Source organism: Bos javanicus, chromosome 10 (genome assembly GCF_032452875.1).
Source record: "Bos javanicus breed banteng chromosome 10, ARS-OSU_banteng_1.0, whole genome shotgun sequence".
Taxonomy (NCBI): Eukaryota; Metazoa; Chordata; class Mammalia; order Artiodactyla; family Bovidae; genus Bos; species Bos javanicus.
This window is the reverse complement of record NC_083877.1, coordinates 50,349,311-50,892,248: the sequence shown is the minus strand read 5'-3', so window position 1 is coordinate 50,892,248 and position 542,938 is coordinate 50,349,311. Positions and strand designations below refer to the sequence as shown.

Sequence of the window (542,938 nt, the reverse complement as noted above, 5' to 3'; positions counted from 1 at the left end):
CTCAAATCTGCAGATGCTCAAATCCTTTATATAAAATGGTATCATGTTGGGCTTAGTCATGTCTGACTCTTTGCTACCCCATGGATTGTAGCCTGCCAGGGTCTTCTGTCCATGGGGATTCTCCAGGCAAGAATATTGGAGTGGGTTGCCATTCACTTCTCCAGAGGATCTTCCCAACCCAGGGATCAAACCCAGGTCTCTCCCAGATTGCAAGCAGATTCTTTACTGTCTGAGCCACCAGGGAAGCCCAAGCATACTAGAGTGGGTAGCCTATCCCTTCACCGCAGGATCTTCCCAACCCAGGAACTGAACCCGTGTCGCCTGCATTTGAAGCGGATTCTTTACCATTTGAACTGTATTTGCCTATTTGCACTTTCTAGGTAACTCAGTGGTAAAGAATCTGCCTGCCAATGCAGGAGGAGCCGCAGGAGACGTCAGTTCGATTCCTGGGTGGGGAAGATCCCCGCAAGCAGGGAATGGCTATCCACCCCGTGTTCTTGCCTGGGAAATCCCATGGAAAGAGGAGCCTGGCAGGCTACAGTCCATGGGGCCGCAAAGAGTCGGACTCAACACACACACGTTTGCATATAACCTGTGCACATCCTCCTGCATCTCTTACATCATCTTTAGATTACTTATAATATCTTCTACAATGCAAATGATGTATACATAATTTTAACTACAATGTGAATGCTATATAAAGAGTTATCAGTACATGTAAAATTCAAGTTTTGCTTTTTGGAAATTTCTGGAATTTGGGGGGGAATATTTTTGATCCAGCATCAGTTGAATCCATGGCTATGAAGTTTCTGACTGTATCGTGAAAGCAAAAATAGTAGGGCACTTCTTGAATAAAGATGGCTAAAGAAATATGGTAACTAAATTTTATCTATCACTGTTGTTTGGATCCTGGATCAAAGACTGAAAAAGCTGCTAAATGGACAACTGGGAAATTTGGTTTTGTGTTAGATTGTGTTATGGTATCAATGTTAAATATCTGGAGTGTTATATCATGGTTATTTTTTAGAATGTCCAAGTTCTTAGGAGATACTTGCTAAAGTTCTTAGAAGTGAAGTGTAGTTCTGTCTGCAATTTATTTTCAAATGGAAAAGGTTGGCGGGAGTGCAGTGTGAGAGAGAAAAAGAGAACATACAAATGAGTTATAATAACTGTGGAGATGAATGTGACAAAATAAGGCAAAATTAACAATTAGGAAATATAGATGCAGGGCATAAGCTTGTTCACTGTATACTGTTTATATTTTTTTGTAAGTTTGAAGTAATTAAAATTCAGTTGGGGGAAACCCATGTTGTTGATATTCAATCGTAAAGTCATGTCCAACTCTTTGTGACGCCATGGACTGCATGCAGCACACCAGGCTTCCCTGTCCTTCACTATCTCCGGGAGTTTGCTCAGATTCATATCCCATTGATTTGGTGATACTATCTAACTATCTCATCCTCTGTTGCCCCCTTCTCCTCCTTCCCTCAATCTTTCCCAGCATCAGGGTCCTTTTCAATGAATCCAGTCTTCACATCAGGTGGCCACAGTCTTGAAGCTTCAGCTTCAACATCACTCCTTCCAATAAATATTCAGGGTTGATTTCCTTTAGGATTGACTGGTTTGATCTCCTTGCTGTCCAAGAAGTACCACAATTCTCCAGTACCACAATTCAAAAGCATAAATTTGTTGGCACTCAGACTTTTAAGGCATAATCTTTTATTGATTATGTCTTTTTAAAGACATAATCATTAAAACACATCTAAAATTGCAAATGTAGCTAGGGGGATGAAAAAGAAACATCCGGTGTTCTGAGAGCCTATAGTAGGAAAAGTTAACCCTTGTAGGGATGATAGAATGATCCTTATATTATGAAAGAGAAACCTGAGGTTCAAAAATGTTAATAAGGGACTTCTCTGTTGGTCCAGTGGTTAAAACTCCAGCTTCCAATGCAGTGGGCCTGGGTTTGATCCTGGTCAGGGAATTAAGATCCCACGTACTGCACAGTCAAAAAAATTTTTTTAATTTAAAGAAAAATGTCAATAAGTAGTCTAAAACAAAGAGTTAGTAAATAGAAAATCTAGGATGATTCCAAACCTATTGCAATTTTTTCTATAACATCTTGTTTTCCATCCAAGTTTATTTGCATTCCCTGAAAAGAGTTTTTTTTCCTTCCTCTTAATGCTAAGCCTCAATTTATACTATTCAATCTTTTTTATTTTTGAGCCATCTTACTCTCTGTTTACCATCTTCCTGTCCAAAGTCAATTGTTCCTTACTCCTACTTTCAAGTATGCCTTTGTGGTGGTAGTTTAGTTGCTAAGTCATGCCCAAGTCTTCTCGACCCCATGGACAGTCTCCTACCAGGCTCCTCTTGGGATTTCCCAGGCCAAGAATACTGGAGTGGGTTGCCATTTCCTTCTCCAGGGCATCTCCCAACCCAGGGATTGAACCTGGGTCTACTGCATTGCAGGCAGATTCTTCACAAGCTGAGCTACCAGGGAAGCCCTCACGTAGGCCTTAAAACCTTTTATATCATGACATATCCTTGCTTGACCTCCATATTTACTGTTGGCAATAGTTGTATCATTGTATCCTTCTCCTAATGGAGCTCTTCAGGTAATGACAGAGGAGGTAACTCAGATAAGTGTCCCCTCTGAAAATAACAAAAATGCTTGTTCCATACAAATACATAGTTTCAGTTCAGTTCAGTTGCTTAATCATGTCCGACTCTTTGCGACCCCATGAATCGCAGCACGCCAGGCCTCCCTGTCCATCACCAACTCCAGGAGTTCACTCAAACTCAGGTCCATCGAGTCGGTGATGCCATCCAGCCATCTCATCCTCTGTCGTCCCCTTCTCCTCCTGCCCCAATCCCTCCCAGTATCAGGGTCTTTTCCAATGAGTCACCTCTTCTCTTGAGGTGGCCAAAGTATTGGAGTTTCAGCTTTAGCATCAGTCCTTCCAATGAAAACCCAGGACTGATCTCCTTTAGGATGGACTGGTTGGATCTCCTTGCAGTCCAAGGGACTCTCAAGAGTCTTCTCCAACACCACAGTTCAAAAGCATCAATTCTTCGGCACTCAGCTTTCTTCACAGTCCAACTCTCACATCCATACATGACCACTGGAAAAACCATAGCCTTGACTAGACGGACCTTTGTTGGCAAAGTAATGTCTCTGCTTTTGGAACACGCTATCTAGGTTGGTCATAACTTTCCTTCCAAGGAGTAAGCGTCTTTTAATTTCATGGCTGCAGTCACCATCTGCAGTGATTTTGGAGCCCCCCAAAATAAAGTCTGACACTGTTTCCACTGTTTCCCCATCTATTTCCCATGAAGTGATGGGACCAGATGCCATGATCTTCGTTTTCTGAATGTTGAGCTTTAAGCCAACTTTTTCACTCTCCACTTTCACTTTCATCAAGAGGCTTTTTAGTTCCTCTTCACTTTTTGCCATAAGGGTGGTATCATCTGCATATCTGAGGTTATTGATATTTCTCTGGCAATCTTGATTCCAGCTTGTGCTTCTTCCAGCCCAACGTTTCTCATGATGTACTCTGCATATAAGTAAAATAAGCAGGGTGATGATATACAGGCTTGACGTACTCCTTTTCCTATTTGGAACCAGTCTGTTGTTCCATGTCCAGTTCTAACTTGCTTCCTGACCTGCATACAGATTTCTCAAGAGGCAGGTCAGGTAGTCTGGTATTTCCATCTCTTTCAGAATTTTCCACAGTTTATTGTGATCCACACAGTCAAAAGTTTTGGCATAGTCAATAAAGCAGAAATAGATGTTTTTCTGGAATTCTCTTGCTTTTTCAATCATCCAGAGGTGTTGGCAATTTGATCTCTGGTTTCTCTGCCTTTTCTAAAACCAGCTTGAACATCTGGAAGTTCACGGTTCACATATTGCTGAAGCCTGGCTTGGAGAATTTTGAGCATTACTTTACTAGCATGTGAGATGAGTGCAATTGTGCGGTAGTTTGAGCATTCTTTGGCATTGCCTTTCTTTGGGATTGGAATGAAAACTGACCTTTTCCAGTCCTGTGGCCACTGCTGAGTTTTCCAAATTTGCTGACATATTGAGTGCAGCACTTTCACAGCATCATCTTTCAAGATTGGAAATAGCTCAACTGGAATTCCATCACCTCCACTAGCTTTGTTCGTAGTGATGCTTTCTAAGGCCCACTTGACTTCACATTCCAGAATGTCTGGCTCTAGGTGAGTGATCACACCATCGTGATTGTCTGGGTCATGAAGATCTTTTTTGTACAGTTCTTCTGTGTATTCTTGCCACCTCTTCTTAATATCTTCTGCTTCTGTTAGATCCATACCATTTCTGTCCTTTATTGAGCCCATCTTTGCATGAAATGTTCCCTTGTATCTCTAATTATCTTGAAGAGATCTCTAGTCTTTCCCATTGTGTTGTTTTCCTCTATTTCTTTGCATTGATCGCTGAGGAAGGCTTTCTTATCTCTTCTTGCTATTCTTTGGAACTCTGCATTCAGATGCTTATATCTTTCCTTTTCTCCTTTGCTTTTCCCTTCTCTTCTTTTCACAGCTATTTGTAAGCCCTCCTCAGACAGCCATTTTGCTTTTTTTGCATTTTTTTTCCATGAGGATGGTCTTGATCTCTGTCTCCGGTACAATGTCACGAACCTCGGTCCATGGTTCATCAGGCACTCTATCAGATCTGCTGCTGCTGCTGCTAAATCGTTTCAGTCGTGTCCGACTCTGTGGGACCCCATAGGTGGTAGCCCACCAGGCTTCCCCGTCCCTGGGATTCTCCAGGCAAGAACACTGGAGTGGGTTGCCATTTCCTTCTCCAGTGCATGAAAGTGAAAAGTGAAAGTGAAGTTGCTCAGTCGTGTCCGAATCTACTGACCCCATGGACTGCAGCCTACCAGGCTTCTCCGTCCATGGGATTTTCTAGGCAAAAGTACTGGAGTGGGGTGCCATTGCCTTCTCCTATCAGATCTAGTCCCTTGCAAAATACAAATAGTTCAAACAAAAACAAATGTTTGTATTTGTTACAAACAAATACATAGTTCAAATCTATGTCCTTACTGATTTTCTGTCTGCCTGTTATATTAATTACTGTGAGAGGTGGGTTAAGATTTTCCCAAGAATGTGGATTTGTTGATTTTCTTTGTAGAGCTGTCAAAGGTTACTTTATATATTTTAAAGCTTTGGTTTTGGTGCATACAAAAGTACAGTTGTTAAATCTCAGTCATTGTTAAGTGAGCCTTTTTTCTTTAATGGATTTTTTCCCCCTTTGATACTGTACTAGCTGTCTCTTGGCTAGTGTTTACAAAGTTTTACCTTCAGCCTTTATTGTGTGTTTCTTAAATGTGCTTTTCTAACTAACATACAGTTGGCTTTGTTTATTTAATCTAGGCTGAGAACCATTTATTTTACCTGAAATATTTAATACAGTAATAGTTAATGTAATCACTCTTAAATTTGGATGTATGTCAGGGTTTTCCAGAGAAACAGAACTATTATCCAGTGTGTGTGTGGTGTGTGTGTGTGTACGCACACTTGGCTTCTACGATTATGGAGGCTGAGAAATCTCAAGATCTGGTATCAGCAATCTGGACATATGTCTTCATATATGTTTTTTAGAAATATATCCTACTTGGTCTTTGTTGAACTTCCTAAATCTATAGATCAAGAAGACATCCTGACTTTACACCCAGGAAAGCCAATGACATAAATGAAAGCCTGAGAACCAGTGGAGCCAGAGGTATAAATCCAAGTTCACATGCAGAAGACTGATATCCCAACTCAAAACAGGCAGGCTTGATCTGAGGGTTAGTGCTCAGATCTGTCTCTCCTCAAAGATACTATTAGAAGAATATTATTATGACCTTGGATTAAGAAAAAAATTATAATGACACAAAAAGACTAGCTACAAAAGAAAAGATTGATATATTTGACTACACTAAAATTAAGAATTTTGCTCATCAGAAGATACTATTGAGAGAGTCAGAATTTGTACAGGGTTCCCACATACCCTTCATCCAGTTTCTCCAAATGGTTTCCTCGTACGCAACTACAACACAGTATCAGAATCAGGAAATGTATATTGCTATGATGCATGTGTATAATCTATGGCATTTTGTCATACACAAGTTCATGCAACCACTGCTACCATCAAGATACAGAAGTGTTCCATCACCACAGACGTCTCCCTTGTGCTCCTACTTTAGTAGCGCAGCTCCTCCTCTCCCCCACCCCCACCAACCCTAATCCTTGGCAACCACTTACCTATTCTTCCTTTTTATAATTTATTTGAAGAATGTACAGAAGTGGAATCACTGAAATGGTCTTTTTTTTTTTTTTTTCACTCAGCATAAGTCCCTTGAGATCCAAGATGTTACATGTACTAATAATTTTTAGGAGGTACCAGAGTTTGTTACTAACTCACTTATTGAAAAAAAGACTTTGGTTAATTTTGGCCTTTCACTATCACAAATTAGCTGCATTTTACACTTCTGTAAAGATTTGCATGTGGGCTCAAGTCATTTCTCTCAGACAAAAGCGTGAGCATGTGAATGCTGTGTCACAAACAAACAGTTAATATCTCTAATTTAAAAAGAACTTCCAAAAGTAGAGAAGAAAAAGTTATACAGTATGTATGTTTCAATTTTTAGTAAACAGCCACACTTTTATAGTGTGGCTATACAATTTTATAGTCCCATTAGCAATTTCTGAGACATCCAAGCAGTATGCATATAAGTCCTCTTTCAGATATATGACTTTCAAATATTTTCTCTTATTCGCTATCTTGTACTATTTTTTTTTTTTCAAAGAACAGGACTTTTAAGCTTTGAGGACCAGTCTATCATTCCTTTCACGATTAATGCTTTTTGCATCGTGTCTAAAAATAGTTGCCTACCCAAGGATGTAAAGATTTTTATCTGATGTTTTCTTCTGAAGGTACTATAGTTTTAATTCTTAAGCTTCTGATCCCTTTTAAGTTAATTTTTGTATATGTTGTGAAATAATAGTCAACATTCATTTTATTACATGAATGACAGCATTGAATGACCTTGGCACATTGTGGAAAACCCACTGAACATATATGTTTTGAACTATTACTGAACTCTCTGGGTGTTCCATTGAGCTATGTGTCTATCCTTAAAAGACTGCCACATTGTCTTGATTATTGTAACCTTATCATAATAAGGTCCTTTACAGCAAATTAATCCATAGATTCAACCCAGTTTCAACTAAAATCCCATGCTTTTTGGATACAAATTGGAACACTGATTCTCAAATGTATATGGAAATGTAAAGGACCTTGAATAGCAAAACAGTTTTTCAAAGGGAACAAATCTGGGTACTCAATTCCAAGGCTTATTATAGTAATTTTTTAAGGAGTTAGGCAAGGATTTCACTGTGGTGTCGATCTCCTCAGCTTCTTTCTCTTCATGAAATTCACCATGATAATCATTACAGGTATGTTATTAAGAACGCTGCTTACTCTCACACAGGGTTCCTTTAATATTATCTCTTAATAATAATATTTGTTTCTAGTTTCAACATAAGGAAGATTCCTGATTCTTCTGAGCTATATTACCTTGTTGATACTTGTGAATCTTGTAGCTGATTGCATTTCCCTATTGCCTTTGGCTGAAAGGAATCTAAAGCTAGATTTGTGGCTCTTGTCTAGAATTTGTCCAATATTCTATGGTATGTATTTCTGTATCACAACTATCTCTGGGTAAATTTTCCTATCATTTATTTTTCATTGGTTCTCTACAGTCTAATTCTATTTAGGTTTCTACCCTGATATTCCATGTGTTCATGTAAACTCTTGCAAATACTATTAGAGAATAGGACTGGGAATGTTTAAACATGTAAGTAAATGTAATAAAATATGGTTCATTTAAAGTGGCACTTAGGGCTTCCCTGGTGGCTCAGTGATAATGAATCTGCCTGCCAGTGCAGGAGACACAGGTTCAATCGCTAACCTGGGAGGATCCCACATGTCACGGAACAACTAATCCCTGGGCTAAAACTATTGAGCACTCTGCCCTGGAGCCCACGTGCCACAACTACTGAGTCCATGTGCTGCAGCTACTGAAGCCTGTGTGCCCTAGAGCCTGTGCTCCGCAATGGGACAGCCACAGTGAGAAGCCTGGGCACCAAAACTGGAGAGTAGCTCTGCTCACACTATTCAGAGAAAGTCCATGCAGCAACGAAGACCCAGGACAGCCAAAAATAAAATAAATAATTATTTTAAAAATATAAATAAAATGGCACTTATGGCAAAGAATTAGTGTGTATTTCACATTGAGAATTCAGTTTCAAACTTTTAGATTGCATCACTATCTCATTGTTAAGTTTTGTTGCATAAACCAAAGGTGAAGCAGTGGAAAATATTTTTAACATGAATCATCTTGTCTTTGTGTACTGCTTAACACTTAATATTGACGACGGTCAAGTAATTTAAATTTTCTCAGCCATAATTATCTCATTTATAATGTGAATGAAGTTGACTTAATGATCAGTTCGAGGACATGGTACCTCTTAGATGAAAAAACAGATTATTCAGTTCAGTCGCTCAGTCGTGTCTGACTGTTTGGGACCCCATGAATCACAGTACGCCAGGCCTCCCTGTCCATCACCAACTCCCAGAGTTCACTCAGATTCACGTCCATCGAGTCAGTGATGCCATCCAGCCATCGCATCCTCTGTCGTCCCCTTCTCCTCCTGCCCCCAACCCTCCCAGCATCAGAGTCTTTTCCAATGAGTCAGCACTTCCCATGAGGTGGCCAAAGTACTGGAGTTTCTGCTTAGCATCATTCCTTCCAAAGAAATCCCAGGACTGATCTCCTTCAGAATGGACTGGTTGGATCTCTTTGCAGTCCAAGGGACTCTCAAGAGTCTTCTCCAACACCACAGTTCAAAAGCATCAATTCTTTGGCGCTCAGCCTTCTTCAGAGTCCAAATCTCACATCCATATATGACCACGGGAAAAACCATAGCCTTGACTAGACGGACCTTTGTTGGCAAAGTAATGTCTCTGCTTTTGAATATGCTATCTAGGTTGGACATAACTTTCCTTCCAAGGAGTAAGCGTCTTTTAATTTCATGGCTGCAGTCACCATCTGCAGTGATTTTGGAGCCCAAAAAAATAAAGTCTGACACTGTTTCCACTGTTTTCCCATCTATTTCCTATGAAGTGATGGGACCAGATGCCATGATCTTCGTTTTATGAATGTTGATCTTCAAGCCAACTTTTTCACTCTCCACTTTCACTTTCATCAAGAGGCTTTTTAGTTCCTCTTCACTTTCTGCCATAAGGGTGGTGTCATCTGCATATCTGAGGTTATTGATATTTCTCCTGGCAATCTTGATTCCAGCTTGTGTTTCTTCCAGTCCAGCGTTTCTCATGATGTACTCTGCATATAAGTTAAATAAACAGGGTGACAATATACAGCCTTGACGTACTCCTTTTCCTATTTGGAACCAGTCTGTTGTTCCATGTCCAGTTCTAACTGTTGCTTCCTGACCTGCATACAAATTTCTCAAGAGGCAGATCAGGTGGTCTGGTATTTCCATCTCTTTCAGAACTTTCCACAGCTTATTGTGATCCACCCAGTCAAAGGCTTCGGCATAGTCAATAAAGCAGAAGTAGATGTTTTTCTGGAACTCTCTTGCTTTTTCCATGATCCAGTGGATGTTGGCAATTTGATCTCTGGTTCCTCTACCTTTTCTAAAACCAGCTTGAACATCAGGAAGTTCACGGTTCACATATTGCTGAAGCCTGGCTTGGAGAATTTTGAGCATTACTTTACTAGCGTGTGAGATGAGTGCAATTGTGCGGTAGTTTGAGCATTCTTTGGCATTGCCTTTCTTTGGGATTGGAATGAAAACTGACCTTTTCCAGTCTTGTGGCCACTGCTGAGTTTTCCAAATTGGCTGGCATATTGAGTACAGCACTTTCACAGCATTATCTTTCAGGATTTAGAATAGCTCAACTGGAATTCTATCACCTCCACTAGCTTTGTTCATAGTGATGCTTTCTAAGGCCCACTTGACTTCACATTCCAGGATGTCTGGCTCTGGGTCAGTGATCACACCATCGTGATTATCTGGGTTGTGAAGCTCTTTTTTGTACAGTTCTTCTGTGTATTCTTGCCACGTCTTCTTGATATCTTCTGCTTCTGTTAGGTCCCTACCATTTCTGTCCTTTATCGAGCCCATCTTTGCATGAAATGTTCCCTTGGTATCTCTAATTTTCTTGAAGAGATCTCTAGTCTTTCCCATTCTGTTGTTTTCCTCTATTTCTTTGCATTGATCGCTGAGGAAGGCTTTCTTATCTCTTCTTGCTATTCTTCGGAACTCTGCATTCAGATGCCTATTATCTTTCCTTTTCTCCTTGGCTTTTCGCTTCTTTTCACAGCTATTTGTAAGGTCTTCCCAGACAGCCATTTTGCTTTTTTGCATTTCTTTTCCATGGGGATGGTCTTGATCCCTGTCTCCTGTACAATGTCACGAACCTCATTCCATAGTTCATCAGGCACTCTATCAGATCTAGGCCTTTAAATCTATTTCTCACTTCCACTGTATAATCATAAGGGATTTGATTTAGGTCATACCTGACTGGTCTAGTGGTTTTCCCTACTTTCTTCAATTTCAGTCTGAATTTGGCAATAAGGAGTTCATGATCTGAGCCACAGTCAGCTCCTGATCTTGTTTTTGCTGACTGTATCTAGCTTCTCCATCTTTGGCTGCAAAGAATATAATCAATCTGATTTCGTTGTTGACCATCTGGTGATGTCCATGTGTAGAGTCTTCTCTTGTTTTGTTGGAAGAGGGTGTTTGTTATGACCAGTGCATTTTCTTGGCAAAACTCTATTAGTCTTTGCCTTGCTTCATTCTGTATTCCAAGGCCAAATTTGCCTGTTACTCCAGGTGTTTCTTGACTTCCCACTTTTGCATTCCAGTCCCCTATAATGAAAAGGACATCTTTTTTGGGTGTTAGTTCTAAAAGGTCTTGTAGGTCTTCATAGAACCATTCAACTTCAGCTTCTTCAGTGGTACTGGTTGGGGCATAGACTTGGATTACTGTGATATTGAATGGTTTGCCTTGGAAACAGAGATCATTCTGTTGTTTTTGAGATTGCATTCAAGTACTGCATTTCGGACTCCTTTGTTCTGGAATATTGGAAAGCTATCTGATCTCTGTAGGGTTTACTTTACTCTGGTGGAAAATAAGATGACTGAACTAGATGATCCTTAAGACCCTTTACAACTCTTTTTTTTTTTTTTAAGTTTATTTTTGTGCTGAATCTTTGTTGCTGCTCCGGCTTTTTCTAGTTACAGAGAGCAGGGGCTACCCTCTAGTCACAGTATGCGGGCTTCTCATTGTGGTTGTTTCTCTTGTTCTGGAGCTCTGGCTATGTGAGCTCCAGTAGTTGTGATGCACAGGCTTAGTTGCCCTGCAGCATGTGGGATCCTCCCCAACCAGAGATCAAACCGGAGTCCTCTGCTTTGCAAGGTGGATTCCCAACCACTGGACCACCAGGAAGCCCCCCTTTACAACTCTTAATTGAATTATTCAACAAATATTTATACAAAACTGAGTAAAACAAAGGACTTAGCCTTTAGAAGGTCACAGTACGTTTAGAGGGTAAATGGATTATTAAATTATTAAATAATAATTTATTATTAAATTAATTAAATTATTAAATTATCCCCCTCTAGTAGGGGATAGAAACATAATTTCATTGAGACAGAAAGGGAATTATGGGCTCTAATTGCAAAGGCAGAGGGAAATTCAGCCTGTGATAGTGACTTTCTTTGTTCCTTATTTTAGGGGGAAAGTCATTAGTGTTTCACTATTAAGGATGATATTAGCTGTAGGTGTTTTATAGATTTTTTTTCTAGATTGAGGAAGGTTTTCCCCAACCATTTTTCATTTGCTGTGAATTATCGTGAGTGGATGTTGAATTTTGTCGATTTTTTTCTGGATCATTTGAAATAATCATCTAGTTTTTCTTTCATACTGTGAAAATATGGTGAATTACATTGACTGATTTTTGTATTATTATATAAACCATGCATTCTTGTGATTAAGCCATGATATAGTATCCATGTTTGTGTATCACCAAATTTGATTTACTAAAATTTTGTTAAGGATTTTTGCACCTATGTTCATGAGGGATATTGTTCTAAATTTCCTTTTAATATGTTTGGTGTTGATTTAGGGCAATGCTGGCCCCATAGAATGAGTTGAGTTACATTCAATCACCTATTTTCTTTTTTTTTTTTTTTTTGCTTTCCAATGTGAACTGGAAAACCTGCTAGACAAATTCCAAAAGAACTGTAACACTCAGTCATCTGTTTTCTACAAGAGTTTGTGTATAGAACTGGTATTATTTGTTCCTTAAGTGTTTTGTAGAATTCACCAGTGAAGCCATCTGGACCTTATGTTTTCTTTAGGGAAGTTCTAAAACAATGAAGTCAATGTGTGGCTCTAATGTGATGTCCTCTCTCTCATTCTTGTTATTGACAATTTATTCTCTCTTATTTATATTAATGATAAACAGTCTGGTTACTGGTTTATCTGTATTACTGACATTCTCAAAGAACTAGCTTTAGATTTCACTCACTTTTCTCTTTTTATTTTCTATTTCATTGATTTCTGCTCTTTTTTTTTTTTTCTATCTGGAAAATTTTAAAAATGTGTTTTCCATAGTAGAGTTCATAATATGTGTAAACATAATGACATAGTACATGGACATAAACATAGAACAGACTTTTTAAAAATTGAAATATAATTGATTTGTAATGTTGTGTTTGGTTTCAGGCGTACAGCAAAGTGATTCAGTTATATATACATATATATTCTTTTTCAGATTCTTTTCCCTTGTAAGTTAGTATAGAATATCAAGTACAGTTTCCTGTGCTATACAGTAAGTCCTTATTGTTTATCTACTTGATATATGGTAGTATATATATGTTAATCTCCAGCTCCTACTCATTTATTCCCCCTTCCCTTTCCCCATTGGTAACCACAGGTTTATTTTCTATGTCTGTGAGTCTATTTCTGTTTTGTATATAAGATCATTTGTATCATTTTTTTTAAAGATTCTACATATAAGTGATATCATCTGGTATTTGTCTTTCTTTGTCTGGCTTACTTCACTTGTATGATAATGTCTAGGTCCATCGTGTTGCTGCAAATGGCATTAACTTATTGTTTTTAATGGCTGAGTAATATTCCATTTATATTCACACCACATCTTCATTATCCGTTCTCCTGTTGATGGACATTCAGGTTGCTTGTCCATGCCTTGGCTATTTTACATAGTGCCACCATTAACACTGGGGTACGTGCATATTTCTAAATTATGGTTTTCTCTGGATATAAGCCCAGAATTGGGATTGCAGGATCATATGGTAGGTCCAACATAGTAGAAATTTTAATGGCAGCTGTTGTTGTTCATCAGTTTAACTTCACAAAAGAAGTTCATCAGCAGAGCTAATGTCTCGCAGACTTACTAATTCACATTCTGTAACAAGTTAACCTGGTTCCTTTTTGTCACCTCTTCTCTCTGCCTCTAATTTATCCTCTAGCAGTTCACATTCATATTCCAGTGTGTGCTCTTCCAAAAATGCACTAGTAAAATCTAAATCATTTACACTCATTCCAACGCAGCAGATCCTCTTTAGGAGAGATGTCATCATCTATGAGGGGTTTGTTTTCTTTTTCTACCGCTTTGTCAACTCAACCAGTCATTTCTCCTTTTGTTTTGGTCATACTGGGCTCAAACTTCTAAAGTCTTTCTTTACCCCCAAGCACTTTTGTCTTCCTTTTGCATTCTATTATTTGCTTTTTGAGTGCCTCCTGATTGAGTCCACACAGATTTGAGTGCACAGCAGATTTCATGATATAAGAGGAGGCTGTAGCTTCCCTTCAGAGACGGCAATGGCAACCCACTCCCGTACTCTTGCCTGGAAAATCCCATGGACAGAGGAGCCTGGTAGGCTGCCGTCTATGGGGTCGCACAGAGTCAGACATGACTGACGCGACTTAGCAGCAGCAGCAGCAGTAGGTTCCCTTAAGTCATTTTGTATATAGTCGTCTTTTTCATCTGGGGCCCACAGTCAGCAACTGCCAGTAACTAATCAGTCTCAGATGGAGCTGCATTTTGTCTCAAGCAAACACTATGGGCAACACACTCCTCAGGGTCTACTGAGACATCAAATGGTGCCTCACATGGACAGTGCTTTTCTGTAAGATGGTTAAATCCTGTGCTCATTTTGTTCAGCAATAAGAGTTGTCTTCCAATACATACAGCAGGCTGAAAGGTCTAAAGTTAGAGAGACTTTGGAAACCCCACATTCAGGTTACAGATCTCTTGGCTCACATCAGAAGTGTCCAGAGACTCTGTCTGAGCTTTATAAAGAAGGCCATCCCGGGCTTTTAGTGCTCATGATCCTCCTCCTTGGTTTTCTTTGAAGTGTTCTTCGTTAGTAATTCTAACCTGGATGATTTGGAAGTAGAGATCCCAAGGAAAGACCTTAATACTAAAACATTTTTCTAACCAGTACTCTTCAAAGTATAAAGTTCAAAGTATAAAGAAAGGTGAGCATCGAAGAATGGATGCTTTTGAACTGTGGTATTGGAGAAGACTTTTGAGAGTCTCTTGGATTGCAAGGAGATCAAACCCGTCAATCCTAAAGGAAGTCAGTCCTGAATATTCATTGGAAGGACTGATGCTGAAGCTGAAACTCCAATACTTGGGCACCTCATGTGAAGAACTCATTGGAAAAGACCCTGATGCTGGAAAAGATTGAAGGCAGGAGGAGAAGGGGACGACAGAGGATGAGATGGTTGGACGGCATCACCAACTCGATGGACATGAGTTTGAGCAAGCTCCAGGAGTTGGCGACGGACTGGGAAGCCTGGTGTGCTGCAGTCCACGGGGTCACAAAGAGTTGGACACAACTGAGCAACTGAACTGAACTGAACTCTTCAAATTGTCAGAATCATCAAAAACAAGGAAAACTTGAGAAACTACCATAGTCTAGAGGAGTCTAAAGTGACATGAACTAAATGATTTTTGAGGAAAATTTCTTAAACAAGTTCTTGTTGTCATGGGAAACAAAGGAGCCACAGGAGCCTCCAGTCCATCTGCTGTGTAGCCTCTGTGGCTCTGTGGGGGCCCCACAGCCCCCTAGCTGGTGCCCACATGGCTTATTATAATTTTTTAAATTTTATTTCCTTCTTTTTGCTTGCTTTCAGTTTAAGTTGCTCTTGTAATTTATTAAGATGGAAGAATAGGTCACTGATATTAAAGTTTTTCTATTCTAATATGAACATTTGATGCTATGAGTTTCCTTGAAAACATAGCTTTAATGGCATCCCATAACTTTTGAATAATTGTGGTTCTATTTTCATTCAGTCCATAACATTAGACTTTTTCTTTTGTGGCCTTTGATCCATTGGTTATTTGTGTGTTGTATTTGACTTTTAATTATTTGGGGAGATTTTTTCAAATATCTTTCTGTTACTGAATTTTAAAATACTTTAAGTTGAGAGGATGCTTTGTATGAATTTAATCTTTCTGAATTAATTGTCTTGTTTTATGCCACAGAGCATAACTGATATAGCTTGGTAAATGTACCATGTACACTCAAAAGAATGTGCATTATGCTATCATTTTGGGTTTTTTGTTTGTTTGTTTAATTTTTTTATCCCTGTCTTGATTTACTGAAGTTTCATTTTTATAAGATATGTTTAGTTGAGGATTTATTTTGCTTGGGCTTTGTAGGGCATCTTGAATCAGTAGACTGTTAATGATCATCTCTTCAAAATATTGTCTCAGATCCCTTCTTTTTCTTTTTTTTCTGGGACTTCAGTTTATCTTGTTAGGTTCCCTCACTGTATTTGATATCTCTCATCAAAAACAAACAAACAGAAAAGACATTAACTTTGAATAAACTGCACTTAAACCCAACACTGACATTTCAATGACAAGAACTTCAGAAAATAGTGAAATGTTATCTCCAAGGTGCCTTGAGAAAATAACTACTCTTCTAGATCTACTTCAATAAAGAAGGTAAAATTAATATGTTTTAGAAGATATTAAAAGAAATTATATTTTTGAGAAAATTAAAGTTATTCCAACAGGAGATAAGCATTAAAGAATATTCTCTAAATCGTTCATCATGCAGAAAGAAAACCCTCTTGCATGAAAGAACAGATGCAGAAAGTGATGGAGACCAAAGAAAATTATAATTATGAGAATAAATCTAAATCACATTGACAGTGAAAGTAGGAGGTGTGAAGAAAGAACAATGTGGCATTTAGATTATACAGAACTACAATACTAAATGGTGAAAATATTGCAAAGGATATGTATGCATGTTGGGGGATGTATGTGGTAAATGCTTTTACACTGTTCATTAATTCTCCCCTAGGAGGATAATAAAAGTAAGAATGGTTTTGTTAAGGAACTTTTAAAGTAACTAGTAAGAGAATAAAACAGTGAGGCTGCAATAAAATGCCATTTTATACCTACTAGGCTGAGTACTCGGAGAAGGCAATGGCACCCCACTCCAGTACTTTTGCCTGGAAAATCCCATGGATGGAGGAGCCTGGTAGGCTGTAGTCCATGGGGTCCCTAGAGTCGGACACGACTGAGCGACGTCACTTTCACTTTTCACTTTCATGCATTGGAGAAGGAAATGGCAACCCAATCCAGTGTTCTTGCTTGGAGAATCCCAGGGACGGGGAAGCCTGGTGGGCTGCCGTCTATGGGGTCGCACAGAGTCGGACACGACTGACGTGACTTAGCAGCAACAGCAGGCTGACTACTAGATGACCTACTAGTAAAGAAGACTGACAATAACATGTTGGCCAGGACATGGAGATATTGGAACCCTCGAAAAGCTAAGCGTAGAGTGACAGTATGACCCAGCATTTCCATTCATGCGTATACATCAAAAAGAATTGAAAACAGAAACTCAAACAGAGACGTGTACGTCTATACTTAAACATGATTATTCACAGTAGCCAAAGATAAGAAACAATCTCAGTGACTCTGGAGAGACGAATGAATAATCAATGTTAGAACTTCAGAAATCTTTGGTTTGGGAAATGTCTTATTACTTCTTTCATAATTTCTTCTCTCCATGTTCTTTGCTCTTCCTTTGTGGAACTTCTGCAAGATATTTTACCTCTAGGAATGGTCCTCTATAACTCTTACCTTTTCTCTCACATTTCTTTCCTTTTTTGCCTTATATCCTGGAAGATTTTCTTCCTTTTATCTCTCAAACTTTCTATTTTAATTTTAGAAATCATCATTTTAATTTCCAACCATTCTTTCTTGCTTTTATCATTGCATCCTTTCTTTTGTTATAAAGGATGCAGTATCACTTTTAAAAAATATCTGAGGATATTAGCAGGAGGGTTAAAATATTTTCCCTCTCTCTGTTAAATTATCTCTATCTCTGCAGTTTTTCTTAATATTTAACTTGATCTGTTTTGCATTACAGGTTTTCCTCAAATACCTAGCATATCTTGGTTTTCAATAAATATTTTAAAATTATGTTATATAAAAACTAAATGTTTTATAATTATGTAGTATAAAAACTTTAATGTGTAAAAGGATGATGTCTACTGCCAGGCAGGTGTTGGCAGATGGACCTTTTAGTATTTAAAGTGAAGTAGTTAGTGTAAGCTATTACACCAACTACTTAACTAATTCAATCTGTTTTTTCTTTTTTTTTCTTTCAGAACTCCCTGCCCTTGTTTTTAGCCTAGGACTTCAAAACCTAGATACTATGCATTCTATTTTTTAAAATATATTGTATTAGTATTTATTTGGCTAGGCAAGGGATCTTTTAATTATGTCATGTGGGATCTAGTTCCCTGACCAGGGATTGAACCCAGGCCCCTGCATAGGGAGTGAGGTGTCTTAGCCTGCCTGCGTGCTAAGTTATTTCCATCGTGTGCAACTCTTTGCGACTGTATCGACTGTAGTCCCTCAAGGTCCTCTCTTGGTAGGATTCTCCAGGCAAGAATACTGGAGTGGATTTCTATGCCCTCCTCCAGGGCATCTTCCCCACCCAGGGATAGAACCTGTGTCTCCTATAGCTCTTGCATTGCAGGTGGATTCTTTACCACTGAGCCACCAGGGAAGACCTCTTAGCCACTGGACCACTGGGGAAATCATGCTGTGCATGCTTTGTGCACTGAAGAGAGGCATAGAGAGTTTTGACCGTGCCACATATAGACTTAATCTCTTATTTTTCAATTCTACATTTTTTTTTCTTGGCTTCTCTTGTCTTTGGCCTGAGTCCTTAGTCTCTGGTGTATTCTGCAAGGTGCACCAGCTCCCTAATTAGTGCAGCCCCTCTGGTAGTACTTCATGGTGTAGATGTTTCTTCACTCTGCTCAACAGTTAACAGCTCTCTATCTGATTTCTGCCTTCCAGATATTTGGCGGAATAATTTGCTTGGTGATCACCTGCTCCCACTCTTGTTATTTTGGGTTTGTACCATTTTGATTCCTTTGCCATTTGTTAGGTGATATTGGGCATGATAAACACACATGACTGGTCTGTTATTCTTCTACTGGGAAGAAATATTTAGTTAAATAACTTTTCAGAGGATATTTTCTGTATGAAAAGTCTCTAAAATGTACATCCCTGATGCTAGAACTTTAGAGGTTCTGAGAATGAACTTAGTGTCGAAGTGTTTAAGTAATTTTGATTCAGTAGGTGGCACTCTTTACTAGTTTAACTCAATCCTAAATTGGTGTTTGAATTTCAGTTCAGGGTAGAAAGATTTTATTTATCCTTATAATCCAAATAAATATGTTTTCAGAATTGGGTTATCAACTCTGACCAATTTATATTTTCACAACTTAAAATGTTTGAGTTAAATTTCAAAGTAAAGATCTGAAAAAAATCAAAAACTAAAATCTCCAACATTTCCACATTTCTAAAACAGTAGTGTTAATAGTGACTTATGCTCTATCATAAGATAGAGAAGGAAATGGAGAAGGCAATGGCACCCCACTCCAGTACTCTTGCCTGGAGAATCCCAGGGACGGAGGAGCCAGGTGGGCTGCAGTCCATGCGGTCTCGAAGAGTCGGACACGACTGAGGGACTTCACTTTCACTTTCACTTATGCTCTATCAAAAGTTAAAAATAATTAAATCTTACCAGAAGTCCTGAGTACTGAAGACATTCAGATTCAAGCTGTTAAATATTTTAAAAATTTCCTCTTATTACATGGACAGGTTCATTTCATTCTCTTTTCTTCTCTATCCTTCTTTCTGAATATTCCCCCAATATATCAGTGTTTTAAATTTACTGAGATATTTGTACAATCTGTAGAGTAAACAAAGCACAATGTCTGTTAACACTCCTATAATCAAAAATCATAGTCAGGATACATGTTAGGCAGTTAAGTAAGCACTAATACGGTTTAGGGAAACATTGCGTGCTTTTGGAAAATTTTACATATTCTATAAATAACAAGCAAGTACAGAGAAACATCTTTACTTCCTGTTCTGAATTTGCAAATAATTTACCAGTCTGTAAATCACTCTTGAAATTGTAATATTCAATGTTCACGTAAATCTTATTAGGTCTGAAGCAAACCATGAAATGTTAGAGCTTTAAGGGACTTCGGAGAGCATAATGCTAACTATTTAATGATCACAAACTTGTTTTATTTATTACTTACAAAAGTGAGCTCTTTAAAAGTTACGGTTTTTAACAACATTGGAAAAATATTCTAAAAAGAGTTAAAACAACTTACTGTAAAAGTTCACAGGTAAGTCTGTGACCAATTTTGGCAAAATACGTAAAAGATATTAGTAGTGAGAAGACTAAACTACTCTGAGAACTATTATCAATCAGTCTGGAAACCTCAGTGTGATGCTAGGCTTACGTAACCGTGGGTGAATGGTGACTTTCTCTTTTATTTTTCTACAGTTTTATTTAAAAAATATATTTTTAGGACTCCCCCAGTGGTTCAGTGGTTAAGACTCTGAACTGCCAATGCAGGGGGTAGGAGCTGCCCTGCAGCTGCCCTGGTGGAGGAGCTAAAATCCCACATGCCACATGGTTTGGCCAAAAGATTAAAATAAATAAAATGAACATGAAGAGGAAATCTTAAAAAACTAATAAATAAATAAATAAAGACACTTTAAAAATACATACATACATATACCTTCACAGAACCACGTGGCCTTAAATATACCCAGAATTTGGCCAGATAGCCAGAAATATTTCAGGATACTTTAAGTTTCAAATGTCTGTCTACAAAATTCCAGGCATATTGTGTTTCCTTGTTAGTCCATAATTTGTTACTTCTGTTTCAATAACTGAGCCACACAGATAATATTAGTATTTGACCAATTCAAATATATCTTGAAGGTTGCATTCCAAAGACAATCAGAGAAACTTTAAAAAATGATAATACTCATGAAGATTATTCTATCTTTTGAAATTATCATTCCACTAAAGAGCTCCCCAATTTTCCAAAATTGAGTCCATCGACTTCAGAACAGTTTATTAGTAGGAAATAAGTGGAGTGCCTAATGACTTCTTATCTTCTGTTCCTATTTTTCTGTCTCTGTCTCTCTGTGTATGTATAATAAAGATTGTAATCTTCAAACTAACCACAATCTGTTTGTAACCTTTTAGTCTGAAATCAAATTATATATATAGAATTTTAATGAGGACCTGCATTGCCTTAACTAAATCAGCAGTGCTGTATAATTTATAAAATTTTCCTTTTAGTTTCAGATTCCAATGATACCTTGGTACATCAATAAGAAAGTAGAATGTTGTGAATCAGTAAGTGTTCTGATGAGCGCATCTCTTAGGTCCTTTTAATTCTTCCCAAAGCTTTTTATCTGAGGAAATATTTTAGTAAATATTTCAACAAGTTCCCCCAACCTCCTATCTCATTGCATTAAACCTCCAATCTTTGCTTCATTTTTTTTTTTGAAAGAGCTCACAAAGCTGACCACATAAGCATACTCTCACTTTCAAACTTTGTACAGTTATGAAGTATTTATGCAATGGATGGCGGGCATACCAGCCTTTCCCTCTGACTTCAATAATTTGGAGAAAATTTCTTTTTTTCCCATTTATTGCAGCTGATCCATTAGCACAGTGCACTATTTCCATGTTTAGAACCAGCTCCTCAAATTCTTATCTACCAGATAGTTAGGCACTACTGGCCTGTGTGTGCAGGCTAATTTGGTAAATATTATTTTGCCGCAGTTCCTGGCAAACAGAATTTGGCTTGAAATATATATGTTGGATACCCCTGATCTTTCCATAGAAAGTAAAGTTAACTTTTTTGGAAGAGTTCAAAGATTTAAGACTAAAGAGTTATGTTTTCTTAGTGTGAGATTGAGACTAGGACCCCAATCTTCTTTTTTGAAAAAATTTTTATTGAAATATAAAAATTTTTTTATTGACGTGTAGTTGATTTACCACATTGTGTTAGTTTCTACTGTACATCAAAGTGACTCACTTATGCGTATATATACACTTTTTTCCATATTCTTTTCCATTATAGTTTATCACAGGGTATTGACTCTACTTCCCTGTGCTGTACAGGAGGCCCTTGTTGTTTATCCAGTCTACACACAATGGTTTGCATCTGCTAATCCCAAACTCCCATTTTAGCCCTCCCCCAAACCCTCTCCTCCTTAGCAACCACAAGTCTGTAGAACTCCAATCTTCTTATTCAATAAGTTCAATAAATATTTTAAGTGATATTTTTCTGCTAAAGAGAGAACATTATATATATATATATATTTGATCTTAGTTTTTTTTGACAGACTGTGTATATAAATAATTATAATATTTCTAATAGAAATATATGCAAAAATTGAAGAGAGTCCCAAAGTTGTAATGATTGTTAGGTCTGTTGTGGGAGTGAGGAGAGAGGTATGGCAATGCTTCATGAGGAGGGCTTTGAGGAACGGTAAGAGTTTGGTGAGCAGATGAAAGTGGAGGAGGGGTCAGGGAGAGGGTGAGAATATTTTGAAATAATGGATAGTAGGTGCAAAGGTAGGAAGATATTGGAACTGTATACTTTTTCTACAGAATGCAAGGAGTTTGAGAAGTCTGCTTAAGTCTAAGCGGAGACAGGGAATAGGGTCATAGAACGAGGTGCTGTGAAATGACCCTGGAGAATCTGGATTTGGAAGAGCTTTATTTGCCAAGTCAAGGATTTTGGATTTTATCTTGAAGCTGATGGAGGGTTATTGAAGAATTTTAACTTAGTGTTTCAGTTTCTGCCACTCTGATAGTGGTTGAAGGTGGAGGCGAAGCTGGCAAGAGTAGACCCACAGAAACCAGGAAACTATTGTGTGTAATTCAGATGAGAGATATTTCCCACCTCTATGTGAAAATTGCTGTCGTGTCTAACTCTTTGCAACCCCATTGACTATACAGTTCATGGAATTCTCTAGGCCAGAATACCGAAGTGGATATAATCTGCCACTATTCCCTTCAATACAACCCCTGGCACCTGTCGTTCCTGTCAGGCTCACCGCTTTTCTGCTCTGGGCTTCCTGCCTTTGATCTGTTGCCTCTATTGTCTGCCCTGCCATCATGTTAGTGACTATTCTGAGTTGTTTTTTTAAATCTCTGTCTTCTAATTACTCTCCACTCAGCAATTTCCAAATCTGATGTCTTAGTAAATGGCCTTACCTCATGTTTTGCAGAGATATCAAGTCCATTCTTTGAGCAAGCCCTCAACTTGTTCCCCGAAGCTAACAAACTTAATTCATTTATACAATCACTTCTTCCTCCTCCCTATCTGTTTCAGTGACAGGAATATCCCTTCTCTTATCCAAGGCTAATTCTCTCATCTGAACTTTGAATCTCATTTATTCTTCCTCCACCGAACATTTGTTTATTTCCATTCACCATTCTCCTTTCCCTTCAATTACCAACATGATTCAAGTCTCCCCTTTTTAAATTCCATATCCTGCTAGATATGTATCTTTCTTTTTCCATTTACTACAAATTTCATTAAAAAGTACTGATTCTTGTATAACTACCCCATTTAGTCCTTTCTAAACCAGGACTTCTAAGTTGGAATATTGTTAGCATTTTGGTTTAGATAATTCTTTGCTATGGGAGGCTGTGCTGTGTATTTAGCAGCATTCCTTGTTTCAGACCACTAGATGTCAGTAACATCTACCTAGTTGTGCTTATCTCCTGCTGCTGCTAAGTCGCTTCAGTAGTGTCCGACTCTGTGTGACCCCATAGATGGCAACCCACCAGGCTCCCCCGTCCCTGGGATTCTCCAGGCAAGAACACTGGAGTGGGTTGCCATTTCCTTCTCCAATGCAGGAAAGTGAAAAGTGAAAGTGAAGTCGCTCAGTCGTGTACGATTCTTTGCGACCCCATGGACTGCAGCCCACCAGGCTCCTCCATCCATGGGATTTTCCAGGCAAGCATACTGGAGTGGGGTGCCATCAGCTTCTCTGAAAAACATTTCCATATACTATAAAATAATCCCTGGGAGTCAAAACCGACCCCAATTGAAAAGCTCTGTTCTAAAATGTAGACGAGTTGCTGAAACTGCTCCTATTTACTGATCTCCATACTGTGAAACTAGCAGACATTTCATATCCCTCACCATTCACTTCTTTATTGAAACTTTTTTCCGCATTGGTGCTGTTTGTTACATGTTTATCCCTTTTTTTCTGGCCCACGCATAGCCTTGTAGGACTCTTTTTCATTCTTCAACTCTTAAAATATCAGATTTCCCTAGGTATCTGTCTCGTCTCACTTCTCTGTGTGGCCTCATCAGAACTATTCTTCTGGCTGTCACACTATACGTGAATGAGTCCAGATCTCTGTCTTCAGCCCAGACCTCTCTCCTAAGCTTCAAACATGTAAGTTCAACAGCTTATGGGAATCTCCACTTTGGGTAAACTCAATTTGCCCAATATAAGAAGTAATACTTTCCTTTCTCTCAACCTCCTCCCTTATCCTAACCAGTTGAAAGTTCCAGACCCCCAAAGTTGGGTTTTTCAAGCCTGTATCTCTTTCTTGAATGGTGCCACCACACAACCATTCACCATAAATCTGGAAGTCTCTGAGATTCCCCTCCTTCACCTCCTATAACCACGTAGTTATTCATTCTTCTTATTTTTTCTGTCCCTTCCTGCTCATTTCTACTACCCTCACCCCTTTTTACCTGCAATTCCGGCTGGTCTTTCATCCTCTCCTCTTGGCCTTCTCCATCTGTCCTCTACTTGCCTTATAGAATGGTGTCTCTAATAGTCAAATCTGATTATTTCTCCTCTGATTGATACCCTTTAATGGCTTCTCATGGTTTGAAATATAAAATAGTTAAAATTCCTTTTCCTAGCAAAAATCTTACTTAATACATTTCTGTCTACTTTGCTTCCCTTATCTCCTGAGACGTTCCTTGGAGGATACATTCAGTAGATCTTAGTAGAGAATTTGTTTCATGATGTTTCAACTAGAGGATTCTGTAGCTTAGCATTGCTAATCTTTCTGTGGGCAATGCCCTATTTGGTTTATGTAACTGTCTTATTTATGTTGCAAAATTTAAACATTACCTTCTCTTGGTTTGACTTCAGTATTCTGTCTTTGTGTACGCAGAGCATGAGTATGCCATCCTATACCTTCCACATTATATTGTAAATAGTTGGGCTTGCTTTCTGGGTCTTCTCAAATACTTCATAAAACAGTGGTCATGTGTCTTGTACTCACAATGCTCAGCACAATGTCTAGCACATAGTAAGTACTTGATAAATATTTGTTATACAAATGAATAGTACCAAATATACGAAAGACCTGAACTGGTACAGAGTACAGAGAGGAATGGGTGGATTTTCAATATTTGAATGTTTCATTGGCAGAATTGGAAGTACTTACTGCCTGATTAGAGGTAGGGAGTGAGGAACAGAAAGTCGTCAAAGATGACCATTATGTTCCTCGTTAGATAACTTGGCCCTATTGAAAGAGACAGTGAAACCTGAGATGGATGAGATTTAAACACTATATATGTACATTCTTATATTTTGGACAAGATGCATTAGAAATGCCTGTGGGACATAACCAGTAAACAGCCATATGGGTCTGGATCCCAGTTAGCGCTGTGCAACTGAAGTATCACATGAGTTACTAACGTAGTTTAAAATTTTTAACCTGCTTTCAATTTTTAAAACTTGAGGTATAATTGACATTTTCTTTCTTTTCTCCCCCACTTTCCTTTCTTTTTGGAAACAGATTTACAAAGTTCAAATCAATTAGACACCTGCTATTTTCATCACTGAAATTTTTTTTTAATTTTTTAAAATCACTGCAGATGGTGACTGCAGCCATGAAATTAAAAGATGCTTGCTCCTTGGAATAAAAGCTTTGAACAACCTAGACAGCATATTTAAAAGCAGAGACATTACTTTGCCAACAAAGGTCCATCTAGTCAAAGCTATGGTTTTTCTAACACTCATGTATGGATGTGAGAGTTGTACCATAAAGAAAGCTGAGTGCAAAGAATTGATGCTTTTGGACTGTGGTGTTGGAGAAGACCCTTGAGAGTTCCTTGGACTGCACGGAGATCAAACCAGTCAATCCTAAAAGAAATCAGTCCTGAATATTCATTGGAAGGACTGATGCTGAAACTGCAATACTTTTGCTACCTGATGCAAAGAACTGACTCATTGGAAAAGACCCTGATGCTGGAAAAGATTGAAGGCAGGAGGAGAAGGGGACGACAGAGGATGAGATGGTTGGATGGCATCACCCACTTGATGGACATGAGTTTGAGCAAGCTCCAGGAGTTGGTGATGGGCAGGGAAGCTGGGCATGCTGCAGTCCATGGGGTCACAGGGCTGGACGTGACTGAGCAACTGAATGGAAAGATTCTTTTTCCATTTAGGTTATTACAGAATATTGAGTAGAGTTCCCTATGCTATTCAGTAGGTTCTTGTTGGTTATCCATTTTACACATGATGATGTGTACATGTCAACCCCAAACGCCGCATCTATCCCTACTCCCAACCCCTTCCCCTAACCTCTTAAGTTCACTCACTGGAATTTGAAAGGAAGTTTTACTGATTTCAAGGCCTACATCCCTTTTGCCTACAGCCTATTAATGCATGTAATAAAGCATCTGTTGTCTCCTTATTTTTATAAAATAAGAAAACGTATATGATTGTACAGTTGGTTCCCAGGATATCTATTACCATTTTTTATCTGATTCTGAAAGCAAATTCACCTCAACGGTGATGATCTCATTGGTAAGGATGATTTGAGTACCATTTGCCGTGACAGACTAAACCATGGCGTTTTTGTTCGTTACCTTAAGTATAGTTAATAATTCTGTGGTTGTAACTTTCAGTTATAAAAAAAATCAACCAAGATGTAGTCAATATTTTGTTTAATATTGAACGCATTTCACAAATGAACATAAATCGAGCTTTATACTTCGTTAGGTTTCGGCAACAGACTGATAAGGCGAGTACAAAGGGGGAGGGCCACGGAAGAGGGAGCCGGACGGTGAGAAACAGGCATCTGAGCAAGCGCAGAAACAAATAGATGTTAATGGAGGATTGAAGGCTACTGCGCTCTCACTTTGCGAACTGTCGTAAAGCTTTGAGTGTCGTGCTTCCTCGGTAGAGGAGGGATTGGTTAGGCGGCGGCGACTGGAAAGCAGCAGCAGTGGCGGCGACGGTGGCGAGGTGTTCGATCTGCGCAGCATAGAAACGCCCGCAGTTTCGGGGAACGAGTTCCCATGGGACCAAATTAGGCATTCAGAACCCAAGCCGGGTCAGCTGGGCCGAGCCAGGCGCTGCCGCTGGTACAGTTTTGATCGCGGTGACAGACGCTGCTCTTGACCGTAGGGGCCTCTTAGGCCAACATCTGAGGCGCAGATCACTGGCTCTCGACGCATCCTCTTCCCCGCTTACATCTCCTGTCTTCCTTCCTGGGCCAGTGATTCCCGGAGCCTGGGAAGAGGGTGGCTAATGATTCAGGTGAGGGGGCCGGGGGGAGGGGATCGATTGGAGGCCGCGCGTGCGCGCAACGGGGGAGGGGCCGGGCTGGAGGGGAGAAAGAGGAAGGGCTGCGGCCGCGGAAGGCTGGGGTCGGCGGCCGGCCGGTTACTGCTGGCTCCGTTGTGGCTTAGGGTCCGGGTTTCCGCGGAAGATTTAATTGTGTTTGACAGAGCGTTCGTCTACAGACACACCCACCCTCCTCAGTAAAGGACTGTGGGTGAGGGGATTTCTTTCCCTTTTTTGACTCTCTAGAGTCTTAGGACAGGGGCTGAGGACTGATGCGTGGGAGTGCGATTTGACAATGGAGTGATGAAGGTAACCCGCTCCCGGGGTGTTGGAGGGCGCTAAGTCAGCCCTGACGGTTAGGGAGTTGCCTTCTTCTGTGATCAAGGAAACATAGACCGCGGAACAGCAGAAATACAGACGCGTCAGATTTTGTAAAGTGTTGGTTGGCTGGCCATTAAAAAAGGAGCTTTAATATTTGTATAATTATTATCATTATTTATTATTATTTTTTTTACAGAGTGTATCAGAGCCGGTAGCAATGTTGTGGAAATATTTGTTCTGTGCTGCAGAAATGAGGTTTGTCACATAGTTCTTAAATAGGTTAGAGTAGATCTTTACAGATAAGTTCTTAACTCAGGTCTAAGTTTTAACATTTGAAAAAAATACCAGGAAGTATAGGGTGTTCGTTTAATTTGTTCGTGTTTGTAGTGTCGGGTGACTCCATTGTATTGCATGCTTTCCTGTTTCTTGATTTATGTGCAGGATGAATTTAGAGCTCTCTGGGGAGATAAGATGCCAGCTGACATAGATTTCATTTTATAGTTCATAACGCTTTTTGAACCTGACTTAATCCAAACTTTATTTCATTTGGTGTTTTATGTTTAATTTTCTTGTTTTAGGTATCTCTTCAACCAGAAAGCACAGACTGGGGAAAAGATAACTAAGGTTCCATTTCCTTTCCCATTTCTGTTTTTTTTTGTCATTGCTTTCAAATGTTAGTATGTGATTTGGATATTACATAGAAGTTTTAAAATACTGGTTTCAACTAGAGTGAAAGTCTACATTTTGATACTTTGTTACTGTGTGTTTTTGGTAAAAATTTTCATGTCAGTGTAAACAATATTATTTTTCATATTAAACAATATCGTTTAGTTGTGTTTATGAGACAGAACAAGTAGAACCCTTTCACTCTGGAAAGAATCTTTATTTTTTAATGCCTTGCTTTGTTTTACTCTCGTCCATCTCTTGTCATTTTAACCTTGGACAAATGACATCTCTCCTGTGCATTTATTTGCCACTACAATTCATACTAGTATTCTAAGAACTGGCAAGGGTATTTATGAATACGTCTGAATAATATTGTAGGGAAACTAGCAAGAGTAGAGTCTCTTCTTGTTTATCAGGGTTGCTGTATCTTATGTGTATGGATCTTTCTGTCACTTTCCCCCTTACGTTGGTGTCTTTTGGTCACTTGCATGTTAGTTTTTCACTGGAGTTGGTTTTTGAAGAAAAATATAGTAGGAAATAATTTCATTTTGAATGCATCATAGTGGAAGTTTCACCTTCACAGGTTTCACAGCAGTACTCAATTTCCGCAAATAGTTGAAAAATAACTATACTGATCTTTAATATAAGAGGTCAACAATTTACTTGTTTACAATGAAGGAATAATCAGATATTTCTAAATAGTTATTTTCATTTTAAAATGTAAACTGTGGAATAAAAACTTCATTGAATCAAACCAGTTAGTTTTTTTCAGACGTTTATTGTATTATTTTGTCAAAAAGGGGTTTCTATAATATGCTTTACTTAGAGTATAATTATAGGTGTCCTTGTTTTGACTTTTCCTCTGGTGGCTAGGATTTCAATAGGAAAAAAAGAAGTGACATTACTAAAAATGATGGTAAAGAATATTATAACTTGATATTAGGATTCTATGAGTGACATTATCTTATGAAAGAGTATAGGGTTGGAGATAGGAGATATGGATTTTAGATGTAGCTTTGCTTTCTGTTCATTAGGTCTGTGACTTTGTATGACCACCCTGGGCCTCAGATCTCTCTCAGCTGTCAAATGAGAAGTGTGGACAGATAACTCTAGTTTTCTCTAGGTCTCAAATTTAACGGTTTGCATTTTTAGTTAGGTGTTTTTGGTATTAATTGTATTCATCATGACCCATTCCCCAGAAAGAAATGCTATCTGAAAATGTAAAATTCTTCCATGGTATATGTATATTAGAGACGGGATCGGGGGAGGGAGAAGAAAAAAAGTGAGCCGTGGTCTAGATGATACTTCTGTCCCATTGTAGATATTAACTCCTAATTTAATAGCTCTCATATGATATTTAAAAAATGAAACTTTATTTTACTCCTGGTAATGTGCTTTAAATCATTCTGAATACATTTTCTTTCAGAAACCTGTAATCATTGTTCAGTAAAAGTCCAGAAATGCTTTTGAATGCTTTATACCTCTATTCTTTCTTTGCTGTATCCCATAGTGTCTTGGTAACAGCTGGCCTGAGTTTCTGCAGGTACTCAATTTATATCATGATGTGAGCAGTGAGCTACAAATGTTTAAAAACAAATACTAAACTGAACTTTTACTGCATTGCTATTTAATCATTCAGTAAGTGTTATTGATTGTCTCATGTTATTGACATTATTCTTGGTCTTCAGTGAAGAAGGCACTCTGCCTTCTTGAAGTGGATGTTTTATTAGAGGAAATAATAAACAGAACAGCGTTACGTAGTGGTAAGTGCCATGAAGAAAACAGGGGCATATAATGGAGAATGAATGAAAGTGGGACTCTACTGTGCATTGAGAGGTTAGAAAGGGCTTTTTTTTTTAGAGGTAATATTGGATTTGCAATCAGTGATTAGAAAGAATCAGCTATAGTGGCAATATGGAGGAAGATGGCTGCAGACAGAGGGAATTGTAAATGCATTAGATTGGGTTTGATTCTAGAGAATCTATAAGTATGAATTAATTGGTTTGTCTAATAGATTTTTTCACAATTACTAATAGTAGTAAAAAAGTTAAAAATATTTATGTGTAGTGACTAAATGTAATGTGTTGACATTATTTAAGTCCTGACTCAAACCAGTTGTAGAAAGTAATTTTTGAAGCACTTAGGAGGAAATTTGAATGCAGATAGCTATTAGATGATATCAAGGGATTATTGTTACTTTTTGTGAAGGATACTAATGGCATTATGTTTCTATAAGAAAATGCCCATTTATAAAGATGAAAACTGAAGAATGAGGAAGAGAATTAAGATCTCTGGTATTTGTTTAAAAGTATTTCAGAGCGAAAAAAAGATGCGAGAGAGGAGTGTAGATGAAGCAGTTGTGAAATATCCTGATAATTGTATTGGAGTGGTAGGTATATGCGTAGTAATATTCTCTGCTTTTGTGAGGTTTGAAAATGTTCATATTTTAAAATGCATTTAAAATAATTGATACTCTATTTAGATGTCTTCTCCTTTTCTTTCTCTTCCTCTCAATTTTGATATCATGTAGACTTTTGTTCCTCTTTCTAAACATTCATCATTTATTCAACAAATATGTCTGCTGTATTTCAGGCCCTGTGTCAGTGCTTGAGTTAAAACAAAGAGCAGGAGCTTAAGGCCTGCCTGCAAAGGAGCTTATGGTTTGCTGGATGAATGGAGAATCTCTCAGTGTGGTCTATGTTGACATGAAGTCATAGATTTCTGTGTTTTCCTGAGAGTATACAGGATCAGCATCTTAGTGTTTATGTGGTTACTTAAAAAACATTTTTCTTGAGACTTCCCTGGCAGTCCAGTGGTTAAGACTCCACACTCCCAATTTGAGGATGGGAGTTGGTGGAACAAGTTCGATCCCTGGTGGGGGAACTAAGATCCTACATGCCATATGGAACTGCCTCCCCTCCCTCTCAATCCCCCAAAATTTGTTTTATTTTGTTTTTCTAGAGAATTGAATTTAGGAAGTGCTATATGCAGCAGTGTGCCAGTCTGAGTCACTGTTGCATTCATTTCTCATATTCATATGTGTTATAGGGCATCAGAATAAATAATTTTTTAAACAACCTTTTGACATCCAATTTGCCTCTATGTAAATTTTTTAAATTTTGGAATAATTTCACACTTAAAGAAAAGTTTAAAAAAATGGTACTGAGAACTCTTCAGTATCCTTTAGTCAAATTTACCATTTTAAAAATTTTGTCTCATTTGCTTTAGTGCTCTTTTCTGAATCATTTGAAAATAAATTGCATGTATTATAACCATGTCTCTAAATATTCTTTGTGTATTGTATTCTTTTGCATTATCACAATACAGTTAATGAGATTCAGGTAATCTAACATTGATAGTACTATATCATTATCTAATCTCTAGCCTCTATTCCAGTTTTGTCCCTTTATCCCAGTAATAATAGCATTTGTACCATTACACCATTGGCTGAGACAGTAAAGAATCTGCCTGCAATGCAGGAGACCTGGGTTCTATCCCTAGGTTGGGAAGATCCCCTGGAGAAGGGACTGGCTAACCACTGCAGTATTCTAGCCTGGAGAATTCCATGGATGGAGGAGCCTGGCAGGCTAGTCCATGGGGTCGCAAAGAGTCAGACACGACTGAGTGACTTTCACACACACACAGCATTTCCCCCATAGGATTTGCGTCAGGATTGCCAGCTGCATTTAGTTGTCATAGCTCTTCAGTCTCCTTTCATCTGGAACAGTGTCTTAGGCTTTCTCTCTCACTGTGTTAACATTTTTGAAGAATACAGGCTTATATATGTCATAGAATATTCCTCAGGTTGGATTTGTGGATGTTTCCTCATAATTAGTTTTGGGCTATGCATCCCCAACTGGGGATTTTGTATCCTTTCCAGGGTGTGATATTGAAGTACATGCCGTTGGCCTGCCCCTCAGTGGTGATGTTAGTTTTTTAGTTTCTGATCATGGTGTTTGGTTTCTTCACAGGGATGTATAGTTATTATTTTTCTTCTTCACCTAATAAGCAATCTGTGGGTATAACTTTGAGATAGTGCAGATATCCTGCTACTAATCAGATCTATATCTTCATCAAATTTCCCTCCTATATTAACATCCATTGATGCTTCTTGCCTGTACTGATGTTTACACTGATGGTTGCAGAATGATTATTTTCTGACTCTGTTTCTTTTATGTCAGTAGGCATTCTGTTTTAAGAAAGAAAAATCCTTATATCTCATTGATACGAACTTATGTACTTCCTGTCTTACTCAATGGTTTATACTCTGTTATGCCTTTATTTATTTTGTTGCTCAGATTGTCTTGGATTTGTCCTGTGGGAGCCTTTCTTTCCTGGCTTCTGTGTCATTTTGATATACTCTTAATTTTTTCTGGAGTATATTCTCTCTCCTTGCACAGCAAAATGTTCCAAGTTTAACTTAACATCTTTTCTGTCTCAGTTCTGGATTCAGGCATTCTCCAAGGAGCCCTGGGTCCATATAGTGGGGAATGCAGTTTGCTTTTGAGTTACCTATTTATATGTAGAAATAATCACTTCTTTTCTGATCAGGACATCTTATTAGACACTATATTTAAAATTGACTTTGATAATGGGTTTATGAAGTAATTACATAAGATTAACAATTATATTTACCATAAAGCTGTTCTTTTATTCTTTTATTTTCTTTTTCAAATAAATAAGTTCTGATTTGATCTTAATTGTGGTCAAATTAAATAGAAGAAAAAAACAAAAGATTATTTTATGTTATTTGTATGTGTGTGTGGATGTGGATAGGTAGGGGGAGGGTTTAACCACTTAACTGTTAAAAATGACTCAAGATTTACATACTTAACTGTTTTTAACTGAGTTAGACATTCTGGTCTAAGGAAATTGTTGCTTTTGAACTAAGCTTTTAATTTTTTTAAACTCGCTTTTTAAATGAAAATATTTTTGTTATAATATACAATAATATTTTATATAAGAGTGGAAACTCACAGGCACATTATTCCAGGCATTTGCTGTTACATCTTGGTGTATTTCATAGCCATTCTCTCACCTGTGCCTAGGTATTTGCTTTATTTGTCTTTTTAGATTGTATTTTTCCATGCAATATTTTGAATGATTTTTTATTTTTGAGCCAATTAAAATGTACATGGTTTAAAAGTTCCAAATGGCTTATAGTGGAAAAACAGCAGTTTCCTCTAGCACTTCTCCCAGTCTCCTAGTTCTGCTTCCTAAATGGGAATATTTTCAGCTCTTAAAAATTTTTTTTTGCGTGTATTGACCTTTATATTTAAATAATATGCTTATATATATACTTAGCCACTGTAAGATGTCAGTTTACATTTAAAGAAAATAATTGTCTAATTTTTAAATATAAAATACATACAAGGAATACCAAATTCACATGGTGCAAAAGGTATGCAGGGAAAGATGTCTCCTTGCCATTCCTGTCTTCCTACCTTCCTATCTGTCTCTTTCCCCTGGAGAATTAGTTGCTCTTCTTATTTTATATGTATGTCCAGAGCAGCAGTTCTCAAAATGTGGTATGTGGAGTCTTGAGAGGATCATCAAATGTTTCAAATTACCTGTTGGTTTGAAACTATTTCATAATAATACTAACTTATTCTTTGCTACTTTACTCTGTTGACATTTGAATTCGTGGTGCAAACACAGTGATGCATAAATCTTCTGGTCCTGCAGAGCATATCAAGACAGTGGCAAAAATTGTACCAGTAGTCATATTCTTCATCATTTTACATTTTCGGTTGGGGAGGGGAAAGCTGATTTCATTTAAGAATATCCTCCATGAATCAGTAGAGGTTGTTAATTTCATTAATCCTGATGCTTGAGTAGATTTTTCTTTAATATTTGTTGTGACAAAATGAGAAGAATGTTATAAGACACTACTGCTGCATACCAAGCTATGATGTTTGTCTGGAAGAAAAATATTTGTGTGATTGAGGTGTGAGCTGAACTAGCTAGCTGGTTGGTTTTTTCATGGAACACTATTTTTACTTGAAAGAGTGACAAACTATAGTTATTTAAACATGGATATTTGTACCTATTTTCTCAAAAATAAATGAAGTGAGTCTCTTACTTGGACCAGCAAAATTTATTGCCATTAAAATTAAGGCTTTCAAGCAGAAATTAGAATTTTGGAAAACGTATCTGCCACTATGATCTTCGCAACTTCTTAGGACCTTGCTGATGAAATTGATGATATTAACGTGTAATTTTTTTTTTCTTTGCTATGTTATAGTGAAGTGTGTCAGTGTTTGGAAGATATGCATAACACAGTGGACCATCTTTTTTCTAAAGGTCCATGCATGATATTACAAAATCATGTTGTGGATGTAAGACCTACTTAAGTGAAAGATAGAGCAATAGATTTTAAGTGAAATGGTCTGAAAAGTTTCATTGATACAGTTTCAGAGTCCACTTTGCAACTTACCTTTATAGAATTACACTTTTTAAGTTTTGGCTTAATATCAAAGAAGGATAATATCCACACTTACCTGAAAATACTATAAAAATATTCTTCTTGTGACTTTCTTAGTTGTCCAGTGGTTAAGAATCTGCCTGTCAATGCAGGGGACAGGGATTTGATCCCTGGCCTGGGGATATTCTACATGCCTTGGGGCAGGTAAGCCAGCACTACAACTACTGAAGCCTGTATGCCCTAGAGCCTGTGCTCTGCAATAAGAGAAGCCACCGCAATGAGAATCCTGTGCACTGCAATTAGAGGGTAGCCCCTACTCACCGCAACTAGAGAAAGCGTACACACAGCAGTGAAGACACAGAGCAACCAAAAATAAATACATAATAAAATTTTTAAAAATTCTTCCTTTTATCAGCTATATATTTGTGTGAAAATGGATTTTCATTTTAGATTGAATACAGAAGCAGATATAAGAATCCAGGTTTCTCTATTGAAGAGATTTACAAAAATGAGCAGCAGTGTCACTCAGTTTTTTTGGAAAATATATTCATAAATGTTGCTTATTAGCATGGAGTGGGTTTATTGCTGTTTTTAGAATTAAAATTTTAAAACATTTGCCAACTTTTATAGTATTATACTGATACATACAACCCACATAAAAGCTCTTTAGGTTCCTCAATTATTCAGTGTAAAGGGATTCACAAGTCAAAAAGTTTGAAAACTGCTGCTACAACTGGTTAACATGGAGGATTAAGCAGTTTTTTTAACCTTTTTTTTTTTTTTTTAATTGTCTACATTGGGTCTTAATTGTGGCATGTAGGAGCTTTGTTGCATCATCTTCCGTTGCGGTGTGTGGACTCTCTGGTTGTGGCTAGCAGGCTCAGTAGTTGTGTTGTGGCTTAGTTGCCTTGAGGCATGTGGGATCTTAGTTTCCCAACCAGGAGTCAAATCCACATCACCTGCATTGCAGGATGAACTCTCAACCACTGGACCACCAGGGAAGTCCCAGTATTAAGTGGTTTTAAGCCTTACCTTTTGACTGCTTATGGAAAAGGAGTTCACACTTCTTTCTTTACTGTTTATCCTAATATAGTTGAATCACAATTTTAGATTGTTGTGCTTTATTGTTTTTGTTTTTTTAAGAACATACTTCATATTCCCTCTTTTATTGTATAAATATCAGTTTAACCTTGTACCGTAAGAATATAAATGTTTTAAGAGGACAAAGGTGGACTTCCCTGGTGACTCAGTGGTAAAGAATCCACCTGCCAATGTAGGAGATGTGGGTTCAGTCCCTGGGTCGGGAAGATCCTCTGGGGAAGGAAATGGCAACCCACTCTAGTATTCTTGCCTGGGAAGTCTCATGGACAGAGGAGCCTGGTGGGTTGCCGTCCATGAGGTTGCAGAAAGGAAGACACAACTTAGCGACTGAACAACAACAGGGCAAAGATAGCAAAAGTTTATGTCCTTTGACTTTAGGAAATATTCTTATGTTAGCTTTCATAACTTCTTAGTCATTTTTTCCTCTATTTTGTTTTTGTAATTGCTGTCAAATCAGATGATTGTGTTTTGTTGCTGTTCCATACTTGCTGTTAGTTTTGTGTGTGTGTGTTTTAAAAAATACTCTTACTGACAGTTTAGTGGGAATTGCACAGAAATTTGAGATACAGATATGTGTATAATTTACCATGTTTAAATATAATGTGAGCTTTTGCTTTGGTAAATAATAACAGTATTACTAGGAGCAGCTTATATTGTTGGTATGGAAATGGGCTTTTTTCTTAATTCTATTGGTTAAATCATATTTAAATATGTGAATAAATAAAGCTTTTTAAAAATATATGCAGTAAATATGTTCACAAAACCTTTTTTTACTTTTAACACCTGTATTCTTTAATACAAATAGTCTTATTAAAATCATGTGATAAAAATTTTAATTACAGAATTTCTGCAGATTCTGATTCTTTATCAAGGATTTATTTGTAATTTCTCTGAAATTACATTTCTTTAAAGACCTATATATAGTAACAGATGAAAGTGGTCATTTTATTTTCATAACCATCTTCCTGCCTGCCATTCCTCTATTTGCCATTATCCTTATTCTCCACTTGAGGAAATCTTATATAGCCCACTAGGCTCCTCTGTCCTTGGGATTTTCCAGGCAAGAATACTGGAGTGGGTTGCCATTTCCTTTTAAGGACCAGCTCTTAAGCTTCTGTGGTTTCTCCTCCAGAATCTGTATCCTTCCCTTTTGTTCTTCTGTAGTATTTTGTGCTTTTCTTATCTTTATTTAGTAGTTATTTCATTTTATTAAAACTTAACCATTCCCTCACTATGGAGGCTGAGTTCTGAAAATCTTCATGATAAAGAGAAGAAATTGTGGTCGAGTAACGTAATGATTATCGGAGAAGGCAATGGCACCCCACTCCAGTACTCTTGCCTGGAAAATCCCACGGATGGAGGAGCCTGGTGGGCTATATAAGATTTCCTCAAGTGGAGAATAAGGATAATGGCAAATAGAGGAATGGCAGGCAGGAAGATGGTTATGAAAATAAAATGACTGAGCGACTTCACTTTCACTTTTCGCTTTCATGCATTGGAGAAGGAAATGGCAACCCACTCCAGTGTTCTTGCCTGGAGAATCCCAGGGAGAGAGGAGCCTAATGGGCTGCTGTCTATGGGGTCGCACAGAGTCGGACACGACTGAAGCGACTTAGCAGCAGCAGCAGCAACATAATGATTATCGGAGAAGGCAGTGGCACCCCAGTCCAGTACTCTTGCCTGGAGAATCCCATGGATGGAGGAGCCTGTTGGGCTGCCTTCTGTGGGGTCGCACAGAGTCGGACACGACTGACACGACTTAGCAGCAGCAACATAATGATTATACGTAAAAATAAGATCTCAGAACTGGAGTATTGAGTGAACATGTAAAAGCCCTCATAACTATACATTTAGTTTTTAAAAAGAGAGACCAAATCCAGCAATTTTTGTAGGAACTAAGAGCCAGGTGTTTGTGTCAGACCTCTTTAGGCAAGTCATTTGACTTCCGTAGGTCTCAGTTCTATGGAGATAATAGTTTTTAGTGAGGATAAAATGAAATTAAAACATGGTACGTAGTTTTTTTATTGGCTTTATCTGATCTGGCCCTTGACCACTTCTGGCGCCTTGTGTGTCATCCTCTCCCATTGATCCCACTCGTGTTCTTTGTACATGTTGAGTTTGTTCCCGCCACATGATCTTTCCTTACTATTCCCCCTGCTAGGAATGTTCTTCCTCCAGAACTGTGTAGCTTGGCTGACTGGTGGCTGCTTCCTTCTCATGATTGTGTCGTTTAGCTTCTTATCTAAGACACTGTTGATGGTTAACCTTTACTATTTGTTTTGTTTCCTTAAGAGAACATATTTCTAAAATTATCTTGCTTATTTATTTGTCTCCTTGTGTCTTGTTTGTCCTCATTCGCATGCAGGTTCCTTGAGAAACTTTCTGTATTCCATTCACTGCTGATGCCTGTGCCTAGAACTTGTAATGGGCTCTCAATAAATATTTATTGACTGACCACAGTACATAAGTAAATGGCAACTAATATACTATCAGTGATATTGTATCTCTTAACATGTTAATAAACTGCTCTAAATTTCATTTCTATTACTTGGGTGGTGTTTCCAGATCCTGATCTGCTTCCAGATGTTTGGAATTGAAAAAGTTTGGGTAGCCTAATCTGTTATTATCCTGCTAGAACTGAATTGATCTTCCTAAAACCTTCTTCCTAGACTTGCGTTTACCCATTTTATTCCTGTGTAAGTGAATATTTTTCCTCATGGATAGCAGTTCTGGGTAGTAGTTCTAAGGCCGTGACTTGTTTTTCAGTCATCTGCCTTTATCTTGAACAAATTTCAATTGAAAAGATTTTTGTTCTTTTGTCTTCCATCACCTTTACTGATCCCGAGTTGCCTCTCTCGGTTGCCACTGTCTTCTGTAACAGGAAGAAGTCACAGTGTACGTACACTAAAGCTAAAATCCTGAGATTGCCTCAAAAGTATATGCGTAAGTGTAGGTTAGACTTAACATATATGGGAACCCATATTAGGGTTAGGATTTCTGTATTTATGTAGAACGTGAAATTCTTGGAACAGGGTAGTGTTTTAACTATCTTTTAAATTATCACCTTGAGCAGTTACTGGTAGCAAAAAAAAAATTCCGAAGGCTTTTTAGAGTGAAGTAGCTGACATTAGTATACTGGATAGTAACTCCTTGGTTTCCCCAAACCAGTACCCTAGGATTGTTGAATAGCTTGCTAGTTTTGCTTTTTGCCACAAAAGATTTTCACTTGCTATCTGAATGCACAGATTCAAGGAAGACAAAAATGTCATTTAGTCCAAATAACCTTGGAAATCCCTAAAGTTGCCCATAAAATGTAAAATACAGATACACGGTCTCTAAAAGCCCAAAACATCCTATTTTTCCTTCAGTATTGGAACAAATTGTGTTTCATTGTTAAACACCAGATGAAGTAGTAGGCTGTGTTTGTGGTCCATGTCCACATGGAAAAATAAATGCCTCTTAACATTAGAATCTGACAGCAAGATGCTCATATCATGAGAGGCGCATGGAAAGTGAGACCAACCAGAAAGTAGTAAAATATTACGTTATTGTGTCCATTTGGGGCATTTACTCATTGAGCAGAATAGCAGGCATGATCTAAATGGTCTAAATCATTTATTTTTCTTCATGAAGTTCACTTTATATGAGTGTACACTCTATCTAGAAGTGTTCCCCCATCCAGTTTTCAGTATGTCTTTACCTTCAGTTGTAAAATGTCAGTTTTTGTCTTATGACTCTTTATCTCCTTCTTAAGAACATCATATTCTTTAATGAATATTCTCCAGGTTACATTTTTTGATCTAGATCACATTGACAAAGCAGAAACAACTTTTATCAAAGTACCAGATCAGATCAGTCGCTCAGTCTTGTCCGACTCTTTGCGACCCCATGAGTTGCAGCACGCCAGGCCTCCCTGTCCATCACCAACTCCCAGAGTTCACTCAGACTCATGTCCATCGAGTCAGTGATGCCATCTAGTCATCTCATCCTCTGTCGTCCCCTTCTCCTCCTGCCCCCAATCACTCCCAGCATCAGAGTCTTTTCCAATGAGTCAACTCTTCGCATGAGGTGGCCAAAGTACTGGAGTTTCAGCTTTAGCATTATTCCTTCCAAAGAAATCCCAGGGCTGATCTCCTTCGGAATGGACTGGTTGGATCTCCTTGCAGTCAAAGGGACTCTCAAGAGTCTTCTCCAACACCACAGTTCAAAAGCATCAATTCTGCGGCGCTCAGCTTTCTTCACAGTCCAACTCTCACATCCATACATGACCACGGGAAAAACCATAGCCTTGACTAGACGAACCTTTGTTGGCAAAGTAATGTCTCTGCTTCTGAATATGCTGTCTAGGTTGGTCATAACTTTCCTTCCAAGGAGTAAGCATCTTTTAATTTCATGGCTGCAGTCACCATCTACAGTGATTTTGGAGCCCAGAAAAATAAAGTCTGACACTGTTTCCACTGTTTCCCCATCTATTTCCCTTGAAGTGATGGGACTGGATGCCATGACCTTCGTTTTCTGAATGTTGATCTTTAAGCCAACTTTTTCACTCTCCTCTTTCACTTTCATCAAGAGGCTTTTTAGTTCCCCTTCACTTTCTGCCATAAGGGTGGTGTCATCTGCATATCTGAGGTTATTGATATTTCTCCTGGCAATCTTGATTCCAGCTTGTGTTTCTTCCAGTCCAGCGTTTCTCATGATGTACTCTGCATGTAAGTTAGATAAGCAGGGTAACAATATATAACCTTGAAGTCCTCCTTTTCCTATTTGGAACCAGTCTGTTGTTCCATGTCCAGTTCTAACTGTTGCTTCCTGACCTGCATACAAATTTCTCAAGAGGCAGATCAGGTGGTCTGGTATTCCCATCTCTTTCAGAATTTTTCACAGTTTATTGTGATCCACACAGTCAAAGGCTTTGGCATAGTCAATAAAGCAGATATAGATGTTTTTCTGGAACTCTCTTGCTTTTTCCATGATCCAGCGGATGTTGGCAATTTGATCTCTGCTTCCTCTGCCTTTTCTAAACCCAGCTTGAACATCAGGAAGTTCACGGTTCACATATTGCTGAAGCCTGGCTTGGAGAATTTTGAGCATTACTTTCCTAGCGTGTGAGATGAGTGCAGTTGTGCGGTAGTTTGAGCATTCTTTGGCATTGCTTTTCTTCGGGATTGGAATGAAAACTGACCTTTCCAGTTCTGTGGCCACTGCTGAGTTTTCCAAATTGGCTGGCATATTGAGTGCAGCACTTTTCACAGCATCATCTTTCAGAATTTGAAATAGCTCAACTGGAATTCTGTCACCTCCACTAGCTTTGTTCATAGTGATGCTTTCTAAGGCCCACTTGACTTCACATTCCAGGATGTCTGGCTCTGGGTCAGTGATCACACCATCATGATTATCTGGGTCGTGAAGATGTTTTTTGTACAATTCTTCTGTGTATTCTTGCCATCTCTTCTTAATATCTTCTGCTTCTGTTAGGTCCATACCATTTCTGTCCTTTATCGAACCCATCTTTGCATGAAATGTTCCTTTTGTATCTCTGATTTTCTTGAAGAGATCTCTAGTCTTTTCCATTCTGTTGTTTTCCTCTATTTCTTTGCATTGATCGCTGAGGAAGGCTTTCTTATCTCTTCTTGCTCTTCTTTGGAACTCTGCATTCAGATGTGTATATCTTTCCTTTTCTCCTTGGCTTTTCGCTTCTCTTCTTTTCACAGCTATTTGTAAGGCCTCCCCAGACAGCCATTTTGCTTTTTTGCATTTCTTTTCCATGGGGATGGTCTTGATCCCTGTCTCCTGTACAATGTCACGAACCTCAGTCCATAGTTCATCAGGCACTCTATCAGATCTAGGCCCTTAAATCTATTTTTCATTTCCACTGTATAATCATAAGGGATTTGATTTAGGTCATACCTGAATGGTGTAGTGGTTTTCCCTACTTTCTTCAATTTCAGTCTGAATTTGGCAATAAGGAATTCATGGTCTGAGCCACAGTCAGCTCCTGGTCTTGTTTTTGCTGACTGTATAGAGCTTCTCCATCTTTGGCTGCAAAGAATATAATCAGTCTGATTTTGACATTGACCATCTGATGATGTCCATGTATAGTCTTCTCTTGTGTTGTTGGAAGAGGGTGTTTGTTATGACCAGTGCATTTTCTCGGCAAAACTCTATTAGTCTTTGCCCTGCTTCTTGGAATTCACTCAGGGAGAAATTGTACCCTTGGATAGTGTTGCTCAGGATGTTAGATCTTACATTCTCAAGGCAACGGACATCTTTTCTAATCTAGTTTTCTGTTTTATTTTGTTACCCCAGTCCTTGTTTTCGGGCTTTAACAACTCAGGGGTTCAGTCTGATCAACAAGAGGAACTTGAGGTTCTCTCAAATAAGACTGACTTTTGAGGTGGGTGTACCTACAGAATTGAAGGCCTGCAAAAGAAAAAATTCATGGCAGGGGAAGATTGTGGACTTTTTCTGCCAGGGTTGATGGCTTAACATTTACAACAAAACTTTGAGGTAAATATTTCCATTATTCAGGTGAGGAAATTTAGGCACAGAATGATTAGTAATTTGATGAAGGCTCATAGCAATGATGGGATTGAAGGGATTTTAGTTCATTAGGTTTTGAGTCAACCTAAGAAAGGAATTCCAGAATTCAGGAGCTTAACATGTATTTCTGTATTGCCTTTCAGGAAAACATTAAGCTGTATTTTTTGTCCTCTGGGCATGGCTGTTGTCAAAAGAGAAGGAAAGATAGTGTGATTATGAGGGACTTAATTTTTCTGTGCTTTTTCTGTGTATTTCAGATTTTTTATAGTGAACACATTTTAAAAATCAATTTAATTGCAGTATAATTTTATAAAAAGTATAAGGTACATATTTTACTGTACAGTTCAGTGAGTTTTGGCAAATATATACATCCATGTAACCAACACCCCAGTCAGGACATAAAACATTCTATTACCCTAGGAAGTTCTTTCTTGTTCCTTTGCCATAAGTCATCCCTAGCTCCTATCCCAGGCAACCACTGATCTGATTTTTGACATTATAGATTAGTTTTGTTTGCTCTAGAATGTCATATACGTACGAATTATGTAATATTACTGTTTTGTGTCTGGCTTCTTTTGCTCATCAAATGTTTTCTCGCTAGCATTTTACTGTGGAAAATTTCAAGCAGATTAAAGTTAAAAGAATTGTACACCAAATGCCCATTTCCCTATTACCTAGATTCTACAGTTAGCAATTTGCTTTTTGTTTTATCACATATCCTTCCATCTCTCCATTCCTGTAATCATTTGCCATTCAAGTCAATTGCTGTTTGGCTTTGTATTTTAAATTAAGTTGCAAACAGTGCATTTTACCCCTAAACAAATTCAGCTTCCATATCATTAACTAGAGTTGAATATTTATATATAGTTCTTTGTTTTTGAAGTAAAATTTACATATAGTTAAATACACAGATATTAAGTGTACCATTTAAGTCTTGTTAAATGTACACATTTGTGTAATCAAAATCTTAGGAAGAAATAGAACATTACCATCACCTCGGATAAGTTCCCTCATGTACCTTCTGGTCAGTTCTTTCCCAGTCCTTTGTAGAATACAGCCACTGTTTTGATTTTTTCTTCTATTAAATTTGCCTAACCTAGAACTTCATGCAGATGAAATCAGTATAGATATTTTGTTTCTGATTTCCTTCCCTTAGCAGGATGTTTTTGAGATTCATCTGTTATGTTTACTTGTATTAGTAGCTCCTTCTTGGCTGCTGTTATTGTTGCTGTTTGGTATCCCATTATACCTATATATCGAAATTTGTTTATCTTTTCACTCCTTGGAGATTTGTTTTTCTCACTGTTTGGTTTTTATGAGTGAACATTTGCATACAAACATTTTTGTATACCTGTATTTTCCAACCTAGGTGTGGAATTTGAAGCTGCTTGGAGTTGTATGTGAAGTTCCAGCTGTGTCACATCCCTTAACACATGGTGTTTTGGTCTTCTCAGCCTTTTAGCCCTTTTTGGGTATAGAGTTGTATCTTGTGGTTTTAATTTGCATTTCCCTGATAATGGAAACTATTGAGCATTTTTGTGTGTACTTGCCATTTGTATATGTATGTGTTTAGAAAAATGTTAAATATTGTTTACCTGTTATATGGTGGGCTTGTCTTACTGAGATGCAAGAGTTTTACATATATTCTGGATTCAAGTTGGGTGTGTATTTGTGTAATATATACATGTAAATTATGTGTTGTGTTGTTCAGTTGCTCAGTCATGTCCGACTCTTTGAGACTCCATAGAATATAGCACACCAGGCTTCCCTGCCCATCACCAACTCCCAGAGCTTGCTCAAACTCTTGTCCATTGAGTTTGTGGTGCCATCCAACCATCTCGTCCTCTGTCATCCCCTTTTCCTCGTACCTTCAATCTTTCCCACCATCAGGGGTTTTCTGATGAGTCAGCTCTTTACATCAAGTGGTCAAAGTATTGGAGTTTCAACGTCAGCATCAGTCCTTTCAATGAATATTCGGGACTGATCTCCTTTAGGATTGACGGGTTTGATCTTGCAGTCCAAGGGACTCTCAAGAATCTTCTCCAACACTACAGTTCAAAAACATCAGTTCTTTGGCACTCAGCTTTCTTTATAGTCCAACTCTCACATCCATACATGACCACTGGAAAAACCATAGAGTTGGAAAAGACCCTGATACTGGGAAAGATTGAGGGCAGGAGGAGAAGGAGACGACAGAGGGTCAGATGGTTGGATGGCATCACCGACTCAATGGACATGGGATTTGGGTGGAGTCTGGGAGTTGGTGATGGACAGGGAGGCCTGGCGTGCTGCAGTTCATGGGGTCGCAAAGAGTTGGACATGACTGAGTGACTGAACTGAACTCACATCCATACATGACTACTGCAAAAGCCATAGCTTTGACTGTACCGACCTTTGTTGGCAAAGTAATGTCTCTGTTTTTTAATATGCTGTCTAGGTTTGTCATAGCTTTTCTTCCAAGGAGCAAGTGTCTTTTAATTTCCTGGCTACAGTCACCATCTGCAGTGATTTTGGAGCCCAAGAAAATAAAGTCTGTCACTGTATCCATTGTTTCTCCATCTATTTGCCGTGAAGTGATGGGACCAGATGCCATGATCTTAGTTTTTTTAATTACGTGTACTTACCGGGAGAAATACCAATAACCTCAGATACGCAGATCACACCACCCTTATGGCAGAAAGTGAAGAGGAACTAAAAAAAGCCTCTTGATGAAGGTCAAAGTGGAGAGTGAAAAAGTTGGCTTAAAGCTCAACATTCAGAAAATGAAGATCATGGCATCCGGTCCCATCACTTCATGGGAAATAGATGGGGAAACAGTGGAAACAGTGTCAGACTTTATTTTGGGGGGCTCCAAAATCACTGCAGATGGTGACTGCAGCCATGAAATTAAAAGATGCTTACTCCTTGGAAGGAAAGTTATGACCAACCTAGATAGCATGTTCAAAAGCAGAGACATTACTTTGCCAACAAAGGTTTGTCTAGTCAAGGCTATGGTTTTTCCTGTGGTCATGTATGGATGTGAGAGTTGGACTGTGAAGAAGGCTGAGTGCCGAAGAATTGATGCTTTTGAAGTGTGGTGTTGGAGAAGACTCTTGAGAGTCCCTTGGACTGCAAAGAGATCCAACCAGTCCATTCCGAAGGAGATCAGCCCTGGGATTTCTTTGGAAAGAATGATGCTAAAGCTGAAACTCCAGTACTTTGGCCACCTCATGCGAAGAGTTGACTCATTGGAAAAGACTCTGATGCTGGGAGGGATTGGGGGCAGGAGGAGAAGGGGACGACAGAGGATGAGATGGCTGGATGGCATCACTGACTCGATGGACGTGAGTCTGAGTGAATTCTGGAAGTTGGTGATGGACTGGGAGGCCTGGCATGCTGCGATTCACGGGGTTACAAAGAGTCGGACATGACTGAGCGACTGATCTGATCTGATGTGATCTGATGTACATGTAATTTTCTCTGTCTTAAGCTTGCTATCTTGACTTTTTCTTTTCTTAATGGTATTAATGGTATCTGAAGAGTAGGAGGTTTTTATTTTGATTAAGTCCAGTTTATCTGTTAAAATGTTTAGTCTTTTTTGTGATCTATGAAATCTTTGCCCGTGGTGTCATCATGTACATTTTCTGCCCATTTCTTTTTGAAGTGTTAGCTTTTAGGGTTAAGTCTGATCTGTTTGAGTTATTTTTTTGTCTCATGTGAGGTAGAAGTTGAAAATTCCTCCATGTAATTCACTGGTTGTTCTACCACCATTTGTTGAAAAGAGTCTCCTTCCCTGTTGTCTTGGACCTGTTGTTGAAAATCATTTGATGATATGTGTGAGGCTATTTCTGAACTTTCCAGTCATCCATGTGCTAATAGCACTCTGTTTTGATACAGTTGGCTTTAATGTCATCTTGCTGTTTGTTTTCTACTTGTCCCATCTCTGTTCCTTTTTTCTCCCTATTTCTTGGCTTCTTTTGACTTGAGTTTTTTGAGAGCCTGTCTTCAAGGAATAATAGTTTATTTCACGTATAATACAAGAAACTTACAATGGTTTATTCTCTTTGCTTCCCTCCTGTGCTTTGCACTATTATATTGACATACATTTTACTTTTGCATGTTATTAGTTTGGGGAGAATTTCTTTGTTGAAATTTGGGAGTGGTGTCGAGAGAATTATCCCTGTGAAGGTGAGTATCAATGAGGAAGATGTTGGTAGAACTCACTTTTTCTCTTTCTGTTTTCATAAAAGTGACTACACAGTGATGATTTAGGAAAATCATAAATTAAAAAATTAAAATTTGATCAATTCAGAGCAGAAAACTTTGATATTTAAGGCCCCAAAAAAGGATGGTTATATGATATATTCTTTTTGTAGAACTAGACCAGAATTACAACTTGGAGCATTTGTAAGTGACTGTCTCTGAATTACACAGTTATTGACTTTAGGGAAATTATTTGGTGAAGAATGTAAAAATTCCTCCCCTATGGTTTTAATCTATATATAAGGTAAACTTAGTTGTACTTTATATTAAAGTTTTTGCTTTTAAATAATTTTGCTCATCTCATTCTAAACTTTTATTTTCAGGTCTTTGTTATTCAGTTTATATGTAATTCTTTTTCAGCTTTGTGTCACTTGAGACTATGCTGAACATTCCATTTATGCTTTCATGTGAAATCATTGCTGAAAACAGCTTTTAGAATTCATGGTGTAGGCTAATTTTTAATTATACACCTCATTTTATGTTGCTGATTATCTGTACATTTCCAGACAAGTTTTGGGACTGCTCTTTATTCTGTTTTAACTTCTAAGTATGTTCTAGCTTACCGTTCTTCTCTGTCTACTGAAGGGTAATGAAGTTAAGACTGCTGCCTGATGAGAGTGGTAGGGAGCTTAGTGTTACAGGTAGAGGTTAAAGGAGAACATAGGGCTTTAGTTCTTGTGAGGTAGATTCCTTTGTCTCAGATTAAATTCACAAAACTTCTGGGAGAAATTTTGTAGTTCTGTGGACCTTTGTCTCTTCTTTCATATGCTGATAAGTATCCCAAGAAGTCATCTTGGATTTCCCTGGTGGTTCAGTGTTTGAGAATCCACCTGCCAACGCAGGGTATATGGGTTCCATCCTGATCGGGGAAGATCCCACATGCTGCGTGGCAGCAAAGCCCATGTGCCACAACTACTGAACCTGAACACTGCAGCTACTGAAGCCCTCGTACCTAGAGCTAATGGTCCGCAACAGGAGAAGTTGCCATGAGAAGCCCAAGCACTGCGATGAAAAGTAGCCCCGCTCACCACAACTGGAGAAAATCTTTGTGCAGCACGGAAGACCCAGCACAGTCGTAAATAAGTAGATAAATAAATGAAGTCATGTTATTTTCATCTTTTATTCTTAACAGTATTAATAATTCTAGACATAATTGTTTGAAGTGAAATGCCATCTTTGAAGATAATATGCTGTCTTTCAGAAGATCATGTGTTGTCTTTCTGATCACTGGTTTTTAAAATTTTGTAGGTGTATTTCATCATTAAATATGTAGTTCATTCAGAGAACTTCTACTGTGGAAAATAGGGTAATCAAGTCTCATTTCTTCCCATTTCACTTTTCCCTTTTATTCTTCTGAAAAACCTTTCTTGGTACAGCCTCCCCTTCAGGGTTGAATTAGATTTTACTTCAGTGTGTTTCAGTGCATACCTCCTTCATGACACTGTATTTTAATTACCTACTGATAGGTTTCTCTGTCTGTTGCACTTTTCTTGGGCTCCAAAATCACTTCAGATAGTGACTGTAGCCATGAAATTAAAAGACACTTGCTCCTTGGAAGAAAAGCTATGACAAACGTAGATAGTATATTAAAAAGCAGAGACATTACTTTGACAAAGATCGGTACAGTCAAAGCTATGTTTTTCCAAAGTTTTTCCAGTAGTCATGTATGGATATGAGAGTTGGACCTTAAAGAAATCTGAGCACTGAAAAATTGATGCTTTTGAACCGTGGTGTTGGAGAAGACTCTTGAGAGTCCATTGGACTGCAAGGAGATCAAACCCATCAATACTAAAGGAAATAATCCTGAATATTCATTGGAAGGACTGATGCTGATGCTGAAACTCCAATACTTTGACCACTTGATGTGAAGAGCTGACTCATCAGAACAGACCCTGATGGTGGGAAAGATTGAAGGCAGAAGGAGAAGGGGACAATTGAGGAGAGGATGAGATGGTTGGATGGCATCACTGACTCAATGGACATGAGTTTGAGCAAGCTCTGGGAGTTGGTGATGGACAGGGAAGCTTGGTGTGCTGCAGTCCATGGAGTCGCAAAGAGTTGGACATGACTGAGCGACTGAACTGACTGAACTTCTTAAGGATAAGTCTATGCCTTATTTGTCTTTTGGGACAGTCTAGCACATTAAGATATTTAGGAGATGTTTATTGCATGGTGTATTTGTTTGCTGTGCTTCCATAACAAAGTACCACATTCTGGGTGACTTAAACACCAAAAATCTATTTTGTCACAGTTCTGGAGAGTAGAAGTCCAAGAACAAGTGTGTCTCTATGACTGTTCAGATTTCCTCTTTTCATAAAGGACACCAGTCAAATTGGATTAGGGCCCACTCATAATGACCTCATTTAATCTTAATTGCTTCTAAAGAAGTAAAAGGGCCCTCTATCTAGTCACATTTTGAGATACTGTGGGCTAGGATTTCAACATAAATTTAGATGGGACACAGTTCAGTCCATAACACATGAATTCTTTGGTTTGGTATACATTCTAGCTGAAGAAGATTCATTATGGTCTAATGCCAAACCAAGATTATCAAGGTTGGGACCAAAGATTTCCTAGTTTGCATAAGAAGAAAAGTGCTTTATGCTGGCTTTTCTCAGGAAAAAAAAAAAAGAAGAAATGGCTTAATTCTGGTGTTTTGTCTTAATGTACTTGTAGTATATATTTAATGATTTAGACACTGCAGTGTTTAGTACTTGGAAGTACTACCTAACTGTTCTCCTGTAATAATAAGTTTTCTTTCCTTTATTCTTTATATCACAAAAACATGATAAAACACACAGTCACACAGTATATCAGATCAGATCAGTCGCTGAGTCGTGTCTGACTCTTTGCGACCCCATGAATCGAGGCACGCCAGGCCTCCCTGTCCATCACCAACTCCCGGAGTTCACTGAGACTCACGTCGATCGAGTCAGTGATGCCATCCAGCCATCTCATCCTCTGTCGTCCCCTTCTCCTCTTGCCCCCAATCCCTCCCAGCATCAGAGTCTTTTCCAATGAGTCAACTCTTCGCATGAGGTGGCCAAAGTACTGGAGTTTTCAGCTTTAGCATCATTCCTTGCAAAGAAATCCCAGGGCTGATCTCCTTCAGAATGGACTGGTTCGATCTCCTTGCAGTCCAAGGGACTCTCAAGAGTCTTCTCCAACACCACAGTTCAAAAGCATCAATTCTTCGGCGCTCAGCCTTCTTCACAGTCCAACTCTCACACCCATACATGACCACAGGAAAAACCATAGCCTTGACTAGACGAACCTTTGTTGGCAATGTCTCTGCTTTTGAATATGCTGTCTAGGTTGGTCATAACTTTCCTTCCAAGGAGTAAGCATCTTTTAATTTCATGGCTGCAGTCACCATCTGCAGTGATTTTGGAGCCCCCCAAAATAAAGTCTGACACTGTTTCCACTGTTTCCCCATCTATTTCCCATGAAGTGAGGGGACCGGATGCCATGATCTTCATTTTCTGAATGTTGAGCTTTAAGCCAACTTTTTCACTCTCTACTTTCACTTTCATCAACAGGCTTTTTAGATCCTCTTCACTTTCTGCCATAAGGGTGGTGTCATCTGCATATCTGAGGTTATTGATATTTCTCCTGGCAGTCTTGATTCCAGCTTGTGTTTCTTCCAGTCCAGCGTTTCTCATGATGTACTCTGCATATAAGTTAAATAAACAGGGTGACAATATACAGCCTTGACGTACTCCTTTTCCTATTTGGAAGCAGTCTGTTGTTCCACGTCCAGTTCTAACTGTTGCTTCCTGACCTGCATACAAATTTCTCAAGAGGCAGATCAGGTGGTCTGGGATTCCCATCTCTTTCAGAATTTTCCACAGTTTATTGTGATCCACACAGTCAAAGGCTTTGGCATAGTCAATAAAGCAGAAATAGATGTTTTTCTGGAACTCTCTTGCTTTTTCCAGGATCTAGCGGATGTTGGCAATTTGATCTCTGCTTCCTCTGCCTTTTCTAAAACCAGCTTGAACATCAGGAAGTTCAAGGTTCACATATTGCTGAAGCCTGGCTTGGAGAATTTTGAGCATTACTTTCCTAGCGTGTGAGATGAGTGCAGTTGTGCGGTAGTTTGAGCATTCTTTGGCATTGCCTTTCTTTGGGATTGGAATGAAAACTGACCTTTTCCAGTCCTGTGGCCACTGCTGAGTTTTCCAAATTTGCTGGCATATTGAGTGCAGCACTTTCACAGCATCATCTTTCAGGATTTGGAATAGCTCAACTGGAATTCTGTCACCCCCACTAGCTTTGTTCGTAGTGATGCTTTCTAAGACCCAATTGACTTCACATTCCAGGATGTCTGGCTCTAGGTGAGTGATCACACCATCGTGATTATCTGGGTCGTGAAGCTCTTTTTTGTACAGTTCTTCTGTGTATTCTTGCCACCTCTTCTTGATATCTTCTGCTTCTCTTAGGTCCATACCATTTCTGTCCTTTATCGAGCCCATCTTTGCATGAAATGTTCCTTTCGTATCTCTGATTTTCTTGAAGAGATCTCTAGTCTTTTCCATTCTGTTGTTTTCCTCTATTTCTTTGCATTGATCGCCGAGGAAGGCTTTCTTATCTCTTCTTGCTATTCTTTGGAACTCTGCATTCATATGTGTATATCTTTCCTTTTCTTCTTTGCTTTTCGCTTCTCTTCTTTTCACAGCTATTTGTAAGGCCTCCCCAGACAGCCATTTTGCTTTTTTGCATTTCTTTTCCATGGGGATGGTCTTGATCCCTGTCTCCTGTACAATGTCACGAACCTTAGTCCATAGCTCATCAGGCACTCTAACTGTCAGATCTAGGCCCTTAAATCTATTTCTCACTTCCACTGTATGTATTTAATGATTAAGACACTGTAACATTTAGTGCTTGGAAGTACTACCTAGCTGTTCTCATGTGGTATAATAAGTTTTCTTTCCTTTACTCTTTGTATCACAAAAGCATATTAAAACACAGTCACATACACATCTGGGCACATGTGTGCTTTGTGTATATATTGATTATTAATGTATGGTTGCTGAACATTTTAACCCAGGAGATACATTTATTAGTTGAAGTATTTGGCTTCCCTGGTGGGTCAGTGGTAAAGAATCCGCCTGCAGTTCAGGAGACCTGGGTTTGATCCTTGGGTCTGGGAGATCCCCTGTAGAAGGAAATGACAACCCACTTCAGTATTCTTGGCTGAAGAATACCAGGGACAGAGGAGCCTGCCAGGCTGCAGTCCATGGAATCACCAAGAGTTGGAGAGTCGGATATGACTGAGAGGCTGAGCATGCACTTGGTAGTATCTGTGTGTGTTGACTTTGTCTTTTGCTGTGGAGTCATAAAAAGCAGCTTTTCAAAAGTACTTCGAAGTGTTTTTTTAAAAGTTAGAAAGGTTTAAGGCATGCTTGCTGTAGGGCATCTAAATAGGGATGAATCATTAGGTTCTTCTGTTTTATTCTGAACTTAAAATGAACTCTCTGGATGCAAAAAGAAATGGTATCATCAAGAAACCTGCAATGGACAAAGAAGTGTGTTTGAGAACTTCTGCTTAAAGAAATTGCAGTCTTCTTAGAGCCTGTTCCTCTCCATCATTTTCATCTTTGTTGCTGTCATCATCAATAATATTTGTATTATTTTGCCGTAACTGCTGTTATTTCAGTCTTACCTTTCTTTTCCATAATGCTGAAATTTTTGGTAATGATTTGCAGACTGTCAGGGCAGTTAAAAGATTAGGAAGGTTGGAGCCTTTTTCCAAATTGCTTTTGCTGGACTTGGGTTCCAAGTAATGGAAATTGGAGCTTTTAAATCTGTTTCTTCCTTGAAACTTTATTAAATATTTTAGAAAATGGATGGACCTGGATCATGCAAAGAGTTTATTGTTGAATTATCTTGGAAAACCTGATTTGAAATAGTAACTGTAGCTCTCTGAAAAGGTTTTAGTCAGAACAGCAGAGTTCATCCTTGTAACAGTTAAACAAAGAGTCAATGATACTCACAGGTTTTCTGAACTTTACAATTTCTTGTCTTTTAAAAATTCTATAGTTCAGCCTTTGTTCTCCTACTTATAGTTAGCAACTTAGATCTAAGGAATGATACCCTCTAGGGATTAAAGTTTTTAAATAACAAAGCTGAATCTCTTTCCTTTTTTTCTATTTGGTTATTTTGCTCTCTGAATTTCTCAAAAAAAGACATTATAGATAGAAGTCACCTGTGTTTTCTTTATCAGTTGAAGAAACTTTGCATGTTATGAATATAGTTTCATATTTTGAAGATATTTTGTATTTTTAAAAACTTTATGCTTTTACCATTTTTGTGAATTTATTTGCAGTTTTTTTTGTACTATTGACATTGTCATCTTGTACATTTTCAATAAAAATTAAGATGATATTGTTAGTCACAGTTGACATGTAACCATGTTAACCATGGTAAGCAACTAAAAATTACCCATATTATTATAAATATGTCTGAAACATGCTGTATGCTTCTTTTATTGAGAACAGTCTGTCTTCTGGAGGGCTCAGAATCATGATTCAGAACATGAGCTTTTATTCTTTGCTCTATTTCAGTATTGCCCTCAGAATCTTTTCACATAAATAATGTTATTTAATGTAGACAAACTGCTGACTCTTTAGTTATTGGGACAAGTGCTTTAGTTCTTCTGTCTTTTAATTTTTAGGTGCTGCCACCAGTATTACATCTGTTAAATCCAAACAGTACTTATTAGTATTAGCTTATGAGCATTAAATATAAAATAATATAAAAGCTTATTAGTATTAAATATGAAATAATAGTTTCTGAATATTTAATTGCATGTGACCTTCCTGATAATTATTTTTAACCTTCATAGAATATTTTCCCTTTAGGTTCTGTTCTCAGGAGTTAAAGTTACTATAAATCTGACTTCCAAATAAACGGAGTATTTATTTCTGCCTTATAGAAAGAGAAAAGGGGAGTTATTTCAACAACATGATAAAACTTGATTTTATGCAAAGGAAGTATAAGTTACTGAATTATAAATATATAGCATATTTTAGCATGAGTATTTGCTTGGGTGGGAGTATGAAGTTTAGGACCAAGTGCGGTATCAGCAAAAAACAACATTCATTCCGAAATAGCATAATTCTGTAGTGTTCTACAGTTTGTGGTTCTGGCTCGCTTGTTGAGCAGTGCTCTGAAAAAATGTTGAAGGCTTCAAGTTCATATTTTGGTATTTTGGCTCAAGTTTGGTTGATGCTGGATATGTAGCCCTTGATTTGGTAAATAAGTTCTCCTTCCTTCACATGACCCTCCACTCCTAAAACCACCTTTTGTCCCCACCACTGCAAAGCCTTCTCCCTGGTCTCATCTTTTCCTTGCACGTTTTTTATTGTTGTATCTTATTTATATTCTGCCCGCAGAACCATAAAGCCCATCATAGGTAGTGATTCTTGTGTATGCACTTTAACTGGTCATTGCATTTGCTTTTGATGTAGACTTGTAGCCATTCTGTAATTAATTGAGTAACTGTGCATATACTGTATCAGTGAGAAATTTTCATTTTGACTTTCTCAGCCTACCATCATTTGGATCCACCCTACCTATCTTAAATAGTATTTCCTGCTTCTCACAAGGATGTGCTCACTGCTTTGTTGAGGTTCTCTTCAGAGTCTTGCATAATCACAGTAATTTTTATTTTTGTATTTTTTTATTTCTCCTTCTTTGGCATCATTCAACATATATGACTGTTTATTCATAAGTAAAAGACCAAATCTCTTAAAATTACTGACAAAAATTAGTTCAAAATGTTAAATATGCTCCGGTGAAGATTTCAGATCTTATTTAGCAATATAGTTTAATTCTACATTTAGCTCTTGCATATTGTTAAATTTTGATAAGATATTAGGCAAATTAAAGTAGATATCTTTCCACTTATAAAAAGTCTTTTTGTTGGCCTCTGTCACTTTAAAAAAATAAAGAATTCTCAATTCACTGAGTTCCAATCGCCAAGGAAACCTGGAGGCCATTTGAAGTTCAGTTTTGGAAAGTGAAAGTTTAAATAATAGTAATCTCTAAGAGTCGTTTGTAAATTTGAAGCCTTTTGAAAGCTGATAGATTGATTACTTGAATGCAAGATTGTGGAGGTTTGTTTTCCTTGCACATTTTTTGGCTTTTTACTGATACTTTTCATTTAACTCAATAATAATAATTATCATGCTTTAATTGGTGAAAGATTTTGTGAAATGGTTTTATGATGGATTATTACTTTCCAAGCATGAAAATTTTCTTCATAGAGATAAGTTCAGAAACAACATGCCTAGGACTGTAGAGTAGTATCATTACCTAAAAAGGATAATCAACTCTCAAATTTGACAACTTCATTCAAATTTGCCAATAGTTAATTGCCATCTATCAGTTTCTGCCTTATTTTGTTATTAAATCGTCCAGGACATGTGGTCATTTCTGGTCACTAAGGAGAAATTTTATGCTTAGCCAAGATTCTCATAAAAATCATACTATTATATATTTGATTTATATAGAAATCTGCTAATAACAAAGTTGTGTCCTAGTCTAGAGGAAAAATAGAATATAGTCAGTTCTTATTTTTCACTCCCTTAAAAATTCTTGTACTTTGATTTCAAAAGTGGCAAATGATCATTTTATAAAAAATTCAAACTGTGCATAAATCTATAACATAAAAACACGTATGCTCCTAACCTGTGCTTTAAATCTCCATCCACAATTACAGTCCCAAACTAAGTGTGTATTTTTCTGTATTTTCTCCATGCATGTATAAACATAAGTTATTTTATAAAAAAGGAAAACATTTTAACAGACTTATTTGCAATCTGCTTTTAAAAAACACATGTATACCTGTGGCGGATTCATTTTGATATTTGGCAAAACTAATACAATTATGTAAAGTTTAAAAATAAAATTAGAAAAAGAAAAAAATAAATAAATAAATTTCACCAGAATAAACTTATTTTAAATGAAAAAAAAAAACTATTGTACAGAGGCTTTTTCATTTTCAAAGGCTGCATAGTAGATTATTTTATGCTTATGCCCTTAATTTTTAATTGATGTGTAGTTTATTGATAATATTTTGGTCTCAGGTGTACAACATAGTGGTTCAGTATTTTTATAGATCATACTGCATTTAAAGTTATTATAAAATAACTTTAAAATAATGGCTGTATTTCCCTGTGCTGTACAGTATATCCTTGTAGTTTATTTATTTTATACAGAGTAGTTTGTACCTTTTAATCCCCTATGCCTGTCTTGCTCTCCCTCCTTCCCTCTCCCCGCAGGTAATCATTACTTTGTTCTCTGTATCTGAGAGTCTTATTTCTATTTTATTATATTCACTCATTGTTTTATTTTTTAGGTTCTACATATAAGTGATAACAGGACATACCATAATTTTGTCTTTGTTGTAAAATTATTGCTTGATTTTAAAAAAGGAAAAAAAAATTTGAGTTCAGATTTACCCTTTCACTTCTACCCTCCTCAGTTACACACATAGCCATACAGTTGCTGTTATTTTTAATTAAATGTTATTTGAAATTTCCAGTGAGCAAAATGATGAGAAACTGAATGTAGACAGTATGAATTTGAATTAATCTTAAGATAAAATTTTAAAAATTTATCTTCTAACTTGTAACAGAGCCAATTTGGAGTGTTTGCGTATTCAGAAATGTGGTATCTCTCCACTTACGAGGAGTGTGTTGTACATTTCTATAGTTTATTGCATATAGACCTTTTTTTTGTTGATGCTTTCATTTTTTTCTTGATAGAATATATTTTATATAATAGGTAATTAGCAATATCTTTATATCTCACATTACATGTTGTAATATGAACTCCAGAGTCCAAGCCAGCCATGTTAGACATTTGTGCATTGTACTCTATAATTTGCAATACTGCCTTCCTAACCAGTTGAAACTGACTGCCAGATACTCTTCAGACTTGGCAGGATAGATCCACCCTTCATTTTGCTACTGGCCATGATAATAACACAATCATGACTACAGCAGTAGACTCTCTACAATATATTGAACTCCACCCGGTTTGTACTGATAGGAGACCTAAATAGGTCCTAGCAGATTTTTTCTTTGATGACTAATATTTAGGGATTTTAGAGTACTTTAAACAAGACAAACAAGAAAATCATTAAGTTCACTGAGTAATAGAAACCTATTGTTTGAAAGGCATTTTTCTTTTTCCAAAAGTAGTATGTCTTGTATTAGATAAATTAGGGAGCTGAAGCATCTTGCTCCTCAGCTAATCCTGCATAGTAAAGGAGAGTTTCGAATATTGTTTTCTTAAATTTATTTTTTAATTGGAGGAAAATTGCTTTACAGTATTGTGCTGGTTTCTGCCATACAGTATCATAGGATTTTTAGCGTTCATAGGTTTTATGCCAAAAAATCTTTGTCCTTTATTTCTATACTTTAAGGTTCTGTAGGAACAGATGATTTTATGCCTTCCTTTGACTCTGAGGATTTCATTTATTTTTGGTTATAAGGGGAGACCTTAAACATTGTGTACCTTATGTGTATAACTGCTGCTCTGAAACAGGAATAACAGCCATTATGCTAGGCACTGTGGTAGGTACTCTCATTTAACCCTTAAAGTACTTTTACAAGGTCAATACTATTATTGTCCCAATTTTATAGACGAGAAACAGTGTAGTTTACTTAGGTTACACAGCTAGTCACAACCAGAGACTTGAATCCAGGTCTTTTTAGTACACAAATGAAAACACTTAACTTTGGTTGACTACTCCTTTTTGTCAGTGACCCCACTTAAATGTGGATTACAAGCTTCCCTTTCACTCAGTATCTTTTGTTATTCAGTTGCTAAGTTGCTTCCTACTCTTTGTAACACCATGGATCGCAGCACGCCATGCTTCCCTGTCCTTCACTATCTCCCGCAGTTTGCTCAGACACATACCCATTGAGTCAATGATGTCATCCAACCATCTCATCCTTTGTCATCTCCTTCTCTTGCTGCCTTCAGTCTTTCCCAGGATTAGGGTCTTTTTTAATGAATTGGCTCTTTGCATCAAGTGGCCAAAGTATTGGAGCTTCAGCATCAGCCCTTCCAGTGAATATTCAGGGTTGATTTCCTCTAGGATTGACTGGTTTGATCTCCTTGCTGTCCAAGGGACTCTGAAGAGTCTTCTCCAGCATCACAATTTGAAAGCATCAATTCTTTGTCACTCAACCTTCTTCCTTTGGGCTTCCCTGATGACTCAGCTGGTGAAGAATCTGCCTGCAGTGCAGAAGACCTGGGTTCAGTCCCTGGATTGGGAACATCCCCTGGAGAAGGAAACATCTACCCACACCAGTACTCTGGCCTGGAGAATTCCATGGACTATACAGAGGGTCTCATAGAGTCAAACATGACAGCGACTTTTACTTCAGCCTTCTTTATGGTCCGACTCTCACATCCGTACATGACTACTAGAAAAACCATAGTTTTCACTATATGGACCTTTATTAGCTAAGTAATGTCTCTGCTTTTTAATACGCTGTCTAGGTTTGTCATAGCTTTTCTTCCAAGGAGCAAGCGTCTTTTAATTTCATGGCTGTAGTCACCATCTGCAGTGATTTTGGAGCCCAAGAAAATAAAGTCTAACTGTTTCTATTGTTTCCCCATCTATTTGCCCATGAAGTGATGGGACCAGATGCCATGATCTTCGTTTTTTGAATGTTGAGTTTTAAGCCAGCTTTTTGATTCTCCTCTTTTCACCTTCATCAAGAGGCTCTTTAGTTCCTCTTTGCTTTTTGCCATTAGAGTGGTATCATCTGCATATCTGAGGTTATTGATGTTTCTTCCAGCAGTCTTGCTTCCAGCATGAACTTCATCCAGCCCAGCATTTCACATGATGTACCCTGACTTCCCTGGCGGCTTAGAGGGTAAAGCATCTACCTGCAAATGCGGGAGACCCGGGTTTGATCCCTGGGTCAGGGAAGATCCCCTGGAGAAGGAAATGGCAACCCACTCCAGTACTCTTGCCTGGAAAATCCCATGAACGGAGGAGCCTGGTAGGCCACAGTCCATGGGGTCCCAAAGAGTTGGACATGACTGAGCAACTTCACTTTCACTTCTTTCACTCTTCTAATAAGATAAATAAGTGGGGTGACAATATACAGCCTTGACATACAGCTTTGGCATACTCTGTTGTTCCATGTCTGGTTCTAACTGTTGCTTTTTGACCTGCATACAGGTTTCTCAGGAGGCAGGTAAGGTGGTCTGGTATTCCCATCTCTTTAAGAATATTCCAGTTTGTTGTGATCCACACAGTCAAAGGCTTTAGCATAGTCAGTGAAGCAGAAGTAGATGTTTTTCTGGAATTCTCTTGCTTTTTCTGTGATCCAGTGCATGTTGACAATTTGATCTCTGGTTCCTCAATTTGATCTCAGTATCCTTTGAGTATATCTTTTTCCTTAATATTTTCCCGAAGTTCTTAAATTCACTATAACTTTTTTTGTTATTATTGTAATGCCTTTATTTCCTCTAGCTTCCTAGAATATTTTGGAGATATAAAATATCTTTGTGTTGAAATGTTCCTCTTGGTGGTTTGGTTAGTTGACTAGTTCTCTACCCTAAGTCATTTGAGGTCAAGTTTGTACTAGGAGGGTGGGGCACAAGACTTTTGCATTCACAGAGTAAGCCTTAGATGAGATAGTCAGACCATGTGAACTCTAAATGTAAACTTGGTGCTCTCTGTGCTTCCTGCTTCCTCTTTACCATTTCAGGGGAGATAGTGATCTTGAGCAGACTTGTTTCAGAGTCTGACAGTTCTAAACTCCATTGTCCTGTATTTTCATTATCCTATATCTTCTTTCTTTTTTTTTCCATTTAATTATATGAAAGGGGCTTCTGGGCTTCCCTGATAGCTCAGTGGGTAAAGAATCCTGCAATGCAGGAGGCCTCAGTTCAATTTCTGGGTCGGAGAAGGGTTAGGCTACCCACTCCAGTATTCTTGGGTTTCCCTTGTGGCTCAGCTTGTAAAGAATATGCCTGCACTGCGGGAGACCTGGGTTGGGAAGATCCCCTGGAGAAGGGAAAGGCTACCCACTCCAATATTCTGGCCTGGAGAATTCCACAGACTGTAAAGTCCATGGGGTCACAAAGAGTTGGACACGACTGAGCGACTTTCGCTTTCACATATGAAAGAAAATAAAGGGCAAACTGTTTCTAGTTCATTTTCTGAAAACTTCTAAAACTTTAATAGAAAATTCAAAATTATCTTATTTATTCCTTTTAAAATCTTGTTCCTTTAGAGTTCTGTAAAATTATTTTTATTTAAAAATTTAAAATATTGTGTTAATCATAAAAAAGTATATTTATCATTGGTAGTGAAGTTTCATACCAAAAATGATGACTCTTTCTAAACTTTATCACTGTATTGAAGTAACAGTTCCTGAAAGTTGTATTGATAAAGTTAGTGGATTTTTACCCCCATTATTAAACTTACACCATCACATAAACTTAATTTATAATGTAAAATATATAAACTTAATTTATAATGTGATTTATAATGTAAATGTAAAAAACCCTAATTTATAATGTAAATCCTAACCCTAATTTTTAGTTTTGAAAGTTAGCCTTTTTAGCTGTTATCTTCTTTCATGCAGGATTTACTACTCATTCTGTATCCCAAACTAATATCAGGCGTAATTGTTATGCTGCTGTTATGAATAGCAGTAAAGTGATTGAATCAAACCAGTACAAAGAAGAACTAGTATTATGGTTTCAGTATTGAAACACTGTATAATATCAAACCATTCACAATAGGGCCAAGGAACTAGATACATCTAGTACAAAATTACCTTTATAAATTAGATCAACCAATGATTTTTACAGAAATAAAATACTAGATGGTAATCTTATTAAATGGCAAGTAGTTCAGAGCATTCTTTATTGATCCTTTGTGTCAATTTTGTTGCTTTTTTAGTTAAAAAATATAGAATTGATATTTATTTCTTTTCACGACCTTGCTCCCCTTCTTTTTCTTAGTTCAAAGTAGAGCATACATTTGTACTCAAGAACATAATATGGGATGTTAATATTGCATCTAAGGACTGCGTGACAGTGGAGAGAACAGTTACTGGCATACAAATGCACATACCACATGCTGCACCATAACTTCTCTCCATTACTCCATACTTCTCTCCCTTACTCCCTTCCCACCTTGAATTGGGCAGACAAAATTAACCAAAAATCAGAGCAGAGTTAACAAAGAGTTCGTTTTTTTGGCCTCGGGGCATAAACTAATGGAAAAGAAATTGAATTTAGTAAATTATGCTGTGAATCATTTCTTTGTAAATTCTCTTATGGATTCCTCTTCTCAGAATTTATCTTGTTCTTTGGCAGATTTTTATTGCCTCTCAGGATCTGCTTTACCAAGACCCAGAGGGTGGTCGTAACGATCTGATGCCTTCTTAATTATGGCTTTACTTTTTGACAACAGCTTTATTGAGATATAATTCACATACCATACACATCTCACTTTAAGTGTACTGAACTCAGTGGTTTTTAGAATATTCACTGAGTTGAACAGTCATCAAGGAGTCTTTAAATAAGTGGTCTTCTATGACCTTTTTTTAGCATAGTGTTTTTGAGGTCCGTATAATGTTGTAAAGTGAATCAGTACTTTATTTCTTTTGATGATTGAGTGTTAATCAATTTTGTGGACTTACTTATTCATCAGTTGATGGACATTTGTTAACACTTTTTGGCTCTTGTGAGTGGCTATAATGGTACTATTAATATTTGTGTATAAAGTTTTGTGTGGATATATATTTTCATTTCTCTTAGGTTATGCCTTGGAGTGGAAGTGCTGGATCATATGATAACTCTGTGTTTAATCTTTTGAGAAACTGCCAGACTACTTTTCCAAAGTATATGTACCATTTTACATTCCCACCAGCAATGTGTGAGAGTTCCAGTTTCTTTACTTCCTTGTCAGCATTTGTTATTATCTGTAGTTTTTTTTTTTGTAGCTCTCCTAGTGGGACCTGCTTGAATCTTGAATCACATATACCTGTGCCTTACTGTGACTTGTTTTTCTTGCATTTAATTATGGTGATCCTTGTGCGACTGGCTGCCTCTTACAGTTTGCTCATTGCTCTACACATATGTAAACCCATCTTTTGTTCCTCCTTTACTGCTGATCCTGCTGAAGTCCAGACAGGGCTTGATGATTGATCTTGGATACAACACTACCTGCCGTTGAAGAAGATAGAGATTTTGATAGCTTCGTATAGAAATGGGTTGTTTCAATTTTAACTCTTTGTTAACTCTGCTCTGATTTTTGGTGAATTTTGTCTGCCCAATTCAAGGTGGGAAGGGAGTAAGGGAGAGAAGTGTGGAGTAAGGGAGAGAAGTTATGGTGCAGCATGTGGTATGTGCATTTGTATGCCATAATTAAGAAGTTACAAACAAAAACATATACCTATGATGTTGTTTATTCCTGTAACTGTCAATTGTGGAGAAAATCTTGCTACTAAATATCTATCTTGTTTTCCTCTTCTTTCTGGAAGTAGTTTACAAAGTGGGTGTTAAGTACAAAAATCATCTGTGGTGTTAGAAGTTAGGATAATGGTTAAAACTCTTGGTGGGTGCAGTGACTGGAAGGGGATTTCTGGAATGCTAGTTATCTTATGTTTCTTGATCTTGGAGCTAGTTACATAAATGTGTGAGAATTCATTGGCTGTAAACTTAGAATACATGTATTTTTGTTATACTTCAATAAAATCTTGTTAAAATTGTTAACAATGTTTAAATCATTTTTAGCACTAGTAAAGGTCTTCATTTGTCTTATTAACTACCTTTTAAATGAGTGTATTTCTGTTTTTAAAAATTTATTTATTTTCAATTGAAGGATAATTGTTTGACAATATTGTGTTGGTTTCTGCTATAATCAACATGAATCAACCATAGGTATGCATGTGTCCCCTCCCTCTTGAACCTCCTTCACATCTCCCATCCCAAGAATTTATTCCGAGTCATGATATTTAATACCTTACATTATCACTGTTCTTGTATATACACTGCTTTGGTGTAGATGTTTTAATTTCAGGTTCTCTTGTTAGGGCTTCCCAGATGTGCAGCTCATAATTTTAGAGATACAGTGATTTAGGTTTTTAGATTGGCTATAGAGTTTGATTTTTATGTTCTCCTGTGTTGCTTTAACTGAGTGATCTGAAGCAACTCAGTCTTGGCTTTTTTCTTTCTGTATGTATCTATCTAAAACTTCATGAAATGTAGTAGTTGTGCCTACTGTCTGTTGGTGAGTTGAGTCTCATTAAGAGACTAGAGTAGTGTGAAGGAAAGAACCATGAAAGAGAAGCTATATTCATATTCATTATTTATAGTAATCCATCTATCACAGTAACCATCAAGATGTACAGAAAGTATTTGATATAATTATCACTTTAAAATGTGATACCAAAAGAAAAACATTATTGACTAATCAAAGTCTTTTGAATTCTGATCTTTTTATCTGTTTTTACTATAATAGGTTTTGGAGAAGTTGTTTGATTTTGACCAAATACATTATGCTGCTGATGTTAGGAAGATACAATAAGATCAGCTTTTTGATTAATACAAGATTTGAAGTAGACTTATGTTCTATGTTCTATGATCTTTACTCTGTTTCTTTTTTTCTTTTTTTTTAATTAATTTTATTTTATTTTTAAACCATACATAATTGTATTAGTTTTGCCAAATATCAAAATGAATCCACCACAGGTATACATGTGTTCCCCATCCTGAACCCTCCTCCCTCCTCCCTCCCCATACCATCCCTCTGGGTCGTCCCAGTGCACCAGCCCCAAGCATCCAGCATCGTGCATTGAACCTGGACTGGCATCTCGTTTCATACATGACATTTCACATGTTTCAATGCCATTCTAAAAATTGGATCTGTAAGAGTTATCAGAGAAAAACGACTTGTTATAGCCATTTTATATCCTGATGAGAAAAAGGCATTTCTGCCCTATTACAGGAATATTTGTGCTTCCCAATTGATGCTTGTGATAGAGAACCTGCCTGCCAATGCAGGAGATTTGAGAGACGTGGGTTCGATCCCTAGGTTGGAAAGATCCCCTGGAGGAGGGCATGGCAACCTACTTCAGTATCTTTGCCTGGAGAATCCCATGGACAGAGGAGCCTTATGAGCTACGGTCCATGGAATCACAAAGAGTCGGAGAGTCAGACATGATTGAAGTGACTTAGCACACACGCACAGGAATATTCTCAGTGGAATATGAGAACTCTTTAAATATTATAATAAAACACATTGACAATCTTTTAAATATCATGTTGTGTCTTCTAGGCCTTCCTTAAAGTTTCCCATGTCTCAATGGACTCCTGAATATAACAAGCTGTATACCTTAAAAGTGGATATGAAGAGTGAGATTCCTTCTGATGCACCAAAGACACAGGAGAGTCTGAAAGGGATCCTCTTGCATCCAGAGCCCATCGGGGCAGCCAAAAGTTTTCCTGCTGGAGTTGAGATGATTAATAGTAAAGTGGGGAATGAATTCTCTCATTTGTGTGATGATTCTCAAAAACAAGAGAAGGACATGAATGGTAACCAACAAGAGCAAGAAAAAAGTGTTGTTGTGAGGAAGAAACGCAAAAGCCAGCAGGCTGGCCCTTCATACATGCAAAATTGTGCTAAAGAGAACCAGGGAATATTAGGATTGAGACAACACTTAGAAACACCAAGTGATGAAGATAATGATTCCTCTTTTAGTGATTGTCTTTCTTCTCCTTCATCTAGTCTACATTTTGGAGATTCTGATACTGTGACTTCGGATGAGGATAAAGAAGTCTCTGTAAGACATTCCCAGGCAATTTTGAGTGCTAAAAGTAGAACTCATAGTTCACGGTCCCATAAGTGGCCTCGGACTGAGACAGAATCCGTTTCAGGATTGTTAATGAAAAGACCCTGTTTTCATAGCAGTTCATTAAGGAGACTTCCATGCAGAAAGAGATTTGTGAAAAATAATTCCTCCCAGAGGACACAGAAACAAAAAGAGAGGATATTAATGCAGAGGAAAAAACGAGAAGTGTTAGCCCGAAGAAAATATGCGTTGCTCCCCAGTTCTAGTAGTTCCAGTGAGAATGACCTCAGCAGTGAATCCTCTTCCAGCTCATCAACTGAAGGAGAAGAAGATTTGTTTGTTTCTACCAGTGAAAACCACCAAAACAATCCAACTGTTGCCTCAGGTAAAAATTTTGTTCCTTAAATTTAGTATAGCATGGAAGCTATTGCATTGTGTTTGTCCTTATTTTCTTCTACATTTGGTGATTTCATTATATTTAAAAGGAATATGAGGCTCTATTAACTTTTATGTTTAAGCTGTATGAATAACCAACTTTATTTAGCCATGACCCCTCTTCTGAGATACAAATGTTGAAATTTTCTAAAATTTTAAATAGAAAGTTGTATATTTTTCTATTTTTCTGATGAAAATGAAGCAAGAGATTTTACTGAGGGTTGTTTTGAAAAAATTTGCATTTTATACGTATCAGATTATATTTTATGAATTGTTGATTTATTGTACAGTTTCTTTTTGTTTTTTCCTGTAGTGCATCTTTAATATGTTTACCTTTAATGAGTGCCTTTTTAGATAGCTATGTGACAGATTTCTTTTACATTCAGCCACAGTAGGGACAATTCTGGTCACTAAAAAAGACACTTATTTTTCCTTACGTACTCTATTCTTACTGTTTACTATTCTTTTGTCATATTCTTTATAACCAAAAAATAATTTCAAGCATTTGAGAGGTAGCTTTTATTGTGATACTAGAACACAAACTTTTAATCCTGACAGTGCTCAGTCAAGCCTGTGATTAGTCAGTTAAAAATGGGTTAATCATTAGCTTGAGTGCACCCCTCACCACAGTAAATGTTATTTAATTGGAATAAGTTTATGTATAGTCTCTGAAGTGTATGTTACCTACAAACCATTTTTACACTTCATAGTCACTTAAGGCAGTTTGATGAAGTGAGCATTGAAGAGTGAAGTCTGAACTGAGGTAAAAGATTACTTTCTTGTGAAAGTATAAGGAAAACAGGATTTGAGAGAGCTTGATTTTTCTGGGGCAAAGATCATGGTTTCCATTTACTGGCAGAACTTTCCCAGTCTTTGCCTGGTGTCTTCCTGTTGAGGGCAAAGCCTACTAGCCTTCTCTTCAGATGACCATTTCTCCCCCTTCTCTCCATCTATATGGGTCCCTTCCTTTTTTGAGACTCCCTTTCCTCTTCCACATTTATTTTTCTATCCTTGCCAGAACACTGAAATCAGCAACTTTGTTCTTAATTTTAGTCTTAGCTATGGTTAGTTCATTTTTAAAAAAAACCTACCCAAATACTTGTTTTTAAAAAAATTCGTTGAGATCACCTGAAAGAAGGTTACAGCAGCCATTCCTTGAAGTTTCTTGAGAAAGAGGGAAGTGATAATAGGAATTGTCTTGCTTAAATGTCACATTTTACATTTTCTCAGGTAATTGGAATGTGAAGACTAGTTTGGGAAGTAGGAGCAACATAATCTAGTGTCTGCTTGAAATTAGTGAGACAGCATGGTTGGTTATATAAAGCAGAAGTTCCAAGGAACTGGTATTTGTAAGGAAGCATAAGAATAGAGTAAATGTAGTGGATCAGTGGATCCACTGGATCAGTGTCTTTATCTAGGAAGAAAGGAGTTCGTATACTCTCAAATATTCAAGATAAATTCAAACTCTAATTCATTTAAAAATCTTGTTTAGTACTATTGTAGCATGTAGGTTTTTAAACTTTCTTGTAAGAATTACATTATTTTCAAACATTACCCTTAATGGTTTGTCTCTGAAAAGACAGATCCAAAAGTTGAAGCCAAGTACTCACACTGATGTTTTCTCGTTTCTAGACCAGAATTTTGTTTTATATTAGTTTTTAATAATAATATTTATTTGGTGTGAAATTTTAAAAGTTCTAAGAAAGTATAAAGTAAAAAGTAAGTTTACCTCTTATTAGGTTCCAGCCTTGCTACCCAAAGGTAATCAGTTAGCAGTTTCTTACTTCCTTCAGAAAATGTGGAAGTATATATAAATATAGATAAGTAATGTGGGTTTTAAAAATATCAGTATGTATAGTCACTTCTTTTTTTTAAAAAAAAAAAGCTGCATAGTATTCCCTTTGTATACGTGGTCCACAGTTTATTTAATCAACTTATTTTTGTTGATATTTGCTACATTCATCAGTATTCAGCATTCTGAATGCATTTTTTACGTGTCTAAGTAAGCATATCTTAAGGAATAATTTGAAAAGTATATCACAGTGTATATGCATTTTAAAATTTGGTAGCAATTGTTGCCAGGATGCCCTCCAAGGAGTTTGCCTCAAGTTCTTCATGGCCCAACAGTGGAGGATATCATGATAGTAAAAATACCTAGTACTGGGGACTTCCTGGTAGTCCCATGGTTGGGATTCCGCCTGCTAATGCAGGGGACACGGGTTCAGTCCCTGGTGCAGTAAGATCACACATGCCATGGAGCAGCTAAGCCGTGAGCCACAACTACTGAGCCTGCAAGCTGCAGCTACTTAAGCCCAGGGCCCAGAGCCCATGCTCCGCAGCAAGAGAAGCCACTGCCATGCGGAGCCTGTGCACCACAACAAAGAGAAGCCCCTACTTCCCACTACTAGAGAAAGCTCATGTGTAACAATGAATTTAGACCCAGTGTAGTCCAAATAAATAAATAAAATTTTTAAAAATACCTAGTATTTGTTGGGTATTTACTCTGTGCTGGTAATGTTCTGGGCTTCTCAGATGGCGCTAGTGGTAAAGAACCCCCCGGCCAGTATTGGAGATATAAGAGGTGTGGGTTTGATCCCTGGGTCAGGAAGATACCCTGGAGAAGGGTATAGCAACATACTCCAGTATTTTTGCCTGGAGAATCCCATGGACAGTGGAGCCTAGTGGACTGTAGTCCATAGGATCACAGAGTTGGACATGATTGAAGCAACTTAGCATGCATGCACAGTAATGTTTTAAGTGTTTTATATGTGTTCTCATTTAATCCTCCCACTCTTTGGAGGTAGATTCTGTCATTATCATCTTCATATCATAGAGAAGCATTTAGAAAACCATTTTAGAATAATTTATGTACAGAATAGTTAAATATTGATGGGACTTAGCTGTATTGTCAAACTTTTTTTCCTTTTTCCAGTTTATTGTATTTTTTTATTAATCTTTATTTTCTAACTTTTTATTTTGTATTGGGGTATAGCTGATTAACAGTGTTATGATAGTTTCAGGTGAACAGCGAATGGTGTATTGTCAAAAATTTTTAGTGCTCTCAAAAAATTGACTTCTTTAGATTCTTTGAGGTAGGGTTTTCTTCTAGATGTATTTTTAGTGCTGGCTTTTTGACTCCAGGTATAGTGTGTTTTAGTGTTTGTAAATGATTAGGGGCGGATTTATCTACTGAACTTTAGTAATATGATTTGTAATGTGGATGGGCATTATCTGGAGTACTGGGACAACTTTTTCATAATGCTGTTTATCAGCGCTTATTGATTATTACTGTAGTGAACTGATGGAAAGAATGTTTTACACGTTAAGTCTTTTGTTTAACCTTCAAACTCTCTAAGGCAAAACTGTTGTAGATAATTAAAGGGTTTTGCCAGATTACCAGGAATGAGTTATTTAAGTCAGTACTTTATATTGTATAACAAATCAGTTCATATGTAGTCAGCAGATTTCTGTGTAATCCCTGTTTGCCTTTTGCTTTATCATTATTGTCTTTTAAATTTATTAGAGCTCTCTATTCAAGCCTAGAAAGCCAAAATGATATACAACTTGAGTTGCTGGACATTGAGTTATTTCCCTTTGCCAATTGGGTAGAGAATTTATACATCCTGTTTTGTTCTCAATGTTTGCTAAGAACTTCATATGTTTTAAAATAACCTAGTGGCAGCTAAGTTTCAGAGAGCTATTACTCAGTGTGCCTCCTCTGAACTGCTATTTAAATTTTTATTATATAATACTATAGGCTTTGATTTCTCCCAATTAATTGTACTTTTGAGGATCTCCTTATTTTACTAAATTTAAGTTAAATATTTATAGATTATATTTCCTCCAGACTTGAAGGAAATGTAAATACCATGTATGTCCCCAAATAAGAGAACTAGAATATGTCAGTCCACTTTCCTACTGAGGAGAAAAAAAAAGTTTTGAATCTCTTGAAATATATACATTTAGGGCTATAGTTAAAGTAGTAGTATATCTAAAGTAGTAGTTTTAGTCTTAAAACTAAATCACTAATTTATTTGCATATATAAAATGTTGAATAAATATCAGTTTAGAAATATTGCATGTCAGTACCCACATTTCCTGATAATAGGAATTATAATAATAATAATTATTACTCACACAGGCACCTTAGGTACCAGTGACTTGGTAATTGCTAGAACCACATTTTAAGTTGGACAGTTTTCAAGATCATATTATTCTCATCTTTGTGTAAGATATAGCACTTGTGACTCCATGAGTGATGCTGTCACTGGAAATTTTATCCCAAACTACATATACCTTTTTTCCTTATATTATGATTGGAAAATCCCTTTTTCGTAGGTGTTTTGTTTTGTTTTATTTCTCATAGCTGTACACTTTATTTACAGCTTTTAAAAATGTATCCAACAGGTATATATTCATATTTTGTGACTATACTCCATACTGTATTGACTTAAGGGTTTTACAAGTGTACTCAGCTTGTAAAGATGCTCAACCCTTGGAATTGTAAAGTCCTTACACTGTGAATTATATCTAAATTCATGAATATTTCTTTTCTAAAAATAACAGTTTTTGTTGTTATTTTATAATTTGTATATGGGAATTTTCACACTTTTAATATAAAAAAATATAAATATACAATGAACTCCTACATATTCAGAATCTAACTTCAGTTTTCAACATTCTGCTATTCTTATTTCATCTCTTACCTCTCCTTTTTTTAATGGAGAATGTCAGAACAGTTTCTGACATCATACCATTTAATTTGTTTTATATACTACATATTTCCTACAGACTGGTGGATCTAAAAACTTGATTAGATTCAGGTTCAGTTTAGCAACATTTCCTTGGTGGTGCTGTGCACATTCTGTTGTATCACATGTTAAAATTGATAAGAGGGTTTAGATTGTGTCATCCTGATCCTTCCACCATAAAATTTCCCATTAACATTTCATAAAATACTTTTAGCAGCTTTGATGATCTTATCTAGATACATTATTTCATTAAGGGTTCTAAAATGCTGACTTTCTAATTCTGTCATTCTGTTACATTTATTAACTGAGTTCTCATAAAAGGAAGAATTTTCCCTACATCAACTAATCGATTACTCTGAAATGTAGGTCATACAGGAAAGGTAAGACGAATGCTTGAATCTTCACCTTCATTTACTATTTTTTCAGAATAAACTCTAGCAATATTTAAAGAGATTTTTCATTTTCAAGGACCATTTTGAGATCATAGATTTTGGCATAGTTGATGTGTTGTAGTCTTCTTATTCTTTTTGATGTTCAAATAGTTTCATCTTTGACCAGTGGGAGCATTTTCAAGTTGGTCTGTGTCCTTCTGATACCACTCAAGTAAACTTTGCTAATATCCTTACTCTCTGATTTAACAAGATAGTCCAGATTCATCCTATTCATTTCCTGTCCCAAACCCGGAACTAGTCATTCCAAGTACTCCTGGTTGCTTTTTATTGAGAAATAACAAAACTGCTCATTTTTCTATTGGGTTATCATTGCTTTTCATCTTTCTTAATGCATGTAGTTTGTAAAGATTATAGAAAGATAAATAATTAATTCACGTGACTATTTCCACTGAATATTTAGGATTAGGGTTTTTATGTAAGCTTGTGTTTTACTTTTTGATCTGTTTACTCTTACATTGAAAATTTAAGTTAAATATTTATAGATTTTTTGATTTATAGATTTTTTGATTCTTAACAATATGAACTTTTATTCTATACAAACTATAAATACACAGACAAGTAAACATTCATATATGAATTTAAATGAAAATACTTACAATTATTACTAACAATAATTCTGTTGAATATAATACAAAATTTTTTCTGTGTGTTTCTTTGTTGCCCTTGGCTGGTTTTCTGTGTGGTTATGCCACCAATTTAATATGCATTTAGGATCATTTGTTTCATGGTTGCTGCAAGGTTTTGTTTTTTTCTTTTAAAGGATTTGTAAAAATTTTTAGTTTTGCTTTTTAATTCTGTGAAGCACATACCTGGTTCTGAAGTCAAAATCACTGCAGACACTGACTGCAGCCACAAAATTAAAAGACGATTGCTCCTTGGAAGCAAAGCTATGACAGACCAAGACAGGGCATTAAAAAGCAGAGACATCTCTTAGCTGAAAAAGGTCCATATAGTAAAAGCTGTAGTTTTTCCAGTAGTCGGGTATGGATGTGAGAACTGGACCATAAAGAAGGCTGAGTGCTGAAGAATTGATGCTTTTGCATTGTGGTGTTGGAGAAGACTCTTGAGAGTCCCTTGGACAGCAGGGAGATCAAACCAGTCAATCCTAAAGGAAATCAATCCTGAATATTCATTGAAGGGACTGGTGCTGAAGCTACCTGATGTGAAGAGCCAACTCATTGGAAAAGACCCTGATGCTGGGAAAGATTGAGGACAGGAGAAGAGGGAGACAGAGGATGAGATGGTTAGATGGTATCACTGACTCAATGGACGTGAGTTTGAGCAAACTCTGGGAGATAGTAAAGGTCAGGGAAGCCTGGCATGCTGCAGTCCTTGGGTCACAGAGAGTCAAACACGACTTAGCGGCTGAACAAAATCAAAACTTTTAAATAAGATGCATTCATTGAGGTCTAGTTTTCCATCTCTGCCCTCTCTTCCTGTCTTTTTCTCACTAATAGTCATTTCACACTATTTTTGTCTTAGTTTGTTCCATTTTTCCTCTTCAAAAAGATTAGCAAATATATATATATATGTATGTGTATGTATGTTTACATACACACATCCTCCCCTCACAACATAGCTCTTTTTTCACTTAACAATATATTCAATTGTTAGAGTATAGAGATATAATAGAGGAATAAAAAAATAGATATGAGATGTAGGCTTTCCTACATTCCTCTGTTCATTCTTTTTCATTCCTCTTTTATTTTTTCCACAGGTCCACAGTACTTGTAGTTGTATAGTTATATCCTGATTTGTTCAACCAGTCTCCTATTGATGAACATTTTGCAGACTTTTGCTATTATGAATCGGCTTGCAATGAATAGCTTTTTGTATATGTCATTTGATAGTTCATGCCATTGTATCTTTGGGATAGAATTCTAGGAGGGGATTGTTGGGTCAAAGACAAAAGAGTATGTTATTTTAAAAATATGGCCAAATTTCTCTGTGAAGATTGTAACCATTTTGGATTCATCAGCGTTGTATGAAAGTGCCTATTTCCCAAAGCCTTTCCAGCAGCATCTGTTGTCAGATTTTAATTTTTTGGTCCATTTGATAGGGAAGAAGTAGTATATCAGTGTATTTTAATTTGCATTTTTTATGAGTAATGTTTCTGTGTCTTTTCATGTATTTAAAAGTTATTTGCATTTCTTTTCTTGAGATCAGTAACTTCATTTGCCTGTTTTTCTCTCAGAATATTTGTCATTATTCCATCCATTTTTAGTAGTTTTTTATATATATATTCAGTTCAGTTCAGTTCAGTCTCTCAGTCATGTCCGACTCTCTGCCACCCCATGAATCGCAGCACACCAGGCCTTCCTGTCCATCACCAACTCCCAGGGTTCACTCAGACTCACATCCATCGAATCAATGATGCCATCCAGCCATCTCATCCTCTGTTGTCCCCTTCTCCTCCTGCCCCAAATCCCTTCCAGCATCAGAGTCTTTTCCAATGAGTCAGCTCTTCGCATGAGGTGGCCGAAGTACTGGAGTTTCAGCTTTAGCATCATTCCTTCCAAAGAAATCCCAGGGCTGATCTCCTTCAGAATGGACTGGTTCGATCTCCTTGCAGTCCAAGGGACTCTCAAGAGTCTTCTCCAATACCACAGTTCAAAAGCATCAATTTTTCGGCGCTCAGCCTTCTTCATAGTCCAATTCTCACATGCATACATGACCACAGGAAAAACCGTAGCCTTGACTAGACGAACCTTTGTTGGCAAAGTAATGTCTCTGCTTTTGAACATGCTATCTAGGTTGGTCATAACTTTCCTTCCAAGGAGTAAGCGTCTTTTAATTTCATGGCTGCAGTCACCATCTGCAGTGATTTTGGAGCCCAGAAAAATAAAGTCTGACACTGTTTCCACTGTTTCCCCATCTATTTCCCTTGAAGTGATGGGACCGGATGCCATGATCTTCATTTTCTGAATGTTGAGCTTTAAGCCAACTTTTTCACTCTCCACTTTCACTTTCATCAGGAGGCTTTTTTTAGTTCCTCTTCAGTTTCTGCCATAAGGGTGTTGTCATCTGCATATCTGAGGTTATTGATATTTCTCCCGGCAATCTTGATTCCAGCTTGTGTTTCTTCCAGTCCAGCGTTTCTCATGATGTACTCTGCATATAAGTTAAATAAACAGGGTAACAATATACAGCCTTTACGTACTCCTTTTCCTGTTTGGAAGCAGTCTGTTGTTCCATGTCCAGTTCTAACTGTTGCTTCCTGACCTGCATACAAATTTCTCAAGAGGCAGATCAGGTGGTCTGGGATTCCCATCTCTTTCAGAATTTTCCACAGTTTATTGTGATCCACACAGTCAAAGGCTTTGGCATAGTCAGTAAAGCAGAAATAGTTGTTTCTCTGGAACTCTCTTGCTTTTTCCATGATCCGACATATGTTGGCAGTTTGATCTCTGCTTCCTCTGTCTTTTCTAAAACCAGCTTGAACATCAGGATGTTCACGGTTCACGTACTGCTGAAGCCTGGCTTGGAGAATTTTTAGCATTACTTTACTAGCATGTGAGATGAGTGCAATTGTGTGGTAGTTTGAGCATTCTTTGGCATTGCCTTTCTTTGGGATTGGAATGAAAACTGACCTTTTCCAGTCCTGTGGCCACTGCTGAGTTTTCCAAATTTGCTGGACTATTGAGTGCAGCACTTTCACAACATCATCTTTCAGGATTTGAAATAGCTCCACTGGAATTCCATCTACTCCACTAGCTTTGTTCGTAGTGATGCTTTCTAAGGCCCACTTGACTTCACATTCCAGGATGTCTGGCTCTAGTTGAGTGATCACACCATCGTGATTATCTGGGTCGTGAAGCTCTTTTTTGTACAGTTCTTCTGTGTATTCTTGCCACCTCTTCTTGATATCTTCTGCTTCTGTTAGGTCCATACCATTTCTGTCCTTTATTGAGCCCATCTTTGCATGAAATGTTCCCTTGGTATCTCTGATTTTCTTGAAGAGATCTGTGGTCTTTCCCATTCTGTTGTTTTCCTCTATTTCTTTGCATTGATCGCCGAGGAAGGCTTTCTTATCTCTTTTTGCTCTTCTTTGGAACTCTGCATTCAGATGTTTATATCTTTCCTTTTCTCCTTGGCTTTTCACTTCTCTTCTTTTCACAGCTATTTGTAAGGCCTCCCCAGACAGCCATTTTGCTTTTTTGCATTTCTTTTCCATGGGGATGGTCTTGATCCCTGTCTCCTGTACAGTGTCACGAACCTTAGTCCATAGTTCATCAGGCACTCTATCGATCAGATCTAGGCCCTTAAATCTATTTCTCACTTCCACTGTATAATCATAAGGGATTTGATTTAGGTCATACCTAATGGTCTAGTGGTTTTCCTTACTTTCTTCAATTTCAGTCTGAATTTGGCAATAAGGAGTTCATGGTCTGAGCCACAGTCAGCTCCTGGTCTTGTTTTTGCTGACTGTATAGAGTTTCTCCATCTTTGGCTGCAAAGAATATAATCAATCTGATTTCAGTTTTGACCATCTGGTGATGTCCATGTGTAGAATCTTCTTTAGAGAGATGTATTCTGTATCACACATTTTCCTCCAGTTTGTCTTTAGTTTTTGACTCTGCAGTGTCAAAAATTGTTTTGGATTAGTCACATGTATTGACTGTTACTGTTCCTGTGTTTTTGATCATCATTAGTAAAGTTTTTCCCTCTACAAGTTTATAAAGAAACTAACCCATTTCTCTCTGGCCCCTGTATTGTTTACCTTTTTTTCCCCCCTTACAAAGCTCAGATCTATTTGATGTTTACAATGTGAAGAATAGATCCTTTTTTTCACGTGACTATCCAACTGTCCCAAACCAAACAGTTTAAAATGTTCTTTCTCCTGTTGAATTGAGATGCCACCTTTGTCATATGTTAAATTTCCTTAAGCACTTGGATCTATTTATGGAACTTTCCTACTATTCCATTGGTCAGTCTGTCTGCCCATGCACTAGAAGCACAGTTTTAATTATAGACTGTTTCATATTTTCCTGATTATTTTCTCCTGTTTTTTCCTCCAAGTGAACGTATAATCAACTTTTTATTTGAGGATGGTGGTAGGGGGGAGACACATGATGATATATTTTTTGGAATTGTGTTTGTAGGCTAAATTAGAGTGAACTGACATCTTTAATGGAGAAGGCAATGGCACCCCACTCCAGTACTCTTGCCTGAAAATCTCATGGACTGAGAAGCCTGGTACACTGCAATCCATGGGGTCGCTAGAGTCGGACATGACTGAGCAACTTCACTTTCACTTTTCACTTTCGTGCATTGGAGAAGGAAATGGCAACCCACTCCAGTGTTCTTGCCTGGAGAATCCCGGGGACGGTTGAGCCTGGTGGGCTGCCGTCTGTGGGGTCGCACAGAGTCAGACACAACTGAAGCGACTTAGCAGCAGCAGACATCTTTAAGATTTTGAGTGTTCCTATTCCAGAGTATGGAATGTCTTTTCATTTACTGAAATGTAATTTTGATCTTGCAGGGAATGTTTTATAGATTTTTTTATCAGCTTTATTGAGGTATAATTTGCCTATCATAAAATTTATCCATATTGAGTATACAGTTCAGTGACTTAGTAAACTTAGAGCTGTACAGCCATTGCCACAGTACAGTTTTAGAACATTTCCATTAATCTCAAAAGATCCCACCTGCCTGTTTACAGTTAGTCTCTGTCCTACACTTACTTCTCATACAACCTCTAATCTGCTGCTCTCTCTATAGACTTGCTTTTTCAGGACATTTCATAATACTATATGTGATCTTTTGTATCTGGCTTCTTTCACTTCCCTTAGTGTTTTTGTGGTTCATCTGTGTTGTAGCAGATATCAGTAATTAATTTCATTTTGTTTTTATTTAATTCTATTCATTTTATTACTTAGTTCCTTTATAGTATGCCATTGTATTGATAAGCCACATTTTGTTTACCATTTGTCAGGTGGTGGACATTTAATTGTTTCTAGTATTTGACTATTGTAAATAATACTGTTTGTGAACATTTGGGTACAGATTCTTTGTGTATGTATATGTTTTCACTTCTTTTGAAAAGATACCCAACAAAAGCATCCCTTAGAAGAAGAGTCAAAGCTATTAAAACTTAAGTAACTTTGTGACTACAAAAGACAGGAGCAGTAGCAATGGCAACTGTAACAGGAAGATTCTTTGATAGTAACTAGCATCAGCTTGTTGAGCATGCATTGCATTATGATATATTTTATGTAAAGAGTCTGAGTTCAGATTTGGAATTAGGTGTTAATTCCAAGTGTTGCTTATGTTTGTTCGACAAGTCATTTAAACTTTTTAGGTTTCAGTTTCTTATGGAGCTAGACACGTAGAATATTAAACATGGGACAGAGTATGCGCTCACAAATTGGAAGCTCTTGTTATTGGCATCATACCAGACTTAAGACACAGGGAAACGAAAATAACAAGTTATATGGAGGGATTCCCGAAGAAGTCTGCTAGAGCAGCCCTTGTTTTTGTTGCCATTGTTACACTATCCAGGTTGTTACATTTTATTTTTCTCATGAAGTACAAATAAAATAAGTAATCTTAAATAGCTAAATCACCTGCAGTCCCATCACTTTTAGTTACACTAAAGTTTCTTGTCATTTAATATTTCTACGTGTAAAAGACAACAAAAATGAAATTGGTCCGATAAGAAGTGACCTGTTGATTGTTTTAAAGCTTTATTAGGGTTAACTTCATAACTTCAGGGATATTTCCTTTAAATTTTGTTTTAAATAATAGTCATTCTAAAGATACCCATATCTTGCCTAATTGTGATAGTTATTTAGTTGCATGATTTTTGTGTAGTGTATTCAAGTAATGCTTATAAAGGTTCTTTTTGGAAAAATTACATTTAAGCAAACAGTGCCTAAATAAGTTACTTATATAACTTTTAGTTATACAGCCTCTATATTCATAAAAAATGATACAAATTAAATTTTAATACACTAGCAAAGCTAGCTTTGTATCATTTATCATTGGAACTGATGTTTGACTTTGCTTAACTACGTGAAAGGTGTTTAATATTACCTGTCAGGCTGCAGTCCATGGGGTTGCAAAGAGTGGGACACAACTTAGTGATTGAACAACAACGTGAGGTGATTTCTTTACAGGCTTGTAAAGAAATTTCATATATACATACCATAGAGGGAGATCACCAATAAAGTTGATATGCAGATGTAGCTTTTCTCCATGTAAAATGGTAATGTCTACTTGATAGGTTAAAATAAGGGAGTTGGTTTTTTTTTTTTTTAATCCATGGTGTTTTATTTTTATATATTATACTTTTAGTTCTAAATATATGATTGCTGGGAGCTTTTATCTTACTCTTTATCATGTATGAGATTATGAAGAATTAGAAAAGTAATTTGGAAATTGAATTGAGAATATTAAGTAGATACTTAAGTGCTGCCATTTTGTTGTTGTCTGTGTATAAGATATTTATGATGTTAAAAATACATTTAGGGACTTCCCTGGTGGTCCAGTGGCTATAAGACTCTGCCCTCGCAATGCAGGGGGCCTGGATTTGATCCCTGTCAGGGAACGACATCCCACATGCTGCAAATAAAGGATCCTGCATGCCTCATTTAAGACCTGGTGCAGCTAAATAAATAAATTTAAACAATTAAAAAAAAAAAGAGAAGGCATCTCCTGGTTTCCCAAATGTAAAACAAACAAAACAAGCAAACCAGAAACAAACAAAAAAAACCATTTGACTTGAACATGTCTATGAGTGTAGACTTTAGAACTTAGAAACTACTTTAAAATTTTGCACATCTCATAGTTTTTAAATCTTATTTTTTTTCTATTTAGTGGATAGAACAATTTATATGTATTCCAAAATAAAATGTTATGGAATATTTTTAAAATAACTATTTCTCCAATCATAGTGTCTTTCATTGCCTCTGATTTACTAGTGCCTGCTTTGTTATCCTCTTTGGAGTATCAGTATCAGAGAATATGTTATATATCTAATCATGGACTTGTAACCTCCTCCAAATACTGGCCAGCTTTTGAAGTAGTACAGATATTTGATGATAGAGCTATATTACAGATGAAATTCCAGGATGTCTAGGAATGGTGCCTCAGGTAAAGGAATGTAGACTGTGTAAATTCCACACGGAGAAAAAAATTGAGCCATTTGTTATCATGTGGTAAGCAAGCATTCTGTCAAAACAGGATAAAATTGAATATAACTATCAATGGAATACCAACATACTAGTAGAAAATACAATGAGAAAAAGGTAACGTGTGCAAAAGCAGCAAAGGGAATAAACTGTCTAAGAATAATCTCAATAGGAGTACATTTGGCTTCTCTGAAGAAACTTTGTAACTTTGTAAACTTATGTAACTTTATACAATTACATTTATAATCAAACCATATTCTCCGTTTTTTTAGGGGTTTATAAATATGATATTGGTAGATGTCAAGATAGGATCTTGGATGGAAGTATGTATGTTTTAGAGATATCAGGGCTTTTAAAGTGATGTCTAATGCCACTGCTGCTGCTGCTAAGTCGCTTCAGTCGTGTCCAACTCTGTGCAACCCCACAGACAGCAGCCCACCAGGCTCCCCCGTCCCTGGGATTCTCCAGGCAAGAACACTGGAGTGGGTTGCCATTTCCTTCTCCAATGCATGAAAATGAAAAGTCAAAGTGAAGTCGCTCAGTCGTGTCTGACCCTCAGTGACCCCATGGACTGCAGCCTTCCAGGCTCCTCCATCCATGGGATTTTCCAGGCAAGCGTACTGGAGTGGGGTGCCACTGCTCCACTCCAAATCGCAGGAATTTTTCTCTCCCCTTGATTTATAATCCTGAAAAATAATTAAGAAAACCTGAATGTACTAGGTATCAAAATAGAATAATTTTAGTCCTTTCATCATATGGTGTTGGGACAATTATAGATCTACATGCTCAGAAGGTGGATTTAGACCTTTTATATCATGTTAGATACAGAGATTAACAAAATGGATCGCAGACATACATGTTAAGAGCTAAATTACACAATTGCTAAAGCAACATACAAATACTCAGTCACCTTTGGTTATGCAGAGGTTTGTTTAAACAGTCACCAAAAATGTGATGCATTAAAGAAATTGCTGACTTGGTGTTTCATCAAAATGAAAGACTTCTCTTCTTTTTAATTTTGTTTATTTTTTAATTGAAGGATAATTGCTTTACAGAATTTTGTTTTCTGTAAAACCTCAACATAAATTAGCTATAGGTATACATATATCCCCTCCCTCTTGAACCTCCCTCCCATCTCCATCCCCATCCCACCTCTAGGTTGATACCGAACCCCTGTTTGAGTTTCCTGAGACACACAGCAAGTTTCTGTTGCTGTCTGTTGTGCATGTGGTAATAATAAGTTTCCGTGTTACTCTTTCCATACATCCTACCCTCTCCTCCCTTCTCCCCATGTCTGTAAGTCTGTTCTCTATGTCTATCTCTCCATTCAGATCAGATCAGTCACTCAGTCGTGTCCGACTCTTCGCAACCCCATGAATTGCAGCACGCCAGGCCTCCCTGTCCATCACCAACTCCCGGAGTTCACTGAGACTCACGTCCATCGAGTCAGTGATGCCATCCAGCCATCTCATCCTCTGTCGTCCCCTTCTCCTCTTGCCCCCAATCCCTCCCGGCATCAGAGTCTTTTCCAATGAGTCAACTGTTCGCATGAGGTGGCCCAAGTACTGGAGTTTCAGCTTTAGCATCATTCCTTCCAAAGAAATCCCAGGGCTGATCTCCTTCAGAATGGACTGGTTGGGTCTCCTTGCAGTCCGATGGACTCTCAAGAGTCTTCTCCAACACCACAGTTCAAAAGCATCAATTCTTCGGCGCTCAGCCTTCTTCACAGTCCAACTCTCACATCCATACATGACCACAGGAAAAACCATAGCCTTGACTAGACAAACCTTTGTTGGCAAAGTAATGTCTCTGCTTTTGAACATGCTATTTAGGTTGGTCATAACTTTCCTTCCAAGGAGTAAGCGTCTTTTAATTTCATGGCTGCAGTCACCATCTGTAGTGATTTTGGAGCCCAGAAAAATAAAGTCTGACACTGTTTCTACTGTTTCCCCGTCTATTTCCCATGAAGTGATGGGACGGATGCCATGATCTTCGTTTTCTGAATGTTGAGCTTTAAGCCAACTTTTTCACTCTCCACTTTCACTTTCATCAAGAGGCTTTTGAGTTCCTCTTCACTTTCTGCCATAAGGGTGGTGTCATCTGCATATCTGAGGTTATTGATATTTCTCCCGGCAATCTTGATTCCAGCTTGTGTTTCTTCCAGTCCAGCGTTTCTCATGATGTACTCTGCATATAAGTTAAATAAGCAGGGTGGCAATATACTTGTTGTTAACAAGTATAACAACATATATAAAAAAGGAGCCTTGATGTACTCCTTTTCCTATTTGGAACCAGTCTGTTGTTCCATGTCCAGTTCTAACTGTTGCTTCCTGACCTGCATACAAATTTCTCAAGAGGCAGATCAGGTGGTCTGGGATTCCCATCTCTTTCAGAATTTTCCACAGTTTATTGTGATCCACACAGTCAAAGGCTTTGGCATAGTCAATAAAGCAGAAATAGATGTTTTTCTGGAACTCTCTTGCTTTTTCCATGATCTAGCGGATGTTGGCAATTTGATCTCTGGTTCCTCTGTCTTTTCTAAAACCAGCTTGAACATCAGGAAGTTCAAGGTTCACATATTGCTGAAGCCTGGCTTGGAGAATTTTGAGCATTACTTTACTAGCGTGTGAGATGAGTGCAATTGTGTGGTAGTTTGAGCATTCTTTGGCATTGCTTTTTTCGGGATTAGAATGAAAACTGACCTTTTCCAGTCCTGTGGCCACTGCTGAGTTTTCCAAATTTGCTGGCATATTGAGTACAGCACTTTCACAGCATCATCTTTCAGGATTTGGAATAGCTCAACTGGAATTCTATCACCCCCACTAGCTTTGTTCGTAGTGATGCTTTCTAAGGCCCACTTGACTTCACATTCTAGGATGTCTGGCTCTAGGTGAGTGATCATACCATCGTGATTATCTGGGTCGTGAAGATCTTTTTTGTACAGTTCTTCTGTGTATTCTTGCCATCTCTTCTTAATATCTTCTGCTTCTGTTAGGTCCATACCATTTCTGTCCTTTATCGAACCCATCTTTGCATGAAATGTTCCTTTCGTATCTCTGATTTTCTTGGAAGAGATCTGTGGTCTTTCCCATTCTGTTGTTTTCCTCTATTTCTTTGCATGATCGCTGAAGAAGGCTCTTATCTCTTCTTGCTCTTCTTTGGAACTCTGCATTCAGATGTTTATATCTTTTCTTTTCTCCTTGGCTTTTCGCTTCTCTTCTTTTCACAGCTATTTGTAAGGCCTCCCCAGACAGCCATTTTGCTTTTTTGCATTTCCTTTCCACGGGGATGGTCTTGATCCCTATCTCCTGTACAGTGTCACGAGCCTCATTCCATAGCTCATCAGGCACTCTATCTATCAGATCTAGGCCTTTAAATCTATTTCTCACTTCCACTGTGTAATCATAAGGGATTTGATTTAGGTCATACCTGAATGGTCTAGTGGTTTTCCCTACTTTCTTCAATTTAAGTCTGAATTTGGCAATAAGGAGTTCATGATCTGAGCCACAGTCAGCTCCTGGTCTTGTTTTTGCTGACTGTATAGAGTTTCTCCATCTTTGCCTGCAAAGAATATAATCAGTCTGATTTCGGTGTTGACCATCTGGTGATGTCCATGTATAGAGTCTTCTCTTGTGTTGTTGGAAGAGAGTGTTTGTTATGACGAGTTCATTTTCTTGGCAAAACTCTATTAGTCTTTGCCCTGCTTCATTGCGTATTCCAAGGCCAAATTTGCCTGTTACTCCAGGTGTTTCTTGACTTCCTACTTTTGCATTCCAGTCCCCTATAATGAAAAGGACATCTTTTTTGAGTGTTAGTTCTAAAAGCTCTTGTAGGTCTTCATAGAACTGTTCAACTTCAGCTTCTTCAGCAGTACTGGTTGGGGCATAGACTTGGATTACTGTGATATTGAATGGTTTGCCTTGGAAACGAACAGAGATCATTCTGTCATTTTTGAGATTGCATCCAAGTACTGCATTTCGGACTCTTTTGTTGACCATGATGGCTACTCTATTTCTTCTGAGGGATTCCTGCCCGCAGTAGTAGATATAATGATCATCTGAGTTAAATTCACCCATTCCAGTCCATTTCAGTTCACTGAATCCTAGAATGTTGACATTCACTCTTGCCATCTCCTGTTTGACCACTTCCAATTTGCCTTGATTCATGGACCTGACATTCCAGGTTCCTATGGAGTATTGCTCTTTACAGCATCGGACCTTGCTTCTATCACCAGTCACATCCACAGCTGGGTATTCTTTTTGCTTTGGCTCCATCCCTTCATTTTTTCTGGAGTTGTTTCTCCACTGATCTCCAGTAGCATATTGGGCACCTACTGACCTGGGGAGTTTCTCTTTCAGTTAAATTCTTTGGTACCATCTTATAATGAAAGACTTCTGTGCTTCATAAGACACCATTAAGGAAATGAGTATATAAAGAACTTTTATAATTCAACACCAAAGTCCAAGTTAAACATGAATGAAAGATCTGAATTGATATTTTGGCACAGTGGCTAATAAGCATTTGAAAAAATGCTCAACATCATTAGTTATTACAGTAATGAAAATTAAACTACAATAAAATACTATTATATATGCACTAGAACAGTTACTATAAAAAAAGAGACAATAATAATTCATGGCAAAGATATAGAGCCCTCATTTTCCCGGCAAGAATGTGAAATTGAACAGTCACTTAGGAAAACAATTTGGCACTTCATTAAAATGCTAAACACAAATGTATGATAGTATGTAGAAATTGCATTCCTAAGAATTTACGCAAGAAAAATGTAATCACATGTATACAATGAAGTACATGCATTTATTTATAATAGCCAAAAGTGAGAAAAATTTAGGTGTCCATCAATAACAGAAGAATGGATAAACTGTGATATATTCATATGATAGGAAACTTACTCAGCAGTAAAAATGAATGAACTGTTGATATGCCAGAAAGATAAATAAATCACAAAATAAGTATGCTTAGTGAAATAAGCCCAGGGACGGGGGAACCTGGTGGGCTGCCGTCTTTGGGGTTGCACAGAGTCGGACACGACTGAAGCGACTTAGCATCAGTAGCAGCAGTGAAATAAGCCAGATATGAAAATATTTATAATGTATCACTCTATTTATATTGAGCTTTTGAAAATACAATTCAATCCATAATGACAGGGGTGGTTCAGTCACTAAGTCGTGTCCGACTCTTGCTACCCCATGGACTGTAGCCCACCAGGCTCCTCTGTCCATGGGATTTCCCAGGCAAGAATAGTGGAGTGGGTTGCCATTTCCTTCTCCATGTTGTAGGGGTGTAGGGATGCAGATAGAGGGATGGTGATTGACTGAAATAGGGCTTGTGGGATCTTTTTAGGGTATTGGAAATATTTAAAAACTGGACTGCGGTGTGGTTATGCTTCACGAATGTACTAAAGTCAGTGAAATGTACACTTAAAGTGGATGAAATTTTAAGCTCTCAATATTCTTATTATTGGAAAATTCTTATCTCAAACATGTCTTAGAAATTGTTGGCTGACCTTTAGACAGGTGATAGTAATGAAGAGATAAGACTATTTTTAAAAAGATAGTTTAGCCCTAGATTTGTGGAAAATACAGCAAGAGTAGAAATGGAGGGTAACTTTTATCCTTTTTTTTTGTTTGTTTAACCGTCTTAACCAGTTTAAAGGGTGCAGTTCAGTAGTTTTAAGAATATTCACGTGGTTGTGAAATGGATCTCTGGAACTTTTTCTTCTTGCAATCTGAAACTCCATACCCAATTAACAGCTCCCTTTTCCTTCTTTCCCCCTCAGTCCTGGTAACCACCATTCCCCTTTATCTGTGAATTTGACTACTTTAAACAGTCACCCATAAGTGAAATCATACAGTGTTTTTGTGTGAGTGTGTGTGCGGGACTACATTGTTTCATTTAGCAGGGCCAACTTCTAGTAATAATCTTATCTAATGCCGTAAGTAAAAATTAGTTCTAGGTGAAGTAAATACTAAGGAAACACACTGAACCCAGTATAATGTCTTCTAGATAAGGAAGCACTTTCCAAACTTAGAATACTTTAGAAAAGATTGTGTACAGAACAAGGTTCTGTAGCATAAAACTAAAAAGTCACTGTGTTTCTTAAAAAATACCATATCACACAAATAAAAACAACCCTGAAGAAAGTGTGCAGAGAGTGTAGTGTCTTCATTTTATATGTTAAAGGGTTAATATCTTACAGAATGTGAATATCTTACATAAGATCTTAAATGACTACTTCCAAATATTACAGTGTTAATGTCCTTATATGATTATGCAAATTCATATGGAAACTACTGAAAGTTTGTAAAGCATAAACAAAAATCATGAGAAGAATTAAAAATGAATACGTACCGATTAAGAAAGGGAATTCCCTAGTGACCCATTGGTTAAAAATCCACCTGCCAGTGCAACGGGTTCGATCCCTGGTCTGGGAAGATCCCACATGCCTCAGGGCAAATAAGCCTGTGCTCTGCAAGTGCTGAGCGGGCACTCTAGAGCCCACATGCCACAGTTCCGGAAGCCTGCGTGTCCTAGAGTCCTGTGCTCTGCAACAAGAAGAGCCACCACGATGAGAAGCCTGCGCACTGCAACTAGAGGGTAGTCCCTGCTTGCTGCACCTAGAGAAGCCTGCACGTGTCAGTGAAGACCCGGCACAACCAAGGGTAAATAATAAACAAAAGTTTAAAAAAAGAGTAAGTAACTTTTCACTATGTGTGGTGAACTCCGGTTTTAAAAACTTTGATTTGGCAGATAAAATTTTCACTTTTGTGACTAATTTCACACAAGTAAAAAATGTCAAAATTTTTTGTCTATAAGTTAGCTGACAGGCATATGCCCTTAATTTTTAAAATTGAAGTATAGTTGACTTACAATGTTGTGTTCATTTCTTCTGTTTGGCAAGTTGATAACATTACACATGTATATACATTCTTTTTTTTTATATTCTTCTCCATTATGGTTTATCACAGAATACTGAATATAGTTCTCTGTGCTGTACAGTAGGACTTTGTTTATCTCATATACCCTTCAAATGTATTTTCTTCTTTCTAGGAAATATTGATGAAGATGTTGTGGTGATAGAAGCTTCCTCCACTCCCCAGATCACTGCCAATGAAGAAATTAATGTTACCTCAACTGACAGTGAAGTGGAGATAGTAACAGTTGGGGAAAGCTATCGGTAAGATTTTAATTCCTAGTTGTATATTTGAAGTTTTAAGTATAAATATTTAGACACATTTGTGCTGCAGATATTTTCATTGTTTTAATTAAAAAAAAAAACAACCTAATTTGAGTATGTGGTTGTTAAACTAGGCTGAGTTAGATTCATCTGGGAAGATTATAAAATACATATTGTTGCTGGATCATGGCCCAGACCAGTTGAACCAGAATCTTAGGAATCAGTATTTTTTAAGCACCCCAAGTATACAGTGAGAGTTGAGTCATTGCTCTGGATAAATATTGATTTTACTTGGTGTTTTATAAAATTGAGTTTGTTTTATGATTCAGAGTTCACAAACTCCTGGTTTCTCATTAATACCAGTGATGTTTATGCTTTTATATTAGGACAACTTTGTATCAAACCTCTTTTAAAATTTTTTTGTCCTTCACTCAGTAATTTGTTATAAGCTCTGTAGTAAAAAATGAATGGGATATCCTTGTTTGTTTTGATAAATAATTGAAATGTCATTGTCCTTTTGAGAATCACTTTGACCAAAAAAGAGAGAGAGAGACCCTAATATTGTATTCATTTTGGGCTTTAGATGGTTACAGATACTGGTAAAGGAAGCAGTGAACTGCTCCTCTCTTTCATGTCATGCACAAAACTAATCTATGGATGAACCTTAATTTTTGTGTTGAAATGAATTTAGAAATGCATTTGCTTATTGTATTTTAATGTTATTGATTGAAAAAAAAATGTTCATGTAACAGTCTAGAACGTGCTTCTTTACTTAACACTTTCTCATTGGAGTACTGCTCTAATGGTGTGGAAGAGAGCACTCTATAACATACACTTGTTTAAATTTAAATGATTTTCCCATACTTGGAGGAAAATTGATACTCCGTGGTATGTGCCATAGATACCTGTGACTGCCCATAGTGCTTGATACAATATTAACTTGGTTTCTATGAGCTATAATTATTGTTGAAACTAAGAACCTGTTTTTTTGTGGAATTGGAGAGCTTTCTTATCATGCAGATGTTTAAATATTCAAGCAAATGCATTTACATAGTGGAGACAGTACTCTTGAAAAAGACATATATGCTCATTACTCATATTTATTTTCCTTATGGTTACCTAGAACATTAACTTTGTCACTTCAACTGGCTCCTTGCCCTTCCTCTGTAAGAGAGAATGTATCCATGTTTCAGATCTCCTTGTGTCAGGATTTGATAATTGCCACTAAGGCCTCTGGAACTGTTCCTTATACATCAGGCTTTTTGCTGGTACTTCACTCAACATTATATTTGGAGTTAGTATATCCTGTGAAGTTTTCACCAAAGTACTGCAAAGACCTGGAAGTTTCTTCAGCTATTAACAGTTTCTCAGAAATAATAGGCTGCTCAGTTTCATCAAAGACTCTTGATTTCTCAAGAATTTTAAATGGTGATCATTCTCCTTATCTAAAACTATTTCATCTTGAAACATTTGTTTATCCTCATGCCTTAATATGTACAATTCTTGCTGGAATACACTGTCTTGTTTTTCATTTTTTTTTAAATCTGTGTCTCAGGATTTAACCTCTATACTCCTCTATTACTTGAAAATTTAAATTTACAATTTGAAGTTCTTTCTAAACTTCTAGGCTCCATGATTGCTAAGGCCATTTTCAGCTCAGTTTGAACTTTGGAGTTCTTCTCTGAAATTCTCTGTATGAACTTTGAGTGACCAATCTCATACGCATACAACTACATGTTAGTAGATCTGGCTCACTTTTTTCCGTACATGCTGACATACATACATATAAGCATATAGGCAGTTTTACATTCATTTTGGGCAGGAGGAAAAACCAACTTTGTAGTAAACCCCATCTTCCTAAAACATTTATTTTTTTCTCCTTGGATCCTGAGAGCTGCATATTCTATATACTGTCTCTCTGTACCTTTAATCCAGATCATTACAGTGAATCCTTTACAATTTTTTAATAATAAAATATATGCCTGTAAGTAATTTAGTACAATATACATAATTAACAGATGATAAAAGGCATTTGGTGTTGAGGGTTTGTAGTTATATGCCTTTAAAGCATAAGTGGCTCAAACAATGATGTTATGTATAGCTGCCAAAGTATAGTTAGCTGCAGTAAACTAGCTACGGCTATCCTTACTTCTCCTGATAGCAAGAAATCTCTCGTACTTCAAATCTCTTTTAGGACAGTCCCAGAAACAACTTGGTTCTGGACTCCCAAAGCTGAAGATCATGTGAATGTTATTAAATGTTTAGGGTGTTGATATTTTTGTTACTATATCTATGATGAATAATTTTAGGTCTTAAAATGTAAATGATTGATTATAACCCAGGTGACTACTCTACCTTGAAAAGAGAGTAGCATTCTTGAAACAGAATCCTATATTTTACACCAATGATAGGCCTAACATATTTTTCGTTTTCTTAGGTCAGTTGGTTGGTGAACATTTATTAAATATTTAATTCAGATGTTTATTGAGTGCTCAGCATTATGCTAGTCATAATTCTAAATTCTATTGTGATTATCTCTCTGGAGAATTCTTGCATGAAGAATTTCACAACTTATTTTGTAAGAAAGGCTTATGATTTCTTAGGTGACTAAAAATTTTGTTATTTAGGTCTCGGTCAACCCTTGGACACAATAGATCTCACTGGAGCCAAGGTTCAAGTTCTCATACAAGTCGACCACAGGAGCCACGGAACCGCAATAGAATGTCTACTGTTATACAGCCCTTGAGGCAGAATGCAGCAGAAGTTGTGGACCTTACTGTTGATGAAGATGGTAAGTTGGAGTGCTAGCAGTGTGGAATTATGAAGACAATTTAGTAAAATGAAATATCTTAATATGTTAGAAACTCTTTATTGCTACTTATTATTGGTAATAATAATATGTCAATAATATATTATTAAATTACAGAGAAGTTGGCAGATTATCCTAATGTTATTTTCAGTTGATAATATAACCCCAGTTTGTAAGTTGTGTCTAAGTTTTTTCTGGTTATTGTTTCACTGCTTGGTAGTTGTTTTCTTAGAAAAAATTATTTTTACAAGTGGTGGTTTGATCTATCCTCAGACTTATGTGTTACTTTCATTTATAATATTGCTGTCATACTTTACTATGAAAAATAGAAACAACAGTTTTAAAATACAGAACAGAAAAGCAGTGTAACTGAGTTTAAATGATTAATACTAGTTATTTGAGATGTTGAATTTGCTTTTATAAGTTATGTTATCTTTCAGTGTAATAATGTGGTTACTTTATGTGCTGCTTACCTCTAGTGTTTCGTTTTGGCTTACAGGGCTTCTGTAGCTCAGATGGTAAAATACCTTCCTGCACTGCAGGAGACCCTATTCAATCCCTGGGTCAGGAAGATCCCCTGGAGAAGGGAATGGCAACCCACTCCAGTGTTCTTGCCTAGAGAATTCCATGGACAGACCATGGGTTGCAAAGAGTTGGACATGACTGAGCGACTAAGACTTACACTTCACTTCTCTGGCTTACATACAGCTACACCCAAGTAACTGAGGAAACAATGCTAGAGTTGGAAAGCAGAGGTTAGAAAATGTGGAAAGCAAGTATGAATATATGAATACATTTGTGAATTTTCCCTCAAATTGAGAATTATCTTTAGATACTGATAGTTACATCTTAGAAGGAAATGGTCGGGAACTCTGCTTAATGAACTGTGGTAACCTTAATGGAAAGGAAGTCCAGAAGGGAGGAGATACATGTATATGTATGGCTGATTCATTTTGCTGTACAGTAGGAGCTAATACAACATTGTAAAGCAACCATACTCCAATAAAAAATAAGTTAAAAAAGAAGCCCTCAATCATAATGTCCTTAATATTTGGTAAGCCATATATGGATTGGATTCTTTACCATCTGAGCCACAAGGGAAGCCCATTAGTTTTGGCAGTTAGCTATAAATTAGATAAAGAATACATTTGCTAGGTTGGAAGAGTTAAGGGCCTTGTGAAATCAACTCTAATATTGGCTGTTGGCAGTTTGGATGATCATAACTTTCAGAGTACCAGTACTTTGGAGTTAAGATGTTTATGAAGAGAGAATTTATTCTCAATGTACATTTCAGTTAACAATGTTTTGGTTTTTATTTTGGAAGTACCATAAATCATCTGTAAGAAGCGGTTAATATAATAGGGATTTATTAAAGATTATCCAATTAAATATTGTTGACTCTTTTGGAAACTTTTTGTGTTTTCCCATGTGACACCTGCCATCTAAGTAACTTTTTAATCCACTTGAATTTAGTTCAAACAGAATACTTTTATGTTAAAAGTATTCCAGTGATTAGTAGACGGACTCCCTTCTCTCAGTGGAAAGCTTCCATCTTACTAAAAGTAAATCTAAAACATAAGTTTAGTTAGAACAGTGGTTCTTACCTAGTGACCGTTTTGTGTGCCTGGGGACATTTGGCAGTATCTACACACTTTTGATTCTCAGAGTGGAGGGAGAGTGCTGCTGCTGCTGCTGCTGCTGCTGCTGCTGCTGCTAAGTCGCTTCAGTCGTGTCCGACTCTGTGCGACCCCATAGATGGCAGCCCACCAGGCTCCCCCATCCCTGGGATTCTCCAGGCAATAACACTGGAGTGGGTTGCCATTTCCTTCTCCAATGCATGAAAGTGAAAAGTCAAAGTGAAGTCGCTCAGTCGTGTCCAACCCTCAGCGACCCCATGGACTGCAGCCTTCCAGGCTCCTCCATCCATGCTACTAACATCTAATGGGTGGAGGCCAGGGGTGCTGCCAAACATCTTATAATGCAAAGGACAGCCCACCTCTAAGCCACTCCCACCTCCAGTCCAGAATTATTCAACCAAAAAAGTTAATACCTCTGACTGAGAAACTGAGGTCAACTACTGGCAAATAAACAGAAGTTCCTTCCTCTCCCTTTTATGTTTAGGCAAATATATTCCTTTAAGCATCTGAAGTATAGGGTTCCATATAGACTAACAGGCACTATTTGTGTTTCAGTAATCAGTCTCCTGTACTGCATTGTAGAGAATGGTTGTTTTCTCATTCTATTCTGTATCACTTTTAAATATCTTCTTTGCAAGTCTAATTATTGTGACTATGGTTTGGACAGATTTATTCCCATTATTAATTATTAAAGTCATGTAACAATTATGAGTCTAAAATAGAGCTCATTCATAAGGTCTACCTGAAATTTCTTTTAATTTCTACTACAGAAACTTTAATTTTTATTAGAAAGCACTGATAAAAATATTTGCAAAAAAATTGGGGGAAAACATACAATACGACATGTGAAAAATTAAAACATATTAAAAATCCCAGCTAATGTTTATTAAATGACTTCGATTTGTAAAGCATCATCTATAGGTACTTCATATGTGTGATCTCTGTTCATCCTAACAATAGTTCTATGAAGAAAATTTTGTACTTTACTAGTTCTATAGATGAGGAAATGGAGAGTAGTTGAGTAATTTCTCCTGGATCAATCTGTCAGTGGTGAAATCAGAATTTCTATCCAAACCGTTGAACTCTAAAATCCATAGGTACCAGAGAGAGTACAATTTGTGTGCTGTTCTAACAGCCTGGGACAATGTGTGTGAACATAGCAGAGGGACTTTTATTTTACCTCTCTGTGATCAGAAAACTTACATGGTCCTTACCCAAGAAAACTATGTTAGTCCTTTGAATTATTGGAATATGCACATGTATGTTTAAAAATACAGTAACATTTCATTTTAATGTTGATTTAACTTTACGAAAGCTTTTCTTTTTAAACTATATATTGTACTTATCAGAGGGTTCACATTTTAAGTTTAATAGCTATAAAAATATTAGCTTTTATTAAAATATAACCCATTGCCTAATTTGTTTTGAAATGCTAAATATTTTGTATTTTGTAGAACCTACTGTAGTACCAACCACTTCTGCGAGAATGGAATCACAAACCACAAGCGCTTCCATTAACAATTCAAATCCATCTACCTCTGAGCAGGCCTCTGATACTGCTGCAGCTGTCACTAGTAGCCAACCCTCCACAGTGTCAGAGACTTCAACTACTCTCACAAGCAATAGTATGACTGGTACTTCTACAGGAGGTATGTGCAAAAAATAAAAAGGGGCGAGGAGAGACTCTTTGTTAGCAAAAGAATTGTTGTTATTAAGATTTTAGCTGTGTTAGCAAGAGTATATTCTTAGAATAAACATCATATGTTAACAAAGTGGTCTCTTAGAATTAGATTATGACTTCATATTTGAGTTTCTGTGTGCTATGTTACCAGAGTATTATAGCTCAACTGAAAGAGATGGGGGAGAATTGAATGGCTGACACCAAAAATACAATCAACAAAAGAAAAAAATGAATAGGACTTGATCAAAATTTAAAATTATTGTACATTAAGGGTATTTATAAGAAAGTGAAAAGATAGCCTACAGAATGGGAGAAAATATTTGAAAATCATGTATTTGCTAAGGGTCTGGTATCCAGAATATATAAAGAATTTGCACAGCTTAACAGTAAAAAGAAAAACAGCCCAGTTTTTAAATGGGCAAAGAATGTACATAGCCATTTTTCCAAAGAAGAAGATCATTTATATAAATGACCAAGAAGCACATGAAGACATTAGTTATTAGGGAAATGCAAATCAAAACCAGAATGAAATTCCGCTTTACTCCTACCAGGATGCCTATAATTAAACAAAACAAAAGAAACAGGAAATCAGAAGATGACCAGTGTTAATAAGGATATTGAGAAATTAGAACCTTTATTAACATCTGGTAGAAGTGTAAAATGATAGAAGACACTCTGATGGTTCCTTAAAAAGTTAACCATGGAGTTACCGTAAGACCCAAAAGTCAACTCCTAAATACGTATCCAAAAGAATTGAAAGTAGGAGTGGGAGTTTTAAGAAGCTTGACGATGTCCATTTCCCCAATTTTATTGTTTATTCTTTTGGTGTCATGTCTAAGAAGCTATTGCTTAACCCAAGGTTGCAAAGATTTACTCTTATGTTTTAAGATTTTTATAGTTTTAAAAAAAGGGAAAAATAAATCCAAGAAGGGCCCCCTGGGGAGTTAAGGGAATATAATGGTGCTGATTGCGTGCAGTTTGAGCTGATGGTCTTCTCACTAGTCTTAGAACAATTTCCTTCTTGCAACAAACATGTTTCCTCCTTCATCCCTAGGAGCTTGGGATTAAAATACACACTTTGATATATAAAACAGATAACCAACAAGGACCTACTGTATAGCTCAGGGGAACTATACTCAATATCTTGTAATAATTTATAAGGGAAGAGAATATAAAAAAAGAGTACGTGTGAAAGTGATGTGTGAAAGTGTTAGTCGCTCAGTCATGTCTGACTCTTTGTGACCTCATGACCATAGCCCACCACCAGGCTTCCTCTGTCCATGGAATTCTCCAGGCATCTGAGCCACCAGGGAAGCCCACCCACCCTACCCCCGAGAAAAGTATATATATATATATATATATGTAAATTACTGAGTCACTTAATACCTGAAACTGACACAACATTGTAAATCAAGTATATATCAATAAAATTTTTTTAAAGGAGAATTTTATAGGTTTAGCTTGTAGATTATTTCTTAAGATTCAGTTAGCAGTGCAATCTCTGGTTCTTTCCTATCAGCTGTTTGACTAGATCTTAAAATAGCCTTTTTTCTCTCCTGAATGATGGCACAGAGATAGGAACTTGCTGTTTACTAGCAGAGACATCATAGACCCTATAGGTTGTAGATTGCCTCTATCACCAGTAATAATAGTGATGACCATTAATAATGAAACCACTGTATATTTTATATCAATTTTTTTTTGCTTTTAATAATATGTTTAATTCTTATATCCTTATAACTTAACGTTGAGCAGATTAGAAAACTGTTTGTGTCTGGTTTAGATCTCCCTTCCCTGGAAACTAAAGGTGAGCCTTGAGGAAACACAATTTCCTGGGATATCTTTTAAATACTGCATTTTTTGAAAAAGAAAATGTAGGCGGAAGTGAAATGGGCTTTTATTTCATTTATTGACTGCACACTTTTTTCTGGTTGCATTCTGTACCTTGTGTTTATCTAGATGTTATGTGAAACAGTCCCAACTTTATTTCAAGACAACTTTGAAACAGTCCCAACTTTATTTAAAGAAAACTTTATCTCAAAGCTTTTATTTATGTACTTATTTTTTAACACCTTTGTTTAGTTAGGATTCATATTTAATCTATTAAGTAGTAACATCATTGCATGAGTGGACCCTCTCCATGATATTTATTCTTTTTATGACAGCCCTTCTGATAGACTTAATCATGTTACATTTCTCTAGACGAGGAGAATCTTGTTCAAGGCCAAGTTGTTCCTCTCTATAAATCTGATAAAAGCACATACAGATAGACTGTATTAGGGGCATTCAGTTCTGCTGGTTTCATTTCCTTCCAGGACTGTAGAATATCATTCACCTATTTTCTTCGCATCCTGTCTTTACTTTGCACCTTCTTGCATATGTCCAGCGTTGAATCACTTGAGCCATCTAGCTTATCTCTTATCCAGGTTTCTAAATGGGGCTGATAAAAATCATAGAACCATGCAGATCAGTGCCTCCTGAATTTATGGAATCAGATCTTGGGCTGTTGGTAATAAGTTGTGATAGTATCATACCTCAATTAGTTCCCTTCCCTTTCCTTTCCCTCAGTGTCTATTCCAAAATTGTCTTATTTTTATTAAGACTCTCATTTCTGGGGGTGGAAGGAGGATAAAAAAATAAATGAAGGTTCTCATGCTAAAAACTTTTGTATGTTTATACCTATCCATATCTCCTAACTGCTGGTCTCTCAACTCCCTTCAGGTAGCTTCCAGTTTCTTTATCTGTGCTTTTCATGCTATCCTTTTTTGTGTCCTTGGCCTTGTTTTAATCTTGCCTGTGTGTTCAGCATCTGTGCTGGTTTCATTCCTTTCATACATGTACGTGTGCATTTGTGTTAAGTCTATGCACACCTAAGGGATCTTCTTCACCTTAAACTCCTTCATTTAACTTTGACTCCTTTTAAAACAAACATGATGTTTAAAATCTGGCAGTAAACTTTCTTCTCATCTTCTTTTCTCCCAGAACTCTATTCTCATCCCTTTTTTCACTGATCCATCTCATAATTTTAGGTGTTTTCACCTGCTACCAGTAGTCAATGACTCACCATTTTGTGCTTCCAGAGTGCTCTCCTTGTTTTAAACTTTCATATCCAGCTTCCTCTCCTCTGGGCCATTCTGCAGTCACCTCAAATTCAGCATGCCCACACTCAGCTTATCATCTGTATGATTTCTCAGTGTGTTCCTAGCGTATGCGTACATATCTTGTGTATTCATTTATTCAGCAAACTATTGATTGCATTCTATGTATCAGGCACTGTTCTATGCACTGGGAACACAACATAACAAGAGCTAACAATTGTAACGGATAGTAATAGCTAACACCTGTTGAACTCATAATATTGGTTAATTATTTATAGTAGCTCTGACTTTCATAATAACCCATGAGACAGATTGTATGATTATTCTCATTTTGCAGGTGAAGTAACTTATCTAAGGTTATATGACAGTAGAGCCAGAATTCAGACCTACAAAGTCTAGCTTGAATCCTGTATTCTTCGTTATGCCAGGATATCTCAACCTTGGTACTCTTGTCTTTGGGCTGGACAGTTCCTATAGGGGCAGGCAGACTCTCCTGTGCATTGTGGGATATTTAGCATCATTCTTGGCTTCTACCCACTGAATTACCATTAGTGCCCCCTCCCCTCCAGTTGTGAGAGCCAAAAGTATCCCCAGTTGTTGCTGGATACTCCTTGGGGGACAGTGCTGCTCTATACTGTACTAGAACCCATTGCTTCTGTTACAGTACTGGTTGATTTCTTTTTAAATTTTCTCTGTGCTTGATGATGAGCTCCTTGAGGACCAAAGATCAGGTCTTCCCTTTTTTAGCACTAAGCTGCTCCCATACAGGCATGCCTCTTTTCCCTTGCGAGGTTAGCTTAAATTTAGCAAGTGCTTGTTGATCTGCCTAGGTTGTAGCTTGTTTCTAGTTGCTAGAGATAAAACAACAAAAGCAGACAATATCCCTAAATTATTTTAATGGTCAAGACTTTCCTTTTTACTGTTGTATTTTCCAGTATCTTTATAGATCCTTAGCCATGTTATTATTATATGTAAGACTTGCCAAATAAATGAATAAATACATGAGTACATCTCCGTATTCTTCCTTGAATTACAGTAAAAGTACTTTAACCAGCCTGATGTCACTGTGATGTGGAGTTAATTTCTCTGATGTAGATTTGTGATGATCTGTTTTTAATGGACACTCAGTAAGCTAATTTTAATTTTAAAAAAGGGCAGGGTTTATTTACTTAATTAGATATCTTTGTATTTTACTCTGCTCTGGCAATTTTCTTTGGTTATTAACTCTTGAACAACGGGAGATTCAGTTGTCTTTGCTTTGGATTTCTACCTTGTTTGAGCAACAAAGAGCTTCTGGACTGTAGGAAAACAGATATTAATTTAATTGGAAATCAAAACTGTACCCTAAGAAGTAGAGCTATAAGGTCAGTCCTCTTTTGAGGGGCATACTGTTAATCATTTAACCCCTTAAATATATATTCAGCCTTAAGGATATTATAGTTATTGTGCTTCCTCTTCTCTCACTCTGACCTTTGTTTTTGGAATAATCGAAGACCAAGAGGGCAAGTCATTTTTAAACAGATAAATGTCGTATCTATCACTTTGGTCATGCAGTCCCTAGATCTCTTGCTCTGGTTACAGACTCATCTCCTTAGTCTTAGAGTTTCTGGATTTGTAAAATTAATGTGTCACAGTTGGAAGGAACTATGAAGGTCATTTAGTCCATCCACTGAATGGATTTAGTGTCCTAAAGGTTTTTGATTTTCTTTTCTGAAGTAACACATAATAAATGACATTTACTTGTGTAACATTTTGACATGCGGACTGAGATATAACCCCAGAAATGTTGTAGGAAGTGAAGATCCTATAATGATGATATTGCTATAAATATTACAGCCTATAGAAAATAGCTACTTTAGATTCAGCATAACTAAGATAGCTGTTGATCATAGTCAGTTCCTAGTATGCCAGTTGTGATTCTATCCAGGTTACTCAAGAAATTTGAAATGCAAATGAATGAAAGGGATGTAGTTATTGAACTGACTTTGAATCTGCTATCACTTATGTTTTAAAAGTGAACAACTTGTTGGCTTTTTTTATCTTTTTTGTTTTTGTTACAAACTACTTGTGATATTTAACCTCTCAATTTATGATAACAAGGTAGTATTAATTCCAGGAGGCTACTAGAGATTAGTGTAATTCTTTTCTATCCGAGTTTACAGACTCCTGAATTCTGGTTCTCAGATTAAGAACCCATACAAAAGGGCTCAGGAAATTAGCCCAAATAGGTCAGAATAGGAACTTGAGGGGGAAGTAAAACAATATTCAGAGATCTAGAATAGAGATACTGCCTAACAGTATGCCTAAGAGTTTAGGTTTGCCCGGAAGAGACTCAGCAACAGCAGAATAGGACATGTATAGGAGGGCAGACACTGGAGAATTACAGGGAGGTGTACTGCAATCACACTCATCAGTCAGAGCCACCCAGATTAATTTATGTGAGTCTGTAAATTCCCTTCATTGTTTTAGCCAGTTTTGGTTGGATTTTTTGTATTGTTTGTAAATAACTAGAAGATCCCTAATTGGTACACTGACCCAGAAGAGAATAGCTTTTTATTGTGAGCCAAATAGGAGTAAGGTATCCCTGGTATTGATTATTCTAGAAATATGGCTGGAACACAGGTGTACTCTAGAATCCTAAGAATTCTGAGGAGATGCCTCATGAGTCATGTGAGGGAAAGGAAGGACAAAGCTTTGGGTTTTCTATTCCTCTAATTTTTATTTTTTAACTAAAAAATGTATCTCCATTTTTATCTTTTTTTAATTTGCACATATGTAGTTTGAGGAAAGGGTGCTGTTTCTTAGAGGAGTTTGAAACACTGGGATAAACCTTCTAGGGACACATTTGCTTTTCTTCTGGCCTGGAAGAATGTACCTTCAAAGTAACTCTGGGCATGCCACAGAGCATAATTAGGACTCAGATGTTTCGTACCTAGAAGATTATTATCTTTTCTAAGAACAACCATGCAAGATAGTTACTGCTATATTTAATAGGTGAGAAAGAGATTAAATAACTTTCTTAAAGTCACATTACTCAAATTAGACAGGCTCAGGATTAGAATTTAAGCCTGTCTGACGCCATGCTTATATCCCACTATTCAACTTTGAGTCACAAAGTTATTACAAGAGACTTATAATTTTCAACCAGGTAGAATCTTATCATTTCTTTTGTTCTACTGGGTCTGAGGTTAGAGACCAGAGAAAGGGAAAAGACATTGGAAGTTAGTAAGACTTAGCCAGATATGCTCTGAGTTGGATGGTTATATCTTTCAGAAGTTAAGATTTTAAGAAGTATGACATAGTAGTCTTCATTATATAGGAATGATTTATAGTATTAAGAGTATTTGTTGTATATAATGGAAGGACTCCCATGATACTTTGGAGTTTTTAAAATACAATTTAAAACTAATAATTTATTTTTAAAAACTAATAATTTATCATGACCTAGCAAAAGGTGATTTATTGCCATATTTAAACGTCATGGTAAATATAAGCCTCTTGAAGCTTGTAAGAAAATCCCAGTGAAGACCACTGCCTAAAATTACAGGATATGCATGTTAAGAATGTGAATATATCACATTATTATTTACAGATACTTGAATTCACTAATCACTTATTATTCACCTATTTATACACATGGTTGCTCAGATGGTAAAGAATCTGCCTGCAATGTAGGAGACCCGGATTGGTCCATGGGTTGGGAAGATTCCCTGGAGAAGGGAATGGCTATCTTACTCCATTCAGTATTCTTGCCTGGAGAATCCCATGGACAGAGAAGCCTGGTGGACTACAGTCCATGGGGTTGTGAAGAGTCAGACATGACTGAGCAGCTAAGCACACACACGTATTTTTTACACAGCGATACTTGATCATTTAATTGATCTGTGCATTTTTTCATTTCAAGATGACTCGAGGAGAACTGCATCTAATGCTGTAACAGAACCTGGCCCTCCTGCAATGCCTAGGTTACCTTCCTGCTGTCCCCAGCACTCGCCCTGTGGAGGGTCATCGCAGAATCACCATGCATTAGGACATCCACACACAAGTTGCTTTCAGCAGCATGGCCACCATTTTCAGCATCATCACCACCATCATCATACTCCCCACCCAGCTGTCCCAGTTTCTCCTTCCTTTAGTGATCCTACTTGTCCTGTGGAAAGACCTCCACAAGTACAACCACCTTGTGGAGCGAATAGTACTTCTAGTACCAGCTACCATGACCAGGTATGTGGAATTTGATGAGTTCTTCTTAATTTTTTAAAATTGCAGTTCCTTCCGGAGAAAAAAAATCTAATGATAAAGTTTATGTACCAAATAAGTAATTCTTTTTGCCCCTGCAAGAGTGGCGTAATTTAATGGTCTGTGATTTTTTTTTAAATTAAGTATTTAGGATTTTCTCATGTTGTAAATGATTGCAACTAATTGAGGGGACCAGGGATGTGGATAATTGGATACTATTTTTTATTCTGGAATGTTTTTCAGTGTTTTTAGTTAAATATAAGTGGATTTAATGTTTAGGATTCCATTTCAAACAAAGGTATTGAAACTGCAGTGTCAGCCTCATTCATGAGAAATTGGGGAATTCTCCCAGTTTTTTCCTCTACCTCCTCTTCTGGAGCCTCCCAGTCATCTCCACTCATATAGAAATAAACAGACTTCTCAGCTGCAAAACCATACAGGGAGGAACCTCCTGTTTCTCAGGAGCAGATTAGGTTTTTAGTTTCTGGAAAATTGAAATGTCAGCAAAAAAAATTATCAGTAATTTTTTTTGCTAATTAAGTAAATTGGTTGATAGTGAGTACTTAAAATGTCAAATAATGTTAAATTCGTATTGGTGATCACATGGAGTAAATAAAGTGAGGTATTATGTGCTATTTTAACTTTTGCTGTGTTGTTTCTGTGTATAATTGTGATGTAAACCTGGGTGGTGCATACTTTAAAAAACAAAATGGGTAATATAAAATGGTAAGTGACACATGTGCTAAAAAAAATGGGCTAGAAAAAGTTAAAGTGAAATTCAAAGTAACTGCTCCACTGTACCCTCTCCCCTTTGCTCAAGTACATTACTTGCTTCGTCTTTTAAATTTTTGATGCTTATCTCTTCTGCTTCTGACAAATTAAAATTAAGAAAGTGAAGTGTTCCCTTAAGAAGAAGAAACTAGCTGCTGATACAAAAAAAAATTGAAAGGGTTTAGTAGGAAATGTGATTAAAGAGATTTTGGATGATGTTTTGGCTCTGGTAACAGCAGTTCTAAGTACTAACATCTGTTGGTTGACCACACCTGTTCTACCTTTTGGGCCTAAAAAAGCAACCTGAGTGACTTAATTATAGGTAGAATCTCTTTTATTGTTTTATGTCAAATATAGGTGTAACCTACTGATCTCTCTCTCAAGTGTTAGTTGCTCAGTTGCATCCGACTCTTTGTGACCCTGTGGACTGTAGGCTGCCGGGCTCCTCTATCCACAGAATTCTCCAGGCAAGAATACCGGAGTGGGTTGCCATTTCCTTCTCCAGGAGATCTTCTCTAACATCTGTCTCTAAGTATTTGAACTATACACAAACCTTGAGTAAAATCAGGCAGGATCAGGCATTCAATAGTGATAATGGATATGAAGCTAAAGAGTGAGGTTTTGGAGATATGAACAGTTTGAGATTCGTGTAGCTCTTTGTAGGACTCTGAAATTAACCACATGAACATGAGATAGCCTCATATAGTCTACATTTGAGACCTGTGTGGACATAGTAGGAAGCTGAGGAGAAGGAGATTGATCTTAGAATTTATAATTGTGTGGTGTCTCATGATTGTCAAACTGTAGATAGGCAGAGAAAGATTGGGGAGGATTAGTCTTAACAACAGAGAAGTTTTAGTAGTCACTTGACTCTATCATACTACTCTCTGGGAGTAGCTTTCTCTTTTGATAGAATAGTTTAGTGTTATACATTATTTATGATCTATGTAAAGGGCTTCCCTGATAGCCCAGTTGGTAAAGAATCTGCCTGCAATGCTGGAGATCCTGGTTTGATTCCTGGGTTGGGGACAACCACGGGAAAAGGGATAGCCTACCCACTCCAGCATTCTTGGGCTTCCCTTGTGGCTCAGCTGGTAAAGAATCAACTTGCAGTGCAGGAGACCTGGGTTCAATCCCTGGGTTGGGAAGATCCTCTGGAGAAGGGAAAGGCTACCTACTCCAGTAAAGGCTGGAGAATTCCATGGACTGTGGGGTTGCAGAGAGTTGGACATGACTTAGCAACTTTCACTTTCACTTTCCCTGGTGGCTTAGTGGTAAAGATGCCTGCAATGCAGGAGATCAAGATTCAGTCCCTGAGTCAGGAAGATCCCCTGGAGAAAGAAATGGCAACCTACTCCAGTATTCTTGCTTGGGAAATCCAATTGACAGAGGAGCCTGGTGGGCTACAGTCCATGGGGTCGCAAGAGAATCAGATAGGACTTAGTGACTGAACAACAAAAAAGTAATATTTGCTGTTTCTGTACCATCTTGCTTAACGCCTCTTTTCCTTCTAGAATAAGAATTGAGTGAACTCTTGGAATTGTGAAGAAGAGGGTTCTGTCTGTTGGTTTTTTCCCCCTTTTTATTCTCTACTGTTAACTTTACCCTCGGTTGCTTCTAGGAGGACCTTCACCCTACCTTACTCAATCTTTGGGAGTTTTGTTAATCACTGGAGAAGAAGATAGGAAATTTGCTCACCTTCATAGTATGTTAATATTCCAGTCCATTTGCCAGATTTTAACCTAAATAGGAAATACACAAAGGATTTGAGTCATCAGTAATAATTAACAATCTTAAAATATTGTTCTTAAACCTTATTTATCCAAATTAGAAGCTGATACTGTATTTGCCAACTCAGAAGAAGGACGTCAGACATTTACTTAATTGATTGTAGACACGTAATATACAAGAGGAAAGTAGTTCTGTTGTCCTTCCCTCATTCTGTACCGTCCTCCTCCTTCCTTTTTAATATCCAGAGTTTCTTACGTTTCTATTATCCTCTGAACAGGGTGGCCATTGAAACCACAAAGACTACTCTGTCTCTAAAAATAATAATAATAAAATAAATTTTTAAAATATACTAAGACCGCTATGGTTCCTCACTGGACTGAGTGACCTGGGCCTCTAATAAATGCATTACCCTAGCTTTCCTCACCTCTAGCCACTCAGATTTCAGTAGTGAACAATCCCTACATACGATTCCATATATAACATCTTCATTTTCTTTAATCACATTTTAAAAATTGGCAGCTGTACTGAACACTAAGCAAAGGCTTATACTTAAAATACTTAAGAATATAAAGAAGCAATTCTGTTTCTGTTACCTGCTCTAGAGTAGAAGGTAAAGTGTTTTCCTTAGGACTTTTCAAAGTGCTGTAGTAGGGATGGAATTTAGACTCTTTGATTTTTCAACTTGGTAAATGATCCTTCCCTAAAATTATTTTACTAATAAAAGTAATTGTGGTTTAATTTTTTTTAAGTGAAAAAGTTGTGAGGCAAAGCTAACTAATGGTTTTAGCTTGAATAATCTTAGACCCTTTGTTATCTTGGATAATGTTTTCACTATTTGAGTTTTAGTTGAATCCTTGCTGTGTACAGTTTAAAAATGACAGATTTTTCCTGAACCCTTAAGTGTTTTCAATGGCATGATTATATGTTTTCTGAAGGAGTCCTAAATTACAAGTCAGAGTTTTGGTGTAAAGGAGGATATCAAAGTATGATTTAAAAGTTTTTCTCTTAAGATCTAGTATATGGAAGATAAATAGATCTTAAAATAATACATTAACTTTTGTTCAAGCACTATCACATGCTTGGTTATTTAAAATTGATTATAGGTTTTAAATGGATAAGCACTATAATTTTTACAATCCAAGATACGCATAGTATTTTTTGGTACTCAGTAGGTCTTCACACACAAAATTTTACCAGTTTCAAATTTATTGATTCTATTTTTCTACATTACATTGAGTACTTTTACAGTAAACCATAAACAATGTTTTGACCAAGTTTTAGAAAGATAAAACATAGTTCCTCTTTATACAGCAGGCATTGCCAGTAGACCTGAGCAGCAGTGGTATCAGAAGTCATGGAAGTGCTGGTTTTCATGGAGCATCTGCATTTGACCCCTGCTGTCCTGTTTCTTCTTCCCGAGCTGCAATCTTTGGCCATCAGGCTGCTGCTGCCGCTGCCCCGAGTCAGCCATTATCAATAGATGGTTATGGATCAAGCATGGTTGCCCAGCCCCAGCCCCAGCCCCCTCCACAAGCCTCACTGTCATCTTGTCGACATTATATGCCACCTCCTTGTAAGTATAAATTTAATAGGCAAAGAACTTAGAGGCACATAAATGAAGCATTGTACTCTCCTCCATTTAATAACCTTTCAGTAATTCTAATTTATAAATTTTTAGTATTTCCTTGACCTAAAAGTGGAGTGTATTTTTCCCATTTCATCCTTCCTTCACCTCGTATACCTAAAGCGGTCTTCTTAAGCAAAAATGGCAGATGTTGTTTTAAAAGGTCTGGGAAAATAATAAAAAGTATCATATCTAATTTACATTTTAACATTTATGTTTTAATATCTATTAGAAGTACATTGAATGGCACTTTAGATTCCTATAAAAGGAAATTTTAAGGAATTTATATTTATCCTTTAGTATTAAAAAGAAATTGGAAGGTTTAGTAGTTGTTTCTATGCATAGGAAAAGTAAACTTTTAAGAATTCTGAAACTTAACTGAGATATAGGAGAAAATTCCTTGACAGAAAGCCAATTGTAGAAAGGTTATCTGTACTCTTTTCGTGCAAGCAATTAAAATAGAATCAGATATGACTTTTCTAAGAAATTGAAGTCTGTAAGATACAAGAAATGAGAAATAACCTTAGGCTGTGTATTTATTGCTTTGTTAAATCATAGGCTAATAATCAGATGGAAACATATTAAATATTTTGATTTTTAAAAAAAGCACTGAAAATTCATGCCAGGAGTAAAGCAAAACATTGGCAAGGAAATTTGCTTTTGTCCTCTGATTACATACGAGCGATAATGTTCAGTTATTTATCTTCTTATGATTCCAGTCCTATAATTTTAAAAATCTGTGTCCTGCATATACAGCTAGAGTCAGCCCAGAATTTGTACAGTGAAATCTGGTGATACATCATTTATCTTTTCAAGAGTGAAAGTTTTTGCAAAGCATTAACCAGTGGATGAATTCTGTGTGTGAACACTGGCAGGATGTGCAGGCTATTCTGTAATAGTTGTTGATATTCATCTTTGATTTATCATCTTTTATTGGGAACTCAAAATGTGTGGTTTTCTCCCCCTCATCTTTAAAAATAATATACTGAAGCAATTTATAAATGTATTCTTTGCTTTTTTCTGTCCTAATCTAAAAAATTAATGTTTTCTTTTTATCATAAAAATAACTTATGTGCACCTTAAGAAATTCAAATCACAGAATAATATAAGAAGTTAAAAGTCCTTCTCCATTCTTCCCACTAATCCCAATACTTCAGTGGTAGCAACTGTTTATAGTTCATTATAAACCCTTTCAGAAATTTTCTTTCTCTTCACATGTTATTATTGACACATCTCTTATTATGACATATCTCTCCTTTTTAAAAAAAAAAATAGGATCATATCAAACATTGTATTTCCCTCTTTTTCATTATTTATTTTTATTTTTTTTTGTTTTTTAATTTTTTTATCTTTTTTTTTCATTATTTATTTTTTAAAAATTTAACAATATGTCTCAGATTTTTGTAATATATAAAATTCTAGCTCATTGTTTTTAATATCCTCATAATATTCCATTATATATTGAATTAGTCCTCAGTTGATGAACATTTAAATTATTTGTAGTTTTCTACTAGTCTGTAGGGTAACTTCTAGGATTGAGATTGCTGGGTTAAAGTGACATGCTAAACTTTTAAGAAACAATATCAAGAACAATTTTTGTTTGTCTGTTTATTTTTACTGGCGAGAACACATAATACAGAGAAGAAGGGAAATGGTCTGTGGGAATGCAGAATATATCACCTTTATACAATGATTAGTAATTATTTTGTTTAGATAAACAGTACATTATAATGATGGCTGAAGTTTTCACCACACACAAAAATTGGCAACTGTGTGAGGTGATGTATATGTTAATTAAACTGATTGTGGTAATCATTTCACATGGTATAATATGTCAAATTATCATATTATACACTTCAGATATATTGTTTTAATTGTTAATTATACCTCAGTAAAGTTGAAAAATGATTAATGAAGCATTAAATAAATTGATTCATTCCAAAGCAAAACATTAGCATTTTGTGATATTTGTGAATATTATTTCTTGTATAATAATTTATAGAGTTAGAGAACCTTGCTGTGAAACTGGGCAAAATGCTCTAAATTTGAGGAAGAATAGTTAACAGTTAGAGAACTTAGTGGCTTCTTTTTTGATGACTAAGAAATACTGAGCTTTGTGACTTCTTAGAGTAAAACACTGATTTGAAAATACAACTTTTAGAAAATTAGTTTAAAAATATGTCTCACAACTTAAATTGAGCTCAGTGAAAGTTTCCTTTAAATATATGCTAACAAGTTTTCCTTTGAAGTATGGCTGAATGAGTCTGTGGTTACCTTTCACCCCTGCTGCACAAATCAAAGCAATTAAAAATTGAAGGTAATCTTTCTGTAATGAAACTAGAGAAATGCTATGGCTCCATACCAGGCTACCAAGAAAATCTTACAAATAAAATGAAATTAGGGCTGAAATCCAGGGAGGAGACAAACTTACTTTTAGACTTCAAACTGATGCTTATCTCTTAAGAGTTAGAGAGAGAAGTATTCCTTTAAGGGACCTTTCAACAGTCATTTTGCAACATAAAGATTCAGACTGAAGAAATGGGTGAAACCATCTTTATAAAGGCTGATTTTCACGGCAAGCTGCTAGCAAATATGCCCTCTATTTAATATGTAGCACAGGAAAAATAGCATGGGGCAGGGAGAGAGGTGCAGTGGTGAAAATATATGTTTACAGGCATGCCTGGGACTTGCAAGTTCCTTTCCTCTCTATAGTGCTCTATAACCATTAATGATGAAAGAAAACATGATTTATGTGTTTATAAATATATAATTTATACATTTGATTTTACAAAAGCAAAATACTTATGGCAGAGTAAAATTACCAGGAGACAATTTGGAAAAATGTTTGTACTACCTTATGACAAAGCTCCCATACAAGGAATACTTATAAATCAATAAGAAAAAGGTGAATTATAAACTAAGAATGAGAATAGATAATTCTGGAAAGAAATATAATTGATTAATGAATACAAAATTTTTTTCTGATTAGCATGTAAAAAATGTGACAGTGTAATTAGTCAGGAACTCTCATGTACTGTTGATGGTAATTAATTATGGTAAACTTTTCGGAACGATGTTTTGTCAACTAGTATCTGAATTTAGATCAAATGGCCAACATCCTCTGGATCCTAGAAAAAGCAAGGGAATTCCAGAAAAACATCTGCTTCATTGACTACACGAAAGTGACTGTGGATCACAACAAACTGTGAAAAGTTCTTAAAGAGATGGGAATACCAGACCACCTTACCTGCCACCTGAGAAACCTGTATGTAGGTCAAGAAGCAACAGTTAGAACCTTACAAGGAACAACTGGTTCAAAATTAGGAAAGAAATACATCAAAGTTGTATATCATCACCTTGCTTATTTATATGCAGAGTACATCATGCAAAATGCTGGGCTGGATGAAGCACAAGCTGGAATCAAGATTGCTGAGAGAAATATCAATAACCTCAGATATGCAGGTGATACCACCCTATTGGTAGAAAGCAAAGAGGAACTAAAGAGCCTCTTGATGAAGGTGAAAGAGGAGAGTGAAAAAAGCTGGCTTGAAACTCAGCATTCAGAAAACTAAGATCATGGTATCTGGTCACATCACTTCATGGAAATAGATGGGGGAAAAAATGGAAACAGTGACAGACTTTATTTATTTCCTTGGGCTCCAAAATTGCTGTTGATGATGACTGCAGCCAAGGAATTAAAATCACTTACTCCTTGTAATAATAGCTATGACAAACCTAGACGGCATATTAAAAAGCAGAGACATCACTTTGCCAACAAAGGTCCATATAATCAAAGCTATGGTTTTTCCATTAGTCATGTATGGATATGAGAGTTGAACCATGAAGAAGGTTGAGCACCGAAGAATTGATGCTTTTGAACTGTGATGTTGGAGAAGATTCTGACAGCCCCTTGGACAGCAAGGATATCAAACCAGTCAATCCTAAAGGAAATCAACCCTGAATATCATTGGAAGAACTGATGCTGAAGCTCAAATATTTTGGCCACCTGATGTGAAGAGCCAAATCACTGAAAAAGACCCTGATGCTGGGAAAGATTGAGGGCAAGAGGAGAAGGGTGCAACAGAGGATGAAATGGTTGAATGGCATCATTGACTCAGTGGACATGAGTTTCAGCAAACTCTGGGAGATAGTGAAGGACAAAGAAGACTGGCGTGCTGCAGTCCATGGAATAACAGAGTCGGACATGATCAACAACAATAATCTGAATTTAAATTATTCTTTCAGACTCAGAACTGCTTATAGGAATTTATGCTATAGAAACTTTCTGTGAGTGGTGTGTATGAATGTGTGCTTTTGTGTTCAGACACTCGTGTACATGCATGTATGAAAGAGAGCACAAGAGGAATTATACACAGAGATGTTTATTGCAGCTTTGGTTTGCTTCCAGTTTTTATCAATGGCGATTTCTTCAATAAATTTTGGTGCCTTCCTGTAATGAAATGCTGTGAATGAAGTAAAGCTATATATATTGACTTGAGAAGATACCTGTGATTACTCAAAGAAGAAAGCAGGTTGCCAAACAAGACTAAGCAGACTCAAGCATTGATAAAGTATTTATAAAATAAAAATACACTAATATGTTTGTAAAGTATAACATGAATGTATTATGGCAATATATGTTTAACCTTGTGGTGCTTGTGCTTTTCTTACAGATGCTTCTTTGACAAGACCACTTCATCATCAAACCTCTGCCTGCCCCCACTCTCATGGAAACCCTCCTCCTCAGACTCAGCCTCCACCTCAAGTGGATTATGTTATTCCTCATCCTGTTCATGCTTTCCATTCTCAAATATCGTCTCATGCAACATCTCACCCCGTGGCACCCCCACCTCCAACTCATTTAGCCAGTACAGCTGCGCCAATCCCTCAGCATCTTCCTCCCACACACCAGCCAATTTCACACCATATTCCAGCCACAGCACCTCCAGCACAAAGACTGCATCCTCATGAAATGATGCAGAGGATGGAAGTTCAAAGAAGGAGAATGATGCAGCATCCAACGTATGTTTTACATTTTTAAAAAGATAATCACCCTTTATTCTTTTCTGTTCTATTTCCATTGGCTTTTAAAATTGTAAAGTCTTCAGAAGTGATATAGCTATACTTAATCCTCAGTTCACTAGGAAATTAATTTTTTTCTAACCAGAATGTCTTATCCTGAGTTGTAGGTGCTGACATAAAAATTTTATAAAAGGTTATTTCATATGAAAAGACTATAAAAACAAAAAGAACTTTTTGTTTTCTTTGCAAAACTCAGGATCTGATGTTCTAATTTGGGGCAGTGTACTTTGTTGGTCTTATTCTGCTTGCCTATTAAAGTTATGCAGGAAAATGGCTACACTGGTTCATCTATATATTGTCTGTAGCTTCTTTTACACTACAAAAACCAAGTTGAGTAGTTACAACAGAAACCATGTGGCCTATAGAGCAAGCAATATTAAGTATTTGGCTCTTACAGAATGTTTGCAGACTCTTGATTTAATCAATAATCTGGCTCTTGTTTAACTTCTTTCTTTAGTTATATAATTTAAGGTTATATTTACAATCTGTGACTATTTCTGTCATTTTAATATAGTAACTCTTTATAAAGAAAGTTGCCAATTAATATTTCTATCTTCCAGTATCTAGAAAATTACTTGTTCTGAATCCTTAAGGTTAAACATGAAAAATCAGTATATGTGTTTGAAACTAGTAGAAAATAAGAATTAGACTATAAAAATGAATCCCTAGAACTGTTTTCTTTCAAGTGCCATTCGTTTAGAACTTTATTATCATTTGCATTTGTAAATTTGACAGACTTTAGAAAGAGAAAATAGAGTAAGCTGGACTGATGAATAAAGAGTGTGAATAGAAGTAATACCAGTTTCCCAGATGTGTTGACATGTATTTGCATGTGTTTGAAGAAAATGCACAGGTTAAATTTTTTTCCTTAGAAGTTTTTTTGTTTTTTTTTACTTAGAAGTTTTATCCATTAAAATGGATGAATATTATTAAAGCAAAAAGATGAAGCAAGATAGTTTCCATTTCTTCTGTTTTATATGTTTATATAAAACAACTTCCTTGTGTCTATAGCATATGCTGGAGTATTAATTTTTAAAATTTTATTTTCATTTAGTTCCTGTTATTCTATTTAAAATATCTGCCGTATAAAGATTATAAAGATACTGTTTTTTCCCTTGGATGATATTTGGATTGGAGACATTGAAATAAATGAGTAGTGAGAATTTGTGGGACTATGGTTTCTTGATTTATTGTTAATCATTAAGTTATTTTATATTGCATTTTATAATTTATTGTTACAGAGTTAATTTCAAGACTATAGATGTTTATAATATTAATACTAGATTGTTTTTTTCTACATTAAGAAATAACCAACTATTCAATTATTTCCAGTGGTCTTTTTGTGTTCTGTGTTTCCAGGCGGGCACATGAACGCCCCCCACCCCATCCACATAGGATGCACCCAAATTATGGTCACGGGCATCATATTCATGTGCCTCAGACTATGTCCTCACATCCTCGACAGGCTCCAGAGAGATCTGCCTGGTTAGTATCTTATTTATTTCAGGGCTGTGATCAGTTTCTTGTGGTAGAAAAGGTTGGAAGAGATACTTTGTAGGGGAAGGGTAATGTGGGGACTTGCCTGGTGGTCCAGTGGCTGAGACTGGACTTTCAGTGCAGGGAGTCTGGGTTCGATCCCTGGTCAAGGAACTAGATCTCACATGCTGCAACTAAGAGTTCGCATTCCGAAAGTAAAGATCCCACATGTCACAACAAGATTGAAGATCCTGAGTGTTGCAACTAAGACCTAGCACAGCAAATAGCTAGATATATAAATTTTTTTTTAAGGATAATACAGAGAAACTGAATTCCAGCTTAGCTGTGACTCACTGTCTCTGGGTGAGTCATAAGAGACTCGGGGAGGAAGGAGTAGCAACTTGAGTTCTAGGGCAGGGAACCCTGTCAAACTGGAGTAGAACTTTTTTGTTGTTGTTGTTTCTCAGAGATTGACCATCAAAATAAAAACCCTAAATTTTTCATATCTTCTTTATCCAGCACCTCCACCTTTGTACTCACATTTGCTGTACCTCCCTTAACCCCTGCTATTGACAAGGGAGATCCAGCCTGGATTCTCCAGGCTTGAGTTGTTTCCTAGAGAAATGGAGGCAAATTTGCATTAATTTTCTTTCTGAATCTGTTGTCTGTAGGTAGTTATTGAGATCTTGATCCACAATGACTTTTCAGACAAAATATAAAATGAGAATAAATAAATGAAGATTTGATATTTACCAGTTTTACTTTCTAAAATGTTGTTTACCCTTGCTTTATAAGGTATAGAAGTGTTTACTCTTCAAATTATCCTTGATGCCAACAATCCAGAGGCACTATCCAACAAACAAAAGACCTGGAAGCAACATTCATATAAACCAAAAAAGTAAACTCAATTGTATGTGCTTCTCATGAAAAATCAGACTTTTAGATTGGAAGGAACCTTAGGGCCACTCATTATATGTCCTTCCTTTGTAAAGTGTGAAACTGGATACAAATGCCTTGCTCCTCATGGTCACAAAGTTGAACCTTTGAATTTTGGTTTCTAAAATGAACTTGAAATTATTAGGTATATCTTTTGGGCTAAATTATCTTTTTACTCAGCTAAGATAAGAATCTTCAGATGACATTAAAAAATGTAAACATACTTCTGCATTTCTGTTGATAATAGACACTGTAAGTAAGGATGTCTAACATTTAAAATGTTCTCCTTTGTCAGGGAACTGGGAATTGAAGCTGGAGTAACTGCAGCTACTTATACACCTGGAGCATTACATCCTCACTTGGCCCATTACCATGCACCACCTCGGCTTCATCACTTGCAGTTAGGAGCTCTACCTTTAATGGTAAAATAGGAAGATTTCAAAATTCTGACATAGTTGCCTTCAAAAACTGTTCTTCCTTTTCTAAATTATTTTTTGGAAATATTTTTAATGTATTAGTTGTTAATAGGTGTTTCAGTAGAGGATTAGAATTATTATTATTAGATTTAAATTGTGCTATAAGAAGGTATTAGATACAGTAAAATATGTGTTTGTAATGTTACATATATTCTTCTTGATGTAAAAAATGACATTTTTTTCCTTTTATACCGACATGATAATCTTTATCCATTTTTAGTGAGATATGTGCTTTATCATCATAAATGGTAATGGGTCTGTTCTGATGCATTCATACTTTATTTTCTGATCAGTAGAAAGACTATACTAATTCTCTGTAACTGATTTGAGCAGATTCAGATTTTGTTGATACCAGTTTGAGTTCTAAAGAGCAAATTCAGCAAAAATTGAGTTTGCCTTTCACATAATACATATTGTGTTATAGAGAGAAGTGAGTAGTTTTGTAGGAGTAGAAGTATTGCAGAGAAGGTTTCCAAGTTATACATGCAACTTCTAAGCAAGCTTTGGAATTGAGAATGGTACTCTTAAAGTGGCTACATCATGCAAAGAGCTTTCAAATAGCATAAAAGCACAGGGAAATCCAAGTTGCTGTTTCTAGATCTTAGGGGTGAAGGTCACTCAGCAATGAAATATGTGCCCTGCCAAGAAACTAGAACTTAGGCTTCATTGAAAGAGGAATGTCTTGATCAGATTGTACCTAAATAGACCATCTCTTCAGTTGTGTGGAAAATAGATTTCATGGTGGAAGCAAGGACACATTATAGTAGAAGAGATGAAAGTTGATGAATGCTTGAACAAGGGCAGTAGCAGTTGACCTAAAAATGATGGGCTCTGTTTGAGTAATATTTAAGATGATTCCCAGATATCTACTTTGGTTGTTAGGTGTATGGCGCTGCCGTTCACTAATTTGGAGAATATTAGATGAGGATTTAGGGAAGGGGTTGCTGCTGCTGCTGCTAAGTCGCTTCAGTCGTGTCCAACTCTGTGCGACCCCACAGATGGCAGCCCACCAGGCTCCCCCATCCCTGGGATTCTCCAGGCAAGAACACTGGAGTGGGTTGCCATTTCCTTCTCCAATGCATGAAAGTGAAAGTGAAGTCGCGCAGTCCTGTCTGACTCTTTGCGACCCCATGGACTGCACCCTACCAGGCTCCTCTGTCCATGGGATTTTCCAGGCAAGAGTACTGGAGTAGGGTGCCATTGCCTTCTCCGAGGGAAGGGGTTAAATGAGTTAGATTTTGGACATACTGAATCTGAGATATATGTGTGTCAGGGTGGACTGTCCAGTAGGAAGTTGGGTTTATGGTCTGGATCTCCAAAGAATAAACTGGTCTTTGAGTTAAAGAGGTTGTGATCTGTCAATATAAAATATTACATGTGTCATATGTCTGTCATATTACATGAATCCATGGAAGAGGATTAGATTTCTAAGAAAAATGTGCAAAGGTGATGAGAGATTGAAAGAACCTTGGCCAATAATAATACTGTATTTAAATGATAATACTATATTTCAGGGCATCCTAGGTGGCTCAGTGGTAAGAGGAACCTGGTGGGCTACAGTCCATGTGGTCACAAAAGAATCAGACACAACTTAGCAACTAAACAACAACAATAAGTGTACTTCAAACAAATAATTCCAAGAATTGGCTAGGGTAATTGAGGAGAAACAAAGTTAGAATAATGTCAAAATAATATGGTCAGTAGTGTTTCGTCACAAAAAAGTAAAGTTTGAAATATGTTGAATGCATTTGGCATTAGAGTGGTTTTTGGCAGCTTTTGTCAAAGTGATTTCAGTAATGGTGAGGGATGGAGGTTGGGGTGCCTCTTAGATCACAGTAAGGTAGGGAAAGTTAAAATATGTGGAGATTAAATATAAACTACTTGCCTTATAAACTTGGCTGTGAAGGGAAAGTGGGAAATAGCATTGGCATTTGGTCCAGGATTGATTCTTCCTTGGTGGCTCAGATGGTAAAGAATCTGCCTGCAATGCCAGAGACCTAGGTTTGATCCCTGGGTAGGTACAGTCCCCTGGAGAAAGGAGTGGGTACCCACTCCAGTATTTTTGCCTGAAGAGTTCCATGAATAGAGGAGCCTGGCGGGCTCTAGTCTACGGGGTGGCAAAGAGTCGGACATGACTAAGTGACTAACACTCTCTCACTATTAGGATTAAAGAGAGAACCTGGGTTTGGAGAAACTTGAAGGTAATTTCAGGTTTAAGACAAAACAGTGGTAGCATTAGGGAGGACTTGTTTGAAGATATACAGGAAAAGGGTGGGTAGCAGTTAAGGATGGTCCAGGTTGGGGAAACAAGAGAAAAGGGGAGCAAATGATAGAGCTCACCTTTGGGTAAGAGAAGGAGGAAGCTTATCCCTAAAAGTTAGAGAAAGGAGGCTAGGGAGGGTTACAGGAGACGTGCAGGTTTAAGTAATTTGGAAGGCAGGAGTTCCTTTCTGATTTTTTCATTTCTCTTGGAGATATGTAGAAAGATAGGTTATCTGCTTAGAGCTGGATACTATTGATCTTGATTATAAGGAAAGTTGCAGATACTTAAATAATGGACTATTGAAAGGGTAAAAATTATTGCTTATTTCAAATTCTTTTCCATGTGTGAACTGTCTTTTAAAGATGTAAAACATGCTAGAAGTGTATTATGATTTAGTAGAAGCCAAATAATTCTGGAGATTTGTTTATAAAAATGCAAGAATGGTCTTAGAATATCCCTTTCCTAACACTAGGGTCAGCTCTTGTTATTCATGGTAGTTAATGTACTATAGATTTACTGTGAATGCTGGTAAAATAGATAGTGAACCATTATTCGCAGGGTAAATACAGCCCTAGGTTATTGCAAGCTTCCAGTCCAACAACCAATGCATAACCTTGTTTAATGTATTTTTCTGTCTAGAGACACCTTATTTGATATTTACTGTTGATTCATTGACATTGAGCACATGGCCATGCTCATGACACCATAACTCATGCCTGAATGAAGCTTATGTACACGTATTTTCTCCATAAGGCACATCACAGCCTTCTTGCACTTAGGAACCCTAGCTAACAATTAAGCATTATGTTTGAGGATCAGTTTAAACAACAAAATGACCTCTGAAAAGTACAAAAATGTGAAAAACATTGCACTTAATACATTGCAAAAAAGACACTTGTTTACAGTGTAAGAACTGAAACAAGTGGGCAGGGTCTTGTTCTTCCTCAGCTGGGAGCACATACTGGGTAACTCAGATTTTTTTTGCTGCTCTGTGCAGGTCTGTGAATGACTTGTGAGAGCACAACTATTGATTTTGGAGTTACAAACAAATTCTGTCAAGTAGGTGAGCTCACAAATAAGATTGTGAAGGTTGACCTTAGCTAATAAAAAATTAGAAACTGTTAAACCTTTCACTAATAGAACCAAACCAAAAGAGCAGCCAAAGGTACCTTTGGCTATTTGGGAGTTAGAGAAAGGGAAATAAAACTTTTATCCTGAAATTAAATTTTGTTAGAAAATTGTATGCATTTCTGTTTCTTAATACTGTATAATAAAGCTCTCTGAAATTGACCACCTTTTTTTTTAAAATATAAATTTATTTATTTTAATTGGACTAATTACTTTACAATATTGTATGAAATTGACCAGATCTTATGAAAATTTTACTCTGTATATGTTTAGGCTACTAAGAGCATCATTCTTGGGTTTGAGTATTCTCTACTTAGGATTCTTTGTGCAAAATAAGTCAAGTAGAAGAGAATCTGTTATCTCATGAAACTGCTGTTTCTGTTTTTTTCCTTCTGATGATAATTTAAAAGTTATTATAAATGAGATCACTTTTGAAGAGGAACCTGTTAACAGAATGCCTTTTTTGGAATTATGTATACTTCCTGAAGTTGATTTTTTTGAGAAGCTAGATGGAGAAAATTGAGTATCTGAATTATTCAGTGGTAGCAGTAAAACTTGAGCCTGTTCTTAATTCGTTTAGCTTACCAGTTCTCTTAAAATAGGTTCCTGACATGGCAGGCTATCCTCACATTCGTTACATTTCATCAGGCTTGGATGGAACATCATTCAGAGGTCCTTTCAGGGGCAATTTTGAGGTACGTAATAGCATTAATGAAGATATTTGCCATAGTATCTGTATTGCAAAAAGACAGTATGTGTAATATTAATAGTTACAAGTATAGGATTGCTGCAGTGACTGAAGATCAAAAGGCAGTAACACATCTGTATTGCTTCTAGGGATTATTATAGAAAGATTTATTAGTAATATTAATCTTAGCATCAGAAATTACCCAAATATTGAAGAAGAGTAATTGAAAATATCTAATAATAGAAGAATGTAGGAATTTATTAAATAAATATAAATATCAGATAAAGAACCATACCATTAAATGTGCGAGAAAAACCTTAATGCTTTTTTTTTTTTTTTTTAAATAAATGCAGTACGTGGAACTGTGCTCAATGTTTATGGCAGCCTGGGTGGGAGGGGAGTGTGAGGGAGAATGGATACATGTATTGTATGTACCAAGTCCCTTTGCTGTTGACTAGAAACTATCACAACATTGTTAATTGGCTCTACCCCAATACAAAATAAGAAGTTTAAAATTTTTTAAATGAACTAGACGTATATGCTTTACTGAACCCAAGTGATACTTGTAATACATTAGAATTTAGTGATAACATTTTTTCTATAAATCTACTCTTTGCAATATATCTGGGAAATAAGTACTATCAGTTTTTTGACTAGTACATTGTTTTTGATAGTTCTGATATTCTCCTGGGTAGGTGAATATAATTTATTTAACCATTCTTCTAGAAAAACATTTAGGTTTTTAAAATATTTTTCTACTATAATCAATGCCTAATGCTTTTTGACTAAGCTTAGTTTTTAGAGAAGCATTGCTATAGAAAAAGAAACCTAAGTAACTCAGTTTTTTGCTAAATATCTTTGAATTTTCTGGAAGAACAGATCATTTAAATATGATTAAAGTTTTGTTTCTTCATGTCAGTTTGGAAGTTGGAGTCAAGAATTATTGTTTGACTTGTTTCCCTATTTTCCTGCAGTGACTTCATCTAGATGCATACATGCTTACTGACTTACATAGGATCTGTGGTAATACGCTGCTCTAGTCTACAAAGATAACTTTGCCATACCACTTCAGTTAGCTGAAAAATAGTTACAAACAGCCATTTGCCTTACCATATATGGGTTTTTGAATACTCTACATTGCATGTTTATAAATATGGTACTTTATTGCTTTTACAATACTGACTGTGCAGTTCAAGGAATAATAATACTGGCTTTTAATACTAGTTCTTCTTCTTCTTCAGGAACTTATTCATTTAGAAGAAAGATTAGGAAATGTCAATCGTGGAGCATCCCAGGGGACAATTGAAAGATGTACATATCCACATAAATACAAAAAGGTAAGCATTTATTCTATGAAACATCTACATTATTGTTGAAATGCATAACATTTAATATCATGGACTTTTTTCAAGTTTATGGAGTCTATCAGCTACATTTTTTTATTATTAAAACAATATATGCATATGGTTAAAAAATCTAAAACTATAAATTGAAGTCTGTTACTCTAAAGATGCTAGTTTTCCTTCCCAGAAGAAAAATCATGCTTAAAGATTTCTTAGGTAATCTTCCAAGTATTTTTAATAATGTGCATATGTATATATTTTTTCTTCCACTTTTAAAAATAACTCAAAGGAGATAATATGCATACAGTTTTTGTCCATTTTCTTTTTATTCTATATCAGCACCTACAGATGACCCATATTCTTATTAATAGCTTATACAGAATTCCATCCTATAGTGGTACCATAATTTAGCTAGTCAGTTGTTTGGATGGGAACTTAATTGACCTACATTTCTTATATTCTACCCTTATATTCCTTATGTAGTGTTACATCTAGAAGATGTGGAGTAGGCATGTTAAATAAATTTCTTTCAATAAACAACGTTCTATACTATAGAGACTAATGAAGTTTGAAAATGACTGTTCGTTGTATTTTTCACCCTTTTCCTAAGAGTATTAATGGGGTATTACCATTAAATGTAAGTCCTCTCAACTGTTTAAGCTAAATATTATAACTGGCATTCATTTTTGAACATTATCTGAAACATTTATTAATGAAACAAAGTTTATCTGACTGTGCCTCATGATGGGACAGAATAGTGTATATGATCCTGATTATATATACTGGGTTAGAAATGATAGATTTCAGACTAATGAATATCTGTTACTTTTAATTTTGATGCTGATTATTTACGGGTCTTACGAGAACACTTCATTGATAATAGTCACTTAATTCATCCTTTAATTCATGGCAGTTTTATCTGGGAAATATGTTGTGGGTGAATGTATGGTTTTGTTTTGTTTTGTTTTGTTTTTCAAATAAACACAAACTTTACTCAGTTGTTCAATAATGTCATCTCTACTAACAAGGTAACAACTGATTGGTTCTCACAGAGGAAACTGCACTGCAAACAAGATGGGGAAGAAGGGACTGAGGAAGACACAGAGGAAAAATGTACTATCTGTTTGTCTATTTTAGAGGAAGGTGAAGATGTGAGGTAACTAAACACTAATTATCTAAAATTCATTGTCAAAACTGGACAAGAGATTTTATTTGAGGGAATTCTCTTGTCGCCCAGTAGTTAAGACTCTGCACTTTGAGCTGCTGAGGGTGCTGATTCAGTCCTTGGTCGGGGAACTAATCTCCCACAGACCTGCAACACAGCCAGAATAAGAGGAATTTTATTATAAAGCAGACCAGAAACCAAATAAAGATTACTCCTAGCATACCCTGTTACCAGTCTCTGATATGTAGAATTGTCTTCTAATAGTGAATAAAACAGTGAAAAGATTAAGTTTCTGTATTAACATCAAAGAGAAATATACTACCTGCTTTAGGGCCACACCAAGACTTGGCCAGGGAGATTTTGTGGTCAGTATTGTCTTATTTGAATCTTATAGGATGGAGAACTTGAGAGATGAGAGACTTTGGAGGCCAAAACATGTATATTAATGTTTCTCCAAAGCTTAAAGAGAGGGATCCAGATTAGCTCCATGCAGTTTGTTTTACGTCATCATTTGTAAAGTGATCTTGTCCTAAAATTTCCTCTCAGTTTGTAGACTGTTTTCTTCTTGCACCTATGTGATTTAGAAAATGTTATTATGCTAACCAAATATTTTAGACTTTTCTTTTTATAATCTGTTAAGTAACTGTTTTGTTCCTATTCTGTTTTTTCTAATGTAACATAATCCCATATGAAGCAAGTTCTATAACATATATAACAACTGTATCCTATTTCGTCAGTTGACTAAGAGAAAAAAAAGTTATAAACTTTTATTGTCTACTATATCACATAGAAGGTTGTTTGAACACTGTATTTCCAATGAAGATTTATAAATATAGATAATTGTTTTTTACAGTATTGACAATACTGTGCAGAGAGTAATTAGAACACCTCTTTTTAGCTGTTTTTACAAAATATGAAATCTGAAATGTACAACAACTCAACAGTGGTGGAAGTTGAAATTGACACTTAAGTCAGTAACCTTTATTCTACCGTTAGGTTTGATATTAGCATGTTAGTGCATGGAAGCTTTATTTATTTCTCTATTTCTAATTGATAGTGTACTGTACTAAAGCAAACATAGCTGTTTAATCTGCTTTTAAAAGAGTAGCATAGTACGATAGAACATGAAAATGACCTCATGAAACAATATTAATAACCTTTAATCAATCATGTACTTTGATGTGTTAAAGAGATCCTCTAGACCGAAAATAATATTGTATATTAAGACATTCCTTAATTAGTATGATATGGCTGCTGTGTGTTTACAGAATTCTTTTGAGAGAGAATTAAGTGAGAATTTTTTGGGAAGTGCTTCATAAATACAGTGATTTGATATTAAAAATATATTTACAGTATTATGTTGTGGGGAACATATTGCCAACTCCAATACATTGGCAGCTCATGTATAGAAACAAAGCTGGAATAATTATTACTGTAGTTGTTCTTAAAATTCTTGAGGTCTTATATAATTTGATTCTTTAGCTGTGACAGTTAATTATCTTGTATTATCACCAAGATAATTAACTGTCACAGCTGAAGAATCAAATTCATATAATTTGATTAATTATATATTAATACATTACATTGCCCAAAGTATTAATTTAATGTAGATATATAATCTTGAGTAGGGAGGGTTTTTTTTGTTCTTTTTTAACAGAAGAGAAAATGTTTAGTAACTTCAGACCATTACTGAAGTATTACATGTATCATTTGTTTAAATGCCACTGCACTTGTCATAAAATTAACTTTTGCTTTTTGTTTTGTTTACTTATAATAGACGCCTTCCCTGTATGCACCTTTTCCACCAAGTGTGTGTTGACCAGTGGTTGATCACCAATAAGAAGTGCCCCATTTGCAGAGTGGACATTGAGGCCCAGCTGCCAAGTGAAAGTTGACACCATGTTTCAGAACTCTTACCCTCCCTCTCATTCCCACCCTCCTGGTACTGCAGTCAACCAAAGATGGCATGACTTACCTGCGCAGATTCGGAAGCCTTGAACTTAAGAGTGCTGGCTCTGCTACATGGTACAACTAATGCTAGACCTACAGTTTATGTATACAGTTGATTTTGATGTATTTATAAAAGCTTTTTTTTTCTAGATTTGACATTTTTCCTGTATCATTTTACTGTATTTTTGCATGGTTCCTTGTATTGCATTTCTTTGCACATATTATGGGCTTGTGACCCTGAACTTGCAGGCAAGATTAGCTGCTTTAGTAAGTAGGATTTTGTGGTCTTTTTGTTTTTTACATAGTACCGGGTCTTGAGAATTATGAATTTTTTTATCCATTACTAACGTTTAATTTAATCAATCATGTACTTTAGTTTAATGTATAAAGATCCTCTAGAAAATGATAATATTGTGTATTAAGACATTCCTTAATTAGGACAAAATGGCTGCTGTATATTTACAATATGGAGTTCTGAGTTCAATACCATCCTTATTACCGGGAACAGAATACAAACCATTTTCAATCAGATGCAGGTGGTACTCACATCACCAGAGTGATCAATAGAATTCTTCTTGGTGTATCCTTTTCCTTTTAGCACAATGCAGATAGAGTTGAATATTAATACCATACATTTAGACTGCTGTTCCTATTGTATTTATCTTTTTCCTCCATCATTTAGAACTTTATTTCCCAGATTCAATTTTTGCTGCTGTGAAACAGCTCTGATGAACACTAAATATTAATTTCAATTAGCTGGATTGTATATACTTGCAGATTTAACAAAATTTTAGGGAAATTGAAGAAGACATGTAGAATTTCATTCAGTCTTCTGCTAAGCACGCATAGTAAAGATATCTGCTTACATTGATTTTTGTAAACACATTTAGTCAGGATTTAGAATTGCAGTCATCGGCAGGTATCTATGCATTCATAGAACTTCTAAAGGTCCCAGAATCACTTTTAAAGGGATTTTTATTAGTTTAAAGATAAATAAAGTCAGCTGAATCTACATGTCTCTTGTTTTATTTCTCTTTAAGCTTGAAAACAGTAAATCTGCAGATACTGTGAGGCAGAAATTATACTGTCAACCTACTGTTGCTCTGGTTTTAGACTCCCACTTCATACATTACCAAGAGTCGATCACTGATTTAAAATTTTTAATTTCTATAGTTAAGATTTACTGCATAATATAGAATATTAAAGTTAAGTTAATGTACTAACATTTCTCTTTTGGAGAAAGTTTTAATCCACTTCAGGATGCATATTATCAAGATACTTTCATATACAGGATAGCCTAATTTTATTTGTCTAAATATGCTTAATATGCCCCAGATTGCAAATGCATCAGTCAGTAACATCACTGTCTGTATGTGGAAGACATGTTCCCATGGATCATATGTGAAGATGTCGATAAGCTTGCATTAAGCCACCTGCTTTGTAAGTGGATTGATTAATAAATAACTTATATTTCTATTGTCTTTGTGTTTCATAATTCATTTTTATAAAACTGCCTATATTGAACATTATAGGATTCAAAAACAGTGATCTCACTCAGGTTGACATTTGCCTAATTTTGTTTGTATTCACTCAGTTATGGCTACTTGCCCTTTTTTTTGTATTAGTAAATGTTACACTGAGTAATTGTCAATATCAACATGCTTCAGCATGGTATGTGTTAGAGATCATGGGTGGATTATGGTTAAGAAAATTGGATATAAAATAATATAATTAATAAGAATACTAGCAGCAGTTGTAGAAGGGTTGTGGGAGGGGTGGCAAGACAGAATGAGAGAGAGAAAGAGAAACTTTGCCATCTTACTGGGGAGAAGAGCTAGTAGCCCATATTCTGGTAGCCTAGATGTAGGACTTTACCACTGGAAAACCAATGGTCCAGGCCAAGGGATAAGATGGGGAGAATTCTATACAATGGAGTCCTCTTGATGCTCCCCAAAACACAAATACATATAGATTTCTCTATTTTTTATATTACATCAGATTTAGATGCACAACTACATTGTTGATTTGTTTAACATTTGCTACTGATTTTTAAAAATATAGACTTATCATTACTTTAAAATTTACTTTATGCGAGTATTTGTGGCATATACCTGAACTATGTAGGAGCTTATTAAGCTACTACAGTTAGTTGCAGGAAAATGTGATTAGTGTTGAACCAAATATGGAAGGAAATTTTTAGTATTTTACCTTGTGCTTTGTTTTGGTGTCTTCCATATCCTGCTACATTTTATGTCAAAGTGAAACTTTCAGTGATAGCTATCCAAATACTTTAAAACTAAAATTCTTTTGTCAGCAACTCCTAATGTTCATTTTTCTCAATATGGAAGTGATAAAGTGATACTTGAAGCATTTTTCTTATCTGGTGAATTTTAGCTGCTAGCGTGTTTCATCATTTGAATCATAACAATTTGACAGGAAACTAGCTCTGTTTTAAAAATGCTATTAACATCTGCGACAGATTAAAATGTTGATTCCGTGGACATTTCATTATTAGTTTTTCATAAATGAGAATGACTTAGTTTTGTAGAAAATGCATCTTGATTTTTAAAAATTTTTATTTTATATTGAAGTATGGTTGATTTTCAATGTTTTGTTAGTTTCAGGTGTACAGCAAAGTGATTCAGTTATGTGTATTACATGTATCTATTCTTTTTCAAGTTCTTTTCCCATTTAGGTTATTACTGCATCCTGATTTCTAATTTAACTTCCAAAACCTCTGGAAACACAGTAAATTTTCTTGCTTATTCAAGACTTCACATGTCACAATATTGGATGTATTAAGGTTGAAATATTTTCTCTCAGTTATAGATTTCACTCATTTCCTTGAAATATGAGTTATGTCCAAAACATGTTTCTTTTAAGAAAAATAAATGTTATCAATTCTGTGGTTGTGCCTTCTGGACACAATCTCATTTCTCTCCTCTGTATCCTGTACAGATTCACAGGCTACACAGTTGATCTTTTGAAATTTTGAAAAGAATATAGTCTTTGGTGTCAGACAGACTTGGGCTTTGAATCATGTAACTGTAAAAAACTTAAGCTTTCTGAACTCCATCATTCTTACCTATAACAGAAATAGTTTATTAGAATTGAATGAGATGAGTATAAAGAGCTTTGCATATAGGATATACTTAAGAAGTAAGTTCTCCCAATGCTTGCTCCGTCCCACCCCACCACCCAGATTCGCTTGCCCTTGATAACAAATAATAGCAAAGGCAGGTGCTGGACCACAAATCAGTGTTTACTGCAGTCTTTCTCTTACGGGTCCAACCAACTGATGACTAGATAAGAATGAACAATCCTTTTCAGCCCTTCTCTGATAGGTTGGCCTTTTTTCTTCTACCAGAGGAATGGAAGATTCAGAGCACGTGTGCTTTCTTCCCTTTGCCTTGAAAGCACATGAGGCACATAGTTGCCCATAAAAACCATCTAATGCTGTGTTTTAGGCTACTGCCAGTGGATCAGAATTGGCACAGAATATGAAACCATTCACCCTTCCTGAGCTAAAAGAAAGTAAATATTATGGAGAAATTAACAGAATTCCTCAATCGCTCCTAATTTTTCCTATCAAATTGTGTTATATAGAGATCTGGTGCCCATTAACCATTAACTAAGCACACTACTGAGCCGCATATGTTGTATTAGCTGCTTGGATCACAATAAACTGTGGAAAATTCTGAAAGAGATGGGAATACCAGACCACCTGATCTGCCTTTTGAGAAATCTACATGCAGGTCAGGAAGCAACAGTTAGAACTGGACATGGAACAACAGACTGGTTCCAAATAGGAAAAGGAGTACGTCAAGCCTGTATGTTGTCACCCTGCTTATTTAACTTATATGCAGAGTACATCATGAGAAACGCTGGGCTGGAAGAAACACAAGCTGGAATCAAGATTGCCGGGAGAAGTATCAATAACCTCAGATATGCAGATGACACCACCCTTATGGCAGAAAGTGAAGAGGAACTAAAAAGCCTCTTGATAAAAGTGAAAGTGGAGAGTGAAAAAGTTGGCTTAAAGCTCAACATTCAGAAAACAAAGATCATGGCATCTGGTCCCATCACTTCATGGGAAATAGATGGGGAAACAGTGGAAACAGTGTCAGACTTTATTTTGGGGGTCTCCAAAATCACTGCAGATGGTGACTGCAGCCATGAAATTAAAAGACGCTTACTCCTTGGAAGGAAAGTTATGACCAACCTAGATAGCATATTCAGAAGCAGAGACATTACTTTGCCAACAAAGGTTCGTCTAGTCAAGGCTATGGTTTTTCCTGTGGTCATGTATGGATGTGAGAGTTGGACTGTGAAGAAGGCTGAATGCCGAAGAATTGATGCTTTTGAACTGTGGTGTTGGAGAAGACTCTTGAGAGTCCCTTGGACTACAAGGAGATCCAACCAGTCCATTCTGAAGGAGATCAGCCCTGGGATTTCTTTGGAAGGAATGATGCTAAAGCTGAAACTCCAGTACTTTGGCCACCTCATGCGAAGATTTGACTCATTGGAAAAGACTCTGATGCTGGGAGGGACTGGGGGCAGGAGGAGAAGGGGATGACAGAGGATGAGATGGCTGGATAGCATCACTGACTCAATGGATGTGAGTCTGGGTGAACTCCGGGAGTTGGTGTTGGACAGGGAGGCCTGGCGTGCTGCGATTCATGGGGTCGCAAAGAGTCGGACACGACTGAGTGACTAAGTTAACTACGCTTTATTTTTAGGCTGAGAGCTATGACTGTGTAGAAGGTGTAGGTTTCCAGGGTAAGCTTTTGATTAGCCCAGACAAACTGTATGTCTCTTGTAATCCTTTATCATCACTACAGAGAATGGTTCACTTCAGTTCAGTCACTCAGTCATGTCTGACTCTTTGCGACCTCATGGACTGCAGCATGCCAGGCTTCCCTGTCCATCCCCAACTCCCAGAGCTTGCTCAAACTCATGTCCATCAAGTCTGTGATGTCATCCGACCATCTCATCCTCTGTCATCCCCTTCTCCTCCTGCCTTCAATCTTTCCAAGCATCAGGGTCTTTTCCGGTGAATCAATCCTTCACATGAGGTGGCCAAAGTATTGGAGTTTCAGCTTCAAGCATCAGTCTTTCCAAAGAATATTCAGGACTGATTTCCTTTAGGATTGACTGGCCTGAACTCCTCCTTGCAGTCCAAGGGACTCTCAAGAGTCTTCTCCAACACCACAGTTCAAAAGCATCAATTCTTCAGTGCTCAGCCTTCTTCACAGTCCAACTCTGACATCCATACATGACCACTGGAAAAACCATAGCTTTGAATAGACAGACTTTGGTCAGCAAAGTAATATCTCTGCTTTTTAATATGCTGTCTAGGTTGGTCATAGCTTTTCTTCCAAGGAGCAAGTGTCTTTTAATTTCATGGCTGCAGTCACCATCTGCAGTGATTTTGGAGACCAAGAAAATGAAGTCTCTTACTGTTTCCATTGTTTCCCCATCTATTTGCCATGAAGTGATGGGACTGGATGCCATGATCTTCGTTTTTTGAATATTGAGTTTTAAGCCAGCTTTTTCACTCTCGTCTTGCACTTTCATCAAGAGGCTGTTTAGTTCCTCTTTAGATCTGAGTATCTGAGGTTATTGATATTTCTCCTGGCAATCTTGATTCCAGTTTGTGCTTCATCCAGCCTGGCATTTTGCCTGATGTAGTCTGCATTGTTACATAAGCAGGGTGACAGTATACAACCTTGATGTACTCCTTTCCAAATCTGAAACCAGTCTGTTGTTCCATGTCCAGTTCTAACTGTTTCTTCTTGACCTGCACACAAATTTCTCAGGAGGCAGGTAAGGTGGTCTGGTATTCCCATCTCTTGAAGACTTTCCACAGTTTGTTGTGATCTACACAGTCAAAAGTTTTTGGCATAATCAATAAATAAAACAGAATGGTTAGATACACTGATTTTCATTGTGTGCTACTCCCAAGTCAGTTTTACCTTAGGTGGCAATATGCAGTATGTGTCTGGGGTGGGTGGGGAGACTTTGAAAATGAAATTCTATAGATTTTTACTGATCTATTGTGTTATTTAGAAAGAAAGAGTTTGGCTTCTCCCAAGGCCTATGTGGCTGGTAGAACAGCTCAAGACACTCAGGTTTCCAACCTGGCCCATAATATGGGATGCTCCAAACCTTTTATCCTAAGGGTTCTGTTTTTTAGATTCTCAAGAGCCTCTTTAAGAAGAGTTTTGACAAGAGAACTGGAAGAGATGTGGTAGTCTCCCAGCTTGCCCTTAAAAAGGGATGGATGTGTTTATTGAACTATCTAGACCACCATTCTATTAGTATTTGCTTAGAGAATAAGTTATGATGTTCCTAGGGTCCTCCTTTACTGTTAGCTACACATGCCCCCGGAGAAGGCAATGGCACGCCACTCCAGTACTCTTGCCTGGAAAATCCCATGGATGGAGGAGCCTGGTGGGCTGCAGTCGATGGGGTCACTAGAGTCGGACTCGACTGAGTGACTTCACTTTCACTTCTCACTTTCATGCACTGGAGAAGGAAATGGCAACCCACTCCAGTGTTCTTGCCTGGAGAATCCCAGGGATGGGGGAGCCTGGTGGGCTACCGTCTATGGGGTCGCACAGAGTCGGACACGACTGAAGAGACTTAGCAGCAGTAGCAGCAGCACACATGCCCCAAATCCCAAAGCTTTGTATTACCTTCTATTGCTTGGTAACCATAAAACTGAGTGGCTTAACCTCAAACATTTTAGTTTCTGTGGATCAGGAATTTGGAAACAGCTTAGCTTGGTGCCTCTGGCTCAGGATGGCTCATGAAGTTACAGTCAAGGTGCTAGCTGGGGCTGCAGTCATCTGAAGTCATTACTGGGTCTGGATGATCTCTTTGGAAGATGGTTCACTCACATGGTTGATGATAGGAGACTTGGTTCATTATTGGTTGTTGGCCAAGAGACCCCACCCCACTTCCTTGTTATAAGGGCCACTTCATAGGGCTGCTCAAATGTCTTCACAGCAGGGTAGCTGGCTTCCCCAGAGCAAATGACCACAGACAGAGCAAGGAGGAAGCCACAGAGAGATTTTTCATATAGACTGATGTAATATTCTCATTTCTGCCATATTATATTCATTAGAAGCAAGTTACGAATTATAGCCTCTACTCAGAAGGAGTTGACTGGGTTCCAGCATTTGAAGGAAGGTATAGCAAGAATTTCTGTACATATTTTAAAATACTACAGTTAGTAACTGTCTTATCCCCTATATCAAGACTCAGTCTCCAGACCTTGGACTTCAGTGAAGAAATTCTGTGAGACCAGCTCAGTGCTTCCTAGGGCTCTCAGTTACCTCTGATCCACGGTTCAGCACTAAGTAAACTGTGCCCTCAGAAAACAGCCAAATACAAGAACATGGCTTAGGCACTAAAGTTTCCTGTGTGAAAAAATTTCCAAGAATAATGTTTTTGAGATTCAGCTTTTACAAATAATTGTAAATCTTACCTATTTTGCTATGTTTTCCTAAGCTGTGACACCATAGTAAGCAATAAGATACAAGACTATTCCAGCAAACAGAAAAGCTTATTTGATCTAAGGATTGAGAATACTGCCAGGTAAATATATCTGTTACCTGTTAACGTAACAAACCACACCAAATCTTAGTGACTTAGACACAGAATTTATAATTGCTCATCGTTTTAAAATGTGGGCAGAGCTGGGCGAGGATAGCTCATATCTCAGTGTAGTGTGACTTCTGTGTTCTTCATGTGACTGCATTTATTTGGGAGCTCTACTGGGATGCAGTGTCTGGTGTGGCCTCCCTTCAATGTCTGATGCTTTAGTAGGGTTGGCTGGAACAGCTGAAGACTCACTGGGCATTTCTCTCTCTTGATGTGGTCTCTCTAGTGAGGGATAGCTAGAGCTCTGCACATGGTGGGTCAGAGCTCTAAGAAGAAACCTCCAGGCTTCCTAAGACCTCGGTCTGGAACTGCACAGTATCATTTCTGCCATATTCTGTGAGTCAAAGCAAGGTTACGGGAAATAGACTGTGTCTATTAATAGCAGCAGCAGCAAAAAAAGAATTATGACCATCTTTAATTTATCACAGTGAGATAAAACAAGTGCTATTTGTTAGAATTCCTAGTACAAACTTCCTGAACATGTTTATTTTTCCCCCCAAGTCGAAGTTTAGCATATGTGGTGGTGGTTTAGTTGCTAAGTTGTGTCTGACTCTTGCGACCCCAGGGACTGTAGCCTGCCAGGCTCCTCTGTCCATGGGATTCTCCAGGCAAGAATACTAGAGTGGGTTGCCATTTCCTTCTCCATGGGGATCTTCCTTACCCAGGAATTGAACCCGGGTTTCCTGCACTGTAGGCAAATTCTTTACCAACTGAGCTACGAGGGAAGCCTGACATATGGAGAAGCCATATAGGCAAACAGTCTATTCTCTGAAGTGTAATCATGAGAGGAATCAGTGGTGGAAGAATTTTGACTTCCTTATGCTGGTATTTGAGAAAAAGAAATTGGAGATAGCTAGGTGCTTCTTCTTTTCTTTGACGGCCCTATCTTTGTGTAATTTAGAAATTCTTTCTGCAGTGTTCTTGATAGATGGTTATTGTGATAGTTAATTTACTGTGTCAGTTTGACTGCACCATTGAGTGCTCAGACATGTGGTAAAACATTGTTCTGGGTCTGTCTTTCAGGGTGTTTCTAGATGAGATCAACATTTGAATCTGTAGACTGTGTAAAGCAGTTTGCCCTCCCTAATATAGATGGGCCTCATCCAATCGGTTTAAGGTCTTAACAGAACAAAAAGACTCTCCTCTTCTCCTCCCATACCCCATGAGTAAGGGAGAATTCTCCTCTTCACTACTTTCAAGTTGGGACATTGATTTTCTCCTGTCTCTGCACTCAAACTGAGACCCAGGCTCTTCCTGGATTTCTAGTCTACCAGCCTTTGGGCTGCGCCTACTCCATTGGCTCTCCTGAGTTTCCAGCTTGCAGACAAGATTGCAGGACTTGTTAGCTTTCATAATTGTGTGGGCCAATTCCCTGTCTATCTTTCTGAAGAACCCTGACCAATCCAGTTATGCCTGTAGTTATATTCTTCCAGGGCTGATGAGGTCACCACTTATTGTAGAAGCACATTTTTTTTTTTTTTTGGTAAAGTGTTGAAATCATTAATTATTTTAAAAAGTCATTAATTCTTTTCCTTTGTTAAGTGTTCCTACAATGTAGGACCCTATCCTATATTTTGGAGCAGTGTAAAAATAAGTGGTTTCTTGCTATATGCTAGGTCTTCAGATACTATAGGACAGCCATCTTGATTTATTTGGGTCTTTTCCAAGTGGAATATCCTTAGAACCCTTTTGTTTAAACTGGATCATAAGCCTCTTATCTATTGTCACCATTTTTCGGGATATTTCTAGTGGTAAAGAATCTCCTCCCAATGCAGGAGATAAAAAAAACAAGAGACAGGTTTGATCCCTGGGTTGGGAAGATCCCCTGGAGCAGGAAATGGCAACCCACTCCAGTATTCTTGCCTGGAGAATCCCATGGACAGAGGAGCCTGGTGGGCTACAGTCCACACACACACACACACAAAATGATACCTGAAAGTGATCATCACTCCAGATGTGACCTGAGCATTAAAGAAGTACAGAATTAGCCTGAACTTACTCATGCTAATGAGTTAGGTCTTGGAATAGTGGTATTTTCTAAGGGTGCACAGGTTTCCTAAACAACAGGTGTGAAAATGGAAAGAATGAGTTGAAAAAGGAATACAAACCGAAGTGAAATGAGACATCGTCTTCACTCTCTCTACCTTCTGGGTGAGAGTGGGATTGGCTCTCAGGTCCCAGTTGGCCTGCATACCCCACAGGCACAGTTTAGCCCAGCTTGGGGTTGGTTAGTGAAAAGAAAGCTTGATATCCCAGCTGGGACATTCTCTGCCTTCTGTAGCTCCTCAAGGTTTCACCAAAGCTGATTAGGATATGAGACAAAAATTGGAGTGTCTTACAATGTTTATCTGGAATAGCAGAAAAGAGAAAATGCATGAATAATTGAACAGCATAGTATTAAAACTTGAGTCAGTGGTTTACTGACCATTGACTCAAGGGACCTCATTTTTATACTCACCTTCTAAAGATGAGTAAATTATACTGTTATCCTTTCATGGACCTTATACTTTAAGCACCATGAAGGCAGGAACTCAGGTTTGTTTGTTTGTTTGAATCTTTTGACAGCATCACACGGCATGTGGGATCTTAGTCCCCCAACCATGGATTGAACTGCAACCCTTGCATTGGCAGCACAGAGTCTTAACTACTGAACCACCAGGGAAGTCCCAGGGGTGCAGTTTTTAAATGACCACCCTTTTTTCCTTCTAATTAGCATGCACAGTGCCTTGCTTATACAAGGCATTTAGTAGATTAAAAGAACAAACAACAACAAAAAAGCTTGGATAATCCACAAGCTTGAGGTCCAGATTTTAAAGAATCCTTTTGAGTGGAGGCTTATAATAGAAAGGTGTTTATTTCTACCTCTCGGTCTCCCTGCTACTGAACAGACAACAGACTGGGACATAACCATACACCCTGCCAAGCCAGCAACAGATTCAGTTCAGCTCAGTTCAATCTCTCAGTGTGTCTGACTCTTTGCAGCCCCGTGGATTGCAGCATGCCAGGCCTCCCTGTCCATCACCAACTCCCAGAGCTTGCTCAGACTCATGTCTATAGAAATGCCTCTCATACCTGTTTTCATTTTTTTTTTTCTCTACATTCATACAAATCAGATTTTTAGTTGCATGTCAGCTAGGAAAACTTTTTCCATAGTCCATTCTTCATGCTGGCCCAAGGGGCAGCTTTCTAAAACAAAGTTCTAAGCAAATCATCATCCTTCTTCAAAACTTTCCTTGGTTTCTCATTTTCTGGATCTTTAGCGTTTAGCAGCTTTATCTTTCAGTTCAGTCGCTCAGTAGTGTCTGACTCCGTGACCCCAAGGACTGCAGCACGCCAGGCCTCCCTGTCCAACACCAACTCCCAGAGTTTACCCAAACTCATGTCCATGGAGTCGGTGACGCCATCCAACCAACTATTCCTCTGTAGTCCCCTTCTCCTGCTGCCCTCAATCTTTCCCAGCATCAGGGTCTTTTCAAATGAGTCAACTCTTCGCATCAGGTGGCCAAAGTATTGGCGCCTCAGCTTCAACATTAGTCCTCACAATGAACACCTAGGACTGATCTCCTTTAGGATGGACTGGTTGGATCTCCTTGCAGTCCAAGGGACTCTCAAGAGTCTTCTCCAACACCACAGTTCAAAAGCATCAATTCTTCGGCGCTCAGCTTTCTTCACAGTCCAACTCTCACATCCATACATGACCACTGGAAAAACCATGGCCTTGACTAGACAGGCCTTTGTGTTGGCAAAGTAATGTCTCTGCTTTTTAATATGCTATCTAGGTTGGTCATAACTTTCCTTCAAAGGAGTAAGCGTCTTTTAATTTTATGACTGCAGTCACCATCTACAGTGATTTTGGAGCCCCCCAAAATAGTCAGCCACTGTTTCCCCATCTATTTGCCATGAAGTGATAGGACCAGATGCCATGATCTTAGTTTTCTGAATGTTGAACTTTAAGCCAACTTTTTACTCTCCTCTTTCTCTTTCATCAAGAGGCTCTTTAGTTCTTCACTTTCTGCCATAAGGGTGGTGTCATCTGCTTATCTGAGGTTATTGATATTTCTCCCGTTAATCTTGATTCCAGCTTGTGCTTCTTCCAGCCCAGCGTTTCTCATGATGTACTCTGCATATAAGTTAAATAAATAGGGTGACAATATACAGCCTGACATACTCCTTTTCCTATTTGGAACCATTCTGTTTCATATGTGGTTCTAACTGTTGCTTCCTGACCTGCATACAGATTTCTCAAGAGACAGGTCAGGTGGTCTGGCATTCCCATCTCTTTCAGAATTTTCCACAGTTTATTGTGATCCATGCAGTCAAAGGCTTTGGCACAATCAGTAGAGCAGAAATATATGTTTTTCTGGAACTCTCTTGCTTTTTCCATGATCCAGTGGATGTTGGCAATTTGATCTCTGGTTCCTCTGCCTTTTCTAAAACCAGCTTGAACATGTGGAAGTTCACGGTTCGTGTACTGCTGAAGCCTGGCTTGGAGAATTTTGAGCATTACTTTGCTAGCGTGTGAGATGAGAGCAATTGTGCGGTAGTTTGAGCCTTCTTTGGCATTGTCTTTCTTTGGGATTGGAATGAAAACTGACCTTTTCCAGTCCCATGGCCACTGCTGAGTTTTCCAAATTTGCTGGCATATTGAGTGGAGCACTTTCACAGCATCATCTTTTAGGATTTGAAATAGCTCAACTGGAATTCCGTCACCTCCACTAGCTTTGTAGTGATACTTCCTAAGGCCCACTTGACTTCACATTCCAGGCGTTTGGCTCTAGGTGAATGATCACACCATCGTGATTATCTGGGTCGTGAAGATCTTTTTGTACAGTTCTTCTGTGTATTCTTGCCACCTCTTCTTGATATCTTCTGCTTCTGTTAGGTCCATACAATTTCTGTCCTTTATTGAACCCATCTTTGCATGAAATGTTCCTTTAGTATCTCTAATTTTCTTGAAGAGATCTCTAGTCTTTCCCATTCTATTATTTTCCTCTATTTCTTTGTATTGATTGCTGAGGAAGGCTTTCTTATCTCTCCTTGCTATTCTTTGGAACTCTGCATTCAAATGTTTATATCTTTCCTTTTCTCCTTGGCTTTTCACTTCTCTTTTCACAGCTATTTGTAATGCCTCCTCAGACAGCCATTTTGTTTTTTTGCATTTCTTTTTCTTGGGGATGGTCTTGCTCCCTGTCTCCTGTTCAGTGTCATAAACCTCCATCCATAGTTCATCAGGCACTCTGTCTATCAGATCTAGTCCTTTAAATTTATTTCTCACTTCTACTGTATAATCATAAGGGATTTGATTTAGGTCATACCTGAATGGTCTAGTGGGTTTCCCCACTTTCTTCAATTTAAGTCTGAATTTGGCAATAAGGAGTTCATGATCTGAGCCACAGTCAGGTCCGGGTCTTGATTTGCTGACCAGATAATCAACCAGATAATCTATCAGATAATCATCTGATTTCAGTGTTGGCCATCTGGTGATGTCCATGTGTAGAGTCTTCTCTTGTGTTATTGGAAGAGGGTGTTTGCTATGACCGGTGCGTTCTCTTGGCAAAACTCTATTAGCCTTTGCCCTGCTTCATTCTGTACTCCAAGGCCAAATTTGCCTGTTACTCCTGGTGTTTCTTGACTTCCCACTTTTGCATTCCAGTCCCCTATGAAAAGGACATGTTTTTGCGGTGTTAGTTCTACAAGGTCTTGTAGGTCTTCATAGAACTGTTCAGCTTCTTCAGTGTTACTGGTCAGGGAATAGACTTGGATTACCGTTAATTACTTGGATTACCGGTAATTAGTTGGATTACCGATATTGAATGGTTTGCCTTGGAAATGAACAGAGATCATTCTGTTGTTTTTGAGATTGCATCCAAGTACTGCATTTTGGACACTTTTGTTGACTGTGATGGCTACTCCATTTCTTCTTAGGGATTCCTGCCCACAGTAGTAGATATAATGGTCATCTGAGTTAAATTCACCTATTCCAGTCCATTTAGTTCGCTGATTCCTAGAATGTCAACCTTCACTCTGTCCCAGACTGAGGAATCTTAGTGTTTGAAGAGTTCCTGTTTGGCAGTCCAGGACCTAAACATTTGTGTAGGAATCTCAGAATCTGTCTCAGACTTCCTTTTGTATGGTTGGAAGATACTAGGCAATACCTACCTTGAAACATAATATCTCCTGACAAACCAAGCCACTCACCCTGTCTTCAGTCATTCCAGTCCAATATTGGTGGTCTGTGCTTTTGCTTAGGGTGCATTCTATGCCTGCAATATTCTTCCTCACTGCATATTCACCTGATATGCATATATTTGAAGCAGTACCTGTCCAAGAAATGAAATAAAGTGAATTGATCATGTAGAATTTTACCATACTGCAAAAGACCAGCCTTCAGGAAATTTATCCTTGGTTAATTTTCTCTTTTTTCAACCGCATAGACAGCAGCCCACCAGGATCCCCCGTTCCTGGGATTCTCCAGGCAAGAACACTGGAGTGGGTTGCCATTTCCTTCTCCACTTGGTTAATTTTCTATTCAATTTCCTTTGATGACTGTTTCAGCTTTTGCCACTCTTTCTGCCAAATGTAAATAGGGAAAGTCAAAGTCGCTCAGTCATGTCTGACTCTTTGCCACCCCAAGGACTATACAGTCCATGGAATTCTCCAGGCCAGAATACTGGAGTGGGTAGCTGTTCCCTGCTCCAGGGGATCTTCCCAATCCAGGGATTGAACCACATTGCAGGTGGTTTCTTTACCAGCTGAGCCATCAGGGAAGCCAATGAGAGGACAATGGTAAATACAGAGGAAAGACTTTGAAATCAGACTTGAGTACACATTCTAGCTCTGAAATCCATAAGGACTGTGATTGCAGCCAAGACATACAACTGTTCTGAGTCTTAGTTTCTTTATCTGTTAGACTGGGATAACACATGACAGATGTTAGCTAGACTCATTGTGATCCTTTTGGAATATATACAAATATTAAATGATTATGTTTTACATCTGAAGCTAATATATATCAATTATACATCAATTTTAAAAATGCCCCCCAAATTGGGATAATACTAAAAACTGGGATCTAAGGACTAAGAGGATTCTATGAGAAAGTTTATTTAAATTAGTATATAGGAAGAGTGATCAATGTTATCTAAGATAGAAAGGAATAGGAAATAAAAATATAGGACTAGAATGCATTAAACGAGATTGAATCAAAAAGTTTATTTGTAAGGTTCTAGGTTAGCTGCCATGAGGGATAAGCCACAAGAAATAGTACCTCTACTTTATATGAAAATACAGTGTGTCTAATATGAATTAAATTATTCCATTTTAACAGTGTCAAATCAGTTAATAAAAGTGCTTTACCATTCATAACATTTCTGTTTACAAAGCCCTAAAAGTTGGTAAGGATTGTTTTATAGTTGTAGCTTTTGATATTACCACAAAAATATAACAATAAAGAAAAAGTATAATTTTAGTCACAACCCCAGTGCCCTAAACATCTATTTTCCCTTCCCAATACTTCTTAACTGGATATCTAATTTTTAGTTTTAGGACAATGGATACATTAACATCTTCTCATGCCACTTAGTAGCTGCAATTATTTCTGTTTTACCTCAGATATGCAGATGATACCACCCTGATGGCAGAAAGTGAAAAAGAACTAAAGAACCTCTTGATGTAAGTGAAAGAGGAGAGTGAAAAAGTTGGCTTAAAATTCAACATTGAGAAAACTGAGATCATGGCATCCGTTCCCATAACTTCATGGCAAATAGATGGGGAAACAATGGAAACCTGAGAGGCTTTATTTTTGGGGGCTCCAAAATCATTGCAGATGATGACTGCAGCCATGAAATTAAAAGACGTTTGCTCCTTGGAATAAAAGTTATGATCAACCTAAACAGCATATTAAAAAACAGAGACATTACTTTGTCAACAAAGGTCCATCTGGTCGAAGCTACGTTTTTCCAGTAGTCATGTATGGATGTGAGAATTGGACTATAAACAAAGCTGAGTGCCAAAGAATTGATGCTTTTGAACTGTGGTGTTGGAGAAGACTCTTGAGAGTCCCTTGGACAGCAAGGAGATCAGACCAGTCCATCCTAAAAGAAATCAGTCCTGAATATTCATTGGAAGGACTGATGCTGAAACTGAAACTACAATACTTTGGCCACCTGATGCGAAAAACTGACTCATTTGAAAAGATCCTGATGCTGGGAAAGACTGAAGGCAGGAGGAGAAAGGGACAACAGAGGATGAGATGGTTGGATGGCATCACCCACTCGATGGGCATGAGTTTGGGTAAGCTCCGGGAGTTGGTGATGGATAGGGAGGCCTGGCATGCTGCAGTCCATGGGGGTCGCAAAGAGTCGGACACGACTTAGCAAATAAACTGAACTGAAGAGGAAACAGGTGTAGTCATTTTAGATCCAAGAGAAGGAATTTAATTCAGATCACTTTATTTAAGGCTCATTAGTAGTCCAGAGAAGGAAATGGCAACCCACTCCAGTGTTCTTGCCTGGAGAATCCCAGGGACGGGGGAGCCTGGTGGGCTGCCGTCTCTGGGGTCACACAGAGTCGGACACGACTGAAGCGACTGAGCAGAAGCAGTACTCCAGTAACAGACAGATAAACCATTTTTAAAAGAGTAGGGAGTGATGGGAAATCTTGCTCAAATTCTTAGACGGAGCCTATCATCAGAAGTCATTTCACTACCTTTACTGTGGGCCTTTGACCCTTCCTTTCCTCTTCTCTTTCTGTTTCCTCTCCCCTTTTCTTTCCTCTTGTCTTGTCTTGACCTGATCCTCCCACCCTGCTGCCCAAGGCTGGATCACACTTCAGTTGTCTTTCTCATTTTAAAATCTTCAGCACATCATAGTTTATTCGACAAATATTTACTGAGCACCGATCACAACACACACGAAAACAATGTGCCAGATTCCGCAACACAATGAAGAGCTTACTTGAATCACAAGTCACACAAACCGCATTTATCATTTTTTCCCATCTCCTAAGAATCTTAGCTTTAGAGTAAACGCCACAATTCCCAGTCCTTAAGCACACGTTTGCATCTCAACCACCTAACACAGCGCATCCCTAAAGGACCCATAGGCGCCTGTTCCACTACCTAGACAGGCCAATCCGACCTAACTTCAACGCAAAACTTGTGGAAGAAGAGTAAATATCAGAAGTGGCATTTTAAGGGTGTTCCCTAGAACCAACTTCCGCGCACCCTGTACGAACGCAGATATCCGTAATTGAGGCCGCGTCAAAATCCAGACAAGGCGTCCTAAGTCTGCTTTTCCAATGAGGCGTTTTATTTTTGTTTGTCTTAGAAGCCGAGATTTTTTTTTTTAAATACACCAAGCAGAAAAAAAAAAAAAACCTGTTGTTATGACAACAAACGGGTCTGGAAAATTCAGCCAATCAGCCTGCGGAACGGTCTGCGGCCTAGCCAATAGGAAGAGCGCGTGGTACGTAGGGCCGCCCAATGGGGGCGCGAGCGGCGCGGTATTTGAATCCTGGAACTAGACGACTTCTCGAAGATCTTCAGCTTGCGGGCCCGGAGCGCTGTCCTAACTTCGCGGCGGAAGCTAGTCCTCTCTGTGTCCAGTCCGCGTCCTTCCCTGGGCGGGGCTGCCACTCTTGCTTGTCCGTTTCCTCATGGCGCTGCTCCGACGCCCGACGGTGAGTGGGCCGGCGACCCTCCGCACGGTCCTGGGCCCGGCCGCGCTGCCTGCTCCGCCGACTTTCGCTTCTCTTTCTCCTCGGCTTTGAACTTCGTTCCAAGCTGCGCCGCTTTCCTCTTCCTGCCGTCGGCTTGGGCCCTGGGGCCTGGCCGGCCCTGAGGCCTATCCCCTACGGCTGACTTCTCCCCGCCTTGCTTCCGCTCTCCCGGTGCTGGCTCCTGGCCTGGCAGTCCCTTCCGCGGGGCGAGGGAAGTGTAGGAAAACGCCTCGGGCCTGGCACTTGTCAAGTGAGTCCCTGGAGCGCTGGGCCTAGGACTGGGCAAGGGGTTCCCGAGAGCGCTTTGTTGTCAAGAGAGTTATCTAAATACAGCTTCTTGGGGTTTTCTTCCTCTTTCAGTCCTTGCCAGCTAAGGAATCAGCGGTGGGGAAGGGGAGAAGGACGAAGAAATTCCGCAGGCTGAAAAGTATTTCAAATGTGTAATCAAGCAACAGCTATGGCTGTTTTTCAAATGTTTGCACATTTCACTTTGTATGAGTTTCCTCTTTATTTCTGCACACGAAGTCTTACAAGGCTAAGTTCGCCAATGTATGGTCTTGTCCCTTTAAAAAAGTAATTTCCTTTACTCAGATGTAATAGAGATATTATTTGGAGCCATATGGCAGACTAAAAGAAGGTCCAAATTCATTTATTTCATCTTTGCAAAAAACAAAGTGTTAATGGTTGTGTGGATTTTTTCTGTGGGTTTGAATCGTACCTGGATCTGCTTTTTTCCTTGCTGAAAAGTAGGGGGCCCTGACACACCTGAGCTCCATCCTCCTGGCTGTAGGCTTGTTAAAAGCTGCTGATTTCCCCTTCCAGATGGATTGACCTAGATTACCACTTCAACCCACAGGAAATTTCGAACACTTTTTAAAATTGGCAGTGACTTGAACAGTGTGACTTTTGAGGATCCTAATAAGTTGAATACATTCTGTATTTAACTGTAATCCTTTTGTGAATGTGAGTCAAACTGATAAGTAATTTTTGTCTAAACTACCCATAAAGTGCTTTCATACTCAAATTCTCTTCTATTCAGGTAAGGCTTGCATATTCCCCTGCCCATCTATCTGTTCTGGTAGGTCCATTCAAACCCTCTGTTGGAAAATATGTTAAAATTAGGACCCCAAATTATCAAGAATAGTACATGCTGTTTTTTTCTCCTGAAATGTTTATCACATATAATAAAACAAACTTTTCTATGTAAAACTTTTCTTGTTTTTACTAACAAGTTTTTGTTTCTAAGTGCATTCTAACACATGTTAACAATTTTTATTTCATACAATTCACAGTTTCTCTGAATTTGAGATAAAACTATTTTACCCATGAAAACTTTTCTAAATATCCCTAATAAAAGAGAGCTCACATGCTATGGCACCCTCATAGCTAAAAGGCTGTCTTTAAAGATGTTGCCAATCTGAGCACTTATTTGTAGAATCAAAACCTAGTTTAGGTTTTAAACATCTGGCTTTTAAACAGCTTTTTTAATATTGTATCTTAATTGCACCTGTTACTCATCTCTGTCCAGAAAGTTTTTTAAATAGATGCCATTCATATACAGGGTCCATATAGGAAATAGCCACTTACCTGTGAAGCTCTTAGTGGGATTAAAAAAAAAAGTGAATGAGTGTATTTGCCTAATTTAGAGTGATGTTATAAATAGAAAGTAGCATTTTTAGACTTCCTAAAATTTGCCTTTCCCTCTCGCAGATAGACCTCAGTAGATTCACCATTGCCAAATCAATTCTGAACCTGAGGATCTGACACCAGCAAAGTATTGTAAATTATCTCAACTTTCAGTAATTTGTTTCCTTGTTTTTTTGTTTTTTTTAGGTGTCCACCGATTTAGAGAATAATGACACGGGAGTTAATTCTAAACCTAAAAGTCATGTGACTATCAGGCGGGCAGTTTTAGAAGAAATTGGAAATCGGGTTACAACCCGAGCCATACAAGTAGCTAAGGTAACAACTGTGAGGGCTGCACCTCTGCACACTAGGTTGACCCTGTAGAGCACTCAGTGGCAACACAGGCTGTCTTGCCCTCTTTACATTTCTTTTTCATTTCAGAAAGCCCAGAACACTAAAGTACCTGTTCCACCCACCAAAACAACAAATGTCAACAAGCACCCGAAACCTACTGCTTCTGTGAAACCAGTGCAGATGGATGTGTTGGCTCCAAAGGTAGGAAATTCTGAATTTACAAGCATACTTAACAGAGTAGCCAGTTTGGGGCTATGGTGTAAGGGCACCTTTATCGTCACTGTCACTTTTGAAGAACATTGATAGCAGGAGCTCTGCTTTAAGACAACAGTGTAGAAAATGAACATCTTTGTAGTAATGGTACCTTAACATAATGTTATGACCTTGAGTAACAAAGTTAAATACCTTAATACCTAAATAAATTTCATGATCCCAGAGGAAAATTTGATAGATTTTATTAAAAATAATTCACTATAGGAATGAACTTGCCTGTGAAGGGGGTGGAAGCTTGGAATTCTGAGATCTTCACTCATGGAAGAACAGAGCATACTACAACTGAGTATGCTTGTGTATGCGCGTATACACAGTTACTGCTGCAAATCGTGAACTCTGACTGGAATCAACAGTTTTTCTTGGAGTCCTTCCTTATTGCACTGAGTTGACATTATCTATTATAAATCTAGAAAATAAAAGAACCTTGGGGCTTCTCTGGTGGCTCAGTGGTGAAGAATCTTCCTGCCAGTGCAGGATGTGGGGGTTTGACCCCCGGGCCAGGAGGATCCCACGTGATGAGAAGCAACTAAACCTGTGTACCAGCAACAAGAGAAGCCACCATGAGAAGCCTGAGCACCGCAACTAGAGAGTAGGCCTAACTCCTGCAGCAAGAGAAAAGCCCGCACAACAAGTCCTAGAGCAGCTGAAAGTAAAATATAATTAAAAAAAAAACTTTTATTATTAAATATATAGGTATTTACACCTACATATTTGCATATTTATAATTTATTTGGCTGCATTGGGTCTTAGTTGTGGCTTGTGGGGTCTTTTGTTGCTGCGTACAGACTCTCTAGTTGTGGCGGCCAGGCTTAGTTCCCCTCTGGCATGTGGGATCTTAGCTCACCAACCAGGAATTGACCCACATCCCCTGCATTGACAGGCAGATTATTAATCACTGGACCACCAGGGAAGCCCTGCATATGCATATTAATCTGCTCTCTTAACAGACCCGATTCATTAAATGTTGGTGCTGGGAGAACTCCGGTAGCTTTTTTTCACACTCCACACATCCTTTACCAAAGAACCATGTCTCAAGTTCAGCACAGTCTCACAACTTTATTGTTTCTGAGCCTACTTTTCAGTTGTCTCTGACAACTCACAGAACTCATTCATCAATCTCATGTGAAGCTTTTGCTCTAGGACCACTTTTGTGTTGGACAACTAGTTGATGCCTGGTATCTTTGCACGCAGCAGACACTGGACAGTTTGGCCAGTGCACAGTTGGCTCACAGAACTTAGGTTATTATCTCCAGAGGCAAGCGAGATCTTAGAAAGGATTTTATAATAATTCAGTTATGTTGGAGACCAAAAGGAATGCTTTCAAGAAATTCTAAATTAAGGCCCAGACCAATTATCCTTGTCTTATCCTGGTGGCTTTTGGATATGACTAAACTTAGGTGTGCTTCTGAGTAGACACAGGTGAATATTCAAGCTGCTAAGGCATCTGAAGTACATATTTCTGTCTTATTCTTCTTTAAAATTTATTTTTATTTGTTTTTAACTGGATGGTAATTGCTTTGCAACGTACTGTTGGTTTCTGCTGTACAACAGGTGAATCAGCCATAAGCATACATATATCCCCTCCTTGCACCTCCCTCCCACCTCCCACTCCATCCCACCCCTGTAGGTTGTTGCAGAGCGCAGGGCTGGGCCCCCGTGTCATACGGCAGCTTCCCGCTTGCTGTCTCTTTTACACACGGTGATGTGTATATTTCATGGCTACTCTCAGTTTGTCCTCTCCTCTCTGTTCCCCCTCCATGTCCACAAGTCTGTTCTCTACGTCTGTGTGTCTGTTCCTGCCCTGCAGATAAGTTCATCGGTACCATTTTTCTAGATCCCATATTTATGCATTCATATGCTATGTTTGTTTTTCTGACTTATTTCACTCTGTATAACAGGCTTTAGGTTTGTCCACCTCAGTTCATCTGACTCAAATTTGTTCCCTTTATGGCTGAGTATATTCCATTGTATATCAGTACCACAGCTTATTTATCCATTCATCTGTCAATGGACATCTAGGCTATTTTCATGTCCTGTTCATTGTATTAATAAATAGAGCTGCAGTGAACATTGGGGTATACATGTCGTTTTGAATTGTGGTTTCTTCAGGGTATATGCCAGTAGTGGGATTGCCGGATCACACAGTAGTCTTATTTCTAGTTTTTAAAGGAATCTCTATATTGTTCTCCATAGTGCCTATGTCAATTTACATTCCCACCAACAGCACAAGAGGGATTCCTTTTCTCCACATCCTCTCCAGTATTTATTGTTTGTAGATTTTTCATGATGGCCATTCTGACTGGTGTGAGATGGTGCCCCATTGTGGTTTTGATTTGTAGTTCTCTAATAATGAGAGATGTTGAGAGCATCTTTTCATGTGTTTATTGGTCATCTGTCTGTCTTCTTTGGAGAAATGTCTCCAAAGAAGGTCTTCTGCCACTTTTCTGAGTGTGTTGTTTGTTTTTTTGATATGGAGCTGCAGGAGCTGCTTGTATATTTTGGAGATTAACTCTTTGTCATTTGATTTGTTTGCAATTATTTTTTCTCATTCTGAGGGTTGTCTTTTCATCTTGTTTATTTCCTTTGCTGTGCAAAATGCTTGTAAGTTAAATTAGGTCCCATTTGTATATTTTTATTTCCATTAGTCTTGGAAGTGGGTCAGAGAGGATCGTGCTGGTGATTTATGTCAGAGTGTACTGCCTATGTCTTCCTGTAAGATTTTTACATTTTCTGGTCTTACATTTAGGTCTTTAATCTATTTTGTGTTTATCTTTGTGTATGGTGTTGCTGCTCAGTCACTTCAGTCGTGTCCGACTCTGTGCGACCCCATAGACGGCAGCCCACCAGGTTTCCCCGTCCCTGGGATTCTCCAGGCAGGAACACTGGAGTGGGTTGCCATTTCCTTCTCCAGTGTATGGTGTTAGGAAGTGTTCTAATTTCCTTCTTTTACGTGTATCTGTCCAGTTTTCCCAGCACCATGTGTTGAAGGGGCTATCTTTGCTTCATTGTATATTCTTGGCTCCTTTCTCAACAATAAAGTGCCCGTAGGTGCGAGGGTTTATCTCTACACTTTCTATCCTGTTCCATTGGTCTGTATTTCTGTTTTTGTACCAATACCATACTGTCTTGATGCCTGTAGCTTTATAGTAGTATACTTCTGTCTTCTTAAACCAGGCTTCCTGGTACTGATTGCTCCTCCTGGGGAGAGTAATGACGATTATCCCTAAAAAGGAAACCTTAAACTGAAGCTGCACATACTTATTAAAACACACATCTGATTCTAGTCACTCTTGCTCAGTGCCTTCAGGGTATTCACTTCCCTTTGGATAAAATCTAAGCTCCCTAGCCATGGTCTCCCTCACCTTTCCAGTCGGTTTCTGTCACCTCATACACTACGCTCTCCATTCTCAAATCAGTGCTTAGTCCCCAGACTTGCCTTGATTTCTTGGCTTCCCTGGGACTTTGTACTCATGTGCCTTTGCCTACTCAATGAGTTGTGCGCTCTCTGAAGACCTTACTAGGTTTCTCCCTAGGACCTCAGGTAGCTTTTCTTATTCCTTCTAGTAGTTCTTAAATTCTTTAGTAGATGAGTTATACCTGTATACCTCTTGCTCACCTGGCCCTTCCTCAATTCAAGACCTTTTCTTTAAGAGGGAAGGGCATGATTTGAATTGCTACATATCCTGTGGCTGTTACTGTTTTCTTCTTTTCTAAGACTGGAAACTGTCATCGTTGAGTTTTTATGTAAGTTAAATTTGTTTATTATCCTGCCTTCTCTTTCTTTCTATATTTTATTACATTAATATGTATTCTTACAGCCTAGCAGTCCTAGGCTATACTTTGAGAAGTACCTCTTATTCTTTAAAAAAAAAAAAAAAAGTAATGGTTTATTTATGCTTCATTACTAAATGCTTGTTTTAACTCCATACAATTTTAATTTGTGTAATTTTTTTTTTTTTTTAATAATCACCCAGTCACGATAAGAAAATAAAATACTGGGTATCTACTTGCTCAGTCTTTGCTTCCTCCTGTTTTATTCATAGGCTGGAATGTGCTTTCCTGCTTTTTCATGTCAAATACTTTCTCAATTTAGAATAAATTAGTTGATCAGAAGAAAACATTACACTTGCTCAAGAGGGCACTGCCAAAGTAAATGATCAGTTCTAGGAATCTCTGAACCTAGGTGTCTAAGTTTCTTACACTCAGTAAATATTTACTGAACCCTACTATATGTCAGGGGGCCTTCCCAGGTCTAGCAGTGGTTAAAAAAAAAAAAAATCCACCTACCAGGAGGATTTTTCCTCCTGGGTGAACCAGACATGTGGGTTCAATCCCTGGGTTGGCAAGATCCTCTGGAGAAGGAAATGGAAACCCAGTCCAGTATTCTTGCCTGGGAAATACCATGGACAGAGGAGGCTGGTGGTATAGTCCGGTGGGTGGCAAAGAAACAGACATGACTGAGCAACCATGCCAAAAAAAATGTGTCAGGGATGATATAGGTATTTGAGATACCTTAGTGGACAAAATCAGTTTGAATAAATGTAAGGTTATAGAACTTACATTCTGGTAGAAGTAGAAAATAATATGCATAATATATAAATAAAGTCTGTGATATATTGTTGTTCAGTCGCTAGGTGGTGCCTGACTCTCTTGATCCCATGAACTGCAGCACACCAGGTTTCTCTGTCCTTCACATCTCCTTGACTTTGCTGAAACTCATGTCCATTGAGTCAGCAATACCATCCAAGCATCTCAACCTCTGTTGCCCCCTTCTCCTCTTGCCTTCAATCTTTCCCAGCATCAGGGTCTTTTCCAATGAGTTGGCTGCGTATCGGGTGGCCAAGGTATTGGAGCTTCAGCTTCAGCATCAATCCTTCAATGAATATTCAGGGTTGATCCTTTAGGATTGACTGGTTTGATCACCTTGTTGTCCAAGGGACTCTCAAGAATCTTCTCCAGCACCACAGTTTGAAAGCATTAATTCTTCGGCACTCAGCCTTCCTTATGGTCCAGCTGTCGCATATGTACTTGACTATTGGAAAAACCATAGCTTTGACTGTACGGACCTTTGTTGGCAAAGGTTGTTTGCTTTTTAATACACTGTCCAGGTTTGTCATAGCTATTCTTACAAAGAGCAAGTATCGTTTAATTTTCTGGCTGCAGTCACTGTCTGCAATGATTTTGGAGCCCAAGAAAATAAAATCTGTCACTGTTTTCACTTTTTTCCATCTCTATTTGCCATGAAGTGATATTACTAGATGCCATAATCATAGTTTTTTGAATGTTGTGCCAAGTGTTTTGAATGTTTTAAGCCAACTTTTTCACTGTCCTCTTTCACCATGAAGTCTCTTAAAAAAAGAAAAAGTCTCTTTAGTTCCTCTTCGCTTTATGCCATTAGTGTGGTATCATCTGTATATCTGAGGTTGTTGATATTTCTTCCCGCAATCTTGATTCCAGCTTGTGCTTCATCCAGCCTGGTATTTCGTATGGTTTACTCTGCTAAATAAGAGTTAAATAAGCAGGGTGACAATATACAGCCTTGATGTATATTGGAACCAATTTGGAACCAGTCTGTTGTTCCATGTCCAGTTCTAACTGTTGCTTCCTGACCTGCATATAGGTTTCTCAAGAGGCAGGTCAGGTGGTCTGGTATTCCCATCTCTTTCAGAATTTTCCACAGTTTGTTGTGATCTACACAGTCAAAGGCTTTAGTTTAGTCAATGAAGCAGAAGTAGATATTTGGAATTCCCTTGCTTTTTTTTGTGATCCAATGGATGTTGGCAGTTTGGTCTCTGGTTCTTCTCTTTTTTAAATTCAGCTTGAACATCTGGAAGTTCTCAATTCACTTATCGTTGAAGCCCAGCATGAAAGATTTTGAGCATTACCTTGCTAGTATGTGAAATAAGTGCAATTGTGCAATAGTTTGAACATTGTTTGGCATTGCTCTTCTTTGAGATTGGAATGAAAACTGACCATTTCCAGTCCTGTGACCACTGCTGAGTTTTCCAAATTTGCTAGCATATTGAGTACAGCATTTTCACAGCATCATCTCTTAGGATTAGAAATAGTTCAGCTAGAATTCCATCACCTCCACTAGCTTTGTTCATAGTGATGCTTCCTAGGGCCCACTTGACTTCCCATTCCAGGATGTCTGGCTGTAGGTGAGTGATCACACACCATTGTTGTTATCTGGATCATTAAGACCTTTTTCATACAGTTCTTCTGTGTATTCTTGCCACCTCTTCTTAATATCTTCTGCTTCTGTTAGATCTATACCATTTCTGTCCTTTGTAGTATCCATCTTTGCATGAAATGTTCCCTTGGTATCTCTAATTTTCTTGAAGAGATCTCTAGTCTTTCCCATTCTGTTGTTTTCCTCTGTTTCTTCGCATTGTTCATTTAGGAAGGCTTTCTTATCTCTCCTTGCTATTCTTTGGAACTCTGCATTCAGATATGTATACCTTTCTTTTCCTCCTTTGCCTTTCTCTTCTCTTCTTTTCTCAGCTATTTGTAAGACCTCCTGAGGCAACCACTTTGCCTTCTTGCCATTTCTTTTTCTTGGGGATGGTTTTAATCACCAATCCTGTACAGTGGTACGAATTTTCATCCATAGATCTTCAGGCATTCTGTCAGATTTAGTCTCTTGAATCTATTCGTCACCTCCACTGTATAATCATAAGGGATTTGATTTAGGTCATACCTGAATGGCCTAGTAGTTTTCCCTACTTTCTTCAAATTGAGCCTGAATTTTGCAATAAGGAGCTGATGATCTGAGTCACAGTCAGCTCCTGCTCTTGTTTTTGCTGACTGTATAGAGCTTCTCCATCTTCGGGTGCAAAGAATATAATCAGTCTGATTTTGGTATTGACCATCAGGTGATGTCCTTGTGTAGAGTTGTCTCTTGTGTTGTTGGAAGAGGGTGTTTGCTATGATCAGTGCATTCTCCTGGCAAAACTGTTAGCTTTTGCCCAGCTTCATTTTGTACTCCAGGGCCAAACTTGTGTGTTACTCCAGATATCTCTTGACTTCCTACTTTTGCATTCCAGTCCCCTGTGATAAAGGACATCATTTTTGGTATTAGTTCCAATAGGTCTTATAGGTCTTCATAAAATAGTTCAGCTTCGGCATTAGTGGTTGGGGCATAGACTTGGATTATTGTGATATTGAATGGTTTGTCTTGGAAATTAACTGACATCATTCTGTTGTTTTTGAGATTGCACCCAAGTAACTGCATTTTGGACTCTTTTGTTGACCATGAGGGCTACTCCATTTCTTCTAAGGGATTCTTTTCCACAGTAGTAGATATAATGGTCATCTGAATTAAATTCGTCCATTCCCGTCCATTTTATTTCACTGATTCCTAAAATGTCAATATTCGCTTTTGCCATCTTCTGTTTGACCATATCCAATTTACCTCGAGTCATGGACTGAACATTCCAGGTTCCTATGTAATGTTTTTTAACAGCATCGGACTTTACTTTCACCACCAGACACATCCACAACTGGGCGTTGTTTACCTTTGGCTCAGCCTCTTCATTCTTTTGGAGCTGTTTTCTCTGCTCTTCCCCATTAGCATCATGGACACCTACCGACCTGGAGGGCTCATCTTTCATTGTCATGTCTTTTTGCGTTTTCATAGTGTTCGTGGGGTTCTCAAGGCAAGAATAGTAAGTGATTTGCCATTCCCTTTTCCAGTGGACCATTTTATCAGGCCCTGACTTGCAGGGACATGCCCTTCAGCCACCTCATGTAGCTGAATGACATGCCCTGTGCCCTGGTTGTCCCCCTGCTGGTCCTCGTTGAGCGTGTAAACCTTCACTGGCCATTGAATGTTGGTCAGTGTGCCATCCGGGGGCCAAGGCAAAGGCCCTGCTGGAGTCACCTGGGAGGGGCTCTGGGAAAGGAACTGATGCTGAAGAACGCCCAGGAGTGGGGTGCACCCCCACCTCACTGCTGCCATTGGCCACCCTAGGGCCGTTACATCACCCAGGAGCAGAGGGCACCCCGGCCTCTCCTCTGTGGTATATTAGGAGGTTATAGATTCGTTGGGTAAAACACTAGAGAGATGAAACGTGTGTGTGTTGGGGGAGGGGGGGACGCTATAGAAACAGATGGTAATTTTAAATAGGGGTAAATCTAATTGAAAAGATAACACTTAAGCAAAACTTGAAGAAGAACGTGAGGGAATTACCCACGTGGATACAAGGACTGAGCCTTCTGGGAAGAGGGAGCCTGCTTGTGGTGAGGGAGGGCTGACCAGGAGGCTGATGAGGAGCTAACAGTGGGGAGAGAAGTAAGCGATGGGTTAGCAAGGGAAGAGGGAAGGGCCAGATCATGTAGGGCCCATAAGCCCTACCTGGGCGTACACTGTGAGGACCTGGGTTTTCATTTTGAGTAAAATTAGAGCATTTTTTTTTTTTTTGACTAAAGTACATTTTTAACTGAAGGATGAGACCATTTTTAAACAGAAGAGTTTATCTCCAAACACTTCATCTACTTGAATTATTCACCTCTTACTCTGAAATGTATTTGTTGGGGCTTTATTATTTATAAAAATGCATGTGATGCTTTTAACCAGTTGACCCTGCATTTGTGATCAAGTCTGCTCCTAAGGTCCATGCGCTTTCCCTTGTGGGTACAGGGTCCTTCTCCCACACCTCAGGACATCTCCATGAAGGAGGAGAACCTCTGCCAAGCTTTTTCTGATGCCTTGCTCTGCAAAATTGAGGATATTGATACCGAGGACTGGGAGAACCCTCAGCTCTGCAGTGACTACGTAAAGGATATCTACCAGTATCTAAGGCAGCTTGAGGTGAGAGGGCCTTTGTGGTTTTGTTGTACAGCAGTGTGGAATCTGCCACACAGCTGGGAAGGAAATGAAATTCGCTTTTTTTTTTTACTTTAAAAAAAATTTATTTAATGGCACCCCACTCCAGTACTCTTGGCTGGAAAATCCCATGGACAGAGGAGCCTGGTGGGCTGCAGTCCATGGGGTCGCTAAGAGTCGGACACGACGGAGCGACTTCACTTTTACTTTTCACTTTCATGCATTGGAGAAGGACATGGCAACCCACTCCAGTGTTCTTGCCTGGAGAATTCCAGGGACCGCGGAGCCTGGTGGGCTGCCGTCTATGGGGTCACACACAGTCGGACACGACTGAAGTGACTTAGCATAGCATAGCATAGTTGAATTACAATGTGTTAATTACTGCTGTACAGCAAAATGACTCGGTTATATATACATATATGTTCTTTCTTGTATCCTTTTCCATTATGGTTTATCACAGGACATTGACTATAGCTAAAGCAGGACCTTGTTGTTCACCGAAGTCAGCTTTTTAAACTTTTCAATTCCACCCACAGGTTCTGCAGTCCATAAACCCACATTTCCTAGATGGGAGAGACATAAACGGCCGCATGCGTGCCATCCTGGTGGACTGGCTGGTGCAAGTGCACTCCAAGTTCAGGCTGCTGCAGGAAACGCTGTACATGTGTGTTGCCGTCATGGACCGATATTTACAGGTGAGCCCGCTTTGGGGACTCTGCGCAGAAGAAAAGACCAAAGGCCAGTTTATGAGATGCCAAAGAACTTCAAGTGCTAGGGAAGGCGGTAGTTCAAGCATGTCACACTTCCAGGAATGCTGACCATTGCTTTTAGGTCAGCCTGCTGAAAAGTGCCCAGAGGAGATGCTGTCTCACCACAACCATTCATCAAAGGAGACAAACCAGCAGATGGTCTGAAAGTCCATCTGAAGCCCACGGTGCCTTTGGAGGCTGGTTCTCCAGGCCCACTTGCACAGTTTCCATAGTTCAGTACTCTTTGGTGTTAAGCTCTCTTATGTGAAAGATGAAGAGTTTAGCTAGAGAACTTAATGGCTTCCAGCCAGTCATAGCATTGAATGACTGTAGAAGAGGGAGGAGAGTTTTCTTAAAAGGGCTGGAGGGATGTGTGGGGAGTATACTCAGAATGTGAGGTCTAAAGCAAAGAGGAAGGTAAGAAATGAAGCTGAGAGGCAGAAATAATCATCAAAATATCTACAGTAGTGCAAGAACACTGAGAAGAAATGCCAGACCTTGACCTCTAATGTGTTATCTACCAACTGGTAGTCCTGCAGGTAAGGATTTATTGATTTATTTTTAATTAATTTATTTGGCTGCACCAGGTCTTAGTTGCAGCATGTGGGGTCTGGTTCCCCAACCAAGGGTTGAACCCAGGCCCTCTGCATTGAGAGTTTGGAGTCTTAGACACTGGATCACCAGGGAAGCCCTAAGGTTTTATTTATTTAAAGTCAACATTTATAATATAGGTGTAGGTCAATTACAGTGCTGCCCAAACAATACAGTAATATCTGTGTTGATAATAATGACCCTGAGAGTCTGCAAAATGCTAAGCAACCATAGAGCCATTGGTTTTCATTGTCCAAAAATCCTCAGTGGTATAGAAAGCATTGTCATATTTTTGGCAGATTTTCAATACTGAGAGTTAAAGCAAAACACGCAAATTCCTAGTTTAAAAAAAAAAAGTCAAGAGAAGGACTTACACTCTAGATTTAGGTTTCCTCTGACACTGAAGCATCTCTGGAAGGGTCTTCAGGCTGAATAATAAGTGTACTTTTGGTGAGGATTAAAGGAACGCTTGAGGCCCCCCTTCCTTGGCCCTCCTCACCTGTTAAACTCCTGCTTTTTCGGTTGGCCACATCGTGACTCAGACCATGCTGAGTGCCACATTGGGGCTTCCCCAGACACTCAAGCCAGGACGATGCGAGCAGAGCACTGCCTGGGAGCTTGGTCATCAGGCTAATTCTTCCCTGTCAGCAATTGACTGATCTTGGGCTGGTGTCTGCATCTCTTCTCAGGCTATCTAATTGTGAGGGAAAAAATATGTACTGCCCAGGATTTTTGTGAGGATTCGATGAGATGATTGAATCTCAGCCCTGTGCCTGGCACAGAGCGAGCACTCCATGACAGGCAGGTGCCGCATGCTGTGGTGGTGGCTGGTCAGTGCTGAGGTTCCTGGGCCTTAAGAGAGGTGTGAGCAGGGCTGATGTGGGCTTCTCCAGGATTTGGTTTGCTCTCACTTTCCTCCACCCAGAGCCCCCGTTCTCCTTGGTTAAGACTTCTGGCACATTGTTCTTCTTTAGGTTCAGCCAGTCTCTCGTAAGAAGCTTCAGCTGGTTGGCATTACGGCACTGCTCTTGGCTTCCAAGTATGAGGAAATGTTTTCTCCAAACATCGAAGACTTTGTTTACATCACTGACAATGCTTATACCAGTTCTCAAATTCGAGAAATGGAAACTCTGATTTTGAAGGAACTGAAATTTGAGCTGGGTCGACCGCTGCCGCTACATTTTTTAAGGCGGGCGTCGAAAGCTGGGGAGGTAAGTGCCTCCAGTTCTCTAGGAGACTTTATTTTGCTGTTTGTTGTCTCATCCCAGAAATGATCCAATGAAAAGAAAGCTTATGAGTTGATAGGAAACATTTCTTAGACAAGTCCTAATACTTGTCAGTTCTTAAAAGACTTTATGTTCTGTGTTTGTAATATGCTGGGGAACAGATCAATGCCTGGGAAGGAAAAGAGATTTCAGTGGCTTTGAGTTCCTAGATCTCACCCAGAATTTTTCAGGAGAGTAGTAACAGCCGTGCTTCTTTCCATCTCCGGCTGTTTTTTCGTAGGTCGATGTTGAACAGCACACTTTAGCCAAATACTTGATGGAGCTGACTCTCGTTGACTATGACATGGTGCACTATCACCCTTCCAAGGTGGCGGCAGCCGCTTCCTGCCTCTCCCAGAAGGTTCTAGGCCAAGGAAAATGGGTGAGTATTGAGTTTAAGAAGAAATGTACTAGCTATATTTTAGGGCCTCTTGATATGAAATGTTTTAGCATTTTCACAGTGCTATACTTGAAATAGCTGTTAAAAGTCCACAGGCCAAAAAGAGCCTCTGGAATGATGCAGGTGGAGACTGGGGGACTATGCCGTGGTATATTACACATGTGTTACAGCATCGTCAAGAGTGAGGAAGGCCACTAGAACTGAGGCAAGAAGATTTCTGGGTTATTTTGTTAAGTGAAACAAGCAAGTTGTCAAGCGCATAAGACAAAATAGGGCCAAGACCTGACCTTGTTTAGAAGGGTAAAGATGAATTGAGCCACTTTCAGGTTCATTCAAGTAGTCAAAGATGTCAGCTGCTCCCTGGGTTCTTGTTTCGAACATCAAAAAGGATAGCAGTGAAACATAGGGGACTGTTGCCTGCAGTCAGAGGAGCAGTTTTGTGGACGAGCCCACTCTTGACCACCACTAAACAGTTTTATTTATTTATATTTTTTTTTAAAAAAGCACTTATTTATTTGGCTACACCAGGTCTTAGTTGCAGCATGTGGGATCTAGTTCCCTGATGAGGGATCCCCTGCATTGGGAGCACAGAGTCTTAGCTGCTGGACTACCAGGGAGGTTCCTATTAAGCAGTTTTAGAGTCCACAAACAGCAGAGAAAACACATTAGCTGAACCCAGGAGGCAATAAGACCCCATCTTATCACAAGATCACAAAGCCAAGGCAGATCCATGTGGTTCCAACCTTTGTCTGCATGGCCTGTGATGGATACATGCAAGATTGCCAGGGCGCCATGGTGAACCTGTTCCTCTACACAGTCGATAGAGTTTACATTTATATAAGAAAGAATGGAAATAAGAGAGAGGGGATATGTATGTGTGTGATGTATTTGCTCATTTTTCAAAAAACATATAAATGGAAATGAATGAAGATGGATACCTCTGGGTGTGGGTATGGGGAAGCAGGACTCCTGGTTATAATTTTTTATTAGCTTGTATACAACGTAATGTAACTTTTTTGACTTTTGAACAATATTGGCATTCTATGCAAATCCTGAACTGGAATTAAGCAGAAAAATGTTACTATATATTCAGAGTGGCAACAGAGAGAAGAATTAATTCTGGTAGCTTTTGAACACAGCATTCTGACTGTGCATCTATAGTGGGATGTGAAGGTCAATAAAATGAACAAAAAAGGTCACATTTAAAGCTTACTTGGGAGGTTCACTAATCTGTTAATAGGAGGTAGTAGTCTGTTAGAATTCTGAAAGTATGTTGTAGGATAAAGCAAATAAGAGTAGACCTTCCTTGGTGGCTCAGACAGTGAAGAGTCTGCCTGCAATGCGGAGACCCAGGTTCGATCTCTGGGTCGGTAAGATCTCTGGAGAAGGGAATGGCAACCCACTCCAGTATTCTTGCCTGGAGAATTCGACAGAGGAGACCATCTATGGGATTGCATAGAGTTTGACATGACTGAGCAAATAAACATTCATGTTATTAAGGATGAAAACTCTCACTGTAAGAAGATAAAATATTGTTAACAAACAAAAAGAAAACCCTGTAATATTAATTCTGTTTTAGAAACATCAATAAATTAATAATGAAAGGACCAGAAAGAGTGATAACCCAGTAGCAATGAAGATGCCTAGTGCTCTCATCTTAGATACTCAAGGCATGACCCACTAGGAACTAGGGCTCCTTTGAGAAATATCTGATTTCAGAACTATGGCAGGGGAAGTACACGGTGAGCCTAGAGCAGTTTATAACAGGGAGCAAGCAAATTCTCAAACATCAATGGGGTTACGTCAAAAGAGGACATAGAAACTGGCTTGAAAGGGTTCCTTCTGACTACAGTTGAGTATTAAAAAGAATTATGATCCAATAGATTATAATGCATTAAAAAATGCATGAGTCCATAATGATAAAAAAGGAAGAAAGGAAGATGAGGAAGAGAGGGAGGGAGTTAAAAAAAAATTCAGTAGAAAGCCCAGCTAATTAGAAATAATGGTAGAGATAGAAACCCACCATTTTTAAACCCCCAGTGACAATTGATTCCAGCAAGGATCATCAATTGATGATTATAAGGATTAGGTAAAATAATTTTGGAGAACAAGATTCATATTGTTCTCCAAGTATCACCCCTCAGTTGCATAGTGATTCTGAAGAAAACCTGTATCTTTGACAACCTGACTTGACCTCCTTCTCATGCAGTAGGAAGTATGCATTTTCCCCTATCGACAATTCATGTTCAAAATGTTGTATTTGAATCTAGCCATCAGGAAACAGACAAATCCAGAATGTGGGAAATTCTCAAACCAGCTGGCCTGGATCCTTCAAAAAAGTCAGTGTCACTTAAAGCCAAGAAAATGGGAGTTTGAAATTAAACACCAAAGACAACAGCAACCAAATGGACTGTGTGTACCTTATTGGACCCTGGATATATATTAAAAAAAAAAAATCTGTAAAAGATATTTTTGCAGCAATTGGAGAGATTTGAATATTGACTGTATAATAGATGATACTGTGGAACTGTTGATGTTTCTTATGTGATAAAGTTATTGTGGCTAGGGAGGAAAATATCAATAGTTTTTAGGAGATACTTGTGAAACATTTAGAAGTGATGTGTCATGGTGTCTGCGACTCACTTCCTTTTCCATAATTTATTTTCATTTATTTTTGACTACGCTGGGTCTTGTTGCTCATGCAGGCTTTCTCTCATGGTGGTGAGGGGGCTACTCTATAGTTGTGCTGCACAGGCTCCTCATTGCAGTTCTAGGCTGCACATATTTCAGTAGTTTCGACTTGTGGGCTCTAGAGCGCAAGCTCAATAGTTGCGGCACACGGGCTTATTTGCAGCACAGCATGTGGAATCTCCTGGAACCAGGGATCGAACCTATATCCCTTGTATTGGCAGGCGGCTTCATAACCCCTGAACCACCAGGGAAGTCCTACGACTCACTTTCACATGGTTCAGCCATTCGATGGCTTCACATATCACATACAACTTTTGCTGAACCGTGTGAAAGTGAGTTGCAGATGCTATGAGTGAGTGGCAGGGGAGGAGAAGAGGAGGAGAGAAAGTGGTGAAATATTAAGAACTGATGAATCTGCACAAAGACTATACAGATATTCATTATTTTATTCTTTCAGTTTTTCTATAGATTTGAGATTATTTGACATAAAAATAGGCAAGGATGGGGAGGTGGGAGGGAGGTTTAATAGAGGGGCATATATGACATGAGTTTGAGCAAACTCCAGGAGATGGTGAAGAACATGGAAGCCTGGCGGCTGCAGTCCATGGGGTCGCAGAGTCGGACATGACTGAGCGACTGAACAACAACAATGGTTTATTAACGCTGTTGTATAGCAGAAACCAACAAAACATTGCAAAGCAATTTTCCTCCAATTAAAAACATTAAAAAACACACACAAAATTGGAGACAAAAAGTCACTGGTCCACGGAGGGCACGTGATCTTGGTACCAGTGGCCCATTTTAGTCAATTAGAGCTGCTTCCTTGGCTCTAAACCTAGCAACTGTAGGCCTCCCTGTTTACTGGCAGTTAATATCAAAATGCCAGTAGCTGTGTGTTACATCAGATTCACTCTTGCTTACTTCTTTTTTCCTTTAAACTATTTTAGGATTAAGGTTATATTGTGGTTTATTTTCCCAATTATATTGTGCATATGAAAGTGGTGTGTTTTAGCTTTTAGAATTTTATCACAAACTGAAATCGTCAGGTTACATATCTTCATGCAAAATAAGTCTTACTATCAGTCAACAGCTGTCTTTTTTGCTTAAATTTTGTTCTCTGGGAGGCTGGGTGTACATGCTTCTGAGTGCTGTGGCTTTTCTCGTTCTTAACCATGAGGGCCCAACAAGAGAGCCCTGTGTGTTGTGTGCCCAAGTTCCTTCAGTCGTGCCCGACTCTTTTGCAACCCTCTGGGCTGTAGCCTGCCAGTCTCCTCTGTCCATGAGAATCTCCAGGCAAGAATACTGCGGTGGGTTGCCATGCCCCGCTGCAGGGGATCATGGCCATGCCTCCCTGACCCAGGGATCAAACTTGCTTCTCTTGTGTCTCCTGCATTGGCAGGTGTTCTTTACCACTGGTGCCACCTGGGAAGTCATAATTCTTTTGGGTTTCATAGCTTAGATTGCTGCTTATGTCCCAGTTTCTTTCTTTTTTTTTTTTTTTAATTTATTTATTTTTGGCTGTGCTAGGCCTCCCTTGTTGAGCGCGGGTTTTCTCTGGTTGTGGCAAGCAGGGCTACTGTAGTCACTGTGCATGGGCTTCTTACTGCAGTGCTTTTCTGGGTATAATGCGTGGGCTTAGTTGCCCCATGGCATGTGAAATCTTCCTGGACCAGGGATTGAACCCGTGTTCCCTGCATTAGCAGGTGAATTCCTTTTTTTTTTTTTTTTTTAAATTGAAGGATAATTGCTGTACAGTATTGTCTTGGTTTCTGCCGTACATCAACATGAATCAGCCACAGGTATACCTATGTCCCCTCCCTCTTGAACCTCCCTTCCACCTCCCACCCCATCACACCCCTCTAGGTTGTCACAGAGCCCTGGTTTGAGTTCCCTGGGTCATAAAGCAAATTCCTACTGGCTGTCTGTTTTACATATGGCAGTGTGTATGTTTCCATGCTACTCTCTCTGCATTTGTCCTGCCTTTTCCTTCCCCCTCCCCCTGTGTCCCTAAGTCTGTTCTGTGTGTCTGCATCTCCATCACTGCCCTGCAAATAGCTTCATCAGTACCATCTGTCTAGATTCCATATGCATGTGTAAATATACGATATTTTGTTTTTCTCTTTTTGACTTACTTCACTCTGTATGATAGGCTCTAGGTTCATCCACTTCATTAGCACTGACTCAAATGCTTTCCTGTTTATGGCTGAGTAGTTTTCCATTGTACATATGTACCACAGCTTCTTTATCCAGTCATCTGTTGGTGGACATCTAGTTCGCTTGTCCTAGCTATTGTAAATAGTGGTAGCAGGTGGATTCTCTTTTTAAAAAAAATTAATTAATTTAATTGGAGGCTAATTACTTTACAATATTGCGGTGGTTTTTGTCATACATCGACATGAATCAGCCACAGGTGTACATGCGTCCCTGAACCCCCTTCCTGCCTCCCTCCCCACCCCATCTCTCTGGGTTGTCCCAGAGCACTGGCTTTCATTGCCTTGCTTTATGCATCGAGCTTGCACTGGTCATCTGTTTTGACTATGCCAAAGCCTTTGACTGTGTGGATCACAATTCAGTTCCATTAAGTTCAGTCATTCAGTCATGTCCAACTCTTTGCGACCCCATGAATTGCAGAACGCCAGGCCTCCCTGTCCATCACCAACTCCCAGAATTCACCCAAACTCATGTCCATCGAGTCGGTGATGCCATCCAGCTGTCTCATCCTCTGTCATCCCCTTCTCCTCCTGCCCCCAATCCCTCCCAGCCTCAGAGTCTTTTCCAGTGAGTCAACTCTTCACATGAGGTGGCCAATACTGGAGTTTCAGCTTTAGCATCATTCCTTCCAAAGAACACCCAGGACTGTTCTTTAGAACTGAGTGTTCTAAAGAACACTCCTTTAGAATGGACTGGTTGGATCTCCTTGCAGTCCAAGGGACTCTCAAGAGTCTTCTCCAACACCACAGTTCAAAAGCATCAATTCTTCGGCACTCAGCTTTCTTCACAGTGCAACTTTCACATCCATACATGACCACTGGAAAAACCATAGCCTTGACTAGACGGACCTTTGTTGGCAAAGTAATGTCTCTGCTTTTACAATAAACTGTGGAAAATTCTGAAAGAGATGGGAATACCAGACCACCTGACCTACCTCTTGAGAAACCTGTATGCAGGTCAGGAAGCAACAGTTAAAACTAGACATGGGACAACAGACTGGTTCCAAATAGGAAAAGGAGTACATCAAGGCTGTATATTATCACCCTGCTTATTTAACTTATATGCAGAATACATCATGAGAAATGCTGGGCTGGAAGAAGCACAAAGCTGGAATCAAGATTGCCGGGAGAAATATCAATAACCTTAGATATGCAGATGACACCACCCTTATGGCAGAAAGTGAAGAGGAACTAAAAAGCCTCTTGATGAAAGTGAAAGTGGAGAGTGAAAAAGTTGACTTAAAGCTCAACACTCAGAAAACGAAGATCATGGCATCTGGTCCCATCACTTCATGGGAAATAGATGGGGAAACAGTGGAAGCAGTGTCAGACTTTATTTTTCTGGGCTCCAAAATCCCTGCAGATGGTGATTGCAGCCATGAAATTAAAAGATGCTTACCCCTTGGAAGGAAAGTTATGACCAACCTAGACAGCATATTAAAAAGCAGAGACATTACTTTGCCAGCAAAGGTCCGTCTAGTCAAGGCTATGGTTTTTCCTGTGGTCATGTATGGATGTGAGAGTTGGACTGTGAAGAAAGCTGAGCGCCGAAGAATTGATGCTTTTGAACTGTGGTGTTGGAGAAGACTCTTGAGAATCCCTTGGACTGCAAGGAGATCCAAGCAGTCCATTCTAAAGGAGATCAGTCCTGGGTGTTCTTTGGGAGGAATGATGCTAAAGCTGAAACTCAAATACTTTGGCCACCTCATGTGGAGAGTTGACTCATTGGAAAAGACCCTTATGATGGGAGGGATTGGGGGCAGGAGGAGAAGGGGATGACAGAGGATGAGATGGCTGGATGGCATCACTGACTCGATGGACATGAGTCTGAGTGAACTCTGGGAGTTGGTGCTGGACAAGGAGGCCTGGCGTCCTGCAATTCATGGGGTCGCAAAGAGTCGGACGCGACTGAACTGATCTGAACTGAATATACATGTTTCAATGCTATTCTCTCAAATCATCCCACCCTCACCTTCTCCCACATAGTCCAAAAATCCGTTCTTTACATCTGTGTCTCTTTTGCTGTCTTGCATGTAGGGTCATCGTTACCATCTTTCTAAATTCCATATATATGTGTTAATATACTGTATTGGTGTTTCTCTTTCTGACTTCACTCTGTATAATAGGCTCCAATTTCATCCATCTCATTAGAACTGACTCAAATACATTCTTTTTTATAGCCGAGTAATATTCCATTGTGTTTATGTACCACAACTTCCTTATCCATTCGTCTGCCAATGGACATCTAGGTTGCTTCCATATCCTGGCTATTGTAAAAAGTCCTGCGCTGAACACTGGGGTACATGTGTCTCTTTCAATTCTGATTTCCTTGGTATGTATGCCCAGCAGTGGGATTGCTGGGTTGTATGGCAATTCTATTTCCAGTTTTTTAAGGAATCTCCAGACTATTCTCCGTAGTGGCTGTACCAGTTTGCATTCCTACCAACAGTGTGAGAGGGTTCCCTTTTCTCCAGCACCCTCTCCAGCATTTATTGCTTGTAGACTTTTGGATCGCAGCCATTCTGACTGGTGTGAGATGGTACCTCATTGTGGTTTTGATTTGCATTTCTCTGTTAATGAGTGATGTTGAGCATCTTTTCATGTGCTTGTTAGTCATCTGTATGTTTTCTTTAGAGAAATATCTATTTAGTTCTTTGGCCCACTTTTTGATTGGGGTCGTTTATTTTTCTGGTATTGAGCTGCATGAGCTACTTGTATATTTTGGAGATTAATTCTTTGTCAGTTGTTTTGTTTGCTATTATTTTCTCCTATTCTGAAGGCTGCCTTTTCACCTTGATTATAGTTTGCTTCGTTGTGCAAAAGCTTTTAAGTTTAATTAGGTCCCATTTGTTTATTTTTGTTTTTATTTCCATTACTCTGATAGGTGGGTCATAGAGGATATTGCTGTGATTTATGTCAGAGAGTGTTCTGCCAATGTTTTCCTCTAAGAGTTTTATAGTTTATGGTCTTACATTTAGATTTTTAATCCATTTTGGTTTATTTTTGTGTATGGTGTTTAGAAAGTGTTCTAGTTTCATTCTTTCACAGGTGGTTGACCAGTTTTCCCAGCACCATTTGTGAAAGAGATTGTCTTTTCTCCACTGTATATTTTTGTAGCAGGTGGATTCTTAACCACTGAGCCACCAGGGAAGTCCCCCGGTTTATTTCCTAGTCCTGAACCTCTTCCCCTGACTGCCAGGATGGATATCTGGGCTTTCAACTCCCCACTGGACGCTGCCACGCTGGGCTGTTAAGCGGGGACTGAGGCGTGCCCTTAATGTCAGCCCTTTCTGGGCTGTTTATACTGTGTCCCTCTTTCCTTCCCCTTTCAGTGTGGCGACAGAGGCAAGCCTGAAAGCTTTGTTAGTTGAACTAACCTACTTATCTGTGCAACCTTCTTTAAAATGTAATTATTTGGGACCTTCGCCATTTGATTGAGCTGAGAGTTTTTGTAGTGTCTTAACTTAGTCCAGCTCAGAGCCAGAGTCATCCTGTGTTTCCTGGCAGCTTTGCTGATACTGCGATAGTGGTTGAGGCTGAGGCTGAATTTCCAGCAGGGAAGGATATTTTTATAGCTTTTACATCACTAATGTCAGCATATGTAAGATGTGCTCTCCTAAGGGAGAGGGGATTTCATCTCGCGGCTGCTTTGCACTGTGTTCCAGAACTTAAAGCAGCAGTATTACACCGGCTACACAGAGAGCGAGGTGCTGGAGGTCATGCGGCACATGGCCAAAAACGTCGTGCGTGTCAACGAGAACATGACCAAGTTCACCGTGAGTACTCTTCCCGCACCTGGTCAGACTCTAGGTTACGGGTTCAGGGTATGAGAGGACGGATGTGTATGTGTTTGCATCTTCATGTAAATATTTTGGCATGTGTGTGAGTCTGTTTCACACATGTTATCTTTCTCTAGTAGACCAGGGGCTGGAGCATACAGATAAACCCTGAGAGCTGACGGCCTTTACAACAAGGTAGATGGGCTCCCTGTGTCCAGCCCCAGGCAGCTGTTCAGTGCATTACCCATGTTCCACCCAACTTTCTGGGGCGGGCGCACCGCGAGCAGGGAATGCCAACCTGCATGTAAGGGCCCGGCTTGAGTGGCCCTCTGGAAGGCTTGGGTATTCGGGTGACCTCATGCAGGGCCTTTGTCCAGCATCTTTTAGGACAGTGACTGAGAGGGACTGCCCAAGTGACACTAGTGGTAAAGAAGCCACCTGCCAGTGTGGGAGACATAAGTGATGTGGTTCAGTCCCTGGGTGGGGAAGAGCCTCTATTCTTGCCTAGAGAATCCCATGGACAGAGGAGCCTAGTGGACTCCACGCCATAGGGTTGCAAAGAGCTGGACACAACTGAGCAACTAACACTACAGTGCACCTGAACAGCAAGCGTGGTGAAGGAGGCGAGGCAAGCAGCCCATTCAGGAAGAGTCCTGGCGGCCGGCGTCTGTCTCTTTATGGCCCACCTGAGAGGAGAAACCAGGGGAGACAGGGTGCTGTCCTGTGCCTGTGTGATGCTGAGTATCAGGGCTCACCCAGGGTCTGGTGGCGAGAGCAGGTGTCCTCACGGTCTGGCGTGCGTCCTTCCTTGTAGCTTCAGCATGACTTAGCACACCAGGGAAGCAGTGTGTTTCGATCCTGAGAGTGTCCTCTGGGACCTGAGCACCAGTTACCGCTCATCTTTATGGCCAGTTACTGCTCCAGTGCTGGTAAATTTGTTACGTCCCAATGGCACTAGATATGATAAACAGCTCCTATCTCCACCGCTTGTGAGAGAAAGTCTGCTCTCTGGACCTTGAAATCGTTTGTTCCCCGTCACCTGTGCTACCAGCTGGGTTTTATCCATTCCTAGGCATGGCAGGAAATTGCCCTAGAGCAGTGTTCATCAACCTTTTCAGCACCAGGGACCAGTTTCATAGAAGACAATTTTTCCATGGATGGGATGGGGGGCATAATTTCGAGATGACTAAAGCACAATTACATTCATTGTGTACTTTATTTCTATTATTTTTACATTAGCTCCACCTCAGGTCATCAGGCATTCGATCCCAGAGGTTGGGGACCCCTGCCTAGTGCACTTGTGATCTTTACTGGTTTGGCATCATCATACCCTTTGGAGATTGTGGATCTGGCCCTTTGATACTTGTAAATTAGACTAGGAATAAGGTGTAAGGTTGGGGGCGTCGTGGGGGGCTCCTGATGTGTGCTTAATCGCTGATGACTTCTGCAGGCCATCAAGAATAAGTATGCAAGCAGCAAACTCCTGAAGATCAGCACGATTCCTCAGTTGAACTCAAAAGCCATCCAGGAGCTTGCCTCACCTCTGCTGGGACGGTCCTAGGCTCCAGGGCCCTGGGGAAGAGTGTGTCATTCGTGCACTTTGTCTTGCTGATCTGGAATTCCTGAGTTTGTATATAGTCCTCTGGTCTATCTCATGAAACCTCTTAGACCAGTTTTCTAAATGTATATTGAGGAAAAATAAAGCTATCGATTTTCTTAAGGTATCCTGTGTGTTTGTGTTTGGGTATTCTATACTGAAGAAGTCAATAGAAGCCTTGCTATGACTAATTTCTTTTTGAGCTGTTATGATTGTTATATGTAGACATGGGAAAGATTTAAGCCATTTTCTCAGAGAAAACTAGAACTTTGCTTCAGTGAATACTCAACTATTCCTAAACTGTGAATATAAGAGTATTGGTTCATCATAGAAAATTTAAAATGGAAGAATAACCATGACATTCTCTTTCAAGATCATGCTTATCTATCCTCTAATTCCTGCACAGGAGCACCTGGCCCACTAGGGCGATGGCTTCCAGAAGGAACCCTCTTAATGTGTTTCACTCGAAGGCACGGGTTGAGACCAGGAACAGTAGTGCCAAGGGGCCACAGCTGGAAAAGGAAGCAGGCCTGTGACATCCTGTTAAAGGTGAAACCTAGGATGCTTTTTTGTTTTAACTACTTTATGGTTTACTTTTCTTCCCTTTGGTGGGCATTTGATTACATTTAGTACTGTTTTCTAAGAGGGGGTACATTCTCAGTCTCCAACCACTAACCTGAAAAAGAAAAAAGTCTCTTACAGCAACAGCTTCCTAAACTACTAGTTCGACAAGATGGTAGTTGGTTTTCTGAGGGACAGGAATTAGATAAATTTGGGAAACACTGCAAACTCATGTAGGATTCACAAAGGCTCAGAAGCTTTGCAGTAAGCTCACTTAATGCGGTTTCCTCAACCTAGAATGTGTTAATAGCTGCCTCCTGCAGCACCGAGGTCCACAGGTGCCTGGCTCTGTGCTCAGCTATGGCGTGCGACTGCGCCGTCCCCAGAGGGCTGGCTGACTCCACAGAGGCCTCACCCCTCTCCCTGGGTAGGCCATGCCTGGCTAGTAAGCCTGTAAGTTTCGAGCATGGAGAGGAACTGGGTGTCTATATGTTGTGTCTTAGTATAAAGTTTTATAAATATCTCTTGTTGAGTTAGTGACGCTTGTTCCCATGGCAGCCTTAGACCCACTTAGTCACCAGTGTGAATGGTGACGAAGTGAGACCATGAGAGGGAGATTTCCTGGCTCTGAAAAGCAGTTATTTCCCAGGGACCCTTGAGCTCCAACTTCTCCTCAAGAAAGGATGGGTTTTTATAGGCATATTCTAAAGACATTTTAGAACTTCTTTATTACATATTTTGCTTATTTTATTAATACCCTGACTCAGGAAATTCATATTTCCAGGATGTCATTAAAAAAAAAAAAAATACAGCCAAAAACCTTTTAAGATATTCATGTGCCAACCAGGCACCTAAAACTGAAGTGTTATAAATGTGAAATAAGCTATAAAAGTAGAAATCATATAATATCTTAAAAACACTGAAATTAGACAACGAGATGATGGAACCCCAGTATTTGAAAAGCTGGGCTGCTTGGGTAACAGTGTACTTAGCAGCTGTGGGACCTCTGTGCTTGTTTCTGTGTCTGTAAAATGGGGATACAAGTGTCTACCTTGGGGCTTCCCTGGTGGCCCAGCGTCCAATGCAGGGCGTGTGGGTTTGGTCCCTGATCGAAGAAATTAAGATTCCATGTTTTGCCACGGTGTGGCCCCCCAAAAATGGTATCTGCCTCACAGTGTTGTACTCAAGCATGTCAAGCAAGTATTTGGAGGTGCTCAAATGTGAGTGGCTGTTAGTTTAAGAAGGTTGATGGTCTTGTAAAGAGATGGACTCTGGGCATTCAAAGATATACTGTACATAGCTCTTTTTAAAAAAGTTTTTATTTTAAAACATTCATTTCTGTACAGCAAGGAGATTCAGTTATACATATAATGGTATATTCATTCTTTAATATTCTTTTCAGTTATGGTTTATCATAGGATATTGAATGTGGTTCTCTGTGTTATACAGCAGGACCTTGTTCATCTGTCCATTCTGTATATAATAGCTTACATCTGCCATCCCACCCTCCCAGTCCATCCTTCCCCAGACCTCTCCCCCTTTGCAACCACAAGTCTGTGCTCTACGTCGTGAGTCTCTTTCTGTTTCACAGATAGGTTTCTCTGTGTCGTATTTAGATTCCACGTTTGAGGTATCGTATGGTATCTGTCCTCTTCCTGACCGACTTCTCTTAGCACCGTAATCTCCTGTTGCACCCATGTGGCATTATTGTTCTTTTTTTTTTGGCTTAGTAATATTCCATTGTATACATGTACCACATCTGCTTTATCCATTCATCTGTCAGCTTGTTTCCACATCTTGGCTATTGTGAACAGTGCTGTTATGAACATAGGGGTGCATGTATCTTTTTGAATTATAGTTTTGTCTGGATATACGTGCAGGAGGGGGATTGCAGGATCAAACTCTAGTTTTCTGGGGAAACTCCATACTGTTTTCCAAAGTGGCTGTACCAACCTACATTCCCACCAACAGGTACAAGGTTCCCTTTTCTCCACATCCTCTCTAGCATTTGCTGTTTGTAGAGTTTTTAATGCTGGCCATTCTAATCACGGATGTGAGGTGGTACTTCATTTTATTGGATAGTTTTGATTTGCATTTCTCTCATAACTAGTGGTGTTCAGCATCTTTTCATATGCCTGTTGGCCGTCTATAGACATTGAGAAATGTCTAAGGTCTTCTGTTTTTTTATTGGGTTTTTTTGTTGAGTTGTATGAGCTGTTGGTATATTTTGGAAATTAGGCCCTTATTGGTTGCATTGTTTGCAAATACTTTATCCCATCCTGTAGGTTGTCGTTTTTCTTAAAGCTTGTGTTTGGCTAGGTCCCATTTATTTTTGCTTTTATTTCTATGGCCTTGGGAGACTGACCTAAGAAAACATAGGTACAATTTATGTCAGTGAATGTTTTGCCTGTGTTCTGTCTAGGAGTTTTATGGTGTTATGTCTAATATTTAAGTATGTTAACTATTTTGAGTTTATTTTTGTGTATGGTGTGAGGGAGTGTTCTAACTTCATTGATTTACTTGTAGCTGTCCAGCTTTCCCAACACCACTTGGGGAAGAGACTGTCTTTTCCCCATTGTATATTCTTGCCTCCTTTGTCAAAGACTAATTGACAGTAGGTGTGTGGGTTTGTTTCTAGGCTCTGAGTCGTATTTGTAAGGTTTTATTTTTGTTTTTAGTTTCTGATTTTTGAAAGATATTGGCAGTTTCAAGGTTAACAGACTATCAAATACCTTAATATTTGTTTAATTGAAGACAAGGACTAAAAGCATAGCCTTGGGGTTAGATCAGGGTTCCAATGGTAGCTGGTTCTAGCTGGGCATTGTCCTTGCACTTTCTCATTTGAAAAGTGGACATTTTAGGCTAGGACATGCTGGTTAGCAGGGTAGGTAGTACAGGGTAGGTAGTCCCGTACCCTGGGAGGGGAAGGCGTCAAGATGGGCTGGGAGGAGTAAAAGCGAGACTGGCCAGGCCTTGGGAGAGACAAAACAAGGAGGGATGGGGGCAGCGGTGCAGAGTGGCCCCCATTCTCATGACCACAAAGGTGAGGGGTCCGGTGAAACTGTTAGGTTCTCCACCAAAGATACACTGTGCATGCTCTGCTCCCACACCCGGGCTTTACTCCCAGAATTCTCCAATGAAACCACCCAGGAAATCACCTATACCAGAGGCAGGACAAGCCAGGCCTGCCCAGCAGCACACAGGTCTGGGGAGCTGAGGGGGAATCATGTGGGAGAGGATTTGGGTTGTGTACATGTCCTGCTCTGCAGTGAGCCTGGAGACTTACGTTCTGTGGGTGCACAACCTTGCTGTCCCTCACTTGTGCTTGTGAGCATCTCTCCCTGGAAGGAGGCCTGGCTGTGAGTGAGCTCTCAGCACTGGGCCAGCTGCTCTGGGCAGACTGTCCCCAGCAAGAGACTCCCAACCCCTGCATCTGAGGCCACAGGACTCAGGTATGTGCACTTTCGAGGGAATGTCCTTTAAATGGGAAAACTGCACTCCTCACCCCTTACTGCCTTCGTGCGGCAGACTTGGTGCCGGGTCAGGTGTGATGGGGGGAGGCGGGTATGGGTGGTTGCACCCCTGCTGATAGGGGAGCAAGCTCATAAGGCAGACTCAGCTTTGCCCTCCTCACGGGTGTCAGTCTTGCTTTCCCAAACGCTGTGCAAAGTTGGCCCTTTGCTTAATGTTTTCAGGAAGCCAGGCCGTTCTCCCTGCCTGTGGCATCCTCTGCTTATTACCACTTACTCTCCTCTGTGTTTCTCAAAATGTGGCCATGAGGCCAAAAACTCTTCCTAGTACTAGGATGTTATTTGCTTTTTTTTTTTTTTTTTTACTGTTCATTCTGTCAGTGGTTTATGGTGGAATCTTCCAGAGGCTGTGTGACATGTGATGATGGAATGTGCGTGTTCACTGGTGTTCTAAAATGTTCTCAGCTTGAATTTCTAGTATGGTAAACCCTGATGACCACACCCACAAAAGCAGAGCTCGTGGAGGTCGTTCATAGTACAGAAGAGTGTAAGGGAGCGCTGAGGCCAAAGCGTTTGGGAACTGCTGGCCCACTGCCAGTCTCAACACCTGTGCTCTAGGGTCCAAGTGCGGGCTTGCTCTTGTGGCTCTTGGTTACTTTGTATCGTCAGCTGAAGGGATCTGTCACCTTTTCATAATGAAAGTTTCTGCAGCTGTACATACAGGCCCCTTCTCCTAAGCAGGATGACAAGTTCCAGGAGGTGGGGATGGCCCCTCACCCTCTCCATGTTCTCCCTGGTTAACTGATTCCTGGACTAGCTTCATGTCTGTCTAAACAAAATAGCAGGCCTGGCTGGATCCACAGATGAGAGAAACCCAAGTTTAAGTCTTTACCTAGAAACATCAATGCCGTCACTGATTCAGGCGACGCCCGAATTCCTAGAGCCCGGCCCCGGACTTCAGTGTCTGTCACCATGAGCCCTGGGCACAGCCTCGTGTGGGCATTGGGCCTGGGGCTCATGGTGACACCAATGCGATCTGGACGGTCCTACTCCTAAGGTGGCCTGGCCTTGGGGCTGTGGGGAGTCTGTGACGCTCTTCTGTCTCCTTCCTCCTGCTCTTCAGTGAGTCCAAGTGAGAGAAATTGAAAGCCCCTTGTGAAATATAGAGACTATCAGTGTCAGTAGAACCACCTTTGCTTATGTCATCACGTTACGGCTTTCTTTTCCTACGTGGTCACAAAAGGCAACTGAAATATATTTAAAACATTGTTAGCAAATGATATTTGCTCTCTGCTCTTGAAGTAGAACAGAATTATTTGCCCCAAATTCAAATACATTTTCCCCCTAATATGTAATCCCTGATAATTTTTTTCCCTTGGACTTGGAGACCCCAAAATGACAAAAAGGGATGTGCCATCAAATCCTACTTTCCCAGGAGCTTAAGACTGGCTGTGGCAACCAGGAGGAGAGGTTGCGACCATTCCTTTGTCAGTGGACGCGACACTGTTTCCAACTTCTCTCCGCTGTTGCAGTGAACAGTCTCAGGGTGTTGCTGCTGCTGCTAAGTCGCTTCAATCGTGTCTGACTCTCTGCGACGCCATAGACGGCAGCCCACCAGGCTCCCCTGTCCCTGGGATTCTCCAGGCAAGAACACTGGAGTGGGTTGCCATTTCCTTCTCCAGTGCATGAAAGTGAAAAATAAAGTGAAGTCGCTCAGTCGTGTCCTACTCCTAGCAACCCCATGGACTGCAGCCCACCAGGCCCCTCCGTCCACGGGATTTTCCAGGCAAGAGTACTGGAGTGGGGTGCCATTGCCTTCTCCGCTTGGGGGTGCTAGCGCTGCCTTAATTAAGTACCACAGACCAGGTGGCTTCCCAGCAGAAACCTCCTGCCTCACCATTGTGGAGGCTGCAAGCCCATGATGCAGGTGTTGGCAGGTCTGGTCTCCTCTGGGGACTCCGAGGCTCTGTTCCAGGCCCTCTCCCTTGGCTTGTAGGTGGCTGACTCTTTGCTCATCTTCTCCCTCTCTCTGTGTTGATCTGTGTCTAAATCTCCTCTTTTTATCAGGATGGTAGTTTTATTGGATTAGGGGCCCTGCTGATGACCCCATTTTAACTCAGTCACCTCTGTAAAGACCCGATTTCCAAGTAAGGTGCTGGCGTTTAGGCCCTGAACATACCTTCTCTTGTGGGGGTGGACACAACCCAGACACAGGTCATGAAAGAGCAAGGTGGTTCACTGATTCCTTTATTTTGGAGCTCAGGGGAGGAGACACGGAGTGGGGGCGCAGAGGAGAACTCCCAACAGGCGAGGGCTGGGAAGGGTGTGCAGGGACTGAGGAAGCAGTAACACTGATGGTTCTATAGTCAGAAAGGAGTAGTGCACATCTGTAAGTACCTGGTGTGAGTCTTGTCATAAAACCTATCTTAAGAATAAGTACAGTGGGATACTACTTGGTACATTCATACATGTTTCTACCATCTTGAGATTTTTATATATACAGTATATGATCTGTTGTTTTTTTTTTTTTATAAATGTACAGCTTGAAAAAAAAAAAGATTCTTCTCATAATAGGTACAGCATTAAACACGAAAACCAACATGGGCCAGCCACATACCAACTGAAGACCCAGAGAGAGCCTGCCTGGCAAAATCAGCAGCACCCATGCTCCTGTGGGCTCAGCGGGCCCTTGGCATCTGCATGGGAAGTGCCTGCTCCCGCCAAGCCCCCCTCCCTCCCCCACCCCGCCCCCTGCGCCTGCAGAGCGGGTCCCCTCTGAGGGCAGGTGGCAGGAATGCGCATGTCAGGTAATGAAGAGAGGGATGAGAGAGATGTGCTTCAACTAAAGGCACTTGTCAGCGGCCACCATGGCCGTTCCCCTGGGCCTGGTAAGCGCACAGGTGCTGTTTTGATAGAGCTGGCAAGGTCTGCGTGGACCTCGCTGGTCCTCTCACCAGGTTTAAATAGAATAAATAAATCTTAGTGGGTGCTTGTTTTGCCCTCCTGGGATCCTGTGGAGTGACACTCCCTGTCTCCAACCCAGCTCTGTGAAGTCCTCCACGGGCAGGGGGCTTGAGGGGCTCCAGGCCTCGCAGGAGCAGCTGCTTGCGATGGATCGGGAGGAGGGCCCCCACACGTCCCCTCCCACGTGTGCCTGAAGCTCCTTCCTCCCTAGCGTCGGAGTCTCCGCGTGCCTCAGATCTTGGTCACGTAGTTGTTGGGGAACAGGCCCTGTTTGCCACGCAGTCGCCCCGTCCACCAGCCAGAAGGATCTGTGGGGACAGAGATCGTGAAGGTGAGTCGGGGCCTCTGCTCCCATAGGTGCACCCACAGGCAGAGGAGACTAGGCTCCATCCATGTTCTTTTAATGAAAATCAGACGTGCAGATGTGCCTCACAGGCCCCCTTCCAGAAGAACCCACTGCCCAGTTGTGAGGTTTCCCTGCCCATCTCTAGTGGTTGGCCCTGTGGGATCTTCCTGCCTGTGAGACGGGCCAGCTGCTGGGCTGGCAGACTGTGAGCTCAGCTTGTGGTCTGATGACTAATCCTGCGTCCCCCCTTTTCTTTCCCGACTCACCTTTCACACACCTTACTCCACCTCACCATCTTTCTGGGAGAACTGATCTGCACCACTTCACCATCCTTACTTCCCAGCTTAATCCCAGTCCCTCATCAGTAATAAGTATTTGATATATATTCTTCTAGACCTTTTTCTGTGATTATAAACACACATTCATTTTAGATAGGTCATTCTAGATCTTACTCTTCTGCATCTTGCTTTTCAGTACTCAATCATCTTTCCATGACTGCATCTCATTTTTTAAACAGCTGCATCGTAAACCAAAATTTGCATAGCCATTCTCTTATTTTTTGCTGTTAATGTAATAAATGTCCATACATATATCTTTATGCCCATGTGCAAGTAGATCTATAGGATAGATTCTTGGAACAAAGAATATGGACCTTCTATTATCCTTTAAGAAAATTTAGTTTACTTTTTGTGATAGATTGTCCTTTTGTACTTTTGAAAGTGCACGTGGAAGTATTAACAGTGAATCCAGCCACCCAGATCCCTTCTTGGAGGGCAAGCAGTATTACCTATTTCTCGCACTTTCTTCCAGAGATAGTTCATGTCTATAAAGGCAAGTATTTATTAGAAAAAAAAAAAAACAAAAAAAACGGCCTTTTGTATACAAATGATAGTGAAAGTGTTAGTCGCTCATTCGTGTCCGACTGTTTGCGACCCCATGGATTGTAGCCTGCCAGGCTCTTCTGCCCATGGGATTCTCGAGGCAAGAATACTGGAGTGGGTTGCCATTCCCTTCCCCAGGGGATCTTCCCGACCCAGGGGTTAAACCCAGGTCTCCTCCATTACAGGCAGCTCCTTTACCGTCTGGGCCAGCAGTATTGCCTATTGCACTTTCTTCCAGAGATATAGTTCACGTCTACAAAGGCAAGTATTTGTTAAAAAGCCAACAACCTTTTGTATATAAACGATAGCATACTATTGTGTTCTATAGTTTAACCTTAGTAATATAGACTAAAGATCATTTCACATCTGTATATAAAGAGCTTCTGTATTCTATAGATATGCCCACTGTTCATATCCCTTGCTTAATTTTATTTCATGTTGGCCTCTTGTTGATTAGTTTTTTATATACTAGTGAATCTGTCACATGAGTTACAAATGTCCTTCTTCCCACTTTTATTAACTCTGACATAGTATTTGAGCAATTGAATCAAATGATTATTTTACAGTCTTAGTTTTCTATTACTTTTAGAAATCCTTTCCCACACTGACACTATTAAGAAAAGAAAACTCTCCTATACTTACATCAAGGACTTCTGTATTTCTTTTATGCATGTAAGTATTAATTTATTTGTAACTGACCTTGGGGGAAGGGGTTAATATATAAATCCAAAGTAACAATTTTGATAAATACTGTTAAATTTCCTTCCCCAAAGCCTGTTTCAGCAGTAAATAGTGAAAGAAGGTACCTATTTCCCTGACTAAACACAGACATTACACTCCATACTTTATTTGCAGTGACAAAATCCAGAAAGTTCTAAAAATTGAAAGTTTTCTATAACCCATCTGATGGCCAAACTTGACCTGAACTGACATGGACTTGTTTATGATGTCTTTGAGCGTGAAGGCTCTTAGTTTCCACAGCAGAAACTGGCTGATCTAAGCTGTTGCCCTGGGAACTTGAAGGGGTGTTATATACCACATGATGTGTATATATATTACATGATGTTTATATATACTCCATTATTAACTTTACAAAAGCTCTGATTTCTGAACCTCAGTTTACTCAAAGGATTTGGATAAGGGAATGTGGTGGATTCTCTCACATTTTAGTCTTTGCTGACATCACAGGAGGCTCTGCCGTGCACTGATTGCCCCGATAGCCTTTGTCCACTCTGGGGCTGGACTGTTTCATAGAGGAGTTATTTATATACGTAAAACATTTTTTTTTCCTAGTCTATTTTCTATCATTTAACTTTCCCAGTACTATTCACCACGTAGGTTCCAATGCAGCCTTTTTATGAGGTTAAACCCTATATGGTTTTTGAGTTTGACATCTTCCATAGGAAGATTTTTCTCACCCAAAGATTAATATTCTAGGTTTCCTTCTAAGACTTATAGTTTAGTCATACATTTTCAGATCTTTAATTCATCTGGTATTTATTTTGTATATGAAGCATACAGCAAACTTTCTTTTCAAAATGGAAAGTGACTCTATCCTTTCCCCTGATTTCAAGTGCCACATTTATCGTCTATTAAATACCTACACACACAGGGGTCTGTTTCTGGATGCTGTTCTATCCCTTGTATCCATATGTCAATTCCTGCACTCACACCACACTGTTTAAAGTAAAGCAATACTTTATAGCGTGTTTTGATAACTTTTAGGACTCTATATTTTACACAAATATATAATTGTTTTAATTATACCCATGTGTTATTTCTTACGGAGAAGGCAATGGCACCCCACTCCAGTATTCTTGCCTGGAGAATCCCAGAGACGGGGGAGCCTGGTGGGCTGCCGTCTATGGGGTTGCACAGAGTCGGACACGACTGAAGCGACTTAGCAGTAGCAGCAGTGTTATTTCTAGAAAACTTTGAAAATATTGAGAAATGAAAAGAAAGTAATACTGAAAAGAAGTTCAACTCTTAAGGGAACACTATAACATTTTCTACTTTTGAAAACATTAAAAAATTTTTTCTATTCCATGTGTTTTATATTTAAAAAAAAAATGAGACTAGTTCAGCCTCTAATTTTTCCTTTTCTTCATGAAGATTTTTCCATTTCAATAAATGTACTGTACTTCTGCATCATTAACACAAAAATGTTTGCATCCAAGTTCACTGAGTGGATATGGCAAAGCTTATTTAACTAATCCCTGTCACTGGATATTAGGTTATTTCCCATATTTTTGCTGAACAATGCTGGTGATAAAAACCCTGCTTGTGTTACTAAAAGTTCATTTCAATACTTATTTTTATTCCAACTTTTTGAAGACTATTAAATGGCTTAAAATATTAACACCTGTAGAAAACCAGGTGGTTAAAAGGAGATTAAAAATAGCACCCAGAGGCTGCTTAGAAGGACTTTGGTCTGGGGACCTAGAGTTCTCCTGGGAGTGAGAATTGGCCACCTCTTCCGGAAAGCGGCCCCTGCCGGGGAACCACCGTCCACTCAGATTGTCGTTGCTCTGCCCCTACACCTTGGATGGCTCTGCTCTGTCTTGACAACTTAAGCCTGGCACCCAGGGCTTCCGTGACAAGGCCACTCTGGCTTCATTTCATCTCCTTGGGGGTTCCTCACCGGGGTCAAGTGTCAGCTCATTTTCCTAAAATGGCCTGCTCTTTCTAGCCTCCAAGGCTCCTCTCTCTGTGACCCACCCCCCACCCCGCCCTCATCACAGATGTCATTCCCATCAGGGTGCTTTTTCTAACATCCTAAGTTAGGAGTGATCTTTGTTTTTCATGCTTCCATAAGCAGTAATGTTTGTGCTAACATATCTTCTCTACCAAATTAATAAAGTATTCAGCTGCGCCCACAGACCAGACCATTTTTATAGTGGATGTAATAGGTTGTCTCCCTGGATTCTATTCCATCTACCTTCAGTATGAGAGGCCATGAAATCGGGGTGGGCTAGACCTACCTACCACTTCCCAGGGCAATCCCCACCAGGTCTAGCCCACTTAGGGTACAGCATTTGCTTTGCTACAGCGACTGATTCAGGAATGGGCACATGACCACTTTGGTCCAATCAGAGTGAAACCTAGGCTTTCTATCCAGTGGCTAAGAGAAGAAGTTTCAGAAGCAAAATGGATTTTAGACGTGGTTTGATCTGTTGGCCTATAAGTGATGCAGTCTTTTTGCTACCATGAGGAAAAACAGCCAGAGAAGGGAAGAAATACAAAGGAGAGAGCAGAGCTGACAGAAGTACTGAAAAATTAAGCTGGAGTTTAATTCCAGTTCAATCAGCCTGAAGCCTGACCTACCTCTTCAGATTTCAGTTAGAGGAGCCCATAAATTCCATTCACATTTAAACTAGTTTTTATAGCCTTGTGACTGTCTGCTCTTTGAGCCTATCCCAGCCAGCCGTGCACTTACCTTCTTTGATAATATCAATAATGTCATTGGCATTGAAGCTGAGTTCATCCGTGTCCTGAGCATCATAGGCATACAGAGCCTTGCACTGTGGCACCTGAGGCTTGGGCTTGGGCTGGGGCTTGGGTCTGCCCCCCGCTGGGGGAGGCCGGCTGGTTGTCTGTCTCCGGGCCCTGTGGAGAGAGTGGAGGCGGGTGAGGTGGGACCCAAGAGGAAGCAGGAGCACTGTGCACTGGTTTGGAGCCTGGAGCCAACACTGCTCAAGTTCAAATCTAGCCCCGTCCTTAGAAGGACATGTCAACCTCTAAACTTTCTTGGAGGATAAAACACCCTTCCTGACAAGGTCAGTGCAAAAGCACGTAGTTAATTCTGCATAAACATTAGCTGCTGTTGCTGTGTTCCCAGCATAAAAGGAAATATGTAAGACAAGTTTATAAAACATATTTACATATCTAAATGATAATATGACAGCCACGTATGTACTCCCCTCACCCCCAACTGTGAAATCAGAACTCTGCCACGGAAGCCTTCAGGTGCCTCCTTTCAACTGCAAGCCCTCCCAGAATGAATCCCTAGCTTGCATTTTATATTAATAATTCTGCTTTGCTTTGTAGTTTTACCATGCACATAAGTATCCCTAAACAATAGGCATAGTTTACCTGTTTAACTGTGTAAAATCACACGCTGCTATAACTTGCTCCATTTTCCACCCCCGGCCATGGTGCACAGCTTGCAGGACCTTAGTTCCCTGACCAGAGACTGAATCCAGGCCACGGCAGTGAAAGCACCAAGTGCTAACCACTGGGCCCCCAGGGAATTCCCACCCTCATTCCATTTTTGAGATGAGCACTGTTGGTGCATGTAGTTCTGACTCATTCATTCTCATGGCTTTATATTTACTATTCCATTCCATGAATATGTCACCATTTACTTGTCCAGGCTACTGTTGATGGTCATTTGAGATAATTCCAGTTTCATTACAGAAAAATGCTGCTAGGAATGAATGTTCTTGTTTGTGCAGAAAATTTATCCAAAGTAACGTCTCAACATCAGCACTCCTGACGCTGTGGGTGTCCAGATCCTTTGTTGCGGGGGGTACCCTGTGCCCTGCAGGGGGTTAAACATCCCTCGCCTTTACCCCACAGATGCCAGTGCCACCTCCTCTACCTGGTGATGAGCATCAAAAATGTCTCTGGTGCTCAGGCCCTAATCCAGTTTTAAATGTATTTAAATGTCTTCTAGCTTTAAATGTATTCCTTCTACAAACTATGCTTCCTCCAGTCACCATTCATACCTTGCCTTAAAGGCATGGTCCTAGTTAGTGAGATCTTGAAACATGTCTGGAATAACCCTTTATTAAATATGTTCATCAAAAGCATTTAGAGAATGCATTTAGGAAACAAATAGAGCAAACACCCCCTTGCCCCTTTAAGGACTAATTAAAGTGAAGCCTATGTTCATTTGCTTCTGAAAGAAACTTAAGACTTCTTCTAAGAGGGGCTGGACTGAACTCAACACAGTGGGGCTGGCTGTTAGGTCTGGCCGGGCCTGTTAACACCTGTGGGAGGGCGGAGGAAAAGGGAGGGTACTTCCTGGGGCCTGAGTTCTGGAGAGAAAAAGCACACCCAGTTTTGAGCAGTGTTCTGAAGAGGCCAGAGCCTCACTGTCCTCGCTGAGGTCCTGTGACAACAGATGCTACGGGGTGCTGATGAGCAAGTTAGATCATGAGGGGGTGGCCGAGGGTAGGGGGGTACTGGCTGCTAGCTGTCCCCAGCAGGGGTAGTGTTCCTTGAGTGCTTCCTGGGACTCCCTGTGTAGAAGGGAGCAAACGCCAAGGTAACTCAGGCTCCACTCTTCTCACATCAACCCCCATGCCCACCTTCCCACCCCCACAAGGCACTTTTATGGAAGAGGAAAGACATCGTATAGATCGTTAGCATGACATCATTTCCTTCCTAGTCTTGGAAATCCCCATCACCTGCTTGAGAAAGCAGGCTGGCTGGATAAGCAGGTTTTTAATTAAGTAACCTATATATTAGAGATGTGTCAGCATTTGGTTAATAAGAGCCATTAGCCTGGATACCAGAAGTCATCTGACTTCCCAGCAACAAGGAATGGGGGGTGGGGGTGCATTTAGAACACCCTGGGCGGGAGGAAGCCTGCAGTCTGGCACCTCCAGGGAGTGGGGCTGGGAGGGGATGTGCGCTTATGCACACACGTGCACACACACACACTCACCATTCATAGATGGAGAGCTGGCCTCTTTTTTGTCCATGGGGAGAAACCCAGCACCATTAATGCAGGTGGTTGGGGTGTCTGGAGCCCAAGAGTACTGGGACTTGGGTGCATTCTCTGGGCAGGGGGCCCTCTTAGCATAGAGGCAAAGCTGGGTGACTCTCTGAAAAGAAGGGCCAGCCTGCCTGCAGCCTTCCCAGGAGTCTCCCTCCTTGCTCCTCTGCCCACCTGCCTCCAGCTTTGGCTGAGGTCACCCAGCTCCTCCCCTTCATGCCACTCCTGCCCGTTGCTTTCTTTCAAGGCTCCCTGAACATCAGCTCAGTGTGTTATCAGTTTACCTCACTCTTCACTGATCCTTCTAACAGCTTCCTCCTGCCCTTGGCTTACGAAGTCCCTGCCAGGTGCGGCCCCACTTGCTCCAAGCCTCTCATCCCGCTGCAGGCCACACTGGCATCTTCCTACCTCTCTCCATGCAGTCCGGGCCCTGGCTGGGTTTAGGACCCCTGTCCACATACTCCTAGTCTACATCCTATTTGCTGGTGACAAATATACTTTCCCCCCTAAGATCAGGAACAAAACAAGAGATGTCAGCTCATTGATATGCACTGGAGGCTCTACAGCCAGGGCAATTAGTCAAGAAAAATGAAAGGCATACAGATTGGAAAAGAAGTGGAAAATACCTCTATTTGCAGATGAGATGAGCTTACACATAGAAGAGCCCAAGGAATATGCTAAAAAAAAAATACCACTAGAATAAAAAGATTCAGAAAGACTATAGAACACAAGATCAATATACAAAATTCAGCTATATTTCTATGAACTAGCAATGAGCAATCTCGAAAAGGAACTGAGAAGACAATTCCAGTTACAATACACGAAGAGAATATTACTTAGGAGTAAATTTAACAAAAGAAGGATGATTCTATTTACATAAAATGTCCAGAAAAAACTATCCTGACAGTAGACTAGTGGTTGCTGAGGGCCAGAGGAGGGAGGGATGACTGCTTAAGGAGAAGGTTTCCCTCTGGGATAACCCAAATCTTCCTAAATTAGATTATGATGATGGTTGCATACCCCTGACTATACTAAAAGCTGGTGAACTGTATTTTGAATGGGTTGATGTTATGGTATGTAAATTATATCTTAAGAAAGCTGACTCAAAAATTAAAAAAGTAAGGGGCTTCCCTGGTGGTCCAGTGGTTAAGAATCTGCCTTGCAATGCAGGGGACACGGGTTTGACTCCTGTTCGGAGAAGATCCCACATGCCACTGGGCAGCTAAGCCAGAGTGCCACAACTACTGAGCCTGTGCTCTGGAGTCTGCTCCGTAATTACTGAAGCCCTCATGCCCTTGAGCCGGTGCTGCACAACAAGTGAAGCCAGTGCAACGAGAAGCCTGCGCACGGCAACTAGAGACTAGCCCCTGCGCGCAGCCACTAGAGAAAGCCCGCACAGCAACGCAGACCCAGCACAGCCATACATAAACACTTCTTTAAAAGATACTTGCATAAAAAATATTTTTAAAATAAGTAAATTGCATGGGCCCCCCTGGGCTCTGCAGTGTACTCCTGATACCCAGAGTCAGCTCAGCCAGCTTGTGTACAAGCAGCTGCTGGGTGTCCCACCCAGGAACTGGGACACAGTGGAGGAGGGGATGGAGGACCATTTAAACACCTGTGTGAACACAGCCTCTGTGTGGTCTTTGATTCCAAGCCATCAGAGCCTACTTCCTCAGCATAAGTCAAAGTAAAACCTCAGGGATTACTGGGGCTTTGGGTTCTTGTGTACAGTGGACATTGGCTTGATTGTCCCAGGCCCTGGACGACGGCTACCATGCAGTGTAAGGTCATCTGGTGTGTATCTCTTGGCTGAATGAGGCTCACAGTGCTCCACAGTTGGGAGGGGGAGATTCCAGGTAGCTCTGAAATGGGGGACTGTTTGCTGGGGAGTAGCAGTATCGACGAGGTGGGCTGTGTTTGATGGGGAAAGGACATGGGGGCGGAGAACAACTCAGCATTCTGCATCAGGAAAGGGGCTGTTTAGGCAATCCCAAGGTCACCACTGTCTGGCTCTTTCCTGTTTATATGTCCTCTGTAACCAGGAGAGGGGACAGCTATCCAGTCGGGCAGCACTTTTGCCAAGTGAGCCCTCCTCCTCTCTGGTCACTTGTGTCTTATTCTCATATCTAAGCATGTCCTCGCTCTTCTTGTGAGTGTCAACAGAGGGGGTGTGGTCTGGGAACCCCTGCCTGGAGCTCTGGGCAAGATACTGTGCTGGGCATTTTCAAATGTTGCTTCATTTAGCGTCACAACACTCCCACGAGATCACTGATGTGGGTTCCTGGAATTTCCTGCTGGCTTCATCAGTGAATGGCATGATACATATGCAGCAGGCTCCCAGAACTCCAGCCACACTGATTTTTCTGGCCCCATGCTCCCCAGCCCACACAGAGCACTGCTAATTCCTGCTCAGCCTTTGGATCTTGTTTCAGCCCCTGCAGCACCCTCTGGTAGCCTGTGCCTGCTCTGAGCAGGGGGTGGTGCACTGGGGATGGGGGCCTGGGCTACCTGTCTCCCTAGCAGGACAGCAGAGTCCATGCAGGTGGCTGTTCTCACCACGGTGATCCCTGGACCTGGTGTCAGGCCCAGGAGGACTGTGTGGCCTCAATCTGCACATCCTGCAGGAGCAGTATTAGGGACTGTGGCTTGAATTGGAGTCAGTGCACTAGGTTTGAGGCCCAGTTCTGACACTGGCTGGCACATGACTTGGATCCATTGCTTCACATCTTTAGGGATCTATCTTCATGGGTTAAAAAGAGGGAATTCTGGCAATGGCCCAGGCCCTTTTCCTAATTCTAAGACGGCTTTCCAGAGTGCTTTTAAGATCTCTACTGTGAGACCTACCATGGAACACAGGACACCTGCCCCGATGGGGTGATCCCTGGCTCTTTACTCACTGCAGTGCGGACCTGGAAACCATCACACACATCAGTCAGAACAGCCATTTTCCTGGCTTGGTTGGACAGACTCAGCCTTCAACTCAGACTATCTCCTTCCACCACTAGGTGGCGATCCTGTGCAGTCAATAACGAGGAGATGACAGCTCCTTTCTACCGGCTACCAGAAATTAAGGACACCTCTCACAGTCATGAAAAAGGGACTCAGACTTTCTTACCTAGCAAACAAGACCCTCGTGCCCAGGGTGCAGGAACTGGCCTCAACCCAGCCTGTGAGAGCAGGCTGTCACACTTTCAGAAATTTTGTGGGTCAGTTGTTAAAGCATCGTTAAAGATGAAATCTGTGGTGTTGGAGAAGACTTGAAAGTCCCTTGGATAGCAAGGAGATCAAACCAGTCAATCCTAAAGGAAATCAACCTGAATATTCACTGGAAGGACTGATGCTGAAACTCCAATACTTTGGCCACCTGATTCGGAGAGCCGACTCATTGGAAAAGACCCTAATGCTGGGAATGATTGAGGGCATGAGGAGGAAGGGGGCGAAAGAGGATGAGATGGCTGGACTCAATGGACATGAGTTTGAGCAAACTCCAGGAGACAGTGAAGGACATGGGGTTGCAAAGAGTCGGACATGACTGAGTGACTGAACAACAAAGATGAAATAAAAATTCATCTAACCGAGTAAGTTAAAAGCAAAGGCAACAAATACTCATCATTTGACCCTCCCTAATTATTTTACCACATTTTACATCTATCCATGCTATTAATGTCTGCTGCCTACATGACGGTGGGAGATTGCATCTCCTCCCAGCTCTGGGACCAGTGGGGGAGTCACCGTGGTAGCTTGAAATCGGCCACATAGACAGCGGAAACTAACAAATGATACGGCTCTGCCTGTCTAGTCTTTCAGAGCATACCACTGTCCCTCATAATAACTCACTTTTACTCGTCTGAAAGCACTTAGACTAGTTTTATTTTACAATGGATATGCAGGATTTTATGGGGCTTCCCTGCTGGCTCAGCGGTAAAGGATCTGCCTGCCAATGCAGGAGACCCAAGAGATGCAGGTTCAATCCCTGGGTTGGGAAGATTCCCTGGAGAAGGAAATGGCAACCCACTCCAGTATTCTTACATGGAGAATCCTATGGACAGAGGAGCCTGGCGGGCTACAGTCCACAGGGTCTCAAAGAGTTGGACACAACTGAATGACGAAACAACAACAATGCAATATTTAGATAGTTTTTGGTAGTGCTCATATTTTGATATTTGTATTCCAATTAAACCTCACATGAGTGAAAACTGTGTTACTAGGATAATGGGGGTTGGAGCAAGAATTTCTGAATCAAAACGACAGTTATTTTTCCTATTGCCATTTCAATAATAAAAAGGTTCACCGTGTGCAGATTTGTATGCAGTTATAAAACTCCACACCACGGAGCAAACCCGCTTGTTTCATTACATGTAACTCTGGCACAGTGTAAAGTAGCTTTGCTGTTACCATGTGACCCATCATTTCAGTGTAATCTGTAGAGTCGGCACTTCACACCCAGGAGTTCCAGATGCAGATACAATCAACTGCAGGTTGAAAATATTTGGAAATAAAATTCCAGAAAGTTCTGAAAAGCAAAACTTGAATTTGCTGGGCAGGGCAACTATTTACATAACATTTACATTGTATTCAGTATTACAGGCCACCCAGAGATGATTTAAAGTACACAGGAGAATGTGCATAGGTTATATGCAAATACCATGTGCAGGCTCAGTCACTCAGTCATGTCCAACTTTCTGCAATCCCCTGGACTGTAGACCGTCAGGCTCCTCTGTCCATGGAATTTTCCAGGCGAGACTACCAGAGTGGGTTGCCATTTCCTACTCCAAGGGATCTTCCTGATCCAGGGATAGAATCTGTGTCTCCTGAGTCTCCTGCATTGGCAGGTGGATTCTTTACTACTAAGCCACCTGGGAAGTTATAGTAAGTATATTTCTTATGGACCACAGAGAATTGAACAAGGAGATGTAGGCAGCCTGTCAGGCTCCTCTGTCCATGAGATTTTCCAGGCAAGAATACTGGAGTGGGTGGCCATTTCCTTCCCCAGGGCATCTTCCTGACCCAGGGATCAAACCCGCATCTCCTGCGTTGCAGGCAGATTCTTTACCACTGAGCCACCAGGGAAGCCTTTGCAAATACCATGCCATATTATATAAGTGACTTCAGTATGCATGGATTTTTATATCTGGTGTGTGTGTGTGTGTGTGTGTGTGTGTGTGTGTGAGGGAACTAATCTCTGGTGGATACCAAGGGACTGTACACATTTACACTTTACTGTGCTTATCCTTCATTAAAAAAACCAACACATGAAGAAACTTGTTCACAGCACCTTGCTTTTACATCAGGTCTTTTTCTGAGTAGGGTGTTAGACATCTAAAGCAGTCACAGCATAACCCATACCACCAAGTTTCCTGAATAATGAGGCACATCACACCCAGTTGGCTTTGTGAAAACCTGCCTGTTTCAGTGCCTGGGGAGGCCCAGAGGTGCTATGCCCTGAGACACCGGATGCTGATGGACCGATGAGCCCTTACAGACAGCTGTCCAACCTCACAAGGGGCCAGAAGCCCACAAGAGCACACAACACCAAGTGACATCAATGACGCAGAGACAGGGACGGTTCACACTCTTCATGGGATGTGAGTTGTTACGGTGATTGGAGCAAAGGAGGGTTAACTCGAAAAAGACTGTAGAACAGCATAGCACAAGAAGGAATTTTGGATTTTATTTCCGTTATTGAAATGCAGCTAGTATCTACTACAGTATAACCTCTCAGCTTTGTTCTGCTTGTGGTCTGAGACCAGAGAGCAGCAGGGCTTTACATGTGCGATGGTCAGAGAAGGGGGAGTGAGAGAGGTTGTCTCCCTGACTAGTCCCCTTGTCTTGGCTTCCCTAGGTTGCCCCATCACCCGCCCCCCCCATCCCCATTAAAGACAGCAATTCCTGAAGCTTAGCCCCTCCGTAGTCTAGAGCTCTATGCAGGCCAGAGGTTTGAGTTCTTGTGGATAAAGCCACTGGGCCAGGGAACACCCACTTTTCAATCTTGGTAGAATATTAATATTTCTCTGTAAGACCAAATCACATGAATAACAGTCATAAAATAAACATAAATAGGACTTTACTGGTGGTCCAGTGGTTAAGATCCACCTGCCAATGCAGGGGACACAGGCTCAATCCCTGGTCCAGGAAGATGCTACATGTCTTGGGGCTTCTAAGCCTGTGTGCCGCCACAACTACTGAGTTCACGCACCCTAGAGCCTGTGTTCTGCAGCAAAATAAACCACTGCAATGAGAAGCCAGTGCACCGCAGCTGGAGAGCATCCCCACCTTACGCAACCAGAGAAAGCCTGCACGCAGCAACGAAGACCCAATGGAGCCCAAAAAAATACAAATAAACTTCCAAGTGGCATTGTGCTTTTTGCTTTACAGAGCCCTTATTTAATCTTCACAAAACCATGAATGGGCTTTAAATTTCTATTAACTGGCTCTATGAGCCATGGACGGAGGAGCCTGGTGGGCTGTAGTCCATGGGGTCTCGAAGAGTTGGACACGACTGAGTGACTTCACTTTCACTTTTCACTTTCATGCATTGGAGAAGGAAATGGCAACCCACTCCAGTGTTCTTGCCTGGAGAATCCCAGGGACGGGGGAGCCTGGTGGGCTGCCATCTATGGGGTCGCACAGAGTTGGACACGACTGAAGCGACTTAGCAGCAGCAGCAGCATGATACAGGTGAGGACACCAAGGTGTGGGAAGATTAAGTGATACACGTGAGGTTGTCAGCTGGTGATTAGTGAGACAATCCGTGTGCCCAGCAGGTGGCACACAGAAGGCACTGGTTCAGTCAATAGTCAACAAGTGACCTGGGACTCACACCCAGCCTTGGCTACTGTGAACCTGGCTTCCCTGCAAATGGCCAGGCCACATTCCGTGAACTTCCCTGTAGCCCCCACACCTCCGGGGCACCCGGCTGTGCCTATGTCACTGTGCGAGTGAGAGCTGGGATTGAGCTTTCAAGTATCACGTCTTTGTTCTGCAGATGTGAAATTTATGTCTTAAAATTCCAAGAAGGAAAATAATGGCATTTTATTTCATTGGCTCTTTAAAATATGCTCTGTTCCAAAAGGTTGAATCTATAAACATTACTGGAAATGTGGGAATGGATGCCAGAAATTCCTAGGCTTCGTGTCTGCCTGGGCCAGGATATGGCTGCTGCTCCTGTAGATTATGGGTTAAGAAATATTGCTATTAGACACTTGTTGGAAATTTTAAACCCCTTGAAAAATATGACTCCATTAGGAGAATCTTGTCAGGAGACACCCAGGCAGCATTTACATTTTTCGATCGATCTCTCTTTTGTGGCATGGCCAGAAGCCCAACCACTGAGCACTTTCAATATTTTTCTGTTTTTCCAACTTCCAGTTGGATTCATCTCTGGAGTATCTTGAAATTTCCTGAAGCGGTCCTCCCCTGAAATGGACCACAGGATTAAAAAGGCCAACAGAAAAAAAAAAAAAAAAAAATTTCCAGTCTGGGTTTTAATGCTTCCAGTAATGAACTGGAGGTGGATTATGTACATCTCAGTTACGGGAGGGAAAATATAAGGCACATTTCATTGGTAAATCAAGTGTTCCTATGAAGCCAGAGCAGAGCCTGGCGAATGAAATGTTTATATGACTCTTGTGTTACCTGTCCTCTTTTCCTGAGAATCAGGACAGATTTTGAACCTGAAACAGACTGTTGAAAAGGTATGCTAAGGGACTATAAGATTATAATTCTTTCTAATCCTAGTTTTCTGGATAATGATTATGATGATGACAACTACCATGGCATGACAAGGGTAAAGGATCCACTTGGGGTGGTAATTTAGTGAAGGTTTCATGCTCTCTCCAAAAGCAAATACCCAAAAACCCAGAACCCAACTGACTGAACCCAAAATAACCTGACAAAGACTTTCTTGAATTAACTTGAGGTGCTAATTACACCATTTGGTTGTATCCACATTACATGATCCAAAAGAAATGACTGCTTATATTAAATATGTCTATAAAGAAAAGTGCACTGGGGCTTCCCTGGTGGTCCAGGGACTCCATTCTGTTAATGCAGGGGGCCCAGGTTTGATCCCTGTCAGGGAACTAGATCCTACAAGCTGCAATGAAGATTTGAGGATCCCTCTTGCCACAAGCAAGACCGAGTGCAACCAAATAAATAAAATTTTAAAGTGCATTGGGGGTGGGGGAGGGAAAGGAAAGATGAACCTAGGAGTTGAAAGTCCAAGGAGACCTAGAGGTAACCTCCCTTTTATAGGTTGGTAAATCCAAGGGCATCATTTGAGGCAGTGATATAAACAGGAACTTCTGTCTCTGTGGAAAGGAACCAGCTAGGCACCCTACAGTTCCCTGTTTGCTCAACAACCTCCCACGGGAAATGCAATTCATGTTTTCTTGGCAATGAAGAACTGTTAAATGTAGGTAATCACAAGGGCCCTGAAATGCCTGTCTAAGGTCTTTGGCCACATTAGAAATTATTTTAGCTTTGACTTCATGTGTTTTAGAAAATAAATACTAAGCAAAAGCTCAGCTGTTTGATCAGGGTATGACTTAAGGAAGAATCTGCATCACTGCAGATTTAAGTGTACAAAGAGGAGGCTGGCTGAGATGTTATAGCTGTGGGACTCAGTGTGCCTCATGTGAGTTTTATACACAAGTTTTATACAGAGGAAAATCTTACTGTCTAGTAGACGGGAGTGAAGGTTCCCTCCTTCCAGCCTCACAGTCACTGCCAAAATAGCATCAGGTATGCCTGATCTTTAAGCTTAAAGGTGGCAAAGGTGTGACAAGACTTAAATAGGGAACTGCACAGCTGCGGGCTGGAAGGGAGCAGCCTCGGTTAAGACACAATGTTCCTAAATTGCCTGCATTTTGGCTGACAGATGCTCCCAGCTGGCTGGGGTGCAAGTCTGTAACTTGCAAAGCAGCCTGGAAAGATGGTTTTGCTTGCCAAAACCAAAGCAAGTAGGAAGCTAGCAGACAGAGCTAAGGGATTTGGTGCATTTTGCTGACTGGTTTTAATCCCCTGCCTACTCTGGGAACTCAAACTGGGCCCAAGAAGGCTTGTTTGATTATTTTCGTTTCATCCATCTGAGTAGTGTAGGTCTGGATTATGGAGTAAGAATCCTGTTGCTGCAATAGCACCCCTCAATTCACCTTTACATAGAAGTTTTGATCAAAATGATTTGATAAAAGTGGTTTTCAAAATGTGGTCCCTGGATCAGCAGCATCACCATCAACTCAAAACTTGTTAGAAATGTAAATTCTTGGGCCCCATCCCAGTCCTACTGAATCAGAAATGCCAGAAGTGGGCCAGTAAGTTCTCCAGGTGATTCTGGAGCACGTTAAAGTGGGAGAACCACCTCTTTAGACCAAGCCAATCAAGCGAACTATGATCATGAGAACTGGCGGGATAGAGCTACATATGCAGGAGTGGTGGGAGCAGGGAGAGATGTAATAGAAAGTGGTGGCCACTGTCCTGATGGCCATTTGTATAAAACCAGGGTGCTGGGACTTCCCTGGTGGTCCAGTGGCTAAGACCCCAAGCTACCAGTGCAGGGGGCGCAGGTCCAACCCCTGCTCAGGGAACCAGGTCCTGCATGACACAAGACCCTGCACGCCAAATTAAGAGCCAGCACAGCTAAACAAATACATACTTAAAACCAAAGTGCTTTCCTCTCTGAAGCCCACATGAGGGAAGACTTGCCAGGGAAAAGGAACATGAGGAGAGAAGCTGGTGAGATCCAGGAAAGTTCCTAAGAGTCTGTTGCCTTTAACAAGGCCTCAGGTGAATGGGTGGCTCCCCGCCCAAAGGAAGGAGCTGTTGCTTCTCACCCAGCACTGCTCTAGTTTGTACACGAGTCTCCTGATCACACTCAAAAGTTCTTTATCATTCTACAGACATGGAGAGACTAGACAATGGAAGTGGCAAGAGGGAGGGGAAGAGTGGGCTGCAGCAGCCCCGTTATGGGGTTCAGCAGAGAGAACTATTCCACCACTGAGGATCATGTCAGAGATTCTTGCCAAGAGTCAGAGATTCCTTAAAAGCCACTAGTTCACATCAACAGATGAAGAAGCTGTGGTACATATATACAGTGGAATGCTACTCAGCCATAAAAAGAACACATTTGCGTTGTAGTGAGGTAGATGAGCCTAGAGCTTGTTATACAGAGTGAAGTAAGTCAGAAAGAGAATGACAAACATTGCTTATTAATGCATATATATGGGATCTAGAAAAATGGTACTGACGAACCTATTTGCAGAGCAGGAATAGAGATGCAGATGTAGAAAATGGAAAACTTGTGGGCACAGCAGAGGAAGGAAAGAGTGGGATGGACTGGGAGAGCAGGGCTGACATATATACACTCCCATGCAGGGGACAGACAGCTGGCTAGAAGCTGCCGCGCAGAACAGGGAGCAGAGCCTGGCGCTCTGCGGTGACCTAGACGGGTGGGCTGGGGGCGAGGGGGCAGAGGCTCAAGGCGGAGGAGGTATGTGTGCACACAGAGCTGATTCACGCTGTGGTACGGCAGAAACCAGGACGACACTGGGAAGCAATTATTCTTCAATTAAAAACAAATGGAAAGAGTCACTAGTTCGGCCACCATGAGACGAAAACTGCTTCATCGCCACCGTCACGGCGCCACCATGTCCATCATCAGGCTACAGCTGACCGAGCAGCCCGCTACGTGCCTGGAACCATGGTAGATGTTTTATTTAAACTCCCTCTAGTCCTCCCAGCAACGCTGCAAGTTTGGTGGTATTAAACCAGTGTACAGATAAGCAAAATGCAGCCCAGAGAAGGTAAGAAGCAGGTGCAGTATCAGCAGGGCTGAGACAGGATTCTCACCCTTCTCTGGTATATGACACAGTCACTTTACAATACTCCTGTCCGTGGTTTCCATCTGCTCTGTGACTAAATACTTCCAGGGACAAGGTGCTTCTTCCATCCTAGGGCAGTTCATCTTTAGGCTACTGGGATGGTTTTTTATCAGTGCCAAAATCTACTTCCTGGCAGAGTTCACTCCCTTGTCTTAAAGCCAGCCGGTGACTCCACAGGACACAGCCAACTCCTTTTCCCCTATTGATAACTCTATCGGCACAGAGTTCCATGAATCTTTACTTCTTTCAACTAAAAAGCTGGTTTCTTTCCTCCCCTCTTCTGTTCTAGAAAGGCAGACAGGCTCTTATTTTAAAGCGTTGACAGCCTGTATTCATAAACAAACATCTGCACCTCACAGAATGCTGGGATGGTACTCCTTATGTTTCTAATGGCTCTTTGAGCCACTGTGTTTACGGACCTATTTTTGCTCTCAGAGAACAAAATAGGTCACAGAGTGATTCCGTTGCAGGGTGGAAGGGAACCCTTTTCTAGTGTTTCCAGGATAAGGCCTTTGACATCAACTTGGCTGTACTTTTCGAGATGCCAACCTAGAGCCTCACAGCCCTGGGGCTGGATGAGGCTGGGTGACCACATGTGGGTGCAAAACTCATCTTGAGAATCATCCACAGATGATGCCCCAAGTTCTTGAACCCTGGTGTGACTGATGGAGATGGAGGTCACAAGGCTCACTCACAGGAGGTGGCACTCTTACCCGGCAGCACCCTGGTCTGGGACCTTGAGGAAATCCAAGCTCTCCAGCGCCTGTGATGCTCGGTCCGAGCCGATGGACTGCTGCTGTGGCAAAGGCGGGCGTGCCATGGACGTGTACAGGCTCTTCTGATTTGACCTCTGGTTTCCAGCAGCATAGGGATATGGCACAAACTGGTTTTTAATGACTCCATTCTGATGCAATCCTAGAAAGAGGAAAACAGAAGAAAACAAAGCTGAAAATTTCTGATCCTGTGCTAAAAGGCTCTTCAAACTTTTCCCCTCTATTAGCCAAGAGTGAGTTACTTAGCTTTGCCAGGCCTCAGTTTCCTCATCTAAGGGCATAACTGCTAACATCATATATTGTGAAGAACAGACCCAAGACATCGTAAACTGCCTGGCAATGTGTGGAACACAGCAGACTCTCACGTGTGCTTGTTGAACTTGACATTAGAACTACCAGATGTTCAGGGTTTCAAAGCCGACAGTCAAAGAAAGGTAAGCTTCTGACTAGTTGGAAGGCACATTTTTGGGTCTAAGAAAAATGACGAGGTTATGATTCAAAAGGGCTGGCAGGCAGCTGTTTAAACACCTGGACATCCCTTTTCAAGGAGTCAGTCCTGGGTGCACTCTGTGAGAGCCAGTCATGGGAGACGGAGAGGAGTCCACACAGGCAGGGGAAATGTGGCCACTGGCTGGATTAATCTGAACAGAGCAAGCTCTCCTAGTCAAATGACTGCTCCTAGTCAAGATCACATTATCTGGTGAGTGATGGATTACGGTGCTGCGCTCCACACCACACACCTTGCCTGAAAGGGGAGCTGTTGCTCTGATCACACTATCCAGTGAGTGATGGATTACGGTGCTGCGCTCCACACCGCACACCTTGCCTGAAAGGGGAGCTGTTGTTCTGCGTTATGGATGCAGAAGCCCTTTCCTCTTCTCTCACTGACAGGTTTGGGCAAGAATGAAGGGGAACAAGGCTCCCCAAGGCACACCCACCACAAAACCTCTTCCATCCCAATTAAGAGAACAACTCTTCGGTACCAGTGGGATGACACTTAGTTTATAGCCTGCCTCTGATAGCTACTTGACCTTGAGCAAGACACTTGATCTTTCAGAATGTCAGTTCAGTTCAGTCGCTCAGTTGTGTCCACCTCTTTGCGATCCCATGAATCGCAGCATGCCAGGCTTCCCTGTCCATCACCAACTCCCGGAGTCCACCCAAACCCATGTCCATCGAGTCAGTGATGCCATCCAACCATCTCATCCTCTGTCATTCCCTTCTCCTCCTGCCCTCAATCTTTCCCAGCATCAGGGTCTTTTCAAATGAGTCAGCTCTTCGTACCAGGTGGCCTAAGTATTGGAGTTTCAGTTTCAGCATCAGTCCTTCCAATGAATATTCAGGACTGATCTCCTTTAGGATGGACTGTCAATTTCTTCATTAAAGAAACAAGGAGCTTGGTGAGACCCCACTTGCTGCCCAAGTCACCAAGGACAGCCAAGGGCATCCAGAGTGGGACATATTCTAGGGCCATGACACTCAAAGAAGGTCCCACAGATGGGCTGCTCTGTGCCTCCCATGAACTAGCTACCCTTGTAAGTTCAGAAATTAAGAGCCAGCATTTAGAAATGTTCACAGACATATATCATGTCTGCTGAATCTAATAAGAAATTTTGGCTTGTATTTTGATTGCTTTTAAAATCCTAGTAGTTTTTATTATATCGTACAAAAGTATAGTTTGTGATGGGTTAAAAATTAAGGGAAAAAAACAACACAAAAAACGAAACCAAAGCTAAAAAAACCCCCTAGCCTTTGATCCTTCACCACAGAAAGTATAAGTACTGACATAAGGGACTTGGGTCTAATTGCCTCATTTTATTGATGAAGAAACTGTCATGTACAGAGGTTGGGGGCTGTGCTCAAGGTCAGGTAGTTGGTCTGAGGCGACTCGGGCCAGTGTAGTTGAGGCAAATGAACTTTCCAGGTGGTCTGGCCAAGGTTTTGCATGAGTGGCTGGAGCATAAGTAGTAACACAATACTACATGGTTCTCTTAGGTTCTTTTGTGCTTGGATTTTCTTTAAGAATAAAGGCAGAGAGGAGGAAAGACAGCCGGGCCAGGCGGGATGGGGACTCCAAGAGAGATGAGAATTGGCTTCTCACTGATAGGCACCGTTGTCCATACTTAAGCACACCACTATGCGATTCCAGGGCAGGAGACTAAAGAAATGCTTCCTACTGCTTATTTTGGGTGCTGCTACAAATAGATTGCCTTGTCTGGCATGATCTGAGTCAAGCGTGGTCCAAAGATGACCCTTTTAAGACCTACAACCCTAAACTTATGAACATCAAACTTTCTGGAGGCAGTTTCTTATTAACAGAATTGTGAGGGATGGAAAAACACTTGTGAATTTAGAGAGCACACTTCCAGTACTAAACAGATTTTAAAGGGCAAAACCTCTTACATTTATTTGGGTTTGGATTTTGACTTGCATGCTATATGTTTATCAGTTAAACAATGAGAAAAATGTAAGATCTAAAAATTTTTTGGTATCAATTTTGCAATTCTCTCAGATATTACTTTATTTTTTGGAGCCAACCTCCTAGATCCTATTTGACTAAGAATAAAGACTTTCTGTTTCTTCATTCAGCTGTTAACTGATGCAAAGCATTGTCAACGTTTGGCTGGAGCTGGGTAGTGATGGTGGGGTTATACCTGCAAACTCCAGTTTCCATTAAGGCAGCATTCTACGTCTTAAAAACTGATGACATTCTGGTTGCCATGGGCAGTGAACTCTTCTTCCTATTACTGATGTAGGAAGCCTTTCCTAAGGAAGTAATTCTTTCAGGTAATGAAATGCAAATCGCTAACTTAGCTACAGTGTGGTCTCACTGGTTCATACACAAGTCCCGTGAATTTTAGGGTCACAGATAGGGCCATCATGTTGGGAGGAGGACATCTGACACTGAAACGGCTCATGGCTGGCTACTATGTTGTCATCTGCTGGCTAATGCGTTTCTTCCTCGATGCATTTTACTCATCTGGGTCTCGCCTACAGCGCATGCTAGGCTCACCTGGTGGCAGAGGGGCAGCTCTCATCGGGTAGTTGGCATTGTGAGTCCTGCTGGAATAATCTCTGCTTTGAATCGTATTCCTTCGGGTAGGACCTGAAATAAGCCAGCAAGATAAGGTTCAGATCAGTGCTATTGGCTGGTTTTTATGGCTCCTGATGAATTTTTGCTGGTGGAAAACTTTTGAGAAGTTTGGAAGGCAGGTCTCCATGGGATCTATAGGAGACTGGTTGCAGGGTAGACAGGCTATATGAGGGGCATGTTGTCCTGGCAGCAACTGGATGGGAGGGGCCGGAGGACACACTGACAGAGGGAGAGATTTGAAATGTCCGAGACAATGGCTTTACAAAGAATTATTAATAAGCATACAAAGGGGTTTCTACTGTTGTTGACTTTGCGAAGAGACAGATGGGTCCAGTGAATGTTCGCACTCATGTTCTGGCCACAGAGCACAGAAGCTGAGGCTGTGTTAGCTGCATACCATGGTCCCTGGAGTGGACACCGCAGCTCCCCTACCTCTGCTGTCGTCCAGAGCCTTCCTTACCAGAGTTTGTGCTCTATAGTCTTTGAAGGAAACACAGAGATGCTAAAGGGGAGAAGCAGACTGGCACCCTTGACACAGATGTGCAAGCATCAGAAAACAAGAAGTGCTAAATGGAGCCCTGTGGGGCTAGAATGAGGCCCGGGGAGGCGGGGCGACTGGGGGCCAGACGAGACCTCTGAAGAGACGATGTGTTGGAAAGAACAACAGTCAATAGGGTCTTGAGTGGGACATGAAGGAGAGGACGATTAAGCCAGCTGGAACAGGGCTGCAGAGGAAACTCCTAGTAAAGAGAAGAGCAGGAAGTGGCAAGGGATGAACAGCACAAAGCAGAGGAGCTGGGTATCAGGTCCTGGGGTGAGGAGGGGAGGCCAGGTGTGGGGGTCCCCCTTCCTGCCCTCCCTGTCTCATGGAGATACGCTAAAACACCGTATTATACAATGGCTCACTTCGAGGCCCACAGAGCAGTGCTCTGACTCATCCTGCTGGTTATCCATAGCGCTCCTTGGCCTGGCCCTGTGCCCTGGGGTCTGAGCCAGTGGACTGCTAGGCTTCTGCATTCCAGTCGGGTTTGGCCGTTTGGGAAGCACTGGCAGGAGACTGGAGTGCCAGAGGGGACAGGAGTTGGGGTACTTTTTTTCCCCCCAAATTTAAGTATTTAATTTACATTATTGTGTTAGTTTCCGATGTACAGCAAAGTGATTCTGAGACATGTTCTTTTTTAGATTTCTGGAATCTCCTCTACCTACATCCTTAGGGTAATAGTAGCATCTTGGTCTTCTCTGCCCGAGCCCCAACCCTGTTTCCTTCATCCGGCCCACGTCTCTGTAAAGAGTCCTTTTATGTAAAAGTCTCTTCAAAAATCCCACCTAAATGTGCTGTCTTCTGCAAGTACTCACTGATACTCAGACGTACACCATTTTCTGAGTGGCTACTTTTCTGTGCTGTATTAGTGAGTTATACAGTGCATGCCACTGGAGACAGAAGCCATAAAGGCCCATTTTATACTTGGCATACTCTTCACTGATCATACATGTGGACTGTATTCTGTAACGGTGGCATCTAAGAAAAAGAAGCCTAGGCCAGTAAAAGGAGTCAAACTACAGAGTGTGAGTTCGTGCGTGTGTGTCTCCTAATGAAACACTTTAAAGTGAGTAGGGAGAGATTAAACATGATGCACTGTAAGAGTGAGCCCTTGTAAGGAGTTGGTAAGTGTGGTCAGCTGCTTTAACACAAAGGACGAAGTCTGTACTGTTGACAAGACTGGACTGGAAAGGGCTGGGAACGTAAAGCCAACAAACAGATTTGTTTTAAACATAATTAATACTGTAACGCCAGCAATACTACACGTAACTACTAAATGATTCAGAAAAGTTTAACCTGCCCATTTGCCCTGATGTTGGTTTAGTCTGAAACATTTCAATCAGAAGAAAACCCCAACCACAGGAAGCAGTCAAGGCACTAGCTCTTTGGCCCGCAGATCTGTGCAGTGTTATGAGCATTTGGTGGGAAAAGAGTTTAGCTTGGAGAGAGGGTGAGCAGGGGCCAGGCAGGGAGCCCAGCAGCCCAGCAGCGGCCCCGCCCGTGGGGCCCGTGCACACTTACGGGAGTTTCTGGGCAGCCCGGGTCCGATGCTGACCTGCAGCACTTTGTTGCTGGGCTTGAGGATGGCCAGGTCGCCAAAGCCTTGGTGGAACTGCACTTGCCGGGAGCCCCCTGCACTCCAGGGACCCCAGTTCTCCTTTTTCAACTTGATTTCAAGCCTGTGACAAGCGTATATATTGGAATTAACAAAGGAAAGGAGAGAAGCAGGGAGAAAGTGGTATTCACAGACCCCAGCCTGGAGTTGCTTTGTAAAAACAAGACAAGACCGGATCACGGGAACCAGTCTGGGGCCCAGTGGACGGGCACGGCACAGGCTGAGCCACCAACCAGAGGGAGCATTTGGGGGCCCAGTCCCTGGGAGATAATAGCTGGTAAGGGAGGTGCCCCAGTGTTGGAGCATGTCAAGTGGAGACAGGTGGGGACAGAAGGAAAGGCCACCCTCCAGGCCACACCTGAGGTGCTGCCTCACCATGTCCTCTCTGATTGCCCAGGTCTGTGTGTGAGGAGGACTGAGAGATGCCAGGCAGAGAGCTCAGTCTCCTTTGCACAGAATGAGGCTAGTATTTTTAAGTTTTTTTTTTTTTTAATTATTTTTTAAACTGTTTTTTTTGTACTGGGGTAACTCAGCCATACATATACATGTATCCATTCTTCCCCAGACTCCCGTCCCATCTAGGCTGAGAATGTGGCTACTATTTAATTAAGTTCTATTCCTCCACCTTCACCCCCACCCCAGGGAGGAAAAGACACTAGCAACCAATATCCAAATAAAAGGGAAGTTTACTCATAAATGCAAAACTCCCCAGCCAGTTTTTTTTAATTTCCTATGTTGCCCATATGCCTACATAATGCAATTCCATATTCTGCTTTTTTAACCTTGTATTTTTATTTTGTAAGACAGAAAAACCATAATTGCCAGTAGCTGCCTATTCTTTTGAGCAGCTTGGCTTATACATATTCTTACTTTTTTTGAGTTACTCCCTTATCACAAATTCTCAGACAAAAATAACTGCCCCTGGTACTCATGGCCAAATTGTTGTTTGAAAAAGCTGTAATGACTTCATTCTACTTCTAGTGTCTATTTTACTTCAACCACAGCAGCATGAGTTATGCTAAGTCCCCCACTCCTGGAACGAAGGCTTTACTTTGGCCCCTTACTTGCAAGTAGGAAGAGTGGAGGGTATCCTCGTTTCATAGATGGGGAAATTGAAGAAGAACAAAAAGCCAAATAAATCACTTGGCAAACATGAGCCTAGAAGTTCAACAGTCTGCCAGTGTCCGGTACATGAGACGATGTTATTAAAGTAAATGAAGGTGAGCCCGGACACAAGACACTGGCCGTCCACAGCCCCCAGTCTCCAAATGCCGCACCAGCCGGCTGTATCATGCACTCATCTTGGGGACTTAAGCCCCAATCACTTTCTTCTGCTTCAGCCTTACACTACTTCTACCTGCTCTGCAAAATAAAATATTCCTTCATTGGTAAGATATAAAAATCTGCCTTTCTTGGCCTCACGTTGGTGACCTTTGCCCAAGGGATAAAATATACCAGTCAATGAAGTCATCTCACAGAATTGCAAAAGTAACCTTCCCGAAGTCCATGGCAACCACCCTGACTGTCCTCTGCAGGCCCTAGAGCTCCTTAGAGCCACCCAAGCCAGTCAGACCCCACCCTACTCTGCAGTGGACCCCAGCAGTGAGATCAAGCCCCCAGACCCCAACTTACGTGTTGCTAAATTTCAGAGGTAGTTGCTTCTGGGTTTTTTCCTCGTAACGCTTTGCTAAGAGGCTCAAGAACTCAGTTTTGAAGACAGATTCAAGCAAACTGTCATATTCTTGCTCATGAAGAATAAAAAGGTCATCCTGCATAGTACTGCAAAGAGATTGTAAAGACTCAATGAAAGTTGCAGTTTTGTTGATTCCATGATTTTTTTTCACCCTTTTTTTAATCCTGTAAGATAGCACTAAATTTCTACCATCTTCCTCTGCTACTGAAAATCTTTAAAACAGAACACAACAATGAAGTACAAAAATAAAATCCCTAATATATGCTTTTAAAAGAGGTTTATAGTCTACCAACAGCATGATCAAAATATTCTCTCATATGACTTTTAAAATCAGGAAATTAAGGACAATTTAGTCTGTATTTTAAAAAATCCATTTTCAAATTCAACTTCTATGTTCTTAAAATCATAAAAATCCAGAATGTTATGAATGTGTAAAAAAGGGACAATTCCCCATAAGTCCCAAGTCAGCAGAATTTAGGATATGGTTGCAGCTACTGTAATACATCCTAACTTGAAGAACCATAAGCTCCGTTATCAAAAGAGAAGCCAAAGTCCTACGCTTCATAGGCATGAGTCGGGAGCCTTCAGGTATTCAATGCTCTGCTAATACTGTCTGCCAGGTGCATAAACAGATCAAACTACAGAGAAATGAGAGACAGGTGTACACACAGCAAGTACAGTCCCCACCTTCAGGGTGGGTCAGAGAAAGGACATGCCTTTGTGGGAGTTCCTTGTTTGGACAGGGTAGGGCTGATGGGGAAAATTCATACCCACAGTGGATGTTAGGAGCTGCAGGAAGAATGGAAGAGAGAGGCTGAGGGGCAAAGCCAGTTCCGGGGAATATGTTTAGTGGTAAGGGGACTGATTAGATAGTTCCTCTCCAGGCCCAGCCAGAGTTTGTGGAAATCAGAACACATATATACTTGAGAATTTTTCTTCCTTAGTTGCTAGATGTATTGCTCAATTGCTCAGCTGAAAGAGGCCACCACCCCCAAGGCTTCATTATATACAACCCTACCATTACCTCCTAGCAACACTGTCATACATCTAAGACAGGCCCGCTAAGAATGATGTCTCGTTAGGGACAGTGTTTTTCCAGGTACTAAAAACAAAATAAGTGAACTCACTTCAGTAAACTGACCACAGAGATTAAATTTTAATCTCTCCAAGTGCAGGAAATACCAATGACATGGTTCTATCAGTAACACAGGAGCTGTTCCTGTGTCCTGCACAGGGGGCCCCAGGACCAGGGCATCAGTAGGCTTATTGTGCTGTGACATGACCAGTGAGGCAAGTACAGAGGACTGGGGTATAAAGAATCTCTGAGAGTGGAGAGCCTTCTTCCATGGGGTCTGATCCAACTAAACAGCAACTGGGCTTCCCTGGTGGCTCCGAAGGTAAAGAATCTGCCTGCAATGTGGGAGACCTGGATTCGATCCCTGGGTTGGGAAGATCCCCTGGAGGAGGGCATGGCAACTTACTTCAGTGTTCTTGCCTGGAGAATCCCAAGGACAGAGGAGCATGGCGGGCAACAGTCCATGGGGTCGCAAAGAGTCGGACACAACTGACTGACTAAGCTTACAAAACAGCAACTCCTGTGGTCTCTCTGTTCAGTCACAGGAATATGACAAGGTGGGGATGGGCAGTCCATGGGACCAGAAGTCTTTTTTGAGTAGAGAGAGCCTTTGTGGATGATTCTGGGCTTGTTAGGAACCTTCTCTCTCTGTTCCAAGGCAGGGAGCTGATGACTTGTACCTTAAGCCAGTAGCTACAGCCACAGCTCCTCACTCTAAAACCTCAGCCCCTCAGTCTTTCTACAGGAGAAAAAATGTATAAGGTAGGACCACAATACAGTTGGATTGCAAAGGCACAGTACGACAGCACTCATAACTACAGGGAGGAATGGAGTAGACGAGCAGCAAGATACCCTCACCAGGGAAGAGGAGCCTGGCCCTTCACATCCTGCTTACCGAAGACCAGTAGACCAAACAGCTCTTCCTGGATGTGAAGTCAGAACACTTTACAGGCATGTTGGGACACATAATGGCCATTTGGGTGCAGCATGTGGTCATTACTATTACCTCAAAGTGTTTCCAAATTTAAGAAAAAGCAATTCAGGGCCAACATGACAGTTCTACAGTGCCTGGGAGCCAGGCGTCTACTCCTCCTCCTTACAGCTATGATCAGAAAGTCATACAAGTCATTTCTGCTTGCACCTCATTGGCCAGCATATGTCACATGGTCACACCTAGCTTCAGGGAGCCTGGGAAATGTAGTCCTTGGTTGGGCTGTCAGCTATTATCATGTAAAGGAGAGAATGGGTATTACAGGCCAGCTTAGAGTTTCCACTCCACCTCCTTGTTCACAGATTTACCCAACTTTGGAGCTGGAATCTTTTCTGAGAACAGTATACCTCAGAAGGTGCGGCCACAGCACGTCTATCATCTTCCTGTTTCTAGGTAGATGAAAACTCTGGAATTGTTTTAATTACTTCAACGACAGCAATTCCAAACTCCAAAAGGCACTTGTGTAAAAAGCTGCTCAAAACAACTCTCCCAAGTTATTTGGAATTAATGAAATAAAGTCCCAGCATCCTAGCACAGGGCTACGAAGACCTCTGTGTCAGGAAGGAGAGTGTACAGAGGGGGAAGAGGGGAAGAGGCGCCGATTTTTGGTGTATGGGGTGGAGTGAAACTCCCATTTCAGCTGCTGGATTCATGTCTGGGCATGTCCATTTGCCTGGCTGGCCTTTAGGCGGGACAGTGATTATTCGACTGGATTATTAAAGGAGTCCAACACAAGAAACCTTGAGTGATTTAATGTGTGCAGACTATTAGGAGTTTCATGATCATTAAGAAATAAAGCCAGCAGGGCAAAACATCAAGGTCAATTATCAGCATGAGTCTGGAAATGAGAAGAGACTGTTTGGACATTAGGACTTCAACCATCAAATTCAAGAGCTCCTCCCTTTGGTGACCGGAGTCAGAAAATCAGGAAATTCTCTTCACCCAAGCCAGAGCTTCAGCTCATTCCCCTTGCCTCAGCCCAGGTTCCTAGGTCTGAAAACAAAGCTTTTACACCTTGTTTTTTTTTTCCCTAAAATATCAGACTTATTTTTGGACTTCACCTCCGTCTTCTTCACATGCTCAAGCTGCAATTCCTTACAGATGTTTGACGTAGGAGCCTATGTTGAAAGAAGCTTAACTAGTCCCTGGTTTGGCTCTTGATTGGTTCTTTATCCTGTTTTTGTGGCTTATTGTTGTACTGCTGACCACACTAGAAATGCTTGGTTTACTCCCTTAACCAAATCTTCTTCATAAAAATGTTAGTTACAAAACCCTGGGTAAAGTTTTAAAAGAGTTTTTTCTTTTTTTTTCTTAAGTTGAAAAGGCAATTTCAGCTAGGATGGCCCTGCTTTTATTTAAAGTCTCAAAAAGAAATGTTTTCTGCTTACGAAATAGATGCTCCTTTAAAAACATTTTTATTTATTTATTTAGGCTGTGCTGAGGCTGAGCTGCAGCACTCAGGCTTTCTCTAGCTGCAGCATGCAGGGGCTTCTCTTGTTGTGGCAAATGGGCTTATTTGCATGTGGGATCTTAGTTCCTTGACCAGGGATCAAACCCGAGTTGCTTGCCTTACAAGGCAGATTTTTAACCCTAGACTACCAGGGAAGTCCCCAGTGCTCCTTTCAGTAAACTGAGAACTACAAAGGTAAAAATTAAAAGCAGAAGAAGACAAGCCTTATCCAGAACTCTACCACCCAGAGATACCAGTAACCAGTTTGGGAGCCTACTTAATTTCTCTGAGAAATGTAGATACATTTGGTGTCAGGCCTCCTGGGAAGAGCTTCACCCAACCACAGGGGAAAGGCTCAGTCCCATTTTTGTGTCCCAGGAATATCCTGGAAACCAATCTCTCGACACTTGTAAGCTGTGTGCCCCATGTTTACCCAGGGCATGGCTCCTCCTTCCAGAATGCCCGGAGGCAGGGACTGTTTCTCACCCACTGCAAATCCAGAGTTGGACACAAGGTTGGTGGTCAGTACAAAAATGAAGAAAACTTCCAGGTTTCCAGAGCTCAAAATCCATAGGAAGTCAAGATTTCAGGAAAGCATCAGATCAGCGGAGCAGATCCCAAGTGAAGGAGGCTGTTCTTATTGCCAGAGGGTTAGGACAATTAGGCAACGAACCATTTTTAGGCAAGAATGTCATGCCCAGGAGTGCTGGGGCCTGTCTAAAGACCACTCCTTCTGGGCTGACTTTCCTAGGATGTACAAGTACTGGAAATCTACTGACCCACACAGGCAGCCCCGAGGCTTTTGATCTTAGGCCTCTGGGGGTCAGCTACAGGAAAGAGAGGACTACTAGAAGCTTCATCAGAGAGAGCTCCATATAGGAGATTTTGTTTCAAACCTCATCAGCTACAACAGGAAGGCAAAGAATACGGGCCATTGTACCTCCTGACCACTCTTCCAGCAAATTGAGTTTTTCAAATAAGAGCGAGACGAGGTCAGTTCCTCGATGGCTCAGCAGGAAAAGAATCCGCCTGCAATGCAGGAGAAACAGGAGACTCGGGTTTGATCCCTGGGGTGGGCAGAGGCCCTGAAGGAGGGCATGGCAACCTCCTCCAGTATTCTTGCCTGAAGAATCCCATGGACTGAGGAGCCTGGCAGGCTACAGTCCAAAGGGTTGCAGAGTTGGATACTAAGCAGCTAAGCACACACACACAGGTCAGTTCGGAATTTGGACAAGAAGCAGCTCTCGAAGGAGCCTTCAGAAATGATGCTTGGCCTTCTATCAGCAGTCCCCCCAAAGCCTTGGAAATATGCCCCAAAGGCATCAGACACCAGGAGTGTGTCACCTCCTGATATTCTCACCATGTCTCCATGAAGGCAGAAATGCAGGTTGTCAGGGTTCGGCCTTTTATTAGATAGGGAGTTTTCCTTTCCCTGTGAGTGACTGTTGTCATCACAGCTCTCCGAGCTATTGGGCCTAATCTATTTTTTTTTCTTGTAAGTTACAAAAAGTTTTTAAAAATTTTCAATTATAATTCAATTAGATATATTTCAGTACACTTATAAAAGGTAGAGACTTCTAAAAATATGATGTCTATTAAAGTATTAGGAAACACTTTTTATTATGGAAAATTTCAAGTATATCAAAAAGTAGAGAAGCAGAATGAACCACCACATGTCAGGAGGTTTCAACAATGATCAATCCACAGACAGTCAAATTCATCTGCAGTCTCATTCCCCCCACTTCCACACACCAGCTAGGTTATTTTAGAGCAGAGTATAATCATATTTTATCATTAAACATTTCAGTGTCTATCTCTAAAAGATAAAGTCTTCTTAAATATAAATAACCACAATATCATTATCACACCTACAGGAATAAACAGTAAATCCTTCATATAAAATATTTGCCACGTTCCCTGGTGGCTCTGACAGTAAAGAAGTCGCCTGCAATGCAGGAGAACTGAGTTCAATCCCTGGGTCAGGAAGATCCTCTAGAGAAGGGAATGACAACCCACTCCAGTATTCTTGCCTGCAGAATTCCATGGACAGAGGAGCCTGGCAGGCTACAGTCCATGGTCACAAAGAGTTGGACACAACTGAGCAACGAACATTCATAACACACTTGTAAAATATTTAGTTATTTTACATTTCCCCAAATTGTCCTGTATATTTTCTTGTATGGTTGGTTGGTTGGTTTGAATAGGCAGCTGTGAGCCAATTTGGCCTCCCCAGTAGTTATAAGAGTTAGGGATGGGCTGAAACATCAGGTTTGTAGGACACTTGGTAGTCTGAATTAGAAGAAGCCATTAGGTGTTCATTCTAGCCAACAGTCAAGAAGTAAGTCCCATAAAGTCTTCAAAACACACATTACAACTCTCTTCCCAAAGTGCAAGACAACTGTTCACATTTTTCTCTATACTAATACTGAAATATATTGAGAATACACGTGTACACACATCCACACAGATACGTTCTCCTGGTACCACAATCGATTTCTCCTCTATGTTTGATTCTGCACACTCTATCTGACTGCACTTCTAACTTGGTTTAGATTACTAGCCTATCCCAATGGCTGAAAGAAATGAGGCAATGGTTATTAATCCTGGCAAACTGGGGCTCAGTGACTGTCACACACAGAAATAACACCTTTAAATGACTCGGGCTCTTTTTCCCTCCTAGAGTCAGAACAAATTTCAGGCTAAGTACCTCATTTTATTACATCCTCCAATAAGGAAAGGCCACAAGGAAGCAAACGTCCAGACCGTGAATACTAAAAAGAAAGTGGAAAAAGAATCTGATCTTAAACTGTGAGACACTATATCCCCAGAGGCTGTGAAAAAAGAAAAAGAGAGAGGGAAAAAACTTGAGTGTGAATATCCCACACCTTGGTAAGCCTCAGAGACTTGATCAACAAGACACTGAGTGTCAAAGTGCTAGATACGCATGTAGATATACAACGATCAAGCGCTGCTTAAGGCCTCTGAGGGCTGCAGACACACTCAGGCAGTAGTAACAGGAAGAACAACACTCACTCTCAGAGTAGTGAGCGCGTGTGTCCCAGAGCTGTGACTCCTGGGCTTTCAACTGTCAAGTGTGCCCAGCACATTTTAGCTCACTCAACTTAGCCCAGGTATAAGCCCTTGTTCCCATGCAAGATAAAAAAAGAAGCTTCCACTTGCATTCCTGGGACCAGCAAGGGCAGTCTTGGGGCCCAGTAACCAGGAGAGTGTGGTCAGCAGGCTGTGGCCTGGTCAGCGAGCTGAATGATCAGAAAGACCTTTGGGAAACTGGACAGTGCCTAGAGTGTGTCTGTGAAATCCATGGCACTGAGAATCACCTGAGGTGTGGCTGCAAAGAGCTGCTGATGAACATATCTGCTTACCAGTTCTACAGCATCTTGAACTGAAGTGTTTTAAACACTTAACATCACTGCCCTGCCTGGCTCTTTATCAGGAAAATTGGGAACAGACAAAATCAGAAACCACAGTGACATAGGTAAGAACAGACACAACTTAAAATCTGCTTTGGATGATGGCACTGGAGCCAGGCTTTTCTAGCCTGGTAAATCAGTTTTGTGCACAAAAACTCTGCTTTTGCCTAAGAGCAGCGATTTTGTCTTGTGTGTGGAATAAGAGTGTAGAGGAGTCCTAATTCCAAGAAGACATATCTGCAGGTTCTGGTTAATACAATGGCAGCCCGAAGCTTGCCCTGGCAGAAGTTGAGGCATCCTCAGAAGGGCCCCAGGGCATGACTCAAGGAGGAAGCCTCAAAGGGGCCTTTCTTCCTCTTTTCTTCGCCTTCTGTGGCCTGAGGATTTCCTCTCATCACAGGGAGGATTTGGGGAAGTCTCAGCATATGCAGGTCCTTGCCATTTTGTCCTTTATTGTGCCCATCTTTGCATGAAATGTTCCCTTGCTATTTCAAATTTTCTTAAAGAGATCTCTAGTCTTTCCCATTCTACTGTTTTCTGCTATTTCTTTGCATTATTCTCTTAAGAAGGCTTTCTTATCTCTCTTTGCTATTCTCTGAAACTCTGCATTAAGTTATTCAGTTTGGTGTATCTTTCCCTTTGTTCTTTGCCTTTTGTTTCTTTTCTTTCCTCAGCTATTTGTAAGGCCCCCTCAGACAACCAGTCAGCCTTCTTGCAATAAAGGACAGAAATGGTATGGACCTAATAGAAGCAGAAGAGATCAAGAAAAGGTAGCAAGGATACACAGAAGAACTCTACAAAAAAGTTCTTAATGACCCAGATAACCATGATGGTGTGGACATCCTGGAGTGTGAAGTCAAGTGGGCCTTAGGAAGATTACTACAAACAAAGCTAGTGAAAGTGATGGAATTCCAGCTGAGCTATTTCAAATCCTAAAAGATGATGCTGTGAAAGGGCTGCACTCATTATGCCAGCAAATTTGGAAAACTCAGCAGTGGCCACAGGACTGGAAAAGGTCCTTCATTCCAATTCCAAAGAAAGGCAATGCCAAAGAATGTTCAAATTACCGTACAATTGCACTCATTTCATAAACCAGGGTGCTGATGAGAAGAGCAAGGGTGCCTACCTGTGAACCTGGAGTTGAAGGGAGCATTTGGCAATGACCCCAGGGTTACAGATTATGGAGACCAATTTGTATTCCCCCTCACCCCTGGGGGAATGAACAGGCAGAGGGGCCTCAAGAAGTCCAAAGATACTTCCTATCTAGGACAATCCAAGGTCACAGCAAACTTAAAGCAGCATTGATGACCTAGTGGCCACCTCTGCTCAGGCTTTTCCTAGTGAAATGGGTTAGGTCTTGATCAGGGGCAAGGTGGGCTTGGGGGCAGGACTCAAGAATGTTGACCCCCCCTTCAATATCAGCAATTATGCCCTGTTTGTTTCACAGACTACATTTTTTTCCCCTCAGATTTTATGGGAGCAAAGGATCTGAGTATCCCTTGACTAGAGGAGCAGACCAGAAGGTAACTTTTTCTTGTGATTGTAGTACTCCCTGAGACCCAAGAAGATCAGCTCTTCTTAGGGAAGAAGAGAAAACTGGGTTCTCTTCATTGTCATTTTTACAACTGGGGAGCCTGACGGCGCCTCTCTCCAGGCGGTGTTTGGAATAGCAGATGGCAGCGTCGTGCAGAGGTGGGGCTCCCCTGTCCCCACCCTTGGCCACTTACCTGAGGGACACAGACAGGATCCTCTCCATCTCGATCCTCCGCTTCAGTACTTCCTTCACCAGGCCTTTGTCTGGACCCTGTTTGACCTTTTCTCGTCCAATCAAGTATAAGCATTTTGGAGTCAGAAGCAAGTCTCGCTTTACGCTCTGTAAGGACAGGTGTTTTAGAAAGTGTCAGAGTGACAGTAGTCTACACACAGGGCCTTGGTGACCAGGTGAAAGGAAGCCGCTTTAGGCAGTGAACTTTCACTACGATCGGATGCTGATTCCCTTTATCATCTAAGTCTTTCGAGAGCAAAAGAACATGTTGCTTATGATTGTTAGGTTGACATATACAAAACTGCTGATACTTGACTCTCTTTAACTTATAAAAATGTTAGACTCATATGGATCCACCCAAGGGATCAGGGCAAACCAACATGCAGGATGACCCTACCAATGATCTGCTCCAGGATGTTTCTCATACAGGGATCCCTCAAGGGACCCTGCATATGTAATTTTTGTGAGTCCATTAAATTTTTACTTTTTAAAAGTGATACATTTTCATTTCAATGGTAATCCTTAAAAATCTAATATAAATGTACTGTGTTATATCCAAACAATACTGAGAGACTTAACATTCATGTTTGCATTCAAACCTGCCACCAGAGCAGCTAGCACCATATTCAGTTTGTAAGGAGTGATTTGGTTTTGGCAAAACAACATCATCCTTCTTCCGAAATTAATATCGTTCTTTCTATATTTTTTCCCTGACCAAAAACCAAACAAGAAATAACTCACATAAAAAGCTCTTAATGGCCCATAATCTATTATGGCTTCAGATTTCACTATTAGGGTCAAAATTTTATTAGGCAAAAGAAAAAAGACAATGTCTAAAGAAAGAGGTTAAAAAAAAAATCAGCTGTCCTCCAGTGGCTCTGTCAAAGCCCCGCATAGTCATTTGCCCAGGGAAAATGGATAAGAACACTTCACTTTATATTCTCAATCTTTTGATCCAATGAGTCTACTCCTAACAATTTACTCTAAAAGCATAAGTAGACAAATGCACAAAGCCACGTGAAAGAATGCTTACAGTATCCTTTTATTTACGATAGTTAAAAAAAAAAAGTCATGAGAAGAGATTAATAAAAAACTGGCTCAAAATAATAGTGAAGCAACTGTTGAATGGGATACTATGCAGCTAAACAAAACAATTTATACTGACATATCTATTAATATAGAAAGTTCTCCCTGGTGTATTTTAGGAGAAAACCAACACAGAACACAAACCAGCATGTAAGGTAGATTTCAGTTTTGTAAAACTAAACATACAAATGTATGTCTGCATAAAAACGTTCTAAAGGATGCACACAAAATGTGATTGTTTCTGGGTATAGGTGGCTATTTTTCTCTTGGCCTGTCTGCATTTTCTACATTTATCTACAATGGACATGTTCTGTTTTGGTAATCCCAAAAGCAAAATGATGAGTTATTTTTAAAACTAAGGAATCCGTTTGGTGACTCCCAGGGGTGGGCAGTCAGCACGTACCTTGAACCTCCTGTCATACTTGGTCACTGTGTCTGCAAAATCGATCTTCTCCCTCTTGCCCACAAACTGCTGGAGTTCCGGGTGCTCCTCCATCCCAATGTAGTCCCCAATGAAGTTCCTGTTAATACTGTTTCTCCGTCTCTCCTTCTTGTTCAACAGAAGGTTGGAGGCTGCAGTTCCCAAAAGGGCAGAGAAGGGAGAAGGATCAGTCCCTGACAAGGAGGAAAATGCTCCGTGTGGAAAGACACAGAGGGACTCTAAATGAATGCAAGGCTGCAATGCACAGTCTGTGCAAAGTACAATGAACTTGTACCTTCATCTAAGCTCAAAAATATCCCTGAGATTTGGTAAATGAATGAAATAAAATGACTATAATACCCTCTTCTCTCATTTGGACATATTTCTTCCGGGCCACGAATTTCCTCCATGATTTCTGTATCACTCGCGCATACCCATCATACTTTCGCTCCCTCATTTCTTCTAGAAGAAAGAGCTGTGAATAGAAAGAAGACAAGTGTGAGTCAGTTCACAGGACCTGAACATTACTTTCTTGGATATTTCAAGGACACTCAGTTTAGTCAAGGACACAATGGGAAGCAGCTTCTCAGACTCATAAACAAAGATGAAAAAAAGGTGTTGCTTATGGTCACTATAACTTTTATATATAAATATACAGAGACAAGATATTTATACATACTTTAAAATTTTGTTTAAAAATTAATTCCTTTTTGGCTGCACTGGGTCTTTGTCGTTGCAGGCAGGCTTTCTCTGGGTGTGTTGAGCGGGGCTACTCTTCGGTGCGGTACACATGCTTCTCATGCTGCCTTCTCCTATTATGGAGCGTGGGCTCTAGGCACACAGGGCCAGTGGTTGTGGCACATGGGCTTAGCTGCTCCAGAGCATGTGGGATCTCCCTGGATCAGGGATCAAACCCACATCCGCTGCACTGGCAGGTGGATTCTCATCCACTGTACCACCACAGAAGTCCTTATATACATTCTTTTATTAAAAAACATAGTGGAAAATAGCTGGATCTGAGTGTATCCAGTTGGACCTTAATGATAGTGTCTGCTCTACCTTGTTCCAAACCTCTGTAAGAATCAAATGAGTGATTCAACACACACCCATTTATTTCCCACCTTGATCCAAAGAGGATATTAAGTGGCTAGATCAAATGAGCTCACGGAGGCAGCTTTTAGTGCTGCATATAGCCTCTTACTAGAATTTGCCAGCTTTTGCAGAAAACTCATGCTGCTGTGGAAAGAGGGCTGCCCAACTTTTGGTTCCATGAAAGTACAGACTTCCTGCCTCACAGAAATCTACAGGGAGCCATTGGGCAGAGGACAATAACCAGTGATTGGAGCTGGACTTATGATGTGTTAATAAGGACTTGGATTCACCAAGAGGGGCTGAGACTGATTTGGTTAAAGGCTCAGACACTGGCAGGTCTTGAGACTCAGGTCATCTTAATGATGAATACTGTTGTACACCACTCATCAAAGCTCCTAGAGTAACAAAGATGACAGCAAACAGCTGTAATGAACTGAGTACCCACAATGGATCAGGAATCATTCTAGATGCTTTACACACATTACTTCATTCAACCACTCAACAACTACATGTACCACTTATTTGCATTATCTCCAACTTAAAGAGAAGAACATCAGTACTAAGATTGGGTGGAGCTGGAAAGTGAACCGAGGTCTTTCAGGTTCTGCCAGGCTCCTCCTCACTTGGACATAGAATCTGCATCTAATCAACTCGTAAAACGGTGGGAAACTCTCATTCACCTAGGAAGTAGTTTACATGACTCTCTAGGAATAAAAAACAGACCAATAAAAACCCAAAGTAATGATGATGGATGTCACTGTAAAAACATTCCAAAACTAAACAGGCAAATTTGGTTTGAAGGCAGCTGGGCTTGATTTGTTGTCTCAGTTTATCTGGGTTTGTACCCTGGAGCGAGTGATCTCTCCTCCTGACATTCAACTTCTGCTTCTCATAGCTCCACCTCAAACTCAACATATCAAGAGAGGGGCACTTCATTCCACAGCCCTCAGTGCCATATACAATAAATATAGGTGCATATTTTAAGAACAAAAGATTTTTTCAACAATTGGACAGAATGTTTAAAAATCTGAGCCCAGCAGTTGCCTGGAAGATTATCCATTGGTGTTTTCTTATCTTCTGTGTTGGGTTTCTGAGTAAGTCTTGTTTTCTTCTTCTTTCCCAGAACTATTTTAAGAGCGTCATAGAAAATATTCTTGTGACTCAGAAAGGATGAAGAGTCAACCAATTCCCAACTTCCTATAGACCAGTTCAAAGATGAGCTGGTTTTTAGGTTCTTTCCAAAAGCCATAGGGGTTAGAAATCAGGGAGGTTCAAGAAGAAAAAGAGAGAGAGGGAGAAGAAGAGAAAAGCAAAAAGCATGGACACATGTAACAAAACCAAACTCTCTGATGCCTAATGTAGGTTCTCAAAGCAAATGGGTTATTTTGTAAATTCAGCACATTTAGTATAAAAGTTAAAGCAAAATCACAGGGTAGATTTTTAAAAATCTTTTTTTTTTGGCCATGTCTTTCTTGTGGCATGCGGGATCTTAGTTCCCCAACCAGGGATGGAACCCATGCCCCCCGCAGTGGAAGCGTGGAGTCTTAACCAATGGACTGCCAGGGAAGTCCCTAAAAACCATTTTTGTAAAAGTGTTTGCAATGTCAGGGCTAGATGTGGATGGATGAGTAATGCAGGGAGGGGACAGAGTAGTAATGATGGGTGTGTGTGTGAAAAAATGGGGGAGAGGAAGAGTCAAGTGAAGGTAAAAATGCAGCTGGGAGGAAAACAAGGAAAAGAAAAGCCAAAAATAAATCTTGATTTGAAAGTAAAATCTCAAAGCTCAACTGAATCAGAAAAAAAAAAAAAAAAGCACGAAAAACATCGAGGCTGTTTCTGTGAAAATTCAGTAAGTCGAAAAAGTAAAAACAGAGGAGAGGGTATAAAACAGAAGAGTTCTCCATTGTACCGATAAATCACTCCAGCCTGTTTTAGAAAGAACAGGAACTGTTCTGTGGGTTGCTTAATGGTGTATGACACAACATTTTCGTTTTATATTTGGAAATGAAATTGCTGTGAAGCTACAAATATCTCAAAGTGGAAAATGCTACCACAAACTTATCATACAGGCTCTATCGATGTGTGCCACTTACTTATTTAACAGCCTTTAAAGTCATTCAGTTATGACCATTAGCATTTCTGATCTCAGGCTGATCCTGGGAGGCAGGCAGAACAGCAGTGATGGGGCCCCTTCTAGTGGAGAAAACGCATGGCAGGACCAGAATCTGCCTAGAGTCAAGGGCTTCCATTACGACCAACACTGCAGGTTCTCTTGGCGATATGGTGACTACTTTTGCCAAATTCACCACCAACTCTTTTTTTTTTTTTTTTGGCTACACCACATGGCATGCAGGATCTTAGTTCCCCAACCAGGGATCGAAACTGTGCCCCACTGCAGTGGAAGCAAAGAGCCCTAACGACTGAACCACCAGGGAAGTCTGTCTCCATAGACTCTTGAAAATAGCCTTGTGATTACTACAGGAACCTCAAGAAATGGTGATACCCACCCCCGGTTAGTTCCAGCAGTTTCTCCAGCTTAAAAATTGTCTTCATTTTTAAGCTGGAATTGTCTTCATTCCACAGCCCCAGAGCTATGGGGGAGAAGGACTGAGGGGCTGTGTTGGGTTCCTGCCCAAACTGAGAACGTCCTGTGAACAATCATTCAGCTCAGGGTGACCATGTGCTCCTCAGGAAAGATTAAGAAGTTCCACTCAATTAATCTGTGGAGGTCTGATAAGTTTGTAAATTGTAAAACCTATGTGTTTTAAGTTCCTTACTGGTAAATATCCTTTAAGATTGGAGATTTCTCCTTCTATCTATTGGTCTTCTCAAAGTCCTTTCTGGGCTTCCTCATGGTCTTCAAGGCACAGTCCTGGGAATTCTCACTCCCAGGCTCTGCTCCACCTTTATGGGACATGATTTGTTTGGTGTCACCCAGGTGAGGATGTAGGTTAACCCAAGCCTCCTTTCTGGGCAAAGAAGTATCTATTAGCTGGGATACTACTGGACACTAAAAATAACTATTGGGCACCTCCTCTGAGCCACTTTCTCATGAAGCTCTGAGTACACAAAGGCTCACAAAACAGACCCTGACCTCAAGGCAATGACCACCTAGAATGGGAGAGAGACAATAAGTACGAAAAGAAAAGCTCTTGTGAGGATGGTTTTGTATCCAAGCTGAGGACTCTGAAGGTGCTAGGGTGTGGGGCATGAACCACACATAGACTCGGAGCAGCAGGAAGCCTTCTTTGAGGAACTGACATTTAAGACAGGAACCACAGATTGAAGTAAAGAAGCCAGCCTCGCTGTGGGGAGGGGGCTGAGAGGGGGGCCACAGGGAGAGGCGTGGCCTGGAGAAAACTCACAGATTCGGGGGCTTTGATGAACACTTTGCTCTTCCCTAGCTGGAACTGGTCACTGTCCATGTTGACAGACTGCAGCAAGTGCAGGACGCCTTGTTTCTCGTCCCCCTTCCACGAGGGCCAGGTGGCTTTGGTCAGGATGGCATACCTGTGAGGAAAACAGGGAGAGAAGGATCAGGCTGGGCCTGGACGCCCCCCAAAGGCACCTGGTGCTGCTGGAGTCCTAGCCATCCCCTTGCCTCCCTTCGGAGGCTCAGGCGTAGACCTTGACAACTGCAAAAACCCACTGGGTCTGGTATGCCCATTTCAGAGCCGCCACCTACTCTTTCCTTCTCCAACCGTTTCCATGCTAACGCCCTGGAGAGAATCTGCTTTTCCTTTCTACCACTGTCTAAAAATAGCATCGCTGAAGGTCACCAACGACACTCTTCTGGCAAAATCAAATGGTCTTTTCTCAACACTGATTTCCCCTGATTTCTTGGGAGCACTTCACAGTCAACGTGAAGAGTTTTTATGAAGCTCCCCATAAGTAGCTGTTATGATTACGATGGATCAGCTTTCATCTGTGGCGTTTTCTGCATCTTGAGTCAGGAGGCCCTGGTGATTGGTCCTCAGCTTTCTCCAGTCTCATCTCTGCTCTCCTCTGGCTCACCCCGCTCCTGGGAGGATGGCCTCCTCTTCTTGCACACATTCCCTCTTCAGAGCCTTCGCCCATGCTATTTTCTCTGGCAGATGTGCTGGTCTCCAAACCCCTCAGAGGGCTGGCTCCTACCCAGGGGTCGGGGGTGTAGCGGGGAGGGTCCTCCCCTTCAACAACGCTTCCACAGAAACCTTTTTGGACAACCCACGCAAAAACTGTCCCCTTTGCTATTTTCTCTCATAGAAAATAATATTTTGCCTTCAGAGTATATATCAATTCGTAACGATAGTCATGTCTGTACCTATTTGGGTAATTTATGCCACCCCCATGGGGATGGGAGCTCCACGAGGGGGCGTCATATCTATGGGGCTCACCCCGCACATCTGGCACCTGATACAATGCCAGGAACACGGCAGGAAAGAGGAACCTGTTGTAACTAAAGGGTGTTCTCTGCATCAGGTGCTGTTCTTGGTGCAGGAGATTCCTTTATCTCTATAGCAACCTCAGTCAGCTGGTCTTCCCATTGTGCAAAACAGGAAAGACAGGAAAATAGAGAACTACCCAGGGCTACTCGGCTAGCAGATGCCAGAGCTGGGATTTGAACCCCAAGCTGTTTCTTTCATCACGGCAGTACATACAAGACATGGATTAGTATACATGTAAACTTTTCTTTACAGATGATACAATCTACTACATATGTCTATGTTAGAAACATCATAATTATGTAAGTGAAAGTTTTTCAGTCTTGTCCGACTCTTTGTGACCCCATGGACTATACAGTCCATGGACTTCTCCAGGCAAGAATACTGGAGTGGGTAGCTTTTCCCTTCTCCAGCAGATCTTCCCGACCCAGGAATTGAACCGGGGTCTCCTGCATTGTAGGTGGATTCTTTACCAACTGAGCTATGAGGGAAGCCCAATTATATAAGAGGCTAACCTAATAGGGGAGAGAGAAGCATATTACAGAATGTCAAATACAAAAGGTACCAAAGACTTGAGGTGGAAGGAAGGGAGAGAAGGATGGCGGGAAGGAGGGGAAATTAGAGGAGAGTATGGGTGAGAAATTGGAGGGTGTGTTCTATGTGCAGGCACATCTAGAAGATAAGCAATGAATGGGCCCAGGCCTCTAAAGAAGCCCCCCTCCTCCTCTGTTCCCAGAAGCTTCTACAAGGAGTAGATTCACTAATGGCATCAAAGGGAGAAGGGAACCTTGACAAGGAGAGTGGCCCTGCCTTCAGGATCCTGGGCTCTCTAAGGGGACACAACCAGGTACATCACACACTTAGAACCAGCTGGTCAGGACTAAGGTGATTCTAGGGACTCTCTCTGCTCCTCCTAAATATCCACATTCTGCCTGATAATATAAATTCCCTCGAGAAGCAATCCTCCTATTAGTGAATCCTCCCATTCCCTAATTAGAGATAAAAAGCTTAAAAGTGAAAATGTCTACCTGAAGCCACATATTAGCACGAATACTTTTCATACGTGGCATAATAAAGTCGGCTACACCAATTAACGGAGAAGGCAACGGCATCCCGCTCCAGTACTCTTGCCTGGAAAATCCCATGGATGGAAGAGCCTGGTAGGCTGCAGCCCATGGGGTTGCTAAGAGTCGGACACGACTGAGCGGCTTCACTTTCACTTTTCACTTTCATGCATTGGAGAAGGAAATGGCAACCCACTCCAGTGTTATTGCCTGGAGAATCCCAGGGATGGGGGAGCCTGGTGGGCTGCTGTCTTTGGGTTCGCACAGAATCGGACACGACTGAAGCGATTTAGCAGCAGCAGCAGCAGCACACCAATTAAGCCTCATAGAAATGACTGACAGCAGAGATGCTACTGGGGGATCTCAGTGGCGAAGAAGTAGTAATGTATCTGCAATCTAAAGGGAGGAGGGAGAAAGCTCATGCAGGGTATGGGTGCAAAAAGAAAGAGCAGACCAACAAGGTGACACATTTCTTCGAAGAGTGCAATTTTGCTTGGCTTGATTTAATCCAATCAAAATGATAAACCAAAGTATTTTTATTGTGTAACTACAAATAGGTACCTCTTTGCAATTCACATCAATCCCCTATTAAAATAATACTGTATTTCTCTCTCTCTTTTTTTAATAGTAAGGAACTTGGTTTCCAGAGACTTTTTCTTCTCCTCTTTCCTGACAAGACCTTTAAGAGTTTGGGTCTGGGAAAGACAGGGGAATTGCCTGTCCCTTTGACCACAGACCACTTGTGGTGGTTCCCTTTGCTTTTAGGAAGACTGGCAGCAGTCTCCTCACTTCCTTTTGTAGTTCACTGGAGAGACCAGAGCATAATTCTAGTACAATGTTCTCTCACTATGTAAGTACACCCAGTTCACTCATGTTTCTCCAGGACATACTGGTGGGAATGGGTTCACAAGGCAATGGGATGCTGCCTAATAGATGCCTATGATAATTCTGCAGAGATGAGCCTAATGACTTACACCCCTTTCATCAAGTGGTTTCAATTTAAGACCAATATTTCATCCCAGGGCCTTTGCACTGGCTGTTGTCACTGCCTAGAATTCCCTTCCTTGTCCCTAGTCTGCAAGGCTCCTTTAAAAAAATTTTTTTAATGTATTTTTGGTTGTTCTAGGTCTTTGTTGCTGCTCACAAGCTTTCTCTGGTTGCAGCAAGCAGGGGCTACTCTCTGGGTATGGTGCACAGGCTTCTCATTGTGGTGGCTTCTCTAGTTGGGGAACATGGGCTCTAGGGTGAATGGGCTTGTGTAGTTGTGGCACACAGGCTCTAAAGCATGAGCTCAGTAGCCGTGGCCCAAAGTTTAGTTGCTCTGAGGCATGTGGGATCTTCCTAAACCAGGGATCGAACTTGTGTCCCCTGCATTGGCAGGTGGATTCTTAACTATTGCATCACCAGGGAAGTCCTGCAAGGGTTCTTGTAATTGCCCAGATGACGAATCCAATGGTTCCTCTTCAGAGGAAACACAGCCCAAACTTGTGTCCTCCAGCTTCTGGCACTTGGATTTAAGGATGTGTCTGACCTCCAAGGACACTAAAAAGTCCCAGGAGCCAATAGGACACTCGCTATACTCTGTGCTTGAGATAATAAAGGTACAAACTGATTCAGTTACTCACAGTGGATCACAGGATGAGAAAGTGACTGAAAGACTCTGGACAAACCCTGTTACAATCCAAGACTCATACACCTTATGGAAAACAGCACTGTCTCTGGAAAAATATTCCTTGCCCACTGACAGATATATGGCCTTGTAGCCATTTTTGAGTAGGAGACTAAACACATACTTTACACTGAAAAACAAATTTTCTTTCTGAACTTTGTATTATCCTCCCAGTACTTTCAAATCAAAACAAAACAAAAAATACGACAACATCAAGCGTCTGCTTTGTGTAAGACGGGGAGGCCCGTCTGTCTCTTCTAAAAGGAAAAGCCCACAGCAGGAGAGCTAAGCAGGAAGGCATCTAAGGATAAAATCATTTCAGAAAAAGGTGCTCGACACAAAGGGCATAACAGATATGCACTAAACGCTGACTGTGGAAGGCACACAAGAAAGCACCGCTAGTGCAGCCGTGCAGCTAGCCTGGCACTTGACAGAGGCCTGGATATTAGATCCAGGTCATTTCACAGCTCATTTAAGGAGCTGCTGCAAACAAGAAATGCAGCCTGCTCAGGGCACCCCAGACACTCTGGCCGAGAGCGTGGACTTCCTGCTCCCCGCAGACTGGCGGAGCTCACAGCACTGCTTATGGAAGTCAGCTTTGTCAGTGTGTTTTTAAATAATATGGAAGGAAGGAATCGGTTTCTCCAAAGAAAAAAAAAAAATTTAGGTAACATTAAAAAAAAAAAATCTGATCTGTTTTCAATAGCAATGCCAATTAGAAAGAATCTGAAAATATCGAATAAAGAGTTTTTAAGTACAGGAACTTCCCTGGTGGCTCAGTGGTAAAGAATGTGCCTGCCAATGCAGGGGACACGGGTTCAATCCCTGTTCCAGGAAGATCCCACATGCTGCCGAGCAACTATGTCCATGTGACACAACCACTGAGCCTGTGCCCTAGAACTGGTGAGCCACAGCTCCTGAGCCCGTGGGTCACCACCAGGGCCTGCACACCTGGATTCTGTGTTCTGCAAAAACACAACCGCTATGAGAAGCCCGTGCACCGCAACGAAGCGTAGCCCCCACTCTCTGTACCTAGAGAAAGCCTGTGCAAAGCAACAAAGCCCCAGGGCAGCCAAAAATGAATTAATTTTTAAAAAGAACTTTAAATAAAAAAGAAAAAGTTTTTTAAGTACAGAAAAAATATTGAAGGAGAAACATTTTGGAATTGTTGAGGGCAAGCCTTTTGAAATTTAAGCAAGTCGGAGGAAATATTTCTTATTCACTATTTTCTGTATTTAACTTTCTTCCCTCTTAATTAAAAAAGGGTATTTTCAAAGAAATGCAGTTCTGCAAAAAATATTAACGATAATCTAAGCCACGGTTCTCTCAACTGACTTTGTCTCCCCAGGCCACATGGGGCAATGTCCGGATAATTTTGGGTGTTACTACTTGGGGAAAATAAGGGTGGGATGGCGGGGTTGCTGGTACTACTGGCATCTAGTAAGTAGAAGCTAAGGTTGCTAAACATCCTACAATGTCCAGGACAGCCTCGCACGAGGACTCATCCAAACCAAAATGCCAATAGCTGAGGTTGTGAAACCCTGTCCTAAGCTAGTGCTGGCCGTCTGTTTAAAGAAGAGCAAGTCTTTCATAATTAACATCTCAGTTGTTTGTCAGCAAATGGAGACTGCTACAGTGATGCAAGAGCACTCCAAATTTATTTTCTAACCTTCCTAAAGACTTCTTTTCATATTGCCGTGTTTACGCTAGAGGTGTAGTGGGCCTGTTAATTCAGAGACCCCTGATGGTGAATTTTATTCCTAGTTTAACCAGCCTCCAAAATCATCAGCAATCTTGAGTGTGTGGGGACAAAAATCAATGAAGTTTTACTGTATGGAATGATCCACCCTTTGGCCAAGCCTCTCCTGACCTTCCACATCAATGACCTTCCACAGATGATGACCCATATTGATAAGCAGTAGATTAGCCATCCCTATCTCCCGGCAGAAGAAACAACATCCTCAAAGGGAAAGCTACTCTATTAGAAATATTGGATTTCAAAGATGGCAACTAAGTTCTTCTCCTTCCTAAACCTCTTTGTTACATAAAATCTGAATTAAAAAAAAATGTTCTTATATCTTGCTCCTGTATCATATACCAGGAAGACATAATTATTTTCTGATTAAAACAGTAAATATGGCTTCCTTCTTTCATAAAGGAAATTAAATAAATGTGGAACATTAGTGAAACTCCACTAATTTAGAATCACTAGAGAAATTAGAATCATGTTGTATTTTAAGAACACTAAATTTTATCCTTTTTAAAAACAACACAAAGTAAGAACAATTTAGCACATATCCTGCCAAATGTACTTTAACAGAAATATAAAATCAGTTTAACTTTATGTTTGGACAAAAAATTTGAGGTTAAATACCTTAAGCTTATTAAATATTTTCCTGAAATTGTCTCCACACTATTAATTTGCTCAGTCAGTTAAATGTCAGTCTCTCCCCATGTCACAATTACCATGAATTTCTGAACTGATGTATCACTCTAAACAGACAAAATACTTGATTTTACTTAAAATAAATGATGCTTTAAAATGATTTATTCACAATAAATGATGTTAAAAAGAATTATTATAACTTAATACTAAAAAGACAAGTAATTTAAAAGTGATCAAAGGACTGGACAGACATTTCTCTAACAGCTAATAAGCACATGGAAAGATACTCAACAATATCTTCCATTAGGGAAGTACAAATCAGAACCACAGTGAGAAACTTTCATTCCAACCGGGATGGCCAGAACCAGAAAGTCGGATAATAACAAATACTGGCAAGGACGCACATACACTGGAACCCTCAAACACTGTTGGTGGGGATGTAAAATGGTACAGCCGCTTCGTAAAACATATAGCAGTTCATCAAAAAGGTTAAACATAATTACCATTTGACCTGGCAATTCCATTTTTATGTATGTTCCCAAGAGAAATAAAAACATATGCCTACATAAAAACGTGTATGTGAACACTGATAGACACATTATTGGTTATTCATAAGAGCCAAATGTGATGTCTATCACATTATTGTTGGATGTACAACTCTATGAATATATTAAAAGCCACTGAATTGTATACTTCAAATGGGTGAATTGTATGATCTGTGAATTATATCTCAATAAGCCTGTTTAAAACATAAAAGAGTCCCAAGGCACCAGTCTTACCTCTGCAGGAATTTTTGAAAGACACGCCGATAGGCGTAACCAGCTCTCCTCACTCGAATGTTCTCTTTGAGGCCCAGGTATTCTACTTGATGCTTTACCCTATAAAGGAAAGAAGGAGCCAGGATGGGACTGGATAATCTTTTCACCCTATTCTCCTACCCACTATATCCACAAACTCTCAATTCCACATTTCAGGGAAGCATATTAAAAAAGATTATAAATTATAATAATCTGAGTCTGAGCTGGTCCTCAGGTTATACAATATTCACACATATCTGGTAAACCAAAGGAGTAGAAACCTGAGTCAGGAAAATAATTTTCCTTTTTCCCGTCCTCCAAATCCCAAACTCACCATCGACCTTTTCTCCATTAAGGAAATTACACATGATGCTGTCAATTAAGAGATATCTGCTCATTTTAAGTCTTTTTCACAAATACTGGCTATACCCCAAGCTTTGAGGCAGGGAATGCATCACCCATTGATTCAAGAAGAAATGTTCCTTCCTCATGACTCACATGGAAAACAATATGCCTCATGTGAAAGCATTGGTCCGTTCATTACAACTTTCGTCATTAGGAATTTTTGTCAACCGGACAACTGGTTCAAAGTATTAATATAGTGTTATGTTTAAAATTCCATGTTTTTTACATATTCCTGGAGCGCCATCATGCCTCAGTAAACATCAGCCAGGCTGGCAATACCTGTTGTTCTCCTGAGTAAGCCGTCTCCTCCTTTCAGAAGGAGTCCTCTTTCAAGACTGTCCTCAGCCATTAACCCAAGAAGGTTAGGGCCAGAGAATTCCACCAGGGCAGTAATTCAGAATCCAGGGCAGGCAGTTTGCCCTAAGCCAAATGAAGACACATTTCCAACAGGAAAAGAAAAATAAACTACACGCCATAAACTTGTGGAATGAGTAACCCTGTCTGCCGAGAACTTCAATTGACCGTGTGATCCCTGCCAATGAAGCACACTGCCCTTCCATGGGCCCTGAAGTTTCATGCTCACAGATGAAGTGAAACCAGGCGTGCTCAGTCGCTCAGTCCTGTCCGACTGACTCTTTCTGACCCCAAAGATCACAGCCCACGAGGCTCCTCTGTCCATGGGACTTTTCTGGGCAAGGGAACTTAAGTGGGTTGCCATTTCCCTTCCAGGGGATCTTCCCGACCCAAGGATCAAACCGCATCTCCCACGTCTCCTGCAACGCAGGCAGATTCTTTAGCAGATTCTTTACTATTGAACCACCAGGAAAGCCCCAGAGTGAAACCATCGGTCACAGTAAACCTGAACCAAGACACGAGGGCAGATCCCAGGGTGCCATCCTACTGGAAACACAAATCAACATTTGACTAAGGAACACCTTAGTCTTTGTAACACCAGTTTACAAGAGTGTATGTTAGGAAGTTCCTCACTGAAATTCAAATAAGGGATGTGATTAAAAAAAAAAAAAAAGCGAGCGAGGGGGACACCATTGTTGGAAACTCTATGAAAATTTACTGAATAAAATGTACCCCTGTCTTCATTTCTCCAGTCTTTGATATTCCAATGACTCGGTTTGGATTTTGAGAAGGTGGCATCATGATTGAGGAACTTCCAACCAGCAGCTACTGTAAGATATCCCATTAGAGTGCCTGTCAGCAGAGCTGAATACGTGGGGCAGGGTAGAGCGTGCCAGGGAGGTACCGCATTTGAGGATGAGTGAGATGTTTTCAGTCATGATTACGTTTGCTGGGAAGGGAAGCTGGAGTGAGTCTGAAGTAGGGGGAAGGGTGGGCTCCAGCACTTCTTAGCAATCCCTCTGCTTTCTAGACTCTTGTAATTTATTTCTGAGGCTGCTAATGACACCACCCTTCTACTCAGTGTGTACGTGCATGAGATGTGAGTGTGGGTGACTGAGCACAGGAGTGACGAAGAGACGGGCAGAGGCAGGATGGCAGACACAGGGGAACAGATCTGGGGGTGTTCATTCTGTCTGATTGAAGGAGTCCCTCTCTGGCCTGACCCTCTTATTTAAAGAGGAAGAGACTGAGGACTCAGGAGATGAAGTGCTTCACTCAAACTAGTTGGTGACAGACCAGCACAGGATACAGTTCTTCCAAATCCTAGGCTAGAACTTAGCTCTAGATCAGCTGCTCTCCAAATATGAGACCCAGACTATCATCACTAGCACCACTTGGGGGCTTGTTAAGAATGCAGACCCCCAGGCCCCACCCCAGGCTCAATGACCCAGAAACTCTGGGAATGGGGCCCTGTCATAAGCCTTCCAGAGGATATTCTGATGCATACTCAAGTTTGAGAACTAGTGTCAGAAGGCAAAACCCCCCAGACATTTTCCATCTGTTATTCTCTTGACATCAAAGGAAAAAGTGTGTGCCACAGTTCAGAAAAGCAGAGGGCAATTTAAGCACATCCAGAGGAATGACTGAGAAGGGGCAAGGTTGGATTCCACATCTAGCTCCTTCAAAGGAATGGCTGGAGTGGCTAAGTGATGAGTTCACGGAAGAGAAGATCCCAGGAAAACATGGCAACTGCCTTGAACTAGCAGAAGAACCATCACACAGAAGAGTCCCAAGAATGGTTCTTTTGGCTGAACAGAGTAAAACCGACTTAGAGAAGGGCTGCAGTGCCAGCTGGTGGCAAGAGGTATCCAAGGAGAGCTGATGACCCAGGAGGAATGGGTTTCCCATCAGAGCATGAATGCCATTTACAGATACTATTGTAAGTGAATCTTAGATTATTTTAAATTGAAAAATTTGAGTAATTCTATAAAAAAGATGTCTTAGGAATCTGCACTTATTGATGAGATTATTCAGAATATTGTGACATAACCAAACAGAAGGCTGCCACATCCCAGCAGCACCTTAAGGTGAGAAAAACAGTCTTAGGCTGCACCACAGAGTGTGAAAATACGAAGAAGGATTTGCAGACAGCAAGTGCTCACACCTGGGTGTTTTCCTTCCTATTTATCTTTTCCTCCCTGGAAATGATCAAGCATTGTCTGTCTGCTGTGGGCTAGAAAGGGTGTTGGTGGGGAGATGGGATATGAACCCTCCAGGTCCCTCGGGGGAGGTGATGAGCAGCTAGGAATTTTCATCCTGGTCTTCCCATTGGAGTTTAACCTTGACTAAGTCACTTGATACCTAGAAGAGTCTATGTTTTTTTCCAAGAGAGAAAAGAAAAAAGAAAAAAAGATAGGCATTCCAGCATGAATTCTAGTATGAACAGGAACACCAGTATGCTCAAGTCCATCACATCTGGTGACGGTGGTAGGACTTCTCTCTCTAGTCCAAGTCACTCACAGGGTCTCTCTTCAGCCCTGCTTCCGTGTTCCTACAGACAGGAGGAATTTCCCCAGCTGGATACAAAACCTATATTCTCCAGTCATCATCTTAACATTTTCCTTCTCAATCATCTCCCTTGAATCCTGCAGAGGCCACATCCCTAAATGGCAGGTGTAGGAGGAATGTGACGTAGGACTCCTCAGAAGCCAGGGAGGATATGGCTCACTGCTTATATGCCTCACATCTCCCTTGGGCTGGTTCCTTCCAGCCCAAGAGAGTCACTCTGCTCATCAGCACTGGGCTTGGGGGTTACAGAGCCTACAGCCCCTCTGCCCACATAAGCAACTAAACGACAGATCGTTTTTTAACTAGCTCTGCAGAACCCCACCTGCAACCCTGAGCTCAGCATTCCAGGCCACATCCTGTGGGTGCTGACGAGAAGCCGAGTGCACTAAGAATGTCTACACAGGGCCTAAACTAATCTGAAAACCTTCCTGACTCTGCTGTGCTGGGGTTTGCTTTCTTTTTTCCATTTGCCCCCAGACTAGCCAAGATCAACATTATAAATCACTAATTCTGAACTGAAGGGCACTGCCAACATTTCAGGAAAAAACAAGGAGGGGAAAATGATATATACATAGGCTTCTTCCTGAAGTTAAGACATGAAGACATAAAACACATCTGAAGACAACTGAAACTGCTCCTGCCTGGGGAAGAGGCCAGATGGCCTGACTTGAGCAGTGGGAAAACAGGCCGAGGCTGCCCTTGATGTTAGCTGCCCTTGACCTCCACCTGTGCCTCTGCCATACCTGCTTTCCTCCCAGTCTTTGGGCTTCTTGGTTTCGTTGGGTTTGATGCAGCGAATGTAGTGAGGTGTACATTTCATCAGGGTGCTCACGAGGTCATTGGCTTGTTTCTGGAAAGGAAGAATAACATCATTTAGAAACATGGAATGTGCTCTAAAGTAGATCAGCTTTCCAAGGAGATTTGTGTGCAAATGTGCAGCTAGAAATTCATCCTCATGACAGTTTGTTCATTAGATTTAACTCAGGGATACTATACTTCCTCAAAGCTCTACTGACTATTACGGTGATCTGAACACTCACAAGTGCATTTGAAATTAAATTTTTGACACCAATGAGGCCTTTTTAGTATAGTTAACAAAATAAAAACAAAAAAGAATCCACCAAACCCAGTATATCCAGACACATAATTTTTAAGAGAAATAAGAAAGCATGCTAATTATTAACAACTTTAGTTAATTTCATATCAACTGAGGATTTTTGAAAATACATTTTTCTTATAAACTCTGGAGGGAGAGGTGGTACACAAATTATCTGCAAGGATAAATCATTAGAACCCCCTGTATTCTTTCCAGGCAATCCAACCAATGAAGAATCATCTTAATAAAATGATGGAAAGTCACAATTAAAAGGTGGGAGACACATAAAAATTTCAGAATTCATAAACCTTTATTATGCCATTTCATTCACTTTCTTCCTCAGCACATCTTTTTACAGACTTGCTGACTTGGAGCCCTTTTAGTGTAGCAGGAAACATACTCCTTCACAAACTAAAATATTCGATGTAAAATCATTCCTCACTACCTGCACACTGGGTACCCACGATGGAACTGGGTTCAAGCAGAAAAAGCCACATAAATAGAGTTACAATTGCTCATGACATATTTCAAATCATGAGTATCTCAAATGAAAAACACATCAGAGCCCAGATCAGCATTTCTATCCCCACAGCTGAGCACACCCCGTGGATCCAAGAACGGGGCACACACAAACCCTCATTCCAAGCAAATCAGCGTGAAGAGAGAAAACCTCTAAAAGAAAATAGAGGAAAGGATCCCTAAAGCCAGAAAACCATTACCAAGTCAGCAGAAGGGACTTGCCTGCAGTAGACAACCCTCTTTCAATTAGGACTTTTCTATTTTCAAGGGTTTGGGAAATCCGAAACCCTTGAGAAAAACTCCAGTGTATTCAAAGCAAAAGTTCTCCATCTAGACATGCGGAATATGGCATTATTTGCAATGTTTCGAATTCAGAGCAAAGGTGCAGAGGCTGTATGAGCAAAGCACAGCTCCATGATAAAAATGTAAATTGACTCATCTTCCTTGTTGATGAGAGATTGCATCTTTTTTTTAAATCCCCAACTCTTATTTTTAAGAATAACTTGGCACACTATTTAGTCCTAAGCATTTCAGAGCATCTCTTTTCAACTTAGCAAGTTGAAAACACAGGGGCAATTTTGACTTAAGTTTATATGCCACTTGACACAGTTCTTTCCAGCTCAAAATAGTAATGTACTGAAAATGCTTCATGGACTAGACACATGGATTTTCTTATTTATGACTCACGATTATCATTCCCATTTTTTAGATGAGAAAACGGGGCCTTAAATAAAGTATTGCTCGAGATGACACAATTAGTAAGCAACAGCAGTGAGGCTTGAACCCAAGTCTGTGAGCTAGCATGTTTTTTTCCTAACCACAATGCCTTCCTCCTTCCTAAGGAAGATAATGAATAATTTATTGTAATACCAAAAGGAATTAACTGGGAGGGCTAGGATTAGATAGAAGCTTTTAGGTTGTGGGATAATTAATTTGAGCAAACAAGAATTTATCTTAACCATCACAATTATCCTGTACTTAGCTATGGGTCAACTGTAGATGTCCCCAGAGGTGGTGGGGAAGCCACAGTTTGAATTTACTCTGACTCCAGACAAGAAGAGCCCATGACTTAGAATAGAAAGCTTCCAAAGCTACTTGCTGAGCAGAAGTGGCCATCAAGATATGCAGACCAAAGAGTAAGCAAAGGTAACACTCCTTAGGGTGACGGCTCCTCATTCTAACCTCCTCGTAGATCGTTAGCAAGTCTGAACTAGGATCCTGGCTCTGCTCTTTGCAAGCTGTCTAACAAATCACTAAATTTCTTTGGACCACGGTTGCCCATCTGTAAACCAAGCAGAACTAGAATACTTCTACTACCTCGATCTGCAGGTTGGAATGGATGTTCAGTGTCTACCGGTCCAGTTACCTCAGGGCACTTGTGTCTCCTGCCACATCTGCTCCTTTAGAGGCCAGGCCCACTTAGATAAAGCTGCCAGCCCAGTCTACTTTGCTGACTCTGAGCTCCATTCTATCTCCCAACAGCATCAACCTTTGGCTCTAATTTCAAAACTGGTCCCTTTTAGCCATGAAAATGTAGAATTTAGGAAAGCTTCAATAATCACATGTTATTAAATGAAGAATATGCTTTATAAACAAAGATAGTGGAAGTTCTCACCAAATATTCTATAAATTAAATTCTACAGAACACTTTCACATTTTAAAGAATTAGAATACACAAAATACCCAATATAAAACTACCTTGAACATTAATTTTTCTTCTAAGGAATGCAGGATCCCTTTAAACACTTATACCTCAGAGATATTAAGATGAGATGTAGCTACTATACATAAAATAACCAACAAGGACAGCCAGTACAGCACAGGGAACTATACTCAATATTTTGTCATGATCTATAAAGGAAAAGAACATAAAAAAGTTATACATATATATGTATAACAATCATTTTGCTGTACATCTGAAACACAAATTGTACATCAACTATACTTCAATAAAAATTTTTTTAAAAAAGATGACGCTTAGCATCTGCAAAATACTGAGGATATGAAAGATGTAAGAGATTGAGCCAGAGCTATGCATCTCTAAGAGGTGACTTACGAGACATAAAACAGGGAGACTCACTCCTATGTGGAGGCAGAACATCGGACAGCCGGAGGCCACATGGTTCACCAAGGAGGGACCATTGAGGTGAGAATAGGTAGAGTCCAGTCTCCCTAAACAAGCTTGCTGACTCCCCCAGCCATAGCAATCTGGAACATTCTGAGTATGCCTGGAAGGGGGCAACTCTGAGCATTCAACTAGATAAGAATAAGAAGGAGGCAAAGGGTTCAAGTCTTCCAAGGAGGAGAAAAATGCCCCTGCCCCCACCCTCCTTTTCATAGGAAATAAGCTGGACCGAGAATCCAGACCACTTGAAAGTGAGTCACTGCAGCCCTGATGATCTGGGCCCCTTAGATGTGACTGTGTGACAGTCTTGTGACCAGAGTTTCCAGCCTAAAGCGAATCCTCTTCCAGGACCCAGAAGTGACGGCATGAGTCAGAGCCGTGCACAGAGGTCAACATGTGGGGCTTTGGGAGAACTGCACCTCCTCTCAGCCCCAGGGAACTCCATCCAAACTCCATCCCAGGACATTCTATGTCTCCAGTTCCTTGAACAGGATTGTCCTTCATCCCCTAGTGGACTCTACCCTCTAACTCAAGACCCGGCTTGCATCTGACTTCCTCCACAAAACCTGAGGCCCCTCTGGATGGGATTGTCTTATTGCTGGGACATTACAGTGTTTGTGTCCTCAGAGGCTAGGGAGGCAGGCTTCCATTTTCCTGAAATGTTCAGAAAAGAAAAAGCCAGTGAACAGAACAGACAAGAACCACCACCGTATCCATGGGGCTGGGGTTATCAAGAAGGGTGAGAAGGGCAGGTAGGATCTGGTTGTACAGCTGGTGAGGGGAGGACAGTCCAGGTGGGGAGTCAGCACAGGCGCATCAAGTGTCCATTGAGAATTATCTAGAGATGAAGAAGCATGGGAGAGAAGGAGGGGACAGATGGAGTATACGTAACATGAGAGCATATGCTTTTGTGTTTATGTTTCAGGCAGTGTGTGCCTTAGATGGATTATGAAATTAATTACCACAGTATCCCCCCTGAGATTAGGTACTAAAATCTCTACCTTACAGAGAGGCAAAAGAAGCATTGAGAATTTAGGTAATTTTCTGGCAATCATGTGGTGAGAGATTTGAACACTAATGATGAACCCCAGGGCCCTACTCTTAATCACTTGATGATCCCATTGATTATGAAGACAGGGTGGTATTTAATTGGTATGATTCTTTAAAAAACCATTTTTAATATGCACACTACTATATATAAAATAGACAATCAACAAGGGTCTACTGTAGAGCACAGGAACTCTACTCAAAACTCTGCAATAACCTATATGGTATATGTAGAGCTGAAATCACTTTGCTGTACATCTGAAATTAAAACAACATTATAAATTGACTATACCCTAATGTAAAATAAAAATTTAAAATAAATATATAATTTTAAAAGTGTCTTCATCTGGTATAACTAAAAAAGAAAAAGTTTACTGACTGGTTTTCAAAAAATCACATGATGGAATATGTTCAACACAACCTTTAAATTCAGAGTGTTGTTAGGGACAATTTTATCGCACAAGGTCTCTGATAATTCAGTGCATACCCCATGAAAGGCTTCCAAGAAACACTAAGAGAACTTCCCTGGTTGTCCAGTGATTAAGACTCCAAGTTCCCAATGCACAGGGCATGGGTTTGATCCTTGGTCTGGCAATTAAGATCATGCATGCTGCAAGGCACAGCCAAAAAAAAAAAAGAACAAAAGATACACTAAGAATTCCTTTGATTCTGAGATACTGTGGGGCCAAGATGCCTGTAATTCACAAAAAGAAGGGCCTGCAAGGTCCAGTGAGGAAGGTGCATAAATTCCCCTTAAAAGGCTCAGTAGAATTTCAGATACATATAAAGAACTTGGAGGAGTTTTGGGGTCTGGTCTGGAAAACTGTCATCAAAATCCAAAATATGGCTCTAGATCATAAAATTTCTCTGATAGATTAATGTGAATTCTTCTAGATTCAGCGCAAAGCCATTTCCTCTTAGAAAGTAGCTGATTATCATCTGCTGACTATTAAGCTACGAGGTACTTAATATCCCTTTGGGGTTTTAGTACAGCCAAGTCAAATCCAGCTAGCATCCTGTAACCCTTTCTCAAGGGGCAACATCACTTCTGGCCATCTTCTGTAACCAATCTGTTGCATCTCACTGACCTTAGCCTGACCCAGGGGTACGACGGTTCCTGAGTCCCAGAAAATCCTACCTCTTACAGGAATCCATCAATTTCCCAAAAGAGAACAAACCTTTATTTTGCTTCCGGCAGTAGTTGGGCGGCCTTTCTTGTCAGCTTGCAGATTTTCCGGAAATAAAGACTTTATAAAAGGTCTGGAAAAAAAGAGAGAGAATGGATTAGCAATCAGCAAGTACCTCGGGGGCTGGAACACCTTCTTCCATAGAGAAGTGAGAATCGTCCAGAAGCACAGAACCTTGACTACAGAATGGCCACTTGACTCAAAGCACAAGCCATCAAGTTAAAGATGTAGGAAAATAAAGCAGTGGACAAGAGGAACACTGAGAAAGAATTCTAAGACAGAAACACCTTGGAAAATAAAATTGGAAAAATAAAATTTTAAACTCTGCCTTTCATGTTTTCCCACCCACTATTATTGAGACACACCTTGGCAGCAGGACACAACAGAGGGGGCTGAGTGTGAATTTGCTGAGTTAAATAAGAGAGGCCACAGCACGAGGCTGTGTGTGACTTGTCCAGATTCAATGCAGATTCTGCTTTGCTCTAAAGCAGGGTTTCTCAACCTTGGTGCTAAGGATACTTAGGATTGGATAATTCTGTGTTGGGACCCCGGGGTGGGGGGTGGTGTGTGCTTTACACATTAGGGGATGTTTCACAGTATCAGTGGCCTTTGCCTACTAGATGCCAATAGGCCACTCTTTCTACCATCCCTTCCTTCCAGTAAAAGACCCTGACGAACTGTGCTTTTGAGTATGAGCAATTTTAAGTGAAGCTAATTCACTAATGCTTTGCTGGCTGAATGTATCTTCATTAGGAAGTGTAACTGGGCTGCATCTGTTGATATGCCTGCCTCAAAGGGCACAGGGCAAGGACTTTGTCTTAGTCACTGCAATGTACCCAGTGTCTGGAACATGACCTCTACCTTGAACACAGTAGGTGCTCAATAAATAGTTGCTGACTGACTGACTGATGGAATGAACGTGATCCATGTAAATTCCTCCTAAGTGACTTACTAGTAGTATTAATAGTGCTAGTGGCTCAGTTGTGTCTGACTCTTTGCGACCCTGTGGGTGTTAGCCCGCCAGGCTCCTCTGTCCATGGGATTCCCAGGCAAGAATACTGGAGTGGGCTGCCATTTCCTTCTCCAGGGGATCTTCCCGACCCAGGGACTGAACCCAGGTCTCCTGCATTGCATGCAGATTCTTTACCATCTGAGCCACCAGGGAAGCCCAAGTGACTTACTGGGCATCATGAATTTTCCAGGAAGTCTCCCCAGCAATAATCTACTTTTAACCTCATCAGATACAATTACAGATTTTTACAGCACATGTGTTTTCTAAACAATAGACCATGACTACACGACACAAGTTCAAGAGCATCAATAGCTCTTGAAGTTGGCAGTAATTTTAATAATTAAAAAAATCTCTGAAAGCATGTCTGCACCTGATTATCATAAACCCACAAGCCAGGACTTGTGGTTTACCTGACCTTTTAAGAGCAAATAGATTTTTATGTTTTGAATGAAGACATCTCTGAAGTGAGGGGTGTGAGTGCCAAGGAAGTACAAGCCTGGGAAGATGCGGGCTGGGGAGGAGTGGAGGCTGGCGGGAGGGGTAGAGGATTAAACAGAGCAGAAATTTGAACTGTGGACCAAAAATGAAACTCAATTTTGCTTTCACAGAAGTCAGGCCCTTTCTAGAAAATAATCATGCTTGCAACTGTTGATTAAAGCAGTTAGCCCTGATATTATATCTGAAGTAAGAGACCAAAAGGACAATATTACTTGGAGGAAGCTCTAAAATTTGTAAAAACTGGAAGACTGTAATATTGTATTTGCCTGGCACAGAGACGCTTGATCATGTAAATGATGCCTGGCATCCATTACCCAGGACCATGGGGGACCTTTGCAGGTAACAGGGAAGGAAAGGACATGGCAAAGCTGGTCCTGACTGCTCCAGCAGCTTGCAAGGGGGCGGGGGGACAGGGGTGTTGTGTGGTGTTCCCACTGCTTCTATGACCATAGCTTAGTCAAGGTCTGAGGAGTTAAAATGGATCTCTGAGTGTCCTTCCCTGAGTTCTTGAGCCATTTCTCAAGTGCTTCAGCAACTCCATTCACTTCAGTTCAGTTCAGTTCAGTCGCTCAGTCGTGTCCGACTCTTTGTGACCCCATGAATCGCAGCACGCCAGGCCTCCCTGTCCATCACCAACTCCCAGAGTTCACCCAGACTCATGTCCATCGAGTCAGTGATGCCATCCAGCCATCTCATCCTCTGTCATCCCCTTCTCCTCCTGCCCCCAATCCCTCCCAGCATCAGAGTCTTTTCCAATGAGTCAACTCTTCGCATGAGGTGGCCAAAGTACTGGAGTTTCAGCTTTAGCATCAGTCCTTCCAAAGAAATCCCAGGGCTGATCTCCTTCAGAATGGACTGGTTGCATCTCCTTGCAGTCCAAGGGACTCTCAAGAGTCTTCTCCAACACCACAGTTCAAAAGCATCAATTCTTTGGCGCTCAGCCTTCTTTACAGTCCAACTCTCACATCCATACATGACCACAGGAAAAACCATAGCCTTGACTAGATGGACCTTTGTTGGCAAAGTAATGTCTCTGCTTTTTAATATGCTACCTAGGTTGGTCATTAGCATTTTTAAAAACTGCGCAACTGAGAATTCTTAGCACGATATTCCAAGGGCAAAGTTTCACAGAACCAGACTATCCCACTCATACATTACATGGCTATCCCAACCAATCCCAGGATGGGCACTTCTTCTAGATGATACCATTGAACATGATGAAGCTGGAGACCCTGAAGGGCTTGCAGATGGCACTTAGAATGTGGGGTGGGATGTATTAAGGATAAGGGAGAGACTAAGATTGGGGGGATGACTATTTTAAGAAGTCAAATTGTCTAATGATAACTCAGACCTAACAGCACAAGGAAGCAAAATGCTGACATTTAAATGTCACAAGTTTGTCGTAATAATAAAAATCTGATCAAACCTCTGTGTCAGATAAGGCAAACACACTTACTGCTCACTGCTTTGCATAAGCTCGATCAGATCCATAAAAAGTACATCACGGTTCCGCTCACAAAAGCCATCCATGTCATAGGATACCTTGCCAAGAGTGGAAAGAAATCAAATTTTATCTTTTAAATATTTCATTGAACAAAACATCCAAGCCAGCATGGCTATCTTTCACGGAATATGTATATTTTCAGAGGTAACAAATGGGCTTTCATCCTGAAATGTCACATTAAAGCTGTGCGTGTTTTACCTGCTAGATGACTTAGCTGGTGATGGTCTGGAGATGCTGATTGCATACACGATCCAAAAGATACATCACCAGGCCCCCAGCTCTCACGATTACATAGTCCTTCTTCTACAGATATACGGGTGTGTAAATAATACACTGAATTCTTTCCCTAAATTTTAGCTAAGATGCAATAAAATGAAACTGTGCACACTAAACCACTGCAATGGGCCACGTCATCTGAGGCTTTCTGATTTCTCCTATGAATGGTGCTAGAGTTAGATCAATTTAGCTACAGCCTCATGCTCAAGGATCCTCCCTGGTTAACAAGAGATTAATTGGGATGAAGAGTGAGACCAGTGAATTTCCACAGTACTGTGAAGTCTCCAAATATCATGACCTCAGTTTACTTATCTGCATATCACCAGCACCCACACAAAGCCTGGTACTGCAGTAACGCACAGTACTCATGAATTTTATAAAAACAAATCCCTGGTCCTTATTTATACTCCCAAGGAAGATGCGCAAGTAAAAAAATGCAGGCTTGCATAAGAGGCAAGACGAAAGCTCATTCCTTCAGCAGTTAATATATATGCTGATTCATGCTTATGTTATATAAGGGTGATTCATGTTACAAAACACGCAGCAGTGTATACTATCTTTTGTTTGTCTCCAAATATTTCATAAGCCCCAAGTTGAATGAATGAATGATGGGTCAATAAAACAAAGCGAGGCAGATAAAACTATATGGACACTTTTCAGTTGCCTCAGGAGAAAATAGATTACAGACCCAAAGGCTTAATACAGGTCACGTCCTCTTTGTTGAACCCCTGCTCCCTGGCCATACCTTCCCAGCGTAATGGTGAATAATGAAGCCTTGGTTCCAGCTGTTGAAGTGCTCATGGTTCCCAATCTGCATCTGCAGTTTCTGGAGCAGTGTCTGGTCCGCCCCCTCACCCACTGCGTGCATCGTGGCACATACATCATCCAGAATGCTCATGATTCCAGGAGGGTTCTGATGGGACCAAGAAAGCATAGCTCCAATTCACTGACTGTTCTAAAACATACCATGTTCATTAGGTCTTTCCATAAGCAAGAAACAGCTCCCGAGACTTAAGATACCATCTTGGAAGTCAGTCTTTCCCTTAGAGGAAGGATGCTATTAATAATCCCAAATGGGAGCCACCTCTTAGATCTAACGATGGAACAAAGTCCATTTTCAAAAAGAAAAGTTCAACTTCCCGAGGTTCTATTCAAAGTCGTACACAGAAAGATCATTATCTGCTCACCCTTATTGTACTAGGTTGATTTTTAAAACTGAAGAAAACCATTTTTCTTTGACCCCAATTCATTTCTTAATGTTTGTTTTCAGCTTGTTGCCCATATAGACATGGATAATACAGTTACATACTGGATACATTCTATTATATACCACTTTTTCTGCATAGCACTAGTTTATAAATAATCCTCCCGTTTTACACAGTCTTTATACTGATTATTTTGATGGCTATATTTCCCTGCTCTTGTATGCTATAATTTATTTAAGGACCGAATTCTCTACGAATGTTTTCACCATTTCCAGTTTGGGACTTTTATAAAAAAACAAAATAGTACTGTACAAATGTGTCTATGCCCTTTTATTTTCTTTTGAATAATTTCTAGGGCTAAAGTCCTAGAAGTTGTATAAATGGTCTGGAAGGCAGGGCCAATTTTATATCTCTTCATACACTATGCCATCAACATAAGTGATAACTGTCTCCTCTTAAAATTCAGTAACGACTTCCCTTCATAAATTGACAATGTACTTATATACACATGTATATATTAACTGTAAGAATAAAACCCTGCTTTCACACATATACGTATAAGCAAAATAAATGTAATTGCTAAAACTCTCTGCATTGAGGATTTCCCTGGGGGTCCAGTGGCTAAGACTCCACACTCCCAATGCAGGGGGCCTGGGTTCAATCCCTGGTAAGGGAACTTGATCCCACATACCACAACAAAGACCAGGCACAGCCAAATAAGCAAACAAAAAAACTCTCTCTTCAATCAGCGCTCTCACTCTCTCTATTCTAATACAATGACAGAGAGAACAAAAACTCACTTAGTGTAAACCTTGAACAGTGAAGAGAGACACCAGACCGATACTTACAACTTTGTTTTCAATGAGGTCACATACGACTTTGTTATTAAAGTAATCAATGGGTGTCCATCTAATGCCTTCTTGCACATATTCTTCCTATAGGACAGAAAGCAGGAATTCTCATTATGACTCAGTAAAGACCAGCTAGAGTTCAGCACAGATGGATATCACAGGCACATAAATCATCAGGAAAGAAAAAGCTGGCTCCCTTCCATAAAAACTAGCAATACTAATATTTTCTAAGAGGAAGAGGAAAAGAGAATTTCATTGCTTGGTAATTTTTATGTTTGGTTAGAACCATATAAAATTGCTTCCATACAATTGTTTTTGACATACAAAGGTGGCAATTAAAAATGGCTTAACCCATAGGTCCAGTTATGAAATAATCTCTTTGAACTTAACATAGAACAGAAGTACAGATTAGCATCTAGGCACTTAAAAGGAAGGCCCCTCATTCAGGTCAGTTGCTAATTAAACATGATGAACGCCATCACGCTCTCCTGGTGTTCCTCGTTCCTCATCAATCTTGCTTTGTTAGCATCCTTTGCTGGCTCTCCCCTCTACCCCTGATCTTTATATGATGGGGGCTCTCAGGGCTCAATCTCCCAGCCTTGTTTTCTCAACCCTTATTCTCTAGGTAATTCCAATCAATTCCGTCACTTAAAATAATACCTATAGGCTAATGACACCTGAAAGTGTTTCTCTAGTCTAGACTGGCCCCCTGAGATCCAGAGTCACATATATTTCATATACTGGAATTTCCACTCAGAGGGATAACAGCCCTCTCGTATCTACCACATTCAGCAGTGCTCTGGCCCTACATCTCTCCACTGTCTCCAACCAACTGCTCTCCTCCTCATCTTACCATTCAGTAAACACTCTCCCCTGTCCTGTTATTCAAGCTGCAAAGGCAGGAATCATCTGCGACTCCTCTTTCCTCAGCTAATTACGTTGAGAGCAAGTCACACTGACTCATTCTACAAAATATATACCAAATCTGATCCCCTCTCATCACGTCCCCACCTCTCCTGCAGCCATCACTGTCTACGCCTCACCATTCTTGCTCAGTCTCCCCAGGAGTCTGGTTTTGAAACTTCTACTCTTGTTTGTCCTCCCCTGCCCCAGTCTGCCCTGTCTAAGTGCACAGAGTCAAAGCCAACTGGCCAAAAACAAATCAGATGGCATCACACTCTACTAAAAATCCTTCAGTGGCTTCTCATCATACTTCCTCTGAAGTCTTCGCCATGCCCTACCAAGTTCCTCTGTGACCCAACCTCTGCCTTCTCCCATCTCAGTCTCCACCATGTCCCCTCTTGGGGTTTGGCTCTAGCTACTCTGAGGAGTGGAAGAATTCCAGGGCAGAGTTTCCTAGGAAAACTATTGATCACTGGTGTTCCTAAGCAGACACATGAACACTTCCATGAATAAACATTCTTCAAACAGCCTTGGATGTGTGCAGTGGGTTGAATGTGTCCCCCAAGATTTTGTGTTCATCTAGAACCCCAAAATGTCCAGAAATAAGATATCTGGAGATATCCTAAGCTAAGAATCTATCCTAGCTAAGAATCTCATAATGAAATTATCGTGGATTTAGGGTGACCCCTAAATCCAAAGACTGGTGGCTTTGTAAGAGAAGAGAGAATGAGATTTGGACACAGGGAGAAAATGGACACATGGAGACACAGGCGGAGACTAAAGGCATGCTGCCCAAAGGCAAGGAATGCCAGGAGCACCTCGAGCTGCAACAGGCAAGGAAGAATTTCCCCTATAGTCTCTGGAAGGAGTGCTACCCTAGCAACATCTTGATTTTGAATTCTGGCCTCCTGGACTGGGAGAGAAAAAAATTTCCATTGTTTTAAGCTATCTGGTTGGTGGTACCTTATTATAGCAATCTAAGAAATCAAAAAACAGTAGGCACCAGAATAAAAGGGAATTTGCCCTGGACTTTCAGTAGGTAGTATAAACAAGACAAGTACCTTAAGTCCGAATTTAAATACCAGCTTTGTTAAAGACACATTTATTTTTATGTTAGATTGGGAGCAGAGCAAATCCGAGAAAACCAAGTTTTCCTTTGGAACACAGTATATTCCATAGGCAATTGGGGTTGGAATAGGTTTCCATTTGCACTTGGTCAGTGAGTCATAAAGTAGTAAAAACAACCAGTCATAAGTCCAACTTCACAGCATCATTTACTTACAGAGAAAGAAAATGTAGCAGATGGTGTTTATACTTCAGACTAAAATGTCACAGTGGCATATGGTTTTTCTGCCTGACTCTATTAAGTACATTTTCTAATAAAAAAAACAATAATCTGAACCTATTACCAAAAGAGAGACATCTATACCCTTCGAAACAAATTAGAAACAGAACAAGATGAAGGAAGAGGGACTGCTCACCTGTTCTGCCTTTAATGTGAGTTCAATAAAAATCTGCTGTAATTTTTCATTAACAAAATTGATACAAAACTGTTCAAAGCCATTTTTCTGAAGAAAAGAAAAAGACAAAGTGTTACTTTTATGTAGTTGTTTCTGCAAAATCATTTTAAAGTCACTTTTTGAGTGATTTAGTGAAAAGGCTTAACGGAAATGTTGGCAGCATCAGTAGAAACAGCATAGTTTATATTTAGGAGATACTAATTTAGTATAGGTACATGAAGAACTCAAAAAGGCAAAAGTGAGCCACAATGATTTTTTTTTTCATTGCCTAGAATTATTTCTTTCAAGCCAGGTAAAAAGCATTACCCTTCTTTGTCTTCAATTACTCAAGCTGGTCTTACCTGAAATATTTCAAAGCCATAGATGTCTAGGACGCCAATGTTGTATTCCTGGTGGTCCTTCTCCATTGCTTTGTTGATAGACTAGAAGAAAGTAACCAGCATGGTAATTAACTCCTTTCACATTCATATTAAAAATGGGCATGCATGGGGATAAGAAAAGCAGATACTACTGCCTATGGAAACAGAAGCAGACAAGAAGACAGATGAATTGCCCCTTAAAAAGGCCTCAATGCAATGTCAAGTTTGTGGGAAAACCACCAGAATCTTAAAAAAAAAAAAAAAAAGTAGCATGGTAGAAAAAAAAAGTTTGCTTCATGATGAAAACCATTCATTTCTGGCAGAACTAGTTTTTCTCAGGAAGTCTTGAGAATTAGAAGAAAATATCTTGGATGAGTGAAGTAAAACCTGTTTCACAAAAAGAACCAATACTGCAGAATTTGTAAATCTTCTTTCCATTAACCCCATCCAGTATAGTACAGGCATACATAAGAGATACCGTGGGTTTGTTCCAGACCACTGCAATACAGCAAATACCACAAAAAGGGAGGCACCCCCCTTTTTTGTTTCCCAGTGCATATAAAAGACGCTTATACTACACTGTATGTAGTTTATTAAGTGCAGTCTTTTAAGTAGCATTACATATAAAAGAATGTACATACTTTAATTAAAAATTACTTTATTGGTAAAAAAAAAAAGTTAGCACCTGAGCCTTCAGCAAGTCATAGTAGTAACATCAAAGATCACTGATCACAGAGCACCATCACAAATATAATAATGAAAAAGTTTGAAATATTGCCAGAATTACTGAGATGTGACAGAGACATGAAATGAACAAATCTCAGAAAAATGGCTCTGATAGGTTTGTTCAACAGAGTTGCCACAAACCTTCAATTTGTAAAAAAAAAAAGCACAATAAAACAAGGTACGCCCTGTAGTCAATTAATGATCATCTAACATAATATGGCAGGAATGTCAACAAGACAGTCTTTATTCTCAGAGGCAACTTTGGACAATAATGCCATTAGTTACTACTAAAGTGACGGTAATGAAAAGCAACTTTACATGGATTCAACATTCACCAGGCTTTGGGAAGGGCTTCCCAAGTTTTGTTTCATTTAGTTCTCGCTACAATCCTCTTAATGACACTGATAACATCATAATGTATAAACCCACACGGGATAAGAGGAAGGGTCTGGAATTGAACTTAAGTAGTATGATGATTATATCTGTGTTCTTGACCACTGTGAAAAGAGATTTGTAATCAATGAAACAGATAATGATAGGAGGGGGGGTGTAGGTTAGAGGGGGTTGGTCAGGCCTGCAGGGGCGGGAGGAATGTAAGAGAAAAATTCCTGGGGGTTGAGAATAACTAGAGGAATTTTTAAGTACCAGAGTTGTTTTCCAGGCAAAGAAAATGACAATCACCTTTTATCAGCCAACAGGTAATGATGGATAGCACTTAGCCCAGCACCTGGCAAGGAGTCAGGGCTTAATAAATGTCAGCTCCAATTAGCATCACTTACACAGGGCATCTGCCCCATTACACCACAATCAAGGGAGGACAGAAAGGAAATAAAGTGGGAAGGCCAGCACTGGAAGGTTCACTGAACAGAGACAAGAGATGTAGGTTTTAATCCCAGTTTGGCACAACCCTCCTGCTGAATGGCCTTGGGTGAAATCACCAATACTCGGGGCTAAGATTCCCTTGTCAATATAATGACGGGCCTGGACAAGTTAAAAGCATGACTAATGTTTTGTACAACCCTGACCTTCCTAAGCAATCTTACCATTAATATAACCATAAGAAGTACACAGAATATTTACCCTATCCTGCTCTGATCTACTCAACCCTAAACACACAGAGAAGGCAATGGCACCCCACTCCAGTACTCTTGCCTGGAAAATCTCATGGACGGAGGAGCCTGGTAGGCTGCAGTCCATGGGGTCGCTAAGAGTTGGACACGACTGAGTGACTTCACTTTCACTTTTCACTTTCATGCACTGGAGAAGGAAATGGCAACCCACTCCAGTGTTCTTGCCTGGAGAATTCCAGGGACGGTGGAGCCTGATGGGCTGCCGTCTATGGGGTCGCACAGAGTTGGACACGACTGAAGTGACTTAGCAGTAGCAGCAGCAGCAAACACACCCAACAATACTTTAAGCCTTATAGATGCTGCCTGGAGTGAAACACAGACTTTCTAGATCTAATGGCCAGCCTATTGTCCCCTGACTGGGATTCCCCTGGGGTTCTTTCTGGCTGGAATATATAAAAGGTAGAGGAGTAAAATAGCTGGAGCTCTGCCAAACTGAAACTTAAAACTGAAGTCACTCAGTCGTGTCTGATTTTTTGCGACCCCGTGGACTGTAGCCTACCAGGCTTCTCTGTCCATGGGATTCTCCAGGCAAGAATACTGGAGTGGGTTGCCACTTCCTTCTCCAAGGGATCTTCCCGACCCAGGGATCGAACTTAGGTCTCCTGCATTGCAGGCAGATGCTTTAACCTCGGAGCCACCAGGGAAGCCCAAATTACCTGGGTTTAATTCCTAGGTTTATCACTTAATAGTGGTGTGACCTTGGGGAAGTTCCTGAACCTCTCTGTGCCTCAGAGTTAGCTTATATGTTTAATAGAGATAATAATACCTAAGTCACAGAGTTATTGTAAGAATTATTCTTTTTCTAAAAGACTTAGACCAGTATCTGGCATTTAGTAAGTGCTATCTAAGTGCTTGCTATTATTATTCTAACCATTTACAAGCTACAGGGATTAACACAGACTGTCACTGGCAGTGACAGTGCTGAGAGACTAATTTTCAGAATCTATAAGTTATATACATATATAAATATGCATGTATATGCATATTTAGATGTAATATCTGTATGGTTACACCATTATTTTAAAAGTCTGTGGTAGTTCAAAAAATATATCCAAAAAGTCTTTGACATTCTTCTCCCCCCAAAATTGGAAATTAAATCCTCTGCTCTTAACTGTGGGCTGTCCTTAGTGACTTGTTTCTAATGAACAGAAGCTGACAGAGTGGCAATATTTGAGGCCAAGACTAGGACATCAAAATCTTTGCAGCTTCTTCCTTGCTCTTTCTCTTACTCAGTCTAGGGGAAATCAACTGCCATGTTGTGAGGATATTCAAGCAGCTCCAAAAAAGATGCCCATGTAGCAAGGAACTGAAGCATCCTGCCAACAGCCATATAAAGACGCCACCTTGGAACCAGATTCTCCAACCCTCGTCAAGCCTTGTAGTTCTTTTTTTTTTTTTTTTTTAAGCCTTGTAGTTCTAATCAGCATCTTTTTGCTCCCTCATCCCTGAGTCAGAACCACCAAACTAAATCACCTCCAAACAGCTGACCCATAGAAACTGTGAAAAAATAAATGCTTACTATTTTAAGCCACTAAGTTTTGGGTTAATTTGTAACATAACAATAGATGACAAATACAAAATTCCAAACCGTTAAGCTGAAAGATTTACGACAGTGGGCCTCCTCTTTTTCTGGTCTGTAGTTCTGGCTTTACTAAATATTTGGTCCACAAGCAGCTGTTACCATATTAGAGTTTTGCTGGACAATACTAGAAGTAAAAGTGGAAAAGTAAAAAATGGTTCCAGTGTGAGGATAAAACATGGAGGAGTGAAGTGATGATCACATAAGGAATGAGCCAAAACGTGAAAACAAAGCTCTGAGATGTTTTACTCTTTACATGACATCAGAATATGAAGCCCCGACAATGTCAATCTGTGTTTACTTACATCTACCAAGAAATCAAAGACCCGGGAATGCAGGGCCTTGGCAAGTGCGTCCCTGGTGTAACAGGCTTGCTCTACGTTGAGGGTCACGTTGATAGACTCCGACTTGCCTCCCCACTTGCTGTCCATCTGCCGGCTTGTGAGCTTTTCTTTCAACCGGTCCTGGTTGATCCCCAGGAGATAGGCAGGAAAAGCCAAAACTATACAAAACAAAACAAAACATGACTGTCTTTCAGATTTTTAACAATTCCTCTCACAAATACACAAAGACATGTGTGTGTACACATGCAAGATACCAACCACCATGAGCCTCCAAGATCCTTCACTGTAATGAAGACTGCTTATCAGAAACCTCACACACATCCATCCACTTTAATTTTCCCCAATTTTTCTATTACATGAGTCAATTCCTATGACGACCAAGACTTTCAATTATACAAATCAGTGATCCAAGAAGGGTGGCAAATCAATCCCCCCTACTGAGATCACAGCCAAATGCCTCAAATGGACATCTTTCCAAGTCTGCAGCAAGACAGCCTGGAAGGAACTAAATGAAGCAACATTTTTTTTGGCTCCAAATACTGTTTTTCTTCCTTTTTGGTACAGTGTTTTCATAGAATCATCATTCCCAGCTTGAAGCACCTGATATCATCAAACTTATAATGATAACAAATCACATAGTTATTGAGTAAGTACTCAATACCATGTGTTGGGGTACTAAAGACAGAGGACAGAATATAAAATACTTAAGAAATCTTGAAGACAATTTAGATGGGGCAAAGATAGTTTACTAAATAAAGAAGCCTACAAAAAGCTGAGTATGTGACAGGGACAGACAATAAAGTCCTGGAGGAACTTAGGACAGTGAGAGATTACTGTTTGCTGGGGTGGTCAAGGAAGATGTGGGATTTGGTGGGGGGAAGGGGAGGGGCTAAAAGGCTGAACAGAGTGTGTACAAATGCAGAGGAAGAAAGAAGAGGGAGAGAGGGGAGTGGGCTGTGCAAAGCCAAGGACGCTGGGTAGGGCAGACACAGCTGAGGTGAGCGCTGGCTGAGATGAAGGCCAAGGAAGGCGATCAGAAGATTAGGATAAATTCTAATGGTGGAGTTGAATGGTAGGGGATATTTGGTCTGGAGTCAAAGGGGGCTGGATGGCTTCTAGAGACAGATGTTACCAGATCTCCCTGGGGCACTATACAAGCAATGGAGGGGATTGTAGTAGTCACATCACAGATTAAACACCCCACACTAAGGACATGCAGTTGGCACAGCTTGTGGTCTTCAGATAGAAAAGGTGAGGTTCTCAGGGCTCAGCAAATTGTTTCAAGAGGGGGCCCAGGATACAAACAGGTTTTCTTGACTTTTTGGTCAAAATACTCTAATATGAATAAATGACAAGCATGAGATCCCTGGACACGAAAGAATGCTCAGATTTTTTTCCAGTATGAATGAAAGATTTTTATGAACACAAATCAAAATTCTCGACTTGGATATGACTTCTCTTTTCTGCATAAAGTTTTGCCAAAATTCTCTGATAAAGGGACTTTTATTAAAGACCTTATGATAATGCTCAAAAATCATAAAGCTCCCAATAAAGATAACCTGTTTGAATTTCACAGATGGCAATGGAATGTAACAGGCTAACATTTCTCAGTATATATCTTCCAATGAGATGAAGTCAGTGAAAGCATTTTGAAAAAGGGCAATGCCAGAACAAGGTATTTATCATCTATGTGACTGTTCCATAGAAATGCTCTGACAGGGAGGGGCTTCATTTTTCAAAGGGCATGTGAACAAAATTAAACACACTAATTTGCCAATGGCCAGTTTCTTTTAAGTTTAGTTTCACCACACATATGTTTAGGAATCTGGATGTGTCTTCTGCCAAAATGAAAATTACCTTGCACAGAACAAGGACATAAGATGCCTGTAAATCACATGTGCAGCTTTGCGTGAGAATCAAAAGACACTCACCAAAGTGTCTGACACCGAGAAGACCTTCATTAAGGAGAAACTACAGTGTTGATTATTATCACTCTCACCAGGAAGACAGCATGTAGATGAACATGGGCTTCTCCCAAGTCCCCAGCCATGCTAAACTAGGGACACAGTTAAAATGGTTGGTAGCAATGTTTCTGGCATTACCATTATGGCCACAGCTAAAGAAATAAAACAATATGGCAAAAGTCCCTGGGTCCTTGAGATGAAATCGACAAGACTGACAAGGAAACAATATCCTTCCAGGCCTCCTATCTCTTAAGTAGAAGAGGGCAAAAGTGAAGGGCCCCAGGCACTCGAAAAACAAGGCAGGGAGTTTTGGCCAAGAATCAGAGTCACAAGCTTAGGGAAACAGCTAAGACGTCTAGAGAGGAAATCTAGTACTTGCTTTTCCAAAAAATCCATGCCATGTTTTTTAAGTACAGTGTCTTCTTCAATGGCTGCCCTGGTGCTAAAACTGTAGGGCTGCTCACATTGACTTGACTCCAGCTGTGAATTTCTATGAAGGTGTATGCAAGAATGGCTGGATAGGAGCGGCAGTTTAGAAGTTCAGAGGCTGGGGGAATGGGTGGGGAAGGAGAGAGCAAGGAGAAAGCACTGATTAATTTTAAAAATGCTGATGTAACTCTGGTAGAGTTAAACAGAATTATGCAGGGCATAAAAGAGCCCACTAGAAAAGAATGTTTTAGCACATTTTGATAATGAGGACAGATTTCTACTACTGCATTCAAGTGTAAAGCAAAGTCGGATTGAATTTTTCCATTTAAGCATAGGGAATATAGAGAAACCAAAAAGATGTAACAAAACAAAACTCCCTGTTACAAATTTAAAAGAAATGGCAAAGTAAATGTGGTTTATCCATCTTGGGTGTTGAGCTTCTATGCTTTCTACCCACTCATAACAAGGCAAAGAAGGAGCTCTCACTTCACTCCTGTGGTTACTTAAGGAGTATTTTTATTTCCTTCAACAAAGTTCTGAAGCTAATTTATATTTAATATTCTGCTTTAGTAGACCAGTTGTGATCAAAGTCTTAACAATTTTTTTTTTCTACAATAGCTAGGAAAAGTCTGCTTTCTTCCTTTATAAAAACATTGGCTAAGCCTTCCCTCTATAAATGTATTCCATATATTAAAGTCAAATATGAGAACGATAACACAAACCAGGTTATCCATTTTAAGTAATTGGAAGAGTAACAGGAAACCATCTTTATGTCCATCAACAGATGATTGGCTCAACAAACTAAAGCACAGTCAGGCAGTGAAATGCTAATGCAGCTTTGAGAAGGATGGGGTTTCCTCATTTTCAGCAATGTGGATGGACCTGGAGACTGTCATACTGTGTGAAATAAGTCAGCCAGAGAAAGACAAATATATGATATTGCTTGTATATGGAATCTTAAAAAAAGGGTACAAATTACAAAATTAGAAACAGAGTTACAGAGGACAAACTTACGGTCACCAGGGAATAGAGAGGGGGAGAGATCAACTGGGAGACTGGGATGGACATATACACACTACTACACGGACAGAACCAACCAGAACCCACGTGTAGCACAGGGAACTCCACTCTGTAATGACCTGTACTGGAAAGGAATCTAAAAAAGAGTGGATATATGTATATGCACACCTGACTCACTTCGCGGTACACTTGAAACTAACACATTGTAAATCAACTATGAAACAAAATAAAAAAAAATTTTTTTAAATGAAGCTTCTTAATGAATTGCTATAGAATAATCTCCAAGGGACAATGTGGAATGAAAAATCAACTGTAGAGTATGTTATAAACTCCAACTAATGTAGAATAGTAGGGAAAAAAAGAAGAGATATGAGTAGTTTCTTAGGAACACACTGTTCCCCTGAAAGGAATACAAGAGATTGGAAACAGTGGTTCCTACTACAGAGGGGAATAGTGAAAGTGAAATTCGTTCAGTTGTGTCTGACTCTTTTTGACCCCATAGACTACATAGTCCATGGAATTCTCCAGGCCAGAATACTGGAGTGGGTAGCCTTTCCCCTCTCCAGGGGATCTTCCCAACCCAGTGATTGAACCCAGGTCTTCCGCACTGCAGGCGGATTCTGACTAGCAAATGAGTAGATGTGAGAACTGTGATCGTGTACTACCCTGAACCAGTTAGGTATTACCAACTGGAAGAAAACAATACGACTGGGAGAAGGACCTATTTCTCTGTTAAAGCTCTTTGGCTTCAAGCATAGCCCTTTTCTGATGGAGACAGCCCCACACCACTTTCAATCAGGGGATCTCATGACAGTTGCCAATCCTGGGTTTTACCCAGTTGGCTGAGGAGGCTTCTTGGCTCAAGCATCCAGGAAAATACTTGCTGTGTCAAAGCCATGACCTTTTCCTCCAGCCTAAAGGGTCAGTAAAGGATTGTACCATTGAAGAAAGCAAGAGAATTCCAGTGTACGTCTACAGAAACTGTCAAGAAATCAGAAAGGTCAGTGTTGAAAGGCAAGTGTTCACGACCCTCCTGGACACATACATGCATTTGTTAAATGTGAAGGATAAAGCACATAAAGTATGAAAACACATTATTATTGGTTGTGCTTCTAGACTTCATGGATACCCTGTGCATTTATTGTTTTCCACCCCACTCCCTTCCCTGGTAAACACAATTCATGTTTCTCCTTATCAGACAGACATCTAAAGTTAGCAGAACTTCCCTCTTTTATCACCAAAGAGAACAAAAATATAAAAAAAGAACCTTATTTGGAATGGAAAGAGCCTCACTGCACTGTCAGCAATGAGTAGGATACTATTTATTACTGGGCATCTAAATTTGTCATCTTGGAAGAATGCTGAGAAAGGAGGAAACATCTTCCTGGGTGGTTGAAGGATGTGTGGGTTCTGAGAGCAGCCTGGAAAGCTGACCGATGACAAACAGGCTGAAGTCACATGCCACAGCGGCTGTAGCACCACGGTGTTCACAGAACCAGTAGTGCGCCTCGGCAGGCAGCACCGGATTCCTTCTCAAAGGGTAGAAGCGACCATTCAGGTCTTCTGACGGCTACAGAGGGGCCATTAAAGACATCAGCAGCAAGATCAACACAACAGTGTCCATTTTTTTCCCCCTTGTTTTCAGAAACCCAGTCTAATCCAACCCACGGGGCAACTTACGAACCTGTGAGCTATCCATATTTACTTACATCCTGAGAGAAACTTCAGGTGAATATCAACCCTAAAGATCCGTTATAGAAAAGATTTGTAGTAGGAGACAATTCTAATTCTCATTAAAGTATAGCTTGATTTTTAAACCTACATGTACAATTCTGCCAGGTTTCCCCAAGGTTAAAGATAAACCAGCACAGCTTCATCAGGGTCCCTAGTGTGGGTGCAGAGAAGAGGCACAGACTCTCATGAGACCTTTCAGTTCTGCCCCAGCAAGATACGCCAGTCTTCTCAGCCTCTCTTCCCCCCAAAAACCCAAAGCACAGGAAAGTGGTGAGTTCTTCTGATTGGAACTAAACACTGTATCCCCTCATTTGGCAACCGTGTGCCCAAACCACTCACACTCTTCACTCTCCACGGCTGCGTAATTGCCAACTTCCTTGAAGCTGATGTTTCCCAGGTGGAGAATCCCCGCCACTATCTGTAGTACCAGCGCCTGCTCCTCCGCAAAGATCCCAATCACGTTCATGGCGTGCTGGAAGAGGGGAGAGAAACGACCCAGACAAGTCAGTCACTAGCTATGGAAGCACATCAGAAAGAAACCAAAGCTTGGATGGGGTTGTGCAGTTACACATGGCTTAGTCCGTGATGGCAGCTGGAAGTCACCATAAGACATTTTCACTGGCCAATGCCCTCTCACACATTCAAGTCTCAACACGGTGCTGGAAAGGCAGTTCAGTCTTGAAATTTCTTTTTTGTGGTTTGGTCATTCAGTCATGCCCAACTCTTCTGTGACTCCATGGACTGTAACCCACCAGGCTCCTCAGTCCCTGGGATTCTCTAGGCAGGAATACTGGAGTGGGTTGCCATTTCCTTCTCCAGGGGATTTTCCCGACCCAGGGATTGAACCCACGTCTTCTGCACTGCAGGCAGATTCTTTATCACTGAGCCACAGGGGAGCCCATGTAATCGTCTAGAAATACATGCGAGAAGGCTCTGGAGGAAAGATATTCAGATGCAGAGGCAGCTGCCTAGTCAACAAGTCTGTTCTTATCTCTTAATTTTCTCCTTGTTGCCACCGTCTCCCTCTAAGGGCACCAGTCTGCTTTCCAGCCACTCCAAACTCTCACAGACTTTTCTCTTCATTGGGAGGGCTGAGAATAAATTGTACTTGCAAAAGGATCTTGAAAAATTCCAGGAAAACCAAATAAAAGAATCATTATAAGAGCTTTGTTTCTGAGATCCATTAAATTAAAATAAAAGGAGATGACAGGCCTGAGTCTTAGATACCTGTATCTTAAGGGGGCTCTTTTCTAAGACCGCTGCAGGCCTGTCTGCAAGTTCTCTCCCACCTCCCGAGGCCACGTGGCCCCTTGATGCCACATTCTTTCCGGACACCTGGGACACAGTCTGCCCCTTTCAAGCACAAATGCCAGCCCCCTTGCCACCTGAAACTGTACCTCCAATTGCCCATTCAGTTTTCCCACTTGGTTTTGGATCCAGGCTGAGGCATGAGCCAGGCTGGTATCTGACTTAAAGGGCAGTGGTGATGCAGCTCCTTGAGGCTAAATGGGTGAGTAGTCCACCTCTAGAAGGCTCTATTTTTTATTTTTAAAATTTCTTTTGACAACACCACACGGCATGTGAGCTCTTCGTTCCCTGACCAGGTTTTAAACATGTGCCCCCTGCAGTGGAAGCATGGAGTCTTAACCACTGGACCACGAGGGAAGTCTCCAGAAAGTTCTAGATTGACTGAGTTAGTAAGTTGTTTCCCAAGGATGTGAACCTTCAATAATCTACCTGAATTCAGTGTGTACCATAACGTACACACAGTGTGAAAAGAATGGAGTAAGGCTTGCCCTCTGACCTGTAAATACTGAGGTGGAGATGAGACTGAAGGTGTTCTAAGATTCCTAAACCTGATTTTTTTTTTTTTAAATATTTATTTGGCTGTATCGGGTCTTAGTTGTGGCATGTGGGATGTAGTTCCCTGACCAGGGATTGAACCTGGGCTTCCTGCATTGGGTGCCTGGAGTTTTAGCCACTGGACAACAAGGGAAGTCCCTTTAAACCTGATTAAGATAATAATTTTTGGTTTGTTTTTGTAAGGAAACAGCTCAACAACTCTAAGCTTTCGGCAAACAGGTATGGTAAATGCATTACTGAAACTAGTTTTTATGTGAATCAGAACACCTAGAGAGGGGAAATGATGAACTTTTTTATTACCCATGTTTAATCATTAAGTGCTCCTCTGGCAACTGGGCCGATGGCTATTTAAGGGTGTTTACACCTGTGTTTTAAGAAATGGAGGGCTTCCAGCAGAAAGAGGTGATATTTCAGGCTGCTCTTTGCTTTGTTCACCTCCCCTGCCCTTTCTGCCATAGACAACGCCTGGTCTAGATGTCAGATCATGCCTGGCCTGTACCAGCACTTACCAGAGTTTCCTGAAAATCCTTCTTGTCATCGATGCCATCCACTGTGTAAGACCCCGAGAGGCTCAGGTAGTAATAATAGTCCATGGTGGTGATGCCCAGGCCATGCTTCTGCTCTGGGGAGGCGCCCTCAATGAGCTGGAGCAAGAGAAAGTGGCATGTGTGTGGTGGAGCCTATGGATCAGGCAAAGGTACCACATGGGTCCCACTACCACCCACCACCCCTGGAGTCAGGTGATCAGACCTTCTACCCCTGATTCCTAAATGGATGGAAGCTTCTGGTCTCAAAAATACGAAGGGGCTTCAGAATATCTGCTCTCTGTGTAGTAGCCCCAAATCATCTTTGCAAATTCTAGTTCTTAAGTCTGATTAGACCTGCAAGGGCTGAGAATTTTCCCTTATCTGATACATCAAACTGTGCAGTTATACTGGTGAGATCCCTTGGAACAGTGGAAAGCAAGCCAGATTATCACTACTTTGTTCCTGCTCAACTTGCACATGGCTCTTTTTTTACTTTTGGTGGAGTCAAACCCTTATTTTTTATTTTCTTAATCGGAATATATTTATTTTACAACCTTATGTCAGCTTTTGCTGTACAACAATGTGAGTCAATGCACAAGCCTTTGTAAAGGGCAGCTGGACTCTCCATGCTTCTCACAGCACGGTGCATATTCATGTACAGCCTCAGGTCCCCCATGCTGGTGTCCTGTCCCTTGGCTTTCTGTTCTATCTCTGGTATCTACCTTAGTTCTGAGCAAGCATCCTATAGATGTGCGAGAAAATGTTCAACAATCCATTCTCTCTCTTTTCCTGGCTATGCTATGTGGGTCTCTCTAGTTGCAGCAAGTGCAGACCTACCATCTGGCTGTGGTGCCTGGGCTTCTCATTGTGGTGATTTCTCCTGTTGCAGAGCATGGGCTCCGTGTTTGTGGCACCACGGGCCTGGCTGCCCCACAGCATGGGGAATCCTCCTGGACCAGGGATCAAACCTGTGTTCCCTGCACGGGCACATGCATTCTTTACCACTGGACCACGAGGGAACTCCTGGACAATCCATTCTTGAGGTGGGGGTGGGGAATGAATGTGTAGCAACTGCTAACTTTGGTGGTGTAAATACTTCAAACTACCAAGAAATGCCACTGAAGGAAGAAATGCACAGAGTCCATGCAAGCCAGCGCCAGCCACCACTGGCCCCCACCCCCATCCACACTTCTTCATCTTGGTTTAGTTCCTCATGTCATCCCAGCTTCACACCCTTAAAACAGGGAACCTCATCTCCTTTATGGAGAAGTTCTTGGTCATCCTATTACATCAGGTTCCCTTAGTTTTCCCTCTATCTCCTTAAAATTTGTTTGTACCACTCTTCCTTTTTCTTTTGGTTTGGTTTGGTTTTTGCTAAGGAAGAACTTCTTCATCTCTGTCTCAGTCTTCTCCCCACCCACATCATGTACTCCCTTCACCTGAAGGTTCAAACATCCCTTTCTTTCTCTCCAACCTACAGTCACATGCTTCTTTGTCTTCTTTAGAAGCTTTTCCTTGACTCTGAAACCCTTCAAGCTACAGAATCTCCTTCCTCAACTGGTGTCTTCCTCCCCGTCACCATTCTGATGGAAAAGCCCTCATGGCTGCTTTCCAGTGGCTGAAGCCGCCAGGCCTTGCTTGGTCCCCAGGCCCTTGCCTCATGCTTCTCCCTCAAGCTCTGAATAAGTGATCCTGCCCTGCACCCCCAAGCTTCCCCTGGCTTTGATGACACTGCAGGATCTCTGACTACTTTCCTGGGTCCTCAATGCCTCCCTCATCCCACAGGTGGTCTCCAGGTCCCCAAGTCCTAAATGGGCATGGTTTTTCTCTCCACATTCACTCCCACAGGAGTCTCACCTATTTCACAGCTTCGACTATCACTTTTATGTCAGAATCTTAAACTCTGTCTTACCCTGAACTCATCACTTCCCCAGTCTCTAGGCTGGGGTTTTCCAACTTGTGGGCAGAGGATTCTGAAGGGGGGTAGGGCTGGCATTTAGAGTACAGCATCCGGGAAATAATTATGAACTTCTGTCCAGTGCTCAATAAATAATATAGTGTGTGTGAGACATAAAATTACTTTTCAAAGACCTGTACGTGGTGCTTTGATTAATACAATTAAAAGCATTACTGAATTGACAGAAGCTTTTGGTCATTTATAGATATTTTAAACCAATAGATTCTAACCAGAAGAATTGTTTGCCACCACCTAACATGTCTATGGAATTGAAAAGACTGAAATGGGAGCAATCAACATAGCTTATGCTATGCTATGCTAAGTCACTTCAGTCGTGTCTGACTCTGTGCGACCCCATAGATGGCAGCCCACCAGGCTCCCCTGTCCCTGGGATTCTCCAGGCAAGAACACTGCAGTGGGCTGCCATTTCCTTCTCCAATGCATGAAAGTGAAAAGTGAAAGTGAAGTCGCTCAGTCGTGTCCGACTCTTAGCGACCCCATGGACTGCAGCCTAACAGGCTCCTCCATCCATGGGATTTTCCAAGCAAGAGTACTGGAGTGGGGTGCCATTGCCTTCTCTGCAACATAGCTTAACTTCCTTCAAATTGAATCATCATCAAACTCTAACAAAAAATTAAAAAAAAAAAAAAAACACCGAAAAAACCTAACAGTTGCAGCCGATTCTTCAAAGAAAATCTAATGTGGGTCCCCAGTATATAAAGTAATAATACAAAAATCCATACGTTAAAAAAATTGTTTACGGTATCATTACACTTTCAAACACTTAAAAAACATTCAAAACAATTATATTCCAATAAAAATCAATAATCATTAAAAAATATTTAAAAAATAGTTGAAACAAATGATTGCTGAAGCCTGGAACATAATTTAAAAGCATCCGGCCGACTGCTCTAACCCCAAACTCTCCATGGCTTCTGAGAGCCTAAGCCAAAACTTTTTGACATGGCAAGAAGTACCTCAAGTCTTTTTTCAAGTCTTTCTTCCCACAGTTCACCTTTTGGAGACCTCTACCCTTGCAATCCGGCTGGAGCCTGGCTCATTCACTAGCTTACCTGTCCCCTGCCTCCATCTCTCCCATCTCCCCACCTCCCCATCCCTCCCTCCTTGCTTTGTTCAGACCATCTGACTCAACCTGAGTCAACCTCTCCTCCACACCATCTTCTGCCCCCTTAAAAGCTCTCCTTATTGTCCCAGCTATATCTCCCCTCGTGATCTCCTATTTAGCCAAGAATCAAACATCCCTACTTTTGTTCTGAAGTGCGTCAACACTTTATATTTTACTTTAGGGAAACTGTTGTCTTCTCACCCTAGCTAGACCTTATTCTGCCTGCAGGTAAGGGCATCCTCACAGTTCTTTCGCACATGACTTGCATATCCTGCATTAATAAAGACTCAAGGGCTGGCCAGACTAGACTATCTCACCCTGAGGACCTGAGTACCAAGAGAAGAACATTTTAAATGTGGAGAAGGAATAGAGAAGTAGGAAAGAAATAATATAAAGGAAAACCTGGTAAAATATGTGAAAACTCCGCTCGCCAGGGTTCCTCATCACCACCCTAGATTTTTCCAGAAGGAAGTTGGAGATCTTTCCACCATCTGGTTCCCCACCTGGACTGAACTGGATTTCAAAGTATTTTCCCTGCAAGAAAATTAGGGACTTCCTTTAATGGTCAGTGAACAAAAACATGATGTTCCAAACGGCTTGGGATACAGCATATAATTCAAGGAAATTCATTAATGAAAGATATGTTCTGAATTATTCCCAGTTCTGGTCTAGACTTCCTCACTGTTTCCTATCAGACAATAACCTGTGCCTTTGTCCAATCACACAATTCTGTATCATTCTAACCCGACTAAATATGGATACACTCACTATATTCCTTCCCCTTTTCCCTTAGTAGGAGCTTGTCTGCTAAACCAGAAGCTGTAAAGAATAGGACAGAAAAATCACATGGTCCCCTTGATCTAACAAGAGTGAACTCCGCCAGCCTCTTTCAAAGGAATCAAATTTTCCCTCTGAGAGACTTATTTTCATGGCTTTGAGCAAAAGCAATTTCTTTTTATCCCAGGAGCATCTAATATGCTAACATGAAATAAAAATACTTTTATAAGTTCTTTCCAGCTAGCTGAGGGTGTGGGGATTTTTGTCACTGTTGTTCTTGTTAACATTTCCTTTTAAATGACTGCTAATAGGGAACAAAAGAGAATAAAACCCTGGACTGTAGCTGCAAAGGTGTCCACATTTGTTAAGTAAATAATTTTTTTTAAACTACAATTTAGTTTCTTTTCAGTCCTCAGAAGGGTCCAGGAGTGTATATTTAAATGAAGAAAAAGATGAGAATGTGGGTTTTAGGGAGTGGTGTGACCTAGGATCAGACTGGAGAGCATGCCCAGCCTAACTGCATTCGCATTTAATATTTTTTAAATGTGTATGCTGATGAAGTCCACCATCTCAGGGATGAAGCCTGCCAAGCCACAAGTCTCCGACCAGAACCATTAACTCACTAAGGAGAAGAAAAACACACTGCGTGTTTTTCCTCCTGTGGATAGCACCTAGTACTGCTATGCTCCTGCTAAGTTAATGTCGATTCTGGCTATCAAAAAAGCTACAAAAGAAATCCACAGTCTAATTGTCTATTTGTCTTAATCTGCTGACTCTTTCCTCTCCCTCTCCTAAAAATAAACCCCAAGACAAACATCCCGAAGCAGCAGACATAGAGGAGGACCACAAACGACTGCTATCCAAACCACAGTGGTTCACGACAAAGTCTGCTCAACAAGACCCCTCGTGCTTCCTTCCGTGGCCATCCTTCTCCATCCTTCCCTTTGGGCGTGTTATTTCTGCAGGGAATAATTCAGTGTCCATTTGCGTCCAACCCCACCACACCACCCCATTCCCTATCAATCTAGGGACAGAGATGAAACAAAACAGGATGTCAAAGCCACAAAGGGCAGATTTGGTAAATGGCAAACTCTCAAGTCCTTTTGTTAATGGTTCACAACCTTGGCTGCCCACTAGAAAGATCCTGGGAGCCTCTAAGAAATACTGCCCGATGCCATTCCAGACAAGTAAATCAGCTGCAGGGACTGGCACCCAGACATGAGTAGCTGTAAGAGGTCTAGCTGGTTTGTTTTTTGACTGTGCTGGATCGTCACTGCTGCGTGAGCTACTCTCCTGCAGCGATGCAAGGGCTTCTCATTGCAATGACTTCTCCTGTTGGGGAGCACAGGTTCTAGGGTGTGTGGACTTCAGTGGCTGTGGCTCCTGAGCTGTAGAGCACAGGCTCAGGAGTTGTGGTACATGGGCTCAGTTGCTCTGCGGCATGTGAGATCTTCCCAGATCTAGGATCAAACCCATGTCCCCTGCACTGGCAGGTGGATTCTTAATCATCGGACCACCAGGGAAGTCCACCTGGGTGTTTTTCATATGTGGCCAAGTTTGAGAATCACTGCTCTAATGTAATAGGAATGCTTATACACAACTCAAAATTGTAATTTAAAAGGCAAAAATCCATAATGAGAGATCAAAAAGTTTAGTTTTGTTGTAAGCAGCCTGAGGGAAGGAGGAAACTATATAAAGAGAGGATATGATACTTTAATTCATAAATGAAAAGAAACCTCAGTTCTTGGTAATGTTTTACTTCTTAAATTAGGTACTGGGTACCTCAACGTTCACTGTTTTATTTTAAAATAGTGTTTGAAATATTTCATAATACAGTTCTTGAAACTTGAAAAGATTTGTAAGTGGAAATAGATGAATTTTGATGATTCCCACTGCAAGTCCATGCGAAGTAAAATTACCCATAATCCCACCCTGAAGCACTTCTACCTCCTCCTACTAATCACTGTAATAGTATATTCAAACATCGATTTGCAGATACCTTAATTATGCTTTATATAAATGTGCATTTTAAAATAAAAATGGGACCATATTATAAATATTGTCCTATAACCTTTTCAAAAAAATTAATAATATATTATGGATATATTTTAAAATAAATTACTATTAACAGGGAACATGGATATTATAACCTAAAAGTATTGCTGGGTCAAAGACAATGAGCATTTTAAACTTTGATAAGAACTGCCAAATTGCTCTCCTGAGAGAAGATGTCAGTCTTTAACAAATAGTGTCTTCCTCCTTAATGTTTCACCATCTGAGAGACCAAAAATGTATATGGTTTTAATTTACATTTCTCTCATTACTAATGAGCACATCTTTTGATGCCCCATCAGATTCTGCTATGAGTATGCCCATGTGCATATGTGTGTATCTGTGTGTGTGTGTGTGTGTGTGTACTGCCTTTCTGTACGCTTTTCCCACCATTCTATCAAGGTTGTACGAAATTCTGTTATCAGAAAAATAATAAATTCTGGGTATTTCTGCTTTTCTTTACAAAAACTGACTGCTATAGCCTCCTTGTCCAAAGACAAAAGAATAATTTATATTGGAACTATCAAAGGAAATATTGATTTGGTTACTTTTCTGCTCAGTAAGGAAGGCAAAAGAAGGAAGTTGGGTAGCTAGAGAGTTAAATTTGCTCAAATCCTTATAAAAGGCAGATTGAGATTGACAATCAGGGAAGAAAAGATCCAGTGAAAAATTCATTCACATCTTTTTTCCTGTTTCATTACCTAGAAACTTCAAGATAACATAGCCCTGGCATTGAACAGAAAAATTAGAGAAGAACAAATGAGTGAATAGTTCAAATAGTATTAAACAGTGAGGAAAGGAAGGGCAATTCTGACAGATAAAACTCACCAGGGAGCTTAACAATTACTCCATGAAAACTGAGTAAGAATTCTCTTGGAAATAGAAGCTTCCTTCTAAAACAGAAGGATAAAAAAGAAATTGCTTTTCTCCAAAATTCTCACTTATTTATTTTAAAATGGAACAGAATCCACATCACAGATGGTTCCCTAAGTGCTTTACTGCCAGACATAATCTATGGTTGAGATAAGATACAAAATCTACATAAATCAAAGCTACTGAGCAAACATTCACTTCTCTGTAAACGTGGCTTTTTGTCAAAGGGAATATATTCATATTCATCCTTGCCAGCCTTCCAGTTCACCCCCTCGGGAGACACTCAGACAGAAAAATGTCTAACTAGGCATTCAAGGCATTCGGCTGATATTTTCATTACTTTCGGTAAGCAGGCCAGTTAGGAGCAACATGTAGGCTAAGGTCAGTCATTCTGGCATGTCATTATGTTACAAGAACATGCCAAACACACACACACAAGGCCAAGAAGGGTAGGGTAAGCAGTCAGCTCCCTCTGGCCGACAGACAGGAAGAAGTTTCTCTCTAAGGTGCCAGATCAAAGTTCCCCCTCCAGGGTCCACACATCTACAAAGCAAAACAAGATGACAAGACCTGGGATCTAGTCTCCTGGGTTCTTCAGTTGGGAAAGAAGGCCTTTTGTCCAGTGCCCAAAGCAAAGAAACTTCTCCAAGACCAAAGCTGACATTTCCACTTTCCTTAGGAAGGCAACTTGAGTTGAGAACTGGCTTCAAAAATTATCTTATTTATATCCCCAAGGCTCAAAAAGAACTTGAGTCAAAGGGTGAATTGAAGCCAGACAGTTCACCACTAGAGAAAAGTAAAAAAAGCTCAAAAAGGCAGCCTCCTGATAATGTGTGAAAAACCCCTATTTCCTTGGGGACACAGAACTTAAATCAGGAATGTCAACAACATCAATCAGGTGGCACTCTCTATCACAGGAAAGAAACTCACAAATCGGCTGGAGTTGTTGTTCCGGACCGTCTTGGCATTCCCGAAGGCCTCCAGCAGCGGGTTGGACTGCAGGATGATGTCCTTGACGTGCTGTTACAGCAGAAAGACCAAAGTTAGGAAGACGCAAACACCTACCCGGCAGTGAAAGGCTAGACTTGCCCGAGGACCTGGTTCCTGAATATGGTGAGGGTGAGAGGACTCAAATCCAAGTCCCTGGGATTTCCGGAGGATTTACTCTTTCCTCTCAACAGACCTGGCCCTGTTGGTATGGTCATGTCTTCCAGCTCCCCTGGCTTGATGCAGGATTCCCTGCAGCCAGGGTGCCACCACAAATCAGGATCTATGAATGTTCCCAGACTGGGTTTCCAGATTGGATGGTGCAGCTTTATGCTGTGCTCCCTGGTATATCGGGGAACATAAGAAGAAGGGGTATCTTCTTGTCTTCTGACCAGATTCTTAATCATCACGACTCCTGCTCTACTCAACTTCTGTCCTCACCTACTGCATCCCCCTCTTCACTGCAAATGAGAGTTACCTTGAGGGAAATGAAATAGTTTCTCCTCCCCTAACAACATTACAGACAAACAGACCTGTGCTTCCCAAATTTTCATGTGTCTGAATCACCTAGAAATCACGTCAAAATGCAAATACTGACTCAGTAGGTCTGAGGTGGGGCCCAAGAGTCCATGTTTCTAGCCCTGGTGTTCCTGGTGTTGCTGATTTTGTCTGTATAGAGCCCCATTTGAGCAACAAGGATCCACACTGGATTGGGTGGAACAATTCCTGGCCTATTGGAGGGGAACAATTTGGTTTTCACATACCCCAATTCAGTGTCAGGCTGAAAAGTACAAAACACCCCATGGGCAAGACAGCTCAACAGATACGAGTTGATGTTGGAGAAGGTTTTGAACCAGTGAGTCATTCCTTGTACTTCTAATTATTCACATGCTATGGTTAAACATGTTCCAGAAATAACAAGCCTTTGGCTTGTGCTCTTTAGCTACTGACTAATTTCAAGCCAAGAGTTCTGTATCATTGTCCTCATAGGAAAACAGGAAGAGAAAGATCAACATTAAATGTCTGCAGTCGGGCCACTAGGTCGTCATCCATAGCAAATCGGACGAGATGAAGGCACTAACCACTGATTGATTCTGCAACAGCCAAAGTGCTTCTCTGGCACCCCCTGAACATTCTGAAGATCAACGAGAACTGGAATTCCATCCACTGGCCACATGTCATTAGCAATGGGCACAGAGAGCAAATTTTGGGTGGTTCCTCCATGGAATCCATTTCAGAGTTTAGAAAGATATTTCTAAGCAGCCTATTTTCCTTTAAAAACTCATGGATTTATATGAAATTTGCTTTTGTTCGTAAAATAATTTTGACTTTGTGGGTTTTCGTTAATCTTCTGTATTTGTTGTTTGCTGGCCAAACATCCCTACACCATTTACCAACACTTCACTTTCTTGTAGGGACAGAAAAAAATAAAAGCTCTTCTTTGTCTCTTTCCCTCTTTAATGACTGACTTTTAAACTGAAAATCTTTTGCACGTATCCATCTATCTATTCATCCATCTATCCATCCATCCACTTTCAGGATGGCCAACAGAATTTCGTGGCATGTGGTAAGTATACAGGGGGAAAAAAGAAAGAGCAAATTAAAAGAGCTTGCTCCAGGTCCATCTTCTAGAGACAGGGTATGGCCACACAAATGGAGAAAAGCATATGGACTGGACCACATCAATTTAAGTCCTAAAGTTGCACTCGCTGTCCAACATGGAAGCTGCTGAGCCCATGCAACATGGCCAATCCCAACTGGGATGTGCTGTAAGTGCAGAACACACAGTGGAGTCCAAAGGTTTAGGATGCAAAAAAATGTAGAGCATCTCATTAATTCATTAGTAATTACAGGCTGAAATAGTATTGGGATATAGTGGGTTAACCGAAATATATTTTAAAAGTTAATTTCATATGCTTTTCACTTTTTTTATGTGACTACTCAAAAATTTAAAATTATGCATGTGACACCCACCATCTTTCTATTGGACAGTGCTGCTCTAGATTTTCCTTTCATTTGGTAAAGGAGGCCACTCTAAGACCTTTCTACTCTACGTAAGGAATACTGACCTCTGCCTGAAGCATTCTGATCCCCCAGGACAGAATGGAACACTATTGATTTAGTAGACAAAGCCATAAGGAAAAGAATTCCAATGTCTTTTCAAAGTCTACAGCTGACGATGGCAATAACATCATATTAAATGATTCCAAGTAAAAAATTAATCTTCAGGGTGAAATCTACCCTGGATCATAATTTCTAATTAAAAAAAAAAGTTCCCAGAGGTCTGAGCAAGTGATGAGCACTGCGAGTTTGGGCAGTTCCTGTCGACCTTAGCCTTCATCACCATCACCCACTGCTCTCTGGGGATAGGCTTCCCCAGCCCTGCTTATGCTGCTTTCAATACCACAGTGAGTAAAACTAAAGGCAGATGAGGCTGCATCTACCCGTCTTCACACTGTCCTCTTGGATCTGCCCCTTCTCTGCCAGACTACGTGTGTTAGTGGATCAGTCATGTCCAACTCTTTGCGACCCCGTGGTCTGTCCACGGAATTCACCAGGTAAGAATACCGGAGTGGGTTGCCATTCCCTTCTCCAGGGGATCTTCCCGACACAGGGATCAAACCCGGGCCTCCTGCATTGCAGGCAGATTCTTTGCTGTCTGAGCTACAAGGGAAGCCCATCCTTTTCTTTATCCCTCTCCCGTGTCCTCATTCTTCAGGGTTTCCCCCCTTCTCCTAATGTTTTCCATTAATACTCTAATCCTTCTTTATTTTTTCTTTCCTTTCTGTATTTTAAAAACTTTGCAAATTTTTAAAATTGGAGATGTATTCACATGGTTCAAAAATCAAAGGTTCACAGCCACTCTCGCTTTCTGAGATGGCCAGCATGCTGCCTATGGAGTATATATCTTTCTAAATAAACCCACCTCTTACCTATCAATAAAGTAAAAAATAAAAGGTTCACAAGGGTCTACATGGAGAAATCCCTCTTCCCTAGTCTCCCAGTTTCCTCCTGAAGAACTCACTGTTACCAATTTCATGTGTATCCCTCTGGAGCTATGCTATACATATCTAAACAAATGTTTTATAAATACATGCTCTTTTTTCTTCAAATGGTAGCACATTGTATACAACATTCAGAGCTTTGCTTTTTGAAATTCATGATATATCTTGGAGATCAATCCTTTTCAGTACATGAAGCTTCATTTTTATGGTTGCATAATATTCTAGTCTATTATGAACCACAAATTATTTCCCCAGTCACCAACTGATGAATATGTTTCTAGTCTTCTCCATCATCAAAAAATGCCACATCAAAGAACTTTATACATGTATCATTTTGCATACATTTCAAGACACCTAAAGGATAAATTCTCCCAAGCAGAACTGGTGAGTCAAGGGTGTTTGCTTATAGATTTGAAAAACTTTGCTGACATGTGCCCCACAGAAGTGTACTGGTTCATGTTCCCACTAGTAATGTGTGAGAGGGCCAATGCGCCTATATTTTTAACAACAGAGTGTTTTAAACACTAGAAAAAATGTGTTATTCTGACAGTTAAGAAACAGTTTTCAATGTAGTTTTAATTTGCATTTCTCTTACTATCATGGGGATGAACACATTTTCATGTTCTGAGTGAATGAAAGTCACTTAGTCGTGTCTGACTCTTTGCAAACCCATGGACTATACAGTCCACGGAATTCTCCAGTCCAGCATACTGGAGTGGGTAGCCTTTCCCTTCTGCAGAGGATCTTTCCAACCCAGGGACTGAACCCAGGTCTCCCGCACTGCAGGTGGATTCTTCACCAGGGGAGCCACAAGGGAAGCCATGCATTTTATGAGTCACTTATATTTCCTTTTCTGTGAGATGGCTTTTATGACCTGTGTTTATTTTCCTTTTGGATTTGTGACCTTTTCCTAGACTGTATACAATATTAATTATACAGCAGGCATCTCCATCTCATAATATGCTGTTTCTCTGCAGATTTCAAATTTCTTGGTTATAAAACCAGTGTCTTCTCTGCGGAAGAAAAAATCTTTTTCAAACAGCAAACGGAGCCCTGTCCTCTGGCCCAGCACCAAGTCTCAAAATGGGCCACAGCACCAACTCACCTGGACTTTGGGGCCTCCCCCAGACACCCTGGAGATGTAACTCATGATGTATTTGGCAGCCACTGTCTTTCCAGCACCACTTTCACCACTAAAGAAAGAAAGACAAAAAGACTCACCTATGAAGTGGCTCATGACCAGCTCCCTCTCCTCTGAAAAGACTCCCCGCCCCCAAATAAAACTCTAGAAGAAAACTGGTAAAAAGGAACTCGGTTTAAAAAAAAAAAAAATCACTGAACTGGTTAAGACTAAATCACAACCAGTGATTTAATCACAGTGAAATCATAGCAGGATCAGGTTACCTCTGTGACTTGTATGATCACTATTAGCATGGTGTGTGGGCTGGGGGCCTGATCATCACCACTGTGATGGGAGAGACCGTCCAGCATTCTAAATGCCCAATAACAGAAGACATGATTAGGACATTAAAGAACATCAGAAGGATAGACTAAACAGATTACAACTGACAGCAAGACTGTAAACATGAGGGGCGAGGGGGAATCAAGCACACAAAGCAACGCTACGTGAAGCAAATCAGATTCAAATTATATGTAAAAACTGTAAAGAAAAAAACCACACTAAAAAAACAAAAAAGGCTAGAACTAGAACCACAAAAGATTAGCAGAGGTTGGTAAAGGAAAAGATATCCTGGGAGACTTCTTTCAGTTCATTATTTTCTAAACTTTTAGTAATCCTGTATTTCTTCTTAATTAAAAAAAAAAAAAAGTAGATATGCTCAGGTTTCAAACCATGTGCCATGAACTGAGAACTGATGCAAGCAACTTTATTTTCAAGTTCTAAAATTAAATGATGAGGTAATATTAATCACATCCTGCATAACAAAGACTGCTTCCGCTTGGTGGCCTTACTCTATGGGGAAAGCCTTTTGTTAGCACCATAGAGTCAGATCTTCAAAAACCCCATTTCTTCCTTCAAAATCCCCTTGAATCGATGACAACCTCAATTCAAAACAAGCTTAAGTCAGTCAGATTTCTCATCTCTCTACAGTGGCCTTTGTGTTACCATGATAGAACTAATTGGAGGAAAAACTTTGTATTGTGTAAAATAATGATGAAATTAAGTATGAAAAATTGAGGGTGCTGTGAGTTCAAAAGACATTTTTTGTGTTTGAATTTCTTTGGACTAATATATGTTTAATTAGAGAGATTATGGGAAAGAATGAGAGAACCATCCTCTGTGAGGCCCTCTAAAGGTCTAACTCCATCAACAAACTCATTCAGCATCCTAATATTCAGTTCCTGACTTCCAGGTCACATGAGTAACGGAAACCAAACTGGTATTTCATAAGATATGGCGGCAAGTAGAAAGCCAGTGAGCCTGGGATGATGTGTCATGCCGATTACAGAAGCCATGCTCACTCACAGGCATATTTCAGTGCCATGAGGAAGTTATCTGATCAAATGGCCCATGTGATCAGAGGATTTATACCCTAGATCCAAGGTCAAAACATGCACTCTCACTCATTTGAAGCACAGGTTTTATCAACAATGAAACTCCATTTTATAATGTTGTAAATAACGTGAACATTTAAGAACACTGGAAAGTCCAAGAGTATAATGGTACAACCAGCCTACCCACATCTCTTATGTCTCCTGCATCAGGAGGTGGTTCTTTACCACCAGCGCCACCTGGGAAGCTCATATACTATTCAGTTCAGTTCAGTCGCCCAGTCATGTCCGACTCTTCGTGACCCCATGAATTGCAGCACACCAGGCCTCCCTGTCCATCACCAACTTCTGGGTTCACTCAGACTCATGTCCATAGAGTCAGTGATGCCATCCAGCCATCTCATCCTCTGTCATCCCCTTCTCCTCCTGCCCCCAATCCCTCCCAGCATCAGAGTCTTTTCCAATGAGTCAACTCTTCGCATGAGGTGGCCAAAGTACTGGAGTTTTAGCTTCAGCATCATTCCCTCCAAAGAAATCCCAGGGCTGATCTCCTTCAGAATGGACTGGTTGGATCTCCTTGCAGTCCAAGGGACTCTCAACACAGACATAAAAAATGAATAGAAAACTATGTGGCAACACAAAGGCAATGCAGTTAATGTTGAGTGGCAACATAAGCAGAAGACACTACCTATGATAGCTTACAACTATGCAAAAATAACATATGGACAGGAACCACAATGGAACAAGGCAAAAAATAGTTCTGACTTGTTGGGCAGCTGCTTTTTGGGTGACTCTTGTTTCTTTTGATGTAATTTCTCTTAATGTTTAAAGTTTTGGAAGAAGCAATTAACCATATATTACATATTTTTAAAAACAGCATTTCCAGAAAAAGTGAGATTACACATCACAATGATAATCAACAGGATTAATTTCTTTAGATTATTTCTATGTCACAAGGAAATGGCAAACCACTCCAGTACTCTTGCCTGGGAAATCCCATGGACAGAGGAGCCTGGTAGGCTACAGTCCATGGGGTCGCACAGAGTCGGACACGACTGAGTGACTTCACTATTCACTATGTCACAAGTAAACACCTTTCATATTTAGAATTCCTTAGAGAAAGCTGTGTGTATGTGAAAGAGAAAAGAAAAAAACAATCCTATGAAAATTACTGTACACCTTCATACAGTGATGCCCCTACTCTTTCTCTGGCTAATACTGTGATTAGACATAAAATATTTTGTGTCTTTTGTTGAAAGGGGAAAAAAAAGAAGAATAATGAAAGTGACTCATTTCATATAATAAGTAGGCCAGGCACAATAATAGAACATCTACATTCTCAGTAACTGTGATAGTTTTCAGAAGATTTAAAATAATTAGTCTGGCTGAACACTGATCGGAATTTTCATTTCTTGGTTTCAATTTACAGACCCATAAAAAGAAATTTTATTGATCAGAGGCCAGTACTTTGCTCAGAATATGGTATAAGAATGGAATGTTACATAATTACTTGAAGCTTACAATATATATATATAAAACGGTAATTATGTTGTCCCTTTGAGAGAAAAAACTTTCTTTCCCTGGACTAAAAACCCACATTAAAAGAATGTGAAGGTATCGGATTATATAGCATACCTGAAATTATCTGCTTTGCATCTCACAACAAGGAGAGCAATTTGCTCTGCTTATGATTATAAGCAACCTCTCTTAATTGCCTTCACTGGACTTCCAAAGTGGACCAAAAAATACTCTAGAAGTGTGTGTGCCTTAAAATTAGAAAAATGCCCCAGTGGTCCCTAAGTCCAGCAGCCTACCACAATCCTCAAAGTTCTTAAAGAAGTGCCCATGTCTGGTCTGTCTTAAGACCTGCTGAATCCTAGTCTCCAAGGACAGGGCCTAGAAATAATTTCTAACAAACCCCCTAGTTCTTATATTGCTGGTTGGGAATCCGCTAAACAAATGTAAAACAAAGTCAAGACAGACTTCACAGGAAACATCAATTCAAAGAGGAAATAATGTAATGTTTCTGTGTGCATCCAATATACAAATGGAAACATTTGCTAAAGTATCAAAGAAATGGAAAGAATGTTCAGGGTGAGGGAGGACTATTAATGATATACTAATAATTGGATTCAGAGACTATATTGCTATTCTTAGTCTGAAAGTTATTCTTCACTTAATAATGAATGGTGTTTTCAATTCACTTCAACTGATTCTAGCAAATTTAAAAATATCTCAGGCCTTATTTTGAGGGGAGACATCTCATAGAATAAGTAGTCACCCATTCCTTCTATCTCCCTACTTGCTAGTCTCAAAAAATTTCTTCTGGCTCTTACCACACTAGCTTTTGTTCCCTTATAACTGTTCAAGTTAATGTAACTGAAATGTTGCTCTGCCAACTTCACATGTATTTGCACTTTATAAAGGATAAAAATTTTAAATAGAAATCATATGTGCATTTGTTTACCCAACAAGCACTAAATGCCTCCTCACGCTAAGGGCTGGCTGGGGCTGGAATGAGATGGGTCTCCTGGAATGAGAGGAGCCTACTGCACCAGGGGAGGTCAAATGCACTGATGCTGTGGTAACACCATGGAGATAGGGGTACAGTTTTAGGGATTGCTGAGCTTGAATTAGGAAAAGATTCCTAAAGAAATTCATAAGCTAAGTCAAGTCACACTACTTACATCTCAATGAGACAGGTTACAGTTAGCCAGGTAGGGGAGGGACAGAGGGAAGATGTGTGAGTAGGCAAGCATTAGAGGGTGCCGTTCCTGTCTAGAATGAATGGCTGATAAGACAATGAAGTTACGAAAATCCCCACTGGGTCCTACTTTCCTAGACCTGATTTTATGTGTGTGTGTGTGTGTATACATATACATATAATTATTATTAAGCTTGACTCCTATTTCAGAAGGTATAATCCAAGGGTAAAAAACACAGCGATAGTTAAAATTTTTTTTTTAATTCTAGAGTTATAAAGGATAGACATATTAGTGACTAAAAGAATCCGGAAGATGAGAAATAACACAAGTTCCAAGGAAGATTAGAAAGCAAACTAAAATTTTGCAGTTTTAGTTTGCCTATCTGAAGGTTTCCAGGGCTGGAGAGAAAGGGGTGATGATCTGTCAGAGCCTGTAGTGACACTGAAAAATATAAGCCTCAAGTACATGCAATGGCTGAATGCATAAAATACAAAATCAAGCAGAAATGACTGAACAAATGATAAAGATTCATTAACATCATGAGGATAAATAAGACTGACTTCTTCCAAATCAATTAGTATTGTCAAGCAGACAAAATTATCACCTAGAGTCTGCCAAGAAAATGGCCCCAGGGCAATGCTCATTGTGGCCCAGGCCTGATGCACTAGGAAGAACCCAGTGTTTAGTCTGAACATCAAGTTTGAACCCCAGCTCAGCTACTTGTTAGCTCTACAATCCCTTTTACTGTTACTACAGTAAAAGGAGTTAATTATTTATTAAAATAGATATTTCAATACATCACTCCTTAACAGTTAAAAAAAAATTTTTATGTGTGTTTCTTATTCAACAACTTCCCCTGTATTCCTCAGTGGAGGACAGGGAAGCCTGACATACTACAGGCCACAGGGTCATAAAGAGTCAGACACAGCTTAGCAACTGAACATTAATCCCCATTTTGCAGATGAAGTGACTGAGGCTTGCAGAAGTCACATACTTTCTACAGAACAGAATAACGAGTTTGCCCTGTGACTCAACACCAGAGATCTTCTCACTGTACCCCATTACCATGGGTGGTAACAGATGACTAACCAGACAAGCTGACATCTTCTGGCTCAAAGCAGCCAAGTGGACAGAGTATAACAGTGGAGCCAAGCAGCCCTGGCTTGGTACATGGCTTCGTCACATTTCAAATCTGAGATGCTTAACATGTTTCGTTACCTCTCAGACTCAGTTACCTGATCTGCAATAAAGGGGGTAATAATACCTAGTTTGTTGTTTAGTCGCTCATGTCCGACTCTATGCAATCCCATGGACTGTAGCCCACCAGGTCCCTGTCCATGGGATTTCTCATGCAAGAACACTGGAGTGGGTTGCCATTTCCTTCTACAGGGGATCTTCCCGACCCAGGGATCAAACCCACGTCTCCTGCACTGGCAGGGGGATTCTTTACCGCTGAGCCACCAGCGGAAGCCCAAATATCTAGTTTCCTAGGTTGTAAATCAGAGAAGGCAATGGCACCCCACTCCAGTACTCTTGCCTGGAAAATCCCATGGACGGAGGGGCCTGGTAGGCTGCAGTCCATGGGGTCACTAGGAGTTGGACACGACTGAGCGACTTCATTTTCACTTTTCACTTTCATGCACTGGAGAAGGAAATGGCAACCCACTCCAGTGTTCTTGCCTGGAGAATCCCAGGGACGGGGGAGCCTGGTGGGCTGCCATCTATGGGGTCGCACAGAGTCGGACACGACTGAAGCGACTTAGCAGCAGCAGCAGGTTGTAAATGATACAAGTAAAGGATGTTAAGATACAAAGCAAGTACTTGAAAGGGGGTTACTGTTATGGTTATAGATAATATATAAACTAGCTAATGAGCTGGGCTTCCTGAATAACACGCTTCAATTCAGGGTGGTAAGTAAGATTTTCAGGGAATCTGGGATAAAAGGGTAAACTTGAGCCACAGTTCTTCAAGACTGCAGACAGAGGGCAGTCCTCACACAGATCCTATAGTCAGGGTGTGAGATGACTGGGCCTCCCAAAGCCAGGCCAGAGGGACAGGGAGTTTCTAAGGATGCTGGTGCTGGGATAAACAAGAAATTGGAAAGAGTTCCAATGCTAACAATAAAAGGCTCCTGAAATACATCAAAGACAGGAAGACAGCTTGAGAATCCATGAGACACTTGACAGGGCTGAGGCAGACAGCAGAGATAAGACATAACTCAAATATTAGAAGTGATCTAATTTTCTAAAGTGTTTAAGTCTTTAATCTTTACTCCTGCAAATCTCAGGGATTGCAAACTCAAAATGTTTCTTGAAGCAGACATTGTCACTATTGAATCTAAGATTTCTGAACTGTCTCTTTTTCCTCTACGAAAATTCTCAAATTCAGCCACTAAATCTTATTGATGTGCCTTCAAAACATCTCTCATGTCTTTATTTGTTCTTTAAAAAATAGTTCTTTGTCACATGGTCAGGATACAATCTAACAAGACTTTGCAAACTGGTGTTGAATACATTAAGGACAGAATAAAAACAGCTGCTTAAGAGTATCTCAAGCAAAAATATTAGAAACTGGGGAATTTCCTGGTGATCCAGGGGTTAGGATGCTTTCACTGACACAGGCCTGGGTTTGAACCCCAGTCACAGAAGTCAGATCCTGCAAGCCTCACCATGTGGCAAAAAAAAAAAAAAAGAAACTACACCAAATGTGATGCTCTTAGATCAACATCATATATATTTTTAATGCACCAGGGCAGCCGATGCAGGCCAAAAGTGATAGGAATTCACTTTTGATGGCAGCAGTAAAGCTGCCACATAAATATTCTCCAAGATCCCGTAAGTCTTTACAGAAGTCAGTTGGCAAAGGCTGCAGAAATGCCTCTGGCTACAGTGCCAAGGTCTAGTCTGATGATACAGAGATAGTAGAGAATAAGAGAAAAACCTGTCACTTTCCCTTCTCATCTCATATTATTTTATTAAATATATTTACATAGATGTCTCCAGTAGGTCCAAAGCTACCACAGGCATGACTCTAAAACACAAATCCAAATTCTGGATTCCAGAGCACAGAAGACTACTGGGCTAAGAAGATTTAGGTTGCTCATTTACTGGGTTCACAGGTGTCTGCCTATGTCTTCAGGTGCTCATCATTGACAAGGGTTGATACTAAGGGAGCTATTTGTAGCTTTCTGTTGGCACTGCCTGGGGTCCACATTCACTTTCTACTCCTTTATTCCTTCACAGGGTTATGGAAGGTCACACATCAATTTCCTCTTTGCCTTTCCAACTCAGGTCAGGTCCTCATCATCTTACATCTAGACCTCCATATTTGCTCAAGAGTCCATCTCTTTTCTACCCACAGACTCATCTTTGTGAACCAGCCTCCTGGGGTAGCATGTCTCTGTTCAGAGGCCTGCAAGACATCCCTGAGGCCCGAAAGCCTGTCCGTAGATTACCCAGCCTGTCATTCAAGGAGGTACATGTCACCCAATCAACCGTATCTCCCCAAATCAACCAATCTTGTGTTACTGCACAAATGCCATATGGCTGTCATACAGAAACAGAAGGGGGAGACCCAGTTCTGGCCCTCAAGTAATTTACAAGGACTATTCGTCAATGTAGATTTTCTTTAACCACCACACTGATGTCCTCCTCATGTTCTCCCCATTACATGGTTTGGGTTTCAGAATTTATCAAGCCATCAATGTTGTCTTCGTTCCACCCATCCTATATGGAAGACTCAACCCAAGTCCCAACACCTCTGTGACACTTTTGCTATTTATTTCAGTCCAAATCAATCTCTCCCTTTTCTAAATGCAAACAGCACTTAGAGCTAATTTCAAGCTTCAAAATGATAAACATGTATTATGTGCAACAGAGAAACATAAATTTCTAGTCAGCAAGGATTGAAAATCTACTGAAAATGAGTGCATGCAAATTTTAAAAAGTGATAATAATATTAACTAGGTGGTATAAAACTCCTAGTAGAGAACATAGGCAAGACATTCTCTGACATAAATTGTACCTATGTGTTCCTAGGTCAGTCTCTCAAGGCAATAGAAATAAAAGCAAAAAAAAAAAAAAATGTGACCTAATCAGACTTACAAGCTTTTGCACAGCAAAGGAAACCATAAATAAAACAAAAAGACTGGGGAAAAAATATTTGCAAACGATGTGATCAAAAAGGGATTAATCTTCAAAATATACAAACAGCTCATGCAGCTCAATGTTAAAAAAACCAAACAACCCAAATGAAAAATGGGCAGAAGACCTAAACAAACATGTCTCCAAAGAAGACATACAGATGGTCAACAGACATGTGAAAAGATGCTCATCGTTGCTAATTATTAGGGAAATGCAAACCAAAACTACAATGAGGTATCCCTTTCACACTGATCAGAATGGCCATCATTTAAAAAGGCTACAAATAACAAATGCTGGAGAGGGTGTGCAGAAAAAGGAACCTTCCTATACTGGTGGTGGGAATATAAATTGGTATAGCAACTACAGAGAAGAGTATGGAGGTAACCTAAAAAACTAAAAATAGAGTTGCCATATGATCCAGCAATCCTACTCCTGGATAGATATCCAGAGAAAACGATAATTCTAAAAGAAATGTGAACCCCTATGTTCTTAGCAGCACTATGGAAACAAGTATTCATCAACAGAATTGATAAAGAAGATGTGGCAAGTGTGTATGTGAACACACACACACACACAATGCCATATTACTCAGCCGTAAAAAAGGATGAAATAATGTGATTTGAAGCAACATGGATGGATCTAGAGATTACCATACTAAGTGAAGTCAGAAAGAGAATACTATATGATATCACTTATATGTGGACTCTGAAATATGACACAAATGAACATAGCTACGAAACAGAAACAGACTCACAGACACAGAGAACAGATGTGGTTGCCAAGAGGGAAGGGAGGTGGGGGCGGGAAAGATCGGAGGTTTAGGGTTAATAAATGCAAACTGGTATAAATAGGATGGATAAACAATAAGGTCCTACTCTACAGCACAGGGAACTATATTCAATATCCTGTGATAAACCATAATGGAAAATAACATTTTTAAAAGGATATATTTTTTAATATCACCTTGCTGTAGAGCAGAAATGGACACAACATTGTAAACCAACTATACTTTAATTAAAAAACATATTAAATAGGTGGCAAAAATTAGGGGTATATGAACTGCTACTGAAATTCAAAGGATGAAGAAATCACTAGGTTGAAGTAGATGAGAACAGCCTTGGGTAGGAAAATAACTCCAGACGGGGAGAGTACTCTGGGCGAGAGACAGAAACAGCTCATAGAACTCAATATCAGAAAAACAGACAACCTGATTTAAAAAATGGGAAGAAGAACTGAATAGATGCTTTTCCAAAGAGGAAATGCAGATGGCCAACAGGAACATGAAAAGATGCTCCACATCACTAATCATCAGGGAAATGCAAATCAAAAACACAGTGAGATTTCACCTCACACCTGTCAGAATGGCCATCACCAAAAAGAACACAAATAACAAGTGTTGGCAAGGATGTGGAGAAAAGGGAACCCTCGTACCCTGCTGGTGGATATGTAGGTTGGTGCAACCACTGTGGAAAACAGTATGGAGATTTTTCAAAAAGCTAAAAATCAGATCAGATCACATCAGTCGCTCAGTCATGTCTGACTCTTTGCAACCCCATGAGTCGCAGCACGCCAGGCCACCCTGTCCATCACCAACTCCCAGAGTTCACTCAGACTCACGTCCATCGAGTCAGTGATGCCATCCAGCCATCTCATCCTCTGTCGTCCCCTTCTCCTCCTGCCCCCAATCCCGCCCAGCATCAGAGTCTTTTCCAATGAGTCAACTCTTCGCATGAGGTGGCCAAAGTACTGGAGTTTCAGCTTTAGTATAACCCAGCAATTCCATAATTCCATTCCTGTGTGTGTATGTATACGTATGTATGTATATATGTGTGTGTGTGTATATATATGAAGTGAATTGAAGTGAAAGTCACTCAGTCATGTCTGACTCTTTGTGACCTCATGGACTATACAGTCCATGGAATTCTCTAGGCCAGAATACTGGAGTGGGTAGCCATTCCCTTCTCCAGGGTATCTTCCTAATCCAGGGATCGAACCCAGGTCTCCCACATTGGAGGCTGATTCTTTACTAGCTGAGCCACGAGGGAAGCCCAAGAATACTGGAGTGGGTAGACTATCTCTTCTCCAGTGGATCTTCCCAACCCAGGAGTGTCTCCTGCATCACAGGCAGATTCTTTACCAGCTGAGCTACCAGGGAAACCATATATATATATATAGAGAGAGAGAGAGAAGGGAATGGCAACCCACTCCAGTACTCTTGCCTGGAGAATCCCATGGATGGAGATAGATGCTTGGTGGGCCAACAGTCCATGGGGGTCACTAATAGTGGGACACGACTGAGCAACTAACACACATATATCAATTAGAAAAAGATAAAAATATGCATTGTATTCCAGTGTTTACTGAGCATTATTTAAAACTGCCAAGACACGGAAACAACCTAAGTGTCCGTCAACAGGTCAACAGATGAACGGATAAAGATGTGGTACACATACACAATGCAATACCACTCGGCTACACAAAAAGAATGAAATTTTGTCTTTGCAACAACATGGATAGACTTGGAGAGCATCATGCTAAGTGAAATAAGTCACATAGAGAAAGACAAATACTGTACGATCTCACTTACATGTGGAACCTAATAAATACAAAAAACTAAATGTAACAAAAAGAAACAGACTCACAAACGGAACAAACTAGTAGATCAATGGGAAGTGGGGAGGGGAAAGATAGGGTAGGAGAATCAAGGGGTACCAACTGGTATGTATAAAGTAAGCTACAAGGATATACTGTACAATACAGGAATATAGCCAATATTTTATAGTAACTGCATAACCTTTAAATATTGTAAATCACTATATAATATACCTATATATGCTACTGCTAAGTCACTTTAGTCGTGTCCGACTCTGTGTGACCCCATAGACAGCAGCCCACCAGGCTCCCCTGTCCCTGGGATTCTCCAGGCAAGAACACTGGAGTGGGTTGCCATTTCCTTCTCCAATGCATGAAAGTGAAAAGTGAAAGTAAAGTTGCTCAGTCGTGTCTGACTCTTAGCAACCCCATGGACTGCAGCCTACCAGGCTCTTCCATCCATGGGATTTTCCAGTCAAGAGTACTGGAGTGGGGTGCCATTGCCTTCTCCGATATATATATAATATATATATATTACTGTACATCAACTATACTTCACCTTAAAAAAAAAAACAAACTCAAAGCCAAGGCTTAGATGGAGGTCTCTGCTTGACAAAACAGCCTGTCTTCTTTCTTGATTTCTTTCTCTTAAAATTCAATTTGCTGGGACTTTTCTGGTGGTTCAGGGGTTAAGAATTCCATTGCTAATGCAGGGGACATGGGTTCTCTCCATGGTCTGGGAAGATTCTTCATGTCTTGGAACAACTAAGCCTGTGCGCCACAACTACTGAGCCTGTGCTCTAGAGCCTCCACGCTGCAACTGCTGAGTCCATGTGCCATAACTGCTGCAGCCCACGTGCCTAGAGCTGGGCTCAAGAGAAGTCACCACAATGAGAAGCCTGTGCACTGCGACTAGAGAAGAACCCCCGCCAGAGACGAGCCCATGCACAGCAATGAAGACCCGGTGCAGCCAAACATTTTTTTTAATAAATAAAATTCAATCTGTTACACTGACTTCTATCCAGAAACAGTCAGCTGCCAGTCCATCCTATCACTGCATTCACCTCTTTAGAAAACATAAGATTGGGAGGAACTGATAATACTGGTTCTAAGTACAGCATCATCCCATCTAAGAGTATGCATTTCATGGCTATCACTTTGTAATGTACAGAAATACTGAATCACTATGCTGTGCATCTGGATCTAACATAGTGCTGTGGGTCAATCACACTTCAACTTAAAAAAAATCGTAGGGGAGGGAGGTGGGACAGGGGTTCAGGATGGGGAACACATGTACACCCATGGCTGATTCATGTCAATGTACAGCAAAAACTACTACAATATTGTAAAGTAATTAGCCTCCAATTAAAATAATTAATTAAAAAAACATAAAATTTTTCTTGTTACTTGAATATAATTTTCTTTGCAAATACTTCTTTACTATAAATGTATCTGATCTTCATTTTCTTCTATAGCAAGATTTAAAAATGCATAAAATATGTATTGTCATGGAAATCCCAAATATTTCTCTCTAAAGTGAAATGCATTTAACAAAAAATATTTATATATATACATTATTTAATAAAATGTTTAATAAGTCAGATTTTTAAATAAATGAATAATTTATTTTAAAATTTAAAATAGATAAGTAAAAAATAAAGGGTATTCATTTCATCATGTGGATAAGGTCATATAGCAGGGAAATCGGAAGGTCAAAGTCTAAAAGGAACACCAGACAGATTAGATCATCATTAATTTTTAATTTTCTAATTAAATGATACTAAAAATTCCTAGTCTCTCCAGATATGGCAGAAGGCCTTTGCATAAGGAGCAGACTTCTTTTCCAGCCTCCAGGAAGGCTGGTTTTGTTTTCTGTTCACAAATGCATTCAGGCAGGCAGCACTGAACTCAGCCCTGGTCGAACCCACACCCAGCTCTGCCATCTCATGGCTGCAAACTTGGGCTTCTCTACCCAGAACAGCATTCCTCTGCCTTCCAGTTCCCTGAGCATTATTTGGAAGAAAGAGTTCCAAAACCCCCAAACCTCAGAGACTTCAGAAGTCAATCAGTTCATTCACAAGGAAGAGAGGACCAGACAACTGTTAACTTTGCTGCCCAGGATCACAGAGCGGGTGAGAGTGAACCATGGCATGCCAGAGATAGCAAAGCTCCTTTCTCAAAGCAGACAAAGCACAGCTCTTGGGTAATATAGAATTAACACAGAGAGAGGTCAGGCTTTTGGGAGGTAATACTAGGAGGTAGTTCTCTAGGGCCCTGAAACATCCTTCCTGACAGGAGAGTCTCTATTTGCCTGGGAGATTTGGGAACTGGACAAAGGTTTATGAAAAGAGCTTTGGAAAGCTGCATCTAAGTTGTGACTCCTGGAGGACATGGAGACTACACATATTAGCTCAAATCTTCAGGACGGGTGGAGGCTACAGGTCAGTCATGCAGGCAGCATATGACTGAGCCCAAATAAAACCTCTGGACACCAAAGGCCCAGGTGAACTTTCTAGTTGGCAATAGTATTGTCAGTTCCCACGCCATAACTGGAAGGACATAACACTGTCCATGGCTCCATGGGGGGAGGAAGCCTAGAAGCCGCACATCTGGACCCCTCCTAGACCTTGCCTTGTGTCTCTACTTTTTCCTGCTTCTGCTTTGTATCCTTTTGCTCTAATAAAACTGTAACCATAAGTCCAGGGCTCTCATGACTTTTGTGAGTTGTTGCAGTAATGAAACCAAGGAGGTGGTGGGAACCTCGCAACTTGCAGCTGGTGTCTCATGGAGAATTGTGCCTTTCACATGTGAAGTCTGGCTTGACTTGGGCAGTTAACATCAGAGGTCAAAGCAGCTCCCTGTCCTGCCATCTCCTGTATCTCTGCCAGCACAGAGACTGCAGTCGAATTCCCTGGAGCAGGGCCTTCAAGTCTTTGCCGCTTGAACACTGAAAAGAAGGCTCCTAGAAGTGGCCACATGTCCTGCCTCAGAGCAAGTGTCTCCTGTAGGACCGACTAAGGAGATCCGAGAGAGGGAGAAAGGTGAACTAGGAAAAACGGAAGCAGCTCCGAACTGATGAAACTCATGCAACAAGACCATTCCCCTTCTTCTCATCTTACTAGGGGCCCAGGAGAAAGGAGAAAGGGCAAGGGAATATGTTAGAAAACTCAGCCTAATCCTCTCGCATTTAATTTGAGTCAAGAAAACATGTCCCACCTCTCTACTGGCCAGTGACTTCCACTTGGGAACAAACAGAAGCATTTCCAATTCAGCAACCAGACTCATCAACACACAAGTGTCCTTCCAGAAGGCTTAGCCGGAAGCTAATTAAGAATTTAGATCTAACTTTCAATTTACAGAAAATTGAAGGAATTAGAGAAATGAGACCATGAGGATGCAACTGGACCAATCTAAAAGGTGTCTATAGGAAAACTGGGTTGTTCTCTTGACCAAGTCATTGGGGGGAAAAAAAATTGGGAGAAAGGAACTCTGGTAAGATTAAAAAAGTGACTCATTACCAAATGCAGCCAGTGTTCCTTGATTTGCATAAACTGGCAAGAAAGGACATGTTTGCAACAATTAGAGAAATTTAAATGTGGACTGCTTATTTATTATTTAGTTGTGATCATGGTATTGGGGCTAAGTTAGAAAACATTTTGAGATGCATATAGAAATATTTGGAGATAAAATATCATGACGTCTATATCTTAAAATGCCTCAGTATTCCTGTTTTATAGTTTTGACTTTGGAGCCATGTAAATCGTTGAAACAATTTTAAAACAAAATGAAAAATTTAAACTTCTAAAATGAAACACATGAACCTAACTGTAGGTCAAATTGGCATGTTAATGACACAGAAAAGTATTATGTTAAGTGACTTTTAAAATCCAACATTTTGACTGTACATCCTAAGGACAAAAAAGAACAAAGAAATTTTAAAGTGAAATAGTATTGCTACAAATAATGTTGGTATTGTTATCTTGGAGCATTAATAGAATTATTTATTTGCTTTACCCCATTATTTACTACGCAATATATCTTTTATAAATATACACTTATTTGAGTATAAGTATATACTTATTTATTTATAATTTTATGCACAGACATAGTATAGTGCAAATAATTCTAACAGTGTCATCAGGAACCAAGGTTTTCAGAATAAGAGAAATGGCATCCAAATATAAAATCCAAATAAATAAAAACTCTATAATCTTACAAATGAACTGGACATTATCAGTGTGAATTGATGGTTCATGTTTTTTCTTAAAAAGTTCATATTCCTTGTTTTTGTCCTCTGAGAAGAACAAGCAGCACCATTAACACACAGCAGTGAGCACTCTTCATCAGTAGACTGACGGTCTCTAAATACCGTTTCCCATTAAAATGAGCCCGGGCTTTCTGATGGAAATGGCTGAACCTAAGGCTTGGCAGAAAATGTACAAGATAAGCCTGGAACATCTTATACAAGAAAACTATCAAAGACTACTGGAGTCACATCAAAGGGACAAAGGAGCCAATACAAAGGACTCTCATAAGCCAAAGGTAGGACTATTTGAACCTAAAAGAAAAACTGCAATGTAGTTAAACAGGTAAGGTATTTAAAACCCACCAGTATAGAATGATACTTAAAACACAAACATTATACTTTGGGAGTCTGCTAGGGCATCAACTTATTGTCTCAAAAATTAGTAAATGAAAATAACAAGTCAAGCTTTTTATCTAATTTTCCCATCTAGATTGTATTTTATGATAAACAAATGAGAACTCCAATTAATAAATTAATATAGAAGGAATACAATTAGAAACTTATTTTCCAACCATTAATTAAATGATTGTGAAATGAGAATTTATAATAGATGGACTCACTGGAAATCTGAACATCACAAAAAGTTAGCCAAACAGGCATTAAGTGCAAGGCATCAATGATGGAGCATTTTTGCTAAAAAATTGAAATTGAACCTAATCAAGCTTTCAAAGCCTGTCAATTTACAGGAAATATAGGGGATACTGCAAAGTCATGGGATGCAACTAGCTGTCATCAGACTGCAGAAAATTCTACAGGACAAACCTTTTTCTTTAACAAATAAACACCAAGAAAATAAAAAGAATAAGAGAGAAGTATTAACAATTATAAGACCTGAGAGACACACAGCTAAGTATGAAACATGACCCTTTGAAACCCAAATAAAAATAAATCAACTGTAAAAAAAAAAAAAAAGAATTTATAAGACAATCGTGGAATTGGAATACTGATAATATTAGATCATACTGAATGAATTACTCATTTTTTTTCAGTTGTGATAAGAATGGTCTTTTAGAGGTATACCCTGAATTACTGACAAATTAAATTACTTTCTACCTAGGATTGAATCAAGTGGGGGCAGAGTGGGAGGACTAGGTAAAACAGGGTTGCTGCTAAGTCACTTCAGTCGTGTCTGACTCTGTGCAACCCCATAGACGGCAGTCCACCAGGCTCCCCCGTCCCTGGGATTCTCCAGGCAAGAATTCCGGAGTGGGTTGCCATTTCCTCCTCCAATGCATGAAAGTGAAAAGTGAAAGTGAAGTCGCTCAGTCGTGTCCGACTCTTAGCAACCCCGTGGACTGCAGCCCACCAGGCTCCTTCGTCCATGGGATTTTCCAGGCAAGAGTACTGGAGTGGGGTGCCATTGCCTTCTCCGAAAACAGGGTTGGCCATATATTAATAAATGTATAAAGTAGATGACAGATACACAGGGCTTATTATAATACTTTTCGTAATTTTATGTATGCTTGTAAATTAAAAATAGGATTTTTTCCTTTAATTTTCATTAAAAAAAATTAAGAATTAAAAAATTAAAGCACTAAAAAGATGAACAAAATGTTAATAACTGCCAAGTTCTAAGTGATGGAAATACGGATTGCTTGTGTTTCCTGTATGTTTGAAAATGTTTGTAACAGTAAACAAAATTGTAAAAGCACTTCAAGCCAGCAAAGACTCAGAGCTGGGTCAGGTTAAAAGGACTGCAAAATATAGCTGTGGATGCTGAATGCTGGCTTTGACCAGTAATGCCTTCAGAAAATTAAAAGCAAATAACAACAACAACAAAAAACCCCCAAAAAGTTCAAACTTGAAATATTAAGGAAAAAGGACCTAGAAAAAAGGACTCCAGCCGACAAAACAGTGACACATGCTTACTATACTTGTAACATAAAGGATCTCCAATTCAGAGTAAAACCACAATACAATCCAAAATGGGAGGGGAAGTGTCTTGAGATTTTTATTTCCGGGCCTGATGACAATCAGAGAAAGACTGAGCTAGAACCATGTGCCCTAAAGCCTTAATGCTTCAAGTGACATGGGTACAAAAAGCAACCTCGTGGAAGCTCGAAGCTTTATCATTTGAAGTTATAAAATACACCAAGGCAAAGCTAACAGGCTGCTTGTTACTCAGATACATTAACCAGACTCTGAAATGAGCAACTATTGCAAAAGCATCGCTCGTTGACAGCATCCTATGTACAGCATGATCTTGTGTTCCCTGGACCCAAAAATGTTCTTTTCCATACCTGATGATGACACACTGGTTCTCTCTGTCAATTATCATATTTCTGTACATATTATCTGCAAGAGCATAGATATGTGGTGGGTTTTCATACTGTGCCTAGAAAAGCAAAACAAAACCATGGTCAGATAAAAGCAACACATTTCTTCTCTCGGCTTTGGAAATGAACATGCCATTGTATAGGCTTAAAGGCTGCGTAATACAAGAATCATAAAGTTGCCAAGGTCCTGAGGAGGTACACCCAACACAATGAAGACGGAAGGAATTTGGAAGGACTTTTCTGTAGGCCTATGAGTGATTCAGCCTTCAGACACAGCCCACAGTCTTCAGGTACTCCGACACCACACCCTTCTACCCGCAGCACGCCTCTGCAGGCCACATTCCATTTCTAAAGGTCTCTGAAAGGCATGTGGGCAACAGGTCTTAGGAGAGGCCTACTAAAAACCTGGATCTCACCTGTACTAAATCAGAATTTCTACATTATTTTTTTTTTCCCTAAGAGGCAAGTTGGAGATCTTGGGACCCTAGAGGAAACTGAGACTATTAGAATATAAGGAAAAAAACTTATTTTCCTTAGAAGGCAGGAGGTGTGGTTCTTTAGAGGGATAAACAGGTTTGACCAGTTTGTTCCATCTCAACATGGAAAAGCAAAAATTCCTAGCACACCAAGAGAGTGGGTTTGTACTTGACTCTCATGGGATATCTGAGCTATGCATAATATAAATCCACCAGTAAATTCACCGTGTCAGGACAACTTCAGCCCTGCTTTCTTCAGTGTCTTGGCACTTCTACCACTCCCACCAAAGTCACTAAAAAGAAAAACACTTCATATGGTGGAAAGCTGGAGAAAGAACACCCCTTAAATTTAAGACTATGTAACAGAAGAGTGAGAAGACATTTAGACTCTGTCCTTCCCTTCTCTGGTCCCCATCTCTACAGTGGGGATAACAAGGTCCATGCTATCCACACAAGGTAATTGAGATAATGCACGGGAAAGTAATTAGAAAAGGTTAGTGAAACACAGAGGGGTAAAGTAGAATGTACTGCATTCCAACTTTGAGTTTTATTATACAACAACTTACTATATCATAAGGGGCCTGCCCCAGAAATGGCCACTCATCGCAAGCTCTGGCGGATCAGAGCTGAGCGACAAGGAGGGGTGACTGCTTTGATGTCTGCACCCAAGTTAAGCACCGGTGTATCCAGTGCCCACGGCTCCCTATGTGTGAATAGGGGCCCCAGGAGGGAAACTGCCTAGTGAGGTCTAAAACTCATTCCTGGGACTGTTGAGCTGGATAATTCTATAAAGGGACAAAAATATGTCATCCCTGCCTTCACTTTACAGTCAAGGGGATGCACGGATGGGACTGCAGGATGCTCATTCACGATTACATTTAATACCTCTCTGGAAATAGAGGAAAAGAAAAGAGAACAAGGGAATTCCCTGCCAGTCCAGTGGTTAAGACGCTATGCATTCACTGTCGGGGACACAGTTTCAATGCCTGGTCAGGGAACTAAGACCTCACATACCACATGGCACAGCCAAAAGTAAAAATAAAAAATGGAAATAGAGTGGAGTGAAAGCTGTGAGCAGTGGAGGGAAAGGAGTGGGCAAGTCACTGCCCAGTAAGGCCTCAAAGCCACTTAACTAGTTATACTTGACCTCTGTGTATCACTATTTTTCCAACTGGTTTCTCATCTCTGGGCTCATGGTATTTTTCAGCTACTGATGAGAATTATCCCTGGAGGAGGGCATGGCAACCCACTCCAGTATTCTTGCCTGGAGAATCCCTTGGACAGAGCAGCCTGGTGGGCTATGGTCTATAGGGTCGCAAAGAGCCAGACACAACTGAAGCGATGGAGCATGCATGATGAAAATTGTAGGGCAGCCACAATCAGGTAGCCTCTACCTGATTCTGCCCTTGCCTGAAAACCCCTGAAAGTCACTGAGACCTGACATCATTTCTAGCTCCAACACTCAATAGATTCAATTACTTCACCTCTATGAGCCTCTGTTTCCTCATCTGTGAAATAGGCATGCATAGTAATACACAGCCAGCATCCAGGACTGCTTTATTATTGCTGCAAATATAAACATAGGACCTGGCACTAATACCAATTTTACAACATTCTGTTGCCATCAGCAGTTAAAAATAAAAATATTTTTTAAAATTCTAGGGCATTTCTTTAAAAAGAACTCTTCAAAAGATGAATGGTCTAAAAGGGACTCATGCGAGAACGCTTTTCAGAGAACTGGAAAGAAACAGCACGAATACACAGCGCTTCCATCCACCCTGCCTTGGCTGTCACTGCAGACTCCAAGCCAGCTCCGTCGCGGCTGCCCCAGGGCCCTCCTAATCAGGGCGCCAGGGCAGGGCCCAGCCTCTGCTGACAGTGCTTCCCTTGTGCTGGGCTCCCATAAAGGCAGCATTATCAAAGGTCTTTCGCGTGGCAGCCTCCTTCGGCTCCAGCTACCAGCACCATTCATCTGGCAACAATGGGGTGGGCTCTTGCTCTGGGTAAATTGCCTTCCACTTCAACTGATGAATTTGTGTGGGCTCCCTTTTGTTTGTTTTCCAGGGGTCAGGATTAATGAACGCTCTTGTGCTTCTGCTGCAAAGGAAAGAGGGAAGGAAAAAGATGTAGAGATGGGCAGGCCTGGGGAAGTGATGAGCCAGAGAATGAAATATATGAATTAGGATTACAGATTCTATTTTTATGTCACAACTGAAATGGCTACGGAGCTGGGCCTGAATAGGGATGAGGGTGTCACATTAATAAGTGAAATAAAAAAAGATTTGCTTTTTATGTTCCAGTCATAGCCACGGTTTCAGTGATTTGGAAAGAATGGTTCCCATTGCCCAATTTATATTTTTTACCAGTTACTGAATTTTTTACTCTTTAGAGTTTTGTGACGTATGTGGAAGGAGGAAGATGCCTAAAGCTGTAAGTCCTACATTCCATTAAACTAACATTGTATATAACGTTCCAATATTAATAGTCCTATGCTTTTTCTGAGCTGTACTCTAAAGAGCAGCACATCATTAAAAAAATCAAACAATGTCACCTATTTAAGCTGCCCAATAAATAATTTATATAAGAAAATGCAAATATATGGCCAACTTCAATTGCCCATACATCATAAAAGCCCCAAACACTGCAGTAATTTATGTGGCATGTAACTTACCGCTCCTTGGTACATTTCAATTTCCTTTTCCCCAAAATATGGCATCTGTTTGAAAGGGTTGACTGAGATTAATACGGATCCTATATATGTCTGAATTTAAATCCAGTTAAGGTCTATCATTAATCTTCACAGCTACACATTTTTCGAATTAAGCAACCAGATGTTATCAAGAATTTATAACGATTGTCCCAATGAAAAGCTCATGGGTTTGTTTTCTAAAAGATTACAAATAAAGACAAAAGCAGTTACCAAGTAGTTCAGGTTTTGTTCTTCAGGAAGAGTAGTGAACTTAATTACCAAGGTGTTTTAAAAATAAATCATTACTTTAAGTGAATTGAAACACATTCTCTCAAGACTGGTGATACGCATGGCTGGGAAAAAAACAAAAACAAAAACAAATGATCAAGGACTAAAAAGAGCAAATATTTTTTCCTTGGTATCTCTTAGGTATACTGAGAACATATTCATTTACTTGTTTAATAAACAGAGGGATATAAGATGAACTGAACAGTCCTGCTCTTTAGAAGCCATGGAGAACAGAGTTGTATCCATAAGTAGAATTCAGAGCAGAAAATTACAAACACATATAGATCAGGTTTTGGAGAAGGAAATGGCAACCCACTCCAGTATTCTTGCCTGGAAACTTCCAAGGACAGAGGAGTCTTGAGGGACTACAGTCCATGGAGGTCTCCAAGAATCGGACACAAGTGAGCATAGATCAGGTTTAGGGAAGAAGGTGTTATTTATGTATGGGAAATTCTGGAAGGCCCCTCAGAAGAAAACGTGTTACTTATGTCCCCAAAATGAAGTGCTATTATAACATACAAAATGTTTCTATTTATCATATAACAATAAACTAGTTCAAATTGGATGTCTACAACTTGCCAGGCACTGTTACATACGCTGGGGATATACAGCAGTGGACAACAGAGAGAACAAATGTAAAAATACCATTAAAAAATGCAAACATCAACAAAAAACAAAACATACACAATACTCAAAATTGTTTCTTTTAATCAATGACTTCTAAATGTTTAGAAATTTTGCAGTTAAGAATGTAAAGCCGGGACTTTCCTGGTGATCCAGTGGTTAAGCCTCTGCCTCACAATGCAGGGGATGCAGGTTTGATCTCTGAAAGCAGTGAGATTTCCTTCCCCAAAGGGACATTTATATATTAGGGCCTGAGTGTCAAACAGAGCAACACAATAAAGTTTGATCAGATTACCAAGCTCCCTATGCCCAGTTCTATTCTACTCTGGCCTTGGGCAAGTCTCATCTCTGAGTGGTGGTGATTGGATGATGGGGTAAATAGAACCTACTTGATAGGTTTTGTTATGAGAATTAAGCAATACAGTATCAAACACTCAGCACAATGTCTGATATGTAGTAGAGGCAGGTTCCTTAATTCATATACTTCAAGATGCTCACCGTGTCACCTCTGAGAAGCAGTGTTAGTATTATTGAACACAAATGAGTCAAGTGTGGAATGGATCATATAATATTTAAAAAATAGTATTTATACATGAAGGGGAGAACGGGGAATGATTCGGCTGCAATTTTGCTTGCTTTTTCACTAAACAGAAAGATTTTCAAAAGGGCTGGACGTGAAATAGTGAGTTGGTCAAAAAATTAATTCAGCCAACCCAGTGGCAGTAGAGAAGATAGGTCCCTTTGCATAGCACACCCAGATGCACTCTGCACTGCTCAGGCACAGGGGCAGACCACGGCACTGAAAGAAAACGCAGATGAGGCAGTGAATCATAACTGAAAATCACTCCAGAATTATGTAAGAAGGGCCAAGAGAAAACGTGGTTCCAAGTGCCAAAGTCAGAGGAGGCCAACAACAGATTAGAAGCCGACTTTTTTTGAGGTAAGATTTAGAACAGATTTATTGTTAGGTTTAGTAAGGAGGTCATAAGTGTGCGTGGTGTTGCAGCCAAGACTCAACAAGTGTTGATAAAAACAAACATTGATAGAACACATATATGTATAGTTAGTTAGTTCAGTCGCTCAGTCGTGTCTCACTGTTTGCGACCCCATGAATCACAGCACGCCAGGCCTCCCTGTCCATCACCAACTCCCAGAGTTCACTGAGACTCACGTCCATCAGGTCAGTGATGCCATCCAGCCGTCTCATCCTCTGTCATCCCCTTCTCCTCCTGCCCTCAATCCCTCCCAGCATCAGAGTCTTTTCCAATGAGTCAACTCTTCACATGAGGTGGCCAAAGTACTGGAGTTTCAGCTTTAGCATCATTCCTTCCAAAGAAATCCCAGGGCTGATCTCCTTCAGAATGATGGCATCAATCTAAGTTCCTGATGACAACCTTGATACTATTTTAATCCTATTTTACTAGAAGGAAACTGAGGCATGAGAAATTTTCAATATTCAGAAAATACAGCATTGCTATGATCACATTATTTCAGAAGAGGGAGATGTCTATGCCTACATCTGGAGAACGGGTGCTTCTTCCTTAGCTGTAAAGGGACTACTATGAATGCCACCTGAATGAACTGATCATTGCATTCAGAGAATAAAGAGCTGCCAGAGGGGGACTGGCAAGAGTGTACTCATTGAAAAAGACCCTGATGCTGGGAAAGATTGAGGGCAGAAGAGAAGGGGGCAACAGAGGATGGGATGATTGGATCAGATTACCAAGCTCCCTATGCTCAGTTCATCAGGAGATAGTGAAAGACTGGGAAGCTTGATATGCTGCAGTCCATGGGTTCGTAAAGAGTCAGACACAACTTAGTGACTGAACAACAGAGAGGAGACTTCCTTGATGGTCCAGTGTTTAAGACTTTACCTTCCAAGGCAGTGGGTGCAGGTTCCATCCCCGGTTGGGGAGCTAAGAACCCACATGCATTATGGCCAAAAAACCAACACATTAAACAGAAGCAGTATTGTAACATACTCAATAAAGACTTAAAAAATGGTCCACATTAAAAAAAAAATCTTAAAAAAAAAAAAAAAAAGAGTTGCTAGAGGACCTGAGCCATAGCAGCAAATTTGGAAAACTCAGCAGTGGCCACAGGACTGAAAAAGGTCAGTTTTCATTCCAATCCCTAAGAAAGGCAATGCCAAAGGATGCTCAAACTACTGGACAATTGCACTCATCTCATGCTAGCAAAGTAATGCTCAAAAATAATATTCTCCAAGCCAGGCTTCAACAGTATGTGAACTGTGAACTTCCAGATGTTCAAGCTGGTTTTAGAAAAGGCAGAGGAACCAGAGATCAAATTGCCAACATGCGATGGATCATCAAAAAAGCAAGAGAGCTCCAGAAAAACATCTATTTCTGCTTTATTGACTATGCCAAAGCCTTTGACTGTGTGGATCACAATCAACTGTGGAAAATTCTGAAAGAGATGGGAATACCAGACCACCTGATCTGCCTCTTGAGAAACCTCTATGCAGGTCAGGAAGCAACAGTTAGAACTGGACATGGAACAACAGTCTGGTTCCAAATAGGAAAAAAAAGTACGTCAAGGCTGTATATTGTCACCCTGCTTATTTAACTTATATGCAGAGTACATCATGAGAAACGCTAGGCTGGAGGAAGCACAAGCTGGAATCAAGACTGCCAGGAGAAATATCAATAACCTCATATATGCAGATGACACCACCCTTATGGCAGAAAGTGAAGAAGAACTAAAGAGCCTCTTGATGAAAGTGAAAGAGAAGAGTGAAAAAGTTGGCTTAAAGCTCAACATTCAGAAAACTAAGATTATGGCATCTGGTCCCATCACTTCATGGCAAATACATGGGCAAACAGTGGAAACAGTGGCTGACTTTATTTTTGGGGGCTCCAAAATCACTGTAGATGGTGACTGCAGCCATGAAATTAAAAGACGCTTACTCCTTGGAAGGAAAGTTATGACCAACCTAGACAGCATATTAAAAAGCAGAGACATTACTTTACCAATAAAGGTCTGTCTAGTCAAGGCTATGGTTTTTCCAGTAGTCATGTATGGATGTGCAAGTTGGACTGTAAAGAAAGCTGAGTGCAGAAGAATTGACGCTTTTAAACTGTGGTGTTGAGAAGACTCTTGAGAGTCCCTTGGACTTCAAGGAAATCCAATGAGTCCATCCTAAAGGAAATCAGTCCTGAATGTTCATTGGAAGGACTGATGTTGAAGCTGAAACTCCAATACTCCAGCCACCTGACGTGAAGAACTGACTCATTTGAAAAGACCCTGATGCTGGGAAAGACTGAAGGCGAGAGGAGAGAGGGACGACAGAGGATGAGATGGTTGGATGGCATCACTGACTCAATGGACGTGAGTTTGAGTAAACTCCGGGAGTCGGTGATGGACAGGGAGGCCTGGCGTGCTACAGTCCATGGGGTCGCAGAGTCAGACACAACTGAGCGACTGAACTGAACTGAACCCAACCTTGGTTCTCCAATAAATAAATCTGGATTGGGTTAACATAAGAACTCCTATAGGAGGCAACATTTCTTTTTTTTTTTTTTTCACTGTTAATAATCTGCTATGTTGCTGTGTAAAAATACAGAGTCTTGATTTTCACTAAGTAGTCTATATAAATTCTGGCAAGGAGATGCTGAGAGAAAAAAAACTTCTTTTGGAGTATTCCTGGCCAATCATGAATCAGTTGTGAATCAGATTGGAAGAAGGATCTCAGTAGGGCTTCTCATGGGAAGTATTATTTGAGGGGGAACTCCTGAAAAGCAAAGTTCGGTTTGAAATGGATAATGTAGCTCCTATCTATGCTAAGTAGCTACTTAAAGTAGAATGGAGACAAGAGAATTTGATTTGGAATTTAAAGGAAACAAACATATTTTTCCCACCTGCCTGGGTCTGCAGACACCTCAGCTACTTTCAAGAGAGCACAGGTCTTCTACTGGGTTGGGCCACTTTGCAGATAACTCCAATACTCACTCCCACTCGTTGCTGCATAATTCAGGTGCACCTTTGGAAAAAGCTGTTTCATCACTGTCTCTATCCACATAACTTTTGGCTAGAAAGGTGTGGCCCAAGGCTAACTTTCAAATTGTATGTAGATATACAAGGCTATGATTTTTAAAAAAAAGAAATAAAATAAATGCCATCTCATTATTGCCAACAGAATATGCAAGACAGAAGAGAGCCAACAGATCTTTAATTGACTGGCTCCCAAATGTTTGTCCGTGGATCCATAAGCTTTCATTGATCTGCAACAAGAATGACAAAAAGAGAAACAAAGCCCTCAATTTTTCATAAAGTCTGATTTTTTCAGTATAAAGGGCCATCCTCTACTCTTAAACTATTTCCTTTCTATTTTGGGGGTGTTAAAATATTCTTTGTTTTATGAAATGTGATGGTAGTGCTGCTTCTATAAATTTGTTTTTAATGGTCTTATAAGGAAAAGTTTAACTTTTTTTTATATTTAAAATAGCTCATACTCTATTTTATTTTTTAAACTTTAAACTTTTTATTTTGTTTTGGGGTATAGCCAATTAACAATGTTATGGTAATTTCAGGTAAACAATGAAGGGACTCAGCCATACATATATATGTATCGATTCTCTCCCAAGCTCCCCTCCTATCCAGGCTAGCCCATAACACTGAGTAGAGTTCCATGTGCTATACAACAGGTCCTTGTTGGCTATTCATTTTGAATGTAGGAGAGTGTATATGACCTTCCCAAATTCCCTAACTATCCCTTCCCCCTGGCAACCATAAGTTTGTTTTCTAAGTCTCTGAGTTTCTTTCTGTTTTGTAACAAGAGTTTAACTTTTTAAAAAAAACATTTTAATAGCCAGTGAATTCCCTCTAACTGCCCACACTGATCTAGTCAACCTCCCTGGATTCAACACTGAGGTGGCACAGGGAGGTGAGGTGACGTGTGAAGTCACATATGTGGAAATTATGGAACTTGAGCCCCTGGCTCTGGCCATCAGACCCACATTCATCTCACTGCAGGGACATCCCCCCCAAACCCCAACATGAACTGACAGCAAAGGGCGAAACCTCACTTGGAACAAGGGCACTGCTTTGAGCTCTGGTTGGTCTGGCACAAGTGTCTCAACTCCTAATTGAAGGGTTGAAAACGCCAAGCACACTTGAGTGTGGTCTTTGAGGAAAAACAAGTTTGGAGAAAGCTGGACCCAGTGAGGCTGTAGTGCTTTGTTCAAGAACTATTTTTGTCAGCCCAGTGGCTGTAAGTGATGTCTCACCAAGCAGAGAGTGAACACAGCAAGGTTTCCCTCCTATATTTTAGAACTGAAATTGTAAGAAGGGTGGCAACGCTTCGGAAAAATAGACAGGAAATGAAACCTTCCTGGTCTTAGGATAAATAACTGAAAAAATGGGTTTTCCTTGGTTGACAACATTCACATTTTCTAAGCAGATTGTTTTTTCTACTGTGGAACAAAGAAATGTGCAGTCAGCTTGAGTGCATTAACCATTGATCATTCCAAATGCTGACCTTCAGCACAAGACAATGCTGCTATTAGATGCAGAAGAGGTCAAATGAACAATATTATAACTTAATCTAAAATTGAATCTCTTCTTGTCTTCACTATTGAGCTTAGAAGAGAGGGAGGGGAAACTCATTTACAATACCAATGGGACCCTATCATAATAATATTCCCTTGGCATTAAACTGATTTATCTCCTATTAGAGGAAAAGATTTGCAGTTAGACCCTTGGTATTATTTCATAAACATCCAAAAGAGCCACCAAGCTTCCTCAAAGCTGAAAGCTGCTCTGTGCTATTGCCAGAAAGCACACTGATGTCAAATTTCTCATATACTGAGTGGGCAGAGATTTCTACAACAGAAAGTCTATTAGTGGTCAACTAACTCATTTCCTTGCTAGAACACATGATTAGTCAGTCATTGATTCAAAGACATTAATTCAAAGACTGGGAATCAGCCCCCTCGGTGTGAGTCATTTTAGAATTCTGCTGTCTGAATATAAAAAGCAAGTCTTCATAGTCAACAAATTTTCAACAAACACTTAATATAACGCACCATGCCAAAAATGATGTGGGAAAGAAATAAACAATGCAGGATGGTGACATTTTTCAGCTAAAATTAACAAGAAGGCACATGCATGTATACACATGTCTTATTGTTTAGTCCACCAGGGAAGCCCATACATATGTCTATATGTGATTAAACTGGTTAGTTAAAAATATATTAGGTTAATAGGAGCAAACCTTATATGGTGGGATTCCAAGGGATTTTAGTGTTCTCCTTTCTAGTTAACTGCATTTTGTAAATCATGTTAAATGAACATTTATTGCTTTAAAGTGGTTTTTAAACTTTACTTTTTAAAAGATATGTAAAGGACACGATCCCTGTTCTTAAGGAATTTCTAGTGTTTTAGGGGTAAATGACCATACAGGGAAAAGCGAGCCTGTCTGGGTTAATGGACTGCTGCTGATAACCATTTTTTTTTTCCTAACCCAGCTGATCAAAAACCATGTCTACATAAATAATGAGCCCATGTTCTAAGAACATTCCAATAAATAATGAGTTCAACTACATTCATTGGAAATTAGCCTTTTATGGGCTTGTCAATAAACCAATCCTCCCTTTAAACGTTTCTATGGTAAAATGCATCTGAATGTCCAAAAAGCAACTTTATAATTGAGTTTTGGAACATAATTCAGAAATATGAGAGAACTTATACACTTGCCTTAATGTATGATAATAATAACTAACACTAACAATGTATTCACTGCATTTGTTATTTCATTTCACCCTAAACAGCCTCATGTAGAAGTTTTTATCATCACTTCCATTTTACAGGTTAGGAAATCAAGGAACACAGATCACAAAACTTGTATAAGATCACCAAGCTCATGCAGATTAAGGCTCAAAGCCAGGCTGTCCAGATTCATCCCAACTCTTTCTGGTCCATCATCAGCCAGTTTCCATGAGTCTTGCACACAAAAGTTATTAAAACCCTTTAATGATAAGCCTAGATAAAGTGAGCATATTTCAGCTTTTTTGCCAAACAAAATGAAAACTTAGAACTGCACACAACTGCTTCCATACAATTAAAGGAAGCTCTGCACAGGTATCTAGGAGTCAGCAAATGTTCCCTGTAAAGGATCAGAGAATACTTAGTTCAGGCTTTGTGGATCACAGGGTCTGTTGCAAATACTCAAGTCTGCCACTGTAGCATAAAAGCAGAGGCGGACAATAAGTAAAACAACCAGCAGAGCTGCATTCCAATAAAATCCTGTGGCGGGTGGGGTTTTGTCTGGAGGCAGTGGGCTTCCACACCTGACCAAGATGCTCTTATAATGTGCTTAATGAATCCAAATATATCTATTAATACTTAAAAGCAGGGGTTTAGGGATTTAACTACCCAGATAATTGGTAAAATTTCCTATGGTAAGCCAGAAACAGCATCATATTGGTTAGAAACATCCAAGTACCTTGGAATAATGTTTATTAGCATAAATACCTGGTAAGTTGAGCTCCTTCCTCATCAATGATGGAAATGATGCAAAACTACTGCTGCATATTTATGGGTGCTTTTATCTAAGAGTAAGAGGAGCAGTATAAATAATACACAGAAGCTACGGATGTGAAGACTTTACCTCCCCGAGGTTTAGAGGTTAAAACATAAAAATGTATTTTACAATGGTTGCAAAGACTCCACTTTTAATGGCCATCCAGAACACCGCACCCTCCAAGGCCACCAGCAGCATCACCACCAAGAGCCATCAAGAGCATAAACTTGCTGGAACTACTATACAGATTTTCACAGACCCCTGCTTGTCTATGACCAACCCTACGATAATTATACTAAAATAACTTTACACAGTCGCACCACACAGAACTCCTGAATCCTGTAGGAACTTAAGCAGCTACCATAGCTCTCTATGAAGTTTATAATGAAGTCAACACACATTTGAATCAAATTTCCGTTCTGAATGCTTTCCAGTCCTACCCAAAATGGCATCTGGCAAGCTAAGACTGAAACATAAAGCACAACTCAAGAATGTCAGACATTTTCAGTAATTGATCTTCGCTTCTCTTATTTCTTTTAGTGAACATAAGAATGCAGAAAAACAGGCAAAATGGCACACTTTTTGCGTGAGGCAATCTTTTTTAAACCTTTTAAGTCTGGACTTGTCAGTCTCTGCTTTGCAATTAGGGAGCATTACCGATAGAATTCTGCAGATCAGGACATTCTTTAGGAAGAGCACAGGTTTTAGACACCACGTGTCTGGCTAGAGCACATCAAAGGTATAGAGCCATGGACTGAAATAGAGAATACCGGCTTCATCTTTTTGTTTTCCCCACACAGTGTGGCATTTGGGATCTGAGTTCCCTGACCAGGGATTGAACCTGTGCTCCCTGCAGTGGAAGCACCGAGTCGTAACCACTAGATCTCTGGGGAAGTCCTTGGCTGCATCATGATTTTGATGCAGGAAAAAACTTTAAACTAAAAACACCAGGAAAATCTTTAGCCCCATAGCACTGAAACATATAATTACCATATGTAAAACAGACAGCTAGTGGGAAGTTGCTATGTATCACAGGGAACTCAACCCAGTGCTCCCTGACAACCTGAAGGATGGAATGGGGGAAGGGGGAGAGGGCGGTTCAAGAGGGAGGTGTGTTAGTCACTCAGTCCCGTCCGCTTTTTGTGACTCCATGGACTGTAGCCCACCAGGTTCCTCTGTCCATGGGATTCTCCAGGCAAGAATACTGGAGTCGGTTGCCATTCTCTTCTCCAGGGGATCTTCCCAGCTGAGGGATGAACCCAGTCTCCTGCACTGCAGGCAGATTCTTTATCATCTGAGCCACGAGGGAAGCCAAGAGGGAGGGGATATGCGTACACCTGTGGCTGATTCAAGTTGTTGCATGGTAGAAATCAACACAATATTATAAAGCAAATGTCCTCTAATTAAAAATAAATTTAAAAAAGAAAAACTTTAGCACCATCTTTGCCCTTCCCATAGCCTGAATCAAGGAACAAAAAGTACAAAGCCACATTCTGAAATAGTGAAAATGACTTGAACACATAAGCATCAGTTAGATGTCATCTTACTAAGATGACACGTCCGAGGAAACCAACAAAGGATACAAAAATGTAGTCGTCCATGTATCTCTTCTTTAGATTCTCCACGATGGCATTCTCTGTGATCTTGGAAAGCAAGACCATGTCATCCACACCACTGTGCTTGACATTGTGGCTCTGCCAGTGGTACCGGTAGGCTCCTTTGCTTCCCTGCAAATGGAAAACACACAGTTAGGAGGGTGGTTTATTTTTCTCCCGGAGGGGAAAAAAATAGTCACGAAGTTCCCAAATATTCCTTATATCAAATAAGAACACGCAAAGCAAACAAATATCTTGCTATCTAGATTCAGATTTCAGCTTTGCCACCTAAATGAAGTGGGGAAAAGTGATCTAAGCTTTTGTGTCACTTAAGCTTTTCTCTTTAAAAAAAATGGGAAAAATAAGACCCAGTTCACAGAGTTGCTATAAGGATTAAATAAAACAACATGTAAAGCACCATGCGATATCCAGAGTACGGCACAGTAAATGATCACTAGGCTTGGATAATTCCTTCAAGCTTACTGTTTTGTAGAACTGACTGGCAAAATAAGCAATGACATAGAAACGTTCCAGACTTGTTTTGCAAATTATATGACAGAACTCAGAAGTGGAAAGAATATGTATGCCACAATAGTTATGTCACGTGATCATAATTTCTCAAGCCATCTGAATTGCTTTCCATCCATAAACTTTTCACTGTTGATGCAATATTAACTTTCCACATTCAAAGATCAGCCTTCCCAGGTAGCTCAGTGGATGAAGAATATACCTGCAATGCAGGAGACACAAGAGATGCAGGTTCGATCCCTGGGTCAGGAAGATCTCCTGAAGAAGGGCATGGCAAACCACTCCAATATTCTTGCCTGGAGAATCCCATGGACAGAAGAGCCTGGTGGGCTACAGTCCATAGGGTTGCAAAGAGTCGGACACAACTGAAGTGACTGAGCATATACACACACATTCAAAAGATAAGCTACATTTTGATGACTGATCATACATGGAAATGGACCAGATGGTCTAAACATGAACACAGAATGTTCATGTTATGTCCCATGCTATGGACAGAAGAACCTCATCTGATCCCACAGCCTCCTTGGCTAGGTAGAGCCCTTGTCTGCTTACTGGATTTACAACTTAACACCAGGGGTGGCTCTGAGCACCAGAAAGGATTTCCTATCACTTGGCATTTCTGCCATGGGATCCCCATGTGTTGGGCTATGTGCCACGCCCTGGGGTTAATGGCAGATGGGAATACCATGGTGGCTGCACTCAGCGAGCTTCTGAAGGACACTAGATATCCACAAAATTATTCATAATTTGTGTATCAGTAACAGTCAATATGTAAACATGTGTAAAATGGGTGTTCCAGGAGTGGGTGGAGAGTCCTTTGCCCCGGGAAAGACAGAAACCACTTCCTGGAGAAGATGCCATGAGAAATGAATCTATACTATTTTGAATTTGCCAGACAAGACTAGACAAAGTAGGATGTTCATTATAATCTACACTCACAGGCAATAAAAAAAGCCAAGGCATATGAAATAATGACAAATAACACATGACAAGCTATTGGAAGGCTCTTTCTTCCCTTGGAGTTCTCCACACTTTCTACTGGACATGTCACACACTGGACCAGGGTGGTGGGCACTGAACTGAACAAGACTGGCTCCTCTCCCTCCTCAGGAATTCACTTTTGGGGGGGAGTTTACTTTTGTGGGAGGCAGTCTGAATAAAGAAGAAAAAAATTTCTGAACGAGGGTATCTAGAAAGGCCATCTGTCAAATGTCAAAACTAGGATGAGAAAAGGCAATAGGCTCTTTGAGAGAAGGCGGAGGTGGAAGGAAACAAAAAAGTGAAAGTGGAGAGTGAAAAAGTTGGCTTAAAGATCAACATTCAGAAAACGAAGATCATGGCATCCGGTCCCATCACTTCATGGGAAATAGATGGGGAAACAGTGGAAACAGTGTCAGACTTTATTTTGGGGGGCTCCAAAATCACCGCAGATGGTGACTGCAGCCATGAAATTAAAAGACACTTACTCCTTGGAAGGAAAGTTATGACCAACCTAGATAGCATATTCAAAAGCAGAGACATTACTTTGCCAACAAAGGTCCATCTAGTCAAGGCTATGGTTTTTCCTGTGGTCATGTATGGATGTGAGAGTTGGACTGTGAAGAAGGCTGAGTGCCAAAGAATTGATGCTTTTGAACTGTGGTGTTGGAGAAGACTCTTGAGAGTCCCTTGGACTGCAAGGAGATGCAACCAGTCCATTCTGAAGGAGATCAGCCTTGGGATTTCTTTGGAAGGACTGATGCTAAAGCTGAAACTCCAGTACTTTGGCCACCTCATGCGAAGAGTTGACTCATTGGAAAAGACTCTGATGCTGGGAGGGATTGAGGGCAGGAGGAAAAGGGGACGACAGAGGATGAGATGGCTGGATGGCATCACTGACTCGATGGACATTAGTCTGAGTGAACTCCGGGAGTTGGTGATGGACAGGGAGGCCTGGCGTGCTGCGATTCATGGGGTCGCAAAGAGTCGGACACGACTGAGCAACTGAACTGAACTGAACTGAATATTTTAAATTTCCCTTTAAAAAACTGCATAATGTTTTCTCTGCAGGAGATATGGGCCCTTTGATAACAGCAAATTCTAAGAGTTTCTGGGAAAGCAATTATTATAAAACCAGCCAAGAAGGGGCCATCATGGGAAAAGCATAGCACCATGGGTTCAAGCTCCAAAAAGGGGTTCGGGAAGGCTTGCCACCCATGCTGCCTTGCGGAGGAAAACCATTATATGATATATTTGACTTTCTCAGAACCACATGCAGCATCAGTTCTACAAAATTACCTCAAACCTCACCACTCTCCTTCCTTTTGTGGCAAAACAGAAAGCACTGGCCACTGGATGACTCACTGGATCTCATTCGAAGGTCCACAGTCTATTTCCAACCAGATAAAGATTCCTGGAGACATCTCTGCCCTCCCTCCTTTTCCAGCTTGAATATTCTTTCTGGACACCTGCAAAACTTACTATGCAGAGAAAACTAAGCTCCTGGAGTAACTAACCAGTATGTATGTTTCTTTTCAACACCAATAAATATCCATCTACTTAAAAGAGGGCCAAAATGTTATTTTCTCTCTAAAAATAGAAGCACAGTTGAACAAAACCGGAAGGCTACTAATAAGTTGTAGATGTTAAATAACGTGTACAAAGGGCAAGAAATGGAGGAGCTCTAGGTCACAGTGTATGTGTTTGTACTGATCCACAGAAATGCCTTCTCAATGTAACCCAAGTCCATCTTGGTGTCCAATCTGTCTTTTTTCTCTCTCACTGCAGAGTGATACATTATTGTCTATCCCAACTCAAAGGCAGTGTCCTCTTTCTACTGGCAGTTACTCCCCAGTACAACAGAACTCCTTGTGTGGAGTTTCAAATATTCTTCCACACAAAAAAGTTCCCCTGGCTGGTTCTCCAGACTTCTATCTACAAGAGGATAAGGAACCAATAGAATGACTGACAGTTACTATGAGCAAGGCAGTGAGTCATTTGATTTGAGAGCAACACTAAGAGCAAGAGGGAGTAATCGGAGCTTTCAGGGGGGAAGGCTGAGCTGCCTAGAGTGCCAAGGGCAAGGTCAGAACCCACGCATGGGTAAATAAAAGCCGGGAGAGGGCTGGGCTGGGCAGTTCTAGCAGAGGGTGAGAACTGGATCAGGGAGCCGGGAAACCAAACAGGGTTGCACAGGCTTCCAGTCCAGCCCAGGGAAGCTTAAATGTTCCCCACAGCGAAAGAACAACAGCTTTGTTTTCCTGTAGGGGACCACAGAGTTTGATCACACAGTGACTTTCCCAGAGGCCTTCCTTGGAAAGCAGTCACTCGACAGTGAGTAAGTGGGGAACAGAGTGGGAAGTGGCTGTCATCTTACAACCCTGGACAATATCCTCGGAAGCGGAAGCTGAAAGTTGCCATCAGATCACAAACTATGGTCCTAGAATGATGTGGATAAGAACGGCACTCCTGGGGGCGCAGAACCTCAACCCCTTTGCTTCTTTCTCCTGCCCCTGACTGGGAGGGGAGGGGCAGGACAGGCTGCCACACCTGCTGGGGGAGGACCCAAGGGATGCCCCCATCTGGGTGAGGAGGGACATTTTTCTTCATGGCCAAGGTGCAGGCTACCAGGCCAGCACCGCTTCCTTCTCTTCTATGGGCTTTCTGGGTGGGTAACACCTTTTTGTTCCCAACCAGAAAAGGAAATATTTGAATAAGTAGGGGCACTCAGCAAGGCATTTCATTTCCTAACAGTTCTTGGTGAGTGAAGCACTGCTGTACAAAGGACAGGAATGTGGCTGCTGATGCCCCAGCTAAGAAATGATAATAATGATAATAACAATGATAGTGATGATAAAGGTTACTCCTAACACTGACAAGTTCTGAAAGAGAAGGACTTCCCTGGCACTCCTGTGGTTAAGTCTCCACACCCCCAAAGTAAGGGGCATGGGTTTGATCCCTGGTGTGGGAACAAGGATTCCAAATGTTATACAGTGTGGCCAAGAAGGAAAAAAAAATATATACATGAACGAGATACCTCCCACTAGGTAAAGATTGAGTGCAGACCTTCTCAGGTCCATAGTTAATTTCTATAGTTCATAGTTAATTATGAATCAGCTGATTAAAAAGCATGGATTCACATTCAAGTTTTAAAACGTGGGGTTTGCCCACATCCATATAATGGCCTGGTGTACTCCTCACATTTAAGAGGTGGCACCAAGACACAGAAGTATCTCACAGAGAGGAAGAAGCCAGGGCACTGATTTTAAAAGGCGGAGTGTCATGAACTGGTGTGTATTCAGCAGGGTGGGGACCGGGATGAGCAAAGGTGAGTCAGCGCACAAAGGCAGGTACTGTCCTAAAAGCCAACCTCCACTTCCACAAAGAGGCCCCGGGGCAGCCCTGCCCACAGCAGGGGCGCTGCCACACTCTCACTAGTATCTCTGAGCACTTTCCTTCTTTGCTTCATCCCGGAGGGAGGAGATGATCACATAATGGGTAACTTTACTTCTTCAAGTGCCCTTAAGATGCCCAGGAAAGGGAGGCCATCAAACATGCTGAGTAAACACAAGAGGCTCAGTGTTGGGCAGGGTCTAGGGGAGGGCTGGCCACACACACCCTTGCTCTCCTGTAGGGAGAGTATTTGTTATTTTTCAGTCACTTGTGACCCCATATCCTTCACTATCTCTTGGAGTTTGCTCAAACTCATGTCCATTGAGTCAGTGATGTCATCCAACCATCTCATCCTCTGTCGTCCCCTTCTGCCCTCAATCTTTCCCAGCATCGGGGTCTTTTCCAGTGAGTCAGCTCTTTGCATCAGGTGGCCAAAGTATTAGAGTTTCAGCTTTAGCAACAGGCCTTTGAACGAATATTTAGGGTTGATTTTCTTTAGGATTGACTCGTTTGACCTTCTTGCAGTTCAAGGGACTCTCAAGAGTCCTCTCCAGCACCACAGTTCAAAAGCATCAATTCTTCGGCACTGAGCCTTCTTTATGGTCCAACTCTCACATCCATACACAACTATAGGAAAAAGCATAGCTTTGACTATATGGATCTTTGTCAGCAAAATGATGTTTCTGCTTGTTAATACACTGTCTAGGTCGGTGATAGCTTTTCTACTAAGGAGCAGGTGTCTTTTTAATTTCATGGCTGCAGTCACCGTCTACAGTGATTTTGGAGCCCAAGAAAATAAAGTCTGTTACTGTTTCAACTGTTTCCCCATCTATTTCCCATGAAGTGATGGGACCAGATGCCATGATCTTAGTCTTCTGAATGTTGAGTTTTAAGCCAGCTTTTTCACTCTCCTCTTTCACTTTCATCAAGAGGCTCTTTAGTTCCTCTTTGCTTTCTGCCATTAGAGTGGTGTCACCTGCATATCTGAGGTTACTGATATTTCTCCCGTAATCTTGATTCCAGCTTGTGCTTCATTCAGCCCGACATTCTGCAGGATGTACTCTGCATGAAAGGTAAATAAGCAGGGTGACAATATACAGACTTGACGTACTCCTTTCCCAATGCTGAACCAGTCCGTTGGCCATGTCCAGTTCTAACTGTTGCTTCTTGATCCACATACAGATTTCTCAGGGGGCAGGTTAGGTGGTCTGGTATCCCTATCTCTGTAAGAATTTTCCAGTTTGTTTTGATCCACAGTCAGAGGCTTTAGGGACTCTCAAGAGGCCTCTCCAGCACCACAGTGTGAAAACATAAGATTCTTGGGCACAGTATCATTAAGAGAGTTGTGTAGGACTAGGGATAGAAACTAAAGTCACACAGACCAGTATAAACACTGTTAACTAAACAGAAATAATGGGCATACTCTCTTTGATCCAGCTCCTTTATTTTAAAGAATTCACCTTAAAATCTACCAAGGATGCCAAGATGTATGCACAGGGTTCTTCACGGCAGCGAAGTGTGTAATGGGGAAAAATGGACACAGGGTTTGAAGACCTATCAGATCATGGCGCCCCCTGAGAGGAGTTCCGCGTGGTCACTGGAAGGAATCTGCCTGTGCTGACTTGGAAAGTTCTTCAAGACCCATAGATGTGTAAAAATAGCAATCAGTATGTGAATTAAGTATTGAATGACACATTAAAAGACGTGTGTTTTAATTGTTTTCTTGAAAGATACACAAGGTTCCATCAGGGAGAAGGCCTGGGGAGAAAAGGTGACATAATTTACTCTCCATTTTAAACTTGGCAGCACAGTGTACTTTTTTATTGCTATTTTAAATCATATGCATGTGTAAGTAAAATTTAAAAATAAACAAGTGTTGGGGACTTCCCTGCTGGTACAGTGGATAAGAATCCACCTGCCAGTGTAGGGGACAAAGGTTCGATCCCTGGTCAGGGAAGATTCCACACGTCGTGGATCAACTAAGCCCATGCGCCACAGCTACTGAGCATGCGTGCTGCAACTACGGAAGCCCGTGTGCGAAGAGCCCGTGCTCCACAACAAGAAAAGCCACGGCCACGAGAAGCCAGTGCACTGCAACTAGAGAAATGCCCCCACATAGCAACAAAGCCCAGGGCAACCCAAAGTAAGTAAATTAATTAATTAGTACAAAATAGAAGTGTTGAATATGATGCCAATGAAATCAAGCATTTTCTGGGGGTGGTGATTTCCAAAAAACCTAGGACTAGAATGCCCCCAATGTTATAAGCAAATCACCCCCAAAGAGAGAGAAACCATATTCTTATTGTCAGCAATGGACAATGGGTAATGCTCTGGACTGCGGATGAGCTGAACTTGTTTTTTAATGGGATTTTCTGACCCAGTGACTCATAACAGGAAAGGCATGGACATCTAATTCTCTGGTAGATGTTACCATCTTTTTAATTGACAGTCTGGGTATTCTACTTTTTGCAGTTCTGCTGTTTGACTGGAATAAAACACTTCCATTGCAAATGATGGAAAAATCAACCATAAATATTTGTCTATGTACCAGGCACAGTCAGCCAGCATTGTGTTTCAACTAAACACACACACACTATTTTGGTGGTATGAAGACTGATGTCTGAAGCAAGTATGTGTCAGTGCTGAGCTGCAATGAACAAAGCACAAGGAAGGGGTGTTTCTGGAAGAGTGAGGGCTAGGGGTGAGAAAGGGCAGTCGGGAGCCCACAAAACTCCTAATCCCCTCTGTCCTTAAGGTAACAGGGACTGACTCTTACTGAACCCGTAAATACATGCCGAAGCTTTATGGTATCTTGATTCTCACAATACCCGTAAGACGTGAATATTACAATCATGCCACCACTGTTTTACAAATGGGTAAAGTGAGGCCTGAAATTATAACATACCAAGTTGCCTCTGCTTGGAGAGGCTGAGGATGGGAAAGTCCATGGGAGGTTAGCACACAGAGTAGGAGGCCCAATGAATGTAGAAATGTGTTCATTAGTTTCACTCACGTAGGTACATGTGAGCTGATCAAAAGCTGAATATTCATGCAGCATTACCACATACATGGCCTCAGTTAATCCCTATGACAAAGGACCAGGGTTGAGACCTGTCATGGGGATTTCTGACTTCCTTTTCTTCACTCTTTCTGCTATACCACAGCTCACTTCCAATACCATTATCAAGGCCAAGTGTGGACACTGGCTCCAGGATCACTAGATCCAGCAGTTTCTAAGCCAGGGTTGGCCAGAGTCACCCTTCCTCACTAGAGCAAACCAAGACACTGAGGGTCTGCAGAAGGGGATGCAGTTAATAATAAAGCTGGAACAAGAGGCATCAACTGGGACTCCTCAAGCTGTATGGTTGCATCTGTGATCAACTTGATCCCAGAAAAATCACAGGCAACTCTCAGAGACCAGCCCTCCCAGCAAGATCCTCAGGGTCTCCCACAAATCACTAAGCCTCTCTGAGGCCCTCAGGGCCTCTCAGCGGTCTGCTCAGGAGAAAGAGGTTCCTGACATTGCACTGCCCCCAGAAGATAATCACACCAACCTCAAATCCTTCTTGGGGTAGAGCTGGTTTTACATGATGACATGATCGGGGCAAAGGGTGAATGGTACAGGCCAGTCTGGCAACAGTGTCTGGGCTAATTGAGTGGGGAGAGAAAAAAAGGTTTGGAGGGAAAAAAAGAAGAAAGAGGGATGGTAAGGTGTCCAAATCTGGTTTTAATTGCAATAATCATATTATTAATATAGAATGATATCTCTGTATGGCAAAACAGTTGTTAAAATGATGTGGTTATTTACCTAAGTGTAGTTGCTGTATGGTTTTACTTCTCTACTGAGTACACAATTTATAAAATGTATACACACATATACAGTTCTTTTTAGTGAAAAATTAGATAAGATACAAATAAGGGATAAATATGTTGTACAATGAAATGAAATCTATGTATAAATGACACTCTCCCCATCTTCTCTTGTTATTCTGTGTTAGTTTGTTCATCCCCACTTGCAGCTATAGTAAACTCTTCTTTAAATAACATTGGGCTCCCATCAGGAAAAGAAACATCCTGTCTTTCACTTACTCTAACTGAAACGTGGCTACCAAAAGGATCATTTTTTATATCAGTGAACAGTTTAAACCTAACATGGTATAAAGGAACAGTTAACATATTCCATCAACTCTATGAATAAGATGCATTTTTTCATATTCTTACAATGTGACATTAGGGTGTGTCCTATAACCAATGCTGTATCACAGCTCAGCTCTTATAATCAGGAGCATCTGAGGTTTGATGGATTATGGCACAAGGCACTTCTGAGGAGCCAGGCCCCACTCTATGCCCTTTACAGATGTGAGGTCACTGTGTAAATCATCAAAGAGATTATGAAGCTTTGGTTATTCTGGAAGCATCGTAACATGTACTAATGTCACATCAGGAACTGTGCAGTGGTTTTACTGCTGAGGTTGATCAAATCTCCCAGTTCTAGAGGGTTTGCTGTGACAATTTTTATAGCTGTTTTCTCCACCCCCATCCCAAACAGGATACGGGTAAGTGTCCTGGCTGACAAACAGCTCATATTAAACTGCCCACATCAGGTCGCAAGTTTGCAAAGCAAGATAACCTCCTCTTTAGTTTGTAAATGTATGTTCGTCGCTCAGTGGTGTCCAACTCTTTGTGACCCCATGGACAGCAGCCCGCAGGCTCCCCTGTCCAAGGAATTTTCCAGGCAAGAGAACTGGAGTGGGTAGCCATTTCCTTCTCTATCAATTTGTAAAAGGCATGTTCAACTTGGATCTCTTCCAATCTAAAAATCCCTTCAGTGTTTTTTTAAAAAGTGAAAAGTGAAAGCTTCCCTGATAACTCAGTTGGTAAAGAATCGCCTGAAATGCAGGAAACCCCAGTTCGATTCCTAGGTCGGGAAGATTCCCTGGAGAAGGGAAAGGCTGTATCACAGCCTTTGCACAGCCAGTGCAGTATTCTGGCCTGGAGAATTCCATGGACTATATAGTCCATGGGGTCGCAAAGAGTCAGACATGACTTAACAATTTTCACTTCACTTTCGTTAAGATCATTGAAGCAGGAACCCTGCCTCGCTCACCACTGCCCAGAAGTGGTATGTCCACCCCAGGGGGTTACAATGAGCTCTGGCCTTCATTCATATACACTCTACTCTAGTGTTTCCTAAACTTCATTTTCAACCCCTTTAACAACTTTCTTACATTTGCTGCTGCTAAGTCGCTTCAGTCATGTCCGACTCTGTGCGACCCCATAGACGGCAGCCCACCAGGCTCCACCATCCCTAGGATTCTCCAGGCAAGAACACTGGAGTGGGTTGCCATTGTCTTCTCCAATGCATGAAAGTGAAAACTTCAGGGGGTACCAGTTCCACCCCTGGTTGAAGAACAAAGATCCTGCATCCTAAGTGATGTGGCCAAAAAATAATGAAAATTAAGAAAAGAAGTACACACACAGACACAGGGACCTAACAGTATACCTTGCTGCTACATCCCTCGCATGAGGGCCCCACTGCCATTCTCTCCTGCGCTTATTCCCACCAATTTCAAACCTAGCCATAAAGAATTTAAATCACTTCTATTTCCTAGATGTATTTTTCTCCGCACATGAGATCCCCCTTTGGACAGCAGAAGAGAGGCGAGGTTTCCCTTTTACAAGTAGAAACTGTTTTGTATTCATGTTCCAAATCCCCTGCATTTTCCATCAGGGGTCCCCAGAACACTCCTCTAGTCCTCTCACCTGGGAAAACAGCCACACATGAGACATTTGATCAGTCCTCTGGAGTAACGGCTTGTCCCGAGGCCGACAAGGAAGGTCTCTCTTGGGCACCTACGATTTCCTCTTTCTCTCCTGGGAAGTGCTTCCTGCAAGGATTACCAGCACTGTTCCATCCTTTTCCCCTCCAGTCTCTAGGGTAAACCAGGATAGTGGCTCTCTCCTCTGGGAAAAATACTCTTCTGACACAACAGCTAATTCTCATTACGTACTAGCACGGTTCTAAACATTTCATACGTGACCATTTTTTCCCCAAGCATGTATTTTTTAACTGAAGGAAAATTGCTTCGCAACATTGTGTTGGCCTCTGCTATAGATCAACATGAGTCAGCCCTACGTATACACATACATGATAATGTATTTAATCCTCACGGCCTGATCAGGCAGGAGACTGAAGCACGGAGAAGTTAACTATTAATCACCTGCCCAACCGCAGCAGCTGGGCTTCAAACCCGGGCCAACCAGCTTTCTTTGCACTTAATCATTACACCTACTGTGTCTTGTAATAAGGTAAGTGACTGTTGGAAATGGCAATAATGCTAGTGTCCATAGTAATTGTTTTATTGAATGTTTACTGCTTGCCACATATCAACTTTTTTTCCTCCACAGAACAGCACGAAGTGGCTACTTTTATTATTGGTACACAGGTACCCTGTGCAAAGCTCAGCAGCTGGGAGTCCACAGAGGAAGCAGTCTGGTCATTGGCCTTGAGAGCCCATCCACTCCTGGCCATGTCCCCAGCTTGCAGATCAGTGCCTGGCACGTAAGCATGCTCAATCAGTACTAGTTGGGCCAGTGAATTCCAGGCAGCTTTGGTTCATCTCAGAACTAAACAGTATCTCTGCTGTATAGCACAGGGAACTCTGCTCAATGTTACGTAGCAGCCTGGATGGAAGCGAGGTTTGGAGAGAATGGATACATCGTATGTATGGCTGAGTCCCTTTGGATCCACCTGAAACTGTTACAACATTGCTTCCCCCATTCCCACAAACTGCAACAATGACAAAGTCTTTGGCGGGGAGGGTACGGATTCTCCTTCACTCTTTTTTTGAATTTTATCTTTATTTATTTTTTAACACCGAAAACATTTTGTATCAGGGTATAGCTGATTAACAATGTTGTGATAATTTCAAGTGAACAAAATGGCTATACTCCAATGCAAAATAAAAAGTTTAAAAAAAAATAAAAATGAACCATAATGCAAAAAAAAAAAAAAAAAAAGTAATAAAGAAGTCTCAACCAAGGAGGACAAATCCAAAAATAAATAAATAAAGAGAGAACTAAATACCTCACCATGACAGCAGTCAGAGGGGGACAAGGTCGGGGAAGGGGTTTGGGGTGGGGCGGCCCCAAGTAAAAAAGTTTCTGAAGCTTTCCTAATGCTCCTGGCCCAGAAGATCAAAGGGAAGAGAAATGAAGTGAAGTGAAGTCGCTCAGTCATGTCCGACTCTGCAACACCATGAACTGTAGCCTACCAGGATCCTCCGTCCATGGGATTTTCCAGGCAAGAGTACTGGAGTGGGTTGCCAGTTCCTTCTCCAGAAGTTGCCTCTAAAGACAGTTCTCTCTTAACTGTCCACTGGCATCCAGGTAAGGAAAACAGGCTACTTTTGACCACAGGGTGAGGACATTTCAAGCTACAAAATAAATCAAATGGTTGAAATTCCATTATGTGACAAATGCTCATTTTATTTCTGTCTCTATTTATATTTTAATCAAACAACTGAAGAGTCACATTGATGTCAGTCTCTGTCTTTTCAGCTGCACCTCTGCTAATCTGACAACACGACAAGCATTTATCAGTCCCTTCAGGGACCTACCTGTCATTACTCATGTTTTCAAGGAGTTGATTACAATGAACAGACTTGGGTTCAAGTATAGACTCTACCTCTGTGACCTTTGGCAAGGTCAGTTTCATGGAATTTAATTCTTCACAATTCAGGTAGTCTATTAAATACATATGTTAATGTGATTTAGTTTTTGCACCTCTGATAGGATTTTGTTTTCTTGGTTAATGAATCTATGACCAAAAGTCCTATCAGACAATGTATCCTAATTTTTGGTTTGAAAATGATAGTCCCTGAAGCAATGGTAGCTGTTCAGTAAATTTCTTAAACTGAATTAAGAAGTCAAAGTAATGATGCAGGCAGAGCAGCTAGAAATACTGGCATTGATGGCTCTTGTTCATACTGTTAATTGAAATGGAAATAAAAAAAGGAAGATAATTGAGCAATTCCTTGTCACTTAGAAATGAACTATTACTCTGTACTATGAAAGAAATTCTAACTCAAACCCTGTTTTGAGGAAAAAGAAAATTATGCAAAGATTTAAAAGACTTCAGTAGAATTGATATCAACCTGATTAAAAACAGTCTTCCAGGACTCACTATCATTCACAGCATCTTTCTGCCCTGATTACAAAACATGTATTATTTATGTCATGCAAAACAGTAGAGGTATGACAACACAAGAAAATCAACTCATTTGGTGTTTTTTTAAAGTTTAATTTACTTTTTCTGAAAAATGAACTGTTTGGGCATATATAAATGACAAAACCCAGGATGAGTGTTTCAGAATGTGGTAGGCGGCGGGAAGGGCCCGGAGTGTGATCAAGGGTACCTTGGGGGCACCGGACAGTCTTTGTCATGGATTAGCCATGGGGGAGACTGAGTCCAGGATAGAAGCCAAGTTCAAGGATGAGAGGTGTCCCCCAAGCACCACAGTCACTAGCCAACAATGAAGACAGACATACAGAATTGAGAAATGCCTTCAGCATATTCTCCAGGTTTTGGCAAGGGCATTTCTAGACTCTTTGCTTGATCTGGCCTGACCTGCTGCACAGAGATGTCATGTTCTTCCAGGGGCAAAATGCAGCCATAAAGTGTTGGTCTAGGGTACAAACCAGACGGGCTTCCCTGATGGCTCAGCGGTAAAGAATCTACCTGCAATGCAAGAGACATGGGTTTGACCCCTGGGTTGAGAAGATCCCCTGGAGAAGAAAATGGTAACCCATTCCAGTATTCTTGCCTGGGAAACCCCATGGACAGAGGAGCCTGGTGGACTGTAGTCCACGGGGTCGCAAAGAGTCGGACATGACTGAGCAACTAAGCGTGCATGCACGAATGTATAAAATAAATAACGAATGAGAACCTAGTGTGTAGCACAGGGAACTCTACTCAGTGCTCGTGGTGACCTAAATGGGAAGGAAATCCAAAATGAGGGGATATATCTATACATATATAGACTTCCCTGGTATCTCAGACAGTAAAGCGTCTGCCTACAATGTGGGAGCCACGGGTTTGATTCCTGGGTCAGGAAGATCCCCTGAAGAAGGAAATGGCAACCTATTCCAATACTCCTGCCTGGAAAAGCCCATGGATGGAGGAGCCTGGTAGGCTACAGTCCATGAGGTCACAAAGAGTCGGACACGACTGAGCAACTTCACTTTCACCTTTCATCTATACATATAGCTGATGCACTCTGATGTACAGCAGAAACTAAAGAACACTGTAAAGCAACTATATTCCAATAAAAAATTAATTAAAAAACTGGCTGGCTTGAGCCATGAACAGATGGCTTACAGGTAAAAAAGTGGAGGGGTTGAAACAGACTACAAATGAAGAGGCATAAGGACGGGGCACGATACCGCTACATTTACATTCTGGCCTGAACATTTTATAGCTGGAAGGGGCCTTGCCTATCCATCAACCAGTCCAAAGCTCTTACTGAGCAGATTAGGAGGCTGAGGCCAGAAAGGAGGTACATGTCTGTGGTGCTAGTTACGTAGTGAGAGAACCAGGGCTAGAATTCGGGCCTTCCAGCTCCCAGTCAGCGGTTGGCTCTCTACCACCAGCCCCTCCCCAGCAAACCTATATGTAGCAAATGTTCTCATCACCCACAGAGGTTCCAGGAAAAACAATCAAATGAGTCTAGGTATTTAAATATTTTAAAGCCCTCAACTAATAAACATGATCATTTGTGAACCGTGACCTTTGAGCAGTCGGACTGCATCAGGCCACTGGTATCCATCCAGATAGTAAATATTTAAAGAGCTTAATTTCTTCTTAGGTTTAATATTAAGGTAAATGTGAATCAAAGTTTTAAAACCTTCTCTCCAGTGAGTTACCTTGCAGGCAAAGGTGCACAGACCTCACACTTTGGGGACCACTTTCCTAGAACCCCTTGCCTTCCACCCAAGATATGGGGGTGGCGGCGGGGGGGAGTCAAAGCATTGGCTTAAAAAATTGAAACAAGTAGGTAAAGGAGAAAGGCAATCTCCAGAAAATGGGGGGAAATGACCGCAGAAATTGGAAAGCTGGAATCTAACTAGAGATCCCTGGAGAATTCCATGGCACTCCTTCCAATAGTAATTTTCTTCTGCCAGAACAACTAAAATTGAAATCAAAACACAAGTTAACCATATCTGACTTGATTATGAGGTCAGGGGGAATCATACCAGCTTAAAATTCACAACTCCATAGAAAATCCAAAAAAGTTTCTGTGATCGCTACCCATTGCTCATTGTATTCCATGAAATACACTACAGCATCAAAAAGGCAACCCACCTCATTAAGAGGTGTGGTCCACAGTGTTCAGGAGCAGGGAATGAGCATGGCTTTTCTTAACAACCTACTATGTGCTAAACACTGTTAGGTGCTTCATTTCATCTGGTTTCAAAAGAACTGTAGAATTGGGGATGGGGAATACTATGATCTCTGTGTAAGAGACGAAAAAATTGGCCAGAGATAGTCATGGAGTCCAGATCTGTACTGGTGGGTTTATAAACCCAGAGAAGCTTCCATGGAGGCCCTGGAAGTCAAACGAAATGTATTCCCCACTGTGTGAAAGTGTGTCAAGGCAGCTGTTCTCTGATAACAAGATTTCAGAAGTAGCACCTGAAACTGCCTTTTAGGTCCCCCTGGCAAGATGGATGAAGGAACAGAGATCACCACTCTCAACAGGGGCATTTTAGGCATGGATAGGATTGACTCCCTGACTTCTCTGGTGGTTCAGATGGTATAAAGAACCTGCTTACAATTCAGAAGGCCCAGGTTTGATCCCTGGATTAGGAAGATCCCCTGTAGAAGGAAATGGTAACCAATTCCAGTATTCTTGCCTGGAGAAGTCCACAGATAGAAAAACCTGGCAGGCTTCCTGGGGCTGTAAAATCCATGGGGCTGCTAAGAGTCAGACACAGTCCACGGGGCTGCTAAGAGTCAGACACAGTCCACGGGGCTGCAAAGAGTCAGACACGACTGAGCGGCTAACACTTTCACTTCACTTTCACAGGACTGATGGCTACAAAGATAACAGGTGTTGTGAGAGGCCAAAGGGCTGGAGCCACCCTGCGACACTGTGCCTCTGCCTTCAAAGGACTTCCTATAGCCAATTTCAAGGCCAGAGCCCCACACCTTCAGTAAGTCTTCAGGCTTCTCGTTCAAAATTCTTTGGGGAGTAGATAGATGAGGCATGGCTTCCTTGTGTGACAAAGGTATCTCTCAGCATAGTAAGGACACTCAGGTTAAAAATAACCTCACAGAAATCCTCACTGACAAAATAGGCAAGAAAGACATGAACTGCCAAAACGGCCCCAGCTAGGGATCCGCTGGGGGAACCTGTTCCAGAGCTTCTGAAGCCAGGTGGCAGCCGCTCCCAGCCCTGCAAAGTTCTTCCTTGTCGCAGGGATGGGAATGAGCGTTTAAGGGGGCTGGAGCTGACACATAAGTGATCCCAAAGCAGGAGTAACCAAAATCACTCTGTGCAAGAATTCAGGCAAAGCTAGGCTGGCGCCTCTCTGTTTTAGGTAGAGACGAGTATGCCCACCCGGTTACAGAGAAAACAGGGTGCTCACTTTGGGGCAGGACAGTGAATAGAAAACAGAGGTCAACATCACTGCCTCACAAAGAGGGCTATGCTCAAAAACTACCAGCAAGACCACAAGTGGATTTGCAAAAACATTTGCATGGTTTCTGGTTGCAGAAATGCAGAAAGGATTTGTACTATGCTTTGCTCCCAAGTGCACAAAACTCCCTTTCTACCTGAACCCTGAGACCCAAAAAATGAGGAAATGTAGTGCCAGCAGTTCTAAGGTTCTCGCTGGCTGTGACCCCTTCTCTTCCTGGGAGTTGAGCCAAAAGCACAGTATTACTTACTGATCAAATAACCAACACCCAGAGATACCTGGGAGTGAACACACATCAGTGAAGGTTCATTGGAATCAAAAGCAAAATGGAATCACCATTTGCTTGATGGAGGTTGGCTGGGTTGAACATACAGAAGTACCTTAGCTTTGCACTTAGAAAAAAAATCTCATTTCATTTTTTTTTTTAATTCAGTGCAGCAAGAGGAGTACAAAGGTTAGAAAAGAGAGAAAGAGCTTGCAACCCGGAGAAAGATAAAAGGCAAATGATTTAAATTAAACATACGGGAAACATTAAAGAAGGCATGGACATAAAACAACCCTAGAGATATAAACGTACAACAAAGAAAAGTTGTTTGATCAGAGGGCAAGCCGTGTGAATAAATAAAATATCATAAATGCTCTAAAGGGAAAAAAAAGGAAGAGAAGAGTTTTCTTTCAACTTCCATTCTAAGAAAACCACAATTCTTTTTCTTGGTACAACTATAGCTCACATGCTTAATATATAAACTCAGCTTTGAAAATACCTCTGGAGCATTCTCTAGTTTTTGTTTTTTTAAAAAAATGTAAGTGAACCAACCATTTTCTATCACTGGGTAAATTCTGTTTGGTGGGTGGGTTTTGAGTAGCCGTGAATAAAGGCAAGAGTGATTTGATTTTCTGTCATTTAAATTTTCCTCCCTTAAAAAAATCTACAGGAGTCCAAGGCAAAAGAATTAGTTTTGAAGAGTAAGTTTGAGTATTTTTAAACAAACCCAATTTGTGTATCCTTTGTCTCTAAATCAAAAGCCTGTATCACCTTTTCTCAAAGCTATTTCCACAGCACTTCCTGGCCGAGTGTGTACACCCCTATAGCATTGTTACTATTATTTAAACTTCCATGAAATGCACTTCAACTGGCAGGCATGTGTACTGTGAAATTAAAAGTGTATTGTTACAGAAGAAACAAAACTGACGTTGGACGTAAAGATGGACAACAATATGCAATGCCACAGATGGCAGCGGGAGCCTAAAAACACTGTGTGGTTCCTTTCTATTCTGTTTTGCCCCATTGTGTTCTGAATGGACAGAATCACCGCCCGGCTTCGGGGCCCAGCCGCTGAAAGGCCCCATTGTAAGTGATATGCTTTCCAGAGCAGAGTGAAGGTTGCTGTAGTAACCTTCACCGAGAATTTCCTGACCAGGGTGATGAAAATCTCAACTGAATTGTGACAGGACTACAGTTACAAACAAGACTGCAACATGAACAGGGGCCTCCCCGCTAGAAGGGGGTCTTCTCTTATCTGAACATAACCCACCACCTGCTGCCTAAAGCATATCCACATAGCCAAAGAAGGGACTGAATTTCTAGCAGTCAGAGCCTGAGGAGTCAACCTGTACAGTATCCTCCCAGGGCTGGGGTGGGGGTGGCGGAGGAGGGGAGAGAATGGGAGTTTGCAGATCAAGGTGGCTACACAATCCATGAATGCTTTAGCTGCCGTGTTTGCTGGATGGAGAATGCTCTTTCCTAGTGCTAAGCAGAGCGGCATGGGTACCCATAGTCCAAATACCACAGGCAGAGAAGAAATCTGCACTTGGTTGGGAGAAAACAGTGCAGGATTCAGTACATAGAGAGAGCCCCCCTTTATATGAAAAAAAAATCACCCCCAATTTCCCAGATGGAACACTAAACAAGAATGAAAACCACAGTGAGCTCTACCGATGGCTCCTTATATACCAAGCAACGTTCTAAGCTCTTTTACACACACTGCATGCGTGCGTGCTAAGTTGCTTCGTTGGTGTCCGACTCTTTGAGACCCTACGGGCTGTGTAGCCCACCAGGCTCCTCTATCCATGGGATTCTCCAGGCAAGAATACTGGAGTGTGTCGCCATGCTCTCCTCTAGGGGATCTTCCCAACCCAGGGATCAAATCACGTCTCTTTTGTCTCCTGCAATGGCAGGTGGGTCTTTACCACTAGGACCACCTGTAAGCCCTTACATGCATTAAATCATTTAATTGTCTCAGCAAACTTAAAAGGTCGGCATTATTATTAACCCTCATTTTAAGGATGAAGAAGCACAAAGAAGTTATAACCTTTGCCCCAGATCAATACCAGTGAACAAATATTCTGCTTCCAGAATCTACACTCATAATCCCTTTTTTACTCATCTTTTTCATATAGGCATTGGGCATTTGGATCTGGAGTTCTGGAGCTCAGGAGCAAGAAATGGGCCAAGAGACCACCATTGGCTACTATGAGTTCTCATCATAGGTGTGCGCAGGATTGAGCAGAACAGGGAGCCAACAAGAGATAAGAAAATAGGATGAGAAGCATTTTATCCATTGGTTCATTCATTCATTCCTCCCAATAGTTATGTGCCTACCAGGAGCCAAACACTATTCTAAGCACTGGGGTAGCACCTGCAGACCATTCAGACTAGACTCCAGTTTTTATCAAGCTTCCTTTCTCATTAATGAGGCAGAAAACCAACAGATAGAACAGAGCGATAGGAAAAACAAGAGGTGGCCGCGGGAAGGCCAGAAGGGCAGGCACTTGGCACCGGAGACAGGAAATAGGCAGTCAAGATGGGACTGCCCATCAGAGGGTGCAGCCCAGGTCACACAGGAAAACTGTCTTCCTTCCAAAGGGAATGAGCCCAGACTACTTTAGTCAGATCCCCATCCAGTAAGAGAAATAACACCGCCTCTTATTTGTAGGTTGCTTTCAGAGTCTCGCTACCTCTCTGCTCATCATCCCATGTGAGTTCTAAAGCAGTTCAGCCAGGCAGGCAGGCAGGGAGCAGGAATAATTATCTCCATTTTACAGCTTGGACTATCTGCAACATTTCCCTGATACTTTAGAGAACCCCAAAGGAGTGGTGGAGACACGGGGAGGACCGAAAAGTAAATTTCAGGTTGGGCTCCCCAGCTTTGGGGACTGTCCCTCTGTTTATCCGTCTAGCATGATAATGGCTATGTCATTTATTGCTGGGTTATTATTAAGCTGGGCTGTGAGTCGTTCCGTGTGCTGGATCTCGCCTACTTAAGAAAGAGAGAGGGGGCAGGAGGAGGGAACCAGAAGCAGAGGCAGAGCCAGGCTGCTTTTAACTGAGAGACAGAGAAAAACAAACAGCTCTTTAAAAACACAATCTCTCAGCATACTTAAAGGTAGCAATTCCAGCCTAAAAGCCTCTCTGCTTGGTAATGCACCACCCTTAAGAAAGGGCAAAATTATCAAGGGGTGGAAGCTCAGGAGATGTCAGGCTGCGGATGAAGGCCTGTTCCATGCCAACTTCTAAGTAAGACGAGGAATTACAGTCATTCAGCCCACAGCCATTTCCCATTTTAACTGATGTTTCCTGTTTTCTACGCTGGGCATCATAAGAATATTCAGAACCAGATTGGGAGTTCACAGGCCGTCCCTTCACTGGGGTACATTCTTTTCTGTTCACTCATCACATTATGTGCAACATTACAACCCAAAACAGATCTGTTTTCCTACTGACCTCAATCTGCGTCCACCATTATTGTGGCTGAGAGAATTCTTGGCTCTTTCGGGCCGTGATGCAAAGAACAATCTCGCCTGGCGGTTCCCCGGACTTGTTGACCTGCAGGTTGGTGTCTCAGCAGGAATTGTCCACATGCACCCATACGATTTAGGAGTATGGATCGGGGGACAGGCAGGGGCTGGAAGTCGCATTCCAGCCCTTTCAGCTGATTGCTAAGCCATCCCAGGGTAAATGAGACAACTGGGCATATTGTTAAGTTTGTTTTTGATGGTAGGATCACAAAAGCATGGTTTTTAAAAACTCTTTATTTTGAAGTAATCTCAACATTTCAGAAAAGTTTTTTAAAAAAGAATTCTTATACTCTATATCAATCTATAACATTTTGCCAATTTGTTTCCTCTCTCTATATATATATGTATTATTTTTTTTTAAATCTACACTATTTAAAAATAGATTGTATACATCATGCCCTTTTACTCCTTAATGCTTCAGTATGTATTTCTCAATAAGGGAATTTTCTTATATAATCAGAGTAAACAACTTCCAGAAATGTCACATTAATACAATACTTTTTATCCACGTCAATATCCTAATTTCATCAATTATCCCAATAATGTCCTTCGACAAGATTTTCTTTTTCCTGGTGCAGGATCACGTATTGTATTTAGTTTTCCTATCTGTTTAGTTTCCTTTAATTTCCAACAGCTTTTCAGCTTTCCTTTGTCTTTTATGATGTTGACATTTTAAAGAATTCTTATTTTATAGAATGGCCCTCAGTTTGGGTTTGTGTGATGTTCCCTCATAATTAGATTCAGCTTTTGTATGTTGGAATTCGAGTCCTGTGCTGTTGCATCCTTCTCAGGATATCACGTCTGGATGGACATCATGTTTGTGGGCGGTATTCATTTATATCGCTTCATTAAGTACTGTCCCATTTCTCCACTAATTTCTATTTTTTCCCCCTCTGGTAACTACTAAGTGATTTGTGGGGAGATACTTTGAGACTGTGTAAATATTCTGTTTCTAATCAAACTGTGACAACCAGCTTTGACAAATTAAATTTTCAAGCCCAGTTATTTGGCACTCAGAGAGAATGCATTGCTCTCGGAAGCTGTGTGTCTCAGACAGACAAAGGCTACACAGTATCTCTGTGGGTGTCTCAGAGACGGGGTAGCTGGCTTCCTCCCACCTGCTGGGTTCCAGACAGGCTGAGGTGGCTGTCTTCCTCCACCTGTGACACCCAGTTCCACCCCCACAGGGTGTGAAATAATGCCTTCCTAGAAGCTGAATTGAAAACCAGAAGTATGAGTCGAGGTGATTCTTACTGGCCCAGACAGCCCCGTGGAAAGATGCAAAGCTGCTGTATGTGGGACGTGTGTCCCTGGTTCCCGCCATCAAGGTGCCCGTGCGTCTCATCCTCACCCTAATCCCGCCCCTCCTCGCATTAGCTTCAGTGCCATTGAACAAATTACTGTTTAAAAGGTGGAAGTGGGGTCAGTCCTTTTGGACCAGAGAGCTTAAAGCAAGGTGGGGACGAGGGAGTCAAGGGCAAAGAATGTGTGTAAAAAGGATGAAGTCCAACCAGACAGTTCAAAGAGGTGGCCAGCAATTGTTCTTGAGCCACAAAGAGGGCAGACCTTCTTTAGACCTGACCTCCCATTCCAGACATTCTTGTTCCCTTGAGGGAGCCTGCTACCACCCGAGGCAGCCAACATTTTCTTTTTGCTAATAATCATTGTGTGGAAATAATTACCCCAGAAGGCTTCCCTGGTGGTGCCCTTAGTAAAGAATCTGCCTGCCAATGCAGGAGACTCAGGAGGCTTGGGTTCGATTCTTGAGTCAGGAAGATCCCTTGGAGTAGGAAATGGCAACCCACTCCAGTATTCTTGCTTTGAAAATTTCATGGACAAGGGGAGCCTGGTGGGCTATAGCCCATGGGATCGTCAAGTCAGACAGGACTGAGCACCCATGCTCACGATTACCTCAGAGGACTTTATTATACAACAGCCACCAGTAGATGGCCACTTCCACAGCTGGAGTGACTGGGACAGAACCTTGGAAGGAGCCCGAACCGTCTCTACAGCAAATTAGCTCAGGAAGACCAGGGAGCTTATTTGGTGACCAAAGATTCTCCTCATCACACAAGCTCGTACCTGAAATGCACATGTAGGCTAGTGATTTTTAACAATGACTGCTGAAACACCACTAGAAAAATAAAAGTTTTATACCTTTTAGGTAAAAAGTTTACATTTAAGAATTTGCTTCTGCTAACTAGAAGCCTGGAGAATCCAAGGGACGGGGGAGCCTGGTGGGCTGCCATCTATGGGGTCGCACAGAGTCGGACACGACTGAAGTGACTTAGCAGCAGCAGCAACTAGAGTAATGAGCTATAAAGTATTGATAGATACTTTAAAATTTCTAAAAGATTCATAAACATAAATGAGATTTGGCATCGATAACAGTGATTTCAGAGATGGCATTCTTTTGATAAAAACTGCTATATAATCTTTCCCTTGAACCTCATCCTACATTTTTTACTTATTCAGTCATTCACTGATTGAATCATTTTAACTCCATCTATAATAGCTGTGCCGGGTAATGTGTCAAGCCCTGGGGATACATTAATTTTTTTTTTTAAGATAGGTTTACAAATTAATTACCTAAGTATGCAGCAGTAGTTCCAGTGTGAAGAATGAATTTTGCTGACACAACGTTCCATTCTTTCATTACATAAAAATACAAAATGGGCATGTGACTACCAGAAAAAAGAATGTGAATGCACAGCACACCTAAGTGTGAAATATTACCCCTGGCTGCCAGGTAAGCTGAGAAAGGCACACAAATCATTTATCTTCGTGGACAACTGAATTCTAACCTGATGACCTCATTTCAAGAACTCTGTAGTTAATTTCATTTCAGAAACACCAACCCAAGCCTTGTCAAACAACAATCAGCTCTAATCTATTCCACTAAGTGAAGTTGATCAGGTTTTTTGTAAAAATTGCTCTTTCACCTCAAATATTGCTTAAAAAAAAACCTCAATGCTCAGCTGTAAGACTCAGAATTTGGTGTGAGGCATGTGATACTGTCTCTTGCCTGGCATAAGGTTTTAAATATCCTAACTGGAATCCCTAAATCTTTAATGTAAGAGCTTTGTCACATTTATTTTGTTGCCACTGAGAAGCTGAACAGGCCTTTGAGCAACTGTTTCCTACAGACCAGTTAGCTGCTTTATAATTTATCCCCAGGTAAAGCTGCACTAAATGTTAAATACCTGGGCTTTGGGTCCCCTTGAATCTCTCCTATATAATGGAGGGTGGTTCTTTCCAACCAGTAGGTCTGGCAAGACCAGTCCTCGGATGTAGGCTGAGAGTGACTGGGTTTTCCTGTTCTCAGGGCTCTGGCCACTCTGCCCACGCTGAAAGCTGTCCCCTTTCCTACGTCTTTATGGGCAGAAGACTATACCAAAAGTTTAAAGCATTAATGTCTTCACCACTACTCTCACCCACCCATCCTTCCCACCCACCCCTTTCTCTGACTTAATCACAGGAGGAAGTGAATCTACCCCTGATGCTGTCACAGTTTTTGAAATCTGGAAGTGGATCACATGATGTAAAAGGAAGTTGATGCGGGTTGAAGACAATAAGCTAGCTGGCACATCTAGAAATCTGTGTTGGCTTACTAGCTGTAAATCTTCCAGGGTTCTAATTTTAAAAGAAATTCCAAAAAAGCTCATCTTGGGTTGGAGGTATGGTTTTCAAGAACTGGGGCAGACTTTTTTGAAGTGCTCATAGACCAACTTTAAGGGAAAATTCAAACGACAAAATCATAATCATAATAAGAGTAATAGAAATAAACTCTTTGAGAGGGCTTATTTTATACCTTCCCCCCTCCCCTTTTCATTTTAGCAGTGACAGCATATAAATCCTTGGGATTTCTTTAAAATTCCTCCTTGAGACTTCCCTGGTGGTCCAGTGATCAAGACTCCGCACTTCCAATGCAGGGGGTGCAGGTCAGAACCCTGGTCGAGGAATAAGATCCCACATGCCATGGTGCACAACCCTCCTACTTACCCCTCAATATATATATCCTTAATTAAGGACCTACATAAGTTGATGTACACAACAGTCTAGGAAGCATTCTCTTTGGAGGAAAATGTGGCCTCCAAATTACTATGTATATTGACATTTGAGTACTTAAAAGTAGGTAAGTACCCCATTTATATTATGGCAACCTGGCAGTCACTAGAGTTCACCTTCTCATTTCTCTGAAATGCCCTTGTTCCTAGGAAATCTTACCACAATTGGCTGCAGTCTTGAAAAGCCACCCTTCGTTTGTGATGCATTCATGATCCTCAGAGATTTAACAGGAGCCTGGAAGTGGGGTAAGGCACTTAGGATTCTTAGGCAGTGTTTTCAGGGTTCAAGCTGGAGGCTCTCATTTATAATTAAGAAGATTCTCTTGGATGCTGGAAGGAATAAAGTAAGTAACAACCACTCTCAGCACTTGAGCCAACTCTATGTCACTAAGTCCATATTTTGCCATGACCTGGCAGAGAGGGAAAGCCCAGGACTGGGAGCCTCAAGAATGGATTCAGATTCTTCTTCTGCCATGTACTGGCTGGGTGGCCTGGGGAACTGCCTTGTTCCCACCATCTCAGGGTTGTTAGTGAGGGATCAGTGAGATAGAAGACAGGAAGTCCTTTGTAAACTGGTGGTGCCATATAAATGAGTTACTGTGATAACATCAAGAGAGAATGGGGATACCATTTAATTCATTAATTTCTCCTATTTATGCCCTCACACTATAAATACTTTGCAAAATGTACCTTCCCCCCTCCTCAAACCTGTTTCTAAAAAAACACGAAGAACACCAAAAGAAGGGTAAACTTGTCCACTGCTTGGCAAAGGTAAAACTTCCGTTGGAGGGAATGGGGATGGCACCTGGCTCACCCCTCAGGCAGATCCTGGGCAGAATGAGCATCTATGTGGGAAAGGTAAAGCCAGGAAAGCTTAGAAACGGGAACACCTTGAAGGGAACAGAACATCAGCCGATGAAGAGGTCAGTCTGCTAGTGAAATAAGACTTAATACGTGTCCAGATAACTAAGGCACTTCACTAAATGTCTGGAGAGAACAGTCAACCCCAAAAACAATTTCTGTATAACTGTTGTTCAGTCTTTGTGTTTGATTCTTTGCAACCCCGTGGACTGCAGTCCACCAGGCTCCTCAGTCCATTAACAGAGACGTTAATCTGTCACCTTGAAATGGCAGCATGCTATGAAAGGAGTGACAGGTAGAGTGTGGGGTAGTGACGGGGGGTGGGAGATGCTGGAAAAGGCCACTGTTTACAAGTTAGGTCACCTTCGTGAAAAGACCACAGCAGTCACATAAGATCACTCAATCTCGTTTTCCTCATCCATGAAAAGAGCCTCAAAACCAACCAACCAAAATGATGATAGGGCCATTAAGTATGCTCAGTCATTCAATCGTATCCAACTCTCTTATAACCCTATAGACTGCAGCTCACCAGGCTTCTCTGTCCATGGGATTATCCCAGGCAAGAATACTGGCATGGGTTGTCATTTCCTCCCACAAGGGATCTTCCCAACCCAAGGACTGAACACACATCTCCTGCCCTGGCAGGTGGATCCTTTACCACTGAGCCATCTGGGAATCCCAGGGCCATAAAGAGAAATGTGCAAAACCCAGGACCCATCTCAATGGCTGGGTTGGACTTGTTGTCTCAACATTTTGTTGTTGTTCAGCTGCTCAGCCATGTCTGACTCTTTGCAATCCCATGGACTGTAGCACACCAGGCTTCCCTGTCCCTTACCACCTCCCGGAGATTGCTCAAACTCATGTCCATTGAGTCAGTGATGCCATCCAACCATCTCTTCCTCTGTCGTCCCCTTCTCCTCCTGCCTTCAATCTTTCCCAGCATCAGGGTATTTTCCAGTGAGGCAGCTCTTCACATCAGGTGCCAAAGTATTGGAGCTTCAGCATCAGTCCTTCCAATGACTATTCAGGGTTGATTTTTTTTTTTCTTTTAGGATTGACTGGTTTGATCTCCTTGCTGTCCAAGGAACTCTCAAGAGTCTTCTTCAGCACCACAGTTCAAGGGTATCAGTTCTTTGGCGCTTAGCCTTTTTTATTGTCCAGCTCTCACTGATTCTCTGACTCAACTCTGAGTCCTATGTAGACAGGTAAATCTGTCACTTTTTCTTTGAACTTCCAGAATCTACCGAGCACAGTGCTTAGCACTCCTCAGTTCTTGATTGATCTTATTAAATTTATAATTGACCAATGAGGTGTACAGTGCATTATAAACTGAATACACAAGGTCTATGTATGTAAAGGTACAGTATTGAAGGCAAATAAAAGATGTTTGCTAACCCAAAATATAAGATGATGTTGGAAGGTAAGAACACTCTACTTCTGCCCATGAGAGAGTGGTAAGGGCACTTACGACTTTAGTCTGTCACCCTGGGGCATCTCTAAAGTGGAGAAAGGAAACACTCTCACCTGTTTTCTGGTGAGACTAGTCCTTAGCATCATTCCAAGCTACCTACCATAGTAACCAATTCTCACATAAAAGAAAATGTGACATCCTGATTGTTTTTTCTAGAAACCAGTTTAACAGGTAAACTCCTTGCTGCAAAGAAAGCCTCCAAGACTTTCAGACTCCAATCAAGTCTAACTCTGACTGGTAGAATCAGCTGCCAACTTGATGACATCTGTTGTCTGAAATACAGAAGCGAGAGGCTAGGGTGCCTTCTAGGCTTCTATCTGGAGTAAGCACTGTACTCACAGCTAGGTTATGACTGCAAGTACTGCCGCTGAGGCGCAAACATCTCCTTTAATTTGGTTCTCTATGTGGCTCGCAAGAGTGGTGGTACAATTTATCACACATGTGAATGACACAAAATCAGCACTCAAATACAACTTGCTATACTGAAGCAGTCCTTTGGGCCCGCTCCCAGCAAAATAACACAACCAGGAATATAATTGTTTCTTTCCTGAATATATGGCACTTCACAGCTAAGAGTTTTAACATGCTCCTATTGGAGTGGTGGCTCAGGTCCAGTCAGTCCTCCATAGCCACAGATTCAACCACCTACAAGCCAAAAATGTTGGGGAAAAAACAATTCTAGAAAGTTCCAAAAAGCAAACTTGAATTTGCAACATATTGGCAACTATTTACATAGCATGCACACTGTACAAGGTATTTGAAGCAATCTAGAGATGATTCAAAGTACATGGGAGGATGTGCTAGGTTATATGCAAATACAATGCCATTTTAAATAAAGGAACTTTTTGAGGATATTAGTATCTGCAGAGGTCCTAGAACCAGTCCCCCAAGGAAACCCAAGACAACTGCAGTTGTAAGGCAAGCGTCTCTATTTGCATTTTCTAAATGAGGGAAGTGATGGTCTTGTACTTGGTCAAGGTCACACATAAAGCAAAAGATAGAGTGGATTCTTACACCATTGCTTCAGGTAACCTCTTTTCATCTCTTCACAAATCTGGGGTGATAGTGATCCTGAGAAATAACAAGCTGAAATATGTCTTGGTTCTAGAGATTTCCTTTATGCTTCAGAAGCCCAGTGAAAATTTTATAAAGGTTATTAAGAAAAAGGGTTATCTTCTAATTACTTAGATATGACACAAAATATATCATAATTTGACTTTTGCCTTTTTCATTTTCTCTATTCAAATGACTGTTGTTATCTTCTTTTCAGAAAAACTTTCTTTTCAAGAGGGCTCTATTGAAACTGCCCTGGTTTGGATAGAAATGCCAAGGGATCTGCCTCTTGGTTGCTAATTCTTTCCCACGTATAGATACAGGAGGACTATTAATGCAAAATTACTTACTGATATAATTAAGTTATAAACTGAGCTATTTATTGACCCTGGCTCAAATTATATCTCAGAAAAAACAGAATTTGTCATTATTTTCCCTGTCATAATCAAAATTAAATGCCTTAGATTTGTAAAGTGCTTTGTAATTTTAAAAGCACTTGCCCATATATTCTTTCACTTAACCTTCACAGCCTGGTGAAGTGGATATTACCGTCCTCGATTTATAGATCAGGAAACTGAAGCTTTCAGAGGTTAAGAAACTGGCATAAGGTTGCAGTCAGGTCTCCTTTAAATGAACACAGATTTTCTAAATGTACAGGACAACACTACTGCTTCCACTATACAATATGTTGACACCTTAAAGTCAGAGGCCGCCAAGATCATACATGGTTGCACAAGCTGGCTTCATTATTCATTGAGGGAGGGTGGGCACCATGGGGAACAGAAGGACCTTCTCAGAAAGAAGGCACCAGAATCTCTTCCAGGACGGGCTTGTGTTGGGTGGTTTTTAGGGAGTTCTAAGGAGGCAAGGGTTTGCTCTAGATTGAGTGCTGTCAGAAAATGTGGTGATTCTAGGACTCGGTATCCCAATAAATGTTATTTACAGTGAGCAGTGATGAGATGACCAAGAAGATCATAAAATGGTAAAGTAGCAGTGGCTACGTCTATTAGTTGGGGGTGGAGGGGGCAGGGAGTTGGTGAGGATGCTTGGTGGGTTTAGTGGGTTGTACAGGAACCGTATTTTGGTCTGTGCTTAGAGGAAATTGGGCAGTGGCCTTGCTTGGCCTCACTTGAACATGGTTTCAGAGGAACTTTGTCTGAAGCTAGTGCTGTGTGAACTTGCTCCTGTCCAACAGGAGAACACAGCCTCTCCCTGAGTGCCAGGTTGGCTTCCGCAGCCACACAGAGGATGAGCTATATCATGCCAGGAAGTCAGCACTTGCTTTTTCCTCTCTTAAACAACTGCCTCTGCGCAGCTTTCATATCAAATGGAAAGTCCAAAAATCGCTCAGTGATAATTTAATTCAAATGAAACCTTTCCTTGTGAAACCAAAAATACCATCAGCACCAAACTACCCCAGGAACTCCCTAGCAGACTGGGTAAGCACTGAGTCACAGTTTCCTGCATCAACTCGTCTCCTCCTCCCTGCAGATTTCTTCCCACCTGAGCCATCAGCTCCTGGGCAGACAGGAGGCTGAACTGTGTTGGCTCCTGTGAGTTGTTCCCAACACTAGGCTTCCTTTTCTTGAGTAATACAGTCTCTGGCTTTTAGTTGGGCACACAGCTGCTCACCATAAAGAATTCATTCCCAGATTCTTGTGTGTCTAGGTGTGGGCAGGTGACGGAAGCGAAGGGATGTGCGCAAGCCCTAGGACACGTCATAAAGAAAGGAGTGGGTGTGGCCCCCCTCACCCTCCCTCTCTTACTCCAAATTGGCAGGTGGTGGCCAGAGTCCATAAAGATCAGTGCCACACCCTAGAGGTGACAGAGTGGAAAATGGGAGGGAGCCTGCACCCTAGAAAGCCGGAGGGCTCCACGCCAACCCTGCACTCTCTACATCCCAGAATGTTAGGTGGGAGGGAAGTCAATACTCATACCTGTAACAATCAATAAGACCCACTGGTAATTGCGTCTGCATATTCTCGGGTGGGGCATTCCACACCCCCCGCCAACATTTAAATGTAATAAAATTAAATTTAACCCCAGAAGTTCTTCTAGAACACCAGGATACAGAAACTGTTCATAATAATGGTGTATATTGCTTTTTTTTTTTTCTTGCTATGCTTACTGTTTTATGAGTGAACTTATGGTTTACCTTATTACACAGTGTATTTCTAATTTTTACCTTTTTGTCTCATTCTTTCCCAATAATCCTGAGCCCTTTGGTTGGGGCATAAAAGACACTACACAAATATGTTTTAATGAGCCTTGAAAGACTCTGTAATGCTATTGTATTTTATAACCTCTACTACTTTATCTGTTCACTTCTCATCTTCCTGTGAGATAGTCACATTTATGGATGGATGAAAATATATACACCTCAGCTAAACTGCAAACTACTATGAGATTCCTCCCCAGATTGGCAAACCCTCAAATGGAAATTTGTGAGTGCCAAGAGTTTAAAAATATAAAAATGCCTTTGTTTGTAAAAGGCCTCAAAGGACTCTTTTCACATCAAATCCCCTCTCACATTTGTAAAACCATCTGCAATTTAGAACGTGCTTTCATACTCATCATCTCAAAGTCCTTATAATCAGGCTGGATATTTGTAATCTACATGTAACAAACAAGGTGTTAGAAGTTCTCAGAGGGTGAGTTACTTGCTCAAGAAGCCATCCACCTAAAAAACCCTGTGGATGGCCCTTCGGATTATGAGAATGTGGCAGTAAGCTTTCTGGGACCTGCATCTGCACCTTGGGCTCACATCTCCATGCGAGGGACCCTGACGTGGACCTCTAATCAGGGACCTTAGGATGGGCTGTGAGCAGGTAGAAGGGGCCCTGGGAAAGCGCTGCCACTGGGGAAATGCAGGACAGCAGAGACAGAAGTGAACGGGCCGGCCTCATTAAAGCATCATTCCCACTGCTTTCTAACTTCAGAGTGAAACTAACTCCAGGCAGATGTCGCTCAGGGGCACTGCCACAGGGACCTGAGCAGTGGCCATGCACCAGTGTCTCGGGTAGTCCTGGAGTCCGGTTGAGCCAATGAGATCCACAAGCAATTGCATTAATACCTTGGGAAGATGAGGTTCTGCCGAATCATTTTCTATTGGAAGGAGAATAAACAGAGGTCCAGCTGACAGATAACAGCAGCTGGGACAGGCCAGCGTGGGAAAGGGACAGAGCGAGCAGCAGCCACCGCCTCCTCAATTTGATCTACATTCATCCCAATTATAATGCTGACATTTCCATTTCACCTTCACTCTCAAAGATTTGTTTTAAGCACTCCCAAACCCCTGATCTAGCCCTCTGGATGAGTATGCAACTTATCATGGATTCCAGTGAGTTTAAAGCAAACCCTCTAGAGGAATTCAGTTGTAATCTATCTTGGTTTTGGTTGCGCCATGCAGCATATGGGATCTTAGTAGCCCAACCAGGTATCAGAATCTGCAGTGGGAGCCTGGAGTCCTAACCACTGGATCACTAGGGAATCCCATAACTTATCTATTCTTTATTTATTTATGCTTTATTTCCAGAAGAATAGAATGGCAAAGAGCTCTGGCCCCAAGACCAGAAAACCTGGAAGAAGGGAATTCCCTGGTGGTTCAATGGTTAAGACTCCGCACTGCCAATGAACACTGTCTGATGTTCATCCTCACAATGATCTTACAAGAAGAGGGTAATTGGTCCATTGTTAATGAGAAAATGGAGCTTTGCAAAGTTGAGTGTCTCCTGTAAACACTAACCCCACTCCCAGGGGGAAAAAAAAAACCCAGGACTTAAATTCAGTTCTTCTGACCTGTCAAGGGATTTTCCACTGGCCAAAGTTGTGAAAACGAAATGAGATAACAGATGCAAAACTGTCTACTGAAGGGTGAAGAGAACATTATGAGGCTGATGTCAGGACCTGGCAACTTATGTTCACAAAACATCTGAGTCTCCCTGGCGGTTAGTCAGTGGCCCAGTCTCAGGCTGAAGAAATGGCCGGGAATGGACTTGAATGAAGGGCCTTCAGGGCTGTGCCCACGTGGCAGGTGAGTGGCTGCCATGCCCTGAGACAATCACTCCCTACAGACTTCCACAGTTGCTCTTCACTTTCTTCCACATCATTTCCAGTTTATTACTCTCCTTTCCAGCACAATAAAGCATCATTTGAGTTCACTGCGAAGAGACAAAGAGAAACTTTTGTTTCTAAGGCTTTACCTTTGCCAAAAGAATACATATACAATATATAGATAGATATTGTATACTTACACACACATAAAGACTCACATTTTCCAACAGGCTAACAACGACACTTGAGTCCTTCCTGCCTTGACACCCAATCCTATTGGCTCTACAATGGACCTGTTCCTCCAATCTACTCACCCCCTCTCTATTCTCACGGCTATGGTGTACTTGACTTCATTATCTCTAACTTGCAGAGCACCCTAACTGGCCTTTGTAATCAGTTCCTCATCTGCTGCTGCTTCGGTCCTGTGTACTCTCCGTGCATAAATACTTAAGTGAGCTGTTGGAATCATTGGGGGTGGAGGCAACTTTTTAACCCTCCCCAGGAGAAGGCAATGGCACCCCACTCCAGTACTCTTGCCTGGAAATTCCCATGGACAAGAGGACCCTGGTAGGCTGCAGTCCATGGGGTCACGAAGAGTCAGACACAACTGAGCGACTTCACTTTCACTTTTCACTTTCATGCATTGGAGAAGGAAATGGCAATCCACTCCAGTGTTCTTGCCTGGAGAATCCCAGGGACAGGGGAGCCTGGTGGGCTGCCGTCTATGTGGTCGCCACAGAGTCGGACACGACTGAAGCGACTTAGCAGCAGCAGCAGGGACACATTACACAGGTGAGTTGACTAGCTGGATACAGCAGCAAGCCCACTGCTTCCTTGAGCCCTAAAATAATAAGGGGTAGTAAGTGTCTACCATGTGTTAAATCATGTCCCCCTCCAAGAAAAGATATGTCAAAGCCCTAACCCCTAGTACTTGTAATGTGACCTGACTTGGGAAAGGGTCTTTGTAGAGGTAATCAAGTTAAGAGGCGTTTGTTGTTGTTTTAGTCACTAAGTCATGACTCACTCTTTGCAACCCCATGGACTGTAGCCCACCAGGCTCCTCTGTCCATGAGATTTTCCAGGCAAGATACTGGAGTGGGTTGCCATTTCCTCATCCAGGGGATCTTCCTGACCCAAAGATCAAACCTGCATCTCATTGGCAGGTAGATTCTTTACCACTGAGCCTCCAGGGAAGCCCTACGAGGAGGTTATTAGGTGAACCTTAATCTAGGGTGACTGATGTCCTTAAAGACAGACACAGTGGGAGAAGGAGAAGGCCATGTGATGATGGAGGCAGGGACTGCAGGCTCCCCTAGAGCCTTCAGAAAGAGCACAATCCTACCGAGTTTGGATTCTAGCTTCTGAAGATGGAAGAGAGTAACTTGCTGTTGTCTTAGGCCATCTGGTTTTTGACAATCTGTCACAGCAGCCCTAGGAGACTATAACAGTACCTAAAGAAAGATGAGGAGAGTCGACTATCAAGAAAGCAGGCTTCAGGACTTCCTGGTGGTTCAGTGGTTAAGAATCCACCTGTCAATGCAGGGGACACAGATTTGATCCCTGGTCCGGAAAGATTCCTCATGCCATGGGGCAGCTAAGCCTCTGTGCCACAACTACTGAGCCTGCATGTCCAATAGCCCACGCACTGCAACGAGAGAAGAGCCTCTGCTCACTGCACCTAGGCAAAGTTCAAGTGCACCAATGAAGTCCCAGCATAGTCGTAAATAAAGAAAATCTTCAAATCAAAACAACTGTTCTTCACAAGTTTGCCTCTGCTAGTTTCTTGCTGTCTCCATAAGAAGCCAGGGGCCTCCACAATTATGATTCCAAAGGACAAATCTGATTATGTCCTTCTTTAACAAAAAACAAACCTTTATTTTCTATAGGACAAACTCCAAGCCCCTAATACATCATGCAAGGCCTTCACAGCCTGGTACCAACCTACTTCTCCAGCACAATCGCCATCATTCCCCCTCCTGACACTTCTTGCAGGCTGACCCCTTTGGCCATCACACCGTCCTGGGGTCCAGTGGCTGATTCTCATGCACAGTTGACAACAGGCATGGTGATGACAACCACCCAGCTGACCTCAAGAGTGGTCCTGGGCATCCACCATCCTGAGCGAGGCCATAATGTCCTTCCTATAAAGACCTAAGTCTGGGCAATGCTGAATCAAGCAGAAGGATCTGGGGCTTTGAGCACAGAAGTCACAGGGGTCACACCTCAGAAATGTAATTTGGTGGGTATCTCAGTATCAGTTGGCGGTATTCTATTTCCTTTCTGAATGCACTTGGAACCTTCACCAATCAATAAGTGATTGAGTTATCTACAGTGTGCTTAACCTTGCAAGGTGCAGGGACACAGAAGAGTATATAAGGCATGGTCATGTTCATTCATCAAATGTGTTCAGTCTCAATGGGGAAAGGACTAACAAGTAATGTGCTCATAACACAGGCCAACAGGTTCAATTCTACAGCTAGAAGAGCTCAGAGAAAGGAAGTGACAAGTATGAACTGGAGTAGTCAGGAAAGGGTAGGTGAAGGAATGGGAACTTAGGCCGGGCCTGGCAGATGCAGAGGGTCTGACTGGTCAATGGGAGGAGGGGGGCTTTCCAGGGACAACACAAATGAAGGCACAGAAGCAGAAGGAGCAAGTCAGCACTGCTGCTGGGGAAACCTAGTAATCAAAGCATCATTCTTTTTTTTTTGAAGGTACATTTTCCCTTTGGAATTATTCACTGATCTGTAGGATGCCACTTTGACACCTTTTTCTTTAAAGCTGTACCACATGGCTTGCAGGATCTTAGTTCCCTGACCAGGGATGGAACTCAGGCCCTTGGCAGTAAAAGTGCAGAGCTCTAACCACTGGACAGCCAGGGAATTCCCCAAAGCACCATTCATGATTAGTCTAGTGCACAAAAGGGACCTCCAGACAGCAACACCTAGAAACTTATTAAAAATGCAAAGTTTTGGCCACACCTGAGACCTACCAAACAAGAAGCTCTGGGGGTGAGAGTGGGACCAGCAATCAGGGTTTTTTATGAATTCTCCAAGTGATTCTGATGCAGGCTAAAGTTTTCTGAGAAGTTTTTTGCTCTAGGGAAAAGACGTGTTACAAATAAGCTTATCATTATCTATTCCTGCAGAGGAAACTTTCAAATCATCTGGAACTGGAATTCATTTTATTTACTTCCTTCTTGACATAACCTAAATGGTGGTTCAGCAATGTGTAACAAGCACCAAGGCAGAGACACTGTGTGTGCACCCGAGCCTGTGTGTGTACACAAAGACCAATCCGTTGTCTTTCGGCAAGTAACTGATAATATGCATCTGAGAAAGACCTAGAAAAATTATTTTAAGGAAGCGACACAGGACTGATGTCACAGTCCTATGAGACAAGAAATTTTATATACTGAAGATGAAGAACGTGACTTGATTGTGGTTACCTAGTAGCCAGGAAAATAATAGGAATATGCTAGACACAACTGCTTCCCTTGTCACCCCATCGTTCTTTTGTGATCACGTGGTCATCAGCTCTTCTATTTCCATACACCGGAGATGAGATCTAAACATTCTTTTCTGTTTTAACCTTCTGTACTTGAAGGCCACCGACAATTCCCTATTTTCACCACTCCTGCCAAATGGAGGTTGGGTTTATTTTGATTTGTGTTGGGTCTGAAGCTCCTCGTTAAATAAACTAGGACCCTGCATCTGGCCAATACATCCAAGAGAAAAATAGAAGGAATCAAAGTGAATTGTAGGGAGGGAAGGAGGGGAAGTTCCCTGGAAGTCTAAAAGTAGGAAGCAAGGATGGTATTTTTGGCTTGGGACTTTCTGTACCACATGAAATTATGAGAATGACTTAATTGTTCCTGTGCATTTGAAACCCGAGAGAGACCATCATGGCTGGGTTACACCCAGACGGACCGGAGAAGGACTTAGACAGGGTGGCCTCCTGCCAAAGAAACCTGCTCTGCAGACAAGAGTGACTGAGTCGCTCATGTTTTCAGGGCCGGGTTGTCTGGTGACGGCTGGTTTTGCTCTCTCCCTCAATCCCCCTTGAGCAGACAGGGTGCTGCATTACCAGGGGCTGCCAGTTCAGGGGTAACTGGAGGGGCAGTGGGCTTCAAAAAGCCTGGGTTCTGGTCCTTCTGGTCTATCTAATGGCTTTTTTTTTTTTTTTTAATATTTATTTATTTGGCTGTGTTGTGTCTTAGTTGTGGCAGGCAGGCTTTTCACTGCAACATATAGGCTTCACTTTAACTGTGGCTCTACTTGGGCTTAGTTGCCCCGTAGCACAGGGGATCGAATCTGAGGCCCCTGCATTAGAAGGCAGATTCTTAATCACTGGACCACCAGGGAAGTCCCTCTAGTCCCTCTAGTGCCCTGAGGTAGCAACATAAACTTCTGCTTCCTCATCTGCTGAAAGAGGATAAACTATGCGCCTAGGCTATTTCATAGAATCACAAAGAGAAAAATAAGTGAGGGAACAGGTACAAAGAACATCCTTTGGAAACTGAAGACTGTTATGCTATTGAGAGTTACACTTGGACTCTCTGGTTTCACACAGCATCTTTTGCATCCTTCTTCTTAAAATGGGCACCTATTGGTTTGGCTGACCTGCTCCCTTTCTGCAAGAGATGGCAGTCATGATGGTCAATGCCATCTTGCCACCTGACCCCAGGAAGAGACCCCTGAGCCAAGTAAGACCAATCAGATTCTCATATCCAGAAATTGATAACAGAGAGGCTTAGAGATGGAGTTGCCAGTGGCACAGGCTCATTATACAACCCCAGTGGCTCTCATGGGGCCATTGTACTCCACAGGGGGCACTGGGCACTCTGGATTTATGTTTGGTTGTCACATTGAAGAAGGCATACTATTGGCATCTAGTAGGTGGAGCCCAGGGATACTGCTAAACCCCCCTTAACACGTAGGACAGCCCCTCTCAACAAAGAATTATCAGGACAAAAATGTCAGCAGTAGCAAGGATGAGAAACCATGCTCCAAAGAGGTGGTTGAGAGGCAAATGCCGACAGGGTCCAGATAGACAATGAAAGTTTATCCTCTTTCAGCAGATGAGGAAGCAGAAGTTAATGTTGCTACCTCAGGGCACTAGAGGGACTAGAGGGACTCTGGCAGTGAGGAAGCGATGCTGACTGCAGGGACAGGATCTGAAGAAGAGGGCAGCCACTATGCGGCTTCTATGTCACTCCAAGAAATGAAGACTCAAGGTTGCCAGATTCCATTTTTTTCTAGAGAAGCTGGAAATCTGGATTTTCACATGACATCTTTGATTTTTAAATTCTAGTTCTTTTTTCTTTAATGTATGGACCAAATGAATGCATCTCCAGGCCCAATGGAGGTTAGGGGCCAACAGTTTTCAACCTCTGATCTGGAAGAAGATCCAAAGTCTCCTTCACAACTCTGTGAAGCTAAACAGCTTCTCCCCTTACTTCCCTGGATGTTGTGAGGCAGCACAGGATGTTATATCTGTCTCCCAAAGATTTTTACTAGTACACACCCCTGCACCTCTCTCTCCCTCTCTCACTTCTTCTGCTATATCTTTTCTAAAATGTTTGTTTATTTGGCTGTGCCAGCTCTTAGTTGTGGCATGTAGAATCTAGTTCCCTGACCGGGGTTCAAACCTGGGCCCCCTGCATTGGGAGTATGGTGTCTTAGCCACTGCACCACAGGGAAGTCCCTTCTGCTACATCTTTGACCTGATGTGCCATCTCCACCCAAATAAGAATTTGAATTTCTCAGGGTTGAAAGGAACCTTAGAAAAAAAAAATCTAGTCCTGACCTTCCAAGAAAAACATTTGGCCAATTACTATACTTAATTTCTTCTTGCCTCAGTTGCCTTATCAGTCAAATAATAATGGTACTTCACTGAGCTGTTAGCAAGGCTGAATGACTTCATACTATCACTTCAATCTCTCCTTGAATCCTTTGCCTTTGGAAATAATGCTCCAATGCTACTGCTGCTATTAATAAAAGTAATAAAATTAGCGCACCTTAGGTCACCACTAGTGGTGAAGAACATGCCTGCCAACGCAGGTAGACGTAAGAGATGTGGGTCCGACCCCTGGGTCAGGAAGATCCCCTGGAGGAGGGCATGGCAAACCACTCCAGTACTCTTGCCTGGAGAATCCCATAGACAGAGGAGCCTGGTGGGCTACAGTCCACAGAGTCGCAAAGAGTTAGACAGGACTGAAGCAACCTAGTACACACGCACAGGTCAAGATTAATGTTGACATCTGTCTGACCCTTAGCAGAAAAACTCACATAGGGTGGAACTTGAGCATGAAATCAGACTTTCCCAGAACAAATAAACCGTGTCTCATCGGCTTATTTGAGACACATTACGTTACTGAGACACATTTTTGGAACACTGTGTGGATCCCATAGAATATTTTGTATGTTGACGCCTGGAGGGACAAGTCTTAAGGTGATTTGGTGATTCTAAGAAGGGGCATGAATAGCAAGAGGGAAAGTGAGCAAAGAGAGAACTGCAAACCACCCAACGTGCCCTTGCAAAAAAATAAAAACAAAAGTATACAAGAAACTCTTGGGCCAGAGTGTAGCAATCTCTCATTGTCTTAAGAATTTAGTGAATGCAGGATTATGGCAAATCTAACCTGTCACAGGGCTATGACATTCTTAGCAGCAGCCAAATCCTTCTGGCCTGAATTCTCGCCAAGGCTACTTGACCCTTATAAAAATCCTTAACAGTGGAGTGGGCACCATTTTTTCCCTCTGCCTTTGAAAAGTTTCCTTGACAGCACCCATTACAAAGAGAACAGGGTCTGCTCTCCAGACTGGAGGCCAAAATGTTAATTAACTTTTACCCTAGTCTGCCAAAAAAAAAATTTGTGGGTAGTACTCTCTGTTTCCAGCAGTATTAGAGAAGAGAAAGAAAGGAATGGAATGGAAGTGAATAAAATCCAGAAAGAATTCTGATATTAAGACCAAATGATTGCATACGCTTTTCTACCCTTGTCCTTCCTACTTTATTTCTGATCACTTTTTGCCAAATAAACTGGTCTTTCAATGACAAAGTTCATTTCATCACGTGTATATCAAACACTGGTTCTATTGCTTTCCACTCCAGATTTCACAAAGGATTTATGTGAGTTCTTCTGAGTTCATTAGCAATTCTTTTTCATTATTTCTAGGAAAGCACCATGCTAGGTAAGTAAGGTATCATATAAAGCAAATAATGTACATTAAAAATTAAAACTATACTCGGAAAATAAATCTGAATTCAGTCCAAGTACTTGTTAAAGTTGATATGATTAAGATACCACTCATATATGCTAATAATCAACTTCCCATGGCTTTATCAGTAGCAAAGCTCCCCAGATAATCTCAGGAAACCAAGAGTATTCTACAGCACTGGACTGCATTCTTGTTGAAGTGGTTTTGTCCTAGGGAGAAAAGAAGTGCATCTGCTATTTGCAACTTGGAAATGCAATTTGAAAAATCTTTTCAACAAATACGTATTGAGTACCTATTACATCCAGACACCTCGCTATGAGATGGAGATGAACAAGACAGGTACTTCTCTCATCTCCCTTGGGGCTTACAGTCCAATGAGGCATAAAGACAGGCTAACAAAGAATTCTAAGAGTTTGATAAATCATGTACAGTAAGGCATGTTCTTCTCATCCTCTTCCCTAAAGAAACTTGGAAGAAGGGAGCTGAGAGAATTTAATCTGATATGAATCATAGAAATGGTCCAGAGTCTTGGGGCGAACTCTAAACTCATCATTACCAAGGTAACCAACCAAGGAGATAATTTGTGAAGAAAGCAGCAATAGAAACCCTTAAGAGAAGGGGAGGCAGAAGTGAGAGACAGATTTGAGATAACAAATTATCTGGCTTACTAGGAGGCTAAGAGTACAGAAGAGTCATGAGAAAGTGCCAGGAAAGAAAGCTGATGGGATATTGGGAAGGGCCTGGGAGTACTGGCATCAGGGACCTTAACTCTGTGAGGTAGGTGGGGCTTCCCTGGTGGCTCAGTGGTAAAGAATCCGCCTGCCAACGCAGGAGATGCGGGTTCAATCCCTGGGTCATGAAAAGCCCCTGGAGAAGGGAATGGCTACCTACTCCAGTATTCCTGCCTGAGAAATCCCCATGGACAGAGGAGAGTGGTGGGCTACAGTTCATGAGGTCACAAAGAATTGTATATGACTCAGCAGCTAAACAACAACCTGAGGTAGTAATGTTATTATCACCCCCATTCTACAAAAGAAAAAACTCTGAGGCAGAAGTCACAAAACTTGTCCAAGGCTGTTAGCAAGTCATGGAGCCAGGATTCAGGCACACCCAGCCTGGCTCAAGAACATCTGTTCCACATTCCATGTGTGCTGAAGATGTTAGACATGCCTTAATAGGAAACAGGAAGTCAGAGGGTTTTTAAGCAAGGTACTATGTAATTTAAACACTGACAGCAGGAATTCACGTAGACACTGAATGTAAAATGAACTGGACAGGTTGGGGAGGGTACCTGGCACTTAATGAATGCCTCAGGTGTGTCCAGACCGCCTCAGACGTATCTTACTATTTTATCTCATTACCCAACAATCTTCACTCTGAAAGAAACAGATTCCTGTCCAGTCACTGACACTGGACTAAGTCTTAAAGTATCCGTTCATTGCTGTATGTGGTGGAATCAGATTATGAACTCAAATGAGACTATCATGAAAGTCCCTACTGTTCCAACCACACTGTCGGAGAAAAGCTGGAGGCAAGGAAACCAGGTGGTAGGTTCTTACAACTGTCAAGATGAGTGGTCCTGAGAATTAGAGGAAGGGGTAGGTAGAAGATTTGATAACTGATCAGACACTGAAATCAAGGTAAGATTGAAGGAAAAAAAAAAAGAAAATGACGTCAGGATTTCAAAATTCCAAGACTGGAACACTTGTGACGCCATTCATAGAAATTAAGAAGTTAAAAGTAGTAAGATGTTTTTGTTGAATCTGGGAGGTAGAGAATAATAGGAGCAGACCAGAATAATGACTAAGAATACTAACACTGAGCACTTACTATTTGCCAGGTACTGTACATGCACCAACTACTTTACTTCTCATAAAATGCTTTATTATTTCCGTTTTAAAGAAGAGAAAAATGAGTAAGCTACCCAAGATCACACAGTGAGTAAACTGTAGAGCTGAACTTGAAATTAACTTCATTTCTGACAGGAACTGGACATTTCCTGCATTTCTTCTGTCTCAGAGGAGAAAGAAAACATGATAATGGATTAGAAAGAGTTTCATGGCTGGGTAATTCTAGAGGAGCAGAACCAGGATGAATGGATAAATGTCATAAAAAAGGAAATTTTAGCTCGAACATCAGGTTTCTGTGGTAACCTGTTATTTATTCGAATTAAAAAAATGGATTATGTAAAATTCTTTTAAAAAAGAAAAACAAAAGAAATAGTCACCCTCACATTTCTAATAAATGCAGCTGTTCAAAAATAAATAGGCTCCCTTCTAAGACAATGAGTTCCTAATCACATATTTAAGAATACTGTCAGAAATTGTCAGAAGGATTTCTGGACAAGGGAAAGCAGCAACATAACAGCACATAACAGATCTCTCTTAACTTCCTGCCTTTTTCCCTTCACTGGTTGGTCACTTCTCAGTATTACCCTTCTCCCTGGATGATGCTACTGGTCTTTACTGAGAAAAGGTGTCCTTTATATCACCTTTTGGAGAAAGCAATGGCATCCCACTCCAGTACTCTAGCCTGGAAAATCCCACGGAAGGAGGAGCCTGGTGGGCTGCAGTCCATGGGGTCGCTGAGAGTCAGACACGACTGAGCGACTTCTCTTTCACTTTTCACTTTCATGCATTGGAGAAGGCAATGGCAACCCACTCCAGTGTTCTTGCCTGGAGAATCCCAGGGACGGAGGAGCCTGGTGGGCTGCCGTCTGTGGGGTCGCACAGAGTCGGACACGACTGAAGCGACTTAGCAGCAGCAGCATGTCACCTTTGGGCTTTCCTGGTGACTCAAACAGGAAAGAATCCACCTGCAACGAGGAAGACCTGGGTTCAATCTCTGGGTTGGGAAGAGCCCCTGGAGGAGGGCATGGAAACCCTCTCCAGTATTCTTGCCTGGAGAATCCTCACGGACAGAGGAGCCTGGCAGGCTACAGTCCATGGGGTCGCAAAGAGTAGGAAACGACTGAGTAACTAAGCATAGCTCACATTACCTCTACAGCTTAAGAAACTGTCACAGTGAAGCTGTATCTATACCTACAAGTGGTTTTGACAAGGTCAAAGGTCAAGGTCACTTGACCTTGATGAGCTATTTTTTAGTTTGAAGAACTAAGTGAGCTATTTAGTTTAATGAGCTATTTTTTAGTTTTAAAAGGTAAAATTAAAAGGAAAAAAAAATCCACAGCACTTTGAGACATAAAAACCCAAACCTTTTGTGGTTAAATGGTTAAACAATCCAGACCAATTGAGAGAACAGTTAAGTGTTCTTCAAGTTCAAAGTACTTACAGAGCACAGTTGAGAAGGAAGTCAGAGAGCCTGTGATAGGCTGAAAGGAAATTGTCCTGCTTACCTGGCTACTTTAACAACCTAAGTAGTTCTGTCAGAGGGGAAAGTGAAATCTAATTGAGTCCTGACCCAGATTTTATTGATTCTAAGAAGCACATTGGTGGGGAAGAGAAGGGAGATAAGCACACTGTTTTGTTTTTGCTTTTTAACATAGATGAAATCAGACTGTATCTTAAAATTGATGACATGTCCCTTTTAAGTCAATAGCATTTTTCTTTCCTAAATATACATCTTAAATGGTGCTTCTTAAAAATCAATGGCAACAGAAAATGGAAACAGTTGACAGAAAATAAACATCAGTTTCTTAAAAAAATAAACCAATGGAAACTTAGTTTTGATGAAATGTGGTCATTTCTGAACATGATATATAAACAGTTTCAACATGAGAATTAAAATTCCCATTCAAGAATTAAGGGTACACAGTTCAGTTCAGTTGCTCAGTCCTGTCCGACTCTTTGCGACCCCATGAATTGCAGCACACCAGGCTTCCCTGTCCATCACCATCTCCCGGAGTTCACTCAAACCCATGTGCATCAAGTCGGTGATGCCATCCAGCCATCTCATCCTCTGTCGTCCCCTTCTCCTCCTGCCCCCAACCCTCCCAGCATCAGAGTCTTTTCCAATGAGTCAACTTTTTGCACGAGGTGGCCAAAGTTTTGGAGTTTCAGCTTTAGCATCATTCCTTCCAAAGAACACCCAGGGCTGATTTCCTTTAGAATGGATTGGTTGGATCTCCTTGCAGTCCAAGGGACTCTCAAGAGTCTTCTCCAACACCACAGTTCAAAAGCATCAATTCTTCGGTGCTCAGCCTTCTTCACAGTCCAACTCTCGCATCTATACACGACCACTGGAAATACCATAGCCTTGACTAGACGGACCTTTGTTGGCAAAGTACTGTCTCTGCTTTTGAATATGCTATCTAGGTTGGTCATAACTTTTCTTCCAAGGAGTAAGCGTCTTTTAATTTCATGGCTGCAATCACCATCTGCAGTGATTTTGGAGCCCCCAAAAATAAAACCCTTCAATATCACAGTAATTCAAGTCTATGCCCCAACCAGTAACACTGAAGAAGCTGAAGTTGAATGGTTCTATGAAGACCTACAAGACCTTTTAGAACTAACACCCAAAAAAGATGTCCTTTTCATTATAGGGGACTGGAATGGAAAAGTAGGAAGTCAAGAAACACCTGGAGTAACAGGCAAATTTGGCCTTGGAATATGGAATGAAGCAGGGCAAAGGCTAATAGAAATTTTCCAAGAGAACACACTGGTCATAGCAAACACCCTCTTCCAAAAACACAAGAGAAGACTCTACACATGGACATCACCAGATGGTCAACACCAAAATCAGATTGATTATATTCTTTGCAGCCAAAGATGGAGAAGCTCTATACGGTCAGCAAAAACAAGACTGGGAGCTGACTGTGTCTCAGATCATGAGCTCCTTATTGCCAAATTCAGACTTAAATTGAAGAAAGTAGGGAAAACCACTAGACCATTCGGGTATGACCTAAGGGTACACTGCTGCTGCTGCTGCTAAGTCGCTTCAGTCGTGTCCGACTCTTCACGACCCCATAGACAGCAGCCCACCAGGCTCCCCGTCCCTGGGATTCTCCAGGCAAGAACACTGGAGTGGGTTGCCATTTCTTTCTCCAATGCATGAAAGTGAAAATTGAAAGTGAAGTCGTTCGGTCATGTCTGACTCTTAGCGACCCCATGGACTGCAGCCTACCAGGGTCCTCCTTCCATGGGATTTTCCAGGCAAGAGTACTGGAGTGGGGTGCCATTGCCTTCTCTGAAGGGTGCACAGTAAGACCTTATTGTTTACCCACTCTCTGGAAACTATATTCAATATCCTGTCATAAACCATAATGAAAAAGAGTTTGAAAAAGAATGTGTATAAATATATACATGTATAGCTGAGTAACTTTGCTGTACAGCAGTAATTAACAAAACATAGTAAATAAACTACACTTCAATAAAATTACAAAAAAGCATTAAGGGTGATACGGCTAAGAGCCGTGTGCCCTGCGTCAGCTCTGGCATGTGCTATGGGGGAGGGGGACTCAAGGTTAAGGGAAAGCAGCAGGGCTGTGATCTGGCTGGCCCACAGAGTGTCTGGGAGGTTGTCGCCTTCTCCTTGTTGTTATTTTAACTGGAGTACAGTTCTTTACAATGTTCTGTTAGTTTCTGCTGGACAGGAAAGTGAATCAGCCACATGTATACATATACCCTTTTTTCCTTAGATTTTCTTCCCATTTAGGTCATCACAGAGCACTGAATAGAGTTCCCCGTGTGATACAGTCGGTTCTCATTAGTTACCTATGTCATACATAGTTATGTATGTATGTCAATCCCAATCTCCCCATTTATCCCACCCCCTTCCCTCTGTGGTGTCCATTCGTTTGTTCTCTACATCTGTATTTCTGTTTTTGCTTTGCAAAGTTTGTCCACACCATTTTTCTAGATTCCACATATATGTGTTAATATATATATATTTTTTTTTCTTTTTCTGACTTACTTTACCATATATGACAATCTTGAGGTCCCCTCTTGTCTCTGGAAATGGCACAATTTCATTCCTTTTTATGGCTGCGTAATATTCCAATGTATAATGTACCACATCTTCTTTATCTATTCCTCTGTTCATGGACATTCAGAGGAATAAAGAAGATGTGATTGTCACCTTCTATTATTACCAAGCTTCCGGGGCTCTGGTGTTTTGAATTCAGAGCTACGAGCCCATCGTGTGCCCACTGTGACCTCTCTGACCCCAGGAGCCCCTGCTGGCTGCCTGGAGGCAGAGGAAGCTTCCAAAAACAGGATGAAAACACAATCCTAGAGACATCTGAGGTTCAAGATGTAAAGGGGCAGGAGAGGGAATCTCCCCTTGTCCCACCTGTACATTTGAATGAAGTGGGGCATCCTTCCCCGTGGCCTTGGTCCTAGAGGGCAGGACCCACGTTGGCTACAAATGATAAATAGGAAAAGAAGTGTTACATGGGAGAAGGTAGGGTAACTAGATTTTCTGAGGTGAAAGAACACAGCACAAAGCCAGACAAATACACATACCTAGGGTTTCCCTCGTGGCTCAGTAAAAAATCTGCCTGCAATTCAGGAGACCCAGATTCAATCCCTGGGTCAGGAAGATCCCCTGGAGAAGGGAAGACTACCCACTCCAGTATAATGTCAACCACCTTATTTTCTTCATAGAGTTCATAGCTTGGCTTCAACATCACCAAGTCTGACACACTGGCTGAGGTTATAAAAGTGAAAAAGACTCGAAAAGATAGTGGGAAAAGACAGGACCCATGTTGGCTACAAATGATAAATGGGAAAAGAAGGCTTGGTTGGGAGAAAGCAGAGTAACTATATTTTCTGAGATCAAAGAACACAGTACAAAGTTAGACAAGTACATATATCTATGTGGACAATGAGGCAGAGTAAATGACATCCAAACCATTAGAAAACCCACACTAAACTTACTACGCAGTGTCCCTAGACTGTGAACACACAAAAATGCAAGTACTGGTCAAATAAGTTAAAAGCTGAATTGTAGGGGATTCCCTAGAGGCCTAGTAGGACTCAGCACTTTCACTGCTGCAGGCCTCGGTTCGATCCCTGGTTAGGGAACCAAGATTCTGCAAGCCACGCAACATGGCCTAATAATAATAATAAAAGAACTGTGATAGAAGAGCTGAAGATTTTAAAAGGAAAAAAAAAGTTTAATCCTGAGTTGAGTAAGAGAGAATAGTCTTAGGTAATCAGGATGTCTTGTCTTGGGAATTTGGCAGGTTTAGGGGAGCGATCAGGAGAATGGAGAATCTGGGTTGGTTCAAGGTGAGAAGTGGGGAAGAAGCATCTCAGAGATGCAGACACACAGAGTTCCCCAAGTTCCCCAAACCATGAGTGTTCTCCCTGAAGCCCAGGTAGATGAGAGCTATGTCCTGACTGTTTATTCCTATCTGAGCAACTCACACAGAAAGCAACACAGAGCAGAGCCTCAGAATTATTGGTTGAACGAATGCCCAAGTGTTGCACCTGCTTCGGTCTGACTGCTGAGTAAACTTTCAGACTAAGAAGGAGTCTTATATCCTAAAGATGTTAAAAGATTCCTAGGGCTTTACTTCTATCAAGGAGCAAGGAAGGTCTTGAGGAGAATCCAGGTTATTTCAACTGCAAGTTACAAGTTTAAAATAATTCTTGGATTTGCTTTTATTTTTAGCATTCTAAGACTTTTTACAAAGATACGACTTTAGCCTGGAGAATTATTAATATCTTCCCCTTTCAGCAGGGTTTCACAATCTAAACTAATTCAGTTTTCCTTTTCTATTAGGGGGGAAAAAAATCTCCAAATTACATAACCAGGGATTTTGTGGAAACGATCAAAGCTTGACTGAAGGCCTTAAATTCCTGTAGTGAGTCCCAGTCAGCAGGGTGTGAGATCAGCTGACCAGCACCCAGCATCCAGAGAAACCATGAGTGGAGACGATTTACCATTTCAACTCGGATTTCCTAGTGTCTTGACAGTGCAATCTGGTAATACAGCCTTTAGAAAACAGGTACTAAGATGTACATGTCCAATCACTTTGTAGGCTTCTTAACATGAAAGCATACTGCTGCTGCTAAGTCGCTTCAGTCATGGCCGACTCTTCACGACCCCATAGACAGCAGCCCACCAGGCTCCCCCGTCCCTGGGATTCTCCAGGCAAGAACCCTGGAGTGGGTTGCCATTTCCTTCTCCAATGCATGAAAGTGGAAAAATGAAAGTGAAGTCGCTCAGTCTATCCGACTCTTAGAGACCCCATGGACTGCAGCCCACCAGGCTCCTCTGTCCATGGGATTTTCCAGGCAAGAGTACCGGAGTGGGGTGCCATTGCCTTCTCCATGAAAGCATACTAATAGTCATTTTTAAAGCTAACCTATTATACCTTCCTTATTTTTTGGTAAATTAGTAAAATTAGTTAACATTAAACTGATCGAGGCTGGGGGAAAGCTGCTGAGTGAGGAAGCTTGGTGTCTGTTTTCACCACATCTGTCCTGACCCTGCATCAGCTTAGGCAAGTTTTTGAACTCCCGGTATCTGGCCTTGATCCTCTCTCCTGTCAAATGGGGGACATGGATGGACCCTCACAACCTTTTCCAGCTCTGACCTCTGTGACCTGTGACCAGGGCCATCCAGGAAATCAGAATGTGGAAGCATCAAGAATCTTCTCAAAGCAAAACAACTGGAACTTCCAAAGAAACAGGAAGAAATTTCACCACACGTTCTTCATGGTCTCAGATACTTTAAACACCAAACTCTCATCAACCTCAAAGATCTCATTCCTCTTCTACTGGGTATACTTTTTTATTATCAGGTGCTTATATGGAAAAAAGAAAAACCCAGATGGCTATGTATTTCTCTCAGTACACAAATAATTCTCACTTCCTCTGGAAAATTGCACAGAATTAGTTGGGTGGTCAGACTGAACCCAACTTCCAACTTAAAGTCACAAGATGTTTTTCAACATCACATCAGCTAGTGATATCTATTGGTTTTTAAATAATTCTCTGAGTCTAAATGATTCCTACACAATCTTACACAACAGATTTACATTTTACTGATTTTATCCTTCTGATTTTGTCTATGGACCTTGCTTTTGTGTTAAAATATGCATTGCTAGGAGTTTCCTGCTGGTCCAGTGGTTAGGACTTGGTGTTTTCACTGCCAAGGGCCCAGGTTCAATCCCTGGTCAGAGGAACTAAAATCCTGTAAGCCACACAGTGTGGCCACAAAAGAAAAAGAATCTAAAATTAAATAATAATAATAAAATATTCACTGCTACTTGTTTATTTTATATCTACGCTTTAATTAAAGATATGATCACTGCATAAACTCCTCCCTTCACCAATATGCTAGAAAGGACACTGGAAAATGATTCCAACGCATCCAGTTGAGAGTCCACCTCTTACTGGCTGAGTGGCTCAGATTCTGCCCACTTCCCATCGATGTAAAAAGGGTTTGTAAGACAGCAAGTCAGGGAACTCCTCAGAGAGTAAAGAGGAGGACAGCAGGAAGGTTATAAGCACTGGGATTCAGCAATCATCTACACACAGGGCTTCCTTGGTGGCCCAGTGGTAAAGAACCCGCCTGCCAATGCAGGAGACCCAGATTCAATCCGTAGGTCAGGAAGACCCCCTGCAGAAGGAAATGGCAACCCACTCCAGTATTCTTGCCTGGGAAATCCCATGGCAGAGGAGCCTGGCAGGCCACAATTTAGTGACTAAACAACAACCCTTAGGAACTGGAACTTGTGTTGGGGAAGCTTACTGCATGGAGTCTCAGTAGGAAAAGGAACTACCACAGCCATGGTGGTATCACCTCCCTTTGCAGGGGAAGCTGTTTTTCCACTTCACTCTTTCATGGAGCATACAGCTCTATGTGGGAGTCCCCAGTCTTGTCCTTCATCTTCTGAGGGACAAGGGTCTGCCTCACATCCCCATGCACCCAATACGAGTGCAGCCCCGGGTCACTGCCCTGCACTGCTAAACTCAATGCCTGTTCACCTATGTCATTTTGTAAAATTTTTAAGGAAATCTAGTCCTAAGTATTACTCATATACGGGCACACTGTAAGCATTATATAAATACTTGCATTTATTTACTGTAAAAAGAGTATACTCTGGGAGCCTTCCTGGTGGCTCTGAGACAAAGAATCTGTCTGCTAAGGCAGAAGACATGGGTTCAATCCCTGATCCAGGAATATTCTACATGCTGTGGAACAACTGAGTCTGTGCGCCACAACTATTGAGACTGTGCTCTAGAGCCCAGGAACCCTGGAGCCCATCTGCTACCACAGGAGTGGCCACCGCAGTGAGAAAGCTCATACACCACAACTAAAGAGAACATCCCTCATTGCAACTGGAGAAAAGCCATCACAGTAACGAAGACGCAGCACAGCCAAAAATAAATAAAATTATTAAAAAAAAAAATACACTCTGGAAAATTTAGGAGGACAAGTATGGAGGCAGAAAGACCAGTTAGAAATATCCTACAGCATTCTAGCTGAGAAATGATGGTCTATGAATTAGGGTGGCAGCCAGGGAGTGATAACAGAGCTGTCAGATTTGCGGTGTCTTTATAAGCAGAAGAAGGTGGGCTGATGGCGGGACATGAGGGGTGCGAAAAGAGTGAAGTCAGGGAAAGGCTGGGAGGGCTGCCATTTCTAGACACATCCTGGGCCAGTGGACAAAGGAATGTTAGCCACAGGGACATCCTCTTCCCTGCCCCTCCCCAGCACATGCGAGCTGTCTTGAGAGGGGAGGGGGTGGGTTCTACAGCATGGGCACTTCAGACAAAAGTGTGGAAGCTCACCCCCTGCTGAAAGGAGGCAGAGGAGGAGAGGGCAAAGCCTCTCGGAGGTTCCTACCTCTGAAGGAGAGGAAGCGGGGTGGCAGGACTGCGGGGTGATGGGCTGGTTCCAACAGGAGCAGCTGTGATGATGTCCGATTCTGTCACACTATTCCCAGCAGGAAGGTCCAGGTGATAGATATCAACAAAGAGGGTGAGAGAAAGTTCACCCCTGGGTATTAATCAGGCACTAAAAGGCCTTGTGGAATTCGGCCTTTGCTCAAACCAAAGATCAGAGGTAGGAGCAGAGCCGGGCATTTGCTAACACTGGCGAAGTGGCTTCAACTTGGACATAGGCTACCTCCCAGAGTGTGGCCTGGATGAAAGATTCTGTAGGAGGGAAGAGAACTTGATCCCATTTCCAGGCTCAAACTATCAAGACTTTAGGCTCTGAGAGGAACCGACCTGCACTGGGTTGATGATTGGTCAGACGTTGACCAGACGTTTTGGGAAGGGTGTGAGAAACTTCATTTTACAACCTCTGGGAACCCCTAGAGGTGGTGGTATTTTTTGTATCTCTCCAACCCACAGAATGTGAAGTAGCATTATTGTCAGTATCTTATGAACACAAATCATGGAAATTGAAAGGACATACACAATTTCAGCTGCCCAGAGATGAGTCTGATCCAAACACAGATATTTTGAGCCAGGTGGAGAGACAAATCCCTGGCCACTTGAGACAAATCTCAACACGGCTCTTCCCAGGGAAAGGACTTCATTAGACCTCCATACACTGGGCAATCTACAGTGGGCTCCAGTGTGGAGTCTATAGTGCCTCCAGGATTAAGCAGTAGGGCATGTGAACATCCAAGAAATGGAGCAAGTACTAGATTGTTTATGACCATATATTCAAGAAAACAAAGGCAGAGATAAAGCACACACTTAAATTCTTGAGAGGGCACCATTATCCCCATTTATAGATGTGAGAGTTGGACTATAAAGAAAGCTGAGCACTGAAGAATTGATGTTTTTGAACTGTGGTGTTGGAGAAGACTCTTGAGAGTCCCTTGGACTGCAAGGAGATCCAACCAGTCCATCCTAAAGGAAATCAGTCCTGAATGTCCATTGGAAGGACTGATACTGAAGCTGAAACTCCAATACTTTGGCCACCTGATGCAAAGAACTGATTCACTGGAAAAGACCCTGATGCTGGGAAAGATTGAAGGCAAGAGGAGAAGGGGACGACAGAGGATGAGATGGTTGGGTGGCATCACCGACTCGATGGATGTGAGTTTGAGCAAGCTCCAGGAGTTAGTGATGGACAGGGAAGCCTGGCAAGCTGCAGTCCACAGGGTCGCAAAGAGTCAGACACGACTGAGCGACTGAACTGAACTGACAGATGAAGAAACTAGCTCAGAGAGATTAAGCAACTTTGCACATAGGGCAGATCAGGATCCGAACCCAGCACTGTGCTAACACCACAGCTGCTTCATCAAGGTTCCTGTCATCAGCAGACGGTAAGGAGGGACTCAAAATGACATTTAAATGTGAGGCTAAGATAAGTAATAATAAGAATGAGAATATTTTCAATAATGACTATAATAACTAACATTTACTGAGTGCTCAGTATTAATTTATTCATCAGATATTTACTGAACTCCTACTGTGTGCCAGGCACTGCTATGGGCATTGAGAATACGGCTTCCCCCAGAAGCTTACATTCTAGTGGAGGAAACCTCAGTGCCAAAATAAGTTATTCCTTTTAACCCTCAAACAACACTGTGATGTACATACTCACTGTGATGTAACCTCCTTCAGTGAGGGAACCAGAGAGAATAAGTGACCCACCCACTGTGCCATAGTTAGGAAGTGGTGTGGAGCCAGAGGCAGGGCTCCCTGGAATCTTATTACCAGTCCAATTCATTAGATGCCCCAATAGCAACCCTATATATGCACAGTTGGAAGAAAATGGACCAAAGAATATAAATATCTGGGGTAGCTCCAAACCAAAAGAGATTTTGACATCTGTTCAAAAGAGCTGCAGAAACACTTTGAAGGACTTTCTAGGACATCTGCAAATCAGAGGGAGGAGGAAGCCCACCCAAACTTTCCCACAATCTAGTGTTCCTTCCAAGTTCATGGCATCACATGACTCGATATGGAAAACTGCCAGCTGTCAAGCACTAGACGGGCCTCCTTCCTGTATAACCAAGGCCTTTTGATTCTATCTTAAGGTCTTTAAAAGAGCAAACCACAGTCATTCCCTCTCTTCCCAGAACACTCTCCTGATTAATGAGATCAAATGCAGCACAGACAGGCAGGACTGGTATTTCAAACATGTAACACTGGAATGCAGATTAATAATTTACTAATGATGCTAAACAAATATTGTTCATGGGGGGAACATACCCTCCCTTTCAAATGGGAAGTTGGTTAGAATACCTCCGTACTTTAAAAAGCACACTCCCTAAAATAACCATCTTGAATTCAATATTTATTCATGCCAATGGTTCGTTTTTGAAGAATTAATCATTCCCAGCTTCAATATTCTGTTTCAGCAGAAAGTTCGCTTTAGTTTGCATGTGGATTCCTGTACTCTGTGCCCAAATAAATTAATACATATTCCAGAGTCTGGGGCTGCGATCAATGAAAAACCACAGTAAATTCCTAAGCAGTAATAGATATTCCACATGGCTTGAAATGGTTGCAGTAGAATTCTTTTTTTAAGGTTAAGAATCAAAGAACTATAATTGAAGATCTTATAAATCAAGCAGTGGTGGATTCTTTCTCAAGGTATCTGATGCTGACTTCAAGGATCATTTAAGGTTAACTTTTCTCTCTCAAACCTTTTTCACTCTTCCTTTTACCAGTTTCTGGCTGAATAGTATATAGCTGGACTTAGGTCCATGCCCTTAACTTAAAATGACACTGCAGCATGAAAAATGCTAGGCTAAGCACATAGAAAAGTAAATACTTGAGAAAGTATCTGAGGAAAAGTAAATACTTGAAAAAAGTAAACAGTCCTAAAATCCATAGCCAGGCCTTACACACTCGGGGGTTAGGGGTACTGACCCCTGCACAGTCAAAAATCCACATACAACTTTTCACTCCCTCCCCCAACCCCATCAAATTAACTGGGAATAGCCTACTGTTTGGAGAAGGAAACGGCAACCCACTCCAGTGTTCTTGCCTGGAGAATCCCATAGACAGAGGAGCCTGGTAGGCCACAGTCCATGGGGTCGATAAGAGTCGGACAAGACTCAGCAACTTCACTTTCACTTTTCACTTTCATGCATTGGAGAAGGAAATGGCAACCCACTCCAGTGTTCTTGCCTGGAGAATCCCAGGGACGGGGGAGCCTGGTGGGCTGCCGTCTATGGGGTCACACAGAGTCGGACACGACTGAGGCGACTTAGCAGCAGCAGCAGTCTACTGTTGACTGGAAGCCTTACCTGTTACCCATAAACAGTGGATTAACATTGGCTACAAAATTATTACAACAGTACAGCCTATGCTACAGTTAATTTTATGAAGTTATGATTGAATATAGCATCTTTTTTTATAGTTCTCTCAAGTGTAAATGGCACATGTATGGTCTGTAAGTGTGTGCATAAATTTTGATAAATTTTAACTTTTTATAATAGATTCATGTATATTTTATAGCAGTAAATGATAAAATATTCTATTATCTATATTTTATGTCTTTATGACATACCTAACTTTAAAAAATTTTTTTTGAAATTTATGGGCTAGGTAGTTCATCTGCAAACTTTTTCAAATTGTCACAAATCTCAAAATAATGTTTCCAATATATATATTAATGGAAAATATATATACATTTCACATACTGTAAATGAACCCATGCAGTTCAAACCCATTTTGTTCAACCGTCAAATGTACAGTGTAAAGAAATAATACTGTTATAGTCTTTTGCAGGTAAGTTCCTAAAAAATTTTTGAGTCAATGTTAGGATATTTACAAATTAATACCCCCAAATTAATAAATGAATTGTGTTTAATGTTATAAGTGCATCTGTTCTATCTTTGTGGAAGGGTATAGAACAGGGGTCAGCAAATTTCAAGATGTGAGTCAAATGGCTCACTGCTCATCTTTGTAAATAGTTTTATTAGAACATAGTCACACTCATTCATGTATGTAGTCTCTATGGCTGATTTCACGTACAGTGGCAGATTTGAGAAGCTGTGACAGAGACCATGCTGCTGCTAAGTCGCTGCAGTCGTGTCCGACTCTGTGCAACCGCACAGACGGCAGCCCACCAGGCTCCCCTGTCCCTGGGATTCTCCAGGCAAGAACACTGGAGTGGGTTGCCATTTCCTTCTCCAACGCATGAAAGTGAAAAGTGAAAGTGAAGTCGCTTAGTCATGTCCAACTCAGGGACCCCATGGACTGAAGCCTACCAGGCTCCTTCATCCATGGGATTTTCCAGGCAAGAATATTGGAGTGGGGTGCCACTGCCTTCTCTGACAGAGACCATATTGTTTACCAAAATATTTATTAGCTGACTCTTTAAAGAAGTTTGTTGACTGACATAGACGAACAAATTGAAATCCAAATCCCAAAAGGAAAATCCCAAAGGTATGCGTGCGGCCTTGCACAGTCCACCGTGGTGCTCAGTATGTTGTGGAAGCACTGTGGGGAGACTGAAATATCTGGAGAAGTGGCAAGCCTATTACATCACAACCACCTTTCATTTCAAACTCCAGTCCACAATTAATAGAAGCACATCCCTAAGCTAAGGGAAGAACTCTGATATGTGTAATTAGAGGTCAGCAACATGTCAGAAGAGGAATGCCTTAGAACCCAGTGATCACCCCCATATTTTAGGGTGAGATGAAGGAGGGGGTACAGTTTATACAAATGGCACGAAAAAGATGGGAGAGACTTGCTCTTGGATAAATTGCAATCCATTTGATTGTCAATGTCAGCCCCAAATTGTTCCTTAATGGAAAACTGTACAGACACATCATTTCCTTATCCCCAAAAACACTGAGCTGGAAAGAAATTTGAGTCCCAAGTTAATGCATCATATCCTCCACAATTAGAAATTTACTTAGAGTAACAGTCAAAAAAGTTTTAAATAATCCTATTGGAGTTAGACCTGTTGGTCATTTTCAACTTGATGAGAGTTATTTTAATCCAATTGCTTTTCTCTTCACCCACAGCTAGCTAGTTCCAGCTTTGCTGCTAGGTCGCTTCAGTTGTGTCTGACTCTGTGCGACCCCATAGACGGCAGCCCACCAGGCTCCCCCGTCCCTGGGATTCTCCAGGCAAGAACACTGGAGTGGGTTGCCATTTCCTTCTCCAATGCATGAAAGTGAAAAGTGAAAGTGAAGTCGCTCGGTTGTGTCCGACTCTTAGCGACCCCATGGACTGCAGCCCTCCAGGCTCCTCCGTCCATGGGATTTTCCAGGCAAGAGTACCGGAGTGGGGTGCCATTGCCTTCTCTGCGTTCCAGCTTTACCAGTCTATAATTTCACAGCCTCACTTCGCTACTGGCAGCTCTATTTTATTATTGAAGGATATAGTGATTCTCAAAAGGGGCGGAAGGAAACACAAAAACTAATTTTAAAGTAAGGAAAACACAGGGATAATTCACATGGAATGAAGCTAAGAGCTCTCTTTCATTAGCCTAGAATCTAAGCTCTCAATAAAAAACTGACAAATGAGTAAAAATTAATTTAAATCAAGAAGTTCCTGTCAATTTTACAGTACTTTAACTTTTACCTCCTTTGCCATTTTTAGCACACAAATAACCCTGTGACTGGAAGTAGAAGTACACATTATTTCCATTATGCAGATGACGAACTGTATTCTCAGAGGGGTTAAATCACCTGCCTCAAAGTCACGGGTAAAGAATTCAAAGTCTCCTAATTGCTGCTACTTCTCATGTGAGACAGAGTGTGTGATAGGATTACAATGTCCAAGAATTGGCCGATGTAGTGGAAATGAGTTCTGGGTTTTTCTATAGCTCTAACAAACACATTTACCTCCTCAAAATCAAAAGTAAACTCAATATTCCTATTATGACTCACAGACCCAAATGACTGAACACGCTGATCCAGGACTGCCATTACTGGGTTGTCACTGGGGTGGTGATGTTCATTCTCGTTAGAATAGAGATGAACCTGAACGGCACCAGAAGTCTAGTCACAGGTGCTTCTAGTTACAGTAGTCCTGTCTTGTAAATCCACAGCAGAACTGTCATTACCCTAATGCTAAAGTCACATCAGCTAAACTTCCCCATCACTCATGTTACCACAGAAGAGAAGAGACTTCAGGAACTGACTCTGTTGGCAGTCTACTGAATCCAGCCCATTTGATTGTCAAGAGTAGCTCCTTGTTGATTTTTAATCAGGTTATTTCCTATTTCGTAGACAAACCTAACCTTATCTGTCCACCCGGCCCCCAAGGGCATGCGTGCTCAGTCTCTTCAGTTGTATCTGACTCTCTGTGACCCCATGGACTGTAGCCCACAAGGCTTTTCTGTCCATGGGATGCTCCAGGCAAGAATTCTGGAGTGAGTTGCCATGCCCTCCTCCAGGGGATCTTCCCAAATCAGGGATCAACCCCACATCTCCTGCGTCTCCTGTATTGCAGGCGGATTCTTTACTGCTGAGCCACCGGGGAAGCTCCCCTCACAATTGTACCCTAAAAAGGAGCTAAGCTGGGAAGACATATGAGTCCCCAGTTCTTCCGTTTCCACGATGAGTTGGTGGTCTAATTTATCTGGACTGGCCATACATGGTAGCCTCATCAACTGATGTTCAACCTTCTAAGAAATGCCACATTTCTTTTAAATCTGAAATCCTCTTTGCCTAGCCCACATCTCGCCTTGCAAGTTTCTGCTTTACCTATCCAGCTGCATTACTATCTCCTTTCTAGTACATCCACTTATCAATTTTCTACACTAAGACTTCCTGCTACCAAACCCACACCACCCCACACACTAGACCAATTTCCCATTGGTGGTGTGTCCTTCCTTCTTCCTCTGAACAGTCTGGTTTCCCACTTCCTCCTAGAGGTACTCTCTTCTTGCCTTAATGTCAGCCTTTAGTTTTCTTACTTTTTTTTTTCTTTATTCCTATAATGTTAGTAGTTGAAAGCTGAACCACAAGAACAACTTTAATAAATACCTTTTGAGCTTCCACCCTGTATCTAAGCAAACGCAGAAATCAGCATATCCTCATAGAAAGGGGCTACTTTTTCTTCCTCTGAAATCCCCTGGATATATGCCTGAGGTAATGGGGAAGAGGATAAAAGAGACTTCCTGACTCAAGAGATCAATTATAGGGACTTCCCTGGTGATCCACTGGCTAAGACTTCACACTCCCAGTGCAGGGGGCCCAGGTTCAATCCCTAGTCAAGGAATGAGATCCAACGTGTTGCAACTAAGAGTTCACATGTCACGACTAAGACCTGGCACAGCCAAAACAATAAATTTCTTAAAAAAAAAAAAAGAAAGAAAGAAAGATCAATTACACTCATCAGTTAACTGTATGGTAGAGAATATAAAATATAAAGAACCTCTTGTCCTCAAAATTTTTGTGAGCTTACAAGTAGTTAGTTTTTAGTTACTTGAACCTCTGCTCCAATAATTTCAAAGTGTTACCTTATTTTCATAACTATTCACTTATGCCCATGGCAAGCATGTAAATAGGCAAAACCTTTCTGGAAAACAATAATGAAACATCTTTAAAAAGTGCAACAGGTATGAACCAGCAAATCTTGCCTCACAGAATCTACTGAACAAGAATATTAAAAAAAAAAAAAAAGGAATATTAGCAGAAGTGTTTAATAAAAATGGAAATCATCTAAATGTCCGCCAATGCTGGGTATCTCTGAGCAGCAGAGAACAGCAACAAGGGGACGAAGTGGTGACTGATGGTGACATTCAAAATACAACATGAGAAGTGCTAGGATAAAAAATAAATTCAAAGTCAAAATTTTAAAAATTAATTTAAAAAAAAATGCTAGGATAGAGAAAGGATGCCCTCACTCCATCCACATCATAAACAACAACCACACGAAGACTAGAGTCTGGGAGCTTCCCTCATGGCTCAGTGGTAAAGAACCTGCCTGCCAAAGCAGGAGACATGGGTTCTGTCCCTGGTCGGGGAGGATCCCACATGCCGTGGAGCAACTAAGTCTGTGTGCCACAGCTGTGCTCTAGAGCCCAGGAGCCACAACTACTGAACCCAGATGCTGCAACTACTAAAGCCCAAATACTCTAGAAGGTATGAGTATTTACAAGAGAAGCCACCACAATGAGAAGCCTGTGCACCACAACAGAATATCCCCTCCTTGCTACTTGATAAAAGTTCACATAGCAACAAAGACCCAGCCCAGCCAGAAATAAATAAATAAAGGTAAATAAGTAAAAACAAAACCAAAAGACTAGAGTCTGGTGAGCTTTTCCCTATACTTCTCAGCCTTTGAAAATCAACCAAGCAACCAACCAAACAAAACCATAAAATGCAATGGATTATGTGACTTGCTTATTCTTGCAGCTGCTCCCAGAATGTCTTTTCTATTTCGCGTTTTTCATTCACTCCATTCATTCATTCAACAAACGGAGTTCCTAATCTATACCAGGTGCTACACTAAGTTCTGGAGAAAAAGTGGTTAATAGAACAGACCCTCTGTCTCCCTTGGACCCATAGAGTGTCAGAACTATAAGACCCCAGTGGAAGTAGGGGTCAAAGGGACCTCCACATGCCTTCACTGCTCCCTTCTATTAGTTCCTCTTGCTCACTCTCATGACGGACAGTATCATTTCAACTGAGAATAAGTAATCAATGCCTTGGAGCCAAGCAACATCAATAGAATGCTTTGCTCTTCAAAGTTATAACATTTTAGATGATTTCTCAGATAAGATAGGAAACTGCTACTGAATGTCAACTTTTTCCATTACAGTAATAGCATTTTTAAGTGATCAAGATTGCTGGGAGAAATATCAATAACTTCAGATATGCAGATGATACCACCCTTATGGCAGAAAGTGAAGAACTAAAGAGCCTGTTGATGAAAATGAAAGAGGAGAGTGAAAAAGTTTGCTTAAAACTCAACATTCAGAAAACAAAGATCATGGCATCTGGTCCCATCATTTCATGGGAAATAGATGGGGAGACAGTGGCAACAGTGACAGACTCTTTTTGGGGGCTCCAAAATCACTGCAGATGGTGACTGAAGCCATGAAATTAAAAGATGCTTGCTCCTTGGAAGAAAAGTTATGACCAACCTAGATAGCATGTTAAAAAGCAGAGACATTACTTTGCCAAAAAAGGTCCGTCTAGTCAAGGCTATGGTTTTTCCAGTGGTCATGTATGAATGTGAGAGTTGGACTATAAAGAAAGCTGAGTGCCGAAGAATTGATGCTTTTGAATGTGGTGCTGGAGAAGACTCTTGAGAATCCCTTGGACTGCAAGGAGATCCAAGCAGTCCATCCTAAAGGAAATCAGCCCTGAATATTCACTGGAAGCACTGATGCTGAAGCTGAAACTCCAATACTTTGGCCACCTGATGCAAAGAACTGACTCTTCTGAAAAGACCCTGATGCTGGGAAAGATTGAAGGTGAGAGGAGAAGGGAACGACAGAGGATAGATGGTTGGATGGCATAACCGACTTAACGGACATGAGTTTGAGTAAACTCCGGGCGTTGATGATGGACAGGGAGGCCTGGCATGCTGCAGTCCATGGGGTTGCAGAGTTGGACACGACTGAGCGACTGAACTGAATAGCATTTTTTTCCTGTTGGTCACAAAGTGGCAGAAACTGCTTCAGGCCCAAAGCAGAATCAGATGGTAGCAATAAAACTGCCACCAACTTCATCCAAATATTCTCCAAAGCCTGTTGGGGCTCTGTAAGTTGACTAGACAGAAAATCACTTGGCAAAGGCAGCAGCCCTTTCTCCTCACACTGCCAGGTCTTTTCGGCCCAGTTGGCAAGGTCAAGAATAGTAGGGAATCTGACAGAAACTTGCCAACTCTTTAACCTTGCCTATTAGAATTATTGACTTATCAGGCTGGCGCAAATAACTCCATCATCATTTTGCTCTAGCCACCCATACATGTCATCTATGGGTTATACTTTCAGAAACCTGGAAATTACTAAGCAGACATAGGAAGCTTATTTGCAAAAAACACGTCTACCAACACCTCCCAGCTGTGAACACTGCTGAAGAAGTCTTAACACATCTACTAGTATAAAGATTTAACCATCTTTAATATCTCTTATAAGAAAAATACAATACAAAAAGAATATTCACACCACAATGGCCAAACTACAAAAGGAAAAAAAAAGGCACTTATGTAGGACACAAGTCTACTCAGAATAACCTTTATTCATTCCTTGCCTGGCTCATGGCTTCTTTATACTTATTATTAAACAAAGTACTTTATACTTTTGTTATTAAACAAAGTATTTCTTTTTCAAATTTGATGTTAAAATTAAAAAAGAAAGAACAACAAGATGTGGCACAACTTGGTAGACATTGATATTATTCTTTCTATGTAGTGAGCAGGTGGACTGTCAAAAGAGTTTTTTGAAATTACTTGAAACCATTTTCAGACACTTCACTGGCCAGCACGAACTGCTACAGTTTGAGATGGGATCTGCCAAATACCACCAGAACACAAGACTTTAGGGATTGTGAAAGAAGCAAGTGATGATTCAGTGGCCACATCAGGAAAGCATGTTTTTTGCATCAATAGATCTGTGTTATGAATAATAGAAAATCCACTTAGTTTTGAAAGTGGGCTGCTTTTTACTGCAGTCCCATCCACATGCCACATGATGATCAGGGCTACAAAACTAGATGACACCCAATCAGGCTTGCTTGCAGATCTTTTTGAAGTCCAGCACCTGTTTTTCCTGACTACTTGGAGGCTAGGATGGATTTGCAATTAAAACACTCCATGCCCTGGAGCACAGCCACAGCTCAACAGCCTGAGTATTTATTTACTAACAAACTTTGGCAAGTATAATGGGGGGAGGGGGGCAGAGAAACTAAAAAATGTGAATGACTTGAGAATGTGGGGGGAAAAAGTTCATCATTTGAAATGATGTACGGCCCTACTTTATGTGGAGGAATGTTCCCAGTGTCATCTAAAATATACGCAGTGCTCTCTGCACACAGGCTTGCAGTGTCTTCTCAGGCGAAAATCTGGTTCTGTGGGGTGGGAATCTCACTGATGACACAAAAGGATCAGTCCTGCAGTGACTTCTATTTGCTATTCCTCTTCCCAACTACATCCAGCAAATACCAAAAGAAAAAGCAAATCCTGAAGCTCTTTCCTGGATTTAAAAAACAAAAACAAAAAACTGTTCAATGTTTACTTATGTCCTTTAAAATCTAGATCTGGGAATGCCATGACAAATGTCTTTTATTTTTAAAATATGTGTCTTAATAGGACTTGAATTTTGGACACACGTTGGACCATCTGGAAAATTCTCTGGTACCTTCAGTAATTCATATAGCATATTTCCTAAGAACGCTCCTGTTTTAAAGCAAATCCATGCTTGTAAAATCCTTACAATTATTAAATTTTTTTTTACAACTTACAATATACTTCCAGATACTTTGATTTGACTTTTACAACTCTAGAAAATGATTTATTATTATAAATACTATGAACATCTCGACTTTACAGATGTGAAAACTGAGGAAATTGCTCTAAGATTACAAGAGCCAGGCTCCAAACTATAGATTTCCACCTAACAGTTCATCTAACCAAATCTAGTTTATTAGAGATATGAAAAATAAGACACACGAAGGTAAGCAGTTATGACGAAACCAGCTTTATTCGGCAAAGGGTTGTGTTATCCATATCTACAGATGGTGATCTTGACGATGGTTTTTCTAAACATGAACATCCATCAGTACCATTTTTATAATGTAAAGCACGTGGTTTCATTCTGCTCTTTCACATTTGGCAGAAAATAGAGCTTTAGCCTGCAGTACCAGACTTAAAGAACATCAACTACCATAATCCAAAATATCTTGCTCATAAAGTTCTTAGAGGACAAGGTAAACCTAAGCTTAGAAACATCTTCACTCAAGTAGTAAGGCAAATAAATCACTTACTCTCCTTACATTTCTCCATCCATGACGTGGGTAATATGGTTAAATTACACTAGCTTTTCCCCTCCTACTCCACTGAGAAACATCACCCAAGAGTGTAAATTAATCAAATTAAGTCCCTCTGAAGGAAGTACTGCTTTGTGGGATTGCAGATTCAGTTACTAGGTTTAACTAAAGTGGCCTCTAGCAACCATTGCATTGTGAGGTGAAGCAAATAGAATAAAGTTTGGGGGAAAAAATTAAGAGATGATTTAGGAATTTATAGCCTTGTTTATTTACATCGGAGTTTCTACTTTCACTAGCAGGATTTTCTTTTTTTAACAGTAGTCATGTAAACTAGGTCAGTGTCGAAGCTTTCCTTTTGCTTCAAAGAGGAGTTGAAATGTACTCAGCACACAGTCCATTCCCGACTCCCAGATCGGTGCCCAGCAAACTTTCTTTTTCAACCTGTCGGTCAGTGAGAGGACTGTCTGTATTAAATCTCAGATGGCGAAGGCACACCATCTGCTGAATTATGAATCGGGAATTGGGAAACGGAAAATTGTTCCCTCTCTCTTTTCAGAACCCTCTCTCTAAGCACGTTCCAAAAGACGCCGGGCCAACTCTGCTCCTCGAGTTGTGCTCGACTCCCACCGAGCCTCCTGACCAGAGAAAGGCAACAGGGGAGCTTCAATCCCTTCTAACCTGGAATCACGTCCCTCTAGTAGGATGTCTGTGTGTGTACGCTCAGTCACTTCAGTCACATCCAACTCTTTTTGACCCCATGGGCTGTAGCCCATCAGGCTCCTCTGTCCATGAGATTCCCCAGGCAAGAATACTGGAGTGGGTTGCCATGCCCTTCTCCAGGGGATCTTCCGAATCCAGGAATTGAACCCATGTCTCCTGCAGCTCTTGCACTGTAGGCAGATTCTTTACAGCTGAGCCACTGGGGAAGCCTAGTAGAAGGGGGGAGGTCCCCCAAAATCCTGTGGCTACAAACTTAGGATGCCAGGGAAAAGCCATGTAAGAGGACCAAAGCCAGGAGTGAAGCTATGAAAATCTCATCAGCATTTTTATTCCAGTTACTCTATTATAAATTCACCTGTGGTTCTCCTCTATATTGTGTCTGTGGACACTGTCACTACCTTCATCCATTCTTCTCCTGGGTTGGGTAATTATCTTTATGATCATGAACTTGAACTCTTTATTGGGTAGACTGCTTATCTCCACTTTTGTATAGTTCTCTTCCTGAAATTTTGTCTCGACCCACCGTTTGGAACATAACTACTCCATCTCCTCATAGTGTCCAGTTCTCAGTGTTTCTCTCTCAGGGGCAGGTCAGTCTATTGTGTCTGGATCTTGGAGGAGTGGCCAGATATAGGGGCCCAGCAGCACTCTCTCCTCTAGTCACCAAAGCCATATGCTTTTGGGGTGCTCCCTCCATGGACTGGGTGGGCCCTTCTGTTGTGGTGGGGTAACTACTGTGGGTGCACTGTTGGCAGGCTGACCCCTGGCCAGTTGGCTCCTAGGCCTTGGAGGAGGGTGGGGGAGTTCTCAGGGCATGAACCACATTTTTTGTATTTATTTGGTTGCACCAGATCTTAGTTGCAGGACTCTTAGCTGAGGCAGGCGGGATCTAGTTCCCTAACCAGTGATCAAACCTGGGCTCTCTGCATTGGGAGTGCAGCATCTTAGCCACTGGATCACCCAATAATAAGGACAACACCTGTTTTTAAAATGCCAATGGCATTTTATACATCTTGAACTAGCAATAATGAGCACTACACTCAACTTCCATTTTATCACTCCTTGCTAGACCAAAACCTTCTGGGGTCTTCCCCTCCAGTGGGTCTAATGAGTGTTTGTGAATTAATTGTGCTCCAACATAGACTTTATGTGTAATAAGAGACATTTGTTCCCCTGTGACTGATTCTCTAACCAAATGTTCAACTGACTTTCTGGTTCCCAAGTGCAGTCAGAGATAGAAAGTAACTTGGTTACTTGAGGTGGAAAATCTTTGACAAGACCTATTCTGTGCTGCGGGCTTGGTGTTTCTCAAGTTGTAAAGCTTTTCTTTGACCTCTAGGCCAACGCCTCTTCCAACAGACACTGTAGGGCGGGCCTAGGGACTTTAGGCTCCCTTCCCAGGCGTTCCTTATTTTGATTCATCTATTTTTCTCTTTGCCTCTCCAGGCAACTTCCTGGTCAACATCCAGGATTTTTTCCTCCCTTAAAATATGTTCACCTGGAGAAAGACAAAATTTGAATATAGAGCAACCAAAATAAAGCTGTGCATGATGCAATTCAGTGCATGGGATTTACAGTAGTTGAGTGGGAATAAATGTACTTGGACTTGCAGAGTATCTTTTTTCAAAAGGAAAAAGAGGTCATTGCTATATACTTCAGAACAAGGAAAGCACCAAACTCAGTGCCAAGGACACACAGGTGAACACAAAAGCCTGAGGGGCAAGGCGGAAGTACAGGCAGAGGTGGACAGGGCTAAGTTGAAATATGAGGAGAGAGGGCTTTCCTTGCTTTCACATATCACTCAAAGGCCTTCTCTGTTAAGAATCTTAAAAATCTAGCCTAACATGGAAATTAAGGAATGCAAAGCTTTCACATACAACCTGTTTCATTGAGGTTTAGTTCTCTAAAATGCTGTCTTCCTGTTGCATTTTCTCTCGATAGCCTACTTTCTGTGCACCATTGAAGGGAGGAGGAAAATTCCCAAGACAGGAAAAGGTCAGACTTTGGGTGGGTCTCTATGACCTCAACTCACTGCTTTTTTACTGTGTAGCATCAAATGAAAGGAGAAGATAATATATTTACAATCATCTTTGCAAATAACTGCTCTTTTCCTACTTCTTTCTTCTAATTTACTTGGACACTTTAAGCTAAAATTAAAGCTAATTTTATACTGTTTAATTTTTATTTGGGGGTAAGAATCAGGGAGTGTATCAGAAAAGTCTTAAAGGAACATAATATTTAGATTCAATAAATACTAGCAGCCCCGAGAGTAGCCAGTTAATAGGCAAAAAGAATCACCAGCCATGAAAGAACCAAGGACACAAGCTAGCATGTCATTTTTATTCATCAGTTCATTTGTTTTCATACTGAAGAGCTTATGACCACAGCCTGCAAAATAATTTGAAGCAATTTATTTGGGGGAAAAAAGAAATTTCTAAAATGTATAACTTTTCATGAAGGACAATCAAGAAAAAAGAAAAAAGAGGCCCAGTCTATACTACCCAAGGCAATCTACAGAGTCAATACAATCATTATCAAAATACTAATGACATTTTTCACAGAACTAGAATAATTTTGAAATCCGTATAGAAACACAAAATATTCTGAGTAGCCAGAGCAATCTTGAGAAAGAAGAACAGAGTTGGGGTATCAAGCTCACTGACTTCCAGCCATACTATATGGTACCATATGTGCCACATGGTACTGGCTCAAAAACAGACACACAGATCAAGGGAATAGAATAGAGAGCCTAGAAACAAACCTCTGCATTTGTGGTTCATTAACCTAAGAAAAGGGAGGCAAGAATACACAATAGGGAAAAACAGTCTTTTCAATAAGTGGTGCTGGGAAAACTGGACAGCTATGTGTAAAAGCATGTAATTAGAACATTTTCTCACATCATATACAAAAATAAACTCAAAATGGGTTTAAAGACCTAAATATAAGAACAGAAACCATTCAACTCCTAGAAGAAATTATAGGCAGAACACCCTCTGACATATATCATAGAAATATTTTTTGGGATCTGTCTCCTAAGGCAAAAGAAACAAAAGCAAGAATAAACAAATGGGACCTAATTAAACATAAAAGCTTTTGCATAGCAAAGGAAGCCATAAGCAAAACGAAAAGATACAACTGCAGACTGAGAGAAAATATTTGCAAAATGAAATGACCAATAAGAGGTTAACATTCAGAACATAAACAGCTCATACAACTCAATATCAAAAAAGCAGACAACTGATTTAAAAAATGGGCTAATCTGAATAGACATTTTTCCAAAGAAGATATATAGGTGACCAACAGCCACATGAAAAGATGCTCAACATTGCTAATCAGAGAAATGCAAATTAAACCACAATGAAATATCACCTCACACCTATCAGAATGGCTATCATCAAAAAAGACCACAAATAACAAATGTTGGAGAGGATGTGGAGAAAGAGGGAACCTAGTACTCTGTTGATGGGAATGTAAATTGGTGCAGCACTATGGAAATCAGAACAGAGGTTCCTCAAAAAACAAAAAAGAGAACTACCACATGATCCAGTAATTCTACTCCTGGATATTTATCCCAAGAAAATGAAAACATTAAATCAAAAAGCTACATGCACTTCAATGTTCAGACAGCACTTTTTACAACAGCCAAGATATGGAAGCAGCCTGAGCATCCATCAACAGATGAACAGATAAAGATGTGGTATATATATGGAATATTGCTCAGCCATAAAGAAAGAATAAAATTTGTTCTTTTGGCAACAACATAAATCAGCCTGGAGGAGATAATGCTTAGTGAAATAAATCAGATAGAGAAAGACAAATACTGTATGTCATCACTTATATGCAGAATCTAAAAAATAAAACAAACATGAATACAACAAACAGATACACATACACAGACAGCAACTAATGGCTACCAATGGAGAGGGGGGAGGAGGAAGAACAAATTGGCATGGGGGACTAAGAGGTACAAATTACTATGTATAAGATAAGCAAGTTATCAGTATACATTATACAACACAAGGAATATAGCCAATATTTTATCAGTTCAGTTCAGTCACTCAGTCATGTCCGACTCTTTGCAACCCCATGAACTGCAGCACACCAGCCCTCCCTGTCCATCACCATCTCCCAGAGTTCACTCAAACTCACGTCCATCGAGTCAGTGATGCCATCCAGCCATCTCATCCTCTGTCGTCCCCTTCTCCTCCTGCCCCCAATCCCTCCCAGCATCAGAGTCTTTTCCAATGAGTCAACTCTTTGCATGAGGTGGCCAAAGTATTGGAGTTTCAGCTTTAGCATCATTCCTTCCAAAGAACACCCAGGGCTGATCAATTTCAAATAGACTATAATCTATGCAAATTTTGAATCACTACTTTGTACTCCTGAAACTAATATTACACAGTAAATCAACTGTACCTCCATTACATTTTTTAAATACAAAAATTAAAAATGAAAAAAATTTAAAAGAGGCTTAATTAAGTGGACAGAAGAGACATCTCTCCCCCATAGAGAGGGGAGTTTAGAAGCCACAGTGCATTATTAAATGTGTTTAGTCCATTGGAAGCGCTTTCCCTAAAGCAATCAGGGAATGGTACTCAAAAATGCAGTATTTGGATTTTAAAAAAACCTAAGCAGGACACGTGTGTGTATGCTCAGTTGTGTCTGACTCTGACTCTTTGCAACCCTATGGGTTGTAGCCCGCCAGGCTCATCTGTCTGTGGGATCCTTCAGGCAAGGATACTGGAGTGGGTTGACATGCCCTCCTCCAGGGGATCTTCCCCGACCCAAGGACAGGACCCAAGGATCAAACCCAAGTCTCTTGGGTCTCCTGCATTGGCAGGCAGTTCTTTACCACTAGCCCACCTGGAAAGCCCAAGCAGAGCACAGAACTTCGCAAAAGAACAGTAGCATAAAAAAAGCAAAAATAAACAGAACTAGATCTGACTCTTAGCACAAACCATGTAATTTCCCTGGGCTACAGCTTTCTCTTCTGAACAACAGAGACAACAGAATATCCTTCAGTTGGCAAACATGAGGTGTTTTTTTTATTTTATTGGATTATAGTTAATTTACAATGTTGTGTTACTTTCAGTTGTACAGCAAAGTGATTCAGTCATACACATATTCATTCTTTTTTCAGATTCTTTTCTCATATAACATGAGAAGATAAGCCACACAGAGCCCATGGTGGGCAGAGGCACACCCTCACTTACTTCTAATTCCCACCCTTCCTGAGGGGGCGCTATTCTGACTTTGCATAGTCAAGAAACCACCTTTCTTACAGGTGCAACCAAACTATGACCTTACGCGAAAGCATTCGGCCACTCTAACTTGTTTTCTCACCTAAGAAATGGTAGGTGTGACGTAGGTGTCTCCAAAGTATCTTCTACCTCAAAAATTCTAAAGTGGATGGCATTTATATTCACGGGTGAAACGCCTCTAGTTTTCTTTACTGTCATCCTTGTGCAGTATTTTTAACTGAGATTCGTTAACCCCATAGGAAAAAATTCGAAATCATTTTCTCTGCTCTGAAACTGTTTTTTAGAAAAACTGTGTATCCCTTAAAAGTGTTATAGAACTCACCAGTAAAACCATCTTGACATCTAAATTCACTTCAGCAGGGATGCACAGTATAGAAGTCTACTCAAGGACAGAATCAAAGATTCTAAATAAAATATAAGTTCCAGGAACTCTTAGCTGTCTCTGTTTTAGGAAGTCTCTAATGGTTACCTTCTCGTCCCCATAATTTTCCCAGTAATAATCAACAGGTTGTCAGTTTCCTGGACCAATTTTATTTTTTAATGCATACATTGTTTCTGTAATGATTTCCTAAACTTTCCTTTTTTATTCTTAAATTCCTAAAATATATCCTAGCATTTAATCAGTGATTTTTAAAATTTTCTGTTCCTTACAAATCTTTTTTAAGTGAAGTACAGTTGACTTAAAATACGATGTGCAACATAGAGATTCAATATTTTTATAGATTATTTTCTCCTAATCTTTTTTTAAAAAAGAAAATCAACATTCAAAAACAAAATCTGACACTTTTTATTTCACAGCAGGTGAATATAATGTGAAAATATGAAGAAAAAAAGTACTCTCTTGGGTACACAGAATACTTACTACTTGCACATGAATCTCTTGATTCTAATAGTTGTTAGAGCCCAACTGGTTAAGCATTAATTTTCAGCTTTTATCTTAATATTAGAAAATAGAATGGCCGAACTACTTTTTTTCCCTACAATACAAGATGATTGAGGAAAAACAAGTGAAGGCAAAGAGAGGCACCAGGAATGGAACTAACTATTGATAACGGGACACTACTCTCCCATGCCCTCATTTGGCAATTGGAGGGTATTTAATTTAGCCTGTGTGGATGCTAAGAACAGATAGCACATTCACCAATTACCAGAACCCCAAGGCTTCCTAAGTGTTATTCATGGTTCAGACAAATAGCTGGATTAAAGAGTTATATTGCAGTTTCCTCTGCTTTCACATAAAACTCCCTCTAAAACTAAGACAACAATTCTGGGGGAGATGGACCAGGCTTTTTCCAGTACTGGCTTGTTTATTTTCTGAAAGCCCCCGCCCCCTCCCTTTTTGGCCACACCCTGCAGCATGCAGGATCTCAGTTTCCTTACCAGAGATCTGAAGCCCTGAAGCAAACTGTTTACAATAGCCAGGACCAGGAAGCAACCTAGATGTCCATCAGCAGACAATGGATAAGAAAGCTATGTTACATATACACAATGGAATATTACTCAGCTATTAAAAAGAATGCATTTGAATCAGTTCTGATGAGGTGGATGAAACTGGAGCCTATTATACAGAGCAGGGAAGTCAGAAAGAAAAACACCAATACAATATATTAACGCATATATGTGGAATTTAGAAAGATGGTAACGATGACCCTGTAAGTGAGACAGCAAAAGAGACACAGATGTAAAGAACAGACTTTTGGACTCTGTGGGAGAAGCCGCGGGTGAGATGATTTGAGTGAATAGCATTGAAACATGTATATTATCATATGTGAAATAGATCTCCAGTCTAGGTTCAATACATGAGGGTGCTCAGGGCTGGTGCACTGGGATGACCCTGAGGAATGGGATGCGGAGTGGGGTTGGAAGGAGGGGTTCAGGATGGGGAACACATGTACACCCATGGCTGATTCATGTGAATGTATGGCAAAAACCACCACAATATTGTAAAGTAATTAGCCTCCAATTAAAATAAATAAATAAATTTTTAAAAAGAGAGAGAGGGGGACTTCCCTGCTGGTCCAGTGGTTAAGATTTCACCTTCCAATGCAGGGGGTGCAAGTTCGATCCCTGCTTAGGTAGCTAGGATCTCACATGCCTCCTGGCCAAAAGAGCAGAACATGAAACAACAGAAGCAAAATTGTAACAAATTCAATAAAGACTTTAAAAAAATAAATAAAATAAAAAGAGAGGAAAAAAAGTCTTAACCACTGGATCACCAGGAAAGTCTTTCAAATGTAACTAAAAACACACAGTACTTCCTAACACATTTGAATATCACTTTATAGTATGCAAGACACTTTTATGTAATTAGAATTATTTGACTCCTGGAGTCTTTTTTCCTACTGAGATTCTTAGCAAAAGTTTGGCTTCCACTTCTAAATCCCTCATTCTGCTAAGCAGAATTGCAGTATTTCTCTCCTCTTTTCACTTTTAACTGTGGTTTCTAGATCTTTAGGAAGAGGAGGTGCATCATTGAGCATCTGGCCACTATCAGGGATCTATTGAGAAGTTCAACTGCAGGGTATGTCCTGCTACCAAAACATTTGGTCCAGCTTCTTCTTCTTCTGTCCCTTCTGCACCCATGGGCCATGAGTCTTCAGAATGATGACCCAATGGTCCAAGCCACTCTATTAATGAAAAAAAAAAGAACTAAGGAAAGAGTATACTTAAGACATTGGTGGCTGGTATTTTCATTTTTTAACAACAACAAAAGAAAACATACAATCATTAAAAACAGAATGAACGAAATGCTACAATTTCTATTTACTCAAGTAAATGAGATTCTTATTTTAATCTTGTGGATTGTAACATGATATCCATTAAATTATTTTAAAAAATGAAAAAAACTATTAGTATTTTCAAAAGACAATGTTATAGAAAAGATCCCATTCACACTAGGAGCAAAAGTTATAAAATACCAATAATATGCTTAATACAAATGTAAGGGACTTTTCTGGCAGTCCAGTTGGTAAGAATTGTTTCTTCCAATGCAGGGGATGCAGGTTTAATCCCTGCTCTGGGAACTAAGATCCCACGTGCCACGCAGTATGGCCAGAAAAATTATATATTAAAAAAAATGTGATAGAACCATGTATGAGGAAACACAGGATTTACTGAAGGTCTCAAAAGAAAAAAAACGGATGGAGATGTTCACTGTGTTTATAGATTTAAAAAGACGTGGCTATAAAATTTTCACCTTTCCAAATTTCCTCCATAGTCTATAAAACTACAGTCTAAGTTCTTAAGAGATTTTCTTCTGGAACTTTGACATGTTGATCCTAAATTCTGTCTGGAAGAGTAAATGAAGATGAATTGCCAAGAATTCATTTAAGAAGGAATATAATTAGGGAGGTTTTGCCCAAACAAACATGAAAACATATTCTAAAACTAGAGTAATTACATAGTCTGGTATTGGTAACTGATTCAAGAATAGAGAAAAGGGTCAAAGGAACAGAAGATGCTAGAAACAAATTACATATGTGAATTTAATATAGAATAGAGGTGGCACTTCAGAACAGAGCATGAAGATTGCATTATTTAATAACTTATTTTTAGAACCATTAAGTATCCATTGAAAAAAGTTATATGACCCCTCATGCCAGATAAGTAAGTTTCAGATGACACAAGGAGTGCAACTTCGAAAATACAGAAACATTCTAGAGAAAATATGTATGTGATTATATAATTTGGGGGTAAGAATGACAACAGGGTAAAGAACCACCACCACCTCCACAAAGAAAAAGACCCATTGCTTATGAATCCAGACCTCCAGTATTTTCCAGAGAGTTGTAGATCAGCCACTGGGAAAGTGGAATCATTTGGAACCCTTGTGAAAACTACATTCCTGAGCCTCATCCCAAACCTGCTGGATCACCTCCCCAGGTGAATGTGATACCCCACCATATGTCAGAGGCCTCTGGTCCAGGGTACACCACCAAAGTGGAGAAGGGGGAAGAAAGATTCAGGTTACAAGGCATTCACCAGGCTACGGCAGCCTTGCCATCACTGAAGGCTCCCAGGTGCTGTACATACAATGGTTCCTCTTTTGTAAAGTCCCCTGGGAACTATTTTCCTTTTTAAGGAAGTCAGCTGTATTAAACAAATTTCTCCCCCATCTCTCTCCTTTCTTCACACCAAAAAAAGCCCCCAAGCCTCTTAATTTCAGTCATTTGCTGCAGCATGGCAAAAATACATCCTAGTCAGCTTACTTTAGACATTGCATCAAATTGTGGCACAGTCATCAATTCTTAAATATCTACTCACAGTGACTCTCAGCACCGGCTTCTTTTAGAGTCACTCAGGAAGCTTTGCAAAGTCATACAGTGCCCCTGAGTTCCCCCCGCCAGGGAACCTCGATTTCAACTGGTCTAGGATTGACAGTTTTTAAAAAGATCCACAGGTGCTTCTTAACTGGACTGAGATCACTGGCCACGCTCAGAAACAACCCCAGCTCTCTGGAGTTTCACACCTCAATAAGACACAGAATCTTGACTGTTTTAATACAAGGTAAACTTGCTGTATGAGATAAGAGCATTCCAAGTAACGTGCCATGATATATGGGAGAGAGAGGAGTGTGCCCAGGAAGACTTCTTTAAGGGAATGGGATTTTGTGGAGCCTTGACCTAGAAAGTTGTCTAAGACTTGGGCATGGAGAGGCGGCACCCAGGCAGAGGAGTAAAAAAGGATCATCAGAAACCTTATTTGGTTAGTAACTACTTCATTGTCCCCCATAACTTCTCATATGAACTTTTAAATATATATATATACTTACTATATATACTGTACTTACTATACCACACATGCGTGCGTGCTAAGTCGCCTCAGTTGTGTCCAACTCTTTGCGACCCTATGGACTGTAGCCCACCAGACCCTTCTGTCCGTGAGACTCTCCAGGCAAGAATACTGGAGTGGGTTGCCATTTCTTTCTCCAGGGGATCACCCTGACACGGGGATTGAACCCGCGTCTTTTATGTCTCCTGCCTTGGCAGGTAAGTTCTTTACCACTAGCGCCACTTGGGAAACTCCCTTAAATGAAAATGAAATGAAGTCGCTCAGTCGTGTCCGACTCTTTGTGACCCCATGGACTGTAGCCCATCAGGCTCCTCTGTCCATGGGATTTTCCAGGCATCAATACTGGAGTGGGTTGCCAATGCCTTCTCCAGCGGATCTTCCCAACCCAGGGATCGAACCTGGGTCTCCCGCGTTGTAGGCAGATGCTCTACTGTCTGAGCTACCAGGGGCGCCACTTGGGAAACTCCCTTAGTGTACTATAATACTATAGTAAATACTATATGTCATATATATATATGTATATGTACACACACACTATATACATATATATGCCTGCCTTATTATTTCTTGCAATTATTTTTGTCTTTTTTTAATCTATTTTTAATTTGAGGATAATTACTTTACAATATTGTGTTGGGTTTCTACCGTACATCAACATGAGTCAGCCATAGGTATACATATATTTCCTCCCTCTTGAACTTCCCTCCCACCTTCCACCCCATCCCACCCCTCTACATTGTCACAGAACACTGGATTTGAGCTCCTTATGTCAGACAGCAAATTCCCACTATTTCTTGCAATTATAATCTTCCAACTTATAAGACTTTTGTCATGTGTATGAAATGGAAATAATGATGTGTTCATCATGTTTCTAGACAAGGCTGTGCTTCCTCCTCCCAGCCTGGGGATAAAGCAGAGGAGGATGTCTTTCTCCCAGCCTGGTAATGCACTTCCAATGATCCATCATGTAAAAAGGGTGAACTGAACTTATTCTACTCAGAAAATTCAAATACAATAAGCTTACTTTATATTACTCAACCAATTAGAGAGGAAGGTGATGAGACATTTTGCCAAGAACTTTTCAAACAGCCAAGCTGTCCTGTCCAAATTCAACAAATAAATTACTAATAAACTTCATTCTGTGATCTCTCTACCCTGACATTCGTTCCTCTCCAAATCAGTAGATGTCAAAGTCTGAAGTTGGGCAGAGGAAGTTGAGATGTGTCTATTTCCCTGAAACATTTCTAACCTTACTCAATTGATCCCAATTTGGATGTATTTCCTTAACAAACTGTCTTTGAGTTACATGTTGCCTATTAAGAGACTGGAGATAAGTGGTATGGTTTCCCTAAAGTCTAGTCAGCCAAGACTTGAAAAATGCTAATGTACTAACTATATTGGGGATAGTTGTCTCTAGCTTTGGGGAGAGGCAGGAGAGCCAGGAGGAGGGGTATCTAGTATCAAGCTTCAGCCTTGTTAGGGTTGTGAAACTTCACATACTCTCAGTGATTGGATTAGAAGCATGCTATAATATTCAATTTTTTGGTAACAGAGTTCATTTGGGGCTTCCCAGGTGGCACAATGATAAAGAATCCACCCGCTAATACAGGAGACACAAGAGACATGGGTTTGATACCTGGGTCAGGAAGATCCCCTGGGGGGAGGAAATGGCAACCCACTCTAGTATTTTGCCTGGGAAATCCCATGGACAGTGGAGCCTGGAGGGCTACAGTCCATAGGGTCGCCAAAGGTCAGACACAATTGAGCAACTGAGCGTACACACGCACAGTTCATTTACAATATCGCGTTAATTTCAGATGTTATATACGTATGTATATATCTGCACTTTTTTCTTGATTTTTCGATTATAGTTTATTATAAGATATTGAACATAGTTCTCTGCACTGTACAGAAAATGCTTGTATTGGTAAAATCGCTATATTGGTAGCATGCATCTGTTAATCTCGTACTCCCAGTTCATCCCCCAGCAATGTTCTTATTAATACTCAATGTAGGCTTCCCTGGTGGCTCAGTGGTAAAGAATTTGCCAGGAGACATGGGTTCAATCCCTGGGTCCGGAAGAGCTCACATGCCTCGGAGCAACTAAGCTCCTGGGCCACAGCTGTTGAGCCTGTGCTCTAGAATCCAGGAGCGCAAGGACTGAAGGCCACACCCTAGAGCCGTGCAACAAGAGAAGCCACTGCAATGAGAAACCACCACAACTAGAGAGGAGCCTGTAACAAAGACTCAGCACAACGAAAAGGGAATAAACAAAATTATGTTTTAAATAGTACTCAATGTATTACCACCAGAAAAGAGAATAAAAACTAATCTCATTTCCTTTTTTTAAATAAATTAAACTCAAGTAGTTGCTGTTCAGTTGCTAAGTTGTGTCCTACTCTTTGTGACCCCCAAGGACTGTAGCCCACCCGGCTCCTCTGTCCTCAGTGCCAGGAAACAATGAGGGGGAAGACACCTCTTTCCTGATCACCAGGCCGGCTCCTGCCTCTGGCTCAGGGTGGAACAAATCTACTACAGTTGCCCGAGGTGGCTCCTGAGTCACCTCCACACCCCTGCGAGGGGACACACTGAGTCATGTGGCATTAACTGCTAGAAGCATACTTGAGGTATGAAAACTGGAGTTTTAAGAACTGAGCAGAAGAAAAAGAAGGGACACAAAGATCAAAAAGGACAAAGTTCATAGCATCCATCAGTCAAAAAACCATAGATGACAGAAAGAGAAACTAACTAGGTGATACCATCTCTGCCCCCAGGGATCATAGGCATTCCTTCACAGAGACGATGCCTGACCCGAAAGCAACCATAATACTCCACGTAAGTGCTATGGAAAAGCTGTGAATGACACAGGAACACAAAAGACCAAAGGGAAAGACAGTAAATTCTGAGTGGTACTGCTGTTGTTTAGTTGCTGAGTCATGTCAAACTCTGCGATCCCACGGACTGCAGCCCACCAGACTCCTGTCCATGCGATGGTTCAATCAAGAATACGAGAGCTGCGACTTCCTTCTCCAGGAGATCTTCCTGACCCAGGGATCAAACCTGCATCTCCTGCGTCAGCAGGGGGATTCTTTACTACTCAGCCACCAGGGAAGCCCCTCTGAGGTGTATAAAGAAACATAAATTATTTCTGATCTCAAGGGGCTTATAGTCTCTCAGGAGAGTATGACTCATATACACACAGATAGCAATGAAAGATTACATATTCAGTTCAGTTTAGTTCAGTCGCTCAGTCGTGTCCGACTCTTCGCAACCCCATGAATCGCAGCACGCCAGGCCTCCCTGTCCATCACCAACTCCCAGAGTTCACTCAGACTCACGTCCATCGAGTCAGTGATGCCATCCAGCCATCTCATCCTCTGTCGTCCCCTTCTCCTCCTGCCCCCAATCCCTCCCAGCATCAGAGTCTTTTCCAATGAGTCAACTCTTCACATGAGGTGGCCAAAGTACTGCAGTTTCAGCTTTAGCATCATTCCTTCCAAAGAAATCCCAGGGCTGATCTCCTTCAGAATGGACTGGTTGCATCTCCTTGCAGTCCAAGGGACTCTCAAGAGTCTTCTCCAACACCACAGTTCAAAAGCATCAATTCTTCGGCGCTCAGCCTTCTTCACAGTCCAACTCTCACATCCATACATGACCACAGGAAAAACCATAGCCTTGACTAGATGGACCTTTGTTGGCAAAGTAATGTCTCTGCTTTTGAATATGCTATCTAGGTTGGTCATAACTTTCCATCCAAGGAGTAAGCATCTTTTAATTTCATGGCTGCAGTCACCATCTACAGTGATTTTGGAGCCCCCAAAAATAAAGTCTGACACTGTTTCCACTGTTTCCCCATCTATTTCCCATGAAGTGAGGGAACCGGATGCCATGATCTTCGTTTTCTGAATGTTGAGCTTGAAGCCAACTTTTTCACTCTCCACTTTCACTTTCATCAAGAGGCTTTTGAGTTCCTCTTCACCTTCTGCCATAAGGGTGGTGTCATCTGCATATCCAAGGTGATCGATATTTCTCCCGGCAATCTTGATTCCAGCTTGTGCTTCTTCCAGCCCAGCGTTTCTCATGATGTACTCTGCATAGAAGTTAAATAAGCAGGGTGACAATATACACCTTGACGTACTCCTTTTCCTATTTGGAACCAGTCTGTTGTTCCATGTCCAGTTCTGACTGTTGCTTCCTGACCTGCATACAAATTTCTCAAGAGGCAGGTCAGGTGGTCTGGTATTCCCATCTCTTTCAGAATTTTCCACAGTTTATTGTGATCCACACAGTCAAAGGCTTTGGCATAGTCAATAAAGCAGAAATAGATGTTTTTCTGGAACTCTCTTGCTTTTTCGATGATCCATCGGATGTTGGCAATTTGATCCCTGTTTCCTCTGCCTTTTCTAAAACCAACTTGAACATCAGGAAGTTCACGGTTCATGTACTGCTGAAGCCTGGCTTGGAGAATTTTGAGCATTACTTTACTAGCATGTGAGATGAGTGCAATTGTGTGGTAGTATGAGCATTCTTTGGCATTGCCTTTCTCTGGGATTGGAATGAAAACTGACCTTTTCCAGTCCTGTGGCCACTGCTGAGTTTTCCAAATTTGCTGGCATATTGAGTGCAGCACTTTCACAGCATCATCTTTCAGGATTTGAAATAGCTCAACTGGAACTCCATCACCTCCAATCTTAATAATAAGATTACATATTATTAAGTACTAAATAAATAACTCCAAGACTTGGGCAAGGACGAGAAGAAGGAGTGATATTAGCGAGCCAAATCAAAGGTTTTCCAGGAAATGAGACTTTATTTGGACCTCAAAGTTTTTGATAAATGACAAGAAAGGGAAAGGAAGTCCAGTCATGGAAACTGGCCTGACCAAGGAGTATATTCCAGCCAGGCTATACAATATGAACATGAAAATCAGCTCATCATTCATTCATCCAATCAGTTTTTACTGAGCACCTACAGCATGCAGGCAGGCTTCCTAGGTAGTGCTAGTAGTCAAGAATCCAATGCAATGCAGAAGATGCAAGAGACTAGAGTTCGATCCCTGGACCGGGAAGATCCCCTGGAGGAGGAAATGGCAACCCATTCCAGTATTTTCTCCTGGAAAATTTCATGGACAGAGGAGCCTAGCAGGCTATAGTTCATGGGGCTGCAGAGAGTCAGACACAACTGAGCGACTGAATGTGGGCACTATGCTAAGAGCTAATACTGCAGTCTAGGCATTCGGGTGGCCCTTATCAAGTTTACATATTCCAGAAGGACTACTGGAAAATAAGAGTTGGACAGAGGCAGCCTGGAGTAGATTTGAGACAGAACTGCATGTTGGGCTAAAGCCTATTCTCAGTAAGAGCTGAGAATTTTTGAGTAAGAGTGACAGGTGCAAAGCTCTATTTACCAGGAAGACGACTCTGGCAATGCTGCTTCTGTGAATTACAGGGAGAAGAGTGAAGATCACTTAAGAAACTCTTGGCCGGTCCCAGTGTAAGACAATGCAGATTCAAACTAGCACAACAGCTGTGAAGAGGAAAGCAGAGCCATGTGAAGACATACTCATGGGGCTTGGGAACCAACAGGAATCTGGAAGGGAGAGGAACAACAGACAAGGACCCTGATGTCTCCAGGCTAGGTGTCTGAGGGAATTCTAAAAGGGAAACTTTTAGTTGCACTTCCTCCAGCCTCAGGGCTGGAATGTTCTGGAGGCTGGGCACTCTAACCTGAAGCCCATCTATCTCCTGCCTCAGGCTCTCTTCAATGCGTTTCTCTCTTTTCACGATATTGACATTCCCCAGTCTGGATTTCAAGGCTATGGTTTTTCCTGTGGTCATGTATGGATGTGAGAGTTGGACTGTGAAGAAAGCTGAGCGCCGAAGAATTGATGCTTTTGAACTGTGGTGTTGGAGAAGACTCTTGAGAGTCCCTTGGACTGCAAGGAGATGCAACCAGTCCATTCTGAAGGAGATCAGCCCTGGGATTTCTTTGGAAGGACTGATGCTAAAGCTGAAACTCCAATACTTTGGCCACCTCATGTGAAGATTTGACTCACTGGAAAAGACTCTGATGCTGGGAGGGATTGGAGGCAGGAGGAGAAGGGGACGACAGAGGATGAGATGGCTGGATGGCATCACCGACTAGATGGACATGAGTTTGGGTGAACTCTGGGAGATGGTGATGGACAGGGAGGCCTGGCGTGTTGAGATTCACTGGGGTGGTGAAGAGTCGGACATTACTGAGAGACTGAACTGAAGTCTGGATCTCTTTCTTCCCTCCCCAGCCTGATAAAATCTGCTCTCAGGCAGCTTTAGAAGATTAGACAGACTAGTTCACAGTGACATGTCATTAACTGACAAATGCAGTAGTCCTCAAAGGAATCAGTAAAAGCAGAAAGCTCAACATCAACAACAGCCCTAGAGGAGACATCCGGAGTGGAAAGTTTTCCAGGCATTTTGCAGAGAACCACCATTCCCGTGTGTCTACTTCAGGACAGCCATCTCTGGAACTGCCTGGGAAAAACCTTTTCCCTCAGTCCCACCCCTGAGCAAAACCCTGACATTTTTGCTTCAGCAAGATAATTAGAGATTATTGATTACATTCCTGAAAGCTCAAGGTGTTCAACTGCATCCTTAACCTTGAGAGGTGATCTCCTGGAGGACAGCCATCAGAATTTCCCGGGGGACGGGGGGTGTTTACAATCATGTTACCTTGCTTGGGTTGCAATGCTCCAATGCAGTGCTTTGCATCACCTAGAAATCTTACTAAAATACATATTCAGAATCAGTAGGTCTGGGGGGTGGGAGGACAGGGTGGGCTGAAGTTCTGCAGTTCTAACATCCCAAGTGATGCCCATGCTGCCTTGATGTACTTGAGTATGTGTCTAGGATAGACAGCTCCTCTCCAAAGCAGAGAGTAGGAGTAGGTTACTTCACTCACATATTGTTTCCTCTTCTGTAAACCAAGAAAAATAATCTGTGTGTATGTGTGTGCTCAGTTGTCTCTGACTCTAGCCTGCCAGGCTCCTCTGGCCAAAAGATTTTCCAGGCAAGAATACTGGAGTGGGTTGCCATTTCCTTCTCAGGGGATCTTCCTGACTGAGGGATCAAACCCGCATCTCTCGCACTCCCTGAATTGGCAAAAGGATTCTTAACTGCAGCCACCTGGGAAGCCCAAGGAAAATAATACTTATCTCAAAAGAGGTTTTACAAATGCTGGATGATCCAGAGGAGCTCCACAGTAACTGTTAATTTCAATAGCAGATTCCCTATTCTTCAGCGGTGTAGATAACTGTTAAATTCACCGCCTAACCTTCCTGCCCCATCCCCCCAATGCTAAGGTCTCTAGAAGAAATTACTAAGAATGCAAAACACAGAAAACTCTCAAAAACTAGAAAAGCCATAGAAAAGTCTTTATCATCATGTAATCTTGCATAATCTTCACTCTGAAGTGTGAAGTCAAGTGGGCCTTAGGAAGCATTACTACAAATAAAGCTAATGGAGGTGATAGAATTGAAGCTGAACTATTTCAAATTCTAAAAGATGATGCTGTGAAAGTGCTGCACTCAATATGCCAGCAAATTTGGAAAATTTAGCAGATGCCACAGGACTGGAAAAGGAAAATTTTCATTCCAGTTCCAAAGAAAGGCAATGTCAAAGAATGCTCACATTACTATACAATTGCATTCATTTCACATGCCAGCAAGATTATGCTCAAAATCCTTCAAGCCAGGCTTCAGCACTACACGATCTGAGAAATTCCAGATGTACAAGCTGGATTTAGAAAAGGCAGAAGAACCAGAGATCAAATTGCCAACATCCGCTGGATCATTGAAAAAGCAAGAGTTTCAGAAAAAAATTTATTTCTGCTTTACTGACTATGCGAATGCATTTGACTGTGTGGATCACAACAAACTGTGGAAAATTCTCAATGAGATGGGAATATCAGACCACCTTACCTGTCTCCTGAGAAACCTGTATACAGGACAAGCAGCAACAGTTAGAACTGGACATGGAACAATGGACAGGTTCCAAATTGGGAAAGGAGTACATCAAGGCTGTATATTGTTACCCTGCTTATTTAACTTCTATGCAGAGTACATCATGAGAAATGCCAGGCTGGATGAATCACAAGCTGGAATCAAGATTGCCAGGAGAAATATCAATGACCTCAGATATGCAGATGATACCACTCTAAGGGCAGAAAGTAAAGAGGAAGTAAAGAGCCTCTGAAAGGTGAAAAAGGAGAGTAAAGAAGCTGGATTAAAACTCAACATGTAAAAAACAAAGATCATGGCATCTGGTCCTATCACTTCATGGCAAACAGATGGGAGAAATGTGGAATCAGTGTCAGATTTCATTTTCTTGGGCTCCAAAATCAATGTGGACAGTGACTGCAGCCATGATATTAAAAGATGCTTGCTCCTTGGAAAAATAGCTATGACAAACCTAAACAGTGTATCAACTTTGACACAGACATCAACTTTGCCCACAAATGTCTGTGTAGTCAAAGCTATGGTTTTTCCAGTAATCATGTATGGATGTGAGAATTGGACCATAAAGAAGGCTGAATACCGAAGAACTGACACTTTCGAACTGTGGTGCTGGAGAAGACTCTTCAGAGTCCCGTGGACAGCAAGGAGATCAAACCAGTCAATCCTAAAAGAAATCAACCCTGAGTACTCACTGGAAAGATTAATGTTGAAGCTCCAATACTTTGGCCACCTGATGCAAAGAGCTAACTCATTGGGAAAGACCCTGATGCTGGGAAAGAGTGACAGCAAGAGAAGGGAGTGACAGAGGTTGAGATGGTTGGATGGCATCACTGACTCAATGGTCATGAGTTTGAGCAAACTCAGAGAGACAGTTAAGGACAGAGAAGCCTGGTGTGCTGCAGATCATGGGGTCGCAAAGAGTGGGATACAGCTTAAGAGACTAAACAACAACAATCTTGCATAACTACAAACGCATTCCAAAATAGCATTATCCTTTATTTGTCCAAGTGATTTATAACATTAAGATCTACTACACAATTTCCCAGCTCTGAAATTCCCAAACTTCAGTTTGGAGGGAAAGAAACCATTTCTTTTCTAAAGAGGTCAGCATACCTAGATTTAACCAAAGTAATGCTCAAAATTCTCCAAGCCAGGCTTCAGCAATACGTAAACCATGAACTTTCTGATGTTCAAGCTGGTTTTAGAAAAGGCAGAGGAACCAGAGATCAAACTGTCAACATCCGCTGGATCATGGAAAAAGCAAGAGAGTTCCAGAAAAACATCTATTTCTGCTTTATTGACTATGCCAAAGCCTTTGACTGTATGGATCACAATAAACTGTGGAAAATTCTGAAAGAGATGGGAATACCAGACCACCTGACCTGCCTCTTGAGAAACCTGTATGCAGGTCAGGAAGCAACAGTTAGAACTGGACATGGAACAACAGACTGGTTCCAAATAGGAAAAGGAGTACGTCAAGGCTGTATATTGTCACCCTGCTTATTTAACTTATATGCAGAGTACATCATGAGAAATGCTGGGCTGGAACAAACACAAGCTGGAATCAAGATTGCCAGGAGAAATATCAATAACCTCAGATATGCAGATGACACCACCCTTAAGGCAGAAAGTGAAGAGGAACTAAAAAGCCTCTTGATGAAAGTGAAAGAGGAGAGTGAAAAAGTCGCCTTCAAGCTCAACATTCAGAAAACGAAGATCATGGCATCCGGTTCCCTCACTTCATGGGAAATAGATGGGGAAACAGTGGAAACAGTGTCAGACTTTATTTTGGGGGGCTCCAAAATCACTGTAGATGGTGACTGCAGCCATGAAATTAAAAGATGCTTACTCCTTGGAAGGAAAGTTATGTCCAACCTAGATAGCATATTCAAAAGCAGAGACATTACTTTGCCAACAAAGGTCTGTCTAGTCAAGGCTATGGTTTTTCCTGTGGTCATGTATGGATGTGAGAGTTGGACTGTGAAGAAGGCTGAGCGCCAAAGAATTGATGCTTTTGAACTGTGGTGTTGGAGAAGACTCTTGAGAGTCCCTTGGACTGCAAGGAGATCCAACCAGTCCATTCTGAAGGAGGTCAGCCCTGGGATTTCTTTGGAGGCTGAAACTGCAGTACTTTGGCCACCTCATGCGAAGAGTTGACTCACTGGAAAAGACTCTGATGCTGGGAGGGATTGGGGGCAGGAGGAGAAGGGGACGACAGAGGATGAGATGGCTGGATGGCATCACTGACTCGATGGACATGAGTCTGAGTGAACTCCGGGAGTTGGTGATGGACAGGGAGGCCTGGAGTGCTGCGATTCATGGGGTTGCGAAGAGTCGGACACGACTGAGCAACTGAACTGAACTGAGTGTATTTAAGCTTCTTCAGCATTCAAATTTCCTTTTCCCAAAAGTCAGACTCCACCCTGCATTGACAATGACTCCTGAAATACATTATACAGCTGTGTGACAAACTTAGAAAAATGTATTTACTACATGAACCAGAACAGTTTTACACTTGGAATTCTTTGTCTCAGGTGAAGAGGCAAAGCTTCTCTACATTTCTACATTTTGAAAAGCAAACCACAGCTCTATAAATGCCAGGATAAATATCAGCATTCCCTGGCATGCATTCATCTTTTAACCCCAAAACCAAAGTACGTGAGCCAAGTGGACATAATTACATAAATATCTGGCTCCAAAATAATCTACAGTTTGTTGTACATATATAGTGTATAACTTTTTTTAATTCTCTCCCTTTTTCTCACTTTCCCCACCCTATACCCAGAAAAACTCATATTTAGAGAAAGCCACACCTATCACTAAGGGTGACCAACCTTTCAAAAAAACATTAAGAGCAAACATTTAGAGCCATTTAAACCCCAAGGAAATGCCAGGGCACTGGAAAGTTCTAACCCTCAATGCAAATGAAGCTACTGGAATTTGTAAGGAGCAAAATAAACAAAACAATTAAGCTATTAGCATATCTCCTAGGAGACAATCTGGCCTTCGGAGAAGAGCAAAGCCTGATCCCACTTGGGCAAGGTGAGTGGTTAGTTTGACTACCGAAAAACAAAGGCATTAAATACTCCTCTTTCAACCAGGATAGATAAAACCTTTCTCAAGAAATTTTACATAGCTGAACAAGAAAAACCTTCTTACTGTATGTTAATCTGGCAGTGATCCTTTACATCACCAAAACCTGCCTAACCACTCTCCTGCAACAGTGAAGAAAAGCCCTAAACAGAGGTCACCAGTCACACCTGATATTAAAAGTTTCTGTTTGGAGATGGGAACTTTTCCTTAGAAAGGGGACTGGTGAATTTTGTCCCCATTTCTGGCTGCAGAGTTGCACCAGGCCTTAAGGGGACAAGTTGGGACTGGCTGTGTGGCCTTAGGCAATCACCCCGCCTCTTCTGATCCCAGCTGAAGGAAGGCTGGAATAAAAGGAGTGAGGGTGAGCTGCAGAAGCCCACCCAGCTCCCACTATCCTGTTCTATTAAAAGAAAACACAAAAGGAAGCCCTACTGGTTTTATTTGAGGTGGCTATTTTTATCTTGGAAACACTTCCAGTTTGCAATGAGTTAATCACCTACTTTAAATCACTCATCAATTCAACGGCGCCTGCATCGAGACAACCATTCAACCTCTGTACCATTTTGGCCTAGTGGGAAGTTTGGTTCTATGCAACAAATTCTCTGATGCTGCTTCGTGCCAGATGTCAAGAGTGGTAGTGAAAATATAAAAAATAAGCGTGATGCAGTGGCCCCTCAGGGAGTTTACAGCCCAATGAGACAGAACAATAGGTGTATTTATTGAAATAATATCACTGAAAAATCTCCCATTGGTAGAAAGGCCCCAACTTACCTTGCCTGTCTCATCCATGGAGTTCCTGGTCTGCAAGCCACCCAAATCTCCTCACTCCAAGTGTTCTAACTGGTGATCACAATACATATGTTCCCCGACTCTGTAAGTTACCGGACTTCTTCCCTTCTCTCCTGCCTCATTTTGGAGGTCCCTTCTATACTCTGGAAGGCTTAGAATACCTCACCCATCCACCTGGAGCTGATTGAACATGGAAAACTTATACTCCACAAAGCTCAAAAGGTGCCTATCTGTCTATTTTGTTGGTTGATGAGTTCCAGTACAAAGATTTCATGAGGACAGTCTGAATTTGGAGGCCCTATGAATTTCAAATATCCTCATTCACCCCGTCCTCCAAAACCACCTGCAATTAAAAAAAAAAAAAAAAAAAGCCTATTGTCTGCTTCAAAATCCTGTTTCAACTCCTTCAATTCCTTCTCCCATCTCCTATCTCTGCCAATTTCTCAAACATCTACACTTAGGAAAATCACTGGTAACCTACACAATAGATGTAGCTTTCTAGAACTATTTTCACAGACTGAAAGAGCTGCAGGGGAAGGCTGTCTGCCCTGGTTTCAACATTATAGCTGGCTGGCGAGTGAAGAAAACCATGCTGATGGGCAGAATGACTCCCCAGCTTTTGGTGAATGAGTGGCTCTCCTTTCAGGTCCCCTTTGAAGCATCTCTCTGCTTCTTCCCCTTTCTGTCCTCACTATTCCATCTTCCAAAGGACATGCTGAATGAAGTGAGGAGTGACACCTACATCAGACAACTTCAGCATTCACACTAAAATCAAAGCTCCAGTGACATTTGAATTGCACGGCTCTTTCATGGATCCCTTCCTCCCCTGTTTCATTACATTAGCTGAATGGCTAAGAGCTGCAGTTCACTGGTGTGCAATTTAAGAGTGCTTCACTGTGTTGGCAGTTCTGCACTCTACTTTTGTCCCTCAAGATAAAAGCCTAGGGAGCAGTTTGAACAAATGTATAACTCACAGCAGAAGGAAATGCAAGCATTTCTCCTCCAATACTACACTTAAAAATAGTACTATATACACCAAGTATGTGTGCGTTATGTGCTTAGTCGCTCAGTCGTGTTCGACTCTTGCAACCGCATAGACTGTAGCCTGCCAGGCTCCTCTGTCCATGGGATTCTCCAGGCAAGAGTACTGGAGTGGGTTGCCATTCCTTCTCCACGGGATCTTCCCAACCCAGGAATCAAACCTGGGTCTCCTGCACTGCAGGCAGATTATTTACTGACTGAGTTACGAGGGAAGCACTGAGTATCACAAGTCCCAAAATGGAGGTGGAACACAAAGATGAAGAAGAAACAACTCTACCTGAAAAGTGGCTGATCAGAAGGGAAGATTAAATGTCCATAAACAGTCAGGAGATCTTTGCAGATCAACAGTTCTGGGGTTTCGAAGATACCTTCCAACTAGGAGACTCAAGAAGGTAGAAGTGGGGCTGACTTCCAAGGAGATTTTAAACCATTGGGTTGGGGAAGGGGAAGGAACTGATGGCTTCCAGACATTAGCCAGAGAAAGGTGAGATTATCCAAGCCTGCAAGGGGCACAGCAAGTAGCAGAATTTGGCCAGGAAACCTCGGTGAGAGACAAGACAAAAAGGGCAGGTTAAAGCTGAATTGCACAGGTGGAATGCATAGGACTTGGCAGGTGGTAGAATTTTGCAATTCATTACATCTTAGCCTATATAAAACACACCTTTGCCAATGGTCATAAATAGAACTACTGCAAAAACTGAAGATGACTCATAGTCATAGCCCCAAGAGGAGAGTGCCTTATTGTCTCTGTAGATGATGCTCATTTCCCACTGGCTGCTGAGTGCTAAACCCTCTTTCTCCTTGGAGGAGGAGGAGAAAGAGGGTTCCAAGATGGGAGGAGGGTGCTCCCCTTCTTTTGGCAGCCTCAATAATGTGTGCTCATTTATACAGTTTTCACTTGCTTACATTTTCTGCTCTTTGCAACCCTCCTCCTCTCAGGATGCAAGATAGATGGAGAATGTGGTTAGGGCTTGGGGGCAGAGAAGAGAAAGCAAGAAGGAAGAGGCTACCACAACTCCAATTTTTTCCTTACACCCCAAGTGCTAGTCTTATAGAACAGAAACAGAGCACAAAACTCTGCTCCAGAGTCCAGTTACTAGAGTCCAGCAATTTCCTTCTTATGTGTCCTCAATTAGTTAATATTAATTTTATAATAATAATGAATCCTCATCAGGGAAACAATAAGCATTTGAGTGTTTACACTCAAATCATTACACTCAAATGTCAAACCATTATGCCCTTGATTTATATTTGAGGTCTGTACTGGACATATTTCTCTTCATGATCACAAGAGAATATAAAAATCTAATAAAAGACTAACACTGTAACTATTTTTATGCTTTACAACTATTCTGAAAAATCAAATTAGTTGCCAACAAATAATACTGACCATTGTTTCGTGGTAACTTATGTTGGTTTAATCTTAGTAAATTGGGAAAGTATCTCTGGGAATCTTACAAAGTTATTTTAACTCAGTACTTTCAACTTTCCTTCTCTGTAAAGCATTATTACATTAGCTTTTCAAACATTTCCAGTAAAATCAGGTTTAGGAGCAAGATCCTAGACAAGAGACTTGTACTCTAAGGCCACCTCTTCTATTAACTTGCCAAGTGAACTTGGTCAGGCTACTTAAACTCTCTGGACCTTAGAGAGTCATTTGGGTGGGCCATGGACCACTTTAGGGACTTAAGAATTCTTCTTCCAGGAAAAGAAGTGCACACATCAATACAGACACAAACTTCAGTGTACAGTTTCCTAACCCCTCCTCCCTTCTCCTTCAACTCCTTCTGGGACAACTCTCATCTTGATATTCTATGTTTAAAGGTATCTAATTATTGAAAGAAATAATTATTTGCATAGCCAGCACCATGATACAGGTACAGATCAGAAGAAATGAAGTGACAGATAAGCATGAATTGACCCTGAAAATCCTATCTAAATTTAGGTAGTTTCTGAGTAGAGCTAGGATTGTAGAGTGGGAGGCCACCCATGCCCTGCACACCAAAACTATGAATGCTGAGATACCAGCGCCAGATATTCTTGTGGACACAATGAGGCCAAATTTTAAGGAGTCCACCCAGTGACTGGAGATGTCTACATTATTCTGTAAAACAAAGCCCAAAAGAGTGAAAAGAAAGCTACTTACTTTGGTTATGAAATACACCCCTTCTTCCAACCCGAAGAGAAGATAGTACCAAGAGCTGAGAGCTGAGTTTTCCTTTATTTAAATGCCAGTGTGATACAGATAGTTAAGAAGATTGGAATAATTATGTCAAAAAAATCAAGACACCTAGAAGAAACCTATAAACATACAACCTACCAAGACTGGATCACGAAGAAATAGAAAATCTGAACAGATCAATTACTAATGAGATTAAATCAGTAATCCCAAACCTAACAAAAGAATTTCCAAAACCAGATGGCTTTACTGGTGAATTTTACCAAATATTTAAGGAAGAATGAATACCAATCCTTCTCAAATTCTTCTCAAAAATAGAAGAGGAAGGAACACTTCCAAACTCATTTGATAAGGCCAGCATTATGCTAATATATCCTCAACAAAATACTAAAAAACTGAACTCAGTAATATAGGAAAAGAGAATTCCCTGGAAGTCCAGTGGTTAGGACTTGGCACTTTCACTGTTAGGACCTGGGTTCAATCCCTGGGAAACTAAAATCTTGCAAGCTGTGAGAAAAAAAAAAAAAAAAGATGAAGAAAAAAAGAAATAATAATAATATATAAAAAGTTCATACACCATGATCAAGTGGGATTTATTCCAGGGATGCAAGGATGGTTCAACATCTGCAAAGCAATCAACGTGATACATCACATTAACAAAGTAGAGAAAGTAAGTTAGGCAATGAATTTTCTCCTCATTTGTGTAGTTAAAATTTTTCCATTGAAAAAGAGAAAAATCAAAGTGAAAGTGTCACAGGTTAATGGATTTTTTTGTTGTTGAAATCTGTGCAGCACAAAGTTAAGTTAATCCTACTCAATTCACAGGTTGTTGAGGCATCCAGATAGCACAGTCTGTGGCACACAGAATAAGGAAGTGACACCAATATGGGTTATTCTGGGAACCATCATATAATCCAGAAGACATGACTTTCATCCAAGACAAAAAAAGTATTTTTGTGTGTGAAGAATGTCTTTCCCCACATGGACAACGAAGGGCTGGCCAAAAAGGCAGAATTAGGCAGTGAACAGCATTGTCCCCACCTGTTCCAAACAGTATCGGTCCACTATTATTTCCTATTTCCAACAGGCCATCCAGTCCAGTCTGGTTTGGCATGATGCACTGCTCTCCAAGTCTGGCCTTAATCGTGAAATGTTTATTTTTCACAAAGCTCCCTTTAACAGAAAAAAATTTTTTTTTATTTTTCATGTTGTTGTTAGTTTCTGCTTTTGCTTTTTTTTTCAAAAAAGAAATATCAATTTAAAAATCATATTGACGGGCTTCCCCAGTGGTACAGTGGCTAAGAATCCACCTGCCAAGGCAAGGGACACAGGTTCTATTCCTGGTCTGGGAAGATCCCACATGCCTCATGGGCAATTAAAGCCTGTAAGACACAACTACTGAGCTCACACGCTAGAGCCTGGGAGCTGCAACTACGGAGCCCACGTGCTGCAATTACTGACACCCACATGCCTAGCATAGCCTGTGTTCCACAATATAAGAGAAGCCACCGCAATGAGAAACCACGCACCAAAACTAGAGTGGCCCCTGCTCGCCACAGCTGGAGAAAGCCCACACAGCAATGAAGACTCAGCACTGCCAAAAATAAACTGTAAAAGAATCATACTGAGGCTCCATAATACAAGTTTGGATTCCTTGTACTTTGGGAAAACAGGGCTTCCCTGGTGGCTCAGCAGTAAAGACTCTGTCTGCCAATGCAGGAGATGAGGGTTTGATCCCTGGGTCAGGAAGATCCTCTGGAGAAGGAAATGGCAACCCACTCCAGTATTCCTGCCTAGGAAATCCCATGGCCAGAGGAGCCTGGTGGGCTACAGCCCACAGGGTCGCAAAGAGTCAGACACAACTTAATGACTAAACAACAACCACAACTCTGGGAAGATAGCAGTGGATGTATCAGGAGCAATGGGGGCTTCTGTCGTACACAAGAGTTCAGCAGATCAGCAGGGAAAACTGGATTTGCACTGAATCTATTCCTGCCTCAGTGTATTCACCTGAGACAAGTTAAAAGAAAAAGTGGAAGGCAGGAACAGTATCTGAGCCCCGGGGCAGTCCTCAGCCACACTAACCCTGAGGGTAGCCATGTGACTTGCTTTGGCCAATGAGATAGTATCAACCATGATGCAGGCACAGGTTAAAAAATGCTTGTGCACTGTGACTCACTTTCTCTCTTGCTGTTTCTGGGAAACCTTATGACCACTGCTATGTCAACAAGCCAGGACTAGCCCATTGTGAAAGAGACAGGTAGCCAAGACATCTCCATGGCCCCAGCTGAATCCGGGCTAATTACCTGACATTTGAGTGAGGCCCTCCCAGCTGCTCCATCCCCTGTCAAGCCACCAACTGACCACAGGGAGCTGATGAGCCGATCTAGCCCAGAATTCCCCAGTTGATGCACAAAATCATGAAAAATAATAAACCTTTACTACTACCCAGTTTCGGGTGGTCAATTATATTAAAACTTAGCAGACACACTAAGTTGAAAAGGTGAAAAAGAGATGCTTAAGAAAAGCTGAACATCCTGGGACAAAATTCCTAATGAACTTTACATAACTCAGTGGGACTTACTACTGATTTGACTGTATGTCAGCTGTCATTAAAACAACCTTACGTAGACCCCAAATTGCCTACCCCCTAATACTCACCTCAAGACAAAGTTTGCTAAGACTCTGGGAATGATACTGTATGGGCTTTGGAGGTGTATGAACCTCCTAAAATTAAATGAATTCTCTATTTATGTAGGTTTTCTTCTTCTTAATTGTAAAAAGATGTTTAACACTATGAGGAATAAAAAAAGTATTTATGCACATACAGTCCAGAATTAATACTATTTTCTACATTTGCTTTATATTTTAATAAAGCAAATAAAACATTTCTAATAATGTTAGTCTACTCACCTCAGTTCTCTTTCCTCCTTCCCCTCTTCTGCAGCTTGAATTTGATATCTTTCTAGTCCAATTTATATTTTTAAAAGAATATACACATAAATATATACATATATGAATATATATCCCCAAATATAGACAGCCTTGTTTTGTGTTCTGAAATTTTTCTTAAATGACTTTACAGGTTATCTTTCTACAATTTGCTTCTTCACTACTTACTACCTTTGTGATATCTATCCATATTGATTCCTTATTATAAATAAGTCACAACATGTGTGCATTTCTCTACTAATGGACATTTAGATTGCTCCTTTTTGTTTGGTTGGGTTTTTATTGTTGTTGCTCTTGTTAGTATAAACACTGTCAGGAAACACATCAATAGTTTCCAACATAGATTCAGAGGGCCTCAGGACACCCCACATGTTAAGAATCTCTGACAATCTGATGGGAGAAAGGAGAACTGCCATAATTTGGCAGACTTATTTCTACATCAGAGCACTCCCAAGTCTTGGAGGTGCTATCTTTATCATACTCAAAGTAGTTTAATAGATACTTCTTCATTCAAATGCAAAATTTCATGTAGCAAAGGTCCATATCTAATTGAGACACTAAAAACAACCCTAATTTTTTTGTTGTTGAAAATTTTAGATTCAGACAATACTGTCTAAATCATTCTATTGCCAAGTAATATTGTGCTAAATCACTGTCACCATCAACTATCGGTCACACCAATTAAATTACTAAAACGAATGATATGCTATCCTATTTTTTTGTTTGTCATGTACGTAAGGATTCCAGGGCTAAATGTCTTGTGTTTATCTTGTTTCCATTATTTTTCTTTAAAAACAATTTTTTTTCAGTTAGGAATATAGTTGCTTATTTCCCTTATTTTCTACTTTTTAATTCTGATCAGACAGCTTTCCAACATGACTTTCTTTTACTGTTATGCTTGATCCCAGTGTGGTATCATCTAGTCCTCAAACATGGTGACATGCAAACATCCACAAACAAGGACATTAAGCAGCTCAGATTTTAAAATGGATTTTAAATCAACCTTGTTTTTCCACGGGAGTACGTAAAATAATGAAGTGTTATACAGATATCTGGACCCAGAATTTCAAATTCAGAGACAATATATTCAATTGCTTTTGAAAAACCATAAAGTTAGCAGACCTGGTTCATTACATGTAAGTGGAATGGTCCTAAACAATTCCCTTTCCCTCACCACAGTTTGGTTTTCTTACTGTCAAATGGCAAAAAAAAACCATCATTGGTGTAAGAATGAGATGAAATCACCTACAGGAAAGTCTTTTGTGTGACTTCTCTGGTGGTCCAGTGGCTAAGACCTCGAGGTCCCAATGCAGTGGGCCAGGGTTCAATCCTTGGTCAGGGAACTAGATCCCGCATGCCCCAAATAAGACCCAGCACAGCCAAATAAATAATATTTTTTAAAAAGAAAATAAAAAGAGCACCCTTTGTTATCCACTGGTCTATGAGTATCTCAGAAGCAGAGTCAGAGCTTAACTCATCTTTGATTTCCTAGGGTTACCAATGTATTTGATAAGGATTCCTACCTATCAAGCATGTATGCTAACCTCCTATGCAAATACTAGTCTTCTCTACTTTGGGGTTCAAAGCTCCTTGTCTCCAACCACTTGGGTCCTCTGACAGAGGAACTCATAGCTGCCAAGCAGGAGTCAGAGGCCTGAGTACCCACTGCTGTCGCACATTTAAGTGCCAGCATCACAATCTCAAGGGAACACAAATGGTACCCACCTCGGGTCAAGAGCACCAGCCCATCCTGGCTTCAGACTTTAAAACCAAAGAGAACCATAAAGCAGGTTAGGTTTACAGCACTCAGGAGGCTGAGCTGCCCAGCACTGACCAGGGCAGTTCTAATGAGGGCAGGGAGGAACAATCAGCAGTGCATCTGGAAGGCAGGTCTCTGGAGTCAGGACTCAAGTTGGATAATCAGGCGATGTGGGATTCTCAAGCCACCACCAAAATACGACCAATATGCTTACCAAGGAAAAGAATTTATAGTATAAAATAAATGGGAAAATACAGAACACAAATTGTGTATTTGCCCCACAATTAGAACTACATGAAAATGATGTGCCTTTGGATAGTTTGGAAAGAAACCCAAAGACATGAAAATCATTATCTTTAGGGTACTGACATTACGGAGAATTCCTCTAAATTAATTTTTTAATAATCTCTTAAAGTTGATACAGTAATGAATCAAAAATAAAGAACAATCTTCTATCTCCAAGCCGGCTTTTTTGAAGAGCTCCAGAAAGAAAATTACCTAGTCATGCCTAGACTCTAATCCACCACAGTGGTTTGGTGGAGAAATTATTAGGCAGGGATCTGAAAACCTGGATTCTGGCACCAGATTAGCCAAAACTTCTGAGATTTTATGATTATACAGTGAAAGTGAGAAATAGATTTAAGGGCCTAGATCTGATAGAGTGCCTGATGAACTATGGAATGAGGTTCATGACACTGTACAGGAGACAGGGATCAAGACCATCCCCATGGAAAAGAAATGCAAAAAAGCAAAATGGCTCTCTGGGGAGGCCTTACAAATAGCTGTGAAAAGAAGAGAAGCGAAAAGCAAAGGAGAAAAGGAAAGATATAAGCATCTGAATGCAGGGTTCCAAAGAATAGCAAGAAGAGATAAGAAAGCCTTCCTCAGCGATCAATGCAAAGAAATAGAGGAAAACAACAGAATGGGAAAGACTAGAGATCTCTTCAAGAAAATCAGAGATACCAAGGGAACATTTCATGCAAAGATGGGCTCGATCAAGGACAGAAATGGTATGGACCTAACAGAAGCAGAAGATATTAAGAAGAGGTGGCAAGAATACACAGAAGAACTGTACAAAAAAGATCTTCACCACCCAGATAATCACGATGGTGTGATCACTGACCTAGAGCCAGACATCCTGGAATGTGAAGTCAAGTGGGCCTTAGAAAGCATCACTATGAACAAAGCTAGTGGAGGTGATGGAATCCCAGTTGAGCTATTTCAAATCCTGAAAGATGATGCTGTGAAAGTGCTGCACTCAATATGCCAGCAAATTTGGAAAACTCAGCAGTGGCCACAGGACTGGAAAAAGTCAGTTTTCATTCCAATCCCAAAGAAACGCAATGCCAAAGAATGCTCAAACTACCACACAATTGCATTCATCTCACATGCTAGTAAAGTAATGCTCAAAATTCTCCAAGCCAGGCTTCAGCAGTATGTGAACCGTGAACTTCCTGATGTTCAAGTTGGTTTCAGAAAAGGCAGAGGAACCAGAGATCAAATTGCCAACATCCGCTGGATCATCAAAAAAGCAAGAGAGTTCCAGAAAAACATCTATTTCTGCTTTATTGACTATGCCAAAGACTTTGACTGTGTGGATCACAATAAACTGTGGAAAATTCTGAAAGAGATGGGAATACCAGACCACCTGATCTGCCTCTTGAGAAATTTGTATGCAGGTCAGGAAGCAACAGTCAGAACTGGACATGGAACAACAGACTGGTTCCAAATAGGAAAAAGTTCGTCAAGGCTGTATATTGTCACCCTGCTTATTTAACTTCTATGCAGAGTACATCATGAGAAACGCTGGGCTGGAAGAAGCACAAGCTGGAATCAAGATTGCCGGGAGAAATATCAATCACCTTGGATATGCAGATGACACCACCCTTATGGCAGAAAGTGAAGAGGAACTCAAAAGCCTCTTGATGAAAGTGAAAGAGGAGAGTGAAAAAGTTGGCTTCAAGCTCAACATTCAGAAAACGAAGATCATGGCATCCGGTCCCCTCACTTCATGGGAAATAGATGGGGAAACAGTGGAAACAGTGTCAGACTTTATTTTTCTGGGCTCCAAAATCACTGCAGATGGTGACTGCAGCCATGAAATTAAAAGACGCTTACTCCTTGGAAGCAAAGTTATGACCAACCTAGATAGCATATTCAAAAGCAGAGACATTACTTTGCCAACAAAGATCCGTCTAGTCAAGGCTATGGTTTTTCCTGTGGTCATGTATGGATGTGAGAGTTGGACTGTGAAGAAGGCTGAGCACCGAAGAATTGATGCTTTTGAACTGTGGTGTTGGAGAAGACTCTTGAGAGTCCCTTGGACTGCAAGGAGATCCAACCAGTCCATTCTGAAGGAGATCAGCCTTGGGATTTCTTTGGAAGGAATGATGCTAAAGCTGAAACTCCAGTATTCTGGCCACCTTATGCGAAGAGTTGACTCATTGGAAAAGATTCTGATGCTGGGAGGGATTGGGGACAGGAGGAGAAGGGAATGACAGAGGATGAGATGGCTGGATGGCATCACTGACTCGATGGACATGAGTCTCAGTGAACTCCGGGAGTTGGTGATGGACAGGGAGGCCTGGCGTGCTGCGATTCATGGGGTTGCGAAGAGTCGGACACGACTGAGCTGAACTGAACCCCTCTAGATCTTTCTGTGAAGCCAAGCAAAAGGGTTTAGGATAGACTCTTACCACTCTCTTCTGGGCTTTCTACAATGTAAAATTGTAGAAATAGTAGAAAATTTACTTTCGACAATGCATTGTATGATTATAAAGTCACAGGGATGAATTTTTAACAAACACATCAGAACTCAAAATACCCAAGACAGTGTGGCCTCCTTTGGAACAGTTCTTACTGTTCTTACAGTACTAAGGAGGAAGAACCACCTCCTTTCAGGGCCCCAGAGCCTATGTTACCTGATACTGCACATCTCCAGGATCAGTTTATTTGCCCTTTGAGGCAGAATGTAATTTCTGGCAACAGCTAAGAGGGACCAAGATGGGTGATCAGGCTGGACACTAATATTTTAGGTCTTAAAGAAAGTAAAAAATTTTTCTTAAATGACCATTTGGAAATGCCTTAAGCAATGTTCCCACGGTGGCAACTCAGAAAGGAAGATTGACTTTACCCAGATGCATAGTGTCTAAGCCCATGTCCCTATTTTTAGGCACAATCTGTATAAGTAGAACCCGCTCATAGTTCTACTTCTCTGAAGTAAGGTTGTCATAAAGATACGTACAAAAATACTTCACTAAGATGCCCAAAACCTTTCCTCTCTGCCAAAACAAATTCTGAAGTTGAAATTAAAAACACAAAATTTGCTTACCATTATTACAGAATGTGCTTACAAGGCCAAGCTGTTTATTTTTAATACCTTTGGCATTTAACCTTTACCCCTCTATTTGTTCTGTAAATATTAAGTCCCAGCATGTTAAAAAAAAGTAAAATATTAAAATCTGACCATGGAGAAACTCATTTTAATCACATACTCATGAAAACACAAGTTGCTGCATCTTTGTTAAAAAAAAAGATGAGTCGAACTTGGAAAATTACAACTGTACATAATTTCTATATGATCCCTAATAAAGTTCACAATGAAGCTCTGCATTTGTATAGAGGTTTCAAAATATTTCTGCTTTTTGAAGCTGATGAAAAGAGCTTTCTCAAGTTCTTACCAAGTAATGAGAATTGGTCCTGTTCTCATCAGGAAATTCGAGGTACTCTTTAATTTCATCTCACATGAGCTTGTGAAATTAAGTCAAGGGCAAAAGGTTGTATTCCAAGTTATATTTACGAAAATGCTCATTATCTAGCCTCAAGGAGAAACCCGGGCTTCCCAGGTGGCTCAGTGGTAAACAGTCCACCTGCTAAATCAGGAGATGTGGCTTCCATCCCTGGGTCAGGAAGATTCCGTGAAGGAGGAACTGGCAACCCACTCCAGTGGAGAATCCCATGGACAGAGGAGCCTGGTGGGCTACAATCCATAAGGTCGCAGAGTCAAACAGGACTGAGCATGCACACACACACTCAAGGAGAATCCCTGAAACAGACCTTGAATTCACGAGATGCAACAGGGAAAGAAGTGATAAGGGAGGTCCATCACACAATATGGAGATGGTAGTGCCTTTCCATTGGAGAAGGGATTTGAAGTGTTAAGACAACTTACAGCCTCACCACTCATAGCTCTACACAGGTGTTTTTAGCTAGCTCCAAATGGTAGCAGCTGAAGGCAGATTGCCCCTGCCTGATAGCTTAGAGAGTCCACGGGCTGAAAATACCAGGAAACTCCTTTTCTTAAGGGAAATGGAGTGGGAAGGTGCGGATGTGTCAGAAAAAATCTAATGCCTTTATTGGGAATGTGGCTAAAGTTTAGACATTCCCACTGGTAAGTGAATGAAAGGAAGCATGGCGGTTTGTAAGAACACCGCTTTGAGATTTACAACAGAGTGGATACAAACAGCTGACCTGTTTGGCCTCTCAGAGACCATCAGCACACTTTTAAAAACTGGCAGGTCAGGCATAAAAGTCTGGATTTTCAGCTTCTCTTGAAAAAGCAGACAATTTGGTGATGTGGTCAATTGTAACCACAGCCTAGGATCAAGTAATGATATCTCTTCCAATGGGCATACGTTCTATATTCACTCTCCAGAGGCCAGTCTCACCCCATCAAAAACCGTATCCTGGCCTCTGCAGACATTTGAGTTTGCATCCACTGACAAAGCTGAAATCCCCAGCAAAACCGAGGAGGAAGTGGCTTTCAGCTTCTGCAACAGCCTGCTTCCTCCACTTCTCCATCCCCTCCATCCACGGCCCCACTGGGCAGCCAAGTATTTCCTACTAGGCAGGCCCACCCACAGAAGCCTGTAGACAATGTCCTGCATCCACTCTTGCCCTAACCCTCTACCTCCATCAAAACTTTTCTGGGGACTTTCCTGGTGATCCAGTGGTTAAGACTCCACACTTCCACTGCATGGGATGCTGGTTCAATCCCTGGCCAGGGAACTAAGATCCTACATGATGCATGGTGCAGCCAAAAAAAAAAAAAACACTTTTCTGGGCTTCATTCCATTCCTTTCTGTTTTTGTTTTTTTGTGTGTGTTGTATTTCTTTGGCTGGGAGGCTACAAGAAATCTGATAAACTAATCAGTGGGAATGGACTAGGTTACCTTCCCAGAAAATATGTTTAGAATGGATTCCAGGCTTTCTAAATGTCAAACATGCCATGGCTTCACTCAAAATAACTTACCTAACTTGTAGTCAGCTTCATCAGATTTCAAGGTTCATAAGTGTATTCCTATTTATTTTTATATAATGTCTGCAATTTATTCACAAGTAATACGCAAGCAAAGAGAAGGGACCGTATCCTGAACATATTCAGAGTGATGGCCAATTCAGATGCACTTAAATATGTCAGTATATCTAAGTCACAAAAGCCTTACGAATCATAGCTTCTAGCTCTGAAGTACACAGCAGAGGCACACACGTGGGTCAGGTTCATTAGACAGTCCAAACTCGTCATGGCCACAAAAGCAGAACTTCCTTTGTGGCTGATGATAAAGCCAGATTCTACAAAGGAAATCTTAGATGGGTATTTTGATTAAAGTCAAAGGAGACTGTTGTGCCCTCTTAACCAATGTGTATAAAATTAGAGACATGCAGAGATTTTTTTGGTGTTTTTCTTCTTTTTCCCTATTCAAGTCACCTAAGAAAAAAAGAAACAAATTTGCTATTGCCTGGTACTGTTCTTGGTTCTCCAAAGATGGAGAAAAGTGTCCCAAAGTGAGGTTTCAGGAGGAAGATATGAGGTAAATAAGCTGTATACTTTGTTCATGAATCAGAAAATGGCACTCTCCCTGTGACTTACAACTGAGTGAGCCTTGGGAGGGTCTTGGGTACAGGTGGAGAGCCTTCCTAATGTGCCACCAGATTTCCTAAGATATCTGAGAGAGAGGGAGAGAGGGAGAAAATCCACAGTACAGGTGCCAAGCTCCTGGTCAATTATACTCTCCCTAACACTGAGCCACACCCACTGGAGGCAATGTCTTCTCTTCCTGTTTTAAGCAGCTGAGGGATGCAGCTGGGCAGACAGATGTGAAACACAAATCAATGCCTCATTTAGCTGGAAGGGGGTCTTACATAAATAGTAAACATAATAACTAAAGTTTCTCACTATTGAAGCTGCCTATGCTCTGTTCTAAGGCAACTTCACAAATCTAGTGCACAGACTTAATTTTGCAAGCCAGTGAAGAAATGATTCATTTCATTTTTGCCATAATTTCTAGATCCAGTAGATGGAGTGACTGATGGCACAGCTCCTATTTCAGGGCAGCCAGCTGTTTGAGCTTTTCCGTCAGGGTATCGTGGCCTCCGCAACCATATCTGATGCACTGATAGTCTCCCGGCGCCCTACAGTACTGCCATCTGTGCAGTTGGCAGGGAACGCATCAATAGGTAAGTCACACCCCATCCTTTTCAACTGACACCCTACACACTCTGGAAACAATTCTTCCTTAGAACATGTTTCTTCTGCATCCACTTCAACATCCACCTATTTCAACAGCAATGGACTGAATTGAGCGACGAGTTTCCAAGGTCCCTAGAAAATGCATCCTACAACAGGTGACTCAGACCGTAAAGAATCCACCTGCAATGCAGAAAACCTGGGTTCGATCCCTGGGTCCGGAAGATCCCCTCAAGAAGGGAATGGCTGGTTGCTCACTCCAGTATTCCTGCCTGGAGAATTCCACGGACATAGGAGCCTGGGGAGTGGGCTACGGTCCATGGGGTCACAAAGAGTGGGACATGGTTGAGTGACTAAGCACACACACACACAGTACTTTTTAGCCTCTACAGCATGAAAAATGAGTCAACTAAGGTAAAGTTAATTTTCTCAAGGTACCACTCAACTATTTAAATTCAGTAAGATTCTTTAAGCTCTTGACATAAAACACATTGATTTCTCTTTTCTTTTTTTTTTTTTTGGAAATATTTAACCATGGAAAATAATTATAGCAATTCTAAAGTACTAAGATTCATACTCCTTAAATTTAAGTAGCCAATTAGGCTGTGGCCCAATTTAGGTATCTCCACCCTAACACACAGTTTAAGTAAATGGTTCTCTATAAAGGTTCCAAAAATAATGTGGGGTGGGCTGACTTCTTAAACCCTGAAACTGAAAGGGAAATTTTATTTACAGATAAAGTATCCTCTTAGGTAGAAGCAAGGGTGACATAACTTTGGACTAAGTGAAAAAAAAAAAAGTTTTGGTCAAGGGTGCCCCTTTAAAGATTTTTGTGCGTTTGTTTTTAATCATTCTTTTGAATAAATACAGCACTGGATCAAGTGCTCCTTTTAGTTGTAAGTTTCTATGTGCCTTTGCTAATTTCCCCCCAGCTCCTGCAGGATAGAGATTTTTAAATTAGTGCTGCACGGGTTATCATTTTTACTTAGCGCCACTTTCACAGTCACTTAAAAAAAAAAAACCAGAAGAGGATCAGCGGAGTCCTAAGTCGGATTCGTTGAAAAGAAGCAAGTGTGGAAACTATGAAGCCTTGGGGTAGAACTTCCCCCCTCCCCTCCGCTGATGGACTGCCAATCTCTTCAAAATAGAGCCCTTGCTTCTGTGCTTTGGAAAGAAAAGTACACACCACGCCAAAGCCCAAGGGATGTGGCTAAGGTTATGGGGGGCGGGGTAGTCGAGGCGGGAGGTTGGGGGGTAGAGGAAAAGTCAGAAACGAGTCAGAAAAAGAGCCAGCCACTTCCATCAATTTCCCAAGTACCGAAGGAAAAAGAACAAAAAACTCGACTTCCTCCCCTGCGAACCGTCTGCTGTACACCCGAAAAGTGCCAGCCACCTCGCACTTGGAGAAAGGGGAGGGTGGTGTTTACTCGGCCTTTTTGGTGCAAAGACCCTCCGGGCCGGCGCGCAGGAGAGCTCAGGCCGGCGCGGCTCTCAGCTGCCCCGAGGCACCCTCGCCCGCAGCCGCCTGCCCACCGCCAGGTGCTCGCCCTACCTGGCGCCCCGCTGCCTTTGTGCGGCCGCGTCGCCCCCGCCGGCGCGCGGATGCCAGGGGGACAACTGCGGCGCTGCCGGGCTGCCGGGGAGAAGCGGGGTCCGTGGCGCCGGTGCCGCGGGCGGCCGCTCCTACCTTCCCAGCCCGGAGAAAGGGATGCCCATCCCCTCCCTGGGGGCCGTGCCCCTGAACGCGGATCTCCCCAGCTTCCGACAGCTGGCAGCCATAGCCAACCAGCCTCGAAAAGTTTGGCGACGCCGAAAGCGACTTGAAAGAAAGTTTTCCTTGGCCCCCCACTCCCTCTCCCCCAGCCCGGGTGGAGGAAAAGCGGCAGGAAATCAGGACTCGCGACGTGCCGACTCCGGCGTCCACCTTCTCCACTCCCGGCCTCGGCAGCGCGCCCAAGGTGGGTGCCCCGCGCCCGGGCTTCCCGCCCCATCCCCGGGTCCGGCGTCCCGGGACGCCGCGCGGCCAACTCACCATGGTGACTCGCGCCGCGGTCGCGCCTCTGCCGTGTCCGGCTGCCGGGGAGCTGGGGCTGGAACGCAGTCTCCTGGGCGAACTTCAAAAGTTGGTTCCCTTCGCCAAAAACAGGCTCTCGACAACCCAAGCACTCACAAGAACCAATGGGAGCCCTGGAGGGACTCCATCCAGGCGGGATCGGCGGCGGTAGGTGAAGGCGAGCAGGAGGCTGCTTAGCAGGCGGGACGCATACTGCGGAGGACCAGGGTCCACCCAAACCCGGCGCTCGCCGCCCCGCCTAGGTGAGTGCAATGCTCTCCGCGCGTCCCACGAGCTGCCCTGCCTTGCTCCTCTTTCTTCGGCCACTTACTCCGTACTCCTCTGGCTGAGCCTCGGCTCGGGCAGGGCAATCTGTCCATAAATGGAGAATTCAGCTCTGGCCTGACCAATCAGGGTTTGTTTTCACAGCGTCACTCCTCAGGGAAACCGTAGTAGCCAACAAGCTTGGAGCTGTTGGAGTTTCCAAAGACCTCTGGATCCTGTAGTCCTCCTCCACTCCAGCCTCCAAAAAGCGCTGCTGACCTGGCTCGCTCCCTCTTGCAATTCCTCAACTGGTAAGAAGAAAACCACTCTGTGAAAGAGAAGTAAACTGGAAAACTTTTTTTTTTTTTTAACGCTAAAGTTAGAGTAAGTGTAGCTGAAGTGTATTTTTTTTTCCCATAGCTTTTTTTTTGTTTAAGAAGAAGGAAATATTTTATCAGCATAAAAGATCAGAGTCATGGCAGCAGCCCAAAGGAAATACTTTTTCTTTCCAACGTCTGGATTGTGAGGAAAGTCAAAAATATCGTTTCCCCCACCCTTTCTTTCACCTGAATTTCCTTGGAAAACAAAGGAAGGCTTTTTAAGGGGGAAGAGAGGAAGGGGCGTTTTTGATGGGGAAGAAATTGCACGCGCACTAAGCCCAAGGACAGGGAGAGGCGTGGGAAGAACGCCCACCCAATCTCAGGCAGCACAGATCTGCTGATGAGAGTTTGCCTTACAATCAAGAAATCAGGTGGGCAGTGAGGAGACGATTGGGGTGGGGAAAAAGCAGAATCCTGAAATAAATTAGAGAAGCAGATGTTGTTTTCAGGGTTCAGGAAGTAAACATGCTGGGTCATAACAAGATAGTCCTCTCTGGATCTGTGGTAGGTAAGATTTGAAAACTTCTGGGCACAGAAAAACTACCAAGCATAATGATTAATTGTGATTTCCTTTATGAACTTTGGTGGTAACCCTTCACTTGAATAAAGGATCCTCCAGTAGGAAGGGATGTTAAAAATCCTCTTGTCTGGAATGGGTAAACAAAATGTCGTATATCCACAGAATAGAATATTATTCAGCTATTAAAAAGGAAGTGCTAACAACGTGCTACAACATGAACCTTGATAATATTAAGTGAAAGAATCCAGGAAAAAAGATGCCATATTATATGATTCCATTTATATGAAATTAGAAAATCCATAGAGGCAGAAATTGATAACATTGATTTACAGGGACTGGGGAGAGAGGTGAAGTGAAGTGAAAGTTGCTCAGTTGTGTGTGGGAATAATTGCTAGTAGTTGTGTGTTTCCTTATTGGTGAAAATATTCTGGAGATGGTGGTGATGGTTGCACAACTTTGTGAATATACTACAATACAAACCACTGAATTGTGCATTTTAAAAGGGTGAACCTTATAGTATGTGAATTATATCTCTGTCTTAAAAATTGAAAGATCATGTTGACCAAATTCTTGTCCTCATCTACACAGGAAGGCAAATAGATGTAATTGAATGACCTAATCATGGCCACTATGAATATAGTGGTCTCTGACTTCATCAAGCTTACAATTTTAGAAGGAGGGAGACAAAAGATAAATTTTAAAACAATAAATAATTACAGGAAAGATACAAATATAATAAGTAAAAGTAGTTTTGCACAAGGAACTACCATATTTGAAGCTATAGGTTAGATAATTGATCTGGAAGCATTCTGTAGCACAGACTGGACAGGAAACCCATGAGGCATCTGTTAAGCACTCGTTATGTACTAGGTCCGTACAGGCATGATCATTGGCTAAGTATATTCAGATATGATTCATTATTCTTAGGTAAATCCATGTCTCAGGGGCATGTCAGCTTCAAAATATGAGCAAGTATCTTAAAATCTAATAAACAAGGTATAGTAATTCAAAGAGAAAAAGAACACTAAAGCCTTTATTCCAAACATGAACTATTTCACTTCAACTTGAATATTTGTTAAATTTTATTTTTCATTTTCTATGAATAGTCCTTCTTTTCATACAACCAATCCATGTATTACTCTTTATGTATTGTTTGCATATAATATTTAAATAAAGTCATTCTAAAAGCCTTAAAAAAAAAAAAACAAAAAACTAATGAATAGAGAATTCCCTGGCAGTCCAGTGGGTAAGACTCACTGCTTTCATTGCAGGCCCAGGTTCAATCCCTAGTCCGGGAACTAAGATCCCAAAGTGGAGTGGCAAAAAAAAAAAACATTAGTGAACAGAGGTTACCAAAAGGGAAATTTGAGCTTGTTAGGAATCCATCACCAACTTATCAGTCTTGGATTTATCTAAAACTACCTTGAAACTGTTTTTCAGTTGTATTAGCATATAAGTGTTTTTTTATGTAGACCATTTTTAAAGTTCTTATTGAATTTGTTACAATATTGCTTCTTATTATGTTTTGACTGGAAGTCATGTAGTATCTTAGCTCTCTAACCAGGGATCGAACCTGCACCCCCTGCATTGAAAGGGGAAGTCTTAACCACTGGACTGCCAGAAAAATCCCTGAGATTTTTTTTTTAGGTGCTTACTTTTATTTGCCCTAATAGTCTCTTTCCAGTGTCAAGAAGAATTCCCAGCTCTAGTAGGTACAACTTCGATGAAGACATCTGCTTGTGTTCATTTTTCATAATTATGTAATATAATTCTGTCCAGATTTAAATATAAATATATAGATTAATGCTTATGTCTAGGCAGTACTTAGAATATGAGATTTCATGCACATAAACTTGAATCTGTAGTCTGGCTTTTCCACTCAACTGTCTGTAAGATCTTAATTTCTCTGAGCTTCCATTCCCTTAACTATAAAATAAATTGATGTAAGTCTGGAATGAAATGTGCACAAAGATGGTCAACAAATTTTGGTTCCCTTTTCCCTTCATCTACATCGTGCATTCTAGGTTCTGGATTCAGACCTCGATCCCTGAGTGAGATCAGACAGTCCTTGGCCGTCTGAATGCATGCCAAGTCCTCCAAGGGGCTGACTATGTGCGCCTTTTTCTTCAAGGAGAATTAATAGCTTTCATCAAATCCTCAAAGATGCCATGACTGCCAACCATTAGGACCCACAGCTCCTGACCATATTAGTTATCCCTCTCTGGATCTTTGTCTCTATCATTGTGTTTTTCTTAAGGTATAGGGATTAGAACTGAGACTGTTACTAAAAGCACAGAAGTTCACTTGGGTTAGCAAAGCAGAATCCACTAATTCACAGTCTGAGCATGGAATACAGAGTGTAATGATGTGGAAGAGCCTATAATTTCATGAAGAATCCCTTTAAGCCCTTGGCTGCTCCATCCTCATCTTGGGAAGATTCTTTGTCAGTTTTGGCTGGGGTGACATCCTGGTTTACCTGGGAGCTGTTTAGTCTCTGAGTTGTGTCTGACTCTTTGCAACCCCAAGGACTGTAGCCCACCAGGCTCCTCTGTCCATGGGATTTCCCAGGCAAGAATACTGGCTGGTGCTAAGTCGCTTCAGTTGTGTCCAACTCTGTGCAACCCCATAGATGGCAGCCCACCAGGCTCCCCCATCCCTGGGATTCTCCAGGCAAGAACACTGGAGTGGGTTGCCATTGCCTTCTCTTAAGAATACTGGAGTGACTTGCTACTTCCTTCTCCAGGGGATCTTCTTGACCCAGGGATCGAACTCATTTCTTCTGCACTAGCAGGCAAATTCTTTACCACTGAGCCACCTGGGAAGTCCTCTACCTGGGGGAGCCCTGGTTAATGCCTTTATCTCAATAAAATGATTAAGTGCACCCCTCTTGCATTCCCAAAAGGCCTGCTGCTGCTGCTGCTAAGTCAATTCAGTCATGTCCGACTCTGCGACCCCATAGATGGCAGCCCACCAGGCTCCCCCGTCCCTGGGATTCTCCAGGCAAGAACATAGAGTGGGTTGCCATTGCCTTCTCCAATGCATGAAAGTGAAAAGTGAAAGTGAAGTTGTTCAGTCCTATCTGACTCTCAGTGACACCATGGACTGCCGCCCACCAGGCTCCTCCATCTATGGGATTCTCCAGGCAAGAGTACTGGAGTGGGGTGCCATTGCCCTCTCAGTCCAAAAGGCCTAGTTTGAATGATAAACCAAACTAGGTTGAATTTGTAGTCTGGCTTTTCCACTCAACTGTCTGTAAGATCTTAATTTCTCTGAGCTTCAATTCCCTTAACTATAAAATAGATTGATGTTCAGTCTAAAATGAAATGTCAGACTTTTCGTGGTCACCATAGATTTTTGGCCAAATTTCACCTCCCAAAAAATCCTCACTTTTTAAAATGAAAGGTTTTCCAATTTTCTTCATTTATGCCTTTTTTTAAAAAGAGAACTCAGTAATATCTTACCAGATATTTATTCTTATTTGAGATCATAGTAGCAATGAAGTGAAAACTTTCAAAATTGTAAAACTCATTCTAGACACATGATGGAGCTAGTCAGATAAGACTTTATACGGAAGTTGGCATGATTATTTGCATTTTATCTGGGGTGAAATGAAAAGGAACAAAAGGAAAAAATTGAGATGAATACAAAGTGCAGATCCCCAGACAAATCCATTAGTGAAAGAAAAAGCACTGCTCATGTATTTTAGAAAATAATTAGGAAGAAGATAATATAGGGCAATGAAATGAGTTTCATAAAAGAACATCAGAATGCATTCACAACACAGAAAAAATGTGTTAATGGGAAAATGAGGGCTGCTGCTGCTGCAAAGTCACTTCAGTCGTGTCTGACTCTGCGACCCCAGAGACCGCAGCCTACCAGGCTCTTCTGTCCCTGGGATTCTCCAGGCAAGAACACTGAAGTGGGTTGCCATTTCCTTCTCCAATGCATCAGAGTGAAAAGTCAAAGTGAACTCGCTCAGTCATGTCTGACTCTTCAAGATCCCATGGACTGTAGCCCACCAGGCTCCTCTGTCCATGGGATTTTCCAGGCAAGAGTACTGGAGTGGGGTGCCATTGCCTTCTCCGGAAAATGAGGGCAGAATTCTTTAATAAAACACTAATGAAAGAGAGGCTTGTGTCACATCAATGCGAGATCTCCTGGATTATCAGTGTGTCTACCATAAACAGGCATCATTTATTAGGTCAGGTGGTATCAGATACTGAGCTAAGTACTTACTGTACAGTATCTTACTTTATCTTCCATACAACCTTGTTAACTTCATTTGCAGTTAAGAAGGTAAGGTAAAAATTTGAAGTAACTTTCCCAAGAGATCATCACTCAGCTGCCATGCATCAAATCTATATATATATTTGTTTAATTCTGAAACTTTTACTTTCTAAGCAGCAACTCTGTAACAGGAATGAACATCAGAAAAAATTTCCCCTTAAGTAGGTCCAGTATGAATGGAAGCACACATTAAAATGTTAGTACTAAGTCAATTCAGTCAAGTCCAGCTCTTTGCAACCTTATGGATTGTAGCCCACCAGGCTCCTCTGTCCATGGGATTCTCCAGGCAAGAATACTGGAGTGAGTTGCCATGCACTTCCGCAGGGATCAAATGTGTGTCTCTTACGTCTCCAGCATTGGCAGGCAGGTTGTTTACCACTAGCATCACATTAGGAGCCTGTCCAAACCAGGATCCTAGAAAAATTCTTGCTGGTTATTTATTTATTTGTTCTTATTTTTTTTAATTGGCATATGGTTGATTTACAATATTGTGTTAGTTTCAGGTATAGAGCAAAGTCAATCAGTTATACATATATATCTATCTATTCTTTTTCAGATTCTTTTCTATTATAGGCATTATAAGATGTTTAATATAGTTCCCTATGCTATACAGTAGGTCCTTGTTGTTTATTTTATGTATAGCAGTGTGTGTATGGAGAAGGGAATGGCACCCCACTCCAGTACTCTTGCCTGGAAAATCCCATGGACGGAGGAGCCTTACCAGGCTGCAGTCCATGGGGTCGCTAAGAGTTGGGCACGACTGAGTAACTTCACTTTTACTTTTCACTTTCATGCATTGGAGAAGGAAATGGCAACCCACTCCAGTGTTCTTGCCTGGAGAATCCCAGGGACGGCAGAGCCTGGTGGGCTGCTGTCTATGGGATCGCACAGAGTTGGAAATGACTGAATCGACTTAGCAGCAGCAGCAGCAGCAGTGTGTGTATATGTTCATCCCAAACTCCTAATTCATCCTTCCCCCCTCCTCCCCTTTGGTAACCATAAGTTTGTTTTCTAAAAATATTCTTGCTTTTTTATGGGAATATGAACTACCTTTGTATAGAGAGTTTAACTCGAACATTCTTTGTTCTTCTGATATGTTAATATTGATTTGTGAAAGGATCTAGGAGAGAATTTCAACAGTGGGATAATATAATATGATGCTACTTCAGATTAGTATGATTTTTACTATAATATAACAATTATTTTACCAAAATAAAGGAACAGTAATTACTTGTACATACATTTAAATTGACAGCTTACTAAATGCACATTTATATAAATTTATGATTATAGTTTCTCTGATACAAGCCAATATTTTCCTCTCTTTCTTTTTCCCAGTTTCAAGTTGATTTTTACATTCAGAAGATAAGTCCTGACCTCACTCCAGATTTAAAATGATTGAATGATGAGTAATACTAGTTAAGATGTCCCATGATCTATCAAGGAGTGAGGTGATCCACAGAAGGGAGCTTTGCTGATAACTGAATCTCCTGGATCAACAATGTGACCACAGCATGGTTTTCTTTCTTCTTCCCCCTTACTGTCAACTTATGCTATCTTATTGAAATTTGTGTTTTCTTTTACGTCATCTTTAATCTTTGCTGGAAAAGGCAAGGCATATGTAAATAAGTATATGCCTTTAACAAACTAAAAAATGACACATAACTGCATGAACGTTGCCTTGTTTAAGCACCAAAACTTTTTTTAACTTGAAGGAAAATTTTTCTACATGCTTTATTGCCTTCTGAAAATATGCTGAATGTGAAGCAGCCTGTGCTTGAAGACTCAAGGTCATCACTATAAATATCGATTATCACACAGGGTTGTACTGAGCTGAGGTCCTTGGGGGACTATTGAATGGAGCCAGTGTTTACCACTATACTTTATGTCCCTGGACTGCTGTACTTGTATAGTTATCCTGTCTTTTAGTTTTTATTTTATACCCTCCATGTCAGAGACTTTTTTCTCCTGCTATCTGCTATTTCAATCTAGTCTCCTCTAGTAACAAGGAGGGAAAAAAAAAAAAAAAGGACACAGGTTGTTTTGTGAGAAAAATATTTTAAATGTGTGTATGCTCCAGACGTCCTTGGCAGTCCAATGGCTAAGATGCCAGGCTTCCAAGGCAGGAGGTGCGGGTTCAATCCCTTTTCAGGGAACTGGGGTCCTACATACACTGTGGTGCAGCCAAATAAGAAAAGGTATATATGCCCCAGAGTCCAGGAGAAAACACCAAGGACAATAGGGCTGTATATGCTCTCTGTCCTTTCCTGGCTTCTCAGCAAGGATGGATGTTCTTCGCTGTATCTTCTAGCTTCTCCCACTTACTCATGGTTGCTCCTCCTTCCATAATTTCAGCTTGCAAAGTGTCTCCAGTTTGTCATGATCCTGGCTCAGGCCCCCAAACCATCTTTCAGCTGTACTGCCCACAACTGACTGGAAACTTCCCTCTTGGTCTCTGGATTCAAGTTCCAGGGAAAGAAAGGGAGGGAGAGAAAGAATCTAACTCAACCAGCTCAACCCTTCAAACCACGCCACCCTGTCCATAGGTCACTGGGAAGCCTATGGAAGCTCTGCTTGCACCAGGTATCTGTACAATCACATTCCAAGCAAGTCCTGTCACAAGGGTGGTGTCCTGGAACTATGCCCTATTAAAAAGAGATGGTGAGGGTTTCCATGGTGGTTCAGTGGTTAAGACTCTGCGTTCCCAATGTAGGGGGCCTGGGTTCAATCCCTGGTTAGGGAACTAGATCCCACATGCTGCAACTAAAAAGATTTCGTGTGCTACAACTGAGACCCAGCAGAGATAAATAAACAAATATTAACAAGAAAAGATGGTGAATGGGGACAGTCTCTAAGGAGAGGATATCCCAGCTCTGGGGCATGCAGCTGTTTGCCACTCACAACTGCCTTCTCCTTTAATTCATACACAGTTTTCTCAGTGAAGCCAGGAGGGAAGTTTCACTCACCTCTTCAACAACAAAAAAACGCATAGAGGGAATTTCCTGAAAGTCCAGTGTTTAGGACTCAGTTCTTTTACTGCCACGGGCTTGAGTTCAATCCCTGGTCAGGGAACTAAGATTCCACAAGCTTCAGGAAACCGGCAAAAAAAAAAAGCATAGGTTTTACAACAACCATTATTTCAACTTTATTGTCATAGGCCTATAAATAAATGTATTACATATTTAATATGTGACATATGTTTTGCTTTTATTATGCACTTATAAGTTGTGTTTATGTATGCTTATAATTATTTGTATATACGCATAGATGTGTGTGTGTTTAAGATGACATATTTTTCAAGATATTGTTACAAACACTTGGGATTTAGTTTTTTAAAAACAGACTGTCTTAAAAAAATTTAAAAATAGACTATCTTTTAGAGCAGCTTTAGGGTCACAGAAAAATTGAGGGGAAAGTACAGAGATTTTCCATACACCTGCCCCACACATGCATAGCTTCCCCCATTATCAACAGGGGGATTTACTTCAGTAGAATAGTTCTTTAAAAAAAAAATTTTTTGTCCTTTTTTAAAATTTAAATATTTACTTATTTATTTGACCAGGCCAAGTCTTAGTTGGGACACTCAGGATGTTTGTGCAAGATTTAGTTCCCTGACCAGGGATTGAACCCTGGCCCCTTGCTGTGGAAGCATGGAGTCCTAGGTGCTGGATCACCAGGGAAGTCCCAGTAGAGTGCTTCTTGATGTTGGTGTTCCGCATGTTGGTGGCATGGTTTCCAAACCACTACCCCGTTCACTCACCACCACAACAAACATTTGCTGAGCATTGTAGGCGGTGGAGAACTGTTAGACAAATACTCTGTCCCCATGGGATTAACATCTTTCTACTTGAGTCAAAAACATACACACCACCACAAGGGATTCCTACTTCGGTATACAACATGCTCCAGAAAGTACACACCCATGTTAGATGTATCAAATTCTAAAACAAATTTGTGTTTTTCAAGGAAAGAGTTCCATTTCCAGAGAGCTATAATATAGTCTCAAATTCCTAACTGTGTCTTGTCTCTTATAGCTGTAATTCCAAAATTTAGTGGATGTTCTTTAAATTTAAGCTTCTCCATCCCAGCTTCCCTGGTAGCTCAGCTGGTAAAGAATCCACCTGCAATGCAGGAGACCCTGGTTCAATTCCTGGACGATCCCATGGAGAAGGAATAGGCTACCCACGCCAGTATTCCTGGGCTTCCCTGGTGGCTCAGCTGATAAAGAATCCGTTGCAATGCGGGAGACCTGGGTTTAATCCCTGTGTCGGGAAGATCCCCTGGAGGAGGGCATGGCAACCCACTCCAGTATATCTTGCCTGGAGAATCTCCATGGTGGGCTACAGTCCATGGAGTCATAAATAGTTGTACACAACTGAGCGACTAAGCACAGCACATCCCAGCTGAGTGGAGCTGACTATCAAAAGTCTGGAAGGCAGCTTTCCAATTTGGGTCAGGCTGTTTACTTCCCTACGGATAGTGGATAGATTTTCCTATCTGTAAAAACAGAGGGAATGCGGGACTTCCCTGGTGGTCCAGTGGTTAAGACTCTTTGCACTTCCACTGCGGGGGCCCCAGGTTCCATTCCTGGTCGGGAAAATAAGATCCTACATGCCATATGGCCAAAAAAGCAAAAAACACAGAGGGAATAATAATGCCTCCATCATTTGTATCTCACATATTGTGAGAATCAATGAGTTAAGTCATGTGAAGTGATTAGAATAGTGACTAAGGCATAGGGAGTTCTCAGTATGAGTCCTCATTATGGAGGCTAAAGATTCACCACCTGATGTCCTTCTGTATCTCGATTGTTTATGAGAACTGCACTTCCGCTGACTGCCACTTGCATTTGTATTTTCCTCATATTTCACACATTTTGATAAAGCAACAAAGCTAAATGCAACTTAGTAGCAACACAGTTGAATAAAGGCTACAAGGCTGAGAAAGATGTTGGTACAGAGGGAACCCATCTGTGAGCCGAGCTAGCATGAAGCATTCAGGTGAGATCCATCAACATGTTCCTTTGTTACTTGGCTTATCGCCTGGTGCCATATAGGAAACATGGGTCAGCTACGTTAATGTACGGTGTCCTTATCTGTACAAAAGTGAATGTACACAGATCAAGGGCACTAGGAAATGGACTTTCCCTTTTACTATATTAAATCTTTGGAAATCCCAAAATAAAGCCAGACATGATAAAAACTGATGATAGCTTTCCATCTAAGGATGTTTTAATAAGGCATTGATAGCAAATGAATTATATATTTGACCAAGAATGTGACAGTTGTAAGTTTCTATAATTTAAGATAGTAAGTACAATTTTGCTTCCAATGGTATAGGATGGATATAAATGTGCACCTTTGTTACCTAAAGGACCTCAGTGGATTGAAAAGTATTGAAATATGAGCTTCCCAGATATATGAGAAAAGTATTGATATATTATGAGCTTCCCAGGTGGCACTACTGGTACAGAATCCCCTTGCCAATGTAAGAGAGGTAAGAGACGTGAGTTTAATCCCTGGTTGGGGAACATCCTCTGAAAGAGGGCATGGCAACCCACTCCTGGAGAATCTGCATGGACAGAAAACCTTGGCAGGCTACAGTCCACAGGGTATTATAGCACATTAAAATACCATGCAGCTATTATAAATTCTAACTCTATAAATTTGCCCGAAAATAGTATCCCAGTTCTAATAACTATTATTTAAACATATCAATAAGAGATTTTTTTCTTAATTTCTTTTCAGTTTAAAAGCTGGAAGTGGGTATGAAAGTGATGCCAGGGAAGAGGATACTTAGAAATAATTTATAAAGTAGAAATAATTTTTTTTCTTGATTAATTTCTATATGCATGCTTGCTAAATCACTTCAGTCTTATTTGACTCTTCCAACACCATGGACTGTAGCCCACCAAGGCTCCTCTGTCAATGGGATTCTCTAGGCAAGAATACTGGAGTGGGTTGCCATGTGCTTCTCCAGGGGATCTTCCTGACCCAGGGATCAAATCTGGGTCTCTTATGTCTCTTGCATTGGCAGGCGGTTTCTTTACCACTAGCACTACCTGGGAAGCCAGTTGCCCTATCAGTTCAGTTCAGTCGCTCAGTCGTGTCCGACTCTTCGCAACCCCATGAATCGCAGCATGCCAGGCCTCCCTGTCCATCACCAACTCCCGGAGATCACTCAGACTCATGTCCATCGAGTCAGTGATGCCATCCAGCCATCTCATCCTCTGTCGTCCCCTTCTCCTCCTGCCCCCAATCCCTCCCAGCATCAGAGTCTTTTCCAATGAGTCAACTCTTTGCATGAGGTATTGGAGTTTCAGCTTTAGCATCAGTCCTTCCAAAGAAATCCCAGGGCTGATCTCCTTCAGAATGGACTGGTTGGATCTCCTTGCAGTCCAAGGGACTCTCAAGAGTCTTCTCCAACACCACAGTTCAAAAGCATCAATTCTTCGGCGCTCAGCCTTCTTCACAGTCCAACTCTCACATCCATACATGACCACAGGAAAAACCATAGCCTTGACTAGACAGACCTTTGTTGGCAAAGTACTGTCTCTGCTTTTGAATATGCTATCTAGGTTGGACATAACTTTCCTTCCAAGGAGTAAGCATCTTTTAATTTCATGGCTGCAGTCACCATCTACAGTGATTTTGGAGCCCAGAAAAATAAAGTCTGACACTGTTTCCACTGTTTCCCCATCTATTTCCCATGAAGTGAGGGGACCGGATGCCATGATCTTCATTTTCTGAATGTTGAGCTTTAAGCCGGCTTTTTCACTCTCCTCTTTCACTTTCATCAAGAGGCTTTTGAGTTCCTCTTCACCTTCTGCCATAAGGGTGGTGTCATCTGCATATCTGAGGTTAGTGATATTTCTCCTGGCAATCTTGATTCCAGCTTGTGCTTCTTCCAGTCCAGTGTTTCTCTTGATGTACTCTGCATATAAATTAAATAAGCAGGGTGACAATATACAGCCTTGACATACTCTTTTTCCTATTTGGAACCAGTCTGTTGTTCCATGTCCAGTTCTAACTGTTGCTTCCTGACGTGCATATAGGTTTCTCAAGAGGCAGGTCAGGTGGTCTGGTATTCCCATCTCTTTCAGAATTTTCCACAGTTTATTGTGATCCACACAGGCAAAGGCTTTGGCATAGTCAATAAAGCAGAAATAGACGTTTTTCTGGAACTCTCTTGCTTTTTCAATGATCCAGCAGATGTTGGCAATTTGATCTCTGGTTCCTCTGCTTTTTCTAAAACCAGCTTGAACATCAGGAGGTTCACGGTTCACGTATTGCTGAAGCCTGGCTTGGAGAATTTTGAGCATTGCTTTCCTAGCATGTGAGATGAGTGCAATTGTGTGGTAGTTTGAGCATTCTTTGGCATTGCCTTTCTTTGGGATTGGAATGAAAACTGACCTTTTCCAGTCCTGTGGCCACTGCTGAGTTTTCCAAATTGGCTGGCATATTGAGTGCAGCACTTTCACAGCATCATCTTTCAGGATTTGAAATAGTTCAACTGGAATTCCATCACCTCCACTAGCTTTGTTCGTAGTGATGCTTTCTAAGGCCCACTTAACTTCACATTCCAGGATGTCTGGCTCTAGGTGAGTGATCACACCATCATGATTATCTGGGTCGTGAAGATCTTTTTTTGTACAGTTCTGTGTATTCTTGTCACCTGTTCTTAATATCTTCTGCTTCTGTTAGGTCCATACCATTTCTGTCCTTTATCGAGCCCATCTTTGCATGAAATGTTCCCTTGGTATCTCTGATTTTCTTGAAGAGATCTCTAGTCTTTCCCATTCTGTTGTTTTCCTCTATTTCTTTGCACTGATCGCTGAAGAAGGCTTTCTTATCTCTTCTTGCTATTCTTTGGAACCCTGCATTCAGATGCTTATATCTTTCCTTTTCTCCTTTGCTTTTTGCTTCTCTTCTTTTCACAGCTATTTGTCAGGCCTCCCCAGACAGCCATTTTGCTTTTTTGCATTTCTTTTCCATGGGGATGGTCTTGATCCCTGTCTCCTGTACAATGTCACGAACCTCTGTCCATAGTTCATCAGGTACTCTATCTATCAGATCTAGTCCCTTAAATCTATTTCTCACCTCCACTGTATAATCATAAGGGATTTGATTTAGGTCATACCTGAATGGTCTAGTGGTTTTCCCTACTTTCTTCAATTTAAGTCTGAATTTGGCAATAAGGAGTTCATGATCTGAGCCACAGTCAGCTCCTGGTCTTGTTTTTGCTGACCGTATAGAGCTTCTCCATCTTTGGCTGCAAAGAATATAATCAGTCTGACTTCGGTGTTGACCATCTGGTGATGTCCTTGTGTAGAGTCTTCTCTTGTGTTGTTGGAAGAGGGTGTTGCCCTATCAAACTAGTTAAAACTATAAGCACGCGGCAGGAAAAGAAAAAGGGGAAAAAAACAGCTGACAGAATAAAAAGTGGTTGAATAAATTAATAAAGACTAAAAGATAATTAGACTCACAATTTTGTTCACAATACATTATCACTGGTTTTAAATTACAAAAGAAATACATGCTTCACATTATAAAATAAAGCATACAAATTCAGAATTTGTAAAGGAAAAAGTGAAAGTCTAGTCATCCATACCCTCTCCTCCTACAAAGTTTTAAATATGAGAAAATGGTGACTCCATTGGGAGAAAAGAAGAGGCTTCAGTTTTAGTGAATTCCAAGTTAGACATGCTCAGCTGGACTTAACAGAAATCTCTGGGAGAGATCACCAGGTATCTCTGAGAGAGACTGGCTGAACCTCAGGGGAGAGGTCAGGTCTGACACTGTCTGTGCCTTTGCAGTCTTCATCTAATTGTCTTATTTTTGATACCAAAGCATTCTTTTCTAAACCTTCTCTCCTTGCTTGTCTCTCTGTTGGCAAGGCTGTGGAAAAACAGGTTTCTTCTATATTTTTTGATGAGAGTATAAATAGGTAGAAACCCTATGGAGAGCAATTTGGCACTATCTAGCAACATTACAAAACTGTACAATCTTTGACCTAGCCATTCTGCTTTGGGGAATTTATCCAAAGATGTACATACACAATGCAAATTAACATATGTCTTCAAAGCATCATTGGTAAAGCAAAAAATTGGAAACAACCCAAATTGTCCATCATTCGTGGAACTGGTGAAATATATTAGGAGACATATAATATATAATAGAATTTTTTAAATTTTAAAAGCCTTTCAAAGACTTCCCTGATGACCCATTTGTTAAGAATCCATCTTGTAATGCAGGGGACATGGGCTTGATCCCTGGTTCAGGAAGATCCCACATGCCTCTAGGTGACTGAGCCTATTCTCCACAACTACTGAACCCGAGTATTCTAGAGCCCATGTTCCGCAACAAGAGAAGCCACCACAATGAAAAGCCTGGGCATTGCAACTAGAGAAAGCCATTGCAGCAACAAAGATCCAGTGCAAACAAAAATAGGGCTTCCCTGGTAGCCTAGCTGGTAAAGAATCCACCTGCAATGCAGGAGATCCCGATTCGATTCCTGGGTTCGGAAGATCCCCTGGAGAAGGCATAGGCTACCCACTCCAGTATTTTTGGCTTCCCTGATGGCTCAGACAGTAAATAATCTGCCCACGACATGGGAGACTTGGGTTTGATCGCTGGGTTGGGAAGATCCTCTGGAGGAGGACATGACAACCCACTCCAATATTCTTGCCTGGAGAATCTCCATGGACAGAGAAACCTGTTGGGCTACAGTCCATGGGGTCACAAAGATTCAGACACGACTGAGTAACTAAGCACAGCACAGCACAGACATAAATAAATAAAAAGAAATAAAAGCCTTTTAAAACCGAGAGAGGAATTTCTTTCTGAATTGATATGAAATAATTTCCAAGATGCACTGATAAGTTAAAATGAAAAGAGCAAAGTACAGAATAGTATGTATATCTAAAGATATTTATATCTAAGAATAGAATGTATTAATATATCAAGAATAGGATGTCTATCAAGCTACCTCTTGTGTAAGAAAACAGGGATGGGGAAATAACAGGTTTGTGTTTATATTTGCATGAAGAAAATGTGATTCACATGAAGAAAATGTGGAATAGACACGAGAAACTTATAGACATGTTTGTGAGATATGGGAACAGGGGCCGGGAAAAGACTGTATGCTGGATGCGTTTCATATTACTTGATTTTTTGTTTTTTGTTTGTTTGGGAGAGGGGTACATTTTATTTTTATTTAACTTTATTGAAGTATAGTAGATTTACAACACTGTGTTAAGTTCTGCTGTACAGCAGAGTGACTCAGTTATACATATATAATCTGTTTCATATTTTTTCATTATGGTTTATCACAGGATACTGAATATAGTTCCATATGCTATACAGTAGGACCTTGTTGTTTATCCGTCCTATATATACTAGTTTGCATCTGCTAAACCCAAACTCTCAATGTTTCCATGTTTTGGCTATTGTAAATAGTGCTGCTATAAACATTGGGGGTGCGTATATCTTGTCAAATTATAGTTTTGTCTGGGTATATGGCCAGGAATGGGACTGCTGGATCATATGGCAACTCTATTTTTAGTTTTTTTTTAGGAACTTCCGTACTGGTTTTTATAATGGCTGCACCAATTTACATTCCCCACCAACAGTGTAAGAGGGTTTCCTTTTCTCCTCACCCTCTCCGAAGTTATTATTTGTAGACTTTTTAATGATGGCCTATGTGGTTTGCTTTTTGAACCTCTGTAAACATATTACTCAGAAATGTTTTAAAATGTCATCAAGCAAAATATGGCAGAATAATACAAAGGCTAAATAGGGGTCATAGAAACAAAGATTTTGAAAAAAAAATATAGAAGGTCTTCCTGGAGTGTTGGCATTTGAGCTGCCTGGCCTTAAATGTTGATTTAGAAAGATGGTGCATTAGCACAGATCTTCTGGGTTTTAGGATGTGGCACAGTAGTAAAGAATCTGCCTGCCAATGCAGGAGATGCAAGAGACTCGGGTTTGATCCCTGGACCAGGAAGATCTCCTGGAGAAGGAAATGACAACCCACTCCAGTATTCTTGCCTGGAAAATCCCTTGGACAGAGGAGCCTGGCAGGCTACAGTCCATGGGGTCGCAAAGAGTTGGACATGAGACTGAGAACACAGAAGCAAGCAAGCGCGCGCACACACACACACATACACGCAAAAGCCTAGGGGTATGAAAGCTAATAGAATTGACTGGCAGTGTTTCTCCCCAGGACATTTTCTCCAACTCTCTGAGAAAATAGTGAGCTGAGAGTCCATTTTTGTCTCTTAGAAACTATGGCAAAATGAATTTGATTTCCCAGTTTATGCTTGATATAAAACGCAGCTTCTTATATACTACTGATATTCCATTCTCTGGTTTGTCATATCTCATCTACTGCTCATCTTGGAGAAAAGTCACCAAGAAAATATGAAGCTAGTTATGTCACAAAAATCTAACCTGATCCATTTTGTGGCAAGACTTACCAGAAAATTCAAATGATTAAACCTGATTTTTAACCTCTTTAACCTTAATCATAAGTAGGTCTCTTGTGACTAAGGGACTTGGGTTTGTGTAATAATTTACTAAGTGTTAAAGTCATAACAGCTCATGCATGCCTTAGTTGTATTTCTCACCTTTACATCTCTTGATGTGCATCCATGTTCATGTTTTACTGAACTTGGACCATGAAAAAGCAGCTGAAGATTAGAATAGGGGATTCCTGATGACAAGATAAAGGAAAATCAACTTAGTTTTCACCAAACCTCATGAAGTTGCTCAGTAATCCTAAAATGACTCATTTTAGCACTTACATTAACCACATTAATCCAGTGCCTTGAAAACAGTGCTTTAGGGAACTGGATCCAATTATGTTAAAATCAGTCTCTCTTCCTCTCTCTCTCTCTCTCACATACACACACACACACCATCTTTACAAAGAACAACAAAAAAAAAGCCTTGAAGGAAGTATAATAAATGTTTACATTGATGGGATTCAGATGGCAGGACCATGGATGATTTTTATTTTCTTTTAACTTTTTCTATATTTCCCAATTTGTTCATGATCCTAAACTACTTTTATAGGGAAAACAGAAAAGAACCAAAGCACATATTTAAAAGCAGAGAGTGTGGTGGACCAGGGCCAAGCACACTCTCATCCCGCTCTTAGTTCATCTTCCAGGAAGCTCGGGGTAAGCCTGTGGCCACTGCCCCTGGGTTCAGTCTCAGCTATGTGGTCATCACATAGGTCCTTTAAAGCCTTCACACAATCAGCTCTGGGGAAAGAGAAACGAATGGTCCATATTCCTTTTACTGAGTTAACCCAAATGGGCCCTTTGAAGCTTCTGTTGTCACTCCAAGATCATCTTCATGCTATACTCAGCACCAGGTCCCATCCTTCAGTCACCCTTCTCCAAAACCACAAATCCAAATCCATAAACTGTCTTGACTAGTGGAGAGAGTTCACTGACTTTTCTTAGAAAAGTTCAGCAAGTTCCTCAGAACGTACAGAACATTTCCCTAAAAGTACCTGTGTGTACTTCTAATTTTTCTTCAGAATCTCTTTCTTAAGGAGAATGGTTAAGATTCTGTGCTTCCACTTCATGGGGCTCAGGTTTGATCCCTGGTCTGGGAACCAAGATCCCCCATGCCACCGGCATGGCCAAAAAACAGAAGTCTTTCTCCTAGCAGTGGCTTCATCCCCTTTCCCCCTCAAATTGCCTCCTGGGGCCTGTTGTGCCAGACATTGTTCTCGTCTTCAGCCAGCACACACTGCCCAGTAAAAAGAAAGTCAGGTTGTCAGCTAAATATGAACTGCCTCGTCTTTTTCAGGCATGTCTCTAAGGCTCCTGGGTGCGTGTGCGCTCACTCATGTCCAACTCTTTGCAGTCCCGTGGACTGCAGCCCGCCAGGCTCCTCTGGCCTGGAGTGGGTTGCCATTTCCTATTCCAAGGGATCCTTCTGATTTAGGATTGAAGCTGCATCTCTTTTGTTTCCTGCAGAATCCTGGCAGGTGGATTCTTTACCACTGCACCACCTGGGAAGCCCCTTCCAAGTCTCCTAGTTCATTTGATTAATATAATGGTCCCTGGAAGCCAGATAAACCTTATACTCTTAATGTCCTGAGTGACACAGACATGGAAATTAATACAGGGTTTGTACAAAACATGTGGCCAGGAGAAGGAAATGGCAACCCACTCCAGTATCTTGCCTGGAAAAGTCCATGGACAGAAGAGCCTGGTGGGCTGCAGTCCATGGGGTTACATGACTGAGCACGGGTGAACGAGGGTAGAGGGACATGGGTTGGTAGTAATAAACTGATAGAACTGAAAAAACACACAAACATGTGGCCATAAGGATGAATCCTTAACTCAAAGGCCTGTATGATATAACCACGCTTAGGAGCTAAAATAGGGCAGTCTGAAAAGTAAGACAGATGCAAGGCCATTCAGCATGTGGGCTCAGCTGGACCACTGAGCTGTGTGGGCTGTGAAGGCTTTTCTAGAAGGGGAGCGGGGTGTGGTAGGCCCCAAGACAAGAGCACAAATGGAGGCTCACAAAACATATGTCTAAATATGATAAAGCAAGCTAACAAATAAAACATGTTCTGTCCTCCTACCTTGACAAAAATACCTCAGGACAACCTGGAAGTCCAGATTTGGATTTAGAATTCTTGGACTCCTCAGAGTTTGTTGCCAGAACATGGCAGCATAGGGAGAGCAGGGCCTTGCTGCAGTCTTCATCCTGCTTCCCTTTCTCTTCCCACTCTCGGCTCCAGCCCTCCTCACATCAGCAGGGATCCCTTGCATACTCATATGGACTCCTCAACCCACGTACCCAATTTCCTTCACTGCCCTCCACACTAATTCTTTGTTAAAACTCCTTAAGCCTGTGGTGTACATACTGGGCTTGGGATCACCATTGGAAGGACCGACTGACCTGGAAAAGGCCTGCTCTGAGCCTAGAAGCTAGTTTGGGGACATTTGGGCAGAGAATTCTGGGGTTCCCACGTGCTGTTCCGAAAATGAGGATTAGCAAACTGTCATTTTAGCTACTAGGCTCTGAAAAACTCTTCTGTGAAGGCTAGTCATGTGATCTCAGCCAGGAATGGTATAAGGACTGGACACAAAAATTCTAGAGAGGTATTCATAAACACTAAGGCATTACATCAAGACCTACTCTGCAGAAGGCAATGTTTTAGGGTACAGCAGTTAGTGAGATGGAAAGTCCATAATATTTACCCTTCTCTGAAGTCTGTTCCTGTCATCTCCACCAAAAACAACACTTGGAAGTCAGTATACTATCCTGATTTTGAGCTGAATATCATTAATTTGATAGTTGCTCTACCACCTACATTTTCAAGAGTCAAGTTACTGGGAAATGTCATTGGGAGTTTGAAAAGGGAAGTGATAAAACCCCTGAATATTATGGGTTGGCCAAAATGGAGCCCAGAAGGCTAGGTTTGCATTGGGTTCTCATAATGTCATCATTAGAAAGTCACAGTTCACTCCATTCCTTACCCTGTGGAGAGCCTGCAGTGTTTCCCTTGAGCGAGAGAAAGCACATTGTAGGGGTCAGGAGGGAAAGTGAGGATATGCAGCCCTCTATTGATAATAACAAGGAATAATAATGAAGAGAAATCTTGAGGAAATTATCTCAGGACCTTTGTACTGGAGTATAACCTCCAGGGTCCATTTTGCCTCTACATATGCCCAATGTTTTGTTGTTCAGTCGCTAAGTCATGTCCAGCTCTTTGCGACCCAATGGACTGCATCATGCCAGGCTTCCTTGTCCTTCACTATCTCCCGGAATTTGCTCAAACTCATGTCCATTGAGTTGGTGATGCTACCTAACTGTCTCATCCTCTGCCACCCTCTTCTCCTTTTGCCTTCAATCTTTCCTAGCATCAAGGTCTTTACCAACCATGCCTAACATGACCCATGGTAAATGAGCCCCCTGATAGTCATGAACCCTGAGAAATCATATGCAAGTTCTATAGAATCTTTGTCTCTCTGAAAAGATTTGGAATATGAATTTTGTGACATCACAGAAAGTCACAAAATGTAAGTCAACTCCTAGGTTGGATTTTACAAGAAGATAAATTGACATCCATGTAGGACTGCCAGATAAAATACAAAACACTCTTTTTAAAACATTTTTAAAGTCTTTATTGAATTTGCTACAATATTACTTCTGTTTTGTGTTTTGACTTTTTGTCTGCAAGGCATGTGAGATCTTAGCTCCCTGACAAAGGATTGAACCCACACTCCCTACACTGGAAGGTGAAGTCTTAACCACTGGACTGCCAGTGAAGTCCCTAGGACACTTAAAAAAAAAAAAATCTGCTAAACCTGGCAACCCTATATCCATGAGTCCTCAGATCTTCAATCTTCTTTGATTTCTTCAAAAACAAAATCTCTGTAGTGTGTGAGACAGAACACTCAAGGATGTCTGAAGCCTTAGAGAGATGCCACATTGTGCCATAGAGGTAACATAAAGAAAGACTCCCATTGAAATCTAGAATGTTTCTTCCAGTAGAATTTTTTCCATTGGGCAGACTTTGGTGTCTTCCTTTGTGGTCATACACATCTGTGTCAGAATCCTTGTTCTTCACTAGCAATCAAGAAAGGAAATACCTTTGGAGTTCCCTGGTGGTCCAGTGGTTAGGACTCAGCACTTTCATTGCCCGGGTTCCAGGTTCGACCCATGGTCAGGAAACTAAGTTCCCACAGCTGTGAGGGGCATGGCAAGAAAAAAGGAAGTATTTTGAGACTTCCCTGTTGGTCCAGTGGCTAAGACTCTGAGCTCCCAATGCAGGGGACCCTGATTCAATCCCTGCTCAGAGAACTAGATCCCACTTGCTACAACTAAGTGTTCCAATGTTGCAACTAAAGATCCCACATGCTACAATGGAAATCGAAAATCCAGAGTGTAGAAATTAAGACCCAGTACGGAGAAAGCAATGGCAACCCACTCCAGTACTCTTGCCTGGAAAACCCCATGGACAGAGGAGCCTGGAAGGCTGCAGTCCATGGGGTTGCTAAGAGTCGGACGCGACTGAGCGACTTCACTTGCCCTTTTCACTTTCATGCATTGGAGAAGGAAATGGCAACCCACTCCAATGTTCTTGCCTGAAGAATCCCAGGGACGGGGGAGCCTGGTGGGCTGCCGTCTCTGGGGTCACACAGAGTCGGATATGACTGAAGCGACTTAGCAGCAACAGCCACATAAATAAATAAATAAATAAATAAAAATAATATTTAAAATAATAATAACATTAAAAAATCTTACAGCCAGTTAGGTAATAATACCCACTCTATGAACACCTACTATGTGCCAAGCATTGTGTTAGATGCTTTATGTGCATCATCATCTAGTTTCACCCTCACTATATACTTCAAGATAAATATTTTTTAGCTTCAATGTAAAGATGAAGAATATGAAACTTAGAGATGTTAAGAAATTTGTTCCAGGTCACATACATAATAAGTAGAAAAGCCAAGATGATGACCATGAGGATAAAGATGGTGATGATGAAGACAGTTAACATTTGTCAAGAATATACTGTATGCCAGCCAATATGCAGGTTGAGCTGTATTTATTAACTCATTCAGCTATCACAATCACTTTTTCTGATTGGTACTCTCATTAACTCCATTTTAAAGATGAAGAAACTCGTTCACCATCGGTCTGCTGACTCCAGAACACTGACTCTCTAGTTAGCCAATGCTGCCTTCGATCTTACCTCTCCACTCCATGGGTCCTGGCATCCCATTCTCAGTCCTCCTAGCATAGGTTGCTGAATGCCTTTGTAGACCCAGCTTCTTCTGAAATGTTAACCTTGGAATTGGCTTATTGGTTCTTAGAAGGTAATGCATGGTAAAGCCTTAGCAGGCAGATGTCTGGTTGATCAAAGTCCCTACCTTAAATCTGGCAAATATTGTGTTTTCAGGGCTTGAAAATGCACTTCTTACAAGTTCCATGCAACTTACTCCCAGGAGCTGACATGTAACCAGAAAAATAGCTTTAGCCAAAACTGTCTCAATCTTACCTCCAGGAAACACTTGATTCTTGCTGAGCATAGTCTAAGAGAGACTTCTAGCCAGTCAAATAGGCAAGTCTGGCCTTTGTACCACTATGGTGAATCTAGTTTCTGTCCAGTGGTGCTGAAGCCATAGATCCTGTCTGTGAGGTGCGCCTGCCCCACTGCCTCACTGCAAATTCAAGGTTGGAGAGGTAAATGGAGGAATGAGCACAAAACTACCCTCCCACTTTCTCCTTATCAACTATGGGAAAAGGAGAGCCCTGTCGCAGTGGTTACAGGGTGATCCCTGGAGCCAGGTAGGCAGAAGGTTGTTAACCAGCGTAACACGAGCACAGTTGCTGGGGAAAAGATTTCATGTAATGTAAGGGAGATAAGTCATTTTATTTGAGTTCCTGCAGCATTATTATTTTGCCTTCCTTTTTTTTTTTTTACTTGAATTTTCTGATGACTGTGTATCAGTAGATATTGCCAAGTTGGACTCTCTGATCCTCGGGCTCGAGGCTAAACTTGCAAAAGTCTCGTGGCCTTTCTCTGGGGAGTGAGGCTACTAGGGAGTCCTTTGGCCAGAGCCGTAAACAAGAGATGCTTGTTCCAAGCCGTGGCATGTGACTGTGGTTTTGGAGCTGGAAAAGGAGAATCAGATGGACTATTACATGGTGAATTAACTAGTCATTTAAGCTAATAAACATTTGTCCTCTGATAAGAGTTATTATTGAAGCTTCTGCTGGCTCAAGAAAGCCCCCAAATACAGCATAATTGGGACCTCAACCTTTAAGATTATCAGATTTGTCTAGACATTTGGGCGTTATTCTGTTGATAATGTGCAATTATTTTTCAGATTTCTAAGATAGTCTCCAGATTTAGTGCTTCTATCTAGGTCTTGGCCATTACTACTTTTGCTTATGCTTTGAAGCCTTCATCAATAGCAAGTGAGCCAATTAAAGCAGAAACCCTTGGTGTAAGGGTGTGAAACACCATTACATCGTATTTGACCACTGAAAGGCTCTGCAGGAAAAAGCTGAATTTTCAGCATAGACTTACTGCTAGAGTTTGAGGAAGAGTGTGTCACCAAACGCTCATTAACACTGTTACCGATGAACTGATCTAGCTGGAGACACTCACTCCTCTGATCTTACTGAAAACCATCCTGACAATCTGTTTCTGAAGCTAGTGATGGAGACACAAACACTATTAGGATTTTCCAGATTGCTTTCGATATTCCAAATGCCAAACCATCAGAGTTGTAAAAATTATTTTTGATCTGCTAAATACTACATCAGGACATGTAGAGTAGGAGATGTCAGTTATAAAGACATTTGTGTGTGTACTTTTTACCTTGGGGTCTGAGGTTTTATTGGTGGTGTGTTGTGTGTGCTCAGTTGCTTTAGTCATGTCTGACTCTTTGTGACCCCATGGACCATTGCCCACCGGGCTTCTCTGTCCGTGGGATTCTCCAGGCAAGAATACTGGAGTGGGTTGCCATGCCCTCCTCCAGGGGATCCTCCCGATCCAGGGATCAAGCCCACTCCTCTTATGTCTCCTGCATTGCAGGCAGATATTATGAGAGGGAAATTGCAGTAGAGGAGAAATGGATCTAGTCTTAATCACTACCTCACTTAGAGGCTGTGAACCCAAGACTGGAAAGCTGCCTTTGAAGTGGTTCTCAGCATTGTGTTTGGATAAGTAAGCCTGGCTTACTTGTCTTCATGGTACAGTTTGGTGGCTACAGCATCAACCATCATACCCTCCATCAAATGGAGGGAGGAGAAGAAAGGCATATTCCCTTTCTATAAGATCACATTTGGGAAGTTGCAAACATTTCCACCTTCATGTCCATGGCCAGAACTTAGCCACGTGGCCACATCTAGCTGCAAAAAGATGCTGGGAAGTAGTCTTTATCCCAAGCACCCTATACTTAAAAATTAGGGGTTCTGGGACCAAGAAAGAAAGAAGAGAAGGGATACTGGGTGATATGATTAGCAATCTTGGCCACAGACACTGAACCATGGACACCAGAAAAGGCCTTCTGAAAAAGAGGATGTCTGAGCACAGAGTGAATGAATATGATTAGGGACTCTTCCAGACAAAAAGGAGGAAGGAGAGGAGGAAGGGAAGAGTGTTTCAGAGGAGGGGACTGTATGTAAGAGGCTGTAAGGGAGAGGAAGCTGGTCATGTTGGAGTGTCTAAAAGACACTCCATCCCCAGGCGAGGCTCAGGCCTGTCCTCATTCTCCAGTGATGCTCCCAGAGGCCTGGATTTCTCCCGTGTCTCCTGCTTCATTTGATTCTCCAAGTTTACCTTGAGTGGTCATTCCCTCCAGGGCAGGAAAGGGAAGAGCAGACAGAACACAATATCCTTGTGAAGGATTTTTGTTTTCCCCTCAGAATAGAAAAATTGAGAATGAGAAATGAGTCTTCAGTGGACTCCTTGACGAGGCTCCAGCATGTGTGAGGGGTTGAGGGAGAGAGCTCTCCAGAGGCTCTGGTTCGCCCCTGCACACCTAGGAGATAACCTCCTTCCATTAGTATCCCAACCATGACCAACAGGATCTGTGAATTGGGCGACAAGGGGTCATTGGGGGATGCAAAGCCACTTCCCAGTCAACTTGCCCAAGACTGACTCATGCTTTTACTGCCCAAGTTCATTCCTCTTCAATGTCTCCTGTATCCAGGAATGTACCTTCAAAGTATTTCCTCACTTAGGTGAGAAAACGGAGAGTTACTTGAGCTCCCCTCTCTTGCCTGCCCCTCACATCCAACAGCTCACCCACCCCATAGCTCTCACATCTGCACCCCCCTCTCCAGCTTCACTGCCCCAGGCTAGTCTGAGTTACTGCCAAGTGCTCCGGACTGCCGCAGTGCTTGTCAATCTGGTTGCCCTGCACCTACTTGGCCCTCTACTATCTGAACATGCCACAGGCACTGTCATCATTCACAGCATGAGGTGATCATAGTCCCCCTTCCTCGCCACTGTTGTCCCTGCTGGGGTCTTCTTCCTGTGTTCGGTGCAGCACTGGGTTCTCAAGTCCACACTGCTCCCACCACCCAAGAGCCGTTCCCTCCCATCTCCCTTCAGTCCAGCCACGTAGGTCACCAGTTGGGTTGGACAACCCTCTGCCTTGCCTCCTGTCTCAGCGCTTTCCTGCAAGCTGCATGCTCCTGCTTTCTCCTGGTGGGTGCCCGTCACCTTTGCCTTCTCTGCTCTGGTTGCTGTCTTGGGGAAGTTGTTCCTGAACGCTCAGTCTGCTGAGAACCATCCTCCCATATTTCCCATGTTTCTTCCCTTTTGTACACATGTTGCCTTGTGATTTCACACTTGCTGCTGTTTGATCAACAGTCTCCCCACCTGGGTCACCCATAGGGGTCCACGAGTCCACCCCTGCTCTAGAACCAGAAGAGCAAGCATCAATTCATGACAAGGAGAGTAGTACTCAGAACTGTGCTCTGTACCACTGGTCAAATATAATGTGATAAAGTATCTGGTTCTGTTTATTATGAAACCCTAAGACTAGGGGAGTTTTTCCTGATTTTACCTTTTCATTAACCAGTTTACTCTGTGTCTCAATATGTGGCCATAAGGAAAATTGGAAATGCTAGGGAGGCACTAGGGGGAATTTATTATAAAGACAGAGATAAATCCCCAGAACATAAAGAAGTCTGCTTCTTTTGAGGAAGACAAGCAGGAAGGAACTTCAGACCAGTTTTTCATCTCAACCCCTAACTCTAGTCAGGCAATAAATGCTTTTATGCTGGACTCTCTTGGGTCTTCAGGACGATACAGTCCATGGAGTCACAAAGGAGTCAGACACGACTTAGCAACTAAACATCAACAGTGATGGTATTATCTTAATATCTCTTAACTGCTTTGCAGACCCAAAACATTTCTGCCTCCAGCTCCAGCAGGAATTTGAGGGTTGAGGGTCTCAGGAGAGCTGCCCATGGAGAGCTACCTTCAGGAAGAAGGGTTTGCTTGAATTCTGTTCCAACAGCTTACAGTTGGAAACAAGCTTCACATCCATTATGCTCATCAGAGGTTACAAATTAGTGGCCTACAGTCCACATTAGTACTTTAAATGTGTTTTGTTTGGCTAAAAGGATGTTCAAAATTTTTTACCGTTTGAAAATGCTAAATGCATTTGATTTTTTTTTGGCTTATAAAATCCATTTCTGTTGACATGTATGTCATCTGCTCTCTTGGGAACACTGAGTTTGAGACCCTCATGGAGGTGGCATTGACAACATGAGGACTTCTCAAGTGTGAGGCATGTGACCTTGGGTTAAATGAAAATATGGTTGAAAATTGCAGGCCACAGACATAGGGTCCCCAGGTGAGATACCAGAGCTCCCTCTCCATGCTTGTACATAGGAAAAAAGACCATGTGAGGACATGGCGAGAGGTGGCCATCTGCAAGTGAAGGAGACAGGCCTTACCAGAACCCAACCAGGCTGGCAACTCGATCTTGGACTTCCAGCCTCTAGAACTGTGAACAAAGAAATTTCTGTTGTTAAAACCATATCGTTTGTGGTATTTTGTTATGGCAGCCTTAGCAAACTAACAAGCACCTTTCTCTGGGTTACTTTATGGACAAACGCATCTGGCTAGAAAGCCCTGGTCTTCCCAGGGGTGCTGGTGATAAAGAACCACTTACCAAAGGAGACAAAAGAAACTAGAGTTCAATTCCTGGGTCAGAAAGATCCCCTGGAGAGGAAATGGCTACCCACTCCAATATTCTTGCCTGGAGAATCCCATGGACAGAGGATCCTGGTGGCTACAGTCCATGGGGCTGCAAAGAATCAGACACGACAGAAGTGACTTAGTACATCCACAGAAAACCTTACTCAAGGCCTTCTTTTAGTCCAGCAATGGAGATCTGGTTACAGCTGTAGAGATGTTTCAAAAAAAAAAAAAGGAAAGATTTAGCATGCATGGCACATGGGGAAGAAATTAATTCTTTCCATGTTGAAACATTTTATATGGTAAATTTGCTCCAAATCATAATAAAAGTTTTCTTCAATGTCTTCAAGACTCAGTGCCAGAGAATTAATGGGGATTAGATTGTTTCTAAAGGTAAATCTTTACAAACAAACAAACCCATTTATTCTTGAGGCTGGAGAGGAGGTGAAAGACACATTCAAGAACCTAAACAGGAAATGGAAGACCCATTGGGACAAGAAAGCAGGAGGGATCTCATTATCCTAGCAATGTGAGACCCACAGTCCTTATTTCTTCCCCACTCAGAGAGTCACTAGGGTTTCTTGGTAGAAGGGGCTGTCCACTCTGGTGTGGAATCTGTACCAGTAGTTCAGTGAGAATATTCCGGCACCTAGAAGTCTGTTCTCTCCATAGCCAGAATGAGCTTCTATACATCACATCACTTGTCTCCCCTGCCCCCAAAGCACTCCTCCAAATGGCTTCCCATTGTACCTCAAATGAAATTCATGTTTCCTGTGGCCAGCGAGGCCAACCGATCTGGGCCCTGACCACTGCCCCGAACTCATTTCCCATCACCATGCCTTCCTCTTACTCCACTCTAGCTACAGAGTGGGAATGAGAAATGTGAAGGTGTGCGTGATGCAACTATATGCCTCTTTTGTCCAAGAATGTCTGCTACTTCATTCTGTCCACCATTGCCCCTAAGAACTTTAGGAAGAAGTATCTTCCACATGCAAGGAGAGAACAAGCCCTCCCAACTGGTCTTGGGACCACCCACCTTCCTCCTGCACTGCCTCTTTCTAGAGGCAAACTCCAGTTATACTATTTTGATCCCAGCAGATATGACTTTTCTGGGCTCATTTAGGCATCTCTCAGGAGATAAGGACTCTGTGCACATCTCATTGCCTCAATCTGGTAGAACATCTGGTAGGGCAGTCAGCTTGGGAAAGTCAGCAAGGAGCCTAGAGCATCTGCTCTCTCTGTGTGCCTGGCCACAAATCTCATTCCTGTCCCCTTCACAACTTGATCCAAGATAAAATGAAAGAATGTCCAGGTACTCCTGGACAGGAAGGGTGGAACTGTGGAACCACTGGACACAGAGGCATTGGTGGGCCTAAGAGACTGGAGACAATGCTATGGTAGATCTTTCTAGATCATTCTCATTAAAATATCCAGAATGAACTTCCCTCCCAAGTCAAGAAGAGATTAATATTCACACTTACCTATAGGGCATTCCCTACCTTTCTAGTTCTGGATAAAATATAGTATTCAAGAAGCAGTGGCTTTTATATTTAAAATGGGTAACCAACAAGGACCTACTATATAGCCATGGAATTATGCTCAGTGTTCTGTGGCAGTCTAGATGGGAGGGGAGTTTGGGGGAGAGTGGACACATGTATATGTATGGCTGAGATCTTTTGCTGTTCACCTGAAACTATCACAACATTGTTAATCAGCTGTACCCCAATATAAAAAAAAGACCGTGATGCTGGGAAGATTGAGGGCAGGGGCAGAAAGGGGTGACAGAGGATGAGATGGTTGGATGGCATCACTGACTCAATGGACATGAATTTGAGAGAACTCCGGGAGATAGTGAAGGACAGGGAAGACTGGCATGCTGCGGTCCATGGGGTCTCAGAGCTGGACGTGACTTAGCAACTGAACAACAGCAACAATACAAAATAAAAGGTTAAAAAAAAAAAGCAGTAGCTTTGTGCCAGCTACAGAACTAAATGCTTTCTGCAAGTTATCCCATCTAATTGCTGTTCTGTTTAAGAGATGTGCCTTGTCACCTTCCGTGTTACACGTGGGGCGGCTGAAGCTGAGGGATGCGAACTACTTTTCTCCAACTCACATGGTTTGCAAGTAGTCAGGACCATAATGGATACTAACTAACCACTGTTATTTGGTACATTAATTTAAACCAGTTACCTACACTATTTTAAAAACAGCTTTATTGAGGCATAATTTACATATCATAAAAGTCGCCCACTGTAAGTTGGCGATTGAATGCATCCATCACCATACTGCAGTTTCAGAATGTTTCCACTGCCCCAAATGTTTCCTCATGCCTATTTGCAGGTAATCCCCCTCCCACTCTCTGCCCTGGGCAACCACCTATCTGTTTTTCATCTCTACAGATTTGCTTCTCTAGATACTTTGTATAAATGAAATCAACCTGCATTATCTTTTATGAAAAAACACACTTGTTTTGTGAAGACTGTTTATCATTTCTCAACATTCAGTTCAGAGGTGTGCTGTGGATAAACCCAAGAAGGAAGGCATTGTACCTCCACTTCCGCAGCAGGCCTGGAGGGGAAATGTGTGTTTGTTAACTGGTCCTGGCTTCTAAGGAGGCAGGCCTGGGTGCTGCCAGGCTGGGAGCAGAAAATCAAAGTAGGGGGAATCATATGTGTTGATTTTTCTGTTTTCTTATTTCTTCAAACATGTGGAATCATTGATCTTAATTCATGAACTTCTACTCGAAACAGTTTCAGGAAAGTTTTCATTTTAAATAAAATGCAGAGTGAAATGAAGCCCTACAAATCTTATTGAAAAAACATAATCCAGGGGACCAACCTACATTGCACCAGCCCAGCTTCTACCCAGTAAGGAAGCGCCTCCCTGGAAGTGGAAGCATGAAAGACAATAGCCAAGAGTCAATTCCTATGACTCTCTCCCCGATTCCCACCCACGATGGCCATAAAATCTTGTAACATTTATTTCTGCTCCAGACCTGGGTCTCCCTAGGGATCTTGCTCCACTGCTTCCAGACCCTCCGTTACTCCTGAGACATCTTGCTCTGGGGCGAAGACCTAAGTTCCTTTCCTAGGTGGAGAGATAAACAAGGGAGCTGAACCCTTTCCTTCCTGCCAACACCATCCCTGTTCCTCTGAATTAAACTTCCATTCCCCCCAGGGAGAGAACAAAACCCCTGCCAATGACCACTTAGTCATTTCTGACCCCTCTCATACCCAATTCTTTTCTTGCCAAGAACAAATTCTCTCCAGAGGCAGAAAGACGGTAAGTGGGTTCATGAAGCCCTCGGGGCAAAGTGATGCTCTCCCCTTTCCCCATCTCTCAGAGGTGTTCCTTTCTTTACCAAGACCTGAAAACAATCCAGTTTTTTTGAAATATAATTGATTTACAAAATTTCAGATGTACAGCAAAGTGATTAGGTGGGCCTTGGAGTAAAGCAAGCAAAGGCTAACAGAGTTTTGCCAGGAGAATGCACTGGTCATAGAAAACACCCTCTTCCAACAACACAAGACTCTACACATGGACATCACCGGATGGTCAATACTCAAATCAGACTGATTATATTCTTTGCAGCCAAAGATGGAGAAGCTCTATACAGTCAACAAAAACAAGACAAGGAGCAGACTGTGGCTCAGATCATGAACTCCTTATTGCCAAATTCAGACTTAAAAATTTAAGAAAGTAGGGAAAACCACTAGACCATTCAGGTATGACTGAAATCCCTTACAATCAAATCCCTTACAATTATACAGTGAAAGTGACAAATAGATTCTAGGGATTAGATCTGATAGAATGCCTGAAGAACTATGGACGGAGGTTCGTGACATTGTACAGGAGGCAGTGATCAAGACCATCCCCAAGAAAAAGAAATGCAAAAAGGCAAAATGGTTCTCTGAGGAGGCCTTACAAAAAAGAGAGAAGCCAAAAAGAAAAGAAGAGAAGCTAAAGGCAAAGGAGAAAAGGAAAATATACCCATTTGAATGGAGAGTTTCAAAGAATAGCAAGGAGAGATAAGAAAATCTTCCTCAGCGATCAATGCAAAGAACTAGAAGAAAACAATAGAATGGGAAAGACTAGAGATCTCTTCAAGAAAATTAGAGATACCAAGGGAACATTTCATGCAAAGATGGGCTCGATAAAAGACAGAAATGGTATGGACCTAACAGAAGCAGAAGATATTAAGAAGAGGTGGCAAGAACACCCAGAACTATACAAAAAAGATCTTCATGACCCAGATAACCACAATTGTGTGCTCACTCACCTAGAGCCAGCCATCCTGGAATGCGAAGTCAAGTGGGCTTTAGGAAGCATCACTATGAACAAAGCTACTGGAGGTGATGAAATTCCAGTTGAGCTATTTCAAATCCTGAAAGATGATGCTGTGAAAGTGCTGCACTCAATGTGCCAGCAAATTTGGAAAACTCAGAGGTAGCCACAGGACTGGAAAAGGTCAGTTTTCATTCCAATCCCAAAGAAAGGCAATGCCAAAGAATGTTCAAACTATCACACAATTGAACTTTTCTCACATGCTAGACTTCCCTGGTGGCTCAGACGGTAAAAGCATCTGCCTACAATGCGGGAAACCCGGGTTTGATCCCTGGGTTGGGAAGATCCCCTGGAGAAGGAAATGGCAACCCACTCCAGTATTCTTGCCTGGAAAATCCCATGGACAGAGGAGCCTGGCAGGCTACAGTCCATGGGGTCGCAAAGAGTCAGACATGACTGAGCGACTTCACTTCACTTCACATGCTAGAAAATAATGCTCAAAATTCTCCAAGCCAGGCTTCAATAGTACATGAACCATGAACTTCCAGATGTTCAAGCTGGATTTAGAAAAGGTAGAGGAATCGGAGATCAAATTGCCAACATCTGTTGGATCATCGAAAAAGCAAGAGAGTTCCAGAAAAACATCTATTTCTGCTTTATTGACTATGCTAAAGCCTTTGACTATGTGGATCACAATCAACTGTGGAAAATTCTGAAAGAGATGGGAATACCAGACCACCTTACCTGACTCCTGAGAAATATGTATGCAGGTCAAGAAGCAACAGTTAGAACCGGACATGGAACTACAGACTGGTTCCAATTTGGGAAAGGAGTATGTCAAGGTTGTGTATTGTCATGTTGCTTATTTAACTTCTATGCAGAGTGAGTGAGTGAGTGAAAGTCGCTCAGTCACGTTAGACTTTTTGCGACCCCATGGACGGTAGCCTGTCAGGCTCCTCTGTCCATGGAATTCTCCAGGCCAGAATACTGGAGTGGGTTGCCATTTCCTTCTCCAATATTCAGAGTACATCATGTGAAATGCTGAGCTAGATGAAGCACAAGCTGGAATCAAGATTGCCAAGAGAAATATCAGTAACCTCAGATATGCAGATGACACCACTCTTACGGCAGAAAGTGAAGAACTAAAGAGCATCTTGATGAAAGTGAAAGAGGAGAGTGAAAAAGTTGGCTTAAAACTCAACATTCAAAAAATGAAGATCATTGCATCTGGTCCCGTCACTTCATGGCAAATGGGGAAACAGTGAGAAACTTTATTTTTGGGGGCTCCAGAATCACTGCAGATGGTGACTACAACCATGAAATTAAAAGATGCTTGCTCCTTGGAAGAAAAGCTATGACCAACCTAGACAGCATATTAAAAAGTAGAGACATTACTTTGCTGACAAAGCTCTGTCTAGCCAAAGTTATCATTTTTCCAGTAGTCATGTATGGATGTGAGAGTTGGACCATAAAGAAAGCTGAGCACTGAAGAATTGATGCTTTTGAACTGTGGTGTTGGAGAAGGCTCTTGAGAGTCCCTTGGACTGCAAGGAGATCCAACCAGTCCATCCTAAAGGAAATCAGTCCTAAATATTCATTGGAAGGACTCATGCTAAAACTGAAGCTCCAATACTTTGGCCACCTAATGCAAAAAACTGACTCCTTGGAAAAGACCCTGATGCTGGGAAAGATTGAAGGCAGGAGGAGAAGGGGATGACAGAGGATAAGATGGTTGGATGGCATCATCAACTCGATGGACATGAGTTTGAGCAAGCTCCGGGAGTTAGTGATGGACAGAGAAGCCGGGTGTGCTGCAGTCCATGGGTCGCAAAGAGTCAGATACGACTGAGCAACTGAATTGAACTGAGTGGTAAAGAATCCATCTGCCGAAGCAAGAAGACGAAGGAGACCTGGCTTCTATCCCTGGTTCGGGAAGATCCCCTGGAGAAGGAAATGGCAATTCACTCCAGTATTCTTTCCTGGAGAATCCCATGGACAGAGGAGCCTGGTGGGCTACTATCCATGGGGTCGTGAAGAGTTGGACATGACTGAGTACATATATATACACACACACACAAACACACTATATGCAATATCTTAATAATAAACTATAGTGGAATGACTCCAAAAAGAATAGATATATTCTTTTCCATTATAGGTTATTATAATATATTGAATATAATTCTCTGTGCTATACAGTAGGTCCTCACTGTTTATCTATTTTATATAAAGTAGTGTGTATTTGTTAACCCCAAATAACAAATACTTATTATTTGTTACCTATATCGACCCCTCATTCCTCCTTGAGTGTAACTCCCCCTCATTCCCCTTCTGGTAACCATTAGTTTGTTTTCTAAGTCTGTGAGACTTTCTGCTTTGTAAATAAGTTAATTTGTATTATTTTTTGAGGCTCTATATGTGTGAGATCGTGTGGTATTTGTGTTCTCTGTCTGACTTATTTAACTTAGTATGATAATCTCTAGGCTCATCCATGTTCCTCAAATGAACAAGCCAGTTTTAAGTTTTATTCATAAACTTCTCTGGTGCAAACTTCTCTGGTGCAGGAATTGCAGGGAGACTGACTAGAAGCCTAACAACAGCAACAATAATGATAGCTAACATTTGTTAAGCATCACTCTGTGTCATGCTCTGTATATGTCATATAATGCTCAGAATAACTATATAAAATCAGTAGCATTATTAGCCCCACTCTACTGAAAACAGCATTATTAGTATAGATATTGTTAGCGTAGAAGTTATACAGAATTATTATTATTAAAGTATTAGTAGTGCAGACTTTTAATTATATCTGGAAGATATAGAGTATATATATATATACTCTCTCTATATAGATATATCTGAAAGAGTAGAAATTCTTAGTACAGAAAATAGTATCAGTATTATCACTATAGTGCAGAAATTATTCAGTGTTACTTAGTGGGGGAATTCCCTGGCAGTCCTCTGGGTAGGACTCAGTACCTTCACTGCTGTGACCCTTGGTCAGGGAACTAAGATCACACAAGTCATGCGGTATGAAAAAAATACTATTACTGTAGGACATGCTGCTGCTGCTGCTAAGTCGCTTCAGTCGTGTCCGACTCTGTGCGACCCCATAGACGGCAGCCCACCAGGCTCCCCTGTCCCTGGGATTCTCCAGGCAAGAACACTGGAGTGGGTTGCCATTTCCTTCTCCAATGTATGAGAGTGAAAAAATAAAGTGAAGTCACTCAGTCGTGTCTGACTCTCAGCGACCCCATGGACTGCAGCTCACCAGGCCCCTCCGTCCATGGGATTTTCCAGGCAAGAGTACTGGAGTGGGGTGCCATTGCCTTCTCCACTGTAGGACATAAATTATTGCAAAAACAATATAATACTGTTATTAGTACAGAAAATAGTATCAATACTATTATCACTGGCCCCATTTTTTAGGAAAGTGAGGCTCGGAGAGGTTAAGTGAACTGATCTAAGGTTACAGAGTTGGCAGTGGAGCTAGCTGAATGTGCTCAGCTCTTTAGTTCAGTTCAGTTCAGTCACTCAGTCGTGTCCAACTCTTTGCGACCCCATGAACCGCAGCACGCCAGGCCTCCCTGTCCATCACCAACCCCTGGAGTCCACCCAAATCCATGTCCATCGAGTCGGTGATGCCATCCAACCATCTCATCCTCTGTCATCCCCTTCTCCTCCCACCCTCAATCTTTCCCAGCATCAGGGTCTTTTCAAAAGAGTCAGCTCTTTGCATCAGGTGGCCAAAGTATTGGAGTTTTAGCTTCAACATCAGTCCTTCCAATGAACATTCAGGACTGATTTCCTTTAGGATGGACTGGTTGGATCTCCTTGCAGTCCAAAGGACTCTTAAGAGTCTTATCCAACACCACAGTTCAAAGGCATCAATTCTTCTGCGCTCAGCTTTCTTTATAGTCCAACTCTCACATCCAGACATGACTAGTGGAAAAACCACAGCCTTGACTAGATGGACCTTTGTTGGCAAAGTAATGTCTCTGCTTTTTAATATGCTGTCGAGGTTGGTCATAACTTTCCTTCCAAGGAGCAAGCATCTTTTAATTTCATGGCTGCAATCACCATCTGCAGTGATTTTGGAGCCCCCCAAAATAAAGTCAGCCACTCTTTCCACTGTTTCCCCATCTACTTGCCATGAAGTGATGGGACCATATGCCATGCTCTTAGTTTTCTGAATGTTGAGCTTTAAACCAACTTTTTCACTATCCTCTTTCACTTTCATCAAGAGGCTCTTTAGTTCTTCTTCACTTTCTTCCATAAGGGTGGTATCATCTGCATATCTGAGGTTATTGATATTTCTCTTGGCAATCTTGATTCTAGCTGTGCTTCCTCCAGCCCAGTGTTTCTCGTGATGTACTCTGCATATAAGTTAAATAAGCAGGGTAAGGCAATACTCTTCCCACGTCCATCTTCCCCCGCCCAGGGCAGGGGATGAATGTGCACAGGGGAAGGAGGATCTGAGATGGGACTTTGAGAATTCATCATAGTAGCTGAAGGAGAAAGAATTTCAGGTATTTTCTGGTAACCGAGGGCCTGCAGTGAAATGGGTAACTAACCTGGGAAATGTTCCCACATCCTATGTTGGGAAGAAAGAAACCATCTTGAAAGTTAGAAATGAGTTCTGCTGTATGAATAAACACAAATCTCAGTCCCACAGGTAGGGAGGGGCGTGGACAGAACACAGAACACTGGCTGGGATTTGCTGTGGGAGGGGTAACTGGGGCAGGGGACACACGGGAGGGAGGGGAGTCTGGAACTGTGAGGTTGTGGGGAGCCCTGAGCTGGATGTGGAGGCCTGGAAGAAGAAGCAGAATGAACCTCGGTCCTCAGCAGAAATAGTGTTATGTATGTATCTTCCCATAGAGAACACTGGCGTTCCAGTAAGAATTCAGCTGGAAGCAAGACTAGGGGAAGGAAATTACTCCAAGTATTAATGATAATTTCTTGTTTTAAAAATATTTGTTTATTTATTTGGCTGTGACAGGTTTTAGTTGCAGCATGTGGGATCTACCATCTTTCTTGTGGCCTGCGAGATCTTTAGTTGCAGCATGCGGAATCTCGTTCCCTGACCAAGGATCAAACCTGGACTCCCTGAATTGGGAGTCTTAGCCACTGGACCACCAGGGAAGTCCTTAGGGAATTTCTGTAGCAGTCCTCAAACATAACAGATTTGTCACAACTGCACCACGTCTCCTTCAGAGCAGGGCAGAGACACAAGTGTAGGAGAGGTGACCATCTCTCTACTTCTCTCCACCAGAGGAATCAAGGGGTTGTCTGTGTCTCTCCTGGGTCCCTGCCTCTGGGTGGAATCTGCTGCTGCCCTTGTTTGAGTGGGTAGGAGAAAAGTGAGGGAGAAGAGACTACACTGGGGAAGAGGAAGGGGGAGAATGGGACAGAGTGAGACAGGAGGGGAGCAATTGGGGGAGGGCTTTGAATTCACGGCCTGGTTACCTAGATGTGTACATGGATTTAGCTTTCTGCTGCCCCCTGAGTGTGGAGATGATGTTGGAGAGAGCTAGGGCTCCTGAGTGGAAAGAGGCCTGTGATGTATAAGGTGGAGAGGAAAGGTTGGAAGTTTGGGGCAGATGGTGCAGCATTTGTGATGGGGAAGGAACCGTGGGAGTTTTGTTGGAAAGACTTGCTGGAGTGTCGTGGATCTGAGAAGCAGTCTGGGTTCTTTGTGATGAGGAGCCATTGCTTCCAGTCAGAATTCCTGTTCCTACCCTGGAGGCTGGTTTGTGAACCAATCAAAAGCTAGTTCCAAAGGCCCGCTTTGCAGTCAGTGTCCTTCCCTGCACTTTCTTTCCTGCCATCGGCTATGGAGTGGCCTGAGCAGATCTCTTAGCATCAGGGGTGAGAGAACACCAGGGTGCCCTCAGCAGAGCTGCCTCGGGCTTTCTGGACTTCCCTTTTTTGGTATTAAAATTTGCCTTGAACCCAGTGAGAAAGGTCTTTTCTGAACCGTTTGTGGAGAGAAAAATCAATTAAAAAAAATTTTTTTTTTTGGCTCAGCCATGTGGCATGTGGGATCTTAGTTCCCCCACCAGGGGTGAACCTGTGCCCTCTGCATTGGATTTCCAAGGAAGCCCCAGTCAAAATTTAAAGTGAGAAAAATCAATTAAACACATTTACCCCATGTTTTAACTGTATTACCTTGAGTGAAGCCAGACATGATCATGAGAGCAACTGGAAAGAGTGTTACAGTTTTGCTGTACTCACAGCTCCCTGGGGAGAATTGAGAAGCCGTTCCAGGGCCACTCAGAGAAGCTGGGCCACGGCCGGGAAATACTGGGGCCGGCCACAGGCATAAGAAAGCAGAACCACGTGCAAGCACCTTATTGTGGATTCTGTGAGAAGGAACAAGCGAGGTTTAGCACTGGCTGACGTGAATGATTTCAGCAGGTTCTGGGGCACAGGGGCTGTCCCTGCTTGTCTGGTGCCTGGCCCTGGAGTGACTAGTGTGGTGCATAGCAGCTTGGAGTATGAGCATCTGATGAGGGAGGCGCTGGGGTGTGGACTCAATCGACTGCTCAGAGAGAGGAGGTGACTGCACTCTAGCCAGGCCCTCAAAACGGAGTCGTCAGTATTTGAATAAACCATATGACACTTTATGAACCTAAGGATGCAACCTTCATTTCCTTATTTTAGGGGACATATAAACCTAGAAGCATACAAAAGTGTCTCTGAAGTGAAAGAAGTGAACACGTTTGCGACCCTATGGACTGTAGCCTTCCAGACTCTTCTGTCCATGGGATTCTCCAGGCAAGAATACTGGAGTGGGTTGCCATGTCCTCCTCCAGGGGATCTTCCCTACCCAGGGGTCAAACATGGGTCTCCTGCATTGCAGGAAGATTCTTTACCACTGAGTTACCTGAGAAGACCCCAAAATCTCTCTACTTAAGCCTAAATTTGAAGAGTTCTAAGCCATTACCTGCTCTTCCTTATTTGCATGCAGGAGTTCTTACTTAGGTCACAGGTAGATGGTTGTGCTCATTTGTTAGGAAAAGACCTGGAAACTTATTGGTTTGGGAAGCCACAGCTTCCTCCCAGGTGATCCTGTCAATCTTAGGGAGATGGGGATCAAGCTGTCTTGAGGCTCTGATAGGTAGAACAATGGTGTTCCCAAAGATGTCCAAAGATGTTCTTGATCCCAGAACTTTAAAATGTGTTACTTGGCAAAAGGGAATTAAGGTTGCAGGTGCAGTTAAGATTGCTAGTCAGTTAATCTTGAGATGGGGCCAATCTAGTTATAGGAGTTATTCAAAATGAAGGAGGGAGGCAGAGAGGGTTGAAAAAGACTCAACCCATTTGCTGCTGGCTTTGAAAGTAGAGGAAGTGGCCACATGCCAAGGAATGTGGGCAGCCCCTAGAAGCTGGAAAGGACAATGGAAGGGAGCCTTTTCTGAAGCCTCCAGAAAGGAATGCAGCTCTGCCAACACCTCCCATTTGTGAAATCTATATAGGACCTCTTACCTATAGAATTGCGAGATGATAATCTGTGTCATGATAAGCCACCAAATTCATGGTAATTTTTTAATGGTGGAAAGAGGAGATATCTTTAAATGACAGAATGATTACTCCTTCAGAACCATTCTTCTGTACCTCTTGTTACTAAATACCGAAGATTTCTCTTTAAGCAGAAATAGATTTATAAAGAGACATTCTGTAGCTTACAGGAACTCTGGGAGGGCCATAGAACAGGCTAGAGAGCATACAGCCAGGAACAATGCCCAACCATACCATGGGGCTGCTTTTCTAAGACATTTTTTAAAAATCTATTTATTTACTTTGAAAAGACAGGAAAGGAAAAACAGCAATAATGTGTGTTTTAATAAGACAGTGGACCATTTGGGCTCAGTCCTGCTGGGGGACCATCTGGGAAACTGTACAACACATTTCACAGTTGTCTCACTAGAGAATGGAAGGGGGGAACTGGGGCTTTGTTCCACTGCTTCCTGTCTCCCATTGGTTGAATGTTGACTCTGAGGAAGTCAACGACCTCAGGTTGCAAGTTGTGTCTAAGCATCAGTTTAACAAACTCCTTTGAGCTGAAAAGAGCTCTCTGGCAGTGAAGCAGAGCTGTGTACCATGTGAGAGATAAAAGTCTTCAGCACAGCAGAAACTGTGCCCCACAGGAGTGCATGAACTCAAACATGGGCTGAGGAGATGTGGTGTGAAACATCAGTATCACCTGCTACAACCCCTCCTAAGACTAACAGCTAACATCTTGCCACCTCTCTCCACCTCTCTCCACACCACATAGACATAGCAAATGCATAGTGTTCATCATGTGCAGGGCACTGTCATCCCTTAAGTCCTTGAGTCTTTATAATGACCCTATCAGGTACATTTCAAAGAGCTTTAGTGCTTAGAGGATATTGGAATCATTCCAAAGTGTGCTGGAACAGTTCAGTTCTAAAATGTTATTGTGCCAGAAATTACATCTTTTGCAACTATTTAAATTTATGGTGAACATTTTGAGATGTCAACTTTAAAATGCATGTGGGGGTTTGTAGTTTTTCAAAATCCTTTGTAAGCAGTTGAAAAGTCTATAAACCACTGTCCTAGACTTCTGCATGTGTGTCTCCCCGAGTGATGTGCCCAGAACCACTGAAAGAGTTGATGGGGGATCGGGTGGGGAGTGTGTAGTGAAGCAGCTAGAGGAGCTTCTGTCATTACCCTTGAAGAACCTTGGGAAATAACTTAAAGGAAAATCAGAACCGGAGACTTTATAGGTTAAAAACATAGGTGGAGCTCTCTGCAGTTCCAAAGGGATGAATGCTGAGATCTCCAGCATCTTGATTCAGTAGTTTCCCACCCCCCAGAGTCTGTGGCTGCCAAGTCAGTGGCTCCATTGCCATCTCAGCTTGGCATCTCCCTCTCCACTTTTTTTTGGCCAAGCAGTGCAGCATGCAGGCTCTTAGTCCCCCGACCCAGGGACCAAACCTGTGCCCCCTGCAGTGGAAGCTTGGAGTCCCGACTGATGGACCACTAGGGAATTCTCTCATCTCCCCTTTCATATTTACTTGGTTTTCTAAATATCATCTCAAATTGTAAGTGTTAAATTTACTCTGGGATCAACATAGCTATCAGTTAGTTCAGTTCAGTCGCTTAGTCGTGTCTGATTCTTTGCGACCCCATGAATTGCAGCACGCCAGGCCTTCCTGTCTATCACCATCTCCTGGAGTTCACTCAAACTCACATCCATTGAGTCAGTGATGCCATCCAGCCATCTCATCCTCTGTCGTCCCCTTCTCCTCCTGCCCCCAATCCCTCCCAGCATCAGAATCTTTTCCAATGAGTCAACTCTTCGAATGAGGTGGCCAAAGTACTGGAGTTTCAGCTTTAGCATCATTCCTTCCAAAGAACACCCAGGACTGATCTCCTTTAGAATGGACTGGTTGGATATCCTTGCAGTCCAAGGGACTCTCAAGAGTCTTCTCCAACACCGTAGTTCAAAAGCATCAATTCTTCGGCGCTCAGCTTTCTTCACAGTCCAACTCTCACATCCATACATGACCACAGGAAAAACCATAGCCTTGACTAGACGGACCTTTGTTGGCAAAGTAATGTCTCTGCTTTTGAATATGCTATCTAGGCTGGTCATAACTTTCCTTCCAAGGAGTAAGCGTCTTAATTTCATGGCTGCAATCATCATCTGCAGTGATTTTGGAGCCCCAAAAAATAAAGTCTGACACTGTTTCCACTGTTTCCCCATATATTTCCCATGAAGTGATGGGACTAGATGCCATGATCTTCATTTTCTGAATGTTAGCTTTAAGCCAGAGAAGGCAATGGCACCCCACTCCAGTACTCTTGCCTGGAAAATCCCATGGATGGAGGAGCCTGGTAGGCTGCAGTCCATGAGGTTGCTAAGAGTCAGACACGACTGAGCGACTTCACTTTCACTTTTCACTTTCATGCATCGGAGAAGGAAATGGCAACCCACTCCAGTGTTCTTGCCTGGAGAATACCAGGGACTGAGGAGCCTGGTGGGCTGCCGTCTATGGGGTCACACAGAGTTGGCCACAACTGAAGCGATTTAGCAGCAGCAGCAGCTTTAAGCCAACTTTTTCACTCTCCTCTTTCACTTTCATCAAGAGGCTTTTGAGTTCCTCTTCACTTTCTGCCATAAGTGTGGTGTCATCTGCATATCTGAGGTTATTGATATTTCTCCCGGCAATCTTGATTCCAGCTTGTGCTTCTTCCAGCCCAGCGTTTCTTATGATGTACTCTGCATATAAGTTAAATAAGCAGGGTGACAATATACAGCCTTGACGTACTCCTTTTCCTATTTGGAACCAGTCTGTTGTTCCATGTCCAGTTCTAACTGTTGCTTCCTGACCTGCATATAGGTTTCTCAAGAAGCTCACATGTTGTGGTATTCCCATGTCTTTCAGAATTTTCCACAGTTTATTGTGATCCACACAGGCAAAGGCTTTGGCATAGTCAATAAAGCAGAAATAGATGTTTTTCTGGAACTCTTTTTCTTTTTTGATGATCCAGTGGATGTTGGCAATTTGATCTCTGGTTCCTCTGCTTTTTCTAAAACCAGCTTGAACATCTGGAGGTTCACAGTTCACGTATTGCTGAATACACAGAAGAACTGTACAAAAAAGATCATCACGACCGAGTTAATCACGATGGTATGATCACTCACCTAGAGCCAGACATCCTGGAATGTGAAGTCAAGTGGGCCTTAGAAAGCATCACTACGAACAAAGCTAGTGAAGGTGATGGAATCCCAGTTGAGCTATTTCAAATCCTGAAAGATGCTGCTGCAAAAGTGCTGCACTCAATATGCCAGCAAATTTGGAAAACTCAGCAGTGGCCACAGGACTGGAAAAGGTCAGTTTTCATTCCAATCCCAAAGAAAGGCAATGCCAAAGAATGCTCAAACTACCGCACAACATGGCTATATGGGAAAAAAAAGCCAAAAACTCTGCTTTATAAACTAGGAAGGCATTAAGCCCTTCTCTTCTAGGGAACCAAATGAACATTCTAGTATAAGCTTCATGGTACATTGAGGATATAATACGAGCTGGGAGGTAGTTTTAAGACTGGGCTGATGGACTAGTTGCAGAGGTGAGGCAGTGAACAGTGGGTCTCCTGCATTGCAGGTGGCTTCTTTACCAGCTGAGCTACCAGGAAAGCCCATTTCTTGCAATGATTTCTTTCAAGAATTAGTTTATTTACTTATTTGGCTGTGCCGGGCTTTAGTTGTGGCATATGAACTCTTAGTTGTGGCACGTGGAATCTAGTTCAATGACCAGGAATTGAACCCAGGCCCCCTGCCTTGGGAGTGCAGAGCCTTAACCACTGGACCATCACTTACAAGCTGTGAAGCTTGGCCAGTGCGGAGTAGTGCTGACACTTCCTCCTCACAGAACCGCTGTGAAGAATCAGCAAGGTCATGAGGACAAAGAGCCCAGGACAATGGGGCACAGTAAATGGTGGTCAGTATTATCAGGATCATCACTCTCCTTTTGATTTGTAATTCGATTTCTAGATTGACTGCAGGAAAAAACCTTATGTAGAAGACTGATACAAGTCTTTGGGTTATTTTTTCTCTAGTTAGTCATGAGAAATTGATATTCTGGTTTCAAATCACTACTGATAATTTAGTTACTGAAATTATTTCATCTGTTTGATTAACTGCTGCTACTGCTAAGTCGCTTCAGTCGTGTCCAACTCTGTGTGACCCCATAGGCAGCAGCCCACCAGGCTCCCCCGTCCCTGGGATTCTCCAGGCAAGAACACTGGAGTGGGTTGCCATTTCCTTCTCCGATGCATGAAAGTGAAAAGTGAAAGTGAAGTCGCTCAGTCGTGTCTGACTCTTAGCGACCTCATGGACTGCAGCCTACCAGGCTCCTCCGTCCATGGGATTTTCCAGGCAAGAGTACTGGAGTGGGGTGCCATCGCCTTCTCCGGTTTGATTAACTATTTGGATATAAAACATTTATAAGCATAATCTCATTTAATTCACATTAAAAACCTATGAATCAATCAAAACAAATACTATTAATTTTTTTCCCATTTAGGGAAGTGAAAAGGCAGATGGAGAGAGATTAAATAGCTCATTTTTACTCTCCTTTTTCTCTCTAGAAACTGCTCTAATCCCACTTATATACACTAAAATGCCATGCATTCATTGGAGCCCATTTTAAGCTTTCCTTTCCCCCTTTTCAGAAGAAAAGAACTCCATCTTTTCTGACTTTCTCTAGCACTCAAAGTGTGAACCATATAATTTAGCACTGTATTACTCTCTTTCATTTCTTCCCAATGGTTTCTGGGGTTTTTTGTTTGTGTCATTTTGTGTGTGTGTGTGTGTGTGTGTGTGTGTGTGTGTGTGTGTGTATCTTTTTAATTTTAATTCAAGCTAGCAAGACAAGAAACCTGTCAAGGCTAGGAATCGTAGAACTTAAATACACTTTGGGTCTCACTGCCCAATTCCCTTCCCTTCACCCCTTCACACTCCCCAGCTGGAACTGAACTCAGAGCAAGTGCCTGGTGCATATTTGATTGATTCACAGAGAATTTCCCTGAAATGATGACCTAGAAAATCCATTGCAAGATAAAAATGGAGAATCACTCCTTGGGGACTGGCATCTAAGAAACAGGACAAAAATGCTCCTGCTGGGAAACTGAAATGCAAAAAGCAAACACAAGCAGCAAACGCATCACTTTATACAACTTCTGATTCTGATTCTGGCAATTCCCTTCATATCCCTCTAAGTTTATATGACCAGAACATGCCTTTAGTCACAGTGTCCCCTAGTCATAGCACTGTGACCGTGTGTAAGTGGGGACATCCTTCTTGACTTTATGACACCCTGTTCTCCCTTCTGTGGTGATGAGAATCAACTCCATTGTCTATAGGAAAATTAAACAACTCTTAACCAAGGGAGGCTAAATAGCAACTGATATTTTTGGAGAGTCTCTTAAATTAGTACAGCTGAGTTTAATGGAAAAATAAACATGTTTCGTACTGAATATCTGTCACATATTTGCCTGCTGAATATCAGCCTAAAGAGAATTTTCCCATTTGTTTCTTCCTTTTAATCACATGTCTTCCTGGTTGTTTATAGGAGTTATTATATAATCAAATAGATATTTCTTATAAATTCCAAATGTCAAGACATCACTAGGATTCTTTTTGAACACAAAATTCTAGATTTTTTCCAGTGGTTCCAATGACCAGGGTTCCTGCCTCGAACCACTGTTTCTTATCCAGGGAAAAAAACAAAGGTTTTCAAGAATCTGATTCTGATGGAGTCATGTTGCCAGACAAATGCTTCTCAGTGTTTGAGATACATGTGAGTCAACTGGAAATCTTGTTAAGATGCAGATTCACTTTCACAGACTTGTGGATCTCCATTCTAACACAGAAATGGTGCTGGTGCTCCTGGTGCACAGACCACACTTTGGGTAGCAATGTCTAACTACTTTGGGTAGTTAGGTCTCTGTGGAGAGGCAGGTCCTTGAAAGCTTGACTGAAGTTTCTTGTGTGCAAGAAGATGTGGTCCCTATGATTGGAGGTCAGAAAGGTCCTTAAGTTTTAGATGGCCCAGTTTTTTCTTTTTTTTAATTGCCATTTAAGAAAAAATGGGAGTATAGCTGTTTTACACTGCTGTGTCACTTTCTGCTATACAGCAAAGTAAATCAGTCATACTTATACATATATTCCCTCTTCTGTGGACTTCCTTCCCATTTAAGGATAGCCCTGTACTGAAAGCAGAACAAGCTGAGGAAGACCTGAGTTTCTGAAGGAAAATGGGTAGCTTGTTCTTAAGTAGGCAGAAATGCCTACTGGCTGGGAGCTCTCCCTGGTGCTGCTTGAGACTTCTCCCAAGTCTCCTTTCCTTGCAGGATCCCCTCCTGAATTTTAGCTCTTATCCAAAACATCAATCTAAATCCTTGTTTGCAAATGTGCCCTTCTTGGACTTTGATGCTTGACTACCCCTCGTGTTTATTTCTAGCTAACATCTGGAGCCTTTGGTCCTGCCTGGGAAAAAATATTGATGTCTTTAAGCTCTTTCCTTGGGGATAGACTCCCTAAACCATGAAATCCTGATCATTTGTCTGTCTCTTATCTATCTATCTTCTACTTATCCATCCATCCATCCATCTATGTATCATCCATCTCTGCTTTAATTTGATGTTCTTGACCAAGAAAGGAAAAGAAAGTTCTTCGTGGCTTCTCCAGGGGATCCTCCCAACCCAGGGATCAAACCTGGGTCTCCTGTATTGCAGGCAGATTCTTTACATCTGAGGCACCACCAGGGAAGCCCACATTGTGGCTATATTTTCATAAACAAAATAAGATAGAGGCACAGAGTATGTGCTTTGCACATAGCAGGTATTCATTGCACACTTTTTAAAAAATTGAGGTAAAATTCATGAAAATAAAATCAAGCATTTGCAAGTGTGTGATTCATGTATTAAAGTGTACAGTATACACTCATGCCTGGTGCAACCACCTCTGTATAGTCCCCAAAACAATTAACACTTACCTTTTGAAAGCTGTATGAAAGTAAAGATTACTTGGGTAATTCAGAAGAAATTTCTGTCATTTACTGAATTCATTAGGCAAATTATTAACTCTGAAAATTGTAAATATTTTAACTGCGTGAATATTTTTTCATTTTGTTTTTTAATTGCTTTGATGGTAATGATAATATTAGCTGTTATTTATGGAATGCCTACTACATGCCAGACACTTTTCATATAGCTTCTTATTTAAGCTCAGAATAGCCTAATGAACCAGGTATTTTCATGAACGATAGAAAATACCCCTGAAGCTCAGAGTTTAGTTAATGCGTGTCAAGGCCACTCAGCTACCAAGTGGCAGTGCTGTGTGGTGCTTAGTTGCTCAGTTGTGTCCGACTCTTTGTGACCCGAGGCACTGTAGCCGGGCAGGCTCCTCTTTCTACCAAGTGGCAGAGCTGAGGCTTAATCCAAGCCAATCTGACTCCAGGACTCGATCTCTTAATCACAACAAAATAATACCTCATGTGGACACAGACTTATTATCTGTGACAAGTATGGATTATAAAGAAAGTTAAACTCTCAGAAAGCAAAAAAAACTAGATACGTGTAAACTCAAGTTTAAATGTTTAAAAACAAGGAATGAGAAAAAGCTAACAAAACACCAGAAATCATGCGTGCATGTGATTACTCAGTCATGTCTGACTCTTTGCCACCCTTTTGGACTATAGCCCTCCAGGCTCTTCTGTCCATGGGAATTTTCAGGCAAGAATACTGGAGTGGTTTTCCATATCCTCCTCCAGGAGATCTTCCCAATCCAGAGATCTAACCTGAGTTTCCTGTGTTTCCTGCATTGCAGGTGGATTCTTTACCCAGTGAGACATCAGGGAAGCCCCAGACATCTTCATAGAACTATTCAAAGTTAGGGAGTTTTGCTGCAAGTTTTTCATATAATTTAATGGACTTCTATTTAATTATTCAACTGTCAGGAATCTTTTTTTTTTTTTAACTTTTTTTTGGTTGCACCCCATAGCATGTGGGATCTTAATTCCCCAACCAGGGATTGATCCCACACTTGCGTTGGGAAGTGGTTAAGCTGGACTACCAGGGAAGTCCTGTCAGGATTTTAAAATCATGATTCTCCTGCATCACCCAGGTGATCTTTTCCTGATCACCACTATCAGAAAGGAAACTTGTTCTAATGTCTTCTGTTTTAAAAAACAAAATAAAAAGTCATTCTGGTTACTTTCCTGTTTTTCTGCTCCTCTTCACTGCAGGCCTCCTTGAAAGCATTGTCTGTGGTCACTCCTTCAATCATCTCCCATCTTTTCCTCAACCTGCTCAAATAGATTCCATCCCCACAACTCCATTGAAACAGCCCTCATCAAGGTCTCCTTTAACCTCCATGTTGCTAAATCCATCATTCTCTTTTGGCGCCTTCTGAAACTTTTTGGCAGCCTTTGCCCCTGCTGATTGCAGGGTCAACACCCTCCTTGAAACTCCTCTTTGCCTTCTGCATCACCATACTTCCTTGATTCTCTTTCATCTACACAGGCTCCTCCTTCTCAGTCTCCTTTCTGATTCTTGGTTGTGGATTCCAGCATATAGTTTGTTTTTCTCTGTCTCAGGGCTTGGTTCCAGGACACAGACTATTCCTCATCTGCCTGTCAGTATTCCCTATATGATCTTATCTGGTCCCTTGACTGGAAATACCTCCCATATGCTAATGCTAATCCAATTATATCTTCTGCTCAAACTCTCCCCAAGAGTTCAAACTCATAGTTCCAGCATAGTTTTTTCTTGGAGGTCTAATAAGCATGTCATACTTAACATGATTAAAACTGAATTCTTCATTTCTACCCCTAAACTCGATCCTCCCAGAGATATATATCCATCTTATAAATGGCATCAAAATTTACCCATCTGCTCAGATTTGGAAAAAGAAAAAAAACAACCTTAATTTTTTTTTCCTTCAGAATTAAAAGATGCTTGCTCTTTGGAAGAAAAGCTATGACCAACCTATTAAAAAGCGAGACATTACTTTGCCAACAAAGGTCTGTCTAGTAAAACCTATGGTTTTTCCATGTATGGATGTCATGTATGGATGTGAGAGTTGGACCATAAAGAAAGCTGAGCACTGAAGAATTGATGCTTTTGAGCTGTGATGTTGGAGAAGACTCTTGAGAGTCCCTTGGACTGCAAGGAGGTCGAACCAGACCCATCCTAAAGGAAATCAGTCCTAAATATTCATTGGGAGGACTGATGCAGAAGCTGAAACTCCAATACTTTGGCCACCTGATGTGAAGAACTGACTCATTGGAAAAGACCCTGATGCTGGGAAAGATTTAATGCAGGAGGAGAAGGGGCCGGCAGAGGATGAGATGGTTGGATGGCATCACTGACTCGATGGACATGAATTTGAGCAAGCCCTGGGAGTTGGTGATGGACAGGGAGGCCTGGTGTGCTGCAGTCCATGGGGTCGCAAAGAGTCGGACATGACTGAATGACTGAACTGAATTTTTCTTTCCTTCATCCCTAACTAATTCTTGATAAGTTTAAATCTGTCTTTACATTGTATTCCAAATCAGTACAATCCATCTCCCCTGCAACCATTGTAATCCACCCATACCTCATTACAATACACACAACAGCTTAAAACTAGCTTCTCTGCTTTCTCTTATGCCCTCCTGTAATTCATTTTCAGAACAGCCATCAGAGCAAATCAGATCAGGTTATTCCCCTACTTAAAACAGTCCTTTGTTTCTCTTCTCAGATAAAACTCAAACTCTTTCCTGTGGCTTTCAAGCTCCTGCACACAATGCCCTCTGAATTCATTCAGTAAACAGCCCTCCCTGTCCCTGCCCCCATTCTGCATTTAAGCCGCACCAGCTTTCTCTTTTCTTGCCTGGAGAATCCCAGGGACACGGAGCTGGTGGGCTGCCCTCTATGGGGTCACACAGAATCGGACACGACTGAAGCGACTTAGCAGCAGTAGCAGCAGCAGCTTTCTCTTAGCCCCAAGCACGCCAAGCCCCTTCTTGACTGGCTGTTCCTTCTGCCTGGAATTCTCTTCCCCTAGATCTTCACATAGCCGACTTTGGATCATCCAGGTGTCAAATGCCAGTTTCTCAGAGAAGTCCATGCTGCTGCTGCTAAGTCGCTTCAGTCATGTCCGACTCTGTGCGACCCCATAGACGGCAGCCCACCAGGCTCCCCTGTCCCTGGGATTCTCCAGGCAAGAACACTGGAGTGGGTTGCCATTTCCTTCTCCAATGCATGAAAGTGAAAAGTGAAATCACTCAGTCATGTCCAACTCCAGCGACCCCATGGACTGCAGCTCACCAGGCTCCTCCATCCATGGGATTTTCCAGGCAAGAGTACTGGAGTGGGGTGCCATTGCCTCCTCCGGAAGTCCATGCTAGCTCTCCTTTTAAAGTTGACCGACATTGCTCCACATTGGTCACCATCTTATGGGTCTTTAAAAATATATATCTATATATTTGGGTGCGCAAGGTCTTAGTTGCAGTATGTGGGATTTTTAATTGTGGCATGTGGAATCCTTTTTTTTTTTTCAGTTGAGGTATGTGGGATCTAGTTCCCTGACCTACTTTGGGAGTGCAGAGTTTTAGACACTGGACTTCCAGGGAAGTTCCCCTATGGCTCTTTTAGTTTTCTCCAGGAGCCTCATTACTCTAAAATTGCTTTGCTTGCTTAGTGTCTTCCCCTTTTAAAATATGAATTTCATGAGGTCATAAACTACGCATGACTACTGTACCCCCATGCTTAAAATAGTGCCTATTACAGTCTAGGTTCTCAACAGATGAAGCAATTAAGGCTCAAAGAAATTAAATGATGTGTACAAAATCATCCAGTGAGTGAGTAAGAGATGAAGCCAAAATTTGAACCTAAGTCTTTCACATTGAATTCTGGAGCCCTTCTATTACATGATAATGCATGTAATATACATTCAGAATGCAATTATTTTCATTATCTGAGTAATCTAAAAAAGTCCCCTGGCTTTTTGTTATTTGTATAGCTTATAAAAAGCTAACTAAAATAATTTTCTTCTTTTTCCTTGCTGTAAAACATTATTATATTCATACACACACACCTTAAATGAATACTCTTATGTATCTGGAAAATGTTTTTGTGTTAATAAAATAGGCCTTACCTCGACTATCCTATTTTTAATGGGCTAAAACTGATAGGAAAAGCCATATACTGATTTTTTTGTCAGAAAGTTATTAAAATAAATTTGGAACAATTTACTATGCAGTCAATGGGTTTATGTTCTTTTGAACAAAATTGGCTTTTAAATTAGTGTCTTACGTCCTCTGAAAAAGGTTTCATAATGCCATTCTCAAAGGGGAGAATTGTGGTTTGCTAACCACACATTTTGAAAGTGTCTGAAATAGAAATACAGAAATTATGTCCTAGGAAGAAAGGCGGTAATAAGACAAATAAATAACCTGAGGATTTTCAAAGTAATAGGTACATGTATTTTTAAAATACTCTATAATTTTCTCCTCATAACTCTGGATTTTTTCCTTTAACTTTTTTGCATCAAAGAAATATATGTACTTAGTTTATAAAGTCAAAGATACTTCAGCAACATAAATGGACCTAGAGATTGTCAGGCTGGATGATATCGTAAATGGGATCTTTAAAAATGGTACAAATGAACTTATTTACGTAGCAGAACAGAGTCACAGGTGTAGAAAACAATCTTTTAGTTACCAGGAGGGGAAGGGAGAGAGGGATAAACTGGGAGATTGGGATTGGTGTATACACACTACTATATATAAAATATATAATAAGGACCTACTGTACACCACAGGGAACTCTACTCAATACTCTATAATGATATACACAGGAGAAGAATGTAAAGCAGAGGGGATATATGTAGATGCATCTGATTCACTTTGCTGGACACCTGAAACTACCACAACATTGTAAATCAACTACACTCCAATAAAAAGAATTTCTAAAAGTTGCTTATGTTTCTTGGTCTTTCACAGTTGCCTATGGACTTTCTGCCACATATGCTTTTCCTCCAATCTTCCCAATTTGGCAATGTACCAGCTTTTGATTAAACTGGTAATCAATGTTTACATTATGTCTGTTGTTCACAGCTGAGCTATGTATGGTTGTACAACTATTTTTCTTCTCTTCATATTACTAATTGCCTTCTTTGGCCATTGCTTTAGTTCTTTTTGCACTTCTCACTAATTCATCTATAAACTTTTTGATAGAATTATAACTCCTTTCACTGTGGTACAAACATACTAGGTAAGCTGTTTTGTCTTTCTCTCACACATTCTCTCTAGCTCTCTTGCATTTTCTTGGGAATATCTTCCCTGTGGTGTTCCACTTCTTGCTTCAGTCTGCACTAATTGCTCTCCATAAGACCTGCTGGATATCAGTCCTGGGATGACTTTTGTCATAATCCTAAGAATTTTCTTTTGGAGTGGATTTTCTACTTCTCGGACCCATGTCTATTTATTTTTGGTTTACTTTCTTTTAAAATTATTTTTATTTATTTAATTTTTTAGGTGTATAGTGAAGGGATTCAGTTACAGATACATATATGTGTGTGTATATATGTATATATATATTTTAGATTCCTTTCCCATATAAGTTATTATAAAATATTGAATACAGTTCTATGTGCTGTATAGTAAATCCTTGTTGTTTATCTATTTTATACATAGTGTGACTTTTTGGTTTACTTCTCACATGGTTTACATGTCTAAGTAAATTCCTTAGGAAGTGTGCAGATGGGGTACATTTGTGGGAAGAAGCATATATGACAATGTCTTTGTTTTGCCCTCAGACTCAATGGATAGTTTATCTGGATGTAGAATTTTAGAGTGGAAATATGCATCTCTCAGAATTTCACAGGTACTGATCTTGCTTCCAGTGTTACTAAAGTGGTGGCTTCTTCAGCCTGAACGCAGATGTGATGGTCCTTCCCTGCTCCCTCCCTGGTGCCAGTCTCAGCGCTCTGTTGAGGCAGGAGCTGCTGACCCTAGGCTCCACCTAGCCCACTAGGCCAACCTGCTCCCACCACCCACCCACTAGGCAAGTGGGCAGGTGGGAGCTCTGCTCCAGGGCACCAGCTTCCAGGCCTCCTCGCTGGCACAAGCTGACTGCTGGGGCCAGTGGTGAGCTGATCCCACGGCGCCCGCAGCCTCAGACAGTGATCCTGGTTAACAAGCATGTCCGCTGCCTCTGCATGGCCACTGTGGTCTCTGCCGCTTGCATGCCTCTCTACACGGAGGGTGGAGGAGGACGTTCTACAGCAGCAGGGTCCTTCAGACCAGCCGCTTTCTGGAGTTGCACCTTTCTGCTTGTCCTGCAGAAGCACTCAGTAATTGGTTGGTGCCATTAGCGGTCCTGCTCAGCCATTGGTTGGTGCCATAGTGGGCCCCGCCCCTTCCCTCTTGTATGTAAAAGTTGCCTGAATTCAGACTGAGGGAAGCTGGTTTTTTGAGCTGCTGTCTGCCATCTTCTCCATCTGCTAGCTTTCTAATTAAAGTCGTTATTCCTTGTTCCAATAACAGAGTCTCTCAGTTTATTGGCCTGTCGTGTGGTGAGCAGAATGAGCTTGGGCTTGATAATATTACTACCAAGATGTGCTTCTGACGTCTGATTCTTTGTATGTGGTTCTTACAGCCTGGAAGATTTTAGGATCTTCTCTTTATCTTTGGTGGCCTGATATTTCAAAATGAATTGCCTTGATATGAGTCTTTTTTCATTCACTGTCCCAGGGACTTGGTGAAAGTGAAAGTTGCTCAGTTATGCCCAACTCTTTGCGATCCCATGCACTATATACAGTCCATGGAATTCTCCAGGCCAGAATACTGGAGTGGGTAGCCTTTCCCTTCTCCAGGGGATTTTCCTAACCCACAGATTGAACCTAGATCAACTAGTAAGGCGGATTCCTTACTAGCTGAGCCACAAGGGAAGCCCTTGAAGGGACTTGGTGACTCTTTTCAATCTAGATGATCATGTCCTTCAGTTATAAGACATTTTCTTGTTTAATTTCTGCAACTTTAAAGGGCTTGCTTTGGGATATCTGATTGGTTGGCCTGTCATCCAATACTGGTCATAAAATGCCTGTGTTGAAGTTTTTTTAAGGCTTTACTTATAATTTTCTCTCTTTCAATTTAATAAAAGGAAAGTTGATATTTCTTGAGAAAAATTTTCTACAGATACCATTATTATTTCCTCCCCTTGGAAAGAGAGTAAGCTCTTCTTTGCAAAAAGAAATGTCAAACTTATTATATTAAGATTAGATAATATGTTGAGAAGGAAATGGCAACCCACTCCAGTATTCTTGCCTGGAAAAGTCCATGGACAGAGGAGCCTGGTGGGCTGCAGTCCATGGGGTTACATGACTGAACACATGTGCATGGGGGTGGAGGGAGATGGGTTGGTAGCAATAAACTGGGAGAACTAAAAAAAAAAAAAAGATTAGATACTATGTATGCTTGTGTTTTAAACTTATAATGAATTAGCAAGAAATTTGTATTTGTCAACTCCTCAGCCATTGCTGGCTACATTCAGCCTCATAGATGTCCACTGTGAGCAGAATGACTTCAATTTGCAGTGGGAGGAAGGAGGATGGACTAGTGATGTCATTTGCACTTTTCCCATGGCACCAGATACATAGGCCTCTTTCCGTTTTCAAGGGCCTGGGTGTGTGCTTAATTTGGTTGAATCATATAGGTGGGACAGGAAGGACTCAGATAAATAAGGCAGGAGCTGTACTGTGACAATCTCACTCATTGTTCTTAGAGGAGACCTTGGCATTTGTATTAGGTGCAGCCCAAAATGATCTAGGATGTTGGAACTGTACATCCACTGACTAGGACTTGATAGTTTCATGCAAGGGAAAGAGATGGTTTGGGATGTGGCTGACACCAGAAGGAAAACTTAGAATTGTTCCAAGACAAGCAACATCAGAAAACAGTGTGGGGTGTGAGTCAACCAGATTAATTACCAACTTCTGTCTGCATATGTAAGATAAAATAGTTGAGCCAATATTAATTAGACTTCCACTCTTCTGATTGGGGCCTTGGAAAAAATAGTAATAATAAAACATATATGATATTAAGTATGCTGCTGCTGCTGCTGCTAAGTCACTGTCTGACTCTGTGCGACCACATAGATGGCAGCCCACCAGGCTCCCCGTCCCTGGGATTCTCCAGGCAAGAACACTGGAGTGGGTTGCCATTTCCTTCTCCAATGCATGCAAGTGAAAAGTGAAAGTGAAGTCGCTCAGTTGTGTCCAACTCTCAGTGATCCCATGGACTGCAGCCTTCCAGGCTTCTTCGTCCATGGAATTTTCCAGGCAAGAGTACTGAAGTGGGGTGCCATTGCCTTCTCCGGATATTAAGTATAACAAACAACATTAAAATAGTAACTTAAATGTTCTAAATTTTTTTACATGAATTAGTGCTTTTGTTCTCAATTAGAACCCAATGAAGTAAGCACTGCATTACCCCCATTTTACAGATGATGCAACTGAGTCAAAAAGAGGTTAAGTAACTAGTCTAAACACATACCAATAGTGTTCAGGAAGTTCACAGCATGAATCCTCCTAAAGAAAAAAAAGTGTCAAGTTTACAATTTATGATTCTAAGGGGAAGAAAAAGTTGCTTCCTGAGTCTGTAGTGATGAAAACCTGCTACATGACTATGTGGGGTGGGGGAACCACAGCTTCTGCTAGAAAATCCTAAAACTCATTTATATTACCTTGGGAAATCTGCTATATGTACATGAAAACAAAGTATCTAAATGCTAGAGAGGAAACAAAGAGGATTATACTTGATATTTCTCTCTTAAGAGCAATCAGATAATATTAAAGTACAGAATGTGTACTGTCTATCAATTAGGACTTAAAAAATCACTCTGTGTACGTTTTGCTAGCAAGCACGCACTCATAAAGCTCTTGGTTCAGTTTCATTATTTAAGAAGGTGCTCAAATCCCAAAATGCTTTTGGTTCTTTGTATATCAAACTAAAGATGCTTTTATCAGGTTCATTTGGAAAATGACACTAAATCTTCACTCTTTTCCAGGGTAGACCTGGGTGAAGGGGTAAGAAATCAGAGTGTTAAAATTAATTTGCTCTCCCCCAAATAAAATTTTTTATATGTTACTCTTCATATTCTCTGATAGGTGCAATCCTTGGGGGAAGAAAAGGGGAACAAAAACTGCATTTATTCACAATTCATGTTTCCACATGCTTTATGTACTGAAGTTTGTGATGCATTGTTTCCTCCCAGACTGATGTGGTCATCGGAAGGCCATCCAGCATCATCTGGTTAAAAAATAGGCCATGGCATCAGAAGTGCCCAGGTTCAAATTCCACCATATAGTACTTCAAATTTCACACAAATAGTACTTAAAAGTTATACTGTATCTATTTCGTTTTCTCTATTACTATTTTTACATGAAATCTGACTAGGGCCAATAACATGAAAAATTGTCATTATATTTCAAATACAGAAACATCAAATACCAACCTCTGAAAATCCCACCCACGAATCAAGATTATTGCCAATTAATTTATTGATCTACGAGCCCTGTCAAATATCTTATCATGATGAAATTCCCACTGTTAGAAATCTTCCTAACATTGCAAATCCCAGCAGGAGTCTTTCTAGTTATACTCTAAACATCAGACACAGTAACTACATTTTCAGCCACGACTCCTATCTGCCCATGAGCTACAGATAAATTATTTGAAACTTACATGCAAACAGAGCCTCCATATTCTTCATCTGTGTATTTGTTCTTCTAGTGCTAAACAGCTTTGGGACTTGGACAAGACTTAGTAATGTCTTTAAGTCTCAGTTTTATTCATGGATTGTTGCAAGGAATAAATAAAATACTATAGGTAAAGCATTTAGCCTAGAGCCTGATACATAAACACTGGCTATTATAGCATCAGAGCTAGATAGGGCCCACGTGAGGTAAAGCACTTAAGTGTGAAATTTAAGGGGGTGCCCCAAACACTCAGTAATGAAGATAAATATAATTTTAATGCAATATTTTGAAAATTGACAATTAACACCAAAAATCAGTGATGAACAAAATATCAAAAATTTCAACAACTACAGGATTGGTAGTCTTGATTTTTATTTATTTATTTTTTTGGTAGTCTTGATTTTTCTTTGCCTCACTTCAATGTGGCTTAGCATGGTACTGTATAATATATCATGTGTGTGGTGTGCATTGTTATGTAGTAGGTATTGTCATTTCTTTTTTGTTGTTGAACAGAACTGAAAACTGTCTCTTAATTCTCCTACCTGTGAGGATCACTGTCTAGTAATGTACTACTTGACACAGAAGCTGAAACAAGGGTGTCAGCTTATGTGGGGTTCCATTTTCTAAACTGTGCTGTCCTGACTGGTTAATACACAGTAAACAAACATGTTTGCTCAGCTATACTAAACTGAACCATTGTGACATGAAACTTCAGGAAAGCTTAAAGATTATACAGTGTATAATATACATATATATATGTCTATTTTCTGAAAATTACTTTAAGGAAAACCTTTCCAAAATCAATGTGCAATGGACTTTTCTTTGTTAAATTTTATTTTTTTTAAAGTTCGTTTAATTGGAGGATAATTACTTACAATATTGTGATGGCTTTTGGCATACATCAACATGAATTGGCCATAAATATGCATGTGTCCTCCCATCCTGAACCCCCCTCCCATGAGAAAGGAGTACATCAAGGCTGTATATTGTCACCCTGCTTATTTAACTTCTATGCAGAGTACATCATGTGAAATGCCAGGCTGGATGAAGCACAAACTGGAATCAAGATTGCCAGGAGAAATACCAATAACCTCAGATACGCAGATGACGCCACCCTTATGGCAGAAAGCAAAGAGGAACTAAAGAGCCTCTTGATGAAGGTGAAAGAGAAGAGTGAAAAAGCTGGCTTAAAACTGGACATTCAAAAAACGAAGATCATGGCATCCGGTCCCATCACTTCATGGCAAATAGATGGGGAAACAATGGAAACAGTGAGAGACTTGATTTTCTTGGGCTCTAAAATCACTGCAGATTGTGACTGCAGCCATGAAATTTAAAGATGTTTGCTCGTTGGAAGAAAAGCTCTGGGCAACCTACACAGCATATTAAAAAGCAGAGACATTACTTTGCCAACAAAGGTCTGTCTAGTCAAAGCTATGGTTTTTCCAGTAGTTATGTAGGGATGTGAGAGTTGGATCATAAAGAAAGCTGAGTGCCGAAGAATTGATGCTTCTGAACTGTGGTATTGGAGAAGACTCTTGAGAGTCCCTTGGACTGCAAAGAGATCAGTCCATCCTAAAGGAAATCAGTCCTGAATATTTATTGGAAGGACTGATGCTGAAGCTGAAACTCCAATACTTTGGCCACCTGATGTGAAGAACTGACTCATTGGAAAAGACCCTGATGCTGGGAAAGATTGAACGCAGGAGGAGAAAGGGCTGGCAGAGGATGAGATGGTTGGATGGCATCACCGACTCGATGGACATGAGTTTGAGCAAGCTCTGGGAACTGGTGGACAGGGAGGCCTGGCGTGCTGCAGTCCATGAGGCCGCAGAGTCAGACATGACTGAGAGACTGAACCTAACTGACTCATTTATTTATCGGGCTGCATCAGGTCTTAGCTGTGGCCTGTGGGATCTTCACTGCGTCATGCTGGATTTTTTGTTGTGGTGCACGAACTCTCTAGTTGTGGCACCCAGGCTCAGTAGTTGTAGTGTGTGGGCTCAGGTGCTTCCTAGCACATGAGATCTTAGTTCCCTGACCAGGGATTGAACCTGTGTCTCCTCTACTGCAGGGTAGATTCTTTTTTGTTTGTTTATTTTATTTCTTTATTTTTAATTGAAGGATAATTACAATATTGTATTGGTTTCTGCCATACATTCAACATGAGTCAGCCATAGGTATATATATGTCCCCTCATTCTTGAGCATCCCTCCCACCTCCTACCCCATCCCACCCCTCTAGGTTATCAGAGAGCCCCAGTTTGAGTTCCCTGAGTCACACAGCAAATTCTCACTGGCTATCTATTTGACATGTGTTAGTGTATATGTTGCTATGCTACTTTCTCCATTTGTGCCACCCTCTCCTCCCTACTCGTCCCTCTCCACCTCCCCCCTGGCCCCAGTGTCCATAAATATATTCTTTATGTCTGTGTCTCCATAGATTCTTAACCACTGGACTACCAGGGAAGTCCTTGCAATGGAATTTTCTACAAGGACTCCCTTTGTCACTGAAGTGAGTTTGGGATGAATCAGTTTAATTATAGAATTGTTCTAGAGCTTCTGTCCATAAGTTCTTTAGATAAATTTTCCTTTATTCCAGATTTCACTTTCTAGTGAGTAGTATCATGTTAAAGCTCAGTTGTTTGGTATTTCAACACAATCCAAGCTGCCTTTGCCCTTCTATGTACACTAGCAATTACCTAAGTTAAGACAAAGATGACATCTCCTAAGTTAACACTATTATGAAGAATCTTCCAATATTTTATGCTTCCCTGCTGGTTGTGCCCTAATTATAATTACTTTAAAAACCCTTATAAGATGGATAGGGAACAACAAATTCAGAAGCAAAACATAATATTTGAGAGAATTAGCCAACACATGAAGGGAAGTTATTAGCAATAAAAATAAGTCAATTACAATTTACTCAAAACATATAAAAAATCCATTATTTTAACATATAAAACAGGAAAATAAGGGATTTCCTTAATTCTAAGGTGTTATTATTCAGTTCAGTTCAGTTCAGTCACTCAGTCATGTCCAACTCTTTGTGACCTCCCTGTCCATCACCAGCTCCCGGAGTTCACTCAAACTCTTGTGCATCAAGTCGGTGATGCCATCCAGCCATCTCATCCTCTGTCATCCCCTTCTCCTCCTGCCCCCAATCCCTCCCAGCATCAGGGTCTTTTCCAATGAGTCAGCTCTTCGCATGAGGTGGCCAAAGTATTGGAGTTTCAGCTTTAGCATCAGTCCTTCCAATGAACACCCAGGACTGATCTCCTTTAGGATGGACTGGTTGGACCTCCTTGCAGTCCAAGGGACTCTCAAGAGTCTTCTCAACACCACAGTTCAAAAGCATCAATTCTTTGGCGCTCAGCTTTCTTCACAGTCAAACTCTCACATCCATACATGACCACTGGAAAAACCATAGCCTTGACTAGACGGACCTTTGTTGGCAAAGGAATGTCTCTGCTTTTGAATATGCTATCTAGATTGGTTATAACTTTCCTTTCAAGGAGTAAGCATCTCTTAATTTCATGGCTGCAATCACCATCTTCAGTGATTTTGGAGCCCAAATAAAGTCTGACATTGTTTCCACTGTTTGCCCATCTATTTGCCATGAAGGGATGGGACCAGACGCCATGATCTTCGTTTTCTGAATGTTGAGCTTTAAGCCAACTTTTTCACTCTCCTCTTTCACTTTCATCAAGAGGGTTTTTAGTTCCTCTTCACTTTCTGCCATAAGGGTGGTGTCATCTGCATATCTGAGGTGATTGATACTTCTCCTGGCAGTCTTGATTCCAGCTTGTGTTTCTTCCAGCCCAGTGTTTCTCATGATGTACTCTGCATAGAAGTTAAATAAGCAGGGTGACAATATACAGCCTTGACATACTCCTTTTCCTATTTGGAACCAGTCTGTTGTTCCATGTCCAGTTCTAACTGTTGCTTCCTGACCTGAATATAGGTTTCTCAAGAGGCAGGTCAGGTGGTCTAGGATTCCCATCTCTTTCCGAATATTCCAGTTTATTGTGATCCACACAGTCAAAGGCTTTGGCATAGTCAATAAAGCAGAAATAGATGTTTTTATGGAACTCTCTTGCTTTTTTGATGATCCATCGGATGTTGGCAATTTGATCTCTGGTTCCTCTGCCTTTTCTAAAACCAGCTTGAACATCAGGAAGTTCACGGTTCACGTATTGCTAAAGCTTGGCTTGGAGAATTTTGAGCATTACTTTACTAGCGTGTGAGATGAGTGCAATTGTGCGGTAGTTTGAGCATTCTGTGGCATTGCCTTTCTTTGGGATTGGAATGAAAATTGACCTTTTCCAGTCCTGTGGCCACTGCTGAGTTTTCCAAATTTGCTGGCATATTGAGTGTATCGCTTTCACAGCATCATCTTTCAGGATTTGAAATAGCTCAACTGGAATTCCATCACCTCCACTAGCTTTGTTCGTAGTGATGCTTTCTAAGGCCCGCTTGACTTCATGTTCCAGGATGTCTGGCTCTAGGTGAGTGATCACACCATGGTGATTGTCTGGGTCATGAAGCTCTTTTTTATACAGTTCTGTGTATTCTTGTCACCTGTTCTTAATATCTTCTGCTTCTGTTAGGTCCATACCATTTCTGTCCTTTATGGAGCCCATCTTTGCATGAAATGTTCCCTTGGTGTCTCTAATTTTCTTGAAGAGATCTCTAGTCTTTCCCATTCTGTTGTTTTCCTCTATTTCTTTGCATTCATCTCTGAGGAAGGCTTTCTTATCTCTTCTTGCTATTTTTTGGAACTCTGCATTCAAAGGTCAGGAGGGGCAGCCGTGAGGAGATACTCCTCATCCAAGGTAAGGAGCAGCAGCTGCGCTTTGCTGGAGCAGCCGTGAAGAGATATCCCATATCCAAGGTAAAAGAAACCCAAATAAGATGGTAGGTGTTCCGAGAGGGCATCAGAGGGTAGACACACTGAAACCATAATCACAGAAAGCTAGCCAATCTGATCACACGGACCACAGCCTAACTCAATGAAACTAAGCCATGCTGTGTGGGGTCATGGTGGAGAAGTCTGACAGAATGTGGTCCACTCGAGAAGGGAATGGCAAACCACTTCAGTATTCTTGCCTTGAGAATCCCATGAACAGTATGAAAAGGCAAAATGATAGGATACTGAAAGAGGAACTCCCCAGGTCGCTAGGTGTCCAATATGCTACTGGAGATCAGTGGAGAAATAACTCCAGAGAGAATGAAGGGATGGAGCCAAAGCAAAAACAATACCCAGTTGTGGATGTAACTGGTGATAGAAGCAAGGTCCAATGCTGTAAAGAGCAGTATTGCATAGGAACCTGGAATGTCAGGTCCATGAATCAAGGCAAATTGAAAGTGGTCAAACAGGAGATGGCAAGAGTAAATGTTGACATTCTAGGAATCAGCGAAGTAAAATGGGCTGGGATGGGTGAATTTAACTCAGATGACCATTATATCTACTACTGTGGGCAGGAATCCCTTAGAAGAAATGGAGTAGCCATCATGGTCAACAAAAGAGTCCGAAATGCAGTACTTGGATGCAATCTCAAAAACAACAGAATGATCTCTGTTCTTTTTCAAGGCAAACCATTCAATATCATGGTAATCCAAGCCTATGCCCCAACCAGTAACACTGAAGAAGCTGAAGTTGAAGGGTTCTATAAGACCTTTTAGAACTAACACCCAAAAAAGATATCCTTTTCCTTATAGGGGATTGGAATGCAAAAGTAGGAAGTCAAGAAACACCTGAATTAACAGGCAAATTTGACCTTGGAGTACAGAATGAAGCAGGGCAAAGGCTAATAGAGTTTTGCCCAGAAAACACACTGGTGATAGCAAACACCCTCCTCCAACAACACAAGAGAAGACTCTACACATGGACATCACCAGATGGTCAACACCGAAGTCAGATTGATTATATTCTTTGCAGCCAAAGATAGAGAAGCTCTGTACAGTCAGCAAAATTAAGACCGGGAGCTGACTGTGGCTCAGATCATGAACTCCTTATTGCCAAATTCAGACTTAAATTGAAGAAAGTAGGGAAAACCACTAGACCATTCAGGTATGACCTAAATAAAATTCCTTATGATTATACGGTTGAAGTGAGAAATAGATTTAAGGGACTAGATCTGATAGACAGAGTGCCTGATGAACTATGGACAGAGGTTCGTGACATCGTACAGGAGACAGGGATCAAGACCATCCCCATGGAAAAGAAATGCAAAAATGCAAAATGGCTGTCTGAGGAGGCCTTAGAAATAGCTGTGTTATTATTATCAACAAAGAAAGCCACCAAAGAAAAGCCATCAGGAACAACACATATTTTATTAACTAGTTATTAACAGAATAGTGTCCCAAGGTGTGAACCCCACCTTTGTTCAATGTAAGATTTTTCTTATTTGATGAAAGATTTTTAACAAGGAAATGGATACGGTGATGATGAAATTAGTGGCAGAATTTAGATTGAGTTAGTGCAAAATGATGTATTATGCTCTCGTTTCTTCATGAGTCCAACAATACATATATGCAAAGACTATTTTTTCCTATCTTGAAAATGATCACTTAGCACCAAAAACCCTTCTCCTGACCTATGTCTTACCCTCCCTGCACTTCAAATTTCTTTAAACAGTGACCCATACCTGCTGTTGCAGTTTTCTAGCAGCCAGCCTTTTGTTAACCCACAGCAGTCCGAGAACTCAAAAATACCCTTGAAGGTCATCAGTGACCTTCTATTTCCTACATTTTATTGACTTCTGTGGCACTTGTCACCTTGAGCTTTTCCCCCCAGAGCCTCTCTGAGATCATCCCTAATGTCTCTTATTCTTCCTCATTCCTTTGTGGGAACCCTCTTCCACTTTCTGGTTCCTAGATATGGCCATTGCTTGTGGGTAAATCTTTTGGCACTTTATTATTGGTGAAGAACATTGTGTGACACACCTCAGAATGGATCTTGACACCCCACTGAGTTATAAGCCTTAGTTGAGAATTGCTGACTAGAAGATAAAGTGTTAACCACCCTGCAGGGCTCACCATATACTTGGCCTGTTTTCCAGCCTTTTTACAAATACCAGTTTTGACCTATACAATCCCTTGACCTGTCCCTGGATGAGCCTGTTCACTGGCCTCAGGAAAGCCCCTTATATTGTATCTTCATGACTTTTTTTGCTTCTGAAACACAAGTAGGACCAGAACTCAGCTGTGGGAATTCCTTGGTGGTCCGTTGTTTAGGACTCCATGCTTCCATTTCAGGGGGCATGGGTTTAATCCCTGGTCTGGGAACTCAGATCCCGTGAGTCATAAATCACTTAAAAAAATCTCCACAGCATCTAGCAAAATATATCGCACTTGTTATTTGTATTTAATAACTGGTGAGCAGTACGATAGCCATCAAGTTTATAAAATTGCTCTCTTTGATGAAATTATTTTTGGTAATCTTTGCCAGTATTAAATAATTTGTAATACACAGCTTTTTACTTTAATGCAAAAAATCCATTTCCTGTAATGAGTCACAATCAAACAATTCTGGAAAAACAGATAGTTCTTTGAAATTTATCCTACAGAAATTGTTTGAGCTGGAAAAAAAATAAGATAGGCTTACATCATTGTGCACTGTGTCTCCTCAGGATTCAGAACACATCACCTGAACAGGGGTAAAAAAAGGTCAGAAGTGGGAAGTCATGGTGCTAATTCAAGGCTACTATGAGACTTCAGGATTCCTATTGAGGAATTCAGAGTTTGAAAGAGCTACAATTAAGTGTCTTCTTACTAATGAATCTTTTAAAATTTTGGATTCTATTTATGCTATTTGATATGATTTTTTAAAAGTCAGAATAAAATGGTGTATATATGTAGCAAGGGCCCTCACTCACCAGGTCCTCTTCTTCTCTACCCTTGAGAGTGATGGAGTCTTGTGGCAAATACAGCACACAGTTATGCTTCAAAGGCAGCAGAAGTACAAGAGAGAGTTTTCTCTGTTTTATAGATGCTCTACTCTGAGGATTTTAAGGATGCAGCTGCTCTCCCAGGAAGTCAGGAATGGGTGTCCTGCAGCTCTGTATCAAGGGGAAGTGGTAGAATGGAGCTGGGACCACGGCAGAGAGTGGAACAGTAAGGGGAGAGGGATGAGGCAAAGAGGACTTTCATGTGCTCATCTGAGATGCACACCTTACTACGGTAACCCCATGTGGATAGGCGAGAAACACTTTGAACCTTTCTTGAGACTCTTCATGATGGGCTCTGGGTTTGAATGAGTACTTTCTGATAAGACCTGCACATCTTTCCAGACATAGCAGCCAGTTATGTATGTTTCAAATATATTTTCAGTGGCAAAAACTTAGTGCGAAACTGCGTGATACTGTTATGACCATGACATAGCATTGAATTCCATATGTATTTCCTGAGTGCATACCATGTGCCAAACAGTGGGAATCAAAGGGAAAAAAGGGAAGAATAATCACTGAGCTAAAGGGATGCTCCTAGGTCAGATCTTCGCACCACAGGTCTCAAGGTCATGCACTCTCCTTATGGCAATGGCAGTTTCAAGGGTGTCTGTTGTTATTTGACTGGTGTGTCTCTTGCTGTAGGCTCTATGAGAACAGAAATCTGTTTCTCTTTTTCTTCTTCACCATTATGTATTAGGGCTAACTAAGCACAGTTTCCAGCATTTGACAAGCATCCAATAAACATTGTTCCCTGAACGTTATGGATGCATTAACCCTTTATGGGGGTATTATTCCGTTTTATACGTAAGGAAACGGAATATCAAAGACCACACAGAAAATCACTGCTGGAGAGAGGATTCCATAATAGCCCAGCCTGACTCCACAGCCCAGGGTCTGTCTGCCAAGTCCTACTCCTTTCCCTGGATTGGAGAGGCTGCGACTGGTGGGGTAGACGGTTAGGAACACCTGTACTGGGTAAATACTAGCGACGCGAAAGAGAGGTGAACCGGAGGTGGCGAGGCGGGCATAGGTGGGGGTCCCCAACTCTGCTACATCCCGCCCACAGACAGGAAGCAAAATTCTGAGTGGATCGGCTTGTGCATCCTTCTCAGAATCCACATTGAGAGGAAGGTGGAAAGAGTTAGGACGCTCTGGGAAGGAGATGAGATAGAAAGGAGGAGGAAGGGAGGTGAAGAAGTCGGGTGGTGACAGATCTTTTTTGCGCTCGCGTCTGCTGCAATGAGACACCACCCCTGGTCCCAGTGGCGAGTGTCAAGGTGATTCATTAAGATGTCACTTGGCCGCCTCGAGGGTTACTTAGCTCCCCTGCACAGGTGGGGCGTCAACGCACAAGCTGTTTCCCAGACAGTGGCCTCGTAAAATAACTTCTCCCCAATGTGGAAGAAAGAGGGTGGGGGGAGATAATAACGCTTGGTTGTGGGAAAGAGGTTTGGTAAAGGGACGTGAGGGCTCTGAAGAGAATTACAGTGCAGCCACCACGGCTATTATCTTAATCAGGCACCATTTCAACACCTCTGCCTTCAAATCAAGCAGCCCTACAACAGGATTTATTTTCCAATAAGCGAAATCCCCGCCCGCCGACTCGGAGTCGCTGGGCTCCGAGCTGGGTGGGAAACAGCAGCCGGAGGAGAGGCTATTTTGGGTGTGGGAACGCGGAGGGAGGAGGGGCGGCGCCGCGGGGCCGGGCGCGGGCGCGGGGAAAGCCTCCAGCTCGGGCTGCCACGGCAACCGCGTCCAGGCAACGCGCCCGGAAGCCGCTCGGGCGGCGCGCGGCGGCTCGCGCCCCCCGGGAGCCGCGAACCCGGCCGGGCCGCGCGCCGGGCCAGGCGGCAGGCGCGCGCTGATTGGACGGCGCTCCCCGCGGCGCGGGCCCGCAGCCGGGCGCCCCGCACAGCCCGCGCCAGCGGCCGCCGCACCCAGCCGCGCCGGCGAGGACATGGGCAGCCGCGGCGCGCCCGCCCCCCGCGCCGGTGAGTGCGGCGTCCGGGATCCCCGCCCCGGCCTCCTCCCGTCCCCCGTGGCGGGAGCGCCCGGGGCCAGCCGGTGACCTTGGGACGGCCCCCGGGGTGAGGTGGGCCAGGCTTAGGGGAGAGAGAGCTGAGTGTGGCCCATGTGACTTGCTGCCGGCGAGAGGGTTAACTGCATGCTGACGCGAAGGGATGAAGTTGGGCATCGAGCACGACTGGCATTGCATTTTTGCGGGGGCCGGGGGAGGTTGCATGCTGGCACACCAGCAGAAGCCCCGAGGGACTGTTTGGGGGAGCTGGGGTGGAGCACACATTGCCAGGGGGCAGTGTTCCCAGTCAGCTGTCCCGCTACTCAGAGCTGAGTGACCTTCGGTGGATTCATCTCTCTGCCCCCTCCCCACCCTTCTCTCATCTTTAAAAGGAGGGGCTCGGGTTCTTTGCAGTTCCGGGGTGCTGCCATGGTACTGAGCTGAGAAGGGTCCCCCAAGTACTGCAGGTGCCGGACATACAAGCCTTAGCCACTACCAGGAGTTTCCATTAATTTGCTCTCAAAGTGGTAAGGTATGTTATCGTTTTGTGAAAGATTGTGGAGAGAAAGCAGTGGCTTGATTAGAGAGTGGTTTCTCATGATGCACAGGTAGCCTCTTGGGTGCTCTAAAGTCGTGAAGAAAATCAGGGTTAAAGCTCCTAGGTTCTTGTTTCCTGTAGTTAATCTAATAGGAAAGTTTGTATTTGAACAGGTAGAATCAAAACCCAATAGTGGCAGGCAGCAGCAAATTAAGTGAGTCATTTCTTCAGTATGCACGAGGTTGTGTGTGTGCGCGCGCGTGCTTGTGTGGCTGCGCTCACGCCCTCATCTTAAAGTCTGTGTGTCAGTGTCAGAAATTATTTCATAGGAGTAAGCAGAAATAATGCTCGAATGATTTGAATCCACGAAAGTGCAGCTCTCTGAGAAGCAGGGATGAACGTTTGCTGCTTGTTCTTTAAATGAGTTGGGTCTGTGAAGGTAACTCAGCTTTTACTGAGAAACCTCCCTAAGCATTTGCCCACTGGGGTATGTGGGGGGTGGGTGGGTAGTAGTGCTTCTGAGACTCAGTCAGTTGTATCACCTCTTCTGTCCTTGACGTTGTCTGGGGCCCGTTTCTATATTCTCAGTTCATGAATTTCTCTCTTCCTGGGAGAGGGAAGGGAGGCAATGCTCTGTCCGGCTTTCTGCTCCAAAGCAAACCTTGATACTCCTACCAGTGTGATTTCATCTGTATAAAAATGTGGTTTGGGAAGACACATTTTTCAATGTTAATGAATAAGCTTCTGCAAACTTGTTTACCCGAAGGTTTAATAATCTTAAATGGTTTACATATTAGAAATCTGATAACATTCAGATACCAAATCATTACTGCCCAAGAATACCGCCACTAAGCCCTAGGAATCCTTTAATGAATCACACCTCATTACCCCTGGATCCCTTAGTAACAAACTATTCAGCCTCCTGTCCTGTAGGCTGCTCGCCTGTGTGCTCCAGCCTGCCTTTCAGTCTCTTGTTTTTGTACCTCCTGCAGCCACTTGCCTTTGTGGTCATTTTGCTGCAGCTGAGTCCATCTCCTGTCCCTTCCCTAGCTCCAGAGGCTGAGTGAACAAGTTCCCTCAGAACATCCCTCTCTCATCTCACTGGTGCACTCGCTTCCCAGTGCCGCCTCCAAACCATTAACCCATCCCTAACAGTCTTCTCTACAGTTCTTGCCATCTGCTTGTGCTCCAAACCCTCCTTCTTATTGTCTGAGACAGTGCTTGCCCAACCTAGTGGCTCTTCAGAATCACCTGGAGCACTTTGAAAAACATGGCGCTTCAGACTCTCCCAAACATACCGCATTAGAATCATCAAGGTTGCTGCTGCTGCTGCTGCTGCTAAGTCGCTTCAGTCGTGTCCGACTCTGTGCGACCCCATAGACGGCAGCCCACCAGGCTCCCCCATCCCTGGGATTCTCAAAGCAAGAACACTGGAGTTCTTGGAGCTGGTGGGAGTGGGGGTTGGAGAACAGGAATGAGGCAGTCTGTGCTTTGGGAAAACTGGCAGAACAGGTCTTCAGATATTTTCAGGAACTGATTTTATGAATCCAATCCTTGCATCTCCTCGTATCCCTTCATGGTGACATCAGTTCCTTGTGACTAGCAGAAAACCTTTGCAAAGATAAGTTCTTGTTTGTGTGAACTCCTCCTTTTCCAAAAAGTGAACTGATGTGCCAGTTGCTCATCGGGTCCAACTCTTTGTGACCCCATGGACTGTAGCCTGCAAAACTCCTCTGTTCATGGGATTCTTCAAGCAAGAATACTGGAGTGGGTTGCCATTTCCTTCTCCAAGTGATCTTCCCGACCTAGGGATCGAACCCGGGTCTTCCCGCATTGCAGGCAGATGCTTTACCTTCTGAACCCCCAGGGACGCTTCACCAAAGTCACATATATTGACCTTCTCCTACTACCTCTTTGGAATAGTTTCTCAAAGCTATCTGAGGTGCTGCCCTGCTGGCTGCAGTCCTCTTTCTGTGCCAAATAAAACTTAACTCGAAACTCTCACATTGTACATTTTTTCTAAGTCGACAGAATCATTTCATTTGATGCTACAAAAAAAAATTAACAAACAAACATGATTAACTAACTTGCTTCTCTTTTCTACCTTGTCTCTTGTGGATGATTTTGGTGTTTATGTTGAGGTTCTATTAATTCACTGAGTTCTTGAAGGTCATTCCTATCAACTCCTGTGGCCTTAGTTTCCACATCAATGCCTCACTTCTTGGACTTGTGTAGTCATGGGAATTTTTTCCACCTTCAAGATCTGGATGTCAGTTTTCTTGGCTGATTTTTCCCACCTACTACACCAGACTAACCATCACTGAGGACTCTGGTCCCTTAGTCACTTGGTGTTCCAATCCTTTTATGGCTCTCTTTCTCTATTTGGAGGATATACTATCCAGCCATTTTGGTTTTGTCTGGAATCCCAAATCCTTTGTCTTAACATGTTGGGCTTCTCATATTCCAGTCGTCAGTCCAAAATCACCCTCAACATCTGCTTTTTCTTCTCCCAGTCTGCCATGTTATCTGCCAAGTTATCACAAAGACCTTTCCACTGGTTCCACTGCAGATTTATGCTAGCTCTAATTTCACTAGGTCTTACTTTTCTGTTAAAAAAGAAATCCATCTTTTATGAAATCCAAGCTGCATTTCTTTAGAGGTGATGCCAAACTTTTCCATTCCTTAAACATCCAGTCAATTTCCTTCTTTTTTTTTTTTTTATTGATGAGATTAAGGATGTTTACATTGGAGCTAACTGCCCTTTGCTTTAATGTAAGTTTCCACTGTACCCTCTTCACTACCCCAAGCGTTTTTTTTTTAAATATATATATATTAGTTATTTATTTGGCTGCATCAGGTCTTAGTGAAGCATGCAGGATCTTTTAATTGAGGCATGTGGGATTTAGTTCCCTGAGCTGAGCCCCCTGCACTGGGAGCTTGAAGTCTTAGCCGCTGGACCACCGGGGAAGTCCTTAAACATTCTTTCTTAATTCTTCTTTGACCTTCTTTATTTTCTTCATCCAAGGAAGAAAATGTCTGTCAGTCCCTTACCCAAGATTAACTTGAGCACTCTGCATGCTGTATCCTGTGGACTCTGCCTGTTTCTTCTGCCTCTTTTGGGAACTTGCTCCATTTGTTATTCCCTTTCTCTAATTTCTTTGGTCCCTCCTTCGTCCCAGCCTTCGAGCTCCGCTTTTAGCCAGATTTTGCTCAGCTCCCCCAGATGCCTTCAGACTTCCATTTCCAGCCATGCCTTCTGAATTTCATTCAGAATTTTTTAAAAAGAATTTCATTTATTTATTTTTAGCTGTGCTGGTTCTTCCTCGCTGCATGATCTTTTCCCAGGTTGCGGAGATCGAGGGCTACGCTCTAGCTGCGGTGCATGGGCTTCTCATTGTGGTGGCTACTCTTGTTGTGGAGCAACAGGCTCTAGGGCGTGTGGACTTCAGCAGTTGTGGCTCTCAGACTCTAGAGCACGGGCTCAGGACTTGTGGTGCACAGTCTTAATTGCCCGCGGCATGTGGAATCTTCCCAGATCAGGGATCGAACCCGTGTCTCCTGCATTGGCAGGTGGATTCTTTACCACTGAGCTGCCAGGGAAGCCCCATTCAGAATATAACACCCAGAAACCCAGCTATTTTGTCTCTAAAGAGCTCTTCCTCCTAGCTTCCTTAATCTTTTTTCCCTTTTTAACTTTTTATTTTGAAATAATTCAGATTTACAGAAAAGTTGCAAGAATGATTTAAATAATTCCTGTATACTTTTCATCCAAATTCTATAAATATAACTGTTTACCACACTTGCTTTTTCTTTCTCACACATTCACTCTCTCTCTACACACACACACGCACACATCATGCACAGACTCGCACATATATATTTGTCATTTTTCCTGAAACTTCAGAGTAAGTTATAGACATGATGCCCCTTTACCTCCCTCTCCAGTATGTCAGTGTATAGTTCCTTAAAAGAGAGACATTTTCTGATATAACAAGCAGCAGAATCAGTACATTAACATCGATTCTGTTGGTACTGTTATCTATTCTATAGACCTTATTCAAGTGTCACCAAAAGTCCTAGTAACATGTTTTAGAGCAAAAGAAGGGGAAAAATCTTAAAAAAAAAAAAACAAAACAAAACACAAAAGCCTCCTACTTGTCCAGGATCCATTCCAGACCTTGTGCTTTTCTAGTTGCCTTGTTCACTGCCTTTATTCTGGAAAGTCCTCAGTCATTCTCTTGTCTTCCATGATCTCAGCACTTAGGAAGGGCGAGGCTGGTGGTTTTGTAGAATACCCTTTAACTTGGGTTTGGAGTTCTCTTGGGGTAGATCCAGGTTATCCATCATTAGGGAAGCCTCCTAAAGGGAGATCCCATCTCCCTCTTGGTGCACTGACACGATTTACATGCTGTTTTATGCTCTCTGGGACCTGCTTTTGCTCTCTTGGGTTATTCTGACTTTGCTACTCTTCACACCCCTACATCCAACCGGTTGCTGAGTGTTGCAGTGCTCCCTGCACCGTCTCCCTTAGGACGTCCCTTCCTTTCCATTCCTCCTTTCTGTCCTGTTGTGGAGTCAAGGCCTCTGTATGTGGTCCTGGTAACTGTTTATCGTGGCTTACCACCAGGAGCCCCTGTACATGGCAGTTTTCAGCAGTCAGTATGTCCTCTGCTCTGTCCTCCCTCCACCTTTTCTCAACCTGTCCAGCCTTTACTTGACCCACCTCTTTGAATATCCCACTCACATGCCTGATTCTCAACTGCACTTCTGGCTGGCCCAGTTCAAACCCATCCTGCCTCTTGCCTGGAGGCAGCCCCACCCCTCAGCTAGTGAGAGTCTCTTCACTCCTGCACGGTGGCTTGTCTGTTCTAGTTCCCTGTTGAAGCGAAGCTCTTGAGTGCGGGGGCTGTGTCTTATTCAGCACTGCAGAGGCTCAATGAGTATTTGTTGACTGGACTAACTGACTTGATTAAAATCATTAAGCAAAGGCGCAGGCTGACCTTAGAGTTATCTGCCATGTGGTACATGGTGGTGGGTGTGAAACCTGTGCTTTACTCCAGGAGTCAGGTGGGTGTGGGCTCAAAATAAGGCCTCTTAGCAAAATGATACGTAATTCAGAAAGGTATTTCCATGTTGTAAGTGGAGTAAATGATTCTCTCCCGATGACATCTTAACTTCGCATCTACGTGTCAAGACAAAGAGAGGGCAGATTGGCTTGAAAAAGAGTAGAGAAACCTACTAGCATATTAAAAATGGCCCATCGATTTCTTCACACCCCAAGTGAGCAGCTGAATGTGTGAGGAGCAGTTTCTCAGGCTCACATCCTCCCTCGAGCCCTGGAACCACCTGTTCTCTCCTCTCCATTGTCTGGCCTTCTCCCCTGCTCCCGTCAGCACTGCCTTTCTCCCTCCACACTCCCTTCACTGTCTCCTCTTCCTTATTTCACTCTTTCTGCCTATTCCTATCTCTTAATAAATCCGTGTTCTTCCCTCTTTCTAGTTTGATGATTTTATTTTTTGACTTCTTGGATACCGTTTGACATTCTGTGGGTTTTTAACATAAAAACAGGTGAAAAAGGATAAAACAATTTGGCTTTGTATTTCAGTGGGGTTTTTTTTTTTTTTTTTGATCCCCTCCCCTCCAAGGGCCAGGCTTCCCAGGTGGCACAGTGGCAAAGAATCCACCTGCCAATGTAGGAGAGCCGGGTTCTTCCCCTGGGTAAGGGAGATCCTGTGGAGCAGGAAATGGCCACTCAGTCCAGTATTCTTGCCTGGGAAATCCCATGGACAGAGAAGCCTGGCAGGCTACAGTCTATGGGGTCACAAAGAGTCGGACATGATTGAGCACGCACATACTCCCAAGCATCAGTAGTTCTTGGTATTTAAAAATGTAGTTATCAGTGATAATGAAATTTTGTTTTTTCTTTGCCACACAGAATGTGGGATCTTAGTTCTCCCAACAGGAATCAAACCTGTGCCCTTGAAGTGGAGGCATGGAGTCTTAACCACTGGACTGCCAGCAAAGTTCTGAAATTGGTTTATTTGATTATCTTTCTGCTACAGCAAGAAAATTACCAGGAACATACTGGTTGATAAACATCGAAAGACCTGAAGTTTTCAGTCTCTGTTAAGGCAAAATTGGTATTTGTGGATCTGATTGCAGGATGGTGAGTTGTCGAGGTTACTGGAACCACAGTATTCCTCCTCATGATGTACCTCATTGCCTGGCTGTGGTCAGCCTTTTTTCTGTCCTAAGAATGCTTTTGTGTGGATGACGTCTTTGGACAGAGTAGCTACAGAAGTGAAGGCAAAAGATTCTGCTGCTTGACTGAGTGGGGCTGGGAATAACAGGCGTGTTTATGTGGGAGAGAATGAGTAGGGTTGCTTTTGCACTATGAAATTCTTAAAATTGTTTTACCAGGAAGATGTTATTCAGAAACCTCTGGTGCCTTCAGTTCGTTTTTTGTTTATTTCAGATTTCTTTTTTTCCCCCTGGTTTTAATTATCTCTAGAAGAGCTCAGGAGGCCTCCCATACTCTCTCTAAAATAGTTGTAATATTAATGTGCTGAACTCAAGTCATTCCTCCAAATAAAAGAGTCTCTCACAGACCCCTGTGTTCAGCAGAGAAGTCCAGCCCCTCCCCGCTGTGTGTGAGGAAAAGGGCAGAGACCGGAGGCTGGATCTTTCTTCCCATCCCCAATCTTTAGCTTTTCAGCCAGAGATTCGTGTCGGGTAGAACCCCAGAGTCACGACTAGCGTTGTGTCTGTGTGAGTATAAAGTATAGACTCATGATGCCTTCCCTTCTTCTGTTCGATCCTGGATGCATTGGAGGTGGAGGTGGTTTAGGAGGGAGAGAGTTTACGCTGGTTTTTAATAATACTTTTTCTGTTCTAGCTGGTGCCTTTGGCAGATTCCCTTTTTAACACCCGGTAATGTGTCTTCTCTAATGCCTTCTTTAATGCTAGAAAGAAAAGTTGCCAAATATAGTTGTTGATCATACTAAAACACCCGAAAGGTAATACGAACACACTTGTGGTGTGGGTGTGGGCACGGGCATGGGTGAGAGCCCGTCCCCAGTGCAGGGGACCCTGAAGCAGCCTGCCGAGCTCACAGCTGGAAGGGACCTTGAGTCAGCAATTGATGTGTCACTTGGGCAGGGCCACCAACTAATTAGAACCATAGGCCTTACCAAGGAAGAACGAGCAAATGAAGAAATGTTTATCAGCGTCTGTGTAGGGACACTGTACTGGGCTTCCGGGGCTTACAGACTCACGGGGGATGTAGTCTTTGCTGCCCCCCAGCAGCTCAGCTGGGGAGACAGAATCCAGGAGAAGTTCAAATAACAATAGAAGATTTAAATAGCATTTCAAAATAGCTGTTATTAATAGATGGGAACAGAAACCAATCTGTTTTTGCAGGGGTTCTCCTAAAATTGTTAGCATCATTTTAAGCTGTGCAGAGTGGATTAGAGCAGCATTGTGGCCATTCCTTGGGTTCCAGGGGTCCTGGTGATTTCAGTTTCCACTCATGAATCCCTCTGGGCCTGCCAGAGTCACATGTGTGCTGCATATTTACGGGATCCCACCAGTTATGCAGTGGTCCCTGACTTGACCGGAAGGCCACTGTAAATACTTTGAACATTTTGAAGTTCGTTTTTGCAGGGGTCAGAAATACAGCCACGCTTCACCTTTCCAGTCTCAACAGAATTCTGGTGAATGCATTAGCGTGGAGGGGAAAGGAAAGAATTCTTGCAAAGTGAAATCAAGGCCATTTGCACAAAAGCAATTGGAAATATCTGTCTTGGGACCCTGTGGCATAGTTGGGTGGGAGGGAAATCTCACACTCTCCCTGGAGCCTAATGCATTTGGAACGCTGTGCTGCTGTCTCTTACTGGGCAGCCCAGAGCCTGAAATAAGGGTGATCAGGGGCTCCATGAGGGCTTTAATGAGGGTCCTGGGCACAAGTCTCATTTGGTGCCCACAGGTGTGTGCTAAGTCACTTCAGTTGTGTCCACCTCTTTGCGATCCCATGGACTGTAGCCTGCCAGGCTCCTCTCCTGGGATTCTCCAGGCAAGAATACTGGAGTGGATTGCCATTTCCTTCTCCAGGGAATCTTCCCACCCCAGGAATTGAGCCACGTCTCTTTAAGTCTCCTGCATTGGCCCACAGGGAACAGGTGCAAATTAGCAAACTGGGAGTTGTTCAGCTGATACAGAATTTCAGTTTTAGAAGATGAAAAATTTCTAGAGATCTGTTGCACTGTGTGAATAGTTAACACTGTGTTGTAAACTTACAAATGTTTAAGGTAAATTTTTTTACGTGTTTTTAACCACAGTAAAAATTGAACAGTAAACTTACTTTAACTGAACCATTTTGTCTTTTAAATCCAGGATCAGGTGTGTTTCCTTGGTTTTGATAGCTAGAAATGGGCAATTTCTGCAGTTTTTGTTTGTGTGTCTTCTCTTGGTTCATTCTTTTATGCAATAAATTTTTACTTAAAGTTTTGTCTTGAAAATAGCATACTCATTGAAGTATTTTGAAAAGAAGGAAAAGTAGAATAGAAATGTATCCAGTGCCATTGTTTATATATTGATTTATTTCTTTCCACTATTTAAAAAAAAAAAAAACAACATTATTGTAATAGGACTTCTAACTTGAACCCCTGCCACAGTCTCCAGAATGGCTGAGGGATTTCTGGGTTGCTGGGGTAATGTGCTGTTGAAAAAAATGTTAGGCTGTGCCAGGTAAGCTTCATTTGCCATTGACCTAATGTGTCCAAAGAGGGACGTTTTGGTATGAGAATGCCCAGCATCCTAGAGGGAGAAGGCGATGGCACCCTACTCCAGTACTCTTGCCAGGAAAATCCTATGGATGGAGGAGTCTGGTAGGCTGCAGTCCATGGCATCGCTCGGAGTCGGACACGACTGAAGTGACTTAGCAGCAGCATCCTAGAGGCTGTGTAGGGCTTTATGATGGGCTTCCCAGGTGGCACTAGTGGTAAAGAACCCACCAGCCGATGCAGGAGGTGTTGGAAACACATGTTCAATCCCTGGTTGGGAAGATCCCCTGGAGGAGGGTATGGCAACCCACTCCAGTATTCTTGCCTGGAGAATCCTTGGACAGAGGAGCCTGGTGAGCTATATTCCATAGGGTTGCAAAGAGTCAGACACTATTGAAGTGACTTAGCATTCACACATGCAAGGCCTTATAACATTCCATCCTTTGTGACTTATCCAGATTTCCCCCCGATCCACCTCATAACCATAATGCATCTACCTCCCAAAGTATGCCAACCCAGTATATTTTAGTAAAGATGCTCATTTCTTTTCCAAAATTCTGACCAGGTGTTGGGAGAGGGAAACTGCCTGTCTTTAAGTAGGAGACAAGGGGTGCTTATTTGTGCACATAATTCAGAGACATTCCCCCAGTCTGCACCGTGTCTTAATTTATGGAAAGCTCTTTGACTTTCTTATCAATCTGGATACTTTGGCTTTGAAAGTCATCATCTGTGGCCTCAGTTGCACAGCCCTCTTCCTCTTCCTTTTACTGAAAACATCATTTGCTCAGATATGGGCTCTTCACACCACAGAACAATATTAGTAATTTGGCACAGAGTGGGGTGGGTTGGGAAAGCAGCCCCAAGTCACAGGAGCAGGCAAGCATGCAGAGAGGGGCCCAGGGGTGTCCGATGGGAGAGGGATGGAGGCAGGTGAGGGTGGCCTATGCACCCGGAGGGGCAGTAGGTGTCTTGTCCTTGATGACTCATCCATCTCTCCTGGCCCCAGGTTGGGCGAGTGCCCCACCTTGGAGAGGTAGAGGAGAGGGAGGTGGCAGAGGTAGAACTTAAAAATTTATGGGGTCACCTAAATTGTGGTGCCATGGAGTAAAGCTCTGTTTCCAGGCCCTGGTTATGGTTTTATATAGTATTGAAAATCAATTTTCAAATCTTGTTCTTTAAAAAAAAAAAAAACCCTAACATGATAGATAGTAAATCTTTTCCATGTTACTTCATACTCTTTGTAACCATTATTTTAAATAGCTATAGATGTCCTTTGAGTGGATGTGCCATGTTTTAATTTTCATTTCAGTTCAGTTGCTCAGTGGTGTCTGACTCTTTGCAACCCCATGGACTGCAGCATGCCAGGCTTCCCTGTCCATCACCAACTCCCAGAGCTTGCTCAACCTCATGTCCATCGAGTCAGTGATGCCATCCAACCATCTTATCCTCTGTCATCCCCTTCTCCTCCTGCCTTCAATCTTTTCCAGCATCAGTCTTTTCCAGTGAGTTAGTCCTTCACATCAGGTGGCCAAAGTATTGGAGCTTAAGCTTCAGCATCAGTCCTTCCAATGAATATTCAGGACTGAGTTCCTTTAGGATTGACTGGTTGGATCTCCTTGCAGTTCAAGGGACTCTCAAGAGTCTTCTCCAACACCACAGTTCATTTTAATTTACTACTGTTTTATTGGTGGACATTTAACCAATAGGTGTTTATAGAGATGTTAACGTCTAGATGAGATCACATGTTAAGTATGGAAAAAGGCATGAAGGGTAGAGATTTGATGGAGATTAGTTACTATTGCCTTGTAATTCTAATCTGGTGCTCCCCAGAATGTACAGGGCAAGTTTGAGTTCTGTGCATGTCCTTGAAGGACTAACAGTTTGACTCCCTTCAAGCTCATGATCTTTACAGATTTGTGTTTTTTTTTAAGGTGGGGACAGGAGGAACTACTTTCTTTTTCAGTGATATAATGACAAATAAATTGAAAAAGTAAAGTGTTATACGTTGAGTTGAAGCCTCCTGTAGTCCTCTGTCTCCCACTGAGAGATGAATATGACCCTGATTTGGTGTTGGTCATTTCCTTGTTCATCTTTAGATATTATAGATTTGGCAGGTTAATAAGCACATTTTAAACCTTTATGATGTCATAAATGTCAGCCTTTAAAATGTCATCATCGTGTCCATATCCTTCTTCAGCTTGCTTTTTTACTTAGTATGTGAGATTCATTCATTTTGGACTTGACATTTTGATCCAATTTTTCCACAGCTACTAGTTCTTTCATTTCATGACTGTCACAGTTTATCCATCCATTTGCCTAATGATGGGTGTTCAGTTCCCCTCTCTGCCCACTTTTTTACTCTTAGAAGACAGTGCTGCCTTAAGTATTCTTCTAAAGGTCTCCTGTGGACGTGTGTGAGAAGCTTTTGGGGCAGTTCTTGGCAGTGGAATTGTTGGGCCATGAGGCTTGTGTATCTTCAGCTTTCCTAGATCTTGAAGGTTGCTTTCCAAAGTCATGGTACTGACTCTCATTCCCAGCTGGTGTTCCCATTGTCCCTAGGGTCCCCTGTGTTCCTGTTCACACTCACCTGCCAATCTGATGGGATAAATTGGTATTTCTTGTGTTTTTATCTTTTGCAGCAAGCTAGATTTATTTCATAATTTGCTTTTACTGGCCACAGCAGAGCCAATGTTAGGGGAAAAAAACCTGTTAAAATTCTTATTCTTTCTACAGTATCCTTTTGAGATTTTTCTAAGCAAGGAAGCCATTTAGAAATCTATAAAGAGACTTAAATGTTAGATTATGACATAGTTATTCTCTTCCCAGTAAGCAGAACCACACCCTGTATAATTTGGTGTCATAATCCCAGGTGACTACACCTGCTGGCGGAGACCAGGTAATTGCCACTCAGCTGGTCTCTGCTGTAGTCTGTTGGTTAAGAGCAAGTCCCAGGTTCCTCCACACTCAGGGAAGGGTTTACACTGGTATGAATTCCTGAGAGTGAGGAGCGTGGGGGCCACCTACATAGAAGCCTGGCTTTCACAATAGGTAGTACGTTGTGATCACCATGTTTCAGCATCGTGGTTTAAATAGTCATCCCTGTTAGGACAGTCAGAGACGTTCAGATTTCAGGAGACTGACTTACCCAAGTCCAAGTCTCATCAAGGGTGTCATTTCAGAGTAGTAATTCATAAGAGTAGCTGGCTGTTAGCCTGGGCCTCGAGTTTGCTGATTCCTGTGTCTTCTCCTTTTATGCACATCCGCACTGGAAACTAGATGATGTGCTTGAGGAGTGTGGGCTCAGGGCAGGAGGAGTGAGCAGGATCTTCTTAGTGGCCCGTGTCACTGAGCCCTGAGAGCTTAATGCATCCCTCTCCATAATAGGGTTCTTCCTGCTGCCCCAGGTTCTTGGAAACACTGATCAGTTTTGCCTCTCCATACTCTGCTTTTCCTAGACACGCTGTATGTCCCATCTCCCTTTCTGGTTGCACATTCCTTCTTTTGTCAGAATATAATTTAATTGATTAAATTCAGCATTTTGAAATGACTTCGTTTTAGTCCTCTATCCTTGAGATTGATTCATCCAGCAAACACTTATTGATCAGCTAGACGCCAGGTGCTGGGAATTGAGCTGTGGACAGTGCAGCTTCCCATGGAGCTCACAGCATAGAGCCGAAGACTGACAGTGAGCCAGTGATCACAGGTGTGGTGACTGCCATGTTTCACTTGTAAGCATTGGCAGGATCTTGGGTTGTTCTGACAGGTCTGCTGACTTCATCCCTTCTTGATTCTTTAGGTTTCATGGTCAGTCTCATCTAAACTTCAGTTTTGGAAATAGCTTGCAATTTGCCCCACTGACTTTTGAATACTACCTGTGTTATTTCATAGAACAAAGGGAAAATAAGAGACCAAAAAGTTGAACCAAACCCTAATTATAAATAGTATTTCAGTGTAAATACCATCAGCCAGGAGCTGCCTAACAGTGACAGTATGTCCATTTAATGGAATATTATACAGGCATTAGGAATTGTGATATGTATCTTCATATATTGATAGAAAAATGTTCAGGATATAACATCATTTAGGAAATGCAGGGTACTTATAGTAAGTATAGAGTAGGATGTTGTTTTTTTCAAAAAGGAAAAATTATATATATCCTGAAAAGAGATCTCAAAAAAAGGTAAACTTATATAAACATCAACACTTACTGAGTGGTGATTTTCAATTTGTTCTTCATGCATTTATGTAGAGCCTAAATTTAAAAATTACTTTATTAACCATGAAAAGCATTTTTTCACGTTAAGAAAAGGTGTTCTTTAAAATGTTCCAAATTTCTTCATACAAAGTACGTGTGTTGCAAGGCATTTTGTGTGTGTGTGTGTGTGTTGCTCTGGTTTTGAAAGTACAAGTGATAGTGTGGTGTCAGTCCAGCAGTAACCTCAGTGTATATTTGTGCCAGGAGAAACAGCTTTGGCCAAATGAAAGAGTGATAGCAAGTACCTAGTGATTTCCCCCACTAGCTCCCCACAATGAACAGCGTCACTTTAAGCAAATGAATACTATTTGCTGAACTTTTTATATGTTTTAGGTTTAAAGGTAGATACATTTTCTATCAGATGTGATGAAGGGATATTAACTATGGGAGAGAAAGGAAGTGCCTTTTCTGGAAGCATATCAAGTGCCCTGAGGCCAGACTGTTCCGGACACCCTGCCACCTCCTTGTGGATGATGCCTGCTGATGAAGAGGCAGGGCCCTTAGGCCCAGATCCCTGCTGTCTTCCTTCCTGTGATGTCAAACCAGTTGCTGAACATTTGTAAATCTCAGTTTCCTCTGGTTAAATGGAGGTGATAAGATCAGTCCCTTCACGAATGATTGTGAGGATGAATTTCATTAATGTCCATAAACACGCTGCTTGAGTGCCTGACTAGGGGTCAACACCCCAAAAAGGGAGCAGCTGTTAGTTCTGTGTCCCCAACCCGGTAAGTTGAGGCCAGCCTGCTAGGATCATACAGTTACTGGGGGAGCCAGGCTCCAAGTAAGGACCATGCTGATCCCATCACCCTTGTCTTCCATGATGGAAAGGTATGTCAGACTGTAGCCATAGAAAGGGAGAGGGGAAAGGAGAGACAGTGCAGGGAAGGAACATGGCCCGTGGAAAGGGGAAGTGAAGAAGAGGGAAAGAGAAAAAAGGAAGATGGATGGAGAGGGGTGGGTGGGAAAAAAGAGAAAGAAAATCAAATGACAGGAGGCAGTGAGGGGAGGAAGAAGAGCTGAAGAGCCATGGGGAGAAAGGCGGAAAGGTGCCCTGGGGGAACCCTCTGTCCTCCTCCCTCCCTGGCCCCATCCCATGCCTCCTAGTCTGGATTCTGGTGCAGCATCTACCACTGTGACCTCTCCCCTATTCTGAGCTGCTCTCGCAGCTGGCCATTCACCACCCTTGAGTCTTCCATCTCTGATCACTCCTCGCTGCACCAGGACAGAGTCCATGCTTGAGCCTGGCCTCTGAGATCAGTTAGGGAACACTCCCACCTTCTTCCTAGACATGCCTTCCACTGTTCTCCGCCCTCTATCTTTTCACTATTTTTAACTATAAGAAAATCAGTTTTTTTTTTTTCCCACCACCGCGTTACAACCACTTTATTCATAAATGCTTTGCCCTTTTTTTTTTTTTTTAATTCTGACACTTGGTAGAACATATCAGTGCTGTATTTTAATAGTAAACTGAAAAACTACATTTTAATTTTTCTGTAAAAATTGTCATTTTAGTTCATGTATCATTTTACATTAACATATAATAATAAAGTATAATAATAATATTAAAGTATAATAATACTCTAGTGTCATCTTGTTTAGAAAAATAGAACTATTGCTTGGCATTAATATCTCCTTTTGTCATTAAAATATCATATATATGTATCTGAGAATATATATACATATGTATATACCCAGGGTCTTCCTAACCACAAATAAGTGTTTTGGTTTAGATAAGAGCATTTTCCTTTACTCTTATGTGAACCTCCAAATTCTATTGATACATTGCATATTTTAGGCATTGAGATTTTGTTTTTTCTTATTTCTTTTACTTCTCCTGTCCTTGCTTCACCAACCTTCCCTTCCCTAAATTTTCCCAAGTTTCTAACCTCATAAACTGGAGTTTGATACTGTAACAGGGAAACATGGCACAATCAAAACAGTGTACCCCCTAGATGTCCCTGTTCATATTACAGACCCACTCGTAGTGCTGCAGGGCAGATTTATAAAATTCGCAGGAGCTGGAAACTTAAGGCAGTGGGCAGAACTGACAGTGGGAAGATCTGGAAAGAATATTTGAGATGTCACTTAATCCAATGACTTTGAATCCAATTAAAAATCCATTGTTTATTTTGAATCCTTCAGTTCAGTTCAGTTCAGTTGCTCAGTCGGGTCCGACTCTTTGCAACCCCATGAATCGCAGCACGCCAGGCCTCCCTGTCCATCACCAACTGCCAGAGTTCACCCAGACTCACGTCCATCGACTCAGTGATGCCATCCAGCCATCTCATCCTCTGTCATCCCCTTCTCCTCCGGCCCCCAATCCCTCCCAGCATCAGAGTCTTTTCCAATGAGTCAACTCTTCGCATGAGGTGGCCAGAGTACTGGAGTTTCAGCTTTAGCATCATTCCTTCCAAAGAAATCCCAGGGCTGATCTCCTTCAGAATGGACTGGTTGGATCTCCTTGCAGTCCAAGGGACTCTCAAGAGTCTTCTCCAACACCACACTTCAAAAGCATCAATTCTTCGGCACTCAGCCTTCTTCACAGTCCAACTTTCACATCCATACCACATGGATGTGATTCCATGACCACAGGAAAAACCATAGCCTTGACTAGACAAACCTTTGTTGGCAAAGTAATGTCTCTGCTTTTGAATATGGTTGGCAATACAGGTCGCCAAAGATTGTTCCAAAAATAACACTAACCAACTAAGAGACCTGACAGATAAACACATCTGCCACACTCATGAAAGGGGCGCCAATTTGGAACAGACCTCAGTATGTGTTGTGGACTCATGCTTCGTGACATTTTCTGTCATGGAGAGTGCACAGTGCTTGGTTTGTTACAGGGAGGTGTGTTATTGAAAAGCAATCTCAGGCAATGAGTGGTGGATAGACTTGTTTTTCAGAAAGAGGGTATGACTGGGTTTCTATAGCTCAGGCAGGATAATTCCAGGTGGATGAAATGACCTTTGGAAAAGGGTATTGCAAAGGTCTCCATTCATTCACAGGTATTATACTGAGTGGCTAATGTTGGGGATGGAGTCTCAGTAGAGAATGATTCTTTTTTTAAAAAAATATTTATTTATTTGGCTGCGGCACATGGGATCTTCATTGAGGCATTTGGGGTCTTCCGTTGTGGTGCATAGGCTTCTCTAGTTGTGGTGCGTGGGCTTAGTAGTTGTGGTGAGCAGGCTCCATGGCCTGTGGGGTCTTAGTTCCCCAACCAGGGAACAAACCCGAGCCCACTGCACTGGAAGGGGACTTCCAGTGGGCCAGTAGGGGAGTCCTGAGGACCGTGTGTTGTGTTCTAGTCGCTCAGTTGTGTCCGTCTCTTTTCGACCCCATGGACTGAGGCCTGCCAGGCTCCTCTGTCCTTGGAATTCTCCAGGCAAGAATATCGGAGTGGGTTGCCATTTCTTTCTCCAGGGGATCTCCCCGACCCAGGGTTTGAACCCAGGTCTCCTGCATTGCAGGCAGATTCTGTACCACTGAGCCACCAGAGAAGCCAACTGTACGTTTAACTAAACCATTATCTTTAATGCCTTGTGTGCGTGCATGTGTGCTAAGGTGCTTTAGTCCTGTCTCACTCTGTGCGACCTTGTGGACTGTAGCCTGCCAGGCTTATTTTGTCCATGGGATTCTCCACGCAGGAATACTAGAGTGGGTTGCCATGACCTTCTCCACTCTAATGCCTTTCTTGCTGCAGTTTCTGATACTGGAGTGCTAGTCATGCTCTCTTTGTGTAGCTTCTTGTAGGTCAGCTCTGTGTCCATTAAAATTTGAGGGACTTCCCTGGTGGTCCAGTGGTTAAGACTTTACCTTCTGATGCAGGGGATTCAGGTTTGATCTCTGGTTGGAGAGCTAAGGTCTCACATGCGTTATGGCCAGAAAACCAAAACATAAAACAGCAACAATATTGCAAAAAATTCAATAAAGACTTTAAAAATGGTCCACATTCAAAAGATCTTTAAAAAAGAAAAAAAGATTTGATACACGCCCTTAAGTGGCATATAAGTAGGGGGAGACAGACTGCTAAACAGCTGATATATAAATATAAAATATAAAACTCATAGGATAAAGAGCTGAAGAATAGAGACAAGCCATTTTATTGACTTGAAGGGCAGGTGGGCTCTTTCAGGATCAGGGTGAGTTTTCTAGGCGGGCAGGGATGGGAAAGGCATTTCTGATAGAGCACACAGGCAAAGTTATGATGGTAGTGAAGTGCATTACATGCTAAAGGACAGTGGTGGGGAGCATGGCCATGCAGAAGGTTAGAGTTGACTGGAGGAGATGACTATGGTATGAAGTGGCCTAGGATGAGGCGGAAGAAGGAGTTAGGCCAGAGTATGTTGAGAGTAAAGGACATAGAGGTAATGCTGGAATGTGGAGGAGAGAAAGTATGGCACAATCTCTCCATTCTCTACTTTGGGAAATCCTATCCATTTTCATCAGTTCTTTCCTGACCTGGCTGCTAACCAGGAAGAAAACAAAGCGCTCTCCCTTTTTTCCTCCCCATTTTTTTTTTTAATGTTAAAAACTTGTAAATTGCGGTTTTATTGACATAGAACATTATATTAACTTCAGGTACATAATAAAATGATTTAGTATTTGTATATATTGCAAAATGATCACCATAATAAGTCTTATGTATCAACACACATAGTTACAAAGTTTTGTATGTATGGGATGAGACCTAACAGAAGCAGAAGATATTAAAAAGAGATGGCAAGAATACACAGAAGAACTGTACAAAAAAATTCTTCACGACCCAGATAATCACGAAGGTGTGATCACTCACACTCACCTAGAGTTGGACATCCTGGAATGTGAGGTCAGTTGGGCCTTAGGAAGCATCACTACGAACAAAGCTAGTGGAGGTGATGGAATTCCAGTTGAGGTATTTCAAATCCTGAAAGATGATGCTGTGAAAGTGCTGCACTCAATATGCCAGCAAATTTGGAAAACTCAGCAGTGGCCACAGGACTGGAAAAGGTCATTATTCATTCCAATCCCAAAGAAAGGCAATACCAAAAAATGCTCAAACTACCACACAATTGCACTCATCTCACATGCTAGGAAAGTAATGCTCAAAATTCTCCAAGCCAGGCTTAAGCAATACGTGAACCATGAACTTCCAGATGTTCAAGCTGGTTTTAGAAAAGGCAGAGGAACCAGAGATCAAATTGCCAACATCTGCTGGATCATCGAAAAAGCAGAATTCCAGAAACGTCTATTTCTGCTTTATTGACTATGCCAAAGCCTTTGACTGTGTGGATCACAATAAACTGTGGAAAATTCTGAAGGAGATGGGAATACCAGACCACCTGACCTGCCTCTTGAGAAACCTATATTCAGGTCAGGAAGCAACAGTTAGAACTGGACATGGAACAACAGACTGGTTTCAAATAGGAAAAGGAGTATGTCAAGGCTATATATTGTCACCCTGCTTATTTATTATATGCAGAGTACATCATGAGAAACGCTGGGCTGGAAGAAGCACAAGCTGGAATCAAGAGAGAAATATCAATAACCTCAGATATGCAGATGACACCACCCTTATGGCAGAAAGTGAAGAAGATCTAAAGAGCCTCTTGATGAAAGTGAAAGGGGAGAGTGAAAAGGTTGGCTTCAAGCTCACCATTCAGAAAACGAAGATCATGGCATCTGGTCCCATCACTTCATGGGAAATAGAAGGGGAAACAGTGGAAACAGTGTCAGACTTTTATTTTTGGGGGCTCCCAAATCACTGCAGATGGTGACTGCAGCCATGAAATTAAGAGACGCTTACTCCTTGGAAGGAAAGTTATGACCAATCGAGACAGCATATTGAAAAGCAGAGACATTCCTTTGCCAACAAAGGTCTGTCTAGTCAAGGCTATGGTTTTTCCAGTGGTCATGTATGGATGTGAGAGTTGGACTATAAAGAAACCTGAGCGCAGAATTGATGCTTTTGAACTGTGGTGTTGGAGAAGACTCTTGAGAGTCCCTTGGACTGCAAGGAGATGCAACCAGTCCATCCTAAAGGAGATCAGTCCTGGGTGTTCATTGGAAGGACTGATGCTGAAGCTGAAACTCCAGTTCTTTGGCCACCCAATGCAAAGAGCTGACTCATTTGAAAGGGCCCTGATGCTGGGAAAGATTGAGGACAGGAGAAGGGGACAACACAGGATGAGATGGTGGGATGGCATCACCAAGTCAATGGACATGAATTTGGGTAAACTCTGGGAGTTGGTGATGGACAGGGAGGCCTGGCGTACTGCAGTTCATGTGGTCGCAGAGTCAAACATGACTGAGCAGCTGAACTGAGCATGAGAGTGAATATAACTTAAAAATATTTGTTTATGTATTTATTTATAGTTTTGCTGAGTCTTCATTGTGTGGGTTTCCTCTAGTTGTATTGAGCGGGGGCTACTCCCTAGTGTGTGGGCTTCTCATTGCCGTGGTTTCTCTCATTGCAGAGCATAGGCTCTAGGGTGTACAGGCTTCGTAGTTGCAGCCTGTGGGCCCTAGAGCGCATGGGCTTCCGTTGTTATGGCACATGGACTTAGTTGCCCCAAGGCATGTGGGATCTTCCCAGACCAGGGATCGACCCATGTCCCCTGCATTGGCAGGCGGATTCTTAACCACTGAACCACCTGGGCAGTCTAAATATAACTTTATGAGTTAGTGTTTTCTACCCATGCTTTTTTGTTCATATGGTTAGTTGGCCACTTAGTGCATTGTTTCAAAGTTGCTTTAGATGTCTACTGTTTCTGTAGGCTAGAAAGCCCTTCAGGGAGGGGAGTTTTGTTGTATCTATTCTAGGTTAGGTGGCTATATGCTGCTGCTGGTGGCTATATCAGATCAGATCAGTCGCTCAGTCGTGTCCGACTCTTTACGACCCCATGAATCGCAGCACGCCAGGCCTCCCTGTCCATCACCAACTCCCGGAGTTCACTCAGACTCATGTCCATCAAGTCAGTGATGCCGTCCAGCCATCTCATCCTCTGTGGTCCCCTTTTCCTCCTGCCCCCAATCCCTCCCAGCATCAGAGTCTTTTCCAATGAGTCAACTCTTCGCATGAGGTGGCCAAAGTACTGGAGTTTCAGCTTTAGCATCATTCCTTCCAAAGAAATGCCAGGGCTGATCTCCTTCAGAATGGACTGGTTGGATCTCCTTGCAGTCCAAGGGACTCTCAAGAGTCTTCTCCAACACCACACTTCAAAAGCATCAATTCTTCGGCGCTCAGCCTTCTTCACAGTCCAACTCTCACATCCATACATGACCACAGGAAAAACCATAGCCTTGACTAGACGAACTTTTGTTGGTGGCTATATAGTAGATGCCAAATGTCTTTTTGCTGTTTTTGTTGTTCAGTGGCTCGATCTTGTCTGACTCTTTGAGACCCCATGGACTGCAGCGCACCAGGCTTCCCTGTCCTTCACCATTTCCTGGAGCTTGCTCAAACTTGTGTCCATTGAGTCAGTGATGCCATCTAACTGTCTCATTCTCTGTCATCCACTTCTCCTCCTGCCTTCAGTCTTTCCCAGCATCAAGGTCTTTTCCAGTGAGTTGACTCTTCTCATCAGGTGGCCAAAGTATTGGAGCTTCAGCATCAGTCCTTCCAAAGAATGTCTCTTAGGTTGGGTTATTCTAAAGATTAGTATCTCAACTAAGCTATTTTACAACTTTAAAGTTGTACAGATTCTGTGATTCTGAATATTCCACACCAGCCTAATTTTTGTAGTTTAAATGACAGAAATTATTTTCTTTAATACTGAAGAGCTCTTTTGGCATCATAGCTTGTTTGGCATGGAACACTTTTTTTTCTTAAATGTAATTTGTTTAAATTCAAAGTTATTTGTCTAAGAAAGGGAAAAGTTCACATTTTGAAACTCTAAAAATAACATACTGGATGGATGATGCCAAAACAATGGTTTCAATCAGAAAACCATTTCTCAATCCAGCATCTAAATGAGAACTAACTACTGAATCTTATCATAGTTACTAGGCTTTCACTGTTTTAAGGCAATTAACAGCAGTATTGAGAAACCTAAGTAATGAAATATTTTTAAAACCTCTAATTTTTTCAGATGTCTAATGCATTGTGATGATCAAATGTTCCTTATATAAGCCTGATGTAATGTGAACGATCATATCTTATAATACAGCTTTAAAGTTTTAATGAAAAGTATGATTTCATTCTCTTAGTAGATAGATAAATTCACCCAAATCAGATCCCGTCAATCATGCATTAGTCTATTAAGATTATTTTTAAAATAATGCTCTTAATTTGCTATGGAATTTACTAAATTTGCTGAGATAAATTTCCTAGGATAGTTTTCTGTACAGTTCTAGGGAGAAGTACAAGAGTGACTTAAGTCTGTTTAAGGAACTATCTTATTTCTATAAAAGTGGTTTTTCAAACTTGAGATGCAGATACGGGGTGAGAAAACTTCAGGAAACTTGACTTAGCATGTACGCATACATGTTGACCTACCCAGCAGGGCTTATGATATTAGGTTCAAAAGCATTTTGATTCTTGATTCTTTTCTCCTTATTTTGAGACATCTTCTGTTTCTATCATATGTAGGATATTTAATAATATAATTAATCAGCATGTCAGCATAATTTTTGATCCCTTTGGTAACTTAATAATAAGATTTGTGTGTATGTATGTGTTAGTCACTTAGTCATGTCTGAAGCTTTGCGACCCCATGGACTATAGCCCACCAGGCTCCTCTGTCCATGGAATTCTCCAGGCAAGAATACCTCCAGGCAAGTGGGTTGCCATTCCCTTCTCCAGGGAATCTTCCCCACCCAAGAATTGAACCTGGGTCTCCAGCATTGCAGGCAGATTCTTTATTGTCTGAGCCACCAGGGAAATCCCCAAGGTCATTTATGTTCTAGACATAAACTGTTAAATAATTTAATGCTTATTTTTTCAACAGATGTGAATTATTAAAAAGAAAATGGCCCAACGGAGCACTGTATTTCCTTCTCTTGTCACCGAGGAAAGGTATAATATATGGAAAATATGCATCTAAGGTATACTTTTTCTTTCCACCAATTCCATGAGGGCTGCTAGTGGGCATGATGGTCATTATAAAAGAAGCCTTGCAGCTTCTTTTATATCCAAGAATGACTTTTCTTAAGGGCAAGAGTAGTACTGTTGTGTCCCCTCTCCAACTTCTGACTTGTAGGACACTGTGGACCATTCAGTGATTGTGACCGGTGGAGATTTCACGGTAGCCCTGCATTACAGTTGTACTTCTGATTAACAATAAAATGTACCTCTGGAGGCTTATGGGCTGATATCCCCACTAAAACTTTTTAATGAGAAGTTGCAAATTGAGTGTCCATAGGCCAAAACTGGCTCATAGAAGTAATACATTGTTTGGCCTGGATCATCTTAAATACTTTTTAAATGAGTTGTTAACATTTTAAAAATCAGGTGGGGACTTCCCTGGTGGTCCAGTGGTTAAGACTCGGTGCTTCTGATGCAAGGGGCACGGGTTTGATCCCTGGTCGGGGAACTAAGATCCCACATGCCTTGTGGCATGGCCAAAAATACATAAATAAAAATCAGGTGACTTCACATACAAGCCTAAATTTCTTGGTTCTTCTTGAACTATCAGATGATCTGGAAAAAAGAATCTGCGTTCCCAAATGGTTACTCATGGGTGGAACAGAATTGTGGCTCCCTTAGGTGAGGAATGCCCCTTTCAGTTTCTCAAAGTCCCTAACATGCCCTAGTGTATCCTGTGTGGTATGCTTCACTCCTTTATATCCATAGCCTGACCCTTGTAGGCATTTGGGTTTATAGCCACTTTAGGAGAAGGGGAAAGGAAAGCAGGTCCAGTGATTCTGTTAATAAGCTTTGAGCCTGCAGCCTCTTGCGTTGGGAGGGCATGGAGCCTGCTACCAGCACACTTGACTCTCTGTGGACCATTGATTAAAGATGCTGCCTGTCTCACAAAGAAAACTCTTTGGGGCAGAAATTCTGCTTCAAATCTTCATTTAGCTTGTAAGGATAGATACTTTGCCTTTCCTGGGAAGTCTTGAATCTGGCTTTAAAAATGATTTTTTTTCCTAACTGACAACCCTAGTAATGTGGGGCTCCCTTCTGTAGGCGAGTTCGAACGATGCCCCGACACAGCCAGTCCCTGACCATGGCACCCTACTCATCCGTAAGCCTAGTGGAGCAACTTGAAGACAGGATCCTCTGCCACGAGAAAACCACAGCCGCCCTTGTGGAGCACGCATTCCGGATCAAAGACGACATCGTCAGCAGCTTGCAGAAAATGCAGAACAAAGGGGGAGGCGACCGCTTGGCCAGGCTGTTCTTGGAGGAGCACATCAGAAACATCACTGCCATAGTGAAGCAACTGAATCGGGATATCGAGGTATGGCATGTGGAAGTGTGGTGCGTTCCCACAGACAGATCTGCCCCACACCTGATGACCCCTCACAGGCATTTCTGCCATCAGACCACAGCCGTCTGTCTTGTCCAATCTTAATGATTGCCAAGGAAACAGCTTGAACAAATACATTAAGTATATTCCGGTATCTGGTAGCAGTTACTGTTAGTGTTATTTGTGTTTAATCTCTGTGTACCTTGCTGATTACTAAATCACTTTGTTTTGTTTGGCTCTCAATGGAAAGAGAGGAGAACTCATCAGATAGTTTCCCTGTAAAACCCTTCCTGTCGTTGAAGACAGCTATTAAATCAATTACTAGGTCAGCCTTTGCTGCTTCAGATGAAATGTTTCTAGGTCATAATGATTATATATAATACAGTTGATTACTCAGACAATCTGGGGATTTGAATTGCTTCTCAGGCTTGCTTTTATTGCTCTATTTTTCTCTGAAATGAGCCCAAGAAAAGGCCAATATTGTCTATTTTTAGAGTTTGTAAATTTACTGCTGTTTATTGGGCAATCACAGGGACCACAGAATTTAGTTCAGAAAGCTTAAGATCATTTAGGGCCCGGGCTAACATCACTGAACAATGTCAGTACTTCCCTGGTGGCTCAGATGGTAAAGCGTCTGCCTACAATGCGGGAGACCCAGGTTCAATCCCTGGGTTGGGAAGATCCCCTGGAGAAGGAAATGGCAACCCACTCCAGTACTCTTGCCTGGAAAATCCCACGGACAGGGGAGCATGGTAGGCTACAGCCCATGGGGTCGCAAAGAGTCAGACACGACTGAGAGACTTCACTTCCTTACACATGTAGTTTGAAAATATACGAATAAAAGGTATATGGCTAGATTAAGGAAAACCTTTGTCTTATGTCATGGAGATTGTATTTTAATTATGCTTCCTGAAATCAAGACTTTTTTTCAGTTTCAGATTTGTATTTATTTATTTTAAGAGCTTTACTGAAGCACAATTTAAAAGCCACAGAAGTCTACCCATTTTAAGTGTACAATTCAATGATTTGTAGTAAATTAATAGAATTAATGTTGTGCAACCATCAACACAGTTCAGTTATAGAACATTTAAATCACTCCCCAAATTTCTATCAGCCTGTTTGTGAGTAATCCTTCCTTCTACCCCAGACCCAGGCAGCCACCAGTGTGCTTTCTGTCTCTATAGATAATTTGTCTTTTCTGGATATTTCATATGAATGGAATCTTACAATATGAAGTCTTTTGCATCCAGCTTCTTTCACTTAGCATAATCTTTTTGAGGTGCAACCATGTTCTAGCATGTATCAGTATTTCGTTTCTCTTTATGTCTGAGTGGTATCATATTGGACTTCCCTGGTGGCTCAATGGTAAAGAGTCTGCCTGTAATGCTGGAGACCTGGATTCGATCTCTGGGTTCAATCCCTGGGTCAGGAAGATCCCCTGGAGAAGGAAATGGCAACCCACTCCAGTATTCTTGCCTGGGAAATCCCATGGACAGAGGAGCCTGGAAGGCTACAGTCTGTGGGGTTGCAAGAGTCAGAAATGACTTAGCGACTAAACCTACTTAATAGTATCCTATTATATGGATATACAGCTTTCTGTTTTTCCACTTATCAGCTAATCAACATTTGGATTGTTTCCAGTTTTTAGCTGTTGTGACTAAAGGTATTGTGAATATGTGAACATGTCTTTGTATGGAGATATATTTTAATTTTTCTTGGGTAGATGACTAGGTGTGGAATTGCTGGGTCTTGTAGTAAGCTTATGTTTAACTTTTTAAAATGTAGCCAAACAATTTTCCGAAGTGGCTATGCCATTTTACAATCCCACCAGGAATGTGTGAGGAGTCCAGTTTCCCTACTTCATCCCCAGCACTTGCTATCATCTCTCTTTTTGATTATAGTCATTATAGTGGCCGTGTAGTGGTATTTCATTGTGCTATTAATTTGCATTTCCCTAATAACTAATGATGTTTTCATGTCCTTATTAGTCATTTGTGCGTCTTCTTTGGTGAAGTGTCTACCCAAGTCTTCTGCCCATTTTTTAAAATTATTTTTTATTGTGGTAAGATACTTATCGTTTTAACCATTTTAAAGTGTGCAGTTCATTGACATTAATTACATTCACAATGTTCACCTCTGTTGATTTTCAAAACTTTTTGATTATCCCAAACAGAAACTCTATTCCCAGTAAACAATAACTCTCCATTGCACTTTCCCCTCAGCCCTGGGCAACTTCTCTTCTGCTTTCTGTCCCTATTCTAGGTATATCACAGAAGTGCAGTCTTACAGTACTTGCCCTTTTGTGTCTCGGTCATTTCACTTATAATGATTTCCAGATTTTTTATCCATGTTGTAACATGTGTCAGAACCCATTTTTAAATTAGGTTATTTTATTATTGAATTGTAAGATTTCTTTGTATATTACAGATACAGGTCCCATATCAGATAGGAGATTTGCAAAATATTTTCTCCCATTCTGTGGCTTCTGTTTTCATTCTTCTCCCAGTGGTGTCTTTTGAAGCACAAATTTTAATGAGGTCCAACTTACAAGTTTTTTAAAAAAATGGTTTATATTTTTGGTGGTATGTCTTGAGAACTGTTTGCTTAACCCAAGGTCATAAGGCTTTTGTGCTCTGTTTTCTTCAAAAGTTGATTTTAGTTTTTACCTTCAGGTCTGTGAGTTACTTTGAGTTAATTTTCATGTATGAAGTGAGGTTAAAGATCTAAGTTAATTTTTTTTTCATATGGATATCCAAGGAAAATCGATCATTTTCCCGTTTGCCCCTTTGTCAAAAATGAATGGATCATAAAATTTAAGGGTTAATTTCTGAATGCCATTGATTTGTATGGCTTTCCTATGCCAATACCACATTGCCTTAATTTTTAGCTTAAGAGTACATTTTGAAATCATACAGTGTAAGCCCTCCAACTTTGCTCTTGTCAAAACTGTCTCTCTCAGCTATTCTAGGTCCTTTGTATTTCCTTATAAATTTTAGGATTAGCTCTATTAAAAACTCTGCCGAGATTTTGACAGAGATCGCTTTGAATGTAGAGATCAGTTTGTGGAGAATTGCTGTCTTAATATTGAGCCTTCGGTGTTGCAAAGCATCAGCTCTTGGTTTTATTTTTTTCACATTTGCTTTTTTGTTTTCTATTTCATTGCTTTCAACTCTAGGTTGTTTCATTTTTCTCTGCTTATTTTAGGTTAGTTTGCTTTTCTAGTTTCTTCAGGTAGAAGCTTAGGGAATTGGTTTGAGATCTTTCTTCTTTTCTGATAATGGTGTTTAAAGCCATATGTGGCCTCTGAGCACTGCTTTGGCTGCTTCCATGAGTTTTAGTATGTTGTGGTTTTGTTTTCATTCGGTTTAAAGTATCGTAAAACTTACCTTGTAATTTCTTTTTTTTGGTACATGTGTTACTTAGAAGTATGTTATTTAATTTCTGAATGTTTGGAGTTTCCCTATATTTAGTGGATATTTTGTGGATTTCTAATTTAATGTGGGCAGAGAACGACTTTGTATATCTTTAATCTCTTTAAATTTATTTAGACTTGTTTTTAGAGATTTTTTTGATGTGCATCTTTTTTTTTTAAGTCTTTATTGAATTTGTTACAATATTGCTTCTGTTTTATGTTTTGGGTTTTTTGGCTGCAAGGCATGTGAGATCTTAGCTCCCTGACTAGGGATCAAACCTGCACCCCCTGCATTGAAAGGTGAAGTCTTAACCACTGGCCCACCAGGGAAGTCCTGAGACTTTTTTTTTCAGTTATTGAATGTCCGATTTTTATTGTTGAATTGCCCATTGCTCCTTTCAGTTCTGTCAGTTTTGCTTCATGTATTTCAGGGCTTTGTTGTTACATGTGTATACATTTATAATGTGTATTTTTTCCTGATACAGTGATTCTTCTGTCATTATAAGATGTCTCTCTTTATCTCTAGTAACATTTCTTGTTTTCAAGTCTCTTTTGTCTGATATTAATATAGCTATTCCAGCTCTTTATGTGGAGAAGGCAATGGCACCCCACTCCAGTTCTCTTGCCTGGAAAATCCCATGGACGGAGGAGCCTGGTGGGCTGCAGTCCATGGGGTCGCAAAGAGTCGGACACAACTGAGCGACTTCACTTGCACTTTTCACTTTCATGCATTGGAGAAGGAAATGGCAACCCACTCCAGTGTTCTTGCCTGGAGAATCCCAGGGATGGGGGATCCTGGTGGGCTGCCGTCTGTGGGGTCCCACAGAGTCGGACACGACTGACGCGACTTAGCAGCAGCAGCAGCAGCAGCTCTTTATGACTATTGTGTACGTAGTTGATTTCCTTTTCTGAGAAGTCTCACTCAGCTTATACCCAAGGGAGAACCTAGAATACCACATGATTAACCATTTTCACTGTCTTTGGAGATTACAGCACACCTTTACTAAGGACAGAGATTTACTCAGAGTTGTATCCTACTGGAGTACGTTTGTCTTTTTTTAATAAGGGGATGGAGTTGATCTTTGTTGCTTTGGTGACTGATGGCATCCATTTCAATTTCTTTGGATCATAGCTTTATTCCATTGGATACAGGCTAAGATGGCTATTAATCAGAGTGCCTTATCACATTTTTTGATAATGAGGATTGGAGTCCATAACACAGACCAGAGCATTGAGACTCTCACTTCCTGGAGTCTGAAACCTGAGCAGAGTGTTACAAGGACATGAGTATCTTTCCAGCAGCTGTACCTGTAGGATGTTAGGTAGTGGTCCTACTGCCTTGACCCTAGGAATTGCCTTTTGTGTCTTTTTCTCAGTCTGGATCCCCAGCTGTCCTGTTGATTGTACGCACTTCTCCCCTATAGCCTTCCAGTAAATTCCAGATTTTTCACCTAAGCCAGAATCAGGTTCAGTTTCTGGCAGCCAAAGAACTCTAATGGTATCCAAGAGGCATAGAACATGTAAGAGACTGCTGCAGATAATTTACTTGTTTTCGGAAAGTGGTGTCTATATTTAGAATGATCTTTTCAGTATTATATTTGAGTGCTAAAGCAGTTTTATCCCAGAGACTGAATAATTTGGCAGCCCCAAGTTGGCACCTTCTCAAGATTGAAGAACCCCAACTTAAACATTTCCATTTTGAAGAGAGAGATATATTAGGAGGCTGATAGCCCTGCTGTACTCCATTCTATAAAGGGTGATGGATAAAATCAAAGTGATTGGGGAGAAACAATGATGCTCAGATCCCTGATCCTTCTACCAGTGGTGAGAAATGTGTTGCAAAAAATTGCAAACCCTCCTGTTTCATGTTAGAAAATGGTGTGACCTCCCCATTCTTCCCACACCCAGCATTTCACTGTGGGTACTCTGCTTGGTTCTCTTTGCTTATGTGGGTGGTGGACAGACTAGAGACTGGAAACCATCCATTCTGCAGTACTATCCTCAGGTAAAAGCAGAGAGTGTAATTCTACCGTTAGAATTTTTTCTGTCTGCAAAAGAGGTGATAGTACTTAAGCTGCAGCTATGGGGTATCTGGAGGATAACTTCCCTTTTGGTAGCTGCTGTGTACTAATCCAACAATCAGAACCATTTCAAATATGTAATTTCCAACTTCGGCTGAGCCCCCAGTGCTGTTTAATAGCTCCTTCATTCTAGGAAGCCTTCACCACCAGTTCCCTCCCTGGCCTCACTTCTTTTTCCCTTAATTTATCGTGGGCACCCAGCACTTGGCACTGTTACCACAGCATTTACTGAATAAGTCTGGCATTGTTTCTTTGCACGTCTGTATCCCTTGATAGAGTGGGAGCCCTTCAAAAAGAAAGGAACTTTGTCTTTCTCATCTTTCCATTGTCCAGCACAATGTTTGGAACAAAATGCCATGAATGCTTTTTAAGTGAATAAATGCCCTGTTCAGATGGAAGCCCGTTGCAGATCTTCTGGTAGCAAAAAGAACTGGAAGAGACCCTGAGGTCCTTTGTGCAAACTCTGTCCTTTTCAAATGATGCATCCAAGGCCCTGGGAAGTGAAGAGACTTCTCTGAGATCTCTGTTGTTGTTCAGTTGCCAAGTCGGATCCGACTCTTGTGACCCCATGGACTGCAGCACGCCAGGCCTCCCTGTCCCTCACCATCTCTCAGAGTTTGCCCAAGTTCATGTCCATTGAATCAGTGATGCCATCCAACCATTCACATTCTCTGTCGCCTCCTTCTCCTCCTGCCCTCAATCTTTTCCAGCATCAGGGTCTTTTCCAATCAGTCGGCCAAAGTATTGGAGCTTCAGCATCAGTCCTTCCATTAAGTGTTCAGGGTTGATTTCCTTTAAGACTGACTGGTTTGATCTCCCTGTTGTCCAAGGGATTCTCAAGAGTTTGAAAGCATCAGTTCTTTAGCACTCTGCTTTCTTTATGATCCAGCTGTCATATCCGTACATGACTACTGGAAAGACCACAGCCTTTACTATATGGACCTTGGTCGGCAAAATGATGTCTTTACTTTTTAATACAGTATTTAGGTTTGTCATAGCTTTCCTGCCAAGAAGCAATCATCTTCTAATTTCATGACTGCAATCACAATCCACCGTGATTTAAGAGCTCAGGAAGAGGAAATCTGTCACTGCTTCCACCTTTTCCCCTTCTATTTGCCTTGAAGTGATGGGACCGGATGTTGAAGCTGAAACTGCAATACTTTGGCAACCTGATGAGAAGAGATGACTTATTTGAGAAGACCCTAATGCTGGGAAAGATTGAGGGCAGGAGGAGAAGGGGACAACAGAAGATGAGATGTTTGGATGGCATCACTGACTCAAAGGACATGGGTTTGGGTGGACTCCGGCAGTTGGTGATGGACAGGGAAGCCTGGTGTGCTGCAGTTCACGGTGTCACAAAGAGTTGGACACGACTGAGTGACTTAACTGAGCTGAAGTGATGGGGCCGGATGCCATGATCTTAATTTTTTTAATATTGAGTTTTAAGTCAGCTTTCTCATTCTCCTCTTTCACCCTCATCAAGAGGTTCTTTAGTTCCTCTTTGCTTTTTGCTATTTAAGTGGTGTCATCTGCATATCTGAGGTTGTTGGTATTTTTCCTGGAAATCTTGATTCCAGCTTGTAAGTCATCCAGCCCAACATTTCTCATGATGTGCTCTGTGTATAAGTTAAGTAAACAGGGTGACAATGAACAACCTGTTGTTGTACCACTTTCTCAATCTGAGCCAGTCACTTGTCCCATATGAGGTTCTGTGATACTTCTTGACCCACATACAGGTTTCTCAGAAGACAGGTAAGATGGTCTGGTATTCTCATCTCTCCAAGGGTTTTCCACATTTTGTTATGATCCACACTGTCAAAGGCCTTAGTGTAGTCAATGAAACAGAGGTAAATGTTTTTCTGGAATTCCTTTGCTTTCTCTGTGATCCAGCAGATGTTGGCAGTTTGGTCTCTGGTTCCTCTGCCTTTCTTTCTCTTAGCTCTCAGGATCTAAACCCAGACTGTTAAACTCTAAAGATGAGCTCCTTTCACTTTTCTACTTTGCCTCTTGAAAGCTCCTCTAAACTCTGATCTTAGGTAACTAACTCTCAAATGTGACAGGCAGTGCTATTCGTCATTCTTTGCTTTCTGAGTATTTCTACCCTTGGCTCCCCCTCCCACCCCCAGGAAGAATTTCTTCATAGAACTAGGTAATTAAAGATGAAGTCTCACTGAGTTATACCCTACCCTCTCTTTCCTTTGGTGTGAGTTCATTGAGCTGCTTAGATAATTTGAGGTAATAGCAAACATACCTAGAAATCCAAAATCATCAATCATTTAGGCTTTTGCTAATTATTTTTCTTTAAGATAAGTTTTTAACATGATTTTTCTTTAAAGTGTATATAAGATGATTTTTTAAAAATAATTTACAATGGGGGTTTATAGTAATTTCAGTTCTTCTGTTTTTTCCATCTGAAACACATTTTGAGTAATGATTATTCTTTCCTTAACCAGACAGCACTCTTCCATTTACATATATTTTTGGAGTGTGTAGTTTGCAAATGAATAGATGATTTCCATTTTAGAGAGGGAAGTCTGAAGAAAATCTATTTCTGGAAAAAAATTTTACTTTGCATATATGAGCACGCACTTTTTTATAACTAGTAATAACTGTATATCATTATGAAGTAACAGAAGATAGTTTGGAAATTTAATAGACTTTTATATGAAACAGTAATTACATAGTTTTTTATATATTGTGAGCCTAAGCATGTTTACCCAAACATAACTAAAATTAAGATGCTTAATGAGACATCAGAATTGCCACATTGTAGCCAAACTCTGTTAAAATGAAATCATAGTGTAGATTAGAATTTTTAAAGTACTAAAAGTAAGTCTTTATTTATAAGCAACATAAAATTGGAAGGATGGATGCTATGAATAGGTGATATGCACATTTAAAGCAAAGAGATGTGAAGATACTCAAATTGTATTTAAATGATATGAAAGGTGTATTTTTTGTCTGTAGATTCTTAATTTATTCTGTAAATTGCCTTTTAAAAAAACATTCTTGTGGCTTCCCTGGGTCTTCATTGCTGTGTGTGGGTTTTCTCTGGTTGTGGCAAACAGGGCTACAAGATCTCTAGTTGTGTTGCACAGGCTTCTCACTGTGGTTGCTTCTCTTGCTTACAGAGCATGGGTGCTGGAGCACGGACTCAGTAGTTGTACGCATGGGCTTAGTTGCCCCCCAGCATGTGGGATCTTCCTGGGCCAAGGATTGAACCCATGTGCCCTGTGGCGCAGTGTTAAAGAATCTGCCTGCTAAGCAGGAGACACAGGTTTGATCCCTGGGTCAGGAAAATCCCCTGGAGGAGAGCTTGGCAACCCACTCCAGTGTTCTTGCCTGGGAAATCCTGTGGACAGAAGAGCCTGGTGGGCTATAATCCACGGGGTCACAAAAGAGTCGGACATGACTTAGCGACTAACAACCACCACCACTGTATTGGAAGGCAGATTCTTAGCCACTGGATTACCAGGGAAGTCCTTGCCTGGTTTTTAGGTTATTTTCATCACTGGTTCACACTGGTTTTCCAGTTCACTCAGTAAAATTTACTGGGTATTTGTTTTGTAAAAATATATCCCCACAGAGTGATTTTGTAATATAAAGTAAAGCTGAAACCATTCTCAACATGTACAGCTCACTTCAGGCTCCTGATGGAGCTAGTTGAATTGAGGTGTGTTAATACTGCATCCTGGGACTTCCCTGGAGGTCAGTGGCTAAAACTCTGTGCTCCCAATGCAAGAGGCCCTGGTCTGGAAATTAGATTCCCATGTCACAACTAAAGATTCTACATGCTGCGATGCAGATCTGAGATTCTGTGTGTTGCAGCCAAGACCCAGCACAGCCCAATAAATAAATAAATATTAAGAAAGTACTCTATCTTGGTAAGTTTGGCTCAATAAGTCTTTATGATTATCATGTGGCTCTGTACACAGTTATATACAAGAAGAAAAGTAAAATATATTGTTAAACCACTGGCCTATGTGATCCTCAAGAACTAGAAATGAATCTTAATTTATTTTTAGCACCTCTACAGTGTCTAGCACATCGTAGGAGCTCAAGAAATCTTTCATAATCAAAGGCTCTGGGGTCCTTGGTTCTTTGAGAACCCTATAGTTATTGCCCATTTTCTTTCAGCAGATACAAATATCAAAACAGATGATTCCTGTGGGCTAGTATCTAGTAGGTGCCTGATAAATATTGACTAAAAGCATCTATTGTTTTAATACATCCTGACTCATTGTCTCCATTGGCAGTTTGCATTGCTATATGGAGTATGTTATCAATTATGTATTCCTCAGAAACTTTCCACAAATTATCATCATCATAAATTCAGAAGAGGTAATGTAGTCAACTATGAATTATACATGTCTGGATTATCTATACTGTTTTTGATTTAAGCTGATATCAGTCCCTGGGAGCCAAGTCCTGGTAAGCAGTCCATGGCCCTTTTTTTGGGAAGGGAAGGTGAGCTTTCCCTTTCCTGCCGATTTGATGGCTTAGGGAAGTATTTGGGACCCCTGTGTCTCCTCGGGGCTTTCATCGTGTCTTTGGCCTTTGGGGAGCCAAGCAGTGGGGTCTGCTACCCAGCTGGCTGGAATCTGAAGACCTCCTGGTTTCCCTGTGCTCAGGTTTCATAATGGCCTGCTGGCTTGGAGTGTTTCCTTCAACTGAGTTGGGAAATGGGAAAATGTATCAAACCCTTATTTAATTCACTAGATGATACATAATTTTCTGTCTTAATAATTTGCAAATGGGCTGTTGAAGAGTTTGCTAAGGTCAAGTGATGAGTGCATAGGGGCCCTTATTAACATGTCACAGCAGAGTTGTGGACAAATGATGTTAACGTATCGTTGGGATGAACAGACAGGAGCTTGGTTCATCTTGAATCTAGCGCACCGTCAGTGAGGAGAGCCCCTTGGCCGTTGGACCTCATGTAGTTACCTAAAAAGGGGGTTACAGCTTGTAGCTCTATCGTCTTGTCCCATTGCAACAGACGTATTAGTAGAATAACATTGATGATTGTCATGTGTATTAGTCTGTGACCTCCAAAGAAATAAAACCAATAGCACATATTTACGATGAGGTTTTGGCTCACATGATTATGAAGACTGAGAAGTTCCACCAGTCTGTAAGCTGGAGTAGAGGAAAGATGGTGGTGTAATTCCAAGGCTTGGGAGCCAGAGAGACGATAGTGTGGATTCCTTCAGTCCAGGTCTGAAGACCTGACAATCAGGAGTGCTGAGGGCAGGCCAGTATCCCAGCTCAGTTAGGCAGAAAGCAAATTCCACCTTCTTTCTCCTTTTTTTTGGATTATGACACTCAGTGGATTGGATAATGCCTCCCCAAGTTGGGGAAGACCTTCTGTTTTACTGACTTCACCAATCCAAATCCTAATCTCTTCTGGAAACACCCTCACAGACACCCCCAGAAATAATGTTTATCCAGCTGTCTGGGCATCCCATGGCCTAGTTAAGCTGACATAATTAACTATAACGTTATCCAGATTCTTTTTTTTTTTTTTTAAACTCTACCCACTAGACTTGGCTTGTCATGTGGCTTGACTCTAGGGGGAGAAGATAGTGAATGGAGTTTGACTATTTGTTTAGTTCTGAATATTTGATAGAGATTTTCCATGTAAATTAACAAATTGGTGTTTTGGTGTCTGCCCTGCCTGTAATACATTTTAGCTTGTCTGTCTCCATCTTTGAGGGCCTGATCAGCTCCAGGCACCAGCTAGATAGAGTCTTAGAGCCTTCAGTGTAGACGATCAAACCCTGGAATATGGAAGTAAAATAATTAATAAATTACTCAGCCATCTACGGGGAGCCAGGCCTTATGTGAGGCACTGGGGCTAAAGCTGTGACTCAGGCATGCAAGACCCCTGCTTTTAGGCCTGCTGCACGTTCTAGTGGGATTTATAGGTGCCAACCCTAAGTGGCCAGGGTAGTTTCAGCCTAAATCCAGGGCTCTGAAAAGGTAATTTGAAGGAGAGTGATTGTGGGCAGGCGTATAAGGTGACATGTAAACTGAGACTGGAGTGACAGAAGGGCCAGCCAAGCCAAAGTGATGGGGTAGGGGAGGAGACACGCACGGAAGAGAACATTCGGAGAGGAGGCACTGCAGGTTCCAAGGCATACGCTGTAAGAAGCCTGGCATGTTAGAGGAGCAGAAAGAGGACCAGTGGGACTGGAGTGTCGTGGGTGGGGGGTGGGTGGAAGTGGGTGATGGGACGCCATTATTTAAACAAAAGAATTTAGAGAAATTATTCATATGTTTGGTTCTGAGGATACACTAGTTAATAAAACAGATGAAAAACCCTTGCCCTCATGTTGCTTACAGACTGATTTGTATTTCAGAAAGATCCCTCTGACTGCTGCCTGGAGAAGGGAATGTAGGGAAGCTAGAATGGGGGCAGAGGGCATCCAGAGTGGCTTGGATTCGAGAGTCAGGGTAGAGATGGAGAGAAGTGGATGGGTGCTAGATCTGTCTTGGAAGTGGCGCTGATAGGACTTCCTGCACATTAGAGTTAGAAAGACTTCTGCTTAGGACTTGGCAAGTTTTAGGGCTCCATCAGGGCTTCCCCTGTGGCTCGGTGGTAAAGAACCCACCTGCAATGCAGGAGTCGCAGGAGACGAAGGTTCAATCCCTGGGTCAGGAAGATCCCCTGGAGGAGGAAATGGCACCCACTCCAGTATTCTTGCCTGGAGAATCCCATGGACAGAGAGACCTATGGGGCTGCAGTCCATGGGGGTCATGAAGAGTTGGACATGACTGAGCAACTGAGCACACACGCATTGGATATCTGGGTGGACATGCCAAGAAGGCAGTGGATATACGAGGCTGGAACTCTGGGGATTTTTAAATCTAGTGTGAAAATTAAAGAGCCATTGTCAGGAGATGCTGTCGCCCTGCGCTGCCGTAATTGGGTCCTTCTTCATGGGATTTTGGAGTTATATTTTCATTTCCAAGTCCTCACAAATCTGAGGAGAGTTGAAGAAAGAAGCACGGAGGGCTGTTCTTCTTGGTCATTCCTAGGCACCCCTGACCCGTCTGTGGTGAGATCCCTGGGCATGGGTCTATATCTCCTTTGCAAAAAAGGCATGATAGAATGCTGTGAGGCTCACACAGGGCGGGTCTTTCCTACTGCCTCTGGCAAGGGATCATCCTTAAAGGTAGGCCACATATTAGAAAAAATACATGAAGACTCAGGACATCACTTTTTCAAGGTAACTGGCCTCTTCTCTCTTCTCATGTGAATTTAGACCTGTACTTCCCACCCTGTAGTCTTACTTGCTACAACTGAGACTCCTGAAGGCATGCTTGGTGCTCAGCACATAGTAGGTCTGCAGAAAAGAGTTTCTTGAACTGAATTGGCAATAATGGAGAGTTGATTATATGCTTTTTAAAGTAAACACATAATGATGACATATTGTCCCAAAATGACAAATTAAGAGAACATTTCTGGCTTTACAGAAGGATTGTTTTTCTAAGACTTCATCATGTGGGGGTGTTCAGTTGCTCAGTCATGTCTGACTCTTAGACTTCATCATAGAATTTCTTTAAGTAATAAGCTCTAGAATGCCTTCTGTTTTCACGTAACTTTTCAGTAATGTGAATGTTGTGTTAAATTCAGACATAATTCTCTCTGTATTATTCAAAGAAAACACTTCTAATATAATATCTCATTCATCTGCATAAGAATTCTGAAAGTTAAATGGGGTTTTCTGAGCATTGAAGCACACACACATATACTCTAAGCATTAACAGACACACACACACACTCACTTTTTTTCTGGTTATAAAAATAATGTAAGCACATTGTGGAAAATACAAAAAAGGAATCAACTGTAATCTAACCCTAGAGATAAGCGAGGCGTTAATATTCTAGTATTATTTTTTATGTACCTTATACACAGCAGGAATCATGCTGTGTATTTATTTATACTCTTTCTTTTTGCTTAATAGTAAATTGTACACATTTTCTCTGGTTTCTAAGAGCACTCCATGAACCTCTTACTGGTTGCATAATAATATACCATGTAGATACCTTGTAAAATACTTGGTCTATGCATCACACTATGAAGACATCTTTGTGCATTCATTTTTGTCATAATACTTATTGTTTGTTTTAAGATTTATTTCAAGAACTGGTCAAAGGTTATGAACATTATGAATATATTTTTGAAGGACTGTGCTCTGGAAACGTTGTAGCATGAGGGCAACTGTGCATTTTCAATTTTTGATACATATTTTAAAATTATAAATTTACTAAAGTATTTACTTCTTTAATAGATGGAAGTGGTACAATTTAAAATGTTTTACTTTTAAATAGACATCACTTTTTAGAGCCACTTTAGGTTCACAGCAAACTTGAGCTGAAAGTGCAGAGTTGTGACTTACATAACCCCTGTCCCCACATAAGCACAGCCTCCCGCACTGTCCTCATCTGCAGCATAGTGGTGCATTATAACGGTATGGTTTTATTTCCTGTTTATTTGCTTATAGAAATACTGGATGTTTAAAAAAAGTGTCATTTATTTTTAGCACCTGTTTTGTGAATTGCACTCATGTTCTTTGCTTAGTGATTTTTTACAAAGATTTGTGTGTTTTATTTTTTGGGTGTGCTGGGGCTTCATTGCTGCATGCAGGTTTTCTTTAATTTTGACTGGTGGGGGCTACTCCTCATTGTGGTGTGGAGGCTTCTGTTGCGGTGGCTTCTCTTGTTGTGGAGCACAGGCTTCAGTAGTGGCACAGGGGCTTAGTTGCCCTGTGACATGTGGGATCTTCCCAGACCAGGGATTGAACCTGTGGCTCTTGCATTGCAAGGCAGATTCTTAACCACTGGACCACCAGGGAAGCCCTGCTTGGTGACTTTTTTGATTGAGAAATAAATGAAATGATTGGTTGGAGCCTTTGTCATTTGTACAGTGTCTAATGCAGTGTTTTTTCCAGGAGGGGTCTGTGAACCATGACCTTCTACATTTCTGGGCCCTTGCTTTGGTTCCCTTGGAGTGGGGTCCAGAAACCTGTGTATTTAACAGGCCATGTGGCTGTCCTTACACACCCCAAAGATGGCTGAGAATCCATAGTCATAAGCTTTATTAGAAACAAAAATTTGAAGCATTATGTACCAAAAAATAAATATTTACTTTCTATTAACTGTAACAATAAGCATTATTTCCTATTAAAAGATAAAGAGCTCACTAGCACATTCTCATCAGTGGGAGAGTGTCAGAACCAGATTAGTCAGATCTCAAGTTTTCTTGCAAGATTGTGTTCTGATGACTAACATTTTATTATTCACAGGTGATTGTAATTGGGATTGCATTCTTCTATTCTGTTGAGCAGGTTCATTCAGAAAAAGCTGGAAACTACAGCAAACAAGATAGGTCTCACAGTTCCAAATTCCTTTCAGTGAAATTTTTTTTACTGTCACTATCAGTGTTACTCAGTCTATAGTGACTTCAGCCAGATTTCCAAAAAAGAAAATGCAGAATCCTCATATTCCTCATTTCTGTTTTTTACAAGGAAATTTGAAAATCCTTAAAAACATGTATGTAAGTGTACTTTTCTGCCTATACGTTATACTTAAAAAATAGTTGATAGTGGGACTTCCCTGGTAGTCCACTGGCTAAACTCTGTGCTTCCACTGCAGGGGCATGGGTTTGATCCCTGGTTGGGGAACTAAGATCTCTCATGCTGCATGGTGTGGCCAATAAATAAATTAATTAATTAAATTTAAAAAATAGTTGATAGAAGGGAGCACAGAAGCAGTTTATGCAAGGCATAAACATATTTTCTAGTGGAGCTTGCCTGTTTATTTGCAAATTGGACTGCAAATTGTCATAATACCAGAAATCATCAAATTTCCAGAAATGGTAGCAACCAAGTAGTTATAACCTCAGATATGCAGATGACACCACTCTTATGACAGAAAGTGAAGAGGAACGAAAAAGCCTCTTGATGAAAGTGAAAGAGGAGAGTGAAAAAGTTGGCTTAAAGCTCAACATTCAGAAAACAAAAGTCATGGCATCTGGTCCCATCACTTCATGGCAAATAGATGGGGAAACAGTGTCAGACTTTATTTTTTGGGCTCCAAAATCACTGCAGATGGTGACTGCAGCCATGAAATTAAAAGACGCTTACTCCTTGGAAGGAAAGTTATTACCAACCTAGATAGCATACTGAAAAGCAGAGACATTACTTTGCCAACAAAGGTCCGTCTAGTCAAGGCTATGGTTTTTCCAGTGGTCATGTATGGATGTGAGAGTTGGACTGTGAAGAAAGCTGAGTGCCGAAGAATTGATGCTTTTAAACTGTGGTGTTGGAGAAGACTCTTGAGAGTCCCTTGGACTGCAAGGAGATCCAACCAGTTCATCCTAAAGGAGATCAGTCCTGGATGTTCATTGGAAGGATTGATGCTGAAGCTGAAACTCCAATACTTTGGCCACCTCATGCGAAGAGCTGACTCATTGGAAAAAGACACTGATGCTGGGAGGGATTGGGGGCAGGAGGAGAAGGGGATGACAGAGGATGAGATGGCTGGATGGCATCACTGACTCAATGGACATGAGTTTGAGTGAACTCCAGGAGATGGTGATGGACCGGGAGTCCTGGCGTGCTGTGATTCATGGGGTCGCAAAGAATTGGACGTGACTGAGCGACTGAATTGAACTGAAGTTGTTATACATGAATGTATCCTTAAATGTCTAGATTGGTGCAGGAGGCAATAGGAAGGTCAGTGGCTTGGTGTGCCTTCTTTCCTATCACCAATTCTAGAGCCACCTTCTTGATCAGCTGGGATGGGCAGGCGGGAAGGCCTGGGGGAGCCAGCAGAGACCTGGCCTGAGAGAGCATGACAGTGAGGTCCTGGACACGGTGATTTAGGAGTCAGAGAGAGAAGGCCAGTCTCCCTGGGCTCGTGCACCCTGTGATTGAGCTGGTCTTCTGCCCTCACAGGCTAGGCAGGCTTCAGAGAGGAGGGTGCAGAGATGCTTCCTCCTGGCTCCTCACCTGGATGCTGGCTCTGTGAGGTCACTGGCTGCACCTCCAGCTCTTCAGCTTCTTCCACCATACTCTTCCACTAATCTTACTCCAGTGAGCAGAGAACAAGAAGAGATGTCACACCTAAGGGGGCCCAGCAGCGAAAGGGAGGAAGAATAAGCACAGCTGTTAGAACAGACCTAAATGAAGTAGGAGACAGGTGGACCTTGAGTGAAAAATAATTAGGGCATGTTATGGACTGAATGTTTGTGGCCCCCAACCCCACCCCTACCAAATTCATGTCTGAAGCTCTAACCTCAGTGTGATGGTATTTAGAGGTGGGGCCTTTGAGCAGTAAGTAGGTTTAAGATGAGATCATGAGTGTGGGGCCCTTATGGGATTAGTGCTCTTATAAGAAGAGGTAGAGCTTCTTTTTTCTGGCATGTGAGGACCCAGTGAGAAGGTAACTGTCAGGAAGCCAGGAAGAGAGCCCTCATAGTACATGCTGGCACCCAGATCTCAGACTTCTAGCCTTCAGAACTGCAAAAAAAAAAAAAAAAATTATTGTTTATTTATAATAGTCTGTTTATTATTTATAAGGTGTTTTGTTATAATAGCCTCAACTGAGTAATAAGACAGAGATTAAGGAGATCTGAATACAACATAAAATTTCTTCCTTGAACTTAAATTTGTAAAAGTCAGTAGAGACACAGATGATTGCTTTTATGAATTGAATCAGTTGCCTATGAGGGAAAGTAGATGAAGTACTGAAAAATCAGTGCCAGACACAAGGAGAGGAAAATCATGAGGGGGAAGATACAAGACTTGGAGGGCAGATCCAGGACAGCCAGCATGTGAATAATAGGAACTGCAGAATGAGACAAAAAGCAGAGGGAGAAAAAAAACAATAATAGAAGAAGAATGTTTACCCAAGTTGAAGGTAAATCTGAGACTACAAACTGAAATGTTCAATGAGTTCTAGGTAGAAATCAATTTTTTAAAAAATCCACAGTTTTTTTCCTGATAAAAATCCTCAACTCTGAAGATGAAAAACAAGCATCTAGGCATAAGGAGGGAGAAGGCAATGGCACCCCACTCCAGTACTCTTAACTGGAAAATCCCATGGATGGAGGAGCCTGGTGGGCTGCAGTCCATGGGGTCGCTAAGAGTCGGACATGACTGAGCGACGTCAATTTTACTTTTCACTTTCACTTTTCACTTTCATGCACTGGAGAAGGAAATGGCAACCCACTGTTCTTGCCTGGAGAATCCCAGGGACGGCGGAGCCTGTTGGGCTGCTGTCTATGGGGTCACACAGAGTCGGACACGACTGAAGCGACTTCGCAGCAGCAGCAGGCATAAGGAGGCAAGGTACTTTTAGGGGAAGAAGCATCAGACTGCCTGTCAGCTTCACAGTTCACCAGGAGGAAAGGCATTTACGTCAAGAATTTCATACCCTTTCAGTTTATCACCCATCCTTCACCAGGAGGGAGGAAGAGAACAGACACAGCAGGGATCCAGAGGGTCTTTCATCCAAGTGTCTGGTCTAAGGAAAATGCTGAAGGAAGGACCCTAACCAAAACACAGTGATGGTGCCCAGAGATCCTAAGATGGGGGAAAGGAAAAGGAGAAACACAAAAGATAATCGGTGATCTTTAGGAAAAGACCTATCATTTCTACTGAGAACTAAATGTATACCACAGGGAACTCTACTCAATGCTCTGTGGTGTGGCCAATTCATTTTGAGGCACAGCAGGAACTAACATTGTAAAGCGACTATACTTAAAAAAAACCCCAAACTCTATCATTTTATGTAAATGGATATCAGTAAATTTAACAGAAGCCTTAAAATAAGAAAGAAGAAGAAGAAAAAAGATAATAAAGAAGGGCCATTCAAGCAAAATTCTAATTGTATCTCAACTAGAAGTACTGGGTTATTTTAGCAAAGAATGGTTGGTGTGGGGAAGAGCAAGAGGGGACAAAAGTAAAAATCCTTCCACGTAAGTCATCCTGGGTGAAGGGTGAAGGAGGGTAGGTGTGCCTTATGTGGAGGAGAGCAGTGCTGTGCAGGGAAAGAGCCGGGAGTAGGTGCAGATATGGTTATAAAGGTTGGGAAAGGTGAGCTGAGCCATTCATGGACCATCGATGGCCAGGGATGCTCCCCAGATAACAAAGGGGAGAAAAGGTAATGCATGGTAACCTGATTAAACCAGGCAAAACAGGGGAAAGGAGAAAGGAAACAACAAAAAGCAACATAAGTTGTAAATATAAAGTGAGGTGTAACAATAAGGTCCTGCTGTATAGCACATATTCATTTAACTATATTCAATATCCTATGATAAACCATAATGGAAAAGGATATGAAAATGTATATATATATATGTATTAATATGTATGTATGTATAACCGAGTCACTTTGCTGTGCAACAGAAATTAACGTAACACTGTAAATCAACTACAATAATTTTTTTTTAAAAAGTGAGATGGAGGGACTAACAAGAACAGAAAGCAGCATAATGTCATGAGTGAGAGCCCAGTCAGTGGAGCCAGGCTCCTAGTGCCAATCCCAGCTCCCTCATGTACTGACTGTGGCTTTGGGTAAGTTACTTGACCAGTTAGAGATTTCACCATCTGTGAAATGAGGGTAATAACAGTCCCTCCTTCATAGGGTATTGTGAGGATTAAACGAGTTAACATACCTATAGCATTTAGAACAATGCCTACTGTAATTAGACCAAGCAAGTGTTTGCTTTATTATTTATAAAGTCTAGTAGCAATTTTAATATTAGGTAAGATGAAGCAACATTACAAGCACTAAATCAGATTAGGAAGGTTATTATATAATGGCCATGGCCACTTTGATCTTAAATCTGTATGTGCCAAATAAAATGGCAGCTAAATGAAGTAAACGGCATTACAAATGAAAGGAGACCTTGAGGAAGACATTTTACAGTGAGAGAATTCAAGATCTAGTAGGCAAAAATAGACAAGATCTAGAGAAAGTGAATAATGAGTACTTTCTTAGTGGTCCACTGGCTAAGACTACTTCATGCTCCCAATTGCAGGGGGCCTGGGTTCCATCCCTGGTCAAGGAATCAGATCCCACATGCTGCAACAAAGACTGGGTGCAGCCAAATAAATAAAAACTCTTAGAAAAGAAAATGAGTAATGGAATCAGCAAACTCAGTCTAATATGCAATATTGAAACTTTTGTTCTTCAAATAGTTTTTTTGCATGGAACTTTTGAAAAATCAGTCATATGTGACAAAGCAAATTTTAATACATTAAAAAATTAGGTTTACAGACCATACTTTTGATCTTCAGTTCAGTTCAGTCGCTCAGTTGTAACCGACTCTTTGCGACCCCATGCATCGCAGCATGCCAGGCCTCCCTGTCCATCACCAACTCCCGGAGTTCACTCAGACTCATGTCCATCAAGTCCATGATGCCATCCAGCCATCTCATCCTCTGTCGTCCCCTTCTCCTCCTGCCCCCAATCCCTCCTAGCATCAGGGTCTTTTCCAATGAGTCAACTCTTCGCATGAGGTGGCCAAAGTATTGGAGTTTCAGCTTTAGCATCATTCCTTCCAAAGAAATCCCAGGGCTGATCTCCTTCAGAATGGACTGGTTGGATCTCCTTGCAGTCCAAGGGACTCTCAAGAGTCTTCTCCAACACCACAGTTCAAAAGCATCAATTCTTCGGCACTCAGCTTTCTTCACAGTCCAACTCTCACATCCATACATGACCACTGGAAAAACCATAGCCTTGACTAGATGGACCTTTGTTGGCAAAGTAATGTCTCTGCTTTTGAATATGCTATCTAGGTTGGTCATAACTTTCCTTCCAAGGAGTAAGCATCTTTTAATTTCATGGCTGCAATCACCATCTGCAGTGATTTTGGAGCCCAGAAAAATAAAGTCTGACACTGTTTCCACTGTTTCCCCATCTATTTGCCATGAAGTGATGGGACCAGATGCCATGATCTTAGTTTTCTAAATGTTGAGTTTTAAGCCAACTTTTTCACTCTCCTCTTTCACCTTCATCAAGAGGCTTTTTAGTTCCTCTTTACTTTCTGCCATAAGGGTGGTGTCATCTGCGTATCTGAGGTTATTGATATTTCTCCCGGCAATCTTGATTCCAGCTTGTGCTTCTTAATTAATACAATTAGAAATAAATAATAGAAGTGATGAAAAGAAAACTTGAAAATGAAGAAATCCTAAGTAATTCTAAAGATACTTAGATATCCTTAGACCAAAGAGAAGTTCAAAACTGAAATTGAAAAACTTTACACCCAACCTATGCCCACAGCAAATGCTGTACTAAAGGGAAAATATCTTCATTATTAAGGAAGAAATAGTTAAAATAAAGGAATGTCGTGCTCATCTTTTAAAATTTAAAACCACAAGTTAAAAAAAAAGGTAAAGAGAATTCATAAATACTTAGGCTGACATCAGACAAATTGGAAATTTTAAAAAAGTGACTGAAAGGGGAAGGATATACTGTGAGAAGTCAAAAACATTCTCTTTGGAAAGATGGAAAGAGAGTGGTTAGTGGTGCAGGGAGTGTAGAGGAGAGAATATGGGGAGTGGAGGAGGGAAGGGAAAGAAAGGGATGAGCAAAAGAATAACGAAGTGTTCAGAGAAACATCTGATACAGACTTTTGCTTTTGAGAGATCTCCTGTTCCCTAGGATTCAGGTTTTCTTGTCTGTCTGTCTCTCTTTAGTGCTTCAGTCTCAGATTCTTTGCTGGTTTGGCAGGCAACATTGCACCATGGTTAGGAGCACAGATTCTGGAGCCAGGCAGCCTGGGCCAGTCCCAGCTAGCCACTGGCTCTCCAGATGTTATCCGTTCAGCTGTTGGTGCCTCACTTCCTGGTGCAGGGATGCTGAGAGTACCTCCCTCACAATGCTGTGTGGATTTGTGCATGTCAGCATGTAGTGCAGCCCCAGGCTCCTCCCAGGACGTGCTCAATAAACTTTAGGGGTGTCCTCTTCATCGCCATCATTCCTTTGCAGATTTCCCGGGATGGATGCTCCTTGAGGTCATGTTTTGTGCTGGGTCACTCTGTCTTTCAGCAGTTCTGCTTTCATTTAATGTCTTTTCTCTGAGATGCATTCTACCATTCCAGTATAAATATTGTTACCAAATAGGTACTAGAAAGAATCATTAGCATTTGTTGTATTTACCATGTAGTGGGCATTGTGCTTGGAGAAGGCAATGGCACCCCACTCTAGTACTCTTGCCTGGAAAATCCCATGGAAGGAGGAGCCTGGTAGGCTGCAGTCCATGGGGTCGTGAAGGGTCGGACACGACTGAGTGACTTCCCTTTCACTTTTCCCTTTCATGCATTGGAGAATAAAATGGCAACCCACTCCAGTGTATTTGCCTGGAGAATCCCAGGACGGGGGAGCCTGGTGGGCTGCCGTCTATGGGGTCGCACAGAGTCGGACACGACGGAAGCGACTTAGCAGCAGCAGCAGCAGCAGCAGCAGCAGCAGGGATTGTGCTTAGTGCTTTATATGCATTATCTTATGTAATTTCCCATAAAGTGGCCTTAAGAGTATAGTCACCGTTACTATCAACAGATGAAGAAAAGGAAGCTCAGAAAGCTCTAGACACTTGCTCAGGATCACACAGCTAGAGGGACTGACATTTGAACCTCTTTGTCTGATGTTATTCTTCGCCCCTTTTTCTTGATTTATTACTTCTCAGATTTAGGGATTGTTTGCCTAAAACAATGACAATCAAAAAGCACACTGGAAAAAAAAAAAAAAAAGCACACTGGAGTGGGGTAAGACCTCTGTACCACCTTCCATGAGTCCAAGTTCCTGGTCTCAGCTTTGCCTCTGCCTACGGCGGAACCTCCATCCAGTCACCTGACATCTGAGTCTAAATGTTTTTACTGGTAAATGCAGGACCTTGGTCTGAGTGACATCTCTGAGGTCTCTTTCCAAGCCCCTGGTTCTCTGTGGATCTGTACATCAGGTGATGCTTATAAAGGAGCCTCTTCTGAAAGGAGTTAAACATTGCTATTTTTGCCAGAAGTATCAAATGCGTCTGTGGTACCTCGTGAGTTCCCAGATGACCTCGTTGGTGTTTTTGTGTGTTGCCCAGGTACTCCAGGAGCAGATCCGTGCCCGGGACAACATTAGCTACGGAACTAATTCTGCCTTAAAGACCCTGGAGATGAGGCAGCTCTCTGGCCTGGGGGATCTCCGGGGAAGAGTGGCCAGGTGGGTTGTCAGGTATTTGTATCTCTGTGTATCAAGAGTGATTTCTCATCAACTTCATTTTAATGGGGAATATATTTATGAAGCACCAAAGCAGAGTCTTTGTCTTCTCCTAGTACATTGTCTCCTTTGCCCATAAAATCTACTGGTGGAAGTTAGACCTTGTTTTGAGTAGCCCTGGTTCAACTGTACTTCTGTAGTTAGAGCTGTGTGTGTGGAAGGTGATGAGCGGAGGGCTCAGTTGACCTGTGTAATTTGCTAGATGAATGTTATATTTATTGAGCTCAATAATACAATGTTGGAACTTATAGTTTGTATGTCTTTTTTTGGAGGGGAGCATTTTACATATCTCATTTATTAGCTAAGATGATCAGGACTAACTGATTTAAAAAATTTTTATTAATAAAGTAAATCTAACATTTATTTTTTCTTATTTTAAATTAATTTTTATTGGACTATAGTTGCTTTACAGTAGTTGGTGTGTCTTTTTAAAATTTCATTTTCTCCGAGGTATGGCAGAAATCAACACAATATTGTAAAGCAATTATCCTTCAATAAAAGATAAATTTTTTTAATCTTTTCATTATTCTTTTTTATTACCTTTTCTGAAAGTATCAGTCCATGGTAGATTGTACACTTGAAAAAGAGACCTTTCCTCTCGGGTCTTAGGAAGGGTGCTGTTCCAGGGACTCACTTCTGAAAAAGTGCCCCATGGACCGACCAGCAGCGTCCCTGTCACCGGAGGTTTGTCAGAAATGCACAATCTCTGAAGCATTCTCGGGCCTCTTCTGCCCTCTGCTGATATTAAGAGTCAAGCATGCGTGTACATGGGAGCCGTGGAGTTAACAGGCAATTTGAATCAGCTTGCAGTGAAAGTGAGGGTGGTCTGCAGAGAGTGGGAAGGGAGGAAAGGATCCAAGGTCTCTTTGGACCAGACAGGGTTTTAGAGGATATTTGTGCCAACAAAACTTGAAGGACTCTGAATATCGGGCCTGTGAATTCAGGTTTGCTGGATGACGTTGGTCTCACGGCAGAGGGCTCCCGGTTGCCACTCTCCTGAGTTCTCTCCTCATCTGGGTGAACTCCAGTCTCTGTAAGGCCCGTGGTGGCAGATGCCCCCTTGAGCGCCTTATGTCTCTCTTCGCTTGCACTGTACTTTCAGCAGTAATCACCTGCTTGTTATTCCCCGATTGGATCAGGCTCTCCTATATCTGTGTCTTTGTGCTTGCTGTTCTTATACCTGCCCTCTCCTTTCCTGACTTCTAGTCAGCCTTTAAAGTTCAGCTTAAGTTTTACCTCCTCCAGGAAGTTTTCCCAGATCCCTTTCTCCTGAACTTACCTACCACTCTCTGTGCTGTTGAGTCTCTCTGTTGCCTTGGGGCACAGTACTTCATCTTTTTGTAACCTCAATGCATAGAACAGTCTCTGGAAGACAGTAGATACTCAATAAATGTTTATTTGGATGAATTAAAGATTTGGAAAATCACTGTTAACTGGACTTGAAGTTTTTTTTTTGTGGAGATCAGCTGAAAGGAAATCCCAGCTCTGTTATACCTCTCAGAATTGGGAGGATCTAAAGAGCTTCCGAGCTACAAGGCAAGAGTAGGAACTTCAGGAGAACTCTAGAAATTTTCCTAGTCACTTGAGTTGCAGATGAAGATTGAGTGAGGTGATATATGGAAGGGGCTTAGTGTGTACATGAGATGGAGTGAATATAGAGCAGATAGGACCTGTTATTGTCTCAGGGGCAGCTGCCATGAAATTATCCTTGTAACACTGGTTCTAATTACAAAATGGAGAAATTGTTTTGAAATACTTTCAGGAATTTTACATTTTTCCTCTGCAGTTTCTTATTAACGGCTCTACCCAGCTTGTTCCTTCTCTGTAGCAAATGCTTTTACTCTGAAACAGTCAAAATAATGTGTTGTGAACACCACATATTTTTGCTTTATTTTGTGGCTCTATTCATTTTTCTTCTGGAATGCTAATGAGACATTGATTGTTGAAACAAACTCATGTGAAATAATTCCTGGGGAAAGTTTTAACTTTCTTCCATTAATTATGTCATGGTTTTGAAAGGATATGAACTCTTTAAGTGTTAGTCTTGGATTACCAGGCTGCAGCCTGGTAGGCTGCAGTCCATGGGGTCACTAAGAGTCGGACACGACTGAGCAACTTCACTTTCACTTTTCACTTTCATGCCTTGGAGAAGGAAATGGCAACCCACTCCAATGTTCTTGCCTGGAGAATCCCAGGGACGGTGGAGCCTGGTGGGCTGCTGTCTATGGGGTCGCACAGAATCAGACACGACTGAAGAGACGCAGCAGCAGCAGCAGCGGTATTATTTCAGGTTTTAGTTTATAGTGTTCATGGATCCATTGGTGAAGTAATTGATATGAAACAAACCCTGACCTCCCTGGAGAGCCAACAGGAAAGGGCAAAGGATAATTCTCTACAGAAATGATAGACACCCTTACTTCACTAAGCAGAACACACCTGAACAGGACTGTCTCAGAGAGTTTCCCATTCCTCCCTAACCCAAAGCCTGGAGTCTAGCTTTTCTGTTCCTACTGGGACATTTGGTCCATTTTTTGGCTTACTATCTTTATTTGTCCAAGACTCAGTGGCTTCCTCCACTTTGCTGTCTGAGATCTGTTTGCATGGTATCAGAGTTTTAGAGGAAAAATACCTGTGTACTGAGGCAAGTGTGCAAGTTCCCTCAGATTAAGTCCAGGTGCAAAGAAAAAACAGATGGGATATCATCAAGTTAAAATTTTTTGGCCGTTATAAATAATGCTGTTATGCACATTCACATATGAGGTTGTGTGGTCATATGTTTTAATTTCTCTTGGATGTGTATACCTAGGAGTGTAGCTATTGAGTAATACGCTTTGTATATATTATAACTTTTGTTAAAAACTGGATGTTTAGGTAGTATATTGTAGCAATCCTGGAAACTGATGCCCTTGGGCTTGTTTTTATTGTTTGTTTGGTTAAGTGACTTAGCTGGACTATGTTAGTGATGTCTGTTTCTCCCACAACACGAAGCCTCTAATGTTAGGATAAATGCCAATCCTCAGAGGCTGCACAGTCAGCCTGTGATGATAGCAGTTTTTGCAAGGCTGTCTGTGACCATCTCTTTCCTTCATATTTTATTAAGCTGCCTGCTTCTGTTGGTGACACACCCAAATCTTAGGCTCCACTGATTCCTTGCAGATTGCTCTACTGTTTTTTTCTTTCCTGTTTGCTTACTTTTTTCTTCTTTGCAATTTAATCACTTTAAAAATTGCTTTTATTGTATTATTATACAACCTGGTATCCCCAATATATTTCTTTTTTAAGTTGTAGTATAATTGATTTACAATATTATGCTAGTTTCAGATGTATAGCACAGTGATTCAATTATACAACTATGTGTATATATATATGTATATTTTAAGATTATTTTCCCTCATAGATTATTACAAAATATTGAGTATAGTTCCCTATGCTATACAGTAAGTCTTGTTGGTTATCTATTTTATGTATCTCAATGCATGCGTGCTCAGTCATGTGCGATTCTTTGTGACCCCATGGACTATATATAGCCTGCCAGGCTCCTCTGTCCATAGAATTTCCCAGGCAAGAATATTGGAATGAGTTGCCATTTCCTTCTTCAGGGGCTCTTCCCTACCCAGGGATCGAACCTGTGTCTCTTGAGTCTCCTGCATTGGCAGGCAGTTTCTTTACCACCTGAGTCACCAGGGGAGCCCTATTTATATACAGTAGTATGTACCCATTATGCTGTACTGTTTCTGACAATGTCCTAGGATGTAAATTGCTGTGTAGTCTGATTCAGTTAAATCACAACCAGCATTTAAGGGCTAATGATGTATACATATAATCAGTTCAGTTCAGTCGCTCAGTCGTGTCCGACTCTTCGCAACCCCATGAATTGCAGCACGCCAGGCCTCCCTGTCCATCACCAACTCCCAGAGTTCACTCAAACTAACGTCCATCAAGTTGGTGATGCCATCCAGCCATCTCATCCTCTGTCGTCCCCTTCTCCTCCTGCCCCCAATCCCTCCCAGCATCAGCGTCTTTTCCAATGAGTCAACTCTTCGCATGAGGTGGCCAAAGTATTGGAGTTTCAGCTTTAGCATCAGTCCTTCCAATGAACACCCAGGGCTGATCTCCTTCAGAATGGACTGGTTGGATCTCCTTGCAGTCCAAGGGACTCTCAAGAGTCTTCTCCAACACCACAGTTCAAAAGCATCAATTCTTCGGCGCTCAGCCTTCCTCACAGTCCAACCCTCACATCCATACATGACTACTGGAAAAACCATAGCCTTGACTAGACGGACCTTTGTTGGCAAAGGAATGTCTCTGCTTTTGAATAGGCTATCTAGGTTGGTCATAACTTTCCTTCCAAGGAATAAGCATCTTTTAATTTCATGGCTGCAGTCACCATCTGCAGTGATTTGGGAGCCCCCAAAAATAAAGTCTGACACTGTTTCCACTGTTTCCCCTTCTATTTCCCATGAAGTGATGGGACCAGATGCCATGATCTTCGTTTTCTGAATGTTGAGCTTTAAGCCAACTTTTTCACTCTCCCCTTTCACTTTCATCAAGAGGCTCTTTAGATCTTCTTCACTTTCTGCCATAAGGGTGGTGTCATCTGCATATCTGAGGTTATTGATATTTCTCCCGGCAATCTTGATTCCAGCTTGTGCTTCTTCCAGCCCAGCTTTTCTCATGATGTACTCTGCATATAAGTTAAATAAGCAGGGTGACAATATACAGCCTTGATGTACTCCTTTTCCTATTTGGAACCAGTCTGTTGTTCCATGTCCAGTTCTAACTGTTGCTTCCTAACCTGAATATAGGTTTCTCAAGAGGCAGGTCAGGTGGTCTGGTATTCCCATCTCCTTCAGAATTTTCCACAGTTTATTGTGATCCACACAGTCAGGCTTTGGCATAGTCAATAAAGCAGAAATAGATGTTTTTCTGGAACTCTCTTGATTTTTCAATGATCCAGCGAATGTTGGCAATTTGATCTCTGGTTCCTCTGCCTTTTCTAAAACCAGCTTGAACATCTGGAAGTTCATGGTTCACATTTTGCTGAAGCCTGGCTTGGAGAATTTTGAGCATTACTTTACTAGCATGTGAGATGAGTGCAATTGTGTGGTAGTTTGAGCATTCTTTGGTATTGCCTTTCTTTGGGATTAGAATGAAAACTGACTTTTTCCAGTCCTGTGGCCACTGCTGAGTTTTCCAAATTTGCTGGCATATTGAGTGCCGCACTTTCACAGCATCATCTTTCAGGATTTGAAATAGCTCAACTGGGATTCCATCGTCTCCACTAGCTTTGTTCGTAGTGATGCTTTCTAAGGCCCACTTGACTTCACATTCCAGAATGTCTGGCTGTAGGTGAGTGATCACACCATCGTGATTATCTGGGTCATGAAGATCTTTTTTGTACAGTTCTTCTGTGTATTCTTGCCATCTCTTCTTAATATCTTCTGCTTCTGTTAGGTCCATTCCATTTCTGTCCTTTATCGAGCCCATCTTTGCATTAAATGTTCTTTTGGTATCTCTAATTTTCTTGAAGAGATCTCTAGTCTTTCCCATTCTATTGTTTTCCTCTATTTCTTTGCATTGATCGCTGAGGAAGGCTTTCTAATCTCTTCTTGCTATTCTTTGAAACTCTGCATTCAGATGCTTATATCTTTCTTTTTCTCCTTTGCTTTTCACTTCCCTTCTTTTCACAGCTATTTGTAATTATATATAATAATTACTATACGTGAAAGATGGGCAATCTGATGTTTTAAGTTTCATTACCTTTGTTTTTTTCAACTTACATTAGCTTTATTGCTGTTGATTGAAAGAGATCAAACTGAAACTAGAGCTATTTCATGCAAGTGCCTTTCACTGCAATTTAATAACTAGAAGAAAACAAAACCAAACCCCAAAACCAAAGCACTCTGTCAGTGTGTATGCAGTCACGGGCACCTGGGAATTTAAGTTTATAATAGTCATATAATGTGTTTTTATATCATGAAACCCCTTTTACTTTTTTTAAAAATTAATTTATTTTTTAATTGAAGGATAATTGCTTTACAGAATTTTGTTGTTTTTTCTCAAACCTCAACATGAATCAGCTATAGGTATACATATGTCCCCTGCCTTTTGAGCCTCCCTCCCATCTTCCTCCCCATCCCACCCCTCTAGGTTGATACAGAGCCCCTGTTTGAGTTTCCTGAGCCATACAGCAAATTCCCATTGGCTATCTATTTTATATATGGTCATGTAAGTTTCCATGTTACTCTTTCCATACATCTCACCCTCTCCTCCCCTGTCCCCATGTCCATAAGTCTGTTCTCTACACCTATTTCTCTATTGCTGCCCCGTAAATAAATTCTTCAGTACCATTTTTCTAGATTCCATCTATATGCATTAGAATACAATATTTATCTTTCTCTTTCTGACTTACTTCATTCTGTATAAGAGGTTTCAGGTTGATCCACCTCATTAGAACTGACTCTAATGCATTCATTTTTATGGCTGAGTAATATTCCATTGTGTATATATACCACAATTTCTTTATCCATTCATCTGTTGATGGACATCTAGGTTGCTTCCATATTCTGCTGCTGCTGCTGCTAAGTCACTTCAGTCGTGTCCGACTCTATGCGACCCCATAGACGGCAGCCCACCAGGCTCCCCCGTCCCTGGGATTCTCCAGGCAAGAACACTGGAGTGGGTTGCCATTTCCTTCTCCAGTGCATGAAAGTGAAAAGTGAAAGTGAAGTCGCTCAGTCATGTCCGACTCTTTGCGACTCCATGGACTGAAGCCTACCAGGCTCTTCCGTCCTTGGGATTTTCCAGGCAAGAGTACTGGAGTGGGGTGCCATCACCTTTTCCGAGATTGCTTCCATGTTCTAGCTATTGTAAATTGTGCTGGAGTGAACAATGGGATACATGTGTCTTTTTCAATTTTGGTTTCCTCAGGGTGTATGCCTAGGAGTGGGATTGCTGGGTCATATGGTGGTTTTATTCCTATTTAAGGAATCTCTATACCATCTTCCATAGTGGCTGTATTAATTTACATTTGCTCCAAAAGTGCAAGAGCGTTCCCTTTTCTCCACACCCTCTCCAGCATTTATTGTTTGTAGACTTTTTGATGATGGCCATTCTGACCAGTGTGGGGTGATATCTCATTGTAGTTTTGATTTACATAGCTCTACTAATGAGCGATGTTGGGCATTGTTTCATGTGTTTGTTAGCCATCTGTATGTCTTCTTTGGAGAAATGTCTGTTTAGGTCTTTTCCCCACTTTTTGATTGGGTTGTTTGTTTTTCTGGAATTGAGTTGTATGAGCTGCTTATATATTTTGGAAATTAATCCTTTGTCAGTTGTTTCACTTGCTACTATTTTCTCCCATTCTGAGGGTTGTCTTTTCACCTTGCTTATAGTTTGCTTTGCCGTGCAAAAGCTTTTAAGTTTAATCAGGTCCCACTTGTTTACTTTTGTTTTTATTTCCATTACTCTAGGAGGTGGGTCATAGAGGATCTTTCTTTGACTTACGTCATCAAGTGTTCTTCCTATGTTTTCCTCTAAGAGTTTTATGGTTTCTGGTCTTATATTTAGGTTTTTAATCCATTTTGAGTTTATCTTTGTGTATTGTGTTAGGAAGTGTTCTAATTTCATTCTTTTACATGTAATTGTCCAGTTTTCCCAGCACCATTTATTGAAGAAGCTGTCTTTGACCCATTGTATATTCTTGCCTCCTTTGTCAAAAATAAAGTACCCATAGGTGTGTGGGCTTATTTCTGGGCTTTCTATCTTGTTCCATTGGTCTCTATTTCTGTTTTTGTGCCAGTGCCATACTGTCTTGACGACTGTAGCTTTGTAGTACAATCTAAAGTCAGGAAGGTTGATTCCTCCAGCTCCATTCTTCTTTCTCAAGACTGCTTTGGTGATTAGGGGTCTTTGGTGTTTCCATATGAATTGTGAAATGTTTTTGTTCTAGTTCTGTGAAAAATGTCATTGGTAATTTGATAGGGATCACATTGAATCTGTAGATTGTGGTTGGTAGTATAGTCATTTTCACAGTATTGATTCTTCCTACCCAGAAACATGGAATATCTCTCCATCTGTTTATGTCATCTTTGATTTCATTCATTAGTGTCTTATAATTTTCTGTGTACAGCTCTTTTGTCTGCTTGGGTAAGTTTATTCCTAGATATTTAATTCTTTTTGTTGCAATGGTGAATGGGATTGATTGCTTAATTTCTCTTTCTGATTTTTCATTGTTAGTATATAGAAATACAAGTGATTTCTGTGCATTGATTTTATATCCTGCAACTTTGTTAAGTTCACTGATTAGCTCTAGTAATTTTCTGATACTATCTTTAGGGTTTTCTATGTACAGTATCATGTCATCTGCAAATAGTGAGAGCTTTACTTCTTTTCTGATCTGGATTCCTTTTATTTCTTTGATTCCTTTTATTTCTCTGATTGCTGTAGCTAGGACTTCTAGAACTATGTTGAATAATAGTGGTGAAAGTGGACACCCTTGTCTTGTTCCTGATCTTAGGGGGAATGCTTTCAGTTTTTCACCATTGAGAATAATGTTTGCTGTAGGTTTATAATATATGCCCTTTACTGTGTTGAGGTAGGTTCCTTCTATGTCCATTTTTTGAAGAGTTTTAGTCATAAATGGGTGCTGAATTTTGTCAAAGGCTTTTTCTGCATCTATTGAGATAATCATATGGTTTTTATCTCTCAATTTGTTAATATGGTATATCACATTGATTGATTTGTATAGATTGAAGAAACTTTGCATCCCTGGAATAAACCCAACTTGATCATGGTGAGCTTTTTGATGTGTTGCTGAATTCTGTTTGCTAAAATTTTGTTGAGGATTTTTGCATCTATGTTCATCAATGATATTGGTCTGTAGTTTTCTGTTTTTGTGATGTCTTTGTCTGGTTTTCATATCAGGTGATGGTGGCCTCTTAGAATGAGTTTGGTAGTGTTCTTTCAGTTCAGTTCAGTTCAGTTGCTCAGTCGTGTCCGACTCTTTGCGACCCCATGAATCACAGCACGCCAGGCCTCCCTGTCCATCACCATCTCCCGGAGTTCACTCAAACTCACGTCCATCGAGTCGGTGATGCCATCCAGCCATTTCATCCTCTGTCGTCCCCTTTTCTTCCTGCCCCCAATCCCTCCCAGCATCAGGGTCTTTCCTAGTGAGTCAACTCTTCGCATGAGGTGGCCAGAGTATTGGAGTTTCAGCTTTAGCATCATTCCTTCCAAAGAACACCCAGGGCTGATCTCCTTCAGAATGGACTGGTTGCATCTCCTTGCAGTCCAAGGGACTCTTAAGAGTCTTCTCCAACACCACAGTTCAAAGGCATCAATTCTTTGGCACTTGGCTTTCTTCACAGTCCAACTCTCACATCCATACGTGACCACTGGAAAAACCATAGCCTTGACTAGACGGACCTTTGTTGGCAAAGGAATGTCTCTGCTTTTGAATATGCTATCTAGGTTGGTCATAACTTTCCTTCCAAGGAATAAGCATCTTTTAATTTCATGGCTGCAGTCACCATCTGCAGTGATTTTGGAGCCCCCCAAATTAAAGTCTGATACCGTTTCCATGTTTCCCCATCTATTTCCCATGAAGTGATGGGACCAGATGCCATGATCTTCGTTTTCTGAATGTTGAGCTTTAAGCCAACTTTTTCACTCTCCACTTTCACTTTCATCAAGGCGTTTGAGTTCCTCTTCACTTTCTGCCATAAGAGTAGTGTCATCTGCATATCTGAGGTTATTGATATTTCTCCCGGCAATCTTGATTCCAGCTTGTGCTTCTTCCAGCCCAGTGTTTCTCATGATGTACTCTGCATATAAGTTAAATAAGCAGGGTGACAATATACAGCCTTGACGTACTCCTTTTCCTATTTGGAACCAGTCTGTTGTTCCTTTCTCTGCAGTTTTTTGAAGGAGTTTTAGAAGGATAGGCATTAGCTCTTCTCTAAATGTTGGATAGATTTCTCCTGTGAAGCCATCTGGTTCTGGGCTTCTGTTTTTTGGGAGATTTTCGATCACAGTTATCACAGTTTCAATTTCAGTGCTTATAATTGTATTGTTCATAATTTCTATTTCTTCCTGATTCAGTGTTGAAAGATTGAACTTTTCTAAGAATCTGTCCATTTCTCCCAGGTTATCCATTTTATTGCCATATAGTTGTTCATAATAGTTTCTTATAATCCTTTGTATTTCTGCATTGTCTGTTGTAACCGCTCCTGTTTGTTGATTTGATTCTTCTCTCTTTTTTTCCTGATGAGTCTGGCTAAAGGTTTGTCAATTTTGTTTATCTTCCCAAAGAACCCACTTTTGGTTTTATTAATCTTTACTATTGTTTCTTTCATTTCTTTTTCATTTATTTCTGCTCTGCTCTTTATGTTTTCTTTCCTTCTACTAATTTTGTTTTTTTTGTTGTTGTTCTTTTTTTCCAGTTGTTTTAGGTGTAAAGTTAGGTTGTCTAGTCTGTTTTTCTTGTTTCTTGAGGTAGGATTATATTGCTATAAACATCCCTCTTAGAACTGCTTTTGCTGCATCCTATAGGTTTTGAGTTGTCATGTTTTCATTGTCATTTGTTTCTAGAAATTTTTTGATTTCCCTTTTGATTTCTTCAGTAACCTATTGGTTATCTAGCAACATATTATTTAATCTCCATGTGTTTGTGTTTCTTACAGTTTTTTCCTTGTAATTGATACCTAGTCTCATAGCATTGTGGTCAGTGAAGATGCTTGACATGATTTCAATTTTCTTAAATTTACTGAGGTTTGATTTGTGACCCAAGATGTGGTCTATCCTGGAGAATGTTCCATGTGTACTTGAGAAGAAGGTGTATTCTTCTGCATTTGGATGGATTGTCATGAAGATATTAATGAGATCCATCTCATCTAATGTGTCATTTAAGACTTGTGTTTCCTTATTAATTTTCTGTTTTGATCTGTCCATTGGTGTGAGTGGGGTGTTAAAGTCTCCTACTATTATTGTGTTACTGTTAATTTCTATTTTTATGTCTGTTAGTATTTGTCTTATGTATTGAGGTGCTCCTATATCATGAACCCCTTTTATTAATGTTGAGTTATTTTCTAATATAGATATGTCCCAAGGCTCTCTTACAAAATGCAGTGAAAACATGGGAACAGACCAAAATTTACACAAAGGGGACAAACAAGTTGTGGAGCAATAATAAGGTCTTCTCAGGATGATATAGGGTGTTTCTCTCTTTTCTACTCCTGTCTCTCACCTCCTTTTTTCTTTTCTTTTTTAAACTTTTTATTTTGTATTGGCATATAGCTGATTAAAGGGCTTCCCCAGTGGCTCAGCATTAGAGAATCTGCCTGCAATGCAAGAGATGTGGGTTTAATCCCTGGGTCAGGAAGGTCCCCTGGAGGAGGGCATGGTAACCCACTCCAGTATTCTGGCCTGGAGAATCCCATGGATGGAGGAGCCTGGCTACAGTCCATAGGGTCGCAGAGTTGGACATGACTGAAGTGACTGAGCACACACATAGCCTAAATGTTGTGATAGTTTCAGGTGAACAGTGAAGGGACTCAGCCATATATATGTATCATAAAACCTCTTGGTAATGCCAATATTTTGTTAGGCCATAACACCCATATTAGAAGCTTAGATTATGATACAGTAGTCCCAAGGGAATACACCCCAAGACTGCCAGTGGGTGCCTGAAACTGGGAATAGCACTGAAGCCTCTCTCTATATATATACTATGTTTTTTCCTATATACTATCCCTGTGAGAAAGTTTAATTTATAACTTAGGCAAAATAAGAGATTAACAATAATTAATTATAAAATAAAATAATTCTAAGAGTTTACTGTAAAAAATATTGTGTGAATGTGGTCTCTCTCTCAGAATATCTTATTGTAGTGTATTTACCTTTGCAAGGTTGTGAGATTATAAAATGCCTATGTGAAGAGAAGTAAAATGAATGACATAGGCATTCTATAAGTGTCATTGCTTTTTAAATGCCATATACTACCATGTCACAAGCTGTAAGAGAAGATCTGCCTAAGCGTGAAACTCAAATCATGTCTGTGGTTAGACATTTGGGACCCTGTTCTGGACTTTTAATCACCTCCTTGCCGTCGTTGATCAGACAGCCAAGTGATAGAGTCATTCTGCCACCTAATTGCCACAACCAAGAGCTGTACCGGGAAGACAGCTGCCTAAAGACCCGAAAAGGGAAATTTTGGAATGAATACATTAGCAGTTCATTGATAATATTACATCAAGATAAAACAGGACAACTGGTCGGAATTCAGTGCAGGTTCTTGTTTAACTAAATCTACTGAGTTGTGCCCACAGCTACATGCGAGCCCCAAGGCTGCCTTTTATGATGTGTGTTTTTTGAAAAGAAAGGAAGGGGGCTTCCCTGGTGGTCCATTGGTTAAGAGTCTGCCTGCCAATGCAGGGGACACAGGTTTGATCCCTGGCTCAGAAAGATCCCACATGCAGCTCAGCTCGTGTGCCACAACTATGCGCCTGCACTTTTCCATACTATTCTGTCACTTGTTTCTTCATGACCATATACTGTGGGCCTCCTTCCAGTGTGCACATGGATCTGACTTACTTTTTGATTAAATATGGGATATTCTGTTCCATGTATGTATCATAATTTAATATATTTAGCCACTCCTGTATTAATGGAAATGTGTGTTGTCGCTCCGATACTTTGACCACCTGACGCGAAGAGCTGACTCATTGGAAAAGATCCTGATGCTGGGAAAGATTGAGGGCAGGAGGAGAAGGGGAGACAGAGGATGAGATGGTTGGATGGCATCATTGACTCAATGGACATGAGTTTGAGCAAGCTCCGGGAGATGATGGACAGGGAAGCCTGGGTGCTGCAGTCCATGGGGTTGAAGAGTCGGACATGACTGAGTGACTGAACAACAGCAATGTTGTAGTGTTTGTGTTTCCAAGTGAGACAAAATATGGAAGCCAAGCTATAGCTAGTGCAAATCTGTGAGCCATGAGCTTTAGGATCATTTTGAGACCTTTTCAAGTAACTTATTTAAACATAGTCTGTCCCTTGAACTGCTTTGTGAAGATGATGAACTGGTATGATGTAAATTTCCATCCAATAAGCTGTTATTTGAATTGGAAAATAATATTTTTGTATTTCATGGTAATTTAACACTTCAGATTTCCCCAGATATAATTTAGATAATGTATTGCTCAAAAATTTTGAGCTCAAAATTAAAAAGAGGGGTCTGACTTTGATATTGTTTTTAAGCATCATTTGTGAGTGGGGATGATTTTGAGGACTAAATGAACTAATATTTTGTTCCTGCATGTTTAATTCATGCATAATATTATGCATCTTGGACAGTGCATGCTGCTAAGTCGCCTCAGTCGTGTCCGACTCTGTGCGACCCCATAGACAGCAGCCCACCAGGCTCCCCCATCCCTGGGATTCTCCAGGCAAGAACACTGGAGTGGGTTGCCATTTTCTTCTCCAATGCATGAAAGTGAAAAGTGAAAGTGAAGTCGCTCAGTCATGTCTGACTCTTAGCGACCCCATGGACTGCAGCCTACCAGGCTCCTCCATCCATGGGATTTTCCAAGCAAGAGTACTGGAGTGGGGTGCCATTGCCTTCTCCGTGGACAGTGCATGGTACGTAGTAAATATTCCTTATAGTCATTCATTGGCAAGTATTTATTGAGCCCCTACTACAAGCAAGGCAATGTGCTCGGCACTAGGGTTTTAGTGATAGAAAAGGCAGTTGCCCTTCTTCCTTAAATGTAGTTTATATTCCTTCTAATAGGAGAGCTAGACATTAAGCAAATTATTGCAAAATAATTATTTATTTCACTTATGATTCTGGTTTATAGATTTTGGGGGAGTTTCTATAGAAATGATATCATGTGCATATATTGGCAGTTTAATTTCTTCTTTTCTGATCCTCATATCCTTCGTCTCTCTTTTTTGTCATCTTGTACTGGGTAAAATCTTCAGTACAGTTAATTAGAAATTTAAAAATGGGCATCTTTCTCTTGTTTTCAACTTTATGAGAATACTTCCAGAGTTTTTCCATTTTTTGGATGATGATTAATCATGGATTCATCAGATTTGGGAAGTTTTCTTGCACTCCAGATTTACTAAGACTCTTTATAATCTGTACTGAGTTTTCTCAAATGTTTTTGCATCTATTTGAATCCCAGATTTCTCTCTTAATCTGTTAATGTAAATTTAGCAAGGTGGTTACTAATATTAAAGTACAAAGATCAGTTTCTTTACTATAAACCAATAGGAAACAACTAGAAAACATACTTAAAATGAAGATGTTATTTAAACTAAAATCAGAGAATGTGTAGTAACTAGGCATATATCTAACAAAAATTGTTCAAGACGTCTTGAAAATTAAAAAAAAATTGGTTAAGAAATAATAAGAAAACATAAATAAATAGAAACATATTATATTCAAGGGTAGGAAGTCTTTAATATCTTTAAAAATATCAGTTTTCACAAATGAATCTTCAGAATCAATGAAATTCTAATTAGATTCCAGAGTTTTATGGAGAAACTTGATGATTATAATGTTTGTATGTCAGAGTTAAGAGTCAGAAACATTCAAGATACTTATGAAGATGACCAAAGAGGGGAGAATTGCCCTACTAGATACCAAGACTTGCTATGAAACTGTAGTTGTTAAGATGTTATGTTGGTGGCTTAGGGATAGAGAAATTGAACAATGGAATGGGATAGAAAGTCCAGAATTGAACCACACATGTATGGGACTTTGATATATGCCATAGATGGCATAGCAGATCCGTGGAGAAAGGAGAGACTGTTAAGTAAATGGAGCTAGAAAATTTATTATCCATTTCAAAAAAGATTCATTTTTTCCCTATCTCATACCAAATATAAAATCACCTCCAGATGAGTAAAGGACTTAAATGCTAAACATAAGACTTAAAACTTTTAATAGAAACATATAGAGAAATATCTTTTAGACCTTTTGGTAGGGGAGGATTTCTTCTTGATATATAAGGCATTGAGATGTTTGATTATGTTAAAATTTAAAGTATTGCTCATCATTTTTAAATAAGAAAATGAGACGTTACAAATGGAGGAAGACATTGTATAGTAAAACGTGTCAAGAATATATGTACAAGTTAAGAATAATGCAAACAATCCAGTGCAACAATGGGTAAGAGACATGAACTGACATCAAAGAATAAACACGTATGGCCAATAAACATGTGAGGAGATTCAGTTTCATTGGTTGATATTGAAATAAAAATGTAAAAAAGCAGCAATATATGCTTTCTCACTCCCAGTAGATTGGCATCTAAAATATCCCAAAATGCCAAGCATTAGAGAGGATGTAGGTGCCCAAGATCTCTTACATATTGTTAGTAGGAGTATAAACTAGTGAGGGCTGATATTACCTCTCAGTGCTGAACATCCACATACTTTGAGATCCATCAGTTTATGCCCAAGATAAATTATTGAACTTGTACCACAGGAGGGTATGTTCATAGCAGCATTGTTTGAAATAGCAAAGTCTTGCAATAACCCAAAGTTCCCATTAGTGGAGGTTTGGAAAATAAATTGTAACGAACAATAGAATATTATTTTGTAGTTAAAATGAGTAACTACTGTAGTGTTTAACAACATAGTTGAGGCTTAGCAATAAGTGAAAACAGTAAGTATCAAAATATTACATATGACATAATGGCTTTTGTAACAGTTGAACTCAACTAATACACACATACACATATTTTTAAGAAATATATATGTGTATATATATATTAATAGATAAACAGACATGTATATGTGTGTGCAATACAGTCTTAAAAGGAGAACAAGGGAATGATGACACAGGATTTAAAGTAGGAGCAGTTATTTAAAAATAATTAACTGAATAAAGTGAGCCATGAATAAAGTGAGCTGCAGATGGTGATTGCAGCCATGAATTTAAAAGATGCTTACTCCTTGGAAGAGAAGTTATGACCAACCTAGTCAGTGTATTAAAAAGCAGAGCCATTACTTTGCCAACAAAGGTCTGTCTAGTCAAAGCTATGGGTTTTCTAGTAGTCATGTATGGATGTGAGAATTGGACTATAAAGAAAGCTGAGCACTGAAGAACTGATGCTTTTGACCTGTGGTGTTGGAGAAGACTCTTGAGAGTCCCTTGAACTGCAAGGAGATCCAACCAGTCCATCCTAAAGGAAATCAGTCCTGAATGTTCATTGGAAGGACTGATGCTAAAGCTGAAACTCCAGTACTTGGCCCCCTGCTGCAAAGAACTGACTTATTTGAAAAGACCCTGATGCTGGGAAAGATTGAAGGCGGGAGGAGAAGGGGACTACAAAGGATGAGATGGTTGGATGGCATCACCGACTCAATGGACATGAGTTTGAGTAAACTCCGGGAGTTGCTGATGGATAGGGAGGTCTGGCATGCTGCAGTCCATGGGGTCGCAAAGAGTTGGACGTGACTGAGCAATGGAACTGAACTGAAAGTGAGCCATACACGGGCCAATGATGAGTGCATGTCATGAAAACAGGAATTAGAGATAAATGATAATATAGTAATTCTTTAAGAGATGGGAATACCAGACAACTTTACCTGCCTCCTGTGAAACCTGTATGCAGGTCAAGAAGCAACAGTTAGAACTAGACGTGGAACAATGGACTGGTTCCAAGTTGGGAAAGGAGTGCGTCAAGGCTGTATATTGTCACCGTGCTTCTTTAACTTATATGCAGAGTACATCGTGGGAAATGCCAGGCTGGATGAAGCACAGCTGGAATCAAGATTGCTGGGAGAAATATCAATAACCTTAGATATGCCGATGACACCACCCTCATGGTAGAAAGCAAAAAAGAACTAAAGAGCCTCTTGATGAAGGTGAAAGAGGAGAGTGAACAAGCTGGCTTAAAACTCAACATTTAAAAGACAAAGATCATGGCATCTGGTCCCATCACTTCATGGCAAATAGATGGGGAAACAAAGGAAACAGTGACAGACTTGATTTTCTTGGGTTCCAAAATTACCATGAATGGTGACTGCAGCCATGAAATTAAAATACACTTGCTTCTTGAAAGAAAAGCTGTGACCAACCTGCTGCTGCTGCTGATGCTAAGTCGCTTCAGTCATGTCCGACTCTGTGCGACCCCATAGACGGCAGCCCACCAGGCTCCCCTGTCCCTGGGATTCTCCAGGCAAGAATTCTGGAGTGGGTTGTCATTTCCTCCTCCAATGCATGAAAGTGAAAAGTGAAAGTGAAGTCGCTCAGTCATGTCTGACTCTTAGCGACCCCATGGACAGCAGCCCACCAGGCTCCTCCATCCATGGGATTTTCTAGGCAAGAGTACTGGAGTGGGGTGCCATTGCCTTCTCCGGTGACCAACCTAGAGAGCATATTAAAAAGGAGAGACATTGCTTTGCTGACAAAAGTCTGTCTTGTCAAAGCTATGTTTTTTTCCAGTAGTCATGTATGGATGTGAGAGTTGGACCATAAAGAAGGCTGAGCACTGAAGAATTGATGCTTTTGAACTGTGGTGTTGGAGAACATTCTTGGGAGTCCATCAAACTGCAAGGAGATCAAACCAGTCAATCCTAAAGGAAATGAGTCCTGAATATGCATTGACAGGGCTGATGCTTAAGCTGAAACTCCAATACTTTGGCCACCTGATGCAAAGAGCCGACTTGTTAGAAAAGACTCTGATGCTGGGAAAGATTGAAGGCTGGAGGAGAAGGGGACAACAGAGGATAAGATGGTTGGATGGCATCATGGACTCAATGGACATAAGTTTGAGCAAGCTCTGGGAGTTGGTGAAGGACAGGGAAGCCCGGCATGGTGCAGTCCATGGGGTCGCAAAGATTCAGACACAACTGAGTGACTGGACAACAACAGCAAGTAGAAAATGATAATAATAGTGGTAGTAATAGTAATAATAATAAATTTTAAGAAGTTCAGCAAAAGAAAAATGTGGGGTATCTGGAAAGTATTTAATTGCTATATCTGATCTCCAGGAAGGGTTCAGTAAGGAAGAGACTATTGTACTTAGCTTGAGGGATGTATAGTACCTAGTCAGGTGACAGGGTCAAGGAAGAAGACTTCATCCAGAGAGAACAGCTTGGGTCAAGGCCTTAGAGTAGGGAAGAAGTGAAGTAAGTTCAAAGGCTTGCAGTGTAATGGTGTGGCTGAGTACAGAGGAAAAAAGGGACAGAATATATAAGATGATGCCGAGAGGTAGGTGGCTTGGGACTGCCTCTTTCTAAGCATTTTAAAGGATTTTGGTTTTATCCTAGAATAGCAGGAAATTGTACAAAGAATTTATACAGAATTTGGTTTGATTTTTCTTTGCTCACACCTTTGTTTCTTTGGGGTTAATACCTAGATTGCAAGGTACATCGAAATATATTCACGTTTCAAAATTTGGAGTATGTACAGCCAAGTTACCCTCAAGAAAACTTGTAAAATTTACTATTCCTCCTGCAATGTGTGATGTAGCTTAATTATACAAACTCCAGTGTTGGGCAGTAAACATTTAAAATATTTCCAATCTAGATGGATAGTGACATGATTGCTGCTTTGTGTCTCTTTTATTGTGAATATTGAAGTTTACACATGTATATATGCAGGTTTTCAGATTGTGTTTCAAAATATTAAAAATATTTTTATCAGTATTAAAATTTTTTTTATCCTAATACATTTTCTGTTATTTCCAAAGAGGATTATAGCATTTTAGTCAAATGATTAAGCTAAACAGGTTGTTCAACTTAGAGAAAATGTGAGTCATTACCAAGTAAAATCTCAAGAAGTTTGAAGTAATTGAGCTGGTAGCTTACTTTTTTCAGAGTCTATAAAAAATTAAATTTTCCGAAAATTTTCTCAGTTTGTTGTTTCTTGCATCCTACTCCTTCTCTCTGGGTGTTCTTTTCTTCTTACTGAATTCATTATTTAATGACTTTTTCAATATGAGTGTGTGGGCGATGCATTTCTTAATCTTTGTATGTCTGAAACGTCTTTATTTTGCACTTATTCTTGTATGATGGATTTGTTCCCCTCAATCCTTAGACGCTGTTTCTCCAATATCTTCTGATATTTATTGTCTTCTGGTGTCTGTTGTGTGCTATCAATCCTATAGTCAGTCAAAAAATCATTTTGTCTTTGGTATTTGGTAGCTTTTAAGATTTTATCTTTATCTTGGGTTATATGAATTTCACCGTAGTCTGTTTAGTTTTACTTATGCCACTTGGTATTCATTGACTCAGAGAAGGCAATGGCAACCTACTCCAGTACCCTTGCCTGGAAAATCCCATGGACAAATACTTTAAAACTCATGTCTTTCTTCAGTCTTAGCAAATCTACAGCCCCTGAAATATTGCTTCTTTGCCATTCTCTCCATTTTTCTTTTTAAAATTCTTCAACCTCCCTTTGACTTATGTTAGCATGCCTTTATTTGTCCTCTATCTTTCTTCACTATTTTTTCATGTTTTGCGTCTCTGTCTGGCTTTGGTGCATTCTGAGCAGGCTCCTTGCTACTTTCTTATGATTCACTGATTTTATCTTCAATCATGTTTAGTCTAGAGTTTGTCAGGTCTACTAAGAAAATTGTAGCTTATTTTTAGGATTTCTAATTTTTTTCTCTTAACCGCTTATTCTTTATTTTAACCTCTACTTAAAAAAAAATAGAGTTCTCGTGATGGATGTTAATCTATCTTTCATTTTTGAGTACCTAATACGTATGTATTTTAAGCTCAATTGATCTGAGGCCATACATGTGAGTTGAAGGAAAGCTGGCAGTAGTAAGAATAGAAGCCACAGGAGTCCAGGCTCATGTAATTTACTTCTGCCTTTAGGACCATTAGGCTTGATGTCTACATATTCCTTCCCCTCCAAGATAGCGTCCTGCCTGTGTGCCCACGTCTGGGGCTTGGTGTTCGTAATGGGCTGCCCAGATTGCCTGGTCCCCCAGTGGCCCCTGCTTAGGCATGTCGTGTCTACTGGAGCCCAGTAGCAAGCTGGCAGGTCCTTCTTAAAGCAGGAATGATTGTGTTGGAACAGGACATGACTTTGCTCTCGATTCCTAGGAGGTCATTCTGTGACTCCCCTATTAGGGTTTGACAGAGGCTTCATGGCCCAGATTATCTATCACAGATACTTTGCATACCTTTAGAACTGCCAAGTCATAAGGCTCAAGGGCAGAGTACCTGGGACCAGCTGCAGAACTTTCCCGTGCTCTGGAGCACACTCAAAGCACATAGCCTTACCGGTGGTTTCGTAAAATGGGAATAGAACTTTCAGATGTGGTAGAAGTTGCCTCCAAAATCCAGAGGCCCTGAACTTGAGAGGTAGAGGTGGCACTGTAGAGTGACGGACCACATCTGGCTCACTCTGTAAGCTTTTTGCTACTGGGCTCTCACTGCATATTCAGTTTTGTACTGATGAGCATTGTAAAGCCTTGTTGTGTTGTTACATCTCTAGTCTTATTGAGCAACATCCCTGTGGTTTAACTTAAAAACCATAACGTGAGCAGCTCTCTGAATTCATCCAAATCTCTGTTAAAAGGGATGATTCATAGTGTAGTTTCTCTGAGTGGGATCATGCACCTTGTAGTATGCAAGGAAGCTTCAGCACATGTTTTAAAATTTTGATAAGAATTTCCTTTGTTGTTTATCTGGATAGATGTGACGCCAGCATAGCCAGACTCTCTGCCGAGCACAAAACAACCTATGAGGGCCTCCAGCACTTGAACAAAGAACAGCAAGCTGCCAAACTTATCTTGGAAACAAAAATCAAAGACGCAGAGGGACAGGTATGACCTGTTTCAGGTAGCTTTTTTTTTAGGTAGCTTTTTGAAAGTGGGTATTTGTTCTTATCTAAGAATAACTTGGGTTTAATTATTTCCTGCAGGAGAAACTAGTCAGGGCACTCAGCATAAGCATCCCTCTTCTTCCTCCTCCTTCTATTTCACTGGAGTGGCCCTTTGTAAGAATGCAACCAAAATGCCAAGATTGTCAGTACACTCCTAATTTTAAATATTCTTTTCCCTCATTCTTCAAACAATATGTTCCAGAAATTCTAACTTATATTTCCAAAATCATGTCTTAGACAGGTAAGTGATAAAAGTGTTGTTTTACAGGCTTTTACAGGCCACTAATCCCAATTTTGGATTCAGGAGATAGTTTATTCATAGGATTTATGGGCTGTCTCATCACATAGTTTGTATATGGGGAAAGATTAGAACAAAGCTAGAGGGTTGCTAGCTTATAAATTTCAGAGTATTCTACCTTGCAATTCACAGGTTAATTTCTTAAAGCAAAATTCTTGGCATTTCACAGTTTGTTTTTTGGCTACTTAGAAGTTTTCCTTTGCCGTAATGGGGCCTGTCTTCTAGGACTTTCTCTACAATGTCTGTTTTACTTGCTGTTCTGCATTTGAAGAGAGACCACTCCAGTATTCTTGCCTGGAGAATTGCACTTCATGGTTTTATAATAATCAATTTTTTTACAGAAACAGCTTTGGATCCTTATTGGAGGCAGCTGGGACACAAATATGTCTAATCCAATAAATTGACTAGGTACCCCCTTTTATTAGAATGAAAAAAAAAAAGTGTTAGTTTCTCAATCATGTCTGACTTTTTGCGACCTCATGGACTGTAGCCCACCAGGCTTCTCTGTCCATGGGGATGCTGCAGGCAAGAATGTTAGAGTGGTTTGCTATGCCCGCTCCAGGGGACCTTTCTAACTCAGGGATTGAACCTGCATCTCTTACATGCCAATGCCAACAACATTGGCAGGTGGATTCTTTACCACTAGCCCCACCTGGGAAGCCAAAAAATTATGTTTCCTGATAACTTAACCTGCATCTGGAGGTAAATCTGAGACCTAATAGGTTTTGTAAGTGATAAGAATTCCATCCTTTATGACTAGTAGCCACACTAACGGTAGAAATTCCAAGGTAAAAATGACTTCTATTTTATGCCAGCAGGTGGAAGTCTTGGTCCTGGGCAGGAGCTGGGCTTGCTCAACAGAGACCTGTAGTTGAGTGCTCACTACATGATGAATATTTTGGCAGTGCTGCTGGTCTTGATATTTTTTTTGGCTATGTCCTGCAGCTTGTTGGGATCTCAGTTCCCTGACCAAAGATTGAACCTGGACCACAGCAGTGAAAGCCCAGAATCTTAACCACTAGGCCACCAGGAAACGCCCCTGGTCTTGACTTTTGATGGGTGTGTGTAAAAGAAATGGAAGTAGAGAGATTAGGTGGACTCCTAAATGAATTTATTACATTAGATTGAATTTAATGCCATGGACGAGAATACATGTCACTAATGTTTTTTGAAATTAGCTCTGAAAAGGTTTGATATGGTATTTACAAGCGAAGTTTCTTTTCCAGATCTCTCAGCTTTTAAACAGAGTGGACTTGTCAATATCAGAACAAAGCACCAAACTGAAGATGTCCCACAGAGATAGTAACCACCAGCTTCAGCTTTTGGATACTAAGTGAGTAATCAACTTAGAAAAATCTGTTATGGTTGATGTTCTTTATACTACAGTTTTTTCCCTTTTGATTTTTGTTTATTGTACAAAGTGAAAACCGTAATGGAAGTTCACAGGGAAAGTTTCCTTGTAGCCTGTTACCACTTTACCTTCCTAATTATTGTTTTTAGTGACTGGATAATAATCCATCTATTCATCCAATAAATATTTCTGGGCCTAGATGAACATGGCCTGGGTGCTGAGAATCTGAAGAAGAACAGGCTTTGTTTTTACCCCTGGGGAGCTGATAGTCTAGGGAGTTGATGAATGTTAATGGAATAATCACCTAAATGAGTGTATGCTATGTTATTACTAAATGGTGATACATGTTTTGAAGGAAAGATACATGGTTGCGGCAGGCTGATTAATGGTTCCTGCAAATATCACCATGTTCTAATTCCCATGAATATGTTATGGCATTGTTGTTGTTCCATCACTCAACCATTCCAACTCTTTGTGACCCCGTGGACTACAGCATGCCAGGCTTCCCTGTTCTTCACCGTCTCCCAGAGCTTGCTCAAATTCATGTCCATTGAGTCGGTGTTGTCATTCAACCATCTCATCCTCTGTCGTCCCCTTCTCCTGCCTTCAATCTTTCCCAGCATCAGGGTCTTTTCCAGTGAGTCAGTTCTTCACATCAGGTGGCCAAAGAAACTTCAGTTTTAGCATCAGTCCTTCCAGTGACTATTCAGGATTGATTTCCTTTAGGATCGACTGGTTTGATCTCCTTGCAGTTGTAGGGACTCTCAAGAGTCTTCTCCAACACCACAGTTTGAAAGCATCAATTCTTTGCAGTCAGCTTCTTTATGGTCCAACTCTCACATCGATACATGACTACTGGAAAAATCATAGCTTTGTCTATACAGACCTTTGTCAGCAAAGTAATGTCTCTGCTTTTTAATATGCTGTCTAGTTTTGTCATAGCTTTTCTTCCAAGGAGCAAGCGTCTTTTAATTTCATGGCTGCAGTCACCATCTGCAGTGATTTTGGAGCCCAAGAAAATCAAGTCTGTCACTGTTTCCTTTGTTTCCCCATCTATTTGCCATGAAGTGGTGGATCAGATGCCATGATCTTTGTTTTTTAAATGTTGAGTTTTAAGCCAGCTTTTTCACTCGCCTCTTTCACTTTCATCAAGAGGCTCTTTAGTTCTTCTTTACTTTCTGCCATAAGTGTGGTGTCATCTGCCTATCTGAGGTTATTGATATTTCTCCCAGCAATCTTGATTCCAGCTTGTGCTTCCTCCAGCCCAGAATTTCACATGATGTACTCTGCATATAAGTTAAATAAGCAGGGTGACAATATACAGCCTTGACATACTCCTTTTCCTATTTGGAACCAGTCTGTTGTTCCATGTCCAGTTCTAACCGTTGCTTCCTGACCTGCATACAGATTTCTCAAGAGGCAGGTCAAGTGGTCTGATATTTCCATCTCTTTAAAAATTTTCCACAGTTTGCACAGTTTGTTGTGAATCACACAGTCAAAGGCTTTAGCATTACCAATGAAGCAGAAGTAGATATTTTTCTGGAATTCTCTTACTTTTTCTATGATCCAGCGGATGTTGGCAATTTGATCTCTGGTTCCTTTGCCTTTCCTAAATCCAGCTTGATCACCTGGAAATTCTCAGTTCACGTACTGATGAAGCCTAGCTTGGAGAATTTTGAGCATTATTTTGCTAGTATGTGAAATGAGTGCAATTGTGTAGTAGTTTGTACGTTCTTTGCCATTGCCCTTCTTTGGGATTGAAATGAAAACTGACCTTTTCCAGTCCTGTGGCCGCTGCTGAGTTATGGCACATTAAATGGCAAATAGAAACTTTGCAAATGTGATTAAATTAAGGGTCTTAAGATGAGTAATGTCATCTGTATCATCATTATTGATGTAATCTTTGGAGTCCCTGTAAAACGGAGGCAGGAGGGTCAGAATCAGGAGAGAAGGCTATGTGACAATGAAAGCGGAGATTATAGTGTGATGTGCTTTGAAGGTGGGGAACGGGGCCACAAGCCATGGAAGACAGGCAGTCACTAGAAGCTGAAAAAAGCAAGGGAATGATTCTCCCCTCAGAGCCTTCAGAAGGGACTGCCTCCGCTCACGCCCCAACTTTAGTCCAGTGAGACTGAATTTAGACTTCTGGTCTTCAGAACCAAAAGGGAATAAATGTGTTGTTTTAAGCCACCAAGTGTATGGTGATTTGTCACAACAGCTGGGGGAAACAAATACAGTAATGCTGCTGGGGTGAGTGACAGAGGCCTGGTTGTAGGGCCTTCCTGAGCATGTGGTGTTCTGAGTGAGAGCTGAAGAATGAATGGCATTCACTAGCCCTTGGACTACAAGGAGATCAAACCCATCAATCCTAAAGGAAATCAATCCTGAATATTCATTGTAAGGACTGATGCTGAAGCTGAAGCTCCAGTACTTTGGCCATCTGAAGTGAAGAGCCAGCTCATTGGAAAAGACCCTGATGCTGGGAAGGATTGAAGGCAAAAGGAGAAGGGGGGTGGCAGAGGAGGAGATGGTTAGACAGCATCATCAATCCAATGGACAGAGTTTAAGCAAACTCCAGGAAACAGTGGAGGACATAGGAGCCTGGCATGCTTCAGTCCATAGGGTCGCAAAGAGTTGGGTTTGACTTAGCGGCTGAACAACAAAGTAAACAGTGCGGTGAGGACCCAGGAGATGGAAGAGCCTGTCGTGCGAGAAGTGTGACGTGAGGGATAGGCACAGTGCACAAGGGGCTGGGACAGAGCCTGAGGGTGGGAGTGAGGCTAGAGGGGAGGCAGGCCAGCACACAGGACTTCACACAGTCAGGACTTGCTGTTTCTTTCCCTAGAGCAATAAGAAGCCACCAAAGGATTTTAAGCAGGTAGGGTGATATAGTCAATTTATGTTATTTTTTTAAATGGTCTTGATTGCAGCTGGAAGATGGATCACAGGCGCTGAAGCCGAGTTGTGGATTGGGGGCACTGTAGGCGTTTAGATGAGAGAGGTCTGTGCAGGGGGGAAGCTGAGCTGTCTCGTTAGGACACTGTTTGGTGTTACACTTTGCATTGTGTTTCAGTGACACTTTAAACTGGATTTGCCCCCAACGAAACTCATCTGCTGCTCTTCTGCTCAATCATAGAACCATATACTTTTCCCTGTCGTGAATCTTCATAAGCTTGGCAAATTTCCTGCCAAAGCAGAGCCCATAGTGACCATATATGTTTATTTATGTATGTTTGTATTTGACTATTACATTTGTTAGAAGCTGACTTTGTTAGAGATTTGTGACAATTTTTTATTATCATTATTATTTTTGTGGCCACACCATGAGGCATATGGTACTTTAGTTCCCTGACCAGGGGTCAGACCCCTTACCCCTGCAGTGGAAGCACAGAGTCTTAACCACTGCACTGCCAGGGAAAGTCTCTGGAAATTTTAAATTAATCATTCTTCTGGTTCTTCTATCTCACTATCTCCATGCTTAATACCATTTCAAGGTCACTGATGATTTAACAGGAATTCCCTTACAGAAACCATGTTTCCTTTCCTCTAATTATCTGTACTTATATCATTCCTGAGTTATGTTACTCTTTCTCATAGATCCTACAAGCTTGCCAAGTGCAGAAAGATCTCCTGTCCCCTTCCTTCCATCGTACAGGAAGAAAATAAACATATTAGTTTTTTTTTTTTCTGTGAATTTTCTCCCTAGCAGATATTACTAGTCAGCAGACATGAACATCTTTATTTTTCTTCCTACAATTTAAAGTCCAGAAGTCTAGACACAAAGGCTGTTCACAGAGGAAAGGGTACTAAGCCTGGGGCCTGTGTGGGGGAGAAAGACAGATTAGAGACCCAAAGGTAGAACCCTGGTTGAATGAACTAGGGAAAAAATAAACAAAAACATTCTGCAGAGAATTCATAAAGAAACTTACCTGTCTTAGTCTTGATTCTGAGTAGAAGTGTAAAAGATATTTTACACTTTATGTAAAAAGAACCTTTATGTGGATTTAGACTTAGAGTTCACATTACCCAACCACTTTGAAGAAACCAGAATAGATATTTTATCTTAGAATGATCTCTGGTAGTGGCCTAAGATGCTTGGCAGAAGCAAATACAAATATGCAGTCTTCAAGGCTCCCCGCAGGCAAATTAAGTTCTAAGGAACATAAATGAAAATCAGAAATTATAGACCAACACAAGGAAAAAAAGTCACATAAATAATAAAGTGAGAAGAAACAACAATAAGCAGAATCAGACTCCTAAGTACTGCATATATAGGAATTATTGGATAAAGTGGTTGTGTGTGTGTATATATGTATGTATGTGAATGTGTGAGTATTCACACACACACTTTTTGAAAATATGACAAAGGAATAAGAGCTTACCAAAAATGAACAGTCAGGGGGATTTCCTGGTAGTCCAGTGTTTAGGGCCCTGTGCTCTTGTTGCTGAGGGCCTGGGTTCAATCCCTAGTTGGGGAACTAAAATCCCACAGGCCACATGGTGTGGCCAAAAAATAAAAAGTCAAAATTGACAACCAACCAAACTGGGCTTCTAGAAAATATAGTCACTGAAAGTAAAATGTAACTTCCCTGACCAAGGAGACCAACAGTGACCCAGGTGCCTTGGAGTCCAGCCTGTAACTCTACCTAGAAGTGGAACCTAGCCTATTACCCCACTTTATTGCTTAGCAGAGCCTTTGGCCTTGCCCTAGCAAGGAACCCAACAAACAACACTTCCTAAAAGCAGAACATGCCCTGTGACCCTACCTGACTAGGGAGCCCAGATAGCAATCCCACTCAACCACAAGCACAGCCTCCGGATTCACTTGACTTCACAGTACAGCTGGTGGCCCTGCCTGACCAGGGATTCTGGCCAGTGACCTTCCTTACCAGTGGTGCACAGCTAGCACCCTACCCAACTGTGGATCCTGAAGCCCTATCATGGGGGTCCAACCACCCTACCAGGGAACACAGTGACCCCACCTGACCAGAGAGAATGGCAGAGTTCAGTTAGCGGCTCCATTTGACTGTGCAGCCCAGCCAGCAGCCCTGCCTATGCTGAAAGTCCAGCCAGTAGAATCACATGACCATTGAGCCCAGTCAACAGTCTCCCTCCACCTGTACTTCAGAGCATGGGCAATAGCCCTCCCCAACCAGAGACCTAACCAACAGATATAGAACATCTCATCCAACAGCAGCAGAATACATATTCTTCTGAAGTACACACAGAACATTCCCAGGATAGATCATATATTAGGCAACAAAATAAGTCCTAAGAAATTAGATCGAATCATGTCAAGTAGCTTTTCAAACCAAAGTGGTATGAAACTAAAAATTAATGACAGGAGTAAATTTGAAAAACTCACAAATATGTGGAATTAAACAACACATTCCTGAACAACCAGTGGGGTCAAAGAAGATCAAAAGGAAGATTTTAAAAAATCTTGAAACAAATGAAAATGGAAACACAGCATATATAGACTGTAGCCCACCAGGCTTCTCTGTCTGTGGAATTCTCCAGGCAAGAATACTGGAGTGGGTTACCATTCCCTCCTCCAGGAGATTTTCCCAACCCCAGGATTGAATCCAGGTCTCCTGCATTGCAGGCATCTGAGCCAGCAGGGAAGTCCACCAAAACTTATGGGATGCCACAGAGGCAGTTCTGTGAGGAAATCTGCAGTGTTAAATCCTTACATTAAGAAAAAAGAAAGACCTTGAATAAACAACCTGACGTTATACCTCAAGGAATTTTAGAAAAAGAAGAACAAATTAAGCCCAAGATAGCAGGAAGAAGGAAATGATTAAGATAGGCCAGAAATAAATGAGAGAATAGTAAACAACAGAAAAAAAATGGGGGAAAATAAAAAAAGTAATTGTCAAGCCAAAGAGACAAAACTTTCTCTAGACTAAGCAAAACAAAAAGAGGGTTCAAATAAATAAAATTATTAATGAAAGAGGAACTACTACAACAGACAACACGGAAATACAGAGGATCATAAGAGACGGCTACGAACAATTGTATGTCAACAAATTGGATAACTTAGAAGAAATGAATAAACTCCGGAAACAAGCTACTAAGACTGAATCATGAAGAAATAGAAAATTGAACAGACCAATGATGAGTAAGGAGATTAAATCAATAATCTAGAATCTCTCAACAAAGAAAAAGTCTGGGACCAGATAGCTTCATGAGTGAATTCTATCAAACATTTAAAGAAGAATTAATGCCAGTCATTCTCAAACTCTTCCAAAAAGTTGAAGAAAACACTTCCAAACTCATTTTACGAGGAGCATTATTCTGATAACAAAACCAGATAGACACTACAAGAAAAGAAAATTATTGACCAATTATCTCCGATGAACATACTTGCAAATGCTAACAAACCAATTCAACAGCATTTTAAAAGAATCATGCACCATGGTCAAGTGGAATTTATCCCTGAGATGCAAGGATGTTTCAATATATACAAGTCAATCAGTGTGATACATCACATTAACAGAATGAAGGATAAAAACGATATCATCTCAGATGCAGAAAAAGCATTTGACAAAATTCAACATCATAATAAAGACTCCCAACAATTTGAGTATATTAATAGAATGTATCTCAACATAATAAAGGCACATATGACAAGCCCACAACTAACATAATACTCAGTGATGAAATTCTGAAAGCTTTTCCTCTAATATCAGAAGTAAGACAAGGATACCCATTCTCAGCACTTCTATTCAATATAGTGCTGAAAGTCCTGGCTAGAGCAGCTAAACAAGAAAAAGAAATGAAAGACATTCAAAACAAAAAAAGAAGCAAAGTTATCCCTGCTTGCAGATATTATCTTATAGAGAAAACTCTAAAGACTCCCTCAAAGAACTGTTAGAATAAATGAATTCATAAAAGCTGCTGTGCTCTGTGGTCAGGCCCCCAGGTCAGGTGGGTCTCCACAGTTGGGCAGGGCTGCTGGCTTGACTTCCTGCCCATGTAAGACTGAGAAGCTTTGTTTTTGATGATATGACCAGGAAGTGTACTTATCACTTCAGTGCATGTTCCATTGCCTGACTTAGTCATATGGCCACACATAGCTGCCAGGAGGGCTGATAAGTGTGGTCTTAACTAGGTAGTTGCACACTCAGGTCACACTTGAGGATTTCTTAATAGGGAAGAAGAGGAGAACAGATATTGCAGAGAATTGGGGACTTATACCACAGGGGGGTATACATTTTATTATTTTTATTGTTAAGTCACATATATTCTTGTGTAATTTTATTGTTTTCATAATAAAAATAATTCAAATGGGGAGGCAGTGGGATGTTATTTTAAGGTATTTGGAAAGGGAGAGGACTATAGGAATGGAAATTTGAGTTTTTAAAAAATTCTCTCTTTGATTTAAACTAAGAAATATCTTTATGGGACAAGAGCAATTTGCAGAACATAAGAGAGAAAGGGATCCAGGCTCCAGTCCTGGGAGAAAAGTTGGAGAAGGAGAAAGAGTCCTGGGCAAGGAGGAGCCTAGAAGAGAGCCAGGCTACTGTGTCCTTTGAGCCAGGAGTGGCCTGGGCCTTTTAAGCTGCAGAGGTAGGCGCTTGGAGCGGCTCTGCATGTGACGCCTTGGTACGCACACTGCCGGGCCTGCACGGGTGGGAGTGCTATCAGGCGCTTTTCTGTTATATCCTCCTCTTCTCCTTCCTTCTCAATTTAGTGCCAAGTGCAATTCTATGAAAAAGGTAAACGTGTAATTCTCAGTGAACTGAATTTAATGCTTACATATTTCCAAGAGATTTGATAGAGACGGAGGTTGTTTGATGTCATTTTAAAGTTGTTTTATGTATAACAGCTAATTTTTCTTGTTTTAGATTTAAAGGTACAATCGAGGAACTCAGTAACCAGATTTTATCTGCGCGGAATTGGTTGCAACAGGAACAAGAACGGATAGAAAAAGAACTTTTGCAGAAAATCGATCAGCTCTCCTTGGTTGTTAAGGAAAACAGTGTAGGTATTGATGTTCAACCATAACATAGTTAAGTTATTCGGTGAGACCTGCAACGTTTGAATAATACCTTGTAACGTATGTTTGATTTATTTAGCATTACATTAAGCTGTTAATGGTTGTTTCTTGCCTTATAATCTCTTTCCATGGTTCATACTGATTCTTTGTTATAAAGAGACAGAGCACTTTGACTTGTTTTGATTAACAAAGAAAAATAATAGAAAATTTCAGTACTTTTAACTAAGACAAATCCAAATCAAGACCTTAAAGAACCAGTTGTCCAGCTGCATTTCCAAATAAAAATAGCAATTACATATTTCATCTTAGTTTTAGTTTCATGGTCTGGTCAAAGCCGCCTTGACTAGATTTCTCCCCCCAGGCCCCTCCATCACATTATAAACCCAGCATGAGGGGTCACAGGGCAACATCTAAACAGAATCCAGTTTTCTTCCTTCTCATTTCACCCCACTCTCCTGTAGGCCTAAGGTTTGCAGAAGTGCTCAAAAACCATACCCAGAAAGCCTTGCATGTATAGTATTCAGTATCAGGACTTGGAAAGCAAATGCTTTTTGATTTGGTTATCTAGCCTGACCTCCCTCTCCCTTCTCTTTTCTTGCACTGCTTCCTCTCCCTTGGACTTTGATGGAGCATAAGTGACTGGTGTAGATTGCATCTCTGGCTCTGCTCTCTCTTGATGCCGAGCTGTTGAATTGCAGACTGTGCACTGGGCACATCACGAGAGTTTTGTTATGCTTTAGCCCACTTACAGCTTGGTATCTGTAGTCCTGGCCTCTAAAGCTTGCCCACAGACCCAGATTCTCATAAGAACCAAGCGTGATGGAGAGAAAAGGAAAGAAAATGTTCTGTTTGAACTGTTTCTTTACATGTCTCCATATTTTTATCAGATCTGCTGATTGATTTGTAGTCTTCTGTGTCTTTGGATCACTATTTTTACATCTGAGGTGCCTTAATAACTAACAAACTCCAGGATAATGGTGACTTTAATATGATAGAAGCTTATTTATCTTTCACATAAGAGAAGTCTGGGTATAGGGATTGCAGGGCTATTATGGTAGCTCATCAATCCTCAGTGACCCATGATCTTTCTGGCTTACCAGTCCTAGAGGGTGACCCTTGCATACATAGTTCAAGATGGCTGCTAGAGCTCCAGCCATTACATCTGAATTCCAGGAACAGAAGAAAGAAAGAAGAGGTTTTTTTTATTAATGTCTCAGCTATTTTTGTTTTTTTAAGTTTTCCTAGAAGTTGCCACGTATGTTTATACTTATGTCTCATTACCCAGAACTTAATCATATGGCTACACCAAACTCAAGAGACAATAGAAAAGGTAATTTTTATTCTGAGTGCCCTTATACCCAGCTGAAAACTGGAGATCTGTTATGGAAAAAGGGGAGAGTGGATATTGGGGTGAGCATCAAGCAACCTTTTTGATTCTGTTCTCTGCAGATTGTTCTTAAATGATGATATTATGACTGATGTGAATGCAATGCAGACTCTTTGGAGTAATCACGTGCCATTCTTATCATGGATCTCAGGGAGCCAGTGAAAGGGACATGGAGAAAAAGCTCAGCCAGATGTCAGCCAGACTGGACAAAATAGAAGAGAGTCAGAAGAAGAATATGGAGGTACAGAGGACAAAACAAGAGGAGGAGAAGGTGCATGGGCGGATCAGCAAGCTTGAGTTACAGATGACCGAAGACATGAAGGAAATGAAAGCCGAAGTTGATGCAGGTAGGTCAATAAGAAAACAATTCTTGTGCTTCATTTTCTGTATGATCTAAAAGTCAACTAATTAGTATTCCCCCACAACTACCTACAGACCTGGATAATGGAATGTCCTTAGGTAATTTTCCAAGTAGAACTAAAATATTGCTTCAACTTCAAGGACATGAAGACAGATAGACCTCGAGAGACAGGCGAACAAACCTAAAATTGCTTAGCTTGCATACATAGCTTCAGTGCCATCTGCAGATTCTTTTCTGATCATAGCCAAGGTCAGTATGCCTCAGAAATAAGCATATATCTTTGAGAGGCCTTTGAAGGCTTATGTTATACTGCTGGCAGTATCCCACCATGGCAGTGAATGGTATTCCTCTGCTCAGAAGCCCACAGGGCTCATTCTTCCACACTTGTTAGGAAGACAGTGTCAGAGCTGATTTCAAGTTTTAAAGTGCTGCCAGATAAAGGAGGTGTTAGATTTACATTTTAAATTTTTATGTATTTGGCCGTCCTAGCTCTTGGTGGCAGCTTGCAGTATCTTTTAGTTGTGGCATATGGTTCCCTGACAAGGAATTGAACCCAGGCCACCTGCATTGGGTGTTCGGAGTCTTAGCTACTGCACCATCAGGGAAGTCCCGAGAGGGATTAGATTTATACTCTGAACTCTAGAATACAGAACTGGGACCAATAATCAGAAGTTACCTGAATACATATTATAAAGCAGAAGTGTCTACAGTTAGAAGTCTTAGAAAGACACGGGTGCTTTGTGAGCCTGGGAGTTCTTTACTGAAAGTATTTAAGTGAAGGTTGGTTGACCATGGTCAGGAAGGAGAAGACAGTCAGGTAGTATGGGAAGGGGAACTAAATTATCTCCTGATTCCTTCCTGTTCCTCTGGTTCTGTGAATTTTCTTCATGGAATTGTTCTATTTTGGCCACATGAGAAGAAAAGTAGCCCCATCCCAAGAATAATTTTGTTGTAACCACCATGGAGTCTCAAGAGTTGGGCACAACTAGACGGCTAACACTTACTTGCTTATTTAACTACCGCAAGTTAGTTTATTTTATTTAAAGAGACGCTGCCATTAAATTTATGACTTTTAGAACTTTGTGGAGATAAAAGTGAATTTTCTTTCTTGGTCTTTTGGGCTAGTAGAGTATGATATTTGACTATTTCATTGGTGGTTAATGAGATGGTGATAAGAAATGCATATGAGCCTTTAAAAAATTAAAAACATTTACTTTTTCTTGTTATGAAAACAGATTTCTTAGTGGAAAATCATAAAACACAAAATGTATTTTAAAAAACCCTTCTATTATCCAGAAGTCTTTTTTATGTATAGTATCTTTCTATACATGTAGGATATATATATTATTTTGTCTGTGCCACATGACTTGGGGTACCTTAATTCTCTGACCAGGGATTAATCTGGGGCCCTCTGCAGTGAAAGTGTCCAGTCCTAACTACTGGTCTGCTAGGGAATATTTAATAAGTAATTTTTATACTTCTTTTTCTTGAATTGTTGCATAAAGAAAATTTTTTGAGAGAAAATTCTAAATTTGCTAAGGAAGGCAAGATAATTTTGACATTTATTTTAACACATTATCGACCAGGAGTTTTTTGTTGTGGCTGATGATTTGTTATGTAAGTGAATATTGAAATGTCTTCAGTCTGTAATATTTGGGTAACAAAAGATGTATTAATACCTCTCTGGTAAATAAGATATTAAAAACCAATAGAAATACAGAATAATATGAATTTTATTGGGTTTTTTTTTTCTATTTTGCTTTTTATTTTGAAGTAATTTCAAATTTAGAAAAACCGTAAGACTAGTCCAAAAACTATACATCTTTCAATTAGATTCAGCAGTTGTTAACATTTTGAAATTTGCTTAATGTATATGTATGTATGAATGTGGATGAATATAATTTTCCCTGAATCATTTGTGAGTAAGTTGCAGAAGCCAGAATACCTTTTTACCCCTTTGTTATTTCAAAGTATATACCCTCAGAACAAGCACATTCTCTTTTTTAAAAAATTGTTTATTTATTTTAATTGGGGGATAATTACTTTACAATATTGTGGTAGTTTTTGCCATACATCGACATAAATCAGCCAAGGACATTCTCTTAAACAACTGTGTTGTTATTTAGTCACTAAGTTGTATCCGACTCTTTTCTGACCCCATGGACTGTAGCCTGCCCGTTTCCTCTGTCCATGGGATTTCCCAGGCAAGAATACGGGAGTGGGTTGCATTTCCTTCCTCAGTGGATCTTCACAAGCCTGGATGGAACTTTCCTCTCCTGCATTGCCAGGCGGATTCTTTACCACTGAGCCACTGGGGGAGCCCTAAACAAGTATCCTACTATGTACTATTGACATTTTTCAATATTCAGTTTTCAAATTTCACCATTGTTTCCTTTACGTAGCAAGCCATCCCTAGTCCAGGTTCTCATCCAGAATCACTTCATCATATTTAGTTACCACGTTGCTTATCTAGTCTCTCTTAATCTGCATCAATTTCACAGTAATGTTGTCATCATTAAAGAACACAGGCCAGTATTTTGTGAAATGTCCCACCGTTTCGGTCTTCTTGCTTCTTTTTAATTCGATTCAGGTTGTGTGTTTTGGACAGACATGCTGCAGAAGTGATGTGTCCTTCCCAGGGTTTTTTCTTTCAGTACCTTAATTATATCCTGCCATTCCCTTCTGGCCTGCCAGGTTTCTGCTGAAAGATCAGCTGTTAAATGCATAGAGTTTCCCTTGTATGTTACTTATTGCTTCTTCCTTGCTGCTTTTAATATTCTTTCTTTGTGTTTAACCTTTGTTAGTTTGATTAATATGTGTTTTGGTGTGTTTCTCCTTGGGTTTCTCTTGTATGAGACTCTTGCTTCTTGGACTTGATTGACTATTTCCTTTTCCATGTTGGGGAAATTTTCAACTATAATCTCTTCAAAATTTTCTCATACCATTTCTTATTCTCTTCTTCTTCTGGGACCCCTATAATTCAAATGTCGGTGCATTTAATATCTTACCAGAGGTCTCTGAGACTATCCTTAGCTCTTTTAATTCTTTTTACTTTATTCTGCTCTCCAGCAGTTATTTCCACAATTTTATCTTCCAGCTCACTAATCCATTCTTCTGCTTCAGATATTCTGCTAGTGATTCTTTCTAGAGTATTTTTAATTTCAGTAATTGTGTTGTTTATCTCTGTATGCTAATTCTTTAATTCTTCTAGGTCTTTGTTAATTGATTCTTACATTTTCTCCGTTCTATTTTCAAGGTTTTTGATCATCTTTACTATCATTATTCTGAATTCTTTTTCAGGTTGTTTGCTTATTTCCTCTTTATTTGGACTTCTGTGTTTAAGTTTGTTCCTTCAATTATGCATTATTTCTCTGCTTTTCATTTTTTTTTAAAACTTATTGTGTTTGAGGTCTCTTTTTCCTAGGTTTCAAGGTTGAATTCTTTCTTCCTTTTGGTTTCTCCCCTCCTAAGTTTGGTCCAGTTTTGTGTAAGCTACACATAGGGTGAGATTTGTGCTGAGTTTTTTTTTTTTTTTATTTCCTCTGATGGGCAGGGCTGAGTGACGTGGTAATCTTGAATGCTGAGGATTGGGTTTGTATTTTTGTCTTGTCTGTTGTTTGGATGAGGCGTCCTGCACAGGGTGCTACTGGTGGTTGGGTGATGTCAGGTCTTGTGTTCAAGTGGTTTCCTTTGTGGGAGTTCTCACTATTTGATACTCCCTAAAAGGTTAGGAGTTCTCTGATAGTCTAGGGTCTTAGAGTCAGTGCTCCCACTCCAGAGGCTCAGGGCTTGATCTTTTAGCAGACTGAAACTGAAGGACTCTACTTCCAGTAATGATGTCATGAAGCACTACTGAAATCCCTTCTCCAAAATCAATGTGAAGAAAGAAGACCATGAGCATCCTACTAAGGGAGACACAGAATTTAGCTTCTTGAGTCAGAGAGCACTTAGGTGCAGACAGCGCTGAGGTGGTCTATCTTAGCGTGCAGAGCCCAGGCTTCTTTCCAATTCCTCATCAGGGGTACGTAATGTTGGATCCTCCCAGTGTTGGTGAAGATAGCTTTGACCCTTGGTTAAAGTGGTGTCTGTCATATTTCTCTATGGTAATATTTCATGTTTCCCTTGGTATCTGTAGGGAGACACTGTGAAACTATGTAACTATTCTGTTTCCCATTAAACTTTTATTCCAGTACTTTGAGAATCTATTGATAATTCTTGCCCAAATCAAGCAGTAGTATCTGCTGTAGGATTTGATACAGCATTGTTGTTGTTGTTGTTGTTTTTTAATACTAACTCTTGTGAAATTTACCCTTTCTTAAAGGGTTTACCGCTATCTATGAAAGCATAGGATCCCTCAGGCAAGTTCTCGAAGCCAAGATGAAGCTGGACAAGGACCAGCTACAGAAGCAAATCCAACAGATGCAGAAGCCAGAAGCTCCCATGTGAAGGGACTCGGGACATGGACCTCAAAGGTGGTTTTGCCAGTGGGGCCAGAAGCTGGATACCTCTGTAGCCAGGCTGTCACTACATTCAGGATTGTTCTATTCATGGTGTGCATGTGCCAAGAAATGTTTTCATGGGTCTAAATGTTTACCTTGAATCTTGAAAACACTCTTCTTTAAAAGGATTACATACAATTTTTACCACTTTATTCCACTTACCTAAATTCAAGTGATAATCCTTCCTTCCCTGGATTTTAAAAGGCTTTTATCCCTTTCATTTTATGAATGAAAAGACTTAGCAGTTTCCCTTTGATTCATGATGCTCTCTAGCCAAGACTTTACTCTTGAAAATGTCATGGTGATTTTTTTAAATTAAGAAACTAATGAATCATCTTGGGAATGTGTTGCTCCTCACTAAATTTAGAGAATGTTTTAATGGATTAGAATTCAACCTTTGAGTCCATATTTGGATTTTATTATTGTTGTCTGTGCATTTCTTATATTGGTTCTCTTCTTGTAAATCTTCTGTCTTTTGTAGGGGGAGGGGATTTAACATTTGGGAAAAGAATCTACCACTTATGCAGTGAAAATAGTTTAAAAATTGATAACTGCCATATAGATTACAAATTAAAATGGAAACTTAAGACAGTTACTAGATAATGCAAGGCACAATTATCTGTATCAGCCACCTAGTTATACCAGGTTTTAATACTGAAAGCTTTTTCAATTATCCACAGCCTATATAGTGATAGCCATATATTCAATAATGGAATGGTGGTAATAGTGTATTACATAATTGATTGTTCATTAATCATATGGGATGTGAAAAACTTTCAAGCTTTTTGATCTCCTCTCTAAATTTTTCCAAAATTGGCACAGAGTGCTAAAGGTTTATATACAATTATTGTAGCTGTATTCTTGTGCCTTGGTTTTATCACATCAGTGCACTGTACCCTATAGAAGTTTTGCATACAAAATAGAAGGCACAACAGCACATCAGAATTATGATGTAAAAACGGGATCCTATGTATTTTTTAAATGTTTTAAAAATTTTATCACTGTTATGATGTTAATCATTCAGTATCATTAATGGAATAGAAATTCATACTTTTGTATGGTCAGAAAATCAAATTGATACTGCATTTATAACAATGTCAAGAAATGTTCATTTTGAGCAATTTCGTAGATGATGGGTGTTTTTTTTCAATCGCCATATTTGATTAGTCGTTGGAAATTGGCACCAGTGGTATCTGTTCACCTGTATATGTAACAACTAACAGTGAGACACGTGCCGTTCCGAACTGTGAGGGTACCCAAGAAAAAGCAAACAGGAATACTTTGAAAATTTTAAAAACTGTTTTTTTGTCTGCCAAGGACTCAGGAAAATTAAAGCATTTTCTATTTTAGAATAAATCGTGAATGAAATCTGTAACTGGCTATTACTGTTTACCCATATAAATTATGCTGCTGAAGTACATAATAGTTTACCCTCAATGGCTTGACAAAGTTTTTTCTTTTTAATTTGTACCTGAGAAGTCATACAAAGAATATGTCATCCAACATATATTTCCTTATTTTGTCACAGATCTTCCCATCTCTATTCAGGAAGACTGCTTCCACTTAACAATGAAAAAAAAAAAAAAGTTAATGCTCTTTTGCAATCACAAAGTGAGTTTCTCTTTGTGATCAAGTAACCGTGTTTATACAGTTCTCCTGGTTTAAGCACAGACCAGCACAGACAGCCTCGGCTCCTCAAGCATCTTTCTCCTCTGGGGGCCCCGAGGAGGAGGAATCAGCACACCTGGGAGAAGGGGAACTGGCGGGACCAAGGTCAAGGGGTGACCTGACCAGGTGATGCTTCTGTCCCCCTCTCGGGAGTTCGGCGGGGATTCTCCCCTCTGGCTGATTGAAATCACCTGGGCACTTCAAAAAGCTGTCAGTGCCTGGGCTGCTCCCCCAGACCAGCTAAGTCAGAAGCTCTGCAAGGGGATGCAGGCAGCCGCACGCGTCAGAGGCCCCCAGGTGACTCACGTGTTGTGAGTCCCTAAGCTCCACGTCCTCTTTTCACCAAAGTTTAAATGAGAATCAGCTTCCCTGTACTTTCCTTTACCAGAAATTTGCAATAAAAAGAATAAAACTTCCAAATCAATGTGGTGTATGATTCTTAAAAGCCTTTTCGTGGGCGGTAAATTAGGGTAAAATACGGTAGGAAATCTTGCTTCCTGGGGAAACATTTTGGTGGTTGCAGTAAAGTGCTCTGAGTCCTGGCAGAGCTGCTGGGACCTGGAAAGTCACAGGGAGCTGCTCCATCCTTGGGTCTCCGGAGCTCTGGGTGCCGTCTCGTCTCTGAACTAATGGCATCGGGCAGTTCCCAGCATGTGTGGTATGCCCCCGTTGCGACCTTGGTGGGTATTTGTTCATTTAATTATAACAATAGTGCATGGAGTTGAATACTGTTTGTTTCCGCATTTTACAGATGAGAAAACTGAGTCACGTAAAGGCGAAGCAACCTCCCCAAAATCCTGCGGCTGGTAAGTGGGAGCCATGATCCAAACCAGGCAGCTTACTTCCACAGTCTGGATGCCTAACCAGTGCACTCCCCTACCTCTAAAGATACAGCCTTGCTTCCCACATAACTTGGACTTGCCAGACCACTGACTCCAACCCCATCTCTGTGTAACCTTACAGTTCTGCCGTCTGAGTCCTTTTGCATTTTAATGCTCCAATTCCAAGGGCTTCCCAGGTGGCGCAGTGATAAAGAATCCACCTGCCAATGCAGAAGATGGAAGAGAAACAGGTTTGATCCCTGGGTCGGGAAGATCCCATGAAGTAGGAAATGGCAACCTGTTCCAATATTCTTACCTGGAAAAGTTCTATGGACAGAGTAGCCCCAGTCCATGGGGTCACAGATTCGGAGAGCACAGCCCATGGGAGAGGCAGTCTTACTACCTTTGCTTGGTCAGATGTCTTCCTCTGGTGGTTTCAGTGAAGGTGGGGTAGTTGACGCCACAGGACTATAGTATCACAGGCATTTCATCCCCTGTCTTTAGATGTCCAAGGTAGTGGCTCTGTGCATTTGGGGATGGGTTGTATTGGGTGAGTACAGAGCAGACAGAATAAGAAAGACAGACCCCTCTAAATTGTGGTCATCCCACTAGGCTTTCAGCCTGAAAAAAAAAAAAAAAAACAATCACATACCACTCAGGACATCCTGGGAGCTCAGTGGTAACTATGGGGAGTTTTTCTGTTACTGCTGTGTGACCTTGGGCAGTTCTCTTAACCTCACTGAGCCTCATTTTTCTTGTCTGTAGAGTGGAGATTATAATAAAAGAAGGAGCTGGTTTATCACTTTCAAAATGCTGAAGTAATTTATGCAATATTGGGTATCAAGTGGTTTGATGGGCCTGGGGGATTAATATTGGTGGTGAGACAGGAAATATATGGGGGTCCCTGTTTTGGTCCAAAGTGTCCCATTATCTGTGGGGACTGTATGGGCAGTGATTAATCTCTGAAGAAAGTGATATCCTAGCCTGAGACAGGAAAGAACAGTACAACCAGGGTGAAGCTGTTAAGATCAGCGTGGGGACAGTCCCTAAGTGTGGGGAAGGGCTGGGCAGATCCTTAAGTTGTTGGTCTTATCCATGGATCAGAGCTGGGAAAGACAGACTCCAGGTGAAGAAGGGTAAAGGTAGATAGGGAGGCTGAGGGTGCAGAGCCCAGAGTTCTAGTTGGGAATTGAAAAGCAGAACAGGCGGGGCTGTGCCCAAGTGGCTGGTTGGCATTTGAGACTTGTTTGTGTATAGATTGTATCAGCCCAAGTGTCCACTGACAGTTGAATGGAGAAGTAAAACCTGGTGTATGCATACAATGAAATACTCTTCAGCCATAAGAAGGGAGACAGTTCTGACACATGCTACCACAAGGACACTATGCTAAGCGCAATAAGCCAGTCACAAAAGGGCTAATATCCTATGACTCCACTTGCATGAGGCACCTGTGCACGTGCTCAGTCATGTCTGACTCTCTGTGACCCCATGGACTGTAGCCCACCAGGCCTCTTTGTCCATGGGGACTCTCCAGGCAAGAATACTGGAGTGGGTTGCCATTTCCTTCTCCAGAGGATCTTCCCGACCTAGAGATCGAACCTGTGTCTCCTGTATCTCTTGCGTTGGCAGGCGGATTCTTTACCACTGAGCCACCTAGAGAAGTCAAAGTCAAAGGGACAGAGAGTAGCATCATAGTTGCCAGGGGCTGAGGTGTGTGGTGGGGAAAATGGAGTTAATATCTAATCCATACAGAGTCTCAGGTGTGGAAGATGAAAAAGTTCTGGAGTTGGATGGTGGTGATGGTTACACAACAGTGACTGTATTTAATGACACAGAACTGTACCCTTAAAGCTGATTAGAATAGTAAATTTTATGTATAGTTACCACAAGAATATTTTTTTTAAAAAATGGATTCCTCAACCACTGAATAAAGACTTCAGGTAAGAGTGCAACCCTAGCAGTTTTATTACAGTCTCAAGGGAAACAGTGAGTCAGAAATACCCAGCTAAACCACATCTGAGTTTTTGACCCACAGAAACTGCCAGGTAATAAATATGTGCTTTTTGAAGTCACTGCATTTTAGGGTAATTTGTTTTACACAATAATTAACACAACAACACTCAGAAATCTTGACAGAATTATTTTGTGGAAATGTCACAAATTATGTTACAGATTGCATTGTCCACATATATAGTCTCGTTAGTACACTTTCAGAGCCGGGAATGACCTTGAAAACATCAAATGACATATATACCTTATCATGTTTAATCTTTGTAATTACCCTATAAGGTGTGTACTATTATTTCCATTTGTGATGGAGTGATTATGGAAGGTCATACAGCTAATTAGAGCAGGAGCAGGGATTTGAGTCTTATCTTTCTCCAAAGCCCAGGCTGCCATTTTGCTCCAAGGCTTCCAAGGTGGCCCTAGTGGTAAATAACCCGCTTGCCAGTGCAGGAGACATAAGAGACACAGGTTTGATTCCTGGATCAGGAAGATCCCCTGGAGGAGGAAATGGCAATCCACTCTAGTATTCTTGCCTGGAGAATTCCATGGACAGAGGAGCCTGGCGGGCTACAGTCCATAGCGTTGAAAAGAGTTGGACATGACTGAAGCGACTCTTGAGAGACCCTTGGACTGCAAAGAGATCCAACCAGTCCATCCTAAAGAAAATCAGTCCTGAATATTCATTGTAAGGACTGATGCTGAAGCTGAAATTCCAATACTTTGGCCACCTGATGTGAAGAACTGATTCATTGGAAAAGACCCTGATGCTGGGAAAGATTGAAGGCAGGAGGAGAAGGGGACGACAGGGGATGAGATGGGTGGATGGCATCACCGACTTATTGGACATGCTGCTGCTGCTGCTGCTGCTAAGTCACTTCAGTCGTGTCCGACTCTGTGTGACCCCACAGATGGCAGCCCACCAGGCTCTCCCATCCCTGGGATTCTCCAGGCGAGAACATTGGAGTGGGTTGCCATTTCCGTCTCCAATGCATGAAAGTGGAAAGTGAAAGTGAAGTTGCTCAGTCGTGTCCCTTAGCGACCCCGTGGACTGCAGCCTACCAGGCTCCTCCATACATGGGATTTTCCAGGCAAGAGTACTGGAGTGGGTTGCCATTGCCTTCTCCATTATTGGACATGAGTTTGGGTAATTGGAAATTGGTGATGGACAGGGAGGCCAGGCATGCTGTAGTCCATGGGGTCGTGAACAGTCGATCACGACAGCGATTGAACTGAAGCAAGTTAGCATGCACATGTGCTAGCCGACACCCACAACATAATGTGATTGGTTTAATAATCCCATAGCTTATTGGAATCATAATCCTTTCTGCATCTGTGGTCTCAATGTGTCTCTAGACTAGCAGCATCGGCATCACCTGGGAAGTTGTTAGAAATGTAACCTCTGGCGCCCAACCCTAGACCTCCTACTGCGTCAGAAACTCTGAGATGGACTCAGCAGTCTACTTTAACTAAAGTCCTGCAGAAGATTCCAATGCAAGTGAAGTTTGAGGATCGCTGCTCTAGAACTGCACTGTAATACAATAGCCATTAGTCACGTCAACCATTTAAATTTAATATGTTGTTATTTAGTTGCTAAGTTGTGTGCAACTCTTTTGTGACCCCATGGACTGTAGCCCACCAGGCTCTGTCCATGGGATTTCCCTGGCAAGAATACCAGAGTGAGTTGTCATTTTCTTCTCCAGGGGACCTTCCTGACTCGAACTGAACCTAAGTTCAGTTCCTGCATTGGCAGGCAGATTGTTTACTGCTGAGCCACCAGGGAAGCCCAAA

The 542,938-nt window shown here is 41.1% G+C and overlaps 4 protein-coding genes, 2 long non-coding RNA genes, 2 other non-coding genes and 1 pseudogene across 20 annotated transcripts; 5 read left to right on the top strand and 4 right to left on the bottom strand.

The window, feature by feature from the left end:
- Nucleotides 1-12,289: 12,289 nt before the first annotated feature.
- LOC133256285 (U7 small nuclear RNA) lies at nt 12,290-12,351 on the bottom strand. The gene has a single exon (XR_009739159.1). It is a non-coding gene; the product is annotated as a U7 small nuclear RNA (small nuclear RNA).
- Nucleotides 12,352-13,795: 1,444 nt separating this feature from the next.
- On the bottom strand, nt 13,796-26,804 carry LOC133255228 (putative ribosome-binding factor A, mitochondrial; annotated as a pseudogene).
- Nucleotides 26,425-120,736, top strand: RNF111 (ring finger protein 111). Of its 12 annotated transcripts, none has more exons than XM_061431146.1 (14): nt 26,425-27,026; nt 63,677-64,575; nt 85,032-85,158; nt 87,786-87,949; nt 91,059-91,253; nt 98,288-98,607; nt 102,439-102,697; nt 107,422-107,770; nt 109,190-109,315; nt 110,538-110,664; nt 114,712-114,804; nt 116,039-116,134; nt 117,193-117,296; nt 119,083-120,736. In XM_061431146.1, exons 2-14 carry the CDS (start codon nt 63,696-63,698, stop codon nt 119,198-119,200), a joined length of 2,958 nt encoding a protein of 985 aa, XP_061287130.1. In that variant the 5' UTR covers nt 26,425-27,026; nt 63,677-63,695; the 3' UTR covers nt 119,201-120,736. The 12 variants fall into 12 exon arrangements, with proteins under 12 accessions (XP_061287130.1, XP_061287132.1, XP_061287126.1 ...); XM_061431148.1 differs by having other exon boundaries at nt 117,169-117,296; XM_061431142.1 differs by having other exon boundaries at nt 109,163-109,315; nt 117,169-117,296.
- Nucleotides 120,737-126,297: 5,561 nt separating this feature from the next.
- LOC133256228 (uncharacterized) lies at nt 126,298-136,332 on the bottom strand. Its single transcript, XR_009739140.1, has 4 exons — nt 136,147-136,332; nt 133,122-133,243; nt 129,032-129,271; nt 126,298-126,679 (listed from the first exon to the last, which is right to left on the bottom strand). It is a non-coding gene; the product is annotated as an uncharacterized LOC133256228 (long non-coding RNA).
- A 113-nt stretch (nt 136,333-136,445) lies between these two features.
- On the top strand, nt 136,446-161,129 carry CCNB2 (cyclin B2). Its single transcript, XM_061431151.1, has 9 exons — nt 136,446-136,601; nt 138,474-138,602; nt 138,708-138,821; nt 147,535-147,705; nt 148,257-148,415; nt 150,035-150,271; nt 150,567-150,707; nt 159,292-159,402; nt 160,856-161,129. The coding sequence occupies exons 1-9, from the start codon at nt 136,578-136,580 to the stop codon at nt 160,964-160,966; spliced, it is 1,197 nt and encodes a 398-aa protein (XP_061287135.1). The 5' UTR covers nt 136,446-136,577; the 3' UTR covers nt 160,967-161,129.
- Nucleotides 161,130-167,263: 6,134 nt separating this feature from the next.
- Nucleotides 167,264-387,831, bottom strand: MYO1E (myosin IE). The gene is made up of 28 exons (XM_061431138.1): nt 387,450-387,831; nt 286,448-286,591; nt 276,395-276,484; nt 273,212-273,306; nt 255,821-255,908; nt 251,654-251,743; nt 247,424-247,555; nt 243,921-244,055; nt 241,888-242,020; nt 236,363-236,559; nt 232,605-232,685; nt 232,225-232,311; nt 229,838-229,924; nt 228,530-228,697; nt 227,461-227,546; nt 224,486-224,567; nt 219,264-219,370; nt 215,176-215,274; nt 208,219-208,363; nt 204,122-204,236; nt 203,744-203,913; nt 202,217-202,362; nt 193,482-193,628; nt 191,756-191,913; nt 189,613-189,705; nt 186,540-186,741; nt 172,661-172,830; nt 167,264-168,305 (listed from the first exon to the last, which is right to left on the bottom strand). The coding sequence occupies exons 1-28, from the start codon at nt 387,450-387,452 to the stop codon at nt 168,229-168,231; spliced, it is 3,327 nt and encodes a 1,108-aa protein (XP_061287122.1). The 5' UTR covers nt 387,453-387,831; the 3' UTR covers nt 167,264-168,228.
- LOC133256230 (uncharacterized) lies at nt 301,850-303,954 on the top strand. Its single transcript, XR_009739141.1, has 2 exons — nt 301,850-302,575; nt 303,495-303,954. It is a non-coding gene; the product is annotated as an uncharacterized LOC133256230 (long non-coding RNA).
- Nucleotides 387,832-453,069: 65,238 nt separating the features above from the next.
- FAM81A (family with sequence similarity 81 member A) lies at nt 453,070-538,746 on the top strand. Of its 2 annotated transcripts, none has more exons than XM_061431136.1 (9): nt 453,070-453,135; nt 475,665-475,732; nt 476,846-477,119; nt 499,724-499,842; nt 520,568-520,697; nt 522,281-522,387; nt 530,256-530,391; nt 531,946-532,141; nt 536,477-538,746. In XM_061431136.1, the coding sequence occupies exons 2-9, from the start codon at nt 475,686-475,688 to the stop codon at nt 536,599-536,601; spliced, it is 1,134 nt and encodes a 377-aa protein (XP_061287120.1). In that variant the 5' UTR covers nt 453,070-453,135; nt 475,665-475,685; the 3' UTR covers nt 536,602-538,746. The 2 variants fall into 2 exon arrangements, with proteins under 2 accessions (XP_061287120.1, XP_061287121.1); XM_061431137.1 differs by having other exon boundaries at nt 453,084-453,135; nt 475,665-475,761.
- Nucleotides 477,736-477,807, top strand: TRNAC-ACA (transfer RNA cysteine (anticodon ACA)). The gene has a single exon. It is a non-coding gene; the product is annotated as a tRNA-Cys (tRNA).
- Nucleotides 538,747-542,938: the final 4,192 nt, after the last annotated feature.

Excerpts from the sequence above, each read along its gene's own strand:
- RNF111 (XM_061431139.1), top strand. The coding sequence starts at position 63,696 with ATGTCTCAATGGACTCCTGAATATAACAAGCTGTATACCTTAAAAGTG. Across the intron at positions 64,576-85,031 it reads CAATCCAACTGTTGCCTCAG|GAAATATTGATGAAGATGTT; the intron begins GTAAAAATTTTG and ends TCTTCTTTCTAG. Across the intron at positions 85,159-87,785 it reads ACAGTTGGGGAAAGCTATCG|GTCTCGGTCAACCCTTGGAC; the intron begins GTAAGATTTTAA and ends TTTGTTATTTAG.
- CCNB2 (XM_061431151.1), top strand. The coding sequence starts at position 136,578 with ATGGCGCTGCTCCGACGCCCGACG. Across the intron at positions 138,822-147,534 it reads TGGATGTGTTGGCTCCAAAG|GGTCCTTCTCCCACACCTCA; the intron begins GTAGGAAATTCT and ends TTGTGGGTACAG. Across the intron at positions 150,272-150,566 it reads GGGCGTCGAAAGCTGGGGAG|GTCGATGTTGAACAGCACAC; the intron begins GTAAGTGCCTCC and ends GTTTTTTCGTAG.
- MYO1E (XM_061431138.1), bottom strand. Across the intron at positions 232,686-236,362 it reads TCTTTGATTTCTTGGTAGAT|TCTATCAACAAAGCAATGGA; the intron begins GTAAGTAAACAC and ends ACTTTCTTCTAG. Across the intron at positions 219,371-224,485 it reads CTGCCGGAAGCAAAATAAAG|AAACAAGCCAATGACCTCGT; the intron begins GTTTGTTCTCTT and ends CTTCCTTTCCAG.
- FAM81A (XM_061431136.1), top strand. The coding sequence starts at position 475,686 with ATGGCCCAACGGAGCACTGTATTTCCTTCTCTTGTCACCGAGGAAAG. Across the intron at positions 475,733-476,845 it reads TCTCTTGTCACCGAGGAAAG|GCGAGTTCGAACGATGCCCC; the intron begins GTATAATATATG and ends TCCCTTCTGTAG. Across the intron at positions 522,388-530,255 it reads CTTCAGCTTTTGGATACTAA|ATTTAAAGGTACAATCGAGG; the intron begins GTGAGTAATCAA and ends TTCTTGTTTTAG.